The 431,333-nt window shown below is 39.3% G+C and overlaps 19 protein-coding genes, 1 long non-coding RNA gene and 1 pseudogene across 28 annotated transcripts; 11 read left to right on the top strand and 10 right to left on the bottom strand.

Moving 5' to 3' along the window:
• On the bottom strand, positions 1-1,428 carry LOC137171718 (zinc finger protein 572-like; the record flags this gene model as incomplete). Its single annotated transcript, XM_067575793.1, has 2 exons — positions 1,144-1,428; positions 1-956 (listed from the first exon to the last, which is right to left on the bottom strand). Coding segments are annotated over exons 1-2 (1,128 nt in total), but the record flags the coding sequence as incomplete, so codon positions are not given.
• A 1,535-nt stretch (positions 1,429-2,963) lies between these two features.
• Positions 2,964-5,398, top strand: LOC137200702 (zinc finger protein ZFP2-like). Its single transcript, XM_067615398.1, has 2 exons — positions 2,964-3,413; positions 3,573-5,398. The coding sequence occupies exons 1-2, from the start codon at positions 3,242-3,244 to the stop codon at positions 4,961-4,963; spliced, it is 1,563 nt and encodes a 520-aa protein (XP_067471499.1). The 5' UTR covers positions 2,964-3,241; the 3' UTR covers positions 4,964-5,398.
• A 6,009-nt stretch (positions 5,399-11,407) lies between these two features.
• LOC137200666 (atos homolog protein B) lies at positions 11,408-41,058 on the bottom strand. Of its 3 annotated transcripts, XM_067615397.1 has the most exons (11): positions 40,661-41,058; positions 35,217-35,336; positions 21,742-21,928; positions 21,250-21,463; positions 18,916-20,275; positions 16,938-16,996; positions 16,748-16,847; positions 14,913-15,071; positions 13,806-13,874; positions 13,351-13,556; positions 11,408-12,673 (listed from the first exon to the last, which is right to left on the bottom strand). In XM_067615397.1, the coding sequence occupies exons 5-11, from the start codon at positions 20,101-20,103 to the stop codon at positions 12,520-12,522; spliced, it is 1,935 nt and encodes a 644-aa protein (XP_067471498.1). In that variant the 5' UTR covers positions 20,104-20,275; positions 21,250-21,463; positions 21,742-21,928; positions 35,217-35,336; positions 40,661-41,058; the 3' UTR covers positions 11,408-12,519. The 3 variants fall into 3 exon arrangements, with proteins under 3 accessions (XP_067471498.1, XP_067471496.1, XP_067471495.1); XM_067615395.1 differs by lacking the exon at positions 35,217-35,336; XM_067615394.1 differs by lacking the exons at positions 35,217-35,336; positions 40,661-41,058 and adding an exon at positions 28,691-29,400.
• Positions 41,059-42,687: 1,629 nt separating this feature from the next.
• cenatac (centrosomal AT-AC splicing factor) lies at positions 42,688-50,170 on the bottom strand. The gene is made up of 11 exons (XM_067615402.1): positions 49,876-50,170; positions 48,975-49,141; positions 48,456-48,554; positions 48,298-48,364; positions 47,545-47,607; positions 47,089-47,156; positions 46,868-46,982; positions 46,733-46,763; positions 45,144-45,245; positions 44,524-44,656; positions 42,688-43,468 (listed from the first exon to the last, which is right to left on the bottom strand). The coding sequence occupies exons 1-11, from the start codon at positions 49,990-49,992 to the stop codon at positions 43,348-43,350; spliced, it is 1,083 nt and encodes a 360-aa protein (XP_067471503.1). The 5' UTR covers positions 49,993-50,170; the 3' UTR covers positions 42,688-43,347.
• A 2,415-nt stretch (positions 50,171-52,585) lies between these two features.
• On the top strand, positions 52,586-55,346 carry LOC137200750 (zinc finger protein 664-like). The gene is made up of 2 exons (XM_067615401.1): positions 52,586-52,884; positions 53,638-55,346. Exons 1-2 carry the CDS (start codon positions 52,713-52,715, stop codon positions 54,606-54,608), a joined length of 1,143 nt encoding a protein of 380 aa, XP_067471502.1. The 5' UTR covers positions 52,586-52,712; the 3' UTR covers positions 54,609-55,346.
• A 2,513-nt stretch (positions 55,347-57,859) lies between these two features.
• LOC137171715 (zinc finger protein 841-like) lies at positions 57,860-68,329 on the top strand. Its single transcript, XM_067575779.1, is given in 7 exon segments — positions 57,860-58,152; positions 58,404-59,432; positions 59,435-59,544; positions 60,835-61,012; positions 62,848-63,978; positions 65,155-65,331; positions 66,000-68,329. Coding segments are annotated over 7 exon segments (3,891 nt in total). The 5' UTR covers positions 57,860-57,980; the 3' UTR covers positions 67,094-68,329.
• Positions 68,330-71,130: 2,801 nt separating this feature from the next.
• LOC137200598 (zinc finger protein ZFP2-like) lies at positions 71,131-110,884 on the bottom strand. 4 transcript variants are annotated; one of them, XM_067615390.1, is made up of 3 exons: positions 110,594-110,884; positions 75,611-76,060; positions 71,131-74,242 (listed from the first exon to the last, which is right to left on the bottom strand). In XM_067615390.1, exons 1-3 carry the CDS (start codon positions 110,763-110,765, stop codon positions 72,720-72,722), a joined length of 2,145 nt encoding a protein of 714 aa, XP_067471491.1. In that variant the 5' UTR covers positions 110,766-110,884; the 3' UTR covers positions 71,131-72,719. The 4 variants fall into 4 exon arrangements, 3 of the variants coding, with proteins under 3 accessions (XP_067471491.1, XP_067471490.1, XP_067471492.1); XM_067615389.1 differs by lacking the exon at positions 110,594-110,884 and adding an exon at positions 77,848-78,343; XR_010932077.1 differs by lacking the exons at positions 71,131-74,242; positions 75,611-76,060 and adding exons at positions 106,835-107,344; positions 107,384-109,469 and having other exon boundaries at positions 110,594-110,879.
• LOC137201483 (zinc finger protein 729-like) lies at positions 93,157-106,608 on the bottom strand. Its single transcript, XM_067616563.1, has 7 exons — positions 106,303-106,608; positions 103,314-104,342; positions 101,634-101,813; positions 98,742-100,527; positions 98,149-98,210; positions 97,661-97,837; positions 93,157-96,338 (listed from the first exon to the last, which is right to left on the bottom strand). The coding sequence occupies exons 1-7, from the start codon at positions 106,472-106,474 to the stop codon at positions 94,084-94,086; spliced, it is 5,661 nt and encodes a 1,886-aa protein (XP_067472664.1). The 5' UTR covers positions 106,475-106,608; the 3' UTR covers positions 93,157-94,083.
• Positions 110,885-112,668: 1,784 nt separating the features above from the next.
• LOC137171705 (zinc finger protein 271-like) lies at positions 112,669-123,379 on the bottom strand. The gene is made up of 4 exons (XM_067575766.1): positions 123,080-123,379; positions 120,626-121,933; positions 116,635-116,814; positions 112,669-115,415 (listed from the first exon to the last, which is right to left on the bottom strand). The coding sequence occupies exons 1-4, from the start codon at positions 123,249-123,251 to the stop codon at positions 113,608-113,610; spliced, it is 3,468 nt and encodes a 1,155-aa protein (XP_067431867.1). The 5' UTR covers positions 123,252-123,379; the 3' UTR covers positions 112,669-113,607.
• Positions 123,380-124,531: 1,152 nt separating this feature from the next.
• On the bottom strand, positions 124,532-132,181 carry LOC137171697 (zinc finger protein 271-like; annotated as a pseudogene).
• A 2,374-nt stretch (positions 132,182-134,555) lies between these two features.
• On the bottom strand, positions 134,556-162,058 carry dnah10 (dynein axonemal heavy chain 10). 2 transcript variants are annotated; one of them, XM_067615384.1, is made up of 78 exons: positions 161,381-162,057; positions 160,877-160,983; positions 160,625-160,733; positions 160,411-160,526; positions 160,024-160,240; positions 159,446-159,603; positions 159,053-159,283; positions 158,669-158,859; positions 158,334-158,532; positions 158,030-158,224; positions 157,686-157,856; positions 157,060-157,236; positions 156,792-156,950; positions 156,538-156,704; positions 156,293-156,444; positions 156,012-156,176; positions 155,705-155,912; positions 155,419-155,575; positions 153,295-153,774; positions 153,014-153,172; positions 152,786-152,902; positions 152,567-152,669; positions 152,276-152,454; positions 151,920-152,131; positions 151,574-151,730; positions 151,214-151,447; positions 151,011-151,133; positions 150,701-150,934; positions 150,379-150,602; positions 150,021-150,290; positions 149,733-149,916; positions 149,486-149,620; positions 148,837-148,989; positions 148,487-148,675; positions 148,110-148,256; positions 147,537-147,728; positions 147,279-147,397; positions 147,042-147,200; positions 146,771-146,906; positions 146,533-146,655; positions 146,318-146,449; positions 146,005-146,221; positions 145,686-145,805; positions 145,437-145,582; positions 145,196-145,348; positions 144,826-145,086; positions 144,567-144,739; positions 144,373-144,466; positions 144,057-144,224; positions 143,732-143,920; positions 143,205-143,376; positions 142,926-143,129; positions 142,765-142,845; positions 142,407-142,604; positions 142,109-142,270; positions 141,832-142,006; positions 141,440-141,621; positions 141,195-141,331; positions 140,894-141,111; positions 140,522-140,743; positions 140,172-140,319; positions 139,728-140,007; positions 139,393-139,622; positions 138,982-139,255; positions 138,770-138,874; positions 138,483-138,637; positions 138,252-138,406; positions 137,889-138,072; positions 137,568-137,768; positions 136,858-137,067; positions 136,665-136,760; positions 136,384-136,555; positions 136,158-136,289; positions 135,768-135,979; positions 135,504-135,671; positions 135,228-135,408; positions 134,998-135,143; positions 134,556-134,888 (listed from the first exon to the last, which is right to left on the bottom strand). In XM_067615384.1, exons 1-78 carry the CDS (start codon positions 161,601-161,603, stop codon positions 134,742-134,744), a joined length of 13,731 nt encoding a protein of 4,576 aa, XP_067471485.1. In that variant the 5' UTR covers positions 161,604-162,057; the 3' UTR covers positions 134,556-134,741. The 2 variants fall into 2 exon arrangements, with proteins under 2 accessions (XP_067471485.1, XP_067471486.1); XM_067615385.1 differs by lacking the exon at positions 137,568-137,768 and having other exon boundaries at positions 161,381-162,058.
• A 2,324-nt stretch (positions 162,059-164,382) lies between these two features.
• On the bottom strand, positions 164,383-194,648 carry LOC137200556 (zinc finger protein 883-like). 2 transcript variants are annotated; one of them, XM_067615386.1, is made up of 6 exons: positions 194,390-194,648; positions 191,312-191,899; positions 186,275-186,874; positions 179,822-180,421; positions 173,887-174,486; positions 164,383-168,244 (listed from the first exon to the last, which is right to left on the bottom strand). In XM_067615386.1, exons 1-6 carry the CDS (start codon positions 194,559-194,561, stop codon positions 166,791-166,793), a joined length of 4,014 nt encoding a protein of 1,337 aa, XP_067471487.1. In that variant the 5' UTR covers positions 194,562-194,648; the 3' UTR covers positions 164,383-166,790. The 2 variants fall into 2 exon arrangements, with proteins under 2 accessions (XP_067471487.1, XP_067471488.1); XM_067615387.1 differs by lacking the exons at positions 164,383-168,244; positions 173,887-174,486; positions 186,275-186,874; positions 191,312-191,899; positions 194,390-194,648 and adding an exon at positions 181,641-181,936 and having other exon boundaries at positions 178,393-180,421.
• Positions 194,649-196,012: 1,364 nt separating this feature from the next.
• Positions 196,013-204,022, top strand: LOC137200582 (zinc finger protein 569-like). Its single transcript, XM_067615388.1, has 4 exons — positions 196,013-196,286; positions 199,521-200,312; positions 200,693-201,448; positions 201,824-204,022. Exons 1-4 carry the CDS (start codon positions 196,115-196,117, stop codon positions 202,888-202,890), a joined length of 2,787 nt encoding a protein of 928 aa, XP_067471489.1. The 5' UTR covers positions 196,013-196,114; the 3' UTR covers positions 202,891-204,022.
• Positions 204,023-205,404: 1,382 nt separating this feature from the next.
• On the top strand, positions 205,405-214,972 carry LOC137200640 (zinc finger protein ZFP2-like). Of its 2 annotated transcripts, XM_067615392.1 has the most exons (3): positions 205,405-205,821; positions 207,020-207,505; positions 211,263-214,972. In XM_067615392.1, the coding sequence occupies exons 1-3, from the start codon at positions 205,650-205,652 to the stop codon at positions 212,564-212,566; spliced, it is 1,962 nt and encodes a 653-aa protein (XP_067471493.1). In that variant the 5' UTR covers positions 205,405-205,649; the 3' UTR covers positions 212,567-214,972. The 2 variants fall into 2 exon arrangements, with proteins under 2 accessions (XP_067471493.1, XP_067471494.1); XM_067615393.1 differs by lacking the exons at positions 205,405-205,821; positions 207,020-207,505 and adding an exon at positions 208,218-210,605.
• A 902-nt stretch (positions 214,973-215,874) lies between these two features.
• On the top strand, positions 215,875-222,850 carry LOC137200718 (zinc finger protein 391-like). Its single transcript, XM_067615399.1, has 2 exons — positions 215,875-216,421; positions 219,318-222,850. The coding sequence occupies exons 1-2, from the start codon at positions 216,250-216,252 to the stop codon at positions 220,457-220,459; spliced, it is 1,314 nt and encodes a 437-aa protein (XP_067471500.1). The 5' UTR covers positions 215,875-216,249; the 3' UTR covers positions 220,460-222,850.
• Positions 222,851-223,496: 646 nt separating this feature from the next.
• LOC137171685 (zinc finger protein 271-like) lies at positions 223,497-232,646 on the top strand. Its single transcript, XM_067575747.1, has 4 exons — positions 223,497-223,822; positions 225,518-226,430; positions 230,163-230,407; positions 231,758-232,646. Exons 1-4 carry the CDS (start codon positions 223,651-223,653, stop codon positions 232,534-232,536), a joined length of 2,109 nt encoding a protein of 702 aa, XP_067431848.1. The 5' UTR covers positions 223,497-223,650; the 3' UTR covers positions 232,537-232,646.
• A 1,291-nt stretch (positions 232,647-233,937) lies between these two features.
• Positions 233,938-236,874, top strand: LOC137200734 (zinc finger protein 664-like). The gene is made up of 2 exons (XM_067615400.1): positions 233,938-234,254; positions 234,962-236,874. Exons 1-2 carry the CDS (start codon positions 234,053-234,055, stop codon positions 235,975-235,977), a joined length of 1,218 nt encoding a protein of 405 aa, XP_067471501.1. The 5' UTR covers positions 233,938-234,052; the 3' UTR covers positions 235,978-236,874.
• Positions 236,875-237,156: 282 nt separating this feature from the next.
• Positions 237,157-264,464, top strand: LOC137171677 (uncharacterized). The gene is made up of 11 exons (XM_067575737.1): positions 237,157-237,438; positions 238,852-239,601; positions 240,378-241,417; positions 245,602-245,799; positions 247,810-248,031; positions 248,292-248,483; positions 249,898-250,114; positions 253,459-256,251; positions 258,065-258,295; positions 259,736-262,639; positions 262,702-264,464. The coding sequence occupies exons 1-10, from the start codon at positions 237,267-237,269 to the stop codon at positions 261,589-261,591; spliced, it is 7,671 nt and encodes a 2,556-aa protein (XP_067431838.1). The 5' UTR covers positions 237,157-237,266; the 3' UTR covers positions 261,592-262,639; positions 262,702-264,464.
• A 62,107-nt stretch (positions 264,465-326,571) lies between these two features.
• gas1a (growth arrest-specific 1a) lies at positions 326,572-328,820 on the top strand. The gene has a single exon (XM_067615382.1). It carries the CDS (start codon positions 327,187-327,189, stop codon positions 327,976-327,978), a length of 792 nt encoding a protein of 263 aa, XP_067471483.1. The 5' UTR covers positions 326,572-327,186; the 3' UTR covers positions 327,979-328,820.
• A 51,699-nt stretch (positions 328,821-380,519) lies between these two features.
• On the top strand, positions 380,520-382,579 carry LOC137200503 (uncharacterized). Its single transcript, XR_010931978.1, has 3 exons — positions 380,520-380,625; positions 381,777-381,873; positions 382,473-382,579. It is a non-coding gene; the product is annotated as an uncharacterized lncRNA (long non-coding RNA).
• A 31-nt stretch (positions 382,580-382,610) lies between these two features.
• Positions 382,611-399,225, bottom strand: tars1 (threonyl-tRNA synthetase 1). The gene is made up of 19 exons (XM_067615381.1): positions 399,050-399,225; positions 398,188-398,265; positions 397,541-397,731; positions 396,535-396,658; positions 393,472-393,596; positions 392,093-392,210; positions 391,934-391,998; positions 391,716-391,794; positions 391,367-391,513; positions 390,511-390,609; positions 389,212-389,378; positions 388,257-388,419; positions 387,113-387,250; positions 385,416-385,493; positions 385,059-385,159; positions 384,452-384,556; positions 384,153-384,225; positions 383,449-383,563; positions 382,611-383,317 (listed from the first exon to the last, which is right to left on the bottom strand). Exons 1-19 carry the CDS (start codon positions 399,107-399,109, stop codon positions 383,169-383,171), a joined length of 2,175 nt encoding a protein of 724 aa, XP_067471482.1. The 5' UTR covers positions 399,110-399,225; the 3' UTR covers positions 382,611-383,168.
• Between the last annotated feature and the right edge of the window lie 32,108 nt (positions 399,226-431,333).

Here is a 431,333-nt window from a genome sequence, read left to right as displayed (position 1 = left end):
GTACGGCCTCTCACCTGTGTGGGTTTTCATATGCCTTTTCAATTTTGACTTCTCACTGAATCTTTTACCACAGGTGTTGCAAAGGTACGGCTTCTCCCCTGTGTGGCTTCTCATGTGGACCACCGATACATATTTAGATATGAAATGTCTCCCACATATATTGCAAGGATATGGCCTTTCATCTGTATGTATTCTTTTGTGTTTTATCAAGTTTGACGATTTGCAAAACCTTTTCCCACAGGTGTTGCAAAGGTACGGCTTCTCACCTGTGTGGGTTCTCATGTGGGCCAACAACCCACTATTAAATCTGAAATCTCTCCCACATGTTTCACAAGTCTTTGGTTTCTCACCTGTGTGGATTGTCAGGTGTCTACGCAATTTGGACATATACTTAAAAGTTTTTCCACAAGCGTCACATTTGAAAGACTTTTCACTGTTGTAGGTATTATTGTTCATCTTTATCATAGTAGAGTTGTGTTCACTGTCAGTGTGTCTGTTGCTGTTATGATGTCTCTTCTGTAGTGTTGTCCCTGTATTTCTAGAAGATCCTGAGTCTCCATGTTTGCCTCCTTTGTGATCTTGGTTCTCAGCTACATGAGAGTTGTGAGAGAGGAGCTGGTTGTCACTATTTGGTTCTGTTATCACAGAACTTTTAACTGACATGCTGACAACATGTTCTTTCTCTGCTGCACTCTGAGTTTCATCAGGACTCAAGTCTAATGTCTGGTCTTCACTGTTGTCACTTTCCTCACAAGTAGGAGTCAACATAAAGGTTTCAGTCTCCTGCTTCAGCACCAGCTGCTCTCCCTCCAGACTGGTGTAGAGTTCCTCCCGTTCCTCTTTAATCTGTGGAGGCTCTGGGTCCTCTTGGTCCAAACTGGAGTTCCTCTCCTGGTTACAGAGGTGCTGGTTACTGAGAACCTCCTCTTCCTCACAGACATGATGCTGTGGGAGCTCTGGAAGGACAAAAGGATACAAGAAGTAGGTTACCACTAATGTGATAACAGAAAAACATCTGAGCAAATAAATACAAGTCTGCATTTAAATGGATAGGATACGAAGCTAACTTCAACTTCGTCTTTGATAGGATATTATTACCCAAATTCATCTGTTTGTTTTAAGGATATTTAAGGTTTTACAGACCTATCCTGTTTAAAATAATTGCAGGTTTCCAAACGATATCCAGCAGTCTGCGCTGACGATCAATCTCTTCCTCGTACTCCACAATAGTTTTTTGAAAAACTCGGAATATTTCTTCAGCAGCAGCAGTTAGTCGCTCGTTGATGAACTCTCTCAAACACTGAACTGAAGACATTGTCGCTTCATTACACGTTAAATATTTAAGTGCGCTAATTCAATACATACATGCAGCTCACACGTCTTGCCTGAGTTGTTTACTTCCGCTGGGTGTCACGCTGCTAAGTCCCGACAGTGGAAGTGAGGTAGCTTTTAGTTCCGCTTTAAAAATTTCGCATTTTCATCAGTGCTTGAGTACTGAATCTCAGCAGCAGGGATGTAATGTAACATCTATTTCGATTAATTTCACAAGGAAATGTGGTACATCTTCTCTTCTGCCGTGGTTCTTAGTAACTTCACATGAAATGATAAACAAATAGACATTGGTGGAATAAGCATTCACATTATTTAACTCACTAAACGTAGCAATAACACGGTGCATAAATACCCATGCAGTCAAAATGTTAGTTAAGTAAAAGTTCTGAGGTACTATTTGCAAAATATATTTATAGTCCCATGCCCATGTCAGTTTTGTATGATTTTTCATAAATCATTAACGCACACACAGCATTTCTATATGATGCAGCTAGAAGGGGTGGAGCTAATTTGCCTAAGTGTACTAAAAACTGCTCTATTTGCCTTTGAAATATACTGTATGTAACATCAAATAGAAGTACTCCAACTGTGAATACTTGAACATTGTAATTTTTACAGAACCTTCCTGCAGGTGAGCCTAAATTCCAAAACACTGTTTGCAATTTTCAGGATATACAGTATATGGTAATATCAGTCTGGATAATATTTGTTAAAAAGAAAAAAAGTTTTATTATGAACAGAATTATTTGACAACACCATGTAACACATCAAAAAGGTCTCCATTTTGAAGGATGAAAACATAAATGACCCAACCGCATTAGAGGGCTTCTCTGTTTCAACATCAAAGTTCACAATCCGCTCACATTACCAAGGTAGTGTATCAAAGTAGTGAAAAAAACCCCATTCATTTAACAAGTCAGTTGTTCACATTTATAGAAAGAATACACTCACTCACTGCAAAATCTTTTCCAAAATATGTGAGATTGTGATTGTTTTAAAGAAATACTGCTGCCAATAGAAATAAAATGCAGGACTTTGAAGGAAAAAAGTTAGTTTGACAAAACTCAAATTGGGAGATTATGGTTGTGTCAAAAATATACTTTTGCTAACAGAAGTATGAGTTGTATAGGAAGTTCAACAAAAGGCATCGCTGACAATAAACAACTTCATTACACAAAGATATTGGCACCTCTTAAACATGGTGAATAATTTACATTCAGTTACAAAATTGTAGCCATTGCAAAAGCATATTCAATTCAGTTGGTTAACACTTGCCCACAGCAGTTTCAGCTTGATTGTTCTTTTTATGGATTGTTTTCTTTTTTTATTTGTTTTCCCACTGGTGCTGCAATTATGTGGTTTTTCAATTATGTGTTCCTCTGTGTTTTGTCCATGAACCACCACAGCTGAGTCCTCTCCGTTTCAAAAATACAAAGCTACTTGCTCGTGTGGACTCTTATGCTTTTTCAATTCAGACACATGACAGAATCTTTTACCACACATGTTGAAGAAGGCTGTCAAGTTAAGTCACCACAAAGTGTTTTGCAAAAATACGGCTCCTTATCTGTGTGAATTCTTTGTAATACAACAGTAGGTGGCAGTAATGTTCCGCTCGGTTGCAATTCGCCATTAAAACGAAGAAGAATAAGAGGTTGTTTAACTACAAACAGCTGGGCCAACTGCCACTAATAATAATTATATGAACAACGTTATAAGAACAGATACAAGAACACATTTTTCTAATGTCGGAACCATGAACACACACACTTGTGGTCGGAACTTATCAGTGTAACATCCAGCGGAAGTAAACAACACAGGAGCTAGTCGCTTTAGCTGCAGGGTGTGTTGACTTAGCTGGGAGAAGTCTATCAGTGTGACAGTGAGACATCTTACTTGTAGTAAAGCAAAAATGTCTTCAATTCACTGTTTTAGAGAGTTAATCAATGAGCGACTAACTGCTGCTGCTGAAGAAATATTTGGAGTTTTTCAAAAAACTATCGTCGAGTACGAGGAAGAGATCGATCGTCAGCGCAGACTGCTGGATATCGCTTGGAAATCTGAAATGGATTTACACATAATAGGTCTGTAAAGTCTTGGTGGTCTTTAAAAACAAAAAGATGATTTTGACTCAAATGAGATCTCAATGGATTGAATGTAGAATTGCATATATTTGCTCAGATCTTCGTTTTTCTATCATCACGTTAGTAGTAACCTACTTCTTGTGACCTTTGTCCCTTCAGAGCTCCCACAGCAACATGTCTGTAAGGAGGAGGAGGAGGAGGTTCTCAGTGACCAGCAGTTCTGTGACCAGGAGAGGAACTCCAGTCTGGACCAAGAGGACCCAGAGCCTCCACAGATTAAAGAGGAACAGGAGGAACTCTGCACCAGTCTGGAGGGAGAACAGCTGGTACTGAAGCAGGAAACTGAAACCTTTATGTTGACTCCTACTTGTGAGGAAAGTGACAACAGTGAAGACCAGACATTAGACTTGAGTCCTGATGAAACTCAGAGTGCAGCAGAGAAAGAGCATTTTGTCAGCATGTCAGATAAAAGCTTTGTGGTACCAGAACCAAACTGTGATGACCAGCTCCTCTCTCACAACTCTCATGTAACTGAGAGCCAAGATCACAAAGGAGGCAAACATGGAGACTCAGGATCTTCTAGAAATGCAGAGCCAAAAGCACAGACCAGTCACCACAAAGGCAAAAGTCACACTGACCGTGAAGACAAGTCCACCATGCTTAAGATTCACAGTGACTCTTATACAAGGAAACAGTCTTTAAAATGTGACACCTGTGAGAAAAGTTTCTGTTCGACATCAGCATTGAACGCTCATTTAACAATCCACACAGGTGAAAAGCCATATTCTTGCCAGACATGTGGGAAAGATTTCAGATGTAATAGCGGATTGATGGCCCACATGAGAACCCACACAGGTGAGAAGCCATACATTTGCAACACCTGTGGGAGAAGGTTCGGCCAGTCGTCAAACTTGATAAGGCACAAAAGATTACATACAGGTGAGAAGCCACATTCTTGCGACACCTGTGGGAAAAGATTTAGTAAAATGTCAGGATTGAAAACTCATATGGCAGTCCACACAGGTGAGAAGCCTTATCTTTGCAACACCTGTGGGAAAGCGTTCTGTTTGACATCAGCATTGAACGCACATTTAGCAGTCCACACAGATGAGAGGCCATATTCTTGCAAAACATGTGGTAGAAATTTCAGATATAAGAGCGGATTGAGGGTCCACATGAGAACCCACACAGGTGAGAGGCCGTACTCCTGTAACATCTGCGGTAAAAGGTTTTATCACCCGTCAAACGTGATACAGCACAAAAGAATACACACAGGTGAGAAGCCGTACCTTTGTAACACCTGCGGGAAAGGGTTTTGCAACTCGTCAAACTTGATAAAACATAAAAGAATACATACAGATGAAAGGCCGTATCCTTGCAAAATATGTGGGAGAGATTTCAGATCTAAAGATGTATTGGTGGTGCACATAAGAACCCACACAGGTGAGAAGCCGTACTCTTGTGACACCTGCGGGAAAAGATTCAGTCAGACATCGACATTGAAATCTCATATGAGAATACACACGGGTGAGAAGCCATATTCTTGCTAAACATTGGGGAGAGATTTCAGAAACCATATCTTTGCAACACCTGTGGAAAAGGATTTGTCAACACTGAAAAGGAAGATCCACAACAATTAGAGGCCATTTTCTTTCTGACTTGAAGCATGAGAAGAGCCCACAAGCAAGTATTTTCCATAAAAAAAAAAGAAGCCACAACATCTTTGTGTAAAAAGAAGAGTTTGCTGTCAACAATGACTTCATGTTTTGTTAAACTGAACTTGTATTTTTTTTACATCATATTACTGTGTTGCTCATGTGGGAGAAATGTATTTTTAAGGACTGTACGCATTGTTCTTGCAATGTTTTTACTGATTTTCTTCCATTTCCTGCTGTTTTAACTTCCTCCCTGGAGACTGTTGTGTATTTACGTGCTGCATGATTCTCTTCTCCACTGTATGCTATAAAACAGGAAGTGACAACTGAGCAGAGTCTTTATTTGATTAATCAGACTATATTACTGTTAGCAACACTAATCTCCCTAATCTTACAGCAATCTTTCACATCAAGTGCACGGTGCCGTTATTCATTTCACTGTCCTGATATTTCCTGTCACTTACTGTGGTCAGCTCTCTTAATAAGAGTGAAGTACAACAAAAATAATCTTAATATGCGTTCTGTTTCTCTCCCACTCTCTCTCTCATTCACAAGTGATCGTGTCATGTTGATGGTCGATGGTGGTGTCAAATTTCATAAATGTGCATTCACAACAATATAAGTCTTTGTTTGACGTTAAACAAGAACTTACATAGAAGTTATCTATGAGGCATCCTGCAAATCTTTGCATAAGTCAAAATGTACATTTACATACAGTCTTTTTAGCATCAAATTCCCTCTTCTTGTTTATTTGGCAGTTCATGGCTGATGTTTGCTCTGTTAAAATCCCCCAAAATAATCAGGAGGGAGTCTGGATGTTAAAAGTTTCATGGAGGTTACCTCACAGGCCTGAGGTGGGCTGTACTGTGCACACGGACTGAATAAAATGGTTTACATTTACTGAAAAGAGTCCCTAAGTGAGGAGGGTATATTCTCCTTAACACAGTCACATCTGTACACCAACCTTTGCTTATTTAGAAGCAGCTAACAATTATTTAAAGATCCCCTCCAGACATGTATTAAGACATATAAAATACTCTGCTTGGAACAACACGTGTGTCTGATATGGTTTTTCCACACGAAAAAGTATAATAACCACATTAAAATCCTTAAAATGGCATCTTCTCCTCCCTCATATGCGCTAACACAAGACTAAATGTACAGAAACAGTAAAAAGCCATTTGACAGGTGTGCTATAACCATATGTCACCAGTAGGAGGCGCTGAAGCACCACTGCTTAGCTCAGCAAAAAACAACAATTCAATAGCAGTGAACCTAGGTTTAATATCAACAATATTAAAATGTGACCCACACAAAGCAATAAATAAACAAAAAGAGCCAAATATAGGCTAATAATGACCATATAATCTAGCAAAGTATAGCTAAGATCGTTTGCCACTTGTCATCATTGTGGATATTTTGATAATTAATGAAAATGTCTCATTTACATTAGTCTACAGTGGGGAAATTGTTATATATGTTTATAGGCTACATATTGTAAAATAAATACAATGCATTTACTAGATGTTGGGACCCAGTGGGAGGACTGCACAATTGGTGATCGTAGCTACAGTTCAAGTCTCCCCCAGATGCCTTTGCCCACCACTGCTGACCAGGGAACACCTTGTGCAGAACATCTCTACAAGACTCTGCTTAGGACAGAAGCGCTCTCTCTGCTCCATACTGGCTCGTCACTTGCTGCCTTTTATTCAGTGGCTGAACACCTTATATGTTGGGTAAAATGTGTTTAATTGTTATTTACAAAATAAAATGTTAAATTGTAACAAAGTTAATTGATGACAGAACCCATTTCAACAGCATCCAACAATGAAATCACTTTTTTTTTTAACTCACGGAATACAAATAACTAGCCTAAGTCGAGCATTAGAAAAGGGGTTAAAAAACAACAGCAGTGACAGTAATTTCATCTTCATTCATGTGTGAATGTTGGAGTTATCAGTTGAAAGAAAAATCAACACACACCAGTGTCCTAGTTTGGTGCTGGTAGTTGTAAAATAACTACAGAAAAGTAAAGTACCAACATCAAAGTGGTGGTCAAAGGCAACATGGCCATTAAATCCTTCTCTATGATGTACCGAGTGTTCAGTATTTTCTCCTTTTCTATAGTTATTTTGTCACTACCAGCACCCAGCTAGCATTCACACATGAGTGAAGATGAAATTACTGTTAAATTGCTTAGACCTGTTAATTCCTTTCAGCTCTCCAGTGGTGCAGATAGTGTAGGGCCTTGCATTGGTACTTGCATTAGGGAGAGAGAGTGAAATAGAGAGCAGAAATGAATGGCAGCTTTGGATGTAGCTTTCACAAAGCTGCATGTACCTATCACTCAATGACAACCTGCCTGCCTGAAATTAATTTTCAGTATGGGGCAGCATATATTTTAAATGGAAAGCCTTTAGCCCGTGCACAATTTCAGCACAGAAATTTGCATCATCATTTGCATCAAGGCTGACTGGAATGGGGTCCGGATGACAAGCTTCGACACTGTCCGCCCTGTGCAGAACATGCCCAGCTGCACCTGCATGTAATGGCCACGTCGCCCACTACTTGCACTTGAATTTATCCATTTTGTGCAGTTTTTGATATTCATTACACAAAGAATTGTAATATTTCTTTATTTCACAGCTGTGTTTTTGAGTTAATTAGCATAGTTATGTCTTTTTCTGCACTGGAAACACCTTGATTTAAGGCAGCATGCCAACCAGAGTAAAAGATAGCAGCTTTACATGTTGACCTACAGTATAGACCTGTGTAGTTCATCACTATAACTAGAGGAACACTCAAAACACAAACAACACAAAAAATTATGTGTTGTTTGTTAAGGAGCCAATGGCCTAACAAAGACCTCACATAATTTTCTTAAAGTTTTAGGATTTGATGTGGTCAAGACCAAGGACATGGTTATGGGTTTAGGATAAGATAAGAGGAGGATGCTGCACAAACTGTTAAACATCATGGAGAACATCTAGCATCCCCTCCATGACCTACTGGTCTATCAGTGGAGCAGTCAGAGACTTCTTCAGCTCTGCTGTGACAAAGAACGCTACAGGAAGTCATTCCTGCCAACTGCCATCAATCTGTACAATGACTCTCCTCTGTGTTGGGAGTTGGGACTCCACTGACAGTATTCAAGTATCAATGTACACTCAATTCTAACATCCATGGACAATCATGAACCTTACCTGCATCTGACTTCACTAATGTACAGTGTACAATAACATATTAACATCAATGAGCAGTGAATACTCAGCAAATGGTGCATTATAGTTATGGTTATATCTCTAGTCTCTACTCTATTTTTAGTTAATGTAATTATATTATCTATTATTATTTATCTAATTATATTTCAGTTACTTTATTTAGTTATTGTTTATAATTTGGTGTCTGCTGTAACAGTTTAAATTCCCTTTGGGATTAATAAAATCTATCTTATCTATCTAACTATTCTGGTTCATAACATTCTTATTCTTGAAAAGTTTTATATACACAAATCAAAGTATGTGAAAGTGAAAGATAAGTTAAGTGTATTTTCTAAATTAAGTGTAGTTTCTTTCTTACATAAAAGCCCTAAAAGTCATGTGACTTCAGTTCTGCTCAGCTCAGCTCAAAAAGCCCTAACCCTGTAAGTTATTATTGTTTTCTTTTTGTTATATTTAATATTATTTCAATCTCTTGTCTGTTTTGAGTTGTAATTTTCTATCTTTTTGACATGCACCAAACAAATACAGATACAAATACAAATGCTGGGCTCTCTGCACCTCCCTAATTGGTATATTGTGAAGATTTCAAAGCCATGATGCTTGTATATGGAAATTGTCTAAAAAAAAAAATTAAGTTCTTCTTCTTCTTCTTCTTCTTCTTCTTCTTCTTCTTCTTCTTCTTCTTCTTCTTCTTCTTCTTCTTCTTCTTCTTCTTCTTCTTCTTCTTCCTTGTTGTCTTCTTCTTCCTCCAACTTTAAATGTGCATACCACCTCCTACTGAATGTATTGTTGTGTGTAGATTCATGGCATTAGATTATCTGAGTACTGATTGGTCTATAGAAAAAAACAAAACACAAATAAATAAATAAATTATACCCTATTTCCTAATCCTGTCCGTATTATATAACCTATCAATCCCCTTCTGATTTCCCTGAAGTCCTGTCCTGTGCCTAGTAGGGATGTTAAACTCCATTCCTGCCCTGTCTCATGTACCATATTTCTTAATGTCTCCCTTTGATTTACTTTTCCTCATTAAATACAATGTGGAATGAAAACCTGCATGCCAAAACCTTAATCGTATAATGATTACCTCCCCTCTGCAGTAACAATATCCTCCTTTAAACTGTTCAACATGAATTGACTTCTGCATATTATAACAATGTCTCACTTTATTGTCTGTATCCCATTACTTCTGCCAGGCATTAATTATGGCTGTTCTAATTAAAGATTTTACTTCTCCCCTACCATAAACTACTTTTATCACTTTGTTGTCATATATTTTAAGAGCCTTTTTTGCCAATTTATCGGCTTATTCATTTCCTTTAACACCCATATGAGCAGGGACCAAACAAAACTGCACTTCTATACTTATCCTTTGTAATCATACGAGCATAATGTGTATTTCTACGCATGTGTATTTGCCTTGATGACAAACCTCTGAGAGCTGCTGCTGAATATGAACAAATGGCTGTTTTTAATGGCAGCAGATTCTTTTGCCATTAGTGCATTGCAGGAAAGACTGGCTGTTTTGTTAATGCGTTATATATAGACGTTCCCTTAGTATTTTGAAATCTTTTTTTAGCAAGGGAATATTTACAGAGCATGGACCTTTTTTCAGTAACAGCATATTTGACATTCATACAGTTTGACATGAAAATTTGCAGAGGTGCCCAGAACAACTGAAGTCTTTCTGTTCTTAGCCTCTGTTTCGGTGGTGCAGTAAGAGTGTGTAGGGATAAGTGCTGATGAACTCAAGGATACTTAGAAGGTGACTGGTGAGAGAAGAACGTTTCCATGTTATTTCCTCTCATGCAGATTTTTAAACACTCTGCAAGAGAGGAAATCAAACTGTAAATCTCTGTTCTCAGGCTTCCTATTATGAGCACTAGTCAGCTGGTGCTTCCATGTGAGAAACTGTGTCAGAACTCTGGATCTATTTCTAGACAATATGCCAGACATTATGTCTATTATTTGCTTTCTCCAACACACACACACACACACACACACACACACACAAAATTGGAAAAGCTGTAAATAAACAACTTATGTCAGCATGATGGAACATTACAGTGATAGTCTTTGTGCATTGTTCCTGCTATTGATGTGGCTTCTGAGTGCCGGTTAAGTGTAGATAATTCTGAGATGTTACATAGTGGAACTAAAATACTGTCCTGTTATACGTACACTGGTCTATATCAAGCAGGGGTGGAAAGAGAAATACAACACCCTGCTTAGAATATCCTATACTTTTTAATTAGATACTTCATTTTGAAAACTGCTCTGTTTTTAAGAAAATAGTTACATTGTCATCATTAAAAGGTCCAATGCAGCATCATGATCATTTTAATATGAATATGACCTCAAATTGCTCTCAAATTCCAATGTTGTGACAATATTTTCAGTAGCCGTCTCAGATTGCCTTTCAGGGGACAAGTGATTCAAAACTTAAACTGACTTTCCTCCCAAGTAACTGTTACTGAGGTGAAAGTGAATTATTGATGTTACGGCATACTCAGAACAGTGTCAGTAGAGAAAAGACCAAATCAAAAAGTCTTTAAAAAGTCAAAAAGTCAGTAGAGAAAAGACCAAATCAAAAAGTGCAAAATACTTGCAATTGGTTATTTTACCCCACCTGATCTTCAGCCACAAGTTAATCAATGAGTAAGTAAGAGAAATCTGACAACCAGGAAGAGTGGATGTTTACATTTTTCCCCAAATATATCCTGTTGAGGCAACAGCCAAAAGGCAAAGTGACAGTGATGACACAGCGAAAAGATTTCCAGAGAGGCTGTTGATCAAAAACAACAACAAACAGGTTCTACTTGCCAGTCGCAAAGTTTATTCTTTTAAATATACATAGACTTTTGTCCCCACCCATATTAAATACCCCACCACCCTTCCCTCCCCCATCATCCCTCCCCTCCTCCCTATCCCCCCACCCCATTTCTTCCCTCACTCTCAATTCTCTGCTCCCCCACCCCACCCCCCCACCCCTACCCCCACCCCACCCCTCCAGAGAGAAAGGTCGTCCGGCTGAAAAACACACTCTACTTTGTGCAGCATATTGCTTATTAAGACATTTGCGAAAACATAAATTAAAAATACTACAGCTTGTTTATTTTTATTTTTTTTTCATTTTCTGCTCAAACATCAGACTGTTCTGAACAGAATCTAAAAAAAAAAAAGAAAATTAAAAAAAAAAAAAAAAAGAAAAGAAAACAGCACAGTGTCCCTCAGTCTGGCTACATAAAATGAACTGGATTCCCCTGTTTTTTCATGACATGGTACGACCCTCCTGGCTTGAACTGTACACAGTGGTCTGTACCATGATGAGAGAAATGGTTAGAAGATAAATTTATTCTTCAACAGATGTCCTGAGTTTAGTCAGATCATATCGGTGTGGGTTTAATTATGTCTGTCAACTGATAAGACATCCGATCAAAATGGCTGATCACTTTCACTAGTGTTTGTGTCTCTGCTTATCTCCTCTCCGCTGGTGTGTGAAGGATATAGAGGGGGATAATCATCATATTCACCCCACAATCAAGCATGTGTGAACTGTTTGTGGCTTTTTTTCTTTGTCAAATCCAAAGTTGTGGAGTTATAATTATTGGTTTCGGGATGATGGTTGGAACTGCAGGCAGAGTGAAGGACAGTGTGATACAGCACTAGAGGAAAACTCAGGTGTTTAAGTCACAAGGCATGCATGTTAACACTGAACTCAGAGAGTCGCCACCAGAAGTGTTTCAGCAGTGACACATGTAGTATGTGCTGTGCGTTGAGTCTTGTCAGTCTGTTTTCGGTCTTGTGTGTGTGTCAGTGTTTGTGCATTTCTTTGTACAGATAAAAGTATTGTAAAAGTCCTGCTTTTGATTGCCTGCATGCTGGCCTGCTTCTACACTAATATTAAATATTCTTATATTTTCATTTTCTGTGAATGGAAGGTACAAGGAATGCCATGTTTGGTTGCGAGACAATTTTTTTTCGCCAATTTGTTTTGACTGTTTGACTGTTTTATGCAGGATAAAATGTCTTAAAGTGGGACTTTTGACCAACACTGTATCATATGTGCACGTGTGTCTTGTGTGCATGTGGCGTGTCTCATCAAGTCTTATCAAGTTTTGTGTCCATCATTCTAGCAGTCTGTCTGTTTCCCTCCCTCCTCTTTAGGAAGCACAGGAGGGGCTGCGTTGGTGTTCGAGGGGGGGGGGTCAAAGGGTCAAGCTGGGGTCACACACGGGGGGAGTATTTAGGGTTTCTTGGCACCTCGGTGAAAGATTTCAGCTCATAAGGGATCCCTGTGTCCACTTCGATGGATTTGCGGGAGAATAGCAGCCGGATATCGTTGTGCAAGTAGATCTTCCCAGATTTGGAGCTCTGGAATCTGAATCAGAACCAAAAGAAATTCTGTTAGCAAAACACAAAAAAATGTTGAAGGTATTCAAACAAGCTAAAAAAGAAAAAGCCGTAAAGGAACAGTTGAACTTTTTGAGAATGAAGCTCATTTGCCTTCTTGTCAAGAGTTAGATGGGGTGGTCAATGCCAATCTCATATCCATCACATAAATATTACAGTCAGCAGCCGGTTAGCTTATCTAATAGAGGGAAACAACTAGCCTGGCTCCATCCAAAGGTAAAAAAAACTGCCTTCCAGCCTCTGTTTATGGGGGGTTATGTGCAGGACTTTTTCTTAGCCAGACGCAGTGTCAGAGCCAGGCTAACTGTTTAGCCCATTTAGCCCAGTATTTATACTAAGCTAAGCTAACTGGCTGCTGGATGTAGCCTCACATTAATTGAACTCTCAATATGAAAACAAATTAAATCAAAATATTCCTTAAATTATGGAAAACAACTGCAAATGCACAAAAATAGCTTCCTAGTATTTAATGAACATATATATAGTATTTCATTACAGGTGTATAACAACATAATATTAATTATATCATTTTGTGTCTTTTGTGTTGATGTGTCCATTTCATGATACTATTCCAAAAGTCACAACACAGGCTAATAAATCAGAATTTTAAAATCAAGTCAGGTACACTTAAAACCTCAGCCGTACCTGAGATGTATCAGGTAGCAGAGAATCTTCTTCCTGTCTAGCACTCCGCTCCCTGGAGACGCCTCGCCCTTCCCCTCAACCCCCTCCTCTACAGGCACCAGGAAGATACGGTGGCGCAGGAAAGTCATGTGATTGACGGGCATGTCACCAAAGTTGTAGGTCACCAGGAACATCTTCACCACAGTTTTGTTGGGATTAAATAAGGTCTGAGGACAAATGTCAGGGCAAATCAGCATTTCAAATTGGAAAAATAAGACAGCAATGATTTTAGCTCAAATGGAAGAGAGTATGGTACATCAATAAAATACATCTCCATTGTATGAAGACTATCAAAATGTTCCATGTTACTACATTAAAATATTGCGTATGAGATATCTGTGAAATGTTTATCGGCAGCCTAACCTTTTCCTGAGCAAAGAATGAGGTGAGGATGCGGTGAAATAAGACAAACTTACCACTTGAATGGTCCCTGCTTTGGGTATGCTGTATCCTTTCTTTCCAAGAGGCTCAAGGGATATCACCCCCTGTGAGAGAGAGAGAGCCACGTCACTGATTAAACATCCTTAATCACCGGAACGGTAAATAACTCTTATTGTTCGGCACATTTTAATAGCTGTGGACTCAAAACTCGTTCTGGATTAAATGTACTCAAATTAAACTTCTTAGGGAAGATAGTGGGGTCAAAGAATTACAATAGTAATTTTCATTTCCCATTTGACCAACTAATGAAACACATCTGTTTAGGTTCTGCCTGTAAAACCAATTCATCATGAAAAACACTAAACACACACACACAAAAAAAACAAAAGCCATAAATGATTGCGGACTAACTCCAACATAACTGCATCATGCTGTAGTTACAAGGCAGCTACACAGGGAGTCGTTTTATATTAAATGCCAATTTAGCAGTTCAAAGAGCTGAATTGAAAGAGGCCTGACAATCACCACTTTTATGCACAACTCAAAGGCAACATGAGGCATGGATCTCAGAAAAGTGAAAACAGCTGGTTTCCAAATGGTCCAGAATAACAGGAGACACAGTTAGATTTTCATATCAACAGCATTGTTAGTAAGACTAAAGGCTGGTCCTCACTTATTTTGTTATTCTTATGTTATATGATTATATACAGTACCAGCCAAAAGTTTAGATACACCTTCCCATTCACTTGAATGAGAAGGTGTCTCCAAACTTTTGACTGGTACTGTATTTAATAAATGTATAGTATTCAATGCTGATATGAATAAATGTGGGACAATATTTGCATGAAAGCAAAAGCATGCCACATGTTTTTTACATCTGGTTATGCAGAGGCAAGCCAACATCAACCTTGTTGAAGCCAGTTTTATATTTATTATTGTTCTGCATAGTTGTTCTGATCTCTAATTTTCTTTTCTTTTTCTTTCAATAAATGTATCATTTTCATACTAGCAAACAAAATAACCTGATGTGCAAAATACAGTGGTGGTTTTTTTGTTTGTTTTATCGTGACATGGTGTGCTTACACTCACAAACAAACGTACATAAATCAAGCAGACACACACACACACACACACAGACTAACCAGGAAGGGTGAGGGTGCGCTGTGCTCTGAGATGTCGTAGTACGTAACCTGCACAGGCAGGGTGACATGCTGTGGGCAATACGAGCCGCTGGCACCGATCTCCGCCGTGAAGCCTTCGATTCGGCCTGACGGGGAGAAGCGTCCCTTCAGTATGGACTCCTGAGAGACGAGAGAGAGAGAGTACAGAGTCGTAAACACAAGCCTTTTTAAAACTGTTATCAGGGTTCAACAGGGGCAGGGTTTACTGCTGCAATTTGGAGTCAGTTTGGCTGATCTAACAGAAGAACGCTCTGCTTTTAAATGTGTAATCTACAGATCCATATTTGATTTATTTATTTTAATTAAACCCAGAGCTGTGTTGAACATAAATATAAAATATGCATCTGTTGGCCAACAATACTGCAAGCCAACGTAGTGATGTGTTAAAGCTTCAACGAGTGGACTGACAAACATTATTACATTGTTACCAGTTTCATTTAACTTTATTGCCTTTATATCAGCATTCCCCCTCTTGAAATTTGTGCGTTAGCTACAATAACAAGTAAAGCAAGTATGCTAGACATGTTTACGATGTGATTTTGGAACTCGTTTATTTTCTCTAGATTTTATGGTAGTCCTCAAAATCCTGGGCGAGGCTCTACAACAGTGACAAAAACAGCTAGTCCCAGCACTGGGACTGGGAGGAACCCAAACCACTATGTCCTTATTACTGGCACTCAGATATATTGAGTGTAGATACAATGACAGCAAGTTCTGTACATTATGCAAACTCCACCAATTTAGCACTGCACTCCTATAACACTGTCAGACTCATGATGGATTAAATTTGATGCAGCAGAACAGGAAATAATGACTTTTTTATAGCACACACTTTTCTTCTTGGAAAATCAGTAGAGTTTCCCTTTAATCTCCTTTATAATTTATTTTTTATTGTTATAACCCACATTAATTGTGATATTATGAATATTCTTTTATTTTATTGAAGTAGCAATAAATAAGCTTTTTTGTGTTTATTTTTTCCACATCCTGCACAATACTGAATAAAAAAAATGGTAAAATCCCAATTTTCAGCTTTTCTGACAATTTGAAAATTGTTCTGATAATTACACAAAATCTTATTTAAGATTTTCTAAATAAGGACTTAAAGGTGATTTTATGCTTCATAAGCAGAATTTACACTGCACCTGCAAAGGGTTTACACTGGTTAAAGTTTGGGTTTGTACAGTACTGTGAAAAAGTTTTAGGCACCCTACATGTTTAGATTCTTATCCATTATGCAATACCATCAGGGAGGTGTCTGATAGGTCCCAAATTTATTCATGACATGACAATGATCCCAAGCATACAGCTAGAGACATAAAGAACTATTTTTAGCGACAAGAAGAATGAGTCCTGCAACAGATGGTATGATATGGCCCCCACAGAGCCCTGATCTCAACATCATGGAGTCAGTCTGGGATTACATAAAGAAGTACCTGAGATGGCCTAAATAATAAATCCACAGAAGAACATTCTTTCTCCAGGATGGTTACAACAACCTACCTGCAAGTCACCATGAAAACCGAGTTAAACTGAGGACTGTACCGAGGAGAACTGCTGCTGTTTTAAAGGCAAAGCTACTCACAGCAAATTTTGATTTCATTTATGTTTCTGCTTTTTACTCAACTTTGTAAGAAGTTAATTGATAAATTAAAACAATTTATAGCAATATTTTTGTAAGCATTCTCACTATACTTTTAGCGCCTAAAACTTTTGCACAGTACTGAATCTGGCACTATCTTTGACCTGCAGTCACTTGTGCCTCCTGGAGTTATTAAAAAAGATGTTTTTTTTACCTCAAAGTTGCCCAGTAGTGATCTGCTGATGGAAGATGAGGGCCAACTGGATCGTGTGGCACGCCCGCTGTCTGTGTGTCTGCCGCTGCGCAGCTGCCGACTGAATATGAACACAAAGCAGACCAGTGGTTAGTGATTAAGATTACATTAATTTTGACTTATAACTCGAAAAATGTAATGCAGCACTCACCTTTTCAGACGTAGCCCACTTTTTAGTCGCCTCCCTGATCTCGTGCAGTCTGTGGCAGTCTGATCACAGAGAGGGAAAAAAAGTAAATTATGAATTCATACATCTCAATTAAAATCCTGATTGATATGTCCTCACTTGTCTATTCACAAACATCCATTAAGAAAACAATAAATGTTAAAAACGATTAAAATGTTAAAAAATAAACTTCTCTGTACACACTCAACTAAAGAATAAATGTATGTATTTGTGTTTCTGTGTTCCTGTGAGAGTAATTTGAATGTGTAATTGAGTATTTCAGGTGTCCTCTTACTTACTGGCCACTGACTATTAGATGTTGCATCACTCGCATAAACATTCCCCATTTCCACGCTGCCGCTCATCGTAAAGGCCACCCAACTGTCAGATGACTTGTCATTAGCCAACCCTATGCTACCTGCCTGCCACTTGTTCACACTTAACCCTTCACTCATTGTTAGCTTATTGCTATTACGGTTACACAGGCCCTCGACAGAGCACGGAGGTCTTTGTCAGCTTAGCTTTGTTGCATCATCACATTCAATCAAAACCACAGAAGGCATTTTAGAATATTATCCACTTCCTCCTTTTTAAGTCTCTTAAATCGCTTTTTATTTACAGAAATAACAACACCTGTGACAGTATAACCTCGCTCCTTTTCTTTAACTCTTCCTATCTCTTCCTCTGTGTCCCTATTTTGTGTTCTTGTGTCTTTCTTACACCTATCTCTTTCTCCCTGTGCTTCCCTCACACATACACTACACCTGTGCGATCCCACCACTCTATGACCACCTAACTAGTGATCTAGTGAACCCTATTGTAACCATCATGTACACTCCCCATCCCACAAACCCACATGCACACACATTCAAAGCTCTTTCTGGCCTCCTTGTGTTCAGAAATGGCCAATTCACTTCCAGAACCATTTTTAGGCGGGATGGATGTGTATGCATGTACCAGTATGTGTGTATTTGTATGTGTGTGCATGTGCATGGGAGCCACAGCACACTCATGGGGGGGAACAATGGACGCTCCCTCAATGGGCTTTATTCTGGAGCTACTCAGGCTGTTCCAGCGTGGCGTGATAATGAGCCGGCCATCACTTCATTCTTTCACTTTTACTCTTCTCTTAGTTTGTCTTTTTTTAATGTCCCTGCTTCTTTTCCAAGACTGTCAGGGCTCACAGATGCCTTACCATCAAGCACTTTCTTTCAACAGCTACTCCTTATTCTGGATGCAAAGTCTTAGCTGTCCTGTGGTCTGTGTTTTGTGTTTTTGTCTAAAGGTGTTGTATTTCACATGCAAATGTGCACATGCTGTGTTTTTTTTGTATGCTTCTTAACAACTTCTTTCTAGTGGCAATAATTATGAATATAAACAACTGTATCACCTGGTAAAACAAAAAAAAGAGAAAAAGATAAAAGAAAAGAGAATACAGCTCTCCTAAGCTATCATTTACTTTCTGAATACTTTTTATTAATAAAAATGTATTAAGTTCATGGGAATATTTTGTTACATCTATACATATCAGATATTCCAGTCATATTGGACATCTGTAACTACTGGGGAACATTTGCTAACAGCAGCTAATTGCATTTCTGGAACAAACAGTACTGAATACGATAACATTTTGTGCAATTTTTGTGTGTCAATTGATCAGTTTGCCACTGTACATTGTGTGTTAAGGCAAGTTGTGAACTAGCTAACCAAATACTACAGGTGTTACTGTCTTGTTATGACGGCCAAGTTGCGGAATAACTAATGCTAGCTATAAGTTGGCATAGCAGTGGGAATTACAGGTTGAGATGACCGACTGTTTTGGTAAATTAGCTTGGACAAAGCAATTTTCTATCAACAATAGAGATGTGTGAATACATTACAACATATGTGTGCTTGTATGTGTGTGTGTGTGTGTGTGTGTGTGTGTGTGTGTGTGTGTGTGTGTGTGTGTGTGTGTGCTGACCTTAGGCCGGTCCCATGCAGAAGGCAGCAGGTGGTTCCAGTAAGGTGCAGCTTTTGCATCCGTGCTGCGACATGAGGCTGGGCCCAGTCCTGAAGCCAGCAATGACAGCCTGCTCCTCTTGGAGGTGGAGGGTCCCTCGTCCTCTGAACATGACTCCCCTGTGTCACTTGGGGACAACAGCCTCTTTTTGGCTGGCCAGTGGCCTCCAGAGGATAGACGGTGGCCGTTGCTGCTGGGAGTCTTCTCCCAGGAGGCCAGGCCATTAGAGGAGGAGGACGCAGCCTGGGTGGCACTTCGCTCAGGTGGGGAGGATTCAAGTCCAACTTCCCATTCAGTGGCCTCCCCTGGTTCCTGCAGCTCTGTGTGGTGTGGGGGGGAGAAGGGGCCTGGGGGGCTGGTGGGGCTGGCGGGACTGGGAGTCTCATATGTGGATATTTCATATAAGTGGGGGCTGGGCTGGCCTCCAGATGTACCATTACTACAACTCTCATTTCCAGGGCTACCTAGTGAGTAGGTGGGTGTGCGGCCCCCATTAGGTGGCTCAGTCCTGACTGAGCTTCCGAGAGAATGGCCCTGGTCACAGAGATGCCCATGTGGGTCACACATTGGGGGTGATTTAGGTGAGAGTGGAGCAAAGACATCGGGAATGGGCCTGTCATGATTGTGCTGAGTTGGGCGTCGGGAGGGGTTGTGGCTTGGGGAGAGGGGTGGAGACCTGGGTGATAGCCCCCCCTCAGAGTCTCTGTGCTCCATCTGTGTGCAAGAGTATACAGAACCAGGCCCACCAGGGCCCATCACTAACCCCATCCCCACATTTGGGGTTGGGGCTGGCCCACACAGCACCCCTCCCTCCAACGCCTCCCTGTCTGAGGAATCCCCCAGGTGGGGGCGCTTGTGAGTCAACTGGGGCTCATCTAGTCCCCTTTTCACGCCCAACCGGACAGGCCTCTGTTGGGCATCAGTGTGGGATTCTGTGGAGGTAGAAAATCCCCCCAACTGGGAGAAAATGGAGAGCTGGTAGACCTTTTGAAGTCGCAGCTCCTCCTGGCCAAAGTGCCTGGGGGCCCCTGGTCTGACCCCAGGGTCCAGGCCCTGTGTTGGAGCCGTAGGTGGAGGCAAGTCCCCCTCCTGGGCTGGAAGCTCTAATGGAGCCTTTTTGTGGGCTAACTCCACATGAATGTGTCGCATGGTTTCTATGCTGGAGTATAAGAGTATTGACTAACTTTTGTGCAACAGGGTCAAGTAGGTCCTCACAAGTGCCAGAGGGCAGAGCAAGATGTTTCACAGGAATAGGAAGTCCTATGGTTCCTGCTGTGATGTCGTCATACAGTGTGAATCAGGAAGCTGAGCTTCACAGCACCTGAGAGGAACAAAATACAGTGTTACTATTAGGACAGATTTCGATTAAGTGATTAATGAAGGTGAGACTCATGAATAACGGGAAACATGAAATAGCACCAACAATTCAAATGACAAGAAGACATTGTGCCTTTCTAAGCCATAAAAGTAAAATAAAGTAAGAACAGTGAAATGAGAATATTTATGGACAGCTGTAATTTAGGGTGTTTAGGGTCACTTGACTAGCATTTTTGTCATATTGCATATGGCAAATTTAGCTGAATATTTGAATAGAAATGGTGCATCTCATCAGAAACTGTTTTCTAATGGTAAGCAGGTTTCCTGTCCTTTACAGTTGGCTGACTACAGAACTGAAACCATATTCAAACAGCATGAGTCACATCCAGCAATTAATCATATCCATCGTAAAACAGTGCGTCAATTCACACAACCTGCATCTCATTCATGTTTGATGTTGACACTCGCTTCAGCCAGGTGTTGATGGACACGCCCTTTCTCGGAGGAAATGCAGACTATATGAAAAAAAAGATCCAATGTTTAAGGAAAAAAAAATGCTAAAGCTGGCGTGCAGATTCCCTGTTTTCCACTTTCTTAAGTGTGACAGCGAAGGAATGGTATGCCTCTGATTGTTGGTTTTGACACACCCCTTGACAATGGTTATGATGTCATGACTTCACTATGTCATGGCATATGACATGACATATCTGAACAGGATGTCAGTAGTAAACCTTTCCTGCCTTAAAATTATTACTGCCACAAAAATATGGGGTAAATCAGGTACTCATATTAATAAGTATTTTTATTATTTTATTGAACATAAAATCTAAACACTAGTCATGACTCCTCATGATTACTGTTGGAAATGCCTTGATGGGACACTATATGTTGATGGGACACAATTTAGGCAAAGTATAAGTCTACTTTGTCTTGTATAATTTAACATGTCATATAGTCCATCTATGATCAGCATCTCACCTCTGTGCCTGTCCTTGTCTAATTCTGTCCTTGTGGACACACTGCATCTGGCACAACATCTGGAAGTTGTGTCCGAAATGGCCTACTAAAGGAACCCATCTATCTCCATGGCAACTGCCACAGAACGACACCAACATCCCACGATAGTTAATCAGCAAACAGTAAGGACTCCACAGGAACCAGAAGTGGAGGAGGTGGACACAGGGACTATGGCCTGAAGAGAAAACATAAAGAGGTTAAGTAGGAAATACAATCATCTGACAACATTGTAAAAATAGTAGTTACTAATTTTGTACTAATACATGGATGCATTCTTGAAAAAAAGAAAAGTTTTGGGGGGTAATTCGTGAGAAATTGCAGGCAAATTGGTCTGGGAAACATTGAGTTGAGACACATTAATTGCATTATGTTTGTTTTTTAAAGACACTAAAGACAGAATGGTCTCTAATAAGTGACTTATATCAAAGTGCCATCTTGAAGGCTAAAATTTACCGGAGAGGCGGAGTGTCAGTGATGCAAGAGGCTCCTGAGAGAAAGTGCTTCTAAATATGAACCGGAAGTGACTCTGTTGGGACTCCCTCTGTGATTGGCTGATAGCCAGACACGCCCACCCTGATCACCTGGGCGTGGGGTACGCAATGACTGTGACATCATGACAGGGTCATTCCACCCAGAATCCCTGAAGAGACACAGAAACAAATCATTGGTTAGGCAGTCGCTTATACTTTACTGTAACAGTCATTACGAGAATAGATGAACACACAGATACACAAAGACAATGTACACAAAAAATGACGCCAAAAAAATCCACAGCGAAACACATACATCCTTAGACACATCTCCACTTACATACTTACACTTATACACTGATGTACACCATAGGTACACATAGTGTGCAAACATGGCAAGTTAGGAAGTCAATATTTAAGTTCGTTACTGTACTCAGAACAACACACAGGATAAATCAATTTTAAAAAATCAATCCACTTTACTCAATTAACTACCCAACCGGTCTCCTGAGGGAGAAATGTCACAATCATTCCCCTTTATTTTCCACATCAGACTGCCCCATTTTGAGTAGAAAACCCAAACACTCTGGGTTGAGGATGGAACAAGAGGGGAGCCACTCGTGGAGCAGAGATTTGACATTTTCAAAGCTAACCTGGTGCTAAATGGGGCTAGGCCAAAAGAAGTGGGCTGTTTCCCGACCCACTTGGACCAGAACTTGGGAATGTGGAGGGGGGAAGTCACAGTGAGCCATTGCCATGACAACCAGTAGCCCAAGGATAACGGTTCCTTTGTGCTTGGCCACAAAGAGGGAGAAAGAGAAGCGGAGAGAGAGAGAGGGAGGGTGCTGGGGGGCAGGGGGAGACCGGCAAAGATGCTCCTCCAAGAAAATATCTACAAACACAACAAAATGGCTGTCCTCCATGAGGTGTGTACAGCCAGCCAAAATGTCCACACACTGTGATACAGGCCTATGTTCTGTTGTGGGCCTAAGACTTTGATTGAGGTGCTTCCACGTCTCATCAGAAGATTGACATGTAAAACTTGGCAATAAGAGGAGTTTTAAATACAATCAAACAAGCTATTCTGACTAACACTTTGCTGGCACCCATATGTTGTAACTCAGTAAAGAGGAAAAATATAGTTGGTTACAATTTAGAACTACATTACAACAAACAGTTACTTCACTTTCTTGTGTCATGACGAAAAAGTGATGACGCATAAGATCAAGCAAGAGGAAAGAAAAAGCTGGTGAGAAAAAGGAAATGTAGACAAAGTAAGTTGTTCGTGGGTATTTTCCACTTGATTGAAACACACCTGAAATGTACCCAAAGGTGGAACTGTTAAGGATGTTGAATATAACCACAAATTGTGATGTAATGATCAGACTAGATGAGTAATATGATGGGAGGAGGTGTTTAAATTGCTTGGGATATGTGTTTATGTCTTTATATGAGCATGATTTGTGCTCCATATCTTTTCTGAAGCCAAAATTCTCCATTCATTTGGGACAATTAATTATTCACCTTCAACAAGAAGGGAGGGGTCATCTGTCAAAGAAGACACAAGAAGGCGAGAGAAGCAGACAAAGGGATATTAAAGGGAACAGATCGAGCCCTACCTCCCCATTATATACAGTATGACCTGATTATATACAACTCCAGTATAATGGCATATCATCATGTAATCATGCTTTCCAACCATCGCACTCAAAGAATCACACAGGGACAAAGGGAGGAGTCACCTGTAATTAGTCATATGACAAATGGTTCCTATGCAGTCAGTGCTGCTGCTTTTGGGAAACTTAGGTGTGGACACTTACAAAAGCATGCTGCCCCTCCCTCCAATCTTTTATAGAGTTCAACTATCTTAAGCTGGACACAATGTCTCTTTGCTTGTGCAAAGATGCACATAAAATAAATCAGATTTCTTTTTTAGCTTTATAGAAAAATGGATGTTATATCTGATTGTTTTCTGAACAGAGGAACACATTGACAATGTCTACAAGGTCACAAACTAATCATATATCTATTGTCCAAGCCAAGACTTTTGGAAGACTAATGCTGTGCAAACCAAGGCACTTGATTATTTTGCAGCTATTCCTCACGGTGGGGCACACCCTAGCGTCAAACCGAGCCTGTCACACTGAAACGGGGACATCTGGTTACCTTCTTATACTTCCCAAAGTCATGGTATTACCAAGACAAATTACAAAAGTTGTGATTAAATGTGAGTTAAATCAACACAATACAAAGGATCACCTCCCCTTGTCATCTCCCTCTGAGGGCAGGTGGAGTCCCAGGGGCTGACATAGGGAGTGGGGGATGGGAAATAACAGGAGAGGAGTCAGCAATGAGTATTTATAGCCGTTCCCTGTGTCAGACCTCACTGGGAGCACCCAAAGGCTCTGTGCTAGGTCCCGCTTGATTTCTGACCTTATTTTGAACTAGCTATACAGGAGCCTGGCAGAGGCAGCCCAACCCTTTTCAGGCTTGATCCAGCAGCCGGCAGAGGAGTGGAAACACTCTGGCTTCACCCCAAGAAAGGCTTCAGGTTGCTCAGTGTGTGTGCCAACGAAGACTTTAGATCTAATGAACTCTTATTACTGCATCTCTGAATACTGTACAAACATTCGCACCTGCCCGGTTAGAAAATATAATGTGCCCATATACACCTCTGATCAACTTGTACAAACTGGTCTTGTCAAATGCACATTATCTGCACAAACGTAAGGTATGCTACTCACACAGGTAAGGATATGAAAACAACAATCACAGTCCAGTATATAGTCTAAAACTGTGATAAATATTTGTTTATTGGTCTGTAAATTTGCAAATCTGTATGCAGCAAATGTCAGCAAAAAACAATTTGCCTAATATTGGTCAATAAAATATGTCTTTTAAACACTTTTATCAGTAGCTGTTATCATTTTTGGAAAATAATTAGCATCAAAACTCATCTCACATTTCCTCAACTGAACACTGCTAATGGAAGGCATGAAGATGTTACACATCATTAGCAGGCCAGGTACATCTGCAGCATCTCTGGAAATGGGCCAGGAAACAATCATTCAGAAAGAGACAGAGCGAGGGTGGAAATGGTGAGATGACAGACAAAGGAATGAGAAACGCCTGACGAGAGGACACAGCCAGACAGCGAGAGAGAGAGACAAAGCGAGAGAGAGTGAGAGAGGATGAGGGGAACAGAGAGAGACAACAGGCCAGCCAAAGACCTTGAGGTAGGTATAAATACAGCAGGAGCAGGTAGAGCTCCACAATGTCAGGGCTATATAAACCAGCAGTTCTGAGAGTCGTTGGCTCACAGCCTAAATATTAAGCTGTACCAAACTGCAACCTCCTGTGCAAATCAGTGAATCTTTTCAGATAAAAAAATCCTCATGAGCTACCAGGACCTTCTTGTGACTAGCATTTCTTGAAAATGGTCCAGTGGGCAAATAACTGCCTCAGTACAAAGCTGCAGAAAACCATATAAGTGTATTATTGTGCCAAGAAAACAATATTTGGTAAAATAATCAGCTATAATTACATGGCTCAAACATATTTTTGGTTGGGAAGAAACCCACACAAATCACTAATGAACTAACTCAGTCTAGTCCTGTTTTACTCAAGTCACATGTTAGGGTTAGGTTTGTTTTATTTGCATGCACAAAGAAGGAGGAAATACAATATGCGTGGGTGAAACAATGACAAAAACCAAGTTGAAAAACAATAACACAAGCTGAACACAGAAACCTAATGAACAGGACCAATAGGACCAATGGACAAAATTTATAAAAACAAGCCCAGTTTGCCTTGGCCCACGCCTAGATTTGGACCAAAAGGAGTAGATTGAGTCATGCTTACAAAAACAATCAGATGAAATTAGCCATAGAATAGAAACAAGCTAAAGACAACAATAGGAAAATGAGATGAGACAGTGGAAGGAGAATTTAAGTGTATTTATTTACTGCTGGGATACACAGCAGACAATGAAGAAAAATCACCATTCTAGTAATACAAAACTGTTTAGGAGACAGTTTTTACTTGCAGATTTTGTGTGCAGTCTAAAACCTGACTTAGTAAACAATTATATGATTGTAACTGAGATGTGTGGACAGTACTGTGAGCTTTCAGTTTTAGCTTTAGTTCTGGATCCATAAAGGCATCCAAACCTAAGCAACAGTGTCAAGAAACACTCTTATCCAGAGTCATGTGTAAAGGACTGAGGTCAAAGGTATTTGACCTTGACTTGAGAAATGCCTGTTGTGGAGATCAAACATTTAATTTGGGAAAATGGACACACTAGACACACTCCTCCTTCAAAGAGAACATTTAGCTGCTAATGTGTGTTGAAATATGTGTAGGTCTGTACTTCTGTGACTTCATAAGAATGCACACAAGTCTACACATAAGCACCATTATGTGCGTCAGTGGGAGTGTGTGAGCACCCTTTAGGCCGAGAAAGACTGTGGTCATGAGGTCAAAGGCCAAAAGTCTTGGGTCAGATGACTTTTAGCACATCAGGAGGCCCAGAGGCGTTTCATTTTATCATCATGAGAGAGAGGTGGTGTTAGGGGTGATGGTAAAACACTGAATAGAGGCTAAGATAAAGGCAAACGAGGAACTGATCTACATGTAGCAAATGACTCACACACACTGAGTTAGATCCACTGACAAGCCTATTAAGAGCTTGTTAGATTGAGACACTCATCAGTCGTTGGAGTTATAACTAAAGCACCAGCATGTTAATCAGAAACATCTGCAAAACAGGCAAAAGCACAGTCAAGACTCTTGGCTCTCTATAAACTTTAAAAAGCTGTGCAATGGGTTGAATAAAACACACACACGTGCTTACTCACAAACACTAAAGTATAATAAACAAACCTATCGTTAGGAGGTATGCTGACAGCTCTGACCTAGAAACCAGATCTTAGTGAGATGTATGGGGGTGAAGGGGACCGAGTTCACAGCCAGCACCTATCCTCAGAAAATACCCTGACATTTGGCCTGTGTACATTGATCACAGCACCCAGACGCAACACGAATGTGTACACACACACACACACAAACACACACACATTTAAAGCGTCATATCTCTTTTGGCAATTATGAAGAAACTACTTTTTTTATGCAACAATGGAAGGAATAAAACTCTTACAATGAGTAATCAATCCTCATCAAAAGTGCAACAAATACAGCCACTGCATAATTCAGATTTTCTTTTTCTGCATGTTCTTTGATAATTGCTGTACTCCATCTCTGCTTGGCACAGTTTATGAGGAGACAACTGTCTGAATTTACAAGGATGTGCCTGCTCACTTACTAGTTGAGAGATGATATACTCCTGTTAAAACTCACAAATTTTGTTTATACTATGTTATAGTTTATACAAGCCAGAGTGGGTGCAGTAGATCTACAACATACACAAGCTGCTATGGTTGAAAACAGTTTTTCCTCTACTTAAGGGAACATGTTGATCATGGTTTATGTATATGTATTGTCTTATATCTGAAATTGCAGAGTTGGATGATAGCTCATGACTAGGTTATATACCTTGGACACTAATATTGCATGCTGTCTTTTATTTGCTCAATTTCAGTCCTTTTATTCACTGCAAGGTCAACAGAGGTTTGAATCATTAACTTAAGCCTGAACAACTACTGGCAAACTTTTGACTCTCTCCATTCCACTGCCATTGTCTTTTAATTTAAAAAAAAATTGATGACATGCACCAATTTAATTCCACAGAAAACAAAAAGCAATGTTGTGGGTTTGTGCTTGTGTTTCTATTTTCATCCTTCACACACAAAAGACAGACATACTGTACTTATTCATTAAGAAAGGCAACACTCTTTTCAATGCCATTTCTTTTTTAAGATGCGGTTACAACTGCATTAGTAAATGACAGTAAGTAACCAAATTATGAAACCACTGACACAATAAGTTGCCCAAGCACAGCACTCAAACTTGACAATTCAATATTCCTTTTAATTTTTTTGCCCTGACTACCACCTGACAAGAGAGACGGGGCATTTCAGACATTTGGCATCATTTGGCTCTTGGATGGGTTAATTCCTCACCCTGTCATAGATATGAGTGGGCTTTATTTACAAATCAGTGGCACAAGCTATCATCCTGAATGTCCCTGAGCTCTAGCTGCTCGGCTACATTCTAGCCTCTTCATGTCCTCAGTCCACCCCTTTATGGTCACAGCCTGTAACAGAGGTGTGATAGCATCAGCATGAAGTTAGCAGCCTCACGAATGCCCCAATTGTCTCATCAACTTTAAGCAGAACCCCGCCCGAGTTACTCCCTGGCCTGTACTGTGCCTCGAGGCTGATAAACACACACAGACACACACTTTCTCAAACACACACACACAAAAAAAAGTTGCTAAGTGCTCCTGCAAACAATCATCTGTTGATTGGATTACAGGAGCCGTCTAGGGTTTAGAAATCTGATGTCACTGTAGACAAGAGGATGGAATGACAGCCGACTGTACTCTGAGTGAGTGTCAAAGACAGAGAGACAGGAAGCAACCAAGAAAGACAGAAACTGACAGAAGGAAAGAGGTAATGTTGATTGAAACTGATAAACCTCTCAGTGAGACAGCGTTACAGCAAACACATACAGTACCCAGCCTGGGGAGTCATGGTAGTCTAAACTAAGCTGGCTCAGTGACATAGTTGCTGAGAATGCTGTTTGACACAGGGTCCCTTTCTGACTCACCCTCCCTTCCTCTGTCTGCCTGCCTGCCTGCCTGCCTGCCTCTCTGCCTGCCTGCCTGCCTGCCTGCTTGCCTGGCTATCTATCTGTCTGTCTGGTTTTCATGTGGCCATTTTAGGAGACGTTGAGTCACCCGAGCCCAGCTGACAATATGACAGCAGCTACATTAGTACACTTGACTCGACAGCAGGAGAACTTGTGACACTCACCCTCTCAGAAAGATGGGGTTTTATCTCGCTGTCTCACTCTCTGCCTCTGTCTGTCTCCTTCCTTCCTCTATTTCGTCTGGTGAGCTGGATGGGTGAATCTGTCCTCCTCTGTAAGTTTCTATTTCCACTGGATCAGCCTTGTCTCCCTGTCTCTCTCTCCCTCACTCCCTCTCTCTCTCTATCAACTCTTCTTGTTGTTGTCTCTCTTTGCTTCCTTCCTCCTGAATAGGTGGTGTTAAGAAAGAGAGACGAGTCAAGTTGTTCTGCCTCCCTCTGCTTGTTTTGTCAGGAGGCCTGATCGCCTGCACTAGCTTGCTCTCTCTCTCTCTCTCTCTCTCTGTTTTCTTCCTGTCTACCTCTCTTCTCCACCCTCAGTCACATCAAAAATCCATCAACAACTCTCACCCCCCCCACTCGTCTCACGCTTTCCCTCCCGCTCCTCTGCTCTCACTAGCTCCCCCCTGCCTTCTTTCTTCCTTTCTCTCATTCACACCCCTTCCAAAATATCCTGAACACAAAAGCCACTTGCTAGCGTTCCCCCTTTCCTCTCCTCTTCTTCACCCTCTCCTCTCTTGCTCTATCTACCCCTCCTTTTAACCCTCTCTCACAATCCTATACCCTCTCTCTCTCTCTCTCTCTCTCTCTCACTCTCTCTCTCTCTCTGTCTTTCGTTGTGTGTTTTCTTCCTGTTGGTTTCCTCTCAGCTGTTACAGCAAGGCGTGCTTTGCTCACTCAGCAGTGAAGGCATACAGGGGAGGGCTGGGGGGAGTGGGGGGGGGCAACTGATTGGCTAGAGAAGAGGGGGGTCAGCTGTAGTGGCTGATGTCCTGATTGGCCAGGGGGAGGGAGTGAAAGGGGAGGAGGAGGCGTGGGGAGGAAAAACCTTGCTCTTGCTTAGCGTATTTTGCATAAGTAGAGAACGAGACCAAAGAACACTTAACCCAAACAGTGTGTGTGTGTGTGTGTGTGTGTGTGTGTGTGTGTGTGTTTTAAATGTGTGTCTTTGACAGCTTCAAGCATGTTATGTGTACAGTGTTTAACTTGTGTTATCTCTCTCCATAGTGTGCCAGCCACATCTGTGGTTGTGTGCCTGCATGTCTCTGTTGGTTAATTAAAGAACAACAGTTAATAAAAGGAGTTAATGCCTGAGAGAATAAAGATGCAAAAATCTATACAATCTACCCTCCCCCTCCCTCCATACACACACACACACACACATATAGGCACTTTGTGTGTAGCATGAAAAGTACACAGCGCCTATGGCCTACACGAGCACAAAAGCAGAAGGCTTATCTGCGGCTGGAGTACTGATAGAGAATGAAGTGCATGTGAAAAAGTTTATCAGCTGAGTACCAGGAGCAGGCCTCAGCTCTGTGTGTGTGTGTGTGTGTGCGTGTGTGTTTGTGTGTGTGTGTTTGTGTGTATTTTGCCATCTGTGAGCTAATAAGGAACAGCATGTTGACTAGGCAGGAACTATTTCGAACAGAGTGGTGCGGTTAAAGTACACACAGCGAGGGCAAGAGCATGTGTCGCCTCATACACACACACACACACACACACCATACACACATTGTGGGTGGAGATTACACAAGTTAAAGCACTGTGCAAAAAACATACTCAAAGCTGTCAAGAACAGATATTTAGGCACACAACGTCGCCAGGCCCTCTTGTTACAGGGACAAAAACACACCTCTCTCTCGGTTGTGCTTTATCCTTATTTAGGAAACCTGGGTTGACTTGTTATCAGATGTGTGCTGGTCCAGACATGTGAGACAAACCTATTGATAGCTCTCTGTCTCCGTCTGCCCCTCTGTCCCTTTATATTCCAGTGATTGTCTGTCACCGTCTTTCACGTTTAAATCTACATCTTCTCTCTTGGTCCTCCTTCTCCATCTGTGTCTATTTCAAAAACAAAACGGAAAATGTAAACTTGCCAGTCGCCGCTAATTTTCTACAGTATGTTATCTCTGTCATACAGAAGGATGGAGAGAACATGTAGTTTTGTGGAGTCTTTCCTTAACCAAATAGAGGGTCTAAGTATGGAGAGTGATTGCAAAGCTCTCCAAGCTTAACGTGTAATTTTGGGCCATTTAAATAAACATCGCTTGGCTTGAATGGTTATGTCATTTTAACACTCTCTGACTTAACACATGGTTATTTCATGATGATGAAAAAATGTGAGTAATTGGAACTAGCATTCCAGTTTTTATAGCTAGTATAGATTTTTATTTTTGTAATACGCTGCACACTGCATGCACATCCTAATGTACGAGACGGCACTTTATTTTCACTCATTGGACTTCATTTGACAAGCAAAACTAGAATTAATATTAATTAACATTAATATAACTGTGTTTTATTGTCCTTTGTACCGGTTTCTTTTTTGCCTTTTCTTTTCTGTAACTGTTTTTTTGTTCTTTATTGTGTACAAATTATATTGTGTATGTATATTGTGTATCCTTGAATCGACTGTTTTTTTTTAATCAAGCGCCGCTGTTGATGAACCAAAAACATGAAATTTCCTGCTTTGATTGCACTGATGTTGAACAGTCCACCCCTGTGTATGCATGTACAGTATGTACTCTCAGATGGAAACGGTGCGTATAGCTCTGCGTGAAAGGATGTCACACTTGTTTTGTGTGTGAACAGTAAAAGCAGGCGGAGGGAAGGTTTGACAAACAAGACATGTCTTCAGCTGCGTACCTCCAAATATAGAGATATAGTGGAGATAAAGGAGAGGTGAGGGAGTGTAGAGGGGGGTAGAAGGTGTAGAAGACAGAGGCACACATAGGAAGATGAACTGACAGGGGGAGAGAAGGTAGCGTTTCTGTCGTCAAACAGGCTCCACCACTGCTTTTCACAGGAAAGCTTTTAAAAAGAAACTGTAATAAAGGGGGGCTTTCTGCTAGAACGCAGCACTGTATTTAGGATCTAGTGTTTCAACATACACAAACTCACACATTTCTGTCCCTTTAAGAGTCCATGTTGCCTTCCATATATGGGGAAAAAGAGGTGTGTCTTCCCTATAAGGACCCTCCTCCATTCAAGGGCACTCTGAGTGCAGCTGAGGAGAAAGAAGCATTGAACACACACATTCACATTCCATCAAACACACGCATTGATGCAATCCTGACTTCAGAGCATGGCAGTGTTTGTTGTGATGTCTATATGATAGCACCGGGGTTGGACTTTCAGCCATGTCGTGTTAAACTCCACCTCACACACATAGATGCACACACATGCCTTGTTTTTCTTGGCCTCACAAAGTGACACCAGCTGTGTTTTCTGGGGGGGGGGATTTTATCCACCAGCTTTAAACAGTCGCAGACTTAAAAAACTCAAGAGTTTCAATTTGACTTCACCAGGCCAAAACCCCCTTCAGTAAATCAGTTAGTAACAGTACATTACCAGTTTTAAATATGGAAAACAAGGTCCAATTCACCCTCCTTCTCGGGGAGGAAGAGAACAAAAGGAGGAGAGGAAGAGGGGAGGTGGAGGAAGGGTGGGAAAGGAAAGTGTGTGTATGAGCCTGTGTGTGAAGGGGGGGTGTCTGTGTAATACTGACCATGTTTAAAGAGGCATGGACCCCTGAGTGTGTGTGTGTGTGTGTGTGTGTGTGTGTGTGTGTGTGTGTGCGTGTGTGTGTGTTTAAGGGCTCTAGTTCTCTTCGTCAAGTATGTGATGAGAGCGAGCAGCAGCCAAACAGTGGACATGAGGAAAAGTGTGGAAGCAATTTCCACAGCTAATATTTACAAGGACATTACAAGCAACGGCGTGTTGACTTGCTGCTTCAGATCCATTTTGAAATTTGTGATGCAACATGTTTGGTTTTACTGTAACATTAGTATGAGGTAGATTTATTATAGGAAGGCTGATGTTAACAGAGGAAACCACCAGAGTCTGAAATTAACTTTTTGGGCCCTTTGAGTTGTTAAGTATAAATTTCAACAGCCATTAATGTTGTCAATGTTGCTTTTTTTTAAAAACAGCTGTCTCGTCTATATAGCAGGTCCTTTTTGTCTTAGTCTTCATTTTCTATTTTTAGTGGCAGCAGTTATTATGTGTCACCACATGGTAATAACATTAACTGCTTTCTATCTCAAATGTTTCAGTCCTCATTTCTCTGCAAGCCGGAGTGGGTTGTAGGTGATTTTACAGTAGAAAAGGACCTCCAACTTTGAGGCTAACCTGCCAGTTTGACTGGTAAAACCCCACCGAAAATACCACAAACAAAATCAGGTAGCTGATGCCTGCAGGTTGTTCCCAACCCACATTGGTTTCTTTATATTTACATTTCTAGAGCACTGTAAGAATCCAGTGATTTGAACTTTCTCCAGAAGGACATGTTTGACCAGCTGTGTGTGATAAATAAGCTCCCAAAGCTCAACGGAGGCATGCATATTCAAGTATTTGCATTTAACTATACTGCCTGCAGAAAAACAGTGTGGGTCTGTGTGAAAATTTGGTCCATATATCTGACCCATAAAAGCCCTAATAGGTTTGGCTGTTTTTGAATTCTGTACTCAGCTTACTGTCAAGTGACTATAATGTCACACTAAAAATTCTACCGAATGTCAAGTGATATATACGGTGTCTATATATATATAATCAGGGTCTGTGTCAGGGTTAAATTTAGGATTGAGGTGAGGTTTTAAATCAGGCAGATGTAGCAACCTTGGCCTGTCCAAATAAAACATTACTCAAATAGCTTCTGTTTGTTTATCCTAAATGTTTCCCCATCCACCTCTGCAACCAGTTCATTTATTAATCCAACACGTTGCAGCGCTGTGAGATGACTAGAAGCGGATTCTGCGCTTTTTTCGTACTTTTACTGCCACCCAGTTTATTTACATCCTATTTTCCCCTGTGTATCTGATAATCATCTGCTGTGATGATTAAATTTCCACACAGAGATAATTCATGTTTAGTTTAATCCGGTAAAATCCAATTTAATAATGCATTACTGAGAATTAGCTGTTATTTTCCAATATGTTATGTATACTGACTCATCCACACAAGTTGAGGTTAAGGGAGTCAGACAAAGTTTGGACAAAACACTCTACATTTAACTCATTTCTGCAGATGGAATATGGGAATAAAAGGACGGGGGGGGGGGGGGGGGGGGGGGGGGACAAAATCAAGTAGGGGTTGATGTGTACAAAGAGAAAGGAGAGAGACAGCCAGTTAGGGGAGGAAATGCGGAGATGGGGAGGAGTGTTGCACCCTGAATCTTGGTGACAAGCCGGGCCAGCTCAGAGGATGGAATGTTCCAGAGAAATATGTTGCCTATTCATGGAGGACAGAAAATAAAGCTCCCTCTCTCTCCACCTCTCCTCCCTTCCTTCTCAGTCCTTCACTCTGAATTCAGCCACTTCGCCTCCTTCTGCCTGTCTTTTTACCTCTCTCTTTTTGTCTCTTCCCCTCACTTTCTCTGCATCTGTCCCTCCTCTTCCCCCTTTTCCTGGACTTTAGGTTTTGTTTTGTTTTTTTTCTGTCCATCTTCTCTCACTTCAAATCACTTCTTTTTTCCTTTCATGCTTGGGGAACTCGCACAGCATGGTGGTGTTGCACCACTTGGACTGAAAGTAGTCCAGCCTGCCATCTGGGCAGTGAAAGGAAAAAAAAAAAGTTTTCTTCTTGTATATCTTATTAATACCTAACAAAGGTATATTGACATTATTTAACCAGACAACCTGATGATTGATAACTAGCCAAAGAGAAATGTGAAGAATTTTTACTCACATTTTTGTGATTATTTTATACCAGCAGAACAAGTACACACATGGTTGAGTTAAAGACAAGTGTTAACATAAAATAATCAACCAGTGAAGCGTTTCTACTGGCACACGCATACACAGCAGAGCAGCTCAACCGTTTCAATCTGGGGGTGTTACAGGGTGAAGGGCAGGGAGAGGTCTAGCTAGGGTTAATCCTGAGATCAGTCCAACACACACACACACACACGCACACATAGAAAAACGCACACGTTTGCGGTCGTTAAGCAGCAGTTAGTGAGAAGCTTTGGTACCATAGGAGTTGCTACTCTGTGTTTGAGCCATAAGGTATATAAATATAATCACAGCAAGCACGTGCAGCAGAATCAGAACAAGTCAATTAAAACATTAGACGAGCTGGTCACAGGTCTGATATGTTCTGTCTAAAAGCCATCAATGCATCAAATTACATGCAAAAACCTTTTAATTTAATGTTTTGCTTTTTCTGCATGAGAAATATCGTTTTAAATCAGCAAACACTCAACCGAGCAAAATAGTAACTTATTTAAATTCTTTCATTTGTTCCATTTCTGGTTTTGTCTTTTAAAAATCCGGCCGGTATTCTAACCCATCTGTTTCTGTGACCTGAAAAGGAATTTGCCACTGTAAATGCCTTTATCAAACCTTATTACATTTGGGTATGCCTATATGGATCATCTAAATATTTTCTTATAATGATGTATTGACTAAGGACACTCTAATGATTCTATGAATAAGGTAAACACGCTATACAATTAAAAATATTTGTTCACCTTGCGGGCAACTGATGAAGTCCTCGGCTTGTTACGTTGGGCCACAAACAAAAGGGATCGTGCCAAGGACTCGGATCACTGCAGTTTGGACAAAAACGTTCCGGCTCAGCTGTTCCCTGGCTATGATGAGACGCACAAGCCCAGCCAGGCACACACATACACACACACACACACACACACACACACAAACAAACATTTATACAAAAACACACTAATGCACCGCAACTGGGAGTATACAAATAAAGACAGAGATGTTCCCAAATGATAAACAAAAGGCTTCAGGGTTCCGCTTTTTTCTAAATGCCTACCGTCTGAGCAGCACTCTCTTCACTTTGGCTTTAAGTGTGGAAAACAAACACACACATACGCAGCCCTGTTCTGCTTGAAGGTGTTTCTGTACACCACAGCTTTAAAACTCTTGAGAGGACATGAGACTTACTAATGCTTTCTGCCCGGCAGGAAATATTGTTTGTGGGTTTTTTATAATATTAAATAAACACATGACTTGGCATACTGAGTGTTATTCAAACATACAAAACCAGTCTCTAAAATAATATCAACAATGAATTTCCAAGAGTGGGTGTCACAGTTTTCCAGAAGAGGATTTTTTTTTTTTCCTTCTGTATGAAAGTCAATTTAAACGACAAATCATGCAAAAAAAAAAAGGCCCGAGCCAATTGTACAGGTTCAGTCTCCGCAAGATGGAGAGATGGGAATAAAAGCGACAGAGAGAGATGGACGGCTTTGATGCCAGGCAAGGGGAACGGAGACAGATGACAACATACCGGAGAGTAATGGACAGCAGGAACAAGACAAGGACGAAAGGGAGAGGGTGAACAGGTCTTAGCTTGATAAGCTCTGTGTTGACCTATATAATGCACAGAGATACATCTGCTTTCCAACATCTACTACTGAGCTTTGTGTATATATGTATATATATGCTATAACTATGGCTGTAACTTATCGTTTTCATTATCAATCAATCTGTTGATTATTTTTCAAATTAATTGGTTAGTCATTTTAGCTATGAATGACAGAAAGTGAGCTCAATTTAAACATTTTCAAATGATTTGTTTAATAAGACCAACAATCTGAAACTCAAATGTATTTCATCTTAATCTGGTAATTACTTTATCAAATATTTGATCAATCCATCAATCTATAAAGTGTCAAAAATTTGTGAAAAATGTCAAAATCAAAATGCCCTAAAGCCTGAGGTGATGTCATGATATTGCTTGTTATCCCTGACCAACACTCCAAACATAAAACACTCAGGGAATATTTGGCATATTTGGAATATTTTGCATTAAATAAATGACTAAAACAATACATCTTTTAATCAAAATACGACCACTCAATTAATCGGCTAATTGTTTCAGCTCTACAGTAAATGTTTGGCATTTTTTCTTGACAAAAGAACGAACCAGGATATATCACAGCGCTTTGCTCCTCTGGGTGTAATGTCAAACCATGTTCATTTATTCAGCAGGTGGAACTGTCACCTTGACATCCTCCTTCTCTCTGGACTTCTGTTGTCAGCTGTGTTTGAATAAAAAGGCGAGCACGCTTCTAGGTGGAACCACCAAACACTTTAAACAGAGAGGTAGGGCGCTTGACAGGGGAGAAAAAAAAAATCCACATTGTCTCACTATATCAAAAGGCATGATGCTGGTTTCCTTCCATTGAGAGAACACGAGTGTGAATAAAGGAAGTGAAGGAAGTAGTGCAGCAGCAGAATACTAAATGTTTGGTAATATTTGATCCTCAAGAGGGCAATATGTGCTTAAAACCTTGCTTCATAAAATTTAAAATAATATTACCTTTTTCCTGTTTTCAGACCCACACTTAAGGATCTCCAGCATCTAACCTGCAGGATCCACCCTTTGCAAGGCCAAGCAAAAGCAATATATTAAAATAATAAAATTGTGAAACCCTTTTGGGACATTTGAGCCACTTAGATTGGACGACTACAAAACACTGCTTACTGTACATGACTTCCTCATTATTTAAAGTGTCCTCATTACATTGTTACATTGCTGTGTTGGGTCTTGTTGTCGATATTTGACCATCCACCATCGTTGAGACAGTCTCCCGATTCCCACTTATTCCAAGCATCTTTGAATTAATTGGCATTCCCTTCACTACCTTATAGGATAATCTATTAAGCACAGTCACTCAGTAACTTACACATATGGGCACTGTTTGTGTGCTTGTAAGAGGACTAACTAGTTCCTCTTATTGACAGAGTGTTAAGTGGACTAACTGACCTTTAATGGTAAGCCTGAAGCTAGGTTTAGTTTCGTGTAGTGAGCATGTGTGTGTGTGTGTGTGTATGTGTAAAGACCAGTGGTGACAGGGAGAAGGCTTCAGGGTTAAAGTGGTACCCATCAGGGCTGCACAGCTGCTATTTTAAGAGCTCAAAAATAAGCTGCTATTGACGAAAGATAGAAGATTTTAACCACGCCGTCATTCTCACACACTCTCTCTCTCTTTGTCACACACGTACATACCCACAAATTAAAAAGTGTGATTCCACGAACTACTTTATCTCCTTAAAACAGACTATTGCAGAAGTGACAGCCAGAAAAACATCTTCACCCTGGATGCTTCCTCTTCAGCGTCTTTACACATGTGGACGTTTGCTTCTCACTGAAAGGTGAAAATACAGGCAGACTCACACTCACAGTCTATGTTGCCCTCTGACCTGTCCCACTATTCATTTTATCTTTCATCTCAACCTGCCTCTGCTCTGTCCATGGGCTGAACGAGGTATCTTCTTGCAAACAGTGAGTGTCACTCTAATTGGCTCTCTCTTGCAGTGGTTGTCAAACCCAGGATTGAGACCCCTGACGCGCTCATGAGATGATGCATGAAATGAGAAAAACATTAGTGCCATATAGTTCTTCTAATCTTTGTGATAAATGTTTCAGTCTTAAAAATAATAATGTACTTTTATTTTTAGCGACTGGGCTTCAATAAAGAATAAATCAAGTAAAAGAGCAGAAAACATCTTTATAGTAATTTTTTACCATTCTATGCAGCACTTAAGGGAGCATGTAAATAGGAGGAGCATTATTTTTATGCATCACTGGTAGATTGACATGGTTTATATTAAAAAGGGCAAACAATATTAGATAGAAGCTACGACAGGTAGTACATTTCTTTCCATTTTTGACAAGAGAGAAACATTGTTCCTGTCAGTCTACCAGTCAGCACTAGTTCTTGCTGATGGCTTAAGGCTACGTATTAAAACATGTATTCACAGTGACATAAACATGCTTGTACTTCTCTTTATGAGAAGCCTCCCTTATCTTACACTTAAACCTAACCCTTAACAAATAAACAGCTCTTTCATTTAAGTGAGGTGATTTAGCTCTCATAAGGATGCAAGTACAATACATACACGCACACTCTGATGATCAATATAGCCCCAGAGTTGTGTCGAGTACTGGATATAACCCACATAATCATAATCTCTGACATCAAATCCTGCAGGGACACATTGGAGGGTTGACAACAAGCCTTCATCAGCTCAAAGCATTTAATAGCCACCCCCACTTTCCCTACGCACAAAGCGCCGTCAGATACGGAGGATGAACTATCACCACTCAGTCAGATAGCCATAAGAGGTACAGAATGTGTATATAATTTGTTCAAACACAGTCAGAGTAAGTTCTTAACTTAAGTGTCACGGATTACCATCTGAACTACACATAAATAAAACTGCATCCTGCAGCTGGATTGCAAATGCAAGAAAAACCACTTGCAGTCCGATGTTTGACAGAAGCTTGTTAGTCTGGGCCTAATCTATTCAGACGGAATAAGGAGAAACTGGGCTCTCACAGCCTCTCCTGAGAATCAGCCTCATGTTCACCATAGTGCACTGTAACTTATCTTCCAAACAGCCTAACAGGGTACTGAAGGCTCCATATATTATCATGAGAACACACATGGCTGCTAATGACCACCTTGCTTAACTCAATGTACTTGGCTGTGCAGTAAGTATAGAGGCATACATTATACTATTTCCCTGAGGTTTAATATGTTGCTGGTTATACATTTTTTCCACACTCACATACTAATCCTAGTTTAGTTTTTTATGTTCCAATCCCTTCCTTTTCTTTTGATGTGACAGGTTTTTCTAAGTTTCTTTGTCTCACCTGAACAGACCGGTTTCATTTCTTTTCTTTTATTCTCCCAGCGTGTTTTAGCATTAAAGAACTTAAAGCCAAAGAGTGATTGTGCAGGGGGGGGGACAAACCAAGACCTAGGGCCCAGGCCCTGCTGAACAACATGCACCTCGCCTTCAAGGTTGGTTACAGCAAAGATCTGCATGACGTCACACTCAGCTGAGGACAAAGCCCACTGGTTTCTCCCAGACAGAGAGGTGGGGGCTGGCTGTCAGAGCAACGCAAGGACAAGCAAGACAGAGAGAAAAATGTAGACTTGCAGATGGATTTGCTGCAGCAGTGTGTGTGTGTGTGTGTAGAAATATTCTATTTACATACATGTGAGACAGCTGGTGGATTCCCATATGCACGTGTGCTGTATGGCTGATGTAGGGTGAGTGTGACTGCATACACGTGTGCCTGATGTGTATGTCAATGCCATCATGCCCTGCTTGTCAGGACAATGGGTGGTAGTGCATTGCAGCTGAGCCTAATAACACTGTAATAACTGACTCTTATCACTTTTATTGATTTTATATATACTCTGGAAATGATTTAATACCAATAAACAATGCTCCCTGCACTGCATGATGCAATGCAATTCACAAGTGCAATCCAAGGTAACAATACGCCCTCACATTGCACTGCTATCATCTCTCTTGTGAGCTTTACAGTGATCATCATCTCTCTACCCGTTGAGCTACAGTCATAATCTCATAGATATATGCCAGTGCTGGTTGATCCCTCCTTCTTGTGCAGCCCTCATACAGTATGCACAATCCTAAGAGTGCATGAGTGTGCAGTTATGACGAAATCAAATATATACACACGCATTCAGATGAGACACAGACAGACACTCAGGATGGTGATTAATACATTAGGGATTTCAATTACTTTGTCCCTTAACACTGCAGATTGCACGCACGCACACACACATGAAGAAAGAGTGAGGAAGGGAGACAAAGCAGGGGAACGCCCCCTACACCCAACAAGCTACTGTCAGGTCATCAACTGGTTTATAGGCTGGATTCCAGTCTCTCTCTCTTCTTTTTTTTTTTTGCTCAGATTCACAGATTAATTCAGAAATCGATGACTGTCATTATCTGTATGTTCACATTGCAAACATTTAACTGAAACGATCCAGAAATTACGAACTAAATATCCTGAAACCCTTGTACAATTTCCACACATTGCTATCTTTAAAGTTCACACAATGCAGAAGATTGAGAGGTATAGCAAGCTAGCCGAAATTTAAAGATTTTGAAGCCTACTTACCCAACAAAAAAAGGTGGACTCAAGAGGGGGAAATTTAGCCTGGAAGCCTGGACTGACGCGTCCCTGTCGTCTAGGAGTTTGGCCTTTTTTTGTTATCTCTCTGTCGTGTTGACTGCTGCGTTGTCGGATCCCAGGTAGCGACCGTTTCACGGCGAAAATCGACTTCGACGCTTAAAAGCCGTTAAGTCACCTTAGCTGGATGTCTGATGGATAAAATATTCGGACAGTTCTAGTCTCGTCCTCCCACTCTGTCTTGCCACATAGCTCGCTTGTTGGCTGGCTACGTCCCTTCCTCTCTCTCTCTGTGCCTGTCTTTTTTTTGTACTCGCAGCTGTTTTCGTTGTTTCAGCCTTTGCCTTGAAATTCCTCCTCTGTCCCTTTAAGCGACGACGTTTCCGGGGTTTGCGAGATAATATAGAGAAGGCGGGGCTTCACGGCCAGCTGAGCGCCTGTCATTTAAGCGATTGGCCGCTTCTACTCTGCGTAACCAATCAGCGCTCAGGGATTACGCCTTCTTTAAATCATGCAGATTTATTCAAAAATCCCGCTCTGTGATTGGACGATGGATTAACTGAAGCGACGCCCAGTACACGTGCTTTTTATCTCCTCCCATTCGTTGTGCTGGAACTCCGATCAGTCAATAGATCCTCTAATATTTAACAGAAAAGTACAAGAAACTATATACTGTTCTGAAAACAACAGTGCATTTATACAACACTGACACCGGAAGGTGATACAATAATTCATTACAAAAGTTAAATTGGCAGTCAAATGTACACACATCAATCATTTCTTCCTTTTGTACTGCATCGGCCGTAGCCATGTTGTCACAGAGCTAAGAATAGATCATCTACACGTTGTATCCCCATATTGCCTTGCAGCTGCACTGCGCTCCACGCCCATCTACCCAGAGCACACTGGGGCCTGATTACACTTTGCTGTGGAGGAGGAGGCCTGTAGAGATAAAACTGTAGTACTGTGAGCTCAGTGAGTGAAATATAGTATATTGCATTTACTGCTCTTGGCCATCCATCCATCCATCCCCTTTGGAAATGCAACAGCTGCATATTTCACATAGTAACTGTCAATGGAAATCACCTTTTCTGTATTGGTTTTTATCCTAGATGTGCTGTGCTGCATATCTTGCAGGAAATGAGAACCAAATTATCAAACCTATCACAAAACCGGTAATCAAGTGATTTCTTATCATTTTCTGCGCCACAAAATTCTGCATAGTCAAAATAGTCCCTCAACATGGATGAATTTAAGAGAACAGCAGTAGTTAAACATGCATGCAGACAAAAGTTGGATTTTAAGGCTTTCCAGGGCCCCTGCTCCATGTATCATGAGTATAAAAATGCCTTTTTCACATGACAAATCAAGTGGATTCTCTATTTTAGTGCCCACAGTGCAAGCACAAGTACACAACAGAGGAAACTTATCAGAAGTCCCGTTATCAGAATATTTTTCATTTGTTACCCGACCATATTTTATTTCCTTTCTGGAGACCAGAAACGTCCCTGAAGAGTGTCTGCTTCCCTACACACACGTCACCACAGGCTTTACTCAAAGAAATCAACTTCCTTCTTTCTAGAATAAAGGATTAGAAAACAAGTTGAACTTTCTAATTTTAGAGAGTGCCACATCTAAAATGGTGATTCTATTTAGAAAAAGATAAATGATGCACTTTTTTGAACATTTATAATTGTTTTCACATATCTTATCAAATCTTATCTCAAAGTGACACACATTTGCATATGCAGCCTTTAAGCCTTATCCAGACCTAACGTGATCTGAAAAGGGAAATGAAAGCATGAAAGAAATCATTTGGTGTTCAGGTTCACAGCAAGACAGACGTGTTTATTGTTGGTTGTCTTGGAAACATGGAGAACTGCTGCTCTCATTATGTGTATTACTGTTAAGGGTGGTTTACAATATAATACTGGCAGAGGAGAGGAAAAATCACTCAAAGTCAAAAATCTAACATTATTAAATCACTTAAGTGCTATCTTTTTTGCCACATAGGGACATACATCCTCAAAAATGGATACTACAGTTCAGGTTTTTATCATGTTCTCCAAATATTGGCTTCAATAAACTGCCTTCATGTCAATTCTCTCATCAGACAGCAGGTGTCTTTGTTAGTTGAATGGCTGGCGCCCCCTGCTGGTTACTCACCAAGTCACCAAGTCATATTTTCTCAGATCTTTAGTCTATCCAGAAAATTGCTGTTCAGAACCTGGAATTGCTGGGAGAATCTGGGCAGGAAAAGTACTTCAAATGAGGACTTTTTCCTCAATCAATCCATTGATTAATTGTTTTAAATCTATAAGTGTGCCTCGGGGTGTTGGTATATGATAAATAATTTTGGAAATGCTGTTATGAAGTTGGACCAGGCAGTTTTATACAAAAATGTGATTATCAAAAGGTAATTTTCTACATAAACATAACCAAAAGGCGCTGCTTCATATACTAAGTTAATATTTTTACTGAAAAATGTGTTTACAATTCAAATTGTGTTATAAAGGTTACATACAATTTCCACATATACACACACACTCGTCAGCCTGAGCATTTCTACCCAGTACAACACTTCAGAAACAGTTTAACACCTCGTTCACATGTTGCAAACTATATACATCTGTTCACTAATGAATTCCCACACACCATATACACCATACTCCGTTTTAAGTGTTGTCAGAATTTGTTGGCTGTTCAGTCGTTTTTGCTTTCTTTGAGCCCTCTGTGCCGTGCTCCCTCTTCCTCTTCTGTCTGTTCTTCTGACCTTCCTCTTGTCTGAATTGGTGCCTGTTAAAAAAAAAGAAGTCACATTTGCATGCAGAAACCATTGAAATTTATCTAATGAGCCAAAAATCTAAACTTTATGTGCCCTTTTAATGTCTAGCCAGGGACAACAGATGAAAAATAGCCATTTGCAATATAACAAAATGTATTTGACAAAAAAAGTGGTTTAGTATTTACGTTTTGGCAGCTTTCTTGAGTTAGCAAGTGCTAAAACACTATTGGGATACTAAAAAATACCAATTATTGTGCTGCTGCCATGGTGACCTCTAATAAATTACAAGAAAGTCGTCTCTAGCCAGCAGAATAATGAAACAATGTTTTCTGTTAGCCTAAATCACTGGCCACTTTGGCAGGTGACCATCATGCACAGAACTTTTTTCTTTTAGAAACCGGTGTGAGCTGCAAGGTAATTGAAGGCCATCAGCACCTTGTAGATAAAAAGGTCTCTTTGCAGTGTGCTTACAGTCTCACTTGTATATATCAAGATCTAAATATCTATTTTGTACATACACATATTATTCAGCTGACATCCGGCAAGAGAGAATGCAGCTTGCAGCTATATGAATAAATAATAGTATGTTGCATATCCATCCAAATTTTTTTTTTCCAAACTGGTGTCATTTGGGGTGTTGTCAGCATGAATGAGACTGAAAAAGTAACATCAAAGATGCAAAAGCCTACAGGAAGAGTGCATCTCTATAAAAAAATAAATATGCACTGTGTGAAAAAATATTTAATCCTTAAGAAACACTTCAGAATTAACTATCATATCCCATGTTGCTGCAATAGGTTTCCATGCATACTGATGATCATCTACTAAAGTGGCTGATAATGCAGACAAACTTACCAGACATACATATTTTATATTCCAGAAATAGAGATGTTTCCTAATAGCTCTCAAATTAGTCATTCCTCTGTCCACACAGACATACAGGATATCAAACCTCAAGTTAAGGACTGTATGTGTGTAAAAATGTAGGGAACAGACTGAGAAGAATCTTGGTTTATAATCATTCTATACTAGTCTCAGGTGTTGTGGGTCAGTGTTGTGATCTCACCTGGACTGCCAGCGTCGGCCACTGTTCCACACTCTGCCAAAAGAGGGAAGCCAGTTGGCGTCTGTATGTGAGCTGTGATCAAAGTTGGCCCCCACTCTGTTGGGTGGAAGCTTCCTCAGCTTCTCTTGCTCCTCTGGAGAAAGACAGATGAAGCCATTTAAAATTATACACCAATTTTTGTGAGATTTTGATTGTTTTTTTCCTCAATGTTTGTCTCCATAAATGCACATGGATATAATCTATATCATTAAGACTAACTAAGGTGAGGATCAGGGAACCAATATGTTGATACTGCTGAAGCGCAATAATCTCAAAAAAAAAAAAAAAAAAAAAGTAGTAGTACCTAAATTTGAATTTGTTGCTGTGTTTTCGCAACAAATTGCAACAAATGAAATAAGTCATTAAGCATATGAAATCATAAAAACAGCAGAATACAAGACATATCATAAATCACTGATTCCTGGTTATCACAAGTGATGTTACAGCAACCAATAAAACACAATTTCATGGGTCTCGTGGAAATTATCAAGGGTGGAACTAATCTTTGAGCAAAAAAAAAAAAAAAAAATGCTTAGCTGACAAATTCACACAACACCAGTTCTCTTGTGTGTGATTCTTACTCTGTTTGAGGAACTCTTGGAGTGATGGACCAATCTCCAGATGTGCTGCATCTCCAGAGGTCCCCTCCAGAGGATCATCCTGGAGCCAAGGAGGAACAGCACCTTCGAATCAACATACGTACTGCTCATCAATTACATGCAAGAGACATGAGTTTTCTGTGCAAGCTTTGGGAGGCATGGAAAACACAACAGGAAGTTAGTAAATGTTAACTAGTTTCTTGACTCCTCACTAGTCAAGATGCTTCTATTTTGCATTTGTTTTGAATGCAACACTCAATTTTTTCATTACAAATGATAATATTAGTTTAACAATTTGAGTGAAAAGTTGAATCTTTGAAAAATATACATGAATTTCAGAATATCTCAGTATTTGGTATGTCCCCCTTTTGCTTTAATGACAGTTTGCACTCAAACTGGCATGGACTCCACAAGTTTGTGCAAACCTCATGACCCATGTTATCCCAGCATGATTTGACAATGTTCCAAAGAGCTTCTTGTGATGTCTGAATGATTGGCTTTCTCAGTCTTCAAGTGCCCCCCTTAAATGTTCAATACGGGTGAGGTCAGGGGACTGTGGAGGAAAGTCCATGACAGTCAGGACTCCTTGGTCTTCTTTGGTCTTCAAGCAGTTCTTGCATTTCACAGTGGAGAGCCGTCCACTGTGAAATGCTAGTATTTCTTAACCGACTCAAGCGTTTGCCCTTGTTTCCCCTCCTGAGAAGTGGTTTAGAAACTGCTACTCGTCCTCTGAGACCACTACAAGACAGCCTTCTTTTGACAGTACTTTTGCTTTTGATTGGAGTCTTGTGTTCTTTATATAGCAAATTCTTTATCTGTGATAGAGCTGTTTCTCTATCTTTCAGGGAACTACGCTTGATGCATTGATCTTCTGACGGTGTGGTCACTTTTGGTCTGATTGCGCCTTGGATACAACTGATCCAGTTTCTGTAAAGGGTTTTAGAGTTCCATGTACTGCCCCCTTAAAAACCTTTAGTCTAGCTGCGACTCTCTGCCAGTCTGGGACAACGATTGGCTTGAAGCCACATGACCATATACCCAATCCATCTTTGTAGATGCCCCCATGGATGATATGTGTCTGGATGTACATGATTGGTTGTTTTTTTTTGTTTGTTTTTTGGGTTTTTTTTACCTTTTTACTTCATACCTAACCTACTCTATTTAAATGTTGCTTGTAATGTGTTTTATGATGCATTGGTCTAACAATAAAGTTATTCTATATACTACAAGTGTTGCTGGAGTTTTGACCTCTTTAGACTTCCTTCCCCTTCTCTGTGCACCTTGGAAGTAGGTGAAGTTGTGCCAGAAACCCCTACTCTGCATCTACAGCAAGCCTAGCCACAATTTGGCACTGAAAAAGCCCGTCTTTGCTTTTGAATAACAATTTGACTTCTGACAGTTTCACTCAGTTCTGATGCCATGTTTCCCACAATCACAATGCTACTTAGTAAGCAATGATCTGCTGGAGTTACTTGAACGAGCCTCTGATGAGTAGATCAAACCCTCCTGAGTGTCATTTGAACGCATGTTTCAATGGAGGTATTTTACAGTTACATGAATTAATAGATTACCTGTATGAACATTTCCACTGTTTGATGAATCCTGTAACAGAGAAAAAAGAAAAAAAGTGAAATGTTTGCATGTAGAGAAAAACAAAAATCAATAATTCATCTGAAACACCTTACTAATAAGAGCTTTCCATCTACCTGATAACCTATGAAAGTCAGTCCTTGTCCCGTTGCAGCCCACGGCAGTTCAACCATTGAGTCAACAAAGCTGCTCCCCGCCTGCTGGTCTGATCCCTGAGACGTGAATTGAGAGCTGTTCCCAAGACAACAAGATGAGCCCCAAACCAACAAAAGTCATTTAAAGTGCTTTTTATGATACAATGCAAAAATGATACAAATGCAAGTAGACATAGTGTTACCTGATAGCATCGTCTGCAGACATGTCTGTGCTGTTGGGTCCATTTGACGACTCTGGTTCTGCGTCACGCTGATATTGATTCAGGAAAAGCCAACAGTGGTTCATAGAGGAAGTCTGACTACTAATCATGCCTCATCTCAGCTATTATCATCACAATCCTGACACAATACTTTACCCTAAATGGTAACATAAATCTCTCTCTATTCATGTCTGTTTTTGCCTTTCCAACTTCCATCTGTTTTCATCATCTCCATCTAGGTTTGCAACTAAAATCCTTTTTAAACTTTCACTTTTCCTGATGAGGCAAATTAAGGATCGCTGGTTACCTACTTTGGCAGATACAATAATTAGCTACAAAATGGTGGCACTTCCCATCTTACACGCAACACAAAATCATGAAAAACGACAGTTAAGGCCACAGTAATGGATACTGCCACTGCATCGTTGGAAAACAAACCTCTAAAAGAGACTGAAGGACCTCTTGACGATGCTTCTCCTGGGCCCGGATGTAATCAGCTTCCTGAAGCCATGAAAAGAAAAACAGGAAATAAAAACTGATTACCATCACCAGATTTAAAGTCTGGTTAAAATCAAATAATCCTTAGGACACTTTTTAGCCATGCTAGCGGTTTGAGGGGTAGCAGTGAGAGTCTGTTGGTCGGTCCACCACTTTGGTCCACTTTGATTCAGATGTTAATGACTTTGAAGTTGATCCCCTTACTTCTCTTGTGCCACCAAGAGGATGACATTTATGGTTTTGAGTGAAATGTCTCTACAACAATTGGATGGACACATTCATGTCACTCTAAGGATGAATTCTATTAACTTTGGTGATTTCCTGACTTTTCATCTAGCATGAAATTTCAAACTGTCCAATACTTTGGTTCATGACCAAATACCTGCAAAATTAATGACATCAGCCCCTCAGCGGTACTTTGTGCCTAGTTCTAAGTAGCAAATGTTAGCAGGCTAGCATGCTAAACTAAGATGGTGAACATGATGACCTCTTTAACATAAGCATGTTTGCATTATCTTTGTGAGTATGCTAGCCTGCTGATGTTAGCATTTAGCTCTAAGCACCGCTGTGCTTACTGTAAGTACAGCCTCACAGAGCCACTAGCATGGCTGCAGACTCTTAGTCTAGTTAACTTGTCTTCAAGGTCAATGTGGATTTAATTTCTTTTTTAAAAAAAGAGTGGTTTTGCATTACCTGTTTAATGAATTCATCCTCCTTCTCCACAAATGTTTCCAACACTTTTGCCACCTCATCTTTAAACCTAAACAAAAACAAACAATGATCCTTTCAGAGAATCTGTCAATTCTCCAAATAAACTTTATTCATGTAGACTGTTGGCTCACCAGACCTACCTTTCAGTTTCCTCCTCTGTGATGATGACCTTGTCTCTGAGCTTGGGGTCGGCCTTATTGTCCCACCAGAACTTGTGTGTGTTCTTTCTGTGTTCTGGGCTGAAACCAGATACATTTGAAACGTCAACCAGCGACCAGAAGACAAAAGCAGTTTATCACAAAAATTCATCAGGACAAAAGCACCGGCATGAAAATGTTGTCAAATCGACAGATAAATAGTTGTTAGTTTGAGCAAAATGAGCTGCATCTCAATTGAAGTATAAGCTCAAGATGACCAAAAAAGAATATCATGTTGCTCATGCTAACGTTAGGAAAAAGATCTTTGATCATATACTTTTATGGGATACATGTGTAGTCTCTACCACAAACACATTTTTTTCTGTTCACCAAGGATACTGTTCAAACCGTGGCATGCTCTGTGTAGAACATCCTGTGGTTGTACTGGGTGAAGATGAAGCAGGACATCAGTGAAAACAAAATTAAGATACAGTAAATAATAGCTACTTAAATGAAACTCACGTGGCCATGTGCTCCAATAAGCCTCCATACAGCACAGTCATGTTGCCGTCCGTAACATTTCTTTCAATTTCAAGCCCACAGCAGTAGCACCAGAATGTCTCCTTGTGCTGAGTGCAATCAAACTTTTCTACTTGGGGTTTTTTCAGTGTTCGGCGGGCTTCCTTCACCTGGGAGACAGAGGATGAAACAAACACAGGAAACATAAAAGTTACACTCTTAATTCAAACTAATGCAGTCTGTATCAACAGCCCTGCGATAAATCCTACCTTCATGAAGGTTAAAATGCTGTTTAGATCATTTTGGAGGCTGTAGTGTGTGGTGTTGTTTCTAGTATTTTTTTCCACCTCTTTTTATGTCACTGAATTATTGAAGTGAAACAAATTGGTAATGCAATCTTATGAGGTCAGCACTGGTCATACACATAAACTGAGATAAGATGGGGACGTTTTCCATGATATAGCAGGAAAGACAACAGATGAGGAACTGTAAAGTAAATAAAAATAAAAAAGGAGTTCAAAAATATAAATATATATGATATACAGTACAGTGTTCTAAAGTGTATAAATGAAGTGTGCAAATATTTATTCTAGTCTTACTGAAAACCATTGTGCCACTGTGGGTGTATGCTTTATAATAAATACACATGGGAATAAGAATGAATATATATAGAACATATTTAATGTCCTTAATGCTTGCACCTCACAGTGGTCATTTTGTAAATGTTAACTCACTCCCAAAACAATAACATATTTCAGTGGGTTAAAACTTTTCAAGCATTTTGATTTTGACAGCTAACGTTAGCATCAGAGCTAATACGCAAATACGTCAAGTTCAGCAAGATGGAAGAAAATGAAAATACTGAAAGAAAGTTATAACTTGCAGTTGACATTAACCTACTTACCTTTTCTAAGAATTTAAGAAGAACTACTCTTAGTCTGCTTTGGTGGTTCTTTCCGAAGATGTGCCCCTTTCCTGTGAACGTTGTTTGCCTACATATGGCACAGTAATACGCACCCATTTAGAAAGTATGTAAGAACGCGAAAATACACTAAAGCTGAGTTAATGCATGACCTGAGCAAAAACCAAACATTTCGATATATTTTGTGGAGTCTTCTTTCCCAGCTAATCCATGTACTCGGGTGATGAAGCTAACACAGGTTAGCGCTTGTAATTACAGGAAGCTATTCCGTCACGATAATGTTTCCCCTCTGAAGCAGACAGTTAAACTGTTCCGACCCTTATGCCAATAGTTAACTTGATTAGAGAAAGTGTTGCTTAACTTTCAGTGTTTTGCGTTCGGATCTGTGTACATTTATGACTGTTGGTTTTACACATTAGGATAGTAGCAAATCAAAAAAGTTAAATAATAGATTCACAGTTTTTCAAGTCTGTCTTAAAACAACAGTCAGGTGCATATATGCAGTGGTAGAATGTCACTAAGTACATTTACTCAAGTACTGTACAGTTAAGTACCATATTGATCAATCTCAGATGGCAAAGATTGCATGTAATTGCCACACGAAAATATAATTTTGAACACTAAAATAAAAAAAGTACAATTTTGAGGTATTTGTACTTTAAATACTTGAATTTCATGTCACATACAGTATATTTCTACTTCATTTGATTTCAGAGGCCAAATATACTTTTTACTCTTACTATATAACTTATTTGACAGCTATGGTTACTTTGCTAAATACAATTTTACATACAAAAACATTATGAGCTCATAAAATATGACACCTTGTTAAACTATCCAACTGGATGTGAAATAGGGAAAATAAAATAGTTTCACCGCGACTGTAGCTGCTACATAAAATGATATGTACACATCAGGGCCTCTGTAAGTTCCCACAGCAACATGTCTGTAAGAAGGAGAGGAACTCCAGTCTGGACCAACAGGACCCAGAGCCTCCACAGATTAAAGAGGAACAGGAGGAACAACAGTGAAGAATCAGACTCTAGACTTGAGTACTGATGAAACTCAGAGTACAGCAGAGAAAGAGCATGTTGTCAGCATGTCAGTATTGAATGCTATCCACACAGGTGAGAAGCTATATTCTTATGAAACATGTGGGAGGGTTTTCAGATGTAGTAGTGGGCTGCACATCCACACAAAAATCCACACAGGTGAGAAACTGTACCTCTGTGGGAAAAGCTTTCATGACACATCAATATTGAAAAGTCATGAAGATCCACACCGGTGATAAGCCACATTCTTACAAAACTTGTTGGAGAGATTTCAGACATAGAGGTTACTTAAAAATCCACATGAGAGTGCACACAGGAGAGAAACTGCACCCCTGCACCCCCCTGGGAAAAGATTCTGTGGGATGCCAGACTTGAAAAGCCATCTGAGAATTCATACTGATGTGAAGCCGTATATTTGCAAAACATGAGGGAGAGCTTTCAGACTTAGTGGTCACTTGACAATGCACATGAAGAACCTACACCGCAACACCTGTGGGAAAATATGTCTGAGTTGAAAAGTCATATTAGTGTCCACACAAGCAATAAGCTTTGTATTTGTGAAACGCTGGAGAGGATTCAGTTATAGTGGTTAATGGATTGAATGCACAAGAGCCCACACATGAGCAGAGCAACATAAATACAGCACTTCAGGGAAAAGCTAAAAAAAAGGAAAAAAAAAAATCCACAAACAAGACAACCAATCAAAATTGGACATTTGGCTAGTGCACTGCTCCCCTTCCCCTCCCAGAGGCATGGACACTGAGCTAGTTGTTCCTCTCCACCTCCCCTCCCTGAGGCATCAACACTGGGGTAGTACCTCTCCACCCCTCACCTCCCTGAGGCAAGGATACTGGGCTAGTGTCCCTCTACCCCACTCCTAGAGGCATGAACACTGGGCGAGTGTCCCTCCAGCAGCAGCTAGAAGCATGACCAAGCGCACGTTGTCAGCATGTCATGGAAATAGACACTAGAGAACCCACACAGGTAAGAAGCTGTACTCTTGTGAAACATGTGGGAAAAGTTTCAGGTTTAATATTGGGTTGTTGGTCCTCATGAGAACCCACACAGATGGGAGGCCGTACCTTTGCAACACCTTTTGGAAAAACTTCACTTACATGTCAATATTATTTATTGTTATTTGAGTCAGATGTATACCACCACAATAGTTAAAGATGTACAGACACACCTACTCATTCAAAGGTTTGTCTTTCTTTTTACAATTTTCTACATTATGGAACAATCCTGAAGAGATCAAAACTATGAAACGACACATAAAAATTATGTAGTAAATAAAAAAGTGTTAAATAAACAAAAATATATTTCATACTTTAGATTCCTCAAAATAGCCAATGTTTGTTTACGTAACTAACATTTTGACTGCAGGAGTATTTATATACTGTTGCATTGCTACGTTTCGTGAGATAAAAAATGTGACTACTTATCCCACCCATGTTTATTTGTTTATAATTTCCTGTAAAGTAACTTAGAACTACGGCAGTAAGTTAAATATGGCAGTATAGAAAATGTGTCATAATTACACGTGTGTAATTAAAATTGATGTATCGTTACATCCCTGCTGCTGATATTTTAGCGCTCAAGCTCTAAATGAAAAACGGAACATTCCACTGTCGGAACTTATGAACGTGACACCCAGCGGAAGTAAACAACACAGGCTAGCCGCGTTAGCTGCGTATATGTATTGAATTAGCTGGAGGATAACAGCGTAACGGTAGCGTAGTTCAATGGTTAACGTGTAATTAAGCTACAATGTCTTCAGTTGAGTGTTTGAGAGAGTTCATCAACGAGCGACTAACTACTGCTGCAGAAGAAATATTCGGAGTTTTTCAAAAAACTATCGTCCAGTACGAGGAGGAGATCGATCGTCAGCGCAGACTGCTGGATATCGTTTGGAAACCTGAAATAAAGTTAAACAGGATAGGTTTGTAAAACTTTAATAATCTCCAAAAACAAACAAATAGATGTATTTGACTCATATCCTATCAAGGGCAAAATCGTCAGTTAGACATTGGGTGGGATGATGTGGGTAAGTTATGGGGGTGGAGGTGTACTAGGTTGGAGGCAACAATCTTAGAGAAAGTTCTTCACCTGGACAAGTAAACCTTAAACTTTTTGAATGGAGAAATACTACTAGAGATATGGGAGAAAAAAGGGATGAACTGACTCTTTAAATGGACCCGTAGAAAAGAGGCTCTGGTTTATGAGCAGCTAAAAAGTTCACAAATATGATATATATAAAACATAAAGTACCAGTTTTGAGGACCAAAGCTATGCAGAACTAGGTTCAAAACAGTCAGGATTGAAGCAGTGATGGCCTCAGGATCTACAGAACAGACCGAAAGCTTTGGCACACACTCACCACACTCAGCTGTTGTGTTCACTGTTGCTGGTTGACATGAACACGAACGAGACACAGAAGGTTTTCTGTGAATGATAAACATTCTGAGTCAATATAACTCTGGATATTGAGGAGAACAAATTAGCTTTCTTTCAACTTTTGGGGGAGTCTGATGTTGTGTCAATTAAAAATATTGGGGTTGGGGGATTTCCACGTGGTGATTACGTACCTGCATCCTATCTGTTTAAATACAGAGTTGTATTTGTTTGCTCAGTGTGCAGGTAACTATCATCACATTAGTATTAACCTACTTCTTGTTTCCCTTTGTCCCTCCAGAGCTCCCACAGCAGCATGCCTATAAGGAAGGGGAGGTTCTCACTGACCAGCAGATCTGTAACCAGGACAGGAACTCTAGTCTGGACCAAGAGGATCCAGAGCCTCCACAGATTAAAGAGGAACAGGAGGAACTCTGCACCAGTCTGGAGGGAGAGCAGCTGGTGCTGAAGCAGGAAACTGAAACCTTTATGTGGACTCCTACTTGTGAGGAAAGTGACAACAGTGAAGGTCAGGCTGAGGACTCTGATGAAACTCAGAGTGCAGCAGAGAAAGAGCATATTGTCATCATGTCAGTGAGAAGCTTAGTGGTACCAGAACCAAACAGTGACGACCAGCTCCTCTCTCACAACTCTCATGTAGCTGAGAGCCAAGATCACAAAGAAGGTAAACATGGAGACTCAGGATCAACTAGAAATACAGACACAAAACCACATCATAACAGCAACAGTCACACTGACAATGAACCCAACTCTACTATGTTAAAGATGAACAATAATACCTGCAAAAGTGAAAAGCCTTTAAAATGTGACAAATGTGGAAAAACTTTTAAGTATATGCCCAATTTGCATAAACACCTGAAAGTCCACACAGGTGAGAAACCAAAGACTTGTGATATATGTGGGAGAGATTTCAGATATAATAGTGGGTTGTTGGCCCACATGAGAACCCACACAGGTGAGAAGCATTACTTTTGTATCACCTGTGGGAAAAGATTCAGTCAGAGGTCAAAATTGAAAAGGCACACGAGAATCCACACGGGTGAGAGGCCATATCCCTGCAACATCTGTGGGAAAACATTCAGTGACTTATCATCAATCAATAGGCATATGAGTACCCACACAGGTGAGAGGCCGTATCTTTGCAACACCTGTGGGAAAAGATTTTGTCAGAAGGCAACTTTGACAAAGCATGTTATAAGATGTCATACAGGTGAGAAGCTGTATGCTTGCGAAATGGAGGATTCAGTGTAGTCCAAGTAAAGTCAGGTAAGTTTTTATTCATATAGCCCAACATCACAAATCACAAATTTGCCTCAGGGGGCTTTCAAAATGTGGAAGAGGATTCAGTTGTAGTGGTTTCTTTACAAAACACACCAGGACCCACTGGTGAAAAGATGTGTGATGGCACAGTCTTTAAGTAGCAGCATCTTTGTTTCTTAATGAACATTTCTAATTTTCTTAAAACAAATTACCTCAGTGCCATGAAATAGAACATTGCTTACAGTTCCACCAAGGTTTTGCAAATAATCTTTGTTGTTTTTCACCCTTTGACATGACTGTATGTTTGAGCAATATCATTCCTATAAACTGTGGAAGATGTTTGTTTGATAGTGTGCTCAGTAGTGGTTGCCAAATGTTATTGATGTGAATTTTTCAAACAACTGGTGTCTTGTGGTTTTTGTTCATGGTCCTTATGTGCAATCAGTACATAACAGGCTGATTGAGATACAATTTGATGGACAGGAGACAACAGTAAAAACAGAAAAGAGCATCACATTTTTAATGAAAAATGGTCGACATGTAAGCAGTATTGTAATACTTAACTACATTTCTGAAACAAATAATGCACTTATTGTACTTTCATACTTGTACTTGTTATACTTGCTCTGTTATACTGTACTTTATATGACAGCTATAGCCACAATTATTTTAAAATCCTTAACATTACATCCACTCCTTCTCTCTCATTAAAAATCTAGGATCTATGAATATGCAAATATTGTTTATTTTAAAAGTTTAACTGCTGGATACAACATGTCTCCTACTTCACTGTAAAGTCTATTCTCAGTGTATGTTCACTGTAGACTTCAAGTTTCCACATCACACTTGTGTAAGTTGAATGATTGACCAGGATTAGCTTTAAAACTAGTTTTAATGTCACAAATCATGTTCATAGGTCGACCCTTTAAAACCTGACTTTCAATGAGCACAGAGAAACTTTCCACTTTAAGCAGATGAATGTGAAATCAGTTTTCTGGTGTTAAACATATTTTTTTAGTCGAGGGGAACTTTAAACTATCTAACACTACATTAAAAAGTGCATGCATTTACATTTTAATGATCTAGAGAAATTATGCTGAAAGGGGCCATTCTGGGGAAGGAGTGCATTCATTATTATATTTAATATTTTATGTATATTTTGCTGATGGTCATCTAAACTTTTTACTTTACTAACATTTTCAGCGCATGGGTACTACTGTTGTAGAATTGATTGTACTTAAGATGAATATCTAACAACAACTGCCATTATTTTTATGCAAAATCATTCTGTTGAATCCATGGCTGTAAGTTAAATGTATTTGTACATAAAAAGTACAAAATGTACCTGTGAAATGAAGGTTGATGTACATTTTTCTGCTACTAATAAACACAGAAGTCCTAAAGTGCCAACAACTGAAAGTGGAACATGTCTGTTCTGGTTTGTGTTGGGAATTCATTTTCAGAGGAGTAGTTGGTCAAAAATGGAACCCCTCGAGGTAATGTATAAGCCCCCTTCTACTCTGAATTATGATAAGTGATATATATAAACGGTCCAAATATTGGTACTGTAAGTCCAAATTGCCCCATCATCTGTGTGATGGGGCAATTTGGTTAAGAGGAAGGATATAGAATATATTGAACAGAAAGTCCAGGAAGCCATTATTAAAGTTGAAAATTGGTCTCTGATGTAGGGATTTTAATTGTCTGTAGAAAAATCTTAAACTGCCTTTTTTACAAGTGTAGCCGCATGATAAATCGATTCAGTTGTAATTTTCCAGTTAGGTTTGGTAGAGCTCTCAAAGTTGTTTAAAGGACCAGTGTGTAAGATTTAGTGGCATCTACCGGAACAGACTTGGCAGAAATTCAATATAATATTCACAAGTATGTTTTAAGTAGTGTATAATCCCATTAAAATAGGGATAGTTGTGTTTCTGTTTCCTTAGAATGAGCCCTTTATACCTACATGGTACGCCCACCATGTTGCATATTTCAATTCATATTTCTACAGTAGCCCAGAAAAGAAAAACCAAACACTGGCTCTAGAGAGGGCCTTTCACATTTGTCACATTTGTCACATATGTTGCGTTTGTCACTTTTTTTGTGAGTTTCATGGCCACCAAAGGTTCTCCTACACACTTGGAGGGGGTGGGGTGGGATGGGAAAATTTTTCTGTACAAATACTTGAACGATGTTATCTGTTGATATTTTAACAGGGTGGTTTGAGTTTGTGTTCATCCCTCCAGAAGAGTTCCTGAGACTTGTAGAATAAATGCCAAAGCTGAGGAACACCGTTCTTCAACAGGACATTCCCTCATCTGGTGTTTTGATAATGGTGGTGGAGAAAGCAGTCTAACACGTCAGTCAAAGATCTCCCATAGGTGTTTAATTGGGTTGAGATCTGGTGACTGTGAAGGTCATAGCATATGATTCACATCATTTTCAGACTCATCAAACCATTCACTGACCCCTCGTATCCTGTGAATCGGGGCATTGTCATCCTGGAAGAGACCACTCCCATCAGGATAGAAATGTTTCATCATAGGATAAAGCTGGTCACTCAGAACAACTTTGTATTGATTTGCAGTGACCCTTCCCTCTAAAGGGACAAGTGGACCCAAACCATGCCAGCAAAAGTCCCCCAAGAGCATAACAGAGCCACCAGATCCCCTCACTGTAGGGGTCAAGCATTCAGACCTGTACTGGTTTTTCCTTTAATTTGTCACCTGTCTGTACCTCACATCTCTTCTTTCATTTAAATCTAGTAACTACAGTACATGATCCAGTAACTACTTAACCTTAGATATCCCACATGTACTCACTAATGTTGGCAGAACTGGTTTCAGGTACAATGCAGTTTTTAAATGGAATGAACTGCAAACTGCCCTCAAACTACAGTCTTTCATTCCTCTTAGAGATTTTAAAGCTTTACTATCTTGTGTTTTCTATGATTCTTGTAACTGTTTTTATTTATTCATTAATTGATTGTGTAATTGTGTTGTTTCTGTTACTGATTGTGTTCTTGTCTTGTGAATGTTTCTTGTTCTTAGGTCCCTCTTGGAAAAGAGATATTATTAATGTTATAATTAATTAGAATTAATCTGACTAAACAAAGATTAAATAAAAAATAAAATAAAAATATGTATATGAGAAAACTCGTCGATCGTTGATTAACCTTGATGCTTATTGGCTTAAAACGTGTTTAATTGTATCCGGAACTACATTTTCCACTGTCGGAACTTAACATTGCAGCATCCAGCGGAAGTAAACAACACAGGAACTAATTGCGTTAGCTGTTTGGTGTCCTGTGCTTTCAGGAAGTCTCTCAGCAGGACAGTGAGACATCTCACTTGTAATTAAGCAACAATGTCTTCAGTTGAGTGTTTGAGAGAGTTAATCAACGAGCGACTAACTGCTGCTGCTGAAGAAATATTCCGAGTTTTTCAAAAAACTGTCGTCCAGTACGAGGAAGAGATCGATCGTCAGCGCAGACTGCTGGATATCGTTTGGAAACCTGAAATAAAGTTATTCAGAATAGGTTTGTAAAGGCTTAATATTTAAATAGCATAAACAGATGAGTCAGTTTTCTATGCCACCGCAGTGGTTAAAGGTAACAGGCACCCGTTTGGACACCTACGCATTCAAGGGTTTTTCTTTATTTTTACTATTTTCTACATTGTAGAGCAATACTGAAGATATCAACACTAGAAAATAACACATGATTCATATACTTACTTTGCGCGGATGTCTGCCTCTTTTCTTCACCCTTTCCCCCTTTTGTCCCTCCAGAGCTCCCACAGCAGCATGTGTGTAAGGAGGAGGAGGATCTCCCTGACCAGCAGTTCTGTAACCAGGAGAGGAACTCCAGTCTGGACTATGAGGACCCAGAGCCTCCACAGATTAGAGAGGAACAGGAGGAACTGTACACCAGTCTGGAGGGAGAGCAGCTGGTGCTGAAGCAAGAGACTGAAACCTTTATGTTGACTCCTTGTGAGGAAAGTGACAACAGTGAAGATCAGACTCTGGACTTGAGTCCTGATGAAACTCAGAGTGCAGCAGAGAATGAGCATGTTGTCATCATGTCACTTAAAAGCTTAGTAGTACCAGAACCAAACAGTGACGACCAGCTCCTCTCTCACAACTCTCATGTAACTGAGAGCCAAGATCACAAAGGAGGCAAACAAGGAGACTCGGGATCAACTGGAAATGCAGAGACAAAACCACAGAAGAGAAATCATAAAAGCGACAGTGACATGAACAATGAACCCAACTCTACTATGTTAAACAATAATAACAGTGAAAGGTCTTTCAAATGTGACACTTGTGGGAAAGCTTTTGGGCACAAATTTAAATTGGATAGACACCAGAGAATACATACAGGTGAGAAGCCATATTCTTGCAAAACATGTGGTAGAGATTTTAGAGTGAGTAAATCATTGGTGGTCCACATGAGAATCCACACGGGTGAGAAGCCGTATTCTTGCAACACCTGTGGAAAAAAATTCCGTCACATGTCAGTAATGAAAAGGCATGTGAGAATCCACACAGGTGAAAAGCCGTATTCTTGCAAAATATGTGGGAAAGGTTTCAGGAGTAGTAGTGGGTTGTTGGTCCACATGAGAAACCACACAGGTGAGAAGCCGTACCTTTGCAAAACCTGTGGGAAAAACTTCAGTCAAATGTCAGGATTGAAAACACATCTGAGAATCCACACAGGTGATAAGCCGCACATTTGCACCACCTGTGGGAAAAACTTCATTCATATGTCAGTATTGAAAACGCATATGAGAATCCACACAGGTGAGAAGCCGTATAATTGCAAAACATGGGAAAGATTTCAGAAATAATAGCGATTCTGACAATCCACATTAGAAGATACCTTGCAGGTGAGCAGCCGTATAACTGCAACACCTGTGGGAAAAGTCTCTATTGAATGTTCGACTCGGAAAAGTCACAAGAAATCACACACATGAGGAGTTGTTTTTGACAATCTACGTGAGAATAACCTATTGCAACATGTGTGGGGAAGATATTCTGCCATGTGTCTGAATTGCAAAAGCGTATGAGATTCCAAATGATCAAGTAGTTTTGTATTTGTGAAACAGAGAGGATTCAGTTGTAGTGATCCATGGACAAAACACACAAGAACACACACAAGTGGAAAAAAACACATAATCGCAGTACTAGTTGGAAAAGTAAAAGAAAATCCATCAACAGGACAATGAGAGGATAATGATGTTTATTGTCAATGATGCCTTTCAAGTTTTGATGAACTAACATTACTGTACTAATATTTCTGTTAGCAACAGTATGTTTCCTTCAAATTCCTGTATATATTCCTGAAATATAGGTGACACACAAACACAAGTTGTAGATGATGTGCTACATGGTTTTATAAAAAAAAAAGTTAATAAACTTATTTTTTTATTTTTTATTTATTCCTTATCTTTTAATACAACAGTTACTCAGGCTGATATTCACACATATATCCTATACGAGGAATTGCAAACAGTGTTTTAGTATTTCAGCTCACCCGCTGGAAGTTCTGTAAAAATTACAATGTTCAAGTATTTGCACTTGGAGTACTTCTATTTGATGTTACACATACTATACTACAGTGTAATTGAGAGGCAAAAAGTGCAGTTTTTAGTCCACTCACGCAAATTAGCTCCATCCACCTCTACTAGCTGCATCATATAGAAATGCTGTATGTGCCTTAATGATTCATGAAAAATAATACAAGACTGAGGGCATGGGACTTTGAATGTGTTTTGCAAATAGTACCTCAGTACTTTTACTTAACTAACATTTTTACTGAAGGGGTATTTATACACTGTGGCATTGCTATGTGTAGTGAGATAAATAATGTGAATACTTATTCCACCAGTGTTTACTTGTTTATAATTTCAGGTTAAGTAGTTTAGAACCATGACAGTAAGTTAAATATAGCAATATAGAAGATGTACCACATTTCCCTGTGAAATGAATCGAAGCAGATGTAACGTTACATCCCTGCTGCTGAGATTTAGCACTGAAGCACTGATGAAAATGCAAAAGTTGACAGCGGAACTAACGTCACTTCCACTGTCGGAACTCAGGAGCGTGACACCCAGCGGAAGTAAACAACGCAAGCAAACGGCGTGAGCTGCATACATGTCTTGAATTAGCTGGAAGATAACGTTGCAATGGTAGCGCAATTAATCGTTTAACGTGAAATTAAGCAACAATGTCTTCAGTTCAGTGTTTGAGAGAGTTCATCACCGAGCGACTAACTGCTGCTGCTGAAGAAATATTCCGGGTTTTTCAAAAAACTGTCGTCCAGTACGAGGAAGAGATTGATCGTCAACGCAGACTGCTGGATATCGTTTGGAAACCTACAGTTGTGTTACACGGGATAGGTTTGTAAAATCTTAATGATTTTAACAACAAACAAACAGAAGAATTTGACTCATATCCTTTCAAGGGCGAAATCTTCAGTCAGACATTGGGAGGGTTGATGTTACTGAAAACAGTCTTTTTATCTTCGGTTAACTGCAGGATGAAAGAATAATGACAGAATAGTAAATGGGGTGGGAGATGGTTTTATGAGGGATTTCTTTTAACTTAGTTTCGCTTCGCAAGTTTCACTAAACGAAATTCAAGTCCAATCTTAAGCTATATTATATACCACTAGTATTAAGAAAAACAGTCTATAATAGCACATTGCGCCATATTGCATGATCTTGACCCATGAGACAATATAATGCATTATATTGGCGCCATGCAAAAAAGCTGGAGGTTGTGCATCCAGTAGGATGATGCCCACATTAACACAAACATGATTTGAAGTCTCAGACTAAAAATGAGTAAGACGTTGGAAGAAAAAAAAATGCTGTAACACTTTATTAGTTTACATTTCATGGTTTTAATCTAAAAATAGGGAATGTGCAGGTGTTGGGTGGGCTCAGAGATGAGCATAATGGTGGTTTGAAATATCTACAAAACAACGTGACATTTATTGGGGGGAGAAGCTGAAAAACCTGGTTGACTACGCTGCATACACTTTAGAGACGGTCCCTAACTTCAGCCCGTCATTTTTACCTGTATGCTGTTGACTCACGCAGGGTTTCCAAAGCACTATACCTCAACCATGGACCGTGAGGTAAAATATCACCTGTGCAGCATCAGTCAAGCTTTATTCTGTAACGTACATCAAATCTGATGAGGATTAATAATCTCACTCAAAAATTATTGGGGATTAATTTACCAGATGTCTGAATATCTAATATGATATATGGAACTGTCTACACCATGGTGGGGTGCACTAGATTATTTATAGTCATCATATTTTAGGTAGAAAATCAACCTAATTAACAAATAAGTTTGTTGAGGAGCCACAGTATTGAGATGGAGGCAACAATCTTATAGACAATTCTTCACAAATAAACCTAAAACTTTATGAATGGAGAGATACTACTTGTACCAGCAGCTAAAAAGTTCACCCCCATAACTCCAGTCTCAGAACACAATTCAAACACTGGGAATGGGAAGGTGTGTCCAAACTTTTGACTGGTACTACAGAGCAGAACAGAACATTAATTGCATCAGTGCTTCTACTGATGTTTCTGCAAAATCCCCCATTACATTCGGTGACACCTAAGCAACATTATTTGTAAGATGAATTCATCTAACACGTTTTAAACCTGCCTGACTCACACCAATAGTTGTGTTTTGATGGACATTTCAATATGATATGTCATAGATGAGAAATACTAGAGAAAAGTAAAAGAATCAAAATACATGACAGTTGGTTTGTGATTTATGAAAACTGGGTGTGTGTGCACCTCTGCTAACTAAAGCCATGCAGATTGTGGAGTTTGCACTTTCTGCAATTTTTATTATGGACCGATTTCTGTGCTGAAATATGGAGAAAAGCCTGAAACACTAGAGACAGCCCCAGAAACTGCTCTGCTTACTGTAGTAACAGTAGTAGTAAATTTACTGCCTGAACTACATTCATGGCCTGTATGCGTCTTGTTATGTGAATCACCATATTTTTCCCCCTCCCTTTCAACGCTCCACATTAAGCTCCACTCAGTTTCATTAAAATACCAGTTTTTAGGACCCAATATTTTCATGTGGTGATTACGCACCTGTATCCTATCCATTTAAATACAGACTTGTGTTCGTTTGCTCAATGTGCATTTCACTATCATATTAGTAACCTACTTCTTGTGTCCCTTTGTCCCTCCAGAGCTCCCACAGCAGCATGTCTGTAAGGAGGAGGAGGTTCTCGCTGACCAGAAGCTCTGTAACCAGGGAAGGAACTCCAGTTTGGACCAAGAGGACTCAGAGCCTCCACAAATTAAAGAAGAACAGGAGGAACTCTACACCAGTCTGGAGGGAGAGCAGCTGGTGCTGAAGCAGCAGACTGAAACCTTCATGTTGACTCCTACTTGTGAGGAAGGTGACAACAGTCAAGACCAGACTCTGGACTTAAGTCCTGATGAAACTCAGAGTGCAGCAGAAAAAGAGCATGTTGTCAACACGTCAATTAATAGCTCAGTGGTACCAGAACCAAACAGTGAGGACCAGCTCCTCTCTCACAACTCTCATGTAGCTGAGAGCCAAGATCACAAAGGAGGCAAACAAGGAGACTCAGGATCAACTGGGAATACAGAGATAAAACCACAGACAAGACTTGACAAAAGTCTCACTAACAGTAAAGACAACTCTACCGCATTAAAGATTCACAGTAACACCTATACAGGGGAAAAGTCTTTAAAATGTGACACTTGTGGGAAATTTTTTAAGCGCAAATACAATTTGCACACACATCAGAGAGTCCACACAGGTGAGAAACCTTACGTTTGCAAGATCTGTGAGAAAAGATTCAGTTCAGCATCAGCATTGAACGCTCATTTAACAATCCACGCAGGTGAGAGGCCATATTTTTGCAGCACCTGTGGGAAAAGATTCTTGAATAGGTCATGTTTGAGAATTCACAGTAGAATCCACACAGGCGAGAAGCCGTATTCTTGCGAAACATGCGGTAGAGTTTTCGGATTAAGTTCATCTCTGTTGGTCCACATGAGAACCCACACAGGTGAGAAGCCGTACCTTTGCAACACCTGCGGGACAAAATTCAGTCACAAGTCAGTATTGAATAGGCATATGAGAATCCACACGGGTGAGAAGCCGTATGATTGCAAAATATGTGGGAAAGGTTTCAGAGTTAATAGTGACCTGACAGTCCACATTAGAAGATACCACACAGGTGAGAAGCCGTATAACTGCAACATCTGTGGGAGAAGTTTCTACCGAATGTTAGAATTGAAAAGACACATGAGAATTCACATAGTTGAGGAGCCATATTCTTGCAAAACATGACAGAGAGATGAAGACTTTTTAGTGACTTCTCAATCTACATGAGAGTGTAGGAGTAGTAGTGGTATAATTGCACATAATTGCAGCACCAGTGGGAAAAGTAATAAAGAACAATCCATTAACTGGACAATAAAGCTGAAACTGCTATGGGCCGTTGTTCAATAACTGAAATGAATACACTTTTGCAACAGCTACATCTTTGTAATTGAATGTAAATTATTCACCGTGTATACAAGGTACCAATATCTTTGCGTCATGAAGTTGTTTATTGTCAGCGATGCATGTCATTTTTCTGATTTGGTGCTTCATAGATGACACAAACACAAGTTGTAGATGATGTGCTGCATGCTGCTGTCAAAGAATTTTGTTAATAAACTTTTTTTCTTTTTTAATAACACCAGTTATTCACACTGATATTCTCACATATAACCTATAAAATCATTTGCAAACAGTGTTTTGGTATTTCAGCTCACCTGTGGGAGGTTATGTAAAAATTGCAATGTTTAAGTATTCGTGCTAGGTGTACTTCCATTTGATGTTACATATACTATATTTCAGACACAAATAGAGCAGTTTTTAGTCCATTCATGCAATTTAGTTCCACCTCTTCTAGCTGCATCATATAGAAATGCTGTGTGTGCGTTAATGATTCATGAAAAATAATACAAGACTGACACAGGCATGGGACTTCAAATGTGTTTTGCAAATAGTACCTCAGTACTTTTACTTAACTGACATTTTGACTACAGGGGTATTTATACACTGTTGCATTGCCACGTTTAGTGAGATAAATAATGCGGATACTTATTCCACCAATGTTTATTTATCATGTCATGTGAAGTAACTTAGAACCACGGCAGCAAGTTAAATATAGCTGAATAGAAGATGTTCCACATTTCCCTGTGAAATGAATCGGAGTAGATGTAACATTACATCCCTGCTGCTGAGATTTTGCACTAAAGCACTGAATAAAATGCAAAAAGTTTAAAGCGGAACTAAATGCTACCTCACTTCCACTGTCGGAACTTAGCGAGCGTGACACCCAGCGGAAGTAAACAACAGAGGCTAGTCCCTTCACCGGCGTATTTATCATGACTATATGGTATATACATTAAATTAGCTGGAAGGTAACGGCACAGTGGCAGCACAGTTAAATGTTTAACGTGTAATTAAGCGATAATGTCTTCAGTTCAGTGTTTGAGAGAGTTCATCAATGAACGACTAACTGCTGCTGCTGAAGAAATATTCGGAGTTTTTCAAAAAACTATCGTGGAGTACGAAGAAGAGATTGATCGTCAGCGCAGACTGCTGGATATCGTTTGGAAACCAGAAATTATTTTAAACAGGATAGGTTTGTAAAACCTTAAAAGCTTATGAAAACTGAATAGAGGGCGATTTCACTAATATTTCATCATCCAGACCACAGTTGGACCAGGTCCAGATCAAAAACCAGTACACGTGTTAAATCTGGACTAGATTATCAAGAAGACTCTAGAGACCCAGTTAAACAGTTTCAAATTCGTGAAAAACTTAAAAAATGTCAATTTCACTGATTACACCGACTAACCTTTAGACCTGTCATATCTAGACTAGATTATAATTATAAAGATTTGACAAGTCTAAGTGTGGTGGTGACGTGGTGGTGGGGGTGTGGGGGAGGGGGGACCAAAAATAAATAGGGCTAGGTTGAAGCAGGGCTGAAACAGTGGTGACCTCAGGATCTACAGAACAGACCGAAAACTCACTGTTGCTGGTTGACATGAACATAAATGAGACGCAGGAGGTTATCTGTGAATGATAAATATGCAGTGCATTTTGGAGTCAATTTAATTCTTAGTGGAGTCAATTTAATTCTTAGTATTGAGGGGAAGAAATTAGTTTTCTTTCAGCTTTTGGGGGAGTCTGATGTGTCAGTTACAAATATTCCATTTAAATACAGACTCTTGTTTATTTGCTCAATGTGTGTTTCACTATCATCATCATTAGTTACCTACTTCTTGTGTCCTTTTGTCCCTCCAGAGCTCCCACAGCAACATGTCTGTAAGGAGGAGGAGGTTCTCGCTGACCAGAAGCTCTATAACCAGGAAAGGAGCTCCAGTCTGGACCAAGAGGACCCAGAGCCTCCACAGATTAAAAAGGAACAGGAGGAACTCTGCACCAGTCTGGAGGGAGAGCAGCTGGTACTGAAGCAGGAGACTGAAACCTTTATGTTGACTCCTACTTGTGAGGAAAGTGACAACGGTGAAGATCAGACTCTGGACTTGAGTCCTGATGAAACTGAGAGTGCAACAGAGAAAGAGCATGTTGTCAGCATGTCAATTAAAAGCTTAGTGGTACCAGAACCAAACAGTGACAACCAGCTCCTCCCTCACAACTCTCATGTCGCTGAGAGCCAAGATCACAAAGGAGGCAAACAAGGAGACTCAGGATCAACTAGAAATACAGAGACAAAACCACAGAGGAGACATCATAACAGCAACAGTCACACGAACAGTCAATACAACTCTACCACATTAAAGATTCACAGTAATAGGAAATGGAAAAAGTCTTTAAAATGTAACACTTGTGGGAAAACTTTTCAGTACAAGTCCAAATTGGATAGACACCAGAGAATACACACAGGCGAGAAGCCGTACGTTTGCAACACCTGCGAGAAAAGATTCAGTTCAGCATCAGCACTGAGCGCTCATTTAACAATCCACACCGGTGAGAAGCCATATTCTTGTCAAATATGTGGGAAGGATTTCAGATGTAATGATGGCTTGATGGTCCACATGAGAACCCACACAGGTGAGAAACCGTACATGTGCAACACGTGTGGGAAAAGGTTCGGTCACTCGTCAAACTTTACAAAGCACAAAAGAACACACACTGGTGAGAAGCCATATTTTTGTGACACCTGTGGGAAGAGATTTTGTAAAAGGTCAGGATTGAAAAAGCATTTGACAATCCACACAGGTGAGAACCCTTATCTTTGCAACACCTGCGGGAAGAGATTCTGTTCGACATCGGCGTTGAATGTTCATTTAACAGTCCACGCAGATGCTAAGCCGTATTCTTGCAAATATGTGGGAGAGATTTCAGATGTAATGATGGGTTATTGGTCCCCATGAGAACCCACACGTGAGAAACCGTACCTTTGCAACACCTGTGGGAAAAGATTTGGTCACTTGTTAAACTTGATAAAAAAACAAAACAATACATACAGATGAGAAGCCATATTCTTGCGAAATGTGTGAAAGATTTCAGATTTACTAATGTATTGTTGGTCCACATGAGAACCCACACAGGTTAGAAGCTGTACCTTTGCAAAACCGTAATGTTCGTAATGTTCACGTGTAATGGCAGCTGTTCCGGTGCTGCTGGAGAACCTTGCCAGTACAACACAATTGGTGAAACATAATTTCTTCTTTCCTGTTTGTTTCATTTAGAGGTCTAAATACTGCTGGAGCAGGCAGCCGTATGATATGAAAATAGTTAAGGCCATGTCTTCAACCAGTTATGGCTAATTCTAGGAGTGGAAATGAGGCTTGTGCACATGCACCTAGTTCCACAATGTTTTGGGTTTATAAAACAAAACCACAAGTACACAGAGCTTCATAAATCCATGTTTCTGTCTACTTGTGTTCACACAGTTTTCGTCATGAATCTACACAGTTTTATGCATCAGGCCCCAGGTCTGAAGACTGCATGAGGTTCGCATGTTCTCACCAGACGATTTGTGTTCATAAATTGCAAGTTTATGTGTTGTATGCATGTTTTTTTATGCGTACCCATCGTTTATACCTCCAGCGAGAAGGAGAATCTTGCTCTACTCTTTCACCCAATCAATATTCTGTCACAGCAGTAAAGAAACTTTTTAAGGTCAAATCCTTTCCTGTCCCATTCCAGGAGTATTTGGAGTAAAATCCAGAGGTTGGTAGCAATGTTAAATTTTAAACAAGCTTCTCTCTTGTTTAACCCTGAAATAAAAATAGGCAAAAGGATGACATAATGGAAACAACTGCAACCAAAAGGAGGAAATAGAAATACTGATTTATTTATTTTTTTTAATTTAATGGAGAAATGCAATCTTGGAGACAATGGAAACCTGAAAATATTTCCAGTTAACGGTATTGCATTTGCACTTGGTGATACAAGTAACAATGTTCAGAGGATCTGGTAAAGGGATCTTGGTTGTAATATTGATGATGAGAAATTATTAATGATATTATCAAATGTGGGCAAACACTTCAGAGCAGTTAGGAGGGAATGTATTCAGTATAAAATTTGACAAGGATGTTACTGGACACTGTCTAGGCTTCATATGATGGAGTTAATGAATGACAATAAATGTTGGATGTTTTGTACATATGATCTGGGAGTGTTCATTTGTCTACCTACTCTGGCACAAAGTTCTACATTCATTATGAAATTGGTTGGGTTCCACACAGCGTTCGAGTCCTCAGCTCTGTCTCCTCGGGTACAGGACAGATGTTTCATGATTAGCAACAAATCAGTTTACCATTGTGATGGTTGATGTTAAGTTGTCATTTATTTTTTTAATTTCTTACTTTTTATCTCTAAAGTGTAATGAATGGCTGTTTTTTTTTTACTGCTGTTTTATACACTATTTAAGAAATAAAATTTTGAAGAAAAAAAAGAAGTCAAAATTTACATTTGAGAGTGACTGACATCACTGTTTTATGATTTTAGCATACAAATTTGAATGAAACAAAACCCACATAAGTGAAGAATCACATGCTGCATTTTTGAAGTTCATCTCAAATCAGGACAAACCATTGAACTGAAACTCTATTAACTAAAATGAATGAATACAATACTGAAACAGCTATATCTTCACATTTGACTGTATAACATCTCTCATTCATTGACTCCAATGCCATCAAGTTTTATCAAACTTACCTTTTTTTCTTCTTCAAATTACTGCATCATTCATATTTCTATTAGCAGCAGTATTTCTTTGAAACAGTTGCAATCTTCCATTTTTGGAAAAGTTGGTTTTACAGTCAGTGCATTCTTCCATTCCTCAATACATTGATTATACTTCTCCCAACCAACCTGTGTCTATCCAGGCCCTCCACAGATGTTAATGGCACCTCATACACTGCTAGCAGCCATATCAGTCTCAGGAGAGGGGCTTAGGGGGTGGCCATGCTGGTATATATAGGCCTTACATTTCCTGTGCAGGCCGGACATGTCAACCTCCCTCGACCAGTCTTCTGCTTGCTTTTCAGGGTTGGCAATGTTATTTTTGTTTGACAGTGTTTCATCATACCATTTAATGGTATGACCCAGAATGCGCTGGACGGATTACATACTATATCTTCTGGCCTGGGAACACCTTTGGATCCCCCAGGAGAAGCTGGACGACATCTGTAGCCATCTGACCCAGTCAGAAAATGGATGGATTCATTCATCATGGTTTCATTTCAATAACTGCTCGTTGCCCAAAGAGGTAAAATTATCCAAAATTTCACAAAACAAAGAAAATATTTTTTTGTGACCCTCTAAAGAGGCCCATCCCCTAGGTTGGGAACCACTAGACTAAACCAGCTGTATATAAAGTTCAAACTAGCTCCACCTCCAGCAGCTACAACAGTAAAATCCTGTTTACACATCAATGCTACAGTATTAACAATCTAACAGTATCATATAGAATAATATAACTGTAACAGGGACTAGACAATTATTTTGTGAATAATCCTGCTGTACTTTTACTTAAGGATGATTTTTCATGCAGGCCTCAGGAATATTTTTTACATTGTTGTGTTAGTGCTTGTACTTAAGTAAAGGATCTAAATACTTCTTTCACCACGGCTCAAAGTATTCATTATGCAAACTACTACTACAAATACTTGCAATTTATAATTTAAGTTTAGAAGGTTCAGTCTTTTTTCTGCAGTGGAGACACCTTGATGTAAAGCAGCATGAATAAAAGATAGCAGCTTTACATGTTGCCATATAGACCTTTGCATGTTATCATAAGGAATATTCATACAAAAATTGTGTGTTGTTGCTTGAGAAGGAACCTATGCCCTAAAAATATTTAACATATTTTGGTTAAAGCTTTAGGATTCAATGTGAATCTGGTATTTTAACATGTACAATTACATTACCATATCACGCCTGATAATATTTGTAATTAAATTAATTATTTTGTTCACAATTTGGAAATATCAGTCTGAATGACCAGCATATTAAAAAAACATTTTTATCATGAACAAAATTCTTTGACAACACCATGTAGTACATCATCTACAGCTTGTGTTTGTGTCACAGTGAAAACATCAAAAAATAATATCAAGTTGAATCAATCACAAAATGCATTAAAATATAAAATGAGAAGAAATACAACTGTTAATTGAAATGTTAATGTTAGTTTTTAAAAAACCTGATATCATTAACCATAAAACAACTTCATTAGACAAAGACATTGTGACCTCCTATAAATGTGAAATTAGAGGCTACAATTAGGACCCAACACTAAGTCAAGAACAAATTAAGATCCCATAGAGAAAAAAGTTTATATTTTTATTATATTATTATATATATAAAATAGCAGCTTTACATGTTGACCTATAGACCTGTGCCGTTCATCACTATAACTAGAGGGACATTCAAAATACAAAATACAAAAATGATGTCTTGTTTCTTAAGGAGTCAATGGCCTAACAGCTCACATAATTTATTTATAGCTTTAGGATTTGTTGTGGTCAAGACCAAGGAGATAGTCGTGGATTTTAGGAGGACCAGGGCAAGGATAAACATTATTTCCATTCTTGGAGAGGAGGTGAAGGTGGTGGAGGGATACAGATACCTTGGAGTCCACCTCAACAACAGACTGGTGGACTGGAGATGCAACACAGAGGCTGTCTACAGGAAAGGACGGAGCAGACTCTACTTCTTGAGGAAGCTTAGGTCCTTTAATGTGTGCAGTAAGATGTTGCAAATCTTCTACCAGTCTGTTGTGGCGAGTGCAATATTCTGTGCTGCTGTCTGCTGGGGCAGCAGCATCAGAATAAGAAACACTAATAAACTGAACAAACTGATCAGAAAGGCTGGTTCTGTGCTGGGGACTCAAAACCGTAAGTTCTTTTCAAAGCCATGACCTCTGTTTACTCTGCTCTCCCAAAGAAACAACAACAACTTCTTAGGATAAATGAAGACATTTATTAATAGCTAAATGTCTTAAGATTACATGATGAAGTATAAGATAATTAAAAAAAAAAATAAGGCCTTTAAATGATAATAAAAATAAAATAAAGAGAATTGTTTAGAAATAGTGGCTTGAAGTGTGTAACTCGAGGCTAACGCTAATGCTCAGGGAAAGCTAACTCAGCTTCTCTAGAGAAAACGTTTTCAATTTTAACATTATTTGACATCAGCCCTTGGTCACAAAACCATGTTCTGCCTTAATGTTGACAAGTTTCATTGTAGCTGGTGTCTCGGTAGGTCCGAGTTTGTGTTGTTTGAGCTGTAGTTAGCTGCAGTGTTGAGCCACCAGCAAGGTTCAGATAGTTGCATAGCCTGGAGCAGGCTATGGGTTGTAGATAAGTGGTGCAGCGGTGTTGAACCACCGGTGAAAAGGGGTTTAGCTTTGTTTCACGCTGCCATGAAAGAGTCTCTGTAGGCTTAACTCCCAGTTTGGCTGTACTGCTGTCAGCAAGGAGGCCAAGACCCAGTTTAAGCATCGCTACCTTCTTAAAGCAACGTTTCAGTTTTAGTTGAGGATTACAGCTTTTGCTGACTTCTTAGTTCAATGCCGAATCAAGTTTAATCTGACTAAACTCAAATCTTTATTCAGTAGTGGATAAACTCCATGTGAGTTGATGCGACTTCAACAGTAAATACTATTCATGGAAACACGAGACTTAAGGAATAAAATAAAAACAAACTGTACTTGTTTCAATAAAAGATTGACATATGCACATACTTAGTCGACATTGTCCCATTGTAAACCATATATTGCAAAGCCATTCAGAAAAACATGTCAGCATTATACAATCATTTCATAATAAGGCATTCCTTCCTATCAACATACCAAACATTAACATTCATATTAACGCTGTCTAGACATTCAATCTTCTTTGATTCAACTGCCTCTAAACATCTACACGTCTAGTAGTGCAATCAAAGTTTAAAGCAAGAATTATGTGATTAAACTGTCGGAAACATAATTTCAAATATAAATTCAACATAACTCTTAGTAGTTCTAACCTATCAATAGAGGGAAGTATTATTACATGTAGATCAAAAATTAAAATTTCTTCAATAGATTATAGCATACTTATCAAAGTTATACCATTCTTTATGAATTTTTATAACAAACATTACAGGATTTACATAATGATTAGACATTTCATTCACCCAAATTCAGATTTGCAGAGAGACTCAGTGAATGTCCTCCAGGAATAGGGGTTAGAGTTCATGACTCTAGTCTGGGGAGATAAGGAGGCCAAAAGAGGGGAGCTGTCTGTCCATGTTTACATGTAGTTGTCGGTCTTTTATCCTGGTTCAAGTGACCCCAAAGGTCATTTATGCTTTTACTTCAGGCCATAATTTAGGTATTGGTCAGAAATGGCCTCTCAGAAGGTCTGTTCAATCTCTGTTTGGTCACAGTGTTTAAGTTTGATCAGTGTCATGTTGTCAGACCTCCACTTGGCAGGAAGGGCAGTTCAGAGGTCCAGGGGTGAGACACATACGGCTTCTCATCTGGATGAATTCTTATTTGCCTTTTCAAGTCTGGCATCTGACAGAATCTTTTCCTACTGTGTGCGTTCTCATGTGGGTCTTCAACTGATGTCTACGCATGAAATCTGTTCCACAAGTTTTGCAATTGTACGGCTTCTCACCTGTGTGGACTCTCATATGCGTTTGTAACGCGCCCACCTGAGAGAATCTTTTCTCACAAGTGTTACATGGGTACGGCTTCTCACCCGTGTGGATTCTCATATGCGTTTGTAATACAACCAGCTGAGAGAATCTTTTGTCACAAATGTTACATGGATACGGCTTCTCACCTGTGTGGACTCTCATATGCACTTTCAATGCACCCAGCTCAGAGAATCTTTTCTCACAAGTGTTACATGGGTACGGCCTCTCACCTGTGTGGATTCTCATATGCTTCTGTAAGGCACACATATGAGAGAATTTTTTCTCACAAGTGTTACATGGGTATGGCTTTTCACCAGTGTGGATTCTCATATGCCGTTTCCATGCGCTCAGATCGGCGAATCTTTTCTCACAAGTGTTACATGGGTACGGCTTCTCACCTGTGTGGATTCTCTTATGTACTTTTAATGCGCCCAGCTGAGAGAAGCTTTTCTCACAAGTGTTACATGGGTACGGCTTCTCACCCGTGTGGATTCTCATATGGTTGTGTAATGCACAGAGATGAGAGAATCTTTTCTCACAAGTGTTACAGGGGTATGGCTTCTCACCTGTGTGGACTCTCATATGCACTTTTAATATGCCCAGGTGAGAGAATCTTTTCTCACAGATGTTACATGCGTATGGCTTCTCCCTTGTGTGTGTTTTCATATGCTTTTTCACTTTTGTAATTTGACTAAATCTTTTCCCGCAAGTGTTACAGGGGTACGGCTTCTCACCTGTGTGGACTCTCATATGCACTTTTAATGCACCCGCCAATGAGAATCTTCTTTCACAAGAGTTACATGAATACGGCTTCTCACCTGTGTGGACTCTATGATGTCTATTCAATTGGGAAACATACTTAAAAGCTTTTCCACAAGTGTCACACTTCAAAACCTTTTTACCTGTCTGGGTATCCAGCTGAATCTTCGACATGGTAGTGTTACATACATTGTCACTGTGACTTTTACTTTTATGATGTCTCTTCTGTGGTTTTGTCTCTAGATTTCTTGTTGATCCTGAGTCTACTCCTTTGCCTCTTTTGTGACCTTGGCTCTCAGCTACATGAGAGATGTGAGAGAGGAGCCGGTCATCACTGTTTGGTACCACTGAGCTTTTAACTGACATGCTGACAACATGCTCTTTCTCTGCTAAACTCTGAGTTTTATCAGGACTCAAGTCCAGAGTCTGATCTTCACTGTAGTCACTTTCCTCCTGCTTCAGTACCAGCTGCTCTCCCTCCAGACTGGTGCAGAGTTCCTCCTGTTCCTCTTTAATCTGTGGAGGCTCTGGGTCCTCTTGGTCCAGACTGGAGTTCCTCTCCTGGTTACAGAGCTGCTGGTCAGCAAGAACCTCCTCCTCCTTACAGACATGTTTCTGTGAGAGCTCTGGAGGGACAAAAAGGGGAAAGGGTAAATAAAAAAAAAAAATGTTGTACCACTTTCTGATAAGGCACCCTTTATAAAGGGTTTAAAAGCATTAATTAATGGCTTAATCAATGGTCAATAAATCATTCACTTATGCTTTATAAATATAAAATAAACATTAATTGAGGATTAAATTACTTTCTGATATGTCACCAGGTCTTAAAAGTTATTAATTAAGGGTTAGTCTATCACATTGTCTAAATCATCAGTAAGTGGTTGAACGGTACATTGGAAGTGTGTTCCTCAAGAATTAGATAAAGCAAATGTTATTGTGGTATAGAAAGAAGGGATTTTTCATGATCTGGCAACTCAAAAACAATGCTTATGTAAGGGAAAGAGGGTTAGGCAACTGCGACCTGGAATGAGTGCCAGGTCACGGTAACCTGTACCGCTGCCAAACATGTCAGTCCACCGAAACAAAACAGGAGACATCTGGAGATACTGGGAAAAAGGCGGAATACCACACACACACACATAGTACAGAGACGCCCACTCAAATTTGGTTATAGTCCAAAATTAAGTGAAATTGAGCAATGCCCCACCATTCTTCTTGAGAATTTGAGGGTGCCAAAAAGTCTGGCAAAAACAGGATGAGACTTGTTACACAACACGAACACAAACACACACATAGCCTGTCTTCAGTATAAAAAGGCATGTCACGTTCTGTAATGTTGGAATTTTCTCTGTCTACGTTGTTGGTGAGCCGTTGTGAAATAAAAGAGATTCCCCATCTGACACCTGTGTCTCGACCATCTGATTCCTCTGTTGTCCACCTCTTTCTGCCACAACACTTATTAATGGATTAGAAATAATGCACTAGTAAATGATTTATTAACCATCACTTAAGGTCTTAATTAATGCTTATGCTTTCATTGTCAGACAGTTGATAATTCTATTTTATGTTTATTATTGAGGTTGTAGTGGGTGGTGGTGGTGTACTGGAGTGCATTATACAGAAAAGTGTTCCCAAAATTTTTCCTATTTTCTCTCGTTAGCTACATGCTAGAAGTTGACTCTGTCGCGGTGACATAAGGCAGTGACACACACATGGCACTGCTGTGTTCATAGCTATACTGCTAACTTTATACTCATATAATATGTTAGTTAAAATCGCTCAAAAAAAAAAAAAAAATCGCCCCCCCCCCCCCAAAAAAAAAACCAACCAGCAATGGACTCAGGTAATTACCGATAGCTGATATATTCGTCCAATCGCCCAAGCCTACTTCTCACCTGTGTGGACTTTCAGATGTGTATGCAATTTTGACTTGTACTCAAATGTTTTCCCACAGGTCCCACATTTAAAACACTGTTTCCCTGTACAGGTATTACCGTGAATCTTTAATGTGGTAGAGTGGTCTTCATTGTTAGTGTGATTTTTGCTTCTGTGATGCCTCTTCTTTTTTTTCGGCTCTGCATTTCTAGTTGATCCTGAGTCTCCATGTTTGCCTCCTTTGTGATCTTGGCTCTCAGCTATATGAGAGTTGTGAGAGAGGAGTTGGTCATCACTGTTTGGTTCTGGTACCACTGAGCTTTTAACTGACATGCTGACAACATGCTCTTTCTCTGCTGCATTCTGAGTTTCATCAGGACTCAAGTCCAGAGTCTGATCTTCACTGTAGTCACTTTCCTCACAAGTAAGGGTCAACATTAAGGTTTCAGTCTCCTGCTTCAGCACCAGCTGCTCTCCCTCCAGACTGGTGTAGAGTTCCTCCTGTTCCTCTTTAATCTGTGGAGGCTCTGGGACCTCCTCCTCCTTACAGACATGATGCTGTGGGAGCTCTGGAGGGACAAAAAGGGGAAAGGGTAAAAAAAATGTGGTACCGCTTTCTGATATGGCACCCTTTAGAAAGGGTTTAATGGCATTAATGAATGGCTTAATCAATGGTTAATAAATCATTCACTAATATAAAATAATATAATATAATATAATATAATATAATATAATATAATATAATACTTTGCAAACCACATAGAGAGAAAAAAAGCGGTGTGACAAGTGAAGAAAATACATCTTCGGAGCATGCAACTACTGAGAATTATTATTTATTTGAATCTCCGACACGCCAACAGCAGCGGTCAGGATCTAATGTTAATAATGTTCTGTTTTCTTCTACACATCCAATAGGTCAGCTGTTACACACACACACAGTCCAGGTTCATACTGTTTGTAGTAAAGCAGCCGCCCTCCTGATAAATCCTGAGCTCATCATGTCGAGCAGCACAGCAAAACTAAAAACTGTCGTTATCAACTTGACAGGAAAGAAGAAACTATCCAGCAACGTTTAACTTCTGAAATATTTTTTTTAGACAGGAAAGTGAAAAACAAGTTAGTTTCTGGTTTTGGTTAAATTACTATCCTAATTGTTGATTTGAAGAGTAAAACCGGTTAGGGGAACGGGAAAAACAGGAGGTGGATTACATTTTTTTAATTCACATGAAAAACTAATTAATTTGTTTATCCTGTTATCAAACAAATTGAACAGCTTTGGATCCGGAGGCAGCAATGCAATTCCCTGCCTAGTCTGCCAGTACTTCAATGTGGTCCAGGACGCATTGCATTTACATTGCCAAATGAATGTGGTCACATGCGGCCCAGACCACCTCCGAATGTGGTCTGAGTGATCGGATCTTCAATCCGTCCTCAATGCGTCTTGGGTGCGTTTACACCTGTATTTAGAGCTGTCCACTTGTGATCGGATCACCCGAGATGGATGTTAATACCAGGTGTAAACAGGGCCTATATATAAAGTAGTTCAAACTAGCTTCACCTCCAGCAGCTACAACAGTAACATGCTGCTTACACACTGATGCTTCAGTATTAATAATCTAATGATGTCATATGTAATAATATATCAGTCAGAGGAACCAAACCACTTACTGCAATACTTAAACTACATATTGCTGTTTATACTTATGCACTTTTACTTAAGTTGTTTTTTTCATGCATGACTTTTACTTGTAATGGAGTATTTTTACATTTATGTATTGGTACTTTTACGGCAGTAAATTATCTAATTACTTCTTCCACCACTGGTGGGCAGCAAAAGACCTCATCCACAGAACAACTTCTACAGCTGAGCGTTTAACTGAGATTCTTGATTACTTGGAACTTTGTTAGGATGAAAAAGCCTTCTCAGATGCTGAAACAGTAAAAGACTGCTTTTTGGCTACCACAGAAATATTGTGCACAGACTCTGACAACAAGGACACAATTGTAAAGCAAAGGAAGGGATAACAGTTGTCCAAATCAAAAATTATGAGGCGGATCGAAGACATAAGAGTCCAGCTGGTTGCTGATCTGTTAGCGTTAAGGCTTTTGCAACGACGTCTAACACTTTTTCACAAATATAAGTGGTGGAAAAAACGGAGAGTCAGCTGCTAAATATAATTTTTATGTTTTCCTTAACTTTCCCCTCAACTTTTACCCCAACCACGAATCAGAATCTAACTTCAGCGTCGTAGACATCCGAGCAAATAATTACAAGTACATATTTCAATCACTGCGGTGGTTTATAAAACAGAATAATATGTTTAATATTATAACAACTAATTGAGGTTTTACAGACCTGTTCTATATAGCTTTATCTCAGGTTTCCAAACGATATCCAGCAGTCTGCGCTGACGATTGATCTCTTCCTCGTACTCGACGATAGTTTTTTGAAAAACACCGAATATTTCTTCAGCAGCAGCAGTTAGTCGCTCATTGATGAACTCTCTCAAATACTGAACTGAAGACATTGTTGTTGCTTAGTTAAAAGTAAGATATGTCATTGTCCTGTGGTGAGACCTCTTCCAAGCACAGGGCACCAAGCAGCTAACGTGACTAGCTCCTGTGTTGTTTACTTCCGCTGGATGTTACATTGTTAAGTTCTCGAAAGCGGAGTCTTGTGGTTTTTCGTTCCGCTTGTTGTAACTAGTTGTCTCAGTGTCACTTGTGGCTTATTAACAAGCAGCAGTCTTTAAACTAGACATAAGAACTGTCTGCTATGTCGGGTCGATATTTGCTCTCTCACTGATATTTCACGCCCTCATCAAAACCTGAAACCTTCCTCTACCTGCCTCACTGCTTCCTGGATGGGCAGAGCCTCATAATCAATAAAGGCAGCCAGTTCACCTGTGGCAACAAAGAAGCTGGCTGGCCTCATGTGGATGCCTCATCCCTCCAGTAGTTTGATCTGTGTATATGATATGTAAGTTTCCTTTGGTTTAAAATGCAATAATAGCAGCTTTAGTAGTTTATGATTTATTTGCTGTACTGATTAAGTTTCAGTAGTGGTAAAGTAATTTCTTCATTTTAGGTGTACATAGTAATTGTGTTTGAGGTTAAATTACCTTTGTTTGATTGTTTATTATTTAAATTAGGAATTATTATGTCTAGATTAATATCATTTGTTATACTTTTTTGTTATCAGATAGACCAGTTTCAGCTATTGCATAATAAAAAATAGGAAAGTTGAGAAAAGACAGGAATTCCAGTCCAAATAGACAAGCCATTGATTTGGTGATATTCCTGGAACCAGACTGTCCTTATGAGATGCTAGTATTCCTTCAAGCTAAATATTGTAAGTACTCTAGTTAAGCTAGTTTTTTTTGTTTTTTTTTTGTTTTGGTTAATTAGCATAGTTATGTAGAAGCTTCAGTCTTTTTCCGCAGTGGAGACTCCTTGATTTAAGGTGGCATGCCAACCAGATTAAAAGATAGCAGCTTTCCATGTTGACCTATAGACCTGTGCAGTTCATCACTATAACTAGAGGGACACTCACACAAAAATGATGTGTTGTTTCTTAAGGAGCCAATGGCCTAAAAAAACTTATATAATTTGCTTATAGCTTTAGGATTTGTTGTGGTCAAGACCAAGGAGATGATTGTGGATTTTAGGAGGACCAGGGCTAGGATAAACACCGTTTCCATTTTTGGAGAGGAGGTGGAGGTGGTGGAGGGATAGATACCTTGGAGTCCACCTCGACAACAGACTGGACTGGAATATTCTTTGCTGCTGTCTGCTGGGGAAGCAGTGTCAGAGTCAGAGACACTAACAAACTGAACTAACCGATCAGGACGGCTGGCTCTGTGCTGGGGACTCCTCTGGATACACTGGAGCAGATTGAAGAGAGGAGGATGCTGCACAAACTGTTAAACATTGTGCAGAACGTCACACATCCCCTCATTGACCTGTTGGTCGAACAGCGGAGCGCTTTCAGTCAGACCTCTTTACCTCTGTTGTGAAAAAGAATGCTACAGGAAGTCATTCCTGCCAACTACCATCAGTCTGTACAATGACTCTCCTCTGCAATTCATTATTATCAGGCTACATCAACAACTCTCCAAAGACTGTCCAGCTAGTCCAGAATGCTGCTGCATGTGTACTGACAAGAACTAGTAAAAGAGGTCATATTTTCTCCCATTTTAGCTTCTCTGCACTGGCTCCCTGTAAAATCCAGAATAGAATTCAAAATTCTTCTCCTCACCTACAAATGATCAGGCACCATCATATCTTAAAGATCTCACAGTACCATATTACTCCACTAGAACACTGCGCTCCCAGAACGAAGGTTTACTTGTGGATCCTAGAGTCTCCAAAAGTAGAATGGAAGGAAGAGCCTTCAACTATCAGGGTCCTCTCCTGTGGAACCATCTTCAGGTTTGGGTCCGAGAGGCAGACACCCTCTCTACGTTTAAGAGTAGACCTAAAACTTTCCTGTTTGATAAAGCTTGTAGTTAGGGCTGGCTCAGATTTGCCTCGGACCATCTCCTAGTTATGCTGCTATAGGCATAGACTGCTGGGGGACCTCTAATGATGCACTGAACCCCTCTCTCCTCCTCTCTCTCTCCATCTGTATGCATTCATGTCCCATTAATTCATGTTAATACCTCAGCATCTTCTCTCTCCTGTAGTTTTGTGCTTTCTCGTCTCTCTCCTCCTGTTGCTTTCTGCAGGTATTTCTGCCTCCGGAGCTGTAGAATCTGGATCTGGAATTGTAAGCCACATACTGCCTTTTTGAGCCTGCTCAACACCACTGCTACTATTATTATTAATATTTGTCTTATTATTATTATTATTATTATTATTATTATTATTATTATTATTATTACTTCTATACATCCCTATGCGGAACCTGCACTATGCTTATGTTTTCTTTCCTCCTGCTCTCTCTCTCCTCTCTCTCTACCAATCTCTCTTTTTCTCTCAACTCAACCGGTCAAGGCAGATGGCCATGTAACCCTTGTTACGATGTAATAACAGAGCACAGGTAAGTAATAGTCAATAGTAATAACTGGACCAGTAACAGAAGACACTAAGCTTTTAAGAGCCAATATTTTGAACATCAATAATGACACAGACTACAATGGTTTGTATGTTTGTGGCCACTTGTTATTTCAAGCTGAAAGTCAACATGTAATACAACAGCTTTTTTTGGAAAGAACAATGTATGAAAAATAACAAACTAAAATAATAAAGCCGGCAAAATAAAACAAAAGATACCCTTTGTTCCCAAAGTTAGTCCTTATTGCGTTGGGGCCCTTTTTTCCCTGACCAAATGTCAGTGTATCACTGTCTATTTTAGTCCTACCACACGTTCCGTGAGAAAGGAGAAACCAAGGAACCCTGCACGCATCTCAGGTTCAATACCAGTGGTTCGGTTCGGCTCGCCACCCAGTTCACACTGGGAATCTCTGGGTCTAGGGATCTGAAGCCTTGCAGGAGTCCAGCAGGAAGTACTGGCTGTGTCCCCTTTTTCTTTATGGTATCACCAAAAACCTGACCTAGAGACAGGCCAGATGAGATCCAAATATCTCATTACATTCATGCTGTCTGCATAAATCATGTTCATTTTCTAATCTCCCATGAATTATTACCAATTAATAATAATATTTTGTATTAATTAGTTCAATCATGTTCTCAAAAAGGTTTAGTTGTACAACAAAAATATATCTTTAGTTTCAAGTGTTCATTTGTAGTTGTGTAACTATAAATACATTCAAAGTGCTTCTTATAATCATGTTCAAATACACATTAATAACCATCTACAAATACTCAAAATTATGTGGTTACACAAGTAACTGACAAAAGTACATTTCACAAAAATAAAATAACATACTGTGGAGTACCCCTTTAATTTGGTCAAAATTGCATCAAATGCAGTAAACATTAATAGTAACATGAGGCATTAAGGCTTAACGTGCTTAATTGTCTCTCCTTGCACCGGTAACAGTGAGAGATTGCACTAAATATTAACCTCTTTAATTACCATAAACATAAAATAAACATAAATTGCACGTAACACCAAATAATCATGCCAGCTAAGTGGCTAGGCTCAAGTTAACACGCTATTAGCGTCACAAAACACAGTCTCAGATAGAGCACTATTAGCACCTTTTAATGGCTATCAGCGCCAATTAACATAAATATCAGCTGCCTTACAGTCATCTTAACAGGTTTTATAGTGTTTTTACTCACCGCTGAGTCAAAGTATGAACAAGGTTTACAGCATTTCACCTCGGCAGACCCGCAAAATCTGGCCTCTCACGCTGCTTTACAATCTTAAATGCAACAGTATGGCGGTCAGCAGCTGTTTAACATCATCTAGAATTAATATTACTTCGTTCAGAAGATCATTTTTAGTTCTTACCCAACGGATGGCAAAAGATTTTATTTTCTCTATGTCCCATCAGCACTCGAGGTAGCCAGCATAGGTTGTTTTTTAAAACAGGAAGTTATAACAGGAAGCGGAACTGCAGCCGATCACCTGGGACTAGTGGGGTTCATTGATTTGTTATTTGGGGATCTTGTCATACTGAGCCCTTCACTGCTGCTTGGAAAATACAATGTTGGCTGTGTTTCTCCCTTTATGCACATAGTTTCACGATTTTAAACAACTTTCAACAGATGTAGTCATTTATATGAGTTATTTGAATGATATTTACTCCAAATGTTATTTCTATACCAACACTTTTTAAATAGTTCTTCTTCTTATTATTTTCTTAATGTATATAATCAACCTAAATTAATTATTTGTTTGTTTCTAAATAAAATGAATTGTTTTCAAGGATTTTAACGACTTTCCAATGAATTATTAACTTCTCAATTAAGATGAATTATTTTAAAGGGATAATTCTAATATTACAGGGTGTCATTTTAGAGCCTGGGCTACACTCTCCCCTCCTGAACTCATGTACGTCCCTGTACATGGCAGTGATCAAATATGTTTTATCTGAGAGGGCAGGACAGGGGAATGTAGGGAGTCTTCAGCTTCACTCAAAGCACCTGCTAGTGCTGTGGTCAGTCCATGGAAGAACGATTTAACCACTGTGACAAAGGGGTTTCCAAGTTCAGCATAATCAAGTCGCCTTGACGGTTGACGATTCCTCTCTGATCTTCTGACAGAGGTATCTGTTCCTGTTCGTCTCTCCGTCTCCTCTTTAGTTTCTGTCTCTATTTCATCCGACCCATCCTCTCCTTTCTCCTCTTCACTCTCTGACATGTCAGAGAGCACTGGAAGCTGTTCATTCCAGATGTCATCAACATTATCAGGTAAGTTTTCTTTTTCCCCAAGGCATACACTTTCGGGTTGGTCTGTTTCATGTATTTGTTCGGTTAGAATTACTCTTTCAGTAGATAGGTACTCAGTGTCACCCTGACGGCTGGTAGGTTTGTCAAGTGTCAGGAGACTGTCTGGTGTACATTCGGACATATCAGGTTGTTTGTCAATTTCGGGAGTGCAATCAGCATTCTGAGCATTCACTGGGCTCTCGACAGAACATACATCTGGAGGTTCAGTATGCTGTGTATCTTGTTCGTTAGACATAGGTGGATCAGGCGGTATTGGGCTCTCATGCACTGCAGGGACCTGAGCTTTTGGGGGTTGGTTGAAACAGTAGACTGGAATGAGCTCATCGTCCTCCTCCTCCGAGGAACGATCGGCATCTACAGCAGGATTTGCACGAGTTGCTGGTCTACGCTTTGCAGGCTGCTGAACAGGTTCAATGCTTTCCTCTGTAGGTAAGTATCCACATGGGAGGAGTAAGTCCCTATGCAGTGTCCTTAAAGGACCATCCTTGTTTTCGGGTTTAACCGTATAGACAGGAAGGGTGCCTGCTCTGCTCACCACTACATGGACAATCGACTCCCATTTGTCTGAGATCTTATGCTTCCCTCGGATGCGGACATTCCTGATCAGTACTCGGTCTCCAGCTTCCAAGTCTGAAGCAGTCACGCGCCTGTCAAACCGTGTTTTGTTCTTGTGTGCTGTCTTTGCAGCGTTATTCATGGCTATTTTGTAGCTTTCCTCGAGCCGTGACTTAAGGTTTTGCACATACTCGGAATGTGATGTGTGTTGGCTGCCACACACTGGTAATCCAAATGCCAGATCAACCGGCAGGCGAGGCTGGCGCCCGAACATTAATTCGTATGGTGTAAAACCTGTCACGTCATTCCTGGTGCAATTATAAGCGTGGGCCAGGGGTTTTACAAAATCACGCCAACGAGACTTCTCTTGGTTCTGAAGGGTGCCTAGCATGTCTAGTAAGGTGCGATTAAATCGCTCAACAGGGTTGCCCCTAGGGTGGTATGGGGTTGTCCTTACTTTTTGTATGCCAGCCACTTGACAGAGCTCTTTTATCATGCGAGATTCGAAATCTGGCCCCTGGTCGCTATGTAGCTTTTCCGGCATGCCGTAGTGCACCATAAAGTTCTCCCACAGACACTTTGCCACTGTGCGTGCCTTCTGGTTAGGTGTAGGAATGGCAACCGCAAATTTGGTAAAGTGATCCGTGATCACAAGGATGTCTTTGGTCCCACTTTTATCAGGTTCAAGAGAGAGAAAGTCCATACAAAGGAGTTCAAGGGGCCTAGTGGTGTTAATATTGACCAAGGGCGCCGCTCTCTCAGGTGGTGCCTTCCTCCGCACGCATCTGCCACATGTCCTCACCTTCCTCTCCACATCCACAGCCATCCTCGGCCAGTAGAATCGGGACCTTACGAGATCCATTGTACGGTCCACTCCCATGTGACCCATATGGTCATGCAGGCTGGTCAGAACTGTATCACGGAGCTCAGCTGGGAGCACAAGTTGGTAGGTTGTTTTGGGACCCTCTTGACGACGTCTGTACAAGACATTATTCAAGAGCTCAAGGCGATTTAGCTCTCGGAGCAGGAGTGGGAGGTCAGGGAGTTGATTCCGCAAGTTGGGGGGTGGTGTGTCCCCATACTCGATTTGGGAAATGACATGCCTTATACATTGGTCTGTCCGTTGTTTATCTATCAGCTCTGCTTCAGGTAGATGGGGAATGACTGGCAATCCTCCGAATTGACCCTCTTGCTCATAGCTGTCGGGCACAGCATTAGCAGAGATGGCAAGACATTCAACTAGGGCAACATTATCAGCGCTACTTTCATCATCATTGACACTGTAGATAAGCTGCCTTTCACAGATGGCTTGCACGACTGCTTGATCGACTGCGTCAATGTTTTCTGGATCAGAGAGGTGATCTCGGGTGAACTGGAGAATGCGTTCTCTCTCCTTCTGGGATTTGAGGTCATTCTCCAACTTTCCATGCGGCCTACGGGACAAGCCGTCCGCATCACCGTTCTGCTTTCCAGGCCGGTAAAGAAGTTTGAATGAGAATGTGGACAGTGCTGCCAGCCATCTATAGCTTGTCGCATCCAGTTTTGCTGAGGTCAGTATATAAGTCAGTGGGTTGTTATCAGTAACAACGGTGAAATGGTTACCATATAGGTAATCGCTGAACTTTTCAGTGACTGACCACTTTAGCGCTAAGAATTCTAATTTATGCGCTGGGTAGCGACTTTCACTACAGGACAGCCCTCTGCTCGCGTAGCCAATAACTCGGAGCTGACCCTCTTGCTCCTGATACAGGACAGCACCAAGCCCGGTGGTACTGGCGTCAGTGTGGAGCACATAGGGCTTCTGGGGATCCGCAAAACCCAGCACAGGTGCGGTGGTAAGTTTGCTGATGACGGTCTCGAATGCTTGCTGGCAAGCAGGGGACCATCGTTCCCCAAAGAGCTCCTTTGGATTATGGTACTGTTCTGATTTCTGTTTCATCTTCGCCTTCTTTTGAGAAGGTGGGTAACCCGAAGTTAGATCATGGAGGGGCTTCACGATACTGGAATAACCTTTAACAAACCTCCTATAGTACCCAGAAAACCCAAGGAAGGATCTTAATTCTTGCAAGTTCTGGGGAATTGGCCAAGTCTTAAGGGCAGAGATCTTCTCTGGATCGGTTTGTACTCCATTCCTGGACACCACATGGCCAAGGTAACGGACTGACGTCTGAAAGAAGACACACTTTTCCGGGGACAGTTTCAGACCAAACTCTTTGAGACGAGAGAGCACCTTTATCAACTTCTCCTCATGTTCCTCTAGGGTTCTGGAGAACACAATCAAGTCGTCGAGGAAGACCAACACATCCTTTAAATGCATGTCTCCCATGCACTTTTCCATTAATCTTTGAAATGTGCTCGGAGCATTCATCACTCCCTGAGGCATGCGATTGAACTCCCAAAACCCGAGAGGGCACACAAAAGCAGTTTTTGGTTTGTCTGCCTCCTCAACCTCTATCTGATAGAACCCTGATTTTAAATCGAGGACAGAGAACCACTGGGAGCCATTGAGAGCACAGAACGTGTCCTCGAGTTTGGGGAGAGAATATGCATCCTTAATGGTCTGGAGATTGAGACGCCTGTAATCTATGCACAAGCGGACCTGGCCATTTTTTTTCCTGACCACCACAATTGGTGACGAGAATGGTGACTCCGACTCTCTGATGACTCCTGCATCAAGAAGCTCTTGGATGTGTTTCCGAACTGCTTCAAGGTCTTGCGGGTGGATTGGTCGAGGGCGCAGTTTGAAGGGAGTTTCATCTGAGAGCTTTATGTGATGCGTTACCTTATCTGTTCGGCCAAAGTCCGAGTCGTGTTGCGCAAACACGTCAGGCATGTTGTTGAGTTGCCGAGTGATGCGTTCTTTCCACTCAGGTGGGACTGGGGACTCGCCAAAGTTAAAGCTTAGAGCAGGCTTTTGAGAGAGCTTTGTCTCTGGTGACCCTTGGAGTGGCTCAGGTGCCTTGGCCACACTGTGCTCCTTTAACAATATGGTCTGGTAAGTACAGATCTGTGCTATTGTGCACTTTGCAGGAATGGCAATATCATGATCAGACTCATTACAGATCACAACTGGTAGCTTATTGGGCCGCCGTTGGGGAAGATCAATCAGGGCAGCTTTAACAAGCAAACCACCTGGCAAGGAGGATGAGGATGGATGTTCGATAAGAACGGACTTCTCGCTCTGGAACCCGTTCATTGGAGCAACTCCTTCCAGTACAACAGTTTCACCAGCTGGAATGATTTGGGAGCTCTTCCCATGTAGCCTCACTACACCGCAGGGCTCGATGTCGTTTGCCCGCTTGTGTCTCACCTCAAGTACTTTAAGGACTGCTCTGTAACCATGCGGGGTAGGCTGATGTGTCATTCCAGTTTTGGAATAGATGTCATAGAGCACATCAAGGGTATTAGTGCCTATAAGCACAAGGGGCTCTGTGACGGCTTCAAAGTCAGGTATGACTAGGGCAAGTGTGTTTACATCAACTGATGCCCCCACAAGTTCTTTTGGGAAAGTTACAGCCAACTCAACATAGCCCAAATAGGGGACGGACTGCCCCGCTGCTCCCTCTACCTCTAGGAGGTTGAATAATGGCTTGATCTCTTGCTCTGAAAGATGTTGTCTGTAGAACGACTGAGGAATGGTTGTTACTTGTGAACCTGTGTCAAGCAGGCAGTTGACTGCCTCGTCTTTTATGGTCACTCGAGCCGTACTCTTGGTGCCAACCAGCCGCTTGGGAAGCCGGAAAGGTGGGTTTCGATACACATGTTCCAGGCTGGAACAGGATTGGGCTTTGACTCTTGCAGCTGGGGGTTTGTTTACATCTGGGGGACGTTGTTGACTCTCCTCAGCCCCTGTTTGTCCCGCAACAGGGCCTGTTACTCGTTTAAAGGCGGGCTGGGACCATTTTGTGTTTCCCACCTGTGCTGCTTTTCCTCAAACTGCTTCCTCTTTTCAGCTACTAAAGCTGGGTTTGCTGTGCTGGTGCAAGATGGAGCAATGTGTCCATCTTCCCCGCAGTTGAAGCAGTACCCGGGTTTGGGTTTGTTTGCCGGGTTCTTTTTGATCGGTTCTCGCATGTCTGTCTTGGCATCATCTGGCCCTGATACTCTACTCTGAAACTTCCCAGCTGCTCCCTTGTTGCCACCCCCCTTTGTCCTTTTCGACTGCATGAATGAGGTTAGTTGACTCTGTAGACTAACCACCTGTTTCCTCAAGTCCTCAATAGCACTGAGGCTGATCTCATGACTCTCCTCTGGCACACAGGCATATGCACCATGGAACTGCAACTGGGCTTTCTGCTTTGTAGCACCCATATGTTTTTTCATACGACTGGCTTTCGCTTGTTGTTTGTCTTCTTCAGAGCGTATCATTAGCAGGAGATCTGAAAATGTGGGTGGACTACTTTTCTTTTGCTCGAGTTGCAGGGTGTTGAGCAAGGCATTATCCCAACACCCCCTGCAGAACTGCTTAAGAAGGTGTCTGTCTACCTCCTCGTGTGCAACACCGCCCCTTTTTATCACAAGGTTTAAAACTAGCTGCAGCCGATGGAGGTAAGCGGAGGGCTTCTCACCCAGATCTTGGAGGGTGTTAAGGAATTGAGCGAAAAGTTCCTCCCCATCTTCCACAGTGCCAAAAGCTGAGTCTAGTAGCTGTAGATAGGCTGAAGGGGGTGACTCAGGCCGTAGCCCTTTGACAACGTCAGCTGCGGGCGGGAGCAAGCTCTCAAAGATCTTTCTGGATATTTGCAGGGGGGACATGCTGGAATCAGTTTGGAGCAGCTCAATATGTGAGCGCCAAGTATCATAGTCGGTTTCATTATTAGGTCTGGGGGCCTTTCCAGAGAAGGAGCGGATTCTCACTGGGGATTGTACTTGTGAGACAGCATCCTGTCTCCGTACGATGTGCTCAACCACGACCTTCTGGACTTCAGGTGGATTCATATCACTTAACGAAAGGGATGGTAATCTCTTTTCATTTGTGAGTAGGGCAGAGTCAGTGGCACCTAAGCCATTATTGCTTGGTGATGTATCTGAGAATGAGATGAGAGGCTGTTGCTCAGGGCCCAGAGGTGAAGGTATGAAGACAGTGGGCTCAGCAGGTATGGGGGGAGAGCCTTCAGCTCGGGGTTGCATAGCTTCAACATCTTCACCTATCTGAGACATCATTTCTTTCAGCACCTCACCATAATCTTTACCACTCTGCTTAGCCAGCTCCTTGAGCTCAGCCAGATATGTCTTGGTAACATTGCTGCCGATCTTAGTAGTGTACACACTGCTTAGTGTCTTTACTTCATAGGCAATGGGGGGATTGCTATGTACTGTGTACGTAAGCGGCAAGTGAGGTTCTAAGCCTTCCAAGGCTGAACCACTCGAGTACTCAACGATCAGGTTTTGGTAGAGTTCGTCTGATAGATCATCAACAACAAGGGATCTCTCAATTTTGCCATACTTCTTTAGATAGTCAATTACCTGTTCATCTTGATCAGCTATCTGTGTCAGACCATTAACAATAACTGCATTTGGGATTTTAACATCATACCTTTGTACAAAGTCCATATTGGACATGATTTCAGTATTGATATTCAAATTAATTGGCTCCTGGCTGGCTCGCCAATTCTGTAACCCTTGTTACGATGTAATAACAGAGCACAGGTAAGTAATAGTCAATAGTAATAACTGGACCAGTAACAGAAGACACTAAGCTTTTAAGAGCCAATATTTTGAACATCAATAATGACACAGACTACAATGGTTTGTATGTTTGTGGCCACTTGTTATTTCAAGCTGAAAGTCAACATGTAATACAACAGCTTTTTTTGGAAAGAACAATGTATGAAAAATAACAAACTAAAATAATAAAGCCGGCAAAATAAAACAAAAGATACCCTTTGTTCCCAAAGTTAGTCCTTATTGCGTTGGGGCCCTTTTTTCCCTGACCAAATGTCAGTGTATCACTGTCTATTTTAGTCCTACCACACGTTCCGTGAGAAAGGAGAAACCAAGGAACCCTGCACGCATCTCAGGTTCAATACCAGTGGTTCGGTTCGGCTCGCCACCCAGTTCACACTGGGAATCTCTGGGTCTAGGGATCTGAAGCCTTGCAGGAGTCCAGCAGGAAGTACTGGCTGTGTCCCCTTTTTCTTTATGGTATCACCAAAAACCTGACCTAGAGACAGGCCAGATGAGATCCAAATATCTCATTACATTCATGCTGTCTGCATAAATCATGTTCATTTTCTAATCTCCCATGAATTATTACCAATTAATAATAATATTTTGTATTAATTAGTTCAATCATGTTCTCAAAAAGGTTTAGTTGTACAACAAAAATATATCTTTAGTTTCAAGTGTTCATTTGTAGTTGTGTAACTATAAATACATTCAAAGTGCTTCTTATAATCATGTTCAAATACACATTAATAACCATCTACAAATACTCAAAATTATGTGGTTACACAAGTAACTGACAAAAGTACATTTCACAAAAATAAAATAACATACTGTGGAGTACCCCTTTAATTTGGTCAAAATTGCATCAAATGCAGTAAACATTAATAGTAACATGAGGCATTAAGGCTTAACGTGCTTAATTGTCTCTCCTTGCACCGGTAACAGTGAGAGATTGCACTAAATATTAACCTCTTTAATTACCATAAACATAAAATAAACATAAATTGCACGTAACACCAAATAATCATGCCAGCTAAGTGGCTAGGCTCAAGTTAACACGCTATTAGCGTCACAAAACACAGTCTCAGATAGAGCACTATTAGCACCTTTTAATGGCTATCAGCGCCAATTAACATAAATATCAGCTGCCTTACAGTCATCTTAACAGGTTTTATAGTGTTTTTACTCACCGCTGAGTCAAAGTATGAACAAGGTTTACAGCATTTCACCTCGGCAGACCCGCAAAATCTGGCCTCTCACGCTGCTTTACAATCTTAAATGCAACAGTATGGCGGTCAGCAGCTGTTTAACATCATCTAGAATTAATATTACTTCGTTCAGAAGATCATTTTTAGTTCTTACCCAACGGATGGCAAAAGATTTTATTTTCTCTATGTCCCATCAGCACTCGAGGTAGCCAGCATAGGTTGTTTTTTAAAACAGGAAGTTATAACAGGAAGCGGAACTGCAGCCGATCACCTGGGACTAGTGGGGTTCATTGATTTGTTATTTGGGGATCTTGTCATACTGAGCCCTTCACTGCTGCTTGGAAAATACAATGTTGGCTGTGTTTCTCCCTTTATGCACATAGTTTCACGATTTTAAACAACTTTCAACAGATGTAGTCATTTATATGAGTTATTTGAATGATATTTACTCCAAATGTTATTTCTATACCAACACTTTTTAAATAGTTCTTCTTCTTATTATTTTCTTAATGTATATAATCAACCTAAATTAATTATTTGTTTGTTTCTAAATAAAATGAATTGTTTTCAAGGATTTTAACGACTTTCCAATGAATTATTAACTTCTCAATTAAGATGAATTATTTTAAAGGGATAATTCTAATATTACAGGGTGTCATTTTAGAGCCTGGGCTACAGCCACCATTGGAGAAATCTTGTACTTGATCAATATCTGTCCAATAACACTTTGATGAAGAATAAAGATGAAGAAACTCCCCAGACTCCAGTCGATTCTTACTTGAATATATGAAGTTTATTGAAAACAAACATCTGATGTCAGAAAACCTTTTGCACAATGTATACATGGATACAGTCACACAAAAAACTTACAAGAGCACAGGATACAATCGGTTCCTATAAATTAGCACATATCATGCAACCTGAAAGGGACGGAAAAGAGGGCACCCAGGGTCAGAGTGAACTCAAATTGTAAATAACGAAGATAGCTGCTGTTGTCCATCCGAGGCCACCTTATCTCTTCCTCTGGGTGCCTCCACATAAAACATCCTTCATGAGAGACCGTGAAGGTCAGAGAGACAGAGGCCCTGTTGATTAAATCATGATGACAAGGCTTAACTTACAACATTCCTTTGTAATCAAATGGCTCATAAATTGAACAATGAACATCTTCCTTCACAAATGAGCCTTCACATCCACTGAACCAGAGCCTGATTCTGCTCAAGGTTTCTTCCCATTAAAAGGGAGTTTTTCCTTGCCGCTGTCGTCATAGTGCTTGCTCGTGGGGGACTGTTGGGTCTCTGTAAATAATAAGAGTATGGTCTAGAACTGCTCCAATAAAAGTGCCCTGAGATAACTTATCATTTGTCGCTATATGAATAAAATTGACTTGACTGTGTCAGGAGAGGGGACTCCTCTGACAGTGAAGACAGACTGCTCACTTGGACTTTTATTTTATTACATTGTCCATCACATCTGTTATATTTCATATTCATATTTTGATAAGCTTTCAAGTACTGTTTGTATATACTGTTATCATATGTATATACGTTCAATAATTATTTAAATATATCTACACCTTACTACCTCATCAATATCCACCTGACTCACGCTAATGTACACTGTACTATAACATATTGACATCAATGAGCAGTTTATACTCATCAAATGGTATATTATAGTTAACGTTATATCTCTAGTCTCTATTCTTAGTTAATTTAATTATATTATCTATGTTTATTTAGCTAATTATATTTCAGTTAGTTAATTTAGTTATTGTATATAATTTAGTGGCTGCTGTAACACTCTAACTTCCCTTTGGGATTAATAGTCATCTATGTATGAATCTGGTATTATTATATTATCACCTCATGAAGCAAAGTAATTTTAAAATAAATTAGATGAGATCATAAACAAAGCATTTTGTTGTTTATGTTTATTTAGACATTTATTTATGTATTACTAACACTTACTATTAATGTTGCTTTTAGTTTTCCTAATCATCCAATCAATTAAATTACAAATATCAGTCTGAAAAAGCCATCATGAAAAAATATTTTATTGTGCATAAAGTGTTACATTATCTACCATTAGTGTGTGATCACCAAAGAAACAAACAACAAACATTTTATTTCAGGTTAAACCGGGAAAAAATACATTAAAATTCTAAAATGAAATAAAAAACACTAAAAAACAGATAACGTATAGTATATTATACTGTATATAGTATACTGTACTATGTTGCGTACAGTAAAATTAGTAGCTACAGTAACATTAATTTAACAAAACCCGATAGCATTGTTGACAATGTACAACTTACATGAAGATATTCTGAACTCTTCTTCATGGAGAATATTTGACATTAATTTACAAAGATGTTGCCTAAAAGAGTTTCAGCTCAATTGTTTATCCTGTTTAAGAATTGTTTTTTATCAAAATGAAATTTATGACTGGGTCTAATGGCAAAGGCAATAGGAACATTGCCCTGGTTGGCTGATGAGTTGAACGCTTTTCAATTAAGATGTGATAAAAATCATGACTTCACTGATACACTGATTACATTAAAGGACAACACTCAAGCTCCTCCAGCTTTGGCTGTTGATATCAGAAGTGTGGAAAAACACTTCAGACTGACCAAGTCTAGAAAGAGTCCTGGGCCTGACGATATCTGCAGCCAGGTTCTAAAAACCTGTGCTGAACAGCTGTGCATCTTTCATTTTATTTTTACATTATCTCCTCAGCAAAAGAGGGTCCCTAAGTTATGGAAACATTCCACAATTGTCCACAATCACTTCCTAAGACTAAAGCCTCTGCAACATTAAATGACTTAAGACCAGTAGCGCTGACATCTTTAATTATGACACTGGAGAGGCTCATTAAAAACGAGGTTTTATTGTAGGTTGAGAAATCCCTTGATCCCCTGCATTTGCATACAGACCAGGTAGAGGTGTGGAGGATACTACTATCACACTACTACTACATTTTCTGTATCACCAGCTCGAGGGGACAAAAGCTTATGACAGGCTATTTATAGATTTCTCCTCGGCTTTTAACACTATCCATCCACATCTGCTAGCAGAATAGCTAATTCATCTTTTTAAACTGGATTTTAATCTAGTTGGCTGGATACTGTACTTCTTGACTGATAGGTCCCAGTGTGTGAAGAGTCCTTTCTCACACTAAATGTGTCTAAAACTAAAGACATGATAATCAGATTTAGAGAGACTCCTAGTCCTGTACTAACCAGCAACAAAGGTGTGATATTGAGCTGGTGGACAGCTATAAATACCTGGAGTACCAAGATCACCCCCTTTGAACAGAGTTTGAACTGTTACCTTCAGGTCGTCGGTTGAGGGTGCCTGTTATGAGGACTAAGAGATATATGGTTTCCTTTGTCCCTGTTGCCATTCAATTGTAAAATGGTAAATAGTGTTTTATTGTTGTCTGGATATTGCTTATTTGCACAGACTGCTTACTTGACTTCTGCACTTTGACCTTCATGCTGAATGTACTCCTCTAAATCACTCTGCCCACTACGTCCTGTTGTTTGTTGTTGTCTATCAGTGTTTTTGATGATGTGTGTGGGGGGGGGCACATGACAAACAATTCAGACACATGACAAACTCTTTTCAGTGTTGCAGTAGGTTATTCTTGTGTAGATCGTTAAGTCCTTCAATAAACATTTTCAGCTTTACGACATAAAAGGCTCGTGTTTGCTTTTCTCCACTGAGGTGCTGACCATCGCTCAAAATGTCCACAACAAACACAAAGCTCTCCCTCATGTTTTGCAATTCTATGGCTTCTCATCTGGATGAATTCTTATGTCTCTTTCCAAGTCTGACATCTGACAGAGTCCTGTCCCTCTTGTGCGTTCTCATGTGGATCTTCAATTGATTTCTACGCATGAAACCTCTTTCACAAGTTTTGCAATTGTACAGCATCTCACCTGTGTGGACTCTCATATGTCGTTTTAATGCGCCCATATCACCGAAGCTTTTCTCACAAGTGTTACATGTGTATGGCTTCTCACCTGTGTGGACTCTCATATGCACTTTTAATGCACCCAACTGAGAGAATCTTTTCTCACAAGTGTTACATGGGTACGGCTTCTCACCTGTGTGGACTCTCATATGCGTTTGTAATACGATCAGCTGAGAGAATCTTTTCTCACAAATGTTACATGTGTACGGCTTCTCACCTGTGTGGATTCTCATATGCACTTTTAATGCGCCCAGCTGAGAGAAGCTTTTCTCACAAGTGTTACATGGGTATGGCTTCTCACCTGTGTGGATTCTCATATGCTTTTGTAATGCGCACAGATGAGAGAATTTTTTCTCACAAGTGTTACATGGGTATGGCTTTTCACCTGTGTGGACTCTCATATGCCGTTTTAATGCACCCAAATCACAGAATTTTTTCTCACAAGTGTTACATGGGTACGGCTTCTCACCTGTGTGGACTCTCATATGCACTTTTAATGCGCACAGCTCAGAGAATCTTTTCTCACAAGTGTTACATGGGTATGGCTTCTCACCTGTATGTGTTCTCATGTGCCTTTTCACTTTTGCCATTTGAGTAAATCTTCTCCCACAAGTGTTGCAGGGGTACGGCTTCTCACCGGTGTGGACTTTCATATGCAGGGTTAATGCACCTGGCACAGAGAATCTTTTTTCACAAGAGTTACATGAATACGGTTTCTCATCTGTGTGGATTGTCAGGTGTCTATTCAATTGGGAAATATACTTAAAAGCTTTTCCACAAGTGTCACACTTCAAAATCTTTTTACCTTTGTGAGTCTGAAACTTTGACATGGTAGTGTTACATACATTGTTACTGTGACTTTTACTTTTACGATGTCTCTTCTGTCGTTTTGGCTCTGTATTGCTAGTTGATCCTGAGTCTACTTGTTTGCCTCCTTTGTGATCTTGGCTCTCAGCTACATGAGAGATGTGAGAGAGGAGCCGGTCATCACTGTTTGGTACCACAGAGCTTTTAACTGAGATGCTGACAACATGCTCTTTCTCTGTTGCACTCTCAGTTTCATCAGGACTCCAGTCCAGAGTCTGATCTTCACCGTTGTCACTTTCCTCACAAGTTGGAGTCAACATAAAGGTTTCAGTCTCCTGCTTCAGTACCAGCTCTTCTACCTCCAGACTGGTGTAGAGGTCCTCCTGTTCCTCTTTAATCTCTGGAGACTCTAGGTCGTTCGTGTGACTGTTGCTGTTATGATGTCTCTTCTGTGGTTTTGTCTCTGTGTTTCCAGTTGATCCTGAGTCTCCTTGTTTGCCTCCTTTGTGATCTTGGCTCTCAGCTACATAAGAGTTGTAAGAGAGGAGCTGATCATCACTGTTTGGTTCTGGTACCACTAAGCTTTTAACTGAGATGCTGACAACATGCTCTTTCTCTGTTGCACTCTCAGTTTCATCAGGACTCCAGTCCAGAGTCTGATCTTCACCGTTGTCACTTTCCTCACAAGTTGGAGTCAACATAAAGGTTTCAGTCTCCTGCTTCAGTACCAGCTCTTCTACCACCAGACTGGTGTAGAGTTCCTCCTGTTCCTCTTTAATCTGTGGAGGCTCTGGGTCGTTCGTGTGACTGTTGCTGTTATGATGTCTCTTCTGTGGTTTTGTCTCTACATTTCCAGTTGATCCCGAGTCTCCTTGTTTGCCTCCTTTGTGATCTTGGCTCTCAGCTACATGAGAGTTGTAAGAGAGGAGCTGGTCATCACTGTTTGGTTCTGGTACCACTAAGCTTTTAACTGAGATGCTGACAACATGCTCTTTCTCTGTTGCACTCTGAGTTTCATCAGGACTCCAGTCCAGAGTCTGATCTTCACCGTTGTCACTTTCCTCACAAGTTGGAATCAACATAAAGGTTTCAGTCTCCTGCTTCAGTACCAGCTCTTCTACCACCAGACTGGTGTACAGTTCCTCCTGTTCCTCTTTAATCTGTGGAGGCTCTGGGTCCTCTTGGTCCAGACAGCAGTTCCTCTCCTGGTCACAGAACTGCTGGTCAGCGAGAACCTCCTCTTCCTTACAGACATGTTGCTGTGGGAGCTCTGGAGGGACAAAAAGGGGAAAAGGTAAAAAATGTGGTACCGCTTTCTGATAAGGTACCCTGTATAAAGGGTTTATAAGCATTAATTAATGGCTTAATCAATAGTTAATAAATCATTCACTAAGGCTTGATAAATGTTTAATAAACCATTAACATTAACACATATAATACATTAGCACAATAAACCTTTATCAGTAATTCATAATCATTTATACCTGCAGGACTGTTTATTGATATAAAACATTAATTGAGGGTTGAATGATTTTCTGACTTGTTATCAGGTCTTAAAAGTTATTAATCAAGGGTTAGTCTATCACATTGTCTAAATCATCAGTAAGTGGTTGAACGGTACATTGGAACTGTCCTCCTAAAGAATTAGATAAAGCAAACGTTATTGTGGTATCGGAAGGAGAGATTTTTCACAACCTGGCAACCTAAAAACTACACTTAAAAAGCACTTATAAAACACTAGTAAATGACTTACTAACTATTAATTAAACAATTAATTAATGCTTATGAAGTCTTTATAAAAGGTGCCTTATTCTACCAAAAATGCAGACATCCGATGACGCTGATGTTAGCTTTCGATTCAGGGTTAAGGGAAAAGTTAAGGGGAAAGTTAAGGGAAACTTAAATAATGATATTTAGAAGTTGATTCTCCATGTTTGCACCACTTAAACTTGTGAATTAGTATTAGACATAGCAAAAGCCTTTACGTTGTGTAACTTCATTTTAATACTTGTAAAGCCTATATTCTGCTTTTGAAAACAGAGAAAACGTCGAGTTCACTGATATTTCTCCATCAAGACAACATCAGACCAGGTCCAGATCAAAAATCACTGACCTTAGACTTGTCAAATCTGGACTTTCAAATATCCGTGTTTTAATTGGTCTCTGTAGTCTTCTTGTTAATCTAATCCAGATTTGACAAGTCCAAATACAGTGGTTCTTGATCTGGACCTGGTCTAACGTCGTCTAGATGGAGAAATATCAGTGAAATCATCCTTTTTTCTCTTTTCAAAAGCAAAATAAAGCTTTCACAAATCTGAACGTGATTTTAAACAGTATTAAGGCTTTTGCTACGATGTCTAACCGTTTTTCACACGTGTAGGTGTTACACAAACGGACAATCAGCCGCTAAATATTCTTATTTTTCATTTTTATTGTAATTGTTTCTCATAACTTTCCCCCCTTAACCTCCCCCTCTCAGAAGCTAACTTAAGCGTCCTACACACCCGAGCAAATAATTACAAGTATATCTTTTAACCACTGTGGTGTTATAACGCTGATTCCTATGTTTTATGTTAAATTAATTTTACATACCTGTTCTGTGTAACTTTATTTCAGGTTTCCAAACGATGTCCAGCAGTCTGCGCTGACGATCGATCTCTACCTCGTAATCGACGATAGTTCTTTGAAAAACCCGGAATATTTCTTCAGCAGCAGAAGTTAGTCGCTCGCTCATGAACTCTCTCAAACACTCAACTGAAGACATCGCTGCTTAATTACAAATAAGATATCTCATTGTTCTGCTGAGAGACTTCTTCCAAGCACAGGATGCCAATAAGCTAACGCGACTAGCGCCTGTGTTGTTTACTTCCGCTGAATGTTACACTGATAAATCCCGACAGCGGAATCTCATGTTTTTTCGTTCCGCTTGTTGTAACGAGTTGTCTCAGTGTCATTTGTGGCTTATAGATAAGCAGCACCACAGTTTTTAAATCTGATGTCTGTGGCAATTTTTCCGCGCTAGCACACAGGCAATGATGTGATTTACATCAACCAGCAGTGATTGGTTTGCAACTGCTGACTGGGACGGACTCTCCTCTTCTCAGCGCGCCCCCAGTGGCGTTGCGTCACCAGGGTGGGGCGACTGATTTAAAAAGTATCAGGTCTGTGGTGATGACGTCGACAGTATTTGTGTCGTCACTCTTAGGAGGGGAGACAAAAGTTCTGCACTGCAGGTTTAATGTCATTTTTAGTTTTCCTAATCATCCAATCAATAAAACCACGAATATCAGTTTGAAAAGCCATCATGAAAAAATATTTTATTGTTAATAAAAAACTTTTGACAACAAAAAGTTTATCTCGAACCTAGAAAAAATACAAATGTTTTTGTCAACAGTAACATGAAGAAAAAAAAAGCATTGTTGACAGTGTACAACTTACATGAAGATATTCTGAACCCCTCTTCATGGAGAATGTTTTATATTAATTTACAAAGATGTTGGTGAACACTTGCATACAAGAGTTTCGGCTCAAGTGTTTGTCCTGTTCATGGATTGTTTTTTGTCAACATGTGCTGCCATTATATGTTCTTGCATGTTTTATCAATGAATCACTACAACTGAATCCTGCAACGTCTGAAGAGTGCCCTGATATGCCTTTTCTTGTGATTTGGCACTATGTAAATAAAATTGAATTGAACTGAATTGAATTACGTGGGTACGGCTTCTCACCTGTGTGGACTCTCATATGACGTTTTAATGTGCCCGTTTGAGAGAATCTTTTCTCACAAATTTTACATGAGTATGGCCTCTCACCTGTGTGTGTTCTCATATGATATTTTAATTGGCCCGTTTGAGAGTATCTTTTCTCACAAATGTTACATGAGTACGGCTTCTCACCTGTGTGGATTCTCATATGCATTTGTAATACGGTCAGCTGAGCGAATTTTTTCTCACAAGTGTTACATGTGTACGGCTTCTCACCTGTGTGGATTCTCATATGCACTTTCACTGCGCTCGTCACAGAGAATCTTTTCCCACAAATGTTACATGGGTACGGCCTCTCACCTGTGTGGATTCTTGTATGTGTTTTCAATGCGTGCGGATAAGTAAATCTTTTCTCACAAATGTTACATGGGTACGGCCTCTCACCTGTGTGGATTCTCATATGCGTTTTTAATGCGTGCGGATAAATAAATCTTTTCTCACAAGTGTTACATGGGTACGGCCTCTCACCTGTGTGGATTGTCGTATGCGCTTTTAATGCGTGCAGATGAGAAAATCTTTTCTCACAACTGTTACATGGGTATGGCTTCTCACCTGTATGTGTTCTCATGTGCCTTTTCACTTTTGCCATTTGAGTAAATCTTCTCCCACAAGTGTTGCAGGGGTACGGCTTCTCACCGGTGTGGACTTTCATATGCAGGGTTAATGCAGCTGGCAATGAGAATCTTTTTTCACAAGAGTTACATGAATACGGCTTCTCACCTGTGTGGATTGTCAGGTGTCTATTCAATTGGGAAATATACTTAAAAGCTTTTCCACAAGTGTCACACTTCAAAATCTTTTTACCTTTGTGAGTCTGAAACTTTGACATGGTAGTGTTACATACATTGTTACTGTGACTTTTACTTTTACGATGGCTCTTCTGTCGTTTTGGCTCTGTATTGCTAGTTGATCCTGAGTCTACTTGTTTGCCTCCTATGTGATCTTGGCTCTCAGCTACATGAGAGATGTGAGAGAGGAGCCAGTCATCACTGTTTGGTACCACAGAGCTTTTAACTGACGTGCTGACAACATGCTCTTTCTCTGTTGCACTCTCAGTTTCATCAGGACTCCAGTCCAGAGTCTGATCTTCACCGTTGTCACTTTCCTCACAAGTTGGAGTCAACATAAAGGTTTCAGTCTCCTGCTTCAGTACCAGCTCTTCTACCTCCAGACTGGTGTAGAGGTCCTCCTGTTCCTCTTTAATCTCTGGAGACTCTAGGTCGTTCGTGTGACTGTTGCTGTTATGATGTCTCTTCTGTGGTTTTGTCTCTGTGTTTCCAGTTGATCCTGAGTCTCCTTGTTTGCCTCCTTTGTGATCTTGGCTCTCAGCTACATGAGAGTTGTGAGAGAGGAGCTGATCATCACTGTTTGGTTCTGGTACCACTAAGCTTTTAACTGACATGCTGACAACATGCTCATTCTCTGCTGCACTCTGAGTTTCATCAGGACTCAAGTCCAGAGTCTGATCTTCACTGTTGTCACTTTCCTCACAAGTAGGAGTCAACATAAAGGTTTCAGTCTCCTGCTTCAGTACCAGCTCTTCTACCTCCAGACTGGTGTACAGTTCCTCCTGTTCCTCTTTAATCTGTGGAGGCTCTGGGTCCTCTTGGTCCAGACTGCAGTTCCTGTCCTGGTTACAGAGCTGCTGGTCAGCAAGAACCTCCCCCTCCTTACAGGCATGCTGCTGTGGGAGCTCTGGGGGGACAAAAGGGGGAAAAGGTAAAGCATTAACATTAACACACATAATACATAACACAATAACCTTTTATTAATGATTCATGATCATTTATACCTGCAGGACTGTTGATTATTGTGAAACATTCATTGAGGGTTAAATGACTTTCTGACTTGCTATGAGGTCTTAAAAGTTATCAATTAAAGGTTAGTCTATCATATTGTCTGAATCATCAGTAAGTGGTTGAACGGTACATTGGAAGTGTGTTCCTCAAGAATTAGATAAAGAAAGGAGGGAGTTTTCACAACCTGGCAATCCAAAAAACACTTTTATTAATGGATTATAAATTATTTATAAAAGCACAAGAAAATGATTTATTAACCATCAATTAAGCCATTAATTAATGCTTATGAACCCTTTATAAAAAGGTGCCTTATCAGAGAGTTCTACCACAAATGCATACATTCAATGATGCTGAAGTTAGCTTTCGATTCGGGGTTAAGGGAAAAGTTGAGGGGAAAGTTAAGGGTAAATAATGATATTTAGGAGCTTATTCTCTGTTTTTGCACCACTGACACTTGAGAAAAAGGTTTTAGACATCATAGCGTATAACAGTATAGCACTTTACCTTCCAGAAGGAAAAGAAAGGGAAGTGGTATAGAAGAGGAGATGAATGAGACACACGTGTGAGCTGGGGGGGAGGGGAAACTGACAAAAGCGTTTTTGCTGTAACGCCTGATTTGGTGTGAATTCAGCCTAACTCTCCACCTTTAACCCCCATCCCCCCTCAACCAAACTGAACCTACTCCACTCCCCCCCCCCCCCCCCCAAAAAAAAAAAAAACCCACACATATCGCACAATTCAGCTGAACTGAACTGAATTTAATCTCTTAACTCACAACTCACAACAATCTCTATAACAAAAAGGAACTGAATTTAAATGTGACCGGATTGGTCTGGATAGAGATTTTTTTGTTATTTCCACCGACTTTTCCCTCAAACCTGAAGCAGAAGATAAGCGTCGTAGCCATCGGAGCAAATAACTGCAAGTATATGATTTAACCACTGTGGTGCTATAACGCTGATTCCTATGTTTTATTTTTAAAATAATTAAGGTTTTACAGACCTGTTCTGTATAACTTTATTTCAGGTTTCCAAACAATAGCAAGCAGTCTGCGCTGACGATCGATCTCTTCCTCGTACTCGACGATAGTTTTTTGAAAAACTCCGAATATTTCTTCAGCAGCAGTAGTTAGTCGCTCGTTGATGATTTCTCTCAAACACTCAACTGAAGACATTGTTGTTTAATTACAAGTGAGATGTATTTCTGTCCTACTGAGAGACTTCTTCCAAGCACAGGACACCTAGCAACCAACGTGACTAGCTCCTGTGTTGTTTACTTCCGCTGGATGTTACACTGTTAAGTTCCCGACAGCGGAATCTTGTGGTTTTTCGTTCCGCTTGTTGAAACGAGATGTCTCAGTGTCATTTGTGGCTTATAAATAAGCAGCAGTAACTGCACAGAGGTTTTGTGTTTAAACTAGACATAAGAACTCGTAACTCGGACATGAGAAAATTCATTCATAAAGGTTCGAGGTACTTGCACTTGAATTTATCCATTTTGTGCAGTTTTGACATCAATTACTCAAAGAAATGCAACATTTTGTATTGGACATTTATTTCAAAGCTCTTTTTTTGTTGTTGTTTGTTCTGTTTTATTTTCTTTTGTTTTTGTTGATTAACATAGTTACATAGTAGCTTCAGTCTTTTTCTGCAGTGGAGACTTCTTGATTTAAGGCAGTATACTAACCAGAGTAAAAGATAGCAGCTTTCCATGTTGACCTATAGACCTGTGCAGTTCATCAATATAACTAGAGGGACACACACAAAAATCATGTGTTGTTTCTTGAGGAGCCATTGGCCTGTCGTACATCATCTACAAATTGTGTTTCATCTCTAAAGCAGAAAACAACAAACATTTTATCTCAAGTTAAACTGGGAAAAAATACAAACAAATTATAAGATTGAAAACAAAAACAAAAAGAATCTCAGCATCAAAACATCATCTGTAATTTGTGCGTCATCACTAAAGCAGCAAACAATTAACATTTTTTCTCAGGTTAAACTGGGAGGAAAATACATTAAAATGATAAAATTTAAAAAAAACACTGCAGACAAGAAGACTCTAGTTGACTAAATGACAACTTAGAGGCCCAATATGAAACTATACTGCATCCAAATTTGTCAATGAAATGCTGGAGTGAACAGTAAAATTAGTAGTTACAGTAACATGAAGGAAAAAAAAAAAAACAGGTTGTAGTTTGAATACACTTGATAGCACTGTTGACAATTAACATTAACATTTTTTCTCAGGTTAAACTGGGAGGAAAACACATTAAAATTATAAAATTTAAAAAAAAACACTGCAGACAAAAAGACACTGTTGACAATGTACAGCTTACATGAAGATATTCTGAACTCTTCTTCATGGAGAATATTTTACATTCATTTATAAAGATGTTGGTGAACACTTGCATACAGGAGTTTCAGCTCAATTGTTTGTCCTGTTTATTTGTTTTTTGTCAACATGTGCTGCCATTATGTGATTGTATTATAACTGAATCCTCTGCAATGTTTCACACGTACAAGGCTACAGGTATGTGTGGTAATCTTATATGCTTTTCCACTTCACACATGACAGAATCTTCTCTGTGTTGCAGCAGGTTCTCATGTAGATTGTCAAGTCAACACAAAGCTCTCCCTCATGTTTTCCAATGATACGGCTTCTCATCTGGAGAATTCTAATGTGTCTTTTCAAGTCTGACATCTGACAATCTTTTCCTACTGTGTGTTCTCATGTGAATCTTCAAATAATCTCCACGTGAGAAATCTTTTCCACAAGTTTTGCAATTGTACGGCTTCTCACCTGTGTGGATTCTCATATGCAGTTTTAATGCGTACAGATACGTAAATCTTTTCTCACAAAAGGTACATGGGTACGGCTTCTCACCTGTGTGGGTTCTCATATGCGCTTTTAATGAACTCTGCTCAATGAATCTTTTCTCACAAGTGTTACATTTGTATGGCTTCTCACCTGTGTGGATTCTCGTATGCGCTTTTAATGCGTACAGATAAGTAAATCTTTTCTCACAAAAGGTACATGGGTACGGCCTCTCACCTGTGTGGATTCTCATATGCACTTTTAATATATTCAGCTCAAAGAATCTTTTCTCACAAGTGTTACATGGGTACGGCCTCTCGCCTGTGTGGACTTTGCGATGTCTATTCAAATGGGAAACACGCTTAAAAGCTCTCCCACAAGTGTCACAATTCAACACCTTTTTACCTGTGTGGTTATTCAATTGAGTCCTTTTTTTTTTTTTACTTTTATGATGGCTCTTCTGGGGTTTTGTCTCCGTATTCCCAGTTGATCCTGAGTCTCCTTGTTTGCCTCCTTTGTGATCTTGGCTCTCAGCTACATGAGAGTTGTGAGAGAGGAGCTGGTCATCACTGTTTGGTTCTGGTACCACTGAGCTTTTAACTGACATGCTGACAACATGCTCATTTTCTGTTGCACTTTGAGTTTCATCAGGACTCAAGTCCAGAGTCTGATCTTCACTGTTGTCACTTTCCTCACAAGTAGGAGTCAACATAAAGGTTTTGGTCTCCTGCTTCAGCACCAGCTGCTCTCCCTCCAGACTGTTGCAGAGTTCATCCTGTTCGTCTTTAATCTGTGGAGGCTCTGGGTCCTCTTGGTCCAGACTGGAGTTCCTCTCCTGGTTAAATAGCTGCTGGTCAGCAAGATCCTCCTTACAGACATGTTGCTGTGGGAGCTCTGGAGGGACAGAAGGGGGAAAAGGTAAAGCATTAACATTAACACACATAATACATAACACAATAACCTTTTATTAATGATTCATGATCATTTATACCTGCAGGACTGTTGATTATTATGAAACATTCATTGAGGGTTAAATGACTTTCTGACTTGTTATGAGGTCTTAAAAGTTATCAATTAAAGGTTAGTCTATCATATTGTCTGAATCATCAGTAAGTGGTTGAACGGTACATTGGAAGTGTGTTCCTCAAGAATTAGATAAAGAAAGGAGGGAGTTTTCACAACCTGGCAATCCAAAAAACACTTTTATTAATGGATTACAAATTATTTATAAAGCACAAGAAAATGATTTATTAACCATCAATTAAGCCATTAATTAATGCTTATGAACCCTTTATAAAAAGGTGCCTTATCAGGGAGTTCTACCACAAATGCATACATTCGATGATGCTGAAGTTAGCTTTCGATTCGCGGTTAAGGGAAAAGTTGAGGGGAAAGTTAAGGGTAAATAATGATATTTAGGAGCTTATTCTCTGTTTTTGCACCACTGACACTTGAGAAAAGGTTTTAGACATCATAGCGTGGCAGAAAGGGGGTGAGGTAAGAAGAGCAGCATAGCACTTTACCTTCTACAAGGAAAAGAAAGGGAAGTGGTATAGAAGAGGTGATGAATGAGACACACGTGTGAGCTGGGGGGGAGGGGAAACTGACAAAAGCAGCATGGAGGCAGGCAGAGAGGAGTGAGAGTGAAAAGGAGGAAATAACTAAACTTAATCCAGTTTCTGGACAACCTACGCAACCTCTTAAAGAAAAACAGCAAACTACATAAAAGTAAAAGAGAGTGGCAGTAGTAAAAAGAACCGCCTGGATTTTCCTGGATCACCCCGAACAATCCTGGGCTGAGGAAGTGTGTTTATACCCAGAGCCTGTTTGGGAGGAAAGTTTTGTCTGCCCAAGAAAGAGAAGCTACGCGCTAAACCTTCCTACCTGAAAGGCCGTATTCAGCCCAAATCTGGTTGTGTGGGTGTGTTTATTTGTAGCCACTGTGAAATAATTTATTCCTCTCATCATCATCAAAATGAGTCAGGAAGCTGTCAGTAAAGCCTAACTTTACTTTTAACGTTATCAAATGAAGAGAAACGTCCTCCCTTCTTCCTAGTAACATCATTGTCCTCCCTAATGGCAGGGTTATATAGCTCTGATCAGTCTGATCGCTGGCTGTGACTGACCACTGCAGTGTGACTCTCCAAAAGTTGATTCTTGTTCAACTTTCTCCCCGCAGGCTGCTGCAGCGCCCCTTCCGCCCCCACACCCGCAGTCTAAACTCACTACCCCCATTCAAATGAATTGGAGGACTGGCGTTTTTGCTGTAACGCCTGATTTGGTGTGATTTCAGCCTAACTCTCCACCTTTAACCCCCATCCCCCCTCAACCAAATGTGATCTGTGATTATGAATGTGATTGCTGTTTCTTATACGGATATGGGGTAATAAATATGAAGTATGATTTGGTTCCAATAACACTTACTTTTGTTTGGCTATTAAAACAGACAAACGACTGAGTTTACTAATATTTCTCCATCCAGACCGGATTGGACCAGGTCCAGCTTAAAAACCACTGTACTTAGATTTGTGAAATCTGGAGTTTCAAATCATTGCTTTAATGAGTCTCTTTGTTTCACAGATCTGAAAGTGCGTTTAAACAGCGTTAAGGCTTTTGCTACGATGCCTAACACCTTTTCACAGGTGTAAGTGGTGCAAAAACGAAGAATCTGCCGCTAAATGATTATTTATCATCTTTTCTTATTATTTCCACTAACTTTTCCCTCAAACCTGAAGCAGAAGATAAGCGTCGTAGCCATACGAGCAAATAACTGAAATGTATATGATTTAACCACTGTGGTGCTATAACGCTGATTCCTATGTTTTATTTTTAAAATAATTAAGGTTTTACAGACCTATTCTGTGTAACTTTATTTCAGGTTTCCAAATGATGTCCAGCAGTCTGCGTTGACGATTGATCTCTTCCTCGTACTCGACGATAGTTTTTTGAAAAACTCCGAATATTTCTTCAGCAGCAGCAGTTAGTCGCTCGTTGATGAACTCTCTCAAACACTCAACTGAAGACATTGTTGTTTAATTACAAGTTAGATGTATTTCTGTCCTACTGAGAGACTTCTTCCGAGCACAGGACACCTAGCAACCTACGTGACTAGCTCCTGTGTTGTTTACTTCCGCTGGATGTTACACTGTTAAGTTCCGACAGCGGAATCTTGTGGTTTTTCGTTCCGCTTGTTGTAACGAGACGTCTCAGTGTCATTTGTGGCTTATAAATAAGCAGCAGTAACTGCACAGAGGTTTTGTGTTTAAACTAGACATAAGAACTCGTAACTCGGACATGAGAAAATTCATTTATAAAGGTTCGAGGTACTTGCACTTGAATTTATCCATTTTGTGCAGTTTTGACATCAATTACTCAAAGATATGCAACATTTTGTATTGGACATTTATTTCACAGCTCTTATTTTGTTGTTGTTTGTTCTGTTTTATTTTCTTTTGTTTTTGTTGATTAACATAGTTACATAGTAGCTTCAGTCCTTTTCTGCAGTGGAGACTTCTTGATTTAAGGCAGTATAGTAACCAGAGTAAAAGATAGCAGCTTTCCATGTTGACCTATAGACCTGTGCAGTTCATCACTATAACTAGAGGGACACACACAAAAATCATGTGTTGTTTCTTGAGGAGCCATTGGCCTGTCGTACATCATCTACAAATTGTGTTTCATCTCTAAAGCAGCAAACAACAAACATTTTATCTCAAGTTAAACTGGGAAAAAATACAAACAAATTATAAGATTGAAAACAAAAACAAAAAGAATCTCAACATCAAAACATCATCTGTAATTTGTGCGTCATCACTAAAGCAGCAAACAATTAACATTTTTTCTCAGATTGAACCAGTAGGAAAATACATTAAAATTATAAAATTTAAAAAAAAACACTGCAGACAAAAAGGCACTGTTGACAATGTACAGCTTACATGAAGATATTCTGAACTCTTCTTCATGGAGAGTATTTTACATTCATTTATAAAGATGTTGGTGAACACTTGCATACAGGAGTTTCAGCTCAATTGTTTGTCCTGTTTATTTGATTTTTGTCAACATGTGCTGCCATTATGTGATTGTATTATAACTGAATCCTCTGTAATGTTTCACACATACAAGGCTACAGGCATGTGTGGTAATCTTATATGCTTCTCCACTTCACACATGACAGAATTTTCTCTGTGTTGCAGCAGGTTCTCATGTAGATTGTCAAGTCAACACAAAGCTCTCCCTCATGTTTTCCATGATACGGCTTCTCATCTGGAGAATTCTAATGTGTCTTTTCAAGTCAGACATCTGACAATCTTTTCCTACTGTGTGTTCTCATGTGGATCTTCAAATGATCTCCACGTGTGAAATCTTTTCCACAAGTTTTGCAACTGTACGGCTTCTCACCTGTGTGGATTCTCATATGCACTTTTAATTTGCCCCGCTCAGAGAATCTTTTCTCACAAGTGTTACATGGGTACGGCTTCTCACCTGTGTGGACTCTCATATGCAGTTTTAAGTTACCCAGTTGAGAGAATCTTTTTTCACAAGTGTTACATGAGTACGGCTTCTCACCTGTGTGGATTCTCATATGAACTCTTAATGTGCTCGGCAGAGAGAATATTTTCCCGCAAGTGTTACATGGGTACACCTTCTCACCTGCGTGGACTCTCAGATTTTTGTTCAAATTGGACTTGCACTGAAAAGCTTTCCCACAAGTATTACATGGGTACAGCTTCTCCCCTATGTGGACTTTCATATGCAGTAGCAATGCGCTCCGCTGAGTGAATCGTTTTTCACAAGTGTTGCATTTTAAAGACTTTTTCCCTGTATAAATATTACTGTGAATCTTTGATGTGGTAGAGTTGTCTTCATTGTTAGTGGGATTTTTTCTCCTGTGATGTCTCTTCTTGGGTTTTGTTTCTGTATTCCCAGTTGATCCTGAGTCTCCATATTTGCCTCCCTTGTGGCCTTGGCTCTCAGCTACATGAGAGTTGTGAGAGAGGAGCTGGTCATCACTGTTTGGTTCTGGTACCACTGAGCTTTTAACTAACATGCTTACAACATGCTCTTTCTCTGCTGCACTCTGAGTTTCATCAGAGTCCTCCATCTGATCTTCACTGTTGTCACTTTCCTGTCCTTTCATATGCGCTTTTAAGGTGCCCGGCAGAGAGAATCTTTTCTCACAAGTGTTACATGTGTATGGCTTCTTGCGTGTGTGTGTTCTCATATGTCGTTTTAAGTTGCCCAACTCAGAGAATCTTTTCTCACAGGTGTTACATGGGTACGGCTTCTCACCTGTGTGGACTCTCATATGTGTTTGTAATATATCCCGCCGAGAGAATCTTTTCTCACAGGTGTTACATGGGTACGGCTTCTCACCTGTGTGGATTCTCATGTGCTTTTTGAAGTCTGACATTCGACTGAATCCTTTTCCACAGGTTTCACAGTTATACGACTTCTCACCTGCATGGACTCTCGGGTGTTTGTTCAAATAGGACTTGCACTTAAAAGCTTTCCCACAAGTATTGTTTTTTAAAGACTTTTTCCCTGTATAAATATAACTGTGAATCTTTGATGTGTTTTGATGTCTCTTCTTGGGTTTTGTCTCTGCATTCCCAGGTGATCCTGAGTCTCCTTGTTTGCCTCCTTTGTGATCTTGGCTCTCAACTACATGAGAGTTGTGAGAGAGGAGCTGGTCGATACTGTTTGGTTCTGGTACCACTGAGCTTTTAACTAACATGCTCACAACATGCTCTTTCTCTGCTGCACTCTGAATTTCATCAGAGTCCTCCGTCTGATCTTCACCGTTGTCACTTTCCTTACAAGTAGGAGTCAACATAAAGGTTTCAGTCTCCTGCTTCAGCACCAGCTGTTCTCCCTCCAGACTGGTGCACAGTTCAGCCTGTTCCTCTTTAATCTGTGGAGGCTCTGGGTCCTCTTGGTCCAAACTGGAGTTCCTCTCCTGGTTACAGAGCTGCTGGTCAGTGAGAACCTCCTCCTCCTTACAGACATGCTGCTGTAGAAGTTCTGGTAGGACAAAGGGACACAAGAAGTAGGTTACTGGTGTGATGATAGAAAACCAGACATCTGAGCACATAAGGATGCATTTAAACTACTGGAATCTTAGTGTTCGGGGGTGTGTGTGGGAAGGACACAAATAAATAAAGTCTGTCTGTATTTAAATCATTGGGAATTTATATGAGTATAATTCACCTGATGACAAACTGATCATTTGAATCAGGTGTGTTGGAAAGGAGAAACGTCTCAAGCATGTAGGCCAGCGGTGCCCCAAGACCAGGAATAAAAAACAGCTCCCACCTACCTGAACTCCTTCATTCACTACGCTCTGCCAATGAAAGGTTCCTGGTATTACCACCACAACAGGGCCCTAAATCGCTAGCCAGACTCCTCTCTTCTGTAGTTCCCCGGTGGTGAAACAAGTTACCAATCTCCATCTGAGCCGCAGAGTCCCTCTCAATCTTTAAAAAAAGACTAAAGACTCAGCTCTTTCACCATCACCTTTGCACTTGATGGGCTGGAAAAAAATCTGCTTCTATGCATTTTATGCACTCTATGCATTGCCCCTTCCTCTTGGCACCTACGTCCTATCGGACTCAAACTTAGCATTATGGCACTTACTCTTATTGTTCTCTCCTGACTAGATCCTTGCTCATGTTGTATCAACTCTCTGTTGTACGGCACTTTGGATAAAAGTGTCTGCTAAATGAGATTGTAAATTGTAAAAACACTGAACCACAATGTCCAGCCACTGTCCTGGTCTTGGAGGGTCACATCTCAACCAGCTCCTTGTAATAGCCCTTATACATCCAAGTATCAGGATTTTGAAGAGATAGATGTCCTTCTCTTGAGTTATGTCACCAAGCATCAATCACAGCTACAAAATCCGGGGGTCCCTGGGAAGAGTCTGAATAACCCTGTCCCAGAATGTTGAATGAGAATGTGGCTTATTTTTTATGTGGGGTGTAATAAAAAAGCGAATGAAGTTCTTTCATCTGGATTCCCTCCATCTTTTAGAGCTACTTCGACAGTTTAATGTTCAATTCTAGTTCCTATTTCAGTTTTACACATCTTGAATTTCTTCCGTTTTGTTCACGTGTTTGTTTTTTAAGGATAATTCTGCTTGTACAAACCTATTCTCTGTAACTTTATTTCAGGTTTCCAAACGATATCCAGCAGTCTGCTCTGACGATCGATCTCTTTCTCGTACTCGACGATAGTTTTCTGAAAAACTCGGAATATTTCTTCAGCAGCAGCAGTTAGTCGCTCGTTCATTAACTCTCTCAAACACTCAACTGAAGACATTGTTGTTTAATTACAAGTGAGATGTATTACTGTCCTGCTTGGGAGACTTCTTCCCCGCATAGGACTCCCGTCAACTAACGTGACTAGCTCCTGTGTGGTTTACTTCCGCTGGATGTTACACTGTTAAGTTCCGACAGCGGAATCTTGTGGTTTTTCGTTCCGTTTGTTGAAACGAGATGTCTCAGTGTCATTTGTGGCTTATATATAAGCAGCAGTAACTGCACAGAGGTTTTATGTGTTTAAACTAGACATAAGAACTCATAACTCAGACATGAGAAAATTCATTACATAAAGGTTTGAGGTACTTGCACTTGAATTTATCCATTTTGTGCAGTTTTGATATCCATTGCTCAAAGAAATTACTTTGTATTGGACATTTATTTCACAGCTCTGTTTTTTTTTTGTTTTGTTCTGTTTTGTTTTTGTTGATTAACATAGTTACGTAGTAGCTTCAGTCTTTTTCTGCAGTGGAGACTTCTTGATTTTAGACAGTATACTAACCAGAGAAAAAGATAGCAGCTTTACATATTGACCTATAGACCTGTGCAGTTCATCACTATAACTAGAGGGACACACACAAAACTATGTGTTGTTTCTTAAGGAGCCAATGGCCTAAAAAAAACAAACAGAATTTGTTCATTGCTTTAGAATTTGTTGTGGTCAAGACCAAGGAGATGGTTGTAGATTTTAAGAGGACCAGGGTTAAACACCATTTCCATTCTTGGAGAGGCGGTGGAGGTGGTGGAGGGATACAGATACCTTGGAGTCCACTTCAGCAACAAACTGGACTGAAAATGCAACACATTGGCTCTCAGGGAACTAAGCTTGATGCATTTTATGGTCTATCTGATTGTGCTTTCGAAGCTTTAGTCTAGCCACGATTTGATGCTGAGAAAGCCCCTCTTTTCTTAGAATAACAATTTGACTTCTGACACTTTCACTTACTTCTAATGCCATGTTTCCCACTATCACAATGCTACTAAGTAAGCGATGATCTGCTGGAAACTTGAGGCACAGCTGTATTTAAACAGATGAACACTGGTTGCAGGTTGAGTTACTTAAACAAGCTTCTGATGAGTAGATCAAATCCACGAGTGTCATCTGAATGCATGTTTCAATGGAAGAAACACAATTCAAGGAAATTTGACCTTTGGTACAAAGGGGTAAAGCTGGTCAATGCCACAAATTTGCTCAAATTTGATTGCTGACTATAATGCAGAATCTTAAATACTTTTTTCTTGTGTTTTTAAATGTTTCTAAATCCTCAAACTTTCTGATTATTTCCAGGTTAATGTGAAAATATTAGATATTTTCAATGTGGTCTCTGACTTTTGGTCTCCCAGTCTATCTATCTATCTATCTATGAATCTATGAATCTGGTATATTTATTATTATCACCTCATGAAGCAAAGTAATATTAAAATAACTGCATGAGATCAGATCCAAAACATTTTGTTGTCTACGTTTGTTTAGGCATTTATTACTGTTAACACAGCTGGAGTGCGGGACTTTTTCATATATTGTAAATGAATGTCTGTTACATTCATGCCCTTGGCAAACAAATTCACACAATGCTGACAAGCCCACCACCACCCGGTAAATCTCCTTGTATTTCGTAGAAACCGCAACGGTAGTGATGCGTTTTATGTCAACCAGCAATACTTGGTTTGCAACTGTCGACTGGGGTGGACTGTCTTCAGTGCACCGCAAACCTTATTGTGTTGACAGGGTGGGACCGTCTCACTTAAAAAGCGCCAGGTGTCAGCAATGATGTCAAATGTTTGTGTAATTACCCTCACTGCCAAAAGAGGGAGACAAAACTTCTGCACTGCAGGTTTGATGTCACTTTTACTTTTTCAAATCATCCAATCAGTTAAAATACAAATATCAGTCTGAAAAACCATCATGAAAAAATATTTTATTGTTAATAAATTGTGTTTACTAAACCATGTCGTACATCATCTACAATTTGTGTTTCATCGCTAAAGAAGAAAACAACAAACATTTTATCTCAAGTTAAACTGAGAAACAAATACAAACAAATTATAAGATTGAAAACAAAAACAAAAAGAATCTCAACATCAAAACATCATCTGTAATTTGTGTGTCATCACTACAGCAGCAAACAATTAACATTTTTTCTCAGGTTAAACCGGGAGGAAAATACATTAAAATGATAAAATTTAAAAAAAAAAAACACTGCAGACAAGAAGACTCCAGTTGACTAAATTAAACATAAACTTAACAACTTAGAGGCCCAATATGAAACTATACCACATCCAAATTTGTCAATGAAATGCTGGAGTGAACAGTAAAATTAGGAGTTACAGTAACATGAAGAAAAAAAAAACAAATAACAGGTTGTAGTTTGAATACACTTGATAGCACTGTTGACAATTAACATTAACATTTTTTCTCAGGTTAAACTGGGAGGAAAACACATTAGAATTATAAAATTTAAAAATAAACTGCAGACAAAAAGACACTGTTGACAATGTACAGCTTACATGAAGATATTCTGAACTCTTCTTCATGGAGAATATTTTACATTCATTTATAAAGATGTTGGTGAACACTTGCATACAGGAGTTTCAGCTCAATTGTTTGTCCTGTTTATTTTTTGTCAACATGTGCTGCCATTATGTGATTGTATTATAACTGAATCCTCTGCAATGTTTCACACATACAAGGCTACAGGCATGTGTGGTAATCTTATATGCTTCTCCACTTCACACATGACAGAATCTTCTCTGTGTTGCAGCAGGTTCTCATGTAGATTGTCAAGTCAACACAAAGCTCTCCCTCATGTTTTCCAATGATACGGCTTCTCATCTGGAGAATTCTAATGTGTCTTTTCAAGTCTGACATCTGACAATCTTTTCCTACTGTGTGTTCTCATGTGGATCTTCAAATGATCTCCACGTGTGAAATCTTTTCCACAAGTTTTGCAATTGTACGGCTTCTCACCTGTGTGGACCCTCATATGCTGTTTTAATGCGCCCAGTTCAGAGAATCTTTTCTCACAAGTGTTACATGTGTATGGCTTCTTGCCTGTGTGTGTTCTCATATGTCGTTTTAAGTTGCCCAGCTCAGAGAATCTTTTCTCACAGGTGTTACATGGGTACGGCTTCTCACCTGTGTGGACTCTCATATGTGTTTGTAATATATCCCGCCGAGAGAATCTTTTCTCACAAGTGTTACATGGGTACGGCTTCTCCCCTGTGTGGATTCTCATGTGCTTTTTGAAGTCTGACATTCGACTGAATCCTTTTCCACAGGTTTCACAGTTATACGACTTCTCACTTGCATGGACTGTCAGGTGTTTGTTCAAATAGGACTTGCACTTAAAAGCTTTCCCACAAGTATTGTTTTTTAAAGACTTTTTCCCTGTATAAATATAACTGTGAGTCTTTGACGTGTTTTGATGTCTCTTCTTGGGTTTTGTCTCTGCATTTCCAGTTGATCCTGAGTCTTCATGTTTGCTTCCTTTGTGATCTTGGCTCTCAACTACATGAGAGTTGTGAGAGACGAGCTTCTTACCTGTGTAGACTCTCATATGTCGTTTTAATGCGCACATATCAGCGAAGTTTTTCTCACAAGTGTTACATGTGTACGGCTTCTCACCTGTGTGGATTCTCATATGCCGTTTTAGTGCGCCAAGCTCAGTGAATCTTTTTTCACAAGTGTTACATGGGTACGGTTTCTCACCTGTGTGGACTCTCATATGTCGTTTTAGTGCGCTCAGATCAGAGAACATTTTCTCACAAGTGTTACATGGGTACGGCTTCTCACCTGTGTGGACTCTCATATGCCGTTTTAGTGCGCCCAGCTCAGAGAATCTTTTTTCACAGGTGTTACATGGGTACGGCTTCTCACCTGTGTGGATTCTCAAATGCACTTTCAATGCCCTCAGGTGAGAGAATCTTTTCACACAGGTGTTACATGGGTACAGCTTCTCACCTGTGTGGACTCTCATATGCTCTTTTAATGTGCCCAGCAATGAGAATCTTTTTTCACAAGAGTTACATGAATACGGCTTCTCACCTGTGTGGATTGTCAGGTGTCTATTCAATTGGGAAATATACTTAAAAGCTTTTCCACAATAGTCACACTTAAAAACCCTTTTACCTTTGTGGCTATTCAGCTGAATCTGTGACATGGTAGTGTTATGTACATTGTTACTGTGACTTTTACTTTTACGATGTCTCTTCTTGGGTTCTGTCTCTGCATTCCCAGTTGATCCTGAGTCTCCTTGTTTGCCTCCTTTGTGATCTTGGCTCTCAGCTACATGAGAGTTGTGAGAGAGGAGCTGGTCATCACTGTTTGGTTCTGGTACCACTGAGCTTTTAACCAACATGCTGACAACATGCTCTTTCTCTGCTTCACTCTCAGGTTCATCAGGACTCAAGTTCAGAGTCTGATCTTCACTGTTGTCACTTTCCTCACAAGTAGGAGTCAACATAAAGGTTTCAGTTTCCTGCTTCAGCACCAGCTGCTCTCCCTCCAGACTGGTGCATAGTTCATCCTGTTCCTCTTTAATTTGTGGAGGCTCTGGGTCCTCTTGGTCCAAACTGGAGTTCCTCTCCTGGTTACAGAGCTGCTGGTCAGCGAGAACCTCCTCCTCCTTACAGACATGCTGCTGTAGAAGCTCTGGAGGGACAAAGGGACACAAGAAGTAGGTTACTAGTGTGATGATAGAAAACCAGACATCTGAGCACATAAAGATGCATTTAAACTACTGGGATCTTAACATATGGGGGTGTGAGTAGGGGGGACACAAATAAATAAAGTCTGTCTGTATTTAAATCATTTGGAACTTATATGAGTATAATTCACCTGATGACAAACTGATCATTTGAATCAGGTGTGTTGGAAAGGAGAAACATCTAAAGCATGTAGGCCAGCGGTGCCCCAAGACCAGGAATAAAAAACAGCTCCCACCTACCTGAACTCCCTCATTCAGGTCGACACTCCCTCCCGCTTACTACGCTCGGCCAATGAAAGGTTCCTGGTATTACCACCACAACAGGGCCCTAAATCACTAGCCTGACTCCTCTCTTCTGTAGTTCCCCAGTGGTGAAATGAGTTACCATATTCCGTCCAATCCGCAGAGTCCCTCTCAATCTTTAAAAAAAGACTAAAGACTCAGCTCTTTCACCATCACCTTTGCACTTGATGGACTGGAAAAAAATCTGTTTCTATGCATTTTATGCACTCTATGCATTGCCCCTTCCTCTTGGCACCTACGTCCTATCGGACTCAAACTTAGCATTATGGCACTTACTCTTATTGTTCTCTCCTGACTAGATCCTTGCTCATGTTGTAACAACTCTCTGTTGTACGGCACTTTAGATAAAAGCGTCTGCTAAATGAGATTGTAAATTATTAAAATACTGAACCACAATGTCCAGCCACTGTCCTGGTCTTGGAGGGTCACATCTCAACCAGCTCCTTGTAATAGCCATTATACATCCAAGTATCAGGATTTTGAAGAGATAGATGTCCTTCTCTTGAGTTATGTCATCAAGCATCAATCACAGCTACAAAATCCGGGGGTCCCTGGGAAGAGTCTGAATAACCCTGTCCCAGAATGTTTGTATTTTCATACATAACCAGAAAATATGTGAGTGATAAGCATTTATCTGCCCACACTGTCTCCAGCGTAGCTTATTCATCCAATTGTTTATTTTTTATGTGGGGTGTAATAAAAAAGCGAATGAAGTTCTTCCATCTGGATTCCCTCCATCTTTTAGAGCTACTTCGACAGTTTAATGTTCAATTCTAGTTCCCATTTCAGTTTTACATATCTTGAATTTCTTCCGTTTTGTTCACATGTTTGTTTTTTAAGAATAATTCTGCTTGTACAAACCTATTCTCTGTAACTTTATTTCAGGTTTCCAAACGATATCCAGCAGTCTGCTCTGACGATCGATCTCTTTCTCGTACTCGACGATAGTTTTCTGAAAAACTCGGAATATTTCTTCAGCAGCAGCAGTTAGTCGCTCGTTCATTAACTCTCTCAAACACTCAACTGAAGACATTGTTGTTTAATTACAAGTGAGATGTATTACTGTCCTACTGAGAGACTTCTGCCAAGCACAGTACCAAGCAGCTGACGTGACCAGCCTCTGTGTTGTTTACTTCCGCTGGATGTTACACTGTTAAGTTCCGACAGCGGAATCTTGTGGTTTTTCGTTCCGCTTGTTGAAACGAGATGTCTCAGTGTCATTTGTGGCTTAAATAAGCAGCACTAACTGCACAGAGGTTTTATGTGTTTAAACTAGACATAAGAACTCATAACTCAGACATGAGAAAATTCATTACATAAAGGTTTGAGGTACTTGCACTTGAATTTATCCATTTTGTGCAGTTTTGATATCCATTGCTCAAAGAAATGTAACACTTTGTATTGGACATTTATTTCACAGCTCTGTTTAAAACAAAACAAACAGAATTTGCCCATACCTTTAGGATTTGTTGTGGTCAAGACCAAGGAGAACGTTGTAGATTTTAAGAGGACCGAGGTTAAACACCGTTTCCATTCTTGGAGAGGTGGTGGAGGGATACAGATACCTTGGAGTCCACTTCAACAACAAACCGGACTGAAATGCAACACATTGGCTGTCTACAGGAAGGGGCAGAGCAGATTCTACTTCTTGAGGAAGCTTAGATCCTTTAATGTGTGCAGTAAGATGTTGCAAATCTTCAACCAGTCTGTTGTGGCGAGTGCAATATTCTGCACTGCTGTCTGCTGGGGCAGCAGCATCAGAGCCAGGGACACTAACAAACTGAACTAACTGATCAGGAAGGCTGGTTCTGTGCTGGGGACTCCTCTGGATACACTGGAGCCAGTTGTGTGACAAAAAACACTACAGGAAGTCATTCCTACCAAGTGCCATCAGTCTATACAATGACTCTCCTCTGCAATTCCTTATTATCAGACTGCTTCAACAACTGTTTAAAGACTCTCCAGCTGGTCCAGAATACTGTTGCATGTGTACTGACAAGAACTAGTAAAAGAGATCATATTTCTTCCATATTAGCTTCTCTGCACTGGCTCCCTGTGAAATCCAGATTAGACATAAAATCCTTCTCGTCACCTATAAATGATCAGGCACCATCATATCTTACAGAGCTCATAGTACCCTATTACTCCACTAGAACATTAAACTCCCAGAATGGAGGCAGACACCCTCCCTACATTTAAGAGTAGACTTAAAACTTTCCTTTTTGATAAAGCTTGTAGTTAGGGCCAACTTGGGCTTGCCTTGGACCATCACCTAGTTATGCTGCTATAGGCCTATACTGCTGGGGGACTTCCCATGATGCACTGAGCTCTCCCTTCACACCACCATTCATTATGTGATGCTGTCTGGCTGGCTGCTTGGGGGAAACCCAGGATGCAGCATGTGGCTCAATAAATCAATAATCCAGTTGCTCAGCATCCATAGTGTCACACATCAAGTTCTTCTGTGGCTCTGTTCCGTAACTGATTTTTGCTGATAAATGTAGGCAACTATCTAACACAAAAAAATAGTTGCCGAGAGGTTTGAGGTGTGTTTGGGGTCATTATCCTGCTGCAGTATGAATCCTTTCACCACAAAGATGCAAATCAGAGCTTGGAGCATGTCTCTGAAGAATGGAGTGGTACTTCTCCTTGGTCAGGGTGGAGTCATTTCAGTGCAGGTGTCCAACTCCAGAGTAGGCAAAACACCCCCAGACTTGAATATTCCCACCACCATGTTTAACTGTGGGTTTGATACACTGCGGTATCATTCGCTCTCCTGTTCATCTCCTTTCATACACCCTTCTGTTATTGCCATAAGTCTCAAACTTGGATTCATCAGGAAATAGGACTTTTTTCCTGTCATCCACTGTGAAATGCTGGTATTTCTTAGCCCACCCCAAGAATTTGGCCTTGTTTCCCCCCCTGAGAAGTGGTGAAAGGAAGGATGTGTGATGATGTATCGTTCAAATGAAGAGCTGGCGAAGTTCTTATTTTGAAGACGTTTATTAGACGATGGCCATCGGGTCCATTCCATGTACAAAGATGGTCTGGGCACCATACCACTGTCGGTGCATAGCTTATATAGGGTTACACATCTGTATCTTATCACATGAATACCATAGCTTCTCCATGGGCATTAATTCAGTTGGGAGCCATCCATCAAGTGGTTGACAGCTACCTTACAACATATTATGTATCATAACATACCACATCTGGAACAGCTCCAATCTTGACCATGGGCCCATTGTTTGTATCTAAAAGGCCCCCCAGAAGGGCTATACCATATTGCATAAGGTGACATGCAGACTATGAAATGTTTATGTCACATGTCCAACACCCAAAATCAGTTAAGTACATAGGGTCAGATAAAAGTCATACTAACAAGTGGTTTAGATATTAGAGATTTTCAATGTGGTCTCTGACTTTTGGTCCCCCAGTCCATCTATCTATCTATGAATCTGGTATATTTATTATTATCACCTCATGAAGCAAAGTAATATTAAAATAACTGCATGAGATCAGATCCAAAACATTTTGTTGTCTACATTTGTTTAGGCATTTATTACTATTAACACAGCTGGAGTGCGGGACTTTTTCATATATTGTAAAGGAATGTCTGTTACATTCATGCCCTTGGCAAACAAATTCACACAATGCTGACAAGCCCACCACCACCGGGTAAATCTCCTTGTATTTCGTAGAATACCAGGGTTTTGAAATCTGGTGTCTGTGGCAATTTTCCTGCTCAACCACACCGGTAGTGATGCGTTTTATGTCAACCAGTAATACTTGGTTTGCAACTGTCGACTGGGGTGGACTGTCTTTAGTGCACCGCAACCTTATTGTGTTGCCAGGGTGGGACCATCTCACTTAAAAAGCGCCAGGTGTCAGCAATGATGTCAAATGTTTGTGTAATTACCCTCACTGCCAAAAGAGGGAGACAAAACTTCTGCACTGCAGGTTTGATGTCACTTTTAGTTTTTCAAATCATCCAATCAATTAAAATACAAATATCAGTCTGAAAAACCATCATGAAAAAATATTTTATTGTTAATAAATTGTGTTTACTAAACCATGTCGTACATCATCTACAATTTGTGTTTCATCGCTAAAGCAGAAAACAACAAACATTTTATCTCAAGTTAAACTGGGAAACAAATACAAACAAATTATGAGATTGAAAACAAAAACAAAAAGAATCTCAACATCAAAACATCATCTGTAATTTGTGCATCATCACTACAGCAGCAAACAATTAACATTTTTTCTCAGGTTAAACTGGGAGGAAAATACATTAAAATGATAAAATTTTTAAAAAAACACTGCAGACAAGAAGACTCTAGTTGACTAAATGACAACGTAGAGGCCCAATATGAAACTATACTGCATCCAAATTTGTCAATGAAATGCTGGAGTGAACAGTAAAATTAGTAGTTACAGTAACATGAAGAAAAAAAACAAAAAACAGGTTGTAGTTCGAATACACTTGATAGCACTGTTGACAATGTACAGCTTACATGAAGATATTCTGAACTCTTCTTCATGGAGAATATTTTACATTCATTTATAAAGATGTTGGTGAACACTTGCATACAGGAGTTTCAGCTCAATTGTTTGTCCTGTTTATTTGATTTTTGTCAACATGTGCTGCCATTATGTGATTGTATTATAACTGCAATGTTTCACACATACAAGGCTACAGGCATGTGTGGTAATCTTATATGCTTCTCCACTTCACACATGACAGAATTTTCTCTGTGTTGCAGCAGGTTCTCATGTAGATTGTAAAGTCAACACAAAGCTCTCCCTCATGTTTTCCAATGATACGGCTTCTCATCTGGAGAATTCTAATGTGTCTTTTCAAGTCTGACATCTGACAATCTTTTCCTACTGTGTGCTCTCATGTGGATCTTCAAGTGATCTCCACGTGGGAAATCTTTTCCACAAGTTTTGCAACTGTACGGCTTCTCACCTGTGTGGACCCTCATATGTAGGTTTAATGCACCCAGCTGAGAGAATCTTTTCTCACAAGTGTTACATGGGTACGGCTTCTCACCTGTGTAGACTCTCATATGCGCTTTTAATGCACTAGTTTTAGGGAATCTTTTCTCACAAGTGTTACATGTGTACGGCTTCTCACCTGTGTGGACTCTCATATGCTGTTTTAGTGCGCTCAGTTCAGAGAATATTTTCTCACAAGTGTTACATGCGTACGGCTTCTCGCCTGTGTGTGTTCTCATATGTCGTTTTAAGTTGCCCAGCTCAGAGAATCTTTTCTCACAGGTGTTACATGGGTACGGCTTCTCACCCGTGTGGACTCTCATATGCGCTTTTAATGCACTAGTTTTAGGGAATCTTTTCTCACAAGTGTTACATGGGTACGGCTTCTCACCTGTGTGGATTCTCATATGCGCTTTTAATGCACTAGTTTTAGGGAATCTTTTCTCACAAGTGTTACATGGGTACGGCTTCTCACCTGTGTGGATTCTCAAATGCACTTTCAATGCCCTCAGGTGAGAGAATCTTTTCACACAGGTGTTACATGGGTACAGCTTCTCACCTGTGTGCATTGTCAGGTGTCTATTCAATTGGGAAATATACTCAAAAGCTTTTCCACAATAGTCACACTTAAAAACCCTTTTACCTTTGTGGCTATTCAGCTGAATCTGTGACATGGTAGTGTTTTGTACATTGTTACTGTGACTTTTACTTTTACGATGTGTCTTCTTGGGTTTTATCTCTGCATTCCCAGTTGATCCTGAGTCTCCTTGTTTGCCTCCTTTGTGATCTTGGCTCTCAGCTACATGAGAGTTGTGAGAGAGGAGCTGGTTGTCACTGTTTGGTTCTGGTACCACTGAGCTTTTAACTAACATGCTCACAACATGCTCTTTCTCTGCTACACTCTCAGTTTCATCAGAGTCCTCCGTCTGATCTTCACTGTTGTCACTTTCCTCACAAGCAGGAGTCCACATAAAGGTTTCAGTCTCCTGCTTCAGCACCAGCTGTGCTCCCTCCAGACTGGTGCACAGTCCATCCTCTTCCTCTTTAATTTGTGGAGGCTCTGGGTCCTCTTGGTCCAGACTAGAGTTCCTCTCCTGGTTACAGAGCTGCTGGTCAGCGAGAGCCTCCTCCTCCTCACAGACATTCTGCTGTAGAAGTTCTGGAAGGACAAAGGGACACAAGAAGTAGGTTACTAGTGTGATGATAGAAAACCAGACATCTGAGCACATAAAGATGCATTTAAACTACTGGGATCTTAACATATGGGGGTGTGTGTGGGGGGGACACAAATAAATAAAGTCTGTCTTTATTTAAATCATTAGGAACTTATATGAACATAATTCACCTGATGAAAACTGATCATTTGAATCAGGTGTGTTGGAAAGGAGAAACGTCTAAAGCCTGTAGGCCAGCGGTGCCCCAAGAGCAGGAATAAAAAACAGCTCCCACCTACCTGAACTCCCTCATTCAGGTCGACACTCCCTCCCGCTCACTACGCTCTGCCAATGAAAGGTTCCTGGTATTACCACCACAACAGGGTCCTAAATCGCTAGCCAGACTCCTCTCTTCTGTAGTTCCCCGGTGGTGAAACAAGTTACCAATCTCCATCCGATCCGCAGAGTCCCTCTAAATCTTTAAAAAAAAGACTAAAGACTCAGCTCTTTCGCCATCACCTTTGCACTTGATGGACTGGAAAAAAAAAAATCTGCTTCTGTGCATTTTATGCACTCTATGCATTGCCCCTTCCTCTTGGCACCTACGTCCTATCGGACCCAAACTTAGCATTATGGCACTTACTCATATTGTTCTCTCCTGACCAGATCCTTGCTCATGTTGTATCAACTCTCGGTTGTACATCACTTTGAATAAAAGCGTCTGCTAAATGAGATTGTAAATTGTAAAAACACTGAACCACAATGTCCAGCCACTGTCCTGGTCTTGGAGGGTCACATCTCAACCAGCTCCTTGTAATAGCCCTGATACATCCAAGTATCAGGATTTTGAAGAGATAGATGTCCTTCTCTTGAGTTATGTCACCAAGCATCAATCACAGCTACAAAATCCGGGGGTCCCTGGGAAGAGTCTGAATAACCCTGTCCCAGAATGTTGAATGAGAATGTGGCTTATTTTTTATGTGGGGTGTAATAAAAAAGCGAATGAAGTTCTTCCATCTGGATTCCCTCCATCTTTTAGAGCTACTTCGACAGTTTAATGTTCAATTCTAGTTCCCATTTCAGTTTTACATATCTTGAATTTCCTCCGTTTTGTTCACATGTTTTTTAAGGATAATTCTGCTTGTACAAACCTATTCTCTGTAACTTTATTTCAGGTTTCCAAACGATATCCAGCAGTCTGCTCTGACGATTGATCTCTTTCTCGTACTCGACGATAGTTTTCTGAAAAACTCGGAATATTTCTTCAGCAGCAGCAGTTAGTCGCTCGTTCATTAACTCTCTCAAACACTCAACTGCAGACATAGTTGTTTAATTACAAGTGAGATGTATTACTGTCCTACTGAGAGACTTCTTCCACGCACAGGACTCCAGGCAACTAACGTGACTAGCTCCTGTGTTGTTTACTTCCGCTGGATGTTACACTGTCAAGTTCCGACAGCGGAGAAACGAGATGTCTCAGTGTCATTTGTGGCTTAAATAAGCAGCAGTAACTGCACAGAGGTTTTATGTGTTTAAACTAGACATAAGAACTCATAACTCGGACATGAGAAAATTCATTACATAAAGGTTTGAGGTACTTGCACTTGAATTTATCCATTTTGTGCAGTTTTGAAATCAATTGCTCAAAGAAATGTAACACTTTGTATTGGACATTTATTTCACAGCTCTGTTTAAAACAAAACAAACAGAATTTGCTCATAGCTTTAGGATTTGTTGTGGTCAAGAACAAGGAGAACGTTGTAGATTTTAAGAGGACCAGGGTTAAACACCGTTTCCATTCTTGGAGAGGTGGTGGAGGGATACAGATACCTTGGAGTCCACTTCAACAACAAACCGGACTGAAAATGCAACACATTGGCTGTCTACAGGAAGGGGCAGAGCAGATTCTACTTCTTGAGGAAGCTTAGATCCTTTAATGTGTGCAGTAAGATGTTGCAAATCTTCTACCAATCTGTTGTGGCGAGTGCAATATTCTGCACTGCTGTCTGCTGGGGCAGCAGCATCAGAGCCAGGGACACTAACAAACTGAACTAACTGATCAGGAAGGCTGGTTCTGTGCTGGGGAGTCCTCTGGATACACTGGAGCCAGTTGTGGAGAGGAGGATGCTGCACAAACTGTGAAAGATAATGGAGAACATCACATATTCCCTCTGTGACCTGCTTGTCAAACAGCACAGCACTTTCAGTCAGAGACTTCTTCAGCTCCACTGTGACAAAAAACACTACAGGAAGTCATTCCTACCAAGTGCCATCAGTCTATTACAATGACTCTCCTCTGCAATTCCTTATTATCAGACTGCCTCAACAACTGTTTAAAGACTCTCCAGCTGGTCCAGAATACTGTTGCATGTGTACTGACAAGAACTAGTAAAAGAGATCATATTTCTTCCATATTAGCTTCTCTGCACTGGCTCCCTGTGAAATCCAGATTAGACATAAAATCCTTCTCGTCACCTATAAATGATCAGGCACCAGGAGTAATAGTACCCTATTACTCCACTAGAACATTAAACTCCCAGAATGGAGGCAGACACCCTCCCTACATTTAAGAGTAGACTTAAAACTTTCCTTTTTGATAAAGCTTGTAGTTAGGGCCAACTTGGGCTTGCCTTGGACCATCACCTAGTTATGCTGCTATAGGCTGCAGGTTTGATGTCACTTAAACTGGGAAAAAAATACAAACAAATTATAAGATTGAAAACAAAAACAAAAACAAAAAGAATCTCAACATCAAAACATCATCTGTAATTTGTGCGTCATCACTAAAGCAGCAAACGATTAACATTTTTTCTCAGATTAAACCACTAGGAAAATACATTAAAATTATAAAATTAAAAACAAACAAACACTGCAGACAAGAAGACTCTAGTAAAATTAGTAGTTACAGTAACATGAAGAAAAAAAAAACAAAAAACAGGTTGTAGTTCGAATACACTTGATAGCACTGTTGACAATGTACAGCTTACATGAAGATATTCTGAACTCTTCTTCATGGAGAATATTTTACATTCATTTATAAAGATGTTGGTGAACACTTGCATACAGGAGTTTCAGCTCAATTGTTTGTCCTGTTTATTTGTTTTTTGTCAACATGTGCTGCCATTATGTGATTGTATTATAACTGAATCCTCTGCAATGTTTCACACATACAAGGCTACAGGCATGTGTGGTAATCTTATATGCTTTTCCACTTCACACATGACAGACTCTTCTCTGTGTTGCAGCAGGTTCTCATGTAGATTGTCAAGTCAACACAAAGCTCTCCCTCATGTTTTCCAATGATACGGCTTCTCATCTGGAGAATTCTAATGTGTCTTTTCAAGTCTGACATCTGACAATGTTTTCCTACTGTGTGTTCTCATGTGGATCTTCAAATGATCTCCACGTGTGAAATCTTTTCCACAAGTTTTGCAATTGTACGGCTTCTCACCTGTGTGGACTCTCATATGTAGGTTTAATGCACCCAGCTGAGAGAATCTTTTCTCACAAGTGTTACATGGGTACGGCTTCTCACCTGTGTGGACTCTCATGTGTGTTTGTAATATACCCAGTTGAGAGAATCTTTTCTCACAAGTGTTACATATGTATGGCTTCTCACCTGTGTGGACTCTCATATGCCGTTTTAGTGCGCCAAGCTCAGAGAATATTTTCTCACAAGTGTTACATGTGTACGGCTTCTCACCTGTGTGGATTCTCATATGCCGTTTTAGTGCACCCAGCTCAGAGAATCTTTTTTCACAAGTGTTACATGGGTACGGCTTCTCACCTGTGTGGACTCTCATATGGCGTTTTAGTGCGCCCAGATCAGAAAACATTTTTTCACAAGTGTTACATGGGTACGGCTTCTCACCTGTGTGGATTCTCATATGCACTTTCAATGCGCTCAGGTGAGAGAATCTTTTCACACAGGTGTTACATGGGTACAGCTTCTCCCCTGTGTGTGTTCTCATGTGCCTTTTCATTTTCATCATTTGATTAAATCTTCTCCCACAAGTGTTGCAGGGGTACGGCTTCTCACCTGTGTGGACTCTCATATGCTCTTTTAATGCGCCCAGCAATGAGAATCTTTTTTCACAAGAGTTACATGAATACGGCTTCTCACCTGTGTGGATTGTAAGGTGTCTATTTAATAGGGAAATATACTTAAAAGCTTTTCCACAAGAGTCGCACTTCAAAACCCTTTTACCTTTGTGGAAATTCAGCTGAATCTTTGACATGGTAGTGTTTTGTATATTGTTACTGTGACTTTTACTTTTATGATGGCTCTTCTTGGGTTTTGTCTCTGCATTCCCAGTTGATCCTGAGTCTCCTTGTTTGCCTCCTTTGTTATCTTGGCTCTCAGCTACATGAGAGTTGTGAGAGAGGAGCTGGTTGTCACTGTTTTGTTCTGGTACCACTGAGCTTTTAACTGACGTGCTGACAACATGCTCATTCTCTGCTGCACTCTGAATTTCATCAGGACTCAAGTTCAGAGTCTGATCTTCACCGTTCTCACTTTCCTCACAAGTAGGAGTCAACATAAAGGTTTCAGTTTCCTGCTTCAGCACCAGCTGCTCTCCCTCCAGACTGGTGCAGAGTTCATCTTGTTCCTCTTTAATCTGTGGAGGCTCTGGGTCCTCTTGGTCCAAACTGGAGTTTCTCTCCTGGTTACAGAGCTGCTGGTCAGTGAGATCTTCCTCCTCCTCACAGACATGCTGCTGTGGGAGCTCTGGAGGGACAAAAAGGGGAAAAGGTAAAAAAAAAAAAAAAAAGTTGTCCCACTTTCTGATAAGGCACCCTTTATAAAGGGTTTATAAGCATTAATCAATGGCTTAAGCAATGGTTAATAATTAATTCGCTAATGCTTTGTAAATATTCAATAAACCACTGACACACATTACACAATAACCATTAATGATTCATGATCATTTCATAATAATCAAACCGTTGATCCCTACAATCAGTGTTATAACGCTGATTCCATGTTTTATATTACAATAATTTAAGTTTTACAAACCTATTCGGTGTAACTTTATTTCAGGTTTCCAAACGATATCCAGCAGTCTGCGTTGACGATCGATCTCTTTCTCGTACTCGACGATAGTTTTTTGAAAAACTCCGAATATTTCTTTAGCAGCAGCAGTTAGTCGCTCGTTGATTAACTCTCTCAAACACTCAACTGAAGACATTGTTGCTTAATTACAAGTGAGATATCTCATTGTCCTGCTGAGAGACTTCTTCCAAGCACAAGGCACCAAGCAACTAACGTGACTAGCTCCTGTGTTGTTTACTTCCGCTGAATGTTACACTGTTAAGTTTCGACAACAGAATCTTGTATTACTTCGTTCCGCTTGTTGAAACGAGTTGTCTCAGTGTCACTTGTGGCTTATAAATAAGCAGCAGTAACAGCACAGAGGTTTTATGTCTTTAAACTAGACATAAGAACTCATAACACAGACATAAGAAAAGTAATTACATCAAGGTTTGAGGTACTTGACCTTGAATTGATCTATTTTGTGCAGTTTTTGATTTTGAGTTGCACAAATAATTGTAATACTTTTGTATTGTACATTTATTTCACAGCTGGGTTTTTTTTTTGTTTTTTGTTAATCAGCATAGTTACATATTAGCTTCAGTCTTTTTCTGCAGTGGAGACTCCTTGATTTAAGGCAGCATGCCAACCAGAGTAATAGATAGCAGCCTTACATGTTGACCTATAGGCCTGTGCAGTTCATCACAGTTCATCACACACAATGACCTAAAAAAACCTCACATAATTTGCTTATAGCTTTAGGATTTGTTGTGGTCAAGTCCAAGGAGATGGTTGTTGTTTTTAGGAGGACCAGGGCTAGGATAAATACTATTTCCATTCTTGGACAGGAGGTGGAGGTAGTGGAGGGACACAGATACTTTGGAGTCCACCTTGACAACAGACTGGACTGAAAATGCAACACAGAGGGTGTCTGCTGGAAGGGACAGAGCAGACCCTTCTTCTTGAGGAAGCTTAGATCATTTAATGTGTGCAGTAAGATATTGCAAATCTTCTACCAATCTGTTGTGGCGAGTGCAATATTCTGCGCTGCTGTCTGCCGGGGCAGCAACATCAGAGCCAGGGACACTAACAAACTGAACCAACTGATCAGGAAGGCTGGTTCTGTGCTGGGGACTCCTCTGGATACACTGGAGCCAGTTGTGGAGAGGAGGATGCTGCACAAACTGTGAAACATAATGGAGAACATCACATATCCCCTCTGTGACCTGCTTGTCAAACAGCGGAGCACTTTCAGTCAGAGACTTCTTCAGCTCCGCTGTGACAAAGAACGCTACAGGAGGTCATTCCTACCAACTGCCATCAGTCTGTACAATGACTCTCCTCTGTGTCGGTAGAGGGGACTCCTCTGACAGTGAAGACACACTGCTCACCTGGACTTTTTATTTTATTAAATTATCCATCACATGTTATATTTCAGATTCATATTTTGATACTCTTTAAAGTATTGTCTGTATATGTTTATTTTTATATTTGAGTTAGTATATTAAGTTATTGCATATAATTTGCATTTAACTGTATTTTTTTCTTTGATCTAACTCATTTTTGTATTTTGATTTATGTGAAGTGGCTGCTGTAACACTTTGATTTCTCTTTGAGATTAACAAAGTCATCTATATATCTATCTATCTATGAATCTGGTATACTTACTGAACATTATCATCACATGAAGCAAGGTAATATCAAAATAAATACATGAGATCAGAAACAAAGCATTTTGCTGTCTATGTTTGTTTAGGCATTTATTGTATATATTACTAAGACTTAATGTCACTTTTATATTCCTAATCATCCAATCAATTCAATTACAAGTATCAGTCTGAAAAGCCATCATGACAAAAATATTTTATTGGAGTAGCAACTACTGGAAACAAAGTAAAAGTCGCTGAGAATCTGAGGTTGGGCCTTGTTTACTGTTTGTCTGACATGCTACTAAAAAAGATTAGCTGAGATCAAAAAATAACTTTAATAACTTTTATTAATGAAAAAGATCAACTTATTATAACATGTACAAAATATACTCAAAATAATCACAGCGATCAGATGTAAAACAACGGACAAAAAAACATATGGCGACCTACTCACCCTCTCTCTCTTTCTTACCAGCTGTCACGCAGGTGAACAGGTGCTTCTATTAACGATAGGATATCACCATCCATATCCATGTGACCTGATTATCAATCATCCTGATTGTGCAATAATAAATAAACTAAAATAACCCAAAATATAAACCACACAAAATTACTAATTTGCAATTCATTCCAAATTGACAATTAATCCATTCATGACTACTACAATTGGTAATAAAATGTGTTGACTACACCATGTAGTATATCATCTATAATTTGTGTGTGTCATCTTAAACCTGGAAAAAGCTGTAGGAGGACAGCTGTTTTTTGAACTTTTCTGAACTAATATTTTTATTTCTGAGTAAGGAAGACAGTCTTGTTTTCCTCTCCCATTTTACAAACCTTTCTCGTATTCCAATTCTCACCTGTGTGGACTTTCATATGCAGTTTTAAGTTGCCCGGCAGAGAGAATCTTTTCTCACAAGCGTTATATGGGTATGGCTTCTCATATGCACTTTTAATGCGCCCAGCTCAGGGAATCTTTTCTCCCAAGTGTTACATGGGTACGGTTTCTCACCTGTGTGGGCTTTCATGTGCAGTTTTAAGTTGCCCAGCTCAGAGAATCTTTCTCACAAGTGTTGCATAGGTACGGCTACTCACCTGTGTGGATTCTCATGTGCATTTTTAATTTGCCCTTCTTAGAGAATCTTTTCTCACAAGTGTTACAAGGATATGGCCTCTCACCTGTGTGGCTTCTCATATGCACTTTTAATGCGCCCGGCTCAGGGAATCTTTTCTCGCAAGTGTTACATGGGTACGGCTTCTCACCTGTGTGGACTTTCATATGCGCTTTTAAGGTGCCCGGCAGAGAGAATCTTTTCTCACAAGTGTTACATGAGTATGGCTTCTCGCCTGTGTGTGTTCTCATATGTCGTTTTAAGTTGCCCAGTTCAGAGAATCTTTTCTCACAGGTGTTACATGGGTACGGCTTCTCACCTGTGTGGACTCTCATATGTGTTTGTAATATATCCCGCCGAGAGAATCTTTTCTCACAAGTGTTACATGGGTACGGCTTCTCCCCTGTGTGGATTCTCATGTGCTTTTTGAGGTCTGACATTCGACCAAATCCTTTTCCACAGGTTTCACAGTTATACGACTTCTCACCTGCATGGACTCTCAGGTGTTTGTTCAAATAGGACTTGCACTTAAAAGCTTTCCCACAAGTATTGTTTTTTAAAGACTTTTTCCCTGTATAAATATAACTGTGAGTCTTTGATGTGTTTTGATGTCTCTTCTTGGGTTTTGTCTCTGCATTTCCAGTTGATCCTGAGTCTCCATGTTTGCTTCCTTTGTGATCTTGGCTCTCAACTACATGAGAGTTGTGAGAGAGGAGCTGGTCATCACTGTTTGGTTCTGGTACCACTGAGCTTTTAAGTAACATGCTGACAACATGCTCTTTCTCTGCTGCATTCTGAATTTCATCAGAGTCCTCTGTCTGATCTTCACTGTTGTCACTTTCCTTAAAAGTAGGAGTCAACATAAAGGTTTCAGTCTCCTGCTTCAGCACCAGCTGTGCTCCCTCCAGACTGGTGCACAGTTCAGCCTGTTCCTCTTTAATCTGTGGAGGCTCTGGGTCCTCTTGGTCCAGACTGGAGTTCTTCTCCTGGTTACAGAGCTGCTGGTCAGTGAGAACCTCCTCTTCCTCACAGACATGCTGCTGTAGAAGCTCTGGAAGGACAAAGGGATACAAGAAGTAGGTTACTTGTGTGATGATAGAAAACCAGACATCTGAGCACATAAGGATGCATTTAAACTACTGGGATCTTAACGTACAGGGGTGTGTGTGGGAATGGCACAAATAAATAAAGTCTGTCTGTATTTAAATCATTTGGAACTTATATGAGCATAATTCACCTGATGACTAACTGATCATTTGAATCAGGTATGTTGGAAAGGAGAAACATCTAAAGCATGTAGGGCAGCAGTGACCCACGACCAAGAATAAAAACAGCTCCCACCTACCTCTCACCCCCTCATTCAGGTCTACACTCCCTCCTGCTCACTACGCTCTGCCAGTGAAAGGCTCCTGGTACAACCACCACAACAGGGTCCTAAGTCGCTAGCCTGACTCCTCTCTTCTGTAGTTCCCCGGTGGTGAAACAAGTTACCAATCTCCATCTGATCTGCAGAGTCCATTTCAATCTTCAATCGACTCAAACTTAGCATTATGGCACTTACTCATATTGTTCTCTCCTGACTAGATCCTTGCTTGTGCTGTATCAACTCTCAGTTGTACATCACTTTGGATAAAAGCGTCTGCTAAATGAAATTGTAACTTGTAAAAACACTGCACTATAATGTCCAACCACTGTCCTAGTCTTGGAGGGTCACGTCTCAACCTGCTCCTTGTAATAGCCCTTATACATCCAAGTACCAGGAGTTTGAAGAGATAGATGTGCTTCTTTTGGATTATGTCACCGGATATCAATCCCAGGTACACAATCCGGGGGTCCCTGGGAAGAGTCTGAATAACCCTGTCCCAGAACGTTTGTATTTTCATACATAACCAGAAAATATGTGAGTGATAAGCATTCAGCTGCCCACACTGTCTCCAGCAATGCTGTTGTTCACCATATTGTTTATTTTTTATGTGGGTGTCATAAAAAAGCGAATTAAGTTCTTCCGTCTGAATTCCCTCCATCTTTTAGAGCTACTTCGACAGTTTAATGTTCAATTCTAGTTCTCAGTTTTACATATCGTGAGTTTCTTCCGTTTTGTTCACCTGTTTGTTTTTTTAAATATAATTATGCTTATACAAACCTATTCGGTGTAACTTTATTTCTGGTTTCCAAACGATATCCAGCAGTCTGCGCTGACGATTGATCTCTTCCTCGTACTGGACGATAGTTGCCTGAAAAACTCGGAATATTTCTTCAGCAGCAGCAGTTAGTCGCTCGTTCATTAACTCTCTCAAACACTCAACTGAAGACATTGTTGCTTAATAACAAGTGAGATGTTTTACTGTCCTGCTGAGAGACTTCTTCCAAGCACAGGACACCAAGCAAGTAACTTGACTAGCTCCTGTACTGTTTACTTCCGTTGGATGTTACACTGATATATTCCGACAGCAGAATCTTGTGTTTTTTCGTTCCGCTTGTTGAAACGAGTTGTCTCAGACAGTGTCATTTGTAGCTTATAAATAAGCAGCAATAACTGCACAGAGATTTTATGTGTTTAAACTAGACATAAGACACATCCAATATAGACCCCACATGTGACCGTTGCAAGCAGAAACAAGCCACTCTAATTCACATGTTTTGGGATTGTTCCTAAATTATCTAATGTTTGGCAATCAATAGGCTATTTGATATGCTTCCCAAAACTACTGATAAATCCTTAGAACCATCAGCCTTCCTTGCTTTATTTGGTTTGCTAACACAAAATCTTATTTTAAATAACAATAAATGTCTTGTGTCTTTTGCCACACTGGTGGCCAGATGGCAAATTTTGATCAGATGGAAAGACTGCAATCCTCAAACATTTGCACAATGGATTAAAGATATGTTGTATTGTATTCTATTGAATAAGATTAGGTGAACTGTTAGGCAGTCAGCTGACAAGATGAGATTGATATGGCAACCTTTCCTTAGTTGTGCTTTAGGCTCTGATAACTTTATGGCTGAGTGAAGTCTTTGGTATATATGTATGTATATTTGTGTGTAACTAGGAGTGTTGGAAATGAAGCATTGGAAAGATTCCTGATATGTTTTAGTGTTCACATTTTTATTTCTCTCTTGTGATTGTTACAGTACCCTAGATAATAGGGTGTATAAAATTAATTAATTAATTTTAAATTTATTTATTGTTTTAACTATGATTACTTAACATTATTTGTGTATTTTTATTTATTTGTTTATTTTCCTTGCATAGTTTAAGTTGTATACCCTTTGAATGTTATCAGAATGTTTATACAGTGAATTGTCAAAGTTGCATTAAGAAAAATTCAGAAATAAACTTTGTACAAAAAATAAAGCCCATAAAGTACAGTAAGGATAATCAGTGCAATGAGTAATCATCATACATGCTTCAACATTTAGTATGCATCTGGTCTGTAGTCTCTCTGCCAAAGCCATCAACAGTGCCCATGCAGGCGGACAGTGGCAAGAGAACAGTTGCTTGTGGGACTTGTAGGGTTACAGTGCAAGCAGCCAGTAACCACAGGCCTGCGGTCCAGCTCCAAACTAAACACCTGGGGCCCAAGATCTATATCTGTGGTTGGGGTGACTATACCTCTCAGGTCTCATGGCAAGAGCTGCGAGCCTCACCTGCAGCAAAGGATTCTGCAGGCTGCAAGGAGTACTTAGGCAACTGGCTAGCATAGTTTCGGTGAAGATCTAAGCTGATGAGAGATGCTGTTAATACTTTGACACTCGCAGACTACAGGGAGAAGCAGCATACAGTGCAGTGCATGCACTTGAATGGGACTGAGTGAGCCCACCTGCTCACTGTTTGGGATAAGGGGTGGGGTGGAGGGGCTGGACAGTGATGTGTCAGTGTTTTTTGTTTCAGGGCACCCTTGGTATTTTATGAGGCCACCCGGCGCAAGTGATGTTGCCAAGCAGGAACTGGAGCAGTTTAGGGTTTAAAGTAAATCCCTCCAGTCACGAGCAGCTGAAAATAATTTCGGCTTCTGAGGAGAGAGACAGGGGTCGGTTCCGTTGAGAGGATTTTTGTTTCTTCTCTGTCATTTCTTGAGTAGTTACTCATCTGCTTCCTTTATTTCCTTCCCTTTTGCTGTGCAAACACAAAAAGCTCGATTACATATTGTCTATGTAGGTGTGTGTTTACTAAAGATCTGCTCACTCACATTTGGTGTAGTTAATTAAACAACACACCATCTTTTCCCCTCTTTTCAACAGGGACACATAATTCCTCCCTTTCGTATTTCTGTGACTTCATCGTTGCACCAGCTGCCAGATCCTGTGGGGCTGTTTGATTTTTAGAGTAAACATCACCTGCTTTGGCATGCTGACCTCAGCAGCCCACATTACTCAGTACTGTGCTAGATCTGTTTGTTAAATGTCACAATAAACATATGCTGCAACCTACACTGCAGTGAAAAGCTGAAAAGCTACTTGGGTAAAGTGAAAAACTTTAGCAGCCTTTGGTCAGTGTTACATTTTCCACTGTATGCAGCAGCAGCTAATGTTCCTCTTGGAGTCTCAGCAGAAATATTCAGCATCTACTGTCCACTTTAATAATGTGCAGAATTCTGAAATATTTAGATTAAGAAAGAGCAATTAAACATGATTGAATTGAATAAAAGCTGTATTCATTAATAGGCATTAGCAGACTTTTAGGTTAGAAAGATCCTGACCAACTAAAGCTCTATAGTCAACTATAACACCAGACTTCTCTGCAACAGTACTGCCAGAATGAAGCGCTCACTGTTGTGTACTGCCGTCTAGTGAGCAAAGAATGAAAACTATGAAGTGGACGATGGATTAAAAAATACCCTTTTTTCTGTCTTTCAATCAATTTATTTGTAAAAATTAACAAATTGTCAATATAACTTGTTTTCTTGTAATATGCACTTAAGTCAAAGGTATTTTTTGTCTCACAAAAACAGGCATCTTTGTTATTAATTAACATTTTGGAACGGACTGTGTGAAAGCATATCTGCTCAGTGAGACTTTAGTCAGTGTTGAGGCATAAACAGACACCCTGGAGCACCCAGTGGGAGATGTGCTCAGTGGTTAACAGATCTGCCTCAAACACCAATCCCACACCCATTGCATTCCTCCGCAAGGATGTGGTGTACACTGGTGTCCGCAGGGTATTCTGTGGTACAAAACACACAAAAATACATATGGCAGTTAGAAACATAAAAATAGTGAGGTATATTTATCTGCAGTTTAGTATGGAGGCCTGTAGTGCCTGCGGTTCACACCTGTAACCTGAGGCGGCGTGTCTCTATGGGGATGACTCTGAGAATGGGAAGTTCAACAACCAGAGTTTTAGGTTTACTTTTCACCAGGCAGCCCTTCTCTGTGTCCCAGTCTGCTCCCTCCAGATACAGGCCCGACACAAAGCAGCCTTCAGGAAACAAAGTAACCCCCATTGTTCATCAGCCTTCATAACTTGACAATGGTGATACTTGAAATAGTGTCATATCATTACCCTGTCCTGGTCTGTCACTGATTTCATCCTCACTGTGGTACCGGGTCACCTGTGTGTACAGTGTGGAAAGATCCAGAGGCCATACATTTTTCCTGCATGCGGCTTGGACCAGGGCTGTCAGGTAGGACTCTGGAATATGGAGTCCTGATAACCACATAACCTTTGGCTCTCCTTCATCCACCTAGTGGCCACAAGATAGATACACAACAGATGATACACACACTCAGATATAAAAAATATAAGAGGGTATACATGAAAGTGTGGGTCTTTCCTCACCCAATAGCTATACTGTTCATAACGCCTCTTGAAATGACTCATCCAGTTGCCGAGGGACTTAAGAGTGTCAGGTGCCAACTTCTTCCAAATGGCAGGGATGTGACCATTAAAAACGGCCCGAGCAACCTCATCCAACTCACTGCTCATGCCCACCTCACCAGCCAAGGCCTATGGACACAAGAAAATCAGATCAGATCTAAACCTCTGTGAGGTGGAAACACACATCAGCTATCTTTCATACCATCCTCTGCCCCTCCCTCTCACCCTCTGCAGCTCGACCAGAGATCGCTGCATGCGGACCACCAGTTTGTTGAAACGCTCCAGCTCTTGAAGCAGCACCACCGAGGTTGGGGAGATGTCCGTGCCGAGTTTTTTACGGATCACGTCCAGGTCAAATAACTTGGGCAGCTTGTTCTGAATGTCCTGGGCCACTTGATTGATGTACTCATCTCTACTGATGCTTCCACCAGATTCACCTGAGGAACGACAGAGTGTGTAAAGGCCGTAAGAGTGATAGCACTTGAGTGACCGCACTTGAGAACATCTCTTAACATTTTGGAGCAACTTCTTCTTCAAAAAACAGTAATGGATGAGGACAAGCAAATGTAGAATTTCAATCAAGAGAGATGGAAGATGAGAGATGGTACATCGTACCCGTCTGAGGCTGCAGGTCTATTAGATGAGTCCACATGTCTTTAGCTGCCTGTGTGTAGTATCCTATATCTGCATTGGAATGAAGACCCATTACTTCTGGGGTATTTGCCAGTGGCAGGGTCTCAATCTCATCTGTAACAGATAGCAGGGTAAAGCTGTGAGTGAAGACAGAAAAATAAACTTTTTCTTAAAGTGAGAGAATGCAGAGTAATAAAAAAAAACTGACCAACATATGTTGTCTTGGGCCCATTTGGAGGGATCTTGTAATCTACATCCTTGTTAGTGAAGAAGTGGAAGTGGCGAAAGGTGTAAAAGAGAAAGTCTCCAAAGTACTCATCCATGTAGACAGTTAGGATCCTACGGTCAAAGCTATCTATGGCTCGTCCACCATACATCACCTATAAAACATTATAAGGAAACTAAACTTACAGCACATAGCATGACTGTAGTGGAGAAAAACATACTGTATATATGCCATTTGTTAAAACACATAAAATTGAACCTAACCTCCCCAACAAGGTATTTAAGACTTCCCCAGGGAATATTGCTGTCTCCTTGGTTGTGAGCTTTGGTCAGGTAGGTGTTGAGGATCTCCATACTCACCTTTTGAGCACAATTGCATTGTTTACAGCATTGAAATATATGACACAAGAAATCATTAATTTCCAATATGGTGTAAATGGCTCTTTGTGTCACTTACAAAGAAGTCAGACTCGTTGAAGTCATATGGGACATTCCAACCAATTTTGCCATACTTGCGTCTCTCCTGCACCACAGCATGGAAGAAGACCAGCACATACACCAGGCTACGGAAGACCGGGTGTGGGCATGTAGTCAAGGTCTCATGGGAGATTTTAGAGTATGTGGCTCTCATGTTCAGCTTGAGGCCATTGGGAGGCTCCGTCACTACCTGCACACAGTATTAAAGTGCATGTGAACACACTGTTGTAATTGTAGTGTCTCTGCAAAATATTCATTGTCAAAACATCAGTCTGAACAAGTCATTTGGTCTCATATTCAGCTTTCAAGGCTTATTTTTCCAGTGCATTCTCAATTGTTTGAAGATTTTCTACAAATGAATGTCAATATCTTTAAATCAGGGAAAGGGATGATTTGTTTTGGAAACAAGTGAAATTATGGTGAAATTGTTTGCATTTTTTGCTTTTTTTTCAGCAAATAATGTGAAATAATTTTTTTGTAGTATTGATAAAAATTTAGGTAACTATTTCAAAATATGTGACTACACTCATTACATATAGAAGTCCTATACTACTGTGTGAAAATGTGCTAGCTTTATTGGATATACAGCATACAGTGTAATTTTACCCACACATTGATAAAAATCTCCAAATACATCATATATTGAATGTGATCTATAGATTTTCAAAAAACATGTATTGTATTTTTCACCTTTAAAGACTTTTGCAGTATGCCAATGGGGAAGTCTTTAATGGGGTTGGTAGTGATCCACAAGCGAAAGCTGGGGTGGGCCTTGGTCACCCTCTCTAAGGACTTCTCCAACTCCTTTAGCCACTTTACCAGCAGGTGGCAGTTCTGTAGCATCAACCACTGACCACGGGACACTGCCTTCTCCAGCAACTGCAGTGCGACCTTCATCACAGATACAGGAGACAATTACTTTCAGCTTCTTTACTTTTTATCATTACTTTGTGTGAATACTTAGCATTCCCTCTCCCTGTGTCACTTGACCACACTAAAAATCTTTGGTACCTTCTCTTGGCCTTGGCCCATAGCAAGGAACTTGAACTTGTTGCCTCCAAAGCCTGACCTCTCTGCTAGTTTCATGAGGTCACTGGCTGGGTCAGAGCCAGGGCTCAGGATGAAGATAATGGGGGAGTTAGGTGTGCTCTGCTCATAAATTGCATCAAAGCTGATCACAGGAGGCTGCACATATCTGAGCAGAAACACGAGAAAACAACATGTCTACACTTAAGGCTTGATCGCGCACTGTTAAAATGATATATTCTATCAACTTAATCAAGTAATTGTTTAGTCTTCTTCAAGAACTCCTTTGTGGATAGTGACAGATGTACAATATATTTGAATGTATAACTGAAATAGAAACAGTCTCACTTCTCGCCCATAGTGACAGTGACGTAGTCAGTGACGGCTCTGTAGACTCTATCAACACGGAAGCAGCGCAGCAGCAGCAGCTTCTGGAAGTCTGATAGGTTCTCCGCATATTTCATGGGGAATGAAACCTGTTCTGGTCCATCTAAGTCATACCACTGGGGAGAAAAGAGTTAAACTCTCAGTCAATTAAGTAAAAGACCTACAGTGATACCTATCACTGTGGTCACTTACAGACTTCCAGTCAGTGGCATTTTTCTCCACGTCATCAGGCAGAGAGCCAAACTGCTCAGGAAAGAGCTCTGCGAGTTTCACCATGTCCTCCCAGCCCTGGTCTGGGAGCCAGTCACAAGGCTTCTTGCGATTGCTCTTTTCCAGAGACAGATTACCTTTACACATAGAGGGAAAAACAAGACAATTTGCTTTGAAATATGTGTGCATGCATATTATGTGTGTGTTTGTGATCACTGTGATCTACTTTAACATTTCAGAGGATGTTTAATTATCTCTTGACATCTCACCCTTGATAAAGAACTCCAACTCCTCCTGAGGTACTCCCCCTTCTGCCTGCTCAATCTTGATGGTCAAGTTAAAGGAAAACAGCAGCTTGTGTCTCTCAAACAGACCTAAGGATTTACATAGTTAGTTAAGGTAATACAATCTACAAAGTAAGCATAAATGCTGCACTCTATCTTGAGAAATTGATCATTTTCAATGACTTCAATTGCTTTACCTGTGCAGCCATAATTATAAACATTGTATGTCAGGGTGTTCATGATGTTCTTCAGTCTTTTCAGCAGCACAGAGTCTGGCAGAGATTTTCGCAGTGAAAAGTCAAACACCTCCAGGTAGGAAGCTAGAGAGTACTGGTACATGCTGTTTACCAGAGCCATTTCTGTCAGTACGAAGAACAGAATAGCACCACGCTTGGCAGCAGGTCGGTAGCCATCTCTGAGTTTATCAATGTCCTCTGATGTCTTCACAGCCAACTTTAGTTTCTCAAATACCTGATGATCACATAATTAAACAAAACATGAAATAATTAACGATAATTTAATAATTAATTAACAAAAAATCATCAATGACTTCACTGAAATTGCTATTCTTTGATGAGTTCACTGACGCTTGCTGTAGCCAAACTAACCTCACTGGCTTTTGACTTTGTTATCTCCAATGTGTGGACCAGCTCTGTGTTATCCAACATGTTGCCTGACGATGTGGCCAGCTCTCTGAGCAGGGAGTCTCCGAGGTTTTTCAGCAGCTTCTTATTGTCACTTGTCTCTTGGATCAAATTCTCACGCTGCTCCTCCAGCTCCTTCTTCTCAAAGCCCATGATAACACTGAGCAGCTGGTCCTCCAGACCCTTAAGGGTCACTACACGTAACGTAGATAAATAGACAGACACAGGTGGATAAAAACATTTAGTATGTGTTGTTTGAATGTCAGTTCAAATGTGGTTACCAAGCCAAAGGATCTTACCAGTATAGTTTATGACCATGGCTTTTCCAAACACAGATGGGGAAAATTTGGGGTTTGCCAGTTTGGTGTTGAGGTAAAGTTTAAAGTTGGGATCATAGTCCACCTCTTTGTCACCCAGCATGATGACCTGCCTGCCCTCTGCTCCTTTCACGTTCTTCTCCAGGACATTGTCGATCACAGGGTCAATGTACTCATCCACGTCTTGGAAAAGGAATGGGAAGCCATATTTGATGGCCATTTCTAGCTGCTTAAGGAAGTCTGGATCATTGAAAGATGAGATCTGTGGACAAAAGGAGGATCATACTGTCAAGATCATCAAGGCTCTTGCTGAGGTGCTGATTCTGGGGTGGTCAGCAGTGTTGAGCTGTCCAAAGCAGTCATTCTGGGAGTTGTGAGAGGTAATATCCATACATACATAATAATGTATGAGCATGAAACTTGTACCTTGAGGTTATTGGTTTCCTCCTTCTTCTTAATCCAGTTGAGTGCTTGCTGTTGAGGATCAATACACATGGGGAAACGGCTGCCTCTGGTTGTAAGGATTCCATTCTGCACTGACAGCTCGTCTGGAGGCAAGCCCTCTGAGCCCCATCTGTAACACAAGGTTTATTTGACACATTACGATTTTCCCAATGTTCAGTATTGACTACAGCAAAAATACAAAGACAAATCCATGTATTAGCAATGAGAACATGCTCAAGTTGAACATGTCACCAAATACCCATCATTTAGTAGGACTGACAGTATAATGTTTCAAGTTTCAAACTCTGTCGTGAGCACACACTCCTTCTCACCTGCTGATTTCAACCTCATCTGTTAGCAAGCTCTCCACTGTGAAAGGTTGGCTCAAGGGAATGCCTCTCCCCTGCACATCCTTAATCCATACTTGGTACACCATTTCACTCCTGAAGTCCCAGCTGAAGGCTCCCTCGTAACTCAGGAAGGCAGCAGAGATCAGACAGTCACCCAGGAGACGCACACGTCGCTGCTTCAACTCCTCCAAATCTTGTGTCCACCTGAATGTGGGGATAATACAAAAGATGGAGTGGTAAAGAGAGATAGGTGGAGAAAGAAACAGAAGAAAAGGAGAATACAAAGAAATAAATAAGCAACTCATAGAAGTGCTGGTTAGGCGAAGAGCTGCAAGTGATGTGTCGCCACCTCACCGCTCATTCTCAGAGCTCAGGCCAGAGATGAGTTTGTCAGCAGCTATCAGCCTCCTCTCCATGAGTTCAGCCTCCTCCTGTAGCAGCTGTTTCTCCCCAATAGCAGCTTGGTACTTCTCTCCAAGAGCATGCAACTCTCTCTGGATATTGCTAAGCTCACTCCGAATGCGCTCCAGCTCCCGCTTACTCTGAAAGAAGTTCTTCTCTAGGCGTGCCACCTGAAAAAAATATTGGAAATGCAGCTCTTCTTTATTCCCTCTCATACAGCTCAATATAATAACACTTACAAATGTTATATTACCTTCTCCCTCTTGGGTTTTATCTCCCTGGAAACTTCACAGTAACCCATGATAGCCTCAACAAACTTGAGCATTCCTGAGCCAGCTTTACTGATGGCTTGCATCTCCTCAAAGCTTGTCTGAAGGTTCTTTAGGAAGCCTAGCCAGGGGAAATCACACAGAAATCTGCTGTGGCAAACTTCGCAAATGCAAATGTTACCATCATATAAATGGGCATTCTTATTAGCAATTTTGCAAGCCAACTTACCTTTGACAGTCCTGACTTGGTTGTTATTTATGGAATCACAATCCATCTCCATCAGCGAGCGCAGGAAGTTAGGATCTGACATCATCCCCTTTGCTGACTGCCAGCTGATCTCCTTGTGGCCGCGCATCACCAGGATGCACTCACAAACCACCTGCACCTGCTTGGGTGGCTTGGCAAAGGATCTATCCAATGGACCAGCAGGAAAAGGCACATATAGGGAGAGCCAGATTGACAAATAGCATCCTCCATTTTCAATTCTATTCAAAGTTGTTGTTCTAAGAAGTAATTGGGCCAGGCCCATTGTTTATTTATTCATTCCTTCTAATGAATTTGGTCATCATTGTTAGCTTTTTCAACAACTTATGATGCTCTGAGTCAGAGGGAGACATTACCGGATCTCTGTGACATCAGATTTTTCCAGGTCTTGCAGGGCGGTGCGAGCTGCCTCTAACGCTGGCAGAGCCTCAGCCAGGGAACTCTCAGCTTCTTTTTTCTCAACGGCTATCACTTTGTTCTGCTCTTCAATCTCTTTGGCTTTGTCTTCTGCCAGAGTCTTTTTCTCTTCAGCTAGGAGGAAAAGTTATTCATGTGTTAAGCTACAGAAGCCAACAGTTGTGATTTCTGTCAGCCCTGACAATGCTAAGCCAAGAGACGCAGGCGTTCACTGACCCACAGTGGTGTTTGTGGCGATCTCGTCCAGCAGGGCCTCACAGGCTGTGGACTTTTCTGCGAGGACCACCTTCTGCTCTGCCAGTTTGACATTCAGCTCAGCCAGCTGCTCACTGGCCTCCTTCAGCTTATCCAAACCCCCCTCTAGACGCTTGCACTGAGCTGGAACAGACAAACAAACAATACTCCCATGATACTAAACAAAAATCATTATCACACAAATATATTATTGCACAGCAGACAGTGACATCAGTCTCCAACAGAGGCATTTCATTTATCACATGTTCCATCCTCTCACCCAGGATAAATTGGTCCTTTTCCTCCAAGAGGTTGGAATAGGTGTTAATGAAGTCCAAGTAGTTCTTTGGAGTAACAAAGTTACAACGTCTGAGTTTCTGCTGGAACAGCTTGCTGTAGTCTCCCACAGAGCTATGGACCATGCAGACATGGTCTATCACAGCTGGAGCGTGTTCCTCAGGAATCATTGGACTTTCACCTGTAGAATTCAAAATGACTAACTTAAAAACAATACTTAATAAATTCACAAGGTTTAGGGGTAATATTCCAGTTGTAGCTCTCATTACAGGGTTGTTTAAAAGACAACTTTTCCATTGCAAATAAATTGAAAAAAGGTATAAATGTGTGTTATCACAAACCAAGGAAAGACTGAGCCACTGCCAGTAACGCCTGTGGGGGCCATGGCAGGAACCAGTCGATTACAGTGTTATTCATTAGCCCTGAGAAAAAATACACACAGTTAACACAATAAAACCAGAAAATGTATTAAAAATCATGTTATTTTATGTTTTTATTTCACCTGGAAAGTTTCTGCAGCGTGTCCTCAGGGTATCTCCCACTGGAGACATGCCTAAAACAATGTGTAGATTGTTGGCACTTTTGTTGACAAAGTATTTCCACACACTCTCTTTAGAAGGACCTGCTCCCATACTGAGGGCCTCATCACGAAGCTGGTTGAGAACCATCTCCTTCTCATCATCGGGGAACAACGCAGGAACAATGCCTATCAAATGACAGCATGATCAGATTTAAAGGAAAGATAAATGCAGTGTGAGTCAGGAGGTTCGAGTCATCTAACCTGATGTAAGCATGTTGTTGATGAGTTCCAAGAAGCCTTCCTCAGCAACATGGGCGTCAGTGAAGAGAAACACCGTCTTCTTATTTTCAATGCCGAGCTTCAAATACAGCGTTTTCAGATCGTCACGGAGGTTTGACTCACTGTATCCTCTGCTTAGTGTTATCTCATACACCTGGGAAAAGAAGATTCCGTTACTACATACTGGTGATTTCTTTGCAGCTATTTTTTAAATTATGAGATTATGCAATGTTTTACAACCTAGAAAACCACTTTTAAAAGGAAAACCAGCTTGACTTCTTGAAACCTAAATTCCCATTTCAGTTTCTGCTGAAGTAGCTTTTAAAACACATTTTACTTATCAGAGTGCCACCTTTAAGTATATTCTGAATGTGCTTGTACCAATGTTTCATTTCCACGTCACATTCACAGGTTTATGAAAACTCTATTTGTTCTGCCTTAAGTGTAAATGTAAGCCTAAAGAATCGTTTGCCCTTTTCACACCCGTCACGGTTCTTGTGGTTTACAACCTCACAGCCAGCAGTGAAGGCAGCAAGTTTGGTGAGGGACTGCTTGCCGGAGCCCCCCACACCCACAAGCAGCGCGTGGCCACGATCAATGCGGATGATGCGGTGCACTCGGGTCAGATGTTCTAGTGCATCATCAAACAGTACAAGGTTCATCCTCGACTTGTTCTCATTGTACTCCTCTAGAATTTCCTGCAGAATAGAAACATACATCGGTCTTTCAATATCCTTTGAAGATAGAGTATGATGCCAACAACTGTTGCACTTGTATACTGTTGCATAGCAAAAAGACCACTAACTGAAGCCACCCACTATTGGCTGACAATACCTGAAACAGGGCTTTTGAAGCATCATAGTCCTGTATGTCCTCATAGACCCTTGGTTCAGTCTCACTGAGGGCTGTCCTGTAGTCTCCGAAAAGAATCGGGTCCCTCATGACAGCCTCCATGTCTGACTTGAAATGCTCATCAATCAGGTTCTTTATATGGCCTTGAACCTGGCAGTAAAAATCAAATAGGCTACATTTGAAAAGTGAATTACAACACTACAAAACTATTTAGTAAATTGTAGGTTACAGATAGATATTAAATTACAAATGTTACAAAATTGAATCTACATGATTTACAGCTATTATTCAAATTTACCAAGGCTTTATCATTTTCATCGATGAGTCTATCGTGGAATATTCTCAGACACTCATTTCTCCAAACCCGCACAAATTGGGTGACAGTCAAAAACCTGTTACAGAGAAATCAGGAATAGCAGAGATATTAAAAAAAACACAAACCTCTAACTGAAACCTGACATCTATCAATAGAGTGAATTTGCTAGATCAGACCTGTCAGGTTTGGTGAGGGTCAGTCCATTGTAGACTCTGGATAGGTCTCTCAGGTTGAAGATGTAGTGGAACTTCGAGGGAGTGGGTGGCAGATCTTTGATGATGTTGTTATACAGTTCCAGTGTGCAGAAGGTGACTTTATCACAAACCTTCCGTAATGCGTCCTCAAATGACTAAAAAATGTTTGATTAAGTTTATTAAATATGAGGAATGAGGATGATTGAGATTCTTATTTTCTGTATTAATTCATGCTACTCACTTGGGTGTGGCCTTTGATAATGGAAGCATAGATAAGGTGCAGGGAGTCCACTGCAGGGAAAGGGATGCTGAAGACACTGAAGAGAGAGACGAAGCGTGGATCCACCTCATTCCTCCCACCTCCTGCCTTCCCCATGGCAGCAATGAAGCCAAGGTCCTTAAGTATTTTGCAGTTAAGCTCTTTCCCTCTGTCATATATGCCTCCTCTGTCCAATAACAGCTTCAGAAGTGCAATAGGCTGCTGTGTGCCGTAACTATCCACCTGAACGAGCACACAATAAATTAAAAAATGTCACACATACAGCACAAGCACTGTGACCACAGTAAAGGACATCAGAGACTTGGTTGGGAGCTTGCTGTACTGTAGGTACCTTTGGCATGTTCATGTCATCCATGAAGACCAGCAGCCTCTTCCCCACAGGGGGGCCATAGGTCTCTTTGGTCCTCTTCTCCACATTGGCCTCCAGGTTCCTCTGGAGGTCCATTGAAGTCGTCCTGGATGAGAAGTTGATGATCAGAGTAATCTGGAAACAGAAGGGAAGACATTTTTAAAATTTGTGAAAACAACCGGAGTAACAAATTTACACATGCACGGTTAGACAGTTAACTCACCGATGTGTCTGCGTTGAGGTTCTTCAGGAAGTTATGAATGGTGGCAGTCTTGGAAGTTCCGGACTCTCCAACCAAAAGCACAGACCTCTTTATCTTTACCATCTGCTCCAGGATCCAGCTGGCTCTGGTAGTGTCCACAGTTGGGACTAGAGCAAAGATGGAAGGTGGTCACAAAGTGTAATTCCATATGTACGGTATGCAGGATACATTTTTTGTCCTCACTTATTAACTGACAGAATTGACCTTTACCTAGAATGTCAGCAAACTTCATGTCAGGGTTGTGGATGTATTTGGTGACCAGGGAACTCCAGGGAACCCACTTCGTCTGTGTTCCATCAAAATGGAAATCATAGAGCGTTGGCAAGTATCCTGTATGAATGCAGAAATTTTGTCATCAATAATACGATATGTAACATATTAAAATCTACAAGCACATACTATATTTATGTGGAGAATACAATTATCAAGACATTGGTTTGTTTGATTCATTGAAACTGTACCTAAAAGGATATATTGTAGATAATATATGCTAATCTCATACCTCATCATTTAATTTTTTTTTTTTTACCTGGGATCTCACCAGGTCCAGCCAAAGATTTTTCATCATGCACTGTGGTTAAGCAGGAGAGCTTTTTAATGAACTCATCAAACTTGATCCTGCCTTCATCCAGCAATGTGGCCCCTAGTGAGCAGTACAGAGCTTCCAGGAAATAACACTCCAGGACTTCGGCACTGTAGCTGTCAGTGTCTAGAAGGGCATCCAGCATCAAGCATAGCTGAGTCACCTGAACACACCACCGACACAAGCAGAATGAATCCAAGTAGTCTAGATATGGGACAATTCTAATAGGCGTGCTGTAGTACATTTGAGACAAACCTACCATATTCAGATCTGTCTGAGGGACCACAGTCTTCAGTTTCTGGCCCTGTTTGCCATCAACAATACCATCCACGATCATGTCAATAGAACTGTGCACATATTTCTCAAATAGTTTGTTCAGCATTTCTTGTCCCTATACAAAAACATAAACAAAGTTGAAATATCAAATTATAAGTCAGTACAGTTATTACATGCTTTAGATGTTCTTTCTCAAACCTCAACAGGTTTGTTGTTCACCCATCTCTGCCAGTATGGAGTGTATCGCAGGTTTTTGGGGTCAACAAAGACCATCCCACAGCGGGAGACAGTGGCAGGGGAAGCATATTGCAGATCTCCAACCTGAAACACATGGCAGTGTTTCCTTACAATGAGCTCTGAAGGCAGATTTGCAGAAAAGTATTCAAGTGTAAGGAAATGTATACTGACGACAGCAGTCACTGAAATTCAGACAAACCTCAAACAGCAAGGCACAGTGATTCTGTAAACGGATCCGTTCTCCATTAGCCAGAGTGAGGAGCTTGTTGTCATCCATCACTGAGTTCATATTCTCAACCCACAGAGCATCCACATCCCCATCAAACAGGATGTACCTGTAAGTTAAAGTTCATGTCTTTATAGAGTATTTCTTAGACTTCTTTTGAAAAGTCTGTGTTTCTTGTAAAATTTAAAGATGTTGGTAGTGGGGATCATTGTAACTCCCAGACTTGTTTTTTTAAATTTTTTACCTCCGCTCTTTTTTGTCAGTAGGCTTGTTGATATCACGGAAGATGTTGGATAAGATCCCATCAGTCCAGTCTCGAGTGTCAGGGTCCAGAACACCGTAGAGTTCAATGACACTCATGGCTTTGGGGTTCAGGGGATACATCTTGGTATGCAATCCCAATCTGATGATGACATAATTAATAGCAACTATACATATCAGGGCAGTGGTGTGATGTTACATGATCTTAACTGAAACTGACTTGGTCTGAGCTTGACATAATGTGCTGATCACAACTGATTTCCCTCCACCTGTTGGGCCAACCACCATAGTAGTGTGTCTGGTCATCATCGTCTCATACATCTGCACCACTTTATCCACCTGAAACCACAGACAGCATAGGGTATGTCAGCATTTACATATTGAAACTATTTGCCACTGAAACTCAAAAGTCTTAAAGTTGCATACAGTAAGAAAGTCTATATCATATAGAAATGATTCTAAGATCCAGATGAGACACCTGGTTAGACAGTAGGACATATTTGTTCTGTTCCAAGTTCTGTTCCACAGCATCGTTGAAGTTGGGATAGCGAACGCGAGGACAGTCCAGTCCAGGGAAAAGATCTGAGATCAACCCAAGGAACAGTGGCACGTCCTCAAACACAAACTTTGGCAGGTTCATGTCCCTGAGGGCTCGCATCAACACCACATCCTGTAGAGAGGAAAGACAGAAACACCGGGCAAAGAGTGACAAAAACCACAAACAATTACAAAATGTTATAGTCAATATTCGATTCAATTGCTGTGAAAACCAAAGGTGCTGCTAATCATAAAAACATCCTAATCCCACTTGTACAGTATGACTGACATATATTACAAAGATGTTTTTTATTTTTCACATTTTTTTAGATGTAATTTTCTTTTTTTTCAACTAATCAGACATCATTACTTGTGACAAAGCACTTTCACAGATGTGCTCAGTAAACCTTTTGAGGAATCACAAACAAGCCCTCAGTTCCATACTAGATGTAAGCAAATAGAGATGATTTTTCTTTTCACTAAATATAAATGAAAAATGTTCCATGGTTTCTACCTCATTGAGGTCTGGTGAGCCTCTCTTCAGCTCTCCTGCCATCACTAGGACAGACTTCAGGGCTCGCAGGCCAAAGTCATAATGAGACTGCTTGGACAGCTGTTCACGGGCCAACTTATACAATACTGTCATCTTCTTTGCAAGCACCTGAATATAACAAGAGCAAAGAGATAAAATCCTCAATAAGTAATTGACATATTTAAGAAGACGGTAAGCAGTTTGCAGTTTAAGTTACAGATTTTTCCATGTTTATATTAAAATTGGTCTTTCCACACTTAAAAATATCTGAAAAATTTGAAAGTAATTTATTATAAATTATCCTTGAATTTCCAACTCACCTAAAATGTAACAATGTAATGTGTGTTTGTGTTTCTCACCTTGGCCATTAGGAAGCCCTCAGAGAAGAGCATGATCTCACAAATCTGCTGCAAATCCGGCACAATGACCACGACAGGCCTAAAGAGGGCTTTGACTGATTCAGGCAGCTCTGTGCGCCCAGCGTAACCTGGGTTCATGGTGATGAAAATCCCCATGCGGTCATCCAGGCTGATCTCCTGGCCCTCAAACTGATGTGTATAATGAGAAAGTGGTGGTTAAAAACAACTATTTTGAAGCGAGGTTCAAGTTAAATTATCTTGAGTGAAATAACCCTAAATCTTAATTTTTTTTTGCAAAAACTGACTTTGATGCATTCATTCCTGGTTGTGCATAACTACAACAAACTTACCTGAAACATTTTGAGGTGCAGAATGAGAGCATTACGGATGGTCTGGATTTGGGAGGAGATGACTGACAGCACTGAGGCATCAATGCGATTGAACTCATCAAAGCAGCCCCAGGCTCCACACTGGGCAAGGCCGGAGAGGATCTTCCCCACAGCCTGCACACAAAGAGCAAATGAGTTCAGGAAAAGACTAGTGACACATGAAAATTAAAAAGATAAATAAATAAAGTAAGAGTGGCCACTTTGTCCAGCAGACAACATAACAGCATAGAGTTTGCACACTCAACATACAATACAAATGATTAGGGCAACTTTCTTTCTGGTACAAGTGAGAACACTGGAAGCCAGGAAACAATTTGTTCACACTATGTTCATGCTATATTTTTTCAGCACGTGTACACAAAGTGCATAAACATACCACAAGAACACATGTCTGATGATTACTGACACCCTCTATTATTCAAGGGGTGTGGTTTGCAATTTCTACATGTGACATATACAATGGAAATGAAAGTAATCAAGTTACCAAGAATGTAATTCTAAAAGCATCTGTTTTGTGAGGAAAGATATTTTATTCATCCTTTAGGACGAAAAAAAACGGCACTAAGATATTTTCCACTAGTTGTTGGTCCTGCAAGTGTAGGCTTCTCACCAGGTAGTCCATGCCCTCTCCACAGTTTGTAACCACACAGAGCAGGCCTAAAGCCTTGGCCAGATCTTTGGTAGACTCTGTCTTTCCTGTACCAGCCGGTCCAGCTGGAGCCCCACCCAGGTACATGGAGAGGGCCTGCATCACAAACACACATCCACATACACAGACAAGCTGTTGTCAAAACAAAGCTGAATTTACACGTGTCGACTGGGGTGCTGTTGACGTAAATTTGGAAAGTTTCACAGACCTGTGTGAGGGTGAGGTAGATCCGGTCTGTCAGTGGGGTTATGACCAATCGACCATTCAACCCCATGTATTCGTAGCCATAGGAGAAAGAGGCACTGCATTGACGCACAAATAGATCGTCATGTTCCCGGACCCAGTAGAATCTCAGTTGGCTTTCCCACTCAAACTCACGTGCGTCCATTATACTGTAATGAGCATTAAGAAAGTTACACTGTCATGTATATTGACATTTGGTTTGGAAATTTTTATCATAGTACAAAAAAACAAGACTAAAACTTGTAAAGTTTACCTGTTCAGCACAAAGTTGTCTACAATGTCTCTTGCATGGACGTCGATGATAAGGACGGTGTTGATTTTTCGTCTGTCATTTTTCTTCATGGGTTGCATAATGCGTGTTACCAGCTCATCAATCTGCTGGTGCATTTTCTCAGCATACTTCTTCAGAGCGTACTTCTCTCCTTTTTCCACATTTTTAAAGACATCCTCTACCTCCCAGGTCCACCAGATTTGATTCGCAGCTAGCACCACCATGCCCTGATACAGCAACATCCAATCCACCCTGAGGGAGACAAGAATGACAAACTCACCGTGGGTTCTATTTTCACACACGGACACAGACAGAACTGCTCACACACATCTCCACACACCTGCTTCTGTCTTCACAGTAGCGGAAGATTGCTTCCTTAGTGATGAGTCTATTGGTCCTCCTCATTTCCAGCAGTACTCCTGTCATCCATTCCTCCACTCTGCCTTCCACTTGAATGGGCTTCTTCAGCTCCATCACCTCACCCTCTGCAGACACCATAGCTCCAGCTACTGTCTCCCCATTGCTTTCCACATCAAACCGCAGAGATGCTATGTTGTCATACATCTTGTGGGACAGGGCAGAGAAATAAAGGGAAACATTTTACACACTTAGACACAATGCCTTATGTCTTTTCTATTCCTCAATCTGCAGTGGTCCGATACCTTAATCATATGCTCCTGGACACAGGCAGGGTCACTACTCCCCAGTATGCTGAGCAGTTCATCATCAGAGATGAAAAAGAAGCGAGGAAAAGCGTTCCGCTTGGAGTCCAGGTAGTCATTGAGACTCTTCTGGCACCTCTCCAGACCATCACTAAGGGCCTGCAGGTCTGTCAGCCGGTTGGGAACCAGGCAACAGCGCTTAATGTTTGGGCCCTTCACTGTGTCACTCATTATCTACACAAAAATGAAGGAGATTATATTATTATAAAGGACTTTGCTTTCATCAGGCTAATATTATGACAACACTTACTTCTTTAAACTTTTTGTCAATGTTATCAAATTTCTTGGCTTCTTCTGGTAACTGCGAGGAAATGTCTCCACCAATGAATATGCTCTCCAGATACATCCATTTTCGTTGTACCTTCAACCATACCTGTGCAAGAAACCTTTTTTTCAGTAGGGATTTCATAAATCAGCTTGAGAGTGATGGGAGATTTGACAGCTCTGACTGACCTCTATGGTCTCACTGATATGGGACAGGTCTTTCTCCCATTGTTGTATGGTGCCCAGGAAGGGGCCAACAAAACGGCTCCCTGCCATGCTCTGTAAGTTCATGGCATCATTGTCCACATTCAGCAGGATCTCATCCACTGCACCCAAGATAGAAGAACGCTGCTGCATGCCTTTAAAATAGGGCTGCACAATGAACTTCATGCTTTCCCAGGTCTCCACCACCTCCCTCACTCCCTGGAAGCACACAAACAAAGACACACACATACTTTATATGGATAATATGTTTTCTTTCTATATAATATCTTAGTATTTATAATTTCACTGATAAATTCTAGGCAATTTATCAAGAGGGAAGCTCACCTTCTCAATGCTGAGCTCCTTTACAGCTGAAGTGACAATGTCACCTATGACGTTCGCATATTTGTGCAGCTCCATAGCAAACATGTTCTCCAGAGTGAAGGTGTCAGGGTTCATCTCAAAGCTAGTGCCAGTCCTTTCCATCAGTTCCTTCCAGTGTCTGTGGCCCGAAATATTAAAAGACATGTTTGTTTTTATTTTAGATTCTTTTAATTGTTTCAATTTATCTTGTCATTTTGATAATATTTATACACTGGTCTATGTACATTTCATACAATTATTAATTGCCATTTAGTTTTTGGTGTCAGATCTGTTCCAGTCATGTTCTGGTGTCAATCTGCATACTGACCTGTCTCTGAGGGACTCATTCTTCAGATCCAGCAGAAGAGGCAGAGACTCTCTGAACTCCTTCATCCGTCCCTCCAGGAAGAAGGCCACAGGCAGTGCACGCACGTCTTTGGGCAGCTGCCTCAAGCTTTTGATAAAACCCTCAACACCATCCTGTAGCAACTGGATGTTTAAGTCCACCCACAAGGTCTGAGACCACTCTGTCTTTGCGGCCTGGAAGATAAAAAAACAATAACATGAAATACTTGAAAACCATGTTGATCAGAATTATGTTTCAGGTATCCCAACATACAGTTTTAATAGAATCTTGCTAAGTCGCTTTTCATTGTTATTATATATACATTTTTTATTGCTGACCTTCTGAGCTTTATAAACATCATAGATCTGTCTCAAGCCCTTCATATCTTTCTGCATGCTGATCATTTCCGGGTACATAGTGACTGGTAGGTCCAACAGCTTCTCAGCATTAGCTAGTTCCTGCCGTCCCGCCACTATCTTGGCAAGTTCTGCCTCATACGTTCCCATAATGGTCAGTCCTGCAAAGAACAAAAGAGAGAGACTGATCCCTCCTCTACATTTCAAGAATTACCACCATACGTTATTTTTATGGATGCAACACTTAAAGACAGGGTTGTACTGCACAAGTACCTTTCTCCAAATCATCTCCCACAGCTCCAGGCCCATGCATGTTAAAGCTTTCAGCAAAGATGGACAATTCCTGTTTAAACTCTTCAGTCTTCTCCTTTGTAGTCTTTGTGTGTAGCGGAGACAGAACAAGAAGAGTATGGTGGATGTAAATATCTAAATATCTAAAAAAAATGCACTTTTCATTGCACTTTCATTCAGTATGTAAGAATTATATCTAACCTCAGTAAATGATTTCTTGACATCTGTCAGACTTCGATCCACTTGTCTGGATTCTGTAAACAGGTCACTCCACATATGGCTAATATTTGCCACCAACTCCAGTTCATCCTCCTTAACCTACAGATAGAAAATCCAGCACAAGAAGTTCAATCAGGGAAACAATATCAACTTGTGCTTTCAAGAGACAATAATTTTACATTAAAAAAACTACTAACTAAATTGCAGTACCTGCACTTTGTAGACGGCCAGTGTTCTGTAGCTTTCTATGATATCAGTGAAGCTCAGCTCCACATTTACAGACATGTCCTTGATGTCTGAGATGGTTCCAAGGACACTTTTCAGGTCTTCAAAAGTGTCAGGGCTCTGTTTAAGCTTTGTAGAGAGTTCCTGTTTGATAAAATGATCATAAGGATGATAATCATGTATAAAAAAACAAAAACTATTTACAATAAAAACTTTATACTATATTAAAGTATGATCCATATTTTGTGAAGTAGCATGTTCAGTACCACAAGTTCATCTCTCAAGTTGAAGAGATCTTCTTTGGCCGACTTGTTGAGCAGGCCACCAAGCGAACTGATCCAGGACTCAGCAATCTCCTTCACTGTGAGAACCAGAGGCTCCAGGTTTAGACGGATGATGTGCTCATTCTTAAAGAGAGGCTCCAGCATTACCTCTTGATTTATACCAGCAAGGACGTGCAGCTTGTCATCATACAGGGCATAGGATGGTTTTCTTGCAGCAAACTTTTCATTGACAATGGCTTTGTTCCTTTCCCAAAGAGGCTGATAGTATTTCCAGTGCTTCAGGTACCGATCCACAGAGAAGAGCAGCTGCTGGATGTTCTGGGACACTGTCATGGCGCTTTCATTTATCTGAGGATGTTGGTACACGTCGCTGAAGAAGCTAAATATCACCACCTCTTCCTCACCACCCACATGCTGTGGAGGGCATTCAATGCAGGTCCCACGCATCCAACGCACAAATTGCTGAAACACAAATATATATATATATATATATATGTATTTTTTTTTTATTAGGGAGGTCATTCACAGTCCAGGTTTGTAAGACATTTGAGTACATAAATCTCATTCATCAAATACATATCAATATAGAAATAACTAGACAAAACAAACAAAAAACAAACAAAAAAGCAAAAAACAAAAATATACTGCATTAACCTTGTTGAAATAAAACTTGTCTTCCTTCTGTAACTCTCCCTTTCATTTTACTTTAAGTAACTAACTATGAACATTTGTACAAACAATGTCACACACACTCATAAATCCATGGAAATCCTCTCCTTATATCACAGTCTCTGCAGTAGTCCATTGGAGATGGCAAATTCCGTTAAATCGGGTCAGGTCTCCATGAGCTCATTTACTTAATCCATTTTAACCATATTCCCCTAAATTTTTCCGTTTGCATTTTTATAGAAAATGTTATTCTTTCCATTATGTAAATTTCATAAATAATTTTTAACCAGTCGTCTAGTGATGCAGCATCTGGTTGCAACCACTTCCGAGTCAAGGCTTTTTGACTAATAAGTAATATTCTCATCAGGTATTTATCTGCCTTTGTCTGGGTATTCTGTACAGTACCCATATACATTGTCAGAGCTTCAAATGGAAAAATTATTTGAAATACTGTCTCCAAGCATTTATGAATTTCCCGCCAGTAGTATGTGATTTTTGGGCAGTCTCAAAATAAATGATAATGGTTGCCTACATTTTCTCCACAAAGCCTCCAGCAGTTCATTACAATACCTTGATACCTCTTCCACCCAAATTCCCTCCAACAGTGCGAATATATAGTTCTCCATTGTGATTTGCATATATTTCCCCACTTATCCCCGGATATTACCATTCCTCCCTCTCTTTCCCATTTATTTTTAACATGTTGAGTGTTTGCCTTGAAAGAGTCCTGGAGACTTTTGTATAATCTGGATATTATTTTATATCCACTCCCTAATTTGTAAATTGACATAAAGATATTAAGTATACCTTCATCTGCTTTTTCTACCCCCTCAGTCATAATTTCATTTACCCTGTGTCTCATTTGTAAATATCTAAAAAAAATCTTGATTTTCAAATCCATAATCTTTTTTAAGTGTCTCGAAATTTTTACATGTTCCATTGTGAATACAGCAACAATATGCTGTGAGCCCTTTACTCATCCATGTTTTAAATCTTGTGTCTATCTTGTGTGAGGTGAAATCGGTGTCATATGCACATCATCATAATATTTTCTCTGCCCCTTTCAGGTTGTATTTTTTAACTACTTTCTGCCAGATGTCAAGGGCTACTTTTATCCAAGGGTTGTTTTTGTCCACAAGGGTGTCCATCAATTTACTATCTGCAATTATGGCTCGTATTGGTGGTCCGATAGATTTACCATCCTCTATTTCCTTCCATCTTGCCATGAATTGTGGATTACAAAGGCACACCAAGGGTCTTAATTGAGCCGCATAGTAGTAATCTTTTAAATTTGGCAATGTCAAACTCCTCCCTTTCTCTTTTGCTAATTGCATTACTTCATATTTTATTCTTGGTTTCTTGCCAATCCAGACATACCGAGACAAATTATATTTTAAAATATACTGTGATACATAAAACATGGAATGATGATCTTACCTTGGTGCTCTCTACACAGTTTCTGATACACTGCATGATCAGCCAATAGATCTCATTGCTGTGGGGCTGCAACACAATCTTAGGCGCAGACAGGAAGGCATCAATTTGGAAAAGAGGGGTGTTCCCCATAAGCGCCATGTTGAAGGCCTGAATGCTCCTAAATGTGAAAGTCAACAAGAAGGATTTTACAGTGACTGAGACAGATATCGCACTGCATTTCAGATTAGCAATAATTGTTACCACTCACAAACAAACTCAAACATTTTCAAAAGTATCCCGTATTTACCTCAGCACCATCTTTATGAGGGAGTCTAGCACCTTACGTTCCCAGTACAGATAATAATCAGCCATACAGCTGGCTCTGCCACTGCTTGTTTCCATGATCAAATTCTCCGTCTTAGTGATGTCGGGTCCAATGTCAGCGTACTTCCTACTCAACAAACTTACAGTCTTGGTCCGCTCTCGCTCAATATGTTCACAGAACTCCTTGAAACCTTAAAGAAAACAATGCAATTAAATCCATGAAAATAAGCATTGAATTCTTATATAATGATTATGATATTTAATAAAAAATATGCTTCTGTTAGTTCTACCTGGTAAGTCCTTAGACTTATCTGGGGCTGGACATTTCAGCAAGTTTGCCATCATCATGGACTGCAACTTGAAATCAATATCCCTCTCATTCTTCACAATCTGGCTGACAACTGACTCAAACTTAGAGACTGCCTGCATGCCTCGGTTAATGAAGTCAGTGATACCTAAATTCAAACATATATCACACAAGTTCACTTTTACAGATAAAGTTAATCTAATCACACCATGAAAGCACATAAATGAATTTACAGCAACATTTCAGCCTGTGTATGCGCCATACCCAAGGAATTCCAGTTGAGTCTTTTGCATCCAGTATGCATCTCTTTTTTAACCGCTTTGATCTGCTCAGCCAGCATAATGATCTTTGCTTCACTCAGGCTGTCCACTACAGAGTGGTAGCAGTTGACAAGGTACTTCAGATCACCCACATACCTAAAAGTAATGTTGAGATTACCAGAGATTACACCAATCAGTGGTTTTGTGGTTTAGTGTACTCTGCATTCAGTTATTGGTGAGTATTATTACCTGATGAATTTTTCCTCCTGTAAAGCAACATTTCGAACCAGTTCAGGCACAGTGTAGCCCATTGACACAAGGTAGATTGTCTCAGACATGACTTCAAAGATCTCTGGAGCAAAGTTTACAATGTATCGCATACTCCTTAGCATGCTGCTTTCAGTTGCTGGGATAACCTTAAAATGAGAATAATCAAGACAAATTCATTTTGCACAATACTGAGCGGCAATTTTAATCAAGTAAATGAGCAAGAATATACATACCAGCTCTGCATGGACTTGGTTTTCACAGTTAATAGTCTCAAGCAGGGTTTTTTTCAATAGCAATGGCAAGTTGCGTTCTGTCTCAGCCAGCCAGAACTCATACTTCTTTGCCTCATAGTCTCTGATCTTCACTGCCATTTCTGTGTACTTTTGCTTGGCCTGAGCAGAATGCAGCAAGTCACATGAAGGCTTTCAACAACATATTTGTGGCTAACCAGCTTCATATCTACATTTACCTATACGGCTCTGCAACAGTGAAATAACTCACCGCTTTGCCCTGTTCACTCTCCAGCATCTCGGGAACTTTGAGGAAAGGAAGGATGGTGTGTTTGATGCGGTGGAAAAGGGATCGTACCCATCTGACAGCTCCTGACACAGGAGGCTCGTTCTTATTAAGCGGTGGTTTGTCTTTCTTTGCCTCAAAGATTTCATTCATGGTGTCCACCTACAACAAAGACAAAGAAGAAAGCTTTCTAAAAAAGTGCTTGTGGCAGAACATGCCCACTCCATTCAAAATCCTAAAGATGAACTGGTACAGCAGCACAACATGAAATATCGTTCTTCGTCTTATTTTGTTTAAACATTGTTGAGTGATGAGGCTACACGCAGGTTTTGCATTGATTAAAAAACTGAAGCTTGATGTATCAAAAGTATATTTAATAAATGTTATAGGTAATTACAAAGTGTTTGTTACAATGCAGTATAACATTGGAAGTAAATTAGATTTGTGTGCTTGCTTACAATGTAATTTACATTGACTGTTGCCAAACCTGGACTGGCTGTTCCTCAACTGAAGCTTGTTATTGATCTGATATTATCATAAAATTTGAAATTAATTAAAATTTAACCACAAAGTCAAATATCAACCAGCTCTTTCTCTAGATTTCAGAGTACCTCTTTGCAATACTGAGCCAGGATGTCATTAAACTTTCTCATCAAATGACTGTTGATGGCCTCTCTTGAGCGGATGTGTTTGAATTTCAGGAGCATGTCAAAGGCAGCAGCTGAAGAGCGCAGCGTCTTGAAGGACTGGTCAATGAAGTTGATGGCTTCTCCATCAATAGCCTGACCAGACATATATGTATATAAAAGGTTGATCAGCTTCGTACAGTAACTGAGGTACAGCACATAGACAATTAAGCAATGTTATTGGTGCAAATTAACAACTCTGCTGCTTTATTACATTGTTTTGTTTCACATTTTAACATTTTCTGCTTTCCAGAATGTCCTACACTCACCTGAACTGTAGTGTTGAAGTCTTGCATGATCATTTTCCAGCTGCTCATCGTACAGATGTTAAAAGGATTAAAACTGACCTCCTCAAAAGGCAAGACCAGGCTGTCCACTCTGCACAGCACTTCATCAATACGTTTTGGGTCTCCAGTCACACCTTTTAGCTCTGGGCCAAAGATATTATAAAACTCCTCCAAAACCTGAACAACACAAATCCAGCATAATTCTTTCAAAAAACCAAGTTGCTTTTTATACATCAACATATTAAGTTATTAAGTGAGAACATATGTGACGTGTATGTACACCGACCTGCAAAACATTGTACAAGTCCTGGCAGACGGAAGCCATGTAATCAGTCCTCTCAAACAGCCTCTTACGGTCAAATTCCCAGCGCGGACCCCTGCCCAATTTTTCAATGTCAGCACGCATCTCAAAATAGGATGACTTCCACTGGTCCAGAACCTGCTTAGCATCCTGCACCTTGGATATGGCCATGTCCCTCTTTTCTCTGTCCGAGACACAGCACAGTACATTGTATTCTGACTGACATACTGACATTATAAGTCGGAACTAAATTTAAACTTCATCAAGCTCTGAGGCTCTGAAGTCAAATTCAAATTAGATGAAAACTGAAATCCACATACTTGAACAACACGTGGACATCTATTACTTGAGCCACTCGTTCACACAGCTGCCAGGCAATACGCTCCATTAGAGGCACCATACGCTCATTCGTGTTGTAGTGACAAGAGATAATCCACACAATTTGCAGGCTGTACAGCAGAGGAGGGATAGTCTCCAGGATCACGCCAAAATTTGCTCCTGAAGCCAGATTCTACAACAGAAAATGATAACTTTGATAGATTCTGTAGTCATTATTTTGATTGACAACATATTCTTGGCAAGTGTGTTTATTCAACTACTAGCTTTTGCTCTCTTTAAGCCAGAAAGTTAAATTTGAACATTGTTAATAAAGAACAAGTCTGTAAAGGATAATCAGCAATATTGCATCTATACATGCAGCTCACATTGAAGTGTCTTTCTAGTGTGCTGAGGAAGAGTAAATTATCGTCCGATTCCACACGGTATTTAGTAAGTTCAGCAACTGTGCCTTCCAGGGTCTGAACAATGCCTGCATCTGCTTTGGTCATCAGCTCAAAGATCTTCTTTACCACCGGCTGTTTAAGCTGCTCACTCAGAGGACTCAGGACGGATGTACGCTCCTGCCAGAAAACTATCTCGGCCAAAGGTCCAGGTGCCTGGAAAGTGAATGTTTCAAACTGGATTATGTGTGTTTTATGTTTTCTTCTACCTAATAATTCCTTTTTGAGCTGACAGCGATTGAGTTTCTTGGTAATATGTCAAACATTTCAGCAGCTACATGTGAAGGCCCTGGACAGAATAAAAGGAGGAATACACACCTGTGGCTTCTTGTTTAGCTGCTCCTCAATAACACTGGTAATCTGAGTCTGCCAGTTCATCACACACTGCTCCAACTTCTCTACCATCTCTGGATTAGAAAGCAGAACATCCACCTCTGGCTCCAGGTCTAGCTCAGGGATGTGCAGCGTCATTTGATCTACAATGAAGCAAATGATCTTTAGATCATACTGTTTATTATGAAGTTAATTTTAGTTTCAATTAAGCATGAATTGTATATCTAAGGCTCATCTTTTAGCTATTGACCAAATTCCACTCCATTACCACTACCACCCTACCACCCCCTGCATAGACAAAAGTGTTTTTTTCCTTGTTTTTTTTAAAGAAGCAGATCAGTTTTCATCGATGTTCACATTAACTTCATGGTCTCATACATGAAACTTTTCACATTTTACAGTAAACTAGGTCCCCTAATGGCAGGGACGGCTCAGAATATCTTCAAAAAGTGAGGGGACAAATGGGGAGAGGTTGTTGATCATGCTGCATTTTTTTATATTCAAATACTGAGAAATTCCTGAAATGGAAATAATGAGCCCTTGGTATATCTAATAAAACAAACCTTGAATCTGAAGTTGTTGCAGAGTTGTGTTGACCAGTCCCAAAAACTTGATTGTGCGGTTGAGCAACTCATCACGAATCGTAAATTGCTCACTTGACTTGGCTGGACTCTCCTTATCACCCTCTCCATTGGTCTCCTCCTGAGGAGAAGCTGCTTCACTTTGATACCCTGCACCAGTTCTCCTCATCTGGTGGACAGTAATTGCTGGTATGTATATCTGACAAGAGACACAGTGAAAACATACATCCTGCATTTTTTATTCAGAAAATCTGAAAATTTTGATATAGAAATTCTAACCAAAATCTTTTGGACTTTTGGCAGTTTTTCTGCTGTTGTTATATAACGTTTTTGTCTGATTGTTAACTGGTGGTTTTTCATGTTACATACATGGGCAAGTCTTCTCTGCAGTGCAAGGAGGGGGTGTCCACTCTGAAGGCCAATCTCCATGAGCCTGGGCATCAGGTTATTGGCCTCATTCATGTCAAGTGGTTCAACAATGGTGTCTGCATAAAACACAAATAATAATCTCTTGGTTAATCATTTTTGTGTGTGTAATAGACGCTTGAATCTGCTTGGTTGTAATGATGAAGTGTCACCTCACCTTTTGTGTTCCTGAGAAAATAGAAGATCCGGGATTTTGTGAATCTCTCTGGGATATTGTTTACTGCTACATCAAGCTCAATGTGATAGACCACTTGAACCTCAACTCTCTGAAAACACACACTAGAATGTAAGTTATATATATTTTGTATTATCTCGCTCCTCTCCATCAGTAAGAAGGTAATAACACAGAAATGCTTTCAAACACTGTCACAAGTTGCTATCAATTAACTTAAGACAAGTTTCATCTCACATGGCTCGTTGTTTGTTCATTTGTCTCGTCTGAGCCGGAGGTTATCTCTGCTCCACTTTGGGTCCAGGAGTTCTCAAGGTCTGAAGAATCTCTGTCTTTTCCCCTTCCTGAAGTTATTAAAGGTTGAAAGCTAGTTAGGTCATGGTAACGTTACAGTCACATCTTATCCACATGTGAATGTAAGTGTAGCCACCACTGAAATTCAAAATACTGTACTTAAAGATCTCTTATTTTCCTATTTAAGTGGACCAGAGCTGGCTCCAAACTAGTTGTGATGTCACAAATCATGCCGGTAGGCCCACCCCTTAAAATCGGATTTTCAGTGAGCACAGAGAAACTTTCCACTTTCAGCAGACGAATGTGAAAACAGCCTTCAAGTGTCAAACTCTGCACACACATCATTCTGGACAGAGAAGCTCAAACATCCAACTGAAGGAACAAGAACAAAAGCATATTTTTGAGTGGAGGGCGACTTTAAACCTGCTCTCACATTAGCCAACTTACCAACAGGAATTTCAACTTCAACCTCCTCCTCTCTAATACTTTTGAAAAAGAGAAGACATGATGTCGAGTCTTCCTCGGAGACAACGTTCAAATAACGGATAATTTTCTCTTCTTCTTCTCCATCTCCCCGACTGAGCAGTTCGTCGAAACAGTCAAATTGTAAATTGAAACCGGCGCAAACTCGCTGTTTGATCCATTCCACTCGTAAATCGTCGTGGACCATACTCGTTAATTATAATTAGTTAACGTAAGAACAGAGAAATAAAACATTTCTTTCAGGTTAACCTGTCGCAATTTGAAGCTAGTTTTAATAACTAGGGTTGTAGCTTAGCAGTTTCACGTTGCCATGGCAACCATCAACGGTTTGAGAGTGTGGGTAATTCATTCCCAGAGTACAGGCTGGAAGGCAGTTCCATGATGTTGAATGGATAATTTAGTCCCAGAGTAAAGACTGGAAGGCAGCTGGCTGACCACTCTACACTTGATGAGTTTTGGTGATGAAGAATCTGAAACCTTGATACTTTTTTCATGAGTCAGTTGAAAACTTAATGTTTAAACATTACACTAACTATTATTGATCCAGTCAAACCTGCATATCAATGTGATATTGTTAATTAAATATCACAGTTGCTCATCCACTCATTTTACACATGGGGTTCAGTTTAATCATTACTGGGAGTACTGCCTAGCCTGTGACAACAGTTGTATAACGTCTCATATCTTTGTCAAGCCTGAGAAAATTATCCTTGCAACATCATCAGGGTTGGAGACTTCCAATCGGGTACAGATAGCCTGTGATACAAACAGGATGTGGTTGATTGTTTCACAAAGTAGCATTACAGGAAATGTAGCATTCAGTATTTTCTTAGCTCAGGATATCTGGGCCTTTGCTGCACAGATTTTGACCATTAATTTTTTAATCCATCTTGTGAACCCCCTAACTTTAAGGAAGTGCAACACTAAATTGCTGTAGTGACTCTTTAAATGGCATGAACAGTATTATGGCTTAACATGAATGGCAATCAAGTAAGTTTTCATCAATAAATCAACAGATTAACAGATCATAATTTAATATAAATAAAATAAATAAATAAAAAGAATTAGATAATTGACTAGAAAATGGTAGGAAAGTAAGTTAAACACAAATTAAAAATTGGTCAATTTAGCTTGCTGTATCAGCCGCGCGTGTGTGTAAACGGGATGAAGACGGGGTTATAAAACTGAACTTTACATTTCACATCCCTCATTTAAGCCCCACACTTTCACTTTCGTAATTTTCATCAAACTGGACTTTAGATTGTGCATTTTATTCAATCTCCACTGTTATATAATTTCATTATTTATTAATTATTTATGTTTAATTCATTCTCTTATCACCTTTTTTATTCATACACTTCGCTTCTTTGTCCATAGCACACATTATTTTCTTTACAGTTCAATGTACAGTAAAGTACGTTGGCCCGATCATAACCAATAATCTGCAGTACTACATAATGTTATACTGACTATATGTTAAGGCTGTCGCTGGCGTCTTCACCATAGCAACGGTCGCTGAGGATCATGGGTAGGCTAATGTAGCCGCTTCCGCTATCGTACAAAACTGATAAAAATACTTGATTTCTAAACCAAGGATTTTCGTTGGGAAACAAAAAAGAAATAGATCACGTGATTTCGTTTTTCGTTCAAAATGAAAAAAAGAAAAAAAAAAACATGTGACTTCCGTTTTTGGTTTCAAACGCAAACACGAATTGGCTGAATATCCGCAGACCTGTTCGATAGTCAATCCAAAAAGGAATAACGATAAAACAAATCGGCAAAAACCAAAAACGGGCAGGTTTTGATTGGTTTTTCGTTATTTGATTTTGACACCAAAAACGGTTTTTTGTTTTTTGTTTTGAAACAAATAACAGATTTACCGTTTTTTGGTTTTAGAATTACAAAGGAATTACGCATTATCCGATGATACCTGGACCCTTAAAGCGGAAAATTCATTACATAAAGGTGTGAGGTACTTGCACTTGAATTTGTCCATTTCGTGCAGTTTTTGATATCCATTGCACAAAGAATTGAAATATGTATGTTGCACATTCATTTCACAGCCCGGTTTCTTGGTTAATTAGAATAGTTATGCAGAAGCTTGAGTCTTTCTGCAGGGGAGACTTCTTGATTTAAGTCACCATGCCAACCAGATTAAAAGATAGCAGCTTTAGATGTTGACCTATAGACCTGTGCAGTTCATCACTATGACTAGAGGGACACTCACACAAAAATGATGTCTTGTTTCTTAAGAAGGATCCAATGGCCTAAAAAAAAAACTCACATAATTTCTTTATAACTTTAGGATTTGTTGTGGTCAAGACCAAGGAGATGGTTGTTGTTTTTAGGAGGACCAAGGCTAGGATAAATACCATTTCCATTCTTGGACAGGAGGTGGAGGTGGTGGAGGGATACAGATACCTTGGAGTCTAGCTCGACAACAGACTGGACTGAAAATCCAACACAGGGGCTGTCTACAGGAAGGGACAGAGCAGACTCTACTTCTTGAGGAAGCTTAGGTCCTTTAATGTGTGCAATATGTTGCAAATCTTCTACCAGTCTGTTGTGGTGAGTGCAATATTCTGCGCTGCTGTCTGCTGGGGCAGCAGCATCAGAACCAGGGATACTAACAAACTGAACAAACTGATCAGGAAGGCTGGCTCTGTGCTGGGGACTCCTCTGGACACACTGGAGCTGGTTGTAGAAAGGAGGATGCTGCACAAACTGTTAAACATAATGGAGAACATCTCGCATCCCCTCCATGACCTGCTGGTCAAATGGCGGAGCACTTACTTACTTACTGAATATTATCATCTTATGAACTAAGGTAATATCAAAATAAATACATGAGATCAGAAACAAAGCATTTTGTTAGTTATGTTTGTTTAGGCATTTATTGAATGTATTACTAACACTTCATGTCACTTTTAGTTTTCCTAATCATCCAATCAATTAAATTACAAGTATCAGTCTGAAAAGCCATCATGACAAAAATATTTTATTGGTATTAAAATGTGTTGACTACACCATGTAGTACATCATCTACAATTTGTGTGTCATCTCTATAGCAACAAAACAACAAAAAAATTATCTCAAGTTAAACCACGAAGACAAAGGTCACTGTTTTGAAAAGAACTTTAGGTTAATTTGAGACTGATCAATTAAACATGTTTTCTCTTAAAATTAAAAAGGAGGTGGTGCCCTGATGAGTTGAATGAATAAATAAAAGTAGAGATTAACCCCTACACAGCACTAGATGTTTTCTCTGTTTCAACATCAGAGAGCTTGTAATCCACTCACATTACAGATGTAGTGTATGGAAATAGAAAAAAAAGAAGAAAATTAATTTAACAGATCAGTCATTAACATTTGTAGAAATTAATAGAATCCAACAACTCAAGTTTAGGGAAGTAAATGTAGCTAGCTGTGTTACGCCTATGATGATCTATGTTGTGTTCTTGGCCTTTCGAATTAAGAGGCAGGAGGCAGCTCTGGGTCTCAAGTCTTTAGTAGCAATCTCTCTGGTGAAATATATACAAAGTAGCAAAACATCAGCTGGTAGTGTGTGTGTGTCTGCTTGGCTCCACTCTGTCAGTTGGATAGCGTTTTTTACTTTTGCCAAGTCACAGTTACAAAATTAATAACAACTATTAAATATAATGAAGTTCAATTTCATAGACATATATAGACATAGCAGTATAAATCAATATAAACAAAAACAAAACCTAATGACCATGACTGAATAGCAACAAGACATTACAATATTGATACTGTCATATAAATAAATAATCAATTATAATTAAACACATAGTAACCCAGACCAAGACCCATATTTCATTACTGTAACAATTATAAACATAGAAAATCACAATATTGGTCCACATTGAAGTTTGATTACCTTAAAACTACATAACATGCAGCGCTGTATTGTTACCATAGCAACCACACGACAAAACTTCAGTTAACGGTTAGACTGGTAACTATCGGATACAAAAGTAATACAAAAACAAAAACATCTCCATACCTGGTGAAATATATACAAAGTAGCAAAACATCAGCTGGTGGTGTGTGTGCGTGTGTCTGCTTGGCTCCACTGACAGAAAGAAGAAAACGTATACAGTTAACATAGACGGACCGCAAATACAACGGAGTTGTTAAGCTATCTTGGCAACGAACTCGGCACTCCAACGGTCGCCCAATTTCTCCAAATCTATTTTAATTTAGAAAAATAAAAATAAAAAAAACTATGGTTAGCGATCTCAAATATTTACAGGATTTACACAAAATACAACTGATATGACATAGAACAAGATATAATCATGAGATAACGTTAGCATCACATCTAATGTATAAAAACAATTGAGTTTATCAGTTTCAGTTTACGCAGCCTACCTTTCAGTCAGTTGGATAACGCTTTGACCTGCGTGCGTACGTGCACACACCTGCGTAACTACGCTGAATACACGCACGCACGCGCGCACACACACAAACCCCACATGACACACAGGTAGGAGATGCAGACCCAACAGAACATTAACAATAAACAGGAATGATTTGTTGAAATTCATAACTATGTTTACATTAATCGGTTACATAAAGAAAAAGAAATGCCAACCAGTGAATTAATTGACAACCCTGCTCTGTTGGATATACTCTCAATTGTAAACTTTGATTTCCAGGAAAGGTACGTAGGAGGCTTCATTTGTAAATATCAAGTACAACTTAAAGTACATGGATTATTCTGAAATACTTTACCAATACAGATTCTTGTTTTTTGAAATTATAACAATCAATTATCAATGAAATGCTATTGCAAACAGTAACATTAGTAGTTACAGTAACATGAAGAGAAAAAAAACAGGGTTTAGTCAAACAAAACTTGATAGCACTGTCGACAATGTATAACTTACACGAAGATATTCTGAACCCCTCTTCATGGAGAATATTTTACATTAATTTGTAAATATGTTGGTGAACACTTGCCTACAGGAGTTTCAGCTCAATTGTTTGTCCTGTTCATGGATTGTTTTTTGTCAACATGTGCTGCCATTATATGTCCTTGTGTGTTTTATCCATGAATAACTGAATCCTCTGCAACGTTTCACCAATACAAGGCTTCTAGCTTGTGTGGACTGTTTCTTCCAATTCAGACATGACATAATCTTTTCCATGTTGCAGTAGGTTCTTCTCATGTATATTGTAAAGTCAACACAAAGCTCTCCCTCATGTTTTGTAATTATATGGCTTCTTATCTGGATTAATTCTTGTGTCTTTTCAAGTCTGACATCTGACAGAATCTTTTCCTACTGTGTGTTCTCATGTGCATCTTCAAGTGATCTCCACGTGTGAAATCTTCTCCACAAGTTTTACAATTTTATGGCTTCTCACCTGTGTGGATTCTCATATGTGGTTTTACTGCACGCAGCCGCGAGAATCTTTTCTCACAAATGTTACATGAGTATGGCTTTTCACCTGTGTGGACTCTTATATGCCGTTTTAGTGCGCCCAGATGAGAGAATCTTTTCTCACAAATGTTACATGTGTACGGCTTCTCACCTGTGTGGACTCTCATATGCACTTTTAATGTGCTAGGTTTAGAGAATCTTTTCTCACAAGTGTTACATGTGTACGGCTTCTCACCTGTGTGCGTTCTCATATGCTGTTTTAATGTGCCCAGATCAGAGAATCTTCTCTCACAAGTGTTACATGGGTACGGCTTCTCACCTGTGTGGACTCTCATATGCACTTTTAATGCACTAGTTTTAGAGAATCTTTTCTCACAAGTGTTGCATGTGTACGGCTTCTTACCTGTGTGGACTCTCATATGTAGTTTTAATGCACCCAGCTGACAGAACCTTTTCTCACAAGTGTTACATGTGTACGGCTTCTCCCCTGTGTGGATTCTCATATGCAGTTTTAAGTCGCAGTGTTGAAAGAATCTTTTCTCACAAGTGTTACATGGGTACGGCCTCTCACCTGTGTGGACTCTCATATGCACTTTTAACGCGCTAGGTTTACAGAATCTTTTCTCACAAGTGTTACATGTGTACGGCTTCTCCCCTGTGTGTGTTCTCATATGCTGTTTTAATGTGCCCAGCTCAGAGAACCTCTTCTCACAAGTGTTACATGTGTATGGCTTCTCACCTGTGTGGACTCTCATATGCACTTTTAATGCGGCAGGTTGAGAGAACCTTTTCTCACAAGTGTTACATGGGTACGCCTTCTCACCTGTGTGGACTCTCAGGTGTTTGTTCAAATTGGACTTGCACTTGAAAGCTTTCCCATACGTGTTGCATTTTAAAGACTTTTTCCCTGTATAAATATTACCGTGAATCTTTGATGTGGTAGAGTTGTCTTCATTGTTAGTGGGATTTTTTCTCCTGTGATGTCTCTTCTTGGGTTCTGTCTCTGCATTTCTGGTTGATCCTGAGTCTCCAAGTTTGCCTCCTTTGTGATCTTGGCTCTCAGCTACATGAGAGTTGTGAGAGAGGAGTTGGTCATCACTGTTTGGTTCTGGTACCACTGAGCTTTTAACTAACATGCTCACAACATGCTCTTTCTCTGCTGCACTCTCAGTTTCATCAGAGTCCTCCGTCTGATCTTCACTGTTGTCACTTTCCTCACAAGTAGGAGTCCACATAAAGGTTTCAGTCTCTTGCTTCAGCACCAGCTGCTCTCCCTCCAGACTGGTGTAGACTTCCTCCTGTTCCTCTTTAATCTGTGGAGGCTCTGGGTCCTCTTGGGCCAGACTGGAGTTCTTCTCCTGGTTACAGGGCTGCTGGTCAGTGAGAACCTCCTCTTCCTCACAGACATTCTGCTGTAGAAGCTCTGGAAGGACAAAGGGACACAAGAAGTAGGTTACTAATGTGATGATAGAAAACCAGACATCTGAGCACATAAGGATGCATTTAAACTACTGGGATCTTAACATATGGGGGTGTGAGTGGAGGGGACACAAATAAATAAAGTCTGTCTGTAATTATGTCATTATTATTATGTCATTGGGAACTTATATGAGTATAATTCACTTGATGAAAACTGATCATTTGAATCAGGTGTGTTGGAAAGGAGAAACATCTAAAGCATGTAGGCCAGCGGTGCCCCAAGACCAGGAATAAAAAACAGCTCCCACCTACCTGAACTCCCTCATTCAGGTCTACACTCCCTCCCGCTTACTACGCTCTACCAATGAAAGGTTCCTGGTATTACCACCACAACAGGGACCTAAATCACTAGCCTGACTCCTCTCTTCTGTAGTTCCCTGGTGGTGAAACAAGTTACCAATCTCCATCTGATCCGCAGAGTCCCTCTAAATCTTTAAAAAGACTAAAGACTCAGCTCTTTCGCCATCACCTTTGCACTTGATGGACTGGAAAAAAAACTGTTTCTATGCATTCTATGCACTCTATGCATTGCCTCTGCCTGTTGGCACCTATGTCCTATCGGACTCAAACTTAGCATTATGGCACTTACTCTTATTGTTCTCTCCTGACTAGATCCTTGCTCATGTTGTATCAACTCTCTGTTGTACGTCACTTTGGATAAAAGTGTCTGCTAAATGAGATTGTAAATTGTAAAAACACTGAACCAAAATGTCCAGCCACTATCCTGGTCTTGGAGGGTCACATCTCAACCAGCTCCTAGTAATAGCCCTTATACATCCAAGTATCAGGATTTTGAAGAGATAGATGTCCTTCTCTTGAGTTATGTCACCAAGCATCAATCACAGCTACAAAATCCGGGGGTCCCTGGGAAGAGTCTGAATAACCCTGTCCCAGAATGTACTTCGACAGTTTAATGTTCAATTCTAGTTCCCATTTCAGTTTTACATATTTTGAATTTTTTCCGTTTTGTTCACATGTTTGCTTTTTAAAGATAATTCTGCTTGTACAAACCTATTCTCTGTAACTTTATTTCAGGTTTCCAAACGATATCCAGCAGTCTGCGCTGACGATCGATCTCTTCCTCGTAATCAACGATAATTGTCTGAAAAACTCGGAATATTTCTTCAGCAGCAGCAGTTAGTCGCTCGTTGATGAACTCTCTCAAACACTGAATTGAAGACATTGTTGCTTAATTACAAGTGAGATGTCTCATTGTCCTGCTGAGACTTCTTCCAAGCAGCTAACGTGATTAGCTCCTGTGTTGTTTACTTCCGCTGGATGTTACACTGTTAATTTCCCGACAGCGGAATCGTATTTGTTTTTCGTTCCGCTTGTTGAAACGAGATGAGGACCAGGGCTAGGATAAATACCATTTCCATTCTTGGAGAGGAGGTGGAGGTGGTGGAGGGATAAAGATACCTTGGAATCCACCTCGACAACAGACTGGACTGAAAATGCAACACAGAGGGTGTCTGCAGGAAGGGACAGGGGAGACTCTACTTCTTGAGGAAGCTTAGATCATTTAATATGTGCAGTAAGATGTTGCAAATCTTCTACCAGCCTGTTGTGGCGAGTGCAATATTCCGTGCTGCTATCTGCCGGGGCAGCAGCATCAGAACCACGGACAAAAATACTGAAGTAAGTGATCAGGAAGGCTGGTTGTGTTCTGGGGACTCCTCTGGATACACTGGAGCTGGTTGTGGAGAGGAGGATGCTGCACAAACTGGAAAGATCATGGAAAACATGTCACATCCCCTCCATGACCTGCTGGTCAAACAGCGGAGCACTTTCAGTCAGAGATTTTATTCAGCTCTGCTGTTTAACAACTGACAACATTTCTTAACACAAGCAATTTTGGTCTACATTGTATGCAATTTGGCTTTAGAGCAAATCATTCCACCAAAACTGCTACCTTGCACTTAATAGAGCAAAGTAAATCAAGACTTGACAAAGGAGGAGTAGTTGGTGCTGTATTTTTAGATCTGCATAAAGCATTCAACACAGTCAATCATGATGTTTTAATATCAAAACTCTCTAAATTTAACTTCTCATCTGGAGCACTGGCATGGATGTCTTCATATTTATCTAATAGGAGACAATGTGTTTAAGTTGGTGACACACTGTCCAGTAACATGAAGAGCACAATGGGTGTTCCACAAGGGTCAGTGTTAGGTCTCCTATTATTTAACCTATATATTAATGACCTCCCTCAACAGTGTCATGATGTAGAACTACAAATGTATGCAGACGACACCGTTGTGTACACACATGCAAAAACAGCTGAGTTAGCTGCTGCTAAGCTAAGAATCGCATTGCAAAGGATCACACATTGGTTTGATCAATCATGTCTGAGTCTAAATGTAAACAGGACAAAGGGTATGTTTTTCTTTGAGACTATGGTACAACCTCCTAACGCTGATATTTTCATCAAAGGTGAAAAAAGTGACATAGTTACTGATTTTAAATATTTTGGTGTGACACTGGATCCAAATTTGAAGTTTAAGAAACATGTTAAAAAAAACAGTTAAAACCGTAAAGTACAACTTAGCAAATTTTAGACATATTAGGAACTTTCTCACTTTGGTCACAGCCAAGATATTTATGCATGCTATGATTCTTTCCCATGTCTTATTGCATCACAAGTTGGGGGCAGGCTGGAGAAACAGCCATAAAACCTCTTGAGTCCTTATACAAACAAACTTTAAAAACTCTGGACAAAAAGCCAATGCATTTCCATCACTGTAGGGTACTGGAGAAATACAATTTACTGAGATTTGAGAATTTTAGATTATTCTCAAATTTGTGTCTAGTTTATAAAATTTTAAATGGTTTGGCCCCTCCTCCACTATGCAACTTTGTGTACACTCGCTCAGTAGGATCTATTAGATCCTCCAGTATATCCTCTATAAAAGATTGTATCACACCATTTCGTCGCACTGCATTTGGCCAGTCAGCTTTCTCTGTGAAAGCCACAACTCAGTGGAATGCCCTACCTGATGATATGAAGAACTGTAGTATATCAATGCATTCAAGACCAGACTGAAACATGTACTAAAGACCAATCTCAACTCAGCTGTGTGACTCAATGGAGTTTAGTTTACATTATTTCTAATTGACATTGTGGGTGTATGTGATGTGCTGTGTGCAGCTTTGTATTTTGTATTGTGTATGTTGTTTTTTTTTTTCTTGGGGGGGGGGGGGGGGGGGGGGGTGCTTTTTACTGTTTGTTGTTGTGCTGTTGTATGTTTTTTGTCAGGGACTACAGATGCAAATTAGCCTCCAAATTAGCTTCAAGCTAACTCTGGTGCAGTGCATCTTTAATGTTTCAAACTGCGCACTGTCCATTCAATCAATCAATCAATCAATCAATCAACGCTACGGGAAGTCATTCCTACCAACTGCTATCAGTCTGTACAATGACTCTCCTCTGTGTCGGTAGAGGGGACTCCTCTGACAGTGAAGACACACTGCTCACCTGGACTTTTTATTTTATTACATTATCCATCAAATGTTATATTTCAGGTTAATATTTTGATACTCTTTAAAATACTGTCCGTATATACTGTTACTACAAGTATTTATATTCAGTAAATCATTCAAGTATCAATCTACACTCAATTGTAACATCCATGGACAATCATGCATCTTACTACGTCATCAACATCCACCTGTCTTGCACTAATGTACAGTGTACTATAGCATATTAACATCAGTGAGCAGTGTATACTCAGCAAATGGTATATTATAGTGATATCTCTAGTCTCTATTCTATTTGTAATAATTCTATTTATTTAATATTTGAGTTAGTATATTAAGCTATTGTATATTAGCATTTAATTCTATTTGTTTCTTTTACCTATACCTAATTGTTTTTGTATTTCGTATTTTGATTTATGTCAGGTGGCTGCTGTAACACTTTAATTTCTCTTTGGGATTAATAAAGTCATCTATCTATGTATGAACCTGGTATACTTCCTGAATATTATCTCATGAAGCAAGGTAATATCAAAATAAATACATGAGATCAGAAACTAAACGTTTTGTTATCTATGTTTGTTTAGGCATTTATTGTATGTATTACTAACACTTAACGTCACTTTTAGTTTTCCTAATCATCCAATCAATTAAATTACGAGTATCAGTCTGAAAAGCCATCATGTCAAAAATATTTTATTGGTAATAAAATGTGTTGACTACACCATGTAGTACATCATCTACAATTTGTGTGTCATCTCTATAGCAACAAAACAACAAAAAAATTATCTCAAGTTAAATCAGGAAGTTTGTCCTGTTCATGGATTGTTTATTGTCAACATGTGCTGCCATTATATGTTCTTGTGTGTTTTATCCATGAATAAATGAATCCTCTGCAACGTTTCACCAATACAAGGCGTCTAGCTTGTGTGGACTGTTTTTTCCAATTCAGACACGATATAATCTTTTCCATGTTGCAGTGGGTTCTTCTCATGTATATTGTAAAGTCAACACAAAGCTCTCCCTCATGTTTTGTAATTATATGGCTTCGTATCTGGATTAATTCTTGTCTTTTCAAGTCTGACATCTGACAGAATCTTTTCCTACTGTGTGTTCTCATGTGCATCTTCAAGTGATCTCCACGTGTGAAATCTTCTCCACAAGTTTTACAATTTTATGGCTTCTCACCTGTGTGGGTTCTCATATGCAGTTTTAATGCACGCAGACGCAAGAATCTTTTCTCACACGTGTGACATGTTTACGGTCTCTCACCTGTGTGGACTCTCATATGAATTTTCAATGTGCTACGTTGAGAGAATCTTTTCTCACAAGTGTTACATCTGTACGGCTTCTCACCTGTGTGTGTTCTCATATGGTGTTTTAATGTGCACAGATGAGAGAATCTTTTCTCACAAGTGTTACATCTGTACGGCTTCTCACCTGTGTGTGTTCTCATATGGTGCTTTAATGTGACCAGTCTAGAGAACCTTTTCTCACAAGTGTTACATATGTACGGCTTCTCACCTGTGTGGAGTCTCATATGCAGGTTTAAGTTGCACAGTTGAGAGAATCTTTTCTCACAAGTGTTACATATGTACGGCTTCTCACCTGTATGGATTCTCATATGCACTTTTAATGTGCTAGGCTTACAGAATATTTTCTCACAAGTGTTACATGGGTACAGCTTCTCACCAGTGTGGATTCTCATATGCACATTTAATGCACTAGGTTGAGAGAATCTTTTCCCACAAGTGTTACATGTGTATGGCTTCTCCCCTGTGTGTGTTCTCATATGCATTTTTAATGTGCCCAGCTCAGAGAATCTTTTCTCACAAGAGTTACATGTGTATGGCTTCTCCCCTGTGTGTGTTCTCATATGCTGTTTTAATGTGCCCCGCTCAGAGAATCTTTTCTCACAAGTGTTACATGGATACGGCTTCTCACCTGTGTGGATTCTCATATGCACTTTTAATGCACCAAGTTGAGAGAACCTTTTCTCACAAGTGTTACATGGATACGGCTTCTCACCTGTGTGGATTCTCATATGCATTTTTAATCCGCTAGGGCGAGAGAAGCTTTTCTCACAAGTGTTACATGGGTACGGCTTCTCACCTGTGTGGACTCTCAGGTGTTTGTTCAAATTGGACTTGCACTTGAAAGCTTTCCCATACGTGTTGCATTTTAAAGACTTTTTCCCTGTATAAATATTACTGTGAATCTTTGATGTGGTAGAGTTGTCTTCATTGTTAGTGGGATTTTTTCTCCTGTGATGTCTCTTCTTGGGTTCTGTCTCTGCATTTCTGGTTGATCCTGAGTCTCCATGTTTGCCTCCTTTGTGATCTTGGCTCTCAAGTACATGAGAGTTGTGAGAGAGGAGTTGGTCATCACTGTTTGGTTTTGATACCACTGAGCTTTTAACTAACATGCTCACAACATGCTCTTTCTCTGCTGCACTCTGAGTTTCATCAGAGTCCTCTGTCTGATCTTCACTGTTGTCACTTTCCTCACAAGTAGGAGTCCACATAAAGGTTTCAGTCTCTTGCTTCAGCACCAGCTGTTCTCCCTCCAGACTGGTGTAGACTTCCTCCTGTTCCTCTTTAATCTGTGGAGGCTCTGGGCCCTCTTGGTCCAGCCTGGAGTTCCTCTCCTGGTTACAGGGCTGCTGGTCAGTGAGAACCTCCTCTTCCTCACAGACATGCTGCTGTAGAAGTTCTGGAAGGAAAAAGGGACACAAGAAGTAGGTTACTAATGTGATGATAGAGAACCAGACATCTGAGCACATAAGGATGCATTTAAACTACTGGGATCTTAACATATGGGGGTGTGTGTGGGAATGGCACAAATAAATAAAGTCTGTCTGTATTTAAATCATTGGGAACTTATATGAGCATAATTCACCTGATGAAAACTGATCATTTGAATCAGGTGTGTTGGAAAGGAGAAACATCTAAAGCATGTAGGCCAGCGGTGCCCCAAGACCAGGAATAAAAAACAGCTCCCACCTACCTGAACTCCCTCATTCAGGTCTACACTCCCTCCCGCTCACTACGCTCTGCCAATGAAAGGCTCCTGGTACAACCACCACAACAGGGCCCTAAATCACTAGCCTGACTCCTCTCTTCTGTAGTTCCCTGGTGGTGAAACAAGTTACCAATCTCCATCCGATCTGCAGAGTCCCTCTAAATCTTTAAAAAAAAGACTAAAGACTCAGCTCTTTCGCCATCACCTTTGCACTTGATGGACTGGAAAAAATCTGCTTCTGTGCATTTTATGCACTCTATCCATTGCCCCTTCCTGTTGGCACCTACATCCTATCGGACTCAAACTTAGCATTATGGCACTTACTCATATTGTTCTCTCCTGACTAGATCCTTGCTCATGTTGTATCAACTCTCTGTTGTACGTCACTTTGGATAAAAGTGTCTGCTAAATGAGATTGTAAATTGTAAAAACACTGAACCACAATGTCCAGCCACTGTCCTGGTCTTGGAGGGTAACATCTCAACCAGCTCCTAGTAATAGCCCTTATACATCCAAGTATCAGGATTTTGAAGAGATAGATGTCCTTCTTTTGAGTTATGTCACCAAGCATCAATCACAGCTACAAAATCCGGGGGTCCCTGGGAAGAGTCTGAATAACCCTGTCCCAGAATGTTTGTATTTTCATACATAACCAGAAAATATGTGAATGATAGGCATTTATCTGCCCACACTGTCTCCGGAATTGCTGTTATTCATCCAATGATTTATTTTTTATGTGGAGTGTAATAAAAAAGCGAATTAAGTTCTTCCATCTGGATTCCCTCCATCTTTTAGAGCTACTTCGACAGTTTAATGTTCAATTCTAGTTCCCATTTCAGTTTTACATATCTTGAATTTCTTCCATTTTGTTCACATGTTCTTTTTAAAGATAATTCTGCTTGTACAAACCTATTCTCTGTAACTTTATTTCAGGTTTCCAAACGATATCCAGCAGTCTGCTCTGACGATTGATCACTTCCTCGTAATCAACGATAATTGTCTGAAAAACTCGGAATATTTCTTCAGCAGCAGCAGTTAGTCGCTCGTTGATGAACTCTCTCAAACACTGAACTGAAGACATTGTTGCTTAATTACAAGCGAGATGTCTCATTGTCCTGCTGAGAGACTTCTTCCAAGCACAGGACAAAGAAGCTAATGTGACTAGCTCCTGTGTTGTTTACTTCCGCTGGATGTTACACTGTTAAGTTCCGACAGCGGAATCGTATTTTTTTTTCGTTCCGCTTGTTGAAACGAGATGTCTCAGTGTCATTTGTGGCTTAAATAAGCAACAGTAACTGCATAGAAGTTTTATGTGTTTAAACTAGACATAATAACTCATAACTCAGACATGAGAAAATTCATTACATAAAGGTTTGAGGTACTTGCACTTTAAAGTGATCTATTTCGTGCAGTTTTGGATATCAATTGCACAAAGAATTGTAATATTTATTTCACAGCTGTTTCTTGTTGTTGTTGTGAATTTTAGGAGGACCAGGGCTAGGTTAAACACTATTTCCATTCTTGGAAAGGAGGTGGAGGTGGTGGAGGGATAAAGATACCTTGGAATCCACCTCGACCACAGACTGGACTGAAAATGCAACACAGAGGGTGTCTGCAGGAAGGGACAGGGGAGACTCTACTTCTTGAGGAAGCTTAGATCATTTAATATGTGCAGTAAGATGTTGCAAATCTTCTACCAGCCTGTTGTGCCGAGTGCAATATTCTGTGCTGCTATCTGCTGGGGCAGCAGTATCAGAACCACGGACAAAAATACTGAAGTAAGTGATCAGGAAGGCTGGTTGTGTTCTGGGGACTCCTCTGGATACACTGGAGCTGGTTGTGGAGAGGAGGATGCTGCACAAACTGTTAAACATCATGGAAAACATGTCACATCCCCTCCAAGACCTGCTGATCAAACAGCGGAGCACTTTCAGTCAGAGATTTTATTCAGCTCTGCTGTTTAACAACTGACAACATTTCTTAACACAAGCAATTTTGGTCTACATTGTATGCAATTTGGCTTTAGAGCAAATCATTCCACCAAAACTGCTACCTTGCACTTAATAGAGCAAAGTAAATCCAAGACTTGACAAAGGAGGAGTAGTTGGTGCTGTATTTTTAGATCTGCGTAAAGCATTTGACACAGTCAATCATGATGTTTTAATATCAAAACTCTCTAAATTTAACTTCTCATCTGGAGCACTGGCATGGATGTCTTCATATTTATCTAATAGCAGACAATGTGTTTAAGTTGGTGACACACTGTCCAGTAACATGAAGAGCACAATGGGTGTTCCACAAGGGTCAGTGTTAGGTCTCCTATTATTTAGCCTATACATTAATGACGTCCCTCAACAGTGTCCTGATGTAGAACTACAAATGTATGCAGACGACACCGTTGTGTACACACATGCAAAAACAGCTGAGTTAGCTGCTGCTAAGCTAAGAATCGCATTGCAAAGGATCACACATTGGTTTGATCAATCATGTCCGAGTCTAAATGTAAACAAGACAAAGGGTATGTTTTTCTTTGAGACTATGGTACAACCTCCTAACGCTGATATTTTCATCAAAGGTGAAAAAAGTGACATAGTTACTGATTTTAGATATTTTGGTGTGACACTGGATCCAAATTTGAAGTTTAAGAAACATGTTAAAAAAACAGTTAAATCCGTAAAGTACAACTTGGCAAATTTTAGACATATTAGGAACTGTCTCACTTTGGTCACAGCCAAGATATTTATGCATGCTATGATTCTTTCCCATGTCTTACTGCATCACAAGTTGGGGGCAGGCTGGAGAAACAGCCATAAAACCTCTTGAGTCCTTATACAAGCAAACTTTAAAAACTCTGGACAAAAAGCCAATGCATTTACATCACTGTAGGGTACTAGAGAAATGCAATTTACTGGGCTTTGAGAATTTTAGATTATTCTCAAATTTGTGTCTAGTTTATAAAATTTTAAATGGTTTGGCCCCTCCTCCACTATGCAACTTTGTGTACACTCGCTCAGTAGGATCTATTAGATCCTCCAGTATATCCTCTATAAAAGATTGTATCACACCATTTCGTCGCACTGCATTTGGCCAGTCAGCTTTCTCTGTGAAAGCCACAACTCAGTGGAATGCCCTACCTGATGATATGAAGAACTGTAGTATATCAATGCATTCAAGACCAGACTGAAACATGTACTAAAGACCAATCTCAACTCAGCTGTGTGACTCAATGGAGTTTAGTTTACATTATTTCTAATTGACATTGTGGGTGTATGTGATGTCCTGTGTGCAGCTTTGTATTTTGTATTGTGTATGTTGTTGTTTTTTTCTTTCTGGGGTGGGGGGGGGGGGGTGCTTTTTACTGTTTGTTGTTGTGCTGTTGTATGTTTTTTGTCGGGGACTACAGATGCATATTAGCTTCAAGCTAACTCTGGTGCAGTGCATCTTTAATGTTTCAAACTGCGCACTGTCCATTCAATCAATCAATCAATCAATCAATCAACGCTACGGGAAGTCATTCCTACCAACTGCCATCAGTCTGTACAATGACTCTCCTCTGTGTCGGTAGAGGGGACTCCTCTGACAGTGAAGACACACTGCTCACCTGGACTTTTTATTTTATTACATTATCCATCACATGTTATATTTCAGGTTAATATTTTGATACTCTTTAAAATACTGTCCGTATATACTGTTATTACAAGTATTTATATTCAGTAAATCATTCAAGTATCAATCTACACTCAATTGTAACATCCATGGACAATCATGCATCTTACTACCTCATCAACATCCACCTGTCTTGCACTAATGTACAGTGTACTATAGCATATCAACATCAGTGAGCAGTGTATACTCAGCAAATGGTATATTATAGTGATATCTCTAGTCTCTATTCTATTTTTAATAATTCTATTTTTTTAATATTTGAGTTATTATGTTAAGCTATTGTATATTAGCATTTAATTCTATTTGTTTCTTTTACCTATACCTAATTGTTTTTGTATTTCGTATTTTGATTTATGTCAGGTGGCTGCTGTAACACTTTAATTTCTCTTTGGGATTAATAAAGTCATCTATCTATGACATGTTTACGGTCTCTCACCTGTGTGGACTCTCATATGAATTTTCAATGTGCTACGTTTAGAGAATCTTTTCTCACAAGTGTTACATGTGTACGGCTTCTCACCTGTGTGTGTTCTCATATGGTCCTTTAATGCGACCAGTCGAGAGAACCTTTTCTCACAAGTGTTACATATGTATGGCTTCTCACCTGTGTGTGTTCTCATGTGGTGTTTTAATGTGCACAGATGAGAGAATCTTTTCTCACAAATGTTACATGTGTACGGCTTCTCACCTGTGTGTGTTCTCATATGGTCCTTTAATGTGACCAGTCGAGAGAACCTTTTCTCACAAGTGTTACATATGTACGGCTTCTCACCTGTGTGTGTTCTCATATGGTCCTTTAATGTGATCAGTCGAGAGAACCTTTTCTCACAAGTGTTACATATATACGGCTTCTCACCTGTGTGGATTCTCATATGCAGGTTTAAGCTGCACAGTTGAGAGAATCTTTTCTCACAAGTGTTACATGGGTACGGCTTCTCACCTGTGTGGATTCTCATATGCACTTTTAATGTGCTAGGCTTACAGAATATTTTCTCACAAGTGTTGCATGGGTACAGCTTCTCACCTGTGTGGAATCTCATATGCACATTTAATGTACTAGGTTGAGAGAATCTTTTTCCACAAGTGTTACATGTGTATGGCTTCTCCCCTGTGTGTGTTCTCATATGCATTTTTAATGTGCCCAGCTCAGAGAATCTTTTCTCACAAATGTTACATGTGTATGGCTTCTCCCCTGTGTGTGTTCTCATATGCTGTTTTAATGTGCCCCGCTCAGAGAAGCTTTTCTCACAAGTGTTACATGGATACAGCTTCTCACCTGTGTGGACTCTCATATGCACTTTTAATGCACCAGGTCGAGAGAACCTTTTCTCACAATTGTTACATGGATACGGTTTCTCACCTGTGTGGACTCTCAGGTGTTTGTTCAAATTGGACTTGCACTTGAAAGCTTTCCCATACGTGTTGCATTTCAAAGACTTTTTCCCTGTATAAATATTACTGTTAATCTTTGATGTGGTAGAGTTGTCTTCATTGTTAGTGGGATTTTTTCTCCTGTGATGTCTCTTCTTGGGTTCTGTCTCTGCATTTCCGGTTGATCCTGAGTCTCCATGTTTGCCTCCTTTGTGATCTTGGCTCTCAAGTACATGAGAGTTGTGAGAGAGGAGTTGGTCATCACCGTTTGGTTCTGATACCACTGAGCTTTTAACTAACATGCTCACAATATGCTCTTTCTCTGCTGCACTCTGAATTTCATCAGAGTCCTCCGTCTGATCTTCACTGCTGTCACTTTCCTCACAAGTAGGAGTCCACATAAAGGTTTCAGTCTCTTGCTTCAGCACCAGCTGTTCTCCCTCCAGACTGGTGTAGACTTCCTCCTGTTCCTCTTTAATCTGTGGAGGCTCTGGGTCCTCTTGGTCCAGACTGGAGTTCCTCTCCTGGTTACAGAGCTGCTGGTCAGTGAGAACCTCCTCTTCCTCACAGACATGCTGCTGTAGAAGTTCTGGAAGGAAAAAGGGATACAAGAAGTAGGTTACTAATGTGATGATAGAGAACCAGACATCTGAGCACATAAGGATGCATTTAAACTACTGGGATCTTAACGTACGGGGGTGTGTGTGGGAATGGCACAAATAAATAAAGTCTGTCTGTATTTAAATCATTTGGAACTTATATGAGCATAATTCACCTGATGAAAACTGATCATTTGAATCAGATGTGTTGGAAAGGAGAAACATCTAAAGCATGTAGGCCAGCGGTGCCCCAAGACCAGGAATAAAAAACAGCTCCCACCTAACTGAACTCCCTCATTCAGGTCTACACTCCCTCTCGCTTACTACCCTCGGCCAATGAAAGGCTCCTAGTACAACCACCACAACAGGGCCCTAAATCACTAGCCTGACTCCTCTCTTCTGTAGTTCCCTGGTGGTGAAACAAGTTACCAATCTCCATCCGATCTGCAGAGTCCCTCTAAATCTTAAAAAAAAGACTAAAGACTCAGCTCTTTCGCCATCACCTTTGCACTTGATGGACTGGAAAAAAACTGTTTCTATGCATTTTATGCACTCTATGCATTGCCCCTTCCTGTTGACACCTACGTCCTATCGGACTCAAACTTAGCATTATGGCACTTACTCTTATTGTTCTCTCCTGATTAGATCCTTGCTCATGTTGTATCAACTCTCGGTTGTACATCACTTTGAATAAAAGCGTCTGCTAAATGAGATTGTAAATTGTAAAAACACTGAACCACAATGTCCAGCCACTATCCTGGTCTTGGAGGGTCACATCTCAATCAGCTCTTTGTAATAGCCCTTATACATCCAAGTATCAGGATTTTGAAGAGATAGATGTCCTTCTCTTGAGTTATGTCACCAAGCATCAATCACAGCTACAAAATCCGGGGGTCCCTGGGAAGAGTCTGAATAACCCTGTCCCAGAATGTTTGTATTTTCATACATAACCAGAAAATATGTGAGTGATAGGCATTTATCTGCCCACACTGTCTCCGGCATTGCTGTTGCTCATCCAATTGTTTATTTTTTATGTGGAGTGTAATAAAAAAGCGAATGAAGTTCTTCCATCTGGATTCCCTCCATCTTTTACAGCTACTTCGACAGTTTAATGTTCAATTTTAGTTCCCATTTCAGTTTTACACATCTTGAATTTCTTCCGTTTTGTTCACATGTTTGTTTTTTAAGGATAATTCTGCTTGTACAAACCTATTCTCTGTAACTTTATTTCAGGTTTCCAAACGATATCCAGCAGTCTGCTCTGACGATTGATCTCTTCCTCGTACTCGACGATAGTTTTCTGAAAAACTCGGAATATTTCTTCAGCAGCAGCAGTTAGTCGCTCGTTCATTAACTCTCTCAAACACTCAACTGAAGACATTGTTGCTTAATTACAAGTGAGATGTTTTACTGTCCTACTGAGAGACTTCTTCCACGCACAGAACAAAGCAGCTAATGTGACTAGCTCCTGTGTTGTTTACTTCCGCTGAATGTTACACTGTTAAGTTCCGACAGCGGAATCGTATTGTTTTTCTTTTGTTCCGCTTGTTGAAACGAGATGTCTCATTGCCATTTGTGGCTTAAATAAGCAACAGTAACTGCATAGATTTTTTTTGTGTTTAAACTAGACATAATAACTCATAACTCAGATATGAGAAAAATCATTACATAAAGGTTTGAGGTACTTGCACTTTAAAGTGATCTATTTCGTGCAGTTTTGGATATCAATTGCACAAAGAATTGTAATATTTATTTCACAGCTGTTTCTTGTTGTTGTTGTTGTGAATTTTAGGAGGACCAGGGCTAGGTTAAACACTATTTCCATTCTTGGAAAGGAGGTGGAGGTGGTGGAGGGATAAAGATACCTTGGAATCCACCTCGACAACAGACTGGACTGAAAATGCAACACAGAGGGTGTCTGCAGGAAGGGACAGGGGAGACTCTACTTCTTGAGGAAGCTTAGATCATTTAATATGTGCAGTAAGATGTTGCAAATCTTCTACCAGCCTGTTGTGGCGAGTGCAATATTCTGTGCTGCCATCTGCTGGGGCAGCAGCATCAGAACCACGGACAAAAATACTGAAGTAAGTGATCAGGAAGGCTGGTTGTGTTCTGGGGACTCCTCTGGATACACTGGAGCTGGTTGTGGAGAGGAGGATGCTGCACAAACTGGAAACATCATGGAAAACATGTCACATCCCCTCCATGACCTGCTGGTCAAACAGCGGAGCACTTTCAGTCAGAGATTTTATTCAGCTCTGCTGTTTAACAACTGACAACATTTCTTAACACAAGCAATTTTGGTCTACATTGTATGCAATTTGGCTTTAGAGCAAATCATTCCACCAAAACTGCTACCTTGCACTTAATAGAGCAAAGTAAATCCAAGACTTGACAAAGGAGGAGTAGTTGGTGCTGTATTTTTAGATCTGTGTAAAGCATTTGACACAGTCAATCATGATGTTTTAATATCAAAACTCTCTAAATTTAACTTCTCATCTGGAGCACTGGCATGGATGTCTTCATATTTATCTAATAGGAGACAATGTGTTTAAGTTGGTGACACACTGTCCAGTAACATGAAGAGCACAATGGGTGTTCCACAAGGGTCAGTGTTAGGTCTCCTATTATTTAGCCTATATATTAATGACCTCCCTCAACAGTGTCCTGATGTACAAATGTATGCAGACGACACTGTTGTGTACACACATGCAAAAACAGCTGAGTTAGCTGCTGCTAAGCTCAGAATCACATTGCAAAGGATCACACATTGGTTTGATCAATCATGTCTGAGTCTAAATGTAAACAAGACAAAGGGTATGTTTTTCTTTGAGACTATGGTACAACCTCCTAACGCTGATATTTTCATCAAAGGTGAAAAAAGTGACATAGTTACTGATTTTAAATATTTTGGTGTGACACTGGATCCAAATTTGAAGTTTAAGAAACATGTTAAAAAAAACAGTTAAAACCGTAAAGTACAACTAAGCAAATTTTAGACATATTAGAAACTGTCTCACTTTGGTCACAGCCAAGATATTTATGCATGCTATGATTCTTTCCCATGTCTTATTGCATCACAAGTTGGGGGCAGGCTGGAGAAACAGCCATAAAACCTCTTGAGTCCTTATACAAACAAACTTTAAAAACTCTGGACAAAAAGCCAATGCATTTCCATCACTGTAGGGTACTGGAGAAATACAATTTACTGAGATTTGAGAATTTTAGATTATTCTCAAATTTGTGCCTAGTTTATAAGATTTTAAATGGTTTGGCCCCTCCTCCACTATGCGACTTTGTGTACACTCGCTCAGTAGGTTCTATTAGATCCTCCAGTATATCCTCTATAAAAGATTGTATCACACCATTTTGTCGCACTGCATTTGGCCAGTCAGCTTTTTCTGTGAAAGCCACAACTCAGTGGAATGCCCTACCTGATGATATGAAGAACTGTAGTATATCAATGCATTCAAGACCAGACATGTACTAAAAACCAATCAGCTGTGTGACCATTGAGTCAGATGCGGGGACTACAGATGCAAATTAGCTTCAAGCTAACTCTGGTGCAGTCCATCTTTAATGTTTTAAACTGCACACTGTCCATTCAATAAATCAATCAATCAATCAACGCTACAGGAAGTCATTCCTACCAACTGCCATCAGTCTGTACAATGACTCTCCTCTGTGTCGGTAGAGGGGACTCCTCTGACAGTGAAGACACACTGCTCACCTGGACTTTTTATTTTATTACATTATCCATCACATGTTATATTTCAGGTTAATATTTTGATACTCTTTAAAATACTGTCTGTATATACTGTTATTACAAGTATTTATATTCAGTAAATCATCCAAGTATCAATCTACACTCAATTGTAACATCCATGGACAATCATGCATCTTACTACCTCATCAACATCCACCTGTCTTGCATTAAAGTACAGTGTACTATAGCATATTAACATCAGTGAGCAGTGTATACTCAGCAAATGGTATATTATAGTGATATCTCTAGTCTCTATTCTATTTTTAATAATTCTATTTTTTTAATATTTGAGTTATTATGTTAAGCTATTGTATATTAGCATTTAATTCTATTTGTTTATTTTACTTATACCTAATTGTTTTTGTATTTTGTATTTTGATTTATGTCAGGTGGCTGCTGTAACACTTTACTTTCTCTTTGGGATTAATAAAGTCATCTATCTATGTATGAACCTGGTATACTTCCTGAATATTACCTCATGAAGCAAGGTAATATCAAAATAAATACATGAGATCAGAAACTAAACGTTTTGTTATCTATGTTTGTTTAGGCATTTATTGTATGTATTACTAACACTTAACGTCACTTTTAGTTTTCCTAATCATCCAATCAATTAAATTACAAGTATCAGTCTGAAAAGCCATCATGTCAAAAATATTTTATTGGTAATAAAATGTGTTGACTACACCATGTAGTACATCATCTACAATTTGTGTGTCATCTCTATAGCAACAAAACAACAAAAAAATTATCTCAAGTTAAACCAGGAAGTTTGTCCTGTTCATGGATTGTTTATTGTCAACATGTGCTGCCATTATATGTTCTTGCGTGTTTTATCCATGAATAACTGAATCCTCTGCAACGTTTCACCAATACAAGGCTTCTAGCTTGTGTGGACTGTTTTTTCCAATTCAGACACGATATAATCTTTTCCATGTTGCAGTGGGTTCTTCTCATGTATATTGTAAAGTCAACACAAAGCTCTCCCTCATGTTTTGTAATTATATGGCTTCGTATCTGGATTAATTCTTGTGTCTTTTCAAGTCTGACATCTGACAGAATCTTTTCCTACTGTGTGTTCTCATGTGCATCTTCAAGTGATCTCCACGTGTGAAATCTTCTCCACAAGTTTTACAATTTTACGGCTTCTCACCTGTGTGGGTTCTCATATGCAGTTTTAATGCACGCAGACGCAAGAATCTTTTCTCACAAGTGTGACATGTGTACGGCTTCTCACCTGTGTGGACTCTCATATGCATTTTCAATGTGCTACGTTTAGAGAATCTTTTCTCACAAGTGTTACATCTGTACGGCTTCTCACCTGTGTGTGCTCTCATATGGTGTTTTAATGTGCACAGATGAGAGAATCTTTTCTCACAAATGTTACATGTGTACGGCTTCTCACCTGTGTGTGTTCTCATATGGTGCTTTAATGTGACCAGTTGAGAGAACCTTTTCTCACAAGTGTTACATATGTACGGCTTCTCACCTGTGTGGATTCTCATATGCAGGTTTAAGTTGCACAGTTGAGAGAATCTTTTCTCACAAGTGTTACATGGGTACGGCCTCTCACCTGTGTGGATTCTCATATGCACTTTTAATGCGCTAGGCTTACAGAATATTTTCTCACAAGCGTTACATGGGTACAGCTTCTCACCAGTGTGGATTCTCATATGCACATTTAATGCACTAGGTTGAGAGAATCTTTTCCCGCAAGTGTTACATGTGTATGGCTTCTCCCCTGTGTGTGTTCTCATATGCACTTTTAATGTGCCCAGATGAGAGAATCTTTTCTCACAAATGTTACATGTGTATGGCTTCTCCCCTGTGTGTGTTCTCATATGCTGTTTTAATGTGCCCAGCTCAGAGAATCTTTTCTCACAAGTGTTACATGGATACGGCTTCTCACCTGTGTGGATTCTCATATGCACTTTTAATGCACCAGGTTGAGAGAACCTTTTCTCACAAGTGTTACATGTGTATGGCTTCTCACCTGTGTGGATTCTCATATGCACTTTTAATGCACTAGGGTGAGAGAAGCTTTTCTCACAAGTGTTACATGGGTACGCCTTCTCACCTGTGTGGACTCTCAGGTGTTTGTTCAAATTGGACATGCACTTGAAAGCTTTCCCATACGTGTTGCATTTTAAAGACTTTTTCCCTGTATAAATATTACTGTGAATCTTTGATGTGGTAGAGTTGTCTTCATTGTTAGTGGGGTTTTTTCTCCTGTGATGTCTCTTCTTGGGTTCTGTCTCTGCATTTCCGGTTGATCCTGAGTCTCCATGTTTGCCTCCTTTGTGATCTTGGCTCTCAAGTACATGAGAGTTGTGAGAGAGGAGTTGGTCATCACTGTTTGGTTCTGATACCACTGAGCTTTTAACTAACATGCTTACAACATGCTCTTTCTCTGCTGCACTCTCAGTTTCATCAGAGTCCTCCGTCTGATCTTCACTGTTGTCACTTTCCTCACAAGTAGGAGTCCACATAAAGGTTTCAGTCTCTTGCTTCAGCACCAGCTGCTCTCCCTCCAGACTGGTGTAGACTTCCTCCTGTTCCTCTTTAATTTGTGGAGGCTCTGGGTCCTCTTGGTCCAGACTGGAGTTCTTCTCCTGGTTACAGAGCTGCTGTTCAGTGAGAACCTCCTCTTCCTCACAGACATGCTGCTGTAGAAGCTCTGGAAGGAAAAAGGGACACAAGAAGTAGGTTACTAATGTGATGATAGAAAACCAGACATCTGAGCACATAAGGATGCACTTAAACTACTGGGATCTTAACATATTGGGGTGTGTGTGGGAATGGCACAAATAAATAAAGTCTGTCTGTATTTAAATCATTTGGAACTTGTATGAGCATAATTCACCTGATGACAAACTGATCATTTGAATCAGGTGTGTTGGAAAGGAGAAACATCTAAAACATGTAGGCCAGCGGTGCCCCAAGACCAGGAATAAAAAACAGCTCCCACCTACCTGAACTCCCTCATTCAGGTCTACACTACCTCCCGCTCACTACAATCTGCCAATGAAAGGCTCCTGGTACAACCACCACAACAGGGCCCTAAATCACTAGCCTGACTCCTCTCTTCTGTAGTTCCCTGGTGGTGAAACAAGTTACCAATCTCCATCCAATCTGCAGAGTCCCTCTAAATCTTTAAAAAAAAGACTAAAGACTCAGCTCTTTCGCCATCACCTTTGCACTTGATGGACTGGAAAAAAACTGTTTCTATGCATTTTATGCACTCTATGCATTGCCCCTTCCTCTTGGCACCTACGTCCTATCGGACTCAAACTTAGCATTATGGCAATTACTCTTATTGTTCTCTCCTGATTAGATCCTTGCTCATGTTGTATCAACTCTCTGTTGTACGTCACTTTGGATAAAAGTGTCTGCTAAATGAGATTGTAAATTGTAAAAACGCTGAACCACAATGTCCAGCCACTATCCTGGTCTTGGAGGGTCACATCTCAACCAGCTCCTTGTAATAGCCCTGATACATCCAAGTATCAGGATTTTTGAAGAGATAGATGTCCTTCTCTTGAGTTATGTCACCAAGCATCAATCACAGCTACAAAATCCGGGGGTCCCTGGGAAGAGTCTGAATAACCCTGTCCCAGAATATTTGTATTTTCATACATAACCAGAAAATATGTGAGTGATAAGCATTTATCTGCCCACACTGTCTCCGGCATTGCTGTTGCTCATCCAATGGTTTATTTTTTATGTGGGGTGTAATAAAAAAGCGAATGAAGTTCTTCCATCTGGATTCCCTCCATCTTTTAGAGCTACTTCGACAGTTTAATGTTCAATTCTAGTTCCCATTTCAGTTTTACACATCTTGAATTTCTTCCGTTTTGTTCACATGTTTGCTTTTTAAAGACAATTCTGTTTGTACAAACCTATTCGGTGTAACTTTATTTCAGGTTTCCAAACGATATCCAGCAGTCTGCTCTGACGATCGATCACTTCCTCGTACTCGACGATAGTTTTCTGAAAAACTCGGAATATTTCTTCAGCAGCAGCAGTTAGTCGCTCGTTCATTAACTCTCTCAAACACTGAACTGAAGACATTGTTGCTTTATTACAAGTGAGATGTTTTCTTCCACGCACAGTATCAAGCAGCTAACGTGACTAGCTCCTGTGTTGTTTACTTCCGCTGGATGTTACACTGTTAAGTTCCGACAGCGGAATCTTTTTTTCTTTCGTTCCGCTTGTTGAAACGAGATGTCTCATTGCCATTTGTGGCTTAAATTAGCGGCAGTAACTGCACAGAAGTTTTATGTGTTTAAACTAGACATAATAACTCATAACTCAGACATGAGAAAATTCATTACATAAAGTTTTGAGGTACTTGCACTTTAAAGTGATCTATTTCGTGCAGTTTTTGATATCAATTGCAAAAAGAATTGTAATACTATTGTATTGTACATTTATTTCACAGCTGTTGTTTTTTTTTTTTTTTGTTAATCAGTATGTTTACGTAGAAACTTCAGTCTTTTCCTGCTTCTCCTGTGGAGACTCCTTAATTTAAGGCAGCATGCCAACCAGAGTAAAAGATAGCAGCTTTATGTGTTGACCTATTGACCTGTGCAGTTCATCACTCACACAAAATGGTGTGTTATTTCTTAAGGAGCCACTGGCCTAAAAAAACCCTCACATAATTTGCTTATAGTTTTAGGATTTGTTGTAGTCAAGACCAAGGAGATGGTTGTTGATTTTAGGAGGACCAGGGCTAGGATAAATACCATTTCCATTCTTGGACAGGAGGTGGAGGTGGTGGAGGGATAAAGATACCTTGGAATCCACCTCGACCACAGACTGGACTGAAAATGCAACACAGAGGGTGTCTGCAGGAAGGGACAGGGGAGACTCTACTTCTTGAGGAAGCTTAGATCATTTAATGTGTGCTGTAAGATGTTGCAAATCTTCTACCAGCCTGTTGTGGTGAGTGCAATATTCTACGCTGCTATCTGCTGGGGCAGCAGCATCAGAACCACGGACAAAAATACTGAAGTAAGTGATCAGGAAGGCTGGTTGTGTTCTGGGGACTCCTCTGGATACACTGGAGCTGGTTGTGGAGAGGAGGATGCTGCACAAACTGTTAAACATCAAGAAAACATGTCACATCCCCTCCATGACCTGCTAGTCAAACAGCGGAGCACTTTCAGTCAGAGATTTTATTCAGCTCCGCTGTGACAAAGAACGCTACAGGAAGTCAGTCCTGCCAACTGCCATCAGTCTGAACAATGACTCTCCTCTGTGTCGGTAGAGGGGACTCCTCTGACAGTGAAGACACACTGCTCACCTGGACTTGTATTTTATTACATTATTCATCACATGTTATATTTCAGATTCATATTTTGATCAGCTTTTAAGTACTGTCTGTATATACTGTCATTATATGTATATACATCCAGTAAATCATTTAAGAATCAATCTACACTCAATTGTAACATCCATGGACAATCATGCATCTTACTACCTCATCAACATCCACCTGTCTTGCACTAATGTACAGTGTACTATAGCATATTAACATCAGTGAGCAGTGTATACTCAGCAAATGGTATGTTATAGTGATATCTCTAGTCTCTATTCTATTTTTTAGTAATTCTATTTATTTTTATACTTGAGTTAGTATATTAAGTTATTGTGTATTAGCATTTAATTCTATTTGTTTCTTTTACCTATACCTAATTGTTTTTGTATTTTGATTTATGTGAAGTGGCTGCTGTAACACTTTGATTTCTCTTTGGGATTAATAAAGTCATCTATCTATGTATGAACCTGGTATACTTCCTGAATATTATCATCTCATGAAGCAAGGTAATATCAAAATAAATACATGAGATCAGAAACAAAGCATTTTGTTGTCTGTTTGTTTAGGCATTTATTGTACATATTACTAACACTTAATGTCACTTTAAGTTTTCCTAATCATCCAATCAATTAAATTACAAGTATCAGTCTGAAAAGCCATCATGACAAAAATATTTCATTGGTAATAAAATGTGTTGACTACACCATGTAGTACATCATCTATAATTTGTGTGTGTCACCTTAAACCAGGGGGAAAAAAATATATATAAATTATAAAACTGAAAAATAAACACCTCAGACAAGAAGACTCTACTTGGCAATATTAAAACTTAAGTGAGCATACAGCTGAATTTTTTTTGAACTTTTCTGAACTAATATTTTTATATCTGAGTAAGGAAGACAGTCTTGTTTTCTTCTCCCATTGGACAAAACTTTCTCGAATTCCAATTCTAACCTGTGTGGGTTCTCATATGCAGTTTTAAGTTGCCCTGTTGAGAGAATCTTTTCTCACAAGTGTTACATGAGTATGGCTTCTCACCTGTGTGGACTCTCATATGCACTTTTAATTTGCACAGTTGAGAGAATCTTTTCTCACAAATGTTACATGTGTACGGCTTCTCCCCTGTGTGTGTTCTCATATGCATTTTTAATGTGCCTGGCTTAGAGAATCTTTTCTGACAAGTATTACATGTGTACGGCTTCTCCCCTGTGTGTGTTCTTATATGCTGTTTTAATGCGCCCAGTTGAGAGAATCTTTTCTCACAAGTGCTACATGTGTACGGCTTCTCACCTGTGTGTGTTCTCATATGCAGTTTTACTGTGCCCAGATGAGAGAATCTTTTCTGACAAGTGTTACATGGGTACGGTTTCTCGCCTGTATGGCTTTTCATATGCACTTTTAATTTGCACAGTTGAGGGAATCTTTTCTCACAAGTGATACATGAGTACGGCTTCTCACCTGTGTGGATTCTCATATGCACTTTTAATGCACCAGGTTTAGAGAATCTTTTCTCACAAGTGTTACATGTGTACGGCTTCTCCCCTGTGTGTGTTCTCATATGCAGTTTTAAGTTGCCCAGCTCAGAGAATCTTTTCTGACAAGTGATACATGTGTGCGGCTTCTCGCCTGTGTGGACTCTCATGTGGCTTTTCAAGTTTGACATTCGACAGAATGCTTTTCTACAGGTTTCGCAGTTATACGGCTTCTCACCTGTGTGGACCGTCATATGCTGTTTCAATGCGCCCCGCTGACAGAATGTCTTTTCACAAGTGTTACATTTGTGTGGCTTCTCACCTGTGTGGATTCTCAGGTGTTTGTTCAAATTGGACTTGCACTGAAAAGCTTTCCCACAAGTATTGCATTTTAAAGACTTTTTTCCTGTATAAATATTACTGTGAATCTTTGATGTGGCAGAGTTGCCTTCAATGTTTGTGTGATTTTTTCTTCTGTGATGTCTCTTGGGTTTTGTCTCTGCATTCCCAGTTGATCCTGAGTATCCATATTTGCCTCCTTTGTGATCTTGGTTCTCAAGTACATGAGAGTTGTGAGAGAGGAGCTGGTCGTCACTGTTTGGTTTTGGTACCATTAAACTTTTAACTGACATGATTACCATATGTTCTTTCTCTGCTGCACTCTGAGTTTCATCAGAGTCCTCCGTCTGATCTTCACTGTTGTCACTTTCCTCACAAGTAGGAGTCCACATAAAGGTTTCAGTTTCCTCCTTCAGCACCAGCTGTTCTCCCTCCAGACTGGTGCAGAGTTCCTCCTGTTCCTCTTTAATCTGTGGAGCCTCTTGGTCCAGACTGGAGTTCCTCTCCTGGTTACAGAGCTGCTGGTCAGCGAGAACCTCCTCCTCCTTACAGACATGTTGCTGTGTGAGCTCTGGAAGGACAAAGGGACACAAGAAGTAGGTTACTAGGGTGATGACAGAAAACCAGATATCTGAGCACATAAAGATGCATTTAAACTACTGAGATCTTAGATCTTTTAGAGCTACTTCGACAGTTTAATGTTCAATTCTAGTTCCCATTTCACTTTTACATATCATGAATTTCTAAATCAAAAACCACTATACTTAGACCTGTCAAACCTGGACTAGATTATCATGGAGACTCCAGAGAATCAATAAAACACAGTTTCAGATTTGTGAAACCTTTCTTCTATTTGTGAAAATGCAAAAAAGGGCAATTTCACTCCTTTTTTGCATCCAGACCATATTAGACCAGGTCCACATCAAAAACCACTATACTTAGACCTGTCAAATCTGGACTAGATTAACATGGAGAGATGTAACATGTCCAGACGCACAAAAAAGCCTGCTGGAGCCATACCCTAATTCACCAGGAAGTCAGCCATTTTGAATTTAATTTCAATTTTTGCGCATTTCCAGGCATTGTATTTCAACAAACTCCTCCTAGAGATTTAACCCCACCAACACAAAACACAGTTTTGTCAGTGTCATCTAAAGAACTTTGTGATGAAAAATTATAAAAATCTTGAGTTTTAGCTGAACGCCCTTGCCGTGGCAATGCAGCGATGTTGATGTTTCGCCATAAAACAAGAGGTCCTTATAACTCCAACGTACATTGTCCAATCTGCCCCAAATTTCTCATGCTTCATGAGGGTCCTATCCTGAATACATCTATGTGTCAGTATTGAAACATACTCATAGCGTCACCTACTGGTGACAGGAAGTTACATGTTCTGTACTTTTATGAGTTGTACCAAGCAGGATGAACAGATTCATCTGAAATTTGATTAGAAAAGCCTTAAGTCTTTGATGATTCCATATTGTGAAAATGGTGAGTTTTCACTGGATGCCTTTGCTGTGGTGGTGTGGCAAATTTCAATGTTTCGCCATGAACAAACAAAGTGTTACAACTTGACTCTTCATGATCAGATCTTCTCCAAATTTCCCATGCTTCATAAATGTTCCGGTCTGAGGGCAAGGATAGGCTCATATTGAGTCATAGTCATAGTGCCACCTACTGGCAACAGGATGTCTTAAGCGCCACTCTTTTGCTAACTACTCCTAGTTGGTTAGCGAGAAACACATAAAATTTGGTCAGCCAAGGTGTAAGACCTTGATAATGATAACTCCTGAAGCTTTTGAGTTTTCATCAAAATTCGTTGCCATGGCAACGCATTGTTCGCCACAATGTACGAAGCTGTTTTTAAGGGGCTAGACATGCTTGAAAACTCACAAAATTTTGACACACATGACGGGTCTTAAAAAATCTGTAATACTGCATAGGTGGCGGGCATGGGTGTGGCAGAATGGCTAGACAGCGCCCCCTACAATATTTCAACGAAGCAGCCACAGTAGCAGGCAAAATAGTGGACAAAAGAAGTGATGTTTATCTCCTTCTTGCAATGTCTGAAAACAGCCCGGAGAAAAACTTGGTTTCAGGTCAGGTTGGTTGTGCCTGGTACATGGCATACATTGTAAACAAATCTGATCCACTAAATCTGTATTGTCACTGTGTTTTCTATAGGAAGCAGAAAGGATACATCAATAAAACTGTGAGGGGTAGATGGAAAGGAGGGGCAGAGGAAAAGAGGGAGAGAAGAAGGAAGGACATAAAGAGTGAAGGAAAGGCAGTGAGAAATAATAGCAAAAGAGAAGTATACAGGAAAGGCACAGAAAATTGGCGGGAAAAATAAAAGAAATTAGAAGGAAAAGGGAAGTATAAAGGGAAAAGTAAAATGACAGATAAAGAACAATAGGGACATTGTTATAGGGAGAAATCTTCAAATGGGCCAATAAATCTTCAGGTCACCCACAACTTAGCATTAAACTCAAAACTTTAGAAGGGAAAGACTCAAAAAAATACACTGGAAGCTGATAGAGTTTAATGTGAATAGGTTTACTGTGCATATAAAAGATACAGAGCAAACCGAGGCTTCCTTGTCCCGGGACAAAGAAAAAACCTGATGCAAAAGCATAAAACCTCATATTATATACTTTTCATAACTCCTCCTATCGTGGAGCTTAGTTTCTAGTCTCTATCTCATTTTTTACCTCTTTGCACTCTCACTGGCACATTCGACATGGGAAGGCAGTTTTCCACCATAACATGGTGACAAAAGCAGGACATTCAAACGACAGTTGGTCTGGAAAGGAGCAAGAGGATATCAGGAAGAAACAAAGACTGAGTTACATATAGAGGTTTTAGTAGTAGTTAAAAGGCTCCATAGGTACTTGAAACATTAGTAATAGTATTAGATATATTAGGGATGCAACCAAAAGTTTAAGGTGGACTGGGAAATCCCAATCGGAAGCTGTGACTCGGATGCCAACTTCAGCCTCGTTAAATTTCTTCCGTTTTGTTCATCTGTTTGTTTTTTAAATATAATTCTGCTTGTACAAACCTATTCTGTGTAACTTTATTTCTGGTTTCCAAACGATATCCAGCAGTCTGCGCTGACGATCAATCTCTTTCTCGTACTCGACGATAGTTGTCTGAAAAACTCGGAATATTTCTTCAGCAGCAGCAGTTAGTCGCTCGTTGATGAGCTCTCTCAAACACTGAACTGAAGACATTGTTGCTTAATTCCGAGTAAGATGTCTCATTGCCCTTCCATGCACAGTACGTACAGCAGTTACCACGCCTATGTTCTGTCTGTCACGTCCGTGTTTACTTCCGCCGGATGTTCTTCTTCTTCGTCGTTGTTGGCGGATCGCAAACCAACTTTAAAGATGATATAAAGATGATATAAAGATGAATGGTATATATATATATATATATATATATATATATATATATATATATATATATATATATATATATATATATATATATATATATATATATATATACCATATATATATATACCATTTGCTGAGTATACACTGCTCATCGATGATAATATCCTATAGTACACTGTACATTAGGGCAAGTCAGGTTGACATTGATAAAGTAGTAAGATGCATAATTGTCCATGGATGTTACTTGAATAATTGAATGTATATACATATAATGACAGTATATACAGATGGTACTTTAAAGAGTATCAAAATATGAATCTGAAATATAACGTGATGGATAATGTAATAAAATAAAAATCCAGGTGAGAGTCATTGCACAGACAGGAATGGCAGAAATTACATCCTTGAGCGTTCTTTGTCACTTTGTGACTGAAAGTGCTCTGCTGTTTGACCAGCAGGTCATGGAAGGAAAATGAGATGTTCTCCATGATGTTTAACAGTTTTTGCAGCATCCTCCTCTCCACAACAAGCTCCAGTGTATCCAGAGGAGTCCCCAGCACAGAGCCAGCCTTCCTTATCAGTTTGTTCAGGTTGTTAGTGTCCCTGACTCTGATGCTGCTGTCCCAGCAGACAGTAGTGCAGAATATTGCACTCGCCACAACAGATTGGTAGAAGATTTGCCACATCTTACTGCACACATTAAAGGACCTAAGCTTCCTCGAGAAGTAGAGTCTGCTCTGTCCCTTCCTATAGACACCCTCTGTGTTGCATTTTCAGTCCAGTCTGTTGTCAAGGTGGACTCCTTGGTATCTGTATCCCTCCACCACCTCCACCTCCCCTCCAAGAATGGAAATAGTGTTTAACTTAGCACTGGTCCTCCTAAAATTCACAACCATCCCCATGGTCTTGATCACAACAAATCGTAAAGGTATAAGCAAATTATGTGAGTTTTTTAGGCCATTGGTCCCTTAAGAAACAACACATCATTTTTGTGTGATTGTCCTTTTGGTGTCCCTCCCCATAGAGAGTACCTCAAACCTTTTACACAATGAATTTTCCACTTTCAGGTTTTGAAGAGGGCATAAAATATCAACGAGAGGGAAAATATCAACCTGATACAGCAGACAGTTCTTATGTCTAGTTTAAAGACATAAAGCCTCTGTGCTGTTACTGCTGCTTATTTATAAGCTACAAATGACACCGTCTGAGACAACTCCTTTCAACAAGCGGAACGAAAAAACACAAGATTCCGCTGTCGGAACTTAACAGTGTAACATCCAGCGGAAGTAAACAACACAGGGGCTAGTCACGTTAACTGATTGGTGCCTTGTGCTTGGAAGAAGTCTCTCAGTAGGATAACGAGATATCTTACTTGTAATTAAGCAACAATGTCGTCAGTTGAGTGTTTGAGAGAGTTAATCAACGAGCGACTAACTGCTGCTGCTGAAGAAATATTCCGAGATTTTCAAAAAACTATCGTCGAGTACGAGGAAGAGATCGATCGTCAGCGCAGACTGCTGGACATCGTTTGGAAACCAGAGATAAAGTTACACAGAATAGGTTAGTAAAACCTGAATTATTGTAATAATATATAACAGAATAATCAGCTTTATCTACCACTGCAGTGGTTAAAATTTGTAATTATAGTTTGGTAAAGTTGGAAATATATTCACAGGTTCGAACTTTCCAGATCTAACGTTATAACTCATAACCGAAACGTTGTTAAAACACAAACCTCTTTCCTACCGTAGTAAGGTAGACAACGATCTACAACCTAATTTTCACCAAAACGAGCCGTCCTCTGAGCTGGACTGATAACCTTGCCCTCTATGTTCAACGGCTGTGAGACGAGTGCGCAGGGACTGTCTAGAAAGTGCAATACCGAAAAGACATACTACAGAAATATTCAATGTTTTCAATCCTATACAGTGTAGTGTCCCCGAAATCACTTAACACATCAATGGTCACTTGTTGGTTATACTCACTCAGTTTGGAAAAATGTGCTTTTGTATAATTTGGGGGAATTTTCTATTGGATAAATTATTAAATAACTTCACTCTTATACAGTGTAATACAGTGGAAACCACTTATAGTGATCACTGTTACAGTGATCGACCGCTTATATGGATCGAAAAGCTCGGGACAGAATTAGTCCTTTATAAATGCTGTTTAAATAATTTGCTTATATTAATCAAGTAGCCTGCTTACAGTGTTCATTTTGGGTCTTTTCATACATGAAAACATATTGAAATTTTTTAAACTATGGTAAATCTATTTTCTTTGTTTATCTTACTCCCTTAGTACACGTATGATGTGTATTTTGAAGCTGCAGCACCATTATCAGGCGTTGCTGCCCATCTCCACAGGTTTGTGCAGGGTGGGGGTGTGTTTATTTGTAACCACCATGCAACAATCAGAAAATAATGTTTCACTCTTCTCATTCACCGGATTTCTCACTACCACTGCTCGCTCTCCTCATCCACTCTCTAGCTCACTCGACCACTGCTTCTTTCTCTCTGTCTCTCTGTCTCTCTCTCGTCTTTTTTAAAATGAGTGAGGAAGCCATCAGCAAAGCCTAACTTTACTTTTCATGTTATCAAACAAAGAGAAATGTCCTCCTCTCTTCCTAGTAATTTTTTGTCTTCCCTCATGGCAGGGTTATACAGCGTTACAGGTGGCGTTTCTCTCCTATAGTTGATTCTAGTTAAATAGTGAAGTGGCCCATTTCATTACTTTGTATTCATGTAATAAATATACAAATGTCAATTAGGCCTAGATGATAATCTGCATGAGAAATTAAGAAAAAGAAAAAAAATGGTTATAATAATCATCCGCTTATAGTGATCAATTTGACCTGGATGGATGTGATCACTATAAGTGGTTTCCACTGTATTCAATTACTTCATTCTTATACAGTGTAGTACCATCAAATTCAGTTCACTAACCAAGGCTCTGCTATTGATTATACTACAACACTTAGTTTGGGAAAAGAAACGGGGGCAGGGGCTCCCACAGAAAGAGTCTTGGGGGCCTTGCAGCTGCGTGGGGGCAATGCAGGGGCTGCAGGGATGTTAGGGGTCTTGTGGGTGGTTGGGGACAGGGTAAGGGGGCTAGTATAGTCCAATAGGTTGGTCCAGGTGAGCCGGTTTGAGGCAGTCCATGAAAATGTGTTCCGACATGCTGCTGATGCCCACCACAACATGCTTGCCCCTAGTTTCAAGGTCGCGGAACAGGCTGTTGTAAAAAGGCTGCAGGGGTCCACGGTGGGCATCATGGTGGATGAAAATATACTCTGCTGCCTGCAGGGTTGTGGGGACGTGAGACTGGGGGAGGCCATGTTGTGAAGTGGGGACGAGTGCAAAAACCCTGGCATTATCCAGGAGTGTGGTCCATTGGTGAATTGCAGACCAGGGAGCTGTGGTGTTGGGGATGAAATCCCTCGGGACCTGCAGAGGTTGGCCGTAAACTAATTCAATGGATGAGGACTGGAGGTCCTCTTCTGGGGCGGTCTTGAGGCCCAACATGAACCACGGGAGCCTGTCAACCCAGCTGCTGTCCTTTAGGCTGGCCCACAAAGTGGCCGTCATGGAGCAATGAAACTGCTCGCTTAGCCCATTAGCCTGAGGGTGGTCAGCAGTGGTGCAGTGGAGTTTCACTCCCAAGCTCTCTGTGACTGCATCTCAGAGCTTGGACATGAACTGTGGACCCCTGTTGGAGGAAAGGTCAGATGGGGCGCTGAACCAGGCAACCCGGGTACCAATGAACGCCTGTGGTACCTTGGTGGATGTCGACGACAACAGCAGGATGGCTTCTGGCCATCAGGTGGTCCTGTCCACCATGGTGAGGAGGTGTGTGGAATTGTGGGAGGGGGGCAGCAGGTCTACCAGGTCCACTATAACATGGTCAAACCTCCTTTCAGGCACTGAGAACTGTGCTGGGGGGCTTTGGTGTGGCGGTGCACCTTAGCATGCTGGTACTCCACGCAGGAGTCAGCCCAGTCCCTCTCAAATCTTTCTCTAGGCCATGCCAGACAAACTGCCTTTCAGCATCTGAAACAGAATCTGCAGATTCAGCATTGTCGGATGTCTGCATTTTTGGTGCAACTCTAAGATAAGGCCCCCTTCATAAACGGTTTATAAACATGAATTGATGGCTTAATTGATGGTTAATAAATCATTTACCAATGCTTTATAAATTGTAAGCCATTGATAAGCATGATTTTTGAAAAATCCCCCCTTTCTATACAACCATAACATTTGCTTTATCTAATTCTTAAGGAAGATGCCTCCAATGTACTGTTCAACTACTTACTGATGACTTAAAAAATGTGATACACTAACCCTTTATTAGTAACTTTTAAGATCTAATGTCTTATCAGAAAGTCATTTAACCCTTTATTAACGATTCATAATCATCAGCAGTCCTGCAGTTGTAAATGATTATCAATCATTAATAAAGGGTTATTGTGTTAACATGTTATGTGTCAATGTTAATGGTTTATAAATGATTTATAAAGCATAAGTAAATATTTATAATTATTACTTAATTAATTAAGTCATTAATTAATGCTTATAAAGCCTTTAGAAGGGTGTTTGTATTGGTTTCATTATCATAGTTATAATCTGCGATGTGAGCCACCGACCAGAGCTTGGCGAGCCACATAAGGCTCCTGAGTAATGCAATGAAGAACCCTGGATTAAGCCATTAATTAATGCTTTTAAACCTTTTATAAAGGGTGCCTTATCAAAAAGTAGTACCACTTCTTTTATTACCCTTTCTCCTTTGTCCTTCCAGAGCTCCCTCAGCAACATGTCTGTAATGAAGAGGAGGAGGTTCTCACTGACCAGCAGCTCTGTAGCCAGGAGAAGACCCCCAGTCTGGACCTAGAGGACCCAGAACCTCCACAGATTAAAGAGGAACAGGAGGAGGAGTTCTGCACCAGTCTGGAGGGAGAGCAGCTGGTACTGAAGCAGGAGACTGATTTCTTAAAGTCAAGTCCTAATTACTTAAGTGATCACAGTGACTGGACTCTAGTTTTGAGTTGTGATCAAAGTGAAGCAGAGAAAGAGCCTCCAGACAACATCTCAACTAAAAGGATAAGATCTCAATCTGACAGAGAGAGCTCTGGAGTATCTGAACCAACCACTGACCATCAGCTCATCTTTCACACCTCTTATGTGGGAAATAACCAGGAACACAAAAGTGACACCCATAGAAATGCAACAAAGCCAACGGAAAAACATGAGGGCACCTCAACATTGTCTAGAAACATTACGCTAAATATAAATAAGGAGCAGAACACGGTAATGACTAGTAATTCTCAGCCCAAACTAAATGACAAACCTTTCAAGTGCAACAGCTGCAGTAAAGACTTTTATGTGTATAAACAACTAAAAGTTCACCTGAGGACCCACACTGCTGAGAAGCCTTTCAGTTGTACAGTCTGTGGAAAGACATTCAGCCTTAAACGTTACCTCACGCAACACATGATAACCCACTCAGCTGAGAAGCCGTACGCTTGCAGCAGATGTCGGAAGAGTTTCCGGCGTTTACAGCATCTACGGATTCACATGACACGTCACACAGGTGAGAAGACTTACAGCTGTGTTTACTGTGAGAGGGTGTTTTTTTCTTTTTACAAGCTCAGCATACAGATAATCCTTATAACTGCAGCATTTGGCAAGAGCTTTGACTGTAAGAGAAATCCTGAGAGTGTATGTTTGAAGCCATAGAGACAAGAGACTTTCAAGTGCAGCCTCAAGAGTTTGAGTGGCTCAATCCTGAACAAACATATGAAGTTTAGGAGTGAAATGATTAATTACTCAACAGATAACCAGTTGTTGTTTTGATAATTGACTAATTTTTAAAGTAATTTTTCAAGCAAAAAGGCTCCATATTCTCAGGTTCCACCTTTTTAGATTTAAGATTTATTCCTTTTATCTGTTTTATATCATTGTAAACTCCAGAGCTCCTACAGCAACATGTCTATAATGAAGAGGAGGAAGTTTTCACTGACCAGCAGCTCTGTGACCAGGAGAGGAACTCCAGTCTGCACCAAGAGGACCCAGAACCTCCACAGATTAAAGAGGAACAGGAGGAAGAGCTCTGCACCAGTCTGGAGGGAGAACAGCTGGTACTGAAGCAGGAGACTGATTTCTTAAAGTCAATCCCCAATTATTTAAGTGATCACAGTGACTGGACTCTAGTTTTGAGTTGTGATCAAAGTGAAGCAGAGAAAGAGCCTCCAGACAACATTTCAACTAAAAGGATAAGATCTGAATCTGACAGAGAGAGCTGTAGAGTATCTGAACCAACCACTGACCACCAGCTCATCTTTCACACCTCTTACGTGGGAAATAACCAAGATCATGAAAGTTACACCTATGGAAATGCAACAAAGCCAAAAAGAAAACATGAGGGCACCTCAACATTGACTACAAACATTCCACCAAATATAATTAAGCAGCAGAATGACAAACCTTTCAAGTGCAACAGCTGCAGTAAAGACTTTTATGTGTATACACAACTTAAAGTTCACCTGAGGACCCACACTGCTGAGAAGCCTTTCAGTTGCACAGTCTGTGGAAAGAGGTTCAGCCTGAAACGTTACCTCACGCAACACATGATAACCCACTCAGCTGAGAAGCCGTATGCTTGCAACAGATGTCAGAAAAGTTTCCGGCGTTTACAGAATCTGCAGATTCACATGAGAAGTCACACAGGTGAGAAGCTGTGTTTACTGTGAGAAGGTGTTTTTTTTACAAGTTCAGCACACAGATAATCCTTATAACTGCAGCATTTGGCTAGAGCTTCGACTGTAAGAGGAATCCTGAGAGTGTATGTTTGAATCCATAGAGACAAGAGACTTTCAAGTGCAGCCTCAAAGGAAAAGAGTTCGAGTGGCTCAATCCTGAAGAAACACATGAACTTTAGGAGTGAAGTGGTTAATCACTCAACAGATAACCAGTTGTTGTTTTGATAATTGACTAATTTTTAAAGTAATTTTTCAAGCAAAAAGGCTCCATATTCTCAGGTTCCACCTTTTTAAATGTAAAGATTTACTCCTTTTATCTGTTTTATATCATTGTAAACTCCAGCGCATGTCTGTAATGAAGAGGAGGAGGTTCTCACTGACCAGCAGCTCTGTGACCAGAAGAGGAATTCCAGTCTGGACCAAGAGGACCCAGAGCCTCCACAGATTAAAGAGGAACAGGAGGAACTCTGCACCAGTCTGGAGGGAGAGCAGCCAGTACTGAAGCAGGAGACTGAAACCTTTATGTTGACTCCTACTTGTGAGGAAAGTGACAACAGTGAAGATCAGACTCTGGACTTAGATCCGGTTGAAACTCAGAGTGCAGCAGAGAAAGAGCATGTTGTCAGTATGTCAGTTAAAAGCTCAGTGATACCAGATCCAAACAGGGAAGACCAGCTCCTCTCTCACAATTCTAATCTAACTGAGAGCCAAGATCACAAAGGAGGCAAAGAAGGAGATTCAGGATCAACTAGAAACGCAGAGCCGAAACCAAAGAAGAGCCATCACAGGAGCAAATATCGCACCAACAATGAAGACAACTCTACCACATCAAAGATTCGCAGTAATACCATTACAGGGAAACAGTGTTTTAAATGTGACACTTGTGGGAAAGCTTTTAAGTGCAAGTCCAAATTGCATATACATCTGAGAGTCCACACAGGTGAGAAGCCGTACCCATGTAACACTTGTGAGAAAAGATTCTCTCAGCTGGGCGCATTAAACCTACATATGAAAGTCCACACAGGTGAGAAACCGTATAACTGCAAAACCTGTGGAAAAGGATTCTATCGAATGACAGATATGAAAAGGCACATGAGAACCCACAGAGGTGAGAAACCGTACCCCTGCAACTCCTGTGGGAGGAGATTTAGTGACATGACAGCAGTGAAAGTGCATATGAGAATCCACACAGGTGAGAATCCGTACCCATGTAACACTTGTGGGAAAAGCTTCTCTCAGCTGGGAGCATTAAAAGTGCATAAGAGAATCCATACAGGTGACAAGCCGTACAATTGCAAAACTTGTGGGAGACAGTTCTGTCGTAGACATCAATGGAAGATCCATATGAGAACACACAAAGTGGGAAAAGATACCATACTTGAAAAGACACATAAGAATTCATACAGATGAGAAGCTGTACACTTGTTAAACGTGAGGGAGAGCTTTGTGTTGACTTTACAGTCTACATGAGAAGAACCTGCTGCAACAGGGAAAAGATTCTGTTATATGTCTGAGCTGGAAAGCATATAATTGTCCATACAAGCAAGTAGCCTTGTATTTGTGAAACGTTGGAGAGGATTCAGTTGTAGTGATTCATGGATAACATGCACAGGTGAACGACCATATAATTGCAGCATTTCTGGGATTTGTTTTTTCTCAAATGACATATTGAAAGAAACAATCCATAAACAGGACAAACCATCAGGCTGAAACTCCCATGGGCAAGTGTTTACCAACTAAAATGAACAAACTTTTGCAATAGCTGCGTCTTTGTTAGTGAATATAAAATATTTCCCATTAAGAAGAGATCACAATATTTTAGTGTAATGAAGTGGTACATTGTCAACAATACCATCAAGTATTGTTGAACTCACCTCTTGCTGGTTTTTCTTTCAAATTAAGGTATTACTTTTATTTCTGTTTCAACAGTTTCTATCTCCTTGTTTTGAATTAAACAAAGACTTAAAATCCAGGTACTTCAAGTAGTGCTTGATATTTTCAAATAATGCCCATTATACATTTTTGCAATCAAATGTACTGGGTCTTGTTATATAGTAAAATAAAACAGTGATGTTGCTCACTCTAAAATATAAATTTGGACTTCTTAACTATAACTTAGACAACCAACAGAGCAGGGTTGTGAATTAATTTACTGATTGGCATTTCTTTGTTTATTTTCAGTACATCCCTAAACTTGAGTTGTTGGATTGTTAGTTTCTACAAATGTTAATGATTGAGCTGTTAAATGATTTTTTTCTCTATTTTAGTATACTAAATCAATAATGTGATTGGATTTCAGGCTCTCTGATGTCAAAACAAAGAAAACCTCTAGTTCTGTATGCTCTCTTAAGTTTTCATGCTGCCAACTGGAGTTTTTTTTTGTCTGCAGGGTTTATTTTCAATTGTATAATTTTTATGTATTTTTTCCTGATTTAACTTGAGATAAAATTTGCTTCTTTAGAGATGACACGCATATATTGTAGATGATTTACTACATGGTGTAGTAATCACATTTTATTAACAATAAAATATTTTTTCATGATGGCTTTTCAGTCTGATATTCTTAATTTCATTAATTGGAGGATTAGGAAAACTAAAGGTGTCATTAACATTAAGTGTCAGTAGTGCATATAATAAATGCCTGATCAAAAGTAGACAACAAAATGTTTTGTTTCTCATCTCATGCATTTATTTTAATGTTACTTTGCTTCATGAGGTCATAATATAAGTATACCAGATTCATAGTTAGATAAATGACTTCATTAATCCCAAAGGGAAATTAAAGTATTACAGCAGCCACCGCATTATATACAATAACTAAATAAACTAACTGAAATATAATTAGATAAATAATAGATAATATAATTAGATTAGCTAAAAATAGATTTAAGACTAGATGTGTAAGAAAAACTATAATATACCATCAGCTGAGTATTCACTGCTCATTGATGTTGATATGCTAGAGTGCACTGTACATTAGTGCAAGTCAGGTGGATATTGATGAGGTAGTGAAATGCATGATTGTCATCGGATGTTAGAATCGAGTGTAAATATACTTGAATAATATACTGAATGTAAACACATATAATGACAGTATATACATACAGTACTTAAAAGATTATCAAAATATGAATCTGAAATATAACAGATGTGATGGATAATGTAATAAAATAAAAGTCCAGGTGAGCACTGTGTCTTCACTGTCAGAGGAGTCCCCTCTCCCAACACAGAGGAGAAACATTGTACAGACTGATGGCAGTTGGTAGGAATGACTTCCTGTAGCGTTCTTTGTCACAGCAGAGCTGAAGAAGTCTCTGACTGAAAGTGCTCCGCTGTTTGACCAGCAGGTCATGGAGGGGATGCGAGATGTTCTCCATGATGTTTAACAGTTTGTGCAGCATCCTCTTCTCCACAACCAGCTCCAGTGTATCCAGAGGAGTCCCCAGCGCAGAGCCAGCCTTTCTGATTTGTTTGTTCCATTTGTTAGTGTCCCTGACTCTGATGATGCTGCCGCAGCAGATAGCAGGACGGAATATTGCACTCAACACAACAGACTGGTAGAAGATTTGCAACGTCTTACTGCACACATTAAATGATCTAAGCTTCCTCAAAAAGTAGAGTCTCCCCTGTCCCTTCCTGTAGACACCCTCTGTGTTGCATTTTCAGTCCAGTCTGTTGTCGAGGTGGATTCCAAGGTATCTTTATCCCTCCATCACCTCCACCTCCTCTCCAAGAATGGAAATGGTGTTTATCCTAGCCCTGGTCCTCATAAAACCCACAACCATCTCCTTGGTCTTGACTTCAACAAATCCTAAAGCTATGGATATCAAAACTGCACAAAATGGATAAATTCAAGTGCAAGCACCTCAAACCTTTATGTAATATATTTTCTCATGTCTGAGTTATGAGTTCTTATGTCTAGTTTAAACACATAAAGCCTGTGTGCTGTTACTGCTGCTTATTTATAAGCCACAAATGACACTGTCTGAGACAACTCGTTTCAACAAGCGGAACGAAATAATACAAGATTCCGCTGTCGGAACTCAACAGTGTAACATCCAGCGGAAGTAAACAACACAGGAGCTAGTCACGTTAGCTGATTGGTGTCCTGTGCTTGGAAGAAGTCTCCCAATAGGACAGTGAGACATCTCACTTGTAATTAAGCAACAATGTCTTCAGTTGAATGTTTGAGAGAGTTAATCAACGAGCGACTAACTACTGCTGCTGAAGAAATATTCGTAGTTTTTCAAAAAACTATCGTCCAGTACGAGGAAGAGATCGATCGTCAGCGCAGACTGCTGGATATCGTTTGGAAACCTGAAATAAAGTTACACAGAATAGGTCTGTAAAACCTTAACTATTTTATTTTTAGCATAAAACATAAGAGTCAGTGTTATAATATAACTTCTATACTTGTAATTATTTGCTGGGATGTCTACAACGTTGACGTTAGCTTCTGATTCAAGTTGAAGGGAAAAGTTGATTGGAAAGTTAAGGGAAACAGAAATAATGATATTTAAGCGGCTGATTCTCCGTTTTTTTTTTTTTTAGCACCATTTACACAAGTGAAAAGGTGTTAGACATGATAGCAAAAGCCTTAACGCCGTTTAAACCCACTTTAAGATTTGTGTAACCTTTATTTTGCTTTCGAAAACAGAAAAAAGACGATTTCACCGATTTCTCCATTCAGTCAACATTAGACTAGGTCCAGATCAAGAACCACTGTGCTTAGACTTGTGAAATCTGGACTTTCAAATCGCTGTTTTTAATGAGTCTCCGGAGTCTTCTTGTTAATGTAGTCCAGATTTGACAAGTCTAAGTACAGTGTTTATTGATGTTCAAAAGCTAAATAAAGGTTCCCTAAAACACTATTTCACAAGTGCAAGTGGTGCAAAAGTGGAGAATCAGCTGCTAAATATCATTGTAAACGTTTCCCTTAACTTCTCCTGAGTCAGAAAGTAACTTCAGCATCATCAGATGTCTGCATTTTAGCTTAATTAATGGTTAATAAATATTTTACTAATGCTTTCTGAATAATTTATAAACCATTAATAAGCATATTTTTTGGGTTCCCAGGTTGTGAAAAGTCCATCCTTTCTATACCACTGTAAAATTTGCTTTATCTAATTCTTTAGGAAGATGTCTCTAATGTATTGTTCAACCGATTACTGATGACCTAAAAAATGTGAAACACTAGCCCTTTATTAATAACTGTTGAAGGGGACCACTGCAGTGAGTTAGGGTAGGTCTCAGCAGGGTTTGACAGTCCCATGTTTGTAGTCTATACTGCCATCTTGTGTATGAATAGCGTATTATGTGTATTGGCTACATTATCATAATAGCTGCAATGCAAGCTGCCAATTAGAGCATGGCGAGTCATGCAATGAAGAACACTGAATTAATTTTATATATATATGTATATATATATATATAAATATATGTAGCCATTAATTAATGCTTATGAACCCTTTATAAAAGGTGCCTTATCAGAAAGTGGTACCGCATTGTTTTCTTCACCCTTTCCCCTTTGTCCCTCCAGAGCTCCCACAGCAACATGTCTGTAAGGAGGGGGAGGTTCTCTCTGACCAGCAGCTCTGTAACCAGGAGAGGAACCCCAATCTGGACCAAGAGGACCCAGAACCTCCACAGATTAAACAGGAACAGGAGGAATTTTGCACCAGTCTGGGGGGAGAACAGCTGATACTGAAGCAGGAGACTGAAACCTTTATGCTGAATCCTACTTTTAAGGAAAGTGAAGATCAGACTCTGGACTTGAGTCCTGATGAAACTCAGAGTGCAGCAGTGAAAGAGCATGTTGTCAGCATGTCAGTTAAAAGCTTAGTGGTACCAGAACCAAACAGTGATGACCAGCTCCTCCCTCACAACTCTCATGTAGCTGAGAGCCAAGATCACAAAGGAGACTCAGGATCAAATAGAAATGCAGAGACAAAAGCACAGAACAGACATCGTGAGAGCAAAAATCACACTTACTATGAAGACAACTCCACCACATTAAAGACTCACAGTTGTACCCGTACAGGGAAACAGTGTTTTAAATGTAGAACTTGTGGGAAAATATTTGAGTACAAGTCCAAATTACATACACATCTGAGAGTCCACACAGGTGAGAAGCCGTACCCATGTAACACTTGTGAAAAAAGATTCTCTGAGCTGGGTGCATTAAAAGTGCATATGAGAATCCACACAGGTGAGAAGCCGTACCCATGTAACATTTGTGAGAAAAGATTCTCTGAGCCAGGCACATTGAAAGTGCATATCAGAGTCCACACGGGAAAAGCCGTACCCATGTAACACCTGTGGAAGAGGTTTCAGTCGAATGGCAGACTTGAAAAAGCACATGAGAATCCACACAGGTGAGAAGCCCTACCCATGCAACACTTGTGAGAAAAGATTCTCTGAGCTGGGTGCATTAAAAGTGCACATGAGAATGCACACAGGTGAAAAGCCGTACTCATGTAACAGTTGTGAGAGAAGATTCTCTGATCTGGGCTCATTAAAAGTGCATATGAGAATCCACACAGGTGAAAAACCATACCTCTGCAACATCTGTGGGAAAAGATTTAGTGACAGGACGTCTGTGAAAAGGCATATAAGAACACACACAGGGGAGAAGCCGTATAGTTGCAAAACTTGTGGGAGAGGATTCAGTCGTAGAAATCTCATGAAGATTCACATGAAAACGCACACAGTGGACAAAGAATCTGTCAGATGCCAGACTTGAAAAGGCAAGAATTCATTCAGATGAGAAGCCACATAATTGCAAAACGTAAGGGAGAGCTTTGTGGTGACTTTACAATCTACATGAGAACCTACTGCAACACGAAAAAGATTCTGTCATGGATCTGAATTGGAAAAGCATATGAGTCCACACAAGCAATTAGCCTTGTATTTTTGAAACATTGGGGAGAATTTCCATTGTAGTGATTCATGGACAAGACACACATGAAGAATTATGTAATGGCAACACATGGAGGCAAAAAACTATCCATCAACAGGACAAACAATTGAGCTGAAACTCTTGTAGGCAAGTGTTCACCAACATCTTTGTAAATGAATGTAAAATATTCTCAATGAAGAAGAGTTCAGAATATATCATGGAAGTTGTACATTGTCAACAACGCTTTCAAGTTTTGTTAAACTAAACTCGTTTCTTTTTCCTTCACATTACTGTAACTAATCATACTGTGTGCAACAGCATTTCTTTGACAGAATTATAATATCCTGAATCTTTGAAAAATCTTTGTTTCACAAGCGCAGTCAAAGTGATAGTGCCAAATGTTTTGGCTCCACAATACAAGGGTCTGTATCCATGAAGTTCATTTAGAATAATTCATAGAATTGTAGTTTCGATTTCATCTAGGACTTAAAGTTGCAATACATGAAATTCATTCAGCCACTAGATGTCGCACGATGTGTGTGTGTGTGTGTGTGTGTGTGTGGGGGGGGGGGGGGTTCTTGAACTGACAGCTCAGGAAACTCAGTCAAAACTTCAATTAGGCAGTGGTGATCAAATATGAATCAAGATTCTGCCAGTGCATTGCCTATTTCTTGCCTCAAATGTTTTCAGAAACATTTTTATTGTACTGTTTAGCTGTAATTTCAGAGAGTTTGTGACGTGGCCACCGTCTTGGAAATGGACATGGAGGACAGGGAGGGATTCACATGCAATAACATGCACGCTCACATGCAAGCGTGGCCGGACTGGCTACCAAAAAAAGAACAGAGAAGCTTGAATAACAACGCACACAGAGGGAGTGTGACTTCATTCACTGCTCAGCTCACCATTACTCCACTATATCCTTACATAACAAATAGTTGTTTGCTGACATCCAGTGAGGCTGGAAAAGAAGGACAAGGATAGGGAGTTTATTTATAATTTACATACCATACAGGCATATATTGATATTTACCACAGTTACATCTAGATCTACACAGATTCATCAAAGAGTGTAGTTAATAAAGTAGGAGTAGCATTTATTGTTCCATCTCAAAATAGGGAAAAGGATCAGTGAGGAATTTAGTAGTTTACAGTGGATAAAAGATACAAGACCATTGAGAGTAATCATTTGTTCAGATTCAAGCTTGTCACTAACCACTTTATAGTACGGTTATTCAGACAACAGACCAGACATTTTGATAGAAGTACAACAAACATTATACAGAATTCAAATGATGGGTTTTACAGTAATATTTTTATGGGTACTGGCACATATTGGTATCAAGGGAAATGAAATGGCAGATAAGGTTGCAAAGGAGGCCACAAACAATAATCATATTGATTTGGCAGTTCCCTTCAGCGAGACAGAAATCAAGAGCATTATTAAGCAGAGTTTGAAGGAAAGGTGGCAAAAGCAATGGGAGGAAGAGAAGAAAGGATGATGGTTTTACAGAGTTCATAGGATATCGGGGGAAATGAGGTGTGCAGGAAGGAACAGAAGAGAGGTGAGGAATAGGTAAACATAATAAGGCAGATATAAATGCTGTGGGAAAGAAGAGACAGTAGAGCATGTTATGCTACACTGTGAGGAATATGAGGCAGAGAGAAGGCATCTGATTCAAAACCTCAAAAAGATAACCGTAAACTTTGATCAAATAGATATTCTTCAAAAAAAAACCCTCAAGAAATGAGCGTTATGGAATCCTATTTCAGTATCTTAGACAAACTAATTTGATTGAGAAGATTTTATAAGATATTATATAAGTTTTTTTTTTAATGAATATTGTAAATACTAGACACTCTGATTCACAGTCCTTCCCAGTTGGTAGCGGTAAGGCGCCAATTCGTTGTTTGCCAACCGCTAATAAACCTCAAAACAGAAGAAGAAGAAGAACAGCGGAAGTAAACAACAAAGGAGCTAGTCACGTTAGCTTATTGGTGTCCTATGCGTGGAAGAAGTCTCTCAGCGGGACAATGAGACGTGATTAAGCAACAATGTCTTCAGTTGAGTGTTTGAGAGAGTTAATCAACGAGCGACTAACTGCTGCTGCTGAAGAAATATTCGTAGTTTTTCAAAAAACTATCGTCGAGTACGAGGATGAGATCGATCGTCAACGCAGACTGCTGGATATCGTTTGGAAACCTGAAATAAAGTTACACAGGATAGGTATGTAAAACCTTAATTATTTTTTTTAACATAAAACAAAGGAATCGGCGTTATACCACTGCAGTGGTTAAAGTATATAACAGTTACTTGTAATTATTTGCTCGGATGTTTACGACGCTGAAGTTAGCTTCTGATTCAGGTTTAAGGGAAAAGTTGAGGGGAAAGTTAAGGGAAACATAAATAATGATATTTAGCGGCTGATTCTCCGTTTTTGCACCACTTAGACTTGTGAAAAACTGTTCGACATCGTAGTAAAAGCCTTAACGTTGTTTAAATCCACTGTCAGATTTGTGAAACACTTATTTAGATTTTGAAAAAGATTTAACAAATCTTAAGTACAGTGGCTTCTGATCTGGACTTCGTCTAATGCGGTCTGGATGGAGAAATATCAGTGAACTCGTCCTTTTTTATGTTTTCATTAACAAAATAAAGTACGGAGGCCCTGAAAGGCAAGCGAGATTTTTTTTTTCTGGAGATCCAATTTCTAAGTCTGATCTTAATTCTTTTCTCTCTTGTGTTCAAGAGTTAGGGACAAGTGAAAAAAAAGCACTCTTTAATTAAAGCCATTAATTAATGCTTTTAAACCTTTTATAAAGGATGCCTTATCAAAAAGTGGCACCTCATTTTTTCTTCATCCTTTCCCCTTTGTCCCTCCAGAGCTCCCACAGCAACATGTCTGTAAGGAGGAGGAGGTTCTCGTTGACCAGCAGCTCTGTAACCAGGAGAGGAACTTCAGTCTGGACCAAGAGGACCCAGAGCCTCCACAGATTAAAGAGGAACAGGAGGAGCTCTACACCAGTCTGGACACAGAACAAGTGGTGCTGAAGCAGGAGACTGAAACCTTCATGTTGACTCCTACTTTTGAGGAAGGTGACAACAATAAAGACCAGACTCTGGACTTGAGTCCTGATGAAACTCACAACTCTAATGTAGCTGCGAGCCAAGATCGAAAAGGAGGCAAGCATGAAGACTCAGGATCAACTAGAAATGCACAGCTGAAACCGAATAAGAGACTTGACAAAAGCAAAAGTCACATTAAGAATGAAGACAACTCTACCTCATTAAAGATTCACAGTAATACTTATACAGGGAAAAAGTCTTTAAAATGCGATAGTTGTGGGAAAACTTTTAAGTGCAAGTCCAAATTGCACACACATATGAGAGTCCACACAGGTGAGAAGCCGTTCTCATGTAACACCTGTGGGAGAAGATTTAGTGAAAAGGCAAAAGTAAATAGGCATATGAGAACACACACAGGTGAGAAGCCGCATTCATGTAACAGTTGTGAAAAAAGATTCTCTCGACTGGGTGCGTTAAAAGTGCATATGAGGGTCCACACAGGTGAGAAGCCGTACCCCTGCAACACCTGTGGGAAAACATTCTCTCAGCTGGACACATTAAAAGTGCATTTGAGAATCCACACAGGTGAGAAGCCGTATCCCTGCAACACCTGTGGGAAAAGATTCTCTTATTTGGGTGCATTAAAAGTGCATATGAGAGTCCACACAGGTGAGAAGCCGTACGCCTGCAACACCTGTGGGAAAACATTCTCTCAGCTGGACACATTAAAAGTGCATTTGAGAATCCACACAGGTGAGAAGCCGTATCCTTGCAACACCTGTGGGAAAAGATTCTCTCATCTGGAAACATTAAAAGTGCATATGAGGATCCACACAGGTGAGAAGCCGTACCCATGTAACACGTGTGAGAAAAAATTCTCTGATCTGGGCTCATTAAAAGTGCATATGAGAATCCACACAGGCGTGAAACCATACCCCTGCAAAATCTGTGGGAAAAGATTTAATGAGAAGACGACCATGAAAAGGCATATAAGAATACACACTGGGGAGAAGCCGTACAGTTGCAAAACTTGTGGGAAAGATTTCAAACGTAGATATAACTTGAAGATCCACATGAGAATACACGCAGTGGGAAATGATTCTGTCAGATGTCAGACTTGAAAAGGCACATAAGAATTCATGCAGATGAGAAACAGTCTCATTGCAAAACATAAGGGAGAGCTTTGTGGTGACTTAACAATGTTCATGAGAAGAACCTACTACAATGCGGAAAAACTTGTCATATGTCTGAATTGGAAAAGCATGAGTCTGCACAAACTAGTAGCCTTGTATTTGTGAAACGTTGCAGAGGATTCAGTTGTAGTGATTCATGGATAAAACACACAAGAACACATGATTGCAGCACATGTTGACAAAAAACAATAGATAAAGAGGACAAACAATTGAGCTGAAACTCTTGTAGGCAAGTGTTCACCATTATATTTATAAATGAATGTAAAATATTCTCCATGAAGAAGAGTTCAGAATCTCTTCATGGAAGTTGTGCATTGTCAACAGTGTTATTAAGTGTTGTTAAACTAAACCCTTGTTTTTTTTATTATTCATGTTATTGTAACTACTAATGTTACTGTTCACAAGACCATTTAATTGACAAAGTTATGGTGCGATGTCGGTGGTCAAATATGGTGCCAATGTTATAGTTTTAAAAAACGAGAATTGATATTTATGAAGTATTTCAGAATAGTCCAGGTACTACACGTAATACTTGATATTTACAAATTAAGCTTCCTATAGGCTACACCTTTCCAGGAAATCAAAGTTTACATTTGAGAGTGATTGACATTGCTGTTTTATTTTACCATATAAGTCTCAGTAGATTAGAATTTGTTTTGGCTAAAATCACAACTTCACAATCACAACCAATAGAGCAGGGTTGTGAATTAATTTATTTATTTTCGGTACTTCCCTAAACTTGAGCTGTAGGATTGTTTTAGATAGTTTCTACAAATGTTAATGATTAACGTGTTAAATGATTTTTCTTTTTTTTTTTTTCTATTGTCATACACTACTTCTGTCATGTGAGTGGATTATGAGCTCTCTGATGTTGAAACAAAAAAACCTCTAGTGCTGTTGGCTCACTTAAGTTTTCATATTACCAACTAGAATATTCTTGTCTAAAGTGTTTTTTTTTTTTTTTTTAATTTCATAAATTTAATGTATTTTTTCCCGGTTTAAAGGTTCTATATGTAGGAATCAGAAATTCCTTCTCATTAGTGACATCTGTGGCTGTTAAATAAGCTGTAGTCAACATCCTGGTGCTGATGTGCGTGCTCACAGCGTGAGCCTGTTGTGGTTTATGTCTTTGTCCTCGCTAATACTTTTCATAATTCCATAAAAGGTCTCTAATGTTGTGTTTTGCACTATGTCTCAGCAAAGCATCTCTCACACTGCTTGCTCGTTCACACACAAACACACACAAAGAGGTTTTCAGCTGCGCTGTGGCCACTGGCTGGCGAGAGCCAATCCTCACCGCCCAACTTGCACAAATATGCGAAATCAACCTCCCAAACCTGACCCGACCTGCAAACTGACAACTTTTTTTACTAACCATGTTTACTAAACACCGGTAGGCTCAGTGAGCTGTGGCCGTGCAGCAATACGCTGTGTCCAGGCAGCAATGAGCTGTGATCAGGGAGCAATGAGCTGTGGCCGGGGAGCAATGAGCTGTGGCCAGGCAGCAATGAGCTGTGATCAGGGAGCAATGAGCTGTGATCAGGGAGCAATGAGCTGTGGCCAGGGAGCAATGAGCTGTGGCTGGGGAGCAATGAGCTGTGGCCGGGGAGCAATGAGCTGTGGCCGGGGAGCAATGAGCTGTGGTCGGGGAGCAATGAGCTGTGGTCAGGGAGCAATGAGCTGTGGCCAGGGAGCAACATGTTGTGGCCACGCAGCAATGAGCTGTGTCTGGGCAGAAACCAGCTGTGGCTGGGGAGCAACGAACTGTAGTCAGGCTGTAACAAGCTGTGGTTGGGGAGCAATGAGCTGTGGCCAGGGAGCAACGAGCCGTGGCCAGGGAGCAATGTGTTGTGGCCATGCAGCAACGAGCTGTGGTCAGGGAGCAACAAGCTGTGGTTGAGGAGCCACTGGCTGCGCTTTTGTTGTGAAATGTGTAGTGGTTTACAGAGGGAGCTAGCTGTTTGACTAGCTGGAGAGCTAATATCTGTGTGTTGTTGTGTCGTTATGCCGGTTGTTTGTTGACGTTAGTGAGAGAGGCAAGGCTCTTGGGAGCGCGCAAAAACGTCACTTCCGTTGGATCTTCCTGGAAAATTCCCGGAGAAAGTTAGGGATGGTCTCATTTTTTTTTACTTTTAATACTACCCGTTCACTCATTGGCAATAAAAAATGAATAATACATGTGAATTGCTTCACAATTCTACATATAGAACCTTTAACCTCAGATAAAATGTTTGTTGTTTGCTGCTTTAGAGATGACACACAAATTGTAGAAGATGTGCTATATGGTATAGTCAACACATTTTATTAAGAATAAAATATTTTTTCATGATGGTCTTTCAGACTGATATTCCTAATTTGACTGACTGGATAATTAGGAATACTAAAGGTGTCATGAACATGAAATATTAGGAGTGCATGCAATAAATACCTAAACAAACGTAGACAACAAAATGTTTTGTTTCTGATCTCATTGCATTCATTTTAATTTTACTTTGCTTCATGAGGTCATAATATAAGTATACCAGATTCATAGTTAGATAGATGGCTTTATTAATCCCAAAGGGAAATTAAAGTGTTACCATAGCCACCAAATTGTATACAGTAACTAAATAAACAAACTGAAAAATAATTAGATAAATAATAATTGATAATATAGAGACTAGAGAAATAACCATAACTATAATATATCATTTACTGAGTATACACTGCTTATTGATGTTAATATGCTATAGTACACTGTATATTAGTGCAAGTCAGGTGGATATCGATGAGGTATTGATGAGGATGATTGTTCATGGATATTAGATTGAGTGTAGATACTTGAATAATTTACTGAATGTATATACATATAATAACAGTATATACAGACAGTATTCAAAAGCTGATCAAAATATGAATCTGAAATATAACGTGATGGATAATGTAATAAAATAAAAGGTCCAGGTGAGCAGTCTGTCTTCACTGTCCTGTTCACTTCTGACACAGAGGAGAGACATTGTACAGACTGATGGCAGTTGGCAGGAATGACTTCCTGTAGACTTCCTGTGAGTGTCCTAGTTATAGTGATGAACTGCACAGGTCTATAAGTCAACATGGAAAGCTGCAATCTTTTACTCTGGTTGGCATGCTGCCTTAAATCAAGGAGTCTCCACTGCAGAAAAAGACTGAAGCTTCTACTTAACTATGCCAATAAAACGTATTACAAATTTTTGTGCAATAGATATCAAAAACTGCACAAAATGGATGAACTTAAGTGCAAGAACCTCAAACCTTTATGTAATGAATTTTCCACTTTCATGTTTGATGAGGGTATAAAATGTCAGTGAGAGGGCAAATATCAACCTGACACAGCAGACAGTTCTTATGTCTAGTTTAAAGACATAAAGCCTCTGTGCAGTTACTGCTGCTTATTTATAAGCCACAGATGACACTGGGACATTTCGTTACAACAAGCGGAACGAAGAAACAAGTTCCACTGTCGGAACGAAACAGTGTAACATCCAGCGGAAGTAAACAACACAGGAGCTAGTCACGTCAGCTGATTGGTGTCCTGTGCTTGGAAGAAGTCCCTCAGCTGGACAATGATACATCTTACATGTAATTAAGCAACAATGTCTGCAGTTCAGTATTTGAGAGAGTTCATCAACGAGCGACTAACTGCTGCTGCTGAAGAAATATTCCGAGTTTTTCAAAAAACTATCGTTGAGTACGAGGAAGAGATCAATCGTCAGCGCAGACTGCTGGATATCGTTTGGAAACCAGAAATAAAGTTACACAGAATAGGTCTGTAAAACCTTAATCATTTTAACATAAAACATAGTTATATATATACATACACTTGTATGTACTTGTAATTATTTGCTCGGATGACTAAGTAGTTAAGGGATTAGGGGGAAAAGTTGAGGGGAAAGTTAAGGGAAACATAAATAATGATATTTAAACGGCGGATTCTCCGTTTTTGCACCACTTAGGCCTACACTTGTGAAAAAGTGGTAGACGTTGTAGCGAAAGACTTAGCGCTGTTTAAATCCACTCTCAGAATTGTGAAATCTTTATTTTGCTTATGACAATAAAAAAAGGAGATTTCACTTGCTCCATTCAGACCAGGTCTTGAACAAAAACCTCTCTCCTTAGAGTTGTTAAATCTGGACTTTCAAATCACCGTATTTTAATGAGTCTCTGGAGTCTCCTTGTTAATCTAGTCCAGATTTGACAAGTCTAAGTACAGTGTTTTTTGACCTAGTCTAATGTCATCTGGTTGGAGCAATATCAGTGAAACACCTTTTTTTCTCTTTGTTCAGAAGGGTGTATCTTGAACTACTTATGGAGGAAATGAGTTTTATCCCATGTCAAAGTTAGACGAAAAGACTTATTCTTGTTCTCTAGAAGGGACTTTGACATTAGATTACTCAAAAACTACACAGTTGAAGTAAGTCATAGTATTTGTGCATGTAGTCTATGTCCATTCACAAAATGAACAAAGGCTTTTGACAAGTAATGCAGTTCTTTATTTTTAAACCGCTGTTTTTTGATGAACTATGTGTCATTTAGGCTTCACTTCCTGTTGCCTGTAGGCAATACTGCATAAGTGCAACATGAATGCAGCAATACATTTACCAGAGGGCTACTGATTTTGATGGTGTGCTGGTAAATTTTGCCCAAAATATGAAACAGGTCAATACTGAGTCATAGTCAAAGCGCTACCATAGTGATAGTTATCTCCTACATGGAATGTCCAATATTCATGAAAAGGTATATCCATGTGAGTTGACCTCTGGTAAATGTATTGCTACATTAATATTTCACTTATGAAGTATGGCCTATAGGCAACAATAAGTGTTGCCTAAATGATACATAGTTCATGAAATGTATACACAATTTCCAATATGTCATCTCCAGTGCCACATACTGCACACAGGGAATAATATTTAACCCATTCACACAGTGTCTGATAATCCTGAAAATTCAGAGCCGTATCAACCGACCTGCAGTAGTGATACCACGACTGGTGCTCCCTCTGTCACACGCGAGGTACAAGGGCCCGTTCATAGCTGTTTGCAGCTTTAATTGTAGTTTGTTGTTGTAATGTTGTAATGTTTCTGAGGGATTCAAGATGTGCATTGGTGATCCAGTGTCTCTGTTTCCTCTTGACAGTGTTCATGTTTGAGAATGTTGACTCACAAGTGTATGTGCTCACTAAGAAGGACACCACTTTTTGTACAAGTGCTTTCAAAGTGGGAACATCTTCAGATACCAAACTTGGATCTGTGGAAGACAAATAAAAATTTGTTGGTCCACTTTTTAAAAAAAAAATTTCCTATGCTCACCTTGTATGGCTCATACTTTCCTTTTTTGCTCTGGCCACCTGCAGTCTGCCTAATAGTCCCCTCTCCAGTTGTTTTTTTTTCAGTTGCTGCATGCTCCGAGGATTTATTTTATTCACTTGGCACACTGTTTTGTTTCTCTCCATCTGGTTTTTTTGCACTACATGTTAGCTAGCTTGTGACCTTCCAAGAGAGTGAGCAGTGTTGCCAGACTGATGCACTTTCCACCCTTTTAAAGCTATAATATAATTATTACGCATTAAAATGTCTAAAAACAACTAGATCTATGTTATATATTTTGTTGAGTTGTGTACTTACATTATCCCAAATGTTTCCAACAATTTTCAAACCCAGAGAAATCTGTAATTTTAATCAAGGTAACGGACCGTTTCATTTGGTTGCCTGTCAGTGGCATCATACCCCTCTACCAAAGACTGTAGTGCAAGATGCATGCGTCGGCGCTGTGTTTGTCTACTACAATGGCGTCTACCAAAGAGTAACTTACACACATACAAGATAATACATCTGCGTTGTGGTTGTTCCACAGAAACTGTTATAAATTGACTTTTATTCAGTTTTAAGCCACATTTTCCTGATAAATTTCGGTCGTTTTTAACTATATCTTTTAGCCAGAAGAAGGATTTTAGTTGGACATCTGGATCTTAAGTTATCAGAGAAACTGGGCAAACGTTAGCAGCAGCTTGGGTAAGAGCCCCTCCAGGAAGTCCAGTGCTCACCAGACATCGTCGGAGAAATATAGATTTTTTAGGTGAAACAGCTTTAATTAGTATTTTAATGATTTTAATTTGCATGTACATTTGTTTTTGGAGAGGAGGAGACCTCTGCGGGTAATTCGGCTCCCAGTAAAAACATCCCGAACGATTAACACTGGAGTAATCCTATCCCGGTGAAGCTGGTTGTTTAACAACGAAGACAGCATACATACAGTGTTGTGTACTATATATACACTATTCATTTACACGTCCAACAGCACTTTTGTCATTGTGGAGCTTCAGGGGGCCACCAATACTGGCAACATCACAGTGAGTTAGGGTAGGTCTCAGCAGGGTTTGACAGTCCCATGTTTGTAGCCTATACTGCCTTCTTGTGTATGAATAGAATAGCTGTTTTGAGTATTTTATGAATTATGTGTATTGGCTGCATTATCATAATTATTACTTGTGCTGCGAGCTGCCAAGTAGACCTTGTTGAGCCGCAGGAGGCTTGCGAGCCTCACAATGAATAACACTGGATTACACCTTTTAATTAATGCTCATAAACCCTTTATAAAGAGTGCCTTATCAGAAAGTGGTACTGCATTTTTTCTTCACCCTTTTCCCTTTTTGTCTTTCCAGAGCTCCCACAGCATCATGTCTGTAAGGTGGAGAAGGTTCTTGCTGACCAGCAGCTCTGTAACCAGGAGAGGAACTCCAGTCTGGACCAAGAGGACCGAGAGCCTCCACAGATTAAAGAGGAACAGGAGGAACCGTACACTAGTCTGGATGGAGAACACCTGGTACTGAAGCAGGAGACTGGAACCTTCATGTTGACTGCTACTTGTGAGGAAAGTGACAACGGTGAAGATCAGATTCTGGACCTAAGTCCTGTTGAAACTCAGAGTGCAGCAGAGAAAGAGCATGTTGTCAGCATGTCAGTTAAAAGCTCAGTGGTACCAGATCCAAACAGTGTTGACCAGCTCCTCTCTCACATCTCTCATTTAGCTGAGAGCCAAGATCACATAGGAGGCAAACAAGGAGACTCAGGATCAACTAGAAATGCAGAGACAAAAGCACAGAAGAGACATGACAGAAGCAAAAATCACACTAGCAATGAAGACAGCTCTACTACATTAAAAATTCACAGTAATACTTATATAGGGAAACGGTGTTTTAAATGTCACACTTGTGGGAAGTCTTTTAAGTGCAAGTACAATTTACAAACACATCTCAGATTCCACACAGGGGAGAGGCCGTACCCATGTAACACTTGTGAGAAAAGATTCTCTCAGCCGAGCGATTTAAAACTGCATATGAGAGTCCACACAGGGGAGAAGCCGTACCCCTGCAACACCTGTGGGAAAGGATTTTGTCGAATGGCAGACTTGAAAACGCACATGAGAATCCACACAGGTGAGAAACCGTACCCTTGCAACATCTGTTGGAAAAGATTTAGTGACAGGACGACTGTGAAAAGGCATATAAGAACACATACAGGGGAGAAACCGTACCCATGTAACACTTGTGGAAAAAGATTCGGGCGCATGGCATACCTGAAAAATCACATAAGAGTCCACACAGGTGAGAAGCCGTACCCATGTGACTCTTGTGAGAAAAGATTCTCTGAGCTGGGTATATTAAAAGTGCATATGAAAATCCACACAGGTGAGAAGCCGTATAATTGCGAAACTTGTGGAAAAGATTTCAGACTTGGACATCAGTTGAAGATCCACATGAGAACGCATACAGTGGGAAAAGATTCTGTCAGATGCCAGACTTGAAAAGGCACAGAGGAATTCATCCAGAGGTGAAGCCGAACATTGTCGAAAATGCAGGAGAGCTTTTAGACTTTGACTTTAGACATGAGAAGAACCTACTGCGACACAGATATGAATTGGAAAAGCACAGACTTAGTTGTAGTGATTCATGGATAAAACACACAAGAACACATAATAGCAGAACATATCAACAAAAAACAATCCATAAACAAGACAAACAATTGAGCTGTAACTTTAACTTTAGGCAAGTGTTCACCAACTGAAGAAAATACGCTTTTGCAATAGCTACATCTTTTTATATGAATGTAAAATACTCTCCATGAAGAAGAGGTCACATTGTTTTTATGTAAGTTCTACATTGTCAACGCTACCAAATTTTGTTGTCTCTTGTTTTTTTTCATGTTACTGTAATTACTATTTTGATGTGAGCAACAGCATTTATTTAAAAGTAGGGATGTCAATGGTTAATGGCTAATAATATTTTTGACCGGTTTAGCATGTCGTTCAATAGGTTAATTGGCATACACTCTGCTAACGTCTAGACAATTACATGTTCGCAACATCAGATATTCTTTTTCAATGGATAAAGTACCGGTATAAAACTGATTTCTACACAGAGTGTATGGGTTGTTTGTAGCATTAATGTTGCTAGGCTAGCGAGTGTCTTAAAGTCTGTTTCTAGTGAGTGTGTAGAGTCAGTCAGCTCTAAAAGAGTTTTGTTAGTCCAGTGTAACCTGCAGGAGTTTCTGAAGGCTCGTGTAATGTGTTTTTCTGCCACAGAGAAAATAAATTCATGACGAGTGAAAACAAGTCCAAAGCATCTTCTGACGTCTCTGCTGCAGAAACGGAATATGTCAAGCTGCCAAATACCAATGTCATAGATGATAAGGAGCTCAAAACAGGCAGTCGTATAAATGCTAACTGCTGGAGAAAATAATTTTTGGCTTGGCAGGAAAGCGTGTGAGTATATAACTATACTATGATGTAAGTTATTTTCAAAAAGTAACGTTAATGTTATTTTTCCAATAACAGTTATTGCAAAAGGGAGGGTTGTCTTATAAACATGGTCACCTTATATTAGGGCCTATACAATAGAGTACTAACACTATGCTGTACCACATTTAAAACAAGCACATAGCTGCCATGTCCCAGGATAGGCTTGTACTCACAACTAAAGATCCTGTTGCTGCTAGCTGGGGAGAGAAAGTGTTATGCGCGCCGGTCTGAGGCCATCACCCAGTTGGTGTGCCAAATGATTGAAACAGATATACTTTTAATCAGTGTGGTAGAGGGTGAGGGATTAAAAGAGCTAGTTTGGTACCTCAAGCCCGAGTATGTTATGCCATTGAGAGTTGCTGTGCATTGAAAACACTTTGAGGAGAAGAAGGATGAGCTAAAAGTCCAGCTAACCAGGGCAGACAAGCTAACTCTGACCACCGACTGCTGGACAGCTCTCACAAATGAAAGCTACATCACAACTTTTCTTAAAAATGAACTGGTTAGTTACCAAAACTGACATCCATATTTAGAAGAAAAATAATCCTCCAAATCTTGAAAACATCTTTGTTTCACAATGAGTGCACAGTAATGGCTGTCAAAGTAATGGTGCCAGATGTTATGGCTTCAAAAAAAACAGGTCTGCATTTATGTTTTTCAGGATAATTTCTAGAATTTGTGTTTTGAGTTAAACAAGGACTTAAATCCACATAGAATGACTGTCATCACTGTTTTATTTTACCATATAATATATCCCAGTAAATTTGAGTTTAGCTACGCTAAAAAAATAACTTAGACAAACAACAGAGCTGATCGGTATTTATTTGTTTTCAGCACTTCTCTAAACTTGAGCTGTTGGATTCTGTTAAATTGTTTCTAGAAATGTTAATTATTCACCTTAATTTTGTTATTTTCTATTTTCATACACTGCATCAGTTATGTGAGTGGATTGTGAGCTCTCTGATGTTGAAACCCTCTAGTGCTATTGGCTCATTTGAGTTTTCATACTGCCAACTAGAGTCTTCTTGTCTGGAGAGATCTTTTTCAATTTCATAATTTTTATATATTTTTTGGTTAGTTTAACTTGAGATAAGGTGTACCTTGGTGACCCACTGGCAAAGATGCATGCCATAAATAACTACACCGTCCGCTGTTTGAATCCGGCAGCAGATCTATGTTGTATGTCACCCTCCACCCCTTAATCTTTGCTTCTTGTCATCTCTTCACTGTCCCTATAATAAAGGCATAAAAAGACCCCCAAAAATATATATTAAAAAAAATAACTACAGATAAAATGTGCATCGTTTGCTGTTTTAGAGATGAGGCACACAAATTGTAGATGATTCGCTACATGGTGTTGTCGACGCAGCCGAAGAAGACACAATACCAATATACTCAACTTCAAGTTTCACCATAGTACTCACACAAACAAAAGTCTTTCAAATGTGACACTTGTGGGAAAGATTTCAAGTATATTAACTCACTGAGAAGACACCAGAGAATCCACACAGGTGAGAAAAGATTGTGGGAAAAGATTTTGCAAAGTTTCTGAAAAGGGCGTCCAATGGATGCAATCACCATCACTTGTGTGATCCTGCAATTACCATTTACACTGTGCTGACCTCTATATGTAGACATACTTACCACACATACTTACAGAACAGATACCTTTAAAAACATTTCTCTAAAGAAAAAATGTTGCAGTTTTTATACAGTTCTCACTTATTTGTATTTTTTTAACACTGCAATGTCTACATTTTTCTTTTTTATTTTAGGTTATCTTTATTCTTCTTTCTGTTTATGGATGTGTGTGTGTTTGTGTGTGTGTGTATGTGTGTATGAAGCAAAATCACAATTCTGGTTTGTAATTTTAAAGTAATTTTACCTATTCTTACTGCATATATGATCACAGTGTTGCAATGTGACACATTATGTTTACACATTTCTTTATTCTAGTAGATCTTTATTTATAGTATGTGCATTTTTTTTGTTTTTATTTCACACTTGCTTTGGCAATATAAACGTGTTTCCCATGCCAATAAATCCCCTTTATACTCCGGTACAGTAAGGGGCGGTGTGCACCTTTTATATGGATTTATAACCCGATGAATTAAAGTCAGAGAAGAAGAACGGCCATTGGTCGTTTATTCTTAGGTCCATCCTTTGAGTCGTTGCTTGTTAAGTATAATTTGGTGAAAATGTCGTCGGTTCAGTGTTTGAGAAAGTTTGTCAACGAGCGACTAACTGCTGCAGCTGAAGAAATATTCGGAGTTTTTGAAAAAACTATCGTCGAGTACGAGGAAGAGATCGTCCGTCAGCGCAGACTGCTGGATATCCTTTTGAAGCCTGAGATAAAGCTTCACAGGACAGGTGTGTAAAAATCTCCCTGTTCACAATGAGCTATTTTATCAAATGAGAATGGGATATTCTCTAGTTCTATTTTAATGCATAGCTAGGAGAAAAAGTTTTATCTTGCGTGTTAATACTAAACGACTGTCCTCTTTGTTATTCATGGAGACTGCATGGCCAGAATAAACTGTTAGAGGGACCTGGGGCAAAAATCTACTGTGGGCCCCTGGAGTGATTCCCCAAAACCCCAACTGCAGTCCACAGTGTACCCCCAATGCAATAGCCCCAGCTTGTGTCTCTTATGTATTAGTGTTACATTCAAGTCATAGATAAAACTCAGGGCAGAAGGAGGTCATATAGATGATAACAACACCTAATCCGGAATTTGGAGACAAACTATGTTGCAAAAAGGCTTGATAAAACAATATAAGCTGTGACACCTTAATTTGGAGCAGATAAGAGCGCAGTAATAATGTAGAATAAAATGTAGTTTTTCAGTGAGTGGCGGTGAGACTGAAAAGTGGCTGATATGTGCCACTCCTGGTCCAGTGGCATATGCTGTTTCTTATAGTGGTATGCTACTGCTTTCACATAGTGTGTCGCTTGTTTCCAACGACACTGTTGTCAGGTGCCGCTTGAGACTGGCACACCAGTACCGCCACCTGATACTTTCAATTAAAATTTCAATTTAATGACCTAATTTTTCAATAAGCACTTTTACAAATGTACATATTTATTTATTTGTATCATTACTGACAATTTACTGCATCATTGTAAATGCCTCCTATATAAATGAAAGTTAAGCAACTTATGTCTTTTTTGTTGTTGGATAATATGCTTAACTGTAGTCAGTGTGACCAATTGATATTAATGATATTAATGTTTTACCATGAATGCTTAAAGCTGCAGTAGGCAAGTTGAACATACACAATGCAAAACCTACTGCTTCTCTCTCTGCTGCCTTGTATCACTCCGCCAGCAGCCTTCCCTTTCAGGCTCCCCCCTCCTCTTCCCACAGCCTGTTCCCCGGTGCACAGTCCCACCAGTATAGCAGCGGCAGAAGATTGAGACTGTCATGGAGAAGCTGCAGCAGCAACATGCAGCATGGCTGGCCCTGGAGGAGAAGCTCCAGCAGGCGGATAAGGAGAAAGACCTCCGCTCCATGGTGGAGTCCCAGATACACCAACAAGCCCCTGTTGCTGTGATTGGCTAGTTACATGCTAGCTAAACCTGATTAGTTGTTTGATTCAGACCGAGAACAGTTTTTTAAAAAACTAAATACAAAGGGACGGCACTCACAGACACACATTTTTTTAAGGAACCCTTCAATTAAATATTGTTAGTGACATGCAGTGGTCATAATTAGTTATTTCAGCAGTTTCAGAAGAGATATGTTAGTAAGAAATGGCATATGATTGATAGAAACTGCATTCATAATAAGCATTCATGGTGAAAAATGAATAGTTTAGTTATTATAATTTAATCTAATTAGATGGATTAATCATTTGGTTTGGTCATAGTCCAAAACCTATTACGATATTCAGTCTGTTGTCACATAAGACAAGGAAAGGCAGAACCTCACAAATGAGATAAGTAGAAGCCTGGACTCAGATAACATTTGGTACTCTTGTTTGATTATCATTATTAGTTTTTTAAATCATTTCACTTTTCTCTTGGCTACCACTAAGACTACTTTGTCTTTGTCTTTCTCTTCAGAGTACTGTAACCAGGAGAGGAACTCCAGTGTGGACCAAGAGGACCCAGAGCCTCCACAGATTAAAGAGGAACAGGAGGAACTCTGCACCAGTCTGGAGGGAGAGCAGCTGGTACTGAAGCAGGAGACTGAAAACTTTATCTTGACTCCTGCGTCTGCGGGAAGTGACCAGAGTCAAGACCAGACTCTGTTTTTGGATCCTGGCAAAAATCAGTGTGCATCAGGGACACAGCTTCCAGCTAATATCTGTAGCAGTTGGCTAAAAAACAAAAGTTCTCCGGTACCAGAGTCAAATAGTGACCACCAGCTCCTCTCTGGCAACGCTAATGTAGCTGAGAACCAAGATCACAAAAGAGACAACAGTGGGGAAGCAAGATCTGCTAAACATGCTAGAAGGACTAGAGCAACTAGAAGCACCAAAACGTCAAATGCTCACGAGAAAACCCAGAGTGATGAAAAGCCTTTCAAATGTAAGACTTGTGATAAAGAATTCAAGCAGAAGATCACTTTAAACAGACACATGAAAACTCACACAGGGAAACTGCCTTACGCATGCAGAGTCTGTGGAAGGTATTTCCGCTTTAGACTGAACCGAGACCAGCACACTAGAAGCCACATAGGCACAAAGATTTGCGGCACTTGTGGGCAAACTTTCAACAACAGCACAGACTTCACAACGCACATGAAGATTCACATTCGAGAGCTTCACGCCTGCGAATTCTGCGGAAAGAAGTTTGCCCTCACCTCGTATTTGATAAAACATCTCCGTGTGCATACAGGGAAGAGACCTTATGAATGTCTTCACTGCAACAAAAACTTTCGTATCAGATCAGATTTGACGTTACACAGTGTGTTTTGTAGAGTAGCAGCAGCAAGAGAAAGAGCCAAAATACTTAGTAAAAACAGTAGCACTTGAAGCATCAACAGAAGTGCTGTTGCTCCCTGAATGTGATTGTTTTTTTCTCGAAAATAAGATGTTTAGGTGTTAGCGAGTATAGTTATTTATAGTTGATTGCATAGACTGACTACTGATGGTGAGTTTGGATAGTATATATATTTGCATGTGTATATAAATATGTTTATATACCAAGCAGCAACTATCACGGTTTGAGGCTGAAGCCAAAGTGGTACTATGAAGTGCATTGTCGCTGATGTCCGATAGATGTTGGCTCCAATCGATTCCCATTCAAAAAGTGTCAACCACCTGACGGAGATTTGAGGGTGGCTGTCATGATGTCATACCCCTTTTTTAATATTGTCAAACAACTAATTAAAAACAAACTTATCAGAAAAATGAGCGCTTGAAAGTACATCAGTGTGTTAAGGACATCCTAAAATGACAGAAACTATCTTTGGAAAAAATGTATTTGACATGCACAGCAAGTATTAGGCCAGGTGTGCACCGCTTGGTGTTCCAAGTAAGCTAGGTCCAAGGTAGCAGGGGTATTTCTAGAGCATGAAAGGCAAAGTGTCAAAGTATTCCTTTAAGGCTGACATTAGCACATCATAGCTGTGGCCAACAAGATACCAAGTTTGAGGTTTTGTTTGCGTATGCATGCTCGCAACAGTTTGAGAGATATTAAAGTCAGGCTAAAGCAAAATGAGAAATGCCAAATTTTACTTCATCAACGGATTATTTTCCCGAAAGCTGTGGAAAAGGCTGAGTCCCATGTTGTCGACAGTGAAAATGCACTTCTTTTCACCCTTCCTCATTCTCGTTAAGGAGGGTAAATTAACTATTCATGTCGTGTGATGATTTCATAGCAATCATGGGGGACAAAGTAACAAAATATACTGTTATGTAAATATTATTTTTAAGGTTAAATGAAATTGTTAGCTACACACATTCAAGTTCAAGACAAGAGAAAAAAAACAAACAAACAGTTTCCTGTTTTGATTGAAATGTCTCGACAACTGTTGACTGATGACTTGCAGTGAAATTTGGTACACACATTCACGACCAAATCAAACATTTCACATATTTGAGGAAATATAGCAACATCTACTTAATGGATTGGTACAAAATTTGGTACAGACATTCATGATTCCCAAATGATGTGGTTGAATGAAATGTCTTGACACTCATACAATGTATTGTCAGGAAATTCCGTAACACAAGATGTATTTTAATCACTTTGTTGACATGAGCAGGTCAAAGTTTTCTTTTGTCCAGCACTTTGGTCTATGATAAAACACCTGAAAAACTAAAACATTCCCATCATCCTCAGCTGTAGTTTGTGTTTGGTGCTAATTAGCAAATGGTAGCACCCAAACACAACACACTAAACTACTACGATGTGTTCACATTTAACCCAAAACACTGCTGTGCCTAAGTACAGCCTCACATAGCCGCTAGCATGGTTGTAGAGTTTTGTAATTTGTGGGGACCAATCCTTTACTTTCCCTCCATGTTGGCTTCAACACTCCTCCGTGGCAGTTGCTGTGTGGTACAGTAACATTTTAAACTGTCTCAAGCTCATTACACACTCTAAATCCTTTAATAACAATAGATTTTTAGGTAGGCATGTATTTCAAAATATGGATGAAGTACATTCAAATACTTAAATGCATTTTTATTATATTCTGACAGTAAACTTTTACTGGAGTCTGTTAGTTGCTCTATCAGTTGTTCAGTCAGTCATTTGGGGACTCAAATCAGTTGTTGTGATAAATGAGATTGTCTTTTGGACCTTAGTTTGCTGTATACATTGTATGTATTGTATCTACGTATGTTAATGTTTCAGCATACAGTAATATTTTAGACATCAGCTTCAAACCTCACTAATATTCTTGTTTAGAGCTGAAAAGTATTTTTTCAAGCAAACATGCAAAATTCTCACATGTAAAGGTTTAGTTGTTTTGTTTGTCCTGTGTGATAGTAGAATTAATGTCTTAAGGGTTTGAACTGTTGGTCAGACAAAATAAGCTTTTTGAAGATGTCATCTTGGGATCTGGGGGTGTGTGATGATGAATTCTTCACTATTTTCTGACATTTCATAGAATAAATGACATTACTGATTCATCGTAGTTCTATTTGTCAGTGCATTTTGATTTATATTAAAGTCATTTCATTGATTGGGTTCCGTAAGTTTGAAGTCAAATATTGGAACAAAAAACATTTAAATTTGCTTATATTATCTATTCTGTATGTCTTCTACCCCATGAGCATGAGTCTGGTTGTAATGACATTGGTGATAGTATATGCTCAATGCGATCTAACAGCAAATAACAAACAACAAATAAAAAGAGGACTGATGGTAAGAATGGGGATGTGCTAGAATAAAATTTAATTTGATCGTGAGATTACTTGAAATAAAATATTGTGAAGGGTACAAGGTTTGTGAAATCTTTTGCTGTTGATATACTAAGAAATAATCAACATACTTTACAGTTTAATACTAACAGGAAATGATACAATATGTCAGCTGTCAAACTGCAACATAAGAAACCCACCACCAATTAAACATTACAAATAAAAGCATAATGTTTTTCCAAATATTCAAAGTCCTCTTTCACTTAAATGTGCATTTTACTTAAATCTGAGTTTAAGGCATATACAGTATGTATGAGCATGATTGGATTGGGTGCCAATTATGTTTCATGCAGCTTACATATGTGATGTGGAAACTTGAAACCTCCAGTTCATGAACACTGAGATTAGACTTTACAGTGGAGTAGGAGACATCTTCTGAAATGTTAAGATATTTGCATATTCATATACTCTGGGTTTTTCATGAAGGAGTAGGATTAGACACCATTTTAAGGATGTAAATGTGGTAATTTTTTACATTATTACTTCAAGCAGAGTATTTTTATGTCTTCATACATGTCTGGAGGGGATCTTTAAAATAATTTGGCTGTGAATTATATAAGGGGACAAAAATGAACAATCACAGCACAAAATAATTTAAGGTGATTCAGTCACCTTTTTTTTTTGAGTTGGTGTATACAATTGAAAAAAAAAAATCCTGTATGTGGTTGTCACACAGCTATATTTTACAGTAGCCACTTAACCTCTAGAAGATGGCAGCAGTAAAACATTTGAAGTGAAACATGATGTTGAGAATGAAGTGGTCATAGTTTGTTTGTACGTAGGAGTGATTTTGCCACATGTGGTAAATGTGGGTAGAATGATTGTGAAGGAGACTGTGATAAAGATCCAGTGTCTTCTTTGCAAAGGGAATCATGCCGCATGGGAGGTTAACTGTCCAAGGAGAGTAAGGGAGGCAGAAATAATCAGGGTTAGCACTAGGAAGAGACTCAAGTATGAGGAAGTAGGTAATAAATGCAATGATGTGAAACAAGAAGTTACGAGTACAAATCAGGTGACGTTTTGGGCCTTTTTGGTGATGGTTATTAATTGTACTGCTGCATTAGAAAGAAAATCTGAGAAATTTGACACAATTGTAGATGCAGCGTGTTGATTTCTGGATGATGTGGAAGATTTTAGTTTCTCTCAAACACCTGAAAAATAGAGAATTTATAGCAGAGTGCGAAATGGGTGGGAAGGGGTTATCATTATTTCATTTAGTCAATGGAGAGTTCAGTTTAAATCCAGTAGATGGCGGTAATGTGACATATTGGATGCCAACCGCCACTAAAAAAACAAAAGAAGAAGAAGTCCGGCGGAAGTATTTTACACTGAAGTGCGGGGCGGAGACCTGTGTTGTTTGACAATCAGTCGCTCTCTATCACATATTTCCTGTCGTACAACATGGAAACGTCTTCTGTTTATCGTGTGAGAAACTTCGTCAACGAGCGACTAACCGCTGCTGCTGAAGAAATATTCCGAGTGTTTGAAAAAGCTTTATCAGAGTACGAGGAAGAGATCGTCCGTCAACGCAGATTGCTGGATATGGTCCTGCAGCCCGTCATAAAACTACAAAAGACCGGTGTGTAAACAGTGTTTTAAAGCTAGCTAATTTATCAAATGTTGACTCAAGTATAGGAAGACCTTACAGCCAACCGTTAACGTAATAGCATTATTTGACAAAGTAAGTAAACATCTTACAAACAAGCTAACTTAAAGGACGGGTTCACAGTTTTCACAATACCGTCTAATTCTGGTTCCCAAATGAACACTGAAACAGGTTTTTCTTGTCATAATTTTTCCACCTGTTCATACTGACCATTAGAAGATTCCTTCATAATACATTGTGAGTGACGAGGGCCAAAATCCACAAGCCTCCTTCTGTGCAAAAATGTATTTAAAAGTTTATCTGAAGCTAATATGACGATTCAGCCATCAAAAATGAGTCAAATTAAGTGGATATCTTTCAATGTCATAGTCTCTTTAGTGCCAGAGTCCCTCTTTTTGTTACTATACTTTGATATACTTGCTATGATGACTTACTTGCTTGATCCTAAAAAGACTGTAAATGTGACAGATATCCACTTGATATGACTAACTCAGATTGATGAAGCCTCATATAAGCTTCAGATCAACTTTTAAATGTATTTTTGTGGATTTTGGCCCCCGTCTTTTGAAACTGAAGGTGCATTTGAAGGGGATCTTTCAACAGCCATCATGTACAGGAGGAATGATTACAGTGAGGAAAACCTCGTACAGTGTTTATATGGACACCTGACTTGTTTTAAGACCGACTTGAAAAATTATGAACCTTTAATTAGAAATTTCAAATCCATTCTAAATCACATGAATATTTAGTTTTGTAAAGCACCTGTACATATAGTCTTTGAATATAACTAACCAATGCCAACCCTCAACAATGTAATCAGGTAAACTAATGTAACTAACTTGATCTGTTGTAACAGTTTCTTTCTTTATACACATAAATTTAAACAAGAGAAAACTCTCCAAAGATGAGGAGTAACTGGTTGGTTTAGCACATGTACGTTGGGTAAACTTCCCCACTCTCAATAAACTCACTTCCCTCAGATTTTGTATGGGAAGACTTGTGGATTGTCTCCCATTCAGTGGATGAGACTGAATGGGAGACTGGCTTCAAATTCGGCAAGTCAGATCCATTATAGATGCCTGATCTCTATCGTGTAGGTCTCTGAGGCTGTTAATCTTTCTGTCTAGTAATTTTGCAGCAAGCAAATTGTATTTCGGATGCCACGATGGTCTGTTCTCTTTTTTTGGCTCAATACTGGACAATATGTTGAGTCATATTCTTGATGGATGCCATTGTTGTGAATCTTCTGTGGGCCTGGTATAAAGTTTTGGACATGCAGAGATCCTCACACTGAACAGTACTTCCTTTTGTCCTTCCCTTCAGATCCCCCACAGCCATCAATATGTAAAGAAGGGGTTCCTCTCAACCAGGAGAGGAGTGCCAGTCTGGACAAAGAAGACCTAGAACCTCCACAGATCAAAGAGGAACAAGAGGAACTCTGCCCCAGTCAGGAGGAGGAGACGTTTTCACTGCAGCAGCACACTGAAGCCTTAAAGTTGAGTCCTACTTATGAGGGAAGTGACAACAATGAAGATCAGACTCTGCTTTTTGTTCTTGCCCAAACTCAGAGTGCAGTAGAGAAAGAACCTCAGTCCAACGGTTCAGGTGAACAGATGACACCTGAACCTGACAGAAAACACTCTGTAGTCACAGAACCAAACAGTGATCCTGACCAGCATATTAAAGCAGACAAGAAGTTTTACCCGTGCGCTATTTGTGGAATAAATTTCAAAATGAACACAGACTTGGAACTGCACATGAGAACTCACAAAGGCAAGAAGCCTTACAGATGCAAGTTTTGCAATAAGGAGTTTGCTTTCAGCTCATCCGTGTCGAGGCATCTGCGAGTGCATACGGGGGAGAAGCCTTATGAATGTCTTTTGTGCGGGAAAAGATTTAATGTCAGCACAACCTTGAAAGTCCACTACAGAATTCATACGGGCGAAAGGCCTTATAAATGCAAGACTTGTGAAAGGGGTTTCACCACCTGCTCCAACCTGAAGAAGCATGTGGCTCTTCATAATAGAGTTGCAAAGAGCAGACCTGTTAAAAGCTGTCACTGTATAACAGATGTTACGGAAAACCACAATGAAATGGTGTAGGCTGTTTAGTTTTTATTTATTTTCAAAACTGAATGTTGTTGCAAGACATAATTGAGGAGTGTCATCTGATATAATTGGCTATCAATAAAATTCTCATATTGTAAAATCTACACAGCTTGTTTCCTTGGTCTGTTAGTATTTAGAGATGAATAAAGCACTAGTTGTCCTTAATGGGTCAAATGTCAATGTGTATGTATTTTAAAGTTTATCTGATGTTTATCTGAGGCGTCAGCAGTCTGAGTTAGTCACAACAAGTGGATATCTGCCACATTTAGTCTTTTCAACATCAAATTCCCTCTTTGTGTTTCCTCAGACAGCGTTTCCCTGTTGAGCTGTGGTGGAAGTATTGAAACAAAAAGAGGGACTTTTGCACTGTAACACTGAAAGATCTACTTGATTTGACTCATTTGGATGACTGAAGCTTCATATTAGCTTCAGATAAACTTTTAAATACATTTTTGCACAAAAGGAAGACTGCGGATTTTATTCCCCGTCACTTACACTGTAAGTGCATTATAAAGGGATCTTCTAATGGCCAGTATGAACAGGAGGAATTATTACGGCAAGAAAAACCTATTTCAGTGTTTATTTGGGCTCCTGACTATTGTTTTAGGACAGACTTGTAAAAATTGTGAACCTATCCTTTAAGTATATTATTTTCAACTACATCTAATAGTGCAATAGAAATGTCTTGTTCCAGTGTTTGAGGTGTAATCATGACAATTTTTAAGAAAGTTTGCATATTATTGGATATAGTTTTGAAGCCTTATATTAAAACTAGGGCTGAAACCACCAGTCAATTAATTGGTTAGTCCATTGAGAGAAAATCAGTCAGCAACTGTTTTTGACTTTTCAGGCAAAAATGCTGAACATTAGCTGGTACCAGCTTTTCCAATATGAGGATTCGTTGCTTGTTGTCTGTGTGTATGTATTTGTAAATTTGAGGGTTTTAGCAACGTACAGGGAGTTCATATTTATATTCTACAATTAAACAAAACTTGCAAATCAGGGTTATTTGATAAGAGGGTTCTGTTTTTTTAAAACCGCAATTTGTTTAAATTTGACTAAGTTTATGTCAACAAAATAGTTGATAAATAGGAGCATTGTGGAGAAGCCTTTGAAACACCAGTTACTGTCATGTTGGGGAACAAAATGTATAGAAGTATAATTAAATAATTAACTGAATAAGTAAAAAACGACAATCCAATTAGACACATTTTTGCTTTTGACTCATGACCTCATTATTGCTTAAGTCTGCTTTTTGAGAGATAGTTGATATTTAACACTAAATAGCTTTCAATGACTGATACAGTATATTACCTTTTTGAGTTAAACATTGATTTGTTGTTTGTTGCAGAGAGCGGGTCCCCTTTAAATAACTGGTGTAACATCTTATTGAGTCCGGCGGAAGTAAGAGTTCAATTACATGTGAGCGCAATCCAGCTGTTTTAGCTGGCTCAGGTGGTTTGTTTAGCTCATAAAAATGTCCTAGCGTTAGCGGGGCCTCCTGAATAGTATGTTATTATGTCAAACTAATTCCCTCGAAATGGCTTCAGTCCAGTGTTTTAGAGAGTTTCTCAACGAGCGACTAACAGCTGCTGCTGAAGAAATATTGGGGGTGTTTGAAAAAACTGTCGTTGTTTACGAGGAGGAGATCCATCGCCAGCGCAAACTGCTGGATATCGTTTTGAAGCCTGAGATAAAACTACACAAGAAAGGTTGGTAAAGTAATTATGTTCTGTTCCAGTTGATTAGCATCAATGTATACTCTTAGTTGTTTCAAACGGTACTTGTAATAATTTGCATACGTTTTCAGTATTGCTACTGCATTAATTTTGACTGTTGTGTTGTATTTATTTTTGTGTTCCTCAGTTCATATGATGATGAGGATTGCTAAGATGAAAAGTAACTACTTCTGCTAAAGTACAGAACTTGTACAATTTTTATGTCGTACTGTCCTTGAGTATTTTCATTTTATGCAACTTTATCCTTCTGCGTAGCTACAGTTCAGAGGGAAGTATTGTTCATTTCATTCCACTACATTTATTTAAGAGCACAGTTAATAGTTGTTTTGTAGATTCAAAATTTTCATACAAAAATGTATGATGATCACATCAAATATGATACATATTATAGCTGTAACCTCCCTGGTTACATGCAAAATAATTAAAATTAGCGTTACCCCAAACAGAATCCAATAATAATAATTAACCACAAATTAGTCATTCTGTGCCTTTTAGCACCTTTCTTTTGATTCTTAAGGTATACTTTGCTGAGAACACTATTTAAAAAAAACTTGTAACAGATATTACTACTTTTACTTAAGTGTCAGAGTATTTTTTTTCCACTATTGGAGGATTCATAGCTTTACATATGTGCTGCTTTAACCTAACCACTAGAGTGCTTCCTCTGTTCATTCCTTCAGAGATCTCACAGTCATCTGTCTTTTATGAGGAGGTTCTTGCTGACCAGCAGCTCTGTAACCAGGAGAGGAACTTCAGTCTGGACCAAGAAGACCCAGAGCCTCCACAGATTAAAGAGGAACAGGAGGAACTCTGCACCAGTCTCGAGGGAGAACAGCTGGTACTGAAACTGGGGACTGATACATTAAGGCCTACTTGTGAGAGAAATGACCACACTGAAGATCAGACTCTGCTTTTGGATCTCGACCAAACTCAAACTGCAGCAGAGACTCTGACCAATGTCTCTGTTATAGTAATAAAATCTGAATCTGACAGAGAGGATTTAGGTGTATCAGAACCAAACGGCGACTGCCATAAAAGCCAAGATGAAAGAGGCAACCATGAGAATGCAAATACTGACATGAAACCAGAAAACAAATTCTTCAAATGTCTCTTTTGCACTGAAGAGTTTCATGATTTCTTGAAGTTAAAGATTCACTTAAGGACCCACACTGGTGAAAAGCGTTTTAAATGTGACACTTGTGGGAAAGGATTCACTCAGAAGGCTCTGCTTAGGAACCACATAATAACTCACACAGGGGCAAAGCCCTTTATGTGCAGAGTTTGTGGAAAGGAGTTCAACTGTCAGTCAAACCGTGTCACTCATATGAAAACTCACACTGGCGAGAAGCCGCACACCTGCTCCACCTGCGGGAAAAGTTTCTGTCGTGGCGCAGACCTGAGGAGACACAACCGAACTCACACAGGCGAGAAGCCGTACAGTTGTGTCTACTGCGGGAAGGAGTTTTCTTACCACTCATCTCTCACGAATCACATCCGAGTGCATACGGGGGAGAAGCCTTATAAATGTATTTGGTGTGGGAAAAGATTTGCTGTCAGCACAACATTGAAAATACACACCAGAGTCCACACAGGGGAAAAGCCGTATAAATGTAACACTTGTGGGAAGACTTTTGCTCATAACACAGGACTGACGTTACACAACAAGATCCATGCAAGAGAAAAACAACAGAGTTGAGGAAAGTTTCAACAGGTTCAGCTCACACAAAGAAAGATTTGACTAACTGGATTGAAATGTAACCTGTGCCTTGTTGTAAGGGTCACATACAGATAACCCACAAGTTCATTTTAGGCCACTAGATCTACTGTAGATGTACTGATGATCTGCTTCTTTACCATCTAGCTTTACAAGAAAGGTGTCACTATATCTGCAGGATCCCTACATGGACAGAAATACTAAGTTCAAATCCAGGTGATAAATTATCAAAATATCCCTCCCAGGGCTGAAACTATTAATCCAGTAATTGTTTTAAGTCATTTATCAAGGAAAATGCCAGACATACACTGGTCCCAGATTTTCAAACGTGTGGATTTGCTGCTTAATTTTTTCTCTACCTTACTTTTCCTTTACAGCTGCAACAATTAGTTGATTTATCAATTAGTTGATTGTAAAAAAATTAATCAGCAACCATTGTGATGATAGTTTCTTTCAGTCATTTTTCAAGCAAAAATGCCAAATAAATTCTGGTTTCAGCTGTTGTTGCTTTTTTTAATCTCATATGACAGTAAATTGAATATCTTTAGATTTTGGACCGTTGCTTGGACAAAACAAGCAATCTGAATACATCACAAAGGTGTAACCTATTTTCCTTATAAAATGAATATATTGAGTATTGTATTGCTGGTCAGACGAAACAATTGAGCTGAGGAGTAGATTTAAGCCTATGTCTTGATCCCCCCCCCACAAATCTTGTGCTTATGGAGAATGTCTGGGATGTTTCAAGGTATAAAATGGCCAAAATGTTGATTTTGTCAAATATTGTTTGTCTGAGCCTGAAGTTTGCACACTCCTGACCACACTTCTGTTTATTATCTGTGTGGTTTGGGGGTCTAAATAAACTAATGAATGAAATTACTCATCCTCTGGGTCATCGTTTTCTAATTTATCTCTGCCTTTTCGTATGCAAAGAGCTTTTGAGATTTACCTTGTATTTTCCATCGTTTATCTACAGTAAAATAATAACACACCTTCAGCATGAGCAACACAACACTAAGTATATAAAATACATTCTAGCATTTCTATAGATTTGGTATTTATTAAACTATCTATCTATACACACAGTCTTTGATTTGGTATTCTTTCAAATACAGTTTGGTATGAATATTCATGAGCTTCATGTACCGAAGAAGAAGATTAGACCGGAAGTCACTGTGTTGTTGCTATGGAGCTGGTAGTCCCTACGAACGATAAGCAAAAAACAGCAAAGTTAGCTTAGTTCGAGTGATTTATTATTTCAAACAGTAGAAATGTCTGCAGTGGAGCGTTTGAGACATTTAATCAACGAGCGACTAACCGCTGCTGCTGAAGAAATATTAGGAGTCTTTGCACAAACTGTTTCAGTGTATGAGGAGGAGCTCAACCGTCAGCGCAGACTGCTGGATGTCGTCTTGCAGCCGCAGATAAAGCTGCACAGGACAGGTGTGAACAATCTCAATGTTCATCGCAAGACTAATAATGAATACTGTTTCCAACAGTTACATATTAACTAGCAGTCTGATAAGGATTCATTTAGACCGACGTTATATTGGCAGACACGAGGTTGGGTTTAGAAGGGTAAATTACTCCTAAATTACATGTAATTTACGCCCCCCGAGGTGTTTTCTCTTATTTTGACGGATCAGACCTCTTGGGACTGCATGCGCTTGTACAGATTGCTCTATTGACTCTTCTCTAATCCTCTTGTTGGTTTTGTTGCGCCTGTTTGGGTGTGACAAGATACATCTTTCATTCTTCTTATCTAGTTGCTTATATGGTGGTATCTGTAGAAGAACAGTAGTTCAGTACAGTAGCCTTGTTCCAGACCACCCACATCACAGATTTACTGTTTCTTCGCGTGTGTGTCTGTGTGTGAGTGAGAGAGAGAGTGAATCAAATGTAATCATGAAGTGAGAAAAAATGGCATTTGAGTCTGATTATCAGGTCTTACAAAGGCGTGGCCAACATTAAATGTTATGGCTTTGTAACTCTCACTGGTACTGTATTCTGATCATATTCAATTCAGTTAATTTCAATAACTGCACAGCTTAGCTATTGGAATTTTTTTATGCAGTGTGAAACATCATAATGATAATTTTATTTATAGAGCACTTTTAAAGCAATAAGCACAAATTGCTTTCCAAAGTCAGGAAATTCTCAAAACATAAGCATCAAGGATAACTGCAAGAGGTAGAAAAAAAAATATTTGTAGTATATAGTACATATTGTATATATAGTAAGTATTGTATATCATGATAAAAACAATACATACACACGTAAAAGAGAGAACTCTCAATGAAGGAAATAAAACAAACAGCTCATGACTAGAGAAGTGTGGTCTATCAGTTAAGAAAAGCCTCCTGTAAAAGTGAGTTTTAAGATGAGATTTAAAGACAGCGACAGTGTCAGCTGGTTGCATTAACGTCATTGTATGAACACAAGCACACAACAACATATCACAAATACACACAGTACAACAGTTACAATAGTGTAAACTGATAACTGATGCTGCATCTTTTTTCGTTTTGTTCTTTACAAAATTCAGTTGTCCAAATTCACGTTTCTTAACAAAGTGTGTTATTAAAGGTTTTGTTTTATAAAATTTTTATAGTTTTGTTCATTGTTATACGTAACAGTGGGACACAGTTCATGGCGCTGGACATTGATTTGATTACTTTAATTGTAACATTGCATATATTTACCATATTGATTATTGATATATCAATATTTGAAAAAGTATCTTATTAATATTTTTATATTGATGATATTGATATTTATTCATATTACAGAGTCCTACAAGCACATACCTTTCTCCTACCACCACATTAACGGTGCTTCCTTTGTCCTCCCCTCCAGAGCTCCTACAGCAACATGTCTGTAAGGAGGGGGTTCTCGCTGACCAGCAGCTCTGTAACCAGGAGAGGAACTCCAGTCTGGACCAAGAGGACCCAGAACCTCCACAGATTAAAGAGGAACAGGAGGAGGAGCTCTGCACCAGTCTGGAGGGAGAGCAGCTGGTACTGAAGCAGGAGACTGATTTCTTAAAGTCAAGTCCTAATTACTTAAGTGATCACAGTGACTGGACTCTAGTTTTGAGTTGTGATCAAAGTGAAGCAGAGAAAGAGCCTTCAGACAACATTTCAACTAAAAGGATAAGATCTGAATCTGACAGAGAGAGCTGTAGAGTATCTGAACCAACCACTGACCATCAGCTCATCTTTCACACCTCTTACGTGGGAAATAACCAAGATCATGAAAGTTACACCTATGGAAATGCAACAAAGCCAAAGAAAAAATGTGAGGGCACCTCAACATCAACTAGAAGCGTTAAACCAAATATAATTAAGCAGCAGAATGACAAACCTTTCAAGTGCAACAGCTGCAGTAAAGACTTTTATTTGTATACACAACTAGAAGTTCACCTGAGGACCCACACTGCTGAGAAGCCTTTCAGTTGCATAGTCTGTGGAAAGAGATTCAGCCTGAAACGTTACCTCACGCAACACATGATAACCCACTCAGCTGAGAAGCCGTACGCTTGCAGCAGATGTCGGAAGAGTTTCCGGCGTTCACAGCATCTGCAGATTCACATGACACGTCACACAGGTGAGAAGACTTACAGCTGTGTTTACTGTGAGAAGGTGTTTTTTTCTTTTTACAAGCTCAGCATACAGATAATCCTTATAACTGCAGCATTTGGCAAGAGCTTTTTCTGTGAGACGAGAGACTTTCCAGTGCAGCCTCAAAGGAAAAGAGTTCAAGTGGCTCAATCCTGAAGAAACACATGAAGTTAAGGAGTGAAATGATTAGTTGCTCAACAGACAACCAGTTCTCAGGTTCCAGCTTTTTAAATGTAAAGATTTACTCCTTTTATCTGTTTAATATAATTGTAAAATGAACATACTGGAGTCGTGAACTATTCAGAGAAAACAAAACATTTTAAGATGTCACCTTGGACTTTTTCCTTGATTTTTTTTGTTGTTGACATATTATAGATCAGTGATTTATCAATTAATTAAGGAAATAATTTTGTACATTAATCAACAATCAAAATAATCCTTAGTTGCAGCCCTAGTCATTTTTAGCATTATTAGTGTATTTACCATAAAATTCTCATTCTATGTGGCTGTAGATGATCACATGTTCTCATAATTAAAATGTTTTGTTAGTAGCAGTCATACAGTTCACATTTATCATACAAAACCTATGTTCAACACGTTCAATGTGATATATTGAACTACCCAGTAGTTATGATAAGCTCCACCTTGAATAGCTGCAAAATTAAATTGCTGATTACATATTAATTTAATTTATAATATTTATAACCTGATAATATAATATACTAACACTTGTACTGTGCTTTTTTCTGTTGTTTCTCTCAGAGATCTCACAGTCGTCTGGCTGTAATGAGGAGCTTCTCCCAGACCAGCAGCTCTGTACCCAGAAAAGGAACTCCAGTCTGGACCAAGAAGACCCAGAGCCTCTACAGATTAAAGGGGAACAGGAGGAACTCTGCACCAGTCAGGAGGGAGAACAGCTTGTACTAAAGCAAGAGGATGATACATTAAGGCCTTCTTGTGAGAGAAATGACTATACTGCAGATCAGACTTTGCTTCTGAATCTTGACAAAACTCAAAGTACAGAGGAGAAAGAGACTCTGACCAACATCTCAGTTATAGTAATGAAATCTGAATCTGACAGAGAGGACTCATCAGAACTAAACAGTGACCACCATCTTTCTCCCAACTCTGACACAGCTAAGAACCAAGACCACGAAAGAGGCAATCATGAGAATGCAAATACTGATACAATACCAGAGAACAAACTCTTCAAATGTCTCTTTTGCACTGAAGAGTTCCATGATTTCTTGAAGTTAAAGATTCACTTAAGGACTCACACTGGTGAAAAGCGTTTCAAATGTGACACTTGTGGGAAAGGATTCACTCAGAAGGCTCTGCTTAGGAACCACATAATAACTCACACAGGAGCAAGGCCCTTTATGTGCAAAGTTTGTGGAAAGGAGTTCAATTGTCAGTCAAACCGCATCAATCATATGAAAACTCACTCTGATGAAAAGCCGCACACCTGCTCCACCTGCGGGAAAAGCTTCAGCCGCCCCGCAGACCTGAGGAGGCACAACCGAACTCACACAGGCGAGAAGCCGTACAGTTGTGTCCATTGTGAGAAGGAGTTTTCTTACCACTCATCTCTCACGAATCATGTCCGAGTGCACACGGGGGAGAAGCCTTATAAATGTATTTGGTGTGGGAAAAGATTTGCTATCAGCAAAACGTTGAAAATACACACCAGAGTCCACACAGGGGAAAAGCCGTATAAATGCAACACTTGTGGGAAGACTTTTGCTCATAACACAGGACTGACGTTACACAATAGGATACATGCAAGGGAGAAACAACAAAGTTGAAATTTCCTTTCAGACTACAGTAAGAGTTGGGAACGATCCGATCCGATATCGGTATCGGGTGCCAATACTAACATAATTCAATCAGCGGATATTGGATTGATGTTACCGATCCAGGTACCAATCCAAATCGCGTAGTCTGATGTTTTGGCTGGCCGGGAGAGAAGCAGAGCTCACGGACACTGTGACAGAGCAGTGTAGAAAAGACTCGGTGTGGAAGGAGCACAACCTAAGAATGAAAGGAAGTCGCCAGCCTACGGCCTGGTCGTCAATTTAGGAGAGCGTAAAAACCGGGAGAAGAGCTGACACCCCGCAAGAGCTGCGAGTGAGGCATAGTGAGGAGACAAGCTCAGCACACACGCCACACTGCACTCGCAGGCTGCTGCAAGATGGAGGGACACGCTTTGTGGGAAAGTGGAGGGATGATTGTGCACTTCACCTCTCCTCCAGTTAAATCCCGCTTTCATTGTTGCTTTTGAACTATTGAACGTGAGGAGGTGGCACGGGTCCATAAAGTAACTCCAAAGGCACCAGAGAAATTGAGAGAAGCTATATACTGAATAGGAAAGAGCCTTTTTTTTGTGTTTGTTATTTCCTTCTGCTTTTTGTTTGATACATTTGATTTATTTGCATGGATATTTGGTTTGTTTTGGTTGCAGTGTATTTAGTTAACAAATTACTGGCTCACCCCTTTTAGCTAATATAGCTGGACTATACATTACACCATCTGAGCTTTTGAAGCAGAAGAGGACTGAGACAGATAAGTCTGTTGATTGTTTTCACCCTCTGTATTCGCCAGTTGGAGACGGCGCGAGGCCGCCAGGGACTGGAGACCACCCGCATGCTGCCCTCAGATGGATTGGACACTAGACTATTTTTATTTACTTTAGTGATGTTTTATTAATTCTTAGAGACCTAGACTTTTAACCTGTGTTTTAAATCTGTCCTTAGCTTGTGTTTTAGCTTATAATAAATTCATTTGTTTTTAACCTCAATTTCTGCCTGAATGCTGTTTTGGGTCAGCACAACTCTCCAGTACAAATTACTGGATTTTTCTTTAAAGTAACACTCCACATGCATAGCAAATTTTGCTTTGGTATGCATTTAAATTTAATGCATTTTTGTATTTGTTTTGCTCTTTTAATAGGTGCTGTATGGTTTACTACAACCTCATATAACCTTACACATAATACCAACAACAACAATAATAATGATAATAATAACATTTAAGAAAAAAGAGCTCTGGTATCGGTATCAGCATATATTGAAATTCAGGTATTGAAATCAGATATGAACTGAAAAAAAGTGAATTGGTGCATCTCTAACTACAGTGAGAGCTTGAAGTGTACACACTCCACCTGATACACTGTTAATATCTGTTAATCTGTATGGTCTTGAGGTCTAATTTAAATAAAATTAATTAGCTTTTTTATCTTTGCGTTTAAGTTTTGCTTACTTCAAAATACCTGATCTTATTGAACGAGCTTTTGGGATATACTTAGTATTTTTCATCTTGTTGAATACTGCATTTATTTACAATACAAGCCTGATGATAATAGCATATTTTCAAGCATGAGCCACACAACAATAAGTGCATAGAATTATAGCCAGTGTTTAATTTGGTCAAAAATTCCCTTTCATTGCCTATGGACACTTCATCTTAAACATTTACCTACAAGGAAAAAAAAAACTTTAAAAACTGTATTCTGTTTCCTATAGAGGCGCCGAGAGGCAAGTGAGAAAAAAAACTCTGGTGATCCAAAGTCTGATCTAAATTGTTTTCTCCCCCTTGTTTTGCCAGAGTGAAACGGATGGGAAAAAAAGTTTTGCCAGGTGATTTTTTTTTTTGTCAGAATCATTTTTTTAAGTGTTTGTTGTAATACTCATTTCGGCCACAAGAGGTTGAAGTGCATGACTACTCCATGTTCTGAAAAGGACTAAAAGCATTCATGATTTCTTCCAGGTGAGTTTTAATTTCTCCATGCACTCTAAACACAAGTTACATATATTGTTTGTTAGCAAGTTATCTTATGTTATGAATTGTTGGACCCACAAGTCAAATGTTGGGCTTCCCTCTGGAATAAACAAACAAAAAATGAGCTGACTGACCTGGGTGATTTAGATTGGTCTAAGTCACTGGTTCTCAAAGTAGGGTGCAGAGAGTGATGTTACAAACTTGCTAACACGCAATGTATGTACCTTGTGTTGAGAGTGCATGGAGAAATTAAAACTCACCTGGAGGAAATCAAGAATGCTTTTAGTACTATTGAGAACATGGGGTATTAGTGCACTACAGCATTTTGTGGCCGAAATGAGTATTACAACAACAAAGAAGAAAGTGATCCTGACCTTTTTTCAGACTTAGAAAAAGGATCACCAGAATTTTTTTTCTCACCTGCCTCTCTGGGCTTCCTTACTTTGCTCATCTCCTGTTCAGCATTGCAATAAGTGACTGAAGTGTTTGCTTTATTCTTCAACCTTCACTGTGCAGAATGACTGAATTTGAAGGCCTGGCATGACTTTTCAGTTAAAAAACAAGTCACTTGTGCATGAAGAGAGGCATTGTACAGAATATTATGTACCTGTGTGTTGTGTAGATGTTCAGACTGGCAGCATTGTTTGTAAATGTGTAGAAACCACACTTTCAGTCTGAAAATCCCACAGGAAATCAGTTGTATTGTCCCTGCTCATGAATGTATGAACAGTTCCATGTACCATCTATCAGTACCATCTACCTGCCAGCTCGCGAAGAAAACATTATATTCACATTATATACACATTCATGACCTAGCACCAGAATGAAGTCAGTTTGAGGATGCACATTTGACAGATTATTCTGTGACACCATTAGTAACCAGATAGCTGTAAAGATGCCTGTTTCCTCCCAGGTTTAGGGCTGAGGTGTGGTTCAGGTTAAAGGCATCTCTGCTTTTAGTTGTGTTGCAACTGTTTGGGCATAACAAGTTACATCTTTATCATTCTTCTCATTGGTTCAAAGTCTGAGACTGTGGGCCTCCCCTCAGACAAAACTGAGAAAAAAGCTCCAAACCCCTTAGTTTACTTGCTTTGTTTTGCTCAATTCCTGGATGCATATAGGATCATGATTATATTATTTGATCCCATAGATGCTCAAAAATTGAGCCAAGATAGCCTAATATTACTGTTTGACATACTTCAGACTACAACAAATACATAAAAAAGGTCTGTCAGAAGGCATTTATTTGTTTCTGACTCTGGGAAAGCTGGAAAAACAGTAAAATTCCCCAAAGCTACTATATCTCTGAACTATCTCTTTAACCAAATCACACACATTTAGGCTATTCTACTCTATCTCCTTTTGATAACTAATGTAATATCCTTTCACTTCCATACACTGAGCCTCCCCTGAACCTGTTTGGAGCCCCCCTGGGGAGGTCCACCTCCCACTTTGAAAACCTCTGAGTTAGATGACCTCCTGTGGTGGAAATTTACTGAGCTGCTGAAGTTGTGTACTGAAAAGCTTAGTCTCTGCTCATAATTCGGGCCCACCCGAAAGATAAGATGTGTCCTTGCAAGGAATCTTCTTGTATTGGTGGACAACCCTGAGACAGTGAGATTAGGGGGTTGAAAGTCTGTATGAAGTGTGAAGATTCACTGTGAATGCTAAGCATTCTGCATGTTTCCTATTTGAGTGTATACTTTGCTTCCTGGATCCAGAATAAATTCTTTCATGTAAGACAACAGGGACCTGGCCAGAGAGTTTTATTTTTAAACATCATCTCCTGTAATTCCAGCATAGATCCAACCAACTTCAACCTGTGCAGACATCTAATCAGCCAAAATATGTAAAAACTAGGTAGTTGCTTAAAAAGACCTCTGAATCTCTACCCACATCAGAGATTAATTGTTTTTTTTAATGAACCAGATAGAATCATGAAGTGAGAGGAAATGGTAATTCGGTCTTATTATCAGGTTTTATGAATTTAAGAGATTATGCACAACACTTATGATGCAAACTGATGATGTTGTGTCATTGTTCTACAGAATTATGTTGTACAAATGAATGTGTCTTAACAAAGTCTGTTATTAAAGGTTTTGTTTTATACTGTTTCATAGTTTTGTTTGTTTTAATACATGACAGTGGAGCACAGCTCATGGTACTGAAAAGTAATTTGATTACTTTAAATGTGAATTTGCATGCAAAGCCACCACTGACCGTGCTTCCTTTGTCCTTCCCGTCAGAGCTACCACAGCAACATGTCTGTAAGGAAGAGGAGGTTCACACTGACCAGCAGCTCTGTAACCAGAAGAGGAACTCCAGTCTGGACCAAGAGGACCCAGAGCCTCCACAGATTAAAGAGGAACAGGAGGAACTCTGCAACAGTCAGGAGGGAGAGCAGCTGGTGCTGATCTAGGAGGATGATTTTGTTACATCAAAACCTACTTGTGAGAGAGGAGATCACAATGAAGACTGGACTCTGCTTTTTAATTGTGATCAAAATGCAGACAACATTTCAACTGAAAGGATAAGATCTGAATCTGACAGAGAGGGCTTTGGAGAAGTTGAACCAAACAGTGACCATCAGTTCCTCTTTCACACCTTTTATGTAATACATAATATCATCAGAATCACTGAATCATGAAAGTGACACAAGAAAGCCAAAGAAAAAATATGAAGGCACCTCAACATCAACTAGAAACATTTAGCCTAATATAAATACGGAGCAGAATGACCAACGGCACAGAACACACAGCCTGGAAAACACAGTATCGACTAGTAATTCTCAGCCCAAACTAAATGACAAACCTTTTGAGTGCAACAGCTGCAGTAAAGACTTTTATTTGTATTCACAACTGAAAGTTCACCTGAGGACTCACACTGCTGAGAAGCCTTTCAGTTGCACAGTTTGTGGAAAAGGATTCAGCTTGAAACGTTACCTCAAGCAACACATGATAACCCACTCAGCTGAGAAGCCGTACGCTTGCAGCAGATGTTGGAAGAGTTTCCGGCGGTTAGAACATCTGCAGATTCACATGAGAAGTCACACTGGTGAGAAGCCGTACAGCTGTGTTTTCTGTAAAGGGTGTTTTCTACAAGCTTAGCTTTGGTCAAGCATGTCTGATTGCACACAGATGAGAAGCCTTATAGCTGCAGCATTTGGGGAGAGCTCTGCCTGTAAGCGTGATCCTGAGATTATATATTTGGACCCATAGAGACTTGCAAGTGCAGCCTTAAAGGAGAGTTTAAGAGTGGCTCAGCCCTGAGGAAACAGGTGAAGTTTGGGAATTAAATGATTAGTCACTCTACAGATAATTAATGTCAACTGTTGACACAATTGATTAATTCTTTTAATTGCTGGCCATTTTGTTTAAATCCTTATTTACAGTTTGAATTGCTGAAAAATTTATTCAGAGGTCTTGGTTATATTTGGCGAGATAATTTGCATTTTATACTTCAAAATGTGTCATGCTTCAGGTTTGAATACCTCTGCCCCTCTTATATTCTCAATATTATAACTATAACTATAATAATAACTATTTTTTCTTTGGTATTTGTTTCATTTCTTAAATTGCCTTTACCTTAGATTTACTGCTTTTCTCTGTTTATACCATTGCAAAGTTGAATATCTTTGGGTCAAATGCTACTTGTGAGAGAAGTGAAGACTGGACTCTGTTCCCTGGGCTCTGGGAAAACTGTGATTGATATAAATCACTATTTTCTGACATCTAGATATAAAAATAAAACTTACACAAACAAAGTGGATGATTTAAAAAAATCATTAATTGCCTGATTTACATAACATCTAGAGCGAATGGTCAAAAATTTACCTTCACTAAGAAGAGACAGCCACACTCCAAAATACTTCATTATCTCTATTTTGAAAGATGTCTAAATACTCTGATCGACATGGAGTTTTACAAATCAAATACTTTTTTAACAAGACAGATTATTACAGAGTATTAATTATTGTTTGACAGAAAATTCACCAGCAACTTTTTTGATACTAAATGATTTCAGTCAGTTTTCAAGCAAATACAAGTTTCAGCATCTGAAATATGAGGATTTGCTGTTTTTCATTCTCAGATGTGATGCATTAGTAAGCTGAAAGTTTTGGACAGTGATTTTGATAAAACAAGGAATATGAAGATGCACTCTTGGCCTCAGGAAAATGAAAAGGGGAGTTTCTGCAATTTTCTGACATCTTATAGACAAAAATTTAATCATAATGAACTCATAGTTAATTTCAATGATTGTTAGTTGCAGCCCTAGTTGATAGACTAATCACAGTGCTATGAAGATAAACAAAAAAATAATTAAAAATGGAACTTGGTAGAAAGTATAGGGTTGTAAGAGATATTTCATGAGAATCAGGGTTGTATAAGGGTTGTGTTTACTCAATAGATTAAAATAGAACCTGTCAGACCTGTCAGTGGATGATGTAGTCAACATCCTGCACTACATCCTGCAACACCCCAATTCCCCAAGGACATGCGCCAGGATCCTGTTTGTGGACTTTGGCTCAGCATTCAACACCATTATCCCAGATATCCTCCTCATCAAACTCACCCAGCTCACTGTGCCCGCCTCCACCTGTCAGTGGATCACAAACTTCTTGACAGACAGGAAGCAACAGGTGAGGCTGGGAGAAATCACATCCGGCACCAAGACAGCACTGGTGTCCCTCAAGGATATGTGCTCTCCCCACTGCTCTTCTCCCTCTAAACCAATGACTGCACCTCAGGAGACCCATCTGTTCAACTCCTTAAATTTGCAGATGACACAACAATCATATGCCTTACCTGAGACAGTGATGAGTCTGGGTTGAACAGCTGGCCCTGTGGTGCAGTCACAAAAACCTGGAGCTGAACATGCTCAAAACTGTGGAGATTACAGTGGACTTCAGGAGGAGCTCTCATAACTGCCCCCCTCCTCACCATACTCAACACCACTGTGTCAGCTATGGAATGCTTCAGGTTTCTGGGATCTACAATCTACCAGGACCTGAAATGGGAGTCCAACATCAACATCAAACAACAACATCAAAAAGGCCCAGCAGAGGATGTACTTCCTGTGCCAGCTCAGGAAGTAAACTCAAAACTTATAAGAGAAAGACTCAAAGAAATACACTGGAAGCTGGTAGAGTTCAATGTGAATAGGTTTACTTTACATAAAGAGCAATACAAAGCAAACCAAGGCTTTGATCCCGGGATAAAGAGCCTAATGCAAAATCATAAAACATTATATCATATACCTCTCATAACCCCTCCTAATGCGGAGCTTATTTTCTAAACTCCACCTCACTTAACCTTGACACTTTGGTAATAATCCAGACATGATTCATCTAAAAAAAAAAAGGTGTCTCAAACTTCTCTTACATGTATCAATTGTTGGCATTTCACATTTCTCATAATACACATGGCCTAGTGGCCTTCAATCATTGCACACAGAAAATCAAAATGTGACATTACTTATCATCCCCTACCAAATTCCCCTGGGAGCTGTCTCTTATTGACATAAATGTTATCTTTGCACAGTTACTAACATGTTGCACAGTTACTAGCATAACTGATTGTTGGGGACATCTGTCTCTACCACATAACCTGCCTCAAGGGCTGCTGATCCAGTTTTACACTGCAGTTATTGAGTCTGTTCTCTGCACATCCATCACTGTCTGGACAGGAACAGACTACAAGGGATATTCAGGTCTGCAGAAAAGATTATCAGAGCTGACTTGCCCACCAACCACAACCTGTACACCTCCTGAGCAGGGAAAATCACTGAAGACCCCTCACACCCTGGACATAACCTGTTCCAACCATCCCCTCCCCCCTGTAGGCGCTACAGACCACTGTTGACCAAAACCACCAGACACAGGAACAGTTTCTTCCCCTTTGTTGTCACACTCATGAACAGTTAATTCAGACACTCTACAGTAAAGCTACAACACTATAATACCCACTGCACCTACAAATTATATATATTTATTTTAGTGCAATATCCTACATTTAATTCATTACTGTATATTTGAACAGGCTGTATATACTGCACATAACCACCTATTATATGTATATTAATAAAGTAACATGTCATTTTTATTAGCCATTTAATATCTATCTCAGCACTCGTGCACTCTTCACTTCTTTGCACCATCTACGTCCTGTTTACAGCTCGCAGGGACGGTTTCATCTGTCGCTCATATAGTCCTTCCTTGTGTATCTTTCTAAAGATTGTTATGTTGTTATTTTGTGTACGTACATCGAGAGACTATAAACCAGAGTGAAATTCCTTGTATTCGTGAGCATACTTGGCCAATAAAGATGATTCTGATTCTGATGAAAGTAGATAACCTGCAGCAGGGTACTAACGAGACCACGCACTCCGGACAGTAAGTGGCAGTATGAGCGTAGAGGTTCTTTACAACGTCTAATGCGGAAGTAAACAGCGAACCAGCGTATGCGCGTTCAGTCCGGTGAACTTCAAGAGTTTGCTGAAGTTTTAGCAAGAAAAAGTATCGCAGATTTCATCAGATTTCATTCTAACAAAAATGTCGTCAGTCATGAGTATGAGAAAGTTTGTCTGTGATCGACTGACGGCGGCTGCGCAGGAAATACTTGGAGCCTTTGAGAGGAAGATAGAAGATTACGAGGAAGAAATCGTTCGTCAACGCAGACTGTTGGACACCGTTTTGACACCTCAGTTAAGGCTACACAGGGCAGGTTGGTTAAATCTCAAAATGCTTTGCTTTTGACGCATATTCTCTGTCAAACTGTCGACGGAATTGGTGCACACACACACACACACACACACACGATCATTTCAGTTGAGCATCGCCTTACATTCAGACAGACCGGTTTGACACGTGTGGATTTGGTTTCTACAACAATGCTGGGATTGATTATAGTCGAGCATGGTAGGTTGATACGTAAATTAGATCTGTCCACATTAGTTGGCTTAAACTTTCGTATACTTATTTTAGATTGAATAGTATTTCCATACAAGCTACACGTGACGGCAACTTACATGCGGAAGTGGCGACTGTACTTCGGTCACATAGGCTATTCATTGAAGGGTTGTATACCTTATCTACTGTTGCCATGGTGAACTATTCTCTGTCAACAATAGTGGTGTAATTAAGTATATTTACTCAAGTACAGTTTCTATTCTATGCTACTTTATTTTAATTTACTAGCTATATTTATCAGATAGATGTAAATATCTCCTCAAGATATGTTTTAAGATCTATAAAAATGTTCCTCTTTGAATAATAATGTGTGTCTAATATGGTTTTTCCACCAAAAAAAATTAAACTAACTTGTTCTTAATTAATTTTTAAAACTACATTTACTCCTTCTCCCTCATTCAAAAATCAAGAATCTATGAATATGCATTTTTTTTATCTTAAAAGTTTAACTGCTGTAGAGCTGCACTAATTAGTTAACTAAACGATCAATTAATCTGCAACTTTTTCTCTGATTCCTGCTTCTTAAATATCTTTGGTTTGTGGACTGTTGGTCAGGACAAAACAAGACATTTGAGGTTGCATCTTGAGTTTTGGGAAACAGTGATTTTTCACCATTTTCTGACATTTTACAGACCCAGCAACTGATCGATGAATCGAGAAAATGACTGACAGATTAATCAATAATGAAAATAATTGCTAGTTGCAGCCCTACAGTGCTAGTGCTTCACTGTAAATTCATCCTCAGTGTATGTGCACTGTGAGGCTTCAAGATTGTTTGTAAGATTGGTTGTAAATTGCATACTGGGCCATTACTGGCTCCAAAATAGTTGTGATCTCACAAATCATGCTCGTAGGTAAACATCGTAAACTGAGATTTAAGGTGAGCAAACTGCAGTTGAGATATTTTCCACTTTCAGCAGATAAATGTGAAAACATCCTTCTAGTGACAAACTCTGTAAATATAGGCTATCATTCTGCAGAGTGAACCTCAAAGTTAACATCCAAGAGGAAAATGCATTTTTGAGTGGAGTGGGACTTTAAATGTATTATTAATGATTAAACCAGTAGTCTCAAACTTTTGCCCTATGACCCCTTAAAGCAGTTTGAGCTTATTTTCATGTTTCATTTCCCCTCTAAAATTCTCAGGTGGTTTAATTTAAATGAAAAAAGGGTAATTTTTTGACCGAACAAGTAACTTTTACTGTTGATACTTAATTACATTTTACTGATGATACTTCTGTACTCTTAGGTAAAGGTGCCCTGTGGAGTTTTCTGGTAAATATATCCAAAATATGCATTTTCACTTTCAACATGTTATTCCTTGGATTTTTGTTTTTTGTCTGTAATCCATAAATATATCACGTCATATTATATCAAACCATCAAAAGTTATGTTCACATTCAGTGTTACCCAACAAAACTCACTGCATGTATCCTTGAGGTCTAACGACCCTTTACTAACAACTAAACAGTTTTCTGAATTAATGAAAACAACATGGCTGGAACTAATGATTAGGCTATTTTTCATTATTGATTAATCTGCTTATCTGTTAATCGGTTTATACAATTTCAGAAATGAGTGAAAATGCCCATCACAATTTTCCAGGGCTCAAGATAACATCCTCTAATTTGTCCAACCAACAGTCCAAATCCTGATCATATTCAATTTGTTATCATATAGGAATAAGAAAACCAGCAAATATTCATGTATAAGAAACTGGAACAACTGGATTTTTGCTTTAAAAGTAACAGTAACAATTGATCATTCATCTAAACTGCTGTCAGATAATTTTCTATCAATTTACTAAGCCTTTTGGCTCTTGAAAACAAAACAAGTAATAACACAAAAAGAGTTTGACACAGCAATCCCTAATCAAGCTTTTTCCGGAGCTTTTTTAACTGTATCACACAGTTTAAAAAAAAGCTGTGTGATACAGTGTCTCCACCTTAATCCGCAGGTTGAGTTTGCATGTTCACATGCCAGCTCAATAATATTATGATTTCAACCACAGCACTTTGTTTAACCTGCTGATGGGTGTTATACAGTCAAAAGCTCTTGGATAAAAAATAGCAAGTTGACCTTGAGTTTTAATTGTTTTGGTAAACTTTTATTTCCAGGGTCAATAATTAACTTTCGTGCTTATGATGGAAATTGTTTTACAAAGGCTGATAAATATTGCTTAAAAATAGGACCAGGTGTCTGTGTGACGTAAGGTTTTGTTTAATGTAACGTTTTCTCACTAGGGTTGAGCTGCAGTATCCACATATATATTCAAGAGATGTCCACCTTTTTACTTAGACCACTGACCTTCATCTACACTGCATGGATCAATGTCAATTCCCATGTTAACTGAGTTATCTGGGTAAATGGAAGCCTTGAAAAAGTCTTAGCACATCTCTAGCACATAAGTATATGTTCCAATTTTGAGATGTTTGTAGATTTTACTCAGTTATCCAATCATATCCAGTAAACCTGTGTGTTGGAACAGGGGCTTTTCTAGCCATTGATATATCCAGAAGAAGATATTATTCACCCCTTCTTCCTTGCCCTATCTGAAATTCAGTGGTGGTTGTAACATTTATTTTAGACATTAAGTTTAGCAAAAATGAAAACAACACTAAAGAAGCTGTCAGACATTTTTACACTATAAAAATACTTTAATTTTTCTTTAAACAACTTTTGTGGAGTCTGAAAATTATTTTTACAACAAAAGTGCAAAAGAAAAAGGTGTGCAACAAACAGACTTGCTTTAAATGTTCACCTCATTACAGGTTTAACCAGATACCATTATGTGGCAATATACGATCACCACTGCACAGTTTATACAATTTATATATCATCTGTCCAAAATAACTGTGCAGTTAGGACTATATTACCTCATAAATACAGATTTTGGCTCTGGGGTATATTGTAGTACACTCATACATTCACATTCACTGCAATTTCTTAAAATCTAGTAGGGGAGCTCTTGTGGTTCCAGACTAATTAATTCTAGATTGTGGTTCATTACAGATTCCTTGAGCAGTTATCACACCTGTTAGATATTGGTTATATGTACAGCACTTCATCATTATTACATTCTTTTGTCCTTCCCTTTAGAGCTCCCACAGACATCTGTCCATAAGGAGGAGGAGGTTCTCCTGGACCAGCAGCCGCAACGCAGTAACCGGGAGACAAACGCCAGTCTGGTCCAACAAGATCCCCCACAGGTTAAACATGAACACGAGGAAGTGAGCATCAGTCAGAAACAACAGCAGGCATCACTGCAACAGGAGACTGATGCCTCTAAGTTGACTCATGAGGGAGGTGTCCGCAGTGATCAGACTCAGCCTTTGGATCCTGACCAAACTCAGAGTGCAGCGAAGAAAGATCCTCGATCAAACAAAGATCTGGGATCAGGATCTGACAGGGAGAGTTCTGCAGGATCAGAACCAAACAGTGACCATCAGCTCCTCTCTCACAGCTCTCGTGTAGCTGAGAGCCAAGATCACATAACTCATAACCATGGAAGTGCAACGCCAACTGGACGTATTCAGTCAACACAAAATAAAAAAAGCTGTGATGAGAACATGACAGCTACGAGTACTGAGCAAACACTAAACAAGAAGAGCAAAGATGGGAACACAACTTCAAATGAATGTACTGAGCCAACACCAAATAAGAAACCAAACGATAAGAAAACAACACTAACCAGAAACAATCAAACCACAACATCGGCTAGAAGTAGTGAGCCTACATCAAACAGGAAATGTAACATCGAGAACACAACACCGACCAGTACTACTGAGCTAAAACCTAATGAGAAAAGTAACAGTGAGACCACAACATCAACTGGAATTAGTGAGCCAACACCAAACAATAAAGGTAACGATGAGAACCCAACATCAACCAGAGGTATCGAGACTGCACCACAAAATGTGGGTGCCAATGGGACCACAGTATCAAATTCAGGTACTGAGCCAACACCAAATGAGAAACCCAATGATGGAAAAACATCAGCTACAAGAACTGAGTCAACACCACAAATGAGATGCAATGATGAGAATGCAACATCAAATGGAAATAGTGAGCCAACGCCAAATAAGAAATGTCTTGATGGGAATAAAACATCAACCACAACTGGTACTGAGCTAACACCAAATCAGGAACGTAATGGGGAGAATACAACATCAACTAAAAGTACTGAAACAACACCAAGCAAAAAACTTAACACAACATCCACTAGAGGTACCAAGCCAACACCGAAAAAGACACCCAATGTTGAGAATACAACATCAACCAAAAGCGCTGAGCCAACATCAAATAAGAAACACAATGATGAAAACACACCAGAAAATGGAAATAGTGATCCAAGACCAAATGAGAATACATCAAGAGGTAGATGTAACAAGCCAACAACAAATAAGAAACCCAATGATGGGAAAACAACTTCAACTGGAAGTACAGAGCCGACACCGAAAAAGACACGTAATGTTGAGAACACAACATTAAGTAAAAGTACTGAACCAACATCAAATAAGAAACATATCAATAAGAACACAACACCAAATGGAAATAGTGAGCCAACCCCAAATGAGAAGGCCACATCAGGTAGAGACACCAAGACAACACCAAAGAAGAAAGATGATATTGAGAACACAACATCAAGTAAAAGTACTGAACCAACACCAAATAAGAAACATATTGATAAGAGCACAACACCAAAAGGAAATAGTGCGCCAACACCAAATGAGAAGGCCACATCAAGTAGAGGTGACAAGCCAAAGCCAGCTCCAAATAAGAAACATGACAATGAGAACATGACCTCAACTGGAAATACTGAGCCAACACTAAATAAGAAACCCAATGATGAGAAAGCAACAACTTCAAAGACTAAACGAACACCAAATAAGAAATGTAACGATGAGACAAGAACATCAAATGGAAGTACTAAGCAAACACCAAATAGGAAACCCGACGATGGAAACACAATGTCCACAAAAAGTAAAGAGCCAACATCACGTAAGAGACTTAACGATGGGAGCGCAACATCAAATGGGAGCACCGACCAGAGACCAAATAAGAGACGTAGGGCTGACAGTACAGCATCAACTAGAAAAACGTCAAGTGGTCAACGGAGCAATGGGAGCACAACATCAAATGAAGGTACTGAACCAAAATCGAAAAAGAAAAATGGGAACAGAACATCAACTGGAAATACACAAGATGATGATAATCCGTACAAGTGTGACATGTGCGGCAAAGTAATGACTAATTTCAAAAACTACAAATTTCACATGAAATCCCACACTGTTGAAAAGACTTTTAAATGCGAAACATGTGGCACAATGTTCAGGGAGAGTTGGGATTTGAATAAACACATGGTAATTCACTCTGTCGAGAAGCCTTTCAAATGCGATGTTTGCGGAAAAGGATTCAACCGGCGTTATAATCACGACCTGCATGTCAGAGTTCACACCGGGGAAAAGCCGTACACTTGCAGCACTTGTGGGAAAAACTTCAGCTCATGCGTGAATATGAAAAAACACATGAGGATTCACACAGGGGAGAAGCCTTACACCTGCAGCGACTGCGGGAAGGAGTTCGCGGATTCTTCGTCTTTCAAGAATCACCGGCGAGTGCACACGGGGGAGAAGCCTTTCAAGTGTTCCTGGTGCAAGAGAAGATTTGCCACCAGGACGACTTTGAAAAGGCACGTCAGAACGCACACCGGTGAAAAGCCGTATAAGTGCAACATATGTGAGAAGATGTTTAGTTACAAAACAGACTTGACAGAACACATTAGGACACATACTGGGGAAAAACCGTATCAATGCAGTACTTGCGGAGAAAAGTTCTCCACCTGGACAAAACTCAACAAGCACAAAAATGTCCACATAAAGGCTGCAGAGAGCTCCACTGCTTAAAAAATGTCTCCATATGATACAGCATACTTATAAAATTGAATGTATTACACTGAGGTAGATGTGCTACTGGACCGGTCATGGGCGTAGATTTAGGTATGGACGGTAGGGACATGTACCCACCAATATCAAGGCGTTGCTGCATTGTCCCTAACAATATTTTTACCTATCCATTTTACCTGCCAGGTTTGTGGGTTTTCCGCAAACAAGTGCGCTATTATTATAAAGAGTGAAAGAGCAGGATATTGGGGATACTTGACCTGATGATATGTTATATTTATGTATATTCAGTAAACATTTTGCAGAGTCAGGCTCTTTATGTCTGTGTGTATGTGTGTGTGCACATGTGCCTATGAAAGAAAAGAGTGATAATAGAGCAAGTACACATATACAATTATTTTGGCCGTCTGACAAAAAAAAAAAGTTCCTACCAAAGTCAAAACTAAACCTACGCCCATGCTACAGATACCTAAAATTTTTTAAGGAAGTTACTTTGTGCTTGTAATTTTAAAAGATGTCATATTAGCTGCAGTAACTGAGTTTAGTGTATGAACAAACTAGCTCTGGATTAAAAATGTCTCTGTGTTAAAAGCTTGTGGCTTGAGGTACTGTTAAGTAGATGAAATACAATCCAGAAATGATCATTGTAGTAGTAGATAAGAGTTTGAAGGCTTATCAGATGAAGAAACATTGCACAAAGGTTTTTGTTTTTGTGAGAAAAGATTCTATAACTCTGCAAACATTGACTATCATTTCATCTTCTGTGTAAACTGTAGATTTATGCTGGTTTCATTACAAAATGTGCGCTTGCATGTATTTGATTGGCCATCACATTGTGTGGCGACAGAAGTAAAACCTGCTTCAGCTTTTATATGTATCTGAACGACCCTGATTCCTGGCTTTTGGCGGTTGTAATGGTGGCTCAGTATCACCATGGTAACTCAGTGACTGAGAATGATGGAAATCTTGTTCAGACTAGAAAAAAAGGGTAATCTGATTGCTTCAGAGATCTTGAAGGATCTTGCAGGGTTGCCCCTCTGTTGTTCCTGAGGCGGTCTTGGATTCAGTTCTCAGAATCTGTAAATTGTTGTGTGGAATAAATATTATTGAGAAATTGCCAAAAACCTGTAAATATTTTTAAAATTTTCATGAGGCATCTTGAAACTGGTGAAAACAGTTCTGCAGACCCAAATGGACAATCAAATCAGATGACGTACATAACAGCCAAATCCCGTTTTGTGCCTTGCAAAAGTTTCATGACAGTTGTTTAAATACACAAAAATGGTGGACATAATTAACGTGTATTATATTTTTACATCAGAGTTTGTGTTATTGATTGTACTTGGGAGATTGTTGTCTAAATGCCTTTTAATGCGTTGACTTTTGGGAACTGAGTTTGTTTTTTATAGTGCAACCTATTTTTGCAATCTGCAGATGCCGCACATTTGTTCTGTAGAAACAAACTAATGTTCTGTGAATGTTTTATCTCATCGAGCTATAATAAATCTATAATGTAATTTCAGTGTTGATGCTTGCAGCTGTATTTTATACAAACCCTACCATAAACAAGCCAAAACTTCCTATTAATTTACTTTCTGGAGAACTGATGGACAGAAATACACCGTGAGTCATTTGCAAAAGGTAGAAAAACTTACTCTTATAATTTCGCCTCAAATGCGCTTTCTGCAGGACTTGTCAGATCCGGATTATGAGACCTGCCCTCTTTCGATTTCGTAAGGTTATGTCTGATCTATAGATAAACTGTGAAGAGCGTGGGCAGGAAGCAGTGTTTCCGCTCAGTTAAACGAACAACTGCACACTGTCTTTTATTAACATCGACACAAATTCAGTCCTTACTTTATTGAAAATGTCTGCGGTTTTGAAGAAGTTAATCAACGGGAGACTAACTGCTGCTGCGGAGGAAATATTAGGAGTATGTGAGCAGACTATAGTTGTGTATGAGGAGGAGATCTCTCGTCAACGCAGACTGTTGGATATCCTTTTGAAGCCAGAGATAAGGCTGCACAGGACAGGTCAGTAAAATGATTTTATTAGGCCTACTTGTAGCTTTTTATGACTAACGGATAGGTAAAGTCCAATATTTGACACGTGAACGTACGCCTCTCGGATATTTGTGTATTTTATCGACCTCTGACCTCCTTGCTGACTTTTCTAATAGCCTAACTTGATTTCATATTTTAAAAATCGTTTAAAATGTGGCACAGTTACTGTCTTTTTTATTGTCGATGACACAAGTTCAAACGGTCACTATGTTTTTTGCTATAATGAATATCACGTCTTTAAACTTGTCAATGAAAAATACAGCAAAGAAGGAGGCCAGTTAATCTAACGTCACATTTCTGAAGTTGACATATCTTTTTCTTCTTCCGTCATTATCACTTCAATTCAAAACACGTTATTTGTCCCCACAGGGGAATTTGCAGAATTTCCTGTCTTAGATGTAGCTTGATAAATAGATAGCAGTTTTGGTAGAACAGAAAGTATTTCCATTCAGATGAAGTAGAAATAATAACAGAAAGCAGTAATAATAACAATTCCATTTTCATATCCAATCCATATAATAATCTGCAGATTATTTTCTCCACTGATCGATTAATTATTTAGGTATCATAACAAAATAGTGAAAAATGTTATGATATCTCACAGCTCAAAGTGATGAGTTCAAATGTCTTGATTTGTTTGATAAAAGACATTCACTTTATATGACAAAGAAAAGCAGAAAGTCCAGTGAATTTTTGTCATTTTTGCTTGAAAATTTTCATTAAAATTCACTGATTATCAAAAACGGGTGCAGATTAATTCTTTGTGGAACAGTTAATTGATAAATTGCCTAATTGCTGCAGCTCTAAATACTTGTAGTTGAACTTGTTTATTGTTTTGTAAATTTCCACCTCTACAATGAATAACAAACAGACACAACCTCTACTGCGATCTATAGATCTGCTAATGAAAAATACAGCAAAGAAGCCCAGTCAATTAGTTGCCACACTGGTTTGTGTCACAGTGTGTCACACTAACAAGGTCCTCCAGAGCAACCATCCTTAAGCATTACTATTATGCATGGGTATGGCTATTTATAGCAACCATAGTGTCCTTCAATTTATGACACATGTACCTGTAAACTACAATAGACAGTGATATATCAACCATCATCAAATGTCAGACAGCTAATCAATAAACATTTAGTGTATAGCACTCATTTTAAAACAGATGAATTTCACAAGAAAGAATTTTAAGTTATAGTTGAGCTGCTTTGACTTCCTTTCATGTTCTACTTCTGATTTGTTGACCTGACTAAAGACTCCTGAATGTTTATATTGTCACAGGAGTGAAATACTGACTTATAACAAGAGTTATTTTTATAGTATGTTCCTTGATATACAGCACAGTGCCTCACAAGGGAGAAACACATCTTTAATGTCCATTTCTTGTTCTTCTGCTCTTCTATCCAGAGCTCCCACAGCAACATGTCTGTAAGCAGGAGATTCTTGCTGACCAGCAGCTCAGAAACCAGGGGAGGAACTCCAGTCTGGGCCGAGAGGGCCCACAGCCTCCACAGATGAAAGTGGAACAGGAGGAACCTTGCACCAGTCAGGAGGGGGAGCAGCTGGCACTGGAGCAGGAAAATGATACTGCGAAGTTGAACTCTGCTTCAGATCAAACTGAACACAGTGACAAGTTTTTGCTTTCAGATGCTGACAAAGCTCGGCGGACTGCAGCAGTGGAAGATCCTCTTGAGAAAATCTGTATTAAATGGGTTAGATCTGAATCTGACTTTACAAACTCTGCAGTATCAGAGCCAAACACTGATCAGCATCCATCTGACTCCTCCCATATAGAAGATAACCAACACCACAGGACTGAAAACCATGCAATTGCAACATCAACTACAGAGACTGAGCCAAAACCAAAGAAGAAACGCAATGTGGGAAACACAAGATCAACTACAAATACTGATCCAAAACCAAAGACAAAGCGTAAGCACGGGGATGCAAGATCAGCTTCAAATATTGAGCCAAAACCAAACAATAAATGTAACAGTGGGAGCAGATCAACTACAAAGACAGACCCAAAACCAAAGAAGAAAGAAAGTGATGCAGAAAGCACAACATCAACTGCAAATATTGAGCCAAAACCAAAGAAATCTAGTAACACATCATCAACTACGAGTACTGAGCAAAAACCGAGGAAGAAAGATGATGCTCGGAGCACATCAGATATTGAGCCACAACCAAAGAAGAAAAGTAAGCATGTGGATGCAAGATCAGCTTTTAGTACTGAGCCAAAACCAAAGAATAAATGTAACACTGAAAGCACAACATCGACTACAAATACTGATCCAAAACCAAAGAAATCTGGTAACACATCAACTACCAATACTGAGCCAAAACCAAAGAAGAACAGTAAGGATAGAGATGAGAGATCAGCTTCAAATATTGAGACAAAATCAAAGAATAAATGTAACAGCGGGAGCGCCACATCAACTGCAAGTCCTACACCAAAGCAAAAGGCGAAACATGACTATGGGAACTCGAGAGCCAGTGGCACTACTGAGCCAGACCCAGAAAACAAACCTTACAAGTGCGAAGAGTGCGGTAAAACCTTTTCTTACACGAAAAACTTGAAAGTTCACATGAGAATCCACACGGGTGAAAAGCCTTATAAATGCAGCTACTGCGGAAGGACGTTCATCCAGAAGTCAACCTTGAAACGACACCTGAAAACCCACACTGGCGAAAAGCCTTTCAAGTGCAACACTTGTGGGAAAAGGTTCGCCCAGGTGACCGCCGTTACTAGACACATGAGGACTCACACAGGTGAGAAGCCGTACGCTTGCGAGACCTGTGGGAAAAAATTCAGCTGCGGCGCAAATTTGACGAAGCACAAGAGAATTCACACAGGTGAGAAGCCTTACACCTGCGGCGACTGCGGGAAGGAGTTCACAGATTCCTCGTCTTTTAAAAATCACCGTCGAGTGCACACGGGTGAGAAGCCCTATAAATGCCCTCGATGTAGGAAAAGATTCACGCTCAGCACGACACTGAAAAAGCACATCAGAACCCACACAGGTGAAAAGCCATTTAAATGTAACACGTGTGGACACAGTTTTCGTCAACAAACTGATTTGAAAACACACATTAGGATTCATACCGGCGAGAGACCATATAAATGCAGTGAGTGTGGAAAAGGGTTCGTAAGCAGCACAAAAGTGAAAATTCACATGACCATTCACACACGTAATTTACAGAGTAGCAGTTCTAAAAAGAACGATAACTGTGCTTTTAATGAAAAGGAGATCAAATGTTAACCAGAGCTTTCGGAGCTCATGTCTTGGAAGTTTGGTTTTCCTTTCTAGGACTCACTGCTGTGGAAATGGCTGTCTGACCTGTTGCACTTGTTTCATAAATCAGGCCCCTGAACCATAGGTATACGATGTAGACTCATAAACATTGACTGGGAAGTGATGAAAGGACAAGCCTTGTGGAAATCCATCTGTGGAGGCAGATCTGCTGTTGGACCCAGTGGCATCTCCTCTCTGGGGTATATTTGGACTCAAAAACTTTCTCCATGAACAACATGGTAACATTAAATGCTTCAGAATCAGTATCATTTCTTTGGAGTAAATGACATCTAGAATCGTAAAAAAAAAAAAAAAACATAATTACACAGCCAGTGCATGTTCAATAAAAGGGTCACTCTTTCTGGAGTTTCTGTTACAACAGTTTGTGTTCACATGTTGCACCACAACTCACACTCCACCGACAGAGACACCACAATTTGATTTGTTTTTTTCTAAAATTACTAGAGAAAATGTACAACAACTATTAAAGTAAGCCCCAATTCGTAATTTTGACCATACACGTAAATTTGAGGTAAAGTCACACATTTAAACATTCTTATTCACTTTCTTTTACATCTTTTACTTCTGTTTTTACATACATGATTGACCTTTAACAAAATCAGAAAACTTGTTTTTCTTAGCTGTTGTATAGTTTTTATTTTTAAAGACCTGTCAGTTAAGTTGAGGCTCATGGCTAATTTCAATCCATTATTTTACATTTGGATAAATGATTGTACCTCCAACTAACTGTAAGTTAACATTTAAATTCATTTGTTATTTGTCTCTAACTGATATGGTTTGGTAAATGGGAATATGTGACAATTTAAGCTCCTTCATGTAAAGCTTTCTGCTTTATTTTGTTGCCAGCTGCCTGTGTGTTGTGTTTTATTGGTATTTAATGTGAATATATATATATATATATATATATTTGTAGTGGCAGAGGACATTTTTGTTTTGGTTGATGTTTGACAAGTGTATTATTATGATTATGATTTTTATGCTGTTAATTTGCTAAGTGATGAAATACAAATACTCATGCTTGACTACCCTGAACAGGGGAAGTGGTCCAGAGAATAGATGGATGGATGTTTGAACAGAAGGTTACAATAAATGCTTCAGAATTACGTACATTATTGAAAGTGCTACCAACTTTTGTCAAGCAAACCTTTAGATTTTAGAAAAAAGGTAACTGGTGCTTGCAATCCAAAGACATCATATCCTGATACAAGCTCTTGTGTTCACCTGTCAACCCCTGATATTTAATTTTAGAAGCCATATCATTCTAACTGTAGTCTATAATCCTGACAGGCAGTCTCTTCTCACCCTGGGAGTCATTTACGAACATTCCTCAGGGGTGGTAGACTTCCTGGGTCTTAGGGGGCTGTTTGGAGCACCTGACTACAGTATTTTCACCCTTTATTTAATGCTTTGAGTTTGGCACACTCGACACAGACATACAAGCTGCTGCAGAGCAATGAACCCCGAAGACTGGGGTAAATACTCCTTTATCTCTTTCCCACCATCCTTTATGAGTTGTTTTGACTTATCTACATGCAGTTAGACCCAAACAGACATGACAGGAAATCCTTCAGCCTGAACAGATGTTATTTGTTCCTCTTTTGCATAGGAACATACTGTTCATGCTATACACAAACATGGTTTCATTAATTGTCACTAAGCACTTTTAACCTTCATAAGTTCACATAAGCATTAGTACATATTAATGCAGTGATTTGCCTTCACACCCTACAGACAGACAACTCAATTTGATCTCTTTTGATAGCAAGTTTTTACAGTTTTGACCATAACATTAGAACTCAAATACACATACATAATTAAAAAGGTTCTTTTAATGATGACAAATAAGCATTTAAATTGTTTCACTAATAATCATAATTGAGAATATAGACCTGCTTTACTGCTGTTTTTACAAAGCTTACTGACCTTTAACAGGCATCAGAGAGGGTGATGTCTGTCTCTAGTCAATCAAAGACTCATAGCAAATTTCAATCCTTTGATTTAAAATTTGGTGATGTGGCTTCTTTTTTAGTTTAAATTCGGATCAATTGAACCTTCAACTATTTGTCTCTACCTCAACTGAATTATGATGGTTAAATCTTTCAGGTATCTGCAAAGCTTCACAGAAACGTGATTAATTTGCTTCATCAGTCTCATGTTACAGAGAAACCTTCCATCAGCAATGAATCATTCATGCTCCTATTCTGCCATCTAGTGGTCCTTATTTATACATTTGCACCATTTCATTTTTATATTTTCAGGCGTTGTTTATACATACTTTTTATCCTATGAATATCATACACAAACATTTAAAAGTCATCTTTTTAAAAAAACAACAACAATGTGTTACTTTTCTGTCCTGATTTTATTTTAACTTTTACTTTGTGGGATTTACACTTATTTGTTGTTTTTTTTTTTTTTTTGTATTTTGGCATCTCTTTTTCATCTTAGTTTCCTCTTTTGTTCCTCCTGTAAAGCACTTTGTAATTTCTGCTTGTTATATAAGTTAACTTTGCTTGTTACTGTGGTCATTTTAATCATAATTGCAATTGGTTATGATAGCTAATTTACTGTGCAAACATTTAAACAGCTTAATTGTGGAGCACTCAGTTGCGTAAATCGCATATTTGGAGTTTGTTCACGATAATTAACATTTACTTTATTACTAAAATTGCACAGTGTAAATTAAATATCCAGTTCAATTTGGACAAACTGGCTGGTCTTGGACAATTTTTAGAACAAATATTGTCACATGAAACAGAATCCATATTTGTATGTTGTTTTTTCTGTACATATCAAATAAACAAGCAAATAAACAAAAGAAAAACACCAACCAAAAAGTCAAAGTCAGTTTGGCTTGCACAAAAGACATGAAGATTTACTCATACTTGTGTCAGTGCATATCTTTTTATTGTATTTGTATTTATTTACTGTGTTTCTCCTGCAGAAATGTTGGCTTCAGCATCTTTTAGAATAATCAAAAAACACTAAAACACTAAAAAAAACAAAAAACAAACCTAAAGATTTTTAGCCCAGCTCCTTTGATATTACAGCTGTGGATTTGTACATCCTCTGTTGACTATTCCCTTGGTATGCACACTCACTCCTGCTTTATCTATCTCTTCATCTTCCGTTCTCTTCTCTGTTTTACACACAAACACTCATTCATTGCATAATATTATTTTAGTACAGAGGTTGCTGTCAGATATCAGAACCAAGTGTATATAAATGTACATAGTTGTAGTTCCATAGAGATAAACAAAGTGATAAAAACTGATATAAGATTATTAAAATGGGAGAAGAAGCTGTCTCTCTCTGTCAGACCACCTACGTATCTTTTCGTACTGTACATTTATCAGTCTGTGCAGTGGGTAATCAGCGAGGATCCAGAGCTGAAGTGGCTCCAGTGTCGTTTTGAACCATTAGCAGCCCACATGTGGGTTCATAAATCATCTAGAGTGTGTTTGCACAGCTGGCTGCGACCCTCCACTCTCCTAGCTCCAACCTCGCTGCCATATCGATTTCAAACAGGCAAATATTTGTAATCATCTGGATAACTTGATTTACATGTAAAGTTTTATTATTTGATTGATGGAAAACAGCAGTAAGCGTGGGTAGGCCTATGAGGGGAGTAAAAAATGGTCACAAACTACATGAAAATGTGTATTTTTGCTAGACTGTCTGACTAGACACTGCTTATCTATCCAAAATAAATGCGCGTAATAATCATTTTCATCCTCTGCAAAGGACGTAGAGATGTTGCAACAGGTCTACAGCATCGTAAAGGATTCGTCTCACTCCTCTCACAGACCTCCTGTCCTCTTATAAGAGATTGAAGTATAAATTCCAACACCTCACACACACATACAGTGGGCCTATATAAAGCTAGCCACCTTGAATCTTTTTTTGTACATGGGCGACCATGTATGTAGTCAAGTCAGCTTTTATTTATACAGCCCAATATCACAAATCCAAAGTGCATCAAAAGTGGCTTTACAATCTGTACAGCATACATCGTCTATCCTTCTAGACACTTGATTTGGATAAGGAAAAAACCCTTTAATGGGAAAAAAATGTAAGAAACCTCAGGAAGAACAACAGAGGAGGGATCCCTCTTCATGCAGTAGATGTTATGTGTACAGACTAGACCAAGTAGCAAATTAAAAAAACAAAAGGAGAAACAAGATGACAGAATTACAGATCAATTGATAACATACAAGAATGTTGTATATGAAGAATATATATACTTTATTTTTATTTATTTATTTTTTCTTCTCTGGCATATACACTTTGAGTTCAAACCTCATTTATTGCACTCAGGTGTTTGATGGACACACTTCTCCTGTTTTGTGGTATTGTCTCGATGTTTTCATGTTTTGTTGGTTTTTATCTTATTTGGTTGTATTTTTATCGTTGAAATGACAATTTGAACCTGAACTTGAACCGCTTTTTCTTTTTTTCTTTTTTTTATAGTGCAGTTGATACCTTCACATGACGAAATCTACTCACCGCAGCCCATATCAAACGCACCCTCTCACCTTTGCAACAGGGCGGGATATTTGAGCTTCTCGTTGTCCACGATGTCCTGCTGCTGCTGCTGCATCATCATGCATTGAAAACTTTTCTTTAAAAGCGCTAGACAATAACAATTACAGAAACTAGCATTTCATTAGCAAGCTCACCTGTCAACAGTCAGATCCTGCTGATCATGGAAGGATTTGTGGATAAATAATGTCTTCCTGCTCCGTTTGTAGGGCACGCATCAAGTCAGTCGCACAGGTGCACTTCAAGCCGGAAGTCGGACTTTCCTGCAGCAGTTTTGGATCACAGTCTTCCCTTCCTGTTGAGATCAGCTACTTTTTCAAGGTAAGCTGTTTGTGTGTTAATATGCAGGTTGTGAGTGCATGCCTGGGCTCTGTTCAGTCAGTTTTTTTTTTTGGATTTGGCCTGACAATATCTGTAAGCTATGGCTGTTGGTGCTGCTGGCTGTTTTTATGCTCTGTGCGGATTTGGCTGAACTTATTTCTCTTTTGTTTGTTGTTTGGAATGTTTATTATGATGCTGTCATGCTGTTGATTTACGTTGGTGGTGACATATGGCACATGTTGGAGTACACAGGGCCATAAACAGGACAAGTGGTTTCACAGAATAGATGGATGTTTGGTTTGGTTTTATGGCACATTTCCTCCCATATTGTTGTTTTTTGGGGGTTTCGTATGGTGCTGGCGGATAGTATTTTATTTCTTTTATGGATGTAAATGTGGATTTTGTCTTGCATACATTCCAATCACTTATTTCCCTGTGATTTTGGGAAACATGTTTGTCACATGCTGTGTATATATATATATATATTACAGCCAAACTCAGAATAATGAGTTTGTGTAAGTGCTTGCTCTACCAATCTTCATATTATAAGTTAATCTAAACTTCCTCCTGCTGCATTTATTTACTTATTATTCATATACTGCTGGTCAGTTGCTGCTTATTATGCTACAAAACATTTCATAACAAAACATTGGGTAACATATAAGGTAAAGTTTCATTATTTGCTGCATTCCTGCTGCTGCACATCCAGACTTATATATTTTATCCCTCTGCTGCTGCACTGCTCATAATGTGCCATTGCTGCAAACACTTGCTACTACTGCTACTGCTGCTGCTCAGATGTCACTTCATAAACACATATTCTTTGAGTTATGGGGAGAGATTATCTTTCATTATGTGAAGTCGTGTTTAAGGTCATGTTTGGGTTTCCCGTCTGCAGCCATCTTGTCAGTAACTGGAGCCATATTTGACAGTGATAGACTTAGACTCTGTTGTTTTTTTTTAGTTTTAATTGCCATCAAGACAATTTTTGGAAGAAGGGAAGAACATAGTGTGTTGTAGAAAAAAATGTTCAACTTCATGTTTTATGACTGAAGGTTGAACTCTAAAGTGAAAGGATTTCTGAAGCCATCCTCTAGCAGTCATTAGTGGCTTCGCATCGTTGCTTTTGGTCTGTGGTGAAGTCCACCACATCAGAACCAAATTGGTACATTTCAGTCTCTTTTATTTATTTGTTTTTTCCTCCATTCCCTGTTTTTTTTTCTGGCTGTGACTGGCAGTGGCCAAGAATAAACCATGCATGAAATGATGAAACGTGTGTAGTCGGGGAGTAATTCAACAATTTTTCTAATAACAAATGTAGAAAGAAAATCTTTTATCTACAGACTGTTCTTAAATTGCTGACTCTTCAGGATACTGTGATGGTAGGAAGCCACAAACGTTTTTGTCACAGTGAATGCATTTCATGTTAAAGATGGAACCAGTTGCAAAGGACAGTCCTTGATGGATAAGTTCCATGGTGACGGCTGACATGAAAAGCTGAGGTTGTGATCCCCAGCAAGGGTCTGTCAGTGGGAGGTCCCCCAGGGTCTGTCACCTTGCTCTGTCCTGCAGGGTCCCTGTCACTAGGGATTGGAATCACACCCATGGGTGCATTCAGACAATCTTAAGGGTTCACTACTCCTTTGCCCTGTTGAATGTTATTTTTTAAGGTTGGAGCGATGTTTCAATGGCAATAGGGAAGCGTAGTGTCTACAAGCTGGCAATGATGTGTTGAAAATGATGACAGTATGTGAGAAGTTATTGCAGTTAATGAGTATTTGCATGCTAATTTTGATATAAGAACTTTGTTTCTTACTGCAATCTTGTGTCATTGACCTTTTGCACTTCAAGCATACTCAGATGCTTCATATTGTGTTTATTAAGTCTTATATTCTAAAATCATGCAAAACATTCTTCAGATGTCAGATTGTTTGTGGGCATGCACAAACAATCTGACATCATCATGAGGAGGAAGTAGAAGTAACTTTGCAAACAGAGTGTTCAGAGCAGGTTGAAGCCCTGACTTTTGACTTTCAGGGAGCCTTTATACATACGTTCACCTCAAGTTTTCAAACTTTGACTATGTTTGATGTAGACACCTTATATTGTTACCATATATAAATGGCAGAAAATCCTAAAATGCATGTTATGTTCGCTTTAACATAAGGTGTTCTGCTGCTAGACACCATAGGAGCTTGTTTTAATGACATCCATACATGTACATTAATTCAGTGAGTATGTGCAGTAGGCTACACACATTTTGCCCAATCCCTATGACTTGTCAGAAAAGTAGGATAAATAAAGAAAAGCATTTAGTCTCCCATGAATCAAGGGTGCATTTTGAAACAAAGCTGTAGCCTCGAAAATGCTGTAAATATCTAAATATCCTGTTTCAAGCATAAACGGCAGCCATTGATACTGTCATATCATAATTTTCTGAAGTTTCAGTTTAAGAACACAGTGGCAGATTCTGTAACTGCAGTGACAGTGAATACAGAAATTAATGAAACTTGTAAGTATTCCTGTCAGATAATAATACCAGACCATAATCCAAAAAAAATCAGATATGAGCAACACACCAGGATTGCTCATAAAGATGTGTGGTGTGAATGTAGTCACACAGAGATCTCTGGTTCCCTGGATTTGCCCCAAATACTCAGGAACCTGCACAGGTCAGAAAACCCTCCTTCTTGGTCTCATTAACAGCGTCAGTCTCTCTGGTTTCTTTCTTATGAAGCTCAGCAGGTTGGAGAGGCCTGTCAGTGCCTATATTGTCTGGCTGACGTTTTGTTTTTCAACAAGTCATTTTTTTTTCTAGTTAGCACTGTGGAAATTGGATTGGACAATGGTCAGCTCTGGATATCGACTGGATGCCGAGTTGTTCTTTCATACTGGTGCCAGCAGTGCTCCTTAAACAAAACACCACAGTACTGTGTGGGCCAGATAAAAACTCTGGCATTACCTTCTGTCAAGTCTGTCAGTCAGCATAACCCTCATTCTTTCTCTTATTCATACACACACACACACACACTGCAGAGTTGAAGTTTCATAAAAGTCCACTTCTATGGGAAATTCCCCCTCTATATCATACTTTCCAACAAGGCTAGTGGGTCAAAAATGGACACATAAAAAGATAAAAAGGAAAGAAAAAAGATTCTGTACATTTAACCAAATTACATAAAAGCTTAAATGGATTTGCGATGAAACCCCAAGCCCAAAAACCATGTCTGAGAAATCCATCATGGTTTTCACAAGCTTTCCCCGGCGATTAGCATTGGCTGGAGCGTTGGCGTGCACTCCAAATCAAAACCATATTCATTCTGGCCCGACACGCTTGTGTGCTCTCAGAAAGTGTCTCAGTTGCTAACCCCGTGATTTATAAACAATTATCTAACCACAGTGGCCAAATCAAAGGCCTAGAAAAAAGGAACAAATTAACAGAAAGGTATTTTGCTTTTCTAAGGGACCTAATTTTGAAAGCCGCAGTATTCATAAAGTCACGGTGCATAATTATGTTTTTATAGCTGTTTAAACTATAAAGTTGCCTTGTAATTTCATGGTTACAAAAGTAGTAATTTTGAGACCCCAGTTTTGCTTTGGCTTTGTTTGTTTGCGTTTTTGTGTAAGAAGTTATGCATGTTTTAAAAACTGAACTCTGAATTTTCACAGGATGTGGGATTTTTGTAAATGTTACATTTGTGTCTAAAAAGCAACACAAATCTGGAGTGACAGGTGCGGCAGTGGGTGTTGGGAGGAAGTTTGATGACTTATATGAACCCACAACTATTGATCATACACTGCTTGTTATATCATATTTTGAGCCAGTGCTGTATTCAGACTGTCAGACAAAAGCAGAAGGTTTCACTTTAAAAAACACAACATATGCTTGTCCTGTTTGTGGGAGAAATTGTGCTCTACTTAATCTTGACTCCAAATTATACAGCTGTACATGCTCTGACTAAGGCGTGTTGTGGCTGAATGTTCATGTATTTTTCATATTGTTGAATAAAGATGCAGTAGAGTTAGGATCGGGCAAGTATCAGGTCACTGTTTCTTTATAATAATATTGGATTCACAGGATTTTTGCATCAATGTCACAAAGCTTATTGGTTTGTCACATCTGGCTATTTTTAAATTTTTTTTACAACCTTTACCATTCTATTATAATATAAAACTACATATACTGTGATAGAAGATTTTATCTGTATTGTCCACCCCTAACAGGGCTACAACTAACAATTATTTTCATTATCGATGAATTTGCAGATTATTTTCACGGTTCATCGATTGATCATTCGGTCAATAAAACATCAGAAAACTGTGAAAAACACTCATCACAATATCCTAGAGCACAAGATGATGTCATCAAATCTTGTCAGACCAACAGTCCAAAACCCCCAAATATTAAATTTAGGCCTACAGTAATTTATGGCCACAAAAAGCAACAAAATCTCACATTTTAGAGCCTTGTACCAACAAATGTTTTGCATTTTTGCTTGAAAAATTACTTAAATGATTATTAAATTATCAAAATAGTTGCTGAATAATTTTTCTGTTAATCGACTAATCAATCGTTGCAGCTCTAATTTCTGATTTGATTTTGATTAATATGTTGATTATTTTCCCAATTAGTCATTTGGTTTTGAAATTTCAGAAAATGGTGAAAACTGACATTCACTGTTTCCCAAAGACCAAGATGAAACCTACAATTTCTCTTTTTGTTCTGAGCAACAGTTCACAACCCAAAGATATTCAATTTACTGTCACAGAGGACTAAAGAAACAGTTTTCCAGAGGCCAAGGTCTTGTTTTGTCTTGTTTTATTCAACCGACAGCACAAAACCCAAAAGATATTTTGTTTATAATGATATAAACAAGAGATAAGTGTGAAATCCTCACACCTGAAACACTGGAACCAGTGAAAATTTGGTATCTTAGCTTGAACTATTATCAAAATTGTTGACAATTGCTTGTCTGACCATTGACTAATTGATTAATAGACTAATTGTTTCAGCCTTCTTTTGTGACCCACCAATTAAAAACAGGTTGACATGTTCTAAAGATTATTTATAATATTTCCAGCCTCATGTTAGAGTTGAACTTCTGCAACAGATGAAAGACAAAGAAGCATGAGCAAGAGGATTACTCACACTGTGGTGAACAGGTGAAGGTACATTTTCTCAAACACAGCTTTATATTACAGAAAATGTGAAGGACAAACAACGACAGCTCCCACCATCTCTGCAGTTAGGCTGAGTTTTAGCTCCTTTGCAGTATTTCTTACTTGCACAAACATCACTGTGCTTGTGTGACCTTTTTTTTTTTTTTTAGCATTCCACTTTTCAAATATCTATCAATATTACTTAGCCTTTTAGTTATTGGAATGTTGTGCGGATGTCATATTCTCCAAAATGCTTGCACACATTTGAATTCAGTCTATTTCTCGGTCTACTTCACAGACCTTCTGTCCTTTTTAAGCTTGAGGCTTTAAATTGATGGTGTTATCCAGAGCGACATGCAATCAGCGCAATAGGACAAGCTTTTGATCCCACTTAGCCACATTTGCAGACAAGATATTAAAAGGAGTACAATGGTCAAGGCAATATTTTTCTTAAAATATTACAGTGATGTCTGTACAATCATTTAAGTGCTCTGAAAATGAATAAAATGTTGATGACAGGAGACAGGAGACAGGAGTTTTATGGAAAACTTTTGAGTGAAAAGCTGAGATTGGATCTGATTGTTTCAAGGTAACATGAGGTTATAGCTGAAAATATGATTTCACAGTGTACTAAAGGGGGCGACTGCTGTTCTGATCACAGTTGGACAGTTATTCCACCATCAGGGAGCCAAGAAGGAGCAGACACATTAGTGTGTAATGGTGGCATTACTTCTTTGAGCTAAGACTTCACCAGATCCCTCTTCACCCTGCGAGACAGATGCTCTAGATTCAACCTGGCAGCCGGAGCTCTAACAAAAATAATGGCCTTTAAGTGCAGCTCAGTTTTTGCAGCAGTTTAGACCAATGGAGTGAAAATATGTTTTGTTTTGTTGTTTTTTTTCAACAGAGATAATGGTGGCCTTAAAACCTGGGTAGGCGGTGTTGCTGCAGAGAAGAGAGCAGCAGGAAAGGAGCATTAATCAGCCAGCTGTTAACAAAAGTATCAAAATCTCAATATCTACCTAATTTCAATGAGTACCTGCCTATGGCCAGCAGGAGGTGCTAGTTGACTGGATTAGTTGAACTGTGGCTGCCTCACCCTGAATCTCAAGTTTCCCCTAACCACTGGATGAGAGATGGTCACACTATAAAGTAATTTTGTCATCTGGAACAGAATTTAGATTTAGTCACTTCAATTAAATTCATATTTCATATTCAAATCACACCTTTATTTGAAAAGAAAGAAACATAGAAAGCCAGTTACATAAAACAAAGCTTGAATCAGTACTTGTATGTATTATTTCTTAAAGCATGATATAATGCATTACACTTACTAAACTAAAAAGTGCACATTTGAGTTTAAAAAGTGGCCTTCATGTGAGCGTTTATCAGTTCTCTGGCTGGGTTGTCACCGGCGGAGAGTGTTAAAGCAGCTGTGGGAAAGCAGAGGTGAGCTGGAGAGGTCGTAAATCTTCCACCGCTCACAATAGTGTTGGCTCACTGACCGAGTGACACAACTTCAAAGAGAACCCCTGTCTTCAAATGAACTTGTTGCCTTCACTGATACAGGTTTAGCTTGGCCAGCTGTTTCAGCCGTGTGTGTGTGTGTGTGTTTCTTGAGATTGACACCAGTGGGCCACCAACCAGGAGCAATGACTGACACCCTTTGGATGAAACTGTGTGTGTATGATACTGAAATGTAAATTTTAAAGGATACCAGTGTTTTGTGTATGTTACAGCCCATTTGTTACAAATTGTGTATACTTTACTTTAGATTTAATGTGTTTTTATACCTCTGGAAAGCTTTTTATACCTTCCAGAAAGCCATTTCCTTTACAATATGGAAAATCAACTTGCTCGAGAGGTAATTATTACTGTTCATCATTAGAAGCATCATTTCTGTGTTTATTGTTGTCAAATAGAAAACTAGTTGATGCAGTCGTAAGAGCTGTAAATTTGAAATAGGAGATACCTAAAATATTAGAAGATACTTTGTTAAAAGGTTACTGGAAATATAAAGTATATGTGATTTGCAGTAAATGAGCAAAACAGGCAAAATGTTGCTAGAAACATACATTCTCAGACAGAAACCAAATTTGGAATCTTGTTATGGAGCAAAATAGTAATATACTGCATATAAAAATACATCATAAAAGAGCATGTTCTTGTACCATTTTGTCTCCAAGTGAGTCACACCCATTGGAAAAACTAAAACAAAATAATGTCTAAAAAAAAAAAAAAAAGCTGCAGCGTGAGCTTTGACATCTCGTGAGAGTCTCTGAGTGGTTGCTGAAAAGAAAGTTTTACTTAAAAAACATACATGAGTTTTGGTCTAATTTGAGAATCTAACCTGAATCCAACAATCATTCTGAAAAGAAGTATTCAGCTTTTGAAATATGCATTTTCTCAAGAAAGTTTGGGGAAAAAAAGGATACTTCTCAAATGATTATGGGTAACCTTGCCAAAGGATACTGAATAAAATGGATCTGTTTAGTTTTAAATACTGACACAAGAATTTGAAGAATGACTTTTCTTTTCAAAATGGATAATATTGGAGGGGGGCTGTGTTCATTTGAGAAACACATGAAACTGTTTGCAATTATACAAAAAAAGCCCAAACACCCTTGTGGCCGCAAATTAGAATTAATAAAACAGCTGATGTTTATGTTTGTTAATGTTCCTCTAAAGGTACGTAGCACTTTAACATGTGCACAGTCTGACTTCTACTCGGTGTGAAAGCAGTCCAGGCTGATCATGTGTTTCGGGGGCCTGCAGGGTGTTTGAGCATTCCACTAACAGTAATGTCCTTCCAATATCTTCCTGGTATTTTTCTTTCTTTATGGGATCTGTCTGTCTACTACCTTTGATCTTTCTACTTTACCATCAGTCTTTCACCCACCCACTCTTGCTTCACCCTTCTCCTCCTTTTTCTTTCCTTCCCTCTCTCTCTTCTCATCTCTCGTGTTGGTTGTCTTTCCGTGTCAGAGACTAAGCAAACAGAGTCGTGTGTGAACGGCCTCATAACTCCATGGTCTTGAGAGACTGGGAGCTCTCAGACGAGCGCAGCTGCGTCTTCATTTGTCGGCCATGTTCGGCATTCTCCAGATATCTCAAGGAGGCTCCTGGGCTTTTTCTGTGTTCTCGTTTGACCCTGTGCCCTGTGAAAGGCTGTGGAGAAGGGAGGCAAAGTGGGCCATGTTTTCAGATACAGTTACGAGGTCGATAGACACATGACTTAAGGAAAAGTGTGGTAGATGTAGTATAACTGGGCAGGATTGTACGATTTAAATCAGTCATGTTTTCAGAAAAAAATATGCAAAATTTGCAACTTATGATTATTTTCTCAATTAATTTCTGAATACTTTGGTCTACTGAATGTCAGACAGTTGTAGAAAATGTCCATCAGTTTACCAATTAGACAAACTTAAATGTCTTGTTAAGTCTGACTAATAGTCCAAAACCCAAAGTTATTAAATGTATTATCACAGAAAAATAAAAAAAGTTTAAGTTTAAAGTTAAGTTTCTGACAATTGACTAATCGATTGATTCGACCAATCGAAGTGTTCAAATGTTAAACAAGAACTTCAGTAACTTGTTTTGTTTGTTTTTAAATCAGACTTTGTTTTAAACAGTTTGCAGAATCTTGTAAAGCATTTACATGATATGATCATATCATCATAAAAGGATTGCACTGCAAAAGTTGAAAAATTGTATTATATGGCATTATCGTCCAAGTCTAGAGATAGGTTTCCAGTTCAAACAGCATGAGCACAATAGCAAGAGAGATAGAAAAGCAGACCAGTTTCAACAGTTGGAAGCTTACAAAAGGAAAAAAAAAGAGGAGGAAATGCAGGGCGATAGAGCAGAGAGTAAATGGTGTGTGTGTGAGTGTGAAAGAGTGTATGAAGGGAGGAAGTGAAGAGACCTGTCCCATGGCTAACACAGATATCAGCAGGAGGCCAGCATGTGTTTTCTTCAGCTTGGCCAAAGGGGTTTGCACTCCCCTCTTCTCCTTGTTCCTTCCCCTCCCCTGCCTGCAGTCCCCTTGACCCCCTCCACTCCTTCACCTTGCAGGCGTGAATCATCAGACACGCAGATATCTCTATCCACACTCCTCCCCTCTATCCTACCTTTTATCTCTCTCTCTCTCTCTCTCTCTCTCTCTCTCTCTCTCTCTCTCTCTCCCACTCTTCTTCTTCTCTTACTTTTTTAGTGGCCTCCTCATGGTTGGGAATCAGGGTCTCTCTCTCTCTCTCTTTTTTTCTGCTTTTAACACACTCTCTCATCTGTTCCTTGGTGCATCTGGCGAACATGAGCTGTGGAAAGACAACAGACAAGTAATGGGAGAAGTGTGTGGGCGAGTGTATTGTGTGGGCGGCTGTGCACATCTGCATGTGTGTGTGTGTGTGCATATGGACAGATGACAAAGGCAACTGGATGTCTTCGTCAACTAAATCCCATCTGAAAGTATTTTCATATGAGCTTTTGGTTCTGTACCGACACCCACAAAACCACTGACACTTGAGTCGCTAAGCTGTCCAACACGGATTGCTGAAATCTCTCAATATGCACCAATATATCATGATATCATGAACATACTCTGCATTTCAAAAGCTGATGACGGAGTCTGTCCTGTGACATAATGATCACAGATTTTGATACGTTTACAACATGTGTATCCACAGCAACTGGATAGAATCACACAGCACACACAGCTCCAGCGCAGCGCAGGAGCTCTCTTTACTCAAAGTAGTTTCTCTGTAGTTGCAGTCAGTGCAGATTGTTTTTGTAATGGATACATTTTTGTCCTGCATGCTCTACTGTGAACCGGTTTTTATGTTTTGTTACTCAAGTTTATCAGCTATGATATCAAGAAAAGGCCTTCTGATGTGTGTAGATGGGTTTTGGTTGCATTGTTTTACCAATTTTTGTCCCTCAAAATAAGAAGTTCACATATTTTATCATGAATTGTTAGTTCCTTATCATTTTTCTCAGTCCTTAAAACTTATATTACTACATCTATACTAGAGCTGCAATGATTAGTTGACTAATCAATTAGGTGACAACTATTTGGATAATCAATTGATTGTTTTGAGTACATTTTTAAGAGGAAAATGTCCCAAATTTTCAGATTCTAGCTTCTTAAATGTGAATAGTTTCTGGTTTCTTTGGTCTTATATAATAGCAAACTGAATATTTTTGGGTTGTGGACTGTTGGTCGGGTTAAAATAAGACATTTGAGAACACCTCCTTGGGCTTTGGCAAACAGTGATCGACATTTTTCACCATTTTCTGACATTTTATGGACCAAGCAACTAATCGATTAATTGAGGAAATTAATTGATTCATCAATAATGAAAATAATTGTTAGCTGCATCCCATATCTGTTATTCTGGGTGTGCAGTGAACAGACACATAAACATATGTGCAAGCCTAAGAGCATTGCTTTTAAATATCATCATGCATTTTAGAGAATTAATAAAAATAACAATAGAATTTGATCCAATACAAGTATGTTTACTTTTAGTGGTTCAGTGTCAATGTTTGGGCATCACTCGTACATATGAAACCTCGAGTACCATCATAGCCATACTAGATTATCAAGATTCAGAGGCAGATAATCTGACATGTTGTTACAAGTTGAAACAGCTGAGACCATCATGGAATCAGTGAAATGTATGTTCAGTAATAATGTGACACTGATTTAGGTCTGCACCAAACTTATCGCTGCACTTTGATAGAACTGCAATGATTAGTCGATTAATCAGTTAGTTGGTCATCCGAAAAAAAATCGGCAACTATTTTGATAACTGAATAATCACCTTTTAAGCAAATATGCCAAAAAAATTTGCTGGTTTAAGCTTCTCTGATGTGAGGATTTGATGCTTTTCTTTGTCATACCTGATAGTAAATTGAATATCTTTGGGGTTTGGACTGTTGTTCAGACAAAATTAGACTTTTCATAACCTTTTTTAGACCACACAATTAATCAGGAAAACAACTGTCAGATTAGTCAACAGTGGAAATAATCATTAGTTGCAGCCCTACACTTTGATACTGGCTATGAGAATAACTTATAAGATGGGCTGCAATTAACATTTTTTCCCCCCATTATCCATTAATCTGCAGATTCTTTTCTCAATTAATTGATTCAATTTTGGTCTATAAAATATAATGAGAAAATAGTAAAGCATGCACATCACATCTTTATGAACCGAAGGTAACATCTTCAAATGTTTTTATGTCCAATCGACAGTCCACAACCAAAATATATTCAGTTTACTATCACAGAAGACTAAAATCAACAAACATTCAGTAGGTAGGGTTCAAATGGTAATCAGTGATTATTTTATTATGTTTTGTTTTGTTTTACTAATGACTTATATGTTCAATCGATTATTACAGTTGTTGCAGATTATTTTTTTCAATTAACAAATTGATTAATTGACAAGTTGTTTCAGCTGTAGTCACAACATCTTAAGAGCATCCTTGCAAAATGAGATACTCCATGTGAAAACAATTAACAACTCCTCTGACAAAAACCATTTATATGTGTGACCTTGACCCCATGAATGATCATCTTTTTGAGCAAAGTTAGGGGTCATGATGCCTAAATAAAATATTCTTGGTATTTTGTCAACAGAATCGTCAGTAAGTATCAGTGAATAATATTAATGGCAGAGAATAGTGACAGGAAAGCAAATGTGCTACAAGAGTATTGTGTGTGTGTGTGTGTGTGTGTGTTTGTGTTACTGCAATGAGAGCGTGTGATTGATATTGTGGGATTCTTCCAAAACATTTTTTGTTAATCTCTTGACACTTAGACTTTTGAGCTGAAGTATCTGAAGCGCCAGATAGCATAAGACAGTGTTCAACTTCTCTTTGCATATTAACCTTCCCTGGCCATGTGCTGCTAATGAATGGTGGGTTTGTGGCTCAGACCGGGTAGATGCCAAGATGTGCGCAGCCTGCCAGTGACCATGGGTTATGGAGTTTAGCTACACTCTGAGTAATATGATGACCCAATGGTCTAATTCGCTAAGAAGTAACATCTGTCAAGCTAAAACATAGTCTGAAGTGCAAACGGATGAAGGTTGTGTGTGTTGGTTTCTGTTGCAGCCAGTCTGGCGGTTTGTACTTTCAGCACACCTACAAAGCAATGCAAGCCACCGACCACATCTCTTCCATCTCTGGCCTCGCTTTGCCTGAGGTTCCCCCTTGAAGTACCTTTGCTAGCACCTTGAAAGCCGCAAAACACTAACTGACTTGGGGAAGTGACAAATTGAGGGGTTTTGGCAGTCCGCTGGTGGTAAAACATGGCTGTTTACATGGGAGGATCCCACAGAACCACAGACATGTCCCCGGCAGCCAATAAGAGAGAAGGAGAGAGAGGGAATGAGAGGAGCTGGATGATGGAGGGTGAAAGTAAGAGGAGGAGAGAGGAAATTGCAAGGGGCAGTATTTTTGCCAAGATATAGGAATGTATAGGAACTGTTGGCAAGTCAATCCTTACATTTGCACATACATTTCCTAAATATATATGTTATTGCAACTTGTAAATCGTACAAATCTATTCTTATTTTTCTTGGGAAGACTGATTAAGGTACTGTTGGATGGCAAATGCAATAAACCAAAATGCCACCGGTTTTCTTTCATCTGACTTTATGGCTTTTACACCAACCTTCTTCAAACCAATAAATTACTGAAAGGCATTGTCTTCAGTCGGTGTGTTGAGCTGCCTGTGGAGCTGGGCTCAGATTTCCTGGCCAAGACAAAACTTTAAGACGCTCTGACAGAAATGTCTGAAAGAGGAGAAACCCTATCCTGCACATGTCATTGTAATTCAGGAATATTATATGATTTAGAGGGTGGAGAGCACAGGGCTATGAAAACACAGAACTCAGTGGCAGTGCACACAAAGGACGTCTGTTCTTCCACAATGGAAACCTTGTTGGCATTTTCTTTAGTGCCTTGGAGAAAACTAAAGAATAAACAACAGTTTGCTGTCCCCTCATCTCTGACATCTCCCTCTGACAGTCATTCCCAAATGGAAATAGGTTGGTTTTAAATTTATCCAAGGCAAATCTTGGCCTGCTGTTTTTATTTAATTTATTTGGTCACTAGCTGTATGGCTTCATTGTGAAACTGAGGGGTAAAATTTGCAAAAATCACCACAAGAGTTGACTAAAGCTGGAGTGCAGCTATAAAAACAACACAGTGGTTGAACATCAAATCTGTTTGTGACATGTAAATGTGATTTTCAGAGGGTCACTGCTCTTCTTTCAGCAAGTAGTCCATATACTGTCCTTTAGGGCTGCAACAAACAATTATTTTCATTGTTGATTAATCTGCTGAATATTTTCTTGATTTCTTGGTTAATTGTTTGGTCTGTAAAATGCCAGAAATAGTGAAAATGCCCATTGAAACTTCCTAAAGCTCAGGGTGAAAACTCTAAAAACTATCTGCACGCTACTTGACCAGCACCAAGCTAGTGACTAACTGATGAAGTATTTAGGAGCTAAAGGGTCAGATATTTCCATCTCCCTCAGGAGTTAGTGAAGACCAAAACAGAGCTAAAGGAGACTGAATACTAGACAAACAATCATCAGGTACAAGTTGAATTCAGAAATAAGTTAATTTAACTTTTTGCATTTATTCAAATTTTATGTACAACAACTTGTTTCTTACATGCTACTTATTGTTTGTTTCATTTGATTTAATTATATATTTTTGCATGTCCAGCCCCCATGTTGGACTGAATCTGTGCATTTTTTAAATTAAATCAAATCAAATGAAATCAAATCAGGTGACCAGAAAAGCTACACCAAATGATTCCAATCTTACATTTTTGACATAAGAACATTATAAAGTGCTAATTGGTCAATGTTTGTTGCGTTTGCAGCTTGTTATACTGCCCCCAAGTGGCCAAAAATAAATGAATGCAGCTTTAATTACAAAAACAAAATATTGTTTTATTGTAATTTGAGTCATTTTCATGAGCCTCTTAGATTGTCCTATTTGCTCATATTCCATTTCTTATACAGTTTTTTCAGTTTTTCTCTATTTCTCAATCAAATAAACTAAACCAAAAACTAACCCACGTGGTGTTGATTTTTTTATTTCATCAGAAAAATGTGCAAAGTAGTAGTGAATGCTGCTATATATTAAATTTGAAAGTGCTGGTGAGTCCCTGTTACAGTTGCAGTGTGCAGTTGTAAATATTAACTTCTCCACATTATTCCTGCTGCCAGAGGCAAGTTAAGAATTTCCTTTGAGCAAAGCTCCACAGGAAATGAATTAGATGAGATGGAAAATGTAGAAAATATGCATATGACATTCTCCAGGCCAATTTTTCCAGGGATCCGGTCTATTCCAGGAGGTGATACTGATACTGTGTGAGTCCACTGCTTCGTCATCCCATTCATCATTATTGGAACAGTTCAAAAGAATACAGCACATCCACTACACACATAACACTTGAGACAGCTGGATAAGCTGAACTTGTGTCAGTGAAGGCAACAAGTTCATTTGAAGACAGGGGCTCTCTTTGAAGAAGTGTCATTAAGCAAACTACCAGTGAACTGAGGAGGATTTATGACCTCACTTCTGTTGTCCTACACCTGCCTTAACACACTCTGCAGGTGACACCTCAGCTGGCACTTCAGGAAGAGATGGCACACATGACCATAAACCAAACTTTTAGCAGCTTTATGAGTTATTGTAGGCAAGTTCATGGCATCAAGGCAGCATGAAGAAACTGAAAAAAATAACTTCATTAGGGAACATTTGTGTTGCTTCATGTGAGCTGCAACTATTAATCGATAAGTCAATCAACAGAAAATTAAACAGCAGCTGTTTTGATAATCGAATAATTGTTTTAGTAATTTGCTTGTTGCAGCTTCTCAAAAGTGAGGGTTTAATGCTTTTATGTGTCATACATGATAGTAAGCTGAATATCTTTAGATTTTGGACTGTTCATCAGCTAAAACAAGACATTTGAAGACGTCACCTTGGGCACAAAGAAATTAGAACAGTCATTTTTTATTATTTTTTGGACATTTTATAGACAAAAAGATTAATCAAGAAAGTAATCAGTACTTTCAGCCCTACGGTTTTCATTCAAGGCTGATCATCAAAATGATCCAAGATGTTGCGTTTGTTTATTTATTAGGGATAACACACATGAATTATTGTCAATATGATGTAAATATACTATATACTGTAGATATTACAGAGCAACATATGGTGGGCCATGAGAGGTCTTTGACTGGAGCAGGTTCTCGTTACAACAACATATGAAATCTTATATTATTATGGCAATAATTGTGTCTCGTTAAAATCAGTTTTTATGTCATTATTATGAGAAAAGTTCCTTGTTGTACTAGAGTAAGTTGATAACATATTAATGAGAAATATGACAATACATGAAAATATGCTGTTTTAACCACAGGAATATCTTTTCTTAAAGAGTAACTTCACTCTAGATTTTGGATGGAGGAAAAAAGGCCTCACTGACCTCTCTGGGTTGAAACATCATCTCTGGAGCTTCTGACCTCACCCAAGTGTGATGTAATGTGGCACTATAGTGTGAAGCTACATCATTGTGGCCTAGGTTGAAGAAAAAGCATGATGTCACCATTAGTTGACTGGGAAAGCATGATTATTAAACTTAAGCAGTTACTTTTAAATAGTTATCAAACTTGAGTGTGAGTCCTGTTGACATCTGTTGATCACAGACAGATTAGAAGGATGAACTCTTTCCTAAACCCAGTGGGTTTCTGAAAACTCCTTCTTATGACTGCATTTATTCAAAAGGAGGATTTCTGACACTGGAAAAACACATGGTTGGTGTTACAGCTAAAGACTTATTTTCACTATAGTTTTGCATTCTGTACTGCAATCCAGGATATTTGAAAGATTACGTTTGAGTAGTTTATTTTTTTAGCAGTTATGAGCTGATCAAGGCCTAGACCACATTTTAATTTCCTGGAAACAATTTAGTGAAATCCTGGTTTACAAAACTTAAACATGGATTCAATCCTTATGGTACAAGGTGTCTGTAAAGTAGCTCACTTCTTGAGCCCCAGTCAGACAGGATTAATGTTTCGGGGGGACGTGAGAGTAAAATATTCACTGTGCTCCTCAGTAATTGAATTCATCATTTTTGGACGGCGTGTTAACCATCATGAAATTACATTAGCCAAAAGAGAATACCAGTATCTAGTGACCTGTTGTTGACATTACAACACTGTATTTGATGATCAGGGTCACAGAGTCTTGATCTCTTGATGGCCTTAATTTTTTTTTGTCATGGTATTGGTTCTCAAATGTGTTAGTGTTAACATTTTTCCATCTATCAGATTAGTAACAACATTTCTGACTTCCTTCATTTTCACACAGAAGTCAAATTTCACACTTGAAGCAGTTCTTCCTGTGGAAAAAACACTTTTAAGATACACTTTAAAAGACCTTGCTCCAGACTGCAGTCCAATTATAGGAGGAAAAGCGAGTAAAAAGAGCGAAAAAACAGTAGGTAATTGCGGCTGTAATTATCACTGAGGTGGAGGTAAAAAATTATCCACATACACGCTCTGGACTCGATTAAATTCCCTAACCAGCCTCACCTCTCATAGAGGAAGAAATTCAGTCTGAATGGGGCTTTAGCCTATGAAAAATATTCAGTATCGAGGTTACAATCCATTCAACCCCTTCAATCATTTGCCTTTTATTTTGTTGTTAGTTCACGAATGTGTCTTTTATACGCTGTTCTATCACAAAAACAGACCAAAAACATGCATATGTGTATGAAAATAGCACATCTCTCATGAAGCAACAATGTGTCTTTCCTGTTTGCTGATTTTTTTTTCCATGATGGGGCTGTTTAACTTTAAGGGAACAGGCCCTCATTCAAAGCATTGGCCAAGGTTTAATCAATTTGCTGCCATCTTGATTAGCCAACGATCCACCAATCTGCCCTGCAATCAGCTGCAATTAGCCTGGCCTGGAATAAAATCGCCTCTTCAACCTCCAGTGTGCATTTTGTCTAACTTATCAGTCTGGTCAGTGCACCAATGGCAGGGGTTCGTTCGAGTTCCTGTGATTACCTTTGGCGTCATCTGAGCCGCTATCTCCTCTCCTGTGTAGTGAGGCCAAAAATGTGCAGCCATTGAAGGGGGACTAATGGGCCAAATCGTGAATGGTCCAGATGGCTGTTGAAGAAATTGGTCTAAGCTGACAGTTTATCCAGGCATCCGACAATTACAGCCTCCTACTGAAATAAAAGGCAACATTTGGATAGTTCATTTAGATCTTAACAATAGAGAGGAAATGTCAAAACACATTCCCACACACACAAATGGAACCATATGGCAGCCATTGTACCTGGGACTGGTTCAAAAGTAAATTTTTACTGTAACTGTTACAATCCAGAGCAGATATACAGTGCAGCCATGAATATTCACTCATTGTCTAACTGGACACATCTTTGTAGTAAAACAGTAAAATGTGGCTCCCAAAAAGTGTCAACTTGTCTCTAGAAATAGGCTACTAAGTCAATAATATTTTTAATGAGTCATTATGAATAAATTCAGCCCTTCTAATAAATGTGCCGGTGGTCATTTTGGAAATTATTGCTCCATTAATGAGATATGAAGACTGATAGTAGGCTTTGATGCCTGCCGCACAGGCGTTGATTGACAGTTTGCTTGTCTGCTGCTCTCCCTGGCTCCTCATCTTGCACTGAGTCAGACTTTCAGAGGCTCTGTTTAACTTATTTTTCTCCAGGCACGAAATCCTACTGTACACTGCATTTACACTAAGAAGACCCTCAAAGGATGCTGTCACACAATATTTCGTTAAGTTTAATATTACTTGATTATAATACCTATGGGCACAATTTAGCTAAAGTAGCTAACATTAGCCCAGGTGTGTACCAGTCAGTAAGCTAGCATTCTCTTTGCTCCGAGGTAGCGGGGCATGTTTCCAGGGTGTGAAAGGCAACACCCTGCACTCCTTATTTGGCAGTTTAGGCTCCAAACGTTAAAAATGGCACCAAACATAAGCTGCAACTCTGGGCTTCAAGCCCACTCCAATTTAAACCAATGGGTGATGTCACACCACACTACGTCCATCTTCATATGCAGTCTATGGTCTACACAGGATCTGTTCAGGCACAGTATTGTGTGTGGTTTACCCTTGACTTGGCAGCTCGCAGAAACCAACACACACTGACTGTAGTTCCGCATGTAAAACGGAAGAAAGTAGACTTGAAGCATAAAAATATGCTTCAGGATGTGGTTATGGGACAATAGCCGATATGCAGGCCGGATTTCATCTCTCTTATCAGGTTTCCTCCGTTTATCAAAAGATATGCTGGTCAGTGGAGCAACTGACCCTAAATTGCCCATAACTCTGAATGTGTGTTTGTTTACATGCTATAGACTGGCAATGTGTCTGGGTATTTCCATTATCGTTTCCACAAATGCTTATCCATGTGGGAATAGGCATTTGTGGACAACTTAGCTCTGAAGGATTCATAGAATTTATGTGAAAGCCCCAATTGAACCTCCTGAATAATATTATAAAATGGTCACTTGATTTCCCCCTGCATTAACATCCAGAAAACAGTGCCAAATGATGCTTATAAAGTTTTACAGGTCTAGTCTTGTCTGAATCATAATGATAAATGTCTAAAACAAGACTACAGCTGGATACACTTTGTGCATCTTAAAGAGAACCTGCCCGTTTTCCAAAGTGTACTATAGATTCTTAGATTTAATGTGTTTTTCCTACCATATACCTTCCAGGCAGCCACTGGTTTCAGTTCTTGTCAGCACAGAGCAAAAATGGCTTGCATAGACTTGACACATGCTTGAGATACATTAAACGTCTTCTGAACAACATGCATTCTTTTAATTTGATCAAAGTTATGTAATTGTTATGATAAGAGACTGGAAAACTGTTCTTGGTGCATTCTAGTACTGAGGAGGAGGGTTGGAAAAAGGAAAGTATTGAGCTTGAAAAAACTCCACACCAGTTTGGTGTTGCCTGACCAAAGCTTTTTTTATTCACCTCATTTTAAGGGGAAAAATCTTGTTGACTTCAACATCGATTTATACTCTTACAGTACTTCAGATTGATGACTTTAGATAAATATACTGTATATGAATGGCCTGTAGGCTACAAAAACATGTGGTTGAAGGCTTTAGTTCTCCAAAACATAAAGCTCAGCAGAAAGCTTTCATATCCCTCATTAGTTTGGTCTACTGGCAAGTGATAAAAGGTACAGAACATTCATTTTTAGTGTGTTCAATTCACTGGCAAGTGATAAAAGGTACAGAGCATTCATTTTTAGTGTGTTCAATTCATAGAAAACAAAACAAATAAAGGGTGAATGAATAACAGATGGTTTTGTGTATAATAGAAGATCAATTCTCAAACATCTGCTGCTAATAAGCTGGGGAGACATAGGGAGAAATAATAATTATGCGTGAAACTCAAATATAGATATGACTGCAGCTTGATCAAAGCTTAACTTTTCTTAAGCAACATAATTATACAATAAATTATTCTGAATACATAAAATCACATTACTTCATAATAATGGAAGAATTGACTGTTTTACTGCCATATTTAAACACATAAAGAAGAAAGGAGTGGTTGTCTGTGTGTCCAGAGAACACAAATGTGGAATTGCTGCATATAAAAAAATACTGCAGAACACAATTTTATTGCACAAAAGATCTGACATGACCATCTTCTGCAGGTATGACAGTGAGCGAGCAGGTGCACTCATAATCCAGAGTCGAGAACATTTTGGGATATATTTCCCAATGGATTACAAAAATGTACAGCACTTAAAATGCAACATATAAAAACAGTATCATTGCGCAGTAATTCTTAATCTTACTTGCTCTTATCATGACACGCAAGGTAGAACTTGCTATAACTTTTCAATTCTGTTGTAAACTATAAAGCTGCATGTGTCACCACTGAATCAGTCATGCGCCTTTCCGCAGATCAGTGGAAAGCAAAACCCTTGTTGTGAGCCAACAATAATCCTTGGAACCAAATGTAAGTAACTAAGTAATGAAATTCATGGACAATTTGATTCCAAGTACATGCTGATCCATAGCAAAAAGTGATTTTCATGGATGAACAATGCAACCGCGTGAGATAATCCCCTCCCAAAGTGATCCCTCTATCTGCTCTGTGAGCTCTTCAAATCCTGGTAAATGGGACCCAGAGTGAGATGAGCCTAAAGATAGAACGACAGATTTATTGCACCCGAGATGTGCCTGATTTACGACCATTGTTTAATATCCAGATTCTAACCACATGAAGGTCTTATATTTGGAACCTTAATTTATAGAGCTCAGAGAATGCAGGCTTAATGTTTTCTCTCTTTGCAGAAGATGAGCCAGCACTGTGACTCGGGCAGACAAACAGATGCTTGGATTAACATTGATCTTATAAACAGATGTGGGGAAAGGTTATCTTTTAAACGGGATACATTAGTTTGAGTCAAAAACTACAGAAAAATAAGGTTGCCCCACTGTATCTAATGTAAAAACTACTTTTCTGTACTAATTGTTGTGTAAAAAAAGGTCAAATTATAGTTGCAATGCGCACTAAGTCACTTCATCTTCAAAAGTCTGCTTTTTCCTGTAAATCCTCAGTTGAGTTTTTAAGATAAATTCTATTTTGAGAGAAAACTTAGGAGTCTGGAGGGAGTCAACTCCAGAGTTTTCACTCCAAAGCTTGATTTTAGAGCTGGTAGGAGGCAGGGCTGTCACGCAAGTAATTATACATCATAATATGTCTACCATTTTCTTATTCCCACTCCTTGACGTCATAGGCAAGTTCTCATTACCCGATCGGCTGAGTTGAGATCCCCCGGCGGCTGTTTTTTCCCAGCAAGCTGGGGTTCCTGTGTTGTGGTGGGAGGGTCTGTAGAGGCGACACAGGCAAATGTTGCCGTTTATTTCCATTCTGTCATGTGTGTGAATCTGATTACAGGTCGCTAAGTCAATATTTAGCTTCTGCGGACGGCATCATCGCCCAGTTTATTTTTTCTGGGCCCCGCCACATCTGCTGCCAATGTCATGCGCGGTAGCCGACGTGTGCCGCTACCAGGAAGGAAAGCAAACAATGAGTCTGCAGTCCTGGTGAAGTGAGTCAGGCAAAAGAGTGGTGAGCATGAAACCATGATTTGCAGCTAGAAGTCAGACTGGTTTGAGGATGGTGGTGCTCAGAGCGGTTTGAGGGATGCCTTAATGGATCTGATGAGGGGTCAGGGAAGTTCATGGTGAAACACTAATTTCTCACATGAGCGTCATTCATAATTTTAAATCAAAACAATCCACGAGAAGCTATAAGCAAACACATTTTGATGACTGTGCTTTTTTTCAACGGCACACTTACATTTCTGTTGTTCACATGAGTAGAAACTTGCTTTACTTTCAGATATTTTCATACAACAAAGACTTTTTCTAAAGACTGCAGGGACAATAATTGCATGTCATGCATTTTTTCGTTTGATTCCCCTTGTCTGAGAATCTTGCATGGGGGCTGCCACTTTATTAAGAGCCAAGAGGAACACTAGGTTGAGGCTTCTTTTCATCTGGCCCTCAGGCAAGAAGGATTTGATATTTATTAAAAATAGAGAGCAGTATATTTCTTCCAGTTATGACTTCATTACCTCAGGTTATTTCAGTGAGGCGGACCACACACAGTCACTATCTGAAACGCCTCCTCTGCTTGTTTGCCCGACCTACTATTTGAATTTGAGGGTTCACAGAATTGTGGACTTTCTGTGCCAAAGATGTGCAAGTCAGGACTTCATTAGACTTGGAATAGTTTCTCTACTGGCTGTTACTTGAACTGAGTTGGCAATTGTATAGTATGCATGGACTTGCTCTTTGTTATAACTATTGACTGTAGATTCTGCAAATGCATTTATTGTAACTGTAAATTATTTGGCTAGGTTTACAGCCAAATGGCGAGCTTCACTACTTGTTTAAGACATTAAGGACAAAACGTCTCAGCACGACCTTGGAGTTCTGCCATGTGCAAGGGGCCTATACTGCATTTTAGGTAGGGCACATACATACATTATACATACTGTGCAAGAAAAAAAAAAAAAAGCCAGCACCCCACCACCCCTTAAAATTCACTTTCGTCTGCAAAACATCTGGAATTCATTGGGAGGAGGAGGTTTGGGGGAAATGAACTCTGACAAGAGTCTGTAGATTTGGGTACAGCCCCCTGCTTTAGGTTCCCTCAGATGGTTAAGATAGGCCTGCAGACAAAAACCTACTGGTTTGTTTTACACAGACTTTTACCTGTCCCACCCTCAAACAAAATAATACTTTGTTGTGATAAGAGTGGAACCAATTTTAGGATAAACATGCTTTTATAGAATTAAAATGTCAACAAAATACAGTAACTGTATACATCTGGGCATAACACTCCTTTTTGTTCTGTTAAAGCGTCAAAAACAGCATCTAGAATCAAGTAAAGTTCACACAAATGTAATCCATAATGATGCTGTTTCCTTGATTTGTCCCACATAAAACCCACCCTAAGCGGTATGACCTCATAGAAAGAGGTTTGTACTGGAGAATTTGTTACGGTAACTCGTGACTTTACAACACGGTTTCCATGGATATTAATTGTAAACCTCAAAGCGTCCTGTTTTGTTTCCCTATTAAAAGTGAGTCATCGTGTTAGTCAGAGTGACCAAAAACAAAAAGCTGGAAAGCTGGCTTGCACTCTTGCAGATGTTGGTGGTCACTCAATGCAAGGCAATACTTGGACTTGTTGTAGCTGCATAACATTGCTTAGACAGACAAAAGTGATTCTTAAAGCCAAGAGAAATCTGATCTAATGAGTCATAAATCTGTTAGACAAATAACATGTAAAGGGAAGTAACGTGAGAAATGAAGTCTAAAGCAGCTAACTGTTACATAATCTGATGTACACATTCATGTACTTATCATAAAAAAGTAATTTGAATACTGTAATGCACTGTAAAAACTGGCATGGTTGTGTGTCTGACTCCACAGTGCAGTCTTTTCAGTACCACTTTACTATAACATCTTAATGCCATTACACCATATATCCTTTTAACTCTGTATTTAATGGAAAGATGGGACTTAATGAATTCAATGAAAACTCTAGTAGTTGCACACTTCGTCACTGCTGGTTCTTGTGTTTTCACAAAGAGCTCTTTTAATGGTGTTAAAATGAAACACTTGGCTGTCTGGCATATGAGTGACCTTACACATGTGTCAAGGGTTTGTGCTCACAATTACCTCTCTCTCTCTCTCTCTCTCTCTCTCTCTCTCTCACTCTCTCTCTCACTCTCTCTCACTCACTCTCTCTCTCTCACTCTCTCTCTCTCTGACTTGCAGCACATGTTCACTTGTTTTTCCGAAGAAAAGTGCCAGCTCCGAATGCAGCAAAATGACTTTGTGAATCAGGACTTTTCCTAGAAGTTGAAGGTCCGACATTCAGACACATCAGTACCTGTGTTATCTCTCTTTTCTCCTCTTTGTGTTTCACTACCTAAATATAAGAGAAACATGAGCCTAGAAATCCTTGTTAAAAGAAATAACCGTGTAGCAGTGCCTGAAGCAAATAGTTTCACAGTAATACACGGGTACAGACTGCATGGTGGCCTCTTTATGAACAGAATTACATCTGTTTTTTGTTGGTCTGAGACATTAATTATATCCCTCTGGAGTTGTCTACACAGTGTGTTGGTGTAATTGATAGTAAGACAAAATGTTGCATACAATACTCACATTGTCTTTTATGATCTCTCTCTGTCATATTTATACTTTTTGAGGATTTGTTTTATTTCTGTGTAGTTGTCATCTCAAGTTTGATGAAAGTGTTAAAATCACGCTATTGTGGCCACAAATTAAAGTTACAGGATAATGGCGCATTGATCCCTTCATTAACCAATATTCTCTTGAGTTAATTATAAGGCTGCAATTAATGAATTTCATATGCACAATGTCAGAAAATAATTAACAAAGACCCTCACAATTTTCCAGATCCACAAGTAATATATTGAAATGTCTTGTTTTGTCTGACCAACAGCCCACAACATAAAGATATTTGGTTTACAGTGACATAAAACAGAAGTAAATCCTCATATTTTAGAAGCTAGAAACAAATGTTTGTTTTTTTCTTAGAAAATGACAATTAATTTATCAAAAAAATAAGCTCAACATTAAGCTTTAATGACACCATCAGTAGATGTCTCGGTGGGGCAGCGAGTGGAAGGAGACCATAAGCAGGAAACTACAAACTCCTGCCGTGCTATGTTGTTTTAGTTTGGGGATAAAACCACTGTAATATGTATTTGCGACATGCTAAAACATAGTGTAACAGCAGCACGAGTAAAGAAGAGTCATACAGTGAGCAAAGTGATTCAGTAATGTCAGTAACACTACAATATCTTTCTTAAAGTTTGCTAACATTAGTTAGCATTAGCCACTATAAGCTACTGGTCATACCAGACCAAATAGAGCTGTAGCAGTAAAACTCCTGAGTGTAATGAATTGAGCAAGTGTTGGATTTATTGCTAATAAATTCAACTTTCATTTCTAAGAGGAAGTTTGTGCTATTTTTTTTTCAAAAGTTATATAGCCTTGCCTGTAATTATTCAAAAATAAAACCAAGACATTTCAAAACTGAGCTGAGCATTAAAATAAGCTAAATGAGGAGAGATTTTGGCCGTTGCCTGGCAACTCCAACTTTTTTAGATGTTTTTATAGTTGTGATGTGAACACTGTATTTCTTTTTTCAGTTTCTTCAGTCTCTCCCCCACCTTCATACCTTAGAATTTCAGAGGAACCTCATAAAAATAACTTCTCTTTGGCAGGCAAAACACACGCACAAAAATAAAAAACTGGGTGAAGCAACCACTCCTCACCTTTTAAGAGGAGCAAAAAAAAGCTGATATATTAGTGATAGAATGTGAAGTGCAAAGACCTTTACTTTGGTTTTGGAAAAACTTAATATGCTAGCTTTGGTTTTAAGTGTTCCCAGCTGGTCTTTTCTTTTTACTTTAGGCCTCTCTCAGTGGGTCTGCTGCAGTAACAAGGGTGCAGAGCTGTCCCGGGGTCCTAAAACTTCATCATACACAGAACTAAAGATCAGCGAGCCAGCATAGGCCACTAAGCCCCTGGTTTAATAACCACAAATATGCATCATTTCATATGGATGTGGTTCACCCTACTTCTGATGGAAAACTACACCCTGACGCAGGAACTAAAACACTGATTCCATCAGCGCAGGGCAGGGCACGCTGCCAAAACACTGCACTGATTTGTGGCTTGTTCCTGGTCAGCAGTGAGCCGCTCACGTCCTGCTGCCGTTGCCTGAAGGGGTCTTTCAGAGCGGATTTGAGAAGTCGTTTTCACGTTAAGTTGAAGTTTGCAATACTGTCGCTTTGAGTTAATCTATTACATAAAAGAACTGAAGGTTTAGCAAGCAGAAGGAATGCTTCGTCAGCAGAGTTTATCAGTGTTTGGAGAGCACAGGTGAGACCCTCTGGGCCAAATATCAAATCAACTTTCCTCCATGATACTGAAACACAAACACTGCCAAATATTTCTTTCCTTCTCTCATTCCTCTACATCTACTGTTCTTTCCCTCTTGTCTTCCCCATCAGTAGATAGTAGGTGGAATGTAGAAAGGAGGAAAAAATGTAAAATTAGTGATACGTTTTGGGACATACACTACTTCAAGACTGCAGTTTTTGCAAATAACATTAAATCCTTTGTAAGCTAAAGAATATTCTCCATCCTCACGCCACGTTGTTTAATTGGTTTTTGGTTCCGTATTAGCCAGGTTGTAACTTTTAAACACTTCACGTTTGCTGCTGTTTCTAAAAGCAGCTGTTGTAAGAAGTTGTGAAGCATTTGAGCACTCGTCAGTGTTCAGTAGCTCAGAGGGCGGAACTCTTCGGATTATCATCTAAGCCTTCTAACAAAGCTGATAGCTGTGTAAACAAACTTGCCTTCTTTCACACTTGTTCCGTCTATTTGCTCTACTTTTTGGCCATGATACTAAAAATAAACAGCTCTGCAGCGACTGCAGTTGCTCTGCTAAGGATTTGTGATTTATCTGTCCATAAACTTTTGGCCCTACTCAAAAATAGTAAACAAGGAGCAATTTTAGTCTGGTTGTCAGCCAAGGCAAATGGTTATATTATGATAACAGGCCTATTTCCTGTAGTTAAGATTTTTGTTTAACATTAGGCCCTATTCTCAGACTGCAACTGGCAAGGAGTTGTGGCCCAGTTTCGACACTCTTAACCTCTGCCTCAGCCCTCCGACCAGATGTGGGTTCCCTTAAGCAAATTATTAGCGGTTCCTAGTACACACAGGTTCCCTACTAAGTGTTTCCAGCTCAGATTTGGCAGGACATGGAGGAGACATTCCAATCCAGCAACATCATATTTTCCCTTCAGCATAGCCATAGCAACTAATTATTTATCTTGAAAAAATCCATTTCCAAATCCAACCAATATGTTATGGTCACTCATTATTTTCTGGATTGTAGTAAAAAAAAAAAAAAAAAAAAAAAAAAAAAGTGTTTTCTCACACGGAAACAGTTTGGGAAAAGAAATAGGTCTAAAGTCTCCAAATGTGTGGAAAAAAGAAAGAAAAAAAGTAAGGCTTAGTCCACAAGTACATGGGTGTTTTTGAAAATGGGGTTTTTCCCCCCTTTGTTCTCAAAAAACCCGTCCACACAAGCACTGTTTTAAAAAAAATCTCTATCCAATTGAAAATGCATAAACACTGTTGAGCATGCCAAACCAACAGGCAGCGATATAACCCTAACCCTAAAGCCATGTTGGCCACTCAGAAGCCTGAAAAAAAGCTATTTCCAGTAGGTTACCTGCAATGGTGCATTCTGATGCCTCTGTTCCTCAATATAGTGGGAGAGTAACTGTACATTTATATGTAAACATATAAAAAGTCCCGTTAGCAAGGTTAGAACTAACACTTTTTTTTAGCCATGTCCACTATTGCACAAAATGTTGCCTCATGTAAACAAAGGGGATGACGGTGCGCACTCCGACGTCACAAGCCAAAAACTCAGTTCTCCCTGTCTACATGTCAACACTGAAAACTGAATTTTCAGTGTTTATTTCTGAATATCTTCATCCTGGAAGGAGTTTTCTAAAAGGTTCAATCTTCAGTGTCCTAAAACACGGAGTGGACGAAAGGCCAAAATGCGTAGAAAAAGTTTTTTCAAAAATACACGTGTACATGTAAGACTGCACTCTGATTAGTCATGCTTATGTTTACTTGTGAAATAAACAGATACATTGACATCTGATTTTGGGTACACTCACCCATCCCATGCTAGTGCACGTCATCTAGTCCACACAGTGAACCCTCACAAGTTCCAAGAACCCAAGGTGACATCTTAGGGTGTTTTCAAACCTAGTTTGTTTGCTCTTGAATCAATGGTGGAATGCTTGGTTTGTTCTTTTTTCACACACACACAGAAAAATCCAAGCAAACCAAAAGGCATCACTGAGAGCCATGTGAGAACGTTCACTCAGTTTATTGGTCAGATGTGTCTGGGGCGGGAGCAAGAACAACACAGGAAGAAGGTCCTGAAGAAGCTCCTATCTGCCAAATATCAAAAATTCAACATCCTTTATTGTGCTAGTTCAGGTTGGACTCGATCAGACTTCAATTCACTCTCTGACTAGCTGCTAGCAACTGATGATTTTGCTCTTTTGCATCCCAGGATGCAAAGCGCACCTGGCTACAGGAGCCATTTAGCTCAAACCTGCAGAGTACACCTTGTAGTTGGGTTGGATCAAGGTCGGATCATGGCCCGAGTCATACATAGTGGTTTTGGTCCACACCCAAGTATGATTGCTGTGTTCAGACCTGCCCAAACCAATCGCACCACAGGGGGAAATGAACCAGAGTCCAATTCAACGTGACTTCACAGCGCATGCAGATCTGAAAATGCCCTTAAAATTCAAAACTGCAAGATATTCAGTTTACTATCATAGAAGACATCAAGAAAAAAAAAAAAACAGAACCAAGATCAACAATTATTCCTCAAATGTTGCTGATTATTTTCTCACAATTGTCTAATCAAGTAATGGACTAATTGTTTCAGCTCTAAATGCCTCTAAATCATCATAACCTGCAACACCTGCCTGCAGAGTCTTGCCAAAGCTGACCTAGGTCTCATGTATTTCCTTTTCAGGTATTAACTTGGTGGTTGTTCATTTCTTTAGATTATATGAATACTGATTTAAGATTAGGTTTGTATCTTATTGTAGTTGCTGTAGGTATCTCACAACTGATTTGTCCTAATAATGAGGGTAAAGCCATAATTGCTGTTCACAGTTCAGTTCTTCATCAGACTAACTTTTCTAAAATGCTCTCATGACAGAAAGCCATAACTTTGCTGAGAGAGCACTTACTCTCTAACTGACAAGTAACCTTCAGCAGCCCCTAATGCACTGCAATGCACGAACCATCTCTGTCTAAGCCTGTCTGAGCCCACACCTTTTTAAAACGCGAGCGCTGGCAGGGAGGGCAGCCGACAAATGCACAGCTAAGGAAATATTTACAGTAAGAGAACACTCACACATGGTGGTTGTGTCTCTCTTGCGGGAATTGATGTCGGTCGAAGGTGGTTGGTCTCCAGAATGAACATAAACAATCAGCTGGAGCAGGAGCCCGCCTGGTGCTAACGCCAAACTCCCCAACACGTAAACACACATCTTTCAACTTTGTGAGTAAGCGGTCACGTAAAAGTCATCACAGTTGGAGGCATCAACACGCAGAGACTTGGAAAGCTATCTTTTTAAAGCCATGATGTGTTTAAGGTTACTGACTTGTGACTGTGCAACTAAAAGAAAATAGATTACTGTAATTTTGGAAAAGTGAGCTGACAACTTTCAGATGTTTTTGGCTTACATCACCTCCATCAATCAGTCATAATGTTGCAACCAAATAATACAACATTAAATTGTCAGTGTGTTCCATTTTGGCTATAATTGACTTAATTTTTATGCCATTATAGACCAGTAACATTGCAGAAACACTTTCCTGTAAACGTCAGAGCATTTTAAGATGATTACTTTCTCATTCTAAAAGCTGATTATTGTAATTGAAGAAAAAGGGCACTGATACATTTTTGTTGTCAAATAATTTGGTTAATCTGTTCATTCAGAACTAGAGATGGGAGTCAAACTTCAATACTTGAACCTTGAGCACAAAGTGTCAAAAACTGTCCAGTGCTGAAATATGGCATGAAATGCTTGGTCAGATTCTCAACCATCCCAACTGTCGTTTTGTCAATTAATGTAATTGCCTCCTGGATAATGTTCACTTTGAGTGCAGGAAATGCTAGGTTTTTGAATTGTTAACTCATTCTGAATCACTGTTTCAATATTAAACCAAGGACATGATCTTTTCCTAACTTTATACAAGTGCTGTGTGTGCCTAAACATAAAAAAAGAGTAATTTTGCATCTTCTCAGGTACTTTAATTAACCGTGTCAAAAATGGACGTATTTACTGTCACAAATTAGTTGTATAAACTTAATTTCCTAAGAGATATGGATGAGATTCTAAGTTTATTTAATCTTTGATTATATATTTTCTGATTTTAATAAATTAAGCTGTTTTATATCTAGGCAAAGTTCTTGTACAGCTGCTTTGTGTTAAGACAAAATGATACGCTAAGCAAGGTTGTTAAATAAAATAACATTTATATTCCTAAATGTGAGGTATCAAAGAATATAATTTTGGTATCATTGGTTAAACTCTTGGGGTACATCAGTGAGTGTAGTTTACTCAGTTGTTATCTTCATGTTCACAGAACAAGAAACATTTTTAGCATGACTTTCAGGACTTCATATCATGTCTTCACAATTGTTTTACAGCTCATGTAAATGATTCGAACATATAGTAAACACTAAGATGTTTCATATCTTGCTGGTTTGACTGTATACCAACACAGCAGACTTTCCTCTTCTATTTTGAACCCTCAAGGTTGACATCCTAACACGTGATAGAGATGCTAACGCTATCTTTTGGACAGGAAGACTCTCAGAGCAAAAACCGGGGCCTCCTCTCTCTAATTGCCCTCTTAGCGATGACTTCCTGTGGGGACTCCACAAGGGATGTTTGGTCTTGACTCTTCTGATGACCCCAAACCAGAAACCTCAGCCCTCATTCTTCTGGCTCATGAAATATGTTCTGGACTCAAACCACTCCCCAGTGGATCATTAATACAGCACTGTGTCTGCGTTGCCAGCCTTTTCTTTCAGCTCTTGTCTCTTACAGAGAAAACAGGCGGGTGTTAATAGAATATAATCATGGTGCAGCATAATTTGTTCAGCTTGTTCTGCTTAGCCTCCATGTTAGACCAAATGTTTGCTTTCTTCCCATGTTGTTGTTCAAATTATCGGATTAGCCCATATGCTTTTCTTTGAATAAAGGTGTATCAAACAAAGGATATTGTCTGGTTTGCGTGATGTCTTCAGGCTTGCACAACTTTCTCAAGCTCTTATCTTGGGTTTTTTCACTTGCTGCAGGAAGACTCCCTATGCAGTCAATCATCTTACTCCTGCTCTCCTCTCTCTCTTGTTCTGAGAACACAGTGAAGCCCCAAAGCTCAAAGATAGATTTTCATAGTCAGGTTGTATTTACATTTGAAATTGTTCAGAGCACAGCTTGTCTCTTAGACTGCCAGGAGTGTACACTGTTTAATCTGGAGACACCAGATAAATCACAGGCAGTCTGGACAGACACGCCGAGCAATTCTAGCAGGATCAAACTCAAATCTATCAAATAGATGGCTCAGGACTCAGTAAGAAAAGCGTGTTTATGCTCCTGTAAAAGAAAAGTCACATCAGAGATACAGGAAAAAGTTAAATTACCAAATTGAGAGAAAAAGACCTTTTATAAACAGGTTTTAGCTGGATATCTGATAATAACTTCAATGTTTTCTTTGGAGGATTAGAACTTGGGAAACTCAAGTACTAGTGAAAATGGAAAGTTGTATATCTAAATTTAAAGGGTCAGTTTGGCAAAAGTACTATATATAAAAAAACAAAACTTACACCAGGTGATATCTGGCCATGCAGATAGTTTTGGATTTATTTGTCCAGGTTTTGAGATATCCATCTTAGAGATTTCTGTTACCACCCTAATTCAATAGCGGTGCTCACAGTGTTGAAAAATGACATTTTAAACATTCAACAACAGCAGATTTCAGGAACAATACAATGCTGTGGGCAGTTTTTAGTGGAACTAATTTCCACTAAAAATAAAGCAGGGGTCCTCTAATACAAGGTCCATTTACCAAATTTCCACCTCATCAAAGGTCCAGTAACTGTGCATTACATAATGATATTTCAGCACAAAAACTCCACAACAATGTACATGTACAGCATTTCTGTATTAATAGAAGAAGTGACTCCTGGAACCTTAACATGATGACTTCAACCGGTTCAGTTTAGTTTATTACATTTAATTGTCAGGGACCATGTACAACCCCGCCCCCCCCATCCCCCCAAAGCTATTAATCTCACACAAGGAGAAGAGAAGCATAAGATTTAGCTACCAGCTAATGGATATTTTTTTAAAAGTTGGTTGAGCTGACCCGGCAGCGGCTCACTAGTACAATTATAGTCGGTCAAGTTAATTTAAGATTTTGACTTCTCCTTAATCACAAAATACCTTACATATTAAAAAGTGCTGAGTTGTCATAAAATTTCATAGATCACAGCAAGGTCTTTATAAATCATTATATAATTAACTCCTTAGATCAAAGACAACCTGGAGTTAACACAGGCCGGGACATGGAAAACAGTGATAATATATCAGACGAGACCACCCCTTAGTGTTCAGTGTAACCAGGCGCACTACAAACTAACACAAGTGTTGCTTGGCAGTGCAGCAATCCCTCTAACAGAACAACAGAACTTTATTTAGACAGTTGCAGGTGGATTTGATGATAAGGTTTCTAAATCTAGTGTGTTGTTTGAGTTACTGAATAGATAAGTTGTCTTTTGTGAATTTGAGTGGTCTGTTTCTGGATAGGCTAAGAGTATACTTATCTACAGTACATAGCATGCTATTCTTGTCTGTGTAGATGCTGTATGAGGCTAACAGTACTTCTTTATATAGTGATGAATATATGGTGCTTACTTTACCTTCTTTGGTGCATACTGACAAAAATCTCTGTCCTTTTCCAATTGTCTGTCTTTAGCCTCATATTCACCCCTCAAGCAGCACTGATTCAGATCTAGACTGCAGAGAAGACAAAATAATTAAATCATAGATTACTATGGAAATGTGAAAAACAAAACAAAATCTTGGAAAATCTTGTGTCTTTAATACCTTTTGTGCAACCATCCTGCTCTGACCAACAGTTAGTGGGACCAGAAATGATTTGGTGCAGTTCAGGGCTGCAACTAACAATTATTTTCATTATTGATTAATATGATGATTATTTACTTGATTAATCAATTAGTCATTTACTAAATGTTGAAAAATGTCAATCACTATTCCCCAAAGCCTAAGATGCAACCTAAAATGTCCTGTCCAGCAGTCCACAACCCAAAGATGTTTCCTGTCATAGAAGACTAAAGAAACCAGAGAAAATTCATATTGAAGAAGCTGGATGATTTATCGATTATCAAAATAGTTGGTGATTACTTTTCTGTCGATCGATTAATCGACTAATTGTTGCTGCTCAAGTGCAGATACAGTGCAGTGTCTTTGATATTGTTGCACTGTGTCTGATGCTTACTGTCATGTCAGTCAGATATGAAGGGTTTTTGTTGTATTTGAGTCATTTCTACAGAATCTTTAGAGGTTTTGTGATTGTCTCCATTATTATTTTTATTCAGCTTTGTCAAGTGTCCTTACCGAACAGAAGCAGGAAAGTCCAGGAACTATAACAAGATGTACTTTATTAGGTTTTTAGCGTGCAGAGGTTTACAGATACATGTATATTTTTAAAGGGGTAATGTGGCTAGACAGTATGTGCATGACTATTTCATGAAATCGCTTCCATTAGTCTTCAAGAAATGTTTGTTTCTGCCAAACTTTAATTACTGCAAAAACACAAAAGTTCCATTCCCATCCTTAGTTGGGAATGAACGGATTTTAAAAGTGATTTGACAACAATAAATGTTATTGAAGCCACTGATTAAAAAATGTTAATGATGATTTTCTCTCCATGGAATTTCTCTGGCTTCAAGATTTAAACTGTGTGCAGTATGTGGCCGATGTCCAGTGTTGTGTAAACGCTGCGGGACCAGGCAGACATGAGCTGTTTTCATCAAGAAATCTAAACCAAGAGAAATGTGACTAGAAATTACGGCAGTAACTGAACAATTGCATAAAGTGAATCAGCATCTCAAATGATTACTTAACTTTTCCTATTTCCTGATGTTCCATCTGTCTCACAATCATCAAAGAACACAGTTAATGTCCCATATTTTCCATGACTGCAGCTCTCATCTCCAGGGATTATTTATTTTCTTGTTCTCCCATGACCTTCAAGCAAAGGAATCACATTTGATCTCACATTAAACCTTGAAAACCGGGCTTCTGATTTGATAAAAAAAAACACTATTCTTTGACTTTTTGTGTATTTATGAACATCCATGCAGGGTTTTGAAACTGTTTCCCTGTACAACTTGAGGTGTTGAAAACATCAAGACTTCATAAAAGGCTTCTTATTTATCTAACCTCCCTTTCCTGGCCTGCTTTTTTCTCTCTCTGACATTGCGTAGATACTGAATAAACCAGGACCACCCGAGTCTTAACTCCCACTCACAGGTGGGAATCTAGTGTTTCAACTTAAGTTTAAAGTGATTATTGTGTCTCGAAACAACCCTGTCTACACACTAGCATGTCAAATAAAGCTCTGAAGAGGGTGAAAATAGCCAGCGATGTTGCAGTGCAGTGGATCCTGAGGCCACAGCCGCCTAGCTGCCCGCCTGCCGCTTGATGTTTAACAAGCCGGTCATTTAAACACCGCTAATAAAACATCTCCTGCTGGGGGGATAGGCTCTTCATAAACCCTCGCTTCACAATGTTGAGTGTACGTTTTCCTCTGCACCCCCTCCTCTTTCCCCCTGACCAGTGAAAATTCAAGCAGGCACTTATGCAGGCGTCATGTTTTTAACTATAATTGGAGTGATAAAAGTGAAACAGCCGCCACATTATGGCTGCTGTAACTCATGTCCAGACTTGGGTAACGCAAGTGGATTTACATGCTGTTGTGCAAGAGAGTTATGTTTTAGCACAGCAAAGTAATAAGAAGCACTTATTAACTTATTATTGAGAGCCTGATTTTATATTTCATATTGTAAAGACAGAGATAAGATTAGAAAATATGTGATTCAGTGTGCATTCATTTGGAGGAGGCTTTCCAGTACTCTCTATGAAGAAAGAGTTAAGAGAAACTTATTTCTAATCTAATTTAGAAGCACTGGCGTTTGCTGTTTGGAATAGATAAATCCTTTGCAGTCATGGCATAAATTTCAAAGAAACCCAACCCTAGTGGTAGAGATGAACGCTGATATTAGACAATTCTGTAAAACATCAAAAACAACAACAACAACAGAAAGGCATACAAAACCGAGAAATCCAACCCCAAACCAATATCAGACAGCAACAAACAACTGCATATATATTTTGTGCTGGAATATAATAGGAAATAAATAAATTACACATACAGATGAAACAGTCAGCCAGCCATTTCCCTCCAGGGATAAACAAACACATCAGACTCTCTGTAGAAAGAATGCAAAAGTTTCCATAGTCTCCAGAATTTGTCTGATTTATGATTGAGATCATGGGTCAGTTTCTCCCAATGCCAACATTTTTAAAAATTCTTGCTTTCTACAATAAAAAAATGTGTTTACGGTTAATAAAAAGACAAACATTGATTGATTATGTGATGGGATGTAAACTCCAGTGTCCTGCATGAAAATCAGACATGCTACGTGTTCATCCACCATCCTGACCATCACACCCTTTCTTTCCTCCTTGCTACATAAAGGACAAACTACATCCTGCATTAACACTGAACCTTGTTATTGGATGTAAATCATGACGTGTATAATTGTCATTTGATTTTGGACATTTAATAGCACAAATTTGTGCTTTGGCATGTTTGTAGGTCAGTTTAGTAATATTATTGTTATCAACATTATTATTCTGAAATGAATCAATGCCTAAATGGTTAAGTCTCTGTCAAATTAGGACTTAATTACATTATTGAGTCACATTTTGGGAAACAGCTGTGGATCGTGAGACTATGCTGTGTCACAAACACCTGCAATGTTTTGTAGTGGATTTTATTATTTTCATTTTTCCCATCGCTGTCACAAAAGACAAACATGAGAAAAGTAGAAGCAATCTAACGGATTTTTGGCAGAAGACTGATGACATTCTTGTGAGTTTCTGGAGTCCCGGCCTCATGGGGTTCAACTCCTTGAGGGACAGCAGGTCTGGGTCACATCCAGGGCAACAAAGGAGCTTTCTCCTTAGTCACTTTCAGCATGTAATGTCTGTTAAACCTAACAGAGGCTCCAAAACCTACACAAGAGAAGGTAATTAATTCTGAAATTGAAATAAATAACCTAAGTTACTTAGTAAGTTGGTTCATTGATGTTAAAGGCCCCAAAAATCTATTTCCTCGATCAGCTTCTTATTACGGGTGACAGGGTCCTGCAAGAACACACTACTTTCATCCAAAGTGAGAATAGTTTTGGTTATTTCAGACATTTCTGTACTTCTGTCTTTGTCCTTCTTTTTCTCACTGGTTTAAATTGAGCAGGACACGTTTGGGAAAAGGCGATGTCACGTACGTATTACTGTGCAGCAATCAGAGTTTAGCAATATTTTAATCAAAATGTAATGACAGATTGTTTTGACAAACGCAGCGGGTGATTAGCTGAGTTTTGGGATGTTAAAGTTTTAATAAATTATAACTGACTAATAACTAACTTATGAACTTCAACTTTGATTTTTGATGTTATAGAGACATACTTGGATTTGAAACTAACTTTTCAGTGGTTTTAAAGGATATGGCTGATGATTTTCTACATTTCTTATGTGCAGAGCCAAACCAACAATGAGCTCATCCAACTTACAAGTATTATGTGTGTATTCAAAGCCTGATATATCTTATTCCTCTGTGCCGTAGACCTCTGTTGTTGTCCAAAAACGATTAAATTCACATCAGTGAGCCATACCGTTGCACTGATTATGTTCCTTCAACACAAAGATTACGGTCACTGTAGTTTGTTAGGAAACGGCTCCAAAGACTAATAACAGCGACCGTGTTTTCAGTTCCTTATACGGCAGTCACCACTGTGCATGTATGGGATTGCTGTTCTGTTTACAGTGCTTCGTTAGCTTGTTGTGCTACATATCATGACCTCTTGACTTCATACTGAGGTTCTTTGAGAAACATTGGATCTCCTAGATATCACCGCTCATGAAATTACTTCCAAGAACATGAGAATAAGTAGCATATCAAGTGCTACAAATAATCAGTTTTATGTATGAAGCCACAGTACAACATACAATTTATAAAAGCTAAATAATACACTATACTAACTCAAACTAAAATTCCATTCACTTTGTGTTTTGCAAGTATGAAGTTCTTCAACAAAATCACTACTAATATCTGCCTATGAGTAAAACTGGGCAATTAGGGAATAACCACAAATTTCAGTAATGAGAAACTGATTTCTCCTCACAGACAGCCAATGGCCCAGAGTAAAATTCATGTAACATTCCTATTGAACCAAAATTGCTGGTATCATTAGAGTGAGGCCTCAGGAGGCCACAGGCTAGAAGTCCTTAGGGCAGAGAGAGGGGGGAGGGAGTGATGCTTTATGGGGGGCATTCCTAATATTAGGTTTCCTTCAGTTCAGATGCCAAAGTACTTCAGTTATTTCAAACATGAGGTCTTTGGACAAAAACTGGATTCCAATACTGAATTACCACACTCCATAATCAGCTGACTTCTCTAGCCATGCTCAGTTTTCTTTGCAGAAAGAAAGACAACCAAAACATATTTTTATTCTGTACACGAGTGGGTTATAATGCCACTTATATCTTCATATGGAATAACACTATACAATATTAAGTGTTTGATGTGTACAGAAAGTAGTTATGTCATCTGGAAATATGATCTTAAAAGCCCAAGATAAAAACTTAAAAAATAAATAGGGGTTTGTAAAATGTGGGATTTCATTCTGTTAATATGTCCAAGAATCTGAGTACAGAGAGTGATTTTATTTATTTATTTAAAAACATATGTGGGTATTTCAAAATGGCTATCGTGTTGCAGTGTAGTCTGAAGGCCCCATCTGCTTCTGGACCCCTACCATCATATAGCTGAGCTGCAGCTGCATCCTCACACACACACACACACACACACACACACACACACACACACACACACACACACACACACACGCAGAAAGCACTCCTCTCTCTCTCTCTCTGACCAGCTGTTATCACCAGAAGTGAAGGTATCCCCTTTCCCTTCAAGTATTTGGCTCTCACTTAGAAATCATGGATGTGAAATGATAATAGATACAGCAAATGATTCCATCTTCCCACCTCCCTAAAGGCATACCAGCAGCAGATAAAGGAGCAGCTCAGCATTTTAAGACAAAAAATACATTCAAATCCTATTAAAGGTTGAGGTTGGCATTGTTCTACGTTTATATTATTGGCAACAAATCCCATGAAAAGACCAAATCCAACAATAAATTGATATCTTCATCAAGCCTGTGTATCCAAATCCAGATACAGTTTAATCCTCTGCGCCACAGACCTTCATCGTTGTCTACAAACTATTAAAAACACATCACTGTTGCACTGGGTGACCTATATTAGCACGAACATGGGCACTGTAGTTTATTTTGAGTCAATCCCCCATCCATCGCACTGCTGCTGTAAATACTCACCGGAGCACCAAATTTGTATTAATCCGCTGCTAAAAATAGTTCCCACTAAATGCACCTTTTACTTCTGTTTGAGTGATGTTTACTAAAACTATACAGTGCCCAGGTATTTTATAAAATTATTTTTAATTTATTTTTTAAATGACACTATATTTGTGACCTTTTTTAAAGATTTACATCTTTGGTATGAACAAAAGTCACAGCCAAGGGAAGTCAGAAAGTACTAAGAGATGGACTAACACATTGTTGGTGTGTCTTTATTGGACTTGTTGACAATAAGAAAAATATAGAATAATGCCAGCTTTATCCCTTAAAAGTTAGTGAAAGTCTCTCAGAGTAATCCTCTATATCTCTTCTGATCAATATGTGAATGTGAAACCTAACCTGTAGTGCCTGTCTGCACTGCATCCCCAGTCTCTCTGTCTCTCTGATGGATGCAGGCAGTGGATCTCTCATGGAGGCAGCTCCATGCGGGCGTGCAGCTGCTGGTAGACTGAAGTTACAGGTTGAAAGAGTCATGGGCTGCAGAAGAAGAAGCTGCAGCGTGCTTCTTTGCTGTTCAAAGAAGAGCCCTCGTCTTTGGCCTTTTTTCATCAAAAAAGAGGCAGAGGCTCCATGCAGACACTCCGTCAAATTCAGCTGAGGTGAAGAAATTCCAGCAGGCTTCACCACTGAATGACATGTAATACCTGCATTCTCAAATAGCCTGCTCCAAAGCCAGCTAAATTACTTTTTATTGTGGAAAACCTCATTGTGATGTCAGCGGTTACATGTTACGCTAAACTATATGCCAGGAAGTAGTTTTTTTTTCGTGTTTTGGTATCATGTAGAATCAAAACGGTTTTTCTTATCTGTGGTAATAACTGTGGCCCAAAGATAGATCAAAGGATTCAGATTTCACAAATGTTACAATCCATATAATTTTACTACTTCAGTGAATGAATGAACAACTTTATGGCTGCACTGACTTTCTTTACTCAAGTCCAAAGACTAAATCACTGAAACTGACAGAATGACAGTCTTCTAATTCATGAAATATAAACAACCAAAGCTGCACTGGTTAACATCATGTATATAGCCAAACCGCCAAAAACCCCACAGTGGAACATAAATATTCAGAAATCATGTCAATGTGATGTTGATAAGCTGCTAACATCACACCGAGATTTACCAAGGCAGACAGTCTGTCTGTCATTTTATACAAATGTATATATTTCATACCAGATTTCTCTGAAATGAGACCCTTTTTATATTTTAGCTGTATCTGTTTTGATTTGACACTTCCTGTGTTCAGAACAATGTACTTACATTACCAAGCACTGATTATTTAACAAATAATCAATTTTAGGGATCACTTTTCTTCCTAATGTATGATTTCTAGGTGAGAAAAATCCTATCGAGGCTTTAAATACTGCACACACTATTTCACTGCACCTTCATGCAGACCTTACCATTATATGTTGACCAGATCTATTAACTACTGTCAGTGTTAGAAGATGATTTTTTTTGGTGATAATGGCTACATTATGGTGTTGTTTTGTTAGGCTAGCATCTAGTCTTTAATTCCACAACCAAACCCATAATTTAAGGTCAAGTTAAATCCACCAGTTTCCAGAAAAACCACATGATTAAACTGCTTGCTAAGATTCTCCTCTGTTTTCCAAGAAACCCCTGAAGCTCTAAGGTAGTTCTGACCTGTTGACAATCCTCGGCCAGCTGGAGGCTACGCTCAAGAGGTTCTTTTGGCTTCAAAGAAAGAGCAAGAAGTTGGATAGTGAAAATTAGAAACTGGTACAATACTTAGTCAAGTTTTTCCTCTGTAGTGTCTGGTGCTAGGGCAGTATACCGTAGGTACCGTCACAGGTGTTAAAGGTATTTTCACTAAGTATGAGCCACGTAATGGTGCAACATTTGATATTATGGCGCCACAGTGTCTGTACGTTACTATATGTGTGTGTGCTTTGTTTTCCTTGCAATTTACCACACAGCTAAAGCCCAAACATAGCAAATGGCGTCCTCATAGCTGCTCAGATTGCAATCACAGCATGGCCAACATGATGAAGGCAGTGCTGTGAAGAAACACTTGTGTTTCAAGGGCAACACACCATATTACAAGAGCCCAAATATGTTGTGCCGTGGTCAAAGAACAGTATTGTATGAGTGATTACCTACACTATAATCTCTAACAATTTAATGTACTTTAGTAGGTGGTACAGTTTGTTTTTGTGTGCATATTTATCTGTGGGAGTTTCATTGGGCAACCACTAAATTTGGCTGCTCTGGGGACCCTTACTGGGCACTGCACTACTGTTTTCAGCGTGAGAACATTGTTGGAAAATCACATGTAAAAACTAAACAACCAATGCCAGGAACATAGTGTGATTGCATGTATTAGTTTTGTAAGTATTAGGAGATGAGGAGAAAAAATAGCCTCTCTCTGCAGCTTATATTTGAAGTTGTGTGGCCTTTTAAATCTTCTCTTTATCTCTTCTGTTACTTTTGCATTCTCTGTGAACAGAAAATGTGTCAGAATTATAATCAGAAGAGCTTTTACAGCTGTTTTATTAACTCCCTATCTTAGAGGTCACAGGTTAGTTCGGCCAGTCATCACGAGGTTCCTTGTTACGGGAAACCGCTCCCTCTATGTGTCTATTGATAACATTTTTTTTTCAAAATTTTTGATGCAACTGCAGAAGAAGCTGATGCAACAGAGGAGTTTTGGAGTTGAACCTAGTGTTGGTCCCTGCTGTAGTTCTCCCTATACAGGCCCCTCAACTAATTTGATCCAAGCAGTAGAGAAAAGCAGACACAAATCTGCCTGTTAAAGCTGAACTAAGAAACCTTCACTGTAACTTTATAGACACAATTGTTTTTACACTTTTTGAAATGGAATCCAATTACTGAAATATCTCACTATAAAAAGCCAAACTCAACTTTATAGACAAGAAATATTAAAACTGACATTAGTTTTTTTTTTTTATGGACATAGCAGGGACTGATTAAAAAAGTATGGAACAAGCTAATACCCTATATTTCTGTTGATCTGTGGAAAAAAGAAATAAAAGTGATTTTAATGTGTCCATGGTTTAGGTTTAGAATTTTCCTCACCATTACGGTGACAGCGACACATTTATCTTGGAATAGTTTCATGTTGACCGAAATGTGTACCGTGCCTATCTGAACATCAAAACCAGACATGGAATCGATGCCAGAAGTTCCTTCACAAATGAGTCCCATATGGTTTCAACCAAAACAACTCATTGGCCTTGTCTGAATTTATACAAAACTGCTGTATCTTTGTGGACTACACAGTAGTTTGACTACATGCTTGTTTAAATGTGTTTGTCTTAGAGTTAACACTCTTTTAACAAAGTCATCTTTCACTAAATAATGTTATATGCAATACATTTTCACCAGTAATTCTTCAAGTCATAGTCTGTATGGAGTCTGGCATTGGAGTTATAGATTGTAAAATAATGTTGAATAAAGGAAAATGAAGGTAGCAAAGTTCATGTTGGCACAGTTTAAGTAACAGGGACTTTCTTTGGTGTATAAACTTGTATGTGTGGTTTACCAGACACTAATTTAGATGTTCTGTTGCAACTTATTCCATGTTACTCAAAAAATGATAATTGACTCGGTTGTGCTAACTTTCTCAGGCTCATGTTTTATGCATCAGTGCTTGCTGCCCGTCTGCTTTTGTCATTGATACTGAGCACGGGCTGCTGTGCTCTGCCTGGAATGGCAAGAAGGCTTGAGTTTCCTTCCAGCACATCCCCAGTCTATTACCCAGAGGGCTGTGCAGCTCATTCCATGGCCTTAACAAGACCTTGGAGGGCCCGCATTGGTTTGTGTATGGTTGTGCATTGGACGTTGTGTATGTTCGATTCCAACTTAGAGCGAGAATTTGTAACAGGGACGTCGCAACACCGGTAAAACAAAAATATATTTTCTGTCAGCACATACTGGCTCCACAATTCCAGATATACTAGCAGGCCATTCAGTTTTTATGTTTGCATCTGTTTTTATTTGTATATTCTTACATTTGTCTGTACGTGGAGCATATCTATATAATTGAGCATATACATATGAGTGCACACAGACGTTCCGGCCTTGGTAAAATTAGAACGTCATATTGAGTGCTGACAGAAATGCTGAGAGCAGGGCAGCGCTGCAGGAATTTTGGAGATGACATGGCCTATCTGTCATGACGTGCAGCTGCTCCTGTCAGGTAGGGGAGGGGGGTGGGTGGAGGGATCGGAGGATGTGTAAATCAGGTCTTCCTTGTCCCCAAACTCCGCCAGAGACTTGAGCGAAGCCTGATGGAAAAATCAGGCCACTTAAAAGGAATCCTTTGGACTCTGAAGGCTTCACTCAGGAGAGTTTATCCTCTGGATACCCTAAACACGTACAACTAGAAAAACTAACATGAAATTGGAATTAGGTTGAGGTTGAAGGGAGTATTACAATCAAGAGAAATGGCGCATGGGGTGGCAAATTGGTTAATGTTTTTCTAGGTTTTTATTTATGTGTGTGCTGAGGTTTAACATCTGTAGCTGAACTTAATTTAAATACTCTCTTCTTAATTGTGTTTCTTTTCCAAGATGCCTGCATGTGAAAAACTTTAAGGAGAGTGGACTGGTGCAGAATCTCACTGCCAAATGTTCCCTATGCCTAATTTTACTTTGATGTGAAAATGCAAATGCATGCACACACGCACACACAAAAACACTTCCTTAACACACACCATGTGGAGACCATGTTATCTCAAGTTGAAAGCATAACCCGGGTGTCTTTCTTCTTCTGTGAAGAGGCTTACTCAACCCTAGAAAATGCTTTTATGATAAGACCTGAGTGTGCTGGATAGCTTGATATCAAAGATTCAAGAACCAGACGTGCTGACCTTTTCTGTGTGTGTGGAAAAACGTGCGTGCTTAGCTAAAAGTGACAGTTATTTTAAGTCATTTACCCTTTTTTCCATATAAAATATTTGAGATGGATCAATTTTCAAATATAATGTCCCCAATAAATACCAAAAACATTATTAGACAAGAAACTTTGCCCTTTTGCTATTTAGTAGACTGAGAAGTTAGTATCCTGCCCTGAAAGAGGCACCAATCAATTCAAATCCAAGCCAAACACTGAGTGTGTTATCTAACCATGACTCTCTGTCCGGTGTCCATCGAGAGAGAAGTGTCATCAGTTCAGCATGTGAGAAAGACACAAACAAGAATAGTGTCACTTTTCCATTGTTGCACATAAGCCAAGTTTTGTGAGGTCATAGCCTGTTTCATTGTGAAAATTCAACTGATTAAACACAGACTGAATACTTTTTTTTATAAACAAAGTAAAAACTCTAGTTTCATGCCAGATTTATCAAAACAAGTTTGAAGTTGAAAGTATGTCAGATGTTATATTACAACACCTCTAGAAAGACTATTTGATGCCAATTACAGATAATATCACTCAAGGTTTTTATTGTGTTTGTGGGATGAGGCGCGCCGACAGACGAGAAAAGAATTTAAGTTTAATCTGATCAGCAGAGCATTTAACTTGACAGGAGAATAGAGGATGCCAAAGAGTGGCACAGACAGGTAGATGTTGTGTCTTGCAATGTATTTTTTATCATTATCCGCAGTTATACATTGGATGACAATTGGTTACACAAATCTCTGTATACTGTCAAGTGTGTTTCTGCATGAGTGTCATTAGGGCACATTTCTGGAGGCCTGCATTTCTTATATATGACAATTTAATTTATCTGGAACTCAAGGTAGATATTAAAACACATTTACATCATTATTTAGTTTTATTGAACACACACAAAGTTATAATCTCATACCCAAAAATTGGATCTTGAGTTTGAAGGACAGCAGAAAGTATCTGAGGTTTCATCTACTTGTTAAAATTGCAGATTTGTTCGAAGCTGCGCTCCAATCGCTGTCTAAGGAAAAACTCATTAAAAATTTATGAGGTTACCTTTACTAGCTTCTGTAATGGTAAACTAAGACCAGGCAAACTTATCGCATAAAAGACTATGACAAGTGTCAACGTCTTTGTCAAGGTGCCTTTGAAAAAAACATACTGACAAATGCCAGGTCTGTGTGACACATTGGTCATGACGTTATTAGCTGAGAGCGCAGCTGTAGTTCCTTTTCTAATTTTATCAGCTTGGCTATGGAGCGCCTGCCATTTTTGACCCTAAATGTCACCTCAGGCATCTAATAAGAGAAAACGTCCTTTTTATTACCACGACTTTTACTGCAGTCGTCTAAATGTGCATGGTTAGCCTTGCTGCTGTGATCACAGAGACACACTTTTTCAGTCCTTGAGTTCTAACTTTGAAACTCCAAGCTTATCATTAGTGCTCTTGAGTATTCTCAGGAATATGTCTGGAGGAGGGAGATAAAAGAAATCAGCAGGGGGAGAGAGAAAGGTCTTCTAGTTGACATTATCCAGCCATCTGTGCAAGAGACTTTCAGATAGTTCAATGCTGACTGATAAATCAGGCTCTGGTGTTCTCCTTTATCTCCATTCGGGGTGGACAGATTGCGACAGAAAGTATGTCTGGACAGGGAAGGCCAGAAGAAGGAGCAGATTGTTCGGCTGCTGTCACAGATGGATCAGAGGTCTGCTGTTTGCTGGATGGATGAGTGTGTTTGCTGTGTGCTTGCGCTGTCTATATGGGCCCAGACTACCAGACTCCATACATAGAGACAGCCAGAGTGCACGGCTGGGTCCAGGAAATGACCACGATTATGCCAAATGTCCCCTTTGCCTCGGTTTCCCTCATGGTGATGGATATGGTATGTAATGGAGTAGAGATGTGGCCTCACTGTTCACTCTCAAGCATCAGTCTTTGCTGTCTTCTCTATTGTAGAGTCTATAAAATTAGAAATAAATTTTGCTCTCCAGGTGTGTAGAATTTCCTGTTCGAACATTAATGTGAGCACTTTAGTTAGATTCTTCCTACAAAACAACCCTATTCAGGTTTGTAAAGGTGACTGAGTTAGCAGGCACCCAAGGGTCATAAAAGGTGTCTTGAGCAAGCCACTGCACATCCACACTCACATTCCTACCAGCTCAGAGGACGACTAGAGGCTAACAGTGTGAGGTAACCGAAAAGAGGTCGTAAACCTTTGCCCAGCGCAGCGGGACACACCTGCCATTTAACACAAAGAGACACAAGGAGGAACCATGGGTGCACACCTGGATTGGAAATGTGAGTGTTGCAACAAAACCATGCAGCCAAAGGGAGGTTCCTTCAGAGCATTGGCAGAAACTGATCAACAAACTTTTCATGTCTGGAATTAAATGTAACAATGTTTTTTTGTTATTCATCATCCATTAGTGTGCGTCAGTTAGTCATTTTTTATACAGAAAAACCAGAAACTCAACCCCTCTAAAGGCCGAGAAACTGGTCTTGAATAAAGAAAACCTTTCCAAAATATTTCCTTTAGTTTGGCTGAGCCTTGGTCTTTGGGGAAACAGAAACTCTGAAAAGATTTCTTTCCCGTTATTGATGTGCAGCCCTCTGGTGAAATAGTTTTTAATTATATTAATTTCAATAGTGTAAAACATGAAAAGAGTAAGTGTCCTTAATATTTTTTAATTTTAGTGGTGCCTCGCATCATCCACTCCTGCTTCAGTTAACAAGCCTGGGCCAGGACAGGTCTTCATTGTTTCCAACATTTTGAGGAAGACTAAACACATTCCTTTGGGCCATATTACTCTTAATTTAGCTTTTATGTGATGTTTGATTTACTCTACCGTTTTAATAGTGATTTTAAGAATTGATTGCCTTAATTTTAAGACTTCGTGCATTTTACCCCACAGACATGGGCAGCAGTTCAATTTTAGTGCAGAAAAGGTATTGACTCCTTAATCAAACAAGCACGGATTTTACTGAGGCTGAATAATGAAATTGTTAGCAACACTTGAAATAACTAGAAAGTGCTCAGGGAATGCATACCTCTATCAAGGCTGAACAATGCTTCAAATTAATTCTAATAATAGAAAATATGTAGTCAAATAAACATAGTGTCAGTTAATCATGCTTGTTGGCTAATGGTGGCTAATATTAAAATTCCCAATCCTATCCAGGAATATTGAGAATTTGAAGTGAATTGTGCAAAACCTTAAGTCAGACTACACACCACTATGTTATGGCCATTTAAATTAATCACCTCCGGCCACCCATTGGTTAAATGTCATCAAATTTTGCAGGATCACTCAGAGTTTGATGTGTTTAGGTTCATCCAAATGTACTAAATGAAGACAGAATGAAAACTGTTTGAGAGGAATTTGTAAAAGTGTGGGACAAAAATGGGCAAAAATTGAAAATGGCTAAAAATCTGTTGGAATGGATATGAGCCACAACTTCCTTGACCCATGGTCGAAGTTTCCACCAAATTTAATTAAAATCTGTTAAGTAGCTGTTTAGTTATTAACGAATGAATGAATAGACAAACAAATAGAATGAAAAACATTTTTGGCAGAGGTAACCTCTTACCAATCACTCTGTAATCAGACACTTTTGGATACTTGAGAAATGCTGATTGGAGTTAAATCAAAATGATATTTGGATGACTTGGGCCAGTAAATATTTGCAATGTCTAAGCTGCAAGCATCACTATCCTGAGCTTCCCCTTCCTGTGGATCAACGTTAAATTAGCCATGAATTCTGCTTGAGTTATTGCTTGTTTATACATCATAAACCAAACAAACATAAACCATTGTAGCAACGATTCTAATGAGAATCTCAAAGCGATCCAATATGGGATATGAAGTCATTAGTTCTCTTGGCCTGCAGATGTTTAGTAGAAAATGCATAACGAGCCACATGTAATGTTTATGTTAACAATATAATTGTAATGGAGCATAGCAGAGTCAATTCCTAAGACACTGCATTTTCAAGAAAATGTTTCCTTTTGGTAGTTTTAATACGGTTTGTTGGAGTTTTTATGTGACATCAATGTTGTGATGTTCCAACAGTGACAGCTTTTTCTGGATTGGACTGTCGCCTAATTCTCTCACCTAATTACTTTTCGCTTTGTGATTTGTTTGTTAGCAGTTGTCGTGAGCAACGAGCACACATCAGACACAGAAAGTGGGATCATCTTCGGCTCCATGCGTCTCCCCACACGCTGTCATGACAGGAGCTGAGCAGAGTGCTGAGTAATGAGGCTGTTGACTGGCTTATTTTGTCAGTTGTTCCTGTGATTTGTGCCGAACATCACATCATACAACTGAGCCATGGAGTGAGAGCTTTTCCTCCGGGGAGTTAATGGATGCTCTAAGAGAAATATCTTGTCGTGTGTGTGTGTGTTAAATCCTTTGCTGACTACACACACACTTGCACACAAACCTTTATTTACCATCAAGGGCAGAGTATTACAGATTTTTTTTGATCCGTGTTACATCTGAGCACGACCTGTGTACAGTCCAGCTCGAAGAAGCACATGGAGCTCCACACTTGGAAGAAGCCATAAATTGTGGCAATGGAGTCATAACCTCGTGACGTAAACTGAGCGGAGGACAGACTTATTTTGCTCCTACCTGACACTGCTAAATTAGCGCGGCGCTCTGATGGATTACCTGCAGCTGACCTAAGGTGTTAGTTGTGATAAATCTGTCCAAAGCCATCTGGGGCCCCACTAGAGTTATTGCCTGGCTGTTATCGGCTGAAAGCAGGCACTGACGGGTTGTGTTGTGGCAAAACATCAGCACCAAAACGGTTTTGTTAAATATTTGCAAGTTTGGTTTTGACTCAGAAGGGAAAAAGTTGGCTGTGTTTAACTGTGAGTAATTCCTCACATCATAAACACGTACTGAGAAAGTCAGTCACAATCAGCAATGATGCACTGGTTTTGAATACACCTTATCTTGGATATTTCTCTGATTGCACAATGATTACGATTAACTTGTCTTCATGCAATGATTTATGAGGTAATTTAAGACACTGGAAAATTCCAGATCATGACACACATTTGAGTCGACTAAACGCATCAGTACTAAAACCTCTGTTTGCCAAGGACATTGCAATTTGTGAAAAGAATTTTACATCATGTCTTTGTTAAAAAAGCAACAGTTTCATACTATCCTGCCTTGAAAACTCTCATATATTTGTGAGATGTAGTTTCCTTTTGTTCACTTTCCAAGTCGACAATTGCAACATTTATACCAAAGTAATTACTTTTTAACACACCGTTAATTATAGCAGGCCAGATCACAAAACCTAAAGTAATTATATGAATTCTTGTCTGTCTATTACAAGTTAAACAGAGTGTTGACTCAGTAAATACACATATATTTTGGACTGCAGTCACAAACAAGAGAGACAAATCTTCTAGCTAAAATAATGTTCTCTGGGACTGCTGCTATAATTTGGCTGCAAACTTATTGTCCTTGCCAGTATCAACATTACAGTTTTTTAAATCATCTCACAGGATTCTTCATCACTCACAGCTGGCAGACAGCTAACTGTTCACCTTGAGAAATTATTTGGAGAAATGCTTTCTTGCTAACCAGCTAGCACATTAAAATCTCACACCTCCCCTGTCTCCCAACCCAGAAACTATGCTCTGCTTGACTGATTCAGTTAAGATTTTAGACCTGTGGATACGTCCCTCTCTCCCTAATCTCGTACTGGAGATTCTGGCTCACATCAACTTTTTTCTTTTGGTTCAGTGAAGTGAACTGTTAATCCCTCTCCTCACCCTCTGTTCTTTCTCCAGCAGTTGTCAATCATCTTGATGAGCTGTTTACCATAAATTGCCATCTACCCTGAGGCTGATGTGATTGGCATCTATAAAGCCAAAAGTAGCTGAAGGTAAATGTAGGGAATCTGTTGTTTATAAAAGCAATCCTAGTGTTCCGGATGGTTTCTCAGCAGGTCTCATCTCTGCATGTTCAGCTTAGCATTCATATGTATTTCTGTTCATTTCTGGTATTGTTATTGTTTCTATGACTAACCTGAGACCATTGACCATGCCTATGGCAAATACTGTACAACCAAAAGTCTACTGAAACCCACTTCAAACATGCACAGCCCCATAATTTAGAAAATATCTAATATTAGTTTATTTAGAGATTTCAAGAAAAGTTGCATATTGCAGCTTTAACAGTGCATACACAGTATTAAAGTAAAAGGATCTTGTATTCAAAGGGGAAATGCTATGAGAGCAGAGTCCTGTCACTACATGCACACATTCAGTGCACATATATTACTATCCTTTTATTAAAATTAATAAAAATTGCTCTTAAGTAGGAAAGTTCAGCTTCAAAGGCAAACACAATTAATATTCAAACTCTGAAACCTTCCACTAAACCAAAAAATGTTCTCAGAAAACTGACACTCCAAAATGGTGCCTGTGTTTTTTCAAAGTACGCAACATGTGGATTGGTCACATCATTCTTATCCACAGTAATCCCCTCGGAGTCAAGAGTTCATGGAGGATTGATGCATCTCTGATGCTATGTCAGACATGTGCTTTTTATTTGGTCACCAGGCAGCCGCGCTGCCTTATCAGCACAGCAAAACCAGCTGGGAATGTACTCCTGCAGTACTTTGTTGGGGACATTGGCAACTATTGGCTGAAATGTTCTGACTTTTAAAACACACTTCCCGGCTTAAGTTTCATAAATACATTTACTAATCTTGATCATATTTTCAGAAGTTGTCAAGCACACAATGTGTGTTACTCTCTGTCGCCAAATTTCCACACAGAGTACAGAAACATTAAAGCAGGAAAGCTTTCAGAAACTTTCAGCTCTTTTTCCATTGAAGGAACCTGGCTCTGATTTAAAGTTTCTTGGCCATAATTCCTTCCTCTCAAAAACAACCCTGCAACAGAGACAATCATTTTCAACAGGCCATAAACTACTTGTGTAGAGGATACAGAACTGGATATTGCTTAATGGTCAAATGCAAGCTTTCACATCCGCTGTTTTAAATGTTGGAAACCAGTTGATTGAAAACAAAGTTGGTGTTGAAACAAAGGAAAATGATTCAGAATTAGATAAAATCATGAACCAGGCCTCAAACAATGGACCAATGTCTCAGTGTAATTACTGGTGGGCATTAAAAAGGTTAAAGGTTAAAGGTTTAAACATAATACCAAAATAAAGAAAAAAAAAAAGATAAAAAATTCTGAGTTCAAGCACATTTCTTTGTTTGCTTTAGTCATTATTTTGACGGGGGCTTGGGTGATGTCTCAAATTCACTAATTTCCTGTTAGTTTCTCTTAATTTGACAAATCTTCATAGTTCTTCTGGTACGGTATGAAAGCAAAGTTTTGTAGCTCCAGACCTTTTTAGTTTCAAAGTTTTTAGCCCCTAAGTCCTGATCTTTCAGTGCCAATTGACTTTACTAGATAGGTTTTCTTAATAACATTCAGTATCAACAGGTTTCATCTTACCTTAGTAGTATATTAATGCCAAGCTTTCATTGCAAAGGTGTTTTTGCTGTTACTGGAGATTGGAATCATACAGATTAGAAAATACTTGATAGCTTATTGCTTGGAATTTCTGTTAATAACATTTGAGTTTCTGTGGAAACTTGTGTTTTTTAAATATGTTTAGCCATGGTGGGTATTGCTGCTGATGGTAACCATTGAATCCATTATTTGTTTTGGGGTTTTTTTTACAAACAAGCCACAATTGTTTCTTCTGACAATATGAAACACATCTCTTTCTGGTACAAGAGACATTTTTACTTTACCTTTAAGTCAACAAATGTAGAAAATGTTTAAGCTTCAGTGAACAGAGAGGAGTGAAAAATATCCCATATTATTACTCTAATTTCGAGTTAAGCTGCTTTTCATTAGCTATCCACAGAACTTATGAATTATTATTATTATGTGGACCAGCCTCAGTCTTTGTGAAATACCACGGTAATCTTTCACTGAGAATTAGATTTGATAGGAGTCCAGTGCCAGCAGGATTGTGGTGAGTTCATTTCCTCCATGTGCAGCGTTGGAGGAGGGGAGGGGGGAGGGGGAAGAGGGGGGCAGTGGTCTTGGAGGAGTTAAGAATGACACGCAATTAATCAACCCGAGCAGACGACCGATATCACTTCACTGTGGAGGCTGGAATAGAGGCCCGTCTGTACTGAACAGCTGCAGGAGGAAACTGGCCCTTTGCCTTTCTTAGACATGTGGACGGAGGGTGAAAAAGAGAGAGAGAGAGTGAGTGAGAGTGGAAAAGAGAGAGAGGGTATGTATATGTATGTGTGTGTGTGTGTATGTGTGAGTGTGTGAGAGGCCACTTACAGATGGGAAGGAGGAGGGGAGGAAGAGAAGAAGAGGAAGAGAAAAAATGAAGGTTTTAACAGCCTACCCACATCTGTTTATTTAGAAAAGAAACCATTGTGTCATTCAGTTATTCTAACAACCTACACCAGGGCCAATGTTAGTCCCACAATGACGGCTTTTTAAATACACAGTTTACACTCCTATGAAGTGGCCTCATAACTGCGTTGGAGCCCCAGGAACGTGCCAAATGGGGGAACATGCTAGGGTTTCACATTCCCTCCTGCACTACTTGACGTCTCTATAGCAGACTGTGATGCCAAAGGTTGGCGGGGGGAGATCTGGTGGGGGCCATTTGGGCCCATTTGTCTTGGTCTTGTGCGCTTTTTCTGGGTCTAATCTCTTAAATTGGTACTCGAGGCTTGGAAGCCTGCCAAAAACTGCAGGGGGTTCTGGGATACAAGTTTGAAAGCCATGCACGATGGTGCGATGGCATTCTGCTGTGTGTTCAGTTGTTTGCATATCCTATCAACTGTGTACATGAATACTGGAGAGCATAAATGTGACAGATGCGCAGGGAAGAGGTCATAGGTTCAAGATTGAGGAGTTCAGTAAAGTAAATTTCTGTATTTTTTTAAATGGTCCAATCTGATATCATAACTTGTAAAATACAGATCATAAAAACTTAAGCATAACATAACATAAAACCTGTGTGAGAGCATATTTAACTATTATTAAAGGCAAGGTATTAAACCTCATACCTTTAGAATACTGACTGAAATGTTTCCATAACATAGAGTATTGAAAACTGTCAAATATTAAATGTTTGCCAACTTTTTGGTCTAGTTTACATATTCCTTAATCTGGTTTCCTGATTTAAGTCAGGAAGACTAAATAAAATACAGTTTAACATGAGCAAAGCTCTTGTACTGCCGCTTGTGTTTCAAAGTCAAACTGAGATTTAAATTCCTCTCGTCAGCCACATAACATTGTAACATTGCACTGTTGTTGGACATGTTTGTTGAAACAGTGTCTAAGATTCAAGCATCTGTGTGGGCGTATTCCTTGGAACCAGATATCTTACATTTGAAGGCCGAGGTTGCTAGGAGACACGCCATCAACTTCCGTAGTGCACTACTAACTGGAACAGTAGGTATATCCTACAGATGTTGTAATTAAACAGTCACCTGCCAAGTCATTGGCAGCTACCACACATTTAGTGTTGTGTGATCTCAGCCCCCTGTACATTCATGTCATAGAAGTGCCTGTAAACCAAGCAAACATGGCAACACATCCTCATATTTAAAGGACCAAATAGGGTGATTGTACCTGCGTTTCCAGAACAACTCATAGGAGCTTTTTCTGCCACCTCTATCAACAGTAATTGTAAAAAATAATGACGTTTTATGGTGTGACAACGCTGTGGTTAAAGTCTGGTTAAGTTTAGGCACAAAAAACACTTGGTTAGGATTAGGGAAAGATCATGGTTTGGGATAAATGATCACTTGAAACATGGTGTGGGTTAAAGTTACTTCCTTAAAGTTACACAACCTTCACCGTAATTTCAACTGTAAACACCATGGCAATCAAAGTTACGGTTTTTAAAAAACTGACTCGCGGTTGGAAATGTGACACTCGCAGTTGAAAACAGGAAGCGAACAGCTGTCTCCTGCAGCTAAATCCACATATATCTATCTAGCTATCCACCCATCCCACCACCTCCTAATATTTAAATGTGTCACCTTATATTGACGTCATCTCAACTGCGTAATTTCCACAGGTCATAATTACTATGTCCACTAGATGGTGTAAACCTAATTATAGGTTGGCTGAATTAGTGACCTATTTTTCTTGTGAGGACGGGCTGACACATGGACACCTCAGGTCATCCAAAGTTTGTTATTCACTGTAGCCTAATTAAAACCAAATTTAATGGATATAATCTAATTTTGTCATAAACCCTCATACAACCAACTCAGTTTTCATGCAACCAATTCAGCGTAACGTGTGGAGCCATAGAGTTATGTGGGGAATGCTCAAATCACAAATGGAACTACACAATGGCTAACAACGTCCACCTCCAGCTGGTTTCCTGCCTTTGTAACATTGAATTGATATAACCAACCATTTTAGTTCCTGCCCACACAGATATGGACCAACCAGTACAAAAATTCGAACCCCATGGAGAGCAGTGATGTAGGGCTGCTGTCACTGCTGAAAAATGACAGCACTGAAATTTCTTCCTTTTGGTAGTTACAGTTTTGACCAAATAAGTATACAAGTGAAAACAAACACTGCGGACATACAGTACATGCTGATTTCTTAGCAAAAATACATTTTTAATTTAATTTTGACTTTTAATTTCAATATTAAACTCTGATGCATTGAGAAATGTAGCATATTTTGTCGAGAGAAAAAAAGCAGTTTTTTTTTTTTTTTTAAAGAAAAATGTGATAATGTTAAATAAACTCAGGTATTTAAATGGTATTGTTACAGTATTTGTGCTGAATCTCAGTACCAAAACATTTTAAACCATACCATGCCCTACCATTATTATATATTATATTTATTAATATTAGTCAGTTGTAAAACTATTCAGTCATATTATCTTATGATTTTTCTGAGAAAATAGCCAAAAATAAATGTTCCCTTTTGAGCTGTTTACAGTTCTTGCAGGTACAAAGTGTGGACTGTCATGAGTCTCTATCACTGCTCCTATAATGAATCTGAGCCTTTCACCAAAAGCAGATCAGGAATGTTTAGCACTTGTGGTCTAAGTGATTATGTGTTTTGTTAGCTTTGTTGTGTTTTTATATTGCTAAATTCTTTCTTGCTGCACTCCATGTTTGGGGGATTAAGGTCATACATCTGTGTCAGGGGTTAGGTCTTTATTGGTGGGTCCATATGTGCTGCTGGTGTTTGTCTGCAGTGATATGAAAGGCCTTCAGGCCAGTATAAACAGCCGCTCATACAGACTGATGGCTGAGCGACATGTGTTGCAGCAGCTGCTTGTGTGATATGTGGTGTGTGGAAGCCGTGTAGAGATTCATAGAAGTCTGTCAAGGTAAATAGAAATTACCTGGATGTAGTTTCAGTTCACAAGCGCAGGCTCTGACCATAAATGAACTCTCGTTCACTCTGACAAGGCTCTGCTTTGACATCATGATGGTGGAAGAAATCCTTTCAGACTTATATGAAGATGTAATGACCTTGAGTTAGAAGACTTGGTTTGATTGGAGATTTACCAGGTTTAGCTAGTCTCCACTTTATGCTCAGACATCAATTCTCTCAGGGTGAGCTGAATGGAAAAGGCTTAGACACTTATTAATAGGCCTTGCTGCCCCCTAACTGCAATACATGCATTGATCTGTCTCAAGGTGCTGTTAGAGGGCAGAACATGCACAAAATAGAAATTCAATTACAACTCTGCTTTCTGTCTGTTTGACTGGGAATCTATTATGATGACTTCAAAGAAGATCCATTTTATTTAGTGATTTATTCTTATAATTGTGAATCCTGCCTCTTCTTATATAGCACCTTTAGGTGTTATGCAGTTCTAGTTGACAAAGTTGGCAAAACATTGGTCAAGTTTTAACATAGAGTCCATAAATTGTTAAACTGTTGAATACGTCCTCCCAATAATCGATGATACTTTATTTTATGGATTCAGAAGACAAATCCAATAAATCATGTTAAAATTTGTCATTAAGAAGAACACAACAATTAACCAAATTACTAACTTGTGTAAACTACGACCAAAAATGTCCAAACTTGTGACAGTTTGATTCTCAAATGTGAAGATCAGATCATGTTGAATCTTGTAGAAATTATAGTGCAGTGGACTGTGTTTAAAAAGGGTCAGCAGGACTGGTGCCTATTTGACATGATGGATGACTTTAATCTTACTGATTAAAGGACCCCCCCCCCCACCCCGTACACCCCACACCCCACCCTCCCCCAATAACACTTCATTTAACATTTTGCCCATTTAGCAGGATTTTGAGGATGGGATCCACCCACTTTAAATTCAAGGGTGTGTATCGCTGAAACTTTCATTCCCTGAAAGCTGTATTATATCAGTGTTTATCATTGTTGTGAAAAGAGACACTGTGTTGTTGTTGTTTAGTACCGCAGGGGATTTTCCCTTTAACGCTGTCCCTTAAGCAGAGCAATTTCCGGGGATTCATGGCTTTTGCAGCCAAAGCAAAAGAAATTGTAAAAATAGGTAGTTTATTTAAGGCTCTCTGGTATTATCTTCCAAGTAGTAACGGTTGTAATCACTCGTGCGTCACTCTGCAGTTCCAAACCGAACAAATCAACACAAATCCCTGGAAGGGGACGGACGAAACAGAGGCAAATTAATAGGCAGACACGAGGAAGGAAATTAATCCTTAATCTTGTTTGGTTCCGTTCCAAATAACTTATCACTTGCCATTATCGCTTCTCTGAAATCCCAAAGAGGAAGCAATTTGAATGGATAGTTCCTGCCAACTCATTTCCTGTATTCTGATATTTCCTTTTTCAGACAGCACAGTGCAGGCCCACTGCTGCTGACCCGCTCTGCTGGGACTCAGCTCGCTCAGTGACTGATGAAATCCTCAAAACACAGCTGAACTACAGCGGTCCTGAGACCAGTGAAGAATTTATGTGTTACCACATTTTAAAAATATAGAATCATTAAGGTTGTTTTTATTTTAGTATAATAACTAATACGTGTTTGAGAGACATTTGGCCCAAATTGGCCCAATTTATGTATTTATTATTTTATGTCCACATGCACAAACATATATACAGATCAGTTTTACAGTTTTTAAAGCTTGTCTTTGTTGAAATGTCCATGTAAAAATAAACTAAAGACACAACCACATGGCATTAGATAGTTTATATTTATTTTATTTTATTAGTTTACTTAACAGGGACCATACAAATAAACATTGTGAAATACAGATAAGCAATGCAACAGATGTAACGTATAAAAGGCGTCTAGCTCAAGCTAATTGCAGCCCCCGTCTCTGGTTAGGTTTTAAAACTACATCCAAACAATCAAACAAATACAGATACATACTACCTGTTGGCAATGCTTTGGTCCTATATAAGTATGTTTTCCGTTCACTCACCTTAACTTCATAGCCTGGTATGATGTTCTCTAACGCAAAACAGTGCTGAGCTTCGCTGTGTTTTGAACATCAGCAGGGGATGGTTTTAATATCATTATGTTTGTCCCTTAATTGGACTGTTGCGGCAAGAACTCGGATTTAATTGAGCCCTCAAAGAAACGACGCTCAGCTCTCAGTGCTGCACATCTGGTTTAAGCATACAGCTGTTGGCAAAGACGAAAGTGTTGGATGACTCGATCAGCTTTTTTTTTTCCTTCTGTAAGTGTTTAGGATGAAAGATTTTTTTATGTGGTTTATGAGTTTTTAAAGACGCTTTTTCTCCTAGAAGTCTTAACTTAATTCATTTTCAAAATATGCAAAGTATTATGGACTGAAAGGCAAAATCGCCGCTTTATTTACGCTTCATGTTTAAAACACAGTAAAAAGATGAATGAATGAATACCTCACTTGAATGGAGTTTCCTCTGTTTCATATTACAGTTGTGCTAAAAGCACTTGAACCAATGAAGACGTTGGTGTTTGGAAATCTTTTGTTGAAGCACACAGAGTTTCCATTCTTTGTGCTGGAGGGGAAGGTAGAAGAGGGACTCCTGAGGTATTGAGTTCCCAGTATCCATCATTTTTGACGAGTTGGGACCTTGGAGTAGCGCCAGCAGCGTCTGTGCTAGCCAGCCGTAACTGACATTGAGTGCATTGTTTGCAGTGGGAAGCTCACGGCTGTGGCCTAAAGGTACATTCCTGAGATCAGAATGCTGTTTGAAACACAAACAGCCTTTGTGCCCTCACTGCTCTCTTTCCCTGACTCCCTCATCCACATCAAGCCTCAAGAACTAAACTGCCTCCTCCCGCTCATGTGTCAACATGTGGGCTATCATTTTACTCACACCCACACACGCGCGCATACACACACACACACACACACAAACACACTCATATACTCTGACACACGCATACACTCATGTGTCATTTGGATGGTGAGGTCCAGGTCGATATCTCAGGATGACTATCTCTGAAAGAAACAGTTAAATCAAAACTTTTCTAAAACAAACAAGGTATTCAGATTCTTACTGACCTTTAAGATGGTCAGAGAAAAAGTATCACAAATATAATACAAATATAATACATTCAGGGCCCCTTTAAGTAGCTCTATAGCACCTGGTCAATGATTTAGTTTTTTTTACTATTATATATAAGTTTCTTTAGCAGCAGCGAAGCCCAACTTGTCTCCATGAATGATGTTTACATTAGAAATAGAGCTGAAACATTTAGTCAATTAATCAGTCAGTCAACAGAAAATTAATTGTCAACAATTCTGATCATCATTTAAGTATTTTTTAAAGGAAAAAATGCCAAAGAAATCACTGGTTTCAGTTCCTCAGATGTGAAGATTTGCTAGTTTTCTTCTTTCTCTCTTTCTGCTAAGTCTTCTATTATAGTAAATTGACTATTTTTAGGTTTTGGACTGTTAGTTGGACAAAACAAGAAATTAGAGTAGAATGGATAATTCATATTTGGCTTTAGGAGACTATTGGCACTTTTCATGATTTTCTGACATTCTCCGGGCCAAACAATTGATTCATTAAGTAATCATTATCAATAAAAAACAGAATTTGTAAATGATCCCACAGGGTTTAAGAATGTGTTTTTGCCATGTGCTGTGGTCAACATCAGTCTGATCAATACCAGAAACTCTCTCCTAAAACCGGAGACCAGAAATGATTCATAATCTGTGGTGACATTAAGATGGAAAATCTGTAGCCTGTCTCGATGGGAGACACATTTGTGGACTTGCTGAGTGTTTTTTGACTCCAAACTGCTTTATTCTACAATTATGTTGTCAGTTGTGAAGCAGAAAAAAATGTAAACCATGAAAAACACCTGAATACAGACAGTTATATTTCTTGTTTTTCCTTTTAGCCGTCGGATTATTTTGCAGTGAATATGTTGTACTTTAAAATACTTTGCAATCAAAATCCTTTTTAAAATGTGCACTACTTATCTTGGCTCATTTTGTCGCTTGGTGATATTTTTGTTTACCAACACTATTTAATAACTAACAGCATGATGTCACAAGATATTTCCAGTAGAGTTTGATAAACACCTGTTTCAACCTGTTGCTGAATGCAGATATATCGGAAATGAAGGAAATCACTAACTGAGGGAATGTTGATAATGAGAAAAAAGTTAACGCAATTCTGGGAATCCACTGAAAATCACATGTTGATCAAGTTTAACTGAAATTTGTATGACTACTCCTGGTAGGATTAATGTCAGATCACATGTTAAGACAAGACTCTGCAAATAGAAGTGCCAGTGCGCTGATTCACCAGCTTAACATGGACGGCGTATGATGTGGAGCGGTAACACGAGAGAAGGAAGCCTTAATGAGTGATTATACTAAATTATGTTCACTGAGTGCCCTGTTTCACCACAATTAATTTGCACTCAACTGCTCTGCTGAGGAAGAGTTAATAGGATGTGGATGATTAAATTATCAGTGAGGATGCTGCATGGATCATTAGCACCGCAGACATTAAGCTGTAGAGTTCAATTTATTATTGTACAGTAGTGCAGTCACAGTGTCATTATCAATTATCTACAGGACTTTATAGTATAAAAAGTTATGTTTATTAAGGTGTCCTGGTGGCCTGATGCATATAATATTCAGTAGAGCTGCAATAATTAGTCAATAGGTCGTTGAGTCAGAAAATTAATGAGCAACTATTTTCATAACTGAATAATTGTATTAGTCATTTATTAATCAAAAATGCCCAAAAGTTGCTGGTTGTAGCTTCTCATATGTGAGGGTCTGGTGTTTTTCTGTCATTCGTGATAGTAAACTGAATATGTTTTGAGTTTTTGAATGTAATTGTTAATTGCAACCCTAATATACTGTGACTTGTGACGTCCCAGGTTCCTTTTTTGTGTATCATTCCCCCTCTCTCTCCTCTCATTTCCTGTCAGCTCTAAAATAAAAGCAAAAATGCCACAAAATACTGCTAAAAATCAACACCATGGCTCTGTTTATAGACTATAAGTACACATCTATCAATTAACACCTGTAGGCACTTTGAAGTACACTTTATTCTGTGCTCCTCAAAATTAAAGCATCACTGAAAAAACATTTTGGAACAGTCTCCAATCCAGTTAAACTGACCTGAATGGCTTTCATCATCCTCCATGCCATAATGCAGAAAATTATTCAGCAATACTGTAAATGAAAATTATGAATCAATATGCACATATAACCCAGTTTTCCCATTAAAAACATTTTATCACATATTTTTATGACGCACATTAATAATTAATTCTTTGAGAGTAAGATGTTTGAAAAATGAGTGCCACAGACTGAACTCAGCTCTCTCTGCTGTTCTGCTCAAACATTCATCCCTCCTCAATGCAAAATTCTTCAGACCATCTTTCTCCCACCCCAAACTCCCGCCCATCACTACGTAAAACCCACAACAAGTGGCCAACCAATGAGAAGCACCTCGCTAATGTGTGGAGAGGGGGCCGAGGAAAAGAAAGACAAATGCTCAAAGGGGAGAGAGTAGAGGACCACTTTGCAACCTACAAGGGTTGTTGTTTTCCCCCAGTGCACTGTTTCTTTGCACTCGTGTGCGCACAAGGACTTTTAAATGATCCAACACAGTCCACAGAAGGGCTCTCGGGACTTCTCCGGCTTCGCTTTTTGGTGGAGATCCGTTAGAAGAGAAGACGCAAGAGGGAGCTGAGCTGGAGGCAGTGTGTGTGTGTGTGTGTGTGTGTTTTTTTGCATTCAACTCAGTCACTGCGATGGAATGAGCCGCTGCATAAACTCTCCTCAACTAGTGGAAAACTTTTCTTTTTGTTGTCTCCTTTACTGCAGTCAGTTTTTAGTTTAGTTTTCACCCCAGACATGTATGGATAACGGGAAGTTCGGACAGGAATCCGACTCAGATGGATCATCGCTGACGGTTTTACGGAGCCGGGATTACACAGCGCAGTGCCAGCCTGTTGAACGCCCACACACGGGCCTATCACACACCATCTGCCTGGGAATAAATAACACTCTCCGGTGAGGACACTATCCATGGAAGTAGTGTAGAAGTTTTACATATGACACTGCTGTGAGTTTTACCGTGTCTTGCAGCCATAACAATGGCAAGCTCTGGCGCACTGGCACAGAGCGTCTGTAGATCTGTTTGGCCTCTCGGTTGTGTGCTCTTGTTTTTTGGCTATTTATCCGTGGCCTCGCCGTCCCACGGTCGGCGGCTGATATGCTGGCAAGCCATCATGAACTGCCAAGCCGAACCCGATTGCAATTACGCATATGAACACTATACGCGCGCATGTGGCCCCGTGCTGAACGGGGAGAGGAAGAAGTGCCCAAGCCACTGTATCTCCTCCCTTGTCCAGCTCAATCTGACCAAAAACGGGCCGGCTCTGGAGGACTGCAGCTGCGCCCACGATCCGCTGTGTACGAGCACCAAACGGGCCATCGAGCCCTGCTTGCCCAGGACTACCAGCACGGGCTGCACGGAAGCCCGGCGCCAGTGCGAGAGAGACAAGCAGTGCAGCTCCGCAATGCACGATTATTTGGACCACTGCGGGAAACTCTTCAGCGGGGCGATCTGCACCAACGCCTGCCGGAATGTGATCGCGAATATGCGTAAAATACCCAAGGGTCAGCAGCTGGAGACTTGCATGTGTGATGGGACGGAGAGGGCCATCTGTGAGTTTGTCAAGAACAGCATGAAGGCGCTGTGCTTCGACTCGCCCGAGAGGGAGGAGAGCAGCGGGTCCCTCGGCGACCAAGACCCAGATGATGAGGACTACCCTCCGGATCCGGAGTATACATACGAACCGGACAGCGGAGCCTCCTCTATCCCAGCGGCCCACTGTGTTTTGACCCTGCTGGCATCCATTTTGGCTGTATTGCCCCTCATTTAATCCCCGGGTTCATAATCTGCTCCTACTATTGTCCGGATAAAAGGCAATCTAAACTTTTGTCACTCATTGACCTGCTACCATTGTGAAAGGTTAGAGCCTCAGAGACTGAAGGAACTGGTGTTTTGGCGCAGGCCTTGTTTGAATTAAGAGTTTGAGACGCTGAAGGATGTCATATCAGGATATTTTCTATGCAAACGAGACCAGAAAGTTATTTTTGAGACGCCTGTGCTTCAGGCTGCTCTCTTATCAAACCACACCACTTCACGGCTCTCCACATGCTTTGCTTATATGATAAGCTAAATTAGGTTGTCTACTTTCTCACAGTCACAGAGTCTGATAGTAAAGTTGTCATGATGGAGACACACTTGGCTTGTTTTGGTAACAATGCAACGTTTAATCAGTATGTGCACTGCCAATCTTTTTTGTTTTTTTAAAAGATATGAACTATTTTTATATGACAGCCTGTTGCCGTTTGGCACCAGGCTATCTGATTTACAAGTATTTAATGCTGGAATCTATGAACTTGTAAATAGATTAGGAGTTAAAGTGAAACAATAATTTATTACATGCCAACTAGTTACATCCAAATGTTCATCATGTGAATAAAGGACTGAGAATTCCAGCTTTAAAGGGAAGTTATTTTGTCTGTATTCTCTTCAAAGATAATGTACATTGTATATATGTGTATAGCCTATATAGATTTTTCAGAAAATCCTCTATGTTTTAGGCTATGAGATGATTTATTCACTGTGTATAGCCTAGAGAAAGAAATGTCTAAATCCACTGTATGATTGCCTTAATGATATACTTTTATAGAAGGCATAAAGGAAACTTGAAGATAACATTCTTGCCTGTGAGTTATTTGTTGGTTTTGACATCTTACTTCCTTGATTTGTGTTGTGCTATAATCCAGACGTTAAGGTAAAGTGGTTTATGATTTTGAAAACCACTCATGACACGTTTTTGTTGCTCAGTCAATTTGGGTGCTATTAAAAGGCATTGTTGAGAGCTGAGATCATAATAGAGAAGCTGTTTTACTATAATCAGCATGGTGGAAAATAAATGCATCAGCTGTCACGAGCCAAGACGCTGGCATTATGAGCCAACATCAGTTATGATGATAGAAAATTATGCTTTTTAGAATGAAGTTAGATTTAAGTTCTTAAAATTCTCTTAAACTTTACATATTACGGTTGAGATCAGGTGTGCATTAAATAAACAACTCAGTTTTATCCTTCATAGACTAATTGAAAGTACTGTGTGCTGTTTATGCTTCTTAGTTTGCTCTTATAATATTGATTAAGGAGATTTTTCCGGTTAACATTGTATCTAACCGTGAAGACAAAACTGACATATCAAGCTCACTTATTTAAAGGACCATTATTGTTAATTAAAAGGTGTGTGAGATGATTAAGGCATTTTTACGCTTTTTAATGGATCTTTAATTGACATCTCTGGTCCGTAATGAAAGGGGGGAGGTGAGGACAGCAGCAACCAATCCGGTTTCATCTCCGGCGTTTCATCACGTACAGCTGTGCATGAACATATTCAATTTTACACTCCAGTTTTCTGCAACTACAGTACAGTACAGTGCCTGTATCGACTTAATGGACTCATTTAAAATGCAAGCCAGCTTCCTCTGTTGACTGATAGCCTAATGACCTGCTATGTCTTGATTTAGCAGGCTGTTGTCAAAAGCAACTGTCACCATAAATCAACAAAACAGCCCTCTCACCCCTCCACCACCAGCACCCGCTGCACTCACGGTGAATTTACAGTCACTGGCTGTTAAAGGTACAGTCTGGATTATTATTTTTTGCCATATACTAAATATTCACATGTCATGTTTTGCTAATAGAAGGAAAATTTAACTAAGAATAATTTTGACAAATATTAATGTTTTACTCCACTGTTTATAAACATTACTGAAGCATTTTTACAGCATCAGAAAGATTAGTGGCTTAAATTCTGTGGTTAGTCCATGTATTTATTTACACACCTGTCAGTCATTCCTGTGGTCAGAGTTTTGGTGTTGAGGCAACTTTGTTAATTAAAAATATGGATTATTTCTTTAATTGGCTGCAATTAGATGCATATAAGGTAAAAAAAAAAAGATTTTATTCAGTATTTTATTTAGATACAGAATTTTACATATGTGTATTGTTGTTAGCATCATTATTATTAATATATATTTTCAAGAGATATTACAGATCATGCTCTTTGGTTGGCTTCTGGGGCTTTAAATCAATGATTTGCTGCAAAATGTTTTATTAGAGGGGGGGACAAGGGCCCTCCAGCTGAATGGATGGAGGAGAAGTCGAGTGGCATCTTTGTCATGGAAATGTTAAGCACATAATAGTTGGGTAGCACAATAGGGAGGCACTTCATTCTTTCAGGCTGGCTTGACACCTCTGGAGAGCCGAGCGGCGGGGAAGCATGTGGGAACGATCTGCTGCCGCTTGGGTCTCAACCCCTCCATTGCAACAAAAGAAGAAGAAAACACAAATGCCTAGCGAGAGATGTTTTACCTTGAATCCACACTTAACATACCCTATGTTTTTTTTTTCTCAAAGTATATTTTCTGTGTGCAGTACTTTTTACGTTTGTGCTTCAAAAAATTACAAGAAAAAGGAAAAGAGCCATGATTCAAAAAGCCACTTTTCTCATTTTTCTTTCTTAAACATTGAAATCAAAAAAGTTAGTCAAATTCTGCCAATGCTGTATACTGATTGGGGAGAAAAACATCCCCAACTCCTCTCAATATATATATACATATATATGTATGTATGTATAAAATACCTTGTCTGTGTCTTGCAGTATTGGTATGCGGCCCGCCGTGCATGAAGCTTTCCAGCAGGAGAAAAGCTCAGTAGCCCAGCCTGTCCTCCTCCTCCCCCTCCTTGTCTTTCTTTTGCCTCTCGCATTTGTTCAGGCAGTTTCAGCACTTAGAAAAAGCGCAGCATGCGTTGATTAGGCTATAATAATGCGTGGTGTGTGAATGGATGAATGAGGTGCAAAAAATCTCACAAAACTGGCATAAAATGGAAATGGTGTACAATGAGCGCTTGAATGCATTTGATGGTGTCATGCTTGCAAAGGAAAAATTTAGAGATATTTGTGTTTTAAAAGGATACATTTTCCATTAAGTATTATTTAAGGAAAATGAATTAAATGAGGCAGCCACACGCAGTACCTCAGAAATGTGAAAAGTTATCAACATGCCTCCCTCCCTTCCTACACAAACACACAAACACACATACACACACACAAGCAGTGGAGTTGGGGGTGGGTGGGGGGGTGGGGGGTTGCTTCTGGGTTTAATTTACTAACTGTGGCTGTTTGTGTTCCAGCTCTTTGAGCGTGTGTAAGATATCTCTGCCATCAACTTTGCTTCAGTGAGCTCAGTTCACTTCCAAGCTCTGTTTCTTTGGCCTCCTGAACAAAACGGCCCACACTTCACCCCATGCAGATCACTTCACCCCTTCACCCCATGCATATCACAGGACAATGTTTACAAAGGTGCAGCTCTCTCAACCACTGGTGTTGAAGTTGGAAGCCGCATACAGACTGCTTGTAATAAGATCTTTGATAATCCTTAAAATACGTCTTTCGAGCCTGTCTCCTAAAAGTTATATTCACCTACTTGTTTCATTTCCTTCCTTCCTTTACATTTATTGAACAGTTTAAGCTGAATACATTAAGAATACGCTGCCCTGAGGACAAGGCTAAACAATTACATTACCTCTTTATTCTCAGGGATATTCAGCAACATGGAATATTTGACCTTAGCCCTACTTTTCCTTGCAGTGTTTTCAGTGAAGTCTTGGCATCAGTTGGAGTAGTTTTTTTTTCACGCAGAGGTAAATGGAAAACATATATGGAACCTATTCAGCCTGAACTTGTTTTCCTTAAGAAAACAAAAAACTCAATCAAAACAAAAACTCTTAAATGTTTCAGTTTGTTCTATATAGATGAAGCTTGAATGTCTTCGTACATGAGTAATGTGAAGTCTTAAGTATAACTTAGCGTAGTGACAGTTTCTTATAGTTGTGAATATTCACAATATACATTATGTGCATTAGTTCCACAGCTTTTTGTGTTTCATTTTTACATTCATAAAGCTAAACCATATTCCTAATATTCGACCTGCTCAGGTCTGGTGACCATATTTCTCACAGGCATTTGTTTTGGCTTCAGCTCCTCGAGAGGTTGTGCAGAAAGTGATGTAGAAACGGTCAGACAGTTGGAATGGCTGAGACGGAGGAGGAGGCACTGAGATGGAAAGTTCATTTGAAAGGATTTGGAAATAATCCCCTAAAGTTACCACAGGGTATTCGATGGAATGGGCTCCACCTCGACTCCCCTCTGTGCTCCCGCCATAGCTTAGGCACACATTTGTTAAAAGGTGGTTGTAAAAGAAGTGTGTTGCTTTTAGTTGTTTCCCTGTGATTTTCACTTGGAACGTGCAGTGGTATTTTAAGTTATTTCAGATTGCCATAGGATGCTCTCCTCCTCGCCTTCGCTTGGGGATCGCTCTCTGAATTAATGCCATTGGAAGGGGACGCCAGTGACACGGCGAAGCAAAGATCATTGATTTTGCATCTCTCTCATTAGCTGCTTGGCCGATGCCAGGAGACTTTCGAGAAACCCTTGTTGTTTTTCTCCCTTCTATTTCAGCTGCCACTTTGATTTCATCATGCAAGACCTCTGCTGAGTTCACAACCCTTTGAAATGAGAAAAAGGCCTGTAATCCAGTTACTCAAGCTGCAGCCTGACTCCTCGGGTCCTGAGAGAAAACCTGCAGCACTAATCCCACTGTCACCAAGAGAACGCTTTGCTACCTGACTGTTTGTGGCAGCCATTTGATATATTCCCTGTTTAAAATGTTGCTGTTCAGTATTTCACAAAGAGGGTCACAAAGTGTTGCACACTGGTTTTGTTAGTTTTACTGTCTTCGTAAACTCAAAAAGACGGTTAAAAAAATTATACTCATAGTAGTTTAGCTACAGAAGAATAGAAAACCATTGGCTTGCTTCAAAAAACAGGGCTGCAAATACAGTTCATCTCTTTTTTAAGAATGAAAGAGGTTTTTCTACTTCATTAAGAGTTCATGTGCAGACATAGATTTAAAAATAACAAAGCTATCCTTTTTTAGATCTCATATACTGAGAATTTTCATTGATATGTCTCATAAGTCTCATTTCACACTGTGTATTGTTAAACTGTGGTTCCAACCTGAACCAACCCAAACCTTCCTTATTCACCTGTTAAGTAATGAATATGAGATTGTACATCTGGGAATGGAAATATTCTGACCTGTTTTTTACACAAGCAACTACACATGATAGCACTGAGTTGAACAGACGTGTGTGTGCGTGCGTGTGTGTGTGTGTGTTTGTGTGAGGTGTTTTTGCAATAGTTCACATCCTATGCCAAAGCTGTGACCATGAAATCCAAATGGCAGCCAATGTAGATTTGGCTAAATCAAATGTGTATGGGCCATGTATGCAGTCTGTAGAGTGTTAACAACATGTTGGAGGGAGTGTCAAATGTTTGAGGAGAAAAAAAATATGCATAAAATGAAACTTTTCATGATTCCTGCAGAAAAATTGGCTCATTGTGGCAGTTATCAGATGCAGTAAGGAAAAACTAAAAAGAAATTCAAATTGAAGGAACAATATATACTAGTTATAGGGTTGCAGTCCACATTTTAACAAGTCAAGAATCTACTACCTGTATATTATTATGAATCACTTTTGTGAATGAAAAGAATATGAGATAAACACTGCAGCACTGTGAGGAAATCCAGAATAACAGCGGTTTAAATGCTTAATGGTAAATGTACTAAAATATTGAGCATCCTCTGAGTGATGAGAATAAGAGAGGGCCTCAAGTCACATATATCTACAAAATGTCAGTGAGGTTCAAGACCACAACAAGGGGACCAGCCCTATACACACGACAGTCTGCGACTGACTGATAATCAGTCACCTCTGCTGAGTGTCACCAAATTAAAAGGCCTCTAGCATTTTATACATGATCCTGCCATACACAACGTTTTGACCGAAACTAGTTTCCATTGTGGTCTGTTATGTAAACATGGTATTGATGCAGGAGTCCAGGTGCCTATTTGACATCATACTACCATTAATTCCATACAATAAATACAATATTTATCATCAACAGTAAAATCACTCTAAATCAAACATTATGAAAAAAACAAACAAACAAAAAAACATAGAATATGTATAAGAATAATAATCATAAGCCACAATATTACTTTTTTTTTTTTTTTTTTTTAAATAAAACTGTGGGGGGCCCTTTTTTGGTGATTTTCTCAGTCTGTTAAAACTTGTTAAAACTAAACTTGTTTGAGTTGTCAAAATAGCTCAAAATAAGAGAACTGGCCAAAAACATCAAACTTTCTCTAGCAATTAAATTAGCTTTTCTAGCCAAAAACCTGGTTCTGTTGTTCACTTTCCCCATGGTCTTTCATGCCATACTCTCTCCAACCAAACTACTGCCTAACAAACATCAAGGATTTGGCAGGAAAATCTGACCATCCGGGACAAATACTACTTGAACATTGTGCTTCGTCTAGGTTTTGATCCAAATGAAATAAATCCCATTTTGGCCATACAGTATGAAGAGATAATGTATTGTCTACCAGCCAGTTCTTAATTTTACTGAACTTAATTTGTTCTCATCTTTATGTGAACCCAAAATGGCAGATTCATCAGCATATAAAAAATTTCAGTACAAGCAGATCCCATTTATTAGCATAGTAGAAACAAGAGGGGGCCCAGAGCACTTCCCTGTGGAACTCCACATGTTATATGTTGACTATAAACCGAGAAATGACTTAGAGTCTCATCTCTCTGGAATCTTTGTGTTAAACTTTCAATACCAGAAACAAGTTGTGAACACAACATTGACATATCATCACCTTTTAAGTTGATATGATGAGCTTGTTGCAAACAGTCTCTCATACACCTGATGTATGTAAGTCCAATATTCACTCTCCTTTAGCTCTGCTTTTGGTCTCTATCAACTCCCGAGGGAATATCTGGCTCTGGCGACTATGATCACCATCTTGTTGCAAACTGTGTCAGTTTGCCGTTTGGTGCTGAGCAGGTAGTGTACCGTGGGTTTTTAGAGCTTTTTCTCTGAAATCAGCTGCCTGCTTCACTCGAAAATAACGCCATGCTACGAGCAACGCCGTTCATGTTATTGTCATTTGATACATTATTATTTGTTTGATACATGTTATCATACAAAATATTGATTATAGCTGCTTCAAGTATGAACCAATATGACAGACCTCTTCTATTCTGCTGTCATATTTGTGGAGAGTAATAGTTTCATTATCAACCTGAAAAGTCTCATAAGAAACAACTGTTTAGTTTCACCTCCAGTGCATCCACATACTCTGACAGAAGTTTCATGTAGAAAGCAACTGTGTCACTCTCAATAAAAGTTCTGTTGTTGGATATGTGGGTTTATGAAACTTTAATTAGCTGTAAAGGTAAATGTTTGTGTATGAAATGGACACATGAATAAATAGTTAGATTTCTGAGCACTTGGCAATGTTTTGTTTTGAGTAATTAGTATTGATCAGCCACATCCACTCTCCACAGATTCATTATGTTTACTTTTCGTTGTCGTAATTGAAATGTTTATTGTGCTCTGTCTGCCTGGTTGGAGAGGAGCTGCACCCTCCGTCAGTCTGTAACAGCCAGCGGGTCCAGCTGCTTTGCGGGCTCAGGGGGACATTCCCAGCATGTTCACACATCACTGGAAGAGCTGGAGTGTTTGCCTTTCACTTTGACCACAACACAAACAACTTCACCCACAAATAAACAAAACATGAGACAGGGGCCACGAGTGCAGCAGGACGCAGTCCAAGAGGCGCTGAGACAACGAGTCAGTGCCGCCTCTGTTTGTATGCTTGCATTTGTGTTTACATATGTGTGTCGATGCCAGTGTTTATGCAAATGCTTGCATGTGTCACTGGAAGTTTATGAAGGATGGCAGGTTAGTTTCATAGTAATCTGATTATTGTGGTGTTGCTTTTTTCTTAGAGATACATGCACCAAAGCTTTCTATCTCTATCGCTATCTTTTTTCCATGTGTGATTGTCCATAACACACCTCTACCTCCAAAAGCCTCCAGTAGCTGTGCACTTTTCAGCTTTTGAGAGGCCTCCACAATTCAAGGAATAAGAGGAGAGGGCCCAAGGAAAGGGGGGGATGGGCAGGGATGAGAGACAGAGAAAGAGACAGAGAGAGGAAAACACAAAACTTGCTGACACGGGGCATAACTTAATTTCCACGGTAGGGGGACAGCTGTGCAGTGTAATCTGCCATGGCAGCCCATTCAGACTTCAATGGCAGGCTTGACCCGCCAAGGAAAACTCAAACTGCAGCCAGCCCCTTCTCAGTGAAGGAGGTGGTGACCGGGCCACCATTTATGGGCTTGCCTTAAAGAAACATACCCCTCTAGCTTGTTATTGATAACACCCCCAGCCCCTAGAAACACACACACACACACACACACACACACACACACACACACATTCAAAGCAGTGGGATTCTTAGCTGCCACGACATCTCAAGAGGCCATGAGAATTTGTATGAATATCACATTACAGTTGTCTTCATGCAAAGCAATTTCAGCCTCCCAATTATCACTATTTGTGGCAAAAATGGATTTAATCCAGAGTTGTGGCACTGTGGAAGATTGTCTTTGCGTCACTGCCCAACCATCTTGCTCCAAGCTTCTAGACTGCATAGGCAGCAAAAATATTGTATCTCTGCAGTAGTTTTGTGTGTTTTTAGACCTGCCCTGTGCAGTTTTTGACAAGGAATGGTACTGTAGCGCAAAGTTGTCATGAGTGAGTCCCTGTTTGCATTGCTGTGACCGTCAATAGTGCTGCATCAAAAAAACCCTGTCTCATTCATTTCAATGAGGCCACTGGCACAGTGAGGGTCACGTCTTCAAACTCAAGGATCCTTTACTCAAACCAGACTTCCTGCATTGTACTTTGTACTTTGTCTCACCAGTACCTGAAATAACCCCCCCACCCCATGCAATCTGTTGTGTTTTTTTTTTAACGTAGTGCTATAAATGCTAGTTATCTCACGCTTTATCAGCATGTGCAAGGACACGCACACCATGTGACTACACATTTCTGCATACGCCTGTCAACTAATGGTCAGGGAAAAATGCTTTTAAAAGTAGCAATTGTCTCATCTGTCTGTCTCTAATTACTGTTTATAATCGCTTGGTCTTTAAAATGGTGAAAAATGTCAGCCATAATTTCCTAAAGCCCAGAATGATTTCTTCAAAAAGCTTGCTTTTCCAACCAACAGTCCAAAACTGAAGAAGTTTTAATTTACTGTCACATAAGACAAAGAAAAGCAGAAAATCCTCACGTCTGAGAAGCTGAAACTTTTTGGCAATTTTGCTTGGAAAATGAATTAAAAATGATAGATATTACAAATGTCATTTTTTGTTGTTGTTAGATTTGACAAGTGTTGATTTAGGGATTTTTTTCGCTAAAACTATTCAAATGTGTATTTTAACTTTGATGGGTGCGGCCTCATATCAGAAGTGACTTAAACACCCATTTTTACACTCACAAAGTTAATAACACAATTCATTTTGCAGTGTAGGAGTAAGCTACAAACAACACTAAACATATAAACAGGAAATGTGCTTTCACCCTGAAATGAATAATGAGGCCGTAGCATGGGAGTTGTGGGGAGTTAATAGTTTGGCAGTGGAAGTCAATAGGGGCCGGGGTCTCACTCCATTAAGCTGACCTCCAGGGCCACGTATTCATCCCTCACACATTCATTTCCTCTTTTATGCTCCCTCTCTTTTCACAGCGGAGGGGAGGCAGGAGTGCAGGCTCATGCAGAACAGCCTCTGCACAGACTGTAGGTCATAAATATGTTGGGTTGGTGTTTGAGTTGATGTGGCTTTGTTAACCCAAACCCGAATGGGACCCTTCAAGGTAATTAATGAAAAGTCAGGCGTGGGACAGAGGAAGCTGCGAAAGGTACCGATCACAACACTGGCTCCTCGTTTTAACCATCAACACAATGTTAACACATAACTGAGTTAAGTTTCAGTGAGTCTATACGTGTGGGTGTGTGTGTGTGTGTGTTGTAGGGCTGCAACTAACTAACTATAAAATGTTTGAAAACAGTGAAAATAATCTGTTATAATATCTTAGAGCCCGAGGTGACATCTTTAAATGTATTTTTTGTTGGATCAAAAGTCCAAAACTCAAAGATATTCAGTTCACTACCCTGTATGACACATAAAGCTTGAGAAGCTGCAACCAGCAAATGTTTGCCATTTTTTATTGAAGAATTACTAAAATTAACAAAAAATGCTGATTACTGACGAATTGTTGCGGCTCTAGTGTGTTGTGTGTTTATGTGTTATTTGGATTTTTGGCCTATTTCCTTAATTGTATATTCATGGATCTTAATGGGATTATAGGTCCAATGTTCATTGGGATCCCATATAAAACACTAATAGGTCATAAACCATGTAATAAACAACTCAGATCTTATGGAATATAAGGTTATATTGTTTTTATGATTGCAGGGCTATGATATTTATTCCTCAATTAGTCTGTAAGCCACACATTTCTTAATAATTACAATTCATTTATGTATTCAACAGATTAGTAAATGATCTACATAAGCTCAGTGTGTCATTCAAAACAGTGGGTTTAGATCTCTTTTCTTCCTGTTGTGCTCCCTGCAGTGGCATTTGTAAACATCTTCAAGTGAAATCCCAAGAGCAAACATGTCCTAAAGCCTTCAGCAGGCTGCACTTCACCCCTCAGCTGGAAGAGGTTCAGAGCAGAGGACGTCTCTGTTTGAAGTCCAACAAGTGGCAGTAAAAGAAGTGCTGAGTGTAACTTGGAACAGGAAGCAATTACTTGATTTAAAGGGACATATCCAGAGTAAACAAAAGTCTGTTTTCTTACTGTTTTTGTTTTGATTTAGTAGCTGATACTGTTTCCAAAGCGAATACTAAACTTTTGTTTATTTTTAAAAATGAAGTGTCTCCTTTTAAAACACAAATAAGCCTCTGAATGATTTTAATAGATTTGTGCCACACACTGTTGAAATCTCACGAAATAATTCCAATTTTTCTTTCTTTTTCTTTTGTGTTTCCTAAATTGCAAAGCACAAACTTGATGAATCTGTAATAAACTGGGCTGACATGAGCTAAACACATAATGAATAATCCTACATGGGGCTGCAAAGGCGCTACACAATGGTCCAGTTTACCAAAGCAACTGAGAGCAAGGCTGGTGATTCAGGGTCATTAATAAAGCCCTCTTTGTGCCTCAGTTCATGATGGAGCAGGAAGGTTTTCAGATGTCTCTGCATTGTTTTAGGTTGACAGATTGAATCCACAAACTGAAAAAAATGAGGCAGAGGGATTTTTTTTTTGACATGTCTCTTCTTCTGTTGTTCTTTGGAGCAGTGCACCTCACTGACAACATACAAGTCACATTTGTTAGCTGGAAACTGGTATGAGGATTTCTTAAATCTGTGCATGTGCATATGCTAACTGTAACCCCAAAATGTAAACTTTTTTGAAAGCTTGTTTGTAAGTGTTTCTAAAACACAAATGTATCAACAAGCCAGGCCAGATATTCCAATTATAATTAAAATAGGCACAAAAAAAGATGATGACAGTAAAAAAATGATTAAGATTATGGACAGGAGGAGGAAAATGATGATGAAGACAAAAATAACAGAAAAAAATCCAGAACTATTCTACCACTGCTCCTTTCCTGGATCATATTTAAGCTCTTTTTCCCCCTTCTCACATGGAAATCCAGCTTAGCTCTCTATTAAAGCTGAGCGAGCCTTTTCCTGAGCTGCTCATATGTCATGTTAAAGACACTGCAGGAAGGCGGGGCGTACAACAGGGAGTTAGTAATGTCTGGGGCAAGAAACAGAGAAGTTGTGTGTGTGTGTGTGTGTGTGTGTTTTGAAGGGGGGGAGGAGGAACAAGAGTGAAAGTGAACAGGCTGAAATTTTGGCATGAAAGTGGGAGTGTTTGTGTCAGCAAAAGTGAGACGGAAAGCAACACAAAAAGAAAGGAGGGATGTTGTGACTGAAACCAAGGAAAATGGCCGTTCACGTGTGCTGTACTACAAGTTTGAGACATAAGGCACACTCTTTGAATTTACTTCACTGGCTACTGATAAAAAATGTAGGAAATCAAAATTTAAAAGATAGTTTGACATTTTGGGAAATGTGCTTGTTTGCTTTCTTTGCCGACAGTTAGATAAGATACAGTATGAAGATACCACTCTCATATCTGTACACTAAATATAAAGCTTGTATCCGCAGCAATGACAAGACTCCAGGAAGTCACTACTCCTTGCCAAGAGATAGTCACACATAATTTCACACAACTTGTCATTTTTAGACCTCATTTTGTATAGATTAAACAAATTACTGCGCTTTAAAGGTGCTGGTAGGCTGCCTTTGTTACATTTAGACACAGCCAGGCTACCAGTTTCCACCTGTTTCCAGTCTGAATGCTATGCAAAGCTAAAAGGCAGCAGGCAGTAGCTTCATATTTAGAATCAAAACATGAGAGTGGTATCAATTTTCTCATCTAAATCTCGGCAATAAAAGACATCATTCCCAAAATGTTGAACTATTCCTTTAATCTTCACAGATGTTTCTACTATTATATACAAAATGAATAAAAAAGATCAAATTTTAACAGCACCGTGCTCATGATAAAATGTGTGCATGTCACTTTTTATAGCTGAGCTGGTAACTTGTTTTTTTTTAAACTCCGGGTATAAAGTTTATAAATGATAAAGTTGGCATGGATTTTTAAACATTTTTAATGATTAAATGGGATTAGAGAGTCGTTGCAGACTTGAGGCCCCTGGTGTGGATCAGTCAGACAGCAGCAGACAGTTCAGGGCTGGCGGCAGTCAAACAGGTAAACCTCTGGAGCCAGCTGCTTCCACTCAGCCCAGACCCCCCCCCTCCACCATCCCCGACTCAACCTCACTTGCAGACACACACGTGAGGAAAAAAAAAGTTAAAAGCCTGTAGTCAGGCATAAAAAAAGAAATTTAGTGGCACTAGAAAGAGAATATTTCCAGAGTAATGACATTATTTTAGCTAATCAGGTAATCCATTAGACATTATCTGATATCAAAAATCAAGTCAGTCAGCAATCACGGCATGCACCCATGTTTTTAGGTACTGCCAAGGCAATCAGACTGTTTCAGATGAGACGATAAGATGTCCCTAAAGTGCTCCAGAAAAACATAAACATTTCTGTCCTTCCCTCTCATATTTAGAAGAAATAGATTGCCGTCTCTGGTATTCATTCTCACAGTGTAAACTCATTCTGCATTGTCTGTTCTTCCTCTCTATGCTCAAGAGCCTGTGGTCAATTCCAAAAAACATAACTGTTACAACACTTCTCCTGTCAAGTTTGTGGTCGGTCCCAGAAATTAATTTAGTCGGCCAAGATGGCAATGCAGCAGAAAATTATGGACTTCTGTCTGCCTTTCAGGCATGAGATTATTTACTGAGACAGTCAAACATAAAACCCAGTAACTAGATTTGTAAAGAGAAGGATGTAAATATTTAGATTAGTGGCTGACCTATGGCTGCACCTCAGGCAGCAGGCAAGAGGATAACATCATTCATGCTATAAAACAAGGTTTTTCACTATTTCAGCTGAACAATCGGTGTAAAGTCAGGACAGTGCTCTGGAATGTGTAGTGCAATGTCTTCCTCAATACTCTAAATGTTTTACGACAAGGGCTACAGTAGGATTTATGAACCACGCAATCAGTTCCAGATTTGCAAAACCAAACATTGAAAATGTTTGTTTATTTGCAAAATGAAAATGTGAATAGTCTGGTGATATATGACTCCCTCTCTTTGAAATTATTAAGTGCAGGCAAAACACAAGATGAGAGTCTTGTTGTTTGCGTGTCTCACTTTCTGCACTTTTCTTCACTCATTTGTTTGGCACCTCCCTGCTGGCAGTGAAGCTGAATAAATTAATCATCCTGTGTCTGATTATACACACGAGTTTCTTAGGTTTTTTCCCGCTTCTTAGTTGAAACTATAAAGGGGGTGCCATTAGATATTCTCTTCTTGTTGGACTATCTTTGCCTGAAGCGACAAATTGTCATGGCTTAGAGAAGAACTGACTCATTCCTCTGCGGCCGTTTCGTTTTACAACCGCCCCTGAATGGCGTATCAGCTTCCAGTGAGTCCTTGGCCTTTGTTTGGAGAAAAGGAAACAACAGCTGTTGCTTTCACAGGATTTTCTAACCCATGGGTCCTTTGAAAGAAAAAATCTCCTTTTTTTCTCTTTAAAACAAAAAAGTGAAAAGTCCCCTTGCCAGAGGAACAGCTCCAAACCAACACCACCAGTAGACCTTTCTCTCTGTTTCTGACACCTATACACTTTCCATCTTTTTCTTTCTGTCTCACACAAACATGCATACGCAGTCTTTTCCTCTCTGTGTTGAGGGGAGGAGGGGGTGAGGTAAACTCACAGGTTCAGCTCCTTCTTTCACCTGTCTCATTATTAGTGGCGATGAAGGACACAGTCAGAATTCCCTCCAATTATTCTGTCTGTGAGCCGCCTGTCTCCCTCCCGTCCACCTGTTGACAGAACTGCTAAATGAGTCGCGGGCAGGAATGTTAATCAAAGAATCTGACATGTTGCTGGAGATTTGGCCTTCAGCCTCTCGTTGGGCCTCTCGGACAGGTGGCTTTGTCTCTGTGGAGCAGATCTAATATCAGGACTATGGTATATTTTAAAGCCTCTGAAAAGCTGGTTTCAAATCTAATCTATTTCTATTTAACATTAAATATTCATGACTGAATGTGCAATGAAAGATCTTCAGGTATTATTTAGTAAAAGTTAACTCTCAAAAACTCAGTTTATCTTCCTTGGAACTATGTTGATGTGATTTGATCAGATTTGAGTGACAGTGGCCTGCAAACACAAGCAATCAAACCCTCAACTGTCATCACATTTTGATACAAATATTGCTAAATCCTGATTGATGCTCAGAAGTACGACGCTACCTTTTTCCAGGTGAACCGCAGTCACGTAGCACCACTAAGAATAGCCCAGACAAAAACACAAATGCCGAAATCTCTGATGTAAGAAAAACAAAATATTCCAACGTTGGCAGAAAATGTTGTGTTCAACTTGGACCCCATCACTCAAAGTAAGAAGATAATTATGAAAATAAATCTTAGACTTTAGCTAATGTTGTCTTGGCATTTTTGTCTGTTTTCAGGAAGTCAAAAGAGCTCCAAGAGTTACATAGAAGTCTTTGTAATTTGTCCTTTTCTGAACACAATTGAGGATCTTTAAAAGACAGATTTGTCTAAAGGTTTGGCTTCTTCTCAACTTTTGTTTTAGCCTTCACTTGAGCCAGTTCTGCTTATTGGCTTTAAGATCTTTCTGTTCTCTATGTATCTTGCATCCAAGGCACAGTGGCAAGCTGGCTCTGCTAATCTGTCATTTCTTTTCATCTCCATAAATCAGCAGAATCCTGCAGACAAAAAAACAGTTTACAGATAATGCATGCCTCCAAATCTCATTTAATGCTGTCAAACATAATTAAAGACAATAGAGGTCGCTTTCTGTACTGTAATGTGTAACATTTGTGCTGGAAATATGACTCTCTAATTCATTTGTTTGTGGTTTGGCTATCAGAAGGAGATGTTGTGAAGACGCGTTGGTGTTTTGCTCATCTGTCAACATGCAGTACAGTTAATACAGTATCCAAGAAACAGAATAATAATGTTTTTTCTTTTGTGCAAGTTGATCAAAGATTGTGGCACGAGGCGGTGAGAGCTGCAGCGGGAGGAGAGGATTGTATGATGAGGTTAGTGGGACAAATTCATCGTGTAGCTGAAGGGCCCCAGGGCAGAAGAGATCATAATCAAACAACACACAAACTAATTGCAGAGCATTATGGTGCAGGTTCGGCAGCTGAGATGTTTGATGTGTGTGTGTGTGTGTGTGTGTGTGTGTGTGTGTGTGTGTGTGTGTACGTGTGCTCTGGCCTCATTCTGGGGGTAAACCACAATGTTTAATCTTGACATTAGTACTCCTTTTAGCAGACGTGAAGTCAAGCTGTGTATGTTTGGTGGTGGTTAACCAGCCAAAAAAAAAATCCTAATGAGATACCTGTGTACACTCATCAGCGGGGCTTAGTCGAAACATTTGTTAAGTGTGAGGAACACAACATAACTTAATGATACTGTAGAAATATGCTTCCTGCTATCTTTGATTGCATAAAACTTCCATCTTGAAATATATAATTTTACTAAAATAAGGCTTCATTCATTGATGCCATCTGTTTCGTGATTTTCAAGTAAAATTGGCATCATTTCTCGCCTCATAAAACCTTTCCAGATTGAATTTCCATTGCTGTCTCTGCTGCTATTTCCTTATAAAATTTCTTTTTATTTGAATGACAAGTAATTAACGTGTTTGATTCCTTTTAGTAGGCTGCTACTTATCCAGGAATGAAGTGGAGGCGGATGTATGAGCACATACATCCTTGAAACCCTAGTGTGACTGGATTCAGGCTATTTAGCACCAGATGATGCTAAACTTGGGCTAATGAGGACGATATTTCTCCCTAATCTACCGTGTCTTCAGTTTAATAGATCCTAGGCATTCCTAGAAGGGCATTTTTTAAATTCTCACTCACTCTGTTTGTGCGTAAATGGGCCAGCTGGCTGCTCTCAGCTGTTTACTCGGTTTCACTCTCTGTTGGTCCTTGTAAGGTGGAGACATGCTACGTTTGCTGAGAGATGAGGTGTGTAGCCACCATTTGGCTGCAGCAAAACTCTTCCCAGTGTTGATATTTTACTGTCAGGGTTCAGTTTGTATTATGAGATGGAGAAGGAGTGGAACAGAGTATGACGTAGCTGCCTTCAATTTGTCATTGTGGACCTCCTCCTTCGTAAACACAATTTTTACCACCACTGCTGTCCAACCTCAGTGTTTACCAAAAGGGAAATTACCAGGTTCATTCGCAGGGTTCGTCATGTTGTCATCGCAGCTTCCCTCAAACCACTTCAAGTGCGAAATCTGCACAAAGACATTTGTGTTATGATAAGCTGGATCACTGGCATTTGGGAAATAGTTTTTCTTGCTGTCTTGACTGTGTGATGAAATAATGCACACAATGCACAATTCACTTCACACACAAAGTCATTTTAATCTACTTAAGCTGTCTAAGTTTCCTGACCATCTGCAGCTGAAGAATAATTGTATTTTAATATGGCTGTTTTGTGTGTGGGATGTAGAGCTGCAACAATCAGTCAATTCATCTATTGGTCAATAGTCAACAAAGGGGGTTTTCAACTCTTCATAATATAGTAAATTGATATATTTCAACAACTATAGGATGGATGGCCATGAAATAAGGTACGGATATCCATGGTACCTAGTGGAGGAATGCTAATAACTTTGGTGATTGTCTGACTTTTTATTGATCCCCAAAGTTTTCAGTCATCCTGGGAAATATCGTAGATGGATTGGCACAAAATTGTGTGCAGACATTTGTGGTTCCCAGATGCCGTATTCTAATGACTTTGGTGATCCTCTACCTTTCCCTCGACTGCCACCATGAGGTTGAAATGGTTTTTTGTGAAATATCTCAACTTTTGAATGGCTTTCCATGAAATTTGGAACACCTCAGGATGAATTGTAATAGCTTTGGCGATCCCCTGTCTTTTCATCTAGTGCCACCATTGGGTCAAACTTTTAATCTGTCCAGTACTTTGGTTTATGAATAAATACCTGCAAAACTATACATTCCAACATAGCCAGCTGTACTTTGTGTTTAATGCTAGTTAGCAAATGTTAGCGTGCCGACACTAGCTTTTAGCTTAAAGCACTGCCGTGCCAAAGTAAACAGAGCTGCTAGCAGGACTATTAGTCTTATTGATTTGTCACTTTGATTATTTCCAATACAAACCCTTGTACTTTTAAATGTAAACCGCTACAAATTTATTTCTTTGATCTGTAAAACTTGGACTGCAACAATTATTTAAAAAAATTATTTTTTCTTTTAATTACTAGATTTTTTTTCAATTAAATGTTTAAGTTATGTTAGTAAATAGTGAAAATAAAATGTCCATCACAATTTCCCAGAGTCCAATGGGGTGTCTTTAAATTGCTTGCTTTATTCGACCAACAGTCCAAAACCCAAATATACTTAAATTTACAATGATATAAAACCAAGAAAAGCAGAGAACAGAGGATGTATCACTACAATGAATGAATTCTGTTTCTGTTGGTTATTTCAGCAATAAATGAAACTTTGTCTTCACCCTCCAGTTTGAAAACAAAAAACCCCAAAACATACACAACAAATGCCACCTTTTGGTTTTAGAAAGGGGAAGATCCTGCTGACACCCGGCCTGCCCTCCCTCCTTCGCACCTCTAAGAGCTTCCAGGACCTAATGCTGTTAAACAAACAAAAACTTCAAGGAGAAGAGCAAAGGGCACAGAGCCACATTTAACTTTCTAACCCTTTGCTTACATAATCTTAGCCCCTGTTAGATAACACCTTTTGTTGCTTTATTTATCTTTTCATTCATGCACTAATTGTTTTCTATGCAGCTTGTGCAGCCATTCAGAAACTGTTGATAATTTGGAACATGTGTATTTTAGTGAAGCCTCAGGTTTGACCCAATACGTGCAGCATAATGCAGATCGTTCAATTCATGTAAATACCTTCACTCAGCACTCACTATTATCTAATGAGCAGCTTTGGTGTGCTCTTTGTCACTCACAGTTAATCAACAAAGGGAAACGTGTTAGTGGCACTCAGAGGAATTAAGTGCAATCAAACAAAGTGACCACATTGTGAAACTTTCTGATCTCCTTTCAAATCCCTGCTTGACTGAGCTCCGCTCAACAGCAGCCAAAGTAAACTACCTCTGTTCATGCACCTTGAATGCAAGCAGCACTGGAGATGCTCCAGATCCCTCTAAAGCTCTTTGTTTGAGAAGCTCTTTTAACTGGAAACTGTACTGTAAAAGATATGTAATTATCCAAAGCTGGCTCATAAAGACAGAAAAATCTTTGCTTCAGGTTACCCTGGAGGTTTGTTAATGCAAGAAAAGCTGTAGACAATTTGTAACCAGGTGCATTTGGCTACCTATTGCAGTGCAACACTTAAACACTAATTCATGTTGTTCTGAAGGGTGTAAGACAAAGAAAGAGCGGTTATGACAGGCAGCAGATCATTAAATTAAAAAAAAAAACTGACAAAGAGACAGATGGAACTGAAACTTGTGCGATTCGAAACTTGAAACTGAAACTTGGATCAGAAACTTGTGTACTGAACCGCAGTTGCAGACTTGAAATTCAGCAGAGAGTGTGGCAGCAGTCTTGTGTCAATAGTAATGCAGGTGGAACAACATTTTCAGTAAAGTGCATCATATGTGAGTCTTCTGTGTGAAAGCTGCATTGGTTTTGTGCCTTTAACTGCTGGTCAGAACCCCAGTTGGGTCTTGATCTTTTTGGTGGTGTCCCCACATAACCAGAGCAGAAATATGTTTTCATCAGCCTGGGGTTGGATTTCTCTTTTGGTTTCTTTGGCTGAAAAAGTTTCAAGAACCTTGCCTGTCTTAATATTTGTTTCTTCCTGAATGGACCTCGCTGTGGTCAGATTTCCCCACAAAATTAACGCTGGTCACAGGAACGATAAACCGCTGATTAACCGCAGCTTCAAATCCACTTAGAATTCATATTATGAAGCAGAAATATTCAAGTCATTTCAGACAGGCAAAGAGTCCAAGAGGTGCAGAGAAAGATAGGAAGTTAGCAGGCAGAAAAGAGGTGGAACTGTGCAGTGAAAACAGAAGACAGGTCCACACTAATTTGCTCAAATGAATCCTGATGCAGCACAGAAAGATTCTTAGAGCGGAGAGTCCCTCGGTGACCAATCCCATCTCACGATGCCGCGCCACAGGAAATGGCCGGGGCCTTTAGTCTGACTGGCGTATGACTCTATATTCCGTCTCTGTTCTGGTGCGAGGCCTCGCCACTGACAGACATGGGAAACATCAAAACAATTGTGCACCGCAAAGTTGTCGGAGGAGAAAAAAAACATGTTGGCATCGAGTGCTGCTTAAGATTATACACAGATTCACAGCACACCAGGCAGAAAAGATTTACACACCCACTGAAGAGAGAGACGGTAACATGTTCTAGCCAAGGCAAACCCACTCTCGTGTTTATGGACATTTTTTCTCTTGCAGACCACAGGCTTTCCGGCGGTGGCTTTTGGATGGGTCCATGAGAGTGTGTTTGTGTGTGTCTGTGATTTTTTTCCACACTAAATCTCAGTCTAATCAGTATTTTAATTCTAATTGCATGTTTAGATTTTTTGGAGGGCTTTGATGTTTAACTATAGCCCGCTTTGGGAGAACAACCTAATTACAAATTTACGATTAGCAAGTAATCAGGCAGATCTTTTCTTGTGGCGCTGCCTCATGAGTTAGAAAATCACCTGCAGTCACATAACATAACAGAGAGATTAAATGAGTGGTATTTTTTCATTTTGTTAGCAGCATACTGTATAAGGTACATCAAAGATTCCACCATTACAGCGATTACTGTGAAAAACAAAACAGGCAATATAAAACTGCAGTGTGCAATGTTTTACAAAGTTTATTTGAAGAGCTTATTATTTTTGATTTTTATTTTAAAAAAGGATTTGGGAACTTATACGTTTTTATTTTGAATTGAAAAGTGCAAAAATGCCCTCCATGCATGTTTTATGAAGTATAAAAATACTTTTTTCCACAAAAAGTTTAATTATGTAAAAAAAAAAAAAAATCATAATTGATTAAAAATATTGAAAATCATGCTTGTATGTGCACATCTACATCAATTAACACTCATTAATTAAATTGGAAGAAAGCAGACTTAAAGAATACACTCTGTAGGTCAAACTTGTATTGTTTTATTCTTTTTTTTTTCAACCAACTTATGTTCAAACAGATCTTTGGTCTTAAATCGGCCATTTGCTTGCGATTTTTCTCCTCACGTTATATCACTAGTTCACAGTTCTAAACTGTGCTTTACTTTAAGCTACAGTGATTAGCATTTAGTTACAGCAGGAAACAAAATATTTGAATATGTGAGGGACATAATATCTGTGTAGAAATCAGTTTAAACCTAGCCTGGAACTGCCAAACCAAGAACCTCTCAGTTCATTTTCCGTTTCCAAGGGGCGTTATCGACAGGCACAGACCAAGATGCCTCTGGACACAATTGGATAGACCTGCAACCAATCAGAGCAACGAAACATGTGGTGTAGAGCTGAACGATGGAAAAATGTAAACAGACTGCAGCATAAAGTACAGCATTTTTAAATCTTTCTTATCAACAAAAGCTGAAAGTGTTTTTCCTTCTTTTAGAGAAAATGTACCGTCCTCTTTGTTTAATACTGTCGTGATAGCAGATTCAACAGACTGTTCCGAATCAGCGGCAGCCATCTTGGTTGTTTATGAAAATGCCTCATCGGTGCTCCTCTGTACAGTCATTGTATCAAACCTGCTCCATAATAGATAAACGGTTGTGATTGGCCTGACCCGGGCTAAGTCCGCTGGAAATCTGTCTGACGGGGAGGGGGGCCCAGATGCACCTGCCAGAGCAAATAAAACATGAGCTTGCAGATTCGTCTGGTTCCCAGGCTAGTTTAAACCTATCTGCTTCTGTTGAAATAGATCTTTTTTTCGTGAAAATCCGTTAAAACAAAAAATGGTGAGTGGTGAAGTATTTATGTGAAAGGAAATAATTTTACTCAATTTTCCACAGAAAGACAAAGGAGGGAAGTATTTTGGCTAAACCTGTAATTTTAACTCAAACCACATAAGAAATTGTGTGACAGATAATACTACGTGTTGCCCTCAAAGCCAATGACAATTTCAGGAGGGTAAAAAAAAAGTTAAAATTATGAATCTGATCCCGGTGATGGCTTGAGCTTGTTGGGAATATCATGTTTTCATGCTTTGTAGTGTTTTTGCAGATGGCCAGCTGCTAGTGGTTTGGCCAGCCATGGGAAATCTCCCTCCCATTAGCTTGTCTCCTGCCCTTAGTCATCTCTCTTATCTTCTGGCTCAGCCCAGTGAGAGAGCAGTCCTCCGACAAATGGACAGAAATATTTCCCCATGAATGGAGCTATAGATAAAATCTTCCCCCATGATACCCTAGAGCATAGCCCTTCTCTCAGGATGCTACCCTGAGCTATCGGGGCTACATTCAGGCCTTCCAGCTACTAAACTATTTTAATGAATACACAATTAGAGCAGTGCTGGGTCAACTAAGGCCTAAGGCTCCAGATGCCATCCGTGTAAGACATGCACTCGCTTAGATATTTGACAACAATTCAGCCTTTGCAGTTTTGTCACAATTACTGTAGCTGTGCAGGAAATCATTTTGTGTGAGTCAGTCAAGTAATTTCACAACTTAAAGTGAATCGTTTAAAAGAGCCGGTGTTACATGTGAAACTGTATCTTACTGTATCTCTTTCGAGTGGCACATGTGTAACATTTCCTGCAATTAACTGAAAAGTTGTGCATGTTAGCTGCATTAAGTTGAAACCATTTGAATTTTTTTTTGCAACTAGGTTGATGCAATCAAAATGTGCAAATATGATAATATACATATCTCATGTTTTATAGTTTGATATCAACACAGTTGTAGATTTTGGCCTCAAGACTTGGAATTGAGTCAGACTTACAAGATAAGGTTAGTGTTACTCTATATTTTTCTCATTGTCAACAAATCCCGTAAGTCTGTCTCTCAATGTCTTTGGCACTCAGCCTCAAGCCTGTTTGTTCCTGCTGAAGATGTTAATTTTCAAAAACTGGTCACAAATATAGTTTAGTTTTTAAGAAAGGTTAATTTTCCAAAGCAGCTCAGTTGTGTATTTTTCTAGCAAATGTTACTCTAACAGGAGTAAATGGTTTATTTGTAGATGATTGTTTTCAGCTGTGGATTAATACATTTGGTCCTCTAGTGCATATTTAAGGCAACAGGACGATTTATGTGGGATTGGCTCAAAATAAACTACAATGGCTCTGTTTATTGTAATGAAGGATCATGTCACCCCATGCAACAGTGTGGCTCATTGATGTGTTTTGAATTGTTTTTGGACAACAATGGAGTTCTTTGACATAGAGAAATAAGATATAACAGGCTTTGGTTACACAAACAGTACTTTTTTAGGAAGATCAATTCATTGTTGCTTTTTGAAATCTTTATGAGATTTGTTGACATTAAGAGAAATATAAATAATCACCAGACTTATCCTTCAAGTCACAAAAAAGGAAATGAGGCCTGTATTGGATTTGACTGTTGCAAGACTTGACTTGAAACTTGAAAACAAAAACATTCAAGTCCACTTTGCATATTTAATTAATAGGCTTATGTATTGAAAATACTTGGACTCAGCTCTGTGAAAATACTCATAACAAATTCTTGGAAGGAAAAAGTTCAAATGCTTTCTCATGTTAATGGGCGGCATCCTGAGACCTGAAAAACAGGCAACTGGCTTTAGATTTGGTTATGAAGACTTAAAACATGACCTCAATTCGCCCTCTAGGACTTGAGACTTGCTTTGGATGACTCAGACTTAAAAACAGACTGCACCCAGCTGATGGTGTAAACAATAACTGTGTGCAATTTTGAAAGTTTGTAATATGGACCTCAGAAAAATACTGTATGATAGTTTCAATAATTGCATGATTACCATCTTACATGTTGTGTATTCTCCATAATAATAATGATCATCAATAAAATTAACTTGGTGGTGAACATCTTTTGGTCTATTTAATAAGATTTACCATCGTCTATCATACTGGGAAAAGGTGGATGTTGATCATGACTGATAGCCAATGCAGATGTCTAGGCATGTTATGTTTCAGCACATGTCACATTAATCAGATTATACAAATTATGGTTGAATATTAATATTTGCAGTATAATCAGATGAGATGAACTCTTCCTATGCCACTTGAAAATATAAAGAATGTCTTATAATAGTCTGGACATTTCAGTTGAAGTCAGGGTACAAACAAGTCATACATGCACATGACTGTCAGAGAGCCACTTGAATTGCAGCTGGGGATGTAAAACATAATTTAGAATTAAAATTTCTAATCTATAAAATAGTTTCGATATACAGAAGCTCCCAGTTATATCTCCACCGAGGCCTTATCTGAAATTAGCTGACTTTTCATAGTGAACCCATGAACAATCTGAGACCTGAGGCAGTGAGAAGTCATCTCTGTTTTATGCCAGCTCATTTTTCTGCTTGTTTGCTCGCTCATACAGCCTCCGCCTGCACACCCTGACACAGCAGCAGACATTCTTTGTCAGAAGTGGAAGATAGCACCAGCAAGAGATGAAAAGATAAGGAAAGACTGTCATGACATGTATGTTGTCTTTGGAGAAAAAATTAGAGGCGCAAAATCACTGAAGGAATTCCTGCTTTCTGACTAAACTCTCCTGTGGTGTTTAAATCATAGAAGGAGCCTATTTCTAATGCATCTAAAAATGTGGTACACTTTGTCCAACACCAGCAAAACCAACACGGAAGTCGTGCAAACAGCTGAAGTATTTGCCACATGTACTGTAACGTGATGAAAACAGAGCTGTTGAGAAACCAAATTGTGGTCAAAAAAACAAAACAGTAACTGAGATGGAGAGAGCTGTCGTGGTCCATTTCAAACATGTTTTGCCTCGGGGACTGTTTGCCAGCTGCATTTCATAAGCGTTCCTCCAACCAAAGACGCAGGTTAAAAAAAAAGGTCTGAGACCAAACTCCTTCAGGTTTTGAATCTGGGCCTCCAAACGCTTTACTTCATTATTTTAATTTCCTCTGTCCCAACTTGTATGAGTAAGTTTTCAATTTCCTACTGTGAACATTCCTTTGAGCTCAGCAGACTGCAGGGGACATGGCATGTTGATGAGACTGTCATTACTGAATCACTTTCACATACTAAATGCTTTTAAAGTCTTCGAATAAGCTTCTATTTTTTTTTTTCAAAATTGAGTAATCTTGAGAAAATCATTTGACTCGTGGGAAAGAAGAGAAGAAGCGAGTCAATTAGCGTGAGCAGTGATACGTAACCATGCAGACAAAAGAGAAAAGAGACTCACGCTTTGTTAACAGAAGCTCCTCGGAGCGTATAAGCTATCTCTTCTATTTGTTGTCAATTCTGCACCTCTGTGCCACAGTTTAACTTTTCCATTCTCTACAGGCACATATAAGAGCCATTGTACTGTATGTGCTTTCCAGCAGGCCCTCCGCCAACATGGCATACTCAGTGATGTCATGTAAATTCCTCCGGCAGTGTATCTTTTACTAGTGTCAGCTCTTATAATTCAGAGGAGGCAACCCGCCTGATATCACAAGTGACAACCTGTTGATGTGTTTTTGCTGCGCAGTGAGGGAGTTGCTAGGCGCTTTTTTAGTTGGCAATTAATTTCAGCTCTGGCCAAGGGTGGGTGTGACGGTCTAAATGGCTCGGAGGGTTTGACAGCCAGCCAAGAGAGTGTGAGAGCGAGTGAGAGAAAAACAGAGAAAGAGAAGGGAACGCCAGCACGAGAGATTTCTTCAGCTGACTTTATTTTTATGACCGGCAAACCACAGTAAACAAACAAAAAAGCATATAAATTGTTCATGGACTACCCTCTAAAACCGAAACCCTAGAAGCAGTTCTGTAGCAAGAAACAAGTCTCTTGGATCACAAACATTCAATGAGTTTTTAAAATCTTTTTTTTTATGAAACCACCGCGGATTTGTAGATAATGCAATGAGACAATTTATAAACTTTATATTATGTTCAGCTTCAACTGTAACTGTGAGTTCTTTTGAGAGCTTTAAAGTCAGACAAGCAATTCAAATTCAAACAAAAAGTACATTTCTTCTTTGTGTCTTGACTATATTCAGATACCCTGCAAGAGTCATTACACAGCTTAACTGCATCACTGTGAAATTTCTCTATGTGCCATACTAAATGAAAACTAAAATGTCATCTGCACAGCCCAGGATTGATGTGTCTGCAGCAGTGTTGCCTTTTTAATGTTGAAATATACAAACTTGAAAATGTAATGCTTGTTTAGACAGGAAGGAGACAAACTGTACCGTTTTGTCATTTCTCTCCCTGTTAAGCTGGAATGAAGGTGTTTGACGCCCTGAGAGTGGAGAATATTCCTACCAAACTCTTACCAACACCACACAGGAATAAAGATGCCACATATACAAATAGGAAGTTAGATACAGATATCTTGTGTATGTTCTTCATAGTGAGACTAACCTGCTGATGTCTGTCCTTCTTAATGGATCCTTTGCTATAGTACAAAAGAAGAAAGTAAGGCTTTACATAAATTGGCTCATGGGAGGAAGAACATAATGTTTATCAGGGCTGACATGGCTGGTTCTTTTTAATGGATGATTTTGGATTATTTCGTGTATTTTAATAGATGAAGAAATGGGGGACAAAATCTACAGCCCTTGTTCCATGCCAAGATGCATTTTAAAGTTCAGTTGAAGCTTATATGAGGCTTCAGAGGTCTGAGTTAGATAAATTGCATGAGTATCTTTGTTCTGGTAGTCAGACTTAGATTTATTGCTGTTTTGTTTCAAGAACAAACCTTCATGCAACTACCCAACCCCACCAAAAAGATGATATTGGACAATTCATCAAAACCCCATCCAGTTCTAACATTTTAAAAAATTTCACTTTCTACAATATTTGATCAAGTCAACAATGGTACAGTATAAGACAGGGAAAGGTTGTGGTTAGGGCAAATAAACTATGGTAGGGTGAGGCAATGAAAACACTTGCTTAAGTAAAAGGGCAAACATTAACTTTAGATCTGTGATTGTATGCAAACTCCACTCTGCTTCATGCAAGTCACATGACATCCACTCCCTAACCTTTTGCCTCACTATTTAAAGGGCACCCTATTTTCTTCATAGGAATCAAATATTAGAATTGGATGTAAATTGTGAGGTGTAGAATTACCCAATATAGTGCTTAATTTGAAGGGATACTGAGCTGGACTACCAGGACTATCTTATCCCTCCACTACAGCTCAGCAAGGACATACAGGGTAAACACAAAGAGGGAATATCATACTTAAAAGAGAGCAACTGTTGAATAAACCCACTTGATTTGGCTAAAGCCTCATATGACATGGTGTTAGAGTGTTGTATTAAGATGCACTTAATGAGACCCTGTCCTTTTAACTAAATGGTCTCTTGAATGTTGAATTACTCTTCAAAGTCAACTGTCAAAAACATAGTTTTACTGAAATGTTGTGTGATCCAAAGCAGCTTATGCAACATTGCATTTTACAGTATTTACAAAACTAATTTAAAAAGCAGTATATGAAACACATTTTTTCATGTTCCAGTCGGACAATGTTTTTCTTTGTTTTCAGGGTTTTTTTTGAGTCTGATCCGGTGTGTTGTGGTCATTTACTCTGGGCAGGGACTTTAACTAATGGAGACTAACAACATCTGGACTCACTAAAGCGCTATTAGCAGCTCGCTTATAATTGGCCCTGACCCCTTATTCTGAGAGGTCATTGGTCAGAAAAGGTTGGGTAGTTTAGGAACAGGAAAATTAACTTCCTGTTATTCAATGATAATGACCACATTAGGTGCAAAGTTAACTAAGGGTCATTAGAAAGAACATCGAACACATACAGCTGCTTTTTAGAGAAATATTGGTTGGATTTACTGAAATGGAAAACAGCGAAGTTAAGAATATTGTTGTATTAACCTTATACAAGTTCAGCCAAACCACTATGGGAATTTGCATGCCTTAAGTCAATATACTGCCTGCTGATGTGTTGCCTGCAAAATGGTTTGACATTTTAATGTTGTCAGAATTTGACCAATTGCACATAATACTAAATATGCAGGACATGAGCGTGTGTATATATAATATGCGGTTGTGTCGGTATGAAAGCCCAGGCTTTGCAAATACTACATCAAACAACATGCTCATAAATTGTAATGAATGTTATTTATCTCAAAGAGCCACCAAAATAACTCTGAATATTAAAATCCACCTGTGTATTCATTAAGTTCCATCTTTCTTTTTTATGCGTTTGTGAGTAAAGCAGGAATCCTTTCATCATTATTAGATGCCAGCTTTTTGTTCTCTGGTTCAAAAAACATAAACTTTGACTGTAATCTTTGAAGCTTATGCTGCCTGCAGCGATTGGAAAAACGTCTCACTGAGGCCACTGCTCACTGCTGGTCACGTACGGAGACAGAAAGGGCCCAAGGCTCACTGCTCTGCTTCTAACTAACTCCATATGCTTCGGGTCTGGACATCCAACTGACTTCTAAGACTGTTGCAGAGTGGTGCAACATAAACTTAGCATCTCATCTGAGTGGGGCCATGGGTAAACCCCTTCCCATGCTCTAAAGAGAAGCATCTGTCCCCCATCGCTCTCACTATCCACCTCGCCCATCGCCAAAGGCTCTGACAGTGACGTGGCTCACATTTGAAATCTTTGATGCCTTAAAGAATTCAGAGTTTCCCTATTTATTTAGCTTTATACAAATAAAATTATCCTGAAGAATCACAAAGGTCGGAAGTTTTAATAACTAATACTTACAGTAAGAGTTTAAACAAGCAGCACGTAAAGGCTCCTTTTTTCTTGTTTTTGTTAAGGTCTAAGACACTTGGATCCTTCTTTTTGTGAGGAATTTTTGTTGAGAACTCTTTACAGAATGGGATGGTGAAAGGGACTGCTGGCACTGAGATTGGATTTGTGAATGAGCGGGATAAGAAAGACTACAACAGGTAACAAGGACCTACTGCTGAGAGACAGATGGCTGAACCACACAATAAGAGGCCCGTACACTAACTGGAAGCTCTTGTGTGTGTGTGTGTGTGTGTGTGAGAGAGAGAGTATTAATGTGTGCGTGTAAGACTTCCTTTTGATTTGCTGCATATCAATTTGTCCAATGAGCAATGAAAGAATGTCTCATGAATGACTGTTTCACAGAGCAGCTACTGACATTTCTTTGGAGGTTACTCACTCCCTGCTCTCTAATGAGCGATGTAAATGTGGCCGCTCACACGAAAAAATACTTGACAACATGATTGCTGGATTTCACAGTACACATTATGACAGTAAATTGAATTACAAATTCTCCTGAGAACGTCAATTTGAACAGTAGAAATAGAATAAAATAAAAGGATTATTGGTCGGGAGAATATACATAGAATTTGAAAAGTTTTTTTCAAGGTTATTTTTTGGCATTTTTGCTTTTATTGGACTGATATGTGAAAAGAGTTATTAATGGTAATCAGGGGCATACACATCAGTGCAGTTGTTTCCTATCTTGAAATAGTGTTTGATGATAGATGTGGTGGAAACAGTATTATTTTAAGTAAAAAATAAATATATTGTAAATTGGGGGAAATTCACATCACAAGATTTAATGCAGTTTTGTTTTAAACATATTATTATTAACTATAGTAAATGCTCAATTGAATTAAAGTAACATCCTGATAGATTTGGATTTGCAAACTCTCTTTTTTTGTACTTGCTGGACATTAAAATTGGTCACAATATCTTTGACAAAACAACTCATCCATCACACAGATGATGATCTCCCAATAAAGGTGCTGGGCACAACTGCATGTCAAAGTAAAAAAAAATTATGAGGGCTGAACTTAGTGTTCGGAGGTGCTCAGCTCTTCAGAAATCTTTGTGATTTATAGTTCATGGTGTATCTCATCACATTACTGGCTTGAATTCATAAACGAAGTGTTGTGTACACAGAGTGTCTATGAATGTCAGCTCTGTAGTGTAATGGTGATCCTACACTGTTAGATATGCGTAATGTATTCATTATAGAGAAAGTGAAAGGTGTGATATACCTTTTGCATCTCCAGTTTCCTTTAGTCTGCTTTGTCAATTCAGTAATTTCCAACATTTCCCAGAACTAAGCCACGTTTACTTGCCTTAAAAGTCAGGATCACACTGTTTCAAGTCTATCTTAAATCAATACTGACATGCCCATATGCACATTGTAAGTGTTACTGGTCGCTGCAATTGTTCCTCCTATCCGTACTGGCTGCAGAAATCCCTTCTTGAAGCAATTTCATTGTGAGTGATGGGGGACAGAATCCACAGTCGTACTGTGCAATTACACATTGTAAAGTTCAGCTGAAGCTTATATGAGGCTTCAGCAGTCTGAGTTAGACAAATTAAGTGGTTTTCTTCCAAATTACAGTGTTTTTAGTATAAAATTCTGCCTTTGTGCTTCCACAGTTGCAGCAGGATAGTAACACAAATCGGGAACATTGTACTTAAGTTTGGAAGATTCTCACTTTTTGTGTCTAACTCAGACTGCAGCGACTTCATATTAGATTTAGCTGAACTTTAGAATTCATTTTTACACAGAAAGGGACTTTGGATTTTGTCCCCCATCACTTACATTGAAATTTCTTTTAGAGGGAATATTTTCAGGAACAGCATGGAGAGAAGGAGCAATTGCAGCAACAGATAACTGTCAGTGCACATATGGGCCGGTATTGTTTTAAGATAGATTTGAAAAAATGTGAACCTATCCCTTAATTCATATTCTCTTAGCTGCATGGGTTTGTGTGCCATAAATGTGTCATTTTGATTTCTAGTGCTCGTGCATGCAACCTGTCTGTTCACACACATTATGTACTCAATGTAGTATGTACAGAACCACGTCTGCTGCTGTCTGCTGTTTTCAGGACTATATCAGGGCTCTTACTTTCTAGCACCACTCCACAAAGGAGTAGAGGGGTAGATTTGTTGCTTTTAACCAAAGGAAGGATCCAACAAGTTTGTGAACATTGGGGCCTCTCCATGATTGTGGCTTTGTCCAAAATTGCAGCACATCTTGTGGCTGCATTGCAATCTGGCCTACAGGGGCTAATGTTGGGAGAAAAGTAGCTTTTAACAATGAATTTCATACAGTATGTTTGTTGAGCATCACTGCAAAAATAGTGACTATACAAACCCCGCTTCTGAAGGATAAACCTGACACTTAATGCAGAGGTTTTAGATTGATGAAAAACGCTATCAAACTCCATCAAAACTGCCGTGGAAATATGTTTACATGACATCATGTCATCTTCTAACTTATCTGTGGGAAAAGCACACCAGACTGCTCAGAAAACGCAAAGTGCATTACAAACTGCTGCATTTAAACAGTTACAGAGCAAACATAACTATTACAGTATGTAAGAAACTTGGCATACTTTCATTTAAATGCTCTGTTCTTAATATCTTTCATTCTTAAAATTTTGCAGCTGATTATGGATGCCACCAACAATATGAAACAGTGACAGACGGCAACAAAACACAACAGACACGAGAGAGGGTTTTTTTTGTCCATCTGTATTGTGATTATTACGAACATGAATGCCAGTCAAGTATGCAGGCATAGCATGGATGAATCACAGAAGAGCTCAGATTGCAGGGCTCCAGCCACTGTAATTGATAGTCAAACCACCATCCCCCCTTTGGGAGAAAATCTACAGCAAAAGTCAAACCACATCCAGTTTGGATCTTTGCCAGCAAATTATTCATTGCTTCAGCTATCTGGGCCAACACAGAATCATATGGATTACACACACACACACACACACACACACGCACACACATATGCAGTTGTGTTTCCATGACTTCAGAGGACATTACATTGACTTACATTCATTTCCTGGAGACTTATCCTAACCTTAACCATAACCACCACATGCCTAACCCTAACCCTAACCGTAACCTTAACATAACCAACCAAGTCTTCCACCTAAAATTAATCATTTATGTTAAGGGGGCTTGCTTTTTGTCCCCAGAAGGGAGGTGAGTCCCCACAACATGAGGAATACCTGGACCCCCCCCTACTCTCCCACCCTCTCTCCACCCACCCACCCACACACACACACACACACACACACACACACACACACACACACACACACACAAACACACAGTGGTGCCCTATCAGGGGCAGACTTAGCTATTTTCTGGAAGTGAACTTGTTGGCTGCGGTGGCTCTCCACACTAAATAGCGAGGCTAACCAGTGTTTGCTTTGTGGAAATCCCTTTGGCGTTTGCAGAGTGAGATGGGATAGATGGCTCACACAAGCCTGTTGCCCTCCTCTCTGCAGTCACGTGTTTCATGTCATGTGTTCAAGGCTGTGTGTTTTCAGTCAGATATGTGGTGAGACACAATTATGCTGCATTACAGGACAGGGTTACTGTAATCAGCCTCCTCTTTGTGGTATATAAGGCAGAGCAATGCTAAAAATGTTATGTATTTTGTAGTGCAAGGCAACATATATCAAAGTTTGAGCTGCTAGTTTGAAGGTATTTAAAATTTTGATTCATGGGGGCACAGTTTCACAATGCATATGTTCATGTTCACACCGAAAAGTTCTTTTAAGTAATTCTCTGTTTTTGCTTTCTGTGTTTATCATCAAACTGCCTCCTCTATCAGTAAATATCTAGAACTATAATTTAATGACACTGATTAACACTATATTGCATTTAATAGCAATATTGCACAAGAAAATGCTAGCAAAAAGGCTTTTAATTCAAAGTTAACGTTAGCTGTTTAGCTAGCCACCGCCAATGATTATTTAGCATCAAGTAAAGAAAGCTCACAAACATGTAGCTACTGTTTTTACTGACACTATTTTGCTTTCTACATTGTCCTACATTTCAGTGCTGTAAATTTGTTTTGACTAAAACAATAACTTAGCTACTAATAATAGCAAGCACCCGCTAACATAAATAATTACTTGTGGGTTATAATTAAAACCACTGATGCTAAAGTCACTTTAAAGCTGGAGTGCGGTACTTCTGTCTTCCCCCTCTGGCAGTGAGGGTAATTACAATAACACTGTTGACATGTGCTTATGTCATAGGCTCTGCCATAGCCTTCTCAGTCGCTACTGTTGCGGCTGTAAAATGGTGGATAAATTGTTTTGAGAGTCGCACACCCCCCGCGAAATGACTTGTTTCACTATCAGAATTTGATCCATTCAGTCCATTAACATTTGGAAAGTCTAGAAGAGCTGCACAGTTATGCCTGGCACATAAACCAAAAAAGTTTCTAGCTTCCAGGTTTGGTCCGTGTTGTGTGGCCCACTGAACACACGTAGTAGTGTTTCTCCCGCTGACCCCTCCCACGACTTCCCACTCGGCCCATAGACTTTACATAGGGATGACGCTGCAAATTTCAAAATCACTTTTCTATGCTTTAGGAAAGTTTTACAAATATAAAACCTTCATGGATTAAAAATTTGCAATACAAAGAGTTATAATTGACCTTATTTGCAGTTGGAGGTGTCCTGTCAACAGTTTTATTGACCTTTCTTTTATAATGTCGGTCTGTTAATACATCCATGCTGCTATGTAGTGCTTTCTAGCTGGAAGGAACCAAGTAGCCCAAACAGAGTGGGGGGATCTGTGTGACCCAGGTAGAGTTAAATATGTATAAAAACATGCAGAAAAGCAATTTTTTTAATATATTATATTATTAAGACTAATTTAAAACATTTATTGTAAAACAGAACAATTTCTAAAGCCATCTGATCATCTCAAATATGTTGAATGGGCACAATGCCTCTGCACAGGAAAGAATGATTTTAATAAATGCCATCTAGGGTTGTTTTTTTCTCTCTACTCAATGGTTCGGGGAGGATAGGGCTCTCCCCTATCAGGATTCGACCCGGCAACCCGCAGGCCTAAAGTGAATGCTCAGCCAGAGTTGGGGGCCCAGGCCTCGTATCATCTGGTTTCTATTCTCCCTGCCCTGTCCAATGAAATCTGACCTGCTTTAGAGGAGAACTGAATTATGGGTCCATCAATAAATACCATATTTCCCCCTTTGAAGTTGCATACGTGATGGAAAGTGGTAAGATGTCATGTGTTAAAGTTATTACCCAATTCCTTAGCACTAATCTACTGTGCTTGATGTTCCTGACTTTTGAAGACCGTTGTGGCTTTATCTATTCTGACAGCAGCCAGACTGACCCCTTTTTTCACTTTGACCAAACGTCAGAACTATTTTCAATCTACCCTCGACTTTATATAACCCCTGCAGAGGTAACCTAGCGGGAAGGGAGAGGTGGGTGCATTACAGGGGAAAGATTGGCTTTGAATGTTTCGTGACAATGGTGGATAATTTTACCAGCTGGTGAATAGTCTACCATTGAGTCATTTGGAGGTGCCTATAAAGCCTGTGTGTAATCTTCCTGCCTCCCACTCTTTAATTGTGCCTCTCACGGAACAAGTTGCTTGCCTAAGGTCCTTCTGATCCAACAAAGAAGACAAGACACAAGGTCAAGAAGTGGATTCATGAAATTTATTACTGTGGGTTATTTCACAGTTTTTGGTTGTGTATTTTGCTTTATTTGATATACGAGAGTGGTTTGAGACCAGAAAAGATGGAAAGTGGTGAAAAGCCTGCCGTTATAGAAAAGGGCAGATCAATTGTATAAATGGAGATACCAGAGCAAACCTTCAGGCAGTCTCCTCTTGAAGGCATTCATAGTCTTGCACTTGTTTGTACACATGAAAAGTGAAGGAAGTAGTTGTGTGAAGAATGAAAAAAGAGAGCTTGAGAGAGGAGTTAAAATCCATAATTTCTGCACACTTGGCAAATTATTGAAGTGGCCATGCTTGTTTGATTGTTGGTTTTATAAAGTTACGCTGTGTTATGATTTGACAAGCACTTTGTTTGAAATATACTGGTGTCTTTAGCCAACTTAATGCGTTCTTAAAACTCTTACAAAATATTGCTTTTCTTTGTTGAAATACAAAGATTTTATAGAAATATTCATTTCAACATAGGACAACCAAATGTGCCGGATCTACAAAAGACAAAAACAAGACACCAACTCACAGAAAAAAAGAAAAAGTGTCCACAGTGTCCATTGTAAAAGCCCCATAAAAGCCATATCAAGTATCAGGGGAGGAGGGTGACCTGGCTGTTACCTGCACATGCTCAGTGTCAATGAAGATCTCAAGTTAAGAAGCTGCCCTCTCTGACAGGTCAGTGAGATGTAGGGTTATCCATGTGGTAACAGCTGCCTGCGATAATGACTAACAGCACTCATGCCATCCTGAACGGGTGAAAAATACCACAACCATTAAGAAGAAGCCTCATGTGTGCTAAGGCAGAAGGGACGGGAGGATGATTGCAATGTCACCTCACTACAGAAATTAGATGAAATTAATCCAACATGTGCAATTACAGCTATAAAGAAGCCAGCAGCATCAATATTTAAACTGAATAAAAACTGGTTAAAAAAATATTATCAGGTGAGAGCAGCACATATCAAGGTTGGTAGATTCTTGTAAAAATCTTGAAAGTACTGATGTTTTTACAAGGACATAGTGCTATCTGATTTTCTGCGAATCTGTGTGTTTGTGTGTATATGGGAGACCTCATGCATGTACCATGTATATATGAGGAACGGCACATCTTTCAGAATTGCCTTTATACCACAGAGCATCTGTTGACATAGTCTTTGTGTCATTTCAGCGGTGCGTAGGAGGAGGTGTGAAGATGTTGTCGGTGATATTCATTACAAGTTGGCGCATCAGCCCATCAAAGCTCTCCTTTGTGGAAGGGATCAAGCCAGAGGCAGGTTAAGGCTTTGCACAGAGACGCCTGTGGTTTGCTCTTCCTCTTTTCTTCTGCTACTGCGTCCTTCAGCATCTCTTCAGGAGGGCTGCACAAATTGAGCCAAACTTCTGCAAACCTTATATTTTCTTTGCACGACAAGTAAAATTTACCCGAAATAGGCGAATATAAGGCTGCCTCTTCTACCTTTTAGAGGAAATCTTAACATATAGCTCTGAAATAAAGCCCCAAGCATCTTTTTACAAACTAGGGTCTGTTGCATCAATAATTTGCTTTACTCATCATGCTTATTATTGATCAAATTCACACATACAAGGAGTTTGCTTGGTAGATTTTCATATGTAGTTAATTAAAATACAACACAAAAACTTATATTAACCATGACATATACAATACAATTTCATATTCCACTAGAAAATGGCAGCGAAGTAGAAAATTAAATAAAAACTTCTAGGGAAATGACTATTTACAGTATGCACATGATTCTGTGATATCTGACTTACTGCACTAATAGTTGCATAACATTTCAGATAGAATCACAGTATGGAAGTCAGTTAAATCCACATAAAAGACATAAAGTGAAAACGGAGAAAGAGATCCAGTAAGAGATAGCTTTCACTCACATGCAGAAGGTCTTTGCCACTAAGCGATCAAGAGCCTGCAGGGTCTTTCCTGTTCAGAGCAGGTTGTGACCCTGCAGGACAGAGCAGCTGCTACAGAATGATCCGTCTGTTGTGAGAAACTGCTGAGCCATCAGAGCCTCAGAAGACCAGAAGAAGCTGCTTCAAGACCTTTGACAGGCTCAGTTTAATCAAGTAGCCTCAAGGGATGTCTCCACTGAGATCATCCCACCTTGACCTGCAAAGGTCACAGTTTCAATTTTAGTTTCCCTTCCTAAATCAGATGCCTTGTGTTTTTTGTACAGCACACTGAGGAAATGGCTGTAGCAGTCTGACTAATGACCCGTCATTCATTTTGGTAAAATACGACTGATCTACGACTTTGTTCTATTAATTTGATGACCACATCTTGACTTTAACACTAATAAAAAAATACTTGCACTCAATTAAATTTTAAGATTGTGCTAAATTGATATTCAAAAATAGGAAGCAATATCAGAGGCAGCTGAGCATAGATGAACCTATAATTAAGAAGATAACATTTAAAATTCAATGGCTCAATAGAGTCAATATAATAAGCTACTTGCTTGAACAAAATTTTTCTTTTCTTATGGAAAAAAGCAGTAAAAAACATAAAATGACTACTCTTCAGATTTGGGTGAGGTTCCACCTTGAGCCCCCTTGAATTTGATACCTAAATGTCTGAGGCAGGAGACAGTTGAAAAGAATGAGGAGAATTAGCAGGAACTCTATGCAGTATTGGACTCATTGCAGGAACGTGACTCCCTCCCTCCCCCTTCCTTTGAGCTCAATTATCAGCCCTTTTCACTCCTCAGGGCCTGAGCACCCAGCAGCAGGCTTCAACTTGTGCAGGGGGCATGAAACTCTGGTCGAACCAGAAAGAAGGGCGTCTCTTTAAGACATAAAGTTTCAAACTCTCCTCCCCTTGTGTCATTCATTCAGTGAGCTCAGATTCTTATAGTCTTTATATTATAGGCGGTGCGTGAGTTTGTTTTGCCAAGTTATTTCAAGCCAAACATATGGTTGTAGCTATAAAACACTCCTCCTTTTCACAGTAATATTTGATGTAATACTGAGAGGCAAGATTTATTAAATTAACATACACTGTACCAGTCAACAGTCTGGACACACTTTCTCAATGGGAAAGTGTCCAAACTGTTGACTGGTACTGTATACTGTTATTCAATTGTTGGTCCCCAGACTGTCTCTACAAGCAGACATGCAGACATGTTATATTTTAAAAGAGAAAATAAGCAGATGATAATGAAATAAGAAAAATAGAAAGTGGTGAGAAAGTATATATATGTAGGTATTCATTTTGCCTCAAGATATACCTCCCTCCCTCCCTCCCTCCATCCATCTCTATCTTTCTCCCTGTCCGCCCAGACAGTGCAGGGAAAGTATCGAATGCTGTGAACAGATTTGTCTTTCCTAAAAGACTGCTGACACCTGTCTAGTGCTCATTTAAAACTTTTACTGGCCTATTTCTGCAGGGCGTCCACATATAGATGTCCGCAATGTACTTTCTACTTAACCCCATAAAGAAAAAGGGGGAGATCGGCCTCAGTTTGTTCCTCTCTTAAATGCACAATCTGTATTCCACTGGTCCAATTTCAAAGAAACTTTGAGAATCTTTTGTGTAATTCCTTTGTTCTAGCATTTTCTTTTTTTAAATACTTTATCTACAATTTTATAAGGACATATAACAACAAATATATTGAAAAGACATATAAAACAATACTGGGAAAATAAAACACAAAGTCGAACACAAACAGAACAAAAAGATAGTGGAAAAGATTAAATAACCGTCTTTCAAACGGCAACTTCTCTGCAGCAACATGAAGTATCACAAGTAATTGAGTCATGTTAAACATTGCATCCACTCATGTTGCCAAACAGGTCAGAGTCACTACTGTGGCCAAATACATAGATACTATTGATGTGACACAGTGCCAACAAAGCCCACATATTTTCTCAAATCTAATCTGTGTATTGGCAGCAGAGTAACACTTTGCTGCACTCAGAGAACACTCCTTGTTTGTGAGTAATACAGTCCATGCATCACCTTGCACTGAATCAATCTGTAATGTGTGTTCATGGAACGGCAATGAACCCGAGACATTGCCTCTTCCCAGAACTCTGCTGATACCTCTGAATTCCTTATTAAATCTGAGGAAACAGAGGTAGTCAAGCAGTTCACAAATTTTGATACCAGCTGCTTAGACTCTGGAGGAATCAAGAGATGTTCATAAAAAAAATGTGGAAATTTTTCTTAATATACTGTAGGGGTCTGACTTGGAGACACTGGAAAAAATGTGGATTTGGGAGACTGAACTTCAGTTTATCTATCTGTCCGGGCTTAAATGGATGGTTTTGGCATATAGGAGTTTTGTGAGCCATCTGTTTTGTTGAATTGGTTTATCTAAAAATACAGAGCTGGAAAACAACAGAGCAGGCAGTGAAGCATTTTTAACAGCAGAGGCTTCCAACTGTAACCATGAGGTGGCATTTTCAATCCTTGTATCAGTGGGACCTTCACATTTCTAATAAATGGGAGCCCAAAAGTTAGTTGCCTAGTAGTAATATTTCAAAATTGAGAGACCAAGGCCACACTGGATTTGTGTCGGTGAGCCTTGGATATTCTGCATGATTTGTATCCTCATATAAACGACATTATGATAGAATTTAAAAGGATGCTTGGGTAGATTCTGGTAAATCTGGGTATGGTATCCTCCTGGACTTGATATTTGCTTTAATTTTTTCTTCTCACTCCATAAAGTTAAATCTGAAAAGACGCTTTGGGTTCTTGGTCAGTTTAAGCCCCAGATAAGTGAAATAGTCCTTCACTCCTCTAAAAAGCAAATCTTTCAGGAAGTCTTCAGTGAATGGATCCACTAAGGGAATGGATTTGCTCTTTTCCCAGTTAATCGTATAACCAGAAACACTGCAAAAGGAATTTATATATACTAGTCGGACAGGAATAGAGACTATTGGGTGCCCGCCTACAGAGTCTCATAGGTCTCAATACCTTTCAACTCCAGTGTGATATTAAACAGCAAAGGGGAAAGTGGGCGAACCCCACGTGGTTAGGAGAAAGATCTGGTTTTATCTACATTTGTGAGAATGAAAAATTTTGGATTAGTGTATTATGTTGTGTTGCCATATCCAATCTTCTCAAGTATCATGATTAGATAGGGTCACTCTATCATGTCAAATGCCATGTCAAAGGATGATAAGGCAGCTATATCATCTTTGCTGCAGTCAGTATACAAAACATTAAGAACTTTGTGGACATTACAGAAGCAGTATCTATTTGGTCAGTGTAGATGATATCTGCTATGTGTTTGCCCTGCCGGTTTGTTAACTGCTCTGGCATTTACAAAACAATCTCTCAGACTTTAAAGACTTAAAGGAAAGTAGGTGTCTAATTTCTAGGCATTTTCACACTAATTTGTCAAATGGAGTTTTACAACTTAACTTTTTTGCACTTTGCCAAAACTTGGGGTAGTGACGCACTTTCACATTTTAAAAATGGCTCTTATCAGTCCAAAGAGAGATGAAGCATAATTTACTTATCCTTGTTCCTCACAGACAGCATCACCTTGGGGACTTATCTTGGGAAAATAATGCATTATTCCAGTGTTTTGCATGACAGTGACAGATTACTGCTAAAAACAAGGTCACATATTTGTTATTTACTGGCCCAAGTAGGGACCTTGGCATTTGTGAGAATCATCAGAAATGGAATATTTACTGTTATTATTATTCTTATCCACCCTGCGTATAAAAGGATAAAGAAATGCAAATGATTTCAGCAGAGAACAGACACAATAAACTGCCACTAGAAAAACACATTCATGCATGAAAGCAGCAATGCAAATTCACACAAACGTAGGTGTTTAAAGAGGATAAAATACAGGAACAAATCTGGAAAATCAGACCTATAAATACCACAACATGACTTGACAAGTGAGACATGAGGGCAGGAGGTTGTTTTGCCAAAGGATATCGGAAACACACATTCCACAGTGTGTCAATTACGTTTGTCTTGTCATTAATATGAACTCAACACTTACAAGCTTTCACTCATTATTTTCTGTTTTGTCAATAAAATTGGTTTCGCATTTCCCTGACAACTCAACATGTTATGCAAGTGAGCTGCTGTGCTGCGGGTGTAGGTGTGACTTCATGTATGTGATGAATATTTTTTATTGGAGCAAAACTCCTTAAATATAAATGAAGTATGTTGTGTGAGTCTGGGGATCCCTGTGGCTCCTTAATATCCCCTTAAATCCTCTTTTTTTGTAATCTAATCAAAGTTCCCAACTCACCAGGGTTCGGGTAGGTGAGGGGTGGGGATGGAGGGGGGGGGTTTCTTGTGTTAGACAGCTTACTGCAATTAAAATTTATTTAAGGCTTACAAGGAATCCTTTCACTCTTGAATAAATCAGAGTGAATTCCTCTGACTCTGACGAGGTTTTCCTTCCCTATAATTATCCTTTGCTCAACAAGCACTGAGAGAGCAGCTCTCCTTTAACCCGCTGCAATACCTCAGAGCTTTACACTTGTAATTAAATCATAAAATAACAACAACTGCAAAGTCGGAGTTAAAACTCTGATGGGAGGAAATGGGTGCATGCCAGATGACGTCATGTCATTTTGATGTCATTTTTTTTAAGAAAAAACTTGAGCGACACATCATGCTTTGATTGCTGAGGCATTGGGCCTTCAACTACAAGACCTGACAGTAAGGCTCAGACCAGTGCTGGCATCCCGAGGAGTGTCATTGTGTAATGTGACACACCTCAGATGATTACAAGTTTCAACAGGATACCAGTTTCAGTCTGATTGTTATGATGTTACTACAAACTGTCGCTACTGTCCTGCTGACACAACCTTTAATCTTAAGCGGTTTTTCATGTCATAGAAAAGTTTAGCTGCAAGGCAAGGCATTTTCTCATCTCTGGAAATACACTTAATTCACATTTTTGATATCTGGCCCAGTGGGAAAGAGCAACGAGGACAGAAATATATTAATCTATAATCCTGCTTCACTTTGATGTGCTGGAAGGATTTTAAGCCTAAAATGTGTGACAGCTGCAACTTGCCTTCTCTTCTTAGCTGTGTATTTACCTTCTAGTTTGGAGTTTAATTCAATTATTGAAGTAATTCAATTATTAATTCAGATTTTCAGTTGTTTGTGTTCAGCAGTTCTTAGCCAAAAGTCATCTCTGTGGGCTTATCTGACACTCCCTCCTTGTCCTTTTTAATATGTTTTTACGATTTCCCTCTGATTACTTTGCCCTTGTGACCGAGTGTTGAATTAAATGCCTAATTTAACATGGACCTTTTGTTGGCCGCTTCATTGTTGGGAAGCTCTTTCTAATCGTCCAGCGGGGGCCGTGGTGTTGTTGACGGCCGGGGGCCACTCAGTCCGCTCTTATTATGCCTCAGTGACAGCGTGTCCTTGGGCAAGGCAGCAGAGCTGTCAGGTCTCTCTGTCACACTTCTCTGCAGGCAGGACATGGCCAGCCCACGGCACAGCCAGGGGTCCTAAAGACCTGGGGCAGCACCGCTCATCTCCAAGATGCCTACCTTGGTTGTTTAGCAACCGACTCTGCCTGACAGCGTTTGTTCGTTTGTGTTTGGCTGCTGTGTGATGGAGCGCTGGTTTTTGGGGGGTTACAGCGAAACTAACCAAACAACACGATGGGCGCTTTTGTTGCCTCAATAAAGAGGAGGAGCTATCAGGAGATCCCACTATGTGTCCTTTCATTGCTCCAAGTCATGGGAAGTGCAAGCACATACACATACACACAAGCACAATGTAGAGTAGGCCTACTGTACAAGTCATAGAAAGTTTACTCATATATTCTCATTAATCACAAATTTCATTGGTGAATTTAACAAAGAGAACGTGACCTGTCCCCTCAGTTGTCTAAATCTGCTCTCACATTTTTTTTTTCATTATTTTTCATCATTTTTATTCACAATTATTTTCTTGAATTATCATTGTAGTTCTGCAATCAGAATTTCCCAGTGCTCAAGTCAACATCTTCAATTTTTTTGTTTTGTCAGAAGAGTAGGCCAAAACTGAAAGATATTCAACTTACTATCATGGAGGACTAAAAGAAAACTAGCAAATATTTTCAGTTGAGAAGTCAGAACCAGTGAATTTTTGACATTTTTTCTTAAAAAATGGTTTATTTTCTGTTGATTGACTAATCTTAATTGACAAATCATATTTGAGCCCTATTTACCATGATGAAGAACCCTACCATCCATCCTACCCCACCAAAAAAGGCAAATTGGTTAAAAAAAAAAAAAAAAGATAATACACAAAACAAATTGTACATTATTAGATTGTCTCTATTTATTGATATTGGCCAGTAAGGCATTTTTAAATCATATTTTGGATTTCAGTAAGTTCAGGTTACAAAACACTAGCAGTACAGGAGTAAAAAGCCACAGACTGCTGGCAACGACTGACTGAACCGGCTTCCTCTCTCTTTCATCTCCCCTCTAATCTTCTGTTTGCACAGCTCTCTGTCTTGTCAGCATAGTTTGTTTAGGTTTTATGCCTGTCAATACAGTTGTATTCCTCCCTCTCAAGGTATCACCCTCATCTGAAAAGATCAGCGGTGATAGATTTGCAGGCAGAAGATTTCCACAGCCGCAATCCGGGGCTTTGTCTGAAAAATAATTAAAGCTAACGGAGTGTTTCACCTTAAACGGCTGCAAAGGAAACACCTCTGTGTTACTGAAAGTCTGCAAATTCACTTTCATGGTCAAGATCATCTGAGAGGTGGCTTCAGCAAAGATGGAAACAGGTTTCTTTTTTTCCAAATTCTCCAAGTTCACATGCACATTATGCTGCAATGTGCTTGTCTCCCTTAAAGCAGTAATTTGACATTTTGGAAAATAAGCCTACACTTTTTGCTTTTTTGCTGCAAGTGAGATGGGAAGAAAGATACCACTCTCATATCTGTGTGGATTATATAAATGAGATATATCTCATTAATTAGGTAGTAAGCTTTAGTGGTGCATTTAGGTGTATTTTGTTACCTTTGGGCAGAGCAAGGCTGATTTCCCTCGTTACCTGTTGCTGTCTTAGTGCTAAAAGTTCCAAAATGACGTACTATTCCTTTAATGCACATCTGTTAGTGTGTGGGTATAACTGTACCAGTTTAAATAATTACTAAGAAAAATGTACCAAATATATAAAAATCTAGAGAAGCTTAATAAATGAATAAACTCTCTTAACAGGCACAAGTAGGAATGAACGTTAAGGTGCTCACTTTTCCTCCGTCCTGACCAGTCCTGCTCAGCCGAGAGAAAGAGAGCGTTGTTTCACTTCGACCTCGGCAGCCAATGACTCACACTGGAACGTGTTGCCAACAGACAGAGTTTGACAGTTTAATATTTATGCTGTCAATTCCAAAGACTAACTTTGGTAATTAGGGGAGGTGATTCCGGACAGATGTGGACGGAGGGACAAAGGGGCCTTTGTTTGGCTCTTGTGAATGCAGTCACCTCTGCCATGACAACATTAAAAAACAGGTCCGAAGTCATTGACAGCCTGATCGGTTCACCACTCAGCGCGACGGATGAAGTCAAATTTCCTCATGGAATGATGTCACTCTTGGGTGGGACGTCACGTCAAGCAGCATTAGAGGGAGACATCCTGCTGACTGCCCGGCAATTAGGAGCATTTTAGTTCATTTGAGAACTGAAGATTACTCAAACCAAACTGAATTATTTAAACGTAGCAACTCAATATTTTGCCAACAGTGGAAATATAAATACAAGCAGGTGTGCCTTGTGTTTACAGAGACGGATCTGTAAGCAAAGAGTCACAGGTGCGATTCTGTCAACAGTAGTATACCTTAGTGTGGACAGGACACTGAACTACTGTAACTGCTGTATTGTAAGAAAAGAATAGACAAAATTATGTATATAATAATGAATAATGTTTCAGAGAAGAATTAATAACTTTTCAGCTCCAGTGGTTTTTCATTTAGACTATATTTAATGCTAAAATTGCAGCTTATACTTGTGTGTGTGGCAAAATATCAGTAAGCATGCAAACCGGAGTACAAAATGCTTTAAAACTCTGCAGGCAGTTGAACAAGTGGTGTAATTAGACATGCAGGACTCCATCACGAAATTAAAGTGCATCATTTTATGATGGATTATCTCCAGTTCTGTATTTAAAATCAAACTTGATTATATTCCAAAAAAAATCTAAGGTTTCCCATTAATATAGTCCCAGAAAGTTATCATTTTGCAATCAAAGGAAAACTTTCAACTCTTATCTTGATGGAAGTCTCCTGTTTTATTTTTTTACTATGTTTTACATCTGTAATTATCGGCTTTAGGTTTTGTAAACCACATGCAAATTGCATCTGTAAGGAAATGTTAAAGGACAGGTTGACAATTTTCACAAGTCTGTCCTAAAACAATAATCAAGTGCCCAAATGAACATTGACATGTTTTTCATGCTGTAATCATTCCTCCTGTTCATAGTGGCCATTAAGAGATCACTTTATAATGTGCTGTCAATGTAAGTGACGGGGGACAAAATCCACAGCCAAGCAAAAATCTATTTAAAAGTTTTTTGCAGCTCATGTGAAGCTTCAGCCATCCAAATTAGTTAATATCTTTCAATGTTACTGCATTTTTGGTGCCAATTTTTGTTATGATCTTTCCGCTGCAGCTGAACAGGAAAACACTGTCCCTCGAGACACAAAAAGGGAATTTTTTTACTAAAAAGACTGTAACTATGGAAGATATTCACTTACTTCGACTAACTTAGACAGCTGAAGCCTCATATTATCTTTAGAAAAACCTTTAAACGCATTACACAAATACACAAATGAGAACTGTGGATCTTATTCCCCATTGCTTACATTTTAAGTGCATTGGAGTGGATCTTCTAATGGTCAGTAAGAACAGGAGGAATGATTACAGTGAGCAAAACCTGTTTCAATTGTGAATTTAAGTCTTAGTTTTGGAGCACTCAGCTTGTATCAATATGTACATAAGCATATTTTATACTAAATAACGGATAAATAGATACACACCAGCAGATAAATAGCCTACAGTAACAGCTTTCTACCATTTACACTAAGCTGTGGTCACTGGTCAGACTAACAGCCCAGCCTCAGCCTCTCTCCTGTGAGAACTGCCTGACCACTGACTGTAACTCTGTTTTCCCTCTTAACAGATCACACACCACAAACACCACAAACTGCTGCTTAGGCACGGTAACACGTCAGGTACTTCACATATCCAACATCAATCATGGTCAGTGAGCAGGAAAACACTACTGTAAGGATTCTGTATAAAAACGCATATGATTTTATTCCATATTTTACCCTCTTAAATGTTTAACAACATGTTATTAGTGAAAATCTGCATATGGAGCTTCTGTATTAGCTGATGATATTAAGAGCAAAAATTTAATTTGAAGTTTACTAATGAAAATTTTCAAGGTTATGATTACTATAAACACAGAAACCAATCGATTATTCATACTGTACCTCATTATTCACAAAATCGTCCAAAACTTATGCAAATTTCCCATAAAAAAGAGAACCTCACACTACTACAGTTGTTAAATGATTCACGCAAAGCACATTTTTTTTACTTTGGCAGATCCATTACGCTCATTGCTGATATTAACCACTAACCTAAAGGCTTATCCTCCTGCAATGTTACAAACTTCATCCATCATTTGTTTTCTTTTCCCCCATGTCAGCCCACCTGGGCAGAGAGTGAGAGTGCAGTACAGGTAGTTGCCATAAACACTCAGGCTTTATCGTCTGGGGCAAACACAGCCAGGAGTCATTTTGTTGCACACTCTAGTTTAATGAGAGATGACCTCGAGCCATTTATAGGCTGTAAAGGACACCCTGTAGCAGTTTAAGTGCATCAGGGCTAGAGGTTTCAGGCGGAGGCCGAAACGTATGGTCAGTAAAGACAGAAGACATGTCAGTGGGCAGGAGGGGATGTTTTTCAGATGAGGGCTCTGAAAATAAATTTGAAGGGAAGGTCAGGCGTGATTAGTTAGGCCTTGCCTTCATTCAAATACTCTCATGGTTTGGCAGGATTGTGTATTTCTCACACCCAAGTGAATGCTCAGGGAAAAACACTAAATGAGTAGAGAAAAACATGGGCCAAGGGTGTAAAAGAATGAAGCCAATGTAATTTTAACTTCTCATCATCATTCATTGTTGGGTTTGGTCTCTTCAGGGGAATTGTCAATAATAATAGTAATAATAATAATAATAATAATAATAATAATAATAATAATAATAAAAGATTAATTTACACTGCAAAACCCATACAGGATCTGTTGAAGACATGCAACATTCAAATTTCTTTAAAACTGTTATAATCGGTATTTTCATAATAACAATGGCTAAAATTACTACTTGTATGTCAAAGGGAGCATTTCCGCATCTTTCAGCTCAACCATTGTTATTAACCTAATTTTCAGATACAGCAAGCAGTTGTTTTCAGTGAAAACATACAGATAAACCTACCTGTACACCTACCTGCCGAGCACCAAACAGCAGACAGAAACTAGCTGGTGAACATAGTAGAGTATTTAGTAGCTAAAGAGCCGGATATTTCCCTCAGGAGTTGGTGGAGACCAAAAACAGAGCTGAAAGGAGAGTAAATATAGTGCATACATTTGCTAGAAACATGATTCCAATGAACATTACTGTTGCTTTGCTTTTGCTGGATGTGTAAATAAGCCAATGTTTGCTAATAAGTTGGCCATATCGGCTTTAAAGGTGATGTCAACCGTGATAACAGCTCGTTTCTGCTGCCCCCAAGTGGCCAAAAAAAAAAAATCAATTACTGCAGGTTTAAATGCCTTAAGCATACAAAATATCTGCCATGAGCACAAAAAATAAATTCAGTAAACAAAAAATTTCACCACAAGGTCCATACAACGACTGTTCTTGGAACTTTTGAAAGTATCATGTGGACTTCCTCCACAGATAAGAGTTGCCCAGAAATTTTGATTTCCATTCCTTGGAGCACTTTAAGGACTTCTCATCTTTGCTTGGAAAACAGCTACTGTTTCCAAGATCAAGAATGTGCTTTCAGTCCCAAAAAATAAATGATTTTAAAACTTCCTACAGCTCCTCAAAACAACCATAATATCAACTATTTAATTATCAGCATCTATCGAAAAATATTGAATTAAACGAACATCTTAACTGATTTTGGTGTGTGTACTTGCTCTACTCTCAGCAGCTTAGTAGAAATGAGTCACATAGGATCTTCAAAATGAACAGTATGATCAGATTTTAAAAGAAAATATTAGACATTTCCTAACTGTGTAGGTTTGCATTCATTATAATTTGTTTTGTCCATTGTACTCCTGAGAAACTTGCAGCACACCTTTATAATTTGCACCAGTCATGGCACACAACAGAAGCAGAAAACATGGAGAAAGTGGGGGCTGGAGGGAGTCTACATTCAGTCTCCACATGCATGGTCAAACCCGATGGCACAGGGGCCCTTCACCCAAGGTAGAGTTTTGTTGTGCTAAACCCAGGGATCCAGGCCTTGTTATTGAGCAATATGCTCTGCTTTGTGCAATGAAGGTCCGCCCCCTTGTGCTCTGCTTGTGTTTTATCTCCCCTTTTACAAAGAAAGAGGCCCTGCAAACAGCCACCTTCACACCTCTCTTAGCTGCCCCACTGAATGAGCTCAAGCACTTCTCCATTCATACGTGGAAATATACTACACACAAAAAAACAGGGTATTCCTGAGTACGCAGCCCTTTCTCCTCAGTGTGAAGAGGGGAGAAAAAAAAGTTATCAGTGAACGTATTGAGATCATATGAAAGAGGAAAAAGCACAGACTCCTGTTCGGGTATTGGCCTTGAAATGTTTATAGGTTTTTTCGAAAGGGCGATTGAGGAGTGAAATGTTCGACAATAGGCTCGAAAAAACTCCAGCAGCTTGGAACCTTTATAAAAATGCCAAATATGAATCACTGCTCCACGGATGCCAGACGGGCCTTTCCTGTGTTGCTAAGAGAGCCCCTTGGACTGGAACAGGCCGGGCGGCCAGAGGGGGGTTAAGTGTTTCGGATGGCTGTACAGTGCTGCATGGTAGATATGACTTGATGCTCCTATTCCTTCCCTGCAGCATGGGTGGTCCACGCTTGATTTTATACTGCCACCTATTAGCACCATGAGCCCGTGATTTATGCAGCTGTCAACTTCAACTTCATCAGCTCCGTCAGCCACTGGTGAATTGTGGGTATGCTGGCAAAGCCTTCCCTCTCTGCACCTCCTACTTTGGGGCTAAAGTAAACCACCCCTGAGAGCAGAAAGGAGGGGGGGGGAAATGCTGTTAAAGAGAAAAATACAATTTAGATAAATAACAACCATGCATACCACTGAGGCCTCCTCTGTGGAGAACTTCCAGCCTAAACATCTGGCTGGCTGCGTATAAGGAAGAGACTGTGTTTGAGTTAAAGCAAGGTGAGAAAGGAGGAATTCATGGTTGAAACAGCCAACTAACAGTTGATCTGCCTGGGGATCAGTCAGAGGCTACACAGAATTATTCAGGGCAAGTGTTCCTAGAAAAATTGCTGTATGAAAGAAAGAAAATAGCAGTATTCATGGCAGTAACTTTTCTCAAACTGCATCTGACTTAATGCTAGGATATTGTGCATGAGGACTGAATGTGTTAAAGCAGGAAATCTGTTGAAAATTAGTCTGAGAGAGCCGTTGAGTTATTTTGCACTTGGTCGTACAGTACAAAGTAATGGAAACTGTGGGTAACAGCTCTTATTCGCTGGTTAATGAAGAAAAAGGTGTTATTCCCTGTGGGCAGAGCAGAGTAATGACCTTTTGCTTGGTTGTAATGGGGCTGCTAGATTCATGCTGAACCAGTGCTGCGGGCCAATTTCAACAAACACAGGCATGAAAGGAAGGTGGACTCTGTGTATGGGTGATTTACAGTATGTAATTCTTTACCATAAGGAGCATATTAGCAACAAAAAAGCACTTCTGCAGCTACTGTGATGCTGAGGGCACTGCAGTTAAGATTAAAATGCTGATTTGCGGAAAAGACATTGAGGTTTTAAGGTGTCAGGGGGTAATTAAAGTCCATCAGCTTTTACTGCTGTTGCAACCCAAGAATGTTAAATTTTACTATGCACCTGTTAAAATAATACTTGTCACAGTGAAATTGTGGGAAAGCACCCAGTTGGATAGATTTGAAAGGCAAATCATACAACGTAATCGTCTAGATCAGTGATTCCCAACCAGGGAGTACTTCCGAAGTTGCCAGTGGTAAAAGATTGTGGAGTGGCTCAGCTAATTTCTAAATAAATTTTTTAAAAAAAAGATTTGATTTAAAAAAATAAAATCCGTGTTTGCATCTAGGAGGAAAATAAACATCCAAACAAGATGCTGATCTTTACTAAATCACCAGCTGCAATTGGCTGCCATTCAGATTGCATGAAAATTAGTTTGCAAGTGAGCAGAAAAGTTGAAATTGTCAGCTTAAAGTAGCTGGTAATTGTTAGCTAGTTAGCTAAAATTTTGGATAAGCATTTGAAATGATTAGCTAAAAATAATGGATAAACAGATATACAGTAATTACGTGAAAGAAATGGATAAATGGTTGAAGGATCCAGCTTCTGCCACTAGAATGTGAACCTGACCAATTGTATTAAAAAAAATTTTTTGTAACAACATTCATTTTTATGGTTGCTTAACATCCACTTCAAAAGCAATTGTAATGAACACATTTGGAGCGTGATGGTTGGGGTCCATGAGGGGGTACTTGAGCCCATCGAATAAAAAAGGTTGGGAACCACTGGTCTAAGATGATTTATTATTCATATAGCGTGTTATCAGTTCAGACCAGATTTCTGCAACACAAATCTTGCATATTCTCTGTAGTTTTGCTTTTGATCCTCATTTTTAACTGTACTGCTGCTCAGTTTGCCATGACATGCAGCTGTCTCGTGTTTGCAGATCTTCCAGACCTACATCACAGATACTCACAGTGAAATGTTGGTGTTGGCTACATGCAGGGTGTGACTGGTGGCAAAGGCCTCTCCTTGGTGTAAAGCGGTTTACTTAATTTATGCTGGGTCAGAGGCAGAGATCATACTTTTGAGATGAGAAAAAAAGCATGTTTAGGTCACACGCTAGCTTTCCAGATGCCAGAAAGTGTGATCAAACGATTCCCAATTAGAACCATATAATTTGGTAACATTATGATATTAAAGATGGCAGCTTGGTTTTCCCAAGCAAAACTAACTTCACGAGCGGCTGACCATAATTTGGGGTTCTGTTGCATTTATGCAGAGGGGTAATGGTGCAGGAGGGTGTGTGCATGTGTGTGTGGCAGGGGGTGTAGTAGTTACTGCAGAGACAGAGAAGTACTCTGGAGGAGAAAATGGGTTGGGAAGCATTCAAATATGCATTTCTTTGCTCCAGAAGCAACATGGCTCGTGGATGCAAGGGAGGAGAGAAGGTAGGAACATGAGTGTGTCACAGGGGAGGTCTTAGACTTTTGGCTGTCACTGTCGGAAAGAAAAGTAGAGGGGAAAAAACCTTTTACATACATCATACAGACTGACTTTACAACAGCAGTGACTGCTGTCAGTTGTCATGGTGACAAAGGAAACAACACATAAACACATACAGTAAACAACGTCAATAACAACTTGTTACTGCAGAGGGAAAAAAAGGCAGATGGGATGATGAATCTCTACATACGTGATGTGCTTTAAATAAATATTTCAGCATCTTGGAAAATATTCTTATTTGCTTAATTCTTACTTAGAGTTGGATGAGAAGATCAGTCCCACATCTTTCTGTTAAGTATGAAGTTACAGCCAGCAGCTGGTTAGTACTCTTAGCTTAACATAAAGACTGGAAGCAGAGGGAAACAGCTAGCCTCTGTCGAAAGCATAGACTGTAGCCTATATAAAGATGGACGTAGCGAGGTGTGACATTAGTTTGCATTGGAGCCAATTTGAAGCCCAGAGTTGCTGCTTATATTCAGCGTCGTCTTTTCTGTTTGGAGCCTGGACCTTCCACGTAAGGAGTGTGTGGGCTGTAACATTTTATGCTCTGGAAACACGTTCCGCCATCTCGCACCAAAGCAAATCCTAGCTTACTGGGAACACCGAGCGCTGCACACTCGGGCTAAAAGAGCAGCAGGTGAGCGAACTGGCAATCACAGCTGTCAATCAATGGCCACATGGCACCAATCAAAGCTACTATAAGTCTTTAAATCTTATTAACAGAGCAATAATTTCCTGAATGACCACCAGCACACTTATTAGAGGGCCTGAATTTAGCGATTGAGACCATAATGACTCATTGAAAAAAATGACTGACTTAGTATTTCTAGAGAGAAGTTGACGCTTTTTTGAATGGGAGTCAATTGGAGCCAGGGATTTTTTGGAGCCAGCACCTAGTGGCCGTCGGTGGTATTGTACTTTAAGGTACTTTGGCATTGGCTTCTGCCTCTAGCAGTGGTTGTCGCTTGGTCCAAAGATAACAACATCTGTCTACCAGCGCCTCTGAAGCTCACTAATTAATTGTGTACATTTGGACAGAGCCAGGTTTGCTGTTTCCATTCTTAATGTTAAGGTGAGCTAACCAGCTGCTGGTTCCAGCTACATATTTACCATACAGACAAAAGAGTAGTATTGATCTTCTCATCTAACTCGTGGTGAATGAGGGTATTTCCCACAGTATTGAATTATTCCTTCAAGGTTAGACCGTTTGAAAATGATAAGAGATAAACTGCATCCCTTACAATGTGCATAATGATTTTTTGTTTTTGGAGACAGATTATAGTTTTGGTTTAGCTTCAAAAACATCATTGATAATAAAAACAGCTGACACAGGGCAGAAAAGGGATTGGTATGAAAACAAAAGATACTTTAAAAACTATAGGACTAACTTGAGTCATAAAAAGAGAGCTCACACCATGACTTATCTCAGCATCATCTAAGTAAAGAGCTGTAGCAGTGGGACCTTTTTAACATGTGAATTGATACCTTGAAATGCATGTGTGGCGAGAGAAAGAAAAGTTTGCTCAGTTCAGTGAAGCGTTGTGACCCTTCATTGCCAGGTTGCCAGTGAAGCGTACAGGAAGGATCCAAGAGGGAGCGAGGATTCACAGGAAGGCTGAGAGTCAACAGCCGAGCTGAATCCCCAGAGATTTCTGCCTGTCTCGCCCTGTGTGTTGACACTCTCCTACTCCATTGACTTTTTCATTAACCCCCTATCAAAATGTTTTTCTCTCCCACACTCCACCGACATTAGCCCCCCACATTTTTTTCCCCCCACATGATCCTGGTTCAGCTGTTCCACCTTGTGGTCAGATTTGATACAGTATGAGGGTTTGGGGCTTTCTGTAAACTTATGTCTTTGTTCTGGTAGTTTAAGTTTTTCTTTCTTTCTTTTGATGAGACATGGGCCAACATCTTAAATATTTAGGATTGTTACTATGATGAGGAGTGAATAAGGAATATAGGGGACAGGACATAGGAGTAAACCTACTTTTTTATTTGTGATTATTTTATAAAAAGTACATTTTCAGACTGGAAATTTACCGTTTAATAAACATTTTTACAAACTAAATAGTAACATTCAACGTAAGAGTTTTGAATACTAATATAATCATAAAATTTGGATTTATTTGACAGATATATGAATTTTAGTAAGCATATTTCTTCACAAGAAACCAAACCTGTGAACATATTTTATGTGGTGCTGAAAACTTCAACTTGGCCAAAATAAGTGATGGCTTCTCACTTATTTTAATTAATTGCAACTTGCAGCCAAAATCAATGTTTTCATTGGCCTGGATTCAGAGTTGGGTCCACATGTTCTCTTCTGCAACTGTGAGGCCATCTTTTGCTCTAACTTTTAACCTCAGTGCTAATGTTCCTACTTAAATTAATAGGAGACGCTCGCATGATTTAAAAAGGCCATTTACAAATAAAACAGCGAACAGTTACGACCACATCCTGTGGCCACGAGCAAGGCAGGAGTTTGTCCATCTCTATACCATTTCTACTGAACCTTGTGAATACTGTACCTTATTTAAGTGAACAAAGAAGGCCAAATAGATGCAAAGCTACCCCATAGCCTTTTGTTTCGTTTACTAAGTTTGCTGTGTTATTTTATCCATAAAAGCACTGATCTGTGCAGGGCCACTTTTCCCAGATGTTAGACTGCTGAAACACACTCATGTCTGTTCCAGCTGTGCTAGTGGAGTATACAAATATAGCACCGACTAGTGGTTGGAATAGTAATCTGAGACTGAGAGTGGGAAGTGGGTGCAAGATTTATGTATACCTAATCAAAAACTGTATCTGTATTACAGATTGAAGTGGACAAAGTATATTTTCACACAGCTGGAGCAGAAAGAATGAGCTCAGATGGAGGGAAAGTCAAGAAAGTGCCTAACTAGAGCACTAATGGTAATAACATGCACTTATTTGTGTGATCTCTTCTGCACGTTTACAGTTTACATGTAATTCAGAACATTTTCCTCTCTTGAAAAAAGAAATAAACAGACTCATATTACTGTTTTAAATATGCTTAAGTATAAAGCAAAGTATTCTAAGAAAGATTTAAACTTTTCACCTGTGCTTCAGTTTAATGGAGCAAAACAAAATGGTTCAGTAAGCATGTCATAATGTGGAGCATCAGGTGTTTACCCTCCAGCACATCACTGATTTGCGTCGCAAATGATGAAGCACTAGTGGAGGAAGGTGATAAGGATCCATTTTCACCTCAGTGGTACTCTCATGTCTCCAACTCTCATCCACCTGCACTTACTAATGAAAAAATTGATGCTCCCAGTCCTGAACTCTAATAATTTCAACTTAACATGCCAAATCTTTAACCAGTTAACGGAGTTTCAACTTGAAAAAACAAACACTATTTTCCTACAGCAATTTCAATACATATTTACTTGTCAATAGGGTGATTATTATTGATATTCTACCTTATTGCTGTAATTATTCGGGGCTTCTCATGCTTATATTAACTTGTCATTTTCTCCACATTTTGACAGAGTCGACTGACGGACAAACTCAGCAGAAGTTTAATTATGAAGACAAACCTCTAAAGAAGAATTTGCTGCTGAAATATCCCCACGGAGGTGAATTTTATCTTGTAAGTTATTAAAAAAAATATGAAGCGCACACACCCATAAAGAATAGATTGTTTAATTACCAAAATTGTAACTCGTGTACAATTCCCTGAAAAAATAATGACTGATACAAACTGTTAAGACAGTGGTACAAATGATTTCCCCTCTGTTTTGATACAGTTCATTACATATTGAAAAGGTTTTTCAGAGCAGTTTTATGGTAGAATTTATTCAATGATGCACAAGTGTTTTGTGAAGCTGTTTGGAGACCTAATCAAATTAGAGTCTCGCTAGTTGTATTTCAGTATAAGCAGAGGGGATATGGACAATTATATTTCATTCCATGGAGTAATGAAAACTGGAACTTGATTAAACAGAAATCATACAGTGAAGAGGAAATGGAAGACACCAGAAAAAAAAAAAAAACAACAACACAGTAACTGTCTAATTTGAAAAATGTGATTTCTTGGAGACAAAAATGGGACTAGGCAACGGTGTGAAAGTAGTTTCATCCCTCATGGAAAAAATGATTTCAACCACATGACCCTTTACAGTTACTGGACTCGAGGTCCTGTCGAGATGAGGACAAGCTGATAGCAGCTTGAGTTTCGGGAAAGCTTAGAAATCCTCTTCGGCATTCCGACTCCTGGACGACTTGAGCTCTTTCAGACGCTGGATGCACTCCTCTACACTGCGCTCGCCATGGACTTTGTTATCCGGGGTGCGTACATTCACAGTGTTGCTGGTCTTCTCCTTTTCTCCCACCACTTTTTCCATGTAGAGAAAGATGCAAAGAGGACAAAAAAAAAGGGAAATCAATATCTAGATAGACGGTGAGGGAGAGATAACAATAAAGACAGAGAGGAATAAGGGACAGATGGAGTGTGTTGCCACTGACCCAGGATGAAGTTGTATTGAGCCAGCTGTGCATTTCTGATCTTTTTGTTCAGAGTACATCCGGGGTCGAGATCCACGTCAGTCATTAAGCCGCTGTTGTGGAATTCCTGCTGGACCTGCAACATTAACCAGAGAAACGACCAACAGTTAAAAGAGGTAAGTCTACATCAAGCATGTTTTAAACAACTAATTCAAACTTCCTGGTTCATATGGACTGTAGTTGTGAGCACAGTTTTCCAGTGAAGGATTCTTAGGTAGCTTTTCTGGATTAATAGTCGGCTTGACTGTATGATTGTATGACTGCTCGTGTCTTCTCCTGTTTCTTTTTTTTTTTAAAGCAATGCTGTCTCGTTTTTGATGTCTGCAATATACACTGCAGTCTGATGTTACCATAACCAATACAACAGATGGCACAAGCTAATAAAACCCAAGTTATCCTCCTCCCATTCATTTAGTTTCCTCTACAGACTTTAATGTGCAAAAAGCTTCAGAATCACTGACAGTATTTTATGTGGTTTTGTGCAGGTGACAGTAAAAGTTCATGTATACATCACAATAAAAAAATTATAACTAACAGAACCATATAACAAAGGCTTCACAAGTAAAACAGAAGGGCTGTGACTAATCATTATTCACATAATGATTACTCAAGTAGTTTTTGTCTTATTTAAATCATTGATAGTTAGAATAAGTAGCTGTGGTCACCTTCTGAGCGTACTCATCACAGGTCGGTCCAACAGGTACAACCATCACTTGACGAGGAGAGAGCCACAGAGGCCTGACACAGAAGAGAAGAAGACACATTTGATTTTAGTCGGTGAGCAGAAAAGCAGGTCGGGCACAACCTGCAAGGTACCTGTGCAAATATTTACACAGCTGAGCTGCTTCTATCAAAAAGTCATTATCAGTGCTCATAAATAACTGCGATAAAAACAAAAATATAAATGCCTGGAGTCAAAGCCCTTTTGACAAATCTTTTTTTTTTTCATTCACTGTATACAAACCATTTTCCGCCATAGTTTTCAGTCAGAATAGCAATCATCCTCTCTACTGATCCCAGGATGGCTCTGTGGATGATCACCGGCCTCTTTTTGTCATCACCATCGTGGCTACGAAATCATTTTTAGGAGACAATAACAGTGTTAGCAGCAACCAGGACTCGCATAAAAGAGAGAAATCAAAAACAGGAGAACAAAAATGATCATCTGGAGGAATTTGCATGTCATTAGCATTCCAGCTGTACGATTGTTACTTTCATTCTTTTTTTTTTTTTACAAAACAAAAAGGCTGGTTAAAATAATGCAGCAAGACAATTGGTTTTCAGGGACATAAATCAAAGAAACACAAAGATGAGTGCTTCTCCTCAAATGGAGTTTCATTTAAGCAAATGTCTTTTTTCTTTTTTTACACTATAGCGTCACTTGATTTTATAACATATGTCTCAACATTGATTTCTTACTGTGAGAGATCTACAATTTTAGATTATGTTAATTGTATCACAGTGTTTCTATTCTATTCTATATTCATTCTATAAAATATATGAAGATTTGCAGCAAAGATGTATTGTTCTGTCTTTTTACTTTTATTGATAAAAACAGGTAGATGAATTACCTAACAAATGTGAGGTTGAAGCGGATTGGTAGCTGGAAATCAAGCTGAATTGTGGCACACTGATGGTATCTGCCGATGGCATCCTTGATCTGGATGTCGATCTGCAGAGAAGGACAAAATGGACGGTAAATGGACGGTGCTTTTCCTCCTTAACGGACAAAGTAATTTACAATTTGCCTCTGATTCATTCAAGGACACTGATGTGGACCGGAGGGGCCAGAGATCGAACCACAAACCCTATAATATACGATATGGACGCTCTACCTCCTGAGCCACAGCCGCTCCTATCAAAATGACCAAAGCGACCTTCATGCTGTTTCACAATTAAAGTATATCATTACTGCAGCACATGCTCACCTTTGGTCCGTAGAAAGCTCCGTCACCTGGGTTGAGAACCCATTTCTCTCCAAAGTCATTCAAGCTGTTCTCCAGTTGCTGTAAAAAAAAAACAACAACAACAAACAATTACTGCTTTGCTACAATATCGATTGCTGACCAACATGCGAGTAAACAGTGATGTTAAGCAAAGCTGTACATTTAGACCTGACATTTACTTCATCTGGAACCAATCACTGAACTGAGAAATGTTAACGTCTCAATAATATTTTATGGTTGCTTGTGGGAGTTAATGAGGTGAGGGAAACATGCACCAAGTTCTGTTCCAGTGACTTTGCCAAGTTTACAACTCCTTTTTTTTTGTGTACATAATTTTCCACCTTTGTGCGTGCAAACATTAATCAGAAAATAGTCAGTGCTTTAGGTGGGAAATGTTTTCCCTCAGAGAAAGCGTCCTGATAGGTCAAGCAAGACAGCTGTATATTTTTTAATAACTACAACTGGTATTCAGATATTACTGCTATTCTGAGAGCTGTGACTCGCTATTAATTACAGAAAGACCGAAAGGCAAACCATCATTTACGAATGCAGTCGGTAAGAAGCAGCACAATCTCAATAGTCTTTAAAATTATCTGTTCTCTTCCGTCCATAAGCAGACTACAAAGTGTTTAGTATTTAATTAGTTCCTGTGGCTGTTGGATTGATTGTTCATGAAATAACATGTTAAAAATAACTTCTATCATCAGTAATGTTCTTCATCCAGGGGGCAAATGACACACTTGAAAATGCAGTTAAAATGGATCACTGAGGACGGAACGATGACACAAACGACTAAACCAAGGAAAGAGATGAAGAGGAGTTGTTTAAAGCTTATAAAATACCTGTGCGTGTAAATATAACCAATAATTACAGGTGAGTAACGTTATCTACATCTTACCCTGCTCACATTTTATTATTGGAAGATTATAGTTGACCTGTGAGATGTAGCCTAATATCTCACTGGTGAAATGAAACATACTTGTAACAATCAGATCAAGAGGAAAATGAAGTGAAAAACAATCTCGCCCTGCTGTAAAACTGAATGCATGCTTTGTCTGGGTCAACAGATTTTCATTCATTCGGAGCCTGTCAGTAAAGGTTTACTAGATGAAGAAACAATCTGAATGTGCTTCATACACTTGTTAAATCAATAAAGTATTCTTGTGACAATTGATCTAACAGTCAACATTTAATTCTGATTGTACAGATCTACGGTATATTTTAGATTTTCCCAAGAGAGACCGTCGTTGTTTCATCTAATGCTGAAAGCATCAAGTATATAGACTCATTATCACTCAGTGTAACTCACCCGCTCTTGTTATCACTTTGTTCACGCTAGTTTGAAACATTACCTGCTCTCTAAGAGCAACTTATAGCTGAACCTAAGATCTAAAATAAAGAGCTGGTCCACAGAGAATGAATATGATTTGACAGCAAAGGCAGACAGTGATACCACCAATTGAGATACTCTGGAGAGTTAAACAGAATAAAACTCATTCATTAATGTATAGACGTTCTTGGGAGTCTATAAATCACAATCTGTTTTCTGTCTGTGGAGTGGCGCCAGAATTTCCATCTTAATAATATCACAGGTCACTATCTTAATTCTCCAGTGAGACTTTGTGTGAGTCGTTCACTTCTTCGACTATATGCAAAAAAACAAGAGGCGTTCTGATTACCTTCTCTGCTTGCTCCCAGACCTTGGGGTCTCCCAGGAATTTCTCTGGTTTTGTGGAAAGGTTGAGCTTGAAAGTGAAGCCAAACACATCATACACAGTCCGCAGGAAGTCTAGGCAGCCTTTGATCTCCTCCTCAATCTGGAATCAAAAACAGCATGAAACAGAATTTGCATCATCCATCTGGACATGGCTGCGAATTTCACTTCTGGCTTAATACCCGATTACATCTTTGTTTGTTACAGTGTTACTAATGAATGGTGTAATGAAAAAATGATGATTTGATTTTTTCCGGCAGCTATAATTGTGTAATTAATTGCTATTGGAGGTGCTATTTTAATTCTGAAGTTAAAATAAGGCAATCATACACATGCATGTGACAAATCACAAGTTTTAAGCAGCAACAGCGATATTAAACACAGAAGATCAGTTGGGAAAAAATGGATCTCCTCCACCTTACAGGGGAAAAGTCTCTCTTCTAAATCTAAGTTTGAAACTGTTTTTTTCACGTCTCCATCTGGAAACACTGATTATAAACCTCAAGGCATGTATCAGAACATATCTGCAGTCTGCTTTAAGGTTGTTTTGATTTTGTTAATAACAAAAGACAATAATAGTACAAGCGGTGCTTTCCAGCTGCAGCGATGAAAGTGACAAATTAAAAGTGAAATAATTTGTGTGCAAAGTGCAATAAAATAATTAAATATTCAATCGCCTAATTAATTAAGAACTAATTAAGAAGACTCCTTTGCTTTCCAAAATCCTCTTGTGTATCAGTATTGGCAGGGCTCCTTTTTTTGGGTGGAAGGACTTAGCATGCAGCTATTGGAGTTCTCTCACTTTATCTGAAAATGTGAGAGACTGCTCACTGACCACATTACCTGAATTCATTCAATAAACTGTACCAGCAAGACATTGATGTACTGAGAGGTGCCTACAAAGGAAGCAATTTCTCTCTTAACTGTGTAATAGCTTTGTTTTGTTCTTCACATTGTTTAACTTGCTCTGAAGAGTTTTTCTTGTGAATATGTGGTGTATTATTTTTAAATGATCAATATAGAAAGTGGAGACAGTTAACCTTTATCATTTGTGTTGCGTGAACTTAACGTGACTGACTACTGTCACTGTATCATCGGCTGGGCCTCACCTGGTCCATGGTGCAGAAGATATGAGCATCGTCCTGCTGGAAGCGGCGGACGCGGGTGAGGCCAGTGAGGGCTCCCGACAGCTCGTTCCTGTGCAGGACGCCGAAGTCGGCCATGCGAATGGGCAACTCTCTCCAGGAGCGTGGCCGGTGATCAAACATCAGACTGGTGCCGAACAGAGAGTGTAAAACAATTAAAAACACATCAAAATTCAACTGCTAACTGCAGCTTTGAGTTATCAGACTAACTGAAAATTGCTCTGCTGCTTTAACACTGTGAAAGACGGAGTTCAATATTTGATTTAACTGACATTCAACGCTTTGACAAAATGTGTTTGCGAGCTCAATTTCCATTTCAGTATGATCTCCAGAGGGGGTGCCTTTGTGGATAGCACAAGGACCGAACAGTAAAAAAAAAAAAAAAAAAAAAAAAAGAGATAAAAGATTTGAATACAAAGAGCTGCAGTCTGCCTCTTTACACTGCAATGCAGCATTTAGCACTAAATTGAACTGGGTCATTCAAGAACTGAAAACATGGCAAGACTATCAGTCTATTACAAGTTGGGCTGGATGACTAGATGACAAATTACAGCAGTGAAATGTCAAACTCTTTTATAGATTGAGGGATAATAAACCCACTGTGCAGTTATAAAACTGTTCCAAGTGTATGGAAACATTGCTTGATTGTGCTCTCTTGTTTGCTATGTTTGGTGTTTTTAGATATTCAACTAAATATTGCACCCAGGTTAATATTTTTGCAATGTAACAATACTACTCGGAGCTCATGTAATGTTGCAAATGCATTTAGTGCTTGAGAAGAACAAATCAGCCTCCAAAAGACTAAAAATATCTATTTAACCATTGCAAAAACTTGATAAAACAATCTGTAACAGCAGATTTGATTTTCTAATTAAAAGCACACTTTCATCTCTGAATGTGAGGGAAAAGAAAGCCTCACCAGTGTCCGGGGCAGTTCATGGGTTTGAGTGCGAAGGTCTCTTTCTCGGCCTCAAAGGAGAACATGTTCTCGCTGTAGTGCTGCCAGTGACCGGAGGTCTGCCACAGCTTGCTGTTGTAGATGTTGGGAGTCACCACCTCCTGGAAACCTCTCTTCCTGTACTCACTCTGCCAAAGACAATGTGTACATGTGTCACAACTACAAGCAACTGCTCAAAACAATTTCTGTCAACACAACGGGGACTCGCCGATAAACAGCGCGTATGCCCCCAAAGGATACATAACTCTGCAAGCAAAGAGTTAGAGAAAGCAAACTACCCCGAATAATGTTTATACCACTGAATATTTGCATCCTTGTTTGTTTTCACATTGTGAAGGAGATTTGGGTAAACAAGAAATTCAGCATTTTTGTTTTGTTTTCTTACATATTTGTCAGTTTTATGGAGCTTTATTGTACCTTCGGTCGTTAGATGTCAGTTTTAAAATTCCAAACCAAAAGCTGACAGCAATAAGAAAATAAGTAATTTGTTTGAAATCCCAGCAATCATGTACACTACAAATATTCAGATGTTGGAGGTGTTTGTTGCTTGTACAAGCGGAGCTGTTTTTCAAACAAACCTTATTATTCAAAGTCCCTTCAGTCAGACATTTATTTACCACATAAAAGTTAAATTACTTCCAATTTACACTGCACAGTGCACTGTTGGAAGACAAAGGAAGTGAATGTTTAAATGAAATTAATTGTGTGGCTTTTAATTATGAAGCAGGTGCAACATTATTCTTTAATACTGACAATTACTTCATGTATCATTGCTTTCAATTTATTCTAAATAAATTGGTTCAAATATTAAACCGTTTTAAATTTCATAAATTAGTTTTTGACAGTGAGCAAAGATTTTCTATTATCTGGCAAGTTAGATCTGTTAACATCTATTTACGGTATTTTAAATAGTGGGAAAGGGGGTATGGATAAGATATTACCTTGATATGATCGCAGATCTACAAAATGTCTTATTACATTTTACTTGTGAAACTATAACTAAGACTTGATGCATTTCAAGAGCATGATATAAGTAATGCTGCATCAACATACAGTATAACTTGTAATTATTTTAAATTGCAGCACTTTTAACATATCTTGTGAATGTATAAAGCCATTATTATTGCACAGTCTGACTGAAGGCGACACACATCTGTTCTGTCCTTTTTCCTCCAACTTTCTGACTCATACCCTTTGTCCTTTCTTATATCTCAAAGTGTAGAGTAAAAATCACAGCAACTCTCCACAGCTCTGACTTACTCTGATGAACTCAATCAGGGTGTTGTAGATGAAGGCTCCCTTTGGCAGGAAGAAGCAGCTCCCTGGACTCAGGTCGTGGAAGAAGAAGAGGTCCTGCTCCTGATGATGATGAAGAAGAAAAAAAAATAAATGTATAGGTCACTATGAGGGCAACCACTCTGGATTTTATTTGAGATAATGAAACGTCTCGTCACATACTGTTGTTAATATAACTGTTGTCTAGCAATATACTCCTGCTCAGCTCACTTTTCCACACCTGTTATTATATTAAATGAATGGCAACATCACACAACTGTCGACTCCCTGTCAACAGTAAATGAGAGATTATTAGTAAGAAGTAATTGAATGGGTTCACTCACAGCTGACAACTTTATCTCCAAACATTCTCAGTATTTATTTCTACGCTAAGAAAAAGCTCAATTCATTAATAAATGAAGATGAACAACTGTCTAAACTCTGAAAGAAAGTAAGTGATACTCTCTCAAGTGTTTGCCCTTGACTTTTAAAACCCAAGAAGCTTTTCTTGTAGTAGGATGTTTTTTTTTAAGCCAGAAAATGTAACCACACTGCTGCAAATGCAACTGCTGTATATTTTCACACTGTTCATAAATGTCTTTGAAGATCTGACACTACCTTGGCTCATATTTCTAGCTTTAGAAGAATTCTACCTGTAAACAACAATATTTGTTTTGGGTATTTCATCACTGCAAGTTTGCAGTCAAATCACATCTTCACAAACTTCAGACATATACCTAATGCACTAAATAAAATTCTTTAAAAAGGAGGGAAGAAACCCAACGGGAGACTATTTCAAAACTGCGACGGACATGAACTCTTCTTCTAACATTTCAGTTACCCGGCCCAGTTTGCGATGATCTCTGTTCTTGGCTTCTTCCTGGAACTTCTCCCACTCTTTCAGCATTTTGGGGTCAGGGAAGGAGATTCCATAGATCCTCTGGAGGGTTTCCATGTCCGCCTTTCCCTCCCAGTATGTAGACGAGTTCTAGCACACCACAGATACGGGATGTTAGCTTTCATCATATTTTTTTGGCCCATCTTATCCCTTGAGAATAAAGTGTAAGGTAACTCTGCTCTCGAAATGGGGACAGATATTCTGGGCGTATACTACAGTACATGAAATGATACTTCAATCAGTAATCAATCCACAAATACAGTAACACTAGGTTAAGAAATAAAAAGCTCACCTTGTGGATCTTAAGAGCCTTGATTTTTCCAGTGTGTCTCACATGGGGTCCACGACACAAGTCAATTAAGGGACCACACCTGAAATGCAGGATATTCATGCGTTTTGAATATTCTCTAAACAACAGATGTTTCAAGGACCAAATATGTATCAGATGACATGGAAACAGGACTTTTAAAAAAAAAAAAGAACTCTGACATGCACAGGTCCCAGACTCACCTGTAAACGGTAGTAGTGGGAGTGGTGACTTTCTCGTTCAGAATGCGGCACTTAAACTTGTTGTACTGTCAAGAAGAAGAGGCGGTTTTAGATTTTACTTCTTCTGCAATGTGCCTCAAAGGAAGGTGTTTTTTCATATGTGTTAATGCTGTGAGATACCTTGAACATTTCCAGCAGAGTTTCCTTTTTTATCTCAAGTCTCTCAAAGGGCTGCTTCTCCTTGATGATTTTCTTGCACAAGGTCTCCAGACCGGGGAAGTCGTTGCTCGATACGCCCCTGTCCAAAAGTTCAATAGGTAAACAAAACAGGAACAGTACCATCCAACAATACCACTTAGTAGCCTAGGGCTGGGCTATATTGCCTATAAATAATATCACAATATTTTTAGGTTATATCGCGATACATGATATATATCTCAATATTTTGAAATCTCCTACTAAACTACTAAAATACTGAATAAACTACTGTTACAATAAAGTCAAAATGCTGTTATAATAAAGTTAAAGTACTATTATAATAGCGTAAATAAAGTACTGTTATATTGAAGTTAAAGTACTGTTATGACAAAGTTAAATGAAGTTCTTTCAGATACAAAAACACACACTTTACCTCACCTACATACGTCGCACACACTCGCCCAGGTGAGTGTGTGCGACGTATGTATGTGAGTTTTTTTCTTTTTGCGTCTGTGAGAGGGAGAGAGCCAGAGGAGAGAGTGAGAGAAGCGAAACACCAAAATGAGTCTCATGCCAGCGGCTTAAAAAAATTGTGACAATTTATACTCATTCGCGATATAGTCATTTACTACATCCCATGATCATCAATTGAGTATATTCAATATATCGCCCGCCCCTAGCCTAAATTAATATTTAAATTGCCTCCAATGCTAAATTTAGCCTGCCAGTGTTTCTATAGGGCACCATGGATGTAACCAGACCTTTTGTTCACCAATGTAATTCTTTGACTGCCAGATACTGATAACCTCTGCCAAGCACGGGCAAATAGTTCGAAGTCCTTGGCCTTAGGGCTTCAACAATGTTAAAATATCCTTGCAAAAAAACAGTCTTCAAGAATTCCATTAGCATAAAATGACTTCATTAAGGAAGATGTAGAATTAATTAGACAGCGCTCCTCACGCTCTCCTGCAGCCTGAAGCAGGGAGAAATGTATCTGTTTTAGGGAAAGGTCAAGTAAAAAAGTTGTTTACGAGGAGGAAGTGTTGGAATTTTTAAGGGTTTCTCAACTTCAGCTTCACTGAAGTAATCTCTAGTCCGTGGTTTGAATAGATTTGGTTTTATGATTCCAATCCCGTGTGCAGATATAGAAAGATGTCATTTCAAATCCACACCCAAGAAAAATCCAGCTTGACAGCATCAGTGTCATTACAGTCCACCTGTTCTGTCTTTGCCACTGGTCTTAGACAGTGAGGCAGAGTGACAGCTGCTAAGCCTTGAAGTACACACCAAAATAAGTCAGAGCTGACGAACACACAACTAATTATACAGACAAATCTGAACCCAAAGCCTGTGCGACTCACTCATTGTTGTCCAGGAACATGTCGTAGTAGAAGCCGCTCTCGATGGGGGGACCATAGCAGAGACAGCCCCCATACACCCTCTCCATGGCTTCACCCAGGATGTGGGCGCTGGAGTGCCAGTAAACCTTAAGAAAAAGGAAAAAAAAAAAAAGTACTGCCTGATTAGTGAAACAGCAGCAGAGTCAAACTCTTTGTGTTAATTAAGTCAGTATCATCGTGGTGGAAAATCAAGATTGTTGACCTTTATCATCTATGCCGATATTAAAATCATTCACTATGTTGCAGACTTTTTTAAAGCCTTTGAGACCATTTAAACCACTTAAATAGTGTAAATCAATTCTTCTGAATGCTGACAACACAAAAGATATGTCTTAAATATGCTAAAAAAAAAAGAAAAACAAGCTGACAAACTGCAATAAAGCAAATTGACTGAGACTTTGGATTATCTTAAGTACTTAACAGTGTCAACTGACAACTGCTTCTCCTTCTGGTAAAATGTTCAGCACTTTGTTAAGACAATGAAGATAAAATTGGGCTTTTATTTTAGGGACAAGTCTAGTTATTCTCGAGAGACCATATGCTGCCACATTTATGACAGTGGATGATTACAGCAGTGTTTTATATTCTCTTAATGTCTTTGTAGCTCGCACACTCGGTGAATCACAGAGCTTTGAGCTTTACTGTCGATTGTAAACCTCTCATTCTTCACTTTAACCTTGCATACACAGGTCAGCCTACGCTATTTACATACCAGTAAGGGTGAAATATTTTTGATTTGCCATTGGTTGGTGAGTATTTTGGGTTAAATAGTGATGCTCAAAAGGGCTTCAAACTGTGCATTCGAAGGCGATGTTTAAGGTGAATTCTACAGCTCTACAATCCAATCTACTAATTCATGGGTCATTCTGTGTCAAATCAGATATGGTTGTCTCAGATTTTGATCAAACCTTGTCTATATCATGAATGGGTCCCAAAACCAAGGCCTGTAAATTATTTCTGTTCAAATCCTATGTTTTCATATTTTTTCAGCCCTTGATATCATTTAATTTTATAGCCTCAAAAACACCTCATCTGGGAAGTGATGTTTGGGCATTAATATCTTGAAGTATTATTCCTAGCCTCACCAAACTTTGCAGGATGGAAGAAGACATGAAACATGTGTTCTTGCCAAAACCATTAAAAGCCTGTACTGCATGCCATTTTATTTTTATAAGGCCCTATATTTGGAAAAACGTGCACCCCCCTCCTCCCCCAAAAGCAAGAGTGATATTGAGGGTACTACAAACCCACATTTTTGCACCAACATGATATCAATCATTATTTTTTCTGCAAGTACAGTCTTATTAATTTTGTGCAAATATTTGAGGTCTCTGCTACCAATGGACATGAAGATTATGAATAAAACAAGGTGTGGTAGCATATTTTGGTCATTTTCATAGGATCAAAATGGTGTGTGGGCTAGCTAGTACAAACATGAAAATGTATGTTGAGAAAGCTAAATGTCTGTTCATTTAGTGAACAAAGTGCCAATGTCCTTCTGTTTTTCCTTCATACAAAAACAGATGCAGATTTAGAGAGATATTTTACTTATGGCAGAAAAACATCCATTTCAGAATTACATTTTTTTTGCCTCAGTATCTCTATGGTTATTGAATTCTTGTGTCACAGGAATTGTAAGAAATGAAGGATAAACATGTTTTCAGTATGTTCATTGGAATAGATGGCATCTGACATGGCATTCTATCAATGTTTCAGAGGCTGGGACACACATAAGTACAGATAATAAGGGAAGACCTTGCTTCTTCATTACGGACATTTTTTCCTCCCCAGAGTTAAAACAATGCTTTCAACTATGTGTATTTATCTATGAAGGGAACATAGAAGGACACTTTGTACACTAAATGAACATACATAAAAATAATTAAAGATTGTATTTGAAGAAAAAATGATGTGTTATACTATATGAGGGCAAAAAATAGGTTTATAATACTCTAAATATCACTCTTGTTTAGCAATTTTGCACTTTTTTTCCCAAATCTAGGGCCTTACAGAAAATCAATAGGCATACAGTACAAACTTTTAATGGTTCAGTCATACTGAGAAGTTGTTTGTCTTCCATTCTACAAATTTAGGTGAGGCTAGGAATAATACTTTTCAAAATAATAATGCCCAAACTTAGCTTCGCAGATAAGGCTGTTTTAAGAGTGTAAAAATTAAAAAATATCAAGGGCCAAAGAAATATAAAAACATTGGAATTAAACAAAAATATTTTACAAGCCTGAAGGCCCAAACGCACTAAAAGCGATAATTAACGCGCCTCATTTAATCCGCGTCATTTGATGCTCCAATGGCGCACTGCAGGCATCAGATTTGAAATTCCAACACCACAGAACCAACACAGATTTGTCCTGTTGTTCTTTGTATTAACTGCTGTATTAGTTGGATGCAATGAATGAATGAAAAGGAGAAATGCAGAGGAGGAAATTAAATTAAGAGTGTCTGTTTCCATAGTAAACCATCTGTTGAGTGTTTGATGGTTATTCATTTATGCTGTAGAACATAACCGTGAAATAATCAGAATATAACATTTTATTTCTCTCATCCACCGGCTTTATTCTCACTATTGCTCGCTCTCTGCGCTCAACCATTGTCGCGCTGTCTCTCTCTCTCTCACCGGTGCTCAGCTGGCTTGCGCTTTCTCTCTCCTTCTTAGCTGCAGAGAAAACAGCTTTGGTTGCTGGATCCTCATTTGACACTCCAAACTCGAAACAAGGTCAGAGTCAGGGCATCAAGGCAGTTTGATGCATCTCGTAATGCTTTCGTGCGCATTCGGCCATTTAAAATGACAGGGGTACTTCAAAACATGTGTCAGATGCTTTCAGTGCATTTGGGCCTTTAGTTGTGGGACCCAAACATTATATACACAAACTTTGAATAAAATCTGAGATGGTGCTGCAACCACTTTCCTGGATTCTGTCTGATTTTACATGGAATGACCCTCATATGAAAGGGGGGGGGTCTAAATCTAATAATTGTTTTAGACCAGGGCTGAGGTGGACTTACAGCTTGAGCTTCCTCATCATCAAACTTGAGCAACTGAAGGCTGCAGTCATCTTCCAAAGGTCTGTCCAGATCCCACACACCATTGTTTACTTTGGCAATCACTGTGTTGTCTGCAAGGCCTTGACTGGACAGTAAAACATGAAATATTTCACATCAAATGAATGTGCAGATATACATTTATATTTTCTTATTATAATTACAAGTCCTCGTTAAAAGTGGCCAAATATAACATCTTCTGTGACATCCTGTACAACTAACATTTAAAAATGTATAACATAAAAGTGATATTCAAACATTAATATCACATTAAACATAAAAAGCTCCAATACTGATTATCTAATTGTTATTTGATGTAGAACAAACTAACTAGATGTGTGCATGCATGTATGATAATGGCGCATGAAAATTAAGATTTTTAGTTTCAAATGTCATTATTTTCAGAAATCACAAAGTAATTGCTGTGTATGAATTTATATAAAACTATCAAAATCCACAAGAAAATCAAATTCCACAACATCATTGCAATGACAGGCAATAAGTGATATATTGATATCCTTCCCAGCCTCACATAGATCTAGGATTTCTGAAACTTTGCCATCATGTACTGATTATGTGACACTAATGTCATCACTAGAACTACAGTATGCTGGTTTTACAAGGTGCATGTTGGTTTGACGGACCTGCTGTAATGTGCCAATGGAGAAGCTAAAGGGATGCTGCTTATAGTACAGTGCCCATCCTTGAGCTTAGTCCTTTACATCTGAAATTCCAGTTAACTTTCCACAAAAGGTTGAAAACAGCACTCTTACAATGATGGTGATGGAATTGTTAAGCTTTCCTCAAGCTTTTTACTATGTTTATCATGTAGTCTGTTCATGTGACCTTTGGTTATCAACATTTAATTTCTGTTTACACACTACTAGCACGTATTGTATATTGGACAACGCTGGCAGAAAACAAAAAAACTCCACATCTTATCAGACATCGATCTCATTATCACACTGACCTGATTCCACAGGCCACCTGGTATGGTGTGGTCTTCCAAGACTCGGCCTCCACCACTTTCCCATCGGGCAGGGTCACCTTGATGGGTCGGCTATCCTTTGCAGCCCTCTCAGTCATCAGGGCATCGTGCTCGGCTTTCAGCTTTGCGTACAAAGTGAGACGCTCCTCAATGTACTGAGGTGCCGGCGATAGCTGGACACCAACAAAAAAACAAGGTGTGAGTGAATGTGATGGTAAAGGACAATGCTGTCATTGTGTATACTTTTCATTGTGTGTTAATCTGTACAAATTGTCGATATAGATGGCTTTACGTCCAGGTGGTAGAAATGAAATGTTGTAAACCATTTTCTTTGTTTACCCAAAACAGCTTGTCTCATCATCTTCTTTGTGTAATTAGCAGATGACTCACCCTAACCAAACATCAGTACAAAACAGCAAAGGTACAAAGACATACACTGTGGACTGTATCAATAATCTCAACAACCATAAAGCCTGTGGGTGGCTGCTTTGAGGTGCAAGAGAGTTCATTAGGAAGGATCTATACAACTTGTAGACGTACTGTACAGCATAGTTTATGTTCCTCTAAAACAAGTAATATGTCCACTTAAAATAATCACATAGTTTCTGCCTCTTGATTTAGCAACTCACCTCAGTTTTACCTCCAGAGTCTCCAGCAGCATTTTTGGCCTTTTTCTTGCCGCCATCTTTACCACCTTCAGTTCCCCCCTGTCCAGATATCACACAGTTTACACACAGTACAGATGTGACAGGCACACACCAACACGATGCTTGAAAAAAAAAAAAAAAAATCACTAACACTATACAAAGATCTGTTGTTTTAAGAGGCCTTCCTTATGGTAATTGATTAGCCTTTATAATTCATGATAGTTACAATATGACTATGGGAAAATCCGGCACAAAGTGATCCAATAAGAGTTTATAAATGGTTAACGCCACCCTATAGCGTCCTCCAAGTTGTAACGCACACTGGAGATATTAATAGAAATTTGTGGGAGTTCAAACCAGTTTTTAAAGTAAGCTTTGCATGAAGATGCATTGGGTGTGTGCCGATTTGAAGAGAGAACCGACCTGCTTCATAAAATGGTCTTAAGTGTTATTCTTACGTGAGTTTAAGTCTACCTATAAGCAAATAAACATTAAATTGCCAGAGTTTTGAATAGAGTTTGGCGTAACGCTCTCTTCTTAGCCATACGTGTTAATAGCCAATGTTAACTGAGGTTGGCCAAACCAAACTAGCCGACTGGGGTCGCCAGATTGCAATGTGGCATTACTTCCCACTTTAGCAGATTAAAACAAACGCGGAAGTAATGCTTCTGTTATCTTGAGAGTAATATTGTAGGTGAAACCAACATAACGTTATCTATAGGAGCTTGCTAGCCGACGCGTTAGCACCACATTGCTGACAGCATGAATCTGAATACTGGCTAGGCTAGCTGTTAGCTGGCTAATATGACTGAAATGTAGCCCGTCCTGAAAACAGAAGAATTACCTTTTGTCCTCCTCCCACTTGTAATTCGCTCATTTTCTCCACGACAGTCTGATCAGCCATTACAAGTGAAAAGCTACCCCACTTTAAGAGATAACTTTCGCAAGTCTGAGCTACCGGTGTATGAACTGTAAGCAGTCAAGGTGCCGGGTGAGGGCTGATGACGTTTCCCGGGTGCCAATTTTTTCCTAGGATGGCGAAGTCATGGCCCACCCTACTCTGCCTCTGATTGGCTGGTACTCGTTGCCTTCGTTGGTTGGGTTGGTTAGGTTTAATCACGAGGAGTGAGATTGGTTAAGATTAGGATAAGAATATCAGAGTAAGCCAATCAGAGGCAGAGTAGGGCGGGTTATGACTTCGCCGTCCTGGGATAAAAAATATCGCCTCCCGGATATTGCGATTCTGATGCAACATTGCTGTAGACTTAAACCCTCTTTATATACAGTCTATGAGTTAAACAACCATGGGTGTATAAAGGAGAATTCAATTGTAACTTTGTAGCCAAATATTGGTCAGATTTTAGTTGTAATTTCCATCATAAACATAATTTTAAGTTTTCTGTTTAAGATGTTATACCATATTTTGGAAAATCCAACTGATTTTATTGTTAATGTGATGATTATAGTGGGTAAATGTGGGTTTTATTCAGTTTTTGTGAATTAGATGACTTTTTTGAAGAATGTTCTTCCTTTGTTTAAGTAACATTTGTTGTACTTCAGCCGTGCCGTGTGCTGTCGTTTTGTTATTATTGTATGTTCTGTTTATGCTCCATACCATGTGAGCATGGTCTTGAGTTACATAAATAAATAAATAAATATATCTCATTTTACAAAAAAAAAAGAAAATACCAATACGTACAATCAATTATTATAATAATATTTTTGGAAACATTATAAATTGGCTTTATTTTATTTTGATATATCTATTGATTTACTGTATTTTCTTATTATTATCATTTTTATTTTATTTTATTTCATTGTTATTGTCCTTGTCCGTCTATTTTGTATTTCCTGTTACAAGACTAGATTCTAAGGTAAATTCACAATATGTAACATTTGGACTGCGATGAAATGGAATGTGTTATGATAAATAAATAAAGTCTTGATAAAAAATAAAACATTGCTGTAGACTAGTAGGTGGTGCTTTGTATGACAGATGATAATATCAGCTGTTTTCCTTCAGATCAACTCCTAAACCTTTATGAAAGTACATTTAGCCTAATAAAGCATTCAAAGAATTCATCATGGTAGTCTTTTGGGGTCCTTGATACCCTTTTTCAATGTTTGCCATTATTTGTCACAGCAATAAATGATACAAACATAAACCATTCCCAGATGTTAATCAGCTTTTACCCAAAGCAATAAACAAAGTTTTTTTTTTTTTTTTTTTTATCTCTGGACCACACTATGGTTAGTGAAACTTTTCAATGTGACTTTTCCTACTTTTGAAGTTGGAAGTAGTAAAGCAGTTTCCTTGTTTTCAAGTGATGGTAGTAATTATGTGATGTGTATACTGCCTCACATAACACTACATGAACATCATCCAAGGCTTATTTGGCAAAAACTGAAAACCATGTATGAAATATATTTACCCAGTATTCAAAATATAAATGGTTTAAAAGCCCAATAAACCATTTTATCAACATCATTATCAGGGCGGCCAGGATTTTAGAAATACTGAGGTCATGAGTCAAAGTCTCCACAATATATTTCCATCCCCTGTTAATACACTGAAATTATAATAATAGCCTTTAAAATGTTTTAATGTGAATTATTAATGCTTTATCTAGTCAGTAAAATGTCCATTTATACTGTCTATGAGTTTTATTTCCCCACATGGACGTCTCAGTGTTGTTTCAACATCTTTTCCACACCGCAATGAAATTCTGGTGGGGGAAATACTTTGTTTTATTGGTCTAATAGTAGTCAAATTTGAATATATATAAATAATATTAAGCATGTTATCTCAGTACTGTCAGTTGTAGCTTTGGCCCTAATGATCATCCTCATCAAAACATCAGCAAAAAAAAGAAAAAGTCTGTTGGAGAGTTTTGTGCAGGCAGCAAGCACAGATATTTTCTTGCAGAATATGTAGTTTTCTCTAGTTTGCCTTTGCGAACTTGATAGTGTTTCGCTGTGGTGGTCAGGATGTAATTTATGGGGGGTTTTCTGGATGCTGCTTCATTTTGTGTGTGTGTGTGTGTGTTTTTTTTGCACCACATGGTGAGCAAGTTTTAATTCCAACCAAACTTGAACATCTTAAACATGATTGTTTAAAACATGTGACATGGCTCAAATTAACAAAATCACCTGCTGTTGTATTTGGCTGGAACAAAACCTGCAACAATCCTTAAGGCTCACTGCTACAGTCTTCTCATCAAGTCGGCAAGTTGTACTATTAATAATTAATATTCTGATAGAGCTATTTTTGACTATTAGATCATTTGTGAGGAGTAAAGAGACGAAACGAGGCAAGATAGATGTCTTATTATGCCACCAGCAGTTGGTTTCAGTTGAACTTTCTGTTGCTAGTAGCAACCATTTCTGGCACAGTTCTACAGCTGTCATCCAGCCTTTTGTCAAATCTGAGACCAAGCAAATATTAACAAGCATTGTTTACCTACTCCACAAATGCCCCAAATGGAGCACTGGCTTATCTGTGTTTTCTTATTTTAACTGTGCTGTGATTGCTAATTTGTTCATTTTAAAGCACCAGTGTGTAGGATTTAGTGGCATTTAGTGGTGAGGCTGCAGATTGCAACCAACTGAATACACCTACCCTCCCCCTCCCCTTCTAAGCATGTAGGAGAACCTACGGTGGCTGCGAAACTCACGAAAAATGTGAAAGGCCCTCTCTAGAGCAAGTGTTTGGTTTGTCCGTTCTGGGCTACTGTAGAAACATGGCGATGCAACATAGCGGGCTCCGTGGAAGAAGACCTGCTCCCTATGTAGATATAAAGGGTTCATTCTAAGATAACGAAAACACAACAATTCCTATTTTCAGGTGATTATACACTAATTCAAATGTACTTATGAATATTATGTTCCATTTCTGCCAAGTCTGTTCCGTTAGATGCCTCTAAATTTTAAACACTGCACCTTTAATTTAGTTTTTCTACAGCACAGTCCACTGATAACCAAACTAGCCACTATGCTAGCTAGCTTTGTTGCTAATGTAACATATGTAACTAGGGCTGCAACTAATGATGATTTACATCAGTTCATCTGGTTCATCTGTATCGATTCTTCTATTTTCTTGATTAAGTGATTAGTTGTTTGGTCTATAAAATGGTGAAACATGTCTGTCCAAAGTGACCCAAAGCCCAAAATGACATCCTTAAATGTCTTCTTTTGTCCCGACTCACAGGCCACAACCCAAAGATATTCAGTTTGCTTTCAAAGAGGACTATAAAGAAACCAGAAAATATTCAAATTTGAGAAGCTGGACAATTAATTGATTATCAAAATAGTTGGCAATTAATTTGATAGTTGAGAACTAATCAGTTATTCAACAAATTGTTGCAACTCTAATATATGTAACTGTTAACTGTGTAACTATTGAGCTAACGTTAGCTAACTAATAAGCTAACTTTTTTTCTTAATCTTTTTACCTTTGCTCTCGTGAACTCTATGTGTATGTTACTAGATTAATTACCTTACTGTTGTACTTCTTATTGAGACTTAATGTTGTTCTGTACTGGTGTTACATGGGATGATTCATTTGACAGATTGTTATACTTTTGGTTTTCTTGTTAAGATACTGACTGACTTTTACAGTCTAACTATTGTTGTTCTCTATCTTATCTTTTTTTCTGATTTGTAATCACTATGATTGATATGACCTTTGTTGAAATCATGTTTAGCTCAACTACAGTACATGCATAGTGAGGGCAGAAAGCCCACGTTTTGTAATTTCTTTCCCTGCTTGAGAAGGCTGAATGCTTGAATGAATGAATGAAATTGTAATAGAGCAATGGCATTTATTTATCATTCTGTGCAGTGTGTATAAACTCGTGTCGCTTCATAAAGGATGCAGTGCAGAGTGTGAGGTAGATACAGACTTTGCAGTTGATGGTTTTAGCTGATTTCGGAATGAAATATTTCTCTGTATCAATTTGGCTGCTAATCATGAGAAAAGACTGGGTTTGGGAAATTGTCATCAAGGCAGAATACAAGAGGGCTTTTCAAACTATGAATGGATGACGTAGAGCAGTAACATCCAACCTGTGGGTCATAACCCTCATAAGGGGTCACAAAATACATTTGCAGAGTCACAAAAGGATTAACAAGCTGAAGAAAAACATGTTTTTGCTACAGAAAATGATCTTCATTGGAAAATGTTGACCTCCAAGCCGCTACAGAATATTAATTTAAAACAAGGAAAACAATCACTCTTCAGTGGACCTGATCAAAACCAATAAACATATGTAACCTGTGATAAGGGGTTACACACACTGACATATATAGATATTTGAGTATGTGCATCAAATGGAGGCATTCATCTACCTCCAGTTTTGTTTGTCTTTTTTCTTTTGTTACATTTTGTCTCTAATTTATGCAAGTCACACAAATATTTCAGCTCTTTATTGCTAAATAACAGTCCAGACATGTGGATCTTAATTGCTTTTAATTGATTTTTACAAACACAGAAAACTAATTTTAAAAACCTTATTCTCTTTCACTTACTAACATGTCCAGCATAGTCATTATATATGGAGTATTTTTGTTAATCTTTAAACAGATGAACCAAGTAATAGACACAAATATTTTACACTCACAATGCATGCATAATCAAAATAACAAAGAAGAGATTAGTCTTGTTGCTGATTACAATCATAACACTGATTGCTTTGCTTACCCAGAGTATCTGTTTGTCCTATATTCTATTTCTGCCTTGCTTGAAGGCACCAGACTTCAGACAATGTGTGCATTTCAATTATTGTCGAACAGCGGTTTTAAACTTCTGACACTCTCCGAGGGAATAAAGAAGAAGCTGTAGCACACCGTGCTTCCCTGATGTTCTTGGCTTGTTGTGAGGAGAGGGAAGTCTTGAATAATTAACCTTCAAGCCCTTGAAAAGTCAGGCACCATGTTCTATTTCTTGGCTCTGTATTAGGTCTTAAACACTGTTCCAGTGCCAGCTCAGGCTCACAGTGTGGTTGATGTATAAGGTTTAAAGTAGATTACATAGAATTGAACTATAGCAATGTGTTTAAAAAATTATGTTGGATGTGTGATTATGGGCATAAATATATTGCAATTATATGATGGTTAATAATTAGAATAATCACAATTGGAATATAATACTACTTTATGAATATGCTTTTATATACTAATAGCCTATTTCTAATAATAATAAGATATGGACAGATATAATGGTATAAAACAAACAGATTTTTATTTTATTTTTTGTATTTTAATGTAAAAAGGGAAAAAGTAATTGGTAATAAAGTATACATACAAGCTCTTCTTTTTTTATTGATAAAACAGCATATAAAAGGAGAGAGAGGTGTGAGGAAAAAAGAAAAAGGTGATGCTTATTATTATTTATAGCGAGAAAGAAGAAAAAAGAGAGGGGAAGAGTCGAATCCTGTAAAAGTGGATTTATTCAGGGAGCCTCTGGTGTTGTAGGGATAAGATTTATTACCATGTCTATAGTCATTCTCTAATTATTTGGAGGTATTTTGAATATTTTATATCACTAGCCATTAGGTGTCAGTAGAGAAACCTTGCTAAAGACAAACTGAGCCCTGAATCCAATACCATCCAGTCTCCAATGCTCTGTTTTCTGCCTGCAGTTTGCACTCCCCCACACTTCAGCAGCTGACATTGTCACCTCCTTCACTGAAGTTTTGATACAGCCAGCATTTGTCTACAGGCATCTCTGGAGAAAGCAACACGGAGCTCCTACCTCTTTCACTCTGCTCCACATTCAAAGGAAATTGCAGAGGCGAATACATGATGGGATTTGTTCCAAATGCATCATAAATATTTGATCCTTCCGTGGTAAAATCTTTTTTTGTTTTCAAAACAGAGTACATGAGATCATCAGTCAGTTCTATTATATTACATGTCTCTTAGATAATACTGGGGAAGACCTCCTTATTAAAGAATTTATATATATTATCTGTTAGGGTGGCCCAATTAATACAACCTCAATAATTCTCACCAAAGCCAGAGTCTACAAAAAAAAGCCTTTACTCTAGCTTAAAGCTTAAAATCTGGAGCAATAAAGATAGATAGATGACTGAATGTGGAAGCAGGGGAATATTTTTAAGGGGAAGGCTATAATGTCAAGTTCAAAGCACCTCTTAAGAGCACTTAATGAGCGTTATGAACATCTCACAACCAATCTCAATGCAATAATACAGATCTGGAATCCTAAAGCACTCTTACAGCCTGGTCTAAGTAAGCCTACTGTGTTCTGGCACCAAGGGCAAGCTCCAGTATGAAAAATAACTGGTCTTCAGCTGCCCTCCACACTGGAAGAGGATGACACCAGGTCAGAGACAAGGGCAGGGAGGATCACCGCTCGCCCCAACCAGGCAGACAACCATCTGCTGCAAAATCCTTTATGAGATGGTCCAATCTGCCCCAGGCTCTTCCTGAGAGCTGTCACAAAGCTGCCCCCCACACACAACCACACACACACACACACACACACACACACACACACACACAATCTTTGGACTTTTCACAACTCAGTATGAATGGCTGAAATCTGTTACTTTTACAAATTATTATCAGTCTGTTTCTAATGGCCAATAGCCTTTCTACATAATTGCACACAATTCAAACCTTTAATTATGACTTTTTCAGCTGCTCATAATGTACATGTACTTTGTTCATTTATTTATTTTATCTCAGTCTACTTAGTACTAATTAAATGATGCATGTTTACATTATGTCACTACAGACAATACCGACATGGTCTTATCCAAGGTGCTAGGGTTTTAGGAAAGATCAAAAATGCACAAATAATACATTTTAACAAAAAAAGGGATTCAAACATGTTCAGTATTAGTTTTATTTAGAGGCCAGTGAGGAAAACAGTGTAACATGTGAAGTGTAGTAAAAAATCATATTTGCCTTGCTTTTCTTAAAAGACCAAATTTGTCTCCTTGCTGTTTTAGCCCTGCACCATATATTCTTTATATTATGCGGAACATTTTCCAAAGCATACAGCAGTGTCGTACATCAGTGACTGTCTTTCCTACCTTTAGCCATTCCTCATGGTTGACATTCATTTCAGTGCAGCATAAAAATCAGCCAGTAGAGAAATGAAACTGACTTGATCTTGGTAATTCCATATCAAATATGATTATGTTTGTCAAAGACACGTTATCATTGTGTAATATTATGTTTGTCAAAGACGCATTATCATTGTGTGGTAATACAATTGATAGTGCATTTATGTATTCATGAGAAGCTCATAATGTGAGCTATGAGAGCTGGCTGCAAAACAGCATCACTCTCACAAGCTACATTGTCCAACAAACCTGCCAACCATTAACATTCTGTTGCTATGCTACATTATTGAAATTCATTAGTTATATTAATTCATTATCTATATTTAATGATTTCAATAGGTGGTTATAAAATTGCTTTAAAGTGTCAAATAAAGGTATCATTCTATTTGTATCATTCTGAACAAATAACTAAAATGCAGATTGTGATGTCTGTGACTAGCCCTCCTTTCTGACAAATAATCCTTACCATAAGCTCTTCATACTGTATGAATACAAATAATATACTTGGAAATGGCTCGTCTGATCTATATCAACCTATTGTAACTCACTCCACTCCACAACACATACATAAACACAGGCGCACGCGCACACACTCCAGTCTGTTTCTGGGTCGTCCTCTGCTGATCTTCCTGCAGAGTTTCTGGTTCAGACAGAGGTGCTCCCTTTGAGTAGAAATTCAAATGCTGATGCACATGAAACAGCTTTGACAACAGTCAAATGAAGCACAATAACAGCAGAATTTTTTTTTTTCAAAGGAGAAACAAAAAATATGTTCTCAAAAGTGCTGTAGCACTGAGCTCCACGTTGTCTCTATTCAAGGTGAATCACTTACATTAAATGTTTTCCTACTTAACAGTGAAGAGGCATGATGATAGTGTAACAGTATATTTTAAGATTTTTTTAAGATAAGATTACATATTCCTTTACAACCATTTAGGTGTAGATGTACCCAAAGATATTTGAAATAAGGTGTGTAAACCTACATATGACTAAAAACTTAAATAAATAAATGATGTTGTTTACTGTTAAAGTCGTAGTCATATTTCTGTGTTCAATATTTCTTCAAAGTATGAGTTTGTGTCCAATCCCAGGCAGTTGGTAGGGGGTCCAGATTATGTTGCTTAGACTTCCATTTCTGCATTGCCACATAATGTCACATACACCAAGGGAAGGCTTTAGTAAAGCTGCCTTTTCCAAACCCTCTGTGCTGCCAGAGGAGAAGGTAAAAAAGCAAAAGTCGAATGGAAAAAAACCAAGGCACTAAGCTTTCTTGTTGCTGTTCGCATCCTAGTAAGAAATGAGAATCAGTCGATGCGGAAGACAATAAGACGTACATCACATCACACCCAGAGGAACATTTATTGGCTACTTCCCACAGCCAGGGGTGATGGCAGATCAACTGGTAGTGGTGAGTTTGAGGGAGAGAGACAGAGAGGGAGGGAGATAGAAGGATTAGGCTTGATTCTGGTCCCTTATCATTCGGTTCAGTCTGCTGGCTCAGCAGCAGTAAGCAAATTGAAACTAACAGGATCTGCTGTAGCTACTACCTCTTCACAGTAATATGTGAGCCAAGTCGGGCCTGACTGTCATTAGAGGATTACACTTTATGTCCTCTGCAACTGCCAGAAGAATCCTGATGTGCTTAGAGGAACAACCCTCCCTAAAACAAAAATCGCATTAGACATTTGTTAATATGAGGATGCATCCCCCGAAAGTGGGAGCCAAGAATCTAGATTGTGATATTTTTTTTCCCAATATCCTTTCAGAAGCTTGTACAAGGACAAGGTTGCTGTTTATGTTCTTGAACTTTAGAAATTATTTATTAGTATAATAGTGCTGTAGTTTGGGACCTGAAAGTACACTCATTAGCCTAGAAATGCTTCCTGGGTACTATAATGCAAAATTATTTTGACATTCATTGACTCATGGCATCACTGCACATAAATGGATTGACCTGAAAAGTACCTGTCCATTTATATGACCATCATACTCTATGTTATAGGCTGTTTTGTGAGAGCAAACAGCATCAGGGACATTTACTTCACTCTTATTCTACTGAATATCTTGTCACCTTGGCTGTATCTTGCAGACTAAAATAACCCCCCTTGTATCAAAAGGTATTTAATTACACAATAGTGAAAGGAAGTTAAACTCATTTTGAATTCCAAACATGCATTACACTAGATTTATTCACTTCAATAGCAGGATGAGCCCCTTGAGATGAAATAGCTCATTAGAAGCATAAAAACAAGAAAAAAAAACTTAATCGACCTAGGCTTCAGCACAACTTTCTCTGAGTCATTCCCACATCTTTGGTGAGTCTAAAAAAGCCTCAGTGATCCACACAGGTAAGCTGTATTAATCTCACAAGTTCTCATTTCATTTTACAAATTAAAAAACATCCAACGAGATCTAGAAAGCTCACACGTTCTTAGAGAGAGCACAAAACTTAAATATTTCATCAGCATCGAAACAAATCAGAATGTTATGAAACCCTTCCCCTTTGTGGTTGGCAAAGTGGATTTTGGATAATAATTCGATCTAAATTTCATCACATTCCAAAAATGTCCTTCCTGACGTTGATGATGTCCTGATGTTTTTCAAATCAGCATGCCTCCAATGCCCACATCTAATCAGTGCATTTATCTAAGGGCATAACATTTACATTATCATGTGCCAAAAAGGTTAATCATTCCACCCCAGCTGCTTGTATCAGTGTGTCACAGCCCTGGCCGTGCCTCCACTTATTTCCCTTGTGTTATCATGCGTTTCCCTTTTCCTCTGTGCCTCCTGTTTTCCTGTCTGTCTCTGTGTGTGTGTATGTGGTGTAGGCGTGGCTTCCTTCCTTGGCACTCTCTGGTTCCCTCCTGATTGCAACTTTACTGATCATAACAGAATGATCTGGCCAGCATGGACCCAGCAGACTCAGACCACCTCTGCTAAGCTCTCACCACTCAGGGCACCCTCATGGGACAACATGACCATGTCCTTTGTGATGTCGTGGAAACCCTCAAGTCACTCCAAGTCACGCCAACGTGGCCCTGATCGGACATCAAGTCAACCAGGTTTCCACACATCTTTCCTCTCCAGCCCCTGAAGCCCCTGCTAGCCCTGCTGCTCCAGTACAACCCTCAGCCCAGCTAGCTCTCGTGCCCAGGGAACCTCACATCCCAGTGCCAGAGAGCTACACTGGAGACTTGGGGACGTGCAGGTCTTTTCCGATCCAGTGTTCCCTGGTGTTCGAGCAACAATAAAAATATCTTATGTCATGGGGTTATTTAAGGAGAATGCTTTAGCCTGGGCATCAGCTGTGTGGGATAGCTAGTCATCTGTTAGCTCCTCTTACCTTATCTTTGTCTTTGAAATGAGAAAAGTTTTTGACCACCCTGTTAACGGTAGGGATGCCACTAAATGCCTCCTGTTACTGAGTCAGGGTTTCTGCAGCGTAGCTGAATATTCAGTTGAGTTTAGGACTATAGCTGTAGGCTACGTAGGCTGTAGGCTGTAGGCTGTACATTTCCTGCCCCTACCCAAACTTCCCACAGCCTCGGAAACCGCTGACTTCCTAGTCCACAACATTGTGCGACTCCACGGGTTCCCAACTGACATCGTCTTCGACCATGGAGCACAATTAATACCCCAGGTATGGAAGGCATTCTGTCATCTGTGAATCTTTCATCAGGTTACCGTCCCCAGACCAATGGACAGATGGAGCGGGCCAACCAGGATCTGGGAGCTGTGCTTCATTGTGGCACAGACCGGAACTCCCCCTCCTGGAGTAATCATCTTCCTTGGATTGAATACAGTCACAATTTCTTGTCCAGTGCAGTCACAGGTATGTCACCCTTTGAATGCTCTCGGGATTTTCAGCTGCCTCTGTTCCCTGCTCAGGAGGATGGATTCGCTGTACCCTCAGTCCAGGCCCATCTTCACCACTGTTGCGGTGTATGGAAGGATGCCTGCTCCGCTCTGCTCCACTCTGCTCCGCTCTGCCAACCGCAACCAGCACATCGCTGACCGCCACCAGACTCCAGCACCCAACTACTAGCCAGGTCAGAGAGTTTGGCTTTCTTCCAAAGATATTCCTTTACAAACCAAATCGAGAAAACTACCAATGTACCACCATACATTGGACCTTATGAGATAGACTGTATTATCAGTCCCTCTGCTGTTGTACTCAAGTTGCCTCCCTCCATGAGAATTCATCCCACCTTCCATGTCACCTAATTGAAACCAGTTTCTATCAGTCCATTGTACCCTCCAGCCATTGTCTGTGTATGTATTTGGGTCCGCCTTCACTGGTCGTAACAGATTGGGGATTTTTTAAATTTCTCTCATCTTTGATAGAATCTGTTTTCTATGTGGTGTCCCTCACTTGTCCTTTAATGTCTCTCTTAAAGAATTCTTAACACTCTAATATTTGGAAACAGGCAATTTTCCTTCTTCTTCTTTTAACAACAGCACATTCAGAAATGAATATTGGTAAAGTACCTCAAATCCTACGCTTGTTTCATAGCCTTGGTTTAATGGAGTATATATGTTCAAAGCAAAAAAGGTTCTATCTGAGCTTTAGAGAAACACATAGTACAGAAACAGCTGCTTTTACGGTGATTTTGTTTTTGCAGCAGATTGGGGTTGGAAGTTCAATTTTAATCCCATTAGATCTTAATGCACCGTTCGACAACCCAGAATTTTAATGGACTTAAATTGTGGGTTGACATCAAAGGCAAAACACTAAACTATCTCAGCTCATACTGCTCACTACTCACATGTAACATTCCCAATCACAAGGAAACTCCTTTTCCAGTGGTACTCCTCAAAGTTCAATCTTAGGCCCCATACTGCTTCTCATTTACTTGCTCCCACTTGGCCTTACAACATGAAGGGCTTAAGCTCAACATAAATCCTTCCTTCGTAATGCTTATAAATTTGGATTTTAGATTTATTTTAAGACTGAACTTTGTGTTTTTTCTCCATTGCTACAGTGGTTATCCACAGGTAACGCAGCGAAACACAGTGGCTAAATATACCACAGTTTAAAGGATAGGTTACAGTTTTTCAATTCTGTCTTAAAACAGTAGTCAAGTGCCCATATGAACACTGAAACAGGTTTTGTTCGCTATAATAATTTCTCCTGTTCATACTGACTATTAGCAGATCCCTTCATAATGTACTTACAATGTAAGTAATGAGGGACAAAATCCACAATCCTCATTTTGACCAAAAATCTATTTAAAAGTTATCTGAAGATAATATGAGGCTTCAGCTATCTGAGTTAATAAAATAAAGTGGATATCTTCCACAGTTAGCCTTTTGTCAGTGAAAGATTCCCTGCTTGTCGCAATGGACAGCTTTTTCCTGTTCAACTGAAATGCAAGGATCGTAATAAAAAGTCACTGAAAAGACAGAAATTTGAGGGATATTGACTTGATTTGAATAATGTGGATGGCTGAAGCCTCATACACATATTTTTGTATGGAACGAGGACCATGCATTATGTAGGGATCTCTTAATGTCCGGTATGAACAGGAAGAATGATTACAGTGAGGAAAACACGTGTCAAAGTTAATTTGGGCACCTGACTGTTGTTTTGGGACAGACTTGAAAAAATTGTGAACCCATCCTTTAAGGAATTCCTCAGAGATACAAACCACTGGATATAACAAAATGTGTATAGAAAATGAAAACATCTCAGAAATGGTTTCCTTTTACACAAAACATACATTTAACTGTGCAATATTGAAGACAGCACATGGTACAGCAGTGTTACATCATTCCTGTAATAGCATTTATCTAAAGTTAATATATTGTATCTTTTTGAAAAAAGCAATTGATGCACATAATTTCCTAAAACCCAGGCTACACTACTGTAACTCTCTGTTTTGGCATTCATCACTCGCACATCACCAGCTTGCTAAGAATGTGGTGCCTGGATCCTAATTGGTGAAAGCAGACAAAATCACACCAATGGCATCTTCTCACGGATTAACTGTTAAGAATTGATTTGAAATATTACAGATTAATTTTAAAGCACAGGTAAATACTCTGAGGACACATATATCAAACATTTTAAATCTGTAAGCTTCCATTTGAACCCTCTAAACCTCAAGTCCTCAGCTGATGGAGCCTTGCTATAGTTCAGGCAGGCACAGAAGTTAGTTTTACTCACATGCTCCATACACCTTCCAACCATGTATAACATGTCCATGGCCTTTCTCTCGCAGTAGGTGGTCTATATAAATATTTGGCACTTGTTCAGTCTGCCTACTGAACGAGTTCTGCCCTTGCTGCTACACTGCTGCCTGTTTCAGAAATGTATCTCCCACCACCCCCTCAGCTTCCTCCTGTATTGGCAAGTTGTTTGTGAATTTTGAATGTTCCTAAAATGTATATTGTTGCAATAAATCGTCAAAACTAAGACATGAGTGTCCTGACTGAAATGCCCCATATGCGAGTCTAAAGTACAAGCTTTAGACCAAAAGTGACTGGGTTTTTCTACTTGGGAACAATAAACAGAGACGAGAAAGAACATCTAATCAATAATTCTTTACATTTTTTTGAAAGACTTTTGTGTATTTGTCTTCCATTATTTTCTTGCTTTCTTTTCTATGTTTCGTTTTTATCAGTTTGTGATTTGTTTGTCTGTATTATTAGTTTTTTCTGTGCTTTTATCACTGGTTTCAAGTGGGTGGAACTCGGTTGGGAAATGTGATGTATTTCTGTGCACCAATCAGGATTTCGTCAGTAACATTTGAATCGAAATATGATGACGATGAACAAGATGGTAATTAATAATACCTATGAATGTTTTTTTCCTAAACTTTACTGCAGCACATTTAATTGAACAGAGAAACGCTTAAGATTTTAAACCGCATTTTCTGAGGCTTTAAGTAAAAAAGTAAAAAAGGTTGTCACATTGACACATTCACCCATTTTCTTTAAAGTAAACACACAGTTATTACAATTAATAGTAGGAGCAGTAGTAGTAGTGGTGTTATTGTTTGTTAAAATATTTTTGTGAAGTGCTCAACTTCACTTTCACACCCACAAAAGATTGTTTTATTCTGACAAGGAAGCTTTAGTGAATAGATGTTCAATGATATTCTTTCCAGGCAGAATCATCCACCTACAAAAGAGCAGTGAGAGAAAGGTATTGTGGAACATATAATGAGACATGCACAATTCACTAGCACCTGCTGTAGAATTCAAGTAATGGAGAGGGAACATGAAGCAAAAGGCAGTGAACCAGATAGCACATGAATAAAGCAGTAGGGAGATGGATGGAGCAATGGGGCTTGAGTCCGCCCTCCCCTCTCCTCTCCTTCGGAGCGGGTCGAGAGGCATCCTTGGCTTTAATCAGGCTCACCTAAGCATACCTCAGCGCTCCCGTGCCATGATGATGGATGGCCTGGAGAAATACCTGTAATGGCAAACTCTCTGCTATGTTTTGTGTTTGGCAAAGCAGGTACCGGCTCTAGAAAAGTGTGGTGGTGAACCAAGCAGCTGATAGCCTTAACTGAGGCATGTGCTTTATAATGCTCTCAACATTTTCACCATGTTAATTATTGCACAACCCCACTGTGCCTTATTTGTATCAGGGGGAGAGCAGGCTTTCAGGGCATTTCTGACATTTTTGTGTGATCTAACACACAGCAGTAACGTGTATGTCATTCCTTTTTGCCTCTGGACTGACATCATGTAGGGCTGATAGAAAGATGTCTTTTCTCTTGGTCCTGAACGATACATTTTGTTCTTTGAGAAGTGCCAAAGGCTCAGTTTAATCTATTCACACACGCTTTTTCATGCTGTTGCCTTCGAGGGCTGAGGCTACCACTGCACACAGAGCAGCTCTTGTAATTGTAATAAATAATGTATGATTAATATGGCTGATTAAACAGTCTGGGAATCCTCTCCCTATTGGCAACTCTACTTCTAGCAGAATAACAAAGATTACCTCAGAGCTTTCCCATCTTGTCACGCCATTGTCTGATAAGGAGTTAGACAGCTGCTCCAGATCAAAGAACACCTTTATGAAACATAGCTTTGCAAGTTCAGTTTTAGTCCTTTGAAAGTCTTGGTAGTAGTTCAGTGTGTGCAGATTGGTGATTCTTAACAGAAAGTTTTAAATTTGGCTATGTGCTGTAAAATGGAAGATGTTGTACACTTTTGTTCAAAGTCACTTACACTTATGTTTTTTTTTCACACATACACACACATCCAGCTTTGTCTCCCAAAAATTCTGTTTATACACTACTACTGCAAGAGCAAGTATGTTTTGAAAGAAATCCAAATTACGTTCTGTACAGTATCTACACAATGACAAAACATTTTTAATGAACATATCTGCAAAGTTTCACTGTTTATACAGATATATCTGCAAACCAGTTCTGTGTAGCACCAACAGCATAAGTGATGGTTATACTTAGGCACTCAGAACATTTGGTTAAGGTTAGAGAAAGACTGAGTCAAAAGTGCCTTGAAACAGTTTACAAACATTTACTTTGTCAAAGCTACAGTAAGTTTTTCTCATATTTTTTAGTTGAAATATGCTCCGAAGCACATCTTAATGAGGAGGGGTTTTGTCAAAGGCCTCTGTGACCCAGGCTCATTGAATAGCCTGGCAGCAGTACAGAGGTATTCCCTCTCAAGTTTGTAAGCAAGCCTCGTCTTTCTAACCAGAGAGGGCCAGAGTCAGAGGAGGGAACTCACGGCTGTCAGTCAACATGTGAATGCATTTCTGATCTATTATTCCTCTCTTACTAAGGCTCCGAGCTAGCATTAGTTATTGGAAGACATGCTATGGTTTACTCACAGGCTAGAAAGTTCCCTATACCTATATCAGTTGAATTGCAGAGATATCAATTCATCAGGTGTGCGTGATCACAAGGATGCAGGTGAGGGGCTGGATGGAGCACAAAGTAGCAGACAGCGAGAGGGGAGGGAGGAGCAGAGTGGTTTGCTGCTGGGTCTCTTGATTTCCACAACTTCCATATAGTAGCTTTTAGTTGCTGTCAGAGCAGACTTCACTCCCCCATTTATTTCTATGAGGAATGGGGCCAGACAGAGGCTTTTAGCTTATAGTCTGGAATTGACACGCTTCTTTTGCTTTGAGTTCAATCTGATTGCACTTTGACAAGCGAAATCGCAGTGCTGTCCAATGTCCACCCAGTTTGAGTAAGGCGTGGGATCGACCGCATGTATGAAATAATGAGTGTTTATATTCCTGTTTATAATAAGGAGGGATGCTGTTTGGCTGCAGTGAGTGACAGGTTAATGACAGTAAAATATTTGATAAGAAACAGTATGATTTACAACTTCTGCTGTTGTTAGCCTGCTAGTCATGCTAGCTCCCACAATTTATGTAAGTTTACAACCTTACTCGCATACACCTTTAACATTTAACCAAAATCACAAACATTCCCGAAACATAACCAAATGTCTTCCTCAAGTACATTTCTACATATGAACAGGATACTAGAAGGTTGCTTTAAGTAATGGATAACCTATTCTTCCACAACCATCTCTACATTGTGGAATGCTGTGGTCCAAACAACAGTGAATACCCCTGTTTCTTACAATTTGTACAATACATTTGATATGATTTAAACACATTGTGACTGGATGCAATACTTGTGTATCATCTTGTAATAGAAATTGTTGGGTCCTAATGTTTGATGTCTTCTATTAAAGTTACAAATACTCCCATTTGTGATAAAGAGATTGTGGTACCAGAAATGTACCACTAGAAATGTGGTATATTTAGCCACTGCCACTCTAAACCCCTACCCACCTCCAATTCAGCCCTGTGTCTCACCTTCACTTCTGCCCTCTATCTCAGCCTTCTCTTGGAGCCGGTAACACATCATCATTACTTGTCTAGATAGAAAATTTTCGCCTCAATTTCTCATTTGAGGTTTTTTTTTCTCTTTTTTAGGACTTGTGGAGTGCCCCGCTCTAAGGACCATGACATTCTTCCCTCAATATCAGGCACAAAGTATGAAAAATTACATTTCCTACCTGTTCTACTCTACTTTTAGGATGGTGTCCTGATGGAGACCATCCTTGAAGTTTCTTGCCATAAATTCTCTTTAAATGTCAAGCTTTCTGTGGACTTGATGCAAGGTTAGAATTGTTGTCCATGAACAGGCCCCTGATGTATGAAGAGAAAATGCAATTACAGTACAAACCTACCTGCTTTTGAAAAAGACGCTCTGTCCCTACGCTTTGGCTAATATACCTGATGGGACTACCGCTACCACAAGTGGTCCAGCAAGAGAAAGAATGGCATATTAATAATTTAACTGCCAACGTCTTTGACAGACAATGACCTTTAGCAGACAGAGGTCCTTAAACACTATTATAGGGTTTGGGGGAAATAGAAGTCGTTTAAGCTAATGCCTGGCACAGGCACTCACAGAATCCAATAAAGCAGAAGGTTACAAGCTGTCCATTCAAGTCTCCTGCAGAGAACTCAAGGAACACTTGCTAAGTGCTGTTATCTTGTTGGGACTCCAGAAAACTCAAACTGATCTGACAACTCAAGTTTCAACTCAACCCTTAAATTTACCAACAAAAACGAGGCCCTGTCTCAATCAAAATTCTTTGTCTTATTATTCTCATTTTTGTGGCTGTTTTGATAAAGCTCATAATAACTGCATGCGCCATCTCAGTTGTAGAGATTCTGGGCAAATATGTATTCCTTATCATTTCATTTATAGCATGATTGTACTTACAGGGGTAAATACATAATACAAAATGTCCTAAAAGCCTTTGAGAGCTTTGTAGGTGTTGTAATCGCAGTTGCTTACCATTTAGTTGAGCCTGTCTTTTTTCTAATTGATTTTTGGGGAGGTGAATCACAGTTTCCATCACAGCAATGCGCTGCAAATTAATTTGTTCTAGTTACACAGCTGTCATCACTCATTCATCTGTTGACATGTCCAGGTTTTTTTTTTTTTTTTTTTTTTTTAATCTGTCATCAAAAGGTCCCACTCTTTCAAGCAAGGTTTTCCTACTCAGTTGGCTTTGGAGAGCACAGAAACACCACCAGCTTTCCTCTCCTGCCTTTGTTCCTCACCCTCCATTATTTTTCTTTCTACTTCTGTATCATTTATTCTCATAATAGTCCATTGGTTAACCAACTATCACTTAGTTTTCTAGAATTTCCTTAGCAGACAATAACATCAAAAAACAGAACACGAACAGGCAACTGTTTGGTTAGGCTGCAGGTTGCCCCAGAAGTACAGATCCCTATTCTCCCATCTTGAATAATTTCTGTGTTTACTTTTGTTTTGACTCACAGATAAGCATTTGAAATTATTTGTGTACAATTTAAGATTATGTGGAAAGCCTGGAGAAGCTCAAACTAATTGCCCTAATGTAAGCTGTTTTGCTGGAGTCAGTTTCCCAAATCTCTACAACAGAGTGAAAAGTTATTATAATCCATAGTCAGAGCAGCCACAATTATGAGAGAAAGATCCATGTTGAAAAATACCATTATTTTCCTCTAACACTCTTATCAACATGCGCACTTACCCATATGACTCACATCATCTTGGTACCTATTGAATACTGTTGAGATGTACAATTGAATACACTTAGACAGCAAATTGATGCTGTGATACAACTGCAATTGTTTGCCACAGAGTACTTGACCACCGAGTTGGCTGGTCTAAATACAAAACACACTGAGGTGGAATATGTATTATGTGCAAGCTGTCTACCAACAAAGGAGGGCGTGGGAGGCATTATGGGATTCATCACAATTTTAAGACAGAGCGAGTGTGTGAGTAAATGAGTGCAAAGATCTTCCAGACATTTTGGCATTTCATAACAATACAAAATGACAAGTGAATCAGACAGTGAAAATGAAGAATGGCTGTGATGGTATTTAGCTAATACCAGTGGCGTGATTGTGGTAAACCTTTCCATATGGTAAATTATTCATTGTCTCATTTGTTTGCAGAGACCTCAAGTATATCCCAACAGGCATCGGGCAGGACTCCAGTTAATCACTGGGCTGACACAGATTGACAGTCACTCACAATCTCATTTATGGACAAAAATGTTTCCAATCCAAATGACCTGCATGTTTTTGGACAACATCCAAAACATACCCACTCTAGTGTGGTAAAAATATGTAAATTCGCTAACCACTGAGCCACCATGTCACCTATTTTCATATGCAGCCACTTTGTTGAGATTTGTCTGTGATTTTTTTAACAACAAAACCAGCAGTGAAAACTTGTAAATATCCAAAAAAAAAGAAGCTGTCTCCAAAGAAGGACAGCAACAAGGTTAATGGCGTGGCTTGCTTTACGACTGCGGAGGATGATTACTTTTCGTGGTAATTTGCTGTTTATATGAATAGAAAAGCCTATAAATAGAGCAGCCTTGCAGAGTGACAATGCGATTATGGCTTTGGCAACTCAAGATAAGCAAATTGTGTTGCTCTGAGTAAAAGCTTTCCTGGGATTCACTCTCCTTGACCTATAAGTCTCGTCACTCCCACTCATCCACACACTTATTTACCCTCAAGATGGTTTAAAAAGTCTGTTACGCTCCAAGGCAGCAGGTCCTCTACTGTCCACAACCTGACTCTGTAGTCGTTTTTTTTAATATGTTCCAATTTTCATCCCCTCACAGCACAAGAATTTTACAGGGGTAATAAATATCAGAAATGATGTATATTACTGGGACCGCTCAGTTCAGTCTGTGAGGTGAATGGTGCCTTTGATTCGGATTTTTCTTTTGATTGTCATAGTTTATAATAGCTACAGTATATAGTTTTTAAATTATAAATCCACTATTATCTCACTGTCTAACATACATGTAAGTATTTGCTGTTGCTATTATTTAACTCCAAATACTACTTGACCTGCCAAATGGTACAGAAAACGAACAGCTGTACCCTTATGCTGTAAATTGATGGTGAATGTTATAGGATCGGATAATCTGCCATATTATTTAGAAATATTTGTAACACCCATCATTCAATGTCATCCTTCAGTGTCTCCAATCTGTGATGAGTGTAAATCAAATTATGGTACATTGTTGCATTTATTTTGGGACTGTCCACTCATTCATCCATTCTGGCCAAGAATTTTTAATTTTCTATCTGGCATTTACCACAGAACTCTCTCCTGACAGGGACTTGGCTCTCTTTGGATACTCAGAGGATACTTTAACTATCCCCTCACACATACAAACAGCTCTGTGGATGGGCATGGTACTAACTAAAAAACCTCTTCTCAAAGACTGGAAGACACCAACTCAACTGTGCTTCAGAAACTGGTTGCATGAACTGGTTGCATGAACTTGCTTTGATTATCCACATGGACAAACTGCATTTTAATGACTTAAAATGTCAACATAAATGGGAAGAATCTTGAGTCCTTTTTTTGCAATATCTGGACTCAATTTGACCATATTTGTATCCATATACAGATCGTTTTTGGTTGTATTTTATCTTATTTTTGATGAATTGTAAGTTACAATCACAAATAGATGATATGTACTGTTATGATGTTTTATGTCCTTGATACATGGTTCTTGATACATGGTTAAGATGAACTACTTTCACCTACTATCATCCCTCTTTCCTGGTGTGTTTGTGTGTGTGTGTGTGTGAAAGAGTGCATGCGTGTGTATGTTTAATTTGGGTTTTGGGGAAAGTGATTTTTGTGTGGTTTATATGTTCATATGAAAAATCTGTCAATAAAAACAGTATTCAAAAGAAATGTCTGTAATTATGCTACCATTGTAAAAACTGAATGTTCTTTTACAGACTGCCTTTGAACTTGTCAAGCCTAAATATCTGAATAATGCTGGTTCACTCTATGAGTTCTGGAGCAGCATTTTATAAGACCAGTCCCTGTTGAAAATCTGATTGCCTTTGTTTATGACAGGTTGTGAAGCTACAATAGCTTGATTTGAGTCAACCTTATGTAATGCAGCTCCCATTGAAGCATGCAATGTTTCTCTTTTCATAATAGCAATATATTTTTGCCACCGAAGTGAAAATCCGCTGTGACTCAGAAAGAAATTCTGGTTTGATGTGGTTATCTAACAAAGAAGAGGTAGAAATGCTGAAAAAATTACACGCTGAAGCTTCTATTTCATGAGTGGTCCCATCAATGCAATGCTCATTGGCACAAGCACTGGTTTCATACTGATCATGTTGCTGAATTTTACATAGACATCTGTGGTACTGCTGTGGATTGCTTCTCATTTTAGGAGGTATTCACTATCTGAACCTGCTTATTCTGTGTAGGGTTGTAGGGGCAGTTTAATGGATCTGAGCTCAGAATAGGAACTGACAACATAGAGTATAAATTAAAAAAGGCTGACCATGGCTCAGGTTTTACAACCAACCTGGCACCTTGGGCTACAAGCACATTAAAAATCTGCTAAAACAGTGATGTGGATACATTCACTCAGCAAAAGTGATCTCTAATGAGCTGGATGATGACTTTAACCCCTTTTTGTTCTTGTTTTGTTCTTTTTCCTTCACATTATTTTACAATTGCAGTTCATTATGAAGGATTTTACAGTACTTATGATGTAGATATATAGTGCCAAATCAGACGACTGTATACTCACATCATATGCATACATTGACCACTTTACAGTATTATATTCATGTTTCATCCATATCACATTTCATTTTACTGCATATGTCCTGTTATTGGACAATAGATCAAGTGCTATATCAATAGTTTGACATACAATCACCTAATATATAGATATATCAATATAGTGTATACTTAATATATTTATACAACATATTCATTAGTTATTTTACATTTACATAAAAAAGGCAAATAAGGCTGCAACTTTCCATTATTTTCATTATCATTTAATCTGTTGGTTATTTTTTCAATTAATTGATTAGTTGTTTGGTCAATGAAATGTCATTAAAAATAGTGAAAAATGCCGATCACAAGCAGAAAAGCAGCACATCCTCTCGAGGTGGAATCAGAGATCGCATCATTTTTACTTTATAAAACAACTGTAACAATTAATGGATTATTAAAATTGTTGCTCATACATTTTTAATAGATTGACTCATTGTTTCAGTCCTAAATACAAGAAAATAAAAAGAAAATAAGAAAGTAAGGCACAAGACAGGATATGTAAGAGAAGTGCAGAAAACAGGATTAAAAGTGCTTGATAAAGCAGATGGAATAAATACTTGAACTGTCAACAGAGTTCAAGTAGCTTGCTGTAGTTAAGTGAAGTGAAGCTACAAATGTAACACCTGACCAGCCTGAGAGTAAAAACGGTTTTTAAACCTGTTGGTACAAAATATTTTCAGTCTGAGTAGCACTTGCAGTGAGAGCTACTACCTTATGTGAACGGAGTGATCAGTCTGTCACGCTGTTGGTTTTGCATCTGTGACTATCTTCTCATCACAGCACCTAAATGACATCTACAGATGGCAACTCTGTTTAAGAGCTGTTTAATGTGCTGATTTTACAACTTGTCTGTATGCCTCTAGTCCTCATCACTACAGTGTTTTTTTTTTTTTTTTTTTTTTACCAGACTACGATACGGAAATCTTGTTACACTAGGCTTTTTAAAAACATGTTAGTGATGTTTGCCTTTAAGTCAGAAATGATTTCATTCATCTTGGTGGCATTTAAATCAACTTTATTTTCAGTACACCATTCTGTGAGTCACTCAAAATCCTCTCCGTGAAAAGGACCCATCATTATTCTGAGTTCGCTCTATCAGTTTTCCTGCTCGCAAATTTAATGATGTGGTCTCTATCATATTTTGCAATGCAGTCATGAGTGAAATGCGAATATAGAAGTGAACTAAGGATGCACCTCTGGGGTGCACCTGCGTTCATTACCACAGCAGATGAAGTGAAATTATCTATTCTCACTGCTTGTGCTCTCCCGGTAAAAATAGCTGAAATCCAGTCAAACAAAATGAGTGCCTGCTCTGATGTATTGGTTAACTTTTTTAAATTGACAATATATTCAGATTTGTTGGTGATTGTGGCTGATGAGAAGAATCTGTGCTGTGTATGTTTGACACTTTACATAGTCTCACTGTGTCATTGTGAGGAGGATTGTGAGCACCTGCACAAAGTAAATCAAAGTAAAACACTGAAATATTCTCTACCTAACTCTCCATCTTTTGCATGTGCTACAACATTTATTCATCCAGACAATACGTTTTCAGTCTAAGCACTCCAGACTGGAATAATATTTTTCAACCACAAGCACATTTTTAACAGATCTTTTTCAAAAAATATTTTTTAAAACCCTAAATAAAAGTAAAACTGATTCATCAATGCTCCATCTGCTTTTTCTTTACTGTTGTGGGATTGATGGTGAAACATTTTGCAGAACTGTTTCAGACTTTATCTGCTTAGACAACAACAGGACAAAGACAAGTTTTCATGTTTGGATGTTTTTATATCAGTTTTACCCTACATCTGCAACACCCTGGCTCTCTATCTCAGTTGTCATCAACAAATACATTTTTAATGTCTCCCTATTGCACATATTAATCAAACTGCCTCTTAAGCAGGTGTTCATGTCGCCGTAGGAACCTTCATGCTGTGATGAACTGAGGTGAAATATTTCATTATTGGTAACAATTTACCTCTAAAGATCTGTTTAGTTTTCAGAGCATTTTGCTGTAAACACCAGTGTTTGTGAATAGATACTGAGGGGCAGTGATAATGTTGGTATATACCAAAACTTGAGGTGAATGTATGTAAAATGAACACTCACTTTGCAATGTTACCTCTACTTCCTGCTTGTGATGATGTCATATTGTTCACACATGCTGACAAACGGCCATCCGTACTGTAGCCTTTGATGCTAAGGTTGTTCCATGGGTTGTTCTCATTGTCTACTCGCATATTCCGGATCTGATTTGCGCTCAAACATGTACGGATGTATTTGAGAAGTTTCCATTTTGAGTAGAGAATAAGAAAAAGAAGTGAAATACTCTACTACTCCCTCTACTACTATTTGTTTACGTAGCCTCTGGAAACTGCCAAACAGAACTTAGTGGGCTCATTGGGAGGAGGGCCTTAAAGAAACAGGAGTTAAAACTACCTGTTTCAGTCAGAGACGGAACCGAGGGGCTGCATAAAAGGCCAGTATAAAAATAAGATCAATAAGCATTTTTTTAAACTGTAAATCATGCAAAGATGTTCCAGTAAAGCCCCGGAATATAAATATAGGTCTGGAAATGCATATGTAGTGCATTTAAGTCCATTGTACTCAACCTTTGGGATGGAACCCTGTAAGTGGTCTTAAGTTAAATCTGAGGAATCACAAGTATATTACTGGGATAAGACCGAAGGAAACCTTTCCCTGCTACAACTTTACAAATCTTACTTTTGTCAGACTTTTCTCTATAAAGCCTATTACCATGTCTAAGTTACAAATGACACATTTTGTCGTTTAATTTGGAGGACTTGCTGGAATTCCTGGATAGTTCATCATCTTCTAACTCTAAAATGGATTCTAATAAATTGTCCTAAGAAGGCAAGATCAGTCTTTGGTTGAACTAGTCATAACTCATAGGCATGTCCCTGAGGAGGTCTCTTTTAGACATTACTTTGTTTGAAGGGTTAAATGTAACCATTGGGTTCAATGTAATACCAGAGGAAATATTTTGGAGCTATCACAAAGGCCAAATGTTGGGTTTGTGACAAAAAAAAGAAGAGTGTGTAGGCTGGCCAACCAAACCTGTAACATTTTCACACAGCCTCTGTCACCTGCAGTTCTGATCAACCGTGTCATGTGAGTGGTAATCTTGATGAGCTGTTAATGAACATGTTTTGTTTTCATTTTTATCTTTGCCACACACTTCCTCTCTTTTGTTTCTGGCTGTCTTCCGACATCATTTCCACCTGCTCATGTGTCACACCCTCAGCATAAGCCACAAAACACCCTGAACATCACTGAGAGCCAATTCCAGGTGAACAAGGAGATCAAGGGCTGCACACAGGCTGATAATGTGGAGTGGACCCAATTTTTTATATGTTGCCATTTTAATGCCAAAAAAAAGCTCCATATTGCAGCAGAAGCAAATATCGCTACTGGCTCAGCATTGGCACATTTCCACTCATGAAAAAATTGATTTTCTCAACTTGCAACTGTGTGGGTATCAGCTCGCTGATTTCCAGGATAGAAGCACATTTCTAACTGTCAAAAACTAAGAAGAAATTTGCTTTACAACACGCTGTACATTTCTAGTGTAACAACAGCACACCATCTTCTATGTCGTTGAAGCCACAGAAACAGCAACAAGCTGTTCAGAGTTGACTGGATTCGACCCAGTGATTGACCCAACTTCCTGGGCTCCCTGTCCCTCACCTCCCAAAGCAATATTCGGAGCCTCTAATTGGGAAGACTGTGGGTTTATAGCAAAGAATGAACCAATCAGGATGTCTTCCTCTCCACAGGAGTGGAACTGCATGCTGGCTGTGGAGCTTGTTAAGGCATAGTTACTTTTAGCATCATGGGAGCAGCAGCGCACAAACACACACACACATACACACACACCAGACATATAGTATAGTTCCTCAAATCACCAACTGTTTCCACACAATTAGAAAGTAGATCTTTCAGGCTAAGATCTGAAAACAGTATATGACATCACAGTCAAACACTCTGTAGGTAATCACGTTACCTTCCAAACCATTCAAGTAATGTCGTTTGGCTACGTCAAACCAACATGGCTGGTGAGAGAACAATGAGACACAACAAGGAAAAGAAAGTAAAATAGCCATTTTTGATTGGCATCTAATGACATAAGGAATCGAATCAGAATGAGACGTCATTTGTTGTATTTCATCCACACTATCAGTTCATATTGGATATGACTTAGCACACTCTAAACTAGATATACAAACAAGACTACAGGTGTGTTCGGACAGTACACAAAGCTAATTTTTCTAACTTGCGTTTGCATTGATTTGCATCTAAAATTCGCTTTGCGTTCTGTCTGCCAGCAGCTCTGTGAAACTGTACTTAGGCACAGCAGTGATTTGAACTAAATGGTAACTTCAGCATGTTAATGCTAACAATGATAACATGTAGATGTTTAGCAGGGTTATGTTTGCTAAATTCACCATCTTAATTTAGTGTGTTAGCATGCTACCATTTGCTTATTAGCACAAATTATTAAGCATAGCTGAGGCTGATGGGAATGTCATTACAATTAAACCAAAATATTAAACACATTAAAATTTTGACCTGATTATGGTGCTAGAAAAAAATCAACAACAACAAATCAAAGATCAACAATGTTAGTACAATTAATCCTGAGGAGAACATACAGTATACTGTACTTCAAGACCTTTCACTCTAAACCACAAATGTCAATGTCATGATGGCTCTAAGTAACATGAACATACATTTCATGTCAATCCATCCAAAAGTTTTTTTCAGTCTGGATCAGAGTGGTGGACAAAAGAAAAGACTAGACCAACATTGCCATCCAGAGAGGCACACCGCTGGCACGGAAAGAAAACTCATCCAAAGTCATAAAAACTAACTCATCCAAGGCAAAAATGAATTTAACAAATAAATAAATAAATTGAAGGTCTGCGTTGAGAGTGCAGCCTCGGCGGCCAAATTTGAGAAACGAGTCTGATGTGAGTGACAGACAACCCGTGACGGGATCACAGCACAGGTCACATCAGGCCTCGCTGTCCAAAAGGAGGCAGTGAATGATGAGAGCCAGAAAAAAAACCCTCTCTGTCATCTCAACTTTAATCTTCAGGGTGCTTGTTTTTATAACTCCTGTAACAGCGTCCAAAATCATAACATTAATGGTGGCTATATGCAATAAATTCACAGTATTTGGATGGTCTCTGTCATAGAAGAAATTATTGACAGATGGAGGAAAAATGCATCAAAAGATGAAAATAAATAATATTATGCTGTAGTCTTTTCAGTGTGAAAAAGACACTTCTCCATAAAGGGGTCAATTATATCTTCTTCACAAACTACAGTATAGGAGACAAACACCAATCCCTAATGACTGACAACCTTAGCAGATACAAAGTTTGTCAACAAAGTTTGTTAAAAGTAATTTAGTTTTTTTTAATTGTATAATTTAAAGTGATTTTCATAATTTCATAACACTCAGCAGCTGGCACAAGCCTACATGTGGTGTGCTGATAGGTTTGACTATTTAGCATAATGCATAAGACCCCTGGAGGCAGCAGGGAGGCCAGATGTGTCTCATGATATGAAATAACTACCGTAGACCAGGAGAAAATGCTTTCAGCCATCATGCAATTATAAAGTGTAAGAACCTTTGGAAAAGCTACAGTCTAACAGCATGATGCTTTTAAATCAAAAAATGAAAACAGTGGGGGAAATTATATCATGCTGCACACCAGCCTGTTGAAACACAGATGAGACATGATTTGTACATTTAGATATGGAAGTTCCCTCTTCACCTTTGAACACATGTGTAACAAAATAAGTTCAAAGTTTCACTTTGTCCGAGCTTTCGACCACATCTTATGGTTCTCTTTCTTCTTCTGGTTTGTACATGACAACAAATCAAGAAAAACCTAAACTGCATGCTGAGCTGCAATTTCAATGACTGACTAGATTTCATTTTAGGTTTTAAGGATTTTTGAAAAACTAAAAGAAAATGTTTGTTATTGGAATCATTGGAGTCTTTAGTCTAAAGCTGTAACCAGCAATTATCCCCCTTTGTTAAGTTTAAAGTCCCCCTTCCACAAAAAACGTGTTTTGCTCATTGTTACTTCTCTTGGATGTTTGAGCTTCGCTGTGCAGAATGATGTGTGTGCAGAGTTTGACACTAGAAAGCTGTTTTCACATCCATCTGCTGAAGGGGAAAGTTTCTCTGTGCTCACCTAAAATCTGATTGTAAGGTGTGTACCTTACAAGCATGATCTGTGACATCAGAACTAGTGCAGAAGCCAATCCTGGTCCAGTATGCAATTTACACAAGTGTGATGTGGAAACTTGAAGGCTCGAGTGCACATACACTGAAAATGGACTTTACAGTGAAGTAGGAAACATCTTGTGTCCAGCAGTTAAACTTTTAAAATGAAAAACATTTGTTTACTTATAGATTCTGGATTTTTGAAGAGGTAGAAGGAGTAGAGGTCATTTTAATAACTTGCTTTATGAAAAAAACACATCAAACACTAATTATTATTCAAAGCAGAATATTTTTATGTCTTAAAACATGTCTAGAGGGGATCTTTAAGATAATACTCCACAAAATGGAATAGAATAGAAGACAGAAAGAAAGAAATCAAGTCAATTTTGAGCAAAGATTGCTCATTAAAAGCTACAACTCTCTTTATCAGTAGAGCATCAATTTGAATAAGAAAAAACACACAAAACAAACCCCAGAGAGAGCAACAGAGGAGGGACCCAAATCCCAGGGTGGTAACATCACATGGAAAGATTTCAGGACCTACACACTCACTGATTTGTTTCCTGTGTTTGCTTCCAGTAATGACTGGTACAGTGTCAGCAAGTTTGCAGTTCCAAAATGGGAAGATGGAATTACCATATCATCTAAGTTTGCATCAGTTTTAAAAGTTATTAGATGTCATCCTGACTTAGGCTAATTGCTGTTAGGAAATGATGATTTTAAGAAGGCTCTTGTTACATTTGTAGACGTTAACTTAAATGACACACTCGAAGATTTGGCATGTCAACACTCACAACAGTGTTGACATTGAGGGGTGATAATTAAAGCCCTTGTCCTTCTGACCAGCAGCATGCTGTCTTTAGCACTTACATCTGAGCCTAAACTACAAGGACAAGGGCCCTTAATTTTAAAGCCGTGACACTATTGCATCTTAAACTGCGAGCATCATTAGCACACTCCAAACCCCAAGGCTTTTCACGGTTTCAAAAGCCAGTCATCATTTGGTCCCGTATGACAGATGTCTGTGCGGGGCTACACATTGTATATACCCACGACAGACTTTATTAAATCTCCCAGCGCCGGCGTTCAGCCATCCCTCTCAACACAGCATCTGAAATGTAGCATGACCTTTCTGGTCCCATCAGACTGCCAGGCTGTCTGCTTGATGTGTTTGGGTCTGGTATACGCTGACAGGAATCTGGAGGAGGAGCAGAGCGGAGCCAAATCAGAGATGTGAAGCTACTTATTCAGATCTGCCCTGTTTTGACAGTTTTCTCCTCTTTCTATACCTCTCTATTAAGGACCCAATGTAAAACCCTGCTTTGCTTAAATGTTATGTGACAGTGAATGAAATATATGTAAAAGATTCAGATTCATCAGACACTTACTGCTTTAACAAGAACTCATGATACCTATTCATATGTGATCTATGCGTTGCCAACATTGGTTTTGCACTAAAGTTTCCTTTTTTATCTAATGGTAACAGGACCAAAGTCATGGACCAAGACACATAAGTTCAGTAATCAGCATTCAGCATGCACACATGTCAAAAAAGACTTCATAGACTCCTGCTTCCTTTTAATGTGTGAATGCTATGGATGAGTGCACAAACTCTGATGCATGTTTGATTTATTTTATTTCAGTTTTTAGTACTCGAGAGTGATAGCTCACAGCCTCGCATGCTGTTTCCAAATTCCGTGTACCTACCTAATCATGGATTATGTAGAAAAAAAAAATTCAGGTCTTAAATAGAATTTGTGCTCGGTAGTTTGGTGCAAAAATGCCTTTTCTCATCACACAGTACAATATAAGTTTTCCTGTGCAATTTGAATGTGATGATGTTTGAAATAATTGTAGTCTGGTCTTGGATGTGGAGTCAGACTTCTAAATCCACAGGCCTTCCGAATTATTAACTTGAGCACCAAAGATGTAATTTTGGACACAATTTCAGCTGAATAAGAATGAAAGTTGGAGAACCTCTGGTTCAAGTCATGTACTGGTGCAATTTCAGCAATGATCTGTAGTTAAATATAATTGTGCTGATTTCTATCATTTGGAGGTACATATTTATCTGCACATATACTCTAGAAAACACAAAGTAAATCAAAAAAAGGCAACAAGCAAGTAACATCTAGAAAAAAACCTTAACTGCAGCAAGCAAATACCTAAATAAAATGCAATACAGAGGCAACAGGGAGTCTTGAGAGACAACAGGATCAATAGGATTTTGGCCGGGCAATTTCTATATGTGATATGAACTGGCTATACTCAACTTTGTGACCAGAACTGCAGGTAGTGGCTGTACAGGATGAAGTGGCTGCCATTAGGGATAACTAGACATGACAGCGTCTGGTTAAACAGTGTTCTGTTGATCTGTAACTGAAAAACAATGTTACTCACCTCCCAAATCAGAATCAATACATATGTGCATCAGCTCATTGACAAAATTGTATTCAAGTCTTTAGGGCTGTAGTCTGCTGATCGACTGGTCGATTAGTTGGTCAATATGCTCTTGTCCGACTAAATTCTCATTGGTCGAATAATCTCCGTGTTATTTTCATAAGGAGAAAAGTGCTACATCAATAGCTTTCCAGGATCAATCCATTATTTCCTGCGGTGGGAGGGACAGACTAACAAATAACTTGTGAAAACAGGGGTGTATTCAAAACACCCCCGTTGTTTTCAAAACTTTGAACTTGCCCAACCTAATGGAGACTGCTGGGTCTAACTGTACTCAACGTTTACTGAACGTTTACTGAATCTGTGTTTCTCCATAATGACGCAACGAGAACCCCAACAGGCCAAAAAAAAAAAATTTTTTAATATTTGATATCCGAATGAATGGATATTCATTTGGAAATCGACAGCGTTTGGGAGTCTCTGTGCAGCGCTGTTCTGGCACATGAGTCAACCTCTGCTGTTGCCTGGGAAACTATTGGTAGTGTGACTCCGTTAAGGAGTATGTTAGCGTAGCGAGTGGGAAAGAGCGAGGGGCAGAGAAATGACGGTGGATACGAGCGGGGCAGAGGAAAAGATTAGTAGTAAGTTGTCAGTATAGTACAGACTACAGTGTGTCAGTTAATAAATGACCCCCCCCCCCGCGTGCGCGACTAATCGATTAGTTGAAGATTATGTATGATTTTAGTCGACCAAGATTTTCTTTGGTTGACTACAGCCCTACAAGTCTTAGTAGACATCCATCTCCTGTTCACTGCTTGGCCACAGTTCCTCAGTATTTAACCTGCAGCCCAGAATGCAGTGACTGAGATAAAACTCAAGAGTCTCAACATTCCCTTCAGTCTCAGTGCTGTTTTGCTGTTTGCAATTAAAGAGGATCTCCTCCGCCTCCTCCAACTGATAGAGCTACTTTGGCTGTAACAACTTCATCACTGTTTTTTTTTTTCTCTCTCTCTCCTAACTTATAATCTCCCTCATGGACATTCACTAATCTCTCATTTATATTTAAATCACAACTTTATGCAGAAGTGTCTGGCTCATGAGGCAAATTAGGCTTGTTACTGTTTCAGGCTCGGGGAAAGCTGGAATTTAAGTAAGTGATACCAAGATGAAAGTGAGGGAAACGTGAAAGTGCTCTTTCCTCTGGTGGTTGTGTTATGGCATACGGTTGACCTCTTCATAGAAATTACAACTCAACTTCAAAACAAAAACAGCCTTTGTTAATTCCCTATAATTAAATCGGCTTGTCCCAGATGTAACTGATTCTTAATCAGATTGTATTAAACTAACTCAACCTAAACTAACCTAGCATCATTATGGGACACTGTTTGCACCCTGGAGTGCATCTGGCCCTGTATAATGGCATCATATTTCCTTGTTGCTATGCAATCGTCCAGAACAAACATCAGGCCTGATGACTCTCACCAGATGGATGTCCAAACCATTACAGATCCACCAACATGCCATATGGTCGGCAACAAACATTGTAGATTTAATGCATCCTTTGGAGTTCTTCAAATATAAACCTTTCAGAGTGGAGAGATGCTTAAATATGACTAATTCTTCATCATCGATCCCTCAGCGTTCCTGCTCCTCAGACCATATTATGCATATTTGTCCTTGAATACAGGTACTCTAACTGCATTTCTCTCATAAGTTCCAGCTTTGGGAAGCTTATGA

The sequence above is a fragment of the Thunnus thynnus genome, chromosome 2 (genome assembly GCF_963924715.1).
Source record: "Thunnus thynnus chromosome 2, fThuThy2.1, whole genome shotgun sequence".
Classification (NCBI taxonomy): domain Eukaryota; kingdom Metazoa; phylum Chordata; class Actinopteri; order Scombriformes; family Scombridae; genus Thunnus; species Thunnus thynnus.
The sequence above is the reverse complement of the archived record's forward strand: the minus strand, read 5'-3'. Positions and strand labels throughout refer to the sequence as shown.

What these genes read in the sequence shown, in the direction of transcription:
- LOC137171677 (XM_067575737.1), top strand. Translation starts at nt 237,267, where the DNA reads ATGTCTGCAGTGGAGCGTTTGAGACATTTAATCAACGAGCGACTAACC. An exon ending in GTCAGGAGGGAGAGCAGCTG is followed by an intron (nt 245,800 to 247,809) that starts GTGCTGATCTAG and finishes AGATTAAAATAG; the next exon opens with AACCTGTCAGACCTGTCAGT. An exon ending in GATAAGGCTGCACAGGACAG is followed by an intron (nt 258,296 to 259,735) that starts GTCAGTAAAATG and finishes TCTTCTATCCAG; the next exon opens with AGCTCCCACAGCAACATGTC.
- LOC137200598 (XM_067615390.1), bottom strand. Translation starts at nt 110,765, where the DNA reads ATGTCTTCAGTTGAGTGTTTGAGAGAGTTAATGAACGAGCGACTAACT. An exon ending in AATAAAGTTACAGAGAATAG is followed by an intron (nt 76,061 to 110,593) that starts GTTTGTACAAGC and finishes TTGTCCCTCCAG; the next exon opens with AGCTCCCACAGCATCATGTC. An exon ending in TACCACATTAAAGATTCACG is followed by an intron (nt 74,243 to 75,610) that starts GTAATACCTGTA and finishes TTGTCCCTCCAG; the next exon opens with AGCTCTCACAGAAACATGTC.
- LOC137200582 (XM_067615388.1), top strand. Translation starts at nt 196,115, where the DNA reads ATGTCGTCAGTTGAGTGTTTGAGAGAGTTAATCAACGAGCGACTAACT. An exon ending in GATAAAGTTACACAGAATAG is followed by an intron (nt 196,287 to 199,520) that starts GTTAGTAAAACC and finishes TTGTCCTTCCAG; the next exon opens with AGCTCCCTCAGCAACATGTC. An exon ending in TCACATGAGAAGTCACACAG is followed by an intron (nt 201,449 to 201,823) that starts GTGAGAAGCTGT and finishes TGTAAACTCCAG; the next exon opens with CGCATGTCTGTAATGAAGAG.
- cenatac (XM_067615402.1), bottom strand. Translation starts at nt 49,992, where the DNA reads ATGGGTGCGTATTACTGTGCCATATGTAGGCAAACAACGTTCACAGGA. An exon ending in TCTGCAGACGATGCTATCAG is followed by an intron (nt 46,983 to 47,088) that starts GTAACACTATGT and finishes TCTTGGGAACAG; the next exon opens with CTCTCAATTCACGTCTCAGG. An exon ending in CCAAGAGTTCCTCAAACAGA is followed by an intron (nt 44,657 to 45,143) that starts GTAAGAATCACA and finishes GTCTTTCTCCAG; the next exon opens with AGGAGCAAGAGAAGCTGAGG.
- LOC137201483 (XM_067616563.1), bottom strand. Translation starts at nt 106,474, where the DNA reads ATGTCTTCAGTTGAGTGTTTGAGAGAGTTCATCAACGAGCGACTAACT. An exon ending in AATAAAGTTACACAGAATAG is followed by an intron (nt 104,343 to 106,302) that starts GTCTGTAAAACC and finishes CTGTCCCTCCAG; the next exon opens with AGCTCCCACAGCAACATGTC. An exon ending in AATTCAATTTTATTTACATA is followed by an intron (nt 98,211 to 98,741) that starts GTGCCAAATCAC and finishes TTTTTAAATCAG; the next exon opens with TCGCCCCACCCTGGTGACGC.
- LOC137200640 (XM_067615392.1), top strand. Translation starts at nt 205,650, where the DNA reads ATGTCTTCAGTTGAATGTTTGAGAGAGTTAATCAACGAGCGACTAACT. An exon ending in AATAAAGTTACACAGAATAG is followed by an intron (nt 205,822 to 207,019) that starts GTCTGTAAAACC and finishes TTGTCCCTCCAG; the next exon opens with AGCTCCCACAGCAACATGTC. An exon ending in CACCACATTAAAGACTCACA is followed by an intron (nt 207,506 to 211,262) that starts GTTGTACCCGTA and finishes TTGTCCCTCCAG; the next exon opens with AGCTCCCACAGCAACATGTC.
- LOC137200666 (XM_067615397.1), bottom strand. Translation starts at nt 20,103, where the DNA reads ATGCGACACATTCATGTGGAGTTAGCCCACAAAAAGGCTCCATTAGAG. An exon ending in AGTGGGCTACGTCTGAAAAG is followed by an intron (nt 16,848 to 16,937) that starts GTGAGTGCTGCA and finishes GTTCATATTCAG; the next exon opens with TCGGCAGCTGCGCAGCGGCA. An exon ending in GCGCACCCTCACCCTTCCTG is followed by an intron (nt 13,875 to 14,912) that starts GTTAGTCTGTGT and finishes TCTCTCTCACAG; the next exon opens with GGGGTGATATCCCTTGAGCC.
- tars1 (XM_067615381.1), bottom strand. Translation starts at nt 399,109, where the DNA reads ATGGCTGATCAGACTGTCGTGGAGAAAATGAGCGAATTACAAGTGGGA. An exon ending in CTCTGCTGGAAATGTTCAAG is followed by an intron (nt 391,999 to 392,092) that starts GTATCTCACAGC and finishes TCTTCTTGACAG; the next exon opens with TACAACAAGTTTAAGTGCCG. An exon ending in TCTTCTGCACCATGGACCAG is followed by an intron (nt 387,251 to 388,256) that starts GTGAGGCCCAGC and finishes TTTTGATTCCAG; the next exon opens with ATTGAGGAGGAGATCAAAGG.
- LOC137171685 (XM_067575747.1), top strand. Translation starts at nt 223,651, where the DNA reads ATGTCGTCGGTTCAGTGTTTGAGAAAGTTTGTCAACGAGCGACTAACT. An exon ending in GATAAAGCTTCACAGGACAG is followed by an intron (nt 223,823 to 225,517) that starts GTGTGTAAAAAT and finishes CTTTCTCTTCAG; the next exon opens with AGTACTGTAACCAGGAGAGG. An exon ending in CATAAAACTACAAAAGACCG is followed by an intron (nt 230,408 to 231,757) that starts GTGTGTAAACAG and finishes CCTTCCCTTCAG; the next exon opens with ATCCCCCACAGCCATCAATA.
- LOC137200718 (XM_067615399.1), top strand. Translation starts at nt 216,250, where the DNA reads ATGTCTGCAGTTCAGTATTTGAGAGAGTTCATCAACGAGCGACTAACT. An exon ending in AATAAAGTTACACAGAATAG is followed by an intron (nt 216,422 to 219,317) that starts GTCTGTAAAACC and finishes TTGTCTTTCCAG; the next exon opens with AGCTCCCACAGCATCATGTC.
- LOC137200556 (XM_067615386.1), bottom strand. Translation starts at nt 194,561, where the DNA reads ATGTCTTCAGTTCAGTGTTTGAGAGAGCTCATCAACGAGCGACTAACT. An exon ending in ACACCTGAGAGTCCACACAG is followed by an intron (nt 180,422 to 186,274) that starts GTGAGAAGGCGT and finishes TTTTCCTTCCAG; the next exon opens with AACTTCTACAGCAGCATGTC. An exon ending in ACACCTGAGAGTCCACACAG is followed by an intron (nt 168,245 to 173,886) that starts GTGAGAAGCCGT and finishes TTGTCCTTCCAG; the next exon opens with AGCTTCTACAGCAGAATGTC.
- dnah10 (XM_067615384.1), bottom strand. Translation starts at nt 161,603, where the DNA reads ATGGTCCACGACGATTTACGAGTGGAATGGATCAAACAGCGAGTTTGC. An exon ending in ACTCAACTGGAATTCCTTGG is followed by an intron (nt 156,177 to 156,292) that starts GTATGGCGCATA and finishes GTTTGAATTTAG; the next exon opens with GTATCACTGACTTCATTAAC. An exon ending in TTATGTCAAGCTCAGACCAA is followed by an intron (nt 147,201 to 147,278) that starts GTCAGTTTCAGT and finishes TGTCATCATCAG; the next exon opens with ATTGGGATTGCATACCAAGA.
- LOC137200702 (XM_067615398.1), top strand. Translation starts at nt 3,242, where the DNA reads ATGTCTTCAATTCACTGTTTTAGAGAGTTAATCAATGAGCGACTAACT. An exon ending in AATGGATTTACACATAATAG is followed by an intron (nt 3,414 to 3,572) that starts GTCTGTAAAGTC and finishes TTGTCCCTTCAG; the next exon opens with AGCTCCCACAGCAACATGTC.
- LOC137200734 (XM_067615400.1), top strand. Translation starts at nt 234,053, where the DNA reads ATGTTATTATGTCAAACTAATTCCCTCGAAATGGCTTCAGTCCAGTGT. An exon ending in GATAAAACTACACAAGAAAG is followed by an intron (nt 234,255 to 234,961) that starts GTTGGTAAAGTA and finishes TCATTCCTTCAG; the next exon opens with AGATCTCACAGTCATCTGTC.
- LOC137171705 (XM_067575766.1), bottom strand. Translation starts at nt 123,251, where the DNA reads ATGTCTGCAGTTGAGTGTTTGAGAGAGTTAATGAACGAGCGACTAACT. An exon ending in AATAAAGTTACAGAGAATAG is followed by an intron (nt 121,934 to 123,079) that starts GTTTGTACAAGC and finishes TTGTCCTTCCAG; the next exon opens with AACTTCTACAGCAGAATGTC. An exon ending in TGTCAGACTTGAAAAGACAC is followed by an intron (nt 116,815 to 120,625) that starts ATTAGAATTCTC and finishes TCACTTGTAATT; the next exon opens with AAACAACAATGTCTTCAGTT.
- gas1a (XM_067615382.1), top strand. Translation starts at nt 327,187, where the DNA reads ATGGCAAGCTCTGGCGCACTGGCACAGAGCGTCTGTAGATCTGTTTGG.
- LOC137200750 (XM_067615401.1), top strand. Translation starts at nt 52,713, where the DNA reads ATGTCTTCAGTTGAGTGTTTGAGAGAGTTCATCAACGAGCGACTAACT. An exon ending in AATAAAGTTAAACAGGATAG is followed by an intron (nt 52,885 to 53,637) that starts GTTTGTAAAACT and finishes TTGTCCCTCCAG; the next exon opens with AGCTCCCACAGCAGCATGCC.